A 576716-nucleotide genomic window follows, 5' to 3' on the forward strand; every position below is an offset into this window, starting at 1 on the left:
CAAACTTGGTTGCACTTGTGAATCACCTGGGGAGCTTTTTAAAAATGTCAAAGCTGGGCCCCACTCCCAGAGATTCTGACTTAATTGTTCTGGGATGAGGCCCAGGTAAAGGTATTTTTAAAAAGCACCCCAGGTGTTTCAAATGTGTAGTCAAGACGGCAGCGCACTACTGATTTAGAGGCGGGACAGTGCTTTGTAAATGTTCTTAACAAATGAAATACACATAAGTTTTTATAGTCCACGTTAATTCAAAAAAGCTTTAAAATGGGTTCCAGAAATATATTCATCCAAGGATTTTTTAAATTCTGAAAATTATAATTAAATAAATGGAAATTAAAACAAGAATGAGGCACCATTTTTCCCTTTTGGTAAAGATTTTAAAGATTCATGATATCCAGTGATGTTGGGAATACATGGAAATGGTAATGCTGATACAATATATAGGCATGTTAATTGGTGCCATTTTCCTGGAGGACAATTTAGCAACATCTATCAAATTTTACAAGTTTTGTACCAACTGGTTTCTCAATTTCACTCCTAGGAATTTACTTGCAAAATTTTACCCAGATATTTGTTTAGGAACATTCACTGTAAACTTTTTTGTAATAGTGAAAGCCTGGAGAAAACCAGTGTCCATCATTCAGGGGACCAGTTAAGTAAATTTTGATACATTAACAAGATAGACTATTATGGAGGCATTTAAAAAGAAGTGCTCCCTCTATATATGCTGATACCAAAAGATCTCCCAGATATATTAGGTGAAAAAAAAGGGTACAGAAAATTATGTACAGTATGATCTCTTCTGTGTAAATTTAAATAAATGTAATTTAAAATAAATGCTCACAGGGACTTCCCTGGTGGTCCAGTGGCTAAGACTCTGCTCTACCAATGCAGGGGCCCTGGGTTCGATCCCTGGTCAGGGAACTAGATCCCACATGCCGCAACTAAGTGTTCACATGCTGCGACCAAAGATCCTGCATTCCACAACAAAGATCCAGCACAGGGCAACAAAGATCCTGGGTGCCGCAACTGAGACCCGGCACAGCTAAATAAATATATTTTTAAAAAGCTTCACGGAAATAATAAATAAATAAATAAATAAATGCTCACGGGTACACTTTTTTTTTCCTTGAAGGAAACGTGGTTATCTTTGGGAAATGGACTTTAGTAGAAGTGAGAAGCTTTTACTTTTGTTTTGTACCTTTTTGTACAGTTTGAATTTTCTAACCAATTACATATAGAGTAATTATATATATATAACATACATATATTATATATATATATATATATATATATAGAGAGAGAGAGAGAGAGAGAGAGAGAGAGAGAGGCAGACCACAGAGATGTTGTGGATTTGGTTCTAGACCACATCAATGAAACAAATAATGCAATAAAGTGAGTCACACAAATATTTTGGTTTCCCAGTGCATGTAAAAGCTATGTTTACGTAACTATATATACTGTAGTCTAAAGTGTTCAATAGCATTATGTCTCAAAAAACAATGTACATGTCTTAATTTAAAAATTCTTTATTGCTAAAAATGCTAGCCATCATCTGAGCCTTCAGCAAGTCATAGTAGTAACATCAAAGGTCACTAATCACAGATCACCATAACAAATGTAATAATAATGAAAATGTTTGAAAGATTGTGCGAATTACCAAAATGTGACACAGAGACACAAAGTGAGCAAATGCTGATGGAAAAATGGCACGAATAGATTTGTTTTGATGCAGGGTTTTCACAAACCTTCAATTTGTGAAAAATGCAATATCTGCAAAGTGTGCCTGTATAAATATGACATATAACTGGAGTATTCTGGGAAGTTAGGTAATGTTCCATTTTTTCTTTACAATATAAACTTTTAAAAGTGAGGAAACCAGGAGTAAGGATTTTTAAAAAGTTTAAAAAGAAGATAAAAGTATGAGTAATTTGGAATACAAAATACATGTCTTAAGGTCTCTGTGACTGCTGACTGCCACACATTTGGCTCTGATATAACAGCCTATAAAATAAAGGAAACACCATCAAATCAATTACATGACTCGTGATGTCTGTAAGATAAAAATGCATTGTAGGGGAAGCCCAGCAATTCATAAAAGTTAAGTGAAATTTTTTTAGGTGGATCTTCAAAAAGAGAATACTGTATGCAATTACAGTGAAACACCCTCAACAGTTACTCACAAAAAGGTCACAAATTTTTATCTATTTTGCAGAAGAGAAAGCAGTTAACAGGGGCTCAGTTACTGGCCCTTTCTACTGAAATAGTGTTCTTACTTGCAACAAATGGCCTCTTCAACCAATGCTGCTACTGATCACAGACACAATAGATAGCATTGGCCATGTGGAGCACTGGTGCCAGGCTGCCACCTTACTGCCCCCAGATGCCAAACACCTTCACTGCCACCCTTTCCAGAAAACAGATCCCCTTTGTTCTTTTACAAACCAAAGTATCCTGCGTGACGTTTGATTGGTGGACCTGAAGTCCTGTGACTTGTCATAGCTGCAAAGAGAGTTGGGAAAGTGGGACAGGTCTCATAATATGGTGTTTCCCTCAGTGTGCGGGAAGGATATTCACATTCATAAGATGCAAGTTGGTCAGGAAAAGGACAAACGCTCACCTAGATTTCAAAGCAGATCCAGGATTAGAGTCAAACAGCTCTCAGTATCTATGATTATGCTTTGCATTTTGCCTCTTGCTTTGCTATCAGGAAGTTCTACTTGCACTTCGTCTTAACTCTAATGTCTTTACCAGTTCCAACACAGATCATACAAACATGTAAACTAATATGAGCTAAAGGTTTGAACATGTCTTCTTTCTATAGCCGCAGATGCTGATGGGTGTTTAAACAAATAAAAACTGAAATTAAAATTCAATGCATAATGAAATCTGGAAGAGCCCAAATACCTTTCAGCTGGGAAATGGATAAGCAAACTGTGGTACAATATACAGTGGTACACAGGAATGAGTTACTGATATATGAATCAACATAGAAGAACCTCAAAAAGCATTATGCTAAGTGAAACAAGCCACAATCAAAAGTCTACATTCTGTATGATTCCGTTTATGACATTCTTGCACAGGCAAACCTGGAAGGACAGAAAGCAGATGGGGTGGATGTTGGGGGTACTGTGGCCAGGGGAAGGGCTTGACTACAAAAGGGCATGGGGGAATTTGGAGGATGACAGACCTGTTCTATATCTTGGTTGTTGCGGTGGTTACATGACTCTAAATGCTTGTCAAATCTCTCGGAACTGTACACTGAAAGGGTGAATTTTACTGCATATAAATTATACCTTAATTTTTTAAGTGGGGGAAAAAGTCAATGAAAAATACCTGCATTCACTTTTTCAACAAATATTTACTGAGCACCTACTATGTACCAGACACTCTTAAATGACCATATATTTAAGCAAACTAATTTCAATGTCTGTAATGCATTGGAAATGATCTAAATTACTCTCCCAATTCCTTAAACTTGATTTACAGCCAAAAACAATGCATGAAGAACTTTAGCAGTGATGGGAAACCGTGGCAAGTAGTTTCTTTAATCCATAACTGACAAACTATTGAAGTCTGGTGTGAAGACATATTGCAGCCAATGGATCTGACGCCCCCCGAGTACCAATTTAGAAAATCATTTTAGGTGATAATTGGCTGTGAGAAACTCACATTTTTGGTGCAAGGAGGCTTGGAATTTCTGGTGGAAAGAACTAGGGAAGGAAAATGGTGAGGGAGTTAGGGCAGCCTGAAGTAGTGAGGTGGAGGAAGCAGAGCAGGCCTAGGAGGTCTGGAGATCTCACTAGTCCTACTCCTGACTTGGTGAAGATCACTTTGTCTTTCTGAACTCAGTTTCCTTAGCCGTAAAATGAATGAATTGAAAAAGTGGGAAACACTGACTGCACAATGCAGAGCTCTTCCAGTGACCACTTGTGACCGTGGACAAGTCAGTTTTAGCTTCTTACTATATCAAATGAGAGATTTGATGGTTGCACAAGAATGTCAATACCACTAAACTGTACACTTTAAAATGGTAAATTTTGTGTTATATATATTTTACTACAATAAAAAAATTTTAATTGAAAAAGCTTTAGACAAAATGACCTTTGGGGTGATGTAGTTTGATCTTTCCTCTTTCTCTTGGAATTAAGTCCAAATTCCTTAACAAAGCCACCCATAGGGTGTGCAGACCCTGGGCAAATATTTGAGTCACCCAAAATCAGTTTGTCGGCACCATTCTGGTGACCCAAGCTCACATGATCTCACACAAGAAATACTGTACTTCCTAGCAGGAGAAATATGCTTGCCAGACTGACATTCTGGAACCATCACTTGGCTCTTGGGCCCCAGGACAATCCCATAGTATGAGTCCTGGGGCATCTGGTCAACCCCACAAATGGGGTAGAAGATTAAGAGTGCTCTGAAGGAGAGAAACAGAGAGTCTGTGCAGGTCTGGGCTCTGGGCACGCCACCCAAATGGCACTGTCATACCCAACTGGTTCAAAACACTAGAGAGGGACTTAGAAAATTTTCAAGAAGGCTCTCCAAAGCACAGGCCCCCCCGCACAGGTCATGGGTCGAGGCTGGGAGCAGGGGGATAAGGGTAGAGTAGGGGTGCTTAAGGAATTTGCCCATGTCTAAGTGTGGAACTTCTTAATTGGGCTTATAAACACCATCTGTTCTGTCTCAAATGTGCCAAGGAGGCTCTCACCCTTGGACTACACACCTACATAGGGTTTCTCTATCAGAACACAGATTTCTCCTTCTGCCCCAACACCCATTAACCCATTTACTTAATTAATCCTATTCATCTGGGAGGTGTTAGAAAATATTTCCTCCTAGAAGTGTTTTCTGATCCCTGGTTAGTTACTCTGACGGGCTATGTTTTCAGGTGGATCTAGGATCTTGGAATCTGTCTTCTCTTTTTCTTTCCCAAATCAATTCACCCGAATATTCAAAATAAAAGGTAACAAAATCCCTCAGGAGTAGAATACAAATTTTAAATATGCTTCCTTCTTTCCAGATGCTGGAGAGGAATGGAGTAATTCTGCATTGAGTCCTCAGGGGAGAAACCTGCATTCAGAAGAAGGAGATTGATGTTAGCCCCTCCCCAGGCTATCTGAAGCCTGTTCCTTGTGGTCTAATACAGCTTTCACTCATTCATTAATTTATGCATCTATCCATCCTTCATTCAATAAGTCAACAAGCATTTTATGGCTCCCTACTCTATTTATGACACTAAGCTAGACCTGGGGCCGGGTAGGGGGTGGGGGGGGGAGAATCAAATAAGATAGGGTTCCTTCAAGATGTTCATAGTATGTTGGACATAATCCACTCTGGGATGTAGTTAATGGTGTTGTGCCAGGGATGCTTGGAGAATCCTGCAGATGGGTCTGGGGGCTTTCCTGACAATTTGCCATAGTACAGGTAGTATGTAATTTATGAGCACGTGAATTCAGAAAACTGTTGTTAGGAGAGCATAAAGCTTCAAGGGTTAGACCATGCCATTACCCAGGGAACTAAAGGGAGCACAAAGCATGGGGTATTCTGCTTTTTCACATTAGACCCCAAGGCTGTTTGTATGCTTGCTACTTTGTAGCATTTCCTATAAAAAAACAGAAGCCCAAATGAGAAGCAAAGAATTATAATAGGAGGTCTTCACTGTCAAGCACCCTGAATGGACAAGACACTGAAGAGAAAGAAGTAATGACAAAGTCATATCTACAGGACTTGACCATAAACAAACCCCTTAATTTGCCCCTCCAAAGACTAAGGGTCAAGGAGGAATTGTGGTGGCCCCTAATAGCTACTCGATCCTTTGGAACAGCTGGACAGTTAGAAGAGAGAAACCTCTCCCACAGAGGTGCTGAGAAACCCATGTGGGTGATTTCTGAGATTAAGAGGCTTTGCTGAAAAACCTTTCTGACTAATGTCTAACTCTGTAATCGATTTTGGACTGGTAAAGAAATGGAAATTTCTATTTGCCCCAAATTTCCTTAAAAAGAAAAGTTCTAAAGCATTTGTTCCACAACTGATATATCTACTTCTGTCCCCAAATAGAATAACCAGGAAAGATTAACAGGCTGCCTGGTGTTTTCTCAGTGCCCTCTGCTTGGGATGAACTACTTTGAGTCTATAATTCCTTTTAGAGTGGGATGAAAGCTATGGGCCTCCTCCCCAGAAAAATGCATATAAGCCTATACACAAAATTTTCCATATAATTTCAGTGGATTCAGAGACCCACTTGAAAAATATCCATGTACCCTAGGGAATCTGTGCTCCAGAAAATATTAAAAATGTTATTTGTTGCAAAATAGAGCTTCAACTTTAGCTGCATTAATTAATGAGTCTCCAGAAATATTGGACAGTGGTTCTCAGGTTAGAGGTTTGTGCGGAAGTTCCAAGGGAGGAGCGAAGTCAGTAGCTATGGAAATGGGCACAATGACAGAATCTAACCATGTGACAGTGACACTACTCCTCCTAGTTAGGGTGGCCAGATAAAATACAGGATCCCCAATTAAATTTGAACTTCAGATAAACAGCAAATAAATTTTTAGTATGTCCCACACATATTTGGGATATTGTCTTTGTGCTGCTATAACAGAATATCATAGACTAGGTGGCTTAAACAACAGACACTTATTTCTTACAATTCTGGAGACTGCAAAGTCCAAGATCAAGACACTGGCAGAATCAGTGACTAGTAAGGGCCCACTTCCTGGTTCAGAGATGAACATCTTCTCACTGTAACCTCATTTGGCAGAAGGGGCAAGGGAGCTCTCTGGGGTCCCTTTTATAAGGACACTAACCCCATTCATGAGGAGAGCTCTACCCTCATGACTTAATCACCTCTAAAGGCCCCACCTCTAAATACCATTACATTGGTTATTAGGATTTAACATATACATTTCAGGGGGACACAAACATTTAGTGCATTGTTTATACTAAAAATAATTCACTGTTTATCTGAAATTCAAATTTAACTGGGTATCCTCTGTTTTGATTTGTTAAATCTGGCAACCCTAGTCCTGGTCAATTCTATTTTGTCAGGTTTCCCCATCTTGGACTTGTTATACCTCTGTTCTCTGTGTGTTCCTTTTGACAAGGTCTTTCTTCTCTCTTATCTCTAGATGTACCTTAGTTTGATGCAGCACTGACAAGAAACTAAGGATTATTGTTTGTTATCATTTCTCTCAACAACACAGGAATAGTGAAACTGTGTGTGCCTGTGTATATGCGTGTGTAAGAGAGAGAAAGGGCAAAACAGAAAAGTGACGGATCATTCAGAAAGAAGCTTAAGAATTCGTATTTTGAGATAAACATGACTGTTAGAAAATGACATCTAACCTCCAGTGATTATAGAAGAAGGAGGTAGTAGTGTAACTAGTACACAGTTAAGATAGAGAAGTGACTTCTTACAACAAAATATGAAAAAATCCTTGAGGCTTATAGAGAGTCATTGGCTCCTTGCCAATGGGAGTAAACTTTTCTTGAAAATCAGGTAGTTTGGGAGAACTGCTAGTTGCTAATGCCAATATCCATTCTCTTCTTTTCCTTAAAAAAACCCTGATCTCTGATTTTGGTCAAGGCAGTAATGTGTCTGACTAAAACGCATTTTTCATCATTTTTTGCAGCTAGAATAGTCATATGACAACCTTAGCCAATGAGACATAATAGAAGATTGTTGGACATTCTTGGGAAATAGTTGCTTTTCTGATATAGATGCTACATTTTTCTCCTTGTTGCTTCCTTCTTGCTCCTGCCCAGAGTACAGAAATAAGGCTTGGGTGTGGAATAGCTATCTTGAGACCATGAAGCAATCATGAGCTTGAAAGCCACATGCTGAGAATGGCAGATCAGAAAGGAAAAAGGAGTCTGGGCCACTGACAACTGTGGTGGGCATTGTGCTATAACAGCCTAACCCCCACCCCCACCCCAGGACTGAAGTCTTTGATCCCCACTGCTGAGGTTCTTGATAGCAGGTGTCCCTCACCTGTCAGACCTCTTTGGGAATTGTCCTCAGCTGAAGACAGACACCCCACCCCACCCCACATGACAGTCCTTTCCTGATGGGTAGCCTGCATCCAATGATTGGTTGATGAGAGGGTATAAAGCCCTGCTTCCTTAACCCAATACAGAAAACCTCTGAGGGGCCAGCTTCAGAGCTTCCCATATGATTGTCTGAGGTCTGTTGTGACCGTACCACAGCCCAACTTCTTCCTTTTACCTAATCCTGCTGCCCTTCCTTACCCCATAGGTGTTAATCCCAAGAGCACTCCTCAGTAAACATCCTGCATGCAGTCTCCATTGCAGAGTTTGCTTTCCAGAAGACCCTGACCTCCTGCTGGCTACTACGCCAGCCTACCTCTGAACTACTGGTGGCATGAGAAGATTTTTACAAAATATTGGATAAGCCACAGCAGCTGTATTTCTCATATATCCAGCCCAAAGCAATGCCTGTGCAAAATGGAGGGGTATTTTATATCTTGAACTGTGGGCTTAAAGGATTGATTCACAAGATTTAGCTTGTGTTGCTGAAGGCAAATGCAATGTAAGTGAGACTTCTGGATTGACAAGGAAAAAATAATTCCCATCTGATTCCTGCTTTGGAATATGGAGATGAGGAAAAGCCATTCCCAAAAGCTGCAGGAAAAGGCAGGGCCTTGACATTTCTTACAGGAAGGCTAATGAAGGATGAACTCCAAAGAGACTTGGCTAGATTGAAACACAAATATTGGCTCTACAAAAGCTGGCAGCCCTCTTTGACAAAAATAGATGAAGGCACAGGAAGAGTTGGTCACCATGGCCCAGAGTAAACAATTTCAGCACTAAGGATTTAATGTTCAAATGTGGATTTGTGTTGCTATTGACAAACTCCTCAGACATCATTAGTGCTAGAAAATCTTGATAAACAGAGATGTGAGACTTCATCATAGGTACCAAAAAAAAAAAAAAAGCCCCACAAAATTAAAAAGTAAACAAAAAAATCTAGAAAGGAGTGAAAAATAAAAATGGAAGCAAATGATTTCTCTTTCTTCTCAGTGAATGGAATATTGGAATATAAGGTTAAGTACATATTTGATCATCATATAATTTGAATAAAATGAACTCTAGGTTAAACCAAAAGTGAATCCAAGATCTCTTGAGACTACAGAAAACCTGAAATTGGTATTCTTCCTAGTGTCTCAATTAGATGCATTGCGATTATGTTGTTTAAGATGAAGCCAGAAAATCTAAAATCAGAAAAAAGTAAGGCAGTCCTGAGGGTTTAATCAATCTTCACCCAAGGCCATTGCATCATTACTAATAGATCACTGCCTTTTTTTTTCTGGGTTTTAAAATTAGCACAATAGGCTTTTCAAATAAGATAGTCATTGACATGAAAATGAGAAATATGTACTTGGTCCATACAGGTTTTGACTGCAAAGATATTTCCCAAAGTAATTTAAATCTAATGACTTCTCAGACATTTGCTTGCCTTGAAACTGGGGCAATGACAGAGAAGTACATCTGTCATATCATGAAAACCCCAGCAAAAGCAGGGATTCAAGTTTTAACTTATGTGCCTGAAATTTTTAGCATAGCTTTTCTTTCTCATTTCTCTGCTTTACACACCTGTACTATATTGAAAATGGTCACATTTGGCACAATAATTGCAGTCCTTTAATTTAATGTAGTTCTATAATAAAACAGTACAAGTCATTTTATACTCAGGCTAATGGATTGCTCTAGAGACCTCCAAGGATCATTCAAGAGCTGGGAGAAAGGAGAGTTGAATGTCTGTGGAATTCTCTTAGACCTAGTGTTCCAAAGCATGGGGCATATTTCCTCCTTTGGATATATGGCCTCCTTTATTTTTTAGTAGTGGAATCCAGATTTTATCCATGGCAACAATGTACCCTGCTAAAAAACCACACTTCCCAGCTTCCTTTGCACCTCACAGTGATCACATGACACAGTTCTGAGAAGGGGTTTGGGAGATTTCTCGATGGGAATTGACCACGTTAGCCAAGGGATATGTCTGTTGCCCATATCTGATTTACAGATGTGTTTTGCTTGGCCCATAGAGATTTATTTTTTTTAAACACTGGATAAATTCTCATTAAAAACTCAGATTTCTAGATTATTAAAAATGTATGAGGGCTTCCCTGGTGGCGCAGTGGTTGAGAGTCCACCTGCCGATGCAGGGGACATGGGTTCATGCCCCGGTCTGGGAAGATGCCACATGCCGCTGAGTGGCTGGGCCCGTGAGCCATGGCCGCTGAGCCTGCGCGTCTGGAGCCTGTGTTCCACAACGGGAGAGGCCACAACAGTGAGAGGCCCGTGTACCACAAAAAAAAAAAAAAAAATGTATGAGATGTGATCCATCTTGTATTCCCATGTTGCAGTAATGGGCTGTGACTCAGTAACCATACAGCCCCTACTTCTTTCTATTGCCTTACTGTCTGTGATACTCCTTTCTTCACCTGCCTCACTCTGTGAGCGTTTGTTTTGTAAACCTTGCCTTAAACCATAGTCTGTCTCTCTCATTCTTTTTACTTTCTGTGTCTTATTCCATGTTTTATCTGTCTGTGCCTTAGCCCTGGATGACAGATATGTCCTAAAACTCATGCAGTGATCATGCCCAGGGAGGGCTTTCTCAAAGCTGCAGCATGTGTGAGTGAATAAATGGGATTATTATTCACTCACTTTAATATTTTAGTTACTGGTCCTGAGCTTGGATCACAGGCCATATTTCAAGGTGAAGTGGACCACATGAAGTGGTCCTAGACTGCTCATTTGGCCTTAAGGATTAGAACTGCATTATAAGACAAACCTCAAGGAGTTTTTACTATATTCTTTTTCCAAAGACAGCACCAGAGGACATGTGATAGGGGGTTAAGTGGTCCTCCCTTCTGTGAGCTATGAAAAACTAAAATTTATGGTTTTATCATTCATCTACTTGACAAAATACATTTTGATTACCTTTATTTTCCTTACTCACATCATTCTCAGGGGTTGTGGGTACCACAGATTATACCCATTGAATGAAGTAGTACTTTTTCATAAAATTTCCCAAGCTCAAGTTTCACAGGACCTTCTGCATTCCAGATTTCAGAATTGAGTGATCAACCTATCTGTACTGCTCTTGATATTAGAGGTTATTATTGTCCCACTTCCTAGCTTTTACCATTCTGAATTGAAATATTCTCCCCCTTTCTTTCATTTGGCCTTATAAGGCAGCCTTCTATCTGGTGGAACCCTTGTTTTCAATCAGCCTAGCTGCCCTTTCCTGACACTTTTTCCAGGACCATTGTAACTTGCTCAAATTTCAGTAACCAAAGATACACAAAGTTTTATTGGAAAGAAAAATTATATTTCTTTTGAATGATATTCAACAACTGACTGATCATTTGAGCTGTAGTGCCACATTGAATTGACATCCTGGAATGATGTTACTCCTTTGGTCATAACCAATCATAGAGAGTAATTCCATTTGTACATAGATTTTGGATTATTTATTAATTACTTTTTCTTATATTGTTTTTGAGTTTGTCACTTAATGACACAGTACAATGATTCTAAATTGTGGTCCTTGGGCAAAAGCATCAGCATTCCTTAGGAACTTGTTAAAAATGTACATTCCCAGCCCTCACCCCAGACCTACTGAATCAAATGCTCTAGGGGTAAGGCCTGACAATTTTGTTGTACAAGCCCTCAAGGTGACTTTAATGCACACTCAGATTGGAGACCTACTGACATAGTGTTCTGTAAGTGAATGTGACATAGTGATAGAAAAATTAATAGGAAAGGAACTTTCTACTTAGAATTAGAAAAACTGGAATGTAAATGAGTGGAATATCAAAAGTATCTTGTTGTAATGTTCTTTTTGCTTGTTAGGATTTATGGCTATTAAAACAATCCCTGGCAATGTGTATGAGGTGTCAATGTGTCATATTTGAAGTAGTACTATCTAGGTTTGATGATCTTACTATAATTAGCAGGGGGAAAGGAAGAAATATGAGAATGGAGAAAAGAATTTAACCTGAGAGGAGTTTAAATATTTATACATGCAAATATTAGCAGAGAGAACACAGAGCCCAGAAAGGAACCAAAACATAAAGGAATGTTAATAATAAACCCTGCTAATAGGTAATGGCAATCGCCCAGTTCAAAGTAGAATTGTCAGAGATGCTCATAGAAGTAGAGGGAGGATTCTGAGAATCAGAGCTTCCATTCATTTCACAAATGATTATTGAGTGTCTACTCTATGCCAAGCATTGTTCTAGGGGCAGTTGTTCTTGTCTTGTCCAATGAGGGATAATATAGAAATTGTAAGTTCTGCCCTCACAGAACTTAGTCTAGTGGAGGTCATGAAACACCGAATGGTCAATTTTAATACGATGTGACAGAAGCCATGTTAGGGGATGTGCCAGGTAGCTGTGGGAGCTCAGAGGGGAGGCGCTGAACTGAGACTCCGGAGACGATGGGGGTCTCGGTTATGGCCACTGTTTAGAGCAGAGGCATAGTGTAGAAGCGAACTGAAGGAGAGTAGTAAAGTAATTTTCTGCAGCTCATTTCTAATTATCTCTCTGAGGTGGGAAGTATTAGTCCCGGTTCGAGGTTTTAATAGAAAGTGTGTATGTTATAAGGACATGTGACAGAGGGGAGAGATCTTGGACCATGGAAACCAAAATTCTTGGCAGAAGCACAGGACTGGGTCCAGAGTCCTCTTTGAAACCATTTCTAACCTTGGAAAGCACAGGTAATAGTAACATTGGGGAGAGTGCTCTAGCCAAGAGAAAATGAATCTGTTAAAAAAATCTTTGAAAACAGAAGACCTGAATATTCTCCCTGATAGGTTGTTATTCTGAGATCCTCTCAGGAGGAATTAGAGCCATAGGAGCTCTTAAGCATAAATAGTTTTAAGAATATATGGGGGCTTCCCTGGTGGTGCAGTGGTTGAGAGTCCGCCTGCCAATGCAGGGGACACGGGTTCGTGCCCCAGTCCGGGAGGATCCCACATGCCGCGGAGCGGCTGGGGCCGTGAGCCATGGCAGCTGAGCCTGCGCGTCCGGAGCCTGTGCTCCACAATGGGAGAGGCCACAACAGTGAGAGTCCCGAGTAACGTAAAAAAAAAAAAAAAAAAAAAAAAAAAAAGAATATATGAGGGCCATGTTTTGGGTCCCCTTGTTAGTAGTAACTTTGGTCAGAGGACTGTTTCTAATGGAGCAGGAGATGGCTGATGGAATTCCCAGGGAAGCACAGTATAAAAAAGAAAGAAAATAAAGGGGGGAGGGCAAACAGCCTGTGACTTATTTTATTTCAATTTTTTGATTTTTATGTTTTTATTTACTGAAAAAACTTAATTTTAAAGAAGGTAACACTTATTGAATGTTTATTATGTGAACGGCTTTCAGTTTGTTTTAAACCTGTAACTTTAAGTGTAACTGGCCAAGAAATTCATCAGTGGTAGTTAATGTCAAGAGAGAGAAGAAACAATAGAAAGAACAGGGTTACATATAATTCTTACCAGATCCAGTCAAATAGCCATTTCATTAAGTTACTTTAAGTCAGGCAAAGTCATGGAGACTATAATTGAGGCTAAAAATCATTGAATATTTAAGCAAAAGTATCATTTGGGGTTATCTTTTCCCAGGTCTCTTCTGAACCTTTTTATGAGAATGGGCAACAGCTACACATTTGTATATACAAGTCACCTCTTTGTGTGAGCAGATTCTCTATTTCTCAGTCCTGATGGTTTACCCACATTGATTTTGTTCAGCTTTGCAAAGTATTCTGAATACATGATCACTGTTACAGTAAAATAATTCTAACTTGCCTATCTTTGTGTATAGCCTAATAAAGGGAGTCTCTATATAATTCTTTCAGTATGTTAATTTGCAGCAAATAATTCAGCCTGTACAATATGCTCCTTTCCATTCTTGAGCAAATCCTTTATCCCACCAAGATCAAAGGATCCCACTTATTTTTTGAGTGACTTCGTCCCTTTGATATGTTAAAATAATCTCCTTTTATTGGTTTCAGAGAACTTGCAAGGTGTTCTTCAAAGCATTTTTGTTGTAGTTATTATTCTCCTCATTTATAATTGATTGGTTTCTTTTATACTCCCTTACCAATTTGGGGGAAATGCCCTCTTTTTTCTCTGATGATTTATATGGCTCTAAAAGTTCTCTTTTTAGCTCCTACTTCTAATGCTTATTTTCGTTCCTTGGTATATGCTTTTCTTGGAAAGCAAACAGCAGTGAGGAAGTACATAGGCTTTTTTATGGATTATTGACTTTGTAAAGTTCTTCCTTTCAATTGTCTCCTAAATAGGGCCTATATTTATCACATTTCCCTTTTAAAAAATCTAGATTGTATGGGATGGGTTTCTTGGTTTTCCCCTGTCCCATGAGGATGTGGAATTTAATTATGTTATTAATTTTTGCCTAGTGCCTCACCCACAGCAATCTCTAGGGTCCATTTCTGATCCTGTTTAGGATGAAAGTTCCCTCCTTGTGGGATTTAGAAAGCAGTCCTCAATTTATTAACATCCAGCCCCTACCCGTACTCTCATCTCCCATCCTGATTGAGCAGCTGGTTACTTTATGTTTGGATAATTAAAGCCTCTTACTATTATTATCTGGATAAAATTATCAGCTTCCCCAATTCTATTTAACATTTTATGTCTCATCATTTCTCTTGAGTAATCTATAATATACATTTTTTCAATATGGAGAAGTTTTAACATGAATTCTTTTTACAATCGAAAGTTTTTATATGAAGAGTTACAACATGAGTCTATCCTGTGAAGTTTATTCAAATAATACTTTTTGAGTGTCTGTTATATATCAGTTCTAGACACTGAGGATAAGCAGAAACTGAAATCAAAATCCATGCGCTTATATTCTACTGAGGGGTGGGGTAGGGAGACAACAAAGAAATAATTCGTCAGATGTTGGTAAGAGCTAAAAAGAAAAAAAAATATGTAGGATGATAGTTTAGAGTAGCCCTTTTCTACCAGTTCTAACAGAGAATTAAGCTCTGATGCCCAAAGACACCCTTTATATACAATTAATTAACTTCTCTCCTATGCACCTAGAATGACACCAGCAGTGTACAATCCTTGGGATATGGGAGGAAACAGTCACTGAAATTGTTTTCTGTAGGGCTTAATACACTCATGGAACCCTGATAGAGAAAGTTGGGGTGACAGTTGTAGTAGGTAGTGCTGCTTTGGATCAGCTGACCAGGGAAGGCGTCTCTGACAAGAAGTCTTTTGAGCAGAGACCTAAATTTAGTGAGGGAGGAGGGCCCTGCAGATGCAAGGTTAGGGTGAGGGGTAGAGGGCGGTGGCCAAGTATTCCAGCCAGCGACAAGGGTGGGCTTGGTATATTTGAGGAAGAGTTAAGAAGGCCAATGTGGCTGGAGCTGAGTTATCAAGGGACAGAGAGGTAAGGATAAGATCAGAGAAGTGGTTGGTGAGGGGTGGAGATGGGGTGATGAGGCAGCCAGAGGCATTTCAGCTCAAGTCAGTTCAACAGAGATGCACTGAGCTCCAACTGTGTGTCATGACCTGGGGGTTTCAGAGATGAATGAACCATGGTCTCTGTCATCTTGCACCTGACAATATAGATTATATCACTTGGCTCACACTAAGTAAAATAGTGTGATAAATGCTACACCTTAACAATAAGCAGACAGGTGGCTGTAGGTTGAGTCCTCCCAGAAGCAGCTCCTGAGACAAGCATTCAGGTGCTAGTGATTTATAAAGGAAGTGCCCACAAGGAGGAGGAATTCATAAGAGCCAAGGAAGGGTGGGATTTCAAGCAACAGACTCAGCCTGATCTATGGGGAGTTCTGTAGTGTAAATTACACTGCAGAATTTGTCACATTTTAAAGCAAGAGCTGTTAGTCATAGGCTGCCCAACAGGGTGGTGTCGCTCTCAGGCATTTTTGATTCCATATAAGTGAGGTGGCTTCAGTGTCAAAGGTAATCCTCTGAAGATTATCACAAAGGGAGTGGAGGGTGGGGGATGGTGTGAGCACAGAGCTGGTGAAAGGGATTCAAGAGCATCTTGGGGCACCAACAGTCTCCATCCTAGGGCTAACAAAGTTTCTCAGCCTACAGGGTAGGGATTGAAAGACAGGCATAAAATAGTAAGCTTTGCTTTGGTGGAAACCTTGCCTATTTGCTTGTTGCTATGTCCTCAGCATCTAGTCCAGTACTTACTCACCATAGAGAACCCCAGGGGTGCTTCTGAGTGGGAATGAATACATGCATGAATGACATTCCAGGCCCAAGAATTAGTCTTGAAAATTTTTAAGTATCATTTGGTGGAAACCACATGCCCCAATATTACATCTTCATAGAGGATGCTAAGCTCTTCTGCATAGGAATGGCAAGGTGGTAGAAATATAGTTCAGAAATCTGGGAGATATAGTCATAAAAATGTCATATACACTTGAGTGTGACCAAGTGAGAAGTGATGCATCTAAGGGACAAAAAGTCCAAACTACTTAGAGTATGATGTGTTTTATTAAAAATTACAAAGAAGGACTTCCCTGGTGGCACAGTGGCTAAAAATCCGCCTGCCAATGCAGGGGACACGGGTTCGAGCCCTGGTCTGGGAAGATCCCACATGCCACGGAACAACTAAGCCTGTGCACCACAACTACTGAACCTGTGCTCTAGAGCCCACGAGCCACAACTACTGAAGCCCGCATGCCTAGAGCCCGTCCTCCACAACAAGAGAAGCCACTGCAGTGAGAAGCCCGCGCACCACAATGAAGAGTAGCCCCCACTCGCCACAACTAGAGAAAGCCTGCGCACAGCAATGAAGACCCAGTGCAGCCAAAATAAATAAATAAATTTATTTTTAAAAATTACAAAGAAAATAATTGGTGAAGACAATCTGTAAAATTTCAAGAAAATATGTACGTGTGTCAGCAGCTAGTTTGTTGTGTGACTTGGTTTCGGACTGAGATGGTCTTTTTATCACAGAGAACTTGCTTAAATGTAGATAAGAATCAGTATACGTGAGTGGCACTAGGATGTAGAGCTTGAAATCAGAGTTGTGTCAGGCACCAGAGAGGGCTGAAAGTTTCCCCCTGGGTGCCAATTCTGATTGGTTGAAGTGGGAGGTCACTAACACCGGGTTGAGAAGGAGTCTGAGGCCATATCCACATTTAGAAGAATACTACTAATAATAGCTAACATTTATTTAGCACTTCCTACATGACAAACACTGCTTAAACACTTTATATTGTTTAATTAGCTCATTAACGGATGTAAGAGACAAGTACTTGTATTGTCATTATATTTCCCTTTTGCAGATGAGGAAACTGTGTAATCATTATATCTTCCAAGGGCCAAACTGTCCAGGTTTATACAGCTGGTAAGTGGAGGAGTTGGGATTTGGGCCTAGATTCTACTCATAATCACTAGAATAAAGTTGAATGTCATGACTGATTAGAAAAGGGAGGAAGGACATATTTGCCATCCTTGCATTCTGGTCTCTTCCCCACCTTTCAAACACTGTCCATCCCCTTTAACAGCCAGTCAAATTAAACTACATTCTCTTCCTCAATGTTCCAGCCTCTTGTGATTTTGTATGGGCCGTTGCCAGCACTGAAACACCCTTCTGCTAGTCCTTTCCTGGCTAACTCTTACTAGTTCTTTGGAATTCAGTTCAGGTACCACTTTTTACAGAAAGCCTTCTCTGATATCAATAAGAATCGGTGTTCCTTCTTTGTGCTTTCTTATAGTGTATGAGCCTCACTTGTAACATAACACTTTTTATTTTGAATTGTGATGACTTAAACTTAACTTAAAATGAGCTAAAAGACAGGGTTCATGTAGTGTTTTTATTGAATGAATGAGACTTGATTGCTCTCCTTATCTCTGTTCCACAGTACTTATATAGTCTTCTAAAAGTTACCTGCACAGGAGTTGGAGCACATGGAGTTTCCAGCTCTGTTATCCATTTCTTATATCAGTTTGGAAGTTCCAAACATTTTATTCAGTAAGAATTTTTCTCATTTACATTTATGTTTTCTATTATATGCATACAATATGGTGTTTTCTTCCATGAACCATTCTCTCTCCTTTGTGGCTAAGCTTGCTAAGTGTGGTATCTCCATCTAAAAAAAATCACCTTGTTGGAAGGGGTACATGGGGGCTTTGACTTTATTAATAATATTTTATTTCTTAATTTGGGGGAGGTATAGAGGGGCATATCATATGCTTTAAGTATGAAATATTCCATAAAAATATTACAAAAGAATATATATCTTTATAGATAATATAAAGAATATAAAGAACAGAAACTTATCTTAAAACGTCCACTGTGTTAGGCTAAATCTGTAGACATTTACACTACTAAGTGGAAAAAAAGGTACCAGTTATTAAAATACAGATACATAGACATAAAATGGTTATCCTGGCAAGATGGAAACTAGAATCTTGGGTAATCTGTGGGTCTTCATGAATGAGAAAAATTAAGTTTAGAGAAGATATTTATTGCTAGAGAGATAAAAACATAATTAGCAATCATAAAGCAGTCTGTGGGGCTTCTGACCAGCATGGAGCAATGGGTGGATTTCTGGAGACTTGGTTGTTTATGTCTTATCTCTTTCTTTTCTTTTCAAATATTCCTAAATCTCTTACTAAGCAATTTCTGGGGGGGTTGGGAGGGAAGGGACGGAGGAGGGCTTGCATAAGCTAACTCCTGATTTATATCAGATACTAACCTATCCATTTCCTGGGATAGGACAGCCAGGTTATACTTGTGAGGCAAGCAGACTGAGAAACAGAAAATGAATGACAGCCTGGATGTTGTTTTTTCAAATTCTTATTCTCAAGCAAGAATTTCTTTGTTTCTCAATGCCTCTTTTTGTAATGATGACACTCACAAAGAGAAAATAAATTCTTTTCTAGTTAAAAATTTAAATTACTGATGCTGGTTAAATATCAGTGAAAAATGTACTTATTTTACCCAGTAGATAAAGCTAGAAGTTTACAAGGTGAGAAAAAATTCCCCCCATTTGAATGCTGTGAAATACATTTTTAATAAGTGTGAGAGCAGAGGGAAGTTAGATTGCAGGCTTACACATCAGCCTTCCATATTTCTGATGTGGCAAACAAAGTCATTTTTTTTTTTTTTTAGATAAGTTTTTGTGATGTGTGTGTGTGTTTTTTTAACATCTTTATTAGAGTATAACTGCTTTACAATGGTGTGTTAGTTTCTGCTTTATAACAAAGTGAATCAGTTATACATATACATATGTCCCCATATCTCTTCCCTCTTGTGTCTCCCTCCCTCCCACCCTCCCTATCCCACCCCTCTAGGTGGTCACAAAGCACCAAGCTGATCTCCCTGTGCTATGCGGCTGCTTCTCACTAGCTATCTATTTTACGTTTGGTAGTGTATATATGTCCATGCCACTCTCTCGCTTTGTCCCAGCTTACCCCTCCCCCTCCCCGTATCCTCAAGTCCATTCTCTAGTAAGTCTGTGTCTTTATTCCCGTCTTACCCCTAGGTTCTACATGACCCTTTTTTTTTTTCTTTTCCTTAGATTCCTTATATATGTGTTAGCATAAGGTATTTGTCTTTCTCTTTCTGACTTACTTCACTCTGTATGACAGACTCTAGGTCCATCCACCTCATCACAAATAACTCAATTTTGTTTCTTTTTATGGCTGAGTAATATTCCATTGTATATATGTGCCATATCTTCTTTATCCATTCATCTGTTGACAGACACTTAGGTTGCTTCCATGTCATGGCTATTGTAAATAGAGCTGCAATGAACATTGTGGTACATGCTTCTTTTTGAATTCTGGTTTTCTCAGGGTATATGCCCAGTAGTGGGGTCGTATGGTAGTTCTATTTTTAGTGTTTTAAGGAACCTCCATACTGTTCTCCATAGTGGCTGTATCAATTTACATTCCCACCAACAGTGCAAGGGGGTTCCCTTTTCTCCACACCCTCTCCAGCATTTATAGTTTGTAGATTGTTTGATGATGGACGTTCTGACCGGTGTGAGATGATATCTCATTGTAGTTTTGATTTGCATTTCTCTAATGATTAATGATGTTGAGCATTCTTTCATGTGTTTGTTGGCAATCTCTATATCTTCTTTGGAGAAATGTCTGTTTAGGTCTTCTGCCCATTTTTGGATTGAGTTGTTTGTTTTTTTGATATTGAGTTGCATGAGCTGCTTGTAAATTTTGGAGATTAATCCTTTGTCAGTTGCTTCATTTGCAAATATTTTCTCCCATTCTGAGGGTTGTCTTCTCCTCTTGTTTATGGTTTCCTTTGCTGTGCAAAAGCTTTTAAGTTTCATTAGGTCCCATTTGTTTATTTTTGTTTTTATTTCCATTTCTCTAGGACGTGGATCAAAAAAGTTCTTGCTGTGATTTATGTCACAGAGTGTTCTGCCTATGTTTTCCTCTAAGAATTTTATAGTGTTCAGCCTTACATTTTGGTTTCTAACCCATTTTGAGTTTATTTTTGTGTATGGTGTTAGGGAGTGTTCTCATTTCATTCTTTTACATGTAGCTGTTCAGTTTTCCCAGCACCACCTTTTTCACAGAACTAGAACAAAAATTTTCACAATTTATATGGAAACACAAAAGACCCCGAATAGCCAAAGCAATCTTGAGAAAGAAAAATGGAGCTGGAGGAATCAGGCTCCTGGACTTCAGACTATGCTACAAAGCTACAGTATACAAGACAGTATGGTACTGGCACAAAAACAGAAATATAGATCAATGGAACAGGATAGAAAGCCCAGAGATAAACTCATGAACCTGTAGTCAACTAATCTATGACAAAGGAGGCAAGGATATACAATGGAGAAAAGACAGTCTCTCCAATAAAGTCACTTTTGAGCAAAATGGCTGTTGTTGGCAGAGTGTTCTGAGGGGACCTCACTAATTCAGTTAAAAACTAGGTCATACTCCACTACAGCAAATATTACTCCATAGAAGAACTCTGTGCAACAATAGCTTTCCAAGATCCTAGCACTAATCACTTTTTGTCACAAAATATAAGAATTTGGTAAAATCCCAGTAAAGAGAACTGAGACTCTCTTGGAATACTTTAAAATAGACTCACATTCTTTATTTAGCTATCATGGCAGACTAATAGCACAGCTTGAGAGTTTGCCTAAATGTAGATGTTCTGTATCAGGAGGTACAACTTGGACCCAAGTTTAACTAGTGGTGGCTTCAGAATTGTTACAGGAGAGAGGCTAGAGGAGGTTTGGTGTGGGGGCCTGGGATTCTGCATTTTAAACAGGACTCTAGGTGATTCTGTTGCACACTTTGGGAAAAGCCTCAGAGAATAACTCTTAATAATGCAAATAGAAATTTGCTTTTAGTTAAGAAGGACATAAAACAAGTCAAGATATCACCAGAGAGTTCATCAGTTTGGTGTGGTTAACAAAAGGTAATAGGTTCTTTTTGCAATATTTACTAAACCAACTGGAATTAAACCTAGTTGTGAACCTGGCTTTTAAATTTAGTGTACTGAATAGTCTTCTGAGTATTTATTCCCTATGAATTATTTTTGGCCTTAAAAAATCTATTCTCACAAATTATGTGGAAGCGTTTCTTGTATTTCCAATCTTTATGTCATTAGTGATTTGTGTGGCAGAGTTGATTTCCCTTGTTAAACAATGAGTTCCTCAATCTAGCAGCTTATACAGGCATTCTCAAGCATGGCTGGATACAAATCACCTGTGGAACTTTTTAAACCCATAGTTGCCCAGGCCCCACTCCTCACTCCACTCGCAATCTCTAGGCACAGGACCCCCAAAACCTATTTCCTTAAAAGCGTTAATGTACACCCAAGCTTGAGAACCAGTGGTTTAAAGACAGCACAATAAACTTTCTCTGAGACTTTCAAACACATTTTTCTTGGTTAGACGTTTCGTTACTCCAGCTGCAGCCAGAACCATTGTTGTGCTAGATTCAGTGCATTCCCTGCAACTCTGAGCTTTGTGCTATGCTATCTCTGATAGAGACACTCGTGAACAATGTCTGAGATTGTTAAGCAGGCTTCACTTGTAGGGCTGATAAGCCAGAGGCCCAAGACACACTGACAGGGGTGAAGTTTTCTCTAAGTGACAGTTTGATCACCTTGAGGAATAGTGAGAGAAAACTTCTGGAAGCAGTGTCACACCACCTGGTCTGAAGTAGGAAGAAGGTTTTAGAGAATGCAGCACTTAGACCTTTGAATCACTTTGGTGCAGTCTTGAGTAATAAGGGATTGACTGTGTTGAACAACAAATATTCTAGTGGCCAGTCTGAAAATACTTAGATTTAGGTCAAGTTTTAGAGATGACAGAGGCATTGGGCTTCCTGAATTCCAGACTCCGGAATTACTGACAGAAGTCTATCTCGACAATTTCAAAGATCCCTAAGATAGGATATTACAACCTCTCTGGCTTAGTTTGGATAGTTCTGGCCTGAATTGTCCAAGATGCTGCAACAATTAGCTCCCTACATGTTATTCCTATATGTTTCTTCCTGAGTTTGCCTGTGTAGCTCTGTGACAGACTGCAAGTTTCCAGAAAGCAGAAACCACTCATGTTGCTTCTCTGGCCAAGAGTATAGCACAGTGACACACATGCCCAATACTTTAAGATGACCTAGTTCTCGATAAGGAGCGTCCAACCAAATCAGCGCAGATTTGTGTCCCATGGGCCAAGGATGGTTGATGTTGAAATTAAACATACCTTCCCTCAGCCTGTGCCCAAACTACGAGCGTCACCAGAACACCCCTTGTTTAGTCAGTCACTGGAATGCTTTCCATCACTTGAAGAAGGAAAATGTCTTGAAACTTTTAGATAACATGGAGCGGGGGTTTTAACCATCATTTTCTGACAAATGTCCTCAAAATATTGCTACCCAAAGCGTGGTCCTCAGAACAGGAACATCATCATCACCGCTTAGAACTTGTTAGAATGGCAGAGTCTCAAACCCCCATCTCAGACTTAATGGATCAGAATCCTCCTTTTAACAAGATGCCCAGGTCATTCTCATTCATATTTAGAATTTGAGATATCGATTGATCTAGTAATTGCTCAATCAAGCGCCAATTAACCCCCCAAACAGACACTCAGCCCTTTGTGCACACCTCGCACCCGCTCCACTCGGTAGCAACCGAACCCCCAGAGACATCGGAGAGGGTGCTGCCGAGGGCAATTTGGTGATTGGCTGGCACTACCACGTGACCGGGGCTGGTCCTCCCGTGCTACTGGATTGGCTCTCGCGGACGCTGACGGACAGGGCCGGGGCGGGCCAAAGCTGGGTCTGAGAGGCACGCGCGGGGGCGCGAAGGCGCGAGAACGCGAGTGCGCGTGCGCAAGCGGTGGGGCATTTTTTCCCGAGCCGTCGGAGGGAGCCGGAGCGCTTCTCCCGAGGTAAGAACAGCCGCGGGGCGGCCTCCCTGCCCTTCCGCTGCCGGGTGCGGGCCAGCGGGGAGGGAGGAGGTCTGGGGTTCGCCTGCCCGGGGAGCCTCGCTTGGGAGAGGATGCAGACCCGGGCTCAGCCATCATCCTCGGTGCCTCGGTTTCCCTTTTTCTGCCCTCTAATGCATCTGCCCATCCTCCTCACCGCGGTGACGGGTCCGCCTGAGGGGAGTTGCCCACCTGGCAGCTTCGCCTCAGCCTTTGTTTCCCGCCCGGGGGGATGCTGGTATCGACCCCCTCCCCAGGTAAAGGGTGAAAGGTGGTGGGGCAGGGGCCGGGGAGAAGATATCTTTAATTCAGTGGGACCTGTCACATGTGAAAACGAAGAAAAAAAATGTGGTGTCTCTTTGGCCAAGCCGCGGGACTCGAAGTAATCCGGCGGCGGCGAGCAAAGCCGAATTCCTGGTGCAGCCGTGCGGGCGGTGGTGGGGGCAAGGACCGGTGGGCCAGCCCGGGTGCACCGGTGCAAGGCTTCTCCGGACCTGCCCGCCAGCTCTCAGTCCCCGAGCTGCACCGAAATTGAACGCTTTCAGCCTGCTGAAGGAATCCAGAGATCCGTAAGGAGACGGAAAATGATGATTTTAAAAGCAGTTGGGCACTGGCGGAGCAGGTCTAAATGAGAGGCTACCATAAGAAATTACAGCGAAACTGATGACTGGTAATTGTGAGGAGGGAGATGCCTGCAGTGAACTGCAGACCAGACCATCACACTGATATTCTCCTTCAAGAAAACCTTTTTCTGAGGGGCGGGGTGGGGAGGGGAGGGCGTTTATCTCTGTAAACTGGTTATCTCTGTAAACTGAGGTTTTTCTGGGCTGCCGAAGCAAGTAATGACTTATTTCCAGCATGTTAATGGGCTGTAGGGAGAAGGGAAGGCAGGGTCTAAATTACACCCATTTAGATCTCCTTAATTCTTTGAAAAGTGCATGTTTAAAGAAGACCATTGGATGCCAAACCTGCTTGTGCATGGGGGGTGGGGGGGAATGTCTCCTTTAAGTCATACTTTAAAAAGGGAGGCATCCCCTGCCTCTTTCCTTCTGCATTTCCCCAGACCTGCAAATAGCAAGGGCAAAAAATCCCTTCAGTTTTCCACTGGTTAATTTGTTAGATATACCTGGTAGTCTGCTCGGTAAGAAATGGTTCAACTAACTGTTATTAGGAAGATTTTACTGTATTCTGGAGTTTCACTGTAATTCATTTAGAACTTACTCTGGTAGGAAATGGACAACAATCTCTCCGGTTCCTGGTAGCTACTGCTTCAAAGGCTTTTTATTACTCTTACCTTCCCCATACAAAGTTTTGTGTTTTTTTAGGAAACAGTGTGATTTTTTTTAGGCATCTAAGGCACACCCCATGCCTGTGAAATGCCTACACTTGCTAAGCAACCAATTTACTTGGCAAGTTCAAGCTAACTGAAGAGGGAACACTTAAATTTGTTAGGGGGAATCAGAATTAACATCAGCTGTAACAAATCAACTTTTGGTGGTTCTCTGGGGTGAGCGAAAGTAAAAGAGAAGGTGCTGCAAAGCTTGTTGGGAATATAACAAATTACTCTCATAAAGTAAAATATAGATTGTCACCTGACAGCTTGGAATAGTAAGAATAATTTTAAAATTTGTCAGTGATTTGTTTTTAGCTGGTATGCAGTGGGGAGAGGAAGGAATTCTGAGGCTGGGGTAGGTGGTATAGTTTGAAAAGGTATATGCTTATGTTTACAGAGAAAAATGTCACTTTTGTTATATAAATACACAGAGGGCATGCAGTGTTTATCTTTAACCTGTGGAAGGGAGGCAGGGGTTTTGGAAAGGTTGAGAAACACTTATTAGGTTACACAAGGGAAAACAGAAAGATTGGCAGGCTTAGTTCATCTTTAGGGAAGCAAGGTACCTCGGTGACCTACAGGACAAGGTTTATTTTCTGAGTCGATAAAAGCCCACTAGTGTAGCTTTCAAAGCAACAACAAAATCATTTCCTTTCTGTTGTTTCTGTCCCCTGGGTCAGGGAGGGGGGGATAGAGAGTGAATGAGAGAGATTAGAGTCTGACCTGCATGCCTAAGCAGTAGCGTCCTTTGAGCAGGATCTGTGTCACATTGTGTAAATCTAAGAGCCTTCACGTTGAGAGAGGTCTGAGCACCTTCCCTGGGACACTTGCTGTAAGATGGAGCGGGATAACTTTGCCACAGGTGGGGGCACGGGTGAGATCATCTGATACAGAAGCATGGGGGGGAAAGGAGAGCTAGGAAGTGTTTAATTCAGCGAGGCTCAGCCTTGAGGAGCCTTGAGGAGGCATTTCTAGGCAGAGCCGCCTCACTATTGGCTAGACTGGCTGGGCTTTTTGTGGCTTACAGAAGACCTGCCCTTCACGATGGGGGCTCCTGTGGAGTTCCCTGTCTCAGATTGTAAGCATCAGTTATGCTTGTAATGTGCTCTAGAAAAGAAAGGCTCACAAAGACACAAATCTAGGCTACCATTCTTTCAGATCCTTGGCAAGTCACCCACTGGCTTCCAGAAAACAAGTTGTGCCCTCCCTACCAGTAGATGGCACTGCTGTCTCTGGGAATTCCTGGAAGAGATGAAATACAGAGCTGGCAAACCAGCGGTGTGTAGCCTCTAGTATAGATTTTGAAAGGCTGTATCGGTTCTCAAAGAAAATCTAAAAAAAAAAAAAAAGTTCTGAAAGCCAGAAATGCTGCTCTAAGGTAGGGATGGTGACCGTGGGGGTTGAGAATGGTGCCATTACTCTGCTGGTTGTGTGTGGGAGGTGGAGAGGGTAAACTGACAATGAAGCCTCATAGCACAGGTTTTGAAAGTACTTGGCATACATGTTGGCTAATTGAGAATGAGGTTGAAATCATGATTCAATCAAAATTCCCAACAACTTAATAGTTTCTACTTCTTTGCTTATAAAACTAGTCTCTACATGTGGGCGGGACTATGGAAATACACGTGTAACTTTTAAACCTGATCAGTATCTAATAATTACATGGTCTGAAGATAGTGGTGAGGGTATTAGTTAAAATAATGCTCGTAGTTACTATACTTCAGCGCTGTCCACAAAGGTAGGTCAAAGTTATTCTGAATCCTAAAACTTAAAAATTCCTAACAAGTATTTTAAGATTTTAAGATTGTATTAACAATTCAAATCTTGAACTCCGGTTTCATTGACCTTATTAGCCAGGGTTCGTTCATCTATTCCCCTGTTTTGAAATACCTTTTTTGTTTTTGTTGTTGTTTTTCATTTTTTGTAATTGACTGTTCTTTGAGATGGATTTTTTAGCCATGATATTTGAGGGAGGTAGTACTGTTGCTAGTGAGGTTGCTGTGCATACGAGCTTTGACCCTACTGGAGGCATAGAGCACTGCTGCTGGGAGTCATTACCCCAGTCACCTGCTTCCTCGTGCCATCCCCATTCTATGGCTCAGCTTATTTGAAGTTTATTTCTGTCTCTCTTCAAGTGAACTCATGAGCTAGGTTCTACTACCAGTGCCAAATCCTAAAATCCTGCTGATGCTAGATGGCAGTAGTCACAACAGTCCAGTAGCACTGCCTCATCATGTGACCTCAGATACATTTATTTGCCTTTCAGAACCTCAGTTTTCTCACCTGGTCACTGGGATTGGTGAGATGTGGTGCATGTCTCTTAAAATCCCTTCTAAGTCTAAAATTCTATGACCAGGTGAGTCTTAATAAGGTATTTCTGAAGCCTCTGAAAAATTCTCATCTAGAAGGTATTTTCATGCAGTGAACCTAGGGCAAAAAGAAATCTCACTAATATTTCTTCTCAGAGAAATGATTGTGCATTGTCTTAGAATCCTAATAATTCAGAGTTGTAAGAAACCTAGGGATGGTTTAGCTCAACCTTCTCATTTTATAGGCAAGGAATTTCACCTCAGAGCTGAGTGACTTGACCAAGCTAACAAAGCTAGTTAGAGAACTAGGACCCAAGCTTGGGCTCGTGTCAGTCTTGCCTTCTCCAGTGCTGTGTTTCTTCACCTGCCATCAGTACACAGAAGATGCTGTGTCTACAGGGCTGGAGCCAAAAAAATTCTGGGTAATTCCTTAATGTAGGGTTTTAAAGCTACAGCATGAATAGTGTTGTGTTTGAGCAGAATTTCAAGGTCAGGCTTCTTTTCGCACCTTATTCTTTTCTTCACTGACTGTTATTTAGCAGCATTGTTACTGTACATCCTTGTATTTTTAAAACTTTTCTGCATAACGTTTCCTGTAAGAAAAAGCTTTCATCACCCTAGAAGAGTCATTCCCCAATCAGATGTTTTTAAACTGGGTCCATGGACTCTCTGAGGGCTATGTGGATAGAAGAGTGTTTCCATATAATTGGCTTCCTTTGTAATCTTATATATTTTCTCTATGCATTTAACAGATTATTCTGAGAAGGAGCTCCTTAGGCTTCAACAGATTGCCAAAAGGAGGGGAGGGTCCATGGCACAAAAATAGGGTAAAAATTCTAGGGTCTAGAATAGGTTCAGGGAAATGGCCAGGATGTGAGAATTTTTGAGGTGCTAGAGACACTATGGTGGAAGAGAGTTGAGGGTGGAGTACAGAAGTAAACCTATAGAAGTTCTTAGAACATTTTACCTTTATTACAATGCTTGAAATTACTAAATGAAGATGCTGATAATAACATTTTACCCATCTTAATGATGGATATGCAAGTATGGATTTCCATTTATCATTCCTTGCTCAGTAAGTACGCCCTCCTAATTTCACCAAAACACTTTCAAATTTATATGGCTTTATTGGAGACATGCATACTAAGAGCCTCCCTTCTTCCCCAGTCTGATTTGATTTCCAGGTAAGTCAGTGCCTTTCTGACTTAGGACTTGGAGTTTGGACTCCTGTCTCTCACTGCTGAGGCCCTATGTTTTACTTTCTGCTGTTAACTCTTAGGACTCACCATGATCTCAGAGATGCAAAATAATTTAGATGTCAGGGATAAAAAATCTTGAGGTTCCTTTATTTGTCCCCAGGGTTGACTACAGAAACCACTGCTCCTCCTCAGCTAATTATTTCCTTTTCCTTTTTTATATGCAACCTCAAATTCTCTTTTTCTAATTGTCCCCTAATAGTAGTGACTCAGTGTGTGTATATGGAAACTAAAAATTCTTGTTTTTGCCAGAAGGTATACAGAAGTTAATTTGTGTTCAAGTCACATTTTGGACACATGAGATATAACTTTGATGGAAATCACTATGTTCTGAAGAACGTCTGCTTGGAAATCTCAATGTCTGTCCTGTAACCCCCTCACTTACATTTGGTCTGATGGTGACCCATGCTGGTCAATGCTACCTTCTGGTACCTTCTTAGATTTGGGCCAGGGTAGCATTTATTCTCACTTTAGGAGAAGAATAAAACTACCATTTCTTCTTCAGAAGGAAAAGAAGAATTGAATTTATGTAATAAGAGAAGAAAAAGTCAAATTTCTGGATTCTAATTCCAGCACACTAAGTTGTTCTGAGATTTCGGGGACATCGTTGACTTCTCTGAGTTTTTTACTTGTCTGGAAAATAAGAGGGGAGAGCAGTGACCACTTTAATTCTTTCCAGTTCCAAAATCCTGTGACTCTATGAAATTTTACTTGGTACCCAGATTAAACCTATCCTGAAAATGCTGGCTAGTTGGGAATTCATGTATAATCAAAGTCGATGCCAAGATAATAATTCTTTGTAACTGCAAATCACTTTGCGGTATACAAAAATATTCTCTAATTTAAAAAATCTCTTTTCTAGTTAAGGTGTGGTCAGAGAACAGCAGCATTGGTATCATCTGGGAGTTTGCAATCTGCATTTTATCAAGATGCCCAGGTGCCATGCATGTACATTAAAGTCTCAGAAGTGCTGTTTTGTCTCATTTTGAATCGCACGTTGACACACAGGTCAATGAGGGAAGCAGGGTATTTCACAGATGAGGAAACCATATCTCAGAGTTGTTAAGTGACTTTGTTAAGTAACTAAGTCAAGTTCACCGTGCTAGTGTCTCACCCAGAACTCCATACTCTAAAACTAACATTGTCTTCTTTGTTGGGCTGGAGTCAGGCTTGTATGAGACTGATCACTAGCTACCCAGAAACCCATGGGCTTAGGTGTGGCTGTGTAACTGAGTGCAAGCAGAAAAGGGTTGTGGTCCACTTCTAGGAAGAAAACAGAAAAAGAGAACGCCCATGTGAGTTCCTCTATGTTGTTTTACGCTCCTCGTAGGCTGGAATGGAAAGGACCCCTGGGGGATCTTGGAAGCTGTGTTTAAGGATGGCAGGACTTTTGTCAGCCTGGGTGCCTGGATCACTGATCAAGGAGGGCCCCTCCACTGTTCGCTTGTCCAGTATGTATATAGGGACCAGAAACAAACTTTTACTGAACTAGAGGTAGTATATGTGTTTGGGTCTATGTGTTAAGTAAGTACTTAGCCTACACTAGCAAATTCACTTGAGCAGTAGCTTGGGACTTGAAGTTACGGATCTTCTGGCCTAACGCATTCATTCATTTCTCGTCTTTGGTAGCTGGTGATTGATCGGTTGTGGTCCACCATGCAGAAGTGAGTGGTGAAAGGCAGCAGAGCTGATGGGTCGCAAGGATGTAAGTGCCTTTGAAGGCTCTCACACCCTCTACTCCAGGGTAAGTCAAAGGCATTGTTGCCATTGTTGCTCTGGTTTTACTCTTGTATTAACAGCCTCTTGGAGTCAGTGCAGTGGGGTGCCCTGTTTGTGAAAGGTTCCCAAAGCCTTTAGTGATTCAGCTGATAAACACCATTAAGATCAGTACTTACAAAGCTAAAACCATTGTCAGGGTGATGGGATGGAATCTCTGCATGAGAATAATCTCAGCACAAGAATTTTTAGTGAGTTTGTGTAGGATTTGATTTATGTGGGTGGTGAGGGTGTTGCTGGGCCTTCCTGAGATACACTGTAGAGGAGGGGACTAGGCCTGAGTGCCGCTTTCCTGTAGCCATATCATACTGTTAGCTCTGCTGGCTCAAATTCCCCTCTCTCAGCATCCTCCCCCTCCATGGATTACTTTGCTTAACTTTTCCTGCATTAATCACTTTTCTTTTCAGGATGGGGGGCGGAAACAGCTTACCAGAGAGTTGATGATTCCCAGTTTGGTGGATAATAGCAGTAGCAAAGCACGTGGTTCTGCCCATTCCATTTTATTTTATCCAGTGTCACTGGAAGTCACATGTCCATTCCCTCCTCATCTGTTTGCAGTCCCTAGTGCAACGGATGTAGGCACTGGGAGCATTATAACCAAAGCTGGCTTTGGATTTTCATTTGTCCTGAAGATTTTTGAGATCAAAAGGAGAAGTTCACTGCTCGGTGTGCCCTTCTCAGAGACAAGTGGAAGTCTGGGAGGGAGGGGTGGAAAGGACATCCAATCCTTTCTGAACTCTCTGGCTTCTAGAGCTTAAACTAAAATCAGACTCACTGAAGAGAAAATTATAGTTAATACAAATCTAAGCAGAGCTAAGGATGGTTAAGAAAGAGGGGGACAGGAAGTTATATAACAAAAATAAAAGTAATCAGCTGAAAAACTGGATGGAGGGTTGTTTTTAAGCACCTTTTTTCAATACTGTTGCGCCCTTGCTGATAACGTCCCATTACCCAGGCTCAGACAGAGGGCACCCAGAAAGGCTGATGTCCTTCTGTGCCTTACATGGCTCAGTAATGAGTACAATTTACTGAACAAAATAGACAATTAGCAGCTGTAGACCTCTGGAGATTCCTATAAGCATACATCATTACTGCTCTGGAGTGATGCACATGCTTAGAGATAAGCAAAGCAGAGAAAAGGCAGCTGCAAAGCACATCAACAACTGAAGAGTCCAGGTGAGTGGCCAGACACAGACCCCAGCTCAGTGCCTGGGGGTCACTAAAGAAAGGACCTGGTATTTGCTAAGCTTTCTCATTAGAGGAAAGGAGCCAGACTTTGCCAGCTTTCCTCAATTTCCTCTGTGGCTCCCATATATTTTGCATTTTAAAAGTAACTAAAATGTATAGCATGCCAGAAATAACACTGAACTGGCATGTTTCTTGTGTAAATGTTGTACAAGGATCAAATTACAGAGGGAGCCATTCTTTATTGACTAGGGGCCAAAGAAAGTAGTGCTGGGGTTGCCAGAGGATCAGGGGTTCTCATCCTCGGCACCACTGACATGCTGAGCCTGGCGATTCTTTGTTGTGGGCTGTCCTGTGCATTGTAGCATGTTCAGCAGCATCCTTGGCCTCTACCCACTAGATGCCGGTAGTTCCCCCACTCCACCCCACCGCAATCGTGACAATCAAAAATGTCTCCAGACACTGCCAAATGTCCCCTGGGGGGAAAACTGCCCCTGGTTGAGAACCACTGCTGGAGGCGTACAGTGACTTAATCTTGCTCTGAGTTTCTTTGGGACTGTATTTTAATCATTTAGCCTCATTTTGCTCCAGTTTCCCTACCTGTAAAATGGAGACAGCATTTATAACTCAGTAGCCTAAAGAAGGGATGTACGTAGTTCTGTGTGATTACTTGGGAGCTCTATAAATGCTAAGAAATATCTGTCTCCCCAAATTTCCAGGACTCAAGGATCACTCTTAATCCTTGTGAAGGCAGTAGCTGAGGAGCAGGGGAGTTTGAAGGGTGAAGGGTTAGTGGTGTGGGAAATGATGAACAGTATTGGATTCTGATTTTACTTGAGAGCTTCATATTCAGCTCATTTCAACAATATACTCGTGAATAAAGGCTTTTTTTTGGAAAGTTAAAAAATGGGAGAGTGGAGGAAGGAGAAGGAGGCTGTTCAGAAGAGCAGTTAAGGAAATTGCTTTTGACCGGGGGTTGGGGGGTTGTGGTAATCTCTTAATGCTAAAGTGACTCATGTATAATCAGATCAAAGGACATAAAGAAGTAACCCCCCCGAAGAAAAATATCCTCCCAAATGACTACTGATCCTAGAACAGATTTTGCAGGTAATACAACAAAGACCAGAGAATATTTGGAGAAATCTGTTTTTATCCTAGAACTTTTACATTTATGTTTCTTCTCTCCTTTGGAATTATGGAAAAGGGTTTATCTTCAACCCATGCTCTTTGAGTGATACGTAAAATGTTTTAATATCACAGGTGTTCTGATAATCTTCTAGAACTCTGTGTTGGAATGGTGAAAAAGGCCATCACCCTGACTTAGGCCTGAAGCAATCACGTTATTTTACTAGAAAGCCTCAGTTTAACTCTAAGGAAGGGCAAGTGCAGGGATTAGATGTAAACTGTCCTGGCAGATTTGTGTTCAGCCTTGCTGTGTTTCTGGTCCCTGCAATTATTAGATACACTCACAAAATTTACAACAAACACTACCATATTGACACAGGCACAGTGCGGACAGAGAACATTGCCATCATCAGAGGGAATTCTGTTGGATAGCACTGCTTCAGTCTGTAAGGACCCTATTTGTCAGAAATGCACACTTGTAGTGACAGCATGTGCGCTTGTTATAGCAAGACCTTACCTCATTTAAAACAGGATTGCATTTTGGACTTTTCCATCCTAGGGCACTTTTCAATCTGTGAGTGGCTCTTGCTGAACTTTTTACCTTGCTGCAGCATCTGTCTGTTACAGAAAGTGCCATGGGCCTGTCTCTCTGACATAACTGAGCGTACTGCCTCAGAAATATTTGTGCTTTAATCCAAGGCTGCTGAGCTGTCTCTTTCCATCTGGTCTCTCCATGCCCTGATCCTTGGTGGTGAAGCTAGTTTGTGCAGGATGTCTCTTTTGATACTGCCTAGAGCATAACAAAGAGTCTGGGAGAGGTGGCGAGAGAGTTTTCACCTTCCCTTCTTCCAAGCCCCAGTGTGGCTCAAAAAAGTGTTTCATAAGAAGGTATTAATTCACAAATTTAATCTCTCAAGTTTAATCTCTGAGGAGTTATCCCCTAAAGAATTAGTCTCTAGATTTTCCAACAGACATATTATAGTACAAATTTAGTAATTAAGCCCTTTAGCAACATGGAAAAATTTTCAGGTGATATATTATCTATTACTAGCACCAACATTAGTTGCTCAGCAACTACCATAATTAGAACAAAGGAAAAGATGTGGAAATAAAGACACACATTTTAAAAGATATAATTTAAATCTGAGCCCAAGACTGTTTTGCGTGGTAGCGGGACTGAGAACAAGGAGTTGTGTGCTGTGAGAAGTGTTCCTGGAGGGCGAGGGGAAGGAGGTGGCGGGGGCGAGGTGATCTCCAGACAGTCTTCACTCGACTGCTTCACTTCTGATGGTGCGGTGCTGGTCCTCTTACTGCCCTCCTCTCTTCACTTTGCCTTTCTTTCCTGCTTTGGTCTGCTCGGAATGTTGGAGGGGTCTCAGTGTTTCTCAAGGGAGGTGCTGTTAACATTTTGATACAGTGATTCATCATCGTGTGGAACTTTGCTGTCCATTATAGGACATTTAGCATCCCTGGTTACTAAATACCTGTATTACTCTAACCAAGTCACTGAGTCAACCAGCATGGCCCCTCACATTTCCAAATACTGCCTGTGATTGAGAATCACTGGTTGCTAGAGAGTTAAGTGGGGTCTTTTGTTAGGAGGGAGGAGTAATTAGAGTTGCAGAAGGGGCAGTGCTCCGAGGGGCTGGCTCATTAATTTCTGATATGACCTGACCTTTTCCCAGTGCTGGAACTGCTTTGGGAGCCAATCTTATTTTTTAGGGACCAGAAGAATCAGGTTTTGCTAGTGGAAAACTTGGTCCCTGAACCTTGAAATCAACCAAGAAGTCACAGGGGGGATTCTGTCAGTGCCACAGAGGATGGAGAGACTACTAAGGCTCCCATAGGATGCTGGGTTTTTATTCTAGACTTACTGTGGCTGAACCTTCTAGATCTACTGAAAGTAAATGGTGGTCTACATGTGGCAGGGATCGACTGGGACAAAAAATGCAGCATGGGCAATTTAAAGACAATCCAGGGGAAAGGGGCTTTGCCGGCTTTTTCCATTTCTTTTCTTTCTCTGTGATTACAAAAACTGGCAAAGTAGCCCTAAATTTGTGAGGTTATGTGTAGACTGTCAGATGGGAGATCTGAGATTGTTTTATCGTTAGTAAAGAGAAAAGGAACACTTTCAGATATCTTGCTGTGGTGCCCCTATAAATGTCTTTGATTACAAGAACAGAAACTCATTCAAGTTGCCTTAAGAAATGGAAGGCTTAAGTAAGGATGCATGAGAAAATAAAACAAATGTCAGACATGTGGCAAGTTGGGAGGAATCCCAGAGGCCTTTCAGGATGAGAAAGAGCCATAGTCTGGCCAGACCTCATGGAGACAGGACCTCACTCAGGACCAGGAAGATTGTCCCCTGATCTGTTGCAACTCCAGCATGTATCTGCACTAACAGTACTTGATCAGTCCACATTCTACTTCTCAACCATTAACATGGCTCAGCATTTCCGTTTTGGCTTCTCTGCTCATGTCTTCCTGTCGCCACAACCTAACTGATGGTCTGTGTACGGACCAAGAAGGAAAGGAATATGATAATTCTGTAGTAACTATCATCCCCCTGGTCAAAGCTCTTCTACCAGGCAGTCTTAGGGGTCTACAGTCTCTTGGTCCACACAGCTGTGGCCTAGGTCTTCTTGCCTCAACAAGGACTGTGGTTTCTCTGGAAGGGAGCAATGGTGGGGTAGACTGATAGAACATGAGACCTCTCTGGTATAAGGACCCTGAATTCTTAACTCTTGGAATCAATATAAACAGTGATTATGGGTCATGTGTATAGTAAAGAATTGGAAGATTACTTTCAAAGCCTACACGTTCAGTAGCAATTGTGAAAAAGCCTGTATCCCTTTTTTTTTTTTTTTTTTTTTTTTTTGAGGAGACTGACTGCATCCCAGTGCAGAATGGTAGGGAAATTGCTGGGCTAGATGGTTGGGAAATGAGGAGTTGTATTTTCCATATGGATATCTTATTTTTTGCATCTGTCAAATGTGATTCCCTCAACCACCCATGTATCCCACAGGAATAATGGCTAGGTGGCTGTCTGAATGTTGAAAGACGTTTTGACGTCTCTGACAAGTGTTGTTCAATAGCTAGGTTTGTAAGATTCTAGTTCTGACAAAGAAAAATAACTTGGCTTATTACTCCAAAGATAAATTCCATATAGATGTTGTCATTTTGGGGATTACTGCCTTACAAAGCAGACTTTAAAATGTTTTGTGTTGTAGTGTGTTTTGTTCATTTACCCCTAATCTTGGAGAGTTGAACCAGTGATTGACTATGACTTTACAAGGAGTGCATTCTCATATTGCAGAAGGCTCTGTCCCTATTTATGATTCTCTGACAGGGTAAGAATGATGGTTCCAGCTCCATGGGCCTGCACAGCTGTGAAGGGTGTGCCTTGTGGTAGCACAAACAGTGAGCACATTGGCTCACTGAATCCACTGAAGGCTCTTACTCTTCTCAAGTAGCTGCAGCACGGGGGTGCCACATACAGAGAGTCAGTATTTCCTTAGATGCAGCTTCTTTTGAAAGAGGCAGAAGAGAAGTGCAGTGGGGCTCCTGCAACTGCTGGTTGAGGAAAGAATGTACTCTGTTATTGAAGGATGATCGGGATCAGCTTTCTCACCCAGCTGCTGCCTACTAAGGGGAAAGGAGCAGAGATGAATCTTTTGCTTCAGTTTCTCTTCTTACTCTGTGAAGATCCCTATCCCCTCTATTGAATTTTTTTAATGAGAAGGGAAAAATAGAGCATTGTATCATATTAGTTTTAATGTATATATTCGAGTTTCTTCTGAGCAGGAAGATTTGTATACAGATAACCACATATTTCCAGATTAAAATCTTCAGTTTTAATTTTAAACAAGTGCTAACCTTACTTTATCTTTAGTTTATACTGTAAGTCAAATTTGTGCATATCTAATTTATTTTTTACAAAAATAAAACAACATTATGTTTTTTCTCATAGAATCAGGAATTAATTTGCAGCCCCTGCATGAAGATTCTGTAGCAACAGTAAAGGCATCTGCTCTCTCTAGGGTGTAAAGAGATTCTGAAAGATGGCTGAGAGCCCCAGATCCTGAATTCTGGGATTTTGTCCTGCTGTAGTCCACTCCCTGTGAGGTTGTTGGGGGATAAGTGTGCTCGGGAGGCAAGGACTGAGGCCACAGATGCTTGAGGGGCGGGCTGAAACCTCCAGCTTTAGTGAACTGTCCTGTCCTTCCCATGAGCCACAGGAAGAGGTGATAGATCCTACTCAGGCTTTTTCCCTCCTGAGCCCATCATTGAATCTTGACCTTCAACTTTCCAAGAAACAAAGCTGTGGCTAGAGTATTGGGTTGGCCAAAAGGTTCGTTTGGTTTTTTCTGCAAGATGGCTGTAGTGGCATTTAGTTGTCTTCAACGTCATTGAAACAGTTTTGTTAGATCGTATTGTGACAGCTGTCATATCAGTGTGCATTTAAAAAAAAACATCAAAATTGGTGAATTTTTGTGTAGCCATTTTAATACTGAAGATGGAAGAAAAAAGCAACATTTTCGGCATATTATGCTTTGTTATTTCAAGAAAGGTAAAAACAAAACTGAAATGCAGAAAAGGATTTGTGCAGTGTATGGAGAAGGTGCTGTGACTGATCGAACATGTCAAAAGTAGTTTGCAAAGTTTCGTGCTGGAGATTTCTCGCTGGACGATGCTCCACGGTCAGGTAGACCAGTTGAAGTTGATAGTGATCAAATCGAGACATTCATTGAGAACAATCAACCTTATACCATGCTGGAGATCACCGACATACTCAAAATATCCAAGTCAAGCGTGGATAATCATTTGCACCAGCTTTATTATGTTCACCGCTTTGATGTTTAGGTTCCACATAAGTTAAGTGAAAAAAACCTTCTTGACCGTATTTCAGCATGCAATTCTCTACTTAAACTTAACAAAAATGTTCCGTTTTTAAAACAAATTGCGATGGGCAATGAAAAAGTGGATATGGTACAATAATGTGGAACAGAAGAGATCATGGGGCAAGTGAAATGAACCACCACCAACCACACCAAAGGCCTGTCTTCATCCAAAGAAGGTGATGTTGTGTATATGGTGGGATTGGAAGGGAGTCCTGTGTTATGAGCTCCTTCTGGAAAAACCAAGCAATTAATTCCAGCAAGTACTGCTCCCAGTTAGACCAACTGAAAGCAGCACTTGACGAAAAGCGTCCAGACTTAGTCAACAGAAAACACATAATCTTCCATCAGGATAACGCAAGACTGTGTGTTTCTTTAATGACCAGGCAAAAACTGTTACAGCTTGGCTAGGAAGTTCTGATTCATCTGCTGTATTCACCAGACATTGCACATTTGGATGTCCGTTTACTTCGGTCTTTACAAAATTCTCTTAATGGAAAAACTTTCAATTCCCTGGAAGACTATAAAAGGCACCTGGAACAGTTCTTTGCTCAAAAAGATAAAAAGTTTTGGGATGATGGAATTATGAAGTTGCCTGAAAAATGACAGAAGGCAGTGGAACAAAAGGGTGAATATGTTGTTCAATAAAGTTCTTCGTGAAAATGAAAAATGTGTCTTTTATTTGTACTTAAAAACCAAAGGAACCTTTTGGCCAACCCAATAATATCTTCAAACATGACTTCTTATCAGCACGTCCCCCTTAAAAGAAGTTTCCTGCATGAGGAAGAGGCAGACCAGGTGCATGCTTCCCTTAGCTGTCAAAAGCTATCCCCTTTCGGGCTTCCCTGGTGGCGCAGTGGTTGAGAGTCTGCCTGCCGATGCAGGGGACGCAGGTTCGTGCCCCGGTCCAGGAGGATCCCACATACTGTGGAGTGGCTGGGCCCGTGAGCCATGGCCGCTGAGCCTGCTGTCCCCTTTCTATTGGAAAGAACACTTATTAGATCACCTCTGAAATTCTTAATTATTGGCATTAGTAAAATATTTGCCAAACATTAAATAGTAGGACATTAGTAGTAACCCCCAATTAGTGTCTTTTACTTTGAGAACCCCAAATCCCATGTCAGTATGGTACTGGACTTTAACTTCTTGTTCCTTCTGGTGTTTCTCTAAATGCCTTTCCATCTTTTCCCTCCTCTCACTAACCCTGTTACCTGGTGTAGATCCTTTGGTCTCTTTACTCCCTTTCTTACATCTTTTTTGATTTTCAAAGTTCTGTGATTCCCAGCAGCCTGCAGGACAGTGTGCTTCTTAACTAGACATAAAGGCAGTCCACAGTCTGACTCCAACTTACTTTCTGACTTTGTACTCTTTCTATGCACAAACTGCTCCTTACTCAGACTGGTCTTTGGTCCCATTGTCTACTCTCAGCATAGAATGCCCTTTCCTTTCAGTGGCCATTTGGTTTGGTAGCATTGAAAGACCTTTTACCTGTTAGCCAGATCTGCATTTCCATCTGGTCTCTATCAGATTTTAGAAAGGTGACTTTGGGCAAAATATTTAATATCTCTCAGCCTCAATTTTCTTATTTGTAGGATGGGATTCATAATAACGCCCTTATAGGCTGCTTGTGAGCATGGTACCTGGGTTACTCCCTTGCCCGTGTCCTCTTTTCTTCCTGCCCAGCACAGAGCTCTGTGTGTAAGCTCATCATGTGTGCTTGCTGATGAAGTTACTGAACATCAGAATTGCCCAGCTGATCTGGATCACATTTCTTGATTAGCCATCCTCTGCCTGTCACTGCCACACCTTCTCTAACCACATGTTTCTTAGATAAGACCCCAGCCCCACAACTCTATCAGTAAGTACCTAAAGATATACTCTCCTAGAGTATGGAGAAAGGGGACTCTTGTACACTGTTGGTGGGAATGTAAATTGGTGCAGCCACTATGTAAAACAGCATGGAGGCTCCTTAAACTAAAAATAGAGTTACCATATGATCCAGCAATCTTACTCCTGGGCATATATCCAGAAAAGATGAAAACTCTAATTCAAAAGATACATGCACCTCAATGTTCATAGCAGCACTATTTACAATAGCCAAGGCACGGAAGCAGTCTAAAAGTCCATCGACAGATGAATGGATAAAGAAGATGCAGTATATATGTACAATGGAATATTACTCAGCCATGAAAAAGAATGAAATAATGCCATTTGCAGCAACGTGGATGGACCTAGAGATTGTCATGTGGAATCTAAAAAAATGATACAAATGAACCAATTTACAAAACAGAAATAGACTCACAGACATAGAAAACAAACTTATGGTTACCAAAGAGAAAATGGGGAGGGGGGAGGGATAAATTAGGAGATTGGGATTAACATACACACTACAATATATGAAATAGTTAAACAACAAGGATTTACTGTGTAGCACAGGGAACTATGTTCAATATCTTGTAATAACCTATAATGGAGAATAATCTAAAAAATAATATATATGTATGTATAACTGAATCATTTTGCTGAACACCTGAAACATTGTAAATCAACTATATGTCAATAAAAATAAATATATAAAAATGAAAAAAAAGATCGAATGAACTTGGTTCTTAGGGGAAAAAAGAAGATACTGTCCTCCTTCCACCTGTGATGGTGGAAATTATCCTGGACCCTCATAATGTCCTGGTGTATCTGCCCACATCAGAAATTGAAGGCAGTTTCAGGGTCACTCCATATAATATAACGCTGAGCACTGATTCATTGTCTTTGCAGTTGTTTCCTCTCATGTATAGTGAGATTTATCATGAAGATCAAATGCTATGATTACAACTGTCATCATAAGGTATACCTCTTTAAAACAAACTTTTCCAGGGCCCAACCAACAGGCTTTTTATTCCAAACATCATTTAATAAAATGCAACATGACATTAACAGGATTGCTTGTACAAACCCTTGGAGTTCATTTAAGCAGACTGTCCCATATTGATTCTCAGTTATAGCACGGTTTGACATGAATAAACCTGCCAGTGTTCTCAAACAATGGTGTTGCTGTCTGCCCTTCTCACTGTAGAGCTGAAAGCATATCTGTGTTTCTTTTGTTCACTCTATTTAAATTATGGTTTTACACCTCTTGCTCAAATGATTTTAAGCCATATGTTAGGCTTATAAATTGTAGTTTTTAAAACCTAACTCCTTCTGGCCCTTCTCACTCTTTCTTCCTCTTTTTTCTCCATTTTCCTTATTGTTTCATGCACAAAATAAGGCTTTAAAATTTTTTTCTACTCAAGGTGAGAGTAACTTAAATATTGCTTTTCTGGTTTTTTTTTTTTTTTTTTTTTTTTTTTAGTTTTTAGCGTGGGCTGCAATTTCATATATATGTGTGGGTCTCATTGCATTAATTTTGTCTCTTTTCTTGCTTGTTTTTTAAAAATTTTGTATTGGAGTATAGTTGATTTACAATGTGTTAGTTTCAGGTATACAACAGAGTGATTCAGTTATACATATACATATCCATTCTTTTCAGATTCTTTTCCCATATAGGTTATTGCAGAATATTGAGTAGAGTTTCCTGTGCTATACAGTAGGTCCTTGTTAGTTATCAATTTTATATGTAGTAGTGTGTATATGTTAATCCCAATCTCCTAATTTATCACTCCCCCCCACATTTCCATTTTGGTAACCATAAATTTGATTTTGAGATCTGTGAGCCTGTTTCTATTTTGTAAATAAGTTCATTGGTATCATTTTTTTTAGATCCCGCATATAAGTGATATCATATGATTTTTGCCTTTCTCTGTCTGACTGACTTCACTTAGTATGGTAATCTCCAGGTCCATCCATGTTGCTGCAAATGGCATTTTTCATTCTTTTTAATGGCTGTGTAATATTCCATTGTATATATGTACCACATCTTCTTTATCCATTCCTCTGTTGATGGACATTTATGTTGCTTCCATGTCTTGGCTATTGTAAACAGCTCTGCAATGAACATTGGGGTGCCTGTATCCTTTTGAACCATGTTTTTCTCCAGATATATGCCCAGGGGTGGGACTGCTGGGTCACATGTTAGCTCTAGTTTTAGTTTCTTAAGGAACCTCCATGCTGTTCTCCACAGTGGCTGTACCAATTTATATTCCCAACCAGTGTAGGAGGGTTCCCTTTTCTCCACACGCTCTCAGCATTTATTGTTTGTAGATATTTTGATGATGGCCATTCTGACCAGTGTGAGGTGATACCTCATTGCAATTTTGATGTGCATTTCTCTAATAATTAGTAATGTTGAGCATCTTTTCATGTACTTTTTGGCCATCTGTCTGTCTTCTTTGGAGAAATGTCTAGATCTTCTGCCCATTTTTCCGTTGGGTTGTTTGTTTTTTTGATATTAAGCTACATGAGCCATATGAGAGGAAATATTTGCTTGAGTTTATTGATGAGAGGCATAAGTACAACTGCGTGGGTTTTTCTGTGGAAAAAAAAAAAATTCCAGAAAGCAAAATTTGAATTTGCTGCACACTGGCAACTATTTACATAGCGTTTACATTGTATTTACAACTTACATAGCATTTACATTGTATTAGGTAATACAGAGGTATTAGGTAATCTAGAGATTACTTAAAGTATACGAGAGGATGTGCATAGGTTATATGCAAACACTGTTATTTTATACAAGGGACTGGAGGGTCTGTGACTTTTGGTATCCCCTCAGATACCTAGGGACAACTGAATTGTTCTTTCCAGATCCTTTTTTTTGGAGAATAGTTATGATAGAGTTTTTTTGTTTGTTTGGGGTTTTTCTGGGCTAGTAGTCAGAAAGATTATCTAGTGTAACTTCTTCTTTTTTTTTTTTTTTTTGCGGTACGCGGGCTTCTCACTGCTGTGGCCTCTCCCACTGCAGAGCACAGGCTCCAGACGCGCAGGCTCAGCGGCCATGGCCCACGGGCCCAGCCGCTCCGCGGCACGTGGGATGCCCCCGGACCGGGGCACAAACCCGCATCCCCTGCATCGGCAGGCGGACTCTCAACCACTGCACCACCAGGGAAGCCCTAGTGTAACTTCTTTGAATGGAGAGATTTTATAGTCAGGCAACAGGAGCCTCCCAGCCACTTCTCTCCATGAGCACTGATGGAGGGAGTGCCTGTGTGTGAGTGTGTTTTAGGGTGGAAAAAAAGGGAGGGTGCTAACAATAAACTGGGACACTGGGTTGCACAAAGTTGCTTGTTAATCCTTTCGAAGGGGAGACACCAGAGCTCAGCCATGTATCCTTCCTCACAGAGTTATTCTTAGTTGGAGGAGGCAAGAAATATACAGCCTCTGATCAAGGTGGATTTTTTTAAACTGTTGATTTTGCGTTTTTTATATTACGGGCACCAGGATGAGGACAGCAACGGGAAGGAGAGGTACAGCAGCTGATATGTAGCCACTGTGTGACTTGTGTTAGGTGGGGTATCCTACTCCTTCTTCAATTTTAAATAACTCTCTCAATTTCCTGCCCTGTGGGCTGAGAACTTTTCTCCTGCTGGAAGCTCTCCCCTGTTCCCTCAGAATTTAGGAAGAAGAGAAGATGGGGTCAGACCTGCCTCAGAACGATTGATAGCCCCTCTGTGGGTTTGTTCCTGAGGAATGAAAAAGAACTTGCATCTTACTTTACTTCACATCACACGCTGCTTGGCCCTCAAATCGCTGCTCTCAGATGTGCTCTCTCCGCCACATCCTGTCTGTCTGGGGTTCCCTCCCTCTCTTTTAAAAGTTTTGCTGGTGGGCAGGCCACTAAATGTTGTGGCTAATCCCTTGTGCCTACAATCCTTCTTCCCAGCGTGAAAAAGATGGGAGAGGGATGCTCCTGAGGGGTGAGAGGCCCAACAAGAAGAGACCCAGAAGTGCCAAGGGCAAAGCCCTATTTCCCAGTTCAGCGTCAGGCCTCCCTGCTTACCTGCTTCTTTGGGCATCACAGTTTAAGGCCACATTTTTGAGCTAGCAGACTTTGTTACTTATTGGAATTTTTTTCCCCTCAATTACATATTTGTTTCCACAGTTAGATACTGAGTCTCCACAGGCGTGGACCCTGCCGTGAACTTCTCTTGCATTCTTTGCATGGCCTACCCTGTAGGAGGAACATGGCAGGGCCTCAGAATATGGGGGTTTCATTGCATTAATAGTTTGTAGCCTATCTTACTCATTCCCTTACCTTCACTTAATTACCATTTTTATCTGTTTCTTCAATGACCACCACTTGCTTGGTTCTCCCTGGAGTAGCATTTATTCTTCCAGGTGGGTCAAACTCTGCATGCCTCCAAAGCTGTCTGCAGTTGGGTTGGTTTGGCCATATCTGACTTTATCTGTTGAGCTGAATCTTACCTTTTCCTCTCTTGTAACCCTGCGAAGAGCCTGCAATCTCAGGAACATGAGCCTCACTTTTTACTTAAGGAGCTTCCTTAACTACCAGGAGATGGAAGGGCCTGAGTTCTTTTTCATCAGGTCTCACTTAAATTGGCTGTGTGGTTAGAGAGTGTCCTTTCACCTCTGTGTAGTGTACTTTAATAATTGAGAGTCATCCCAGCTCCCTTAATCATGTCACTTACTCTGTTACTTTTGCTTTCATTAAAGTCGTCCTATTCCTTTGTCCTAGTTGTTTAATGCAGTTTTTTTTTTCCCTAGCCAGACTCATTTCTTTGAAGGGCAGGGACAAGACCTAATTCTCTTTTATCCTTGGCTACCCTTTTTCTCCCTATAGATCAAGCGTAAGACTCCATTCAAATTAGGTGATCCATAAGTGTTTTAACCTAATTAAACCCAAGCATTTATAGAGTTCAACAGGAAGAAATGCCTTTAATACATTAGCTTCTAAACACACCTTAGGGGTCAGCTGGTCCACCTCTTTTTATGATCAATTTATTGATTCAGTTATTTCTTCATTCATCCCTCCCTCCTTCCCTCTATTTCGTACCAGGCATTGCATAAGGAGCAAGGGATCTGAGGTGAATATAGACATGGAGCTTACTATCAAGTGGGGAAGATAGACAATGAACAAATAATAAAGTCTGAAAGCTGTAAGTACTGGGAGCTACAGAAGCCCACCACGGGGAGCCTTCTTAGGGTCCAAGGAGGCTTTTGTGAGAATGTAAGGTTTAAACTGGGGATTATCAACCCAGAGAAGGGAAGTGACTTGCCCAAGGCCAGTCAGTAGCTCCTGTGTAGCAGACCTTGGCCTGTAACCCATATTTCTACCCTGCCCTGGGTTTATTCCCCTGAATTTCGTGAGAATGCTGTGAAAACTCTCATCGTTAAAGTACTTTGATCTTCTGAATTTCATTGTGTACACACCTCTTAGCTATTACATGACTAGCTTACGTTTTGATGAGAAAACCTTATATATTTTTTCCTTCCTTGCCACCTGTGAAGCAATGTGCAATGCTTTAGTACCTTCCCTCCTTCTGGAGTAGTTATTGGCTTGCCTTCTATTAACCTTCTCTCAATCCTGTGATAGTTTATGTTCTTCATAAGTTTTTTTTTTTTAGATGTTGGGGGTAGGAGTTTAGTAATTTATTTATTTATTTTTCCTGTGTTGGGTCTTCGTTACTGTGTGAGGGCCCTCTCTAGTTGTGGCAAGTGGGGGCCAGTCTTCATCGCGTTGCACGGGCCTCTCACTGTTGGCGGCCTCTCTTGTTGCGGAGCACAGGCTCCAGATGCGCAGGCTCAGTAGTTGTGGCTCACAGGCCCAGTTGCTCCACGGCATGTGGGATCCTCCCAGACCAGGGCTCGAACCCGTGTCCCCTGCATTAGCGGGCAGATCCCCAACCACTGTGCCACCAGGGAAACCCCTTCATAAGTTTTAAGTCTTATTTAATTTCCCCTAACTCATTAGGAGATTTTAAACTTTGTCCTACAGGGTGGTAAAAATTAAGGACTCAGGAATTATAGAAATTAGGAGTGGCCAAAAGATACGTGATGAAAAGTAAGAACTTTAATAAAAATTTTAAAATTTCAGAGTAAACTTCAGGGGTTCTCTGAGATGAGCCTCAAGAGTAGAGACTGGAAAGGGGTCTTTTTGCCAATTTTTCCTAACTCTTCAAACCTTGTTACATAGAGGGCTTGGCTAGAGATGCCAACTGGCAAAAACTAAGAGAACTTCATGTATCTACGCACAAATTTTTCACGTAGTATGCATGGGAGGAAGAGCAAGGCAGTGGGGATGGAGTCCTTGGAAGGAAGATGTTAGAAAGGGGCCCTCTTAACCTATAGATAGAGTGGGTGTTCTGCATTGGGCCTGTACAGATAGTCCTATGATAGAAACATTTTATCATTCTGTATTAGTTTGCAGAGAAATACAGAAAATATGATTTGTGCAAGATCACACATCTGGTTAATGAAGTCTTGAACTGTGTGGAATTGTCTGCAAAATGTTTACATTTAAGGGCATTTTTTTCTGGGTGGGTCTGTTTTCATAAGATTCTCAAACAGGGTTCTCATCACAGAAAGGTTAAGAATAATGGTACTAGCAGAAAATACTGATTTTAAAAAGTTTGGAGTGATAGAATCTTTCCATATGTGTCATGAAAATCAGAAATTGTTTAAAAGTTGCTCTTTTATTGTATAATAAAAGCTTACACGTGACAAAAATCACAAGACTTAAAGATGTGACTAACTGAAAAATATTTAGAGCATGTTTATTGTTAATATCTCTAACATGCAAGTAGAAACACATCGGCAGTGTGTTTCAACAACATGATGGTGTTGGCAGAGTGAAGACCTCTGGAAGGCTATGGTTGGCTGGGTCTATGTTGTTATAACCTTTCTGGAGGGCAATGTAGCAGCATACATAACTATGTGAGATGTGCATACACTTTGGTTGAGCAATTCAACTTCTAGAATTTGTCTAGAGAAGGCAATTGTACAGCCACTGAAAGATGCACGCACAGAGAAACCCATGGCAGGTTTGTGTTTGATAAGAAAAAACTAGAAATAACCTAAGTATCCATTAGTAGGAGACTTGTCACTAAATAATGGTACATGTCTACAATGGAATACTTGGTAGCCATTAATAATGATAAAGTTCTTCTGAACAGAGAGCCCGGAAATGAATCTACACTTATATGGCAAGGGTATATAATGTGGAAAAGACAGCCTCTTCAAAAAACAATGTTGGGAAAACTGGACAGCTACATGCAGAAGAATCAAACTGGACTTTTTTCTCATACCATGTACAAAAATAAACTCAAAATGGGTTAAAGACTTAAATATGAGACCTGAAACCATAACACTCCTAGAAGAAAACATAGGCAGTACACTCTATGACACTGGTCTTACCAATATTTTTTTGGATCTGTCTCCTCGGGCAAGGGAAACAAAAGCAACAATAAACAAATGGGACTATCTCAAACTAAAAAGCTTTTCTCTGTGAAGGAAACTATTAACAAAATGAAAAGGCAGACTACTGAATGGGAGAAGATGTTTGCAAATGATATATCCAATAAGGGGGTTAATATCTAAAATATACAAAGAACTCATACAACTCAACATTAAAAAAAAATCTATTAAAAAATGGACAGGGCTTCCCTGGTGGCGCAGTGGTTGAGAGTCCGCCTGCCGATGCAGGGGACACGGGTTCGTGCCCCGGTCTGGGAAGATCCCACATGCCGTGGAGCGGCTGGGCCTGTGAGCTATGGCCGCTGAGCCTGCGTGTCCGGAGCCTGTGCTCTGCAACGGGAGAGGCCACAACAGTGAGAGCCCCGCGTACCGCAAAAAAAAAAAGAGGACAGATCTGAATAGATATTTTTCCAAAAAAGACATACAGATGGCCAAGAGAAACATGAAAAGATGCTCAACATCACTAATTATTAGGAAAATGCAAATCAAAACCCACAAAATCTTACACCTGTCAGAATGGCTATCATCAAAAAGGCAACAGATAACAAGTATTGGCCAGGATGTGGAGATAAGGGAACCCTTGTGCACTGTTGGTGGGAATATAAATTGGTGCAGCCACTATGGAAAACAGTATGGAAGTTCCTCAAAAAACTAAAAATAGATCTATCATATGATCCAGCAATTCCACTCCTGAGTATATATCTGACGAAAACGAAAATAGTAATTCAAAAAGATACATGTACCCCAATGTTCATAGCAGCATTATTTACAATAGTCAAGACATGGAAACAACTGAAACGTACATTAATAGATGATTGGGTAAAGAAGACACACACGCACACATCCATATACATACACAGGCTGGAATATTAGCCATAAAAATGAAATCTTGTCATTTGTGATGAGATGGATGGACCTAGAGGGTATTATGCTAAGTGAAATATGTCAGGGAAAAACAAATACCATATGATTTCACTTATATGTAGAATCTAAGAAAAAAACAAATGAGCAAACATTACAGAAACAGAGTCATAGATACAGAGAATAAACAGTCTGGTTGCGAGATTTGCGGGGGGTGGGGGGGCAGTGGGTGAAATAGGTGAGGGAGATTAAGGGATACAAACTTCCAATTATAAAATGAGTCACAGGGATGAAATGTACAGCATGGGGAATATAGTCAATAAAATTGTAATAACTTTGTATGGTGTCAGAGGGTAACTAGTCTTATTGTGGAGATCATTTTGTAATGTATAGAAATATCAAATCACTATGTTCTAATATAACTAACAGTATAGTATGTAAATTATACTTCAGTTAAAAAAAGGTACTTTATTTTTTTGGAAAGATATCTCTGACAAATTAGTAAGTTAAAATAATTCTGATCACAGAAAATCTTAAATAATGTGAATCCATATATATATAATTGTTTTTATATATGTATGTAGGCAGAAGGAATATTTAATAACATCTTAGCAGTGCTTTTTTCAAGTGATTTTTATTTTTATTTTGGTATTTTGCTGTGTAATTTAAATGCTTGTACAATGAGCATGCCTCATTAAAATTCTTAACAATATTTAAAACCTGCTTGGTCCTACTGATCAGGTGTTTGTAGCACCGTCTAAACGAGGTAGCATGTTAAGTGGGTGGAAAGGACTGGACATTGTTTTCATAGAACATCTATTAAGTTCAACTTTATATACACCGTGACATTAGGTGATAGGGACACAGATAAGTGTCTATGTTGCCTAGGAGCTTAAAGTCTAGAATAATTCCAAAGTGATATGTTATCAAGTAGGTCTGCAGTTCTGTGGCATGGAGTATGTAAGTACCTGCCAGGCTTTTATGATGGTATGTGTATTCAAATTTGTCATTTTACCTTGAGTGTTTACCCACATGTGAAAGGAAAATCCATGAGTGCTTCACTTTGAAGGAGATATTTTGGCACAGTTTTATGGACCTCCAGAATCATTTAACTGAGTGTTGCTAACAGTTTTGGCACTTATTTTTAAAAGGAGCTAGCAATTTCTTTCATTGGCAATTGTTAAGTATCCTGACCACCTGCAATTTAAATCTGGTAGCATGGACCCTGAGTCTTCTCCATGGCAGTGCTGGAAAGTTGGGATGCATTTTCTAGGAGAAAAGGTCATTTATTAGCTTTGCAAATAAAATGAGTGCTTAGTCATTCCTTCACCCAGTCTTTCTTTATCTGACGTGGATGTTTTCCTCTAGCATCATCATATTGTTGTTTTCTTTAATAGATCTTTATTGGAGTATAATTGCTTCACAATACTGTGTTAGTTCTGAACAAAGTGAATTAGCCATATGCATACATATATCCCCATATCCCCTCCCACTTGAGCCTCCCTCCCATCCTCCCTATCCCACCTCTCTAGGTTATCGCAAAGCACCGAGCTGATCTCCCTGTGCTATGCTGCTGCTTCCCACTAGCTATCTGTTTTACATTTGGTAGTGTATATGTGTCGATGCTACTCTCACTTCACCCCAGCTTGACCTCCTCCTACCGTGTCCCCAAGTCCATTCTCTATGGCTGTGTCTTTATTACTGCCCTCTCACTAGTTTCATCAGTATCTTTTTTTTTTTTTTTTAGATTCCATATATATGTGTTACCATACAGTATTTGTTTTTCTCTTTCTGACTTACTTCGCTCTATATGACAGACTCTAGGTCCATCCACCTCACTACAAATAACTCAATTTCGTTTCTTTTTATGGTGGAGTAATATTCCATTGTATATATGTGCCACATCTTCTTTATCCATTCATCTGTTGATGGACATTTAGGTTGCTTCCATGTCCTGACTATTGTAAATAGTGCTGCATTGAACATTGTGCTACATGTCTCTTTTTGAATTATGCTTTTCTCAGGGTATATGCCCAGTAGTGGGATTGCTGAGTCATATGTTAGTTCTATTTTTAGTTTTTTAAGGCACCCCCATACTGTTCTCCATAGTAGCTGTATCAATTTACATTACCACCAACAGTGCAGGAGGGTTTCCTTTTCGCCACACACTTTTCAGCAGTTGTTGTTTCTAGATTTTTTGATAATGGCCATTCTGACCAGTGTGAGGTGATACCTCATTGTAGTTTTGATTTGCATTTCTCTAATAATTAGTGATGTTGAGCATGTTTTCATGTGCCTCTTGGCCATCTGTATGTCTTCTTTGGTGAAATGTCTAGGTCTTCTGCCCATTTTTAAATTAAATTGTTTGTTTTTTGATATTGAGCTCCATGAACTGTTTATATATTTTGGAGATTAATCCTTTGTCCATTGTTCCATTTGCAAATATTTTATCCCATTCTGAGCATTGTCATTTTGTCTTCTTTATGGTTTCCTTTGCTGTGCAAAAGCTTTTAAGTTTAATTAGATCCCATTTGTTTATTTTTGTTTTTATTTCCATTACTCTAGGAGGTTGGAGAGAAAAGATCTTGCTGTGGTTTATGTCAAAGAGTGTTTTTCCTGTGATTTCCTCTAAGAGTTTTGTAGTGTCTGGTCTTACATTTAGGTCTCTAATCCATTTAGAGTTTATTTTTGTGTATCGCATTAGATAGTGTTCTAATTTCATTCTTTTACATGTAGCTGTCTAGTTTTCCCAGCACCACTTATTGAAGAGGCTGTCTTTTCTCCACTGTATGTTCTTCCCTCCTTTGTCATAAATTAGGTGACCATATGTATGTGGGTTTATCTCTGGGCTTCCTATCCTGTACCATTGACCTATATTTCTGTTTTTGTACCAGTACCATACTGTCTTGGTTACTGTAGCTTTGTAGTATAGTTTGAAGTTGGGGAGCCTGATTCCTCCAGCTTTGTTTTTCTTTCTCAAGATTGCTTTGGCTATTTGGCATCTTTTGTGTTTGCATACAAATTGTAAAATTTTTTGTTTTAATTCTGTGAAGAATGCTATTGGTAGTTTCATAGGGATTGCATTGAATCTGTAGATTGCTTTAGGTAGTATAGTCATTTTTACAACATTGATCCTTCCAATCCAAGAACATGGTATATTTCTCCATCTGTTTATGTCATCTTTGATTTCTTTCATCAGTGTTTTGTAGTTTTCTGAGTACAAGTCTTTCACCTCCTTAGATAGGCTTATTCCTAGGTATTTTATTCTTTTTGTTGCAATGGTAAATGGGATTGTTTCCTTAATTTCTCTTTCTGATTTTTCGTTATTAGTGTATATGAATCCCAGAGATTTCTGTGCATTAATTTTGCATCCTGCAACCTTACCAAATTCATTGATTAGTTCTAGTAGTTTTCTTGTGGCATCTTTAGGATTTTCATGTCATCTGCAAGCAGTGACAGTTTTACTTCTTTTCCAATCTGTATTCCTTTTATTTCTTTTTCTTCTCTGATTGCTGTGGCTAGGACTTCCAAAACTATGTTAAATAAGAGTGATGAGAGTGGACATCCTTGTCTTGTTCCTGATCTTAGTGGAAATGCTTTCAGTTTCTCACCACTGAGTATGATGTTTGCTGTGGGTTTGTCATATATGGCCTTTATTATGTTGAGGTAGCTTCCCTCTGTGCCCATTTTCTGGAGAGTTTTTATCATAAATGGGTATTGAATTTTGTCAAAAGCTTTTTCTGCATCTATTGTGATGATCTTATGGGTTTTATTCCTTTATTTGTTAATATGGTGTATCACATTGATTGATTTGTGTATATTGAAGAATCCTTGCATCTCTGGGATAAATCCCACTTGATCATGGTGTACGATCCTTTTAATATCTTGTTGGGTTCTGTTTGCTAGTATTTTGTCCAGGATTTTTGCATCTGTGTTCGTCAGTGATACTGGTTTATAGTTTTCTTTTTTGTGATATCTTTGTCTGGTTTTGGTATCAGGGTGATGGTGGCTTCATAGAATGAATTTGGGAGTGTTCCTCCCAAGGCAGTTTTTGGAAGAGTTTGAGAAGGATCAGTGTTAGCTCTTCTCTAAATGTTTGATAGAAATCGCCTGTGAAGCCATCTGATCCTGGACTTTTGTTTGTTGGAAGATTTTTAATTACAGTTTCAATTTCATTACTTGTGATAAATATGTTTATATTTTCTGATTTTTCCTGGTTCAGTCTTGGAAAATTGTACCTTTCCAAGAATTTGTCCATTTCTTTGTGATTGTCCATTTTATCGGCATATAGTTGTTTGTAGTAGTCTTTTATAATGCTTTCAATTTCTGCAGTGTCAAGTATGATTTATCCCTTTTCATTTCTAATTTTATTGATTTGCGTCCTCTCCCATTTTTTCTTGATGAGTCTGGCTAAGGATTGATCGATTTTGTTTATCTTCTCAAAGAACCAGCTTTTAGTTTCATTGATCTTTGCTATTGTTTTCTTTGTTTCTACTTCATTTATTTCTGCTCTGATCTTTATGATTTCTTTCCTTCTACTGACTTTAGGTTTTCTTTGTTCTTCTTTCTCTAGGTGCTTAAGTGTAGGGTTAGATTGTTTGAGATTTTTCTTGTTTCTTGAGGTGAGACTGAATTGGTATAAACTTCCCTCTTAGAACTGCTTTTGCTGCATCCCACAGGTTTTGCGTCATGTTTTTGTTGTCATTTGTTTCTATGTATTTTTTATTTTCTTTGATTTCTTCAGTGATCTCTTGGTTACTTAGTAGCACACTGTTTAGCCTCCATGTATTTGTGTTTTTTCCTGTAATTTCCTGTAATTGATTTCCAGTCTCATAGTGCTGTGGTCAGAAAAGATGCTTGATACAATTTCAACTTACTTAAATTTTCCGAGGCTTGGTTTGTGACCCAAGATGTGATCTATTCTGGAGAATGTTCTGTGTGCACTTGAGAAGAAAGTGTATTCTGCCACTTTCAGGTGGAATGTTCTATAAATATGAATTAAATCTATCTGGTCTAATGTGTCAATTAAAGCTTGTGTTTCCTTATTTATTTTCTGTTTGGATGATCTGTTCGTTGGTGTAAGTGGGGTGTTAAAGTCCTCTACAATTATTGTGTTACTGTTGATTTCCCCTTTCATGGTTGTTAGCATTTGCCTTATGTATTGAGGTGCTCCTACGTTGGGTGCATAAACATTTATAATTGTTATATCTTCTTCCTGGATTGGTCCCTTCATCATTACGTAGTGTCCTTCCTTATCTCTTGTAACAGTCTTTAGTTTAAAGTCTATTTTATCTGATATGAGTGTTGCTGCTCCAGCTTTCTTTTGATTTCCATTTGCATGGAATATTCTTTTCTATCCCTTCACTTTCAGTCTGTATGTGTCCCTAGGTCTGAAGTGGGTCTCTTGTAGACAGCCTACATATGGGTCTTGTTTTTGTATCCATTCAGGCAGTCTGTGTCTTTTGGTTGGGGTATTTAATCCATTTACATTAAGGTTATTATCCATATGTATGTTCCTATTACTATTTTCTTAATTGTTTTGGGTTTGTTTTTGTGGGTCTTTTCCTTCTGTTGTGTTTCCTGCCTAGAGAAGTTTCTTTAGCATTTGTTGTAAAGCTGGTTTGATGATGCTGAATTCTCTTAGCTTTTGCTTGTCTGAAAACCTTTTGATTTCTCCGTCAAATCTGAATGAGATCCTTGCTGGGTAGAGTAATCTTTTTTTTTTTTTCTTTTTTTTTTGTGGTGTGTGGGCCTCTCACTGTTGTGGCCTCTCCCATTGTGGAGCACAGGCTCCGGACGTGCAGCCTTAGCGGCCATGGCTCACGGGCCCAGCCGCTCTGCGGCACGTGGGATCTTCCCGGACCAGTGCACAAACCTGCGTCCCCTGCATCGGCAGGCAGACTCTCAACCATTGTGCCACCAGGGAAGCCCCTGGGTAGAGTAATCTTGATTGTAGATTTTTCTCTTTCATCACTTTAAGTATATCCTGCCACTCTCTTCTGACCTGCAGAGTTTCTGTTGAGAAATCAGCTGATAACCTTATGGGGATCCCTTTGTATGTTTTTTTTTGTTTTTCCCTTGCTACTTTTAATATTTTTTCTTTGAATTTAATTTTTGTTAGTTTGATTAACATGTGTGTTGGTGTGTTTCTCCTAGCGTTTATCCTGTATGGGACTCTCTCTGCTTCCTGGGCTTGGGTGACTATTTCCTTTCCCATGTTAAGGAAGTTTTCCACTATAATCTCTTCAAATATTTTCTCAGTCCCTTTCTTTTTCTCTTCTTCTTCTGGGACCCCTGTAATTCGAATGTTGGTGTGTTTAGTGTTGTCCCAGAGGTCTCTGAGATTGTCTTCAATTCTTCTCATTCTTTTTTCTTGATTCTGCTCCTTAGCAGTTATTTCCACCATTTTGTCTTCCAGCTCACTTATTCGTTCTTCTGCCTCAGTTATTCTGTTATTGATTCCTTCTAGTGTATTTTTCATTTCAGTTATTGTGTTGTTCATCTCTGTTTGTTTGTTCTTTAGTTCTTCTAGATCTTTGTTAAACATTTCTTGAATTTTCTCAATCTGTGCCTCCAATCTATTTCTGAGATTCTGGATCATCTTGACTGTCATTACTCTGAATTCTTTTTCAGGTAGGTTGTCTGTTTCCTCTTCATTTATTTATTCTTGTAGGTTTTTACCTGGCTCCTTCATCTTTTTTTTGACATAATTTTTTGCCGTCTCATTTTTTTTCCCCTTTTTTTTATGAGTGAGATTGTGTTCCTGTCTTACTGGTTGTTTGGCCTGAGGCTTCCAACACTAGAGTTTGTAGGCTGTTGGGTAGAGCTGGGTCTTGGTGCTGAGATGAGGACCTCCAGGAGACCTCACTCTGATGAATATTCCTTGGGGTCTGAGGTTCTCTGTTAGTCCAGTGGTTCGGACTTGGAGCTCCCATCGCAGGAGCTTCGGCACAACCCCTTGCTCATGAACCAAGATCCCACAAGCTACATGGGGCAGCCAAAAAAAAGGAGAACAATAACAAAGTAAAAAATAAATAAAATTCGACTAGGAAACTAACAGCTATCTTAGAAAAAAATAAAAATAAAAATATAGATGAAACAACAACTGGAAAGTAAAACAGAACCATGATAGTAAAAAAGAGGAGGAGAGAAAAAAAAAAAGGTGGAAAAGGCCTTGGCTTTGGAGGGTGGGGCCTAAGCAGGGGTGAGGTTTGGGTGGTGGGCGGGGCCTATGCTTAGGACCCACAGGGCTGGAAATGGCCATGGGGGGTGTGGGGGTTGGGGCTTAGGCTCAACAGAGCAGAAGGGGCCCAGGGTACCTCCTGCCTCTGGTCTCAGAGGGTGGGGGACCCCACCTGGGAACCCAGCAGGCTTCCTGGGCTCAAGTGGGGGGCAGGGGGCAAATGCTCTCCACTCCTCCTGCTCCTCCGGTCCTGGAGGGCCCCTCCCACTTGACTCTCTTGTTCTCTCCTATGCCCTCCTTCCTCCTATGCCCACAAGACCAACCCGGCCCAGAGGGGACCTCTGAGGGCATAGGACCCAGCCAGAGAGCCAGGCAGACTCCCCTGGCTGATTGGGGAGGGGAAATGCTGGGTGCGCTCCCCCCAGATCTGTACCTTTGAGGGTCCCTCCAGGTGTGGGAACCCCTCCCCCCTTTCAGCCACCCCTCAGGGGCACTGGTCCTGTCCGGCCTCCACTTTTCCTCTATGTCCTACTGGTTCACTTGGATGTTCATCCCGTCTCCTTGGGTGTCGGGATCCCCCACCAGCATCCTGCAGGTGCCCTAGTTGTGGGGAGACGTGAACTCTGCATCTTCCCACACCACCATCTTGACTCCGCCACCTCCATATTGTTTTTTGACATTGGAAAATCATAACCTCTTGAGTGAAGGCAAAATAATATCCATGAAACCTTTTTAGAGTTTTTGATAATTTTATTAATTCTCCATTAACATCTCATTATTTAAAACTGTTTTAATTTTCGGTGGGCTTAGAAAGTAAAAACATCTATCTGCAGCTAATGGACATTCTTTTGGGCCAAAGGCTAGCAGCCCGTGGTCTAAAGAATCTCTTTTAAAGGAAGTTAGTTAATGTCCTCTGCCATCCAATCTCCTCTTTTACTCTTATGAGAATTTGTGCTAAGGGGAATCTTTGAGAGCATATTCCAACTCAGGACATGTATACTGCCTTAGAAACTTGAAGCAAGTCTTAAATGAAACTTACTTTCACAGAATTAAATTTGTTTCATTCTGAAATCTGGTGATATTATTTAATGCCAGTTCATTTCTACAAAGATTTATCAAGCCCCTGTGGATTCAGGGAGAAGAAAGATGGGAGACAACACTTCTGAGGACTTTAGCCAGTCCCCTGGGGCATGCTGAGGGCTCACTGGTGATCTTGGGTTTAGAGTGAGAACATTCAACAGAATTCTGTGTCTTTCCTCTCTCTGGGCCTGTGTGTGAAGGAGTGGAGAGAGGAAGTCAGCCAGGGTGTGGCTTTGCCAAGTGAGCGGGTCCCTGTGAGAGTGGAAGGGATTTTCACTCAGGGAGGGAGTGGTTATGACAATTGAATATGGAATTTAAACTGGTGAAGGAGGTGAGGCCAGACAGGAGGAGGTTGAGGGAAAGTGAGAAGTGGGGGGATCAGCAGGTCTCACTGGGGTCACTGGAGTGTGGGGGTACCAGAGGTAGGAAACTGAGAGGATGGTGGTAGTTGGAGAGGAACATGGAGGAATTTCAGTTAAGAACTGGTGTGTGTTCTTTGAGTTAGGGTGGAGGACAGGGACTGAGAAGTGGGGGATTGGAAGGACCATCTACGTGGACACCGAATTCACCTAGAATTGTGGCCGCCATAGTGATGGAGAGTGACAGGGAGCCAGGAAACCAGATCTTCCTAGACTGCAGGAAAATGGGTGGTACGGTCTGATTTTTTGTGATTCAGAGCTCAGAGTTCTTACAGAAGAGAAAAGAGGGACAGTGGTCCAGATGTGGTGAAGAGAAGCAATAAGAACTTCCACCCTACCTCTAAGCCCTGTGGTTTGAGAATGTAGGGAGAAAATAGACACCACTTGAGAGGGCTGGGAGTGGGAGAGCAGTGTCCTCAGGGAACAGCCAAGTAGGAAGATAGAGGGAACGGTCAGAGAGGAAGGGGATCTTCCTGATGGCTGCCTGTGAGTTCCAGAGAGCACAGGAAAAGGGGCTTCAGACACTGGGAGGGAGAGGGTGAGAAGTAAGGTCAAGAAAAAAGTATGAAAGAGGCTGTTTGGGCATAAAAGTTGGAGGAATGAGAAGTGACTTGGGCTTCTCATTGTGTCTGTTGTCAACAGGAATAAAAGATATAATGAAATTAGTCCTGATATTCCCAAGGCTGAGTATAGGGAATGGGGTGGGAGGCAGGCAGTGTGGATATTGGAGCACCCAGTGTTCTGGGTCTTCAAACAGAGTCCTGCTTGAGGGGCAGTCTAACCCCAGATAGAGGAGGGGTTATCTTAATTCTGAGCACTCAGCTCATCCTTACCCCTGCCCAGGGAAGGGTAGAGAACAGGAGAGGGTCATGGAAGGCTCTTCTGCTTTATTCAGCTTTGTGAATCACTTCACGTATTTCACACATTGACAGCATCACTTTGACTGTGACATATTCTGCTAATTACTTTGTGCCTGATAAAGAGCCCTCCTTCTTTTCTTTTTTCTTTCCTTCCCATTTACCCATTTGTACTGCTTGTGTCTGGACAGACGAAGGCCGTAATGTGTGCTAGTCTGAGGGCAGAGCATTGCAATATGCCCTATAGGGCTCTGCTCAGTTAGATATTGTCTGCAAGAAGGCATTTGGTTTAAAACCAGGGATCACTTCTTCCAACCTCAGGGGCATCATTTCTATCTTCTGGGCAATCCAAACAGGATTCCATAGTACAAGCCAAAAGAAACTAAACAACTAAATGTATGAACTGACCTTTCAGTGACCTGTTTTGGGGAAATTAATTTGTATTTAACTCTTTGTGAGCACTGGATTTAAAATTCAAAATGAACTCCTTGATAAGTCCTGACTGCCTCCCTGTGGACAGATGCTAGTTTCTTAATTCTCACAAAAGAGATCCAAGAGAGATTTGTCAGAAGGACCTAATTTTAATTTGAACTCCTGTTTCTGGAATCCTGCTACCTTTACCAGGATATCACACAGAAATGACATTTCATGAAACATTTAAGTTTTTTTAACATTTCACTTCTAAAGGTCTACTTTGTGTGTGAGGGGAATTCTCAGAAATGAATCATACTTTTCAAAACAAAGGGAAGGAACAAATGTGAATATAAAGGTTGGTTAGAGAAGGAAACACATTTTTCTTGTGGAAAATTACAGCATGTGGTAGAGGTTTCAGAGGCGGACTGAAGCAGGGGAAGATGGCACTGATGAAATCATGATTTTAAATGTACCCCTTCCCTCCTTACAAAGAAATCTATCCTACAGATCACTTACATAGTACATAAATAATAAACACAACCAAGTTTTACTGGCATTTTTTTCCAACTTTGCATTGACATTTCCTCATATCTGCAGTATAGTCAGGGTCATAGTTCGGTCCCTGCAAGATTCTGAAAGTCCTGAGATAGCAAAGTTAAATCATATCCCTGCCAGGCTGTAAACTTTTAGAAAGCAGGACAAGACATTTTATGTCTTACACCATGACTTTGGGGAAATGATCTCACCCTTTGGGATGTCCTAGATGCCAAAGTCACAATGACATGATAATTCAATGAATGTAAATGTATTCAATGTATATTTGTTGAATAAATTAAATTATGGCCAGTGTATTATTTAGTACTGTATATTCTTTTCTACTTCTGTGGCTGCTAGCAATTCAAATGCTTGTGTGTAAAGAAATGTACAAATATACACACATACAGGTACACACACAGAGACATACACTGATACAGGAGATACCTGGATATACAGAGAGACACCCTGACTCTTCGCTAACATAATTTTCGGTTAGACTGAATGTTGCATTTCCCAACTAGGTATGTATAAGTTTACTGTAAACGTAGTTGTATTTCGTCAGTTTTTTAATCTTTTGCCTCATAGAGGAAACAACCATGTTTAGGAAACTATGTCTTAGGAAATAAAAATCAGCTCAGGAAGGGGAATGTGGCATCTCTTGGTAGCTTAAACCTAATCTCTCCACTGCTGACATAGTTTTGACATTTTTAATCTCTAGTTTGTGCAGAAGAAACCCAATTTTTTTCATGCTCTATAAACAAGTTATTCTTATGGAAAAAGTGAAGGGGCCTTAACATAGGTTCATATTCCTTAATTAAGAGCTTCTATGATGAGAGAGAAGATCAAGGTGGTGGGATAGGATGTGGAATTCACCTCCCCTGACAAACACATAAAAAATACATCCTCATGTGGAACAGTTCTTTTTTTTTTTAAACGTTTTTATTGGAGTATAATTGCTTTACGATGGTGTGTTAGTTTCTGCTTTATAACGAAGTGAATCAGTTATCCATATACATATACCCCCATATCTCTTCCCTCTTGTGTCTCCCTCCCTCCCACCCTCCCTATCCCACCCTTGTAGCTGGTCACAAAGCACTGAGCTGATCTCCCTGTGCTATGTGACTGCTTCCCACTAGCTATCTTTTTTACATTTGGTACTGTATATATGTCCATATATACACTACCACTCTCTCACTTTGTCCCAGCTTACCCTTCCCTCTCCCTGTGTCCTCAAGTCCATTTCCTAGTAGGTCTGCGTCTTTATTCCCATCTTGCCCCTAGATTCTTCATGACCATCATTTTCTTTTAGATTCTATATATATATGTGTTAGCATATGGTATTTGTTTTTCTCTTTCTGACTTCACTCTCTATGAAAGAATCAAAGTCCATCCACCTCACTACAAATAACTCAATTTCGTTACTTTTTCTGGCTGAGTAATAAATATTCCATTGTATATATGTGCCACATCTTCTTTATCCATTCATCTGTCGATGGACACTTAGGTTGCTTCCATGTCCTGGCTATTGTAAATAGAGCTGCAATGAACATTGTGGTACATGACTCTTTTTGAATTATGGTTTTGTCAGGTTATATGCCCAGTAGTGGGATTGCTGGGTCATATGTTAGTTCTATTTTTAGTTTAAGGAACCTCCATACTGTTCTCCATAGTGGCTGTATCAATTTACATTCCCACAAACAGTGCAAGAGGGTTCCCTTTTCTCCACACCCTCTCCAGCATTTATTGTTTGTAGATTTTTCTGATGATGGCCATTCTGACTGGTGTGAGATGATATCACATTGTAGTTTTGATTTGCATTTCTCTAATGATTAATGATGTTGAGTTTTCTTTCATGTGTTTATTGGAGCTCTGTATTTCTTCTTTGGAGAAATGTCTATTTAGGTCTTCTGCCCATTTTTGGATTGGGTTGTTTGTTTTTATGATGTTGAGCTGCATGAGCTGCTTGTAAATTTTGGAGATTAATCCTTTGTCAGTTGCTTCATTTGCAAATATTTTCTCCCATTCTGAGGGTTGTCTTTTGGTCTTGTTTATGGTTTCCTTTGCTGTGCAAAAGCTTTTAAGTTTCATTAGGTCCCATTTGTTTATTTTTATTTCCATTTCTCTAGGAGGTGGGTCAAAAAGGATCTTGCTGTGATTTACGTCATAGAGTGTTCTGCCTGTGTTTTCCTCTAAGAGTTTTATGGTGTCCGGTCTTACATTTAGGTCTTTAATCCATTTTGAGTTTTTTTTGTGTGTATGGTGTTAGGGAGTGTTCTAATTTCATTCTTTTACATGTAGCTGTCCAGTTTTCCCAGCACCACTTATTGAAGAGGCTGTCTTTTCTCCATTGTATATTTTTGCCTCCTTTATCAAAGATAAGGTGACCATTTGTGTGTGGGCTTATCTCTGGGCTTTCTATCCTGTGGGACAGTTCTTACTGAAAACTAACTGGATCCTGGCAGAAAGATTCCTGTACAAGCAAGGTTGTAAGAAAGATCCACACGGAATTGGGTAAGACACGAAGAGAAGTGTGCCCCAGTGAGGGGACTCAGAGGAAAAGGAAGATTTTAAGGTCAGAGATCCTCCTTGGGGAGTAAATGGTTTGAACTACATATTGGGCACCCCAGTCCTGGGGTCCAACACAGGGAAGATAAGCTCCCTTGATTTTTTGGAGGGCCAGTGTGACTGACAGGAGGGCTGTTGGAAGCCTGGCCTCCACTTCTGTGGAACACACACCCACTTGCTTGCTCCCGAGGCAGGGCAGGAATGGAGGATTGAAACCGCACGGGTGGCTGCTGGTTTCCTGTGGCCATCTGGGTGCATGCCCCAGCCTGAGCTGAAGAAACGCTTCAGCACCACTTCTTATACCATGTCACAGCTTCACACCAGAATGATGGCTACCATGGCCAAGGAAAGAGTTTGGCTGTTAGTCACAGAGGTGGCCCAGACCCAAAGCAACATCTGAGCAGGGCAGGGACAGCCATCACTGGCACTTGCACAGGCAGTGTATCCAAAGAGCCCCAAACTCTGGCTGGACCTCCACAACCTGCACCCCATCACATGGCAAGAACTGTCACATGCTGAGAGCCTGCTTGGGCCCTTCTTGCTCCATCACTGCTCCCCTTTGGGGCTAGGATGCTGTTGCTGGGACGTGGGAGAGATCACAGTTAAAGGGAACAGAGCCAGCTCAAACCTGACCCTCAGGGCTTCTACTCCAATAACTTTGGACCCTACCCCCTCCACTAGGGCAGTGATGGCCACTGAGCAGAGGGGCAGCCCTGGCTCACACCTGGTTCAAGCCCTAGCCCCTCCTTCTCCAGCTTTACCTCCTACCTAGGTGACAGCTGCCAGCACACCCTGAGGAAAGATGGGACTTCCCTTCACATCAGATCCAACTCTCCCATCAAAGCCATTGGGCACATGCTTTGTGCCCACAAAAAGGGGCATGTCCCACATAAGGACACCCCTTCAGTACCTCAATAGGTAAGTGTTTCACCTAACTTCATAGAGACAGAGAAAGTTAAGCAAAATGAGAAAACAGAGGAATAGGTCTCAATTGAAAGAGTAAGAGAAAACTCCTGAAAAAACAAATAATAAAACAGAAATAAACAATTTACCATATAAAGAATTCAAAGCATTAGTAATAAGAATGCTAACTGAATTAGGGAAAAGAATAGATGAACGTGGTGAGAATTTTGACTAGAAAGGAACTAGAAAGTATAAAAAAGAACCAGTCAGAACTGAAGAATACAATAACTGAAATGAAAAACACATTAGAAGGATCAGTAGCAGAACAGGGGATACAGAATAATGCATAAGTCATCTGGAAGATAGAATGATGGAAATCACCCAATCAAAACAGCAAGAAGAAAAACAAATTTAAAAAAATGAGAAAAGTTTAAGATGTCTTGGGGATAAATGAGGCATTTGCATTATAGGAGTCCCAGAAGGAGGAGGAGACAGAGAAGGGGATTGAAAATGTATTTGATGAAATTATGGCTGAAAACTTCCCAAACCTGAAGAAGGATACAGATGTACAGGTACAGGAAGCATAGAGGATCCCAAACAAGATGAACCCAAACAGACCCACACCAAAACATATCAAAATGGCAAAAGTTAAAGAGAGAATTCTAAAGGAATCAAGAGAAAAAGTCATATACAAGGGAACCCCCTTAAGACTATCAGCTGATATTCTTTTGCAGAAACTTTGCAGGCCAGAAGGGACTGGCATGATATATTCAAAGGGAAAATCCTGCAACCTAGGGTACTCTACCCAGCAAGATTATCATTTAAATTGAAGGAGAGATAAAGAACTTCTCAGACAAGCAAAAATGAAAAAAAGTTAATCAATAATAAACCTACCCTAAAAGAAGTGTTAAAAGGTCTTCTCTAAGTGGAAAAGAAAAGGCTATAACAAGAAGTAAGGATCTATAGGAAAGGAAAAAATCCTAATAATAAAGGCAAATGTATAGTAAAGACTGAGGATCAACCACATAAATAATCTAGTACAAAGGTTAAAAGACAAAAAAAATGTGAAAGCAACTATAACTATAATTAACAGTGAAGAGATAAATGTGAAAATGTGAAATATGAAATCAAAAACACAAAATGTTGGGGAAGGGAGTGAAAAATGTATATCTTTTAGAAAGTGTTTGAACTTAAATGACTACCAGTTTAAAACAAGTAAATATAGTTTTAGGTCAACATATATGAACTCCATGGTAACCACAAATCAAAAACCTACAATAGATGCACAAAAACTAGAGAGAAGGGAAAATAAGCATGCCATTGATGAAAACCATCAAACCACAAGGGAAGAAACTAAAAGAAGAAGAAAACATAGAAGAACTGGAAAACAAGTAATAAAATGGCAACATGTACATAGCTATCAATAATTACTTTAAATGTCAATGAATTCATACTCCAAGGAAAAGAAATAGGGTGTCTGATTGGATAAAAAAACAAGACCCGTCTATATGCCAATTACAAGAGACTCACTCAGAGCTAAGACACACACAGACTGAAAGTGAGGGGTTGGAAAACGATATTTCATGCTAAAGGAAGTGACAGGAAAGTGGAGATAGCCATACTCATATCAGACAAAAACATACTTTAAAACAAAGGCTATAACAAAAGACAAAGAAGGGCGTTATATGATGATAAAGGAATAAATACGAAGAGGACATTACGCTCATTAATATATATGCACCCAATACAGGCACCCCTAAATATATAAAGCAAATATTAACAAACAAATGGAGCAATTGACAATAATACAATAACAGTAGGAGACTTTAACATCCCACTGACATCAGTGGACAGATCATCCATACAAGAAATCAACAAGGCACACATTAGACTAGTTGGACTTAATAGATATCTACCAAACATTCCATCCAAAAAAAGCAGAATACACATTCTTCTTAAGTACACATGGAATGATCTGCAGGGTAGATCACATGCTAGGCCACAAAGCAAGTCTCAGCAAATTTAAGACTATAGAAATTATATCAAGAATTTTTTTCAATTGCAACAGTATGAAACTAGAAATCAATTAAAGAAAAATAGGAAAAGCACAAACATGTGGATACAAAACAACATGCTACTAAAAAGCCAATAGATTAATGAAGAAATCAAAGAGGCAATCAGAAAATACCTCAAGACAAATTAAAATGGAAACACAACACTTCAGAGTCTATGGGATGCAGCAAAAACAGGTCTAACAGGAAACTTTATAGCAATGAGGGTCTACCTTAAGAAACAAGAAGGACCTCAAATAAGTAACCTAACCTACCATCTAAAGAAGGTAGAAAAAGAAAAATGAACAAAGCCCAAAGTCAGGAGAATGAAGGAAATAAAGATCAGAGAGGAATAAATAGAATAGAGAGCAAAAAATAGAAAAGAGCAATGAAACCAAGACCTGGTTTTTTGGAAAGACAAAAGTGATGAAACTTTAGCCAGGATCATCACGAAGAAAAAAGAGAGGACCCAAATAAAATAAGAAATGAAAGAAGGGAAATAACAACTGAACCACAGAGACACACAAAATCATAAAAGAATACTATGAACAATTATATGCCAACAAATTGGAGAACCTAGAAGAAACGAACAAATTTCTAGAAACGTACAACCTGCCAAGACTGAATCAGGAAGAAATAGACAATCTGAACAGACAACAGACACACAGATCAATGGAACAGAATAGAGAGCAAAGAAATAAACCCGCACACTTATGGTCAATTACTTTATGACAAAGGAGGCAAGAATATACAATGGAGAAAAGGTAGTCTGTTCAATAAGTTGTGCTGGGGAAACTGGATAGCTACATGTAAAAGAATGAGATTAGAACATTTCCTCACAGCGTATATAAAAATAAACTCAAAATGGATTAAAGACCTCAGTTTAAGACCTGAACCCGAGAAGCAAGAAGAACTACAGTCCTGCAGCCTGTGGAACAAAAGCCACATTCACAGAAAGATATACAAGATGAAAAGGCAGAGGACTATGCACCAGATGAAGGAACAAGATAAAACCCCAGAAAAACAACTAAATGAAGTGGAGATAGGCAACCTTCCAGAAAAAGAATTCAGAATAACGATAGTGAAGATGATCCAGGACCTCGGAAAAAGAATGGAGGCAAAGACCAAGAAGATGCAAGAAATGTTTAACAAAGATCTAGAAGAATTAAAGAACAAACAAACAAAGATGAACAATACAATAAGTGAAATGAAGACTACATTAGAAGGAATCGATAGCAGAATGACTGAGGCAGAAGAACGGATAAGTGACCTGGAAGACAGAATGGTGGAATTCACTGCTGCAGAACAGAATAAAGAAAAAAGAATGAACAGAAATGAAGACAGCCTAAGAGACCTCTGGTTCAACATTAAATGCAACAACATTCACATTATAGGGGTCCCAGAAGGAGAAGAGAGAGAGAAAGGACCTGAGAAAATATTTGAAGAGATTATAGTCGAAAACTTCCCTAACATGGGAAAGGAAACAGCCACCCAATCCAGAAAGCACAGAGAGTCCCATATAGGATAAACCCAAGGAGAAACATGCCGAGACACACAGTAATCAAATTGGCAAAAATTAAAGACAAAGTATTGAAAGCAGTAAGGGAAAAACGACAAATCACATATAAGGGAACTCCCATAAGGTTAACAGCTGATTTCTCAGCAGAAACTCTACAAGCCAGAAGGGAGTGGCATGATATACTTAAAGTGATGAAAGGGAAGAACCTACAACCAAGATTACTCTACCCAGCAAGGATCTCATTCAGATTCGATGGAGAAATCAAAAGCTTTACAGACAAACAAAAGCTAAGAGAATTCAGCACCACCAAACCAGCTCTACAACAAATGCTAAAGGAACTTCTCTAAGTGGGAAACTCAAGAGAAGTAAAGGACCTACAAAAACAAACCCAAAACAATTAAGAAAAAGGTAATAGGAACATGCATATCTATAATTACTTTAAACGTGAATGGATTAAATGCTGCAACCAAAAGACAGAGGCTTGCTGAATGGATACAAAAACAAGACCCATATATATGCTGTCTACAAGAAACCCACTTCAGACCTAGGGACACAAACAGACTGAAAGTGAGGGGATGGAAAAAGGTATTCCATGCAAAGGAAAATCAAAAGAAAGCTGGAGTAACAATACTCATATCAGATAAAATAGACTTTAAAATCAAGATGTTACAAGAGACAAGGAAGGACACTACATAATGATCAAGGGATCAATCCAAGAAGAAGATACAACAATTATAAATATATATGCACCCAATATAGGTGCACCTCAATACATAAGGAAACTTCTAACAGCTATAAAAGAGGAAATCAACAGTAACACAGTAATAGTGGGGGACTGTAACACCTCATTTACACCAATGGACAGATCATCTGAACAGAAAATTAATAAGGAAACACAAGCTTTAAGTGACACAATAGACCAGATAGATTTAATTGATATTTATAGGACATTCCATCCAAAAACAGCAGATTACACTTTCTTCTCAAGTGAGCATGGAACATTCTCCAGTATAGATCACATCTTGAGTCACAAATCAAGCCTCAGTAAATTTAAGAAAATTGAAATCATAGGAAGCATCTTTTCTGACCACAACACTATGAGATTAGAAATCAATTACAGAGAAAAATACATAAAGAAACACAAACACATGGAGGCTAAACAATACATTACTAAATGACCAAGAGATCACTGAAGAAATCAAAGAGGAAATCAAAAACTACCTAGAACAAATGACAATGAAAACAAGATGATCCAAAACCTATGGGATGCAGCAAAAGCAGTTCTAAGAGGGAAGTTTATAGCTATACAATCCTACCTCAAGAAACAAGAAAAATCTCAAATAAACAATCTAACGTTACACCTAAAGGAACTAGAGAAAGAAGAACAGACAAACCCCAAAGTTAGCAGAAGGAAAAAAATCATAAAGATCAGAGCTGAAATAAATGAAATAGAAACAAAACAATAGCAGAGATCAGTAAAACTAAAAGCTCGTTCTTTGAGAAGATAAACAAAATGGTTAAACCATTAGCCAGACTCATCAAGAAAAAGAGGGAGAGGACTCAATAAAATTAGAAATGAAAAACGAGAAGTTAGAAGAGACACCACAGAAATACAAAGCATCCTAAGAGACTACTATAAGCAACTCTATGCCAAGAAAATGGACAACCTGGAAGAAATGGACAATTCTTAGAAAGGTATAACCTTCCAAGACTGAACCAGGAAGAAATAGAAAATATGAACAGACCAATCACAAGTAATGAAATTGAAACTGTGATTAAAAATCTTCCAAGAAACAAAAGTCCAGGACCAGATGGCTTCACAGGTGAATTCTGTCAGACACTGAGAGAAGAGCTAACACCCATCCTTCTCAAACTCTTCCGAAAAATTGCAGAGGAAGGAAAACTCCCAAACTTATTGTATGAGGCCACCATCACCCTGATACCAAAACCAGACAAAGATACTGCAAAAAAAGAAAGTTACAGACCAGTATCACTGATGAATATAGATGCAAAAATCCTGAACACAATACTAGCAAACAGAATCCAACAACACATTAAAAGGATCATACACCATGGTCAAGTGGGATTTATTCCAGGGATGCAAGGATTCTTCAATATACGCAAATCAATCAATGTGATACACCATATTAACAAACTGAAGAAGTAAAACCATATGATCATCTCAATAGATGCAGAAAAACAGCTTTTGAGAAAATTCAACACCCATTTATGATAAAAACTCTCCGGGAAGTGGGCATAGAGGGAAACTACTTCAACATAATAAAGGCCACATAAGACAAACCCATAGCAAACATCATTCTCAATGGTGAAAAACTGAAAGCATTTCCTCAAAGGTCAGGAAGAAGACAAGGATGTCCACTGTCACCACTGTTATTCAACATAGTTTTGGAAGTCCTAGCCATGGCAGTCAGAGAAGAAAAAGAAATAAAAGGAATCCAAATTGGAAAAGAAGAAGTAAAACTGTCACTGTTTGCAGATAACATGATACTATACATAGAGACACCTACAGATGACCCCAGAAAACTACTAGAGTTAATCAATGAATTTGGTAAAGTAGCAGGATACAAAATTAATGCACAGAAATCTCTGGCATTCCTATACACTAATGATGAAAACCCTGAAAGAGAAATTAAGGAAACACTCCCATTTACCATTACAACAAAAAGAATAAAATACCTAGGAATAAACCTACCTAGGGAGACAAAAGACCTGTATGCAGAAAACTATAAGACACTGATGAAAAAATTAAATTTGATACCAACAGATGGAGAGATATACCATGTTCTTGGATTGGAAGAATCAATATTGTGAAAATGGCTATGCTACCCAAAGCAATCTACAGATTCAATGCAATCCCTATCAAACTACCACTGGCATTTTTCACAGAACTAGAACAAAGAATTTCACAATTTGTAGGGAAACACAAAAGACCCCGCATAGCCAAAGCAATCTTGAGAAAGAAAAACGGAGCTGGAGGAATAAGGCTCCCTGACTTCAGACTATACTACAAAGCTACAGTAATGAAGATAATATGGTACTGGCACAAAAACAGAAACATAGATCAGTGGAACAATATAGAAAACCCAGAGATAAACTCACACACCTATGGTCAACTCATCTATGACAAAGGAGGCAAGGATATACAATGGAGAAAAGACAGTCTCTTCAATAAGTGATACTGGGAAAACTGGACAGCTACATGTAAAAGAATGAAATTAGAACACTCCCTAACACCATACACAAAAATAAACTCAAAATGGATTAGAGACCTAAATGTAAGACCAGACACTATAAAACTCTTAGAGGAAAACATAGGAAGAACATTCTTTGACATAAATCACAGCAGAATCTTTTTTGATCCATCTGCTAGTGCAATGGATATAAAAAAAAATAAATGGGACCTAATGAAACTTAAAAGCTTTTGCACAGCAAAGGAAACCATAAACAAGACCAAAAGACAACCCTCAGAATGGGAGTAAATATTTGCAAATGAATCATCAGACAAGGATTAATCTGCAAAATATATAAACAGCTCATGCAGCTCAAAAACAAACAACCCAATCCAAAAATGGGGAGAAGACCTAAATAGACATTTCTCCAAAGAAGACATACAGATATGGCCAAGAAGCACTTGAAAAGCTGCTCAACATTACTAATTATTAGAGAAATGCAAATCAAAACTGCAGTGAGGTATCACCTCACACCAGTTAGAATGGGCATCATCAGAAAATCTACACATAATAAATGCTGGAGAGGGTGTGGAGAAAAGGGAACCCTCTTGCACTGTTGGTGGGAATGTAAATTAATACAGCCACTGTGGAGAACAGGATGGAGGTTCCTTAAAAAACTAAAAATGGAATTACCATATGGCCCAGAAATCGCACTACTGGGCATATACCCAGAGAAAAACACCATTCAAAAAGACCCATGCACCCCAATGTTCATCGCAGCTCTATTTGCAAAAGGCAGGTCATGGAAGCAACCTAAGTGTCCATCGACAGAAGAATGGATAAAGAAGATGTGGTACATATATACAATGGATTATTACTCAGCCATAAAAAGGAATGAAATTGGGTCATTTGTAGAGACGTGGATGCATCTAGAGACTGTCATACAGAGTGAAGTAAGTCAGAAAGACAAAAACAAATATCGTATATTAACGTGTATACGTGGAACCTAGAAAATGGTACAGATGAACTGGTTTGCAGGGTAGAAATTGAGACACAGATGTAGAGAACAAACATATGGATGCCAAGGGGGGAAAGCGGCAAGGGGTGGTGGTGGTGGTGTGATGAATTGGTCGATTGGGATTGACATGTATACACTGATGTGTATAAAATGGATGACTAATAAGAACCTGCTGTATAAAAAAATAAATAAAATTTTTAAAAAAGTAAAAAGAAAGGAGAATGGAAAGAAGGAAGAGGGTCCTAGGGACCCAGCTCCCTGACCCTCTAAGTAAAGAAAAAAATTAATTAAAAAAATAATAAAGTATATGGCAGGGGGACTTCCCTTGTGGCACAGTGGGTAAGAATCCACCTGCCAGTGCAGGGGACACAGTTTCGATCCCTGGTCTGGGAAGATCTCACATGCTGCAGAGCAACTAAGCCTATGTGCCACAACTACTGAAGCCTGTGTGCCTAGAGCCTGTACTCTGCAGCCAGAGAAGCCACTGCAAGGGGAAGCCTGCACACCGCAACGAAGAGTAGCCCCCACTCACCACAACTAGAGAAAGCCTGCGCGCAGCAATGAAGACCCAACACGGCCAAAAATAAATAAATTAATTAAAAAGAAAAGATCTGATCCCATTAAACTCATAGAAGAGAACATAGGCGAAACAGTCTTTGACATAGATTATAGCAATGTTTTTTGGATCTGTCTCCTAAGGCAAAACAAATAAAAGGAAAAATAAACAAATGGGACCTAATTAAACTTAAGAGCTTTTGCATAGCAAAGGAAACCATTGACAAAATGAAAAGACAACCCACTGAATGGGAGAAAATATTTGCAAACTATATGACTATTAAGGGGTTAATATGCAAAATATGTAATCAGCTCATACAACTTAATATCAAAAAACAAAGAACCCGATTAAAAAATAGAAGATCTGAATAGACTTCTTTTTCCAAAGAAGGCATACAGATGGCTATAAAACACATGAAAAGGTGCTCAACATATCTAAGAATTAGAGAAACGCAAATCAAAACCATTAGTTACCACTTCACATCTGTCAGATGTCTATCATCAAAAAATCTATGAATAACAAATGTTGGCGAGGATGTGGAGAAAAGAGAACCCTTGTATGCTTTTGGTGGGAATGTAATTTTGTGCAGCTACTATGGAAAACAGTATAGAGGTTCCTCAAAAAACTAAAAATAGATCTACGATATAATCCAGCTATTCCACTCCTGGGTATATATCTGAAGAAAACAAAAACAGTAATTCAAAAAGATACATGCACCTCAATGTTCATAGCAGCATTAGTTACAATAGCCAAATATGGAAGCAACCTAAGTTGTCCATCAACAAATAGGTAAAGATGTGGTATCTATCTATCTATCTATCTACACACAATGAAATATTATTCAGTGATAAAAAATGGAATTCTGCCATTTGCAGCAACATGGATGGACCTAGATATTATTTAGCTTAGTGAAATAAGTCAGACAAAGACAAAAACTCTGTGTTATCACTTATATGTGGAATCTAAAAAATAAAGCAAATGAATGAATATAGCGAAACAGAAACCAATGCACAGATATAGAGAACAAAGTAGTGGTTACCAGTGGGGAGAAGGAAGTAGGGAGGGCAAAATAGGGGTATGGGATTAAGAGACACAAACCACTATGTATAAAATAGATAATCAACAAAGATACATTATATATTGCAGGGAAATATAGCCATTATTTTGTAATAACTTTAAATGGAGTATAATCTGTAAAAGATATTTAATCACTATGCTGCACACTTGAAACTAATATTATAAATCAACTATACTTCAATTAAAAAATAAAATGCATGAATAAAGTTTATTTTTAAAGAAACAGCTTCTGTAATGTATTTAATTGATTACTCCTCGATCTTATTTCTAACAAGTTGTTTTATACATAACTGGGCCTATTTTTTAAATGAGAGGGTTTTTTATGTCCATATGGCATTCATGTGGTTACGTATTTGTATGTAGCATTCTAGGAATAAAAATAATTTTTAAAATGAAAATTGCAGTACCAGCATGTGCCTATTTCTGCATAGTTCAGCCACTTTCAAGGCTTAAAGTGGGTGGGATTACGCATCTGAATTTTTCAATATAATTGTAGGGTTACTAATGCTTGGCAATTTTGGGTCTGTAAACAAGGAAATATACTCTTCTGGAGGTTCTTCTGTAATGGGTAAATATATTCTCTAAGTTAAGTGTAAGGATTCAAAACAACCATAATAGCTATGAAAAGCTACTCACCTTTGCTTCATTAGTGTGGTTTCTGTGAGTTTTTACTATGATAATAATTCTTCACATGTACTTATACTCCAATTACTTTACTATGTTTGGCAGCCCAAGCATGTCATTCCTTACTGGATTTTCATTGAGTTACTTACACTCATATTTTCTGTGAAGTAAGGCCTTTCCTGAACTTGAAATTTAATTGGTATTATATTGGGATAACCACCAACTTTATTACTATTTCCGTCTGCAACAAGCCCCTTTAGTGTTTTGTGTGACTGGTTGCAGGATGATCCCTTCAATCTGCTCTGTATTATGATATTATTTCAGTGTATGTCTCATTTATTTCATACGACATCTTGCTCTATAAAGGATTTAGAATGCTTTACAAAGATGCATTAAAATATAACAAGTTAAAATTTAAGAGTGAATGTGAAATAAGAAAAAAAAGGTAGGGTAATAAAAAATAGAACCCTGAATGAAGCTAAGAAAATCTCAGTTTATAGGGGTGGATATTCTTGCTTTTGAAGGGACAGACACATGGCCTTGGGCTTTATAGCAGCCATTTTGCAGGGATCTCTGTTCCATTACACAGTATCTTTAATATAAGAAAAAAACATTTACCTCTCTTCTTCTGTAGTTTGGTCGGTGTTTGTTAATTGTTTAAAAAGAGTCAGTTTATCATACATAGAAGAGTAGTTATAATGTATATGGTAAGGTATGAAGAATAAGACATATACATCCTGTGTACCTTGTGCACAGCTGAAAAATAGAACATTACCACTTCCTTTGAAGCCCCCAGTGTGCTCTTTTCCAACTGCATTCCCCTCCTTTCCCCTTACTAGATGTAATCAGTATCTTAAACTTCACAGTTATTCCTTAAGGTTTTTAAGTTTTTACATTATTTACATACAAAGTAAAAAAATGAAACAATCATGTGCATGTTTTTCTGTGACCTTGCTTCTTGTACTCAGCATTGTTTGAGATTCCTCCGTGTTGAAGTTTGTACCATAGTTCCTTCATTTTTCCTTACGTGAGCATTCATTCTTTATTCCCTTATGAATAACAGTGCTATCAATGTTCCGGTTTGTGTCTCAAGGTTCATGTCTCCCTTATGTATGTCTTACATAGGTCCTCACATGTGAGACTTTCTCTAGGCTCTATAATTATCAAATTGTTGTGTCATATGTGCATATTTAGCTTTGCTAGACAATGCAAAATTGTTTTCCAAAGTTGTTATACCATTTTACACTCCAACTAGTGTAAGGGGAACTCTTGGGCTCCATATACTGATACTACTTGGTATTGTCTGACTTTTTTTTTTTTTTTTTTTGGTGGTATGCGGGCCTCTCACTGTTGTGGCCTCTCCCGTTGCAGAGCACAGGCTCCGGGCGCGCAGGCTCAGCGGCCATGGCTCACAAGCCCAGCCGCTCCGCGGCACGTGGGATCCTCCCGGACCGGGGCACGAACCCGCGTTCCCTGCATTGGCAGGCGGACTCTCAACCACTGCGCCACCAGGGAAGCCCCTGTCTGACTTTTTAATATTTGCCCATCTGATGGGTTATTGATGCATTCTTTATAAAGGTATTGCTAGGCCAGGAGCTTGGCATCAGAGGTGAATTTCCTGCTCATTGGATCCAAGAGACCTTTCTGAGAACTTCTTTTTAGTTCCTGAAGTTTTCCTTTATGCTACACTTCAGAATCTCATCTACTTCAGCTCTCTGAATTACTAATGTTCGTATGCTACCACCTGCTTAGATGAAGAATTTAGAACATTTTTCAAATGTCTTCAGTTACGATTTTCTCAGTTAACACAGAAATCAGTAATTACTTGACACTGCAACTAGTCCGTGCCAAGATATGTGCCCTGCTCTTGGAAACTTTATATGTCCTGTTAGGGTGAGGGCCAATCGGGCTGTAAACAAATTAAAAAGGAAGCATCAGGTGCTGAGATGGAGTGTAATACGGGAAACGTACTTCAGGTGGTGTGGTCAGGGACGGCCTCTCATGCAGGTGAATTTAGCTGAGACATGGTGAGTAGGAAGAGGTTAGCTGGAATATGTGACTACACTGGACCCTTGAACAGCACAAGGGTTCATTCGCGTATACCTTATAGTCAGCCCTCTGTATCCACAGATCCTCTGCATCCGTGAACTCAACAAACCAAGAACGTGTAGTACTGTAGTATTTACTATTGAAAAATATCTGCATATAAGTGGGCCCATGCAGTTCAAACCTGTGTTGTTCAAGGGTCAACTATACTGTGTGTGGGGTGCATTGGAGGGAGGGGAAGGGACAATGTTTTAGACCAGGAGGGAAGAGCATGTACAAGGAGCTTGAGGCAGGGTAAAAGCCCACATGTTTATGAGTTGTTGGAAGGCCGATATGGCTGGAGGGCAGATGCTGGTTTGGAGTATTGTGGTAAGAGGTGAGGTTGGATATTAAGAGCCAGTCGGATCATGTAGAACCTTCTAGGAGGGTAAGGAGTGTAAATTCATACTTAACTGCAATGGAATGCTGGTGAAGGGTTTGAAATGGAGGAGGTAGGGGGAGGGTGACATGATCTGGCTGAACTTTTAAGATGACTCTTGCTGATATCTGACGAATGAACTGAAGGGTAGGAAGCATGTTCATAGAATCACAAAATTATAAACATTGTTATCTGTGAGGATGCAGGGTGGGGTGTTTACCCTCCAGGGTCATTCACAATTATTTGGGATGGGGAAACAATAAGAAAATTGATTGTACTAACTGCCAAGTTTGTTGTACAAAGATAGGCCTTAGAGATTCAGAAAAGGGAGAGAACACTGTGGAGGGAGCAATCAGGAAAGGCTTCTTGGTTCAGTATGGACCTGGAAGCATGGGTAGAAGTTAAACGGCAGAGAAGAGGGAAGGCATTCCAAGCAGGACAGAATGGTGTAGACCTCTGGATAGAACAGAGGGGGGCTGGGAAGTGAATTTAGAGAGAGGGAAAGCTGTTCCCAGATTGTGAGAGACCATCCCTTCCCTAAAGATAGCACCACTAGTGAAGTAGTGAACTGACATGCTTCATGGCTTCATGAGGATATAGCTGAGATGGCTCTAGTTTAGAAGATTCACTAGGAATACAGTTTCCTTAAGAATAGCACCATTTCATTTTTTATTGTAGACTGAGTTTGTTGGCCCTGGATTACTATGCTATGGAACTTCGCTAAGTCACATGGTTGATTTTTGTTTGTCTCTGGGTCTTTATATAAAAGAACCAACTCTTTTTTAAATAACCTAAGAAGTAATTAGACAAGTGCAGGTTTAGGTAATAAAGGTGCTTATCTTACTCCCTCAAGACTTTCCTTCATTTCTTCAGTAGTGTGAGGAAATGGTTGACGCAACATGCATTGGCAGGGTCAAGTCAAGTCTGTTGTTCCTAGGAATGTACTGTCCAATTCAGTACAAATCCTTTTATTTACCATCCAACCCCTTCCCCTCTCTATCTCACCATTTGTTTAATGCCCAAACTCCTCCCTAGGCCTGCCCTGAAGCTGGAAATAGCAAGACCACCTGGTATTCGATCCTGGATTCTGTCTTCCTTCATTTATGCCCATAGCTGGGAGTGGTGTGTGGTCTGTCCAATCTTTGTCTGGTCAGAGTCCAGCTGTGTAACAATGTGTACATTCCTCAGTCTGCTTAACTTATCTACTTTTCCTCAGTTTCTTGTATACCTGTTTATAATCTCTTGAATTTAACGATTTAATATATATTATTTTTACTCACAAAGCCTGATAGATTTCTCTCCTCCAGGATGATAAATCTCTCTTTGATTGATGCTCCTCAGCACCTTCCACCTTTAACATGTCGTTCTAAATTTATTTTCCTATAAAAACCCACTGCTGCATTTTTGCCCATTCTGTCTTTTGGTTCAGTACCCACCCCCATCATACCTCATTAAGTTCTCCTCTCTGGGGGCACTGAGTGGCACCACCAGTATAACAACTGTCATAGGTCCTTGCTACCTTCTCACACCTCTTTTCAGGTGACTCAAGCCATTTTGATACCTGTCAGAGTCACAGATTCAGAGGGACCCTCTAAGTGCCCAGTGTGTGTGAAGTTGTGCCTGGCTTCTGGGAGGCCTGCAGTCTTGGGAGAAGAGGGCTTATACAAGTGAGGAGTGAGCCCATAGCACAAGACTGGCTTCAGCAAGTTGTCAGTCACCTGTGTTGAGCAGCCCGGCCTGGGCACTTGCAGAGCTGTGGTGCACCTGCTACCACTGTCCCCTTTCCTTTATGGCTTGCAGGCAGTGAGCTGCAGAAACTGAGGAAATTCAAAGTGGATTTTCCTCTGGAAAAGGCTTAGGACTCTGATGCAACTTATGAGGAACTTCTATGAATACAGATGTAAAGGAAAAATACAATAAATGCTGAAGAATGTTTATTAAGAAGACAGCATGATTTAAATTTCATTATAACATTTCATTATAAGGACTCATTCTCTATAATGAAGCAGTGTCCATGTCCTGGCAGATGACCCACAGAAAAAGCTTTTGTTGCTCTGACTACAATAAACTTTTTGCAGTGAATACTTTCTCTGATTCTTGTTCACTTAACAGCCACTTGTCATTGGAAATGAATTGTGTTCTGAGCTGGAGATGGGTACATGGAAGACAGGCTACTGCAGCAACCCTGAATGTTCTGTTGCTGCCCTCCCACCACGCTTTTTGTAATTCAGTGTTTACTGCCTTCAGGAAATTCACATTGAGGAGATGGGGACCCTGGACAGCCAACTAATGCAAGTCTGATGTCCTTGAAGGCAGGAGCCCAGTACCTTGTACAGTGCTTGATACGCAAAAAGTGCTCAGTAGGAATTCAGTTTTTAGAAAAGTTTAAATACAATACAGAGATCACCCACATACTCACTACCCAGATTCAGATACCCTTATTGTTAATATTTTGTCCCATTTGCATGCTCATGTACACACACTTTCTCCGTGCCTCTCTCTGTGTGTAGGTGGGTTGTTTCCACTTTTTGGTTATTATGAACAGTGGTGCTGTGCACATTCATGTGTAAGTCTTGGCGTGCGTATGCTTTTTCATTTCTCTTGGATATTTAGGAATGGAATCATGATACATTTATGTTTCTTTGCAAGAAACTCCCAAACTCTTTTTCTAAAGTAGCTGTACTGTCTTACTTTCCTACTGGCAATGTATGAGGGTTCCAATTCCTCTACATTGTCACTAACATGTGTTATTGTCTGTCTTTTTTTTTTTTTTTTTTTTTTTTTTGTGGTACGCGGGCCTCTCACTGTTGTGGCCCCTCCCGTTGCAGAGCACAGGCTCCAGATGCTCAGGCTCAGCGGCCATGGCTCACGGGCCCAGCTGCTCCGCAGCATGTGGGATCCTCCCGGACCGGGGCACGAACCCGTGTCCCCTGCATTGGCAGGCGGACTGTCAACCATTGCGTCACCAGGAGAGCCCTTGTCTGTCTTTTTAATGATAGTCATCCTAGTGGGTGAAGAAGTATCTCTTTGTTCTAATTTGCATTTCCCTAATGACTAATGATGTTGAACATCTTTTTTATGTGTTCATTGACCATTTGTATATCTTCTTTGGTAAAATGTCTATTCAAATCTTTTGCCCATTTTCATTTGGGTTGTTTGTTATCTTCTTTTTGAGTTTTAAGTTATTTTTATATTCTAGATATGAGTCCTTTGTTAGATATACGATTTGCAGATATTTTGTATCTGTGACTTTCATTTTCTTAATGCTTTCTTTTGATGTGCAAAAGTTTTAAAGTTTGATAAAGTCCAGTTGATCATTTTTTTCTTTTATGTTTCATGCGTTTGATGATTCTAAGAAATCTTTGAATAATCCAAGACCATGAAGATATTTTCTATGTTTTCTTACATAGCTTACATTTATATCTATAATCCATCTTGAGTTCATTTTTGTGTAAAATGTGAGGCGGGGTCCAAGTTAACGTTTCTGCACGTGGTTATCCAATTGTCCAAGCACCATTTTTTGAAAGCACTGTTCTTTCCCCATGAAATTGCCTTGACACCTTCGACAAAAATCAGTTTATCATAACTATAAGAGCTTATTTCTGTACCCTCAATTGACATTTATCTTTTTGAAGAAAACAGTCTTCCCCCACAGCTTTTTTTTTTTTTTTTTAATAAATCCAAAATGAGGAACACTGTGATTTTTCCTCATGATTAGGTTCAGATTATGCTTTCCTGGCCAGGATACTATGTAAGTTATATTGACTCTTTCTGAGATCATTACGTTTAGAAGTACTTGATGTCTACCTGTCCTACATTGGTGGTGGTAATTTTGGTCACCTGGTCAAGATGTCCAGTTTCTCCACTGTATAGTTACTATTGCAAATATCTTGCTTCTCATAAAATATTTTCCCCTACATCTAGCATCCATTGATGATTCTTGCCTAAATCAGTCTTTCCTGGGATGGTTGAAAAATGATTTTTCCAGACCTACCCACTCCCACTTTGCACATTGAACAATCAGCACTAGACATTCTGCTGTTGGAAGGAGCCCTCCCTTCTCTACCATTTATGTATTTCTCCATCTGTTTATGATTGGTGTGGACTGAAGGATTACTGTTTTTTCAAAGGTTTATAATTCATTACAGTCCTTAACTATTTTGGTGCTCAAATGATCAGATTTGGCTATGTGGACATTATTTGAATTGAAGGTTTATATAAGCTGCATAAAACTGGGTAGCCTCTTGGTCAGTCATATTACAGTTTCATGTCCAGAAAGAGTCTAACATCCAGTAGTCAGAAATAGTCTGATATTTCACAGATACCAGTGAAAATGGTTTAAATCTTTCCTGAAGTTTCTTAAACCAGAATCAAAGGGGAATGCCTACCATGATGCACAGCGCCACTTATCACATCCTCCTTCCCTGTCTGTCTTCATCTGCCTCACATATCACGTTTCACCAATGGCTCCCCCATCTCTTCCCTCTCAAAACTCATGCTTGCTTGTCTTCTCCCTCTCTGTCCTTACTTTGAGCTCCTCTCTCCTGCATGTCCTCTTTGGAAAAATGTCTCTTCTGGACTTTGCCCATTTTTTTATTTAGTGGTTTGCTTTCTGATATTGAGTTGTATGAGTTCTTTGTATATCTTGGATATTAATCCCTTGTTAGATATATTGTTTGCAAATATCTTCTTCCATTCGGTAGGCTGCCTTTTCGTTTTGTTGATCATTTCCTTCACTGTGCAAAAGCTTTTTCATTTGATATAGTCCCATTTGTTTATTGTCGCTTTTGTTTTCCTTGCCTGAGGAGACAGATGCAAAAAAATATTGCTAGGACTGATGTCAAAAAGTGTACTAAGACCTCTTTTTTATTTTTAATAAATTTTATTTATTTATTTTAAATTTATTTTTGGCTGCATTGGGTCTTAGTTGCTGCGTGCGGGCTTTCTCTAGTTGCGGCCAGCGGGGGCTACTCTTAGTTGCGGTGTGCGGGCTTCTCATTAAGGTGACTTCTCTTGTTGCGGAGCAAGGTTTTCTAGGCACACGGGCTTCAGTAGTTGCAGCACATGGGCTCAGTAGTTGTGGCTCGCGGGCTCTAGAGTGCAGGCTCAGTAGTTGTGGCGCACAGGCTTAGCTGCTCCGCGGCATGTGGGATCTTCCCATGGCTCGAACCCATGTCCCCTGCACTGGTAGGTGGATTCTTAACCACTGCGCCACCAGGGAAGCCCCTTAAGGCCTCTTTTTTTAAAATAACGGCTTTATTGAGATACAATTTACATACCATACAATTCAGTCTTTTAAAATACACAATTCAGTAGTTTTTAGTATATGAACGGAGTTGTACAGCCATGCCCACTATATAGTTTCAGAACATTTTCATCATCCCCTGAAGAAACCTCATACTCACTAGCAGCTACACCCTAACTTCTTGTCCCCAGCCCCTGCCAACCACTAAGCTGTTTTCTATTTCTATGGATTTGCCTATTCTGGACATTTCATATAAATGAATTCATTACATATATAGCTTTTTGTGCTGGCTTCATTTATTCAGCATAATGTTTTAAAGTATGTTGTAGCATGTATCTCTACTTCATTACTTTTTATGTCCATGTAATATTCCATTGTTTGTATATACCATATTTTGATTATCCATTGATCAGTAAATGGACATTTGGGTTGTTTTTACTTCTTTGGATATTATGAATAATATTGTTATGAATATTTGTGTACAAGTTCTTGTGTGGATATCTGTTTTCATTTCTCTTGAGTATATGCCAAGAGTGAAATTGCCGGGTTGTGTGGTAACTCTATGTGTAATCATTTGAGAAATTGCCAGGCTGTCTTCCACAGTGGCTGTCTTCCTCCTGCCTTTCTGTCTCAAGTCTCCTGTTTCTTCTCATTTACTGATTCACTGTAGAGGTGACAAGCATCAGCTGATTAGCTGTTACCTCTCTAGATTGTGTGGAAACAGTGCTGCCATCAAAGTGTCTTTTGACTGTGTGTGAGCATTTCTCTCAGATATGCATACACAGGGAGTAGAACTGCTGGGTCATACTTAATTTTACTAAGTAGTATTTGATTGCCTTCCAGAATGGCTGTATCAGACAGTCCCCCCGCCAGCATTTCTTGGAGGTGCTAGTGGCTTCTTGATTTCCCCAAGTCCCCACCAATGCTTGGCATTATCCAACTTTCTAATCTTTGCCAGGCTAGTGTGTGTAAAGTGAAATCTCATTTTTTTTTGCATTTCTTTGATCACCAATGATCTGAACATCTCTTCCTATTTTGCTATGATTTCTAGCAAGATAAAGCACCCTTACTGAATAGTAATCTTAATTCCCAAGGAGTCCACCTCATCACAGTCTTCATTTGTCATCCTTTCTTTCATCACTTTTCATATCTAGCACAGCCCTGTGGTTTTAACTTCTCCCCGGTCCGTAATTCCTTCTCCCTTGTACCTTATCCTTTGTGAAGTTGTGGGTAAGATAGGACATTATTTAGTCCAATCTGTATTTTGTTGCTGTGGGAAACAAGGAGCTTTCTCCTGCTTTGTACCAGCAGTGAGTCACAGAGGAAGTAACAGATGGTTTGAAGGGTGAGAACAAAGACACAAAGCCTTTGGGAGTAACGTTTCTTTAAAAACCAGCATTCAAGGGGAAGCAAGTAAAGGAGGCTGAAAGAGTGAGGAAGCATGAGACAGGTTGCTAAGAAAGGGAGTGGTATCTGGAGACGCTGGGGTCCAAAGGAAGGAGGAGATGATCTAGAAAGGAAAATAGCTTTGGATGATGTGGGACATTAAAGAAAGAGAGAGACTCAATGAGACTTGGAGAGGGAGGAAAGCAGAAATAGGATTTTAGGGTCTAGTTTTCTTTTTTTTCTTTTTTTTTTTTTTTGCAGTACACAGGCCTCTCACTGTTGTGGCCTCTCCCATTGTGGAGCACAGGCTCTGGACGCGCAGGCTCAGCGGCCATGGCTCACGGGCCTAGCTGCTCTGCTGCATGTGGGATCTTCCCGGACCGGGGAACGAACCCGTGTCCCCTGCATCGGCAGGCGGACTCTCAACCACTGCGCCACCAGGGAAGCCCAAGGGTCTAGTTTTCTAATACATGTACTTTGAAATATAATATATGTAGTAAAATACATGTATTTTTAAATACATGTACTTGACCTTGTGGTGTATGAAATGTACACTATAAAATTAAGCCAAAAGTCATAGTGTCAGTCCCTAAAGGACTTAACAGTCAAGTAGCTGAGCTTTTAATTTCTTTAGAAAATGTGAGTCAGGGAAGATACCAATAGACACTTCTACAACATGTACTAAAGTTGTGTAGACACTTTAATTCAGTGGTTTGCAACTTCTGTCCCACCCACTCAGCAGGGGGCTTTGGCTATAAAATTAAGCCAAAAGTCATAGTGTCAGCCCCCAAGGACTTAACAGTCAAGTAGCTGAGCTTTTAATTTCTTTAGAAAATGTGAGTCAGGGAAGATACCAATAGACACTTCTACAACATATACTAAAGTTGTGTAGACACTCTAATTCAGTGGTTTGCAACTTCTGTCCCACCCACTCAGCAGGGGGCTTTGGTACACTCTGGTCAGTAACAGTGACCAGAGTGTGGTTGATGAGTTCTCTAAGTGTGGTGGAGGAAGGGATGGAGGAGAAAGTCGAGATGAGGATCATGTCTCTAAAAGAATGGGCAAAGAGGTCAGGGATGATGTAATATGAGAAACCAGTCAGAGAAATAGCCCAGAGCAGCTCTCCACTTGGCCATTTCAGAGGCCTCATTGCCATATCAATCTCACCTTAACTTTTTTGCCCTCCCCACAATACACAGATTTTAATGATACCTGATCTGCTTTATCTTTCAGTTAGGGTCCTCTGACAACAGGACTTTCTGAATTCTCCCTCTTGGTTTTTGAGATCAGCAATGGCAATTGCTGAGAATCAGGGGCCAGGGGTAAAGGAAAAAACTATGGGGATAGGCTAAGGAAAATGCTGTGACTCAAAAAGGAGTTGAGGAGTAGGTTATAAGGCCCTCAGCATATTGTTTCTCTCTCAGACAAGTATTTAAAGTCAGTAGCTCTGGTCTTAGTTAGCATCCCTGAATTTCCCTTATTTTGCACCTTGTCCTGCTAGGGTTCTAATCTTTGCGTCTAGGAAACGCATCTAATTACTTAAGAGCTAAACTAAGAGGCCAGAGTGAAAGGTCAAGATGGAGAACAGATTAAAGATAGTAGTACTAATTCTCCCTTACATGTGTCTATCATTTCAGCTTAGTGTTCTTCTCATACTTTGAGGAGTCAAGGATATGACTGTCATCCTTACTATGCATATGAGGAGGCTGAGATACAGATGGAGAGAGGGACTTCCTCCAGGTATCCTGGAAGCTGAGACTGGTCCTAGGATTTTGAGTAACTTATTGCTTATGTCTGTGACAAAATGCTACAGATTGGGGTGAGAGTGCCTGGGAAAAAGAGTTGGCCATAAACTGGAGAACTTAAAGGGAAAGAAGGTTAAAGAAAAACTGCAAGTGCAGTGTATAATAAAAATTAAGCTACTCTGCCCTTAAAGTTGACATCTTGTAATCTTCTACTTTAAATTGTTCCCTTGGATATTTTTAGAATCTAGAATCAGAATATTAGGGCTGGTTACCTTTTTGATATTCTAGTCCATCTTCATTTGGCTGAAGGCCAAAAGACAGCTTTCCAGGTTGAGATGTAGGAGGGCCTTGGAAGTGGGTGGAGCCAGAATTGCCTAATCCCTGCAAAATCCCTCTTTTTGCTAAGGCTTTGCTAAGCCTTTCTAAGGCTGACTGGAGTTGGGCTCAAGTCAGAGAGAACCAGATCTAGGGAGAGGCCGATGGCTGGAAGAGAAATCAAGTTCAGGGCCAAGAAATCAGAATCAGGTTGCCACACCAATGCAGGGAATGGCAGCAGTCAGAGCTGGGAGGGCTGGGGGTACTGCCTTGGTTCTGTAAATCAGATGGTCATGCTAGAGCCCAGGGGGCAGATGGATTCATGTCACAGAGGCCAGGACTTGGGGGCTGGTCTCCTGTGGTTCCTCATTCTTTGTCTGACTGAGCCAGAGACTTGGGTATGAGGCAAGAGAAGTAAGCTAGTGGGTGCCCAGCTGCTTGGGACTGATCTGGGGACGTGCAGAGTTGGAAACTAAGTTAAAAGTTTTATAAGTTGAAAATTAATGAAAAAGGAATCTGAGGTGTTAGATTTTATTTTTGCAGAGAGAAAAAGTGCCTATTTAAGTGTGCTTTGTGTTTCTTCTACTGCTTTTTTCCTTTTCTATTGTCGTGATTGCAGTGGTGTTTAGTAAGGAGCCAGCTACCTGGGGGAGGGCTGCTGCCCAGAGGAAGTGCTGGGCAGCAGGGGGCAAGGCAGGGCACCCAGGCTACCAGTGTACCAAGAGCGCAGGACCAGAGGCCGTGGGTCCCCCACGCAGATTCCAGTGAGTTGTTCAGGCCCAGAAGTTTGATGCTCTGTTCTGTTGAGTTCCTCCTTGGGGAACTGAGAAATTCTGAGGAAAAACAAAGGCAAACTCAGTCTCCAAGAGCGATGTTTTGGTCACATTTCCTCTCCAGGGATAGCCTTCAAAGTTCTCACAATGATAAGCCAAAATAAAAACTTTTCTTCTTGTTTTTCCCTCAAATACCCCTGCACTTCCGGTTTTCCTGTGACCAGGTAGATTTCTGCTTATTCAGGCCCTCCTCCTAGCTGCTGCTTAGTCACAGGAGAGGTGGCCCACTCAGCGAAGGTCTCCAGTCCTTGTCTTCTATGTAAGGGTGAACAGGAACCTGGCCAGGGTCCCCTGAGCTCTCCCCAGACTGACTCAGTGTTGCCTCTGTGGCCAGGATGCAGCCAGTGTGTGTCTTCCAGGGAAGCCCTAGGGCATTCAGAGGAATCACTGGGTGCTGCCAGCTTTCTTTTGTGGGTGTTCTAATTTAAGACAAGGTAAATCAGCCTTGAGGAAAAAGAGCTTCCTGAACTGAATGTGAAACAGAGTGGGTGGGGAGTGGGGCAGAGCAAGTCTCATCTGCATACCTTGGCCGACAGGGTGGAGCCTGGAGAACTTACATGCAGTACGTACATATCTCTGGCCTTTGTTTTCAGCTACCCACAGATGCACTGCTGAGTCACTCCTTGTGGACAGCAGGGCATGTACCCCCTCCTTCCTAATCCTTTGGGATCGCTCACTCAATATCACCCAAGGGACAGCTCCAGCCTTCATCCAGTTCTTAAGTATAAAAAAGGTGGGTTACCCCCAAACAGGCCAGTGTCTGAACCCCTTGCAGTGAGTGATGCTAAGCAGAGCTGCTCTGAATTGCTGAGCTGAGCATACAGGGTTAGATTAAGCAAGGGTGGGAGAAGCCCAAGAAAAAGTAAAGCCATAGTTACAAGACTGTGACCCTCTGAAGAACCATGGAATTACTAGTGATATTTTCCATTTTAAATTATTAATAGTGACTCAGTAATTTAAGTGAATAAAATCAACTGAAACGTAAATGCAACTTAGAAAGTAACTAGAAATTTGAGATACGTTCAACGGGAAGAGTTTTAAGATTGGAATTTATCTACTCAGTCACAGTAGTTGCACTGAATAAGACTAAATTATTCATTTTCCACATGTGAAATGTTCCCCCCTCCCCTTCACACAAACACACACACTGTTCAGTTATACTTTATCACTCTTGGATTCTGTAGAAAAAACGGAGAAGAAACTGATGATTTATTTAGTTAGTTAGTTACTAATATAGTTGATTTACAATATAATATTAGTTTCAGGTGTACAACATAGTGTTTCACAATTTTTAAAGATTGTACTCCATTTAAAGTTATTACAAAATAATGGCTATATTTCCCTGTCCTGTACAATATATTCTTGTTGCTTATTTATTTTATACATAGTAGTTTGTGCCTCTTTATCCTCTACCCTATCTTGCCCCTTCCCCTTTCCTCACCCCACTGGTAACCACTAGTTTGTTCTCTACATTTGTGAGTCTGTTTGTGTTTTGTTATATACATTCATTTTATATTTTAGACCCCATATATAAGTGATAACACAAGTATTTCTCTTTCTCTGACTTATTTCATTTAGTATAATAATTTCTAGGTCCATCCACATTGTTGCAGATGGCAGAATTTCATTCTTTTTTATGGCCATGTGTGTGTGTATAAGTACATATATATATATGTGTTTACACACATGTGCACACACCACATCTTTATCCATTCATCTGTTAATGGGCACTTAGGTGGTTTCCATATCTTGGCTAATGTAAATAATGCTGCTATGAACAATGGTGTGCATGTGTCTTTTTAAATTACTGTTTTTCTTTTCTTCGACTGTATACCCAGCAGTGGAATTGCTGGGTTATATGGTAGTTCTATTTTTAGTTTTTTGAGGAACCTCCATACTGTTCTCCATAGTGGCTGCACCAGTTTACAGTCCCACCAACAGTGTGCTAGGGTTCCCTTTTCTCCACATCCTTGCCAACATTTGTTATTTGTAGACTTTTTAATGATAGCCATTCGTAGACTTGTTGATGATAGCCATTCTGACATGTGTGAGGTGATATCTCATTGTAGTTTTGATTTGCATTTCTCTGATGATTAGTGATGCTGAGCATCTTTTCATGTGCCTTTTGGTTATCTGTATATCTTCTTTAGAAAAATGTCTATTCAGGTCTTCTGCCCATTTTTTGATTGGGTTGTTTGGTTTTTTGATATTGAGTTGTATGAGCCGTTTACATGTTTGGGATATCAACCCCTTATCAGTCATATCGTTTGCAAGTATTTTCTCCTTTTTGGTAGGTTGTCTTTTCATTTTGTCAGTGGTTTCTTTTGCTGTACAAAAGCTTTTAAGTTTAATTAGGTCCCATTTGTTTATTTTTGCCTTTATTTCTTTTGCCTTAGGAGACATATCCAAAAATTTATTGCTATGATTTATGTCCAAGAGTGCTTAGCCTATGTTGTCTTCTAAGAGTTTTATGGTTTCAGGTCTTTCATTTTGGACTTTAATCCATTTTGAGTTTATTTTTGTATATGGTGTGAGGAAATGGCCTAATCTTATTCTTTTACATGTAGCTGTCGAGTTTTCCCAGCACCACTTATTGAAGAGATTGTCTTTTCTCCATTGTATATTCTTGCCTCCTTTGTCATAGAGTAATTGACAGCAAGTACATGGGTTTATTTCTTTGCTCTCTATTCTGTTCCATTGATCTGTGTGTCTGTTTTTGTGGCAGTACCATGCTGTTTTGATTACTGTAGCTTTGTAGCATAGTATGAGGTCAGGGAGCATGTTACCTCCACCTTTGTTCTTTTTTATCAAGATTGCTTTGACAATTTGACATCCTTTTTGGTTCCATATAAACTTTGGGATTATTTGTTCTAGTTTTATGGAAAATGTGAGCTGTACAGGCTTTTCTTTACATCAAAAAAAGACCTGTAAGGAAGTGCAAATTGGAGACTGTTAAACCATGTTCCCAAGACCTGGTGGCCTAGTGTCCACTCTTTGCTGCCCACTCCCATTCATATTCACTCACTGTTGTTTTGATAGGGATTGCATTAAATTTGTAGATTGCTTTTGATAGTCTGGACATTTTAACACTATTAAATTCTTCCAGTCCAGGAACACAGTATATATTTCCATTTTTTTCAATCCTTTTCAAACTCCTTCGTCAATGTTTTATAGTTTTCAGAGTTTAGGTCTTTCACTTCCTTGGTTAAATTTATTACTAGAATAAAAATTCTTTTCGATGCAATTTTAAACTGGATTGTCTTTTAAATTTTCTCTTTCTGATATTTCATTATTAATGTAAAGAAATGCAACAGATTTTTGTATATTAATCTTGTATCCTGCTACCTTGCTGAATTTACTTATTAGTTCTAATAATTTTTGTATGGAGACTTTAGGGTTCTCTATATACAGTATCATATCATCTGCAAACAGTGACAGTTTTACTTCTTCCCTTCCAACTTGGATGACTTTTATTTCTTTTTCTTTTATGATTGCTGTGGCAGGGACTTCCAATACTGTGTTAAATAGAAGTTGAGACAGTGGGCATCCTTGTCTTGTTTCTGATTTTAGACGAAAAGCTTTCAGCTTTTCACCGTTGAGTGTGATGTTAGCTGTGGGTTTGTCAAAAATGGCCTTTATTGTTTTGAGATGTGTTTCCTCTTTACCAACTTTGATGAAAGTTTCCATCATGAATGCACGTTGAATTCTGTTAAATGCTTTGTCTGCATTTACTGAGATGATTGTGTGACTTTTATCCTTCCTTTTGTTAAAGTTGTATATCACACTGTTTGATCTGTGAATGTTGAACCATCCCAGAATAAGTCCCACTTGATCATGTTGTATAATCCTTTTTGTATATTGTTGAATTCGATTTGCTAAAATTTTACATTTATATTTATCAGGAAATATTAGCTTGTAATTTTCTCTTTTTTTTGTAGTGTCTTTGGTTTTGGTATCAGGGCAATGGTGGCCTTGTAGAATGAATTTGGGATTGTTCCATCCTCTTCAATTTTTTTGGAATAGTTTGAGAAGGATAAGTGTTAGTTCTTCTCTATATGTTTGGTAGAATTCCCCTGTGAAGCCGTGTGGTCCTGGACTTTCATTTGCTGGGAGTTTTTTTAATGACAAATTCAGTTTCACTACTAGTGGTTGGTCTGTTCAGATTGTCTATTTCTTCCTGATTTAAAAACTGATAATTTTTTGGGCTTCCCTGGTGGCGCAGTGGTTGAGAGTCAACCTGCCGATGCAGGGGACACGGGTTCGTACCCCGGTCCGGGAGTATCCCATGTGCCGCGGAGCGGCTGGGCCCGTGAGCCACGGCTGCTGAGCCTGCGCGTCCGGAGCCTGTGCTCCACAACGGGAGAGGCCACAACAATGAGAGACCCGCGTACCGCAAAAAAAACCCCAACAAAACTGATCATTTTTAAAGACCCAAAAAGGTATTCATTTATCAAAAAATAGATATTAAAATCTTTTATGTATAGCTCTCTGCTCAAAACTGTGAGGGCAATAGCATGCATGGTTCTTCCCTTTCAGAATCCTTCAGTTAAATAGGGAAGAGAAGACAAACTTGAAAAGCAGTATGAAAATATTTTAGTTATATAATGGTTAGACAGTAAGCAGTACCAGTGGTATGTAATTAGATCCTAGAAGATCTTATTAGATCCATTAGATCTTATGGCACAGAAAGAGCTGTAACATAAGAAGGGAAAGAGATCCTTGGTAACTTCATTTTACCAAATCATTTATTTTTCCCAAGATTTGTTTCCTGTGTGTAAAGAATGGGCCTGTAAGCCAGGTCAGCTGAGACAAAATATGTACTGTATACCACATTTATCTGGGACTTGTCCAAAGAGTGGTCTCTGCAAAAGCATAGTCATACAAATCCTCCCAATGATTCTTTGGGGATTTTTGGAGACGAACTTAAAGGAACAGCAGATCAGAAGGGCTAATAGTCCCTCTCAGATGGGAGGGCCCCAGCAAGGTATCCTTCTAAAGTAAATGGCAGATGGGCAGGCTTGAAACTGTTCACAGTTGGCATCTTGCTCATCTGCTGGGATGGCAGTGTTGGGTGTACCTTGTCTTCAAGGAAGGGCCTCACCAGAGGCATAGAGAGGCCTCTGAGTACAGCTGAGGTGCTTCTCTACAAGACCAGAAGCTTTACCCTAGTGCACAGGGTGTAGACTTGAGTTTAGCACAGGTATTTTCTTGCTGCATGAATAACCAGGAGAAGTGGACTCTCTTCACATACTCTACCTGTTATCATTTTGTCTAAGGGAATTGGTTGATAAGATAGAGCTCTGTGTGCTCAAGTGAGCTGTACAGGCTTTTCTTTACATCAAAAAAAGACCTGTAAGGAAGCCCAAATTGGAGACTGTTAAACCATGTTCCTAAGACCTGGTGGCCTAGTGTCCACTCTCTGCTGCCCACCCCCATTCATATTCACTCATTGTTGTATATTGAGTAAGCAGGAATAAGCATGTGAAGGCAAAAGGATGGTGAATTTCAGAAACTTTGGTTTGTGATTAATTTCCAGGAGCTCCTAAAGAACTGATTAATGGGAATTGTGATACTGAAACTAAGCAAGTTATTTGCATCTTCGCCCTGCCTTCTCTAGGCAAATGCCTCCAAGGGCATTTATAGGTCACCTTTGGTACTTGACAGTGATTTCAGGGAAGGAAGGCTTTATCTAATGCTTGCTTCTTCCTCAAGGCCCAAAGCAAACACTTTCTGCCCCGAGATCCTTCCCTGAGCTCTTTAGTCAAAATCAGTGGTCTTGTATATCTTCCCATAGCTTTTTGTTCATATCTCTTATGATCACATATTTGGTTATTCACATGTGTGTCTGTTTCCTCGATTGAATTTTAAGATCCTTAAGGACAGATTCCATATATTTATTTTTTATACTCATAAGCTAGAAATATTAGGCACTCAGTGCTGTGTGCGGATTGAAAGAAGTTTATATAGAGGATAGCCAGTGCAGTTCAGTATTGTCATTGAGAAGTACTGTCAGCTCTGTGTATAATGTTTAGGTATTTTCTCAGATTTTGTAAAAATACTAGGTTCTAATGCTTATGGGAATGTAAGTTTTATAGCTAGGCAGACTTTAAATTGGGTTTAATCATATACGAAACAGAATTTAACATTTTCCTCTTCAGTTCCTTAAAGCTTCTCCTCTGGGCTCCTCTATCTGTGAGGGAGAGTGGTCTGATGAAAGGAGCATGGACTCTAAAGCTGACCAGATGGGTGACTTGGGTAAGCTGCTGTCCTCTCCTGCACCTATTTCCTCAGCTGTAAAATGGGGGAAATTACAGTTCCCTTGCACGGTTCTAAGACACATGGTTGGCACCTGTGGTTAGGCTTGGTCATTTATGCCGTCATCCATGCCCTCATCATTTCTCATCTGGATATTTAACTGGAAGATGATTGTGCTGTTCTTTCAAGCCATTCTGTACCCTATTGTTTGTGGAGCATAGCTCTGTCACCACTTTCCTGTAGTACACTACTTCTTTATCACCTCCAGAAAAAAAGTCAAATTTCTTAGCATAGTACTGGAGGCTCTGACTCCCGTTTCATGCTTCAGCATTGTATCCTTCTGCTTTCATGTTGATTGATTCCCCTAGGAAGCAAACACCAACATGGAATTACAAATGCAAGAAGGTGGTAATGGGGAGAGGGAACAGGAACAGGCAGGGAAAGCTTTCGATGCGGTGTTGGTCTGACACCTGTGAAAAAGAAAGCAGGGAGGAAGGACAGCTCGGTAGGAAGAGCCTCAGACTTTGGTGCAGCTCTGAGAAAGTCTTGTCTGACCCAAGAATAAGCTTTGGGTCAAAAATCACCTATAGGGGGTCCCTGCCAGTGAGGAATGGCAAGCCTTGCTCAGTCATTGGCTGGAACTGCATGAGGAGAGCGTAGCCTCAGCTTGAAAGTTGAGGCAGATCCTAAATATAGCTGGGAGCTGTTGGTTCACTGTGCTCCTTGCGGCAGATTCTCCCTTGAAAATAAATCTGAGCAGCACACCTCGTGACTGCTGCAGTCTACTTTGTATACTCACTTCTGCCATGCCACGTTCCTTCAACCACCATTCAACAGATAAGAGTGCCCACTTTGTGCTGGTAACCAAGCTTGCTGAGCAAAGCCAGGCTTCTCTGGAGCCTATAATGGGGGAAATAAGTGCAAGTCAGATGTTCACAGTGGCAGGGGCATGACTATCAACCACACTGAGTGCTCTGGAGGAGAGGAAGCAAGAAGCACGGGAGCAGGTGACAAAGGAACCTGAATTCCTTGAACTTGTCTCAGCCTCTTGCCTTCTGTCTTTGCACTTGTCCTTCTACCATAACATCCTTCCCCTGCTTCTTTGCTTGGCCAACATCCTTCAGTAATATCAATGAACACATGTATAAGGTGACCAAATGTCCCATTTGCTTGGATAATTCTAGTCGATTCCTTCTGTTCCAGTGTAGTATTAGCATCACCATCTCTCATGCTCAAAATATCTCAGTTTGGACAATATATTATATGGTCATTTATTTGCCAAGAATTTGCACTGTTCTAGACATTATACGAAGTATTCATTTAATGCTCAGTATGCCTTTAAAACAGTAACTTTAAAAAAAACAGTTTTTCTTTGTGAAACTGAGACACAGGTTAAATAAATCGATCAAAATCACAGAGCCAGTGATGCTGGGATTTGTACCCAGGAAGCTTGGCCCTGAGTCTGTGCTCTGAACCACCTGGCTATTTTGCCTCCCTCAAGGCTTTACTTGGGAAGCCCTCATCTGATGCTCTGTTGTACCCCTCAGCCTGGCTTAGCCGTTTGTGTACGAGCCTCTCTTGTAGCACATTGTGAGGGCCCTGGAGACTGCCTCTCACTTCTCACCCCCCTCACCCCCAGCCCTCACACACACTGAGCGCTTAGGAAGTCTGTTGAATGACTGGATGGAGACAGATGAGAGTTGTTGGTGTGTGCCACGTGGACTGTTAACTGGAACAGGCTCTTGGGTGAGTTATATTGCTCCTTTTTAGATGTTTTTCCCATTATGCAACCTTCAGACATTATTTACCTTCCCCTCCTGGCTGAATGCTGTCCCCAGACCTACCCAGTTAAGACACTGGGGACTAAAAAGGGACCTCTTTGAAAGAAGTGTGTTCCATAGTTCTTTGTTTGTTTTGTTTAATTCTCCTTGTGGTGTCACATTCATTGGGAAATTTATATTTCTTTTCATGTCCCTGAAGTAATACCTTATTTTTAGATCTAACCAGAGGGCATTCCAAAGACCATGGTATTTCTGGGTTTGTTACAAAAGAAATATATAATTTAAAAAAAAAAACATTTTTCATTTCGCTAAGAGACTTTCAAAGGGATGAGACATTAAATAATTGGGAGATGAAGGTGTTGACTCTATTGCTTTTCCTTCTCACCTTCCTCAGGAACTAGTCCTGAGGTAATGTAGAAAGGGGACATATAGTAATTCTAAAAACTTCACACTCCCTTTGTGTGCATAGCTAAGACCTTCCTAGATAAATAAAATTTCTTAAGATGTTGAAGGTAAAGCTCTGAAGCTCTTGACATGGTTACAGGAAGCAGAGAAAAGGCATCCAAGAGATTACTCTTTGTAACGAGGAAGACCCCTCCCCCATATCCTCTGCTGTAGCTCCTCTCCGAAGTACCCAGATAATAGTAGTTAATGCATATTCCCTGAGTTTTTCAGATGCTAAAAACCACCACCAAATGAAAAAAATTAACTACTTGATGATCATAAGCACGTAGCCCCCAGACTTTCTGGAGCCTAAGGATCGATCACCATCAGCCAATCAGAGAATTGTGCAGGAGCTGATCACATACCCTGGGGATCCCCCCGCCACCCTCACCTTGCCTTTAAAAATGCTTTGCTGAAACCCATGGAGAGTTTGGGGTTTGGGGGGCACGAACCACCTGTTCTCCTTTCTTGGGCCTATAATAAACCTTTGTCTGCTCCAAACTCCAACATTTCGGTTTGTTTGGCCTCACTGCGTTGGGTGCAGGAACGCAGTTTGGTAACATCTTCAGCCAGGAAGTTTTCTGTCATCTGTGCTATGCATACCTCAGTATCATGGAGGAGGAGATTTATTTCCAACTGTTAGGTTTTAAAAAATTTCACAGAGTAAAAAATTATTAGGGATTTTCAACTGATAAAAACCAGAGAGAACAGTATCATGAACCGCATGCACCCAACTTCAGCATTCATCTGCCTTCTGTCAATCTTACAACCAGACTTGCCTGCTTGTCGTGAATGCTGTGCTCTCTAGTCAGTCGGTTTTCTCCCAATGCTTAGTTTTCCTTTGGTTAGGCTCCTTTTACTCTCACTAAAAAAGTCAATCTGTTAGACCTATCCCAGCCACTCCTCTCTTCTTGTCTTACTCTAGAGAAAAAAATGATCTTACATCATGGTATGGAGCAGGATGCTGTGAAGTTAACTCATCCTGAAATGGTGTAGACTTCCAAGAGCTATTGAAAGACACGATGTCATAGGAGAACAAGGGATGCCGACAAGGGCAAATCCTGCCGGGATGATGAAAGCCTCAGAACTGGTCTTTGAAGGATTATTAGCTTTTGGAGAAGATTTTGGATGGATAGCAAAAGAAATAATACTTGCAATTTTTTATTACCATAATGACAACAATAGCACCAAGTTTGGCATGCTTACATGCCATGCGTGTGTATCAGGTACTCTTCCAAGCACTTTACATATATTATCTCATTAATTCTCATAGCAACAAAATGAGGTGCAAGAACTGTTAACATTTCCATTTTACAGATGAGGAACCTGAGGCACAGGGGAGCTAACTCACCCCAGGATGTACATGGCACAGAGAGAGGGAAGTTCAGATATCCATGGGCTCACAGAGTGGGAGTGAAAGTCATGGAGACTGACTCCTTTGTTAAGGAAGCCATGACTCGAGGTGTAGGGAGCTTCTCCAGGACACATAGCTACTGGGTGGAAGGGCTGAGACTCTTATCCAGGAACCAGACTTGGGCCGGGTGTGTTTCACTTGTACCACACGGCTGTCTCCACTGCCAGGAGCTCCTCAAGAGGTCTCATGATACCAGTCTCTACCTTTCACCTTTTGTTAGGATTGACTCTTCTCTCACTATCTCTTCCTTCCAGGAATATTTCTTGCTTTATATAGTTTGTTTATCTTAACTCTGCAAATTATTAAACTTTGCAGACATTTAGAGAATACAACCTATTCAAGGCATAGTATCACAAAGTAAGTGTGAAGTTGGGGGAAGAGTCTCCTGCCTCCTTATATGAAACTCTAAATATAAAAAGAGTTGTTTCTATTCCTTTTTTCCATTTCCTCGACCTCATAGTCTCAAAGGTGTCTGAAGGATAATTTTTCTTTCTCTGCCACGAAAAGCATTGCCCACTGTGGTGCTTATTCACTTTATTTTCCTTTTAGAATGGAAAAGGGCTATACAAAGCAAAAATCCAATGTGAAAGGAACACAGAAGCACAGCACTGATTCTCAAATCAGAGGCTGCAACAAGAGATGGGAATATAATTGAGTTATAAGGGTTTCCCTTTTCCTTTTTATTTTAATGCTTGTATCCTCATGGGTTTTTAATCTATTCAGTATATTACAATAATAGTCTTTTTTTCCTCTAAATTTGGCTACTGGAAGTCTCTTTAATCCGGTTTCTATGTTGTTTTGACAAAACCCTATTAATCTTTGAGTTGTTACTTGCTTTCTGTGACAATAAGATGTCCCAATAAGATGTCATGTTGTATGTTCTTGGTAGATTTTTTCTTTTTTGTAATTATTTTAATTTTATCTTTTGTGGAAGAATAGAAGGAACAGTTTAGATTATATGGATTTTAGAACTTCTTGAAAAAGTCTGAAAGCCATCAGTTAGATCAGTGTGCCATTTGTGATTTAAAAAAAAGTGTTTCAGTCTTTAAGAGCAATATTGTTACAGTGGAGCTTTATTTTGGAAATGGAATTTATAAGTTTTCTAAATCAAGTGTTTCTGTTTTTTACTAATTTTATCTTTTCTCTTTTTCAATTCGTCCACTCATTTCTCTCTTTGCTGAGCCACATTTTTAAACAAGAGAAAAGAAGAGAAAGAATATACTGATAATTGCTTACTAAGGAAATTTCACATGAAAAGAAATAGAATTCTCAGATACTGATCCTGCCCAGAGAATGGTGAAAAGGATGACATACCCAAATATTTGCTGTCCACAGTGACCATCTCTGCTCCCTCCTCCTTGAGTCTGTTCCTCGGCTCTGAGCCCCACTGGCCTGTCCAGGGTTGGCTAGAGGTAAAAGCAGCTTATTCACTTCAGAGGCAGATATGCCTAGAGTCACATTTTAGCTCTCTTATTACTTAATTTCTGGAGCATTCAAGGCTCCCCCCACCGACACCACCAAATCTGAAAAGTGAAGCAAAACCACCCTTGTAAGTTGGAGGCGAGGATTAAATGACAAATTCTACACAATATAAGTGCAAGACCTGAGGCATAGCAAGGGTCCAGTAGTTGTTGAATTCCATCTACCTTATATTTACACATTTGGGATTTTGTCTGCCTCATTTCTCTGAAGTTTTTTATTGTTGAATATAAGACAACTACAACAACTGCATAAAATAGTTACAGTTTGATGAACCATCATAAGATGAGCATTCTTTGAAACATCGTCCATGTGAAACAGGTCTCGTCTTCCTTCATTGGACAAGGTATGCACTGGAGAACAGGACACGGTCTTGCTTCCACAGAACGGATGATTCTGTAGTACCTTGCACTGCCAGAGGTCAGACATGGTAATGAGAGAGGACATTTCATGTAGCTAAATTAAGTTGGCCCAAATCCAGCAAAGACCCTGGTAGCAGAAGGGAGAGCTCTTTGTCCAGGACACTGGTTGGGCATTGCTGTGGGTTAGCTGCACGATTCTACACCCCACTTCTATGGCTGTGGAAAGAGTGGCCTGCTTTGTAGTTTTAAAATTACAAAATGATTAGGAAAAATGCAGATGTGTAGAAATCCTTGTATGCATCCCAGCAATCTTAAGCTTCCACTTGGAAAAGGAAGTTCAGAATGTTGGGAATCCCTGAGGAAGAAGACTCAACTTTAAGATTTTGGCTCTTCTTGAAGTTCACTCAGTGGTGGCCACCAGCGGTTGGCTGCAATCCTAATAAAGACATACTTGACTCACCTGATCTCCCTCTTCTCTGGGCTTCTCCCTTGTTACGCTCTCTGGCTTTGACTCTGCTTTGCATCTCCTTGACCTGCTCTCCACTCTTCAGGACGCTGGGCTGGATAGAAAGTCTTGTTGAGTTCTGAACACTGCCTCTAGGAGTTCCCTCGTACCTTGCCATCCCACACTGACTCCTTTTTCTAATTCTGCCCAGTTTGAATCTGGTAACCCTGCAGTGTAAATCTTCTGGAAACTGTCCCAGGCTCCACATCTTATAACCACAAGAGGTGGCCACTTGCCAGCTTGCTCTGCTGCCCAACCCTCATCTGAGAGATCAGACACTGACTTCTACTGGTGGCTAGGGGTTAACCAAGGGAATGTCTTTTTTTTTCTTTCTGTTCATGTTTGCTTTTTTGTTTTTGTTTTATGCTGGCCCTTAAAAAATGTCATGAAGCTTTGGCATTATGACAATTAACTCTTGGCATTGCTTTTTGGAACCAGGTGAGGGAAACTTACTTCTGTCATTAAGACTGATTGTGCCAGGCTCACACTGTCCATTCCAGAGCACCCTTCTTACACTCTCTGGCATTGCTGATTAACTTGCTTTTGACCTTGTCTCTTTAACAAGATTACAGATATCTTGAGAGCAAGGACCATGTCCATCTTTCTTCCTTGACACCTGAGCACTTGGGGTTGTCATCATCTACCATGTGTGGCTGCAGCTAGAGAAGAGCCTTTTGTTTTGCCTGGTCATCGTGTAGAAAGTCAGGTCATTGCCTATTATATCATTAGAGTCAAGGTTGAACTAACTAGTGCCTTTGAGAAATAATGCCTTCATTAGAAAGGGAGCCCACTCCCATTAGAGAGCTTTCAGAGAGCTACAGAAAAATATCATAATCTTGGTATTGTACCTGTTTGGTGAAGAGAAACAGATTGTTACTAGAGTGTTGAAATTAACTTTAGGGTTTTCTTTCTCAGTCAGGTCCCAAATATTTTAGGTAGGCATTTGGGGCAGTACAAGGGTAGCCGTGGTCATTGCTCTCAAGGTGTCTATAGTCTTGTTGAAGAGACAAGGCCCAGAGTAAGCTAACCAGCAATGCAAGGGCATCTGAGAAGGGTGCTCTGGGTTAGACAGCATGTGCTGCAAGGTTGACAGTGTGCAGAAAAGGCCTCACAGAGGTGGTAAAACTTGAAGGTCTTAAATTGGACCTTCACAAATGGGACAATTCCTAAGAGCAGAGAGGAGGGCTGTGGAGGGGGAGACCCAGATGTGAGCAAACTAATGTGCAGGATGTATCTGAAGGAGCTGCGTATGTAAATTAGGCTGGAGTAGCAAGAGGATAAGACAAAGAAGTAATGGTACGTAAATTGAGAAGGGTTCACCATATATCATATGGGGCAATAAATGCCAGCTTAAGGGGTTTGGAACACTTGAGAAAAAGTGTTCTAGTGAAGGTGATGTTCTCAGATTAGCCGTGGAAGAGCCGGCAGGGTAGTAGGGATGGGGCAATGCTAAGAACAGGGCAATTGTGGGGATAGATTGCTGCTGGGGCTGCTTTTTTCAGTAGCAAAGCTTAGGCCACTGTGTTCTCCTCCTAAACTAATTCCAAACCATTTTTATAGATCTGTGCTAGCAGTTCATCACACAAAGAGTTTTTGCATGGTTCATGGTGCTAGGCAGTACATTAACACTGTATTTGAGTGTTTGGCTTGGAATAAATATTGACATTGATAACTCTTTTTAAGGACATTTCTGATTGATAATAGACACTTCAATAGCTGCTTACTAGATTGAACCCAGAATCATATAGCTGTGGCATTATGACAGTCCTTGACATTGCTGTTTGGGACCAATGAGGAAAGCTTACTGTGTCATTAATATTGGTTGTGCCATGGCCACAAATGCCAAGAACAACCATCCTAAGTGTGCAGCCCTGGTCATCGTGCACACTGATGCATGGGAGATAAGAATGATGTCAGTTTTCTGGTCAGTTTGCCAGCTTATGTTCTGTGCCTTTTCTGTAATTTTAACATATCATTATATTTTGAATTTTTTAATTTAAAATAGATTTTAGTTCTTTTAAATAAAATGCATATGCATCCTATTTTGGGCCAGTAATTAATTCATTTTTATAGCGTTATTTGGTCCACTTTAATCTGAATGTGCCTCATAACCTTTTATGGTGCCCTATGGTGAGATAAGTTTGGTGACACCAATATAAGTTGTCACTTCATATGGATAGTGTCTGAGTAAACAGTGAATTTGACAAGGAAAGAGAAGAGAGAAGAGGTTCAGGAGTCGCAGAGTCTGGCTTAATGAATATCTACCTTCCTTAATCTCAGATTTGTACTAGACCCCATGGTTCAGAGGTGCAAGCTAGCCCTCATTTCCTGACTCTTGGGGGGAAGAAAGCTAACGGTCTGGTTAGAAATCTTGTTTATTCATAAGCTGACCTGCTGAAGGTAGTCTGAGTATCTTGAAGAGATGGAAAACAGGTCTGTTGTCTGGCTGCTTACCAGCATTTGGTAAACATACCAAGTTCAATCAAATGTCAGTTTAACATGTGTTCAATATGTAGATTAATTCCTAAACCAAAATACACAAAAATGAAAGGCTCAACTAATGGAATTTAAAGGCAAGTTCATACTCTGCCAGCTTTGTAGGCTGAGCATAAGCAGCAGATTAAAATGAGACCAGTGAAGGTGAAGAACATGGTAGGGATGGAAGAAGGTGGCCTTACCTTATGTTCTTATGTTACTGAAATCCTGGAGAGCTTGTGGCCTAATTAGAAAATAAAACATTCATTACCTGAGAGGGAGATATTGCGTTTAGAACAAATAGATCTCTAAAATCCTTCATATAAAGCATCAGGAGCCAGGCAAAAGGTTGTCAGTGAGCATTTCTGGACTCTCTGGCATCTTAAGGCAGTGCTGTGATTCTCATTGCTTGACAAATATAACAATTCTTCAGGAGAGTCTTTTCTCCCAACTTAATTTTAAAAGGAAATTTCACTTAGCTGCTGCTTTGTTAGGGTCCAGTCTGTAAGGGTTTTGAGGTCCATGTATCATTGGCTCATTCCCATGTCAGCTCTGGGCAGTATGACTTTGGGACAAAGCTGTCAATATGCATCAATAAGTCATTTCCCACCATTATAAGGATATTATATACTCATATATTGCCAAATAAAGCTTGATAAGTCAATGCCCTACCACTCTTGTACTAATTCTGTAAGAAATTCCAAAGTTTCATTGTAAGAGTGAGGTGAAGCAATCATCCATGCAGTCAGCATCCAGAGAAATCCATTGGTTAACAATTTGGAGTTTTTCTTTCCAGTATAATTTACATGCATATAGGTATGTACTTTTTATTTTATAAAATTGGGATCATACTGTATAAAAGAATATGTGCCCTACATTTTCACACAACATGTAACTTACCATGTCATTAAATGTTCTTTGAGAACATGAGCTTTTAAGGACAGAATAGTTTTCTGTGGATGTCCCAGAATTTACTTGCTAATGTTCTCCTTTTGTTAAATGATCATTATCTGCTGTTTTATACTTGTGTAAAACAACGATGGTTATCCTTGCACATTCGACTAGTGTTTGTGAATTTTTTAGGATAAATTAATGTAAATAAAGTTATTGGTTAAATACATACATTTTCAATAAACATTACCACAATGCTTCCAAAAAAGCTGACTCTAGTTTATATTTCATCTAGGACTATGAGAGATTGTTTGTTTCAATGTGCTCCACCAACACTGTTACTGTTAAAAATTATTTTGCAGATTCATAGATAAAACATGGTATCTTATTTTAATTTGTATTTTTTGCCCAAGAAATTGAATTTTTCCATATATTTGTGTACTTGTATTTATTATTGTTTTGGCTTATTCTGTACTCTACAGAGTGGTTCTCATTGCAGATTGGCTTCCCATATCGGCATGAGTGATGGGACAATTATACTTTATAACTAACCACAAACCCAGGCAAAGGGCAGCCATTCTTATGGATTGATTTATTAGATCAGCCAATGTATCTACTATTGATTGATTGATTGATTGATTGATTTGTCTGTGCCAGGTCTTAGTTGCAGCATGTAGGATCTAGTTCCCTGACCAGGGATTGAACCCTGGCCCCCTGCATCGGGAGCGTGGTGTCTTAACCACTGGACCACCAGGGAAGTCCTAATGTATCTACTTTTATAATAATCTACTTAATGCACATCTGTCATAACTTTCTGTTCCTTATTCTTTTCTGGACGTTTATTGATTATGGTACATAATATGGTATAGTAAGATCATTAAAAAAACTATCTGATGAGTGGAATAGTTTTTCGTATTATGAATTTATGAATTCATTAGTATCATACTTTTAAAACTGTCTATTTTTTTAAATACTACTCTTAACTTATTCACCATCAACCTGGTCAAATTCTTTGGCTTGAAGAAGACTGTGAAATCATCAAGATCATTTTTTGCCTTTAGGCAAAGCCTAATCAAATTAGGCTGAAGAGGCAGTAGAGAGGAGGCACTATGTTAAGTCTGGAGGTTTGGTTTTGAACCCTGGCCCTTTGAGTGACCTTGGCCAAGCCAACTTCTCTGAGCCTTAGAGTCTCCATCTGTAAAATGGGAATAATAATCCCAACTTTACTCACCATAAAAAGTATTCATTAAAGAAAAGATATATATATATATATATATATATATAAAATACATAAAATATTGTGTAAACTTTTACAAAGTATGATAATATACGGAATTGTATAACTTTTTCTTTTTATTTCAATAAGGAATTCAAATTCATGGGCCCAGCACGCTTCCTCTGTGCTACTCTGCTACCTGGAATTCAAATTCATGAATTGTATAAACGTTGACTGTTTTGTACATGGCCTTCTGGTTTACAGGCCCCAAAGTTTTATACAAAGTTTGGCTCATACCTGAAAGAGCATACTCCCTAATTTTCTATATCTACTAATCTTCTCTTTCTAAAAACTCTGAGAAAGAGATACTTCTCTAATTTGAGAGTCATCTAAGAACTATCATGGTAGCATAAGAACACAAACATATCATGCTTGTTTTGATCCTCTCTGAAAATACACATTATTCGGTACCTTCTCTTGCTAAGTTTCAACTGGTCTGTCCCTGTATAATAATAAAATACTGAGTCTATAAAGTATGGTGACTTCAGCAATACTTACAGCTTCAAAATTACAAGGCATACCTTGGGAGGAGGCTTGTGGCTTTTTCCTCTGATGCCAAGCTAATGATGGCAGGGAGGGGAGCCAGGAAGAAACAGTGCATCATTTGAGCCTTGAATTTATAAACAATTAAGTGATGGAATAAATCAACTTCATTTCAGATCCAGACTGGTAAGGAGTCAGGTATGAAAAGTCAGCAGAATTCTTTCTCATTGATTAGTTGGCATACTAAGAGTGCTGTGAAACATCTCCATTGTTTCCTGAACTCCAGGGTCTAGGACCTGCAGCTTATAGTATTCTCAAGCCTCTTTTACCCAAGTGATATTTAAAAGTTTTCTATCAAATTTTAAATTTATAATTTGCTTTAGTTGTACAATTTTAAATATATCAAAATATTATAATAGTTCACTTTTTAGAATCTTAGAAGTTTTTAAAATAGCATTTGTTATTTTTTTTAAAAATAGTTTTAAAAATAGCATTTAAAAATAGCATTCTAGGGCTTCCCTGGTGGCGCAGTGGTTGAGAGTCTGCCTGCCGATGCAAGGGACACAGGTTCGAGCCCTGGTCTGGGAAGATTCCACATGCCGCAGAGCAACTGGGCCTGTGAGCCACAACTACTGAGCCTGTGCGTCTGGAGCCTGTGCTCCGCAACAAGAGCCCGCGATAGTGAGAGGCCCGCATACCGCGATGAAGAGTGGCCCCCGCTTGCCGTAACTAGAGAAAGCCCTCACACAGAAACGAAGACCCAACGTAGCCATAAATAAATAAATAACTAAATAAATAAATAAACTGGAAAAAATAGCATTCTACAACTGCAACACAGTGGCAATTATTAGTTTTTAACTTTTTTAAAAACATGGTTTTACAAAGTGTAATCATAGATTGTATTTACTACTGTAACTTGGATTTTTTTCCCTTAACATTAAATCCTAAAAAATTTTCCTAATTCACAGTGTAGTCTTGTTATTAATTACCAAGATGATGTTAGTAGCAAATTCATTTTCCATCAAGTGATCATACCTTTAACCATTCTGTATTGTAGGATCTGTCCATAGCTTCTAATTCTGTAGTACTTTTAAAAAAAAAATCAGGGGTGATATTATTATTATTATTTATTTATTTATGGCTGTGTTAGGTCTTCATTTCTGTGCAAGGGCTTTCTCTAGTTGTGGCAAGCGGGGGCCACTCTTCATCGCGGTGAGCAGGCCTCTCACTATTGTGGCCTCTCTTGTTGTGGAGCACAGGCTCCAGAAGCGTAGGCTCAGTAATTGTGGCTCATGGGCCCAGTTGCTTCACGGCGTGTGGGATCTTCCCAGACCAGGTGCGAACCCACGTCCCCTGCATTGGCAGGCAGACTCCCAACCACTGTGCCACCAGGGAAGCCCTGTAGTACTTTTTGAAGATATATTTATATTATAATGCGTTCATTCATAAAGCATCAAATTTTTAAAAGTGAAAAGGGAAATTTTGTAGAAAGAAATGGCACAGAGCTTGGAAGTATCTAAAAAAGTTCACTTAGACTTACCTGAAAAAGTTGTTCCGTCACATCAGTGGCTTGGGAGGAAGAAGATAATCTCACTTTTAATATTTTATGTTTGTAGGTAAGGATTCGAGAGGTTGAAGTGAAATCCCACTTGAGGTGGGGGGCTGGAACTGTCCCTGATTAAAGCCTGAACCCTGAGCACACTATGCTCTTGGTAAGGGGAGTAGAATCCTCCTCCCACCTGGCCAACGAGGAGAATAGCAACAAAGCTTGCTCCCCAGGCCCTAGGTGGGCAAAGTCCTGAGGCAGAAAATCTGCTTCTGGAACTGGTTCTGTATCTTTATTATGTATATAACCTTGGCCAAGTCATTGTTTCTCTTGGCTAGTTCCATCTTATGTGAAAATAGAGTCAGAACAGATAATGTCTAAGATACTTGCCAACAATTCTAATTCTGTGATTTTTAAACATTCATCTGCTCAACGCTGCTCTGAATGGTCTGGAATTTAGGGAAATTTATATGACTTACCGAGTAGAGGAAACTTAATTCTAACGGAGGCAGAAATTTCTAAGAACAGATAGATAGAAGGCCCAATGCAACTTGCTTTAAAATATTTTTTATGTTTTTCTTGGCGTTTCATGTTTACTGTTAAGACAGCTTATCTTTCTGAATTGGAAATCTGGCTATCAAGCGAGATGTTTTCAATTCACTTAAACTCAAGTGGTGGATGGCTGACTGCTTTTCTGCTGGTTCCATTTTATCCTGCTGAGAAGTCAATCCTTGGCCATCCATGAACCTTCTGTTTGCATTTATAACAATAGTAATTAATGACAGTGAGGGGAGTTGATGTGTGAAGCAGGCACCTTGATAGCTAAGGTCTTAGAAGCTTGAGTTGTCATAGTTCATAGACCACTATTGTATAGATGGAAATATTGTAGCCCAAGGTTCCAGTTAAGTCCTTGTTTCCAAAAGGAGCTTCTTTCATGATGTAGAAATATGCAGGTCTGTGTTTCTTAACCTTCTCATATCCCATGTCTCTTCTGATTAATCTCAGAGTTGATCATTCTCCCTTTCTTCCTCTACTCTCATGTGTACACATACACACATGAGAGATGCTGCTAGCTAGCTTGATAGCCCTCGGCACACATGGAAAAAATGCTACATTTATTCATTTCAGTGTAACTTGGTCATAGTCTCAAATCAGCCACTTACTAGCTCTGTGGCCTTGGATAATTTATCAAACTCCTGTTTTCTCTTCTATAAAATTAGGGCTCTTTGGCTAGAGAATCTCCAAGATCCACAAAATTATACTTTCAGAAGCAGAAGGCCTGAGACATAAATAAGCACAAGCCTGGCCCCAGGCACATTGGTAAAGCAAGACATGCTACCTGCCTCTGGAATTTCCTCCTTTTTGCACACCTCATCATTCACTTTCCCCGCTTCCATTCCCCCAAGCGTCTGGCACCAGCAGAGTTCTGCTGCTTCATGCTGGCTGGCTCCCTTAAGCAACAGGTTAGCATTTTTAGGCCATTTCTCCAGCCATCTCTCCCACTTGGCATATTCATATGCTAGCCATCCTTCAACATTCAGGTTAAATGCCTTCTCCATGAAGCCATATTTGATCACCTCATCTATAATAATCTCTCTTACCTACTAACTTCCATACTAATAGCATTTTAAAAATTCATGGTATTTATTCCTGTTTTGTAGATACAAATAATATTTCTTTTAATGGATTATAGTCTCTCTCTGAGGGCAGAATTTATGTCCCAATTCCTGGTATATCTGTTAAACAAATGAACAAGTGAATGAAGGAGGCAGTGAGTGAGTGAATGAGTGAATGAATTCATCACTGTATCCCCACTTGGTACTACGGTGTTCTGTTAGTAGATCCTCAAAAAAGTGTTGATAAATGAATAATTCCACTTTTCTTATCATTCCCTTAGGCCCTTTCTAGATAACTAGCTTCTTATTTTCTGATTAATGAAGAGGTTATTAATAGCTGATAGCCTGATATGTTGCCTCTCAGAAAGGAATTTGTGTTCTAATAGCAGATTCAAAAGGCCTGACTCATTAATGGTGTGCATTTCAGATAATGGACTAGAAGAGGTTTGTGGGAAGTGTGGGTGCGTATAGTCAGAGACAGGAGGTGGTTCCATCTACTATGCATGTGCCTGCCTCTCAGCCCCAGTAGAAAGCTGGTCTGATTTATGTGTATTAACTTTTAATTCATTATGTAAAACAAAAATTCTCCACAGAACACTTAATAATTGTGGCAAAGCTGAAAGCCAGCTGCTGTTTTGTTCTCTTGCAAATATTCTTTCCATTCAACTGCAGTTTTCTCTCTTTTGCCATCGTGGCCCGTGAATCTGTAAGCTATGCTAAAGAAAGAGGACTGTCTGAGGTTATCCCAAAGAATGAAGACCTGGTCTTCATAACCTCTTCCACAGTATCTTCCTGGAGCACATGAGCAGTGTTCACTTATATTCACTCTTGAGGATGCAGAGGGTGGCATTTTTCAATGCAACTGGGAGATGAGGGAGTCTCTTAGGATGTCTCTACTGATGAGCAGTACAGTCTTTCTTATTTCTTTGGATTATGTCTGAACGGCCTCACCTCAACCAAGCACACAATTCTGATGGTTCTGCCTTACCCGACAGTATGCACTGTCTTTCCTCTAAGGTATATCAAAGGAGACAATTGATGGTAAAGAACAGTGCAAATTCTGCAGGCCTGCTTGTTTTGTGACTGCTTGTTCTCTTATTTAATTCAGTCACTACGGTTTTCTGTGGATTATATTTCTCACATTTTAGAAGACCAAGTATATTTAAATAATTTGGTGTAAGCCCAGCAAAGTACCGTGCGTGAACTGACACTGAATAAATAACTAGTGGGGAGAAAATAGAGGTTTGCAAACATGACAACCAAGAAACCAGGGCACAATTCAACTTAACCTTGAGCAGTTGGCCCTCAGAGGAAATGTCTAGGTGTCTTCGTGGAGGAGATGCCATTGTCTGTATTTGTAATGCAAATATCTTCCCCATTCTTTTCTCCATCAACCCCACTGCATGTTAGGAACATTGTATATACATGAGGGGAAAAAACTAAAACTTGGTTAAATTGGCTATTCCAAACAATGTTATTGAAGTTACTTAGAGGCCATGACAGTGGATCATCATGGGAGCAAGATACAGCCTTTGATCTGTCTTCAGAATGCAGTGTGTTTACAAAAGCAATCACTCAAGGTTAATAGCCTGCATCTGTGGTGTTTGGTAGTTAAAGAATCAATTTAAATGTCTTATGCAAAGGAAAACCTTAACAATGTTTTGTGGTGGTTAATGCATTTCAAGTATACTTGAGATTTAAGGAGCAGGCAAAAAGGAAAAGAAGTGGATTTCTCATGGTTAGACTGGTGGTGAAAACCATTTTTTTAAAAATCTAATTTCTTTAAAAAATTTTTTTATTCAATTTATTTAAACTTATAAAAAAGTTCACCCATTTCTCCCACCACTTACCCCCCGCCTCTTGCAACCACCAGTCTGTTCTCTGTATCTATGAGCTTGTTTTTGTTTTTTAAATTCCACATATAAGAGAGATCATACGGTATTTGTCCTTCTCTGACTTATTTCACTTAGCATAATGCCCTTGAGGTCCATCCATGTTGTCGCAGATGGCAAGATTTTATTCTTCTTTGTGGCTGAATAATATTCTATTGTATGTATACACATCACAGTTTTTTTTTTAGCTACATAATCTTTTTTTATTTACTTTTAAATTAATTTAAATTTATTTATTTTTGGCTGGGTTGGGTCTTTGTTGCTGCACATGGGCTTTCTCTAGTTGCGGCGAGCAGAAACTACTCTTTGTTGTGGTGTGTAGCCTTCTCATTGTGGTGGCTTCTCTTGTTGCAGAGCACAGGCTCTAGGCACATGGGCTTCAGTAGTTGTGGCACGCAGGCTCGGTAGTTGTGGCTCACGGGCTTAGTTGCTCCACGGCATGTGGTATCTTCCTGGACCAGGGCTTGAACCCATGTCCCCTGCATTGGCAGGCAGATTCTTAACCAGTGTGCCACCAGGGAAGCCACACACACCACAGTTTCTTAATCCATTCATCCATTGATGGACACTTAGATTGGTTCCATATTTGGCTAATTCTGTGATGAACATAGGGATAGCTGTATCTTTTCAAATTAGTATTTTCATTTTCTTTTGATAAATACCCAGAAGTGGAATTACTAGATCATATGGTGGTTCTATTTTTAATTTTTTGTGGAACCTACATACTGTTATCCATATTGGCTGTACCAATTTACGTTCCCACCAACAGTGCATGAGTGTTCCCTTTTTTACAAATCCTTGCCAATGCTTGTTATTTCTTGTCTTTTTGATGATAGCCATTCTAAGAGGTATAATGTGATATCTCATTGTGGTTTTGATTTGCATTTCTGTAATGATTAATGATGTTGAGCATCTTTTCATGTATGTGTTGGCCATCTGTATGACTTCTTTGGAAAAAAAAGTGTCTATTCAGCTCTTATGCCCATTTTTAATTGGATTGTTTGAGCTTTGTTTTTTTTTGTTTGTTTGCTATTGAGTTGTATGAGTTCTTTATGTATCTTGGATATTAACCCCTTATCAGATACATAATTTGCAAATATTTGCTCCCATTCTGTAGGTTCCCTTTTCATTTCTTGGTGGTTTCCTTTGCTGTGCAGAAGCATTTTAGTTTGAGGTACTCCCACTTGTTTATCTTTGCCTTTGTTCTTTTGCATTTGACATAGATTCAAAAAATCATCACCAAGACCTATGTCAGTGAGCTTACCACTTGTGTTTTCTTCTAGGAATTTTATGGTGTCATGTCTTACATTCAAGTATGTAATCCCTTTAGGGTTAATTTTTATATATGTTATGAGATAGTTGTCCAGTTTCATTCTTTTGCATGTAGTTATCCAGTTTTTCCAGCACCTTTTATTGAAGAGATTGTCCTTTCCCCATTGTATATTCTTCGGCCCTTTGTCATAACTTAATTTATCATATATGTGTGGGTTAATTTCTGGGCTCTCTGTTTTGTTCCATTGATCTATGTGTCCTTTTATATGCAAATACCATACTGTTTCAGTTACTTTAGCTTTGTAATACAGTTTGAAATCAGGGAGTGTGATACTTCCAGCTTTGTTATTCTTAAGATTACTTTGGCTATTTGGGGTCTTTTATGTTTCCATGCACATTTTAAGATTATTTATCCTATTTCTGTAAAAAATGCCATTGGAATTTTGATAGGGGTTGGATTGAACCTGTATATTGCTTCTGGTAGTATGACATTTTAACAATACTAATTCTTTCAATCCATGAGCATGGAATATCTTTCCATTTATTTGTGCTGTCTTCAATTTCTTTCATCAATGTCTTGTGGTTTTTAGTATAGAGATCTTTCACCTCCTTAGTTAAATTTCTTCCTTGGTATTTTATTCTTTGATGCTATTGTAAATGGGATTATTTTCCTAATTTCTCTTTCTGATAGTCCATTATTACTATAAAGAAATGCAGCTGATTTTTGTGTACTGATTTTTTGTCCTGCACCTTTACTGAATTTGTTTATTAGTTCTAACCATTTTTTGATGGAATCTGTAGGGTTTTCTATGTATAGTATCATGGCATCTGCAAATAGAGACAAGCTTACTTCTTCCTTTCCAATTTGGATGCCTTTATTTATTTTTTGTCTTGCCTAATTGCTGTGGCTAAAACGTCCAATAGTATGTTGAATAAAAGTGGCTGGAGTGACATCCTTGTCTTGTTCCTGATATTAGAGCAAAAGATTTCAGCTTTTCACTATTGAGTATGGTGTTAGTTGTGGGCTTGCCATATATAGCCTTTATTATGTTTGGGTATGTTCCTCCTATACCCGCTTTGTTGAGAGTTGTTTATTTTTTTATCATAAATGGATGTTGAATTTTGTCAGATGCTTTTTCTGCATCTATTGAGATGATCATATTATTTTTATCCTTCATTTTGTTAATATGGTGAATCACACTGACTGACTTGCAGATGTTGAACCATCCTTGCATTGCTGATAAATCCCCTTTGATCATGGTGTATGATTCTTTTCATGCATTATTGAATTCAGTTTGCTAATATTTTGTTGAGGATTTTTCGCCTATGTTTATCAGTGATTTGGGCCTGTAATTTTCTTTCTTGTATGCCATCTTGTTTGGTTTTGATATCAGGGTAATATAGACCTTGTAATATGTATTTGGAGGAGTTCTCCCATATTTTGAGGGAGAGTTTGAGAAAGATTGGTATTAATGCTTTGAAAGTTTTGGTGGAATTCACTGGTGAAGCCATCTGGTCCTGGAGTCATGTTTGTTGGGAGATTTTTGATTACCAATTCAGATGTCTTGCTAGTAATTGATCTGTTCAGATTTCCTATTCATCATGATTCAGTCTTGGTAGATGATATGTTTCTAGGAGTTTATATATATTCTAGGTTGTCCAGTTTGTTGGCATGTAATTCTTCATAGTAGTCTCTTATGATTCTTTGTATTTCTGTGGTATTAGTTGTAACATCTCTCCTTTCATTTTTGATTTGTTTGAGTCCTCTCTTTTTCTCTTGGTGAGTCTAGCTAAGGGTTTGTCAATTTTGCTTATCTTTTCAGTGAACCAGCTCTTAGTTTAATTGCTCTTTTCTCTTGTTTTTTAAAGTCTCTATTTCATCTATTTCTGCTCTTATCTTTGTTATTTCTTCTACTAACTTTTGGCTTCATTGGTTCTTTTTCTGGATCCTTGGGGTGTAAAATTAGGTTGTTTATTTGAAACTTGTTTCTTGAGGTAGGCATTTATTACTATAGACTTCCCTCTTAGAACTATTTTTGCCACATCCCATAGATTTTGGATTGTTGTGTGTCCATTTTCATTTGTCTCCAGGTATCTTTTGATTTCTTCTATTCTTTTTTAGATTTTTTTTTGATGTGGACCGTTTTTAAAGTCTTTATTGGATTTGTTACAATATTGCTTCTGCTTTATGTTTTGGTTTTTTGGCCCTGAGGCATGTGGGATCTTAGCTCCCCGACCAGGGATTGAACCTGCACCCCCTGCATTAGAAGGCGAAATCTTAACCACTGGACTGCCAGGGAAGTCCCTCTTCTTTGATTGCTTCAGTGACCCATTGCTTGTTTAATAGCATATTGTTTAGCCTCCAAATGTTTGTGATTTTTGCAGTTTTTTGGTTGTAATTGATTTCTAGTCTCATACTGTTGTGGTCAGAAAAGATGTATGATATGATTTAAATCTTCTTAAATTTATTGAGACTTGTTTTGTGACCTAGCATGTGATCTATCCTGGAGAATGTTCCATGTGCACTTGAAAAGAATGTGTATTCTGCTTTTGGATGGAATGTTCTATTTATATCTATTATGTCTGCTCGGTCTAAAGTGTCATTTAAGGCCAGTATTTCCTTATTGGCTTTTTGACTAGGTGATCTGTCCACTGATGTAAGTGAGGTGTTGAAGTCACCTCCTATTATTGTGTTGCTGTCAATTTCTCCCTTTATGTTTGTTTATATTTGCTCGATCTATTTAGGTTCTCCTATATTGGGTGCATATATTTTTACAGTTGTTATGTGTTCTTGGGTTGAGCCCTTTATAATTATGTTATGTCCTTCTTTGTCTCTTGTTACAGTCTTTTTTTTTTAAAAAAAGTCTATTTTGTCTGGTATAAGTTTTGCTACAGCTTTCCTTTTGTTTCCATTTGCATGGAATACCTTTTACAATCCCCTCAGCTTGTGTCTTTCTATCTGATTTGTCTCTCTTGTAGGCAGCATATAGATGTGTCTTGTGTTTTTATACATTCAGCCACTCTGTCTTTTGATTGGAGAATTCAGTGTGTTTACATTTAAAATATTGTTAGGTACATGGTTATTGCCATCTTGTTAATTATTTTGCTGTTTTTGTAGTTCCTCTCTGTTCCTTTTTTTAATATTTTAATTTTATTGGAGTATAGTTGACTTACAATGTTGTGTTAGTTGCACCTGTACAGCAAAGTGATTCAGTTGTACATATACATATATTCATTCTTTTTTTGGTTCTTTTCTCGTACAGCTTACCGCAGAATATTGAATAGAGTTCCCTGTGCTATACAGTAGGCCCTTGTTGGTTATCTATCATATATATAGTAGTGTGTGTTTGTTCATCCAAGCTCCTGATTTATCCATTGCCCCGACGTTTCCCCTTTGGTGACCATAAGTTTGTTTTTGATATCTGTAAGTCTGTTTCTGTTTTGTAAATAAGTTCACTTCTATCTTTTTTTAAAATTAGATGCCACATATGAGTGATGTCATATGATATTTGTCTTTCTCTGTCTGACTTACTTCACTTAGTATGATAATTTCTAGGTTCACCCATGTTGCTACAAATGGCATTATTTCATTCTTTTTTGTGGCTGAGTAATATTCCATTGTATATATGTACCACTTCTTCTTTATCCATTCCTCTGTCAATGGACATTTAGGTTGTTTCTATGCCTCAGCTATTGTAAATAGTGCTTCAGTGAACATTAGGGTGCATATATCCTTTCAGATTACTGTTTTCTCCAAAGATATAGCCAGCAATGGGATTGCTGGATCATATGGTAGTTCTATTTTTAGTTTTTTAAGGAACCTCCATACTGTTCTCCATAGTGGTTGTGCCAATATACAGTCCCACCAACAGTGTAGGAGGGTTCCCTTTTCTCCACACCCTCTCCAGTATTTATTGTTCGTAGACTTTTTGATGATGACTATTTTGACTGATGTGAGGTGGTACCTCATTGTAGGTTTGATTTGCATTTCTTTGACAATTAGTGCTGTCGAGCATTTTTTCATTTGCTTTTTGGCCATCTGTCTTCTTTGGAGAAATGTATATTTAAATATTCTGCCGTTTTTTGATTGGGTTGTTTATTTTTCTGACATAGAGCTGCATGAGCTGTTTGTGTATTTTGGAGATTAATCTCATGTCTGTCACTTCATTTGCAAATATCTTCTCTCATTCTGTGGGTTGTCTTTTCATTTTCTTGACGGTTTTCCTTTTTAGTGCAGAAGCTTTTAAATTTCATTAGGTTCTATTTGTTCTATTTTAGTTTTTATTTTCATTATTCTAAGAGGTGGATCAAAAAAGATTTTACTGTGATTTATGTTAAAGAATGTTCAGCCTATGTTTTCCTCTAAGAGTTTTATTGTGTCTGGCCTTATGTTTAGATCTTTGATCCATTTCGAGTTTATTTTTGTGTATGGTGTTAGAGAGTGTTCTAATCTCATGTTTTTACATGTAGCTCTCCAGTTTTCCCAGCACCACTTATTGAAGAGACTGTCTTTTCTCCACTGTATATTCTTGCCTCCCTTGTCATAGATTAATTGATCATAGGTGCGTGAGTTTATTTCTGAACTTTCTGTCTTATTCCATTGATCTATATTTCTCTTTTTGTTCCAGTACAATACTATTTTAATGACTAGCTTTGTAGTATAGTCTAAAGTCAGGGAGTCTGATTCTTCCAGCTCCATTTTTCTTTCTCAAGATTGCTTTGGCTATTTGGGGTCTTTTGTGTTTCCATATAAATATAAAAATTTTTTGTTCTAGTTCTGTGAAAAATGCCATTGGTAATTTGATGGGGATTGCATTGGATCTGTAGATTGCTTTGGGTAGTATAGGCATTTAGACAATATGGATTCTTCCCATCCAAAAACATGGTATATCCTTTCATCTGTTTGTGTCATCTACAATTTCTTTCATCAGCGTCTGATAGTTTTCAGAATAGAGGCCTTTTGTCTTCTTATGTAGGTTTATACCTAGGTACTTTATTCTTTTGGATGCAATGGTAAATGGGAGTGTTTCCTTAATTTCTCTTTCTGATCTTTTGTTGTTAGTGTATGGAAATGCAAGAGATTTCTGTATATTAATTTTGTATTCTGAAACTTTACTGAATTCATTGATGAGCTCTAGTAGTTTTCTGGTAGCCTCTTTAGGATTCTCTATGTACAGTATCATGTCATCTGCAAACAGTGACAGTTTTAATTCTTCTTTTCTGATTTGGATTCCTTTTATTTCTTTTTCTTCTCTGATTGCTGTGGCTAAAGCTTCCAAAACTATGTTGAATAAGAGTGGTGAGAGTGGGCAACCCCTGATCTTAGAGGAAATGCTTTCAGTTTTTCACCATTAAGGATAATGTTTGCTGTGGGTTTGTCATATATGACCTTTATTATATTGAGGTAGGTTCCCTCTATGCCCACTTTTTGGAGAGTTTTTATCATAAATGGGTGTTGAATTTTGTCAACAGCTTTTTCTGCATCTATTGAGTTGATAATATGGTTTTTATTCTTCAGTTAGTAGTTAATGTGGTGTATCACACTGATTGATTTACGGATATTGAAGATTCCTTGCATCCCTGAGATAAATCCTACTTGATCATGGTGTATGATCCTTTTAATGTATTGTTGGATTCGATTTGCTAGTATTTTGTTGAGTATCTTTGTATCTATGTTTATAGTGATATTGGCCTGTAATTTTCTTTTTTTGTGGTATTTTTGTCTGGTTTTGGTATCAGGGTGGTGGTGGCATCATAGAATGAGTTTGGGAATGTTCCTTGCTCTGCAATTCTATGGAAAAGTTAAAAAAGGGTAGGTGTTAACTCTTTTTCAAATGTTCAATATAATATTCACCTGTGAAGCCATCTGGTCCTGTACTTTTGTTTGTTGGAAGTTTTAAAATCACTGTTTCAATTTTAGTACTTGTGTTTGGTCTGTTCATATTCTTTATTTATTCTTGATTCAGTCTTAGAAGGTTGTATCTTTCTAAGAATTTGTCCATTTCTTCTAGGTTGTCCATTTTATTGGCATAGAGTTGCTTGTGGTAGTTTCTTATGATCCTTTGTATTTCTTCAATGTCAGTTGTAACTTCTTTTTCATTTCTTCTTTAATTGGCATAGAGTTTCTTGTGGTAGTCTCTTATGATCCTTTGTATTTCTGCAGTGTCAATTGTAACTTCTCCTTTTTCATTTCTTCTTTAATTGATTTGAGTCCTCTCTTTTTCTTGATGAGTCTGGCTAAAGGTTTATCAGTTTTGTTCATCTTCTCAAAGAACCAGCTTTTAGTTTCATTGATCTTTGCTATTGTTTTCTTCGTCTCTGTTTCATTTATTTCTGCTCTGATCTTTATGATTTTTTCCTTTTACTAACTTTGGCTTTTGTTTTTTTCTCTTTCTCTAGTTGGTTTAGGTGTAAGGTCAGGTTGTTTATTTGAGATTTTTCTTGTTTCCTGAGGTAAGATTTATTGCTATCAACTTCTCTTTTAGACCTGCTTTTACTGAGTCCTGAAGGTTTTGGACCATCATATTTTCATTGTCATTTGTCTCTAGGTATTTTTTAAATTTCCTCTTTAATTTCTTCAGTAATCTGTTGGTTGTTTAGTAACATATTGTTTAGCCTCCATGTGTTTGTGGTTTTTTCCCCCTGTAATTGATTTCTAATCCCATAGCGTTGTGGTCAGAAAAGATGCTTGGTATGATTTCAATTTTCTTAAATTTACCAAGACTTGATTTGTGGCCCAAGATGTGATCTCTCCTGGAGAATGTTCCACATGCACTTGTGAAGGAAGTGTATTCGGCTGCTTTCCAATGGAATGTTCTGTAAATATCAATTAAGTCCATCTGGTCTAATGTGTCATTTCAGGCCTGTGTTTCCTTATTGATTTTCTGTCTGGATGATCTGTCCATTGATGAGAGTGGAGTATTAAAGTCCCCCACTATTATTGTGTTACTGCCAGTTTCTCCTTTTATGGCTGTTAGCATTTGCCTTATATATTGAGGTGCTCCTATGTTACGTGCATATATATTTATAATTGTTACATCTTCTTCTTGGATTGATCCCTTGATCATTATGTAGTGTCCTTCTTTGTCTCTTGTAACATTCTTTATTTTAGAGTCTATTTTGTCTGATGTGATTATTGCTACTCTGGCTATCTTTCAATTTCAGTTTGCATGGAATAGCTTTTTCCATTCCTTCACTGTCAGTCTGTATGTGTCCCTAGATCTGAAGTCTGTCTCTCATAGAGAGCATATATACAGCTCGTGTTTTTGTATCCATTCAGCCAGTCCATGTCTGTTTTGGTTGGAGCATTTAATCCGTTTACATTTAAGGTCATTATTTTTATTTTTATTTTTTTTTTATTTTTTTAATTTTTTTCAGTATGCGGGCCCCTCACTGTTGTGGCCTCTCCCGTTGCGGAGCACAGGCTCCGGACACGCAGGCTCAGCGGCCATGGCTCACGGGCCTAGCTGCTCCGTGGTATGTGGGATCTTCCTGGACCGGGGCACGAACCTGTGTCCCCTGCATCGGCAGGCAGACTCTCAACCACTGCGCCACCAGGGACGCCCCTAAGGTCATTATTGATATGTATGTTCCTATTGACATTTTCTTAATTGCTTTGGATTTATTTTTGAAGGTCTTTTTTCTTCCTCTTTTGTTCTCTTCTTCTGTGATTTGATGTCTATCTTTAGTGAAGTGTTTGGATTGCTTTTTCTTTTTTTTGTGTGTATCTATTGTAGGTTTTTGGTTTGTGGTTCCCATGAGGCTTTGATATAGCAGTCTATATATAAACAAGATTGTTTTAAGTTGCTGGTCTTTTAATTTCAAATGCCTTTCCAATATCCTGTATTTGTACTCTCCTCATGATTGCTGGGTTTGATAACAAATTTCTTTGTGTATGATTTCCTACCTTTATCTTTTCCTTTACCGGTGAGCTTCCCCATTTGTAATTTTCTTGATTCTATTTGTGGCCTTTTCTTTTCTACCTAGAGAAGTTCCTTCAGGGTTTGTTGTAATTCTGGTTTGATGTTGCTGCATTCTCTTAGCTTTTGCTTGTCTGTAAAACTTCTGATTTCTCCTTTGAATTTGAATGAGAGTCTTGCTGGGTAGAGTATTCTTGGTTGTAGCTTTTTCCCTTTCATCACTTTAAATATGTCATGCCACTCCCTTTTGGCCTGCAGAGTTTTTGCTGAAAAATCAGCTGATAACCTTATGTGGGTTCTCTTGTATGTTATTTGTTGCTTTTCCCTTGTTGCTGTTATTTTTTTTTAATTTTTATTTTTTAATAAAATTTTTATTTTTAATTTTTATCAGTTTTATTATTATGTGTCTCAGCATGTTCCTCCTTGGGTTTATCTTTTATGGGACTCTCTGTGCTTCCTGGACTTGATTGAGTGTTTTCTTTCTCATGTTAGGGAAGTTTTTGGCTATAATCTCTTCAAATATTTTCTCAGTCCCTTTCGCTCTCTCTTCTCCTTCTGGGACCCCTATAATGCGAATGTTCGTGTGTTTAATTTTGTCCCAGAGGTCTCTGAGGCTGTCTTCATTTCTTTTCATTCTTTTTTTCTGTTCTGTGGCAGTGATTTTCACCATTCTGTCTTCCAGCTCACTTATTCATTCTTCTGCCTTAGTTATTTTGCTATTGATTCCTTCTAGTGTATTTTTCATTCCAGTTATTGTATTGTTCATCTCTGTTCTTTAAACCTTCTCTTTGTTAAAAATATTGAACACTTCACGAATTTGCATGTCATCCTTGTGCAGGGACCATGCTAATCTTCTCTGTATTATTCCAATTTTAGTATATGTACTGCTGAAGTGACCACATCTGTTCCTTTTGTCTTTTCTTGCTCTTTTCATTTGTTGTTTGACTTTCTTTAGTGGTTACATTTATATTTATTTCTCTTTGTCTTTTTTGTATTTACTGTAGGTTTTTGCTTTGTGGTTACTGTGAGGCTTACATATAATAACTTACACTCTGTTTTAAGTTGATAACAACTTAAGTGTGTTCCCACTTTAAAATCAACATTTTTACTTACTGTCCCCCTACATGTTTTATGTTTTTGATGTCATATTTTTACATTGTTTATTTTGTGTATCCCGTAACTAATTATTGTAAACATAGTTACATTTACTACTTTTGTCTTTTAACCTTTACACTAGCTTTATAAGTAATTAATTATTACCTTTACTATATGTTTACTTTTCCAGTGAGATTTATTCTTTCATATGTGATCTTGTTACTAATTAACTCCCTTTTGAGTCTGTTTTTTCACCTATAAAATGGTATGATGATGTCTTCATCATAGGAGCTAAATTTATGTATGAAATGTATGTGAGGCTGCTTTGTAAATTATCAGCTACTTTATAAGTTTATTGTAAAATGGAAATATCCTTTCATGTCCAGTTTTTGTCACCTTGCCTTTCTGTTTATCTAGTAATCACGTATGCGTATAGATGGCACTGAGAAGATTGCTTTAAAATTACTTATTATATCGTTTTATTAATATATATTATATTTATTATTACCTATTTTATTGTTTGACTTCTATGTAGAATTTATTTATAGTTTGACATCATTTAGTAATTATCCAGAGACACAGACATGGTTTACTGTTACTTTTTTATGACTAGATCTATTAGTAAAGGGAGTAAGCCTCACCATATCCATTACTCTGTGCGGATGCTATGATTAACTCATCCACGACTTTATAAAGAGCTAGCCGTGGATTCCCAGTGTAAGAATATTTGCTTTAGGTTTTTTACCTCAACCTTCTGGTTTTAATTTGATTCAGTCTGAGAAAGGCAAAGTAAATCAAGGACAGAGCAGGCCTGCTTTGTGAGTTTGGATTGAAAAAATGAGAAATTCAGCCTAGACACTTACCAGTGGGGATATGTGATGTAATCAATAAAATGGTGAAGGGTTTGGATTTGTTCAGTACCCCAAAGGAGTCCTCTTTAAAACTATAAATATGCATTAACTTAGATTCCCCTATCTAGTCCACCAAATATGAAACCAGGAAGTAATTTTTTCTAATACTTTTCTGATTATAGCAGTAATATGTGAGGTGGAAGAAATCTAGAAAGTACACTTGAGCTCAGTAAAGAAAACAAAAACCCTATGACACCACTTCATAGAGATCACTGTTGTTATTTATAACCATAATCACTGTGAATAGCCTTAAAAGCTTTGTTTTGTGTGTGTTTATACCTATATCTAGATTTCATATGTAGTTGTGTATATAACTTTTGATTTGCAAAATTGAAATCATAGTGTTTTTATTACCTTAATTAAAAATATTTCCTCATTGTCACATGTATGTGAAATATTCACTATTTAGATGAACCATAATTTATCTGTGCCCTATTTTTGGACATTCTAAGTTGGCCCCCAGTTTTTGCTCTTATATGTAATGGGGGAATGAAAACAATCTTATATGTAAAAATTGGTGTGAAATTTGCTAATTATTTTATGTGGATAGGACCTAAAAATGGAATGTCTCGGTCAAAGTTACCTATAGTTTTAAGGATTTTTGAAACATATGCCAGATGTTGTCCATAAGAGTCCAATGAGAGCTCCCATTGCCATACCACTTCACCATTGTCTTACCAGCTCACCAGGTACTGTTTACTTTATGCACTGACTACAAATTATGTTCCTCTCACTATCCCAGCCTTAGTTAAAGCCTCATCATTTCTTCACAGGTTCAATTCAACAGCCTCTAGTCTTGACTCCAAAGCATTCTCCATGTTTACATGATTTTTCTCAACCAGGAATCTTATCACATCAATGGCTTCTCTATAGTCTGTATGTGAACCTGCATATTCCAGCATGTGTGCAGAGCTTGTGGTTGCACTGCCACAACCTCTCTAGCCTCATCTGTAGATACTTGCCCACTTACAGTCTTGCCTTCAGTCCTCTTAAATTATGGTGGAAGCATTCTGATCTGAGACATGATTTTTTAATAAAAAATATTGGTTAAAATAGGGAGACATAAAAGTGATATAGTAAAAATGTTTATTATAACTTAAAACATATGTTCACATTTGTTCATCAGTCTTTTGATGTAGGGCCAAAGCCTTTCCCTTGAATGTGGCTCCACTCATCAAAGTACCTCATCAGTTTTCTTGTGTAACCACACCCATAATATGTCACTTATGAGTTCCAGTTTGAGTTTCTTTCAAGTAGAATGAATAAAAGAGCAGAATCTGGTAGGTTGTTATGATGTATCTTCCAGTCTTTTATGGCTATCTCACTCACTTGTAATTTGACAGTAATTTTATGGCAGCTAGTTTTTTTGAGTCTTTCCAAGGGATTCAACCTAGTTTTCTTAGAAACAATAACTCTTTTGGTTCACACTCATATTTCATTGGCTTATATAATATTTAATTAAATTACACAATGTTTAATTAAGTTAATTAGATTCTAAGGCCAAGCATAACTGACATATACATGCTGGGAACCAATATAAATGACCCTTAGCGAGCATATCCCTCAACTGGGGGGAGGCATCAAGTGCCCTGGTCTACTGGAGAGAAACCATCAGTATTGGGCTTGAGTGTCAGTATGCCTTTCAGAGAGGATGGAGAGTGTTAATTCAGGAATGAGTTCAGTAGAAGTCAGTGAAAGAAGTTTTTCACTGACAGTTTTTCACTGTGTTTACAGCTCCTTAAGTTAGTCATAGCCTCTCCCTTCTTTATTTTTGGCCTGTTATTTGCTCTCAGATCCTTACAAATTGAATTTTGGTATCATGACTTCTTCCAGAAACCTTTTCTTCATAGACCCTCCCCTTCCAGATAGTTGTTCCCCCTGTTTTCTCACTTAGTGCCCCATGCTATAGGTTAAAGTATCCCTATATTCAACTGTGAGCCCAGTGAGACCAGGGACATATCATTTATCTCTGATTCCATGGACTTGACTTTTAGAAAGTATTGGATAAGTGAATTTGATTTTGCTTTTTCAGGAAGGTGGGGCAAGTTGAAAAATATAATTACATATCCTCATTATTAAGATATGTTTAATGTTTCTGAAATTTGAATAGGACTTATAATAAATGTGTTTGTTTATAACCTCAGTAGCTGTTATTGAATTGATGGTGTATCTTAAACATCAAAGCAAAGAAACTGGGTTAAAAAAGCGAGATCACTTCAGGGACAACAATATTCTTCCATAACCACCCCTCCATGCTGCTGTCAGAATCTCTGTTCTGGGCCAATGCAGCATTTCTTTTTGATGTCTAAGTTCTAAGCGTGGCTCAAGGTGGGGATCCTGTGCAGCCCGTGGGTGAGAACACAAAGACTGGAGTCAGAGTGCCTGGGTTCAGATCTTGGCCCTGCCTCATACTCTGAACCCTCGGACAAGTCAGGGCCTCCCTTTTCTCACCTATAAAATGGAGAAATTCATAACTTTTAAATGATCCATAAAAGCCACTTAGAGCTGCTTGGCACATTCTGTGCCTTCAAGATAAGTTAATGGTTGCTATTGCTATTTTTGTGATACCAAAGAATTCATAAAAGTGATTCTATAAATAGTATAATCACAGAAGGATTTATAAAAATGCTTTCATAAATAGTAGCATCCCTTCTAATCCCTCACTGCAAGGAATTCAAAGAGGAAATACTAGGTGGGTAGATATTTGAATCTGGAATCTACCATTTACCAGCTGTAACATTCTGGACTATTTTCTTAACATCTCTTAGTCTTGATTTCTCTGCCTGTAAAATAGAGATAATGACAATGCAAGACTCAGCGGGTTATTATGGATATTAAATTATAGGATGAATGTAAAATATGGCTCTTGGAAGATAATAACTGCTTGATAAATGGTATCTATCTCTGGCAGTTATAATCAGTCACAGATTTGGTATGCAAAATAGAACTTTATTTGTTTATAACTGAATTTTCTCACCTCTTGAGCCTCCATTTTCTCCCTTGGCAGGAAATGAAATTTTGCCAATTTAATGGTAAATTCAGAGACTTCCAGACACTTCCCCTCAATCTCTAGTTTGAGTAGATATTTAGTTGATTTGGGATTCTTTCCTTTTGCCTCTTACTTTACTTCTCCCTTAGGGTGAGGTTCTGGGGATTAGGTGTTATTCTGAGATCTGTGACACTTCCATTCAGATATAGGGTTTCCAATGGTGTTAGCTCTGCTGAGTGCACAGCTGAAAGTTTTCGTTCTGCCTCCTGGCCCCAGACCCTGCCGATACCTCTGGTTCCTTGGAGCCTGGTGCACCTGCTTCATCTCTGATACTTTGAGGGAAATTCTTGTTTCTCCATCACCTCACTGGAGAGTGCAGACCTGTACAGTGGCCCCCATGCATGTCCATGCTCCCCGTGTGCTGCCATGGCTCTTCCATCCCTCCAGACCCTGCTGGGTGCTGAGTTTCTCTCAGCTTCTGAACTCACCTGGGGTTTCTTTTGCTCCGTCCCCCATCTACATGGGCTTGGCTCAGAGTGCAGATGGGGAGAGAAAGGCTCTATTTCCTTCTCAGAAACCCATAATGGTATTTAACTCTTATTCTTTGCATTAGTTTTCTATTGCTGCCATAACAAATCACTGGACATTTAACAGCTCAAAACACCACACATTTATTATCTCACAGTTCTGTAGGTTAGAAGTCTAGGGTGACTTGGCTGACTTCTCAAACTTGGGTTTCACGAGGCCAAAATCAAGGTTCACTTCAGGCTTACCAGGTTGTTAGAAGAATCCAGTTTCTTGCCTTTGTAGGACTGGAATCCCCATTTCCTTGCTGAATGTCAACTGGGGGTTGTTCTCAGCTTCTTGTGGCCACCCACTTTCCTTGGCTCGTGGCTCCCTTCTTTCATCTTCAAAGCCAGCAATGGTGGGTTGAGTCCTTCTCAGATTTTGAATCTCTCTGACCTCCCCTTCTGTCTCATCTTTTCTGCCTTCCTTTTTCCATGCATCTCTCTGACTCTTCTGACTCAGGTGATTACACTGGACCCACCTCGGTAGTATCCCTGTCTTAAGGTCAGCTGATGAGTAACCTTAATCCATTTGTGAAGTCCCTTCAGAGCAATACCTAGATTAATGGCTGGATTAGTAGCCAGGAACAGGAAATGTCAGTACATCTTTAGAATTCTGCCTATAACACTCTTACCCCAAATCTCCCTTGACTCTCCTCTGTCAGTGGGGGGATAAACTGGCTAGGCATGTGTTCCTCAAAAATCATCACTTATCCTAGGAGCTCAGCTTTTGATATCTAAGAAATGTTCCAAAGTGCCAAATTATTTTTTCTGTCATAGGCTTCAAGATGCTCTGGACGTCTTTCACTAAAATTAACCTTTCTCTCTGTTATATCATGTGTATCCCATGGACAGTGTGTACAGAAAGGCCTCCCTGTCTCTTTGGATGGTGGTTAAAGGATAAAATCATGCCAGTTTGGTTAATCAAACATATATTGACTATTCTGTAGACAGTGGTATGAGAGATTCTAACCTCAAGGAATTTATAACCTAGTAGGGGTGAGTTTCATTTAAATAAATACTTATAATAAATGCACAATGTGAGAAGACTGTGTAGGAATACACATGGTACTGTCAGAACCTAGAGGAGGCTGGGACTTTCAATTGAGAGGTGAAGGTTTAAGAAACAGTGGCGTATAGGCAGGCCTAGAAGAAAAGTGGTGGCTGAGAAATAATTTTACATGCTTGCAATCTGCGAAGTATTTTTCTATACTGAATTTCATTTAGTAATCACAGTTACTTTTTGCGGTAGGGATTGTAGTATTTGTGTTACAGATATAGGAGGTAAGGCTGAGAAACTTGCTCGAAATCAGATTCCATCTTTGACTGAGATTGAACCCTTGATCTAACTCCAGATATGTGCTTTTTTACTAATCACATTAAGATGAGCGGGAGTGGGGGGGTGAGGGGCAAACCATGTGGCGAGAACTGGGTAAGCAAAGGTAGTAAGGTGGCTAATATGGTGTGTACAGTAGCTAGCCTTCAATAGCCTCTTATGATACCCACCTATGGGTATTGACACCTTTGTATAGTCCCCCACCGAACTGGATTGGGCTGGCCTGTGAAACCAATAGGATATTACAAATGATGATGTGTGATTCTGAGGCTAGGTCAAAACAGACCTTGTAGCTTGCAGCTGGCTTTCCTGAGTCTCTCGCTCTGAAGGGAAATAGCTACCATGCCCTAAGAGACCAGCGTCCCTCTGGGGAGGCTCACGTGGCAAGGCCATAGGAAAGCCATCTTGGCAGCAGGTCTTCCAGTCCCAGTCAGGTCTTCCGATGACTGCATCCCTGTGGGAGACCCTGAACTAGAATCAGCCGGTTAAACTGCTGTCGGATTCCTGACCCACAGAAACCATTGTGAGGTATTTATTGTCGTTTTAAGCTACCAGGTTTGGGGCTAACTTGTTTCACAGTAATAGGTAATTAATACAGCATAGGTTTTAAAAGAGTAAGTAATTAATCTTATTTAAATAGTGTTGAACAGATTGTAAGAAACCTGCCCTGCAATCTAAGAACCTTAGTGTTTATTCTGTAAACATGAGGGAGACACTGAAGGGTTTCGAACAGAAGAGCGCTTAGAAAAATAGAATATTGGAGAGTCTCTTATGTATGGAATATTTACAAATTAACTGACTTCCTTGCCATTTGGGCCTGGAAAGCAGTCGCTGAGGAGTTAAACATCTTCTAAATACTTCCGTCTCATCTTTTTCTGAGTCTGAAAATCTGTATCTCACTCTTTGAGTCCTAGGAATCATATTTTATTTTTATTTTTCTAATTAGTGGAGAGCTTCCTACTTCCAGCATTCCTGCAAGGCTAGCATGAGCCCCTGAAAGATGTCTTGTCCTAAGAGTGTGATAGAGGCAGACCCATGGGTCACCACCAGAAGAAAATGTACGTGGTGTGAGCATGTGATTAGATTTCAGCCAAACATAGGAACAGGGAAAAGTGTGTAGTAGAAACTCTGATCTGGAGCCTCTGTTCTCTGGCCTTCTGGTGCAGTCACATCCTCGGTTAGTTCTGCCTGAAGCTTGGGGGCAGAATGATACAGTGGAAAGTACAGTATATTAGAGAGTCTGAAGAGGAAAGTGCGAGTTCTCACTGTGCCACTGACAAGCTGTGTGATCTTGGGCAAATATCGAATCCCCTGGGTCTCAGTATCTCTGCCCGTAAAATGAGGAAGGGTTGGATTAGATGATTCCTAAGGTTCATCCTAATTACAATGTTCCATGACTTAGGATTCCTTTTATGTGATATCTCCATCAAAACTGGGAGAGTTCAGAGTGATAATCTGACTATTTCTAAAGGGAATAGGACAAGTACCATAACCAAAAATGTTCCTTGGAAAAGTTTATATTGTTATTAGACACAATGTATATCCGTTTGCTTAGTTTTCTGTGTAACATGAGTATTCCTTTGTAATTATAAGAATTACTTAATTTCTAAAAGGTTTGATTTCCCACCATAGAGGTTATGGTGGGAAAAATTAGAAATGCTGCCTGCCATTCATGCATTAACAATACATAAGTCAGTAAATGAGTCCGTGCCATAGGTATTGTTCAGTGTGATTTCTATTCTGTTTAATAATTGCAATTTTAATTGATAATTGTGATTTATACCATCATCTTAACACCTTACAGGAGATGCGGCCCCCTGCCTACTAATTTAGACTGATCTTAGTTTTGGTGCAACATTGGTATGTAATAGGATGCTTGGAAATTGCAGTTTGTAGCTATTACAGATTTTCTTTTCAGGATTGGTAAGTGGAGACACCCCTTACAGAACCCTACAGGGTAATGAAATCCATTAATTAATCACAAACTGTGTATTTTAGCTTCCATTGTAATTGTAAATCGTTTTCACCAAGCCTGTTTTGCCCACTTTTTTCTCTTTCTCCTTTTTCCCCCATCCATCTCTCAGAAGACTGGTGAAAATGCAACCAGGTAAGCAAGCAGATAAATGAAAATGAAGAAAATCAAGTGGCCTAGATGTTTTAAGAGCTACATAAACTCAAACTCTGGTGATTCTGGAGTTTATCGGAGTGTGGGGAGGGGAGGGGAGGGAGGTAGGTCACCAGGTACAGTAGCTTGCCCTGTCTGAGCATGTAACCCCAACTTCAGACACTGGCAGACAGGATGACAAGCAGAAGTAAATAGTTGGTGCTGGGTGTATGAAAGGAAGTATTTTCACATCAGTCCTTCCACTGTGGACCCTATTTACACACTCCAATAGGTTATTTTTTTCTTTTTCTAGACTCCTTTCATTCTAAGAGGATTACACCCTCCATTGCTTTCGGTCCACAAATCCTCCAATGCCATTTGATCGGCATGTTTGTGACATTTTTGTTTGGATCAGGATTTGACCATACCTCTAGTGGTCTGAGGAGGGTGGCAAGTGTTGCTGGGTGGCCAGAATAGCCAGAGGGTGGTGTGAATTCATTGCTAAATTGTAGAACAGTGCCAGAAGGATGCTGAGATTCTTCTTCTTTTATTCTTTTCAAAACCCTGACTTGAAACAGATACAAACTCCTTAACTTACTGATGCAAAACTCTATCTCCTAAGGCTGTGGTTTTTAAACTTGAGTTACCAACCCAGAAACGCAGACTTTCTGATTCAGTAAGTATGAAATAAGGCCTGATAATTTGCATTTCTAACAAGTTTCCCGGTGTTGCGGATACTGCTGGTCCCATTTTGGGAACTGCTCTCTTAAAGATTCTCCCAACCTGGAGCAATTGGAAATCAGGCTACAGTCCCCCCAGGGTTTCTCAATTTTCTCACTCCTTTGAGGCCAGCTTGGCTCTGCTGCACTGTCCCTTGGGTCTGGGGTCATGGGTGTGTGCTCATATCCTGTCCTTCAGACCCAGAGTGTCCCAGACAGCTGAGAACTCTGGGACACCCAACCATCTGAATTTCTGAACACAGTATAAAACCAGAGATTTGGCACGGAAGTTGTGATCCCCCATGACCTTAGGAACATTGTCATTTAATCTTGAAAATAACACTCTAGGTGGGGAGCATTCTCACTTTTATCTATGAGGAATTGAAACTGAAGAAGTTGAAATTACTTGCCCAGAAGTAAATTGCTGAACTGGTGTTTGAACCCAGGATTATGGCTTCAGTGCCTGATTTTCCTTTACCTACGTCTCTGTTTCTCCTGGGTTCCATTTTGACCTCTTTCCTCATTTTTATGTAGCCAAGGTTACAAAGACGCTCTTTAATTAGGGTTTGAATTATGACTTACATAAACATATGTGTGTATTTATGTATATGTGATTATATATACACACACACATGCTCCTTGCTTCATTTTTATTATTTTGCATGTATTTGTAGTGTAGTATAGTATATAATATGCATCCTTGAAGTTGCCCTAAAGCAGTTTAGGAACAGGGCAAGGAATACATATATACCCCTAAGTCTAGTGAACTCGTGCACATACACATTACTCATCCACACACAAACTGGCTTTTCCTCCATGCCTCACATTAAGTCTAAGAAAATCTGTCTCTTTGGTTGCCATTGACTCATACTAAGTTCCAGCCATGCCCTTGACTGCCATCAGTAAATGGAATGAAAACTGCCTTCGCTGCCCTGCCCTCCTTGCGTTATCTGCAGTGCTTCACCATAAAGGAGGAGATTTAAGTCATCCTTTAGTTCTGGTGGGAGAGAGTTGGCAGGTCTGTATTGACAGATCCACTCTGTTGGAAAACAAGAACAAGCTCTGAGGGCTTTGAGGGTGTGTCTGCAGTGAGTCTATATACTTTGTCCACATTAATAGCAATGCAGGGTTTTTTTCCTTTCCTAAAGAAAACAGCTCTTTTTCCACTGAGGGGTGGACGGGGGGAACAAACCAAAAAACAAAAATTCTGGCGTCTGCTGTTGAAGGCTATAGTGAACAAGGACCTGGGTTACAGGAAGAATGGTGATAAGAAGGAAAAATTGGTGGTCATAGGTACCCCCAGGAACAAAATGACTGGGACATACAAAATCACTTGTTTTTATTTTTAAGTTTTCTTGTGAAAGTGGGTGTTGGAAAGGTTGCAGCTTGTGAGTTATTGTAAGTGGTGGAAGGAGGGTTGTTTGAAATCTGAAAGGAAATTGTAACCGCAGATGTGAATGGGTGGCCTGTATAACTAGATACCTGGTGGGTGTTAGAGGTATGTGCACGCTAGTGCATGTACTTCAGTTCAGCTGTGTGTGGGTTTCTGCAGTCTCCTAGTGTTCCTTCTGGCTGAAATTGCTCACAAGCAAACAAAAAATTTGCATTATGCTCAGATTGTTTCCTAGTATACCAATTGCATTGAAACAAATTTGTGTTTTCAAACAAGCAGTATAGTACAACCGACTTTACACGTCAATTCTCAGAGGATTCCATTTCCCTTGTTATTAGAATACTTGATGGCCATCAGTGAGATGAGGGGTATGTGAGGACCGCTCTCTTATACACATTTATTTCTTATCTCATAAAATTTTAGATAATATAAAGTAATTAGTAAAGTCCCCCTTCAATGTCACGAAACAGATGTTAATGTTTTTTGGGCCACATAAAAATTTCCCGTGTAGCAAAATGACCTTGTTAAGATGACATGTTCTCACCCCATCCCCTACCTCACCACGACCTTTGAGCCAAGCCACGTGGGGCTGAGTCACTGATGACTGGATGTTGTTCGTTTTCTCCCTGTTGATTTTCTTTGACTGATAGCCCAAGAGGTACCTATTGAAGTGGCTCTGTATTGTTCGGTGAAGTGTGTATACTCATTTGTTCTGGGTCTCAGGGCATTTCCCAGGGTCTCATATATTGATTTCAGGATATGGCTGTGTGTATTAGACATGTCTCAGCAAATTCTGCATGCACAGTATTTGTGATGGTTAATTCTGAGGTACACTGGGTGTTTTATCCTTTTCAGGTCCACCTTGGGAAAAAGAGAAAATAACACACGGAGAAAGAAGCAGCTTCACACCTTTGACCCTACATTTGCAGGGGAGCCATGTCTGGGAAAAGCATAGATAAAACAGTGTCTTTGGAAGGAGTATCTGGTCATTTTCAACAGGTTCAATATCTCTCTTCTAATTAGATGTGGCAGCTGGATTCTCATGTGTGCATTCAGATTACAGAGAGATAAGTGTTACACCACTAACATAATTGCTGGGAAAGGTAGTATCCATACAAACATGTAGGAAATTAAAAAAAAATCTAGATGTAGGAATAAAGTATGAGGTCCTAGAATTTAGGGCTGGAAGGAAATGTGGAGAGAAAGGATATTTTTGTCTTGTGTTTCATCTTACAATAAGGAATATGAGTCCCACAGAAGCAGCACAACTAGCCAGGAGATCCTGGCTCGTTATAACGGAACCAGGAACATTAGGGTTCCTAGCTCTTGTCTTTGCACCATGGTATTGATTTTTGTAATTCAGTAAGTTCTGACCACTTAAGATTTCAGGCAGCCCTCATTCTGTTGCTGCTGCTCCCTTTAACCCTAGTATTTGTCACACGTGCTTGATTTGATTCCCCTGCCACACACTTCCATTTTATTTTATTTTTTAAAGCTGAGAAAAATGTATTGTATTCAGGCCACGGCTACCACTAGTTGCTTTACTTCTTTAGTTGACATCCTTTTTTTTACCTCAGTTGATAGAAATATAAGAATAATCCTTGTACAAGGAGAACAAAAGTGCTAGCCTACTCCGTATGGAGGCCTGTTTTCCAACAATTCTGTTTTATCTAGTCAGTGAAATCCTTGGATGTGTTACTAGAGATGTGAGGACCTGAGAAGAACACCCCAGAAATTTTCAAGAAAAAATGTTTACCTCCTCAAGATATTTTTAAAACTAAATTGGGAAAAGGTGTCTTATGAAAAATGTTTAGAATGAAATACAGTATTTCAGATATAAAGTGTTCATATGCTATGTGGCCTTTAACCCTTCAAAATGAATTCTTAAAACCTTGTAATTGGTGGGCATATATGAAAGACTGTTTATGGTGTCAGTTTAGTACAATCTCCATACCCCAAGGACAAGCTAATACTCACTAAGCACTTACTGGGTGTCAAGCACTATTCTGCATGGCTTACAGGGAATCATTCATTTAATCCTCAATACAACACCATGAGGAAAATGCCATCATTATTACTCCATTTGATGGGGGGAAACTCAGGTTCAAAAAAGTGGCTTGACTTGCCTAATGCCACGTGCTAATAAGTTGAGGAGCTGGGATGCAAATGGAGGCTTCTGCTTTCAAGCGTGCACTACTAGTAGAAATGAAGGGAGGAGCTAGAAGCACCTGCCTTAGTCATGCTTCTCTCACTCATCAGGCAGTTCAGGGCATCCATCCAAGCAGTTTTGTTCTCCATTAAAGGAGAATATAAATAATACACAGTTTTCCTTTTCACAGGTTTGTTGTGATAATCTAAGAAGATAAGGAAGGGAAGTAATGTTTAACGAGCATCTACTATGAGCCAGGGACCACTGGGGTGTATATGTTTCACATAACATCATTCATTGCTGCTGTCCCTGCTATTGATATTGTGCGGTTCTCAAATTCTCTGTTGACTGCAGTCACTGCCATTTTCAGAAGATAGATTAACTGCCATCTGTTCTCATGTGTGGGTTTTCTTGTTGCCTCTCACGCCTGTCTTGTTCAACTGATTTCACTGGAGGCGTGAGATTATTTTTAAAGGGATACATGTTATTTGTAGAAAATTTGGGCAAAGGATTTGAAAAAGCAGTTTAAGAGGAGCAAACTCAAAAGGCTCTCAAGCATTGGAAAAGGTACTCCGAGTCACTAGTGATGAGAGAAATGCAAATTAAATCAGTAATGATGTGTATAGCATTTCAGAGGGATCAGTTATGCCCAGTGTTTCTGGGGCTGTGGGGACTGTCATGCATTGCTAATAGGAGGTAGACTGATGCTGCTATTCTGGAGAGCCTGTGATACTGCTTGTTCAGATTAGGCCCACTCATATCCCATGACCCAGCAATTATGCTCTTGGAGATGTATGAAAATATCTTTTTTTTCTGTATATTTATATATATGTGTATACACACATATATGCATACATATATACATACATATGTATATGCACATATATGTATATGTGTACGTATGTATATGTAAAACACCATAATAGCTCATAAGAGGGTATTCTCACAAGGTTATTTTGATGGTAAGAGGGAGCTGGAGGTAAACTGGGTGTCCTCCGCTAGGAAAGTGGTTCAAATTTAGTTGAATGAACATAAAGGAGTATTGTGCATCTGTTAGAAGCAATTGATTAGATGAACATTTATCAACATGACTGGATCTTAAGGACATAGTGCCAAATGTAAAAAGTAAGAAAAATGAGATACAGTATAAAACCATTTCCCCAAGTTAAAATGAATGCCCACAAAATGATACTCATTTTGTAAGTGCACAAAATGAGGCTCTCTGCTTTCAAGCTTATACTCTTAGTAGAAATGAAGGGAGGTACAAAAGAGGTACCAGTTAAACCCTTCAGAGTGGTTGGATGAGGGATGAGGGGGAGAAGTGGGGAGATAAAAAGGGGAATAATAAATAAAGCAAAGAGAACCTTGCAAGAACAATGATAATAGTGTGCCATAAACAGGATAACGATTAACTCAACCCCCTGAAAAGGAAAAAAGTTAGAAAATACAAGTCAGCACTAAACAAGAAAATAAAATTATGCATAATTCCATTTACAGAAAACTGTTAAAACTTCAGTGTGCATTCTTCTAGTATTTTATATGCATGTATGTGTATATGTGTATTTTATATATCACACATATTTTTATTTACAAAGTAAATGAAATGTACTCTTTTTTTTGTACCCTAGCTATGAAGAGGTACTAAGTTATCTCTAAAATGCCTTCCAATTCTAAGATGCTCTCCCTTCAGGGTGAATACCATCTCATCAAATTCAAATTTTAAACTGACTTGTGTTCAGCATAACCCAAAATATATTTGCTGAAGACTCAGTGTCAAACATGAGACACTTAGTGCATTCAAAGGAAAATATATCTGCATTTGCATTTAATTCAAAAAGTATTTACTTTGGCTTGATTGCTAAAGATCATTTAAGTGCACTCAGACCATTTCACAGGCTGACAGTTTAAGGTTGGATCACAGTATCAGAGTGTTAATTCCAAATGCAACAAGGGAGGTTAAAAGTTGGTCTAATGTAGCAGGGAACCTTCCCATGTGAGTGACTGAATGGCTTTTAATAGGCTAGAGCTGAACACGAGGCTTGTGGGAGCTCAGTTCCCCGACCAGGGATTGAACCCGGGCCACGGCAGTGACAGCACCGAATCCTAACCACTATGCCACCAGGGAACTCCCTGAACAGTTTCTGATGACTGTTTAAAAACAAGTAAATCGCGCTTCCCTGGTGGCGCAGTGTTTGAGAGTCCGCCTACTGATGCAGGGGACACGGGTTCGTGCCCCGGTCCGGGAAGATCCCACATGCCGTGGAGCGGCTGGGCCCGTGAGCCATGGCTGCTGAGCCTGTGCGTCCGGAGCCTGTGCTCCGCAATGGGAGAGGCCACAACAGAGAGAGGCCCGCGTACCGCGAAAAAAAAAAACAAGTAAATTAGTGAATAATAGAGTTCTGAACCTTTAGTCTCTGTTTTGTATGTGGACTGTGAGCAACCTTTAATGAAGAGTACATTCCTCTCTGCCAGAGACAAAAGTACACAGAAGTCTCTCCAGGCCTCTTGCAAAAGCAAACAGAAACCTCCCAAGGGAAACTCATATTTCAAATCATTGCACTGAGAGCAATAATGGAGTGCCCATTGGCTATTGTTGCTATGGTAATCATTGCTGACCTTACAGGTTCTTCCTAATGATATTCTCAACAGGTTCACTAGTAGTATTTGCTCTCTCTCTCTCTCTCGTGTGTGTGTGTGTGTGTGTGTGTGTGTGTGTGTGTGTGTGTGTGTATCTCTAGGTCTATTTGTTTGCTTGTGGCTAAGTTGTCATGTTTTACTCTGAATCCAAAGTCAGAAGGTAGCCGGCATCAATGCCTTGCCCCTAATAAATGCTAAATGAAGATTTGTGAGGCTGGATTCAGTGCATTGGGTTTGGGAAAAAAAAATCAAAGTTATGAGGAGTTTCACAAATCTCTGCAGTTCTCAAAGTTTGTAATCCTGGAAATCCATGTTGCTGGCTACCTTCTCTTGTGAACAGTTCCAGATGCTCATTAGAGTAATCAGCAAACGTGAGGTTTGCAACTCTCCAAACTGTAAAAGCCAGGAGGGAGTAGCTATTTTAAAACTGCCTTCTTTAGAATTTATCAGTAAGCTTTTCTGGGGGAGGGAGCAGCATGGACTTAACAGGCTACTGGCTACTCACCAGGTTGCCTGGTCTCTGGGGGTTGCTTGATAGTGGTTCTCACAGCCAGCTGAGCGTAAGCCCTTCTTTGGGACACTGGTGCCATCCAGGTGTGGGAATCACTCAATGGTATAATATTAAGACTGTCTTAAGACTTTCCAATCCTGAGATTTCCCCAAACCTGAACTGTTATTATAATTTTATCAGATTTTTGCTATGCCTCCAATGAAAACATGATTCCCGCCTCCATAGTAATATATTTCTTATGGTTGTAGAGTATCATGAGCCTTATATGGAATCATTCTTTCCAAAAAGAAGGGAAGGAGAACATCCAAAGTTTGGAGGTAATTTTTTTTTTTTTTTTTTTGCAGTACGCAGGCCTCTCACTGTTGTGGCCTCTCCCGTTGCGGAGCACAGGCTCCGGACGCGCAGGCTCAGCAGCCGTGGCTCAAGGGCCCAGCCGCTCCGCGGCATGTGGGATCCTCCTGGACCGGGGCATGAACCCGTGTCCCCTGCATCGGCAGGCGGACTCCCAACCACTGTGCCACCAGGGAAGCCCTGGAGGTAATTTAATTAAGCATTTTTGTTAAGTTTTGTGTTTGCTAAATGCGTTTCAGTTGGCTCTCATTTACCCTAGAAGCCTAGCCACTCCTGCCCCCAGTGTCCCTCTCAACTTTACTAAGAATTAAACATTCGCAACAACAGGTAAATTTCTTTGGACATTGTCCCCAAACCATGTTTTTCACTGGCAGAGAAGATGCAGATAAAACTATGCTTAGCATCTGAAAAGTAGCTGTTCCAGAACCTATTAAGTCCCTTGTGAAATCACAGTGAGGCCGAGGGCCATGACTCCTTCTCCACCCAGGATTCTGCTTCCCATGGATATAAGAGATCGATGCCAGGGGCTGTCAGTTTACTGTAAGGAAGTGGGGAAATAAAAAAGCCTTGTTAAGTTCTAGGCAGTGTGGTGCGGGGCCATCACTGCAGACCAAGAGTGGGAGGATTAGACTTGACGCCGGGCAGTATCATTTTCTGACGGTACGGCCCTGATTGCGTCCGTAACCTCTCCTACTTGTAAAATGAAGACATCTGCCTTCTTGTCTCACAGGCGGTTGTGTCAGATGAGTAACGTGGATCATTCTTTGCAGTTTCTGGAGTGCTTTGGATATGTGCTAGCTTCATTCACCAAGGTCTGATGATTCTACACAAGCTGCAAAAAGCATTTGCACACGTGCCTTTTCTGAGTCTAGGTGGTCAGACTCCTTAGGCTCCTCAGTTTGAACAAGGTGTTGGAGTGTATCCCAGAATACCAGATAAGAGAGGAAAGGAAAATAACATAGAAAAGAAGGCAAAAGGGTAGGTACTCCCCTCCACCCACTCTCCCACTCCATTCAGCACCCTGACATTATTCAGCAGTCCTTTTCTGCTTTGTATGCACAGACTGAGCCTCTTGTGATAAACGTGCATGAACAGAGGAGTATAAACACTCATTTAAAAATAAATTGAGATGTAGTTGGCTGCAGCCATCTGACAGAGCCCTGGATCTCTCTTCTGCAAGGTCATCCATTTGTAGCCCATTAATTCATGGTCTTTAATAATTTTTTTGAGGTAAGTCTGAAGTTTACTTTGTTTTATCTATGAAGAAAGGACCCACTGAGCAAATGAATAGTGTAAATAAATTTGACAAGAAACATATTAACCTGCTTAAGAGAAAGGGCTGTTTTCAAATGCCTTACTTGCATCTATTTGCATCCTAACTATGTACTGATTATGAGCGATTCTAGTTGTTAAAGTAGTCCTACGAGGATTTCTACTTGGTAATACTTTATTAGCATTTAATTTGAATTACTCTAATAAAACTCCACTTCTTTAAAACTCGTCCATAATTCAATATTGTCACACAGATCTTCCTTCCATCAGTATGAATTTGTTGTAAGGTATTATTGTAATTAATTACATGCTTCTAAATTCCTTGGAAACTGGCTGGTACAATTACATCCTTTGAACAAGACTTTCAGTTTCCCTTGGTTTCTTAAGATAAAAATGTCTTGACACTTAAATGGCATTGCTAAGTTTGGCTGCAGAGAAGAGTTGCCTGTAGAAGCCAATTAGGGAAGTAGGTAATTAGTTATGTCCACTATGACTGAATTTTAGTCCATGTAGGAGGCCAACATCTTCCCCTGAAAACTTGGTTAGGTTTCTGTAATTACATAAACAAACCTTTATTCATAAAACAACTTCTGCCCTGTGCCTTACCTGTAGTGAACACTGAGTGAATAGTTGATGAATGAAGGTATGAGGATACATACATCTTTGGGGTTTTCCTTTTTCTTTCATATAGACTGTCTTAATATTGAGCAGTCTGTATTATGATAGGAACTCTGCAAGAAGATTGTGTTGAAAGAACTACCTGTGTTCATCCCATCCCTCCATTTACCCATCTTTCAAATATTTGAGGGGGGAACCTACTCTGGAACCAGTCAGGCATAGCGAAGAGACAGCGTCTCTGCCCCCGTGCATATCATATTCAGTGTACAAGCCTCTTAACGTTTAATAGAGAGATTGGTAGTGTTTTGCCTCTCACTATATTCAGAGTTGCTGTATACTGGGTCCAAGCCCTATCCCAGCCATCCTTCTGTGGTTATTCCTTTGTGTCTGATTGGGCCACTAGTTACAAGGCAGGTGCTATGGGCAATAGCTTATTCCTACTTTATGTTTGTGTCTTATATTTTTCACTGTATGCTACAATTATGTAACATCTAGGGACTCTCCAGTACTAGGGATCCACAGTTCTAAGTAAATAAAGTAGCTTTGTACTAAAGGTTATAGCTAATATTTTTGAGCATTTACTCTATGCCAGACACTCTTCTGAGAACATCTCATATGTTCTCTCATTTAATCCCCAGAGTATCCATGAAGTGAGTGTTATTATTATTTTCATTTTACAGATAAGGAAACTGAGTCACACAGGGATATACTTGTATAAGAGTTTCACAGGGGCTTCCCTGGTGGCGCAGTGGTTGAGAGTCCGCCTGCCGATGCAGGGGACACGGGTTCGTGCCCCGGTCCGGGAAGATCCCATATGCCGCGGAGCGGCTGGGCCTGTGAGCCATGGCCGCTGAGCCTGCGCGTCCGGAGCCTGTGCTCCGCAACGGGAGAGGCCACAACAGTGAAAGGCCCGCGTACCGCTAAGAAAGAAAGAAAAAAAAAAAAAAAAAAAAAAAAGAGTTTCACAGAAGCAAACTCTTCCTTTCTTTAATAGTAAGACCATTTTGGCATCCCCAGTTTTTTCAGATTGTTTCCACATGTTACGTCACTTGATCTGGCACATCCATCCCCATTCATTTACGTGGGAGAAGTGAGGCAAATGAGGGTGAGTCTCTTCTTTCCATGGTTCTGCAGGTCAAGGACTGTAGTACTTAACCCAGGGCTTCTGAATCCTGGTCCAAGACTCTTCCTCCTTCTTTCTGCTCACCTGACCAGAAGTCTAATGAAGACTTGGGCCTCTCAGTTGTCATGAGAGATTATGAACCTTGGTGACTTTAAGCAGTTATTGGGAGAACATTATTATGTAATGTATTTCATATCCACTCCATTTAGTTGAGGATCTAGTACCAACTCCCAACTTTTTTTTTCTGCTCCTTTGTTGTATTAATATTTGGAACCTACCCTTAACAGCTCTAGAATAAAAAGCCAGTTCTGTGCCCAGGGAATCAATGCTACTTGGGAAATAAATCATATAGTTTGCTCTAGCTAAAAGGAAAAAACTCCCACAAATTTATCTGTCATTTTGATTCATTCTTTCATCCTTTGTAGTACATTTTCAGGATCTCAGAGAAGCTGCTCTGTCTATGAAGGTGCTTGTTGAAGCATCTTGTTTTACATGTGATCAAAATGGAGAGAGCACTTCTTTTGACAGGAAACTTCACTTCTTATTACTGAAAACCGTCACAACAGTCATTATGTCTGGCTTTCAGACATTTCCTGGAGTTAGGAGAACAATAGACAGTTAAAATCGCAGTGTCAAGAGCATTCTGGGGTTTTATAATGAGTACCACGGGAAATTTTTTCTCTTGAGTTTGTAAGAAAAAGGTAGGAATATTTGGGAGGCTGGAATAATGTGGAAATGAATTTTAACGCTGTATTGTTTAAAATGGAGTGTTATTTCTAACCTTTGGAAGTTGAAAAAATTAATTTTATACCATGGTTCTCATTTTCTTGTTACTGAGTTGAAAGTGACTAAGGGAAATTTCTCTTCAGCTGTCCCTCTCTGCATTTTAAGTACTCTCCCAAAAAAGACACATTTTCGTCTTTCTGACTTTTTATTTGATTAAACATCATTTAGAGTTCTTGGATCCAGTTTATTGGTTCTTAATTTTTATATATGTTCAGGGCTTCTGAGGCTTATGATTTCTAATTTAGCAGCAGGAGTTATTTCTCTGCTTCCTCCTCTCCTCCAACTCCAAATAACAAACAAACAAAAAGACTCAAGCGTTAGGAAGAGATGTTTATTTTGGCTTATTTTTTGTGTATTGCAATGTGTTTTTCACAATTTTTACCTTAATTTACATAGCTCTTATAGGCTTTCTTAATTTCTAATCATTTTGATATATTTACTGTTCAGCACGTTAAAAGCACAGGCTTTGTAAACAATTTATATGAGCTGCTGCTTCCACTTCTGCAGCTTCTCAGTTACCACAACAGCTGTGGATGGTTTAAGAGACTCCTGTATTAGTTACATGGTATATAACTGAATGGTAAAAATAACCTGCTGGCTTTATTTTTTTTTAAACTAATAATATGAAAGCAGTTATGAACTATTAACATTTTTAAAGTATAAGACTTACTTTGTTTTAAAATTAATCAACATTTTAAAAAGCTATAAAGTGAAAATAAGTCTTCCTCCCTATTCTCTGATTCCTAAGTATCATTATTTAAAGGTAACTAGTGTTAAAGTTTCTGCATATCCTTCCGGAAATGATCTAATGTTCTATTTATCCACACACACACACACACACATAAATATACATAAATACATATATACACATAACACATCTATACTTACGTATGTATATATGGAAACGTATATGGATTCTGTTGTGAAATATGTTTTTCTTAGCAATATATCTTAGATATCTGCCCATATCAGTACATATAGATCTACCTCACTTTAATGGCTATATAGTATTCCATTGTCATGGCATGTCATAATTTAACTTACCTTCTATTTATCAGCATTTGGGTTGTTTCCAGATTTATCCTGTTTCAAACAATGCTGCAATAAATATCTTTGGACATATCTTTTCACATTTTTTGGTAAATATATTTGTAGGATACATTCAAAGCAGGGGGATTACTAGTGAAAGTGTGTGCATTTTTAGTGTCACCAAATAGTGCAAATTGTCCTCCAGAATTACTGTGTCAATTTATACTTTCACCAACAATGTATAATATGTTTCACTTCAGTAAATGCTCACTGAGTACTTACTATGTGTCTTCACTAAAATAGGATCTCAGGATAAAAATTGTCCTTGTTAAGTCATGAAAGTGAATAAAAAGCCCGTACCAGGGTCAACTTTTCTGTTCTTGGCCTAAATTGGCAACTCCCCCCTTCTGCATCAGTGACCTTGCTTTCCTTGTGGAAGGCAGTAGCTTTTGTTTTCCTCCAGGATCTGACGTGATGATCTTGTCAGTTGCTTTCAGGAGCTAGGATCCACTGTTGGCCTCTGTTCTGAAGCGTTACCAGGCAAGCACAGAATTCTATCAGCAGAACAGCACAAAGGCAGGAGAAACACAGTTTATTCATTGTAGAAACCTCTTTGTCCTTCACCTCTATGGGTTCTCAGAGAAGTAATAAATACCAACTATTTCTTCAAATTCGTTGAGGGGGAAAATATGGATCAGTCATTTGGGACCACGTTGGTTTCTGATACCAAAATTACCTAAATGAGTAAAATATAATCTGTAAGTTAAAATACCTGGTTGCTAGTCTGTTAAGTAAATCAATAAATCAATAGGAGGGTCCTAAGTACACAATGTAATGTATGGATAAACGTGGTTTTCTGAATGGAGGCAAATGTACTGATAATTCAACTCTTATAGCTGAGGATGAGCAAGATCTCTGGTTCTCTAAGAACTGAAATATCCCTAGATCTAGCCCAGAGTGAACGCCTTAGAGCTGCCCACTCATGGGCCATTGCCTTGAGTCTGTGGGTAAAATCCCTGGGGTAAGAGGAGGCTGCAGTTTGCCCAGCAGCTGTGTGTGCTCCAGGCCAGTACCCAGCGAAGCTGCCTTGGCAGCTGCTCTTTCCGAGGCCAACCCCTCCAGCCCCTGCGTGTGTTCTGAAACATAAAGAAGAAAAAAATAAGCCCCTTTAGAGAGGTTGGAACAGGCTAGTAGTTGCTAGGCAAGTTAAAGTAATTCAGTGTCCTTGCCAAACGTCTGCCATGCAAACAGGGAACTTTCAGGGAAGGGAGTGAGATGGTGGGGCATGTTGGTTGCCATAGGAATGTTTCCCTGATTGGAACAAGACCACAGAGTGGAGAGAGCAAGACAGCTGCATCTATGGGTCTTTCTGCTTGGGAATGGGAGCCCAGAGTGGGCGGTGGAGCAGAGGTAAGCCATGGGGAGGAAGGGGCTAAACCCAGAAAACATTCTCTAAGGCTAAGGGTGTGGGAAAGGTAGAAGGACGGCGCATCCTGTGAAGGGAGGACGGCACCAGCAGATGAGACCCTAGATGCCCTGTGAAACTAATGGCTTCTGAAGCTAAAAACAGTCAGGAGGAGTAAGGATAGTTTAACTCAGGAAAATTATGTGATGAACTTCTATGCTATTCTGAAGATCTGAGACTTGGAGAAATTACAATCTAGAGTTAATTCAGGGAGAATTCTGATTAGAGTCTGGAATAAACCCAGGTTTAAATTTGATGTAGATTTAAAATAGTGAAATTTAGTGGGAAGATACTTAATTTGAAGGTATTTTTTAATTTATGTAAATATTATATCTTTAATTCATAAAACAAAGGTAGTGATTAAAGATGTGTTATTTAATTATGCTGCTATATTAAGTGCTGTGTTTTTGGTTTTTTTTTTGCGGTATGCGGGCCTCTCACTGTTGTGGCCTCTCCCGTTGTGGAGCACAGGCTCCGGACGCGCAGGCTCAGCGGCCATGGCGCACGGGCCCAGCCACTCTGCGGCATGTGGGATCCTCCTGGACCGGGGCACGAACCTGTGTGCCCTGCATTGGGAGGCGGACTCCCAACCACTGTGCCACCAGGGAAGCCCAAGTTCTGTTTTTATAGGGGGAGAAAAAGCGCAATTGACCAAGTTGTGTGCTACTGGTATCCAACCTTAAAGAGACCCTCTGAGGTGAGCTTACTGATCCATTAATAAGCACCTTACACATCTGGTGGCAGCTTCCAGAATGACAGCTCAGAGTCCAAGCAGAAACCACAGCTTTTAGCTTTTTCAACTGTTGAACCGTGAATGTGCTATTTAACTTCTCTCTGATAGATCAGTTTCCAGCTCTTAAAATGGATGTGAGAGCTAATCCTTGCCTCTCTGGAATGTTGTGAGCATGGATGCTGCTGTCATTGAATACAATTTCTGGGGGTGGTAGAAGATCCCGAGGTTCCTATGATGATAATGATAGGCTTAGTTTTTTGTGGGTTTTTTTGCCTATATCTTTTTTTTTTAAACATCTTTATTAGAGTATAATTGCTTTACAATTGTGTGTCAGTTTCTGCTTTATAACAAAGTGAATCAGTTATACATATACATATGTCCCCATATCTCTTCCCTCTTGAGTCTCCCTCCCTCCCACCCTCCCTATCCCACCCCTCTAGGTGGTCACAAAGCACCAAGCTGATCTCCCTGTGCTATGCGGCTGCTTCCCTCTAGCGATCTGATAGGCTTAGTTTGTCATAGTGATTTAGGTCAAAGATCTTCTGGGGTTTTTTTAGGTTAAAATCTTAAGGGGAACTTTCTTTAGCTGATAAAGTTTTGCTTGTACATGTGAAGTATAGATAATTATTATCATTTGCCATATATTTGATTTTTGTGTTCAGAGGGTATTTAAAGTAGTTTCTTCTTTAGAATATATGTATGTGGGCTTCCCTGGTGGCACAGTGGTTGAGAGTTCGCCTGCCGATGCAGGGGACACGGGTTCGTGCCCCGGTCCGGGAGGATCCCACATGCCGCGGAGCGGCTGGGCCCGTGCGCCATGGCCGCTGAGCCTGCGTGTCCGGAACCTGTGCTCCGCAATGGGAGAGGCCACAACAGTGAGAGGCCCGCATACCGCAAAAAAAAAAAAAAAAAAGAATATATGTATGTATATATATTGGGATTATATGTAGTTGTTTCTTTACTATTAATGTGATTTCTTTTTTGGGTCATGTAAAAGCAGAATAATAGAACGTGATATTTATTATAAAATATTTGAATTATAGAGATGCATAAATACAGAGGATGCCATATGACCTACATTAGGGGTTACTGTTCTGTTTCAGAGCTCACTCCCTTCGTCAGTGTCTTGGTCTGCAATTTTAGTGTCGTTTTTACTTTAATTGATCAGATACTGGTTGATTGACATAAATTAATCTGAGGCTTGTAAACCAAATGTCAAATTTTAATTTACTGGGAGAGTGTAATTAGAAAGACTATCTTTGGACTTCCCTGGTGGTGGTTAAGAATTCGCCTGCCAGTGCAGGAGACACAGGTTTGATCCCTGGTCTGGGAAGATCCCACATGCTGTGGAGCAACTAAACCCGTGTGCCGCAACTACCGAGTCTGCGCTCCAGAGCCTGCAAACCACAACTGCTGAGCCTGCATGCCACAGTTACTGAAGCCCACACACCCTAGAGCCTGTGCACTACAACTACTGAGCCCACGCACCACAACTACTGAAGGCCACGCTCCTAGAGCCGGTGCTCCGCAACAAGAGAACCCACTGCAATGAGAAGCCCGTGCACCGCAATGAAGAGTAGCCTCCCTCGCTGCAACTAGAGAAAGCCCGTGTGCCGCCAAAAATAAAGAAAGAGAGGGAGGGAGGGAGGAAGGGAGGAAGGAAGGAAGGAAGGATGGAAGGAAGGGGAAAGGAAAGGAAAGGAAGGAAGGAAGGAAGAAGAAAGGCAAGGAAGGAAGGAAAGGGTGTATCTCTTAAAAAAAAAAAAAAGACTATCTTTGGACTCTTCAGACAGTATAACCTTTCCCTAGTTTGATCTTGACAAAGAAGCCAAAATATCTACTGGTTATGATGTTTTTTTAAAAATGATATTCTTACCTAGACCTTCTAGAATCTAAGCAGCACTATCTAATAAAAATATAACGTAAACCTCAAATATGAGCCTTCTACGTAATTTTAAATCTACTCGTAGCCACTTAAGAGTAAAAGAAAACAGGTAAAATTAATTTTAATATATTTAACCAAATGTATACTGAAATTACTTTTTTTTTTTTTTTTTTTTTGGCGGTATGTGGGCCTCTCACTGTTGTGGCATCTCCCGTTGCGGAGCACAGGCTCCAGACGAGCAGGCTCAGCGGCCATGGCTCACGGGCCCAGCCGCTCCACGGCATGTGGGCTCTTCCTGGACCGGGGCATGAACCCGTGTCCCCTGCATCGGCAGGTGGACTCTCAACCACTGCACCACCAGGGAAGCCCTGAAATTACCATTTTTAACAGTAATTAATATAATTATTAATGAGACATTTTGCATTTTTTTCATATTAAGTCTTGAAATACAGTGTATATTTTTCATTTATAGCACATCTAAATTTGGACAGTAAATTTTCACAGAAAACATATGATCTGTATTTAGATTAAAATTTACAGTTGAAAAGGTGGGTTCACATACCCAAGTCATTCCAAACATGCATATCAATTTTCCATTAACTGAATCATTGTCTATTTCTAAATTTAATTTAACTAAAGTTAAGTAAAATTTAAAATAGAATTCAGTCCCTCTGTGTCCCTGGCCATGTTTCAAGCACTCAGTAGCCTTGGCTAGTAGTGGCTGCTGTACTGGACAGCATAGAGAGGACTGTTTTTCTCCAGCTTCCTTTCTTTACTCCCACATACCTCAGATTGTTAGACCTGTCTGAGAAGTGTAATGGAGAGAATCTCACTTCATAAACATGGAACTACAAAGAGTTTACATTCTTAAAAGGAAATTTTCATTCAAACTATCAGTATATTAGAACCTGCCTGGCAAGGAGTTGTCTGTCTGGTTGACCCTACTTTCTCCACCCTTCTCCCAGACATACCCACATTGTCTTTCCAACAGATAAAAACATACCAACATTGACAGCATGCCTCACTCAGGCTCCTCTGGGCTTGTCCTCCATGCTGGCTCATTTCCATTACATCAGTGTATTTCCTGGTTATAGGCCCTCCGTTATCTTTCTCATTGTTTCATTCTCCACATTTGGCTCTAATTTTTGTCTTAGTGAAGGATTCAAATGTCAGTTTAGTTCTTAATTAAGGTCGTAGTGTTTGATATATGTTAATTTGAATAAGGAACTTTTCCTCCTCTGCCCCTTGCTCCAGACTTCTAGAGTGGCTGGGCCAGGACTCTCCCCTCTACCCATGCAAGTATTTTTCTTTGTGCAAATCAGGGTTCTTCAGTATGGCCACCTGTGGTTAGACCTGTTAACCTTTAAGAACTTCACTTTTCCCCTAGGCAGGAGGAATTAAGAAATATGTAGATACGGGGTAGGTAGGTAATGACTTGGAAGACAAAGACCCCCCCTTAGTCTTGCCAGAATATTTTGCCCTGCACCTTGCTTGGGTCTGAACCTTGTTTGGCACATAGAATGATAGACCCCATCACCAGGAGGTTATAGAGCACAGAGTTCATCAGTTCCTGTTGGGTACCTGCCACTCTAAAGGGACATTATCGATGATACTGTTGAAATTCACCCTTCATGTTCTGGAACGTATAAAGTGAAAGCTACTTACAGAGCCTTTCCAGAACTAGGAAATAATGTGTTATCCAAGACAGTAACGAGTCCTCCCTAGGCAAGAAAGCTAGCTCAGAAATTCAGCCTGTTGAGTCATTTTGAACTGTTTTGAGTAGGAGTGCACATTGCTCCTCTTCCTCATTGCCATCAGAATCAAATAATTTTTAAATAGGACTCTGTGGAATGATTATCTGTGACAGCAGGAAAACCTTGGATGCCAATCCCTAGTCTATGAGCTGTGAGAGGTGTGACATCAGGAAAGCCATTGGCTTGCTATGGGCCTTACTTCTCACCTGTCAAGTGAGAGTGTTAGACCAGGTGGTCTTGAGGCATCTGTCAGCTATCCCATGTTTTGATCATCTCGGCTAATCCCACAGCTTCCCAGATGAAGAACCAGAGGCCTGCAAAGTCACTTCCTGAGATCATGTAGCAAGTGGGGGGCAGGTTTCTGGTTCTCAATCATGTGCTTTGTGTACCCCAGGAGCTTCATCTTGCACTTAGAGGCTTAGCATGAACCAGATGAAGATATCCAGAGCAGTGGCTTGTTCTGTCTTTCCCCATAACATCATTTTGGTTGCTCATACTTTGAGGTTACTGGCCAAAACCTCTAAAACCCCTGGGTTACCTGTTTTTTGCCACCTTCAGTAATTCAGTTCAGGCATCTCTGTGGTATAAAGTCCTTCAGTGACTTCTAAATGAAAAGATATATATCAGTTCTTTGTTGCTGAAGATGCATGATAATAAAGGAAAAAGCAGCAGCTGGAATGCAGAGTCAACTTTACTCAAATATTTACCATTTAAACAACAGCTAAAACAAAGCAAAGCAGAACAGAGGGCCAGAGTGAAGTGCTCCTGTTCAAGTTCCCGGTGTGGGCTGGAGGCCTACTTCCAAGTGTTGGAGCAGCGCTCACAGGTAGGAAGCTGAGCCTGACTTTCTCTGGATGGCTACTTTTAGCAGGCAAATGCAGGGCCTTTATACTCCTTTAGTCTGGCATTCAGTTTTAAAAAGAAACCAAACAGAGGTGTCAAGGAAAGGAAACTTACTGATTTCCTATTAGCTGTACGAAGCATGCTAAATATTTCTATATATTGTCTCATTTAATTCTATAACCACCCTACAAGACAGATAGGTATTGTTTCCATTTTACAAATCAGTAAAAATACTCAGGAAAGTTATGTAGCTTGCGTAGAGTCACATAGTAAGTGAGCAAGGATTTTATTTGGCTCTAAAATCTGATTACTTGCTACGAATTCCACTAACATCCAATAGCAGTGATTTCACTTTGGTTCCATTGAGTTTGAGGAGGACACCTAATGCTGTGCTGAAGATACCAACATAAATAGACCAAAATGAAAGGGAGATACAGTAATGGAGTAAATTTCATTTATAAGTAGAGGTTGTTAACCTGCATCTCAGAGATCCTTTGAAGATACTGAAAGCAAAAATATTAAAGAATTTTTTTTAAATAATAGGTTTATAAAGATACCCACTAATCACAATCATTGATCAGTGGCAAAAGATCAATGGTAATCCTAAATCAGATTTAACTTTCAGCGGTGGTGCTTGCTACTTTTTGGGTAAAATATCGTACCATCATTTTGGTTTTTAAGAAGGCATGTTGTTTGGGTCAGTGGTTCTCAGTCTTTTATCCTTTGGGTACATGAGAGGATGATATTTGCATTCAATGTCCTTCCCATAGATATGGATGACAACAGTTATCTAGTGCTGCACAACAAAGTTAGTGTCTTAAAGCAACAACTATATTTATTTTGCTCACAGATCTGCAATTTGGGCAGGGCTCAATGTGGACTGTTTATCTCTGCTCCACTCAGCATCAGCTGCATTGTCTTGGAGGCGTTAATCATCTGAAGCTCACTCACTTATATGTCTGAAGCCTGGGCTGGGAAGACTAGAACAGCTGGGCTCCCCTGGCATCTCTATTTCTTTGTGGTCTCTCCAGCATGACTGCTGCAGGGTAGCCAGACTTCTTCTGAGCTAGCTCAGTGCTCTCAAAGCACATGACCCAAGAGAGAAAGTCAGGCAGGAACCTTATCTTTTATGACCCACCCTAGGAAATCACACAGCATCCCTACAGTGCATTCTGTTCATTGAAGCAGTTACAAAGGCTGGGCAGGTTCAATGGGAAGGGAAATAGATTCCATCTCTTGATAGGGAAGTGGAAAGTTTCTGGGAGAGCATGTGGAACAGGAAATACAGCAGTAGCCTTTTTCGGAAAATACAGTCTGCTACACAGATAAGCCAGGCTATGGGTTATATGCTGATGCCTAAGCCAGATGTATCTCTGGGCATTTCTCACCCACCCAAGGGAGCATATTGGCATGCAAATGAAATATAATTTATTTCTCTTTAATTCAACCCACCATAATTCACACTCTTCAAAAAAGTAAATCATCTGCAAAATTTTGGTGCTCTCTCTACTGTTAGAAACAAATTACTTGTTAAACATGAATGCATTAGGCTAATGAGGTAGATAGGTTATTCTCCCTAAATTTTCCATCATTGTTGAGCCTATGCCTGTTCAATGTTCCTGAATTGTCATCATATTTCTGCTTTTCTACCTTGCGCGCAGAGGTAAACAGCCGAATATTTATATAAACACCTTTGCATAGAAACCTTTCCATTTAAAACTAAAAAGTAGAGAGAGTTACACTTAAAACTGAATGTTTCCTGAAGGGGTTTATTCTAGAATTTTATAACATCTGCTGCCTCCTCTTTGGGAGATGAAATGATTATTCAAGACACATTTCTCAAAGTTTACAAAATTAGTATCTTCTCTCAAGCGCTACTTGTAAAATGTGGGAACGCTGTGGCGTGGCACACAACAGACTTATGTACTTTTTGCATTAATTGGACTAAGTTTGTTCTAGACCTTTTTTAAAACTGTAAAATATTTCATCCATATTAAAGAGAATATAAAATTTATAGGTACGGTTTAAAGAACTAGAAACATGAATACTTGTGTACACACCATCCAAATTAAGAAGTAAACTATCACCTTCCTTATCCCCTGAAGGTCAAACCGTCTTGACTTTTGTGTTAATCGTCCCCTTTCTTTCCTTTATAGTATTACCATATCTATAGTAAAATCCTTTATTTGTTTGGCTCTTCATCCAGTGCTTTTCACTTCAATTAAAAATATTTTATATAAAAAACTTGTACATCTTTTGTTAGTTTTACAGTTGACCCTTGAGCAACATGGGTTTGAACTGTGCAGGTCCACTTATATGTGGATTTTTCCCAATAAATATGTGCTCCAATATTACACAATCTGCAGTTGGTTGAATTTGAAGATGTGGAACTGTGGATACAGAGGGCCGACTGTGAAGTTATATTTGGGTTTTCGACTGCTCAGGGGTCAATGCCCCTGGCCCTCATGTTGCTCAAGGGTCAACTGTATTCCTAGGTACTTTATATTTTTGTTGCTGTTGTTAATGGAGTCGTTCTGATTATTGCCAAGTATGAACATACAGTTGATTTTTATGTATTCGTTTTGTGAAAGTCACATTTGCTAAATCTCACTACAGACATACTCATTTTATTGTGCTTCACTTTATTGAACTTCACAGGTATTGTGTTTTTTACAAATTGAAGGTTTGTGGCAACCCTGTGTCAAGCAAGTCTACGGGCATTTTTCCAACAGCATTTGCTCACTTGGTGTCTCTGTGTCACATTTTGCTAATTCTGGCAATATTTCAAACTTTTAAATTATTATTATGTTTGTTACGGTGATCTGTGATCTTTCATGTTACTATTGTAATTGTTTTGGGGCACCACAAACTGCACCCAGATAAGATGGTGATAAACGTTGTATGTGTTCTGACTGCTCCACTGACTGGCTGTTCCCCCCATCTCTCTCCCTCTCCTTGGGCCTCTCTGAGACACAACAATACTGAAATTAGGCCAGTTAATAGCCCTACAATGGCCTCTATGTATTCAAATGAAAGGAACAGTTGCTCATCTCTCATTTTAAATCAAAAGCCAGAAATGATTAAGCTTAATGAGGAAGGCATGTAGAGATCCGAGATAAGCTGATAGCTAGGCCTCTTCCACCAAACAGCCAAGTTGTGAATGCAAAGGAAAAGTTCTTGAAGGAAATTAGCTACTCCAGTGAACACAAGAATGATGAGAAAGCAGAACAGCCTTATTGCTAATGTGGAGAAAGTTTTTGTGGTCTGGATAGAAGATCAAGCCAGCCACAGTATCCCCATAAGCCAAAGCCTAATCCAGAGCAAGTCCCTAATTCTGTTCAATTCTGTGAAAGCTGAGAGAGATGAGGAATCTGCAGGAGAAGAGTTCGAAGGTAGTAGAGGTTTAAGGAAAGAAGCCATCTCTATAACATAAAAGTGCAAGGTGAAGCAGCAGGTGGCTACACTAAACAACACATTTTCCATGTAGACAAAACAGCCTTCTATTGGAAGAAGATGCCATCTGGGACTTTCATAGCTAGAGAGGAGAAGTCAATGCCTGGCTTCAGAGCTTCAAAGGACAGGCTGACTCTCTTGTTAGGGGCTAATGCAGTGCAGGTGGTGACTTGCATTGCATGTTTTAGTGAATATTAAGTGACATGTTTTAGTGAATATTTTAAGCCCACTGTTGAGACCGACTCTCAGAAAAAAAAAAAAAAGATTCCTTTCAAAATATGACTGTTCATTAACAATGTACCTTGTTACCCAAGAGTTCTGATGGAGATGTACAGTGAGATTAATGTTTCCATACCTGCTAATACATTATCCAGTCTGTAGCCCATGAATCAAGGAGTAATTTCAGGTCTTATTGTTTAAGAAATACATTTCATAAAGCTATCCCTGCAATAGATGGTGATTCCTATGATAGAGCTGGGCAAAATAAATGGAAAACCTTCTGAAGAGGACTCAGCATTCTGGATGCCATTAAGAACATTTGTGATTCATGGGAAGAGGTAAAAATATCAACAGTACAGGAGTTTGGAAGAAGCTGATTCCAATCCTAATGGATGACTATGAGGTGTTCAAGACTTCATTGGAGGAAGTAACTGCAGATATGGTGGAAATAGCACAAGAACTAGAATTAGAAGTGGAACCTGAAGATGTGACTGAATTGCTGCAAATCTCATGATAAAACTTTAACAGATGAGAAGTTGCTTCTTATGGTTGAGCAAAGATAGTGAGTGGTGTCTTGAGATGGAATCTGCTGCTGGTGAACATGCCCTGAAAATTGTTGAAATGATATCAAAGGATTTATATTATATAAACTTAGTTGATAAAGCAGGGGCAGGGTTTGTGAGGATTGACTTCAGTTTTGAAAGTTATGTGGGTAAAATGCTGTCAAACAGCATTACATGCTACAGAGAAATTGTTTGTGAATGGACTAGTCAATCAATGCAGTAAACTTCATTGTTGTCTCATTTTAAGAAATTGCCGGGAATTTCCTGGCGGTCCAGTGGTTAGGACTCCATGCTTTCACTGCTGAGGGCCTGGATTCGATCCCTGGTCTGGGAACTAAGATGCCACAAGCCGTGCAGTGCAGCCAAAAAAATAAAATAGAAGGAAGAAGTTGCCACGGCCACCCCAGCCTTCAGCAGCCCCCACCCTGATCAGTCAGCAGCCACCGACATCAAGGGAAGACCCTCCGCCTGCAAACAGATTAGGACTTGCTGAAGGCTCAGATGTTGGTAGCATTTTTTAACAATAAAGTATTTTAAAATAAGGTATGTACATTTTTTTAGACATAATGTTATTACACACTTAGACTACAGTATAGTATAAATGTAACTTTTATATGCCCTAGGAATCAGAAAAATTCATGTGACTCACTTTATTGTGATATTCACTTTATTGTTTAAATCTTATCTATCCTAACTGATTTTTATCTGCTGAACCTGTCAATTACTAGGAGAATTATATTGCAGTTTCTCTCTCTGGTGATTTGTCCATTTCTCTAGTTACCATGTCAGTTTTTGCTTTGCATGTTTTCAGGTAATATTAATAGATACATGCAGATTTATAATTCTTGTGTTTGTTCCATGTTTTAAGATTGTCTTTTACAGGCAACGTATAGCTATATTGTTATTTATTCAGTTTAAAAAATATTTACCTTTGGGCTTCCCTGGTGGCGCAGTGGTTGACAGTCCGCCTGCCGATGCAGGGGACGTGGGTTCGTGCCCCGGTCCAGGAGGATCCCACATGCCACGGAGCGACTGGGTCCGTGGACCGTGGCCACTGGGCCTGCGCGTCCGGAGCCTGTGCTCCGCAACGGGAGAGGCCACAACGGTGAGAGGCCCGTGTACTGCAAAAATAAATAAATAAAATATTTACCTTTAAATAGAAAGTGGGGTCTTTTGCATTTATTGCAGTTAATGATATATTTAAATTTATTTCTGTCTCGCTATTTTATATACTTTTATTGGTGAATGTTTTCTATTTTTCCCCCCTTTCTTCTTGCTACCTTCTGAAATGATAATTTTTTTCCCATTCCAGCTTTTCCGCCTACTTCTTTGGAGGTTCTGTGCTTTATGTCTACTCCCTTAGTAGCTGTTCTTGCTACTTCAGCAGACATACTCTAAATTAAAGTTTCTATTTAATGGGTATGTTACCACTCATGCTCCAGAATTCAAAGACTTACCTCTCTTCAGCTTCTCTATTCTTCTTCCACAAATTACAGATTTTTCTTATAGTTTTAAATAAAGTTTTCTTGGTTTTATCCATCTCTTTATCGGTATTTTCCCTCATTACTTTTTTCCATTTTGAAGTTTTCATCTGCAGTCATTTTCCTTCTTTCTGAAGTATCTCCTTTAGAATTTCTTTTAGTGAGTTTTTTTTTTATAGTGAACTCTAAACTACATGTCAATGATACAGAGATGAATAAGAAACACTCCCATAAAGTATATAATTTCAGTGTAACTAAGTACAAATTCGAGATTAGGACAATGTGTTGCAAGCACAGAGAGGAGAGGCTAAGTATAAGGAGCAGGGGGGTGGGGAACATCTCAGGAAAGAAGGTGGAGGGCTATGGGTGTGTTCACAGAATATTCATCAGCGCAACAGGCTGGAGCTTAGGAGTGGGTTGGTGCCAGGTGGAGCTAGAGAGGTTAGCTAACTAGCTATTGGGTTGTGGAGAGCCTTTAAATGCCAAACTGAAGGCAACAGAAAGTTGGGGGGGGGTTAAAGCAGTGGGGTGACATGATTAGATGCATTAGTTAGGAGTGAAATGTATGATTGCATGGTGAGCCATGGGTGCAGTAGTCATCTGGGAGGAGGAGGCTGGGTAACTAAATCAAGGCAAAGCAAAGGTAACGAAGAGGAGAAATGAAATTTTAAAAGACACTGACAAGGTAAAAATCTGAATAGCAGATTTGAAGCAGAGAGATTAGAGGATACACTTCAAGGACTATAACCTAGAGGGCTAACAGGATTGAGAGCATGGGAGGTGGTGTGCATGTTGGGGGTGTGGTGAAATGCCACTGCAGGGACAGGATGAGGTTAGTTTGTAACATACAGCATTTGATGTTTTCAGGACAGATGGTGAGTTGGTTTTAGAAGAATCAATGTTTAATATATTAGGGATATCTCCGTGCTGAGAACTCAGCAACATTTTCTGATTTTAGATCTCTACTTCAGGATGCAAAGGGTCTGTTTTCAGCCATAAATAACATACAATTAAATAATAATTGGATTTCAGTTAAATTTTAGGTCAGGAATTTGAAATGTAGAACTGCCTTCACTGCTCTTTGCAAAATGATTGCTGTTGCGCAGTGCTTGCTCTTGGCTGATGGGACCTCTTGTCAGGGGTCTATTTTTAATCTTAGCACTGTCCACAGGCTGGCAGATGTGACCCAGAGTGTCTAAGAGCATATGGTAAGACAGGAAGGAATGGAAAGAAGACAGACTCAGAGCAAGGGAAGAGGGAAGGGAAAAAAACTTTCATTTAATTAAAAAAAAATATTTGCAAGGCTTATGCTTCCTACCTGCTGTTTTTGGCTGGCAAGATCAGATTCTCCCCCTGTAGATTGCTGCCTGGCCTATGAGCTCAGATGGGGGCTTTCTTTTCGATGCATGAGTCATCACAGTGATTCAGTGACTTACTCGTCACTTATACATAATGATTGCAGTAGGCACTGCTGAGAGTTGAAAAGAGCTTCTCCCTGCCAGGGTGGTAAGTAGCTTTAATAGCAGGTGTGATGTGTCAGTCCGGAACCTGAGTGACTCCTTGCCTTCCACCTGGTGCCATAATGGAGTGCTCTGGACTCAGGCATGCAGAGGGCCCCATCACATCCAGACATCCAGAGGAGGGAGCTGGCCAGGGCATTTGGTGGGGGGGAACATGTGCTATAAACTTATGTTTGGGGAGCTGTACTCTATCTGGCAGCATCATGGTCTGAAATATTCCTAGCATTTTTATGTTGGTGGTGGTGTCTGACCCATGGGATCCTGATGTGTGGATCAGCTGCTGTTAAAATATCTTATCTTTTAGAAGTGACTCAGGAGGAAAAGTGTCAAGTAAAAGTTATTCATTTCATCCTAGCTGGAAAAAAAAAGAATTTGAGTTGTTAAATTACAGAATGATTCCTATAATTTTTGTTGTTGCTGTCAAAAACTACAAATATAGATTCCTGTATCTGCATTGAGATGGGTCTGTCACTATTAGCACCTGCCTCTGGATGGCATTGGTAAGGCAGAAAGTTGGTGACATAGGTGAGCACATACGAAGTGTTTTATCTAATTTACCTAAATTTTACCTAAATTATCTCATTTAATCAATTGTGCAGTTAAGGAAACTCAGAGAAGCTCAGAGAGTAAGTAAACTGTCCAAGGTCACTGAGCAGATACACACTGGCCACAGTTCTAACCCAGGTACAATTAGTGGGAAAATTCACACAACACTGCCTCTGGGCATGTTTTGGTATTTACTTTTTCTCATTTGAGAGAACAGATGTGGTTTCTGTGATAAATTAGCCTCACCCAGGTGTTTTCCCTTGATAGAGATACCATCCCTCTATATCTGCCCCAGGTTCCAGACTTTTATCCCTAGATGCTGTTTTCAAGTAACAAAAATAGGAAAAAACCTGAATGAGGGGCTTGGTCCACAGTGCAATACCAGCCCTACTGTATTCTTTCCTTTGTACTCTTTCTTGAATGCCTGTTAGGCTATTTGTCAGTGATGTTTAAACTATTAAAATTTCTGACTGTCCTTATCACAAAGACAGATTATACAAAGTTCTGAGCAGCAAAGATGTCAGCTGTATAAACACAGAGATTTATTCCTTATTTTTCCTAGCAATTTAAACTTGACTAAATGCCAAGGAAGAACCAAATGTCAAGCTATCAGGAACAACAGGAACGTATAAGGGTTGTTTTGGGAGCAGGTTTCCTTGATACCAAACTGAAGTAGCTTCCTGCATTCTACCAAGCTTTGGGGAAACAGAGCCTTTAATGTACATGGAATGTTCTGTTGTCTTCAAGAGAACTTATAATCACTTGCTTGAATAAGCAGAATTTACAATAAGAAAGCTTGAGGACATGCATGGATAGCCTTTTATTATGGAGAGAGGCTGTGTTATAAAGATGAAAATGTTAATACTTAATAGTTTTGAGATGAGAGTTGGAACTGGAGCATATATCTATGTCATAGTCATTTTCCCTGAGAATTACAGGTACCCAACCAAAAGACTGCAGTATTTTTAGCATGGCTTGTCACCCACAAAACACATGAAATGAAGAGCTAGAACCAGGAGTCAGGAGTTACAACAACATGGAACAGAAGGTAAGAGGATCAGTTAAGAGCAATGACCATGAGAGAGATCATCATTCATAGGACAGATATGATCCATTCTCCAGTGCAGAGTTTATCACCTGTTTGAGAGCCCACAAGGAGTGACTCCTGAGGAACCCCTACTAGTTCTTTTCCTTCAAAAGAATTCTCAAAAGAAAAGAATAAAACAAAGGGAAGGGAGACTAAATGTAGGATAAAGATTGAGGAAGATCTTTATGTATATTTGATACAGGTAGACTGAACTTACCTCACCAGCTTTTAATTTTATGCCAGCTTTTTGCAGGTAAATAAATTTCTGCAAAGTGCTAAGGAGCCATTTGTACTAACCTCAGCTGATTGTCTACTAACTTTGTAGAAACTCATGTTCTTAAACTGCTCAGAGGCTTTGGTTTTACCACCTGTGTAATAAAGGAGGCAATGCAGATGGTCTGTAATGTTGTATAATTTGTGACCACAGTGGGTGGGTAATAAATGAGTTTAGTTATCAGTTGATGTGCTAGACACACAATGAATGACTAGGGGGAAATCAGCCAAGGACAAGTAGCAAGTAGCTCATTAGAGCCCTGTCTGGACTCTGCTGAGCATGCACAACTTTCCAGACCATCAGAATTAAGGGGGCTCCTGACCAGGCTCTCTTTGGTTGTTTCCTTCCCTGGATCTCCTTATTAAATTTCTGGCTTGTCTGCCATTTTATTCTTGTCCCAACCAGTATCAAGACCTCAGGCTACTCATGATGTTAGCCTTTCCTGATTGTTTGCCACTGAGATAACTATTGTTTCCAACAGTGCCCAGGCAGGAATTTTTCCATGCTCTGCTCCAAATAAAGTCAGCCCCCTGCAGCAGGGAAGCAGAACTGCCAGTTCCCATAGCCCTCTCCATCTACTGAGGCTTGGGTGGAATTTTCAGGTAATGAAGCTTCTGTAGGAGGGTGCAAGGGATAGGAGCAATCTCTGGCTAAAGTGTCACAGAATCCCTTCTTACTGAGACTCAGTAGGTTTTCTTGAGTAAATCTTTAATTAGCTGTATGCCTTTGGTCAGTTTCCAGAATTTTTAAATGGTAGTTTTGTTTTTATTTTTTTATTGAGATATAATTGACATATAACATTGTATTCGTTTCAGGTATACAACATAATTTGATATATGTATATATTTTGAAATGATTACCACAATGTTTATTTAACATTCATCACCATACATAGTTATATTTTTTTTCTTGGAGTTTTTAAGATTTACTTTCTTAGCTACTTTCAAATATACAATAGGGTATTGTTAACTATAGTCACTATGCTGTACATTACATCCCCAGAACTTATTTATCTTATACCTGGAAGTTTATACCTTTTCATCACCATGACTCATTTCTCCCATCCCTACCCCACACACATACCCTGCCTTTGGTCACCACAAATCTGTTCTCTGAATTCATGAGTTCATTTTTTTCTTTAGATTCCGTATGTGAGGGATCATACAGTATTTGTCTTTGTCGAATTTCGCTTGGCATAATGCCCTCAAGGTCTATCCATGTTGTCACAAATGGCAAGATTTCTTTTTTTAATGGCTGAATAATATTCCATTGTGAGTGTGCATGTGTATCACAATTTCTTTATGCATTCATTCATCAGTGGACACTTAGGTTATTTCCATGCCTTGGCTATTGTAAATAATGCTACAATGAACATGGAAATGCAGATATCTTTTTAAATTAGTGTTTTCATTATCTTCAGATAAATACTCAGAAGTGGAACTGCTGGATTATATGGTAGTTCTATTTTTAGTTTTTTGAGCAATCTTCACATTGCTTTCTATTGTGGCTGCACCAATTAACATTCCCACCAACAATGCACATCCTTACCAACACTTGTTATTTCTTGTCTTTTGATGACAGCCATTTTAACGGTGTGAGGTGATGCCTCATTGTGGTTTTGATTTTCATTTCCCTTATGATTAGTGATGTTAAACATTTTTTCATGTATCTGTTGGCTATCTGTATGTCTTCTTTGGAAAAATGTCTGTTCAGATCTGCCCATTTTTTTATCAGATTATTTGTCTTTTGCTACTGATTTGTATGAGTTCTTTATACTTTTTGGATATTAGCCCCTTATGAGGTATGATCTGCAAATATTTTCTTCCATTCTGTATGTTGCCTTTTCATTTTGTTGATGGTTGCTATGCAGAAGCATTTTGGTTTTCTGTAGTCCCACTTGTTTATTTTTGCTTTTGTTGCCTTTGCCTTTGGTGTCAAATCCAAAATATCATTGCCAAGACCAATGTCTAGGAGCTTACCCACTATGTTTTCTTCTAGTTTTATTGTTTCAGGCCTTAGGTTTAAGTCTTTAATTCATTTTGTGTATGGTGTAAGACAGTGGTCCTGTTTCATTCTTTTGCATGTGGCTGTCTAGTTTTTCCAACATCATTTATTGAAGTGCCTGTTATTTCCCCATTGTATATTCTTGCCTCCTTTGTCATGAATTAATTGACCATATAGGCATGTTTTTTTTTCTGGGCTCACAATTCTGTTCCATTGGTCTATGTGTCTGTTTTTATGCCAATATTATGCTGTTTTGATTACTATAGCTTTGTAGTATAGTTTGAAATCAGGAAATATGCTGTCGCCAGCTTTGTTCTTATTTCTCAAGATTGTCTTAACTATTTGGGGTCTTTTATGGTTCCATACAAATTTTAGGACTGTTTGTTCTATTCCTGTGAAAAATGCCATTGGAAATTTGATACGGATTGCCCTGAATCTTTATATTGCTTTGGGTAGTATGAACATTTAATATTCTTCCAGTCCATAAGTATGGACTATCTATTTATTTCTGTATTCTTCAATGTCTTAGGGTTTTCAGTGTATAGGTCTTTCACCTCCTTGGTGAAATTTATTCCTAGGTATTTTATTCTTTTTGATGCATTTGTAAGTAGGACTTGTTAAAAATTTCTCTTTCTGAAAGTTTATTAGTTTGTAGAAACACAATAGATTTTTGTGTATTGATTTTGTATCCTGCGACTTTACTGAATTTATTCATTATCTCTAACAGGTTTTTAGTGGAGTTTAGGGTTTTCTATATATAATATCATGTCATCTGCAAATAGAGACAAGTTTACTTCTTCCTTTCTGACATGAATGCTTTTAATTTCTTTTTCTTGTCTGATTGCTATGGCTAGGTCTTCCAATAATATGTTGAATAAAAGTGGCAAGAGTGGGCATCTTTGTCTTGTTCCTAATCTTATAGGAAAAGCTTTCAGCTTTTCACAATTGAGTATGATGTTAGCTGTGGGTTTTTCATATATAGCCTTTTTTTTTATGTTGAGGTACATTCCTTCTATACCCACTTAGTTGAGAGTTTTTATCATGAATGGATGTTCCATTTGTCAAATGCTTTTTCTGTAACCATTAAGATGATTATCTGATTTTTATCCTTCAGTTTCTTAATGTGAATTACATTGAATTGTGTATTGAATTGTGATTGAATTGTGGGTATTGAACCATCCTTGCATCCCTGGAATAAATCTCACTTGATCATGGTATATGATCCTCTTAATGTATTGTTGAATTCAATTTGCTAATATTTTGTTAAGGATTTTTACATTTATGTTCATCAGGATATTGGTCTCTAATTTTCATGTGTCCTTGTCTGGTTTTGGTATTAGTGTAATGCTGGCCTCATAAAATGAGTTTGGATGCAATTCCTTCTCTTCCATTTTTTGGAAGAGTTTGAGAGAGATTGGTATTAAGTCTTCTTTAAATGTTTGGTGGAATTCACCAGTGAAGCCGTCTGGTCCTGAACTTCTGTTTGATGGGACATTTTTTTTAAAAAACAGCTCTTAGTTTCATGAATCTTTTCTATTGTCTTTTTAGTCTCTATTTCATTTATTTCCACTCTGATTTTTGTTGTTTTAACAAGTTTCAACAAATTTGGTTGTTTTCAACAAATTTTTCCAGGTTTATCTTTGCTTTGGGGGGCAAAGATTTGCTGAGCTCCTCACTCAAGCATTCCAGAAATCCCACCTTTTCTTCATGTATTTATATAATTTTCTTCAAAACCTATTGACTTGAAATTATATGATATGACTTGAAATTAGTTATATGACTTGAAATTAGTGCATGTACACTCCAGTTGTAAACATCTGAGTCCCTTCAGTTATCTCTATGAGCTGCACCCTAAAGGTGCAGTTTATCATGACTTGGCCATAAACCATACTAATTTAATGCAAGCAGTCAATTATGTATACTACCTGATGATCTACTGGTAACTTGAAAGATCATGTCAATAGGCATTATCTTGTGAAAGGTAGAATATCTGTGAATTTTTAAATTCAGAGGCTAGGTTGATTCAAAAAAATATTGTTAGCTGGGCAATTTTGTGCTTAATAACTCTGACAAGTTTTTAAGTTTCTTGTTTTTGAAAGAAAAGTCTGAGCAGTTAAGGGGTGATAAGGAGTCTTAAAAACACCCTTACAAAATAGAAATTAAGTACAAAATTGGTTGCTCTTGTCTCAGTCTATTTCTTTCATTTATCCCCACCTGTTTTCTGCACTGCATAAGAAGTCTTGAGCTATAATCACATTTGAGTGATGGAAACACATCACAGTACCAGGAGACAGCAAATTCAAATGAAATAAAGCTCTGAGAATGAGATAGCAACTTGTCATAATTCATTTCTTTTGTTTTCTATAATCATTATATATTGTGCTATTAAACTTTTCAGAGTATTTGTGCTATGTCCCTCCTCACCCTCCCAAAATTTTTCATGTGCCATCTTGAACTCCCTACTTCAGTAGTGAGATAGGCTGTGCCTATCACAGTAGATTAGGGGAGAGGCACTCACTGTGGAGGTTCATTTAAAGGATCCAGCTTACCCAACCATAGTGCTGCTGCTCAAATCTTATGGAATCTAAATTATTTAAAATAAAGGCTAAAATCATACTATCTATTAAGGGAAAGGTTGATATCCAGGAGGACAGGTGGTTTAAACTGTTGAGGGAAGCAGGCATAGATTTCTCTAATGGTCAGGCTATTTCCAAAGATCTGGTGCCAGCGGGCCATTGTGGTTGAAACAGGCTCACAGCCAGTGACTGAGGTTCTAGAAACGAGCCCATCTCCTGGGTAGCTGAGCCTGCTGAGAGTCAGAGGTAGAGGGTAAGGACCTGAATTTTGGGGTTGAACTGGAACTCACTTAAGAATCTAGAGATGAAGCTCATTCATGGGGACTAAGCAAGTCTGGTGGTTGGTAGGAAAAAACTACAATGAGGTGGGTATGTGGGTGCCCTGGAGTCCTCTCTACTCCCCATAGGTATACCTGGGCGAGAGCAACAAAATCAATCTCAGACCCTGCCCTTCCCAGGTAACAGGATGCTAATATCCAGGTGTCTAAACTGGACTGAGACTGCTGGTAAAAGGCCTTCAGACCCTATAGCTGGGCTGAGATTGGAAACAAGGACTGACCTATAGGGTCGTCTTCTCAATGCCAAGGAGATGTCGTTGTCTTTATTCATAGTGAGAATTGAATAATCACTGCTGCTGGTGCTACTTTGGTGACCACAAGGCCCAAACAATATAAAGACAAAATATTCCCTCTTGTTTTTATGATCATTATTGCTGGTGATAAGGAGCCCAGGTTAGTGATATGACCCTGGAATGGAAGTTGAGTTAGTGCTTAGCTTATTGAGATATTCTAGAAAAAAATCATGAAATTTGAATGAATCTTATTTTTCCATTATCCTGGTTACTGTTGGGCAGAAGTTTCTCAACCTTGGTACAATGATAATTTTGAATCAGATAATTCTTTGTTACGAGGGAGGGCAGGCTGTCCTGTGCATTGTACGTTGTTTTGCAGCATCTCTGGTCTCTACCCTCTAGATGCAAGTAGCACCTCAGTTCCCCTGTTGTGTAATCAAAAATGTCTCCAGATATTACCAAATGGTATCTGAGGACAAAATCGTCCCTAGTTGAGAACCACTGCTGAAGGCTGTAAAAGAAGCCTGTGTAAGACATGGCTCTGTTCTCAAGGAATTCACAACCCAGTTGGGTGTACACACATCTAATATACATGTATAATGTGGTAGAAATTATGTTTGGGATGGGGTGCTTCTCAGCATATATATGAAAAGAGTTAAAAACAGAGGTCGAGATTGGCTGACATAAGGAAATGTGCTGAAGAGGAGCCAGAATGGAAGTAGCATTTAAGACTGGATGGCATTTAACATGTGTAGGGGAGATGGGAGGGCAGTTCAGCTGGTGAGTAAGGGTGAGTATGTTTGCTGGGAAACTGTGAGAACACTGCCCTGCTCAGGGTGGAGGCATGTGTTGGGAAGTAGAGGGAGGGAGGCTGGGCCAGGGAGCTGCTGCCCTGAAACAGTCTCATACTCCATATTTCCCTTGAGCTCCTTAAAAATCACATCCTGGACATGTAGTTTGGTTCTAAGAAATGAACTTTACATGTACTCAGTGTGATCCTACTCTTCATCTCTCTCTCCTCATGTGATTAAATATGATAATAAAATATCTTCCAGTACTTTGAACCAACAACCCATGTCCCCTCAGTTAGGAACTCTACCTGATAAGATTATTAGTGGAGTATAATTATAGCTAATACTTACTAAGCTTTCACCATGCTCCAGGCACTGTTCTAAATGCTTTACATATGTCAATTCATTTATTTTCACAACAGCCCTAGTTGTATTACGTTGTCATTTTCTTGATTACATATGAGGGGACTGAGGCATAGAGAAGTTATACAAATACAAATAATAAGTTGAATAAACAGGATTTGAATACAGATGATCTGGCTTCACTTCTGTGCTTTTACTCCATACTATACTGCCTCTCTTCCCATGCTGGTAACTTGTCATGTGTGACAGAGGTAGCGAAAAACTATATAGATAAAAGAAACAAGTATGTGGCACTCATGCCCGTGGCCTCTGGCCTCTTGGAAATCCAAAACTGTTGCTGAGCCATGAGCTTATCTTCTGGGAGTTTATATACGAGGGCTGAATTTAAAAGAAGCTCAACGTTTGGAATTACTATCACAAACTACTTGATGTGTTAAAAGTACTAGAAACATATCTTGCGTTAGTCATTTTTTTTTCAATGGGATCTTTTGAATTTATCTCATTTCCAGATTTTGTAGACTAATATATTCAATTAATACTGCCCATGATATTAAAGTACATTATATTCATCTAGACCTGTTATAAAAGAATGCCTTTGTTTATAAAGCTCATTTTCAATTGCATTATTTTATCCTCAGAACAGCCCCAGAAGCAAAACTGCTTATGAGGCAAAAGAGTTTACATTCATATTTTCATTCCTTTGCCTTTTATTATTGCCTGGTATGATAAAGAAATATTGTAAATTGCTTTCCAGACAAGGAAGCAGAGGTAGAGAGAGAAGCAGAAACAGGGTTTAGGTGTGGAATTTCCTTCAGCCCCTGGGTAGATCCTAACTATGCTGCACTGTACTGGGAGTAGAAACCCCGTGCTCTGTCTCAAACAGGCTGGTGCCCTGCCAGCCCAGTGCATGCTCCTCTCTGTCTTCACTCACTGTATTTCCCTGGCCTCTGTCTCTTCCCCTCTGATATACTCCAAGTTATGCACATCCCACAGGGAGGGGAAGGCTTACCTCTTACCAGTATGTTAGATACTGGCCAAGTAGCTTGACCTCTCTGGAGCCTCACTTTTCTGATCTATAAAATGTACTCAATATGATCTACTACCACCTGCTGAGAAGATTTTATTCAAAGAAACTCAATTAATGACCATTTCATTGTTTTTACTTCTCAGCCTGGCCTGAGACTCACCTGTTTTGAGAAATCTTTCTTTGATTAAAAACCTTTCCCTGATTAGAAACTTTCCTGCTGTGAATGCTTGAATGAATCCATTGTTGTTGGATTAAAGTTGGATATAACAATATGAACTCATGTTTATTTTAATGTACGTATGGTAATTGAGTTATCCACATAGACATAGGTTAATATACATACATATATTTTCTAGCTCTGTTCTCTGAGAAGGCCTAGGGACAGTAATACCTCTGTAGCAATGAACATACTTAATGCCCAAATCTTGGTTTCTAAGTACCATTTTCTAGTAAAACGAACCAGTGCTCCTTGGGGAAATGGCTGAAACTAGGGCTTGTAGAGGAAAATACCAGATGAAACTAGAGCATCTTGTAATGCCAGAAAGAAAGGAAATTCTCAAAAATAAATATCAATGATACCATACTAATATAAATAAATGGGGAGAGGGGATATTCTTTCCAAAAGAAGTCTAATTATTAAATTTAGAAAATATATAGAGAAATAGAAAATCATCATTAGAATACCAAATATAGTAAACTGCTATAGGCAAGATCCATCAATGGATACTAAATTTAGGGTAAAACTTTGAGAAATGGTATATTTGCATAGATTCAGAGTATCTCTCCCAAAATAGTTATTACTGTGGTGGTTTTAACATATGTTGACAAATTCTTTGAGACTTCTTCCTCCAATAAGTGAAGCTTGATTCCTCTCCCCTGGAGTGAGCTGGGCTTAGTGACTCATGTCTTATGAGTAGAGAATGGAAAGGGAACATTAGTAATTTTCCAGTGGAGAAACCTGGCAGACACCACCTTAACCAGGTGATCAAGGTAAATACCACCAGGACTAAATCACATTGACATCATGTACACCCTGATATTACATGATGAAAAGAATACTTCACCTCTGTGGTATTCTTTCCCACAATTCACAGCCGCAAATCAAGGTGCATTCTACAAAATACCTGCCCAGTACTCTTCAAAAGTATCAAGGTCATGAAAGAGTGAAGGCAAGGAAAGACTGAGAAACTGCAGTGGATTGAAGGAGGCTAAGGAGGCTAAATGCAATGTGGGATCCTGAGTTGGAGCCAGGAACAGAAAGAGGATACAGGAGAGGAAAAATTCTCCTTTACCCTCTTAGGATCTCCGGCTGACCTAAGATTATTAACAGAAGAAAAGCATACACCTTTTACTAAATTTTTGCCTATACGTGGGGGCCTTCACAAGAGAATGAAGACCTTGAAGAAGTGACCAGAGCAGGAAGCTTTTATACCTTTCAGACAAAGAAATGGTAGATTTGTGAAGAAATGACAAATCAAAGGGGTTTGGGCTTGGGGGCAGTAAATTATGGGGAAGGCAATAGGACATAAATGGGGTGGGATGGAAACCAGTGGAAGATAAAAGTTATTTTAGTAAGTTTATTTCTACAGGTCCATTTCAACACTGATTCCCAGTCTCTAGGGATAAGGATGTTCTTTTCTTCCTGGTACAGAGGGGCACCTTTCTAAGAAATTTTATGGCCTGTTTTTAGGTAGAAAAGGAGAGGTCAGAGAGCCCTTCCTGCATCTGCTCTTTCTCAAGTGCCTTTAGTTCATAATAATCAAGATGCCAAAGTGGCATATTTTGGAGTGCCATGTTTGGAACTCCTTCAAGGACATTAGTGAAAAAAAAACAGGGAAATTCAAATGAAGTTGTTGTTTAGTCAGTAATATTGTTCCAATGTTTTTTGCTTAGTTTATAATTATACAGTGGTTGTATAAGATGTTAGCATTAGGGGAAGTTGGGTGAATGGTATACAGGAACTCAGTACTATCTTTGCAACTCTTCTGTAAGTCTAAAATTATTTCAAAATTAAAAGTTTTTAAAGTTTTCTCCTGTATTTTTCTTGCTTTGCATTTCTTCAGCACCTGCATTTACAAACTCCACAGGGCCACAATTACTTATATCTTAATTAGGAATTCTGTTCTTTCAAATACATATGTTGCCCCAGTTTTTATATAAACACTACAAAAATTAACTTTTGTAACTTCCTTGGTTCCACATATAATTCTCTTAAAATATATTCTTTTTTTTTTTTTCGGTACACGGACCTCTCACTGCTGTGGCCTCTCCCGTTGCGGAGCACAGGCTCCGGACGCTCAGGCTCAGTGTCCATGGCTTACGGGCCTAACCACTCCGCGGCATGTGGGATCTTGCCGGACCGGGGCACAAACCCGTGTCCCCTGCATCAGCAGGCGGACTGTCAACCACTGCACCACTAGGGAAGCCCTAAAATATATTCTTTAATGAATAGATAAACAAATGAACAGAAACTGATTGAGAAAAATGGAAAATTATTGAAATATACCCAGTAAATATCCAGTGCATGCTGGTTTGTCAGTTGGTGGTTGTTTTTTGGTTTTTGTTTTAAGGTATTTCTCAACCATGCTTTCCTCTGAGGATGAGTTAGGTCTTTGGTAGGTGATTTTTAAGCAAACAGGGCACAGTTTTCCCAACTATGCTCATATAGTAAACTGCAGAACAGAGTCCTCAAGGACTAGGTCTTGGAAGGATGTGGGCCACAGTTTATATGTAATTTCACTCTAGAAAAAAGTGCAGAATCTAACATTTGCCTATGTTTTCCTAATTTTAAAAATACTCATGGTCTTTTAAAATGAGCAGAAGCCATGACATGGCCTATTTGAATTCCTAGCCAAATGTTTCCCCAGGTTATAAAACTCAACCTCATGTGCTAAAATTATGCTTGTGGGGTGTACATTGCCTAAAAAGTTTATGGCTAGTGCTTTCGTTTTCAGGGAATCTTTAAAAGCAGTAAATGAAGTCTGTAATAATAGCTGTTTTTCTTGGGGCGGTTGAGAAATGCATAGGATAACTTTGGAGCCAGAGCGCCTGGTTTTGCTGAGATGGTGGTATTGTCCTTTTGTTTCTAAGGGCATCAGTTTTTTAAAAAAAATTATCTTCCATGAAGACACTGCTGGTATCATATGATTGTGCTTCTAATTAGATGATCCTAACACTGGACAAAGTCCTGAGGTTTCATTTAAAGGTCTTCTATGCATTCAAAATATGAATCTACATTATTAACAGGGCTGCATCATAGTATTTCTTATATCACATTCCTAATGAAAAACAGTCAAGAGAGCTCCTAAGCTTTCAAATGTACTATAGGGTTAAAAAATTCATTTAACCCAGCTTATATAATAATAAAAATGCCTAAATCAGCCTGATAGACTTCACTGTCTGATACTGCTGTGGAGAGGGATGTCCAATAGGAACTTGGGTTTTGGGCCTTGCTCACCCTTCAGCACCTCCGACGCTCAGATGAGACAGTTCACTTTTCTTCACCTTGGTTTCTCTACCTGAAAAGTGAGAAGGGTTAGAATGTATGATCTTTAGAGTCCCTTCTAGATCAAGAACATGATCAATTGATAGCTTAGCTTTTCTGTTCTAACAAAGGTGTTATTTTATACCAAAGAAAAAGTCATTCAGTGGTTATGAAATGTCTGTAATAGTTTCTAAAGTGGGGTGGTACTAGGGATGTAATGTACAACATGACAAATATAATTAACTGTTGTATGTTATGCATGAAAGTTGTTAAGTGAGTAAATCTGAGAGTTCCCATCACAAGGAAAATTTTTTTCTGTTTAATTTTTATCTATATTAGATAATGGATGTTCACTAAACTTATTGAGGTAATCATTTCATGATGTATTAAGTCAAATCATTATGCTGTACACCTTAAACTTATACAGTGCTGTATGTCAATTATGTCTCAATAAAACTGGAAGAAAAAGAAAAGCAGAATAAAATAAGAAATGAAGTCCTTCCCCAAAAAATCTTTAATTAAAAAAAAATAGTTGTGTTGGGTCAAGTGTCATTGTGTATGAGGAGAGGTAGTCTAAAGGCACAGACCGTCATCACTCCAGCAGGTACCAAGATGGCAGGAGGCCATGGTCCAGGAACACTCCCCTCTTCCTCTCTTTTATTTTATTTATTTTTATTTTTTTTAAAGGTTGTTTTTTTTTTTTTTTTTTTTCGGTACGTGGGCCTCTCACTGTTGTGGCCTCTCCCGCTGCGGAGCACAGGCTCCGGACGCGCAGGCCCAGCGGCCATGGCTCACGGGACCAGCCGCTCCGCGGCGCGTGGGATCCTCCCAGACCAGGGCACGAACCCGCGCCCCCTGCATCGGCAGGCAGACTCCCAACCACTGCGCCACCAGGGAAGCCCTAAAGGTTGTTTTTTGATGTGGACCATTTTTAAAGTCTTTATTGAATTTGTTACAATATTGCTTCTGTTTTGGTTTTTTGGCCACAAGGCTTGTGGGATCTTAGCTCCCCAACCAGGGATCAAACCCGCACCCCCTGTATTGGAAGGCGAAGTCTTAACCACTGGACCGCCAGGGAAGTCCCCCCTCTTCCTCTCTTTTAATGCCTCCCCTATACTCTTAAAATCAATCACCTTCACTTAGCTTCCACAACCTTTCATAATCTGGCCCCGGTTCACCTCTCTTGAGTTCATTATCCCAATCCAACTGTATCAATAGTGAAGTTCTGTCCTTTTCTTTCACTTGCCATGTTTCCTGACCTGTATACCAGATACATACGCCCTCTTCCCAGAATGCTTTTCTACTGCTTCTTCACCTCTTCTATTTTATCAACATTCCTTCCAGGAAGTCTGTCCTGAACCCCCTCTATGTCTGGATAAGTGTACCTTCCAGGTGCTCCTTTAGCATTGATCCTCCTCTATCATTAGCAGTTGGCATGCTGCGTTGTAAGTGGCTGCTAATTTTCTGTTGCCTTCTTGGGACTCTAAGTCTGAGGGCAGGGAACATGTTTATCTTGTTCATATCCCTAGCACCTAGCTCAGTTCCTGGCACCAAGATGCTCAATAAATACTTGTTGAATAAATTGAATAGATTAATTAATGAATAAGAAATAATAAATCTGAACTAGGTTACTGAGGGAACTTTCCAAAGTTCACTCGAGATATTCAGTGGGAAAACCACTGTGGAAATCAAATACAATCTACCTTTGAAGCATAAATATTCTTTGCAAGGTGATTTTGTCACTTATAGTCCAAGAAGAATCTGCTAGAAACTTGGGGTGGGGGAGGCATAAATATTGAAGCATAAATATTCTTTGCAAGGTGATTTTGTCACTTATAGTCCAAGAAGAATCTGCTAGAAACTTGGGGTGGGGGAGGATCATAGGCATTAAGCCCAGGATTTTAAGCAGTGGAAATAAATTAACAGTAACAAAGAACCCATTGTACTGCAGTAAAACAAGTCTTGTAGTTTGAGCTAATTTAATGAAGTATTTGAGTGCCAGATCTTTCTTTTGTGTTTTATGTTTAAATAGCAGTAGAGCGACTATATAGCAGTTCCTAAATATTTTTAATTGCAGATTGTCATTAAATTTTCTGTTATCTTCTCATGTTAAGTAGAAGTTTGTTTGTTTAACCATTCCATGGTATCTTGGTTGCCTCACGCATCAGTTGTCTCTTTTAGTGCTAGTGGCAGGGTGAACACCAGGCTGGGTAAGAGAATGGGAAGTTGAATGACATGGGTAGATGCCAACAGGAATAGACCAGATGTGGTGGTGGGATGAATTAGGAGATTGGGATTGACATATATACATTAATGTGTATAAAATAGATAAGTAATAAGAACCTGCTGTATAAAAAATAAATGAAATTCAAAAAGAAATAAGCATGAAGGGGGAAAAAAAAAAGAATAGACCAGATGCTACTGTGCATCTACAATTGACCTGCACAAATAGAGTGACAAGGCATTTATTTTGTTGTTGGAGACTTCCATTGATCAAAATGGTATCTGACTTCTCAACTCCATGGGCAAACTTTGTCAGTTGAATGAGTCCTTCCAAGATGCCAGTAGAGGGTTCATTTTAATTGGAGATTCAAGTCACACTTCAGAAACGAGACAGAAGAAAGTACTTAGCTCTTCATTCACTGTGCCTTTGAAGAACGGCATTCGTTGCTAAGGAACAGCAATAGCATATTCTTGTGTAAACAGTTGGTCTGCTGGGAATTCACGTTACTGTTTCAACCAGGCTCTTTCCCCAGAAGGAGGCAATATCTCTTTTTGGCTTCTCAGTGTAATAGCAGCATGCTGATTTCTGTTCACTTCATCTATTTTGGCCAAGAGCTATCTCAGGTGAACCTTCATAGGAGCAAAGGAGAAGCTAGGATGGCACACCAGCTCTTCGTTGAACACTGATTTGATTCTGGAAAGAAAAAATGAACAGAGGACATCCACCTTTATAGTCGTTTTGCAAATTGCCACCATTTGTTTGGGTAATGGCTTTGTCACATGGCTCCTCTGTATCTCCCCTGGGTTACAAAGGTCATGATTTCTATTTCACAGAACTAAAGACATTCAGTGGCCTACTTTGGAGGAATTGGAATTTAACTATCAGAGTCTGGAAACTTGCAGGAATTTCCAGATTCTCATTACCTGGAAAAACACTTTTAAGTTGTTTTCTGAAATGCCCTTATCTAAACCTTTTAAAACAGAACCAATTCAAATTATTTCATTATAAAGTACATTGCAACACAGCAAGCATTTCCGTTAGCTTTTAAAATTCATGCAGTGTAGCAGTTAAGGGCGGCTTAATTAAAAAGACAACTAACAATATCATTAAACTGGTGAGCAAAATAGAGCTAATTTCAGAGTAGAGTCCTACCTCTAGGGTGCATAGAGCTTTGATTTAATATTTGGGTTTGTTTCCTTTTGTTCTCAGGACAGAATTTAACAGCGAGGGGGGTTGGTTGTATTCTATGTACTTATTAAATAGATGGATTTTTCAGAAGAAATGAAAACTAACCCAAGTAAATCAAATTTGGTTCATGCAGAATCAAGTAGACTGTTTCTTTACTGTGTCCAACACTATTCTAAACAACACATTCCTTCTAAACATAAAATTACAGTCCGGAGACCCAGATCTCATCTTGGCTCCACCATAAACTCTATGATCCCAGACAAATCTCTTGAATTCCTCTGGAGCAGATGGATTCCAAAGTCCCTTCCAACCCTAAAATTTCCTTATATGTTAATATCTGAGCTCAACTGGCTCAAGAGGAAGCATTTGGCAAAATTCAAAGGAAAGTAATAACCAACATTTAGTGAGTGCCTACTATGCATTAAGCTTGTTCTAAGTGTTTTTTGCATTACCTCACTTAATCCCACAACATCCCTATGAAGTAAGTACCATTATCCCACTTTTACAAACAAGGAAATTGAGGAAAGTTAAGTAGCATGTCCTGGGGGAGTTCAGTCTGTGGTTATATTAAGGTAATTTAGACAAGCTATTGGAGAACTACTTCCACCATTATCACCTCTGCTTTTTATTCAGACTTGGGTGCTAATCAAGCACGTGGTTTTTGAGTCTTCCAATCTTGCCCTATATGCAGGAGCACTGCATTCATTCCAGTGTTTCAGGAGGAGTTCTGCTTATGGGGATCTATAGAAGTGACATTATGATGGCAAGATGACTCCTAGTGACTTCACAAAGAGAGGGACTTTCAGTATCTAAACAAAGGTAAACAGAAGTCTGTGCAAATCTGTGGAGGCTGTTCTAAGAGTGATGCATTGTCAGAAGCGGGTGGTGTGATTTGATGTGATGAAAACAGGAAGCATGCGCAGGTCAAGTTTCACACCTATGAAACCTGTAGCTGTAAAGGCAAGTGGCATCTGGAGGACATCTCCAAATGGAGCAGGCTTAAGTTCTCCCTAACAATAAAGTCGTTGATTTAATTTATCTGGTTGTCATCTTTCTTCTCTGATGCCCAAAGCACAGCCTCAGTGTTCAGAAAATGGTGATTCTGTAGGTGTTTCATAAGTCAACCAAGACAAACTTAGAAATATACTGCCTTTTATGAGGTAAGATGAGATAAGATGAGATGGGATGAGATGAGATTCTGTGAAGAACACAAAGTATATGACAATGTGTCCTCAGGAAACAATTTAGAGATATAGTACATGTATAATATACATGAAGAGAAGAGTAATGTCAGATAATGTGTTTAATGATAATGTGCAAATAAATAGCAAATTGGAATCCACTGCAAATTATGGGTGCAAATATTGTACCTCAGAAGTTTTTAACTAAAAGATTAAGATTTGGAGTTTGATTTACTATTTATGCGATTTAAGCAAGTTTTAATCTCTGTGAGCTTTCATTATTTTATTTGTAAAAAGAATGCTGATAGAACCCACACTGTAAGGGTATGGGTTACAAATACCCTCATACAAATGAGATGAGTGTGAAAGAACTTTGCAAAGTTCTTAATAAGGTTGTCATTTGAGGTAGCAGTTAGTGATGTTCACCAAGTGTGTCCAGCTGGTGCCTTTCAGACATATGAAAGAATTGTACTGCCTTGCCAACTATGAAGTTAGGTATGGCCATGTGCCTTACTCTGGCCAATGAGCCCAAGTGGACATCTGTTTCTTCCAGGTAGAAGTTTTAACAGCTTGTGTGTGATTCACTGCTTTCTCCCTTCTTGCTCTGCCACTGTGATTATGGAAGCATCGTTGGGTCTTAAATCAACCTGCGCTCCCTCGAGTGGCCATGATGAGCAGAGCCCCCAGCCAACTAATATTGAGCATACAGCATGAGCAAGAAATACATTCCTATCATGTTAAAGTAGTAAGATTCGGGGTTGTTACTGTAGCATAATCTCCTAGCACACTCTGACTAGACTGTGTATCACTCATCCTTCATATTACTTGAGTACCTGTATATTCAGGTCCTAGGTATGTTATACTGGTATTGTCTGCTGCATATTGGAGTTGTTTATATCTTTGCTAACTCCACTTTTTCAAACATGTTGGTCTCAAACCAGTCATGTCTTTTTTTTCATCTTTCCTATCAGGTATTTAAAGTAGCTACATAGCATAATAGAACTGGGCTTTTCTGTCTACTTCTGTTTTTCAAAATAGAATGAATAGTTTTATTGAAGGGAAGTTATTGGTCAGGACAGAATTTCTATTTGAGCATAACAATATTGGGAAGAGTAATTGAAAAATAACAAAAGACAAGTTACCTTTATTGTATATATTTCTTTCTTATAAAATTTTTAGTCTATAGTTATTACAACAAAGTAATACCTGGGTCTTACTTTAGGCAACATGTACTCTTGCTCAGGTTTCAAGTTCTTACTCTACTTGACATACTTTCCTCACTTTGTGAGAAAAAAAAATGGACCCATTTTAGACCATATGGCTATAAGCCTGTGCTTGAGAGCCATGCAATGAATGGCATTTTGAATAAGAGTACTTTTAAAACTTGAGAAAGACAAATCCTCTTGGATGGTGCCTAAGACAGCACCACTTTATATTGAACCTTTTTCTGCATGAAAGAATATAGCAAGCCTCCAGTCTAGTCGTCTCTAGTCCTGAGGATCTGAACCACCAACTAGAATGAGGGTGCAGGTTAGTCGTGTGAATGAACCCCTCTTTGGTCTTGGATGAACGATTACCCCATCCCCGGGCAGCATGAGTGTGTGGAAGGACTGCTTGGTGCCAGCACCAGAGGTAGTGACATGGGCCTTTTGAGCGCTTAGTCTTCTTAGACTGAACAAATTAAGCCATTTTGGGGAGCAGATTCTACGTGCCATATGCCAGGTACTGGAGCAGTCACTTTCAAATGGGTTATCTCCTTTAATCCTTCTAACGATCCTGTGAGTCTTATCAACTCCCTTTATTTATAGATTAAAACAAACACAAAAAGCAGAGGCAATTCTGCTTTCCACATTGCTGTCTCTTGTGCCTCATATATCTTAGAGCTTGGTTAGATGTGAAATAAGTTGGCCTAAGGAAGCAAACTTTTTAGTTCTTTTTTTTAACAGCACAAAAGTGACACATTTTTCATAGATAATCAAAAAAAAAATGCCAAAGAGTTAATAGGAGAAAAATTGTCCATAATTCAATCATGCATGAAGAGCAGTTGTTGATACTTTGATAAGCCACCCCCAAGTGTGTGCAGCATTTCCTGGAAGGAAAGGGGAGAGACCACGTCCCTCTTCCAGCAGGGCTGAGAAAACCGAGTGTCTCAAGAATGCGGGGCAGGAGAATTAGTTCAGTAAATAGGCAGTCATGAGAGATGCTATCACAGAGCTAGTGTCCCTGGTTACTCTCACCTTTTGACCTTTCCCACAGATGGCTAATGTCAACCAGCTGCTAATCAAGGTGTGCGAAAAGTTGAGTAGCACAGCAGGTAGAGCTCAGCCAATAGATATGATTACCAGGCTGTAAACACCATCAGCCTTTCCCCTACAGGGAGAGTGTGACAGTCATGCTGTATCTGTCGGAGCACGTGACGAATCACTTGGAAGAGGACAGCAAAAATGCAGGCTTGCCATACACAAAGGAAAAAATTTATTCCTCCCCAGATTGCATTCATCTTCTCCCCAGATCTTCACCTGTGACATCCCGCTGTTTCTGATAGTCTGTCCATGGTTGTCTCCTATGTAAGCCAGTGGTGAGGCCCTCCACGTGTCAGTGATTATCATACCAGTTGACAATGATGAGTAGGATCCATCACTCCGGTTATTTTGTGGTCTCTACCTGTAAATTAGTTTTTATTCTGGTTTTCTTAATTAAGTTAGGTAAATATGCATGGCCCATTTTCCTGGAATTTAGATATTTTAAAGCATTTATACACCTATGCAGTTCTCTCAGTTCTCCTTGGCTGCATTTGTCCATGCTCTAAATGGCTATTCTATTTGCCACCATCTGCTCAAGGGGATCCACCCCTCCAACTACTTAATCTTTGAGGGCTCTTTTACCTTACTTGGCATATTTCTGGTGTAATTCTTTCCAAGAGTAGAACCACAAGTTTATATTCATCTTTAAGAAACTGCAGTGTTGATGATGTGATGATGATTAACACTTACATAGCTCTGACTCTGGGCCAGGCACTGTTTCACATGTTCTTGTTAACTGAATTCTCACAACTCTATGAGTGGGTACTGTTGTTATCTCCATTTTACAGATGAGGAAACTGAGTCATGGAGAGGTTAAATGAATTACCCAATGTCATGCCGCTACCACTGGCAGAGCTGGGATTCAGACCCAGGCAGTATGGCTGTAAGGTCTCTTTCCTTTAACTCCACTCTGTACCCTTTCATTCTGCCTCCACTTTTCCCTTTTTCTGAATTCTCTCTCAGTCTAGGTGAGGTCTCTCTCTGTTTTGTCTGGCAGAAGGCATCCTCCAGGGCAGGTGGACTTGCCTTAGGGCCTACTTCACTTCAGGTGCATCACTCAGCTTCGGGTTAAAGTCCTCAGGCTCATGAAGGCCTAACACGCAGGGAAATCAGTGTTTACTGGCTGGGGTCAGGAGTTGGCAGCACTCCATGATGGAGGAGCAGATTCTGGAAAGTGGAGCTGGTGGGAGAAGAGGAACTGACATCATTCAGTGGAATCCTAAGAGGAAACAACTGTGTTTGCTTCGTTAGTGGGTCTGGGTGTGAGATCACAAGAATATGTATGTGGCTCCAGTTCTCAAACCATAGCCATGCCTGAAGAGTTGGACTTGGGTGTAAAACAAGACTGCATTTTCATTCTAGGTTGTTTCTGCAGTCTTAGCAAGTGAGAATGCATTTTGCTTAGTGGTTTAGTATCTTTTCACTTCCATTATCCAAATCCCTTGCACTTGAAGGGCAAGAGGGTGTAGGTACTGACCACCTTGCAGTGGGTGTGGACCCTGGGACCAAAAAAAGAATGGAGCAGCTTTAAGTTAGGTAGTAATATAAGTATCCCCTCATTCCCCCTGCCACCCCCCACCTGGCTTTATGATGTTGTGCAGGGACCTCTGTTAGTGTATGATCAGGCCACCCAAAATGGTTGTTCTCTTGCTCTCTGTGCATCCCCTGCTTGACCAGTCCCTGCTTCACCTACACCCTACTCACCTGACTGACCTTCCCTCTTAATCATACAGCCCAATCAGTAAATGCCTACATACTTGCCCCGGCCCCAGCTAGTGACTGTTCTAATCTTTAGATCAGAACATCTCCACCACAATAGCTTATCAAAGGGGCAGTAAAGGATGTGCTCCTGGTTTCCTTGGTAACCAATGAGCCAACCTGACGTCAGTTCCCGCTATAACTGATAACTTCCCTCTCTCCCCGGGAGCAAAGACTGCTGCCTTGTCCTGCCCACCGCTGTCTGCTACACACAGTGGGGTGTTGCTCCAGGACCCTGCTTCAGACATGTAAGCTCCCCCATCCATTAAACCACTGGTGTCTCTGTTACTGACTCTGGGCTCTTCTGTCTTGATGCTGGGCGAGTGCAGGGCTTGCTGGCCTGCAGAGTACAGCCCAACAGTTAGAAACCTAAGGCTTAAACAGGAGTAACTCCATATATGACATATTAAGTCATCTGTCATCTCTAATCTTCATTCAGATGTTCTTTGACTTTGAAAGAATGCTCAGATCCTTTTGAGGCTGGAATTAAATTTAGGGAGTACCCTGGCCTGGCTCCCTTGTTACATAAACCAGGAAACAAAGGTCTGGAGGGCTGAAGACATTTCCTCAAGTTCTCACAAGTAATTGTCAGAGTTACAGCCCTGATCTTTGGTCTGCCAGCCCTGTGTTCTCTTCTGCTACCTCATTTCCAACTTCTGCTTATTGCAGGAGGGAAAAAATAGTAGTTGGAGTGCTTTGAAGGTTAGCAGATGCCATTTGCTAGAATTTTTTAAACCTATATTATATTTTAGCATAGCTTTCTTAACTATGGACAAAATCAGCTTTTGGGGTAGGTCTCTGAAATTATCCAACCCCTGTCCCTTCATTTCTCCACATCCATTTAAACAGGTGTATCTGGAATCCTAGATTGAAAGATACCTTTTTCTAGCATGATTGACATTTACTTACTGTTGGCTTAAGGAGGGCAAGAGGAGAGAAAAGAGGAGGCTGGGGAGAGAGAGAGAGATGGAGGGGGGGGGAGAGAGGGAGGAAGAGTGAGAAAGAAAGAGAAGAAACAAGCAAACAAACTAATAGGTACTCCCAACTTTGTGACTTGAGGAACCTGATAACTTTTCTCAATATCTAATTAACATACTAGACTTGGGCTACCTCAGTAATTAACTTTTGTTCCCATTTACTTGGTGTTATTCATTTAACACTGAAACACCAGCCTCAGCAGGAAGCTGAGATTTTGTGAAAACTGAAGCAGTGAAAGGGGCAGGTAACTAAAAGCTGTGCCATGGCCTTTAAGTATAGATTTTACTAAAATTTTGTTAAATTTCAGGAAGGTACTTGAGAAAAGGGCTTCCACTGGGTACTCTGTTCTGCCATCAAGAACCAAACAAGGCCTGGTTTGCACACTGAGGTCCTGGAAGTCCCTGAGCCCTAGAGCTCATTCCAAAGAGTTTGAACACTGCCATCGAGACAAGGTTAAAAATATTTTAGCCTTGGACCCTGGGGCCAGGAACCCTAATTAGAGCAAGGTTGCCTTGGACTGCCACCTTTGAATGCTTTCCTGTGTAGAAAAACTGATGGAGCTTCTCCCAGGGGGATCTTATCAGTTGACTACACCTTGCTGTCACTGTTCACCTGGCTGTGACTTCAAATCTCTGTTGACCTTGAAGACCTGCTTTTGTAAGTCACTCAGCCCAGCCATCCCACACTACTTGTGTTTCTGGGTTTGTCCAGCACTGTCCTTAGGCCAAGCTCTAGTTCTTGTGTGATTTCATATACCTCTCTGGGGGACTGTGTGAAGATTTAATGAACTATGTGCATGGAAAGCATGGCATCTGACATTAAGGCTACACTGTCACCTGAGTCCCTGTAATAGCCTCCTACCTGGCCCTCCTGCTTTCACCCTGTCCCCCCAAAAGCTATTTTCCGTATAAAAACCAATAAGATCTTTTAAAAATGAACATTCTGTCTCATCACTTCCTTGCTTAAAGTCCTCCAGTGACTTCTTAATCTTGCCACACTGCTCCTCACCCAAACCTGTGTAGCCCTGTGCCCTCTGCTCCCTACCTCCGGCTCGGATGTCAGTTTGTACAGTCTCACTCCTTTGACTCAGCCACACTGACCTTCTGCCTCTTTTAATACTCCAAGTACCTGCTGACACTGGCCCTTGTGTACAAGCTGTTTCTGCTTCCTGAGGTGCTCACCCATTGATCTTCATGTGACCGGCTTCCTCACACCGTCAGATCCCAGCTTAACATCTTCAGAGAGGCAGTCTTTAATTGTCCAGTCTGAAGTAGCCACATAAACAGAATCTGTCTATTTACTTGTTCATCTCTTTACTTCCATTAGGAAATCACTTCATGAAGACAGGGACCTTTCAGGGCCTGTTCTTGTTGTTTTCCCAGTGCCTAGACTGGTGTTGAGAACATAATAGGTAGGCGATTAATACTTAATGAATAACACATGGTAAGTGCTCTATAAATGTTCACTATTAGTATTAATTATATTAGCAAAAAAAAAAGGTGGAACCTTAATATAACTGGGGTTCTATTTGGTCCTGATTCTATGTAGTGACATGTTCAGAGAAACAGATACCCAGCAGAAAAATGACTGAAAGCAACAAAAATCTTTACTCACACCCTTAAGAATATGCCCAAGGTAGGAGGCTATATTTTTCACTTATAACAAAACTTGTTAAAATCCTGTCTCGCTGTTTCTGTTGCTCACCATATCCAACACTCACGGCAGCCACTCCACCAATTTTCTCTTCCTGTCTCCCTGCCAACCCCCAACCAAAGAACTGTCCTCAAAAACCCATGGCCTGGCTGAGCACCTCCAGGTATTTGACCCATTTTCTGAATCAGTGTAACAAAAAGTCAGGAATCAAGGCAGGCTTGAAACCTGGGGTTGGGGAGGTGGGGGTGAGACTGGGGATATTCACAGGTTAACACACACAGAGCAAAAAAGGGAAACTGAATAAAGATCTTAGTGAATTCTGAACTGAATGGTATTTAAGAAAGATTATACTAAATAGCTCTACTTGGGAAACATTGACTCTTAGGAACTTTTTATTAGGAACCAAATACACAGGAGGTATATGTCTTCATTCTTGGTTTCCTGCTACAGTTTTAGACCTAGGACAGGAGGAGATGTCTCCTATCACAGAGCTCTTCCTCTCTTAGAACCTTACTGACTCTGATTGGATGTAGTTATTAACTTGCTGTATTATTTCATTTTTAACTGTTGTGTATTAGAAGCTGAACCTGAAAGGAAAGGGGAACAGTTAGTAGCAGAGAAAAGAACTTGATGCCAGAGAGCCTGATGTGAGCAGAGCAGGATGAAGAGTGATCTCACTACCCCAGCCTAACAGTGACCCTGATTCCTCAGGTAGGGCCAGGTCCCACTTTATCCCTGACTTTTTTTCTCCAGTAGTGGGTTCTGGCTTCAAGAGCTGTCTGTTAGGCTCCCTCAGGTCCAGCACACATTGCAAAACAGACTCTTGAGAAGACAGGATGCAATCAGGGAAGCAGGGCTCTACTCTGCAAATTGCCAGGTCTGCCAAAGCAGCTTCCCTGAGCACACTGCTCCAACCAGCTGACCTCAGCTGGCTCATCAAGTTATGAGAGGGGTTGGAATAGAAATCATCTCCCTGGGGGATCCTGGCTGTATAATAGCTATCGTGTATGCAGTTGAATGATTTGCAGAGGAGCAGGACTCAGAGCTCCCAGCGGCATTCTGTATGTTTATTTCTGTCAGTGTATGAAACAGTTGGGTAGGTGGTTTCCAAAAGGTGATGTGGGCATTATAGTAACATCTGAGGCTAGGGTTTTCTCCCACCCCATCTAGATTTTGGTCAGAGGTCTACATCCAAAGAACCTGGGTTTAATAGCTGTGGCCTGCTTTCCGATCACATGCCTGTCAGTTCTCCCGTTTCTGCTTGCCACAGTCCTGAGCTTCTCGGCTGCCGTCCCCCAGAGAGTACCAAGGGAAGGAGTTATACGTAAATATTCATGAGGGAAAGAGAGAGACTCAGAAGGCTGGGGTCAGGGAACCCTTTTTCTGAAATGGGCTACTGGTTCCTTGCCTTACTTTTCTTCTCATCCATCCTCTTAGAGTAACTTGACATTTAAAGTGGCCATTATTGTCCCCATCCGGTGGGGAAGAGCCAGACAATGAAGGCAACAGAGCCAGGAGAGATGTGAGAACCACACATGATCCCCTGAAATGGCACAGGGTTTCACAGCCCAGCTTAACACTAATTATGGGTAAATTGCCCCACAATTCCTTATACATGCCAGGAGTCAAGGCGGGTGGGATGAGGAGGGCAGAGAATTACAGGTGGTAATGGCTGTCATGGGTGACAGTGGAGGGGTGCGGGCGGAAAGGCTGTTCCTGTTTGCCCTTGCCAGGCCATCTGGGACCCTGCCTGGGGACAGTCCTTCAGGAGCTCGCACTGTTGCCTTTCTGCACCAGGAAAATCAGATTAAGAGGATCGAAGGCCGCAGCCTTGAAGGCTGTGGGAGAAGGAGGGTATTTCGGCCCTTTGCCTTCAGGAGGGGTGGAGGGGGTGCTCAGTGGCCTGAGTCTATGAGCCTTTGGAGAATTTTGCCCATGGTGGAGCATCCTCCTCTGCTCTCACCTTCTTCTTGTCTGGGTCAAATCAGCACTGGTCACCAGGTTTCTAAAGCGTGGGTTGCTGGAGAAGGCCCCAGTTTGCCCCATACCAGGATCTGTTCTCTGACAGCTATCTGTTTCAGCCTCAAGTTTCTGATTTTCAGTTTTCTCATTAACCCAAGCTAGGATTTTGCCTATTTCTAGTTACCCTTACCTAGGTTTCATCTTGTAAGTAGCAGTCAGAGATGCACAGTTTGATTAACTGTCTCTTCATAATGTTCCTTTTCCTTTCCTTGCATTAGAGTTGGTCTCTTAAGTTGAATTAATTTACAGAGTAGCCATCACAGCTATCTCTGTGTGCCTGCTTTTGCATGAACTATATTTAGTGCCTTTTTCTACTATGTGGCAAGAATAATTTTATTAATCTCAACAGATAAGACCAAGTGTCAAGTCACAGGAAGGGCTGTGGATTTCTCCCTGACTTGATCTAACACCGTGAAGAGTTTCTTCGCTCCTTTAAAGGCTAGTTCTTCAGATAACAGAACACACCAATGGCTTAACACAGTCCTTAACCCAGCCAGTCTCATGAGCCATGTGTGGAAATCCTGACACCTTGACTCAGGGAGGGTCTCTAAGCTAAACAGTGAAGACCCAGTAGCCTGTCATTGGTGAGAATGAATGAAAAGCATTGTATATATTGGAGCTTAAGAGGCCAACAGGAGGCAGTGTGATATAAAAGGAACACTGAACTTGTAGTGAGTGAGTCCTAGGTTTGGGAGCATCCTCACTCTGCCAACTTACTGGCCACAGGACATGGTCAAGACCTTTAAGCTGATATTGTTCAGGTATTAATGACTACTGTGTACCAGGCACCACATTTGGCATTGCTGATACAGTTGTGGATATGACAGGTTTTGCAGCTAAATGTGACAACCCTGGTTATTTTAGGGGGCTTCTTATGTGAGGCACTTCTTTTGTTAACTTTGTGTTCATAATACAAGTATTTCTACTGAAAATAACATTAGTAACAAGTATATTTTAAATTTCACATGGGAGAGCATTAATGTATCCATTCAGGATACCAGATTGAAAAAAGTACATAGCAGTGTAGATGGGGAATGCAGTTTATCTTGTGGGAAAAGATTTCTTTATGCATTTATTCCCATACAATAGCAAAATGCAAAAACACTACTACCACTGATATGAAGGATATAAGTTGGCTTATTTAAGATAAATTTCATGAAGATACATGCAGCCCAATGTTCATAGCAGCATTATTTACAATTGCCAAGATATGGAAGCAACCTAAGTGTCCATCAAGAAGATGTGGTATGTATCTGTGTATGCATATATGTGTGTGTGTATATATATATATGCGTGTGTGTGTATATATATATCTATATATATCTATATATATCTATATAGATATTTATATATCTTGGGTTGGCCAAAAAGTTTGTTCGGGTTTTTCCGATGCATACATATACATACAATGGAATACCATTCAGCCAGAAAAATGAATGAAATTTTATCATTTTCAGCAACCTGGATGGACTTGGAGGGCATTATATTAAGTGAAATAAGTCAGACAGAGAAAGACAAATGATGTATGATATCACTTATATGTGGAATCTAAAAAATACAACAAATTAGTGAATATAACAAAAGAGAAGCAGACTCATAGATATAGAGAACAAACTAGTGGTTACCAGAGGGGAGAGGGAAGAGGGGAGGGGCAAGGTAGGGGTAGGGGATTAAGAGGTACAAACTATTAGGTATAAAATAAGCTACAAGGATATAATGTACAGCACAGGGAATACAGCCAATATTTTAAAATAACTATAAAAGGAGTATAACCTTTAAAAATTGTGAATCACGATGTGATACACCTATAACTTACGTAATTTGTTTTTAACATCTTTATTGGTGTATAATTGCTTTACGTTGTTGTGTTAGTTTCTGCTCTATAACAGAGTGAATCAGCTATACGTATACATATATGCCCATATCCCCTCCCTCTTGTTTCTCCCTCGCAACCTACCTATACCACCCCTCTAGGTGGTCACAAAACACCGAGCTGATCTCCCTGTGCTACGTGGCTGCTGCCCACTAGCTATCTATTTTACATTTGGTAGTGTATATATGTCCATGCCACTCTCTCACTTCATCCCAGCTTACCCTTCCGCCTCCCTGTGTCCTCAAGTCCATTCTGTACTTCTGCGTCATTATTCCTGTTCTGCCCCTAGGTTCTTCAGAACTATTTTTTTCTTTTTTCTACATTCCATATATATGTGTTAGCATATGGTATTTGTTTTTCTCTTTCTGACTTACTTCACTCTGTATGATAGACTCTAGGTCCATCCACCTCACTCCAATAACTCAGTTTCGTTTCTTTTTATGGCTGAGTAATATTCCATTGTATATATGTGCCACATCTCCTTTATCCATTCATCTGTCGATGGACACTTAGGTTGCTTCCATGTCCTGGCTATTGTAAATAGTGCTGCAGTGAACATTGTGGTACATGACTCTTTTTGAATTATGGTTTTCTCAGGGTATATGCTCAGTAGGGGGATTGCTGGGTCAAATGGTAGTTCTATTTTTAGTTTTTTAAGGAACCTCCATACTGTTCTCCATAGTGGCTGTACCAATTTACATTCCCACCAATAGTGCAAGAGGATTCCCTTTTCTCCACACCCTCTCCAGCATTTATTGTTCGTAAAGCTTTTGATGATGGCCATTCTGAGCGGTGTGAGGTGATATCGCATTGTAGTTTTGACATGCATTTCTCTAATGATTAGTGGTGTTGATCATCCTTTCATGTGTTTGTTGGCAATCTGTTTAACTTCTTTGGAGAAATGTCTATTTAGGTCTTCTGCCCATTTTTGGATTGGGTTGTTTGTTTTTTTGATATTGAGCTACATGAGCTGCTTGTATATTTTGGAGATTAATCCTTTGTCATTTGCTTCATTTGCAAGTATTTTCTCCCATTCTGAGGGTTGTCTTTTTGTCTTGTTTATGGTTTCATTTGTTATGCAAAAGCTTTTAAATTTCATTAGGCCGCATTTGTTTATTTTTGGTTTTATTTCCATTTTTCTAGGAGGTGGGTCAAAAAGGATCTTGCTGTGATTTATGTCATAGAGTGTTCTGCCTATGTTTTCCTCTAAGAGTTTTATAGTGTCTGGCCTTACATTTAGGTCTTTAATGCATTTTGAGTTTATTTTTGTGTATGCTGTTAGGGAGTGTTGTAATTTCATTCTTTTACATGTAGCTGCCCAGTTTTCCCAGCACCACTTATTGAAGAGGCTGTCTTTTCTCCATTGTATATTCTTGCCTCCTTTATCAAAGACAAGGTGACCATATGTGCATGGGTTTATCTCTGGGCTTTCTATCCTTTTCCATTGATCTATATTTCTGTTTTTGTGCGTACCATACTGTCTTGATTACTGTAGCTTTGTAGTATAGTCTGAAGTCAGGGAGCCTGATTCCTCCAGCTCTGTTTTTCTTTCTCAAGATTGCTTTGGCTATGCGGGGTCTTTTGTGTTTCCATATGAATTGTGAAATTTTTTGTTCTAGTTCTGTGAAAAATGCCAGTGGTAGTTTGACAGGGATTGCATTGAATCTGTAGATTGCTTTGGGTAGTAGAGTCATTTTCACAATGTTGATTCTTCCAATCCAAGACCATGGTATATCTCTTCATCTGTTTGTATCATCTTTAATTTCTTTCATCAGTGTCTTATAGTTTCCTGCATACAGGTCTTTTGTCTCCTTAGGTGGTTTATTCTTAGGTATTTTATTCTTTTTTTTGCATTGGTAAATGAGAGTGTTTTCTTGATTTCACTTTGATTTTTCATCATTAGTGTATAGGAATGCAAGAGATTTCTGTGCATTAATTTTGAATCCTGTTATGTTACCAAATTCATTGATTAGCTCTAGTAGTTTTCTGGTAGCATCTTTAGGATTCTCTATGTATAGTATCATGTCATCTGCAAAACAGTGACAGCTTTACTTCTTCTTTTCCGATTTGGATTCCTTTGATTTCTTCTTCTTCTCTGATTGCTGTGGCTAAAACTTCCAAAATTATGTTGAGTAATAGTTGTGAGAGTGGGCAGTCTTGTCTTGTTCCTGACCTTAGTGGAAATGGTTTCACTTTTTCACCATTGAGAATGATGCTGGCTGTGGGTTTGTCATATATGGCCTTTATTATGTTGAGGTAAGTTCCCTCTATGCCTACATTCTGGAGAGTTTTTATCATAAATTGGTGTTGAATTTTGTCCAAAGCTTTTTTTGCATCTATTGAGATGATCATATGGTTTTTATTCTTCAGTTTGTTAATATGGTGTATCACATTGATTGATTTGTGTATATTGAAGAATCCTTGCATTCCTCGGATAAACCCCACTTGATCATGGTGTATGATCCTCTAAATGTGTTGTTGGACTCTGTTTGCTAGTATTTTGTTGAGGATTTTTGCATCTATATTCATCAGTGATATTGGCCTGTAGTTTTCTTTTCTTGTGACATCTTTCTCTAGTTTTTGTATCAAGGTGATGGCGGCCTTGTAGAATGAGTTTCTCTCTGCTCTATTTTGGAAGAGTTTGAGAAGGACAGGTGTTAGTTCTTCTCTAAATGTTTTATAGAATTCACCTGTGAATCCATCTGGTCCTGGGTTTTTGGTTTTGGGAAGATTTTAATCACAGTCAATTTCAGTGCTTGTGAATGGTCTGTTTATATTTTCTGTTTTTTCCTGGTTCAGTCTCAGAAGGCTGTGCTTTCCTAAGAATTTGTCCATTTCTTCCAGGTTGTCCATTTTATTGGCATATAGTTGCTTGTAGTAATCTCTCATGATCCCTTGTATTTCTGCAGTGTCAGTTGTTACTCCTCCTAATTTATGTAATATTGTGCATCAACTCTACTTCCATAAAGCATAATAAAATTTTAAAAAATTTTTTAAATTTATGAAACTGTACTTGATCCTCTTAAAAGCCATTTTTCTGCATTCTTATTGAACACCTGGGAAGACAGTGGGCTCATAAAGAACCACCTGTATTTACATAGTATATTTCCATATCACTCCTAAAAGGGTCAAAAGCAGCAGAGTAGAGTGGCTGGAAGGGCTGGATTGAGGACAGTCTTCAGATCACCCTCTCATCGAGATGAATAGGCTTCATGAGGGCTTCTTTGCTTATTTGGAGCCTGAAAGACAGCCCCTGGGATCCTCCAGGGAGAATAAATACCCCTGGGATCCTCCAGAGAGATTGGGCCTCCAATCCAGATTGGGCCTGCGGAGACTTAGATGCAGTACGCAGTGGCTGATTCAGAGTAACTGAGAAGAGCATTTTAAGATCATTAACTGTAAAGAGAGTTTACAAATCAATAAAAAGACAATATCCCATTAAAAACTCCTCATGACATACTAGTAAATGAAAAAAAAGAATAGAGACTGTCTTGTACATATAATCTTACATTTTGGAAAAGAAATATTTACAGCTGTATATAGAATATTAACTGTGGTTATAATTGGATAATATGGTTCTGGGCCTACCTTTAGAGTTTTCTGTGTTTTCCAAGATTTCTGCAGTAAGCGTGTATTGCTTTTTTTATGTGCGGTACGTGGGCCTCTCACTGTTGTGGCCTCTCCCATTGTGGAGCACAGGCTCCGGACGTGCAGGCTCAGCAGCCATGGCTCACAGGCCTAGCTGCTCTGCGGCATGTGTGATCTTCCCGGACCGGGGCACGAACCCGTGTCCCCTGAATCAGCAGTCGGACTCTCAACCACTGCACCACCAGGGAAGCCCTGTATTTCTTTTATACTCAGAAAATGTTATAAACAAAACCGTAAAGTATTATCAGTGCAGGAAAGGGACTATGTGCTGTTCACTATTTCATCCCCAGTGTCAGGGCTGTACATTAGAATCACCTGAGAGAGCTTGTGAACTATTCAACTTTCTGAGCCTCACGGCTGGAGATGCTGGCTCAGTTGCACTGGTCTGGTAGGATACGAGGCTGCCAAGGAAAGTGGAAGCAGATTCTAGACTAAGTCTTACTAAAGAGTGTTATCAGAGCCATCATTTCCCATGTAAACTCCAGGTTCATTGTAACATTGGACAAAATGTGTACTACTCCAGTTGAATATTATCACTCTAACCTTCTGTCCATCTTAGCTCCAGTAGTTGCTCTATGGGGGAAAGATAGATCTAGTTCAGTTTCCCCTGAGATGGCTCGCAGGCTCCTGGGACTTGGAAAAGGCAATTATCTGCCAAGTACCAGATGGCTGTTTAGATTGGCCCCAATCAGTAAAAACAGTGATGCCAACAGAAGATGTGATTAGCTGTTTGAATAACAATGGGCCATCTCAACACAAATATACTGGAAACAAGGGTAGGGTTGGATTTAAAAGTTTTTATTTTCTTGAGTGTATTGACAGTGCATTCATTACTTCAGCAGGACTCTGATGTTAGCAGTGGGGAGACATGGAGAGAGGGCTAATTTTATACCACAGCATTCTCATTTTTATTAAGGTAACACTTTCATTAAAACTTCATGGTAAGAGATGACAATGTTATTTTCCATCCGCTTGTAAAGAATGGTAATGTGTGTTTCCTAGGAGATCGATTCTATCTATCTATCTATCTATCTATTCATTAATTTATTTAAGAATTCCAAAGTAAGCATTTTTAGCTCCATTTATGGCTGCTATGGAAAACTATTATTCACACTGTCTACCTATACATACACAGACCTATATTGTATAAAAAAGGAAAAGACAGTTGAGGCTACACACATGTTTTAGGCCACCATTCCATTTCTGCTTAGTTAAAAAAAAGCAAACACATTGAAAGTTTCTAAGATGCTGCCTATTGAAAACCCTGCTGTAGACTCTAGGATCTGCCAGCTCTCAATTAACTAAGGTATAAATGGAGTGAGAGGAAAGATCACAGATAATTTAAAGCATGGTTAAACCAAAACTAGTCAAAATGTGGTACCACAATTTTAATTGTAAACATACTTAGTTCAAAACATGTTCAATATTCAGAAACACATTAACATTCTAAAACATCATCTAAAAGCATAAACAATTTAGGTATTGATGATGTGCAAGCAAATAAACATCCTCATCAAAGAAATAGTCAGAATATTAAAATAAAAAATATTTAAAATCAGAGTTTTAAAAAGATCAAAGTCTTTTGATCTTTTTAAAAAAGTCTTTTGATCTTTTTAAAATATACTGCTCATTTTTTTTGGAGGGGGTGTTATCACCTCTATTCATTAGTGTATTTTAGATATAAAGTCACATTCAAAGATGTAGATATTCATGCTGGATTGTGATGATTTTATTTTTTGACAGACAATTATCTATGCATACCTTTCGGGCATGGTTAATTTTCAGACTGATTTCTTTTCCACCCCTAGATAATGAACAGTTAAACCTCATATCATTTTGACCCATGTTCCTAAAATTTAGGAAAGTGATGAAGATTAGGCAAGTAAAAGCAGTGGGTGTTATTAGCAAGATACAGCTCTGTGAGGTGAGTTGGTCATCAGTTGATGTTTATTTCATTATCTTACTCACTTATTTGTGAGCCTGAGGTCACTGGTTCTGGTTTTCTCCTTCCCCTGCCATCTAGATAATTTACCACCAGATAGATGATGGTTATGGCTGGCTTTCCATTAATCTGTGCCTCCATGTTGTAGTTGGTCCATACTTACTAGGTACATGAAAGACATTAACAAAGCTATGGGATAAACAGATAAATGTTATGTGCTTTTAGAGAGTAACAATTTTACTTGATGATGTTGGGGGAAAAATAATGTAAACAAGTTTTATTAATGGTAAATAACTTTAAAATTATTTTTATATTAAAATAAATTGTACGTATTACAGAATATATAGCAAAATGTATTTGGTTTTTGAAGATGAAACAGGAGACTTGAAGGAAATTTCCTGCTTAGAGAGGCTACTTTCACTGTACCCTGAGACTCCAGAATATAGGATTAGGGTGGGGGTGGGTGGTATTTTTTTTTCTCTTCTTATATTAAATATTATTCTGTGAAAAGATAGAGAAGCACCGCATGAGGGTGTCAAGAAAAATAGCGTAAAATTTCTTTAAATCAATGCTCATTTAGTTATAGTCATGAAGGGACTCCATTCAGTTACACTTTTTCTGAAAAAGCCTACCTCTTAAATGAGCCAAGCATAAATCACTAATTATCCAGTTTATGAGGACTCAACATTTAGAGCAGCGGTCCCCAACCCCTGGGCCGCAGACTGATACCGGTCTGCAGCCTGTTAGGAACTGGCCCACACAGCAGGAGGGGAGCCATGGGCGAGCAAGCAGAGCTTCATCTGCCGCTCCTCATTGCTAGCATTACTGCCTCAACCATCCCTCCCTTCCCCTGTGGAAAAATTGTCTTCCACAAAACTGGTCCCTGATGCCAAAAAGGTTGGGGCTGCTGATTTAGAGAATAGTTTAACGAAATACAAATGGGAGAGATTGGTTCATGTTGGCGGAGTAGAAGGACGTGCACTCATTCCCTCTTGTGAGAGCACCAGAATCACAACTGCCTGCTGAACAATCATTGACAGGAAGATACTGGAACTCACCAAAAAGATACCCCACATCCAAAGACAAAGGAGAATCCACAATGAGATGGTAGGAGGGGTGCAAACACAATAAAATCAAATCCCATGACCACTAGGTGGGTGACTCACAAATTGGAGAACAATTATACCACAGAAGTCTACCCACCGGAGTGGAGGTTCTGAGCCCCATGTCAGGCTTCCCAACCTGGGGTTCTGGCAACAGGAGGAGGAATTCCTAGAGAATCAGACTTTGAAGCCTAGCGGGATTTGATTGCAGGACTTCGACAGGACTGGGGGAAACAGAGACTCCACTCATGGAAGGCACACACAAAGTAGTGTGTGCATCAGGACGCAGGGGAAAGGAGCAGTAACCCCACAGGAGACTGAACTAGACCAACCTGCTAGTGTTGGAGAGTCTCCTGCAGAGGCAGGGAGTGGCTGTGGCTCACTGCAGGGACAAGGACACTGGCAGCAGAAGTTCTGAGAAGTACTCCTTGGTGTGAGCCCTCCCAGAGTCCGCCATTAGCCCCACCAAAGAGCCAGGTAGGCTCCAGTGTGTTGGGTCACCTCAGGCCAAACAACTAACAGCGAGGGAACTCAGCCCCACCCATCAGCAGAAAAACGGATTCAAGTTTTACTGAGCTCTTCCCACCAGAGCAATACCCAGCTCTACTCACCACCAGTCACTCCATCAGGAAGCTTGCACAAGCCTCTTAGATAGCCTCATCCACCAGAGTGCAGACAGCAGAAGCAAGAAGAACTACAATCCTGCCTCCTGTGGAACGAACACCACATTCACAGAAAGATAGACAAAATGAAAGGCAGAAGGCTATGCACCAGATGAAGGAACAAGATAAAACCCAAGAAAAACAATTAAATGAAGTGGAGATAAGCAACCTTCCAGAAAAAGAATTCCGAATAATGATAATGAAGATGATCCAGGACCTCAGAAAAAAAACAGAGGCAAAGATCAAGAAGATGCAAGAAATGTTTAACAAAGACCTAGAGGAATTAAAGAACAAACACCTAGAAGAATTAAAGAACAAACAAACAGAAATGAAAAACACAATAACTGAAATGAGAAATACACTAGAAAAAATCAATAGCAGAATAACTGAGGCAGAGGAATGGATAAGTGACATGGAGGACAGAATGGAATTCACTGCCATGGAACAGAATAAGGAAAAAAGAATAAAAAGAAATGAAGACAGACTAAGAGACCTCTGGGACAACATTAAACACACCAACATTCTCATTATAGGGGTCCCAGAAGGAGAAGAGAGAGAGAAAGGGCCTGAGAAAATATTTGAAGAGATTATAGTAGAAAACTTCCCTAATATGGGAAAGGAAATAGCCACCCATGTCCAGGAAGCACAGAGAGTCCCAGGCAGCATAAACCCAAGGAGAAACATGCCAAGACACATAGTAATCAAACTGACAAAAATTAAAGACAAAGAAAAATTATTAAAAGCAACAAGGGAAAAGTGACAAATAACATACAAGGGAACTCCCATAAGGTTAACAGCTGATTTCTCAGCAGAAGCTCTACAAGCCAGAAGGGAGTGGCATGATATATTTAAAGCAATGAAAGCGAAGAACCTACAACCAAGATTACTCTACCCGACAAGGATCTCATTCAGACTCGACAGAGAAATCAAAAGCTTTACAGACAAGCAAAAGCGAAGAGAATTCAGCACCACCAAACCAGCTCTACAACAAATCCTAAAGGAACTTCTCTAAGTGGGAAGCACAAGAGAAGAAAAGCACCTACAATAACAAACCCAAAACAATTAAGAAAATGGTAATAGGAACATATATATCAATAATTACCATAAATGTGAATGTATTAAATGCTCTAGCCAAAAGACACATACTGGCTGAATGGATACAAAAACAAGACCCATATATATGCTGTCTGCAAGAGACCCATTTCAGACCCACGGACATACAAACTGAAAGTGAGGGGACAGAAAAAGATATTCCATGCAAATGGAAATCAAAAGAAAACTGTAGTAGCAATACTCATATCAGATAAAATAGACTTTAAAATAAAGATGTTACAAGAGATAAGAAGGGACACTGCATAATGATCAAAGGATCAATCCAAGAAGATATAATAGTTATAAATATATATGCACCGAACATAGGTGCACCTCAATACATAAGGCAACTGCTAACAGCTCTAAAAGAGGAAATTGACAGTAACACAAAAATAGTGGGGGACTTTAACACCTCATTTACATCAATGGACAGATCATCTGGACAGAAAATTAATAAGGAAACACAAGCTTTAAGTGACACAATAGACCAGATAGATTTAATTGATATTTATAGGACATTCCATCTGAAAACATCAGATTACACTTTCTTCTCAAGTGCACATGGAACATTCTCCAGGATAGATCACATCTTGGGTCACAAATCAAGCCTTGGAAAATTTAAGAAAATTGAAGTCATATCAAGCATCTTTTCCAACCACAACACTATGAGATTAGAAATAAATTACAGGGGAAAAAATGTAAAAAACACAAGCACATGGAGGCTAAGCAATATGTTACCAAATAACCAAGAGATCACTGAAGAAATCAAAGAGGAAATCAAAAAATACCTAGAGACAAATGACAATGAAAACACAATGATCCAAAGCCAATGGGATACAGCAAAAGCAGTTCTAAGAGGGAAGTTTATAACAATACAATCCTACCTCAACAAACAAGAAAAATCTCAAATAAACAATCTGACCTTACACCTAAAGGAAGTATAGAAAGAAGAACAAACAAAACCCAAAGTTAGTAGAAGGAAAGAAGTCATAAAGATCAGAGCAGAAATAAATAGAAACAAAGAAAACAATAGCAAAGATCAATAAAACTAAAATTCTCTTCTTAGAGGAGATCAACAAAATTGATAAACCATTAACCAGACTCATCAAGAAAAAGAGGGAGAGGACTCAAATCAATAAAATTAGAAATGAAAAAGGAGAAGTTACAACAGACAACACAGAAATGCAAAGCATCGTAAGAGACTAGTACAAGCAACTCCATGCCAAAAAAATGGACAATCTGGAAGAAATGGACACATTCTTAGAAAGGTATAACCTTCCAAGGCTGAACCAGGAAGAAATAGAAAATATGAACAAACCAATCACAAGTAATGAAATTGAAACTGTGATTAAAAATCTTCCAAAAAACAAAAGTCCAGGACCAGATGGCTTCACAGGTGAATTTTATCAAGCATTTAGAGAAGAGCTAACACCTATTCTTCTCAAACTCTTCCACAAAATTGCAGAGGAAGGAACACTCCCAAACTCATCCTACGAGGCAACCATCACCCTGATACCAAAACCAGACAAAAATTCTCCAAAAGGAGAATAACAGACTAATATCACTAATGAACATAGATGCAAAAATCCTCAACAAAATACTAGCAAACAGAATCCAACAACACATTAAAAGGATCATACACCATGATCAAGTGGGATTAATCCCAGGGATGCAAGGATTCTTCAATATACGCAAATCAATCAATGTGATACACCATATTAACAAATTGAAGAAGTAAAACCATATGATCATCTCAATAGATGCAGAAAAAGCTTTTGACAAAATTCAACACCCATTTATGATAAAAACTCTTCAGAAACTGGGCATAGAGGGAACCTACCTCAACATAATAAAGGCCATATGCAGCAGCCCCACAGCAAACATCATTTGGTGAAAAAGTGAAAGCATTTCCTCTAAGATTAGGAACAAGACAAGTATGTCCATTCTTCCCACTGTTATTCAACATAGTTTTGGAAGTCGTAACCATGGCATTGAGGGAAGAAAAGAAACGAAAGGCATCCAAATAGGAAAAGAAGAAGTAAAGCTGTCACTTTTTGCAGATGACATGATACTATACATAGAGAATCCTAAAGATACCACCAGAAAACTACTAGTCAATTAATTTGATAAAGTTGCAGGATACAAAGTTAATGCACAGAAGTCTCTTGCATTCCTATACAGTAATGAAGAAAAATTTGAAAGAGAAATTAAGGAAACACTCCCATTTACCATTGCAACAAGAAGAATAAAATACCTAGGAATAAACCTACCTAAGGAGACAAAAGACCTGTATGCAGAAAACTATAAGACACTGATGAAAGAAATTAAGGATGATACAAACAGATGAAGAGATATACCATGGTCTTGGATTGGAAGAATCAACATTGTGAAAATGACTCTACTACCCAAAGCAATCTACAGATTCAATGCAATCTCTGTCAAACTACCACTGGCATTTTTCACAGAACTAGAACAAAAAATTTCACAATTTGTATGGAAACACAAAAGACCCCGCATAGCCAAAGCAATCTTGAGAAAGAAAAACGGAGCTGGAGGAATCAGGCTCCCTGACTTCAGACTATACTACAAAGCTACAGTAATCAAGACAGTATGGTTCTGGCACAAAAACAGAAATATAGATCAATGGAAGAGGATAGAAAGTCCAGAGATAAACCCATGCACATATGGTCACCTTGTCTTTGATAAAGGAGGCAAGAATATACAATGGAGAAAAGACAGCCTCTTCAATAAGTGGTGCTGGGAAAACTGGGCAGCTACATGTAAAAGAATGAAATTACAACACTCCCTAACAGCATACACAAAAATAAACTCAAAATGCATTAAAGACCTAAATGTAAGGCCAGACACTATAAAACTCTTAGAGGAAAACATAGGCAGAACAGTCTATGACATAAATCACAGCAAGATCCTTTTTGACCCACCTCCTAGAAAAATGGAAATAAAACCAAAAATAAACAAATGCGGCCTAATGAAATTTAAAAGCTTTTGCATAACAAATGAAACCATAAACAAGACAAAAGACAACCCTCAGAATGGGAGAAAATACTTGCAAATGAAGCAAATGACAAAGGATTAATCTCCAAAATATACAAGCAGCTCATGTAGCTCAATATCAAAAAAACAAACAACCCAATCCAAAAATGGGCAGAAGACCTAAATAGACATTTCTCCAAAGAAGTTAAACAGATTGCCAACAAACACATGAAAGGATGATCAACACCACTAATCATTAGAGAAATGCATGTCAAAACTACAATGCGATATCACCTCACACCGCTCAGAATGGCCATCATCAAAAGCTTTACGAACAATAAATGCTGGAGAGGGTGTGGAGAAAAGGGAATCCTCTTGCACTATTGGTGGGAATGTAAATTGGTACAGCCACTATGGAGAACAGTATGGAGGTTCCTTAAAAAACTAAAAATAGAACTACCATTTGACCCAGCAATCCCCCTACTGGGCATATACCCTGAGAAAACCATAATTCAAAAAGAGTCATGTACCACAATGTTCACTGCAGCACTATTTACAATAGCCAGGACATGGAAGCAACCTAAGTGTCCATCGACAGATGAATGGATAAAGGAGATGTGGCACATATATACAATGGAATATTACTCAGCCATAAAATGAAACAAAAGTGAGTTATATGGAGTCAGGTGGATGGACTTAGAGTCTGTCATACAGAGTGAAGTAAGTCAGAAAGAGAAAAACAAATATTGTATATTAACGCATATATGTGGAATCTAGAAAAATGGTACAGAAGACACGGTTTGCAAGGCAGAAATATAGACACAGATCTAGAGAACAAATGTATGGACACCAAGGGGGGGAAGCGGGGTTGAGGGGGTGGTTGCGGGATGAATTGGGAGATTGGGATTGACATATAGACACTAATATGTATGAAAAAGGTAATTAATAAGAACCTGCTGTATAAAAAAATAAAATTCAAAAAAAAAAAGAATGACGCCCCCACCCCAAAAAAAAGCAAAGGCTTCAGGGCAGTAATGTGGAGACTTATAAAAAGATGGGCTATAATAAAAACAAATTATCAGTCTCAAAAAAAAAAAAAAAATGGCTGTATTCTCACAATTACCTGATACAGAACTATTAGTTTCTTCATTTACCTACTTTAATGTCTTGATTACCACTTTGGGTGTCAGAAGTTCCCATGACTTGTGCATACCTAGACTCTTGCTCCTGAACATTTCCTACAGACTCTGATGATGGTAATGATGATGATAAGCAGCACCTACACAGTGTTTACTGTGTGCCAGGCACTGCTCTTAAGTGCTTTTCATTAACCCTCACCAGCAACCCTATAAGATAAAATTATCCCCATTTTCCCGATGAGGAAACTGAGGCACAGAGAGTTCTGAAGTTTTCCCTAGGGCGTGTGTCTTAGAAATGGCAAAACCAAGGTTGGGGACTGGGTGATGGCTCCAGAATTCTCCTTTTAAACATTACCTTTTTCTGCTTCTCATCACAGCAATTATTAAACATTTACTGTTTACAAGGCTAGAATTCATGAAGTTGTTGGAAGTGATGTTGGAGAACAGCTTGAGTCACATAAACAGCATTAACAAATGAGCAGCTGGTAGAATTAGACAATCATCACTCAGTAGGTATTTCCAGAGAGAATCATTTGGTTACAAAGGAAATAAAATGAAGCCCTGAAATCGATTTTTTTAAATTACGTTCATTATGTTTGTGCTGTGAACATTCTGTGTGTAGTAAAGGATGTTGTATAGTACTATTGGGCCATTCTGTCTAAAAAACACTCCAAGAAATAGTCAATTTGTTCTTTATTCAGAGAATTTTCTTTTCCCAATCGTTTTCAGATAAAGAAGATCTTCAGGAAGCTAGGCAACCATAGGAAGTTGACTGTGCCAAGTGCCAGTAAATGTTTAGAGGAGTCTCACCTGTGGTCAGTTGTCCAGAAAAGAAGAGCCTGGGTGACCATACCTATGCCCCATCACCCCAGATTTCTTTATTTTTCTTTTATCGTAAGAAAAGAGAGAACCCTTCTTCCCCTAGCAACCATTCGGGGGCTGCATTGTTCCTTACAACCGCTCTGAACTTGGAAAGCGTGCACACGTGTGCTTAATTTCAGTCTAGCTGACAGCTTCCTTCCTTAGTTCTGTGGCTTCTGAGAGCAAACTCTGCGTTCTTTCTAAATACCGGAGGCTTGGGATCACTTCTTCATCACTAAAGTTGCTCCTCCCACAGCCTGGACTCAGTCAGAGATTGTCCTCTAAGGAAGAGACCTCATTGCAAAGAGAGAAACATTTTGAGGCACGTTTAAGTGGAACATATAAAAGTTTTCAAAGAGTGATTCTGTTCCAAGAAAATTAAACTTTTAGCACACTAAACCCAGAAGCACAAATTTCAGTTAAACAGAGGATTTAGTCTGCTAAAAGCTTAAGCAGTAAGCTTTTGCCTGTGAACCCCAAATCTACCTTCCCTAGCACTCCATCTGGTAGATTTCACCCTGTCTAGGCAGCCCCCCTTGGCTTGATTTTCCAACATTTATCTGTCACACCTGTCAAGGTCTAATAGTTTCTGCAGGTGCTTGACTGCTAGCTTTTTATTCCAGTTTTAATGGAAGCAGATTCCTTTTTTCCCACAGTGGTAGATCAATTAACCACACTGCATTGAGGGCAGGGAAGGTTAACTTTTCAGGACTGATAGTCCTAACAGAATATAAAAGATTAAATTTTGCTTTTATCTAGGAAAATGCATAGATTGGAGTCTCCCCAGAGAGCTTGTGAGAGCAGGCTCTTTAAAAAGGCCTGCAGGGGGTCACCCTTTGGGGAGAATAGCCTGAGATTCCCATACGACTTTAATCACTGGGCACATCTACGCATTAGCAGGCCATGAGAGGGGAATCCTAGGAACCTCAATGGTCCATGGTCATTAGGTAGCGGTGTACTGTTGTCATGATGTGGTCTTTATGTCTGCTGCTTCGAAGGTTCATGATAAGGCATTTTCTTTCCATGTTTTAATAGTCTTGTAGCCTTAAATATACTGCCTTCTGCCTTTATTCGCCTATGTGTGTGAGAGAAGCTGCTTCAGCCAGCAAACCTCATTCTTCCCTTGTTGGGGAGCATAGAGTCCAACTGGAGGTGTGCTGGTATACCTGTCCTTTCAGTGAAGCCTTCTGGAGTCCAGGGAGGATACCTCTTGTGAAATAGCACCAAGACAAAATATGCCTTGGTAAGAAGCTGTTTCTGTAGGAGGTACACCTCACTGAGTCGTGTCCTCTCTGGCACCAGCAGTGAATGTACTGTTCAGTCCAGACATCTATGTATAGCAATAGCAGGTGTTGATCCTTAGCTGGAGGTAGAGGAGACTTTATAATAATAACAAAAGTATTAGTTGGGAATGTTTCAGCCCTCACTCTGGAATGATAATATATAAATAAAAACAAATAAATAAATGTATGTGTTCACAGATATTAAACCAACGCATCTTCCCCTCCTCCCCTTAGAGTCTTGTCTCACTGCAGCTCATCATTCCTAAGGCGCAGTGGGCTTACGGTGTTAGTGCAGGAGACTGGCACGATGGTGGGCTTGAAAGCAGTCAGAGAGGAGTGGGAAAGCCCATTAAATTCCTTTACCTGCTCCTAAGGTAAAGAGAAGACAAGCCTGGAGGGCCCAGCTCACAGGGTTCTCCCACAGTGTGGAGACTGGAGTCAGGAAGAAGAAAACGTGATGTAAGAGAAATAAAAGGTCTGCCTCTGTCCCAGCCAAGGTAAAGATGTGAGGAAGGAAATGCAAAGAGGGAGGGAGACAGAAGCAAGAACAAGAGGGGCATCTCCAGATTTTTCTCTGAGCTCTGGTATTGGGAGACCAAAGCATTCAGGGAAGCGCCCAGGTACCAGATTCTATCTCTGTGCTCCTATTGGGACTGGGGAGTGGGAAGGAGCACTGTGCAGACATCTCCATGCTGAGGTGAGAGCCAGAAGCACCACAGCAAATGTAGGGGTGGACAGGCAGCCTGGGGCCAACTGGTGCTGGGGCACACTTCGGGGTCTGCAGCCAGCTGAGGAAAAGCTAAACAGCAAAGAGGAGTTGGCTAGACCTACCTGGGAGCATTGCTGGAGGTGAAAGAAGGGGACAGCCTCATACTTTCCTATCAGAGGCCAGAAGGGCACATGGTGACAGGGAAACAAGGGATATCGCTGCAGACCAGTGGGTGTGAGGCAGTGCACATGTCAGGACTCGTGCAATGCCTAATGACTCTCCCCACCAGACGCTGGGAGGGCCAGTGCCATTTATAGGAAGAGGGGAAGCTATCAGAGAATCTGGATAGTTTCTAAAGGAACGTTTAAAATTATTGTATTGGACTAAATTTTAAGATGGATTGGACATTTAGTTACAGTAAAAGGTGTTACATCAGAAGTGATCAGACTAATTTTTTACTAAGTGGTTAAAACAGAATCATAAAAAATTATATATCTTCAACATATTAATTTATTGTAAATGTACATTCATATGGCAATCTTTTAATGTGGGCCTAAGACCTTTTCTTTCTTTACATATTGGTCTTCCAATTAGAGTTCTGTTGCTTATTTCTGGCATAAATCATAATGCTTTGTCTACAGTTTCTAGTAGTAGTTTCTTTACTACATCAATTACTATTTGACTCTTGCAATCAAATTTGAGCATAGAATCTTCGAGTTTTCACAGTTAAAAAAATATTTTACAGTTGCCTTGACACCTAATTGAAAGCATTGTTAGAGGAAACTTGCCTTAATTAAGTCTATTCAAAGCATTTGATTTAGTTTTCATACAGACAAATCTTTCTCTTCAGGCACTTCTTTCTCATTTCACAGTGTGTTACGCTGTGTAACTAAAATAACACGTAAACTGGGCATAAAGATGTTTGGAGACACAACTGACTCTTGAAAGCAGACAATGAGGAGACACCCCAGAGAGAAACCTGTTACCTGTGAGTTCTCAGTGTTGCAAGGGAATTGGTCAGTGTGATATGGAGAGGAACGAGGGTGCTGGTTCATTCAGCAGGTCAGTTAACTGGGGGTTGGTTAAGAGTGTGAATAGTGTAACGTTTTCTCTCTAAGAGCAGATGAGGGCTCAAAAGGAAGACAGGTTAGTTACAGAGGACATTTTCAAAGTTGTGTTCTCCCCTGCACTTCTAAGTTGCAGGCACTGTGGGTTACACTTTGAAAGCCCACTGCATACATTCTGTGATAAATTAACCAAACCATAAATGTATGTAGCTAATTTGTAAAAGGATATTCAATGGAACACTAATTTTTTTTTCCTGCTGACTCTTTTCCATGATATTCTTGACTGCATGATAGTAAATCAATAAGGTTTTTCTTTATCATCTATAGAGTTCATTCCAGTTTCTGCTTACACACCTCCTCAAAGGTCTCTTCAAATATGATCTTCATTGCTGTACTTGGAAGGAAGTTTGTTTCCTGCCACACATTCTTCAAAATTACAGCTGCCTGATCTACCACTTAATTCAGGTTTGGCTTGGCTTTGTTGCTCTGGTTCTGTCTATATTTCTCTACTCTGTGTCCTCTCTCAATGCAGTGACTTCATTACTCTATTTTCAGGTACTTTTGGTTGGAAAAGTAACTTTCTGCTTGGGGGTCCAAGCCAGAAACTGTTCTTCCCCCCATTGAATGGACACATGGATGCCTTCTGTTTAACTCTTAGATTTCACTCTGCCCTTTACCTGCACTTCTCCCTGTCTTCAAAGGTGTGCCTGATTAACCATTTCATGTCCAGTGCTGTTCAGGTTTCTCTTGTTCTGTGCTCAGGCACTTTATCCCTATGCAGTAGTCTAAGTCCCCCTGAGCCTGCAGTGGAGCAGGTTGAAGGGAGAGTTGGTGAGCTCTTCCTTGACATTGTGCCTGTGTGTGCACTCCCCTTCTTGTTTGCAGAGCCAGAGATCCTACAGGTGAACTCTTAGCTGTGGAGCAAGGGACAGAACTTCAACAAGTGCTCATCAATTTCTCCAGCTATAGGAAAATTCTCACCCAAGAATGAGCAGGTGCCTCTGCTGCCTTTGGCAGATGAATTGAGGACCTTCTCAGTCTGTCAGAGGATGCAGTTTCCAGAGCAGGGTTGACATCCTTCTCATGTTGGAAAGTCAAGAGTAATACCCATGTTTTTGGTTTCATTTGTTATTGTTTTCTCTAGAGCCAATACTGTCCACTTTATTAGGAACTGTTAAGCGTTGCTTCACAGTGTTAATAACAATTTCTGATCCATTTGCGGCACATTTCTGAACATTACTTTCAAAACATTGGAAGTGGGAGTTGGTTAACTCCTCTCAAACCATTTGAATTGATACTACTGTTCTGTTCCTGCTATAAACACAGCTTGTAATTTATTTCTTACCGTCCTAGCTCTGAGCCATGCCTGCAAAGCCATGTCATGTAAAATGATTTTTAAAAACATCAGCTGCTGTGCTGGGGTCAAGTTTTAATACTCTGAAAAGGCTTAGGAATCAAAACCTAGTTGAAAACTAGTATGTCCTGTTTGTGAGTAGAAATGGAAATGTCAGTCAAGAACATATTGTGACAATCTCTGGGAAATGTGTCGTCCACTGATTTGTGCAGTTATCCCTGGAAAGAGCATATAAGGAAATAAGTCTTCCCAATCCAAATTTCCTTTTGATAAAAGCTTGGCAACAACATTGGCAACAGCTTTTCTAATCCTAAATTTCAAGTCTTTAAGAATAATTTTACTGGATGATGCATGCTTTGAAGATATGGTATTTTAAATATCATACTGCTTCCAGACATCTGAGATTTCAATGTGCAAATTGGTATATCTTTTCTCCTATCTCTCTGTGTGTGTGTGTGTGTGTGTGTGTGTGTGTGTGTGTGTGTGTGTGTGTGTATCCTGTCATATCAAGTCAGTCAGTCATATCAGAGAAACAGAACTTGGGCAAGTCAGTTAGCCTCTCTGGGCTGTATCCTCACATTGTAGTGTGAAAGAATTGCACTATATTTTATTTTAAGTATTCCACGGTTATAACATTCTTTTATTCTAATGGGAAAGAATCCTGAGGTCACATGCTTATGTGTGGCCTGCATGTGGAGATAACGTAGACTAAAGCTTTATCTCTGAGAGCCTGGACTGATAAGATTCACATATGTACAAGGACTATTCTCTTAGCTTTTGTCTTATATTTTAATATATGTAAACTGAGGGGAGGGGTAAAAAAAGATAAAATCTTTTTTGACTAAATATTAGATCCACCCCTAAGCCAGTCTTCACCGTCAGCCCACCACTGCCAACCCCAATGGTGGAAGCCATAGAACAGAATAGTGTTACATGGGGCTCCTGCAGGGTTGAGGGTTGGGGGAGGAATTCTGGGCCTGGGTCTCCAAGGTGCTCACTATCTCATTCACTTCAGGAGTAGTCTTGAGGGGGATCTAACAGGACAACATGGGTTTCCCAGCAGTTTCCTATCTACATTCAGGGGAGGGTCCTAGTTTTCATTAATCTTTGCATATGTCAGGGCACTGACCTCTGGAAGAGGAAAAAGACAGGAACAAATAATCAATAGGCTTTAGAAAAAATCTGGTGCTTTATGTGCCATTTCTTCCTCAGAGCCGTTAAAGGCTGTCTTTTAGACTTAATTCTCTATTTCTAACCTGCTAAGGTGAGGATCTTAGCTAGCCCTCACCTCCTTTCTCAATTCTCACACCCCATTAAGGTTGAAGCTGATTTGTCACACTGACACTGAAGAGTATTATTATTCAAAGCTGAATTAAAAAGGGAATTTATACAGAACAAAACCAATAAGCCAAGCAGCCTTGACATTTAATTTTCTTGGAAACCTTTCCCATCAAACCAGGAAAGTCTGCACACTACACATTTGCAAAATGAAAAGTGGTATTGGAGGAGGATAATCTCCCCGTAGAAATGATGAGTGAATAATTTGAAAGAGATTGGATGTTACAGGCGGTCCTTTCTCCTTCCCTTGTCCTCCCTGTCCCTACCCTGAAATGACATTTGTGAACTCCAGCTTCTAGAGGCAATCCTATTTATTTTATTCCTTTTTTTCATAGACATGGAGAGCTTGGGAAAGTAAAGGACAAGAAATTTTATTTATGTTTTTGGCCATCAATTCCAGGTTTGCACTATTAAGAATATTGCTTCTTGATCCTTAAGCCCAGAGGATCAATGAGCAGTGTCCATCTACCATGAGTTGCCTCAAAATTCTAATGTGAATTATTTAAGAGTAGTTTAGGACACTTTCTGGCTCCTAAGGTGGGTTAAACATACAAAAGGAACCATGTTTCAGGATCCATTTACTGCCTTTTTTAGTCAGGATAGGTAATACTGGTTGCATTAGCAAAAAGCCAAAGTCTCAGTGTTCTGACATAAAAATTAATCACTCACATCCTCATCCAGTGTAGGTTGGCAGGAGTTGGGGTGGAGAAGGGCCCTCCCTGTTCCATTTAGGGACCTAGAATTTCTCTATAATGTAAGTCTGCCTCCTCACATTTAGCATCCCTCCACTGGATTCTCTGTATCTACCTGGCAGCTAAGTTAGAAAGAGAGTAGAGGATCGTGCAGGATAGAGATGGGTCTGTATCCAGGCCATGGACTAGAATTTCTCCAACACATGGTCCCACCTAACTGCACGGGAGCTTTGGAAATGGAGTTGCGCTTCATGACCGGTAGAAGGAAGAAAAAAGTTTGATGAATCCATAGTAGTGACTCTACCTTGGTTCCCTTTCCTTTTGCTAAACATACCTGTGCATACCATCCTAGTTCTAGGGTATCTATGTGTAATGACACCAGGGCATTTAAATGGACTGATCTAGTGGTTAGGCATATATCCATTTGACCCTAATTTATTCCATTTACTTTTCTCTGGAAGGAGAAGACTGTTACACATACAGGAGGATTTTTCTCCTGTCAGGGATAAACATGTGTAAATACTCTGCTTGAATCACCATATTTTTAAAGTGGAATTCTACAGGGAGTGGCTGCTGACTGTTCAGTATACACACATGGGAAGTAAGAGGAGATACCATCCATTCATCTATTATATTAGGAAAATCTTTAAATGATTGTTCCTCTCTACCAAGGTGTTCCTCTGTGGGGAAGAAGAAAACACTATAGGACTTCAAGATAACCAAATGATCAAAAGGGAAACAAAGCCAGAGAGATTTCAGATTAAAGATAACGGAATAAAGTAACACCAAGATGTCTAGTAACAGATTACTTGATTGCAAATTTGAGACACAGGGTTCTAGACAGATTCATTTACGCCCTTTAACCTTACTCCAAAATTCAAGGTCTAAGGGATTCTCAACTCAAGTTGTTTCTTGATTAAGAAGCAATTCAGACATATGAAGGACTTATTAGATGGGACCAAAAGCAGTAGAGAAACGTTGACAAGGAACCGACAGAAGTCAGGAATTGGCCTGTATACTCTGACTTTTAGTGAATCCTTCAGCAGAGCATGGTGAAGGCATAGACTGGCATTTTATCAGGCATGCTAGTATTTCACAGGGGAAATTTCTACACAAGGACATTTAAGGCCCATCAAATATGGTTCTATATGCTTTTGCTTAGAATCCTTTCCCCAAGAGGAATGTGGGAAAGTACTATGTTCTTATTGATTATAGTACTACCTTCATCTGCCAGCAAAGGCCAGCACTGCAGAAAAATCCAATCGCCATAGCAACAGAGATCTCAGCTTTTAACTTGTTATCACATGAAAAAGTGTTTTTTTTCTCTAGCCTTAAAGATTGCAGTTTTGTGAATGTGAGGAGTGACCTTTGGCAACAGGGTTTTGTTAGAGCATCTGGGCCAAAGGGCTAATGTCCAGGGTGAAGGCCTTTAGGACTTTTAATATGTCAACCCTGATTTTATTTACATCAGGTCAAGACGTGATACTTAAGCCATGTTAGATATCATTTTCCTACCCAGGAACAATGACCTTTAAAAAAAATTCAGGAGGTATCTCAACAGTAGAAGCATAAGAAATATAATTTGTTGAACTTCCCTGAATATTGCCAGACCCCAAAAAATTGGAAGGAGGGAGGAACTAATTAAATTAACCTCCATTGGATGTTACTGCTTTATTTTCGTGCTAAGTTCTTCTTCTGCTGTTATTAAACGTCTTAGTGGGAGCCAGTCCTGTAAGGGAGGTACACCTGATCACCCTGGTCTAGAAAACTGAGCTTCCCTAGAAGCTGTGCTGTAGAGAAATCACCTGCCATCTCTGTTTTAAGACCTTAAAATGACAGTGAGTCTGATCAGCCAGATCTCTTCAATAAAGAGGCAGGGAGGAGCCTGGACACGAGAGGAAACTGACATTTGTTGGTCACAAGCTCTGTGCCAGGCACTGTGCTGGCTGCTTGAGGCACTCAGACCAGAGTGTGTGCAGTTGTCCTTGCTCTTGTGAACAGAGAACATTGGCTCATGCTGGGTGTCATTAGAGGCGGTCACTTCTATATGAGGATCTAAACTAAGGGTTCAACACAACATTCTTTAGCCGTTGGTGTCAACGTTATGATTCCATCAGAGCTGTTGACAGAGCTGGTATTTCAATTAAACAGTTGTTCAGTGCGAAGAACAAAAACATCCTAAATACACCAATCTGGCTCATTTTCATTCTTAATGACCAAAAACATTAAATCTCTTTTCATTTAGAATTAATTGGAAGAAGCAACAGAATATATTTTGAGTAGTACATCGTGAATAGACGTTGAGAATTGGGGTGGAGTGCCATAAGCAAGATAGCATGCAGAGATTTTTTTTGAAGAAAAACGTGGAGCATAAAGAGACAAAGTCAGAGAAGGGAATCAGTTTTAACAAAGCATAGTCCCTAACAGAACCTTAATAACTAGGTTGTAAATTCACCAGTTTTCTCTTCCACTGTTCACTATTGTTCAGTGAGCAAACTTTCATCTGTTAGTATGAAATAGGCCTCTTTTCCTTTGAAGTTTTGAGAGGTGTTTTTAAAAGTCATCATGTCTGTCCGGGGAGGCTGATTTATGCTGTGGTAGCAAACAATCATGGAAGTTTACTTCTCATTCATGCTATATGCCAACAAGGATGAGCAGCATCTCTGCTTACTGTCATCTTTACTCTGAGTCCTAGGCTGATGATGTGGCCTCTGTCTGGAACACTGCCAGTTTTGTGGTTGAGAGGAAAGAGGATTCCTTCCTGTTAATCGAACACTAGCTGTTAAAGCTTCAGTCCAGAATCGACACACATCAAGCCTGCTCATGTCTCATTAGCCAAACACATCACATCACCAAGCTTGGACAGAGAAGGAAGTCCTTGTTCTCTTTCTAAACTTAATCTATGTACCTTGAACTTTGGGGGAGACACCCTTAGTCTCTTTTTCCTGGACTATTTTGTCCACCCAGGGACCACCTTAAGCCATTCAGGGTTTTTTTTAAAAGGTTATGAAGGCCACACCTTTAATTTGGTCCTTGCCCTGAAACTGAGATTTAATTAGCCTTCATTGCTCAAAGGTCTCCTTGTTTTTTTCTGTTACATTTTGAATTGTAAAGAAATTGTCTCTTATAATCCTATAAGACTTGGAATTTCTGGGCTCTCAGTCCCTTTTATTTATACAAAGCCTTCACTTCTTTTTTTAAAATCATCTCTTTCTCATGGTACCTTGTTAGATGCAGCCAGCAGCAATCAGAGGATGCTATTAGCATTCCATTTTTCACCCTCTTCACCTAAAGCAACAAGTTCGTTAGGTGCGTTATATGTATTCTAAGTTGTCACAGGTGACAGTTTTAGCAAATGTTTTCCTGCTGCAAAATGGATTGCCGTTCTTCCAGGCTCCACTAAAAGTTTCTGCATGGGACCACTGCTTGGCCCTAAGCCAATGCTTTATGTTTTAGGGCTTTTTGTTATTACTGGATCACCCCATTCCTGATAACAACTACTGTATTAGTTGGCATTTCCTAGGTTATGCTACAGTAACAAAAGACCTACAGATCTGAGTAACATAAAACAAAAAAGGTTTATTGTTCCCTAGCACTACATGTCCATCAAAGATCACCTGTGTCTTTACTCCTCCAAGAAAAAGGGCTATGGATATTTCATAATGTGGTCAACTATAATTATTGATTCAAAATGTTATTTAGCTCATAAAATCTGATTTTGCCCCATCTTCATATACTTCTACTAATTCATGCATTCAACAAATATTTATTGATTACCCACTGTGTGTGAGAGTCTGTTCTTAGGCCCTGGGAAAATAGCCAAGGACAAGGCAGACAAGAGCCTTGCTCGCAAATCAGACCATCTTTCTAGCCTGTTGACTTTGCTTTCACAAAAATACTTGTTTGAAAGTGCTTTAACAGAAGCACTTTCCTTTTCTTTCTCATCCCATGAAGCTGACTTGATCAAGGTCCACAGAAGAGCTGATGTTTAAATCAGCCCTTGAAAAATGAACAGAGTTTGGATAAGCAAAGGAAGAATAGAGACCAGCACTTAAGGCAGAGGGACCAGGAAGGAATGGTGTCGTGAAAGTGTGAGCCCTGTGCAGGGAGTTACCACTGGACTGAGCACAGAGGGCACAGGGTCCTCTCTCAAGTGGTTAAACTCAAAAGGAAGGATGGTCCCCTAAGGGATCTTGGTTTTCAGCCTTTGTCTTGGACATTTGTCCTGTGTCACCTCTGATATGGTTCATGAAGCAGGACCTTTCCTTTCCAACTTCCTGCTTCCAGCTGGTCAAGATTTATACCCCTGTCATTGCCCAGTGGGGATGGAGCCCCTGAAGAATTTTAAGTGCAGTAACATAGGATCAGCTTTGAGCTTTAGAAACTAAGAGATAGGAGGCAAATCAGCAGGAGACTATTAACAATTGTCTACTGGGCCTCGGGGCCTGCTGGGAATGAACCGATGGGGTGAAACTGCCCTGTTATTTAAAATATTACTATCGATATAGTAATATCAGCCTGCTTCAATGTGTCTGTGTGGCGCTGCCATGCCAGAGTGGTACAACCTCTCGAGCCCAGTCTTTTCAGGCAGATTAGTTTGCCCAGCCTCACCCCCACCCCACCCTGCCCCAGCTTCTTCCTCACCCCGGCTGGCTGTTTGGCTGAGATGTGTACATGTTCCATGGCCAAGGATGCCCAGGCTCTGACAGATTGAAGAATCAATGCTTGGACATAGGAGGAAGAGCTGGGAAGCCATCACAATAGCAAAGGAAGGGTACACTGAAGTTTTTACCTGAGAAAAGTAAAATGTGAGAGTTTCCCCTTGGGTTATTGAGAGAGTAAGTCCATTACCAAGACAGAGAACTCAGGGAGGTGGTTGAAATATGTGTTAACAGTTTTAAAAGTTTAGTAATATTATTTTTGACACATTGGGTTTGAGGTATGAATAGGACTCCTCTGAGGAGTTGTCAGGAAGGTGGGAAGCTCAGGAAAGTGTCCACAGCTAAAGGCAAGACTAATGCAGTAAAATGTGAGAGTTTGAAGGGATTGTACAGGGAGAAAGTTTAGAGTAAGGAAAGAAGAGGGGGAGGTTAGGATAGGCAGAAATGCCCATATTTAAGAGGTAGGGAGCAGAGGAAGAGGAGACGGAGTAATGAACTAAGAGGAATATGGAGAAAGGCGAGATGAGCCAGAAAAGGGGAATACCATAGGAGCTAGAGTCTGTATTTACATCTGCAGATAAAACTGAGCCCTCAGTGCACAATGACACTGCCCACTGTGACCAAGTTAAAAAAACTTTAAAACATCTCCATAGATTTACTTTTATTCTGTCATATGGCAAGATATTGAAATAATTTTTGCGGTATATCTCTTGAACTGTGTATTCCTAACAAAGGAAGATTTGCCCCAAGGGGATCGAAGTTGGTTCTAGGGGAGGAGGGAGGGTAGCTCAAGTCTTAGAGATTGCAATAGTTTGTGGCCCTACAAGACTCAATCCTATCCAGCAAAATCTTATTCCTTGGTATTTAATTTATCTACCTGGGTTTTCTTTGGTGTCACACAAGCAGCATTGACATTGAGTTCATGGAAGATACACAGAATACATGCAGTGCTATAAAACTATGATGAATTGATGTGATTATAATTGGAAGATTTTCTCTCAATCAGTCCTTATCTCAAAGTCATATTGTGAGAGGTGGCCTGTGTGTATGCCTTTTGGGTGCTTTGTGGATATTGTGTATGGTTGCTATTCAGTGCTTTTGTGTATGATTTGGGCCTTCAGAATTAAATTCTAAAAATTTATATTTCATTATTTTACAAAAGTTATCCAACCCATTGTTAATTGTGTCATGTATATAAAAGAAAAAAGAATCTGCAATATCTAGCAGATAGCTAAAAGTCATTTACTCACATCAGACAAAAGTTAAGTTCACCAAAAATAATTTGTTATAAATTAGTTTTGTTTTCTCAGTTGTTTTGCTTTGGAAGGGAGAATAACAGGTTTTTTTTTTTAATTCTATTACATTGCTGTTATATAGTTGTGTAAATTACTAATTTGCATGTTCAATTTGATATGTTATAGTTTATATAAGTAAATTATATTAGGTTACTAAGCAAACACATTTGTAGAGTTAAATGTTAATAACTTTTTAACTTTTAATTTTACTTGTTTTAAAATTTTTTATTGGAGTATAGATTGCTTTACAATAAAGCAAAGTAATACTTACTTTACAAAGTAAGTATTGCTTTACAATATTGTGTTAGTTTTTACTGTACAGCAAAGTGAATCAGCTGTACATATACATATATCCCCTCTTTTTTGGTTTTCCTTCCCATTTAGGTCACCACAGGGCATTGAGTAGAGTTCCCTGTGCTATACAGTAGGTTCTCATTAGTTATCTATTTTATACACAATATCAGTAGTGTATATATGTCAATCCCAATCTCCCAGTTCATCCCACCCTCCCCATTCCCCCTTGGTATCCATACTTTGTTCTCTACATCTGTGACTTTTAATTTAAAATGTTTATTTATTCATCCTTAACCCTGCATTAAATAAAAAATATCTTTGTACTTACTCTGTTTTTGTATAAAACATAGACATACATATACTATGTAAACAGGAATACAGGGTATCCGTGGTACTAAAATTTCATGGGAGGAACATTTGGGAAAAATGTTCAAAAAGTCTCCTAAGGGAGACAGTAATTAAAAAGTTGAGAAATACTGCTCTGTGCAGTTGTGTGTCATTCACAGAGTCTTAGTTTCTATATATATATATATATTATTTTTTTTTTGCGGTATGTGGGCCTCTCACTGTTGTGGCCTCTCCCATTGTGGATCACAGGCTCCGGACGTGCAGGCTCAATGGCCATCTCATGGGTCCAGCCGCTCCGCAGCACATGGGATCTTCCCGGACCGGGACACGAACCCGTGTCCCCTGCATCAGCAGGCAGACTCTCAACCACTGCACCACCAGGGAAGCCCTTAGTTTCTATATTGATAGTTAATCTCTATTTCCTTCTAGAGTGTTTCCTTCTAGCTTTTTTTACCTGTAATTTGAGTTGGCTGCCACCAGATGGTAGACTCTGGTCTCATGGTTCAACCAGACAGACTCAGCTACATAGTTAATGTGGACAACAGGAAGGTGGTGAACTTAAGGCAAGGTTAATGCTATTCTGGTGCTTCTACCAAAATAGAACTCTTGATTTAAAAGTGAAGTATAACATCTATTAGAATTGTTACTGTGCATTTAAATAGCATCCTAGATTTAGAACAAGATTTAAAGAAATAACACGTTTTATGAATCTTTACATATCCTTGATGATTGCTAAATTGACCTGAGTTTCAGCCAATTAGTAACCGTAAGTCATTTTACCTTTCTGAGAGTCAGATTAGGATTAAAAGAAGAACATATATACACTTAGTAACAATTTACGTTTAATCTTTCCTAGCTTGAATTTCTTCTCTTCATTTTCACCACAGAAACTCTCCCAAAACACACACACACACACACACACACACACTTATTTTATTGTGCCAGTTTTCAGTGTTGTAAGTACTCTTGCGGTGAGATTTAAATAGTTGCCCTCTAAGGCTGCTTATAACTCTGGGAGTTTTTTATAATCTATGCAGGATGTCAGCATGGTTGTTGATGGACATAGGCGAAGGAAGAATTACAGCAGGTAAGGGTATTTGGAATAAGTCAATCTTGTAGCAAGTATGTTTGAATTGCCAGAGGGAAAGAAAGAGGACATTTCTCATGCGTGATGAATACTGAAGTGGAAATGGGCAGCAGGAGGCTTATGTATGAGCGTGCATGGCAGGAAGTAGTAAGTATGGCAACTTGATGAGGAAGAAGGTGTTGGAAGCAATAAAAGATGAGACAGGAACATGCTGAGGAAATCTGATGTCTCAGGCCAAAGGAAGCTTGTGTGGATTCTTGAAAATGAATTTTGCGCTATGTGTATGATTTCAGCAAAAGAAGTCAGTAGCTTCACAGAAACCTAGAAAAATCAGAGAGAAGACTTTTTCAGGAATCTGGACCTGAAGTTTTAGTTGGTCTAGATCAGTACCTCCCTGGACCAGGAGAAATTCTAGAAAGGGTTTGGAACATTGTTTTGGAAAGTAATATTTCATTTCTTACAATGAAGCAAAACTATGTTGATCTAATCTCCAGTGTTAGAGACTAAAGAAAAGACAGAACTTTGTCTTTAAACTGAAGAGTAAAAAGCTTTTGAACAATTGCTCTTGTTCCTCAATTTTAAAAAAATACAAATCTGTAAAAATCAAAGAGAAAAGATGTTACTTTTGGCCACTTTGTAGAGGGACAAAAGAAATAAGTCTTCAGAGATGACTCAGTAAATGAAAAGCATTTGTTAGGAGCCTGTGTGATTATTGATGCTGTGAACATTTGGTAGATTTGAGTTTTCAAGGCTAACTTTTAAGAAATTGAGTGTCTAGAAGACAATAGCATGGTTTTATGGAAAGACAGTGAGCTTAACAGGCCTGAGTTAGAATCATAGTTCTGCCATCAGCTTAGCTTTGTGACCTTGAGTAACCTAAAGTTTCTTAGTGCTCCAAAGAAAACAAGACCACTGATGCCTACTTAATGATGTGAAGCCACTGGTGAAACAGTCCCACCTAGCATGTTGCTAGACACGCAGTCATTGCACAGTAAATGTCAATTTCCTATGCTTTTACCTACAGTTTTAACCTATACTGCCTAGATATGATTGGTGGGGCCTTAGATATACCATTAGGTATATTTCTCAGATTACTAATTAACGGGATTAAACAGATGGGCATGTTTTCTCATGTAATTAAACTCTTTGTATGAAAGTTGAGTGTATTATTAAGCTAGTTAAATGTAAGCATTAACTGGAATCAATCATATTTATATCATGTTTAATTATAAGTTTTCAATTAAATAAAAAATGCTTAGGAATAGTAGAAACATTAATTCTTGAATTGTATCAACCTCTACTTAATTTAACCTCACCTCTTTTGCCATGAATTAGTAATATGAGTAATTTCCTGTGATATTTTCTTGAAATCCTACCTTTCCTAGAGCAAGTTATGCCAGTTTTGCTGTGGGTAGTTTTCTGCATTTATTAATTTTTTTTCAAATTATATCTCTTCTCTAGTGACTAGACTCAATTCAAACTAGGCAAAGAGAAAGAAATAACTTGCCTCTTCTGCCATATTTTTTAAACCAACTTCCTGAGTGTTCAAATTTATCACCATCAAAAAAGGAAGTACCATTATGTCCCATTTGTTTAATTTGGTGTTTTTCTTTTTGTTTTTGTTTTTGCCATACGCGGGCCTCTCACTATTGTGGCCTCTCCCGTTGCGGAGCACAGACTCCGGACGCGCAGGCTCAGCGGCCATGGCTCAAGGGCCCAGCCACTCCGCAGCATGTGAGATCTTCCCAGACCGGGGCATGAACCTGTGTCCCCTGCATCGGCAGGCCGACTCTCAACCACTGTGCCACCAAGGAAGCCCCTATTTTGGTTTTTATTTCCATTCCTCTAGGAGGTGGGTCAAAGAGGATCTTGCTGTGATTTATGTCATAGAGTGTTCTGCCTATGATTTCCTCTAATAGTTTGATAGTTTCTGGCCTTATATTTAGATCTTTAATCCATTTTGAGCTTATTTTTGTGTATGGTATTAGGGAGTGTTCTAATCTCGTACTTTTACATGTACCTGTCCAGTTTTCCCAGCACCACTTATTGAAGAGGCTGTCTTTTCTCCACTGTATATTCTTGCCTCCTTTATCAAAGATAAGGTGACCATATGTGCATGGGTTTATCTCTGGGCTTTCTATCCGGTTCCATTGATCTGTCTTTCTGTTTTTGTGCCAGTGCCATACTGCTTGATTACTGTAGCTTTGTAATGAAGTCTGAAGTCAGGGAGCCTGATTCCTCCAGCTCCATTTTTCATTCTCAAGATTGCTTTGCCTATTCGGGGTCTTTTGTGTTTCCATACAAATTGTGAAACTTTTTGTTCTAGTTCTGTGAAAAATTCCAGTGGTAGTTTGATAGGGATTGCATTGAATCTGTAGATTGCATTGGGTAGTAGCATCATTTTCACAATGTTGATTCTTCCAATCCAAGAACACGGTATATCTCTCCATCTATTTGTATCATCTTTAATTTCTTTCATCAGTATCTTATAATTTTCTGCATACAGGTATTTTCTCTCCTTAGGTAGGTTTATTCCTAGATATTTTATTCATTTTGTTGCAATGGTAAATGGGAGTGTTTTCTCAATTTCACTTTCAGAATTTTCATCATTAGTGTATAGGAATGCCAGAGATTTCTGTGCATTAATTTTATATCCTGCTACTTTACCAAATTCATTGATTAGCTCTAGTAGTTTTCTGGTAGCATCTTTGGGATTCTCTACGTATAGTATCATGTCATCTGCAAACAGTGACAGCTTTACTTCTTTTCTGATTTGGATTCCTTTTATTTCTTTTTCTTCTCTGATTGCTGTGGCTAAAACTTCCAAAACTATGTTGAATAAGAGTGGTGAGAGTGGGCAACCTTGTCTTGTTCCTGATCTTAGTGTAAACGGTTTCAGTTTTTCTCCATTGAGGACGATGTTAGCTGTGGGTTTGTCATATATGGCCTTTATTATGTTGAGGAAAGTTTGCTCTATGCCTACTTTCTGAAGGGTTTTTATCATAAATGGGTGTTGAATTTTGTAGAAAGCTTTCTCTGCATCTATTGAGATGATCATTTCGTTTTTCTCCTTCAATTTGTTAATATGGTGTATCACGTTCATTGATTTGCATATTTTGAAGAATCCTTGCATTCCTGGAATAAACCCCACTTAATCATGGTGTATGATCCTTTTAATGTGCTGTTGGATTCTGTTTGCTAGTATTTTGTTGAGGATTTTTGCATTTATGTTCTTCAGTGATATTGGCCTGTAAGGAAACCATAAACAAGACCACAAGACAACCATCAGAATGGGAGAAAATATTTTCAAATGAAGCAACTGACAAAGGATTAATCTCCAAAATTTACAAGCAGCTCATACAGCTCAATAACAAAAAGAAAACAAACAATCCAATCCAAAAATGGGCAGAAGACCTAAATAGACATTTCTCCAAAGAAGATATACAGATTGCCAACAAACACATGAAAGAATGCTCAACATCATTAATCATTAGAGAAATACAAATCAGAACTACAATGAGATATCATCTCACACCGGTCAGAATGGCCATCATCAAAAAATCTAGAAACAATAAATGCTGGAGAGGGTGTGGAGAAAAGGGAACACTCTTGCACTGCTGGTGGGAATGTAAACTGATACAGCCACGATGGAAAACAGTATGGAGGTTCCTTAAAAAACTACAAATAGAACTACCATATGACCCAGCAAACCCACTACTGAGCATATACCCTGAGAAAACCATAATTCAAAAACAATCATGTACCAAAATGTTCATTGCAGCTCTATTTACAATAGCCAGGAGATGGAAGCAACCTAAGTGTCCATTATCGGATGAATGGATAAAGAAGATGTGGCACATATATACAATGGAATATTACCCAGCCATAAAAAGAAACGAAATTGAGTTATTTGTAGTGAGGTGGTTGGACCTAGAGTCTGTCATACAGAGTGAAGTAAGTCAGAAAGAAAAACAAATACCATGTGCTAACACATATATATGGAATCTAAGGAAAAAAACATGTCATGAAGAACCTAGGGGTAAGATGGGAATAAAGACACAGACCTACTAGAGAGTGGACTTGAGGATATTGGGTGGGGGAAGGGTAAGCTGTGACAAAGTGAGAGAGTGGCATGGACATATATGCACTACCAAACGTAAAATAGATAGCTAGTGGGAAGCAGCCGCATAGCACAGGGAGATGAGCTCGGTGCTTTGTGACCACCTAGAGGGGTGGGATAGGGAGGGTGGGAGGGAAGGAGACACAAGAGGGAAGAGATATGGGAACATATGTATATGTATAACTGATTCACTTTGTTATAAAGCAGAAACTAACACACCATTGTAAGGCAATTACACTCCAATAAGGACGTTAAAAAAAAAAAAGCGGAAGCAAAGCCACATGATATTTTTGTCAGCATCAAATCCCATAACTTTATTTTCCAATCAGCAAGGAAGCTAATTCTTTTTCTCCAAGTTTACCCATTCTTACTGGCCGGAAAGCTGCCTAGGTGTGGTAAGAAGCAAAACATGGGTTGGATACCAATTTCCTTTCTGATTCAGAACTGCTTTCTTATATTAAAGGCTTTAGATTTCCTTTCTGGTTATAAAGTCAGTCTCATGAAATTGTAACATCTTTAACCCTATATTCCATAGCCAAATCATAAGAATATAAAATTTTTCATTACAATGACCTGTTTGTATGTTGGCATAACATTTACCATGAACATTACCATGGTAAAATCCAGTGTCAGACTTCAGGGAACTAACAATTGGGGTGTGTGTGTGTGTGTGTGTGTGTGTGTGTGTGTGTGTGTGTGAGTCAGACAACTATTTAACAGTCTATTATATAAATCATATATGATCTTAAGTCTGGAAAGAAAAAAACTTGTCCCATTCATACCCTGAGCTTTTCCATATTTGAACATTTTGGTCCTACTTGCTGTATGTGGAAGAACAATAAAAATGATCATAAGAAGACAACTAATTATATTTATATCTCTTTATCATGTATAAAATAGCTCCACATGTATTATCTAATTTAATACTTGCAGTAAGCAACCTCCAAAGGGTGGTACCATTTCCTGTTCTTACATGTCACAAAATTTCAATAGTATGTGTAAGGTCTAAGAGTCCTAAGAGACAGATTGGGACAAGATCCAAGGTTTCCTATCTTTACACCCTGTTCTTTCTCCATCACATTTATTGCTTTTTCATCCAAACATTCCTTTTGACATCCTACCTTCCTGTTGAGGTTCATTTGGGCTGTCATCTTCAAGTAGGATTCTCTAGTCTTCCGAACTGGAGGAAATTCTTTATACTCTCAACTCCTACAGAATTGCATATTTATATTGTGGTTCTTTTTTTTTTTTTTTTTTTTTTACATCTATATTGGAGTATAATTGCTTTACAACGGTCTGTTAGTTTCTGCTTTATAAAAAGTGAATCAGTTATACATATACATATGTTCCCATATCTCCTCCCTCTTGCGTCTCCCTCCCTCCCACCCTCCCTATCCCACCCATCCAGGTGGTCACAAAGCACCGAGCTCATCTCCCTGTGCTATGCGGCTGCTTCCCACTAGCTATCTATTTTATGTTTGGTAGTGTATATATGTCCATGCCACTCTCTCACTTTGTCACAGCTTACCCTTCCCCCACCCAATATCCTCAAGTCCACTCTCTAGTAGGTCTGTGTCTTTATTCCCATCTTACCCCTAGGTTCTTCATGACATGTTTTTTCCCTTAGATTCCATATATATGTGTTAGCACATGGTATTTGTCTTTCTCTTTCTGTCTTACTTCACTCTGTATGACAGACTCTACGTCCATCCACCTCATTACAAATAGCTCAATTTTGTTTCTTTTTATGGCTGAGTAATATTCCAATGTATATATGTGCCACATCTTCTTTATCCATTCATCTGCTGATGGACACTTAGGTTGCTTCCATCTCCTGGCTATTGTAAATAGAGATGCAATGAAAATTTTGGTACACGACTCTTTTTGAATTATGGTTTACTCAGGGTATATGCCCAGTAGTGGGATTGCTGGGTCATATGGTAGTTCTATTTGTAATTTTTTAAGGAACCTCCATAATGTTCTCCACAGTGGCTGTACCAATTCACATTCCCACCAGCAGTGCAAGAGTGTTCCCTTTTCTCCACACCCTCTCCAGCATTTATTGTTTCTAGATTTTTTGATGGCCATTCTGACTGGTGTGAGATGATATCTCATTGTAGTTTTGATTTGCATTTCTCTAATGATTAATGATGTTGAGCATTCTTTCATGTGTTTGTTGGCAGTCTGTATGTCTTCTTTGGAGAAATGTCTATTTAGATGTGCCCATTTTTGGATTGGGTTTTTGTTTTTTCGTTATTAAGCTACATGAGCTGCTTGTAAATTTTGGAAATTAATCCTTTGTCAGTTGCTTCATTTGCAAATATTTTCTCCCATTCTAAGGGTTGTCTTTTCGTCTTGTTTATGGTTTGCTTTGCTGTGCAAAAGCTATGAAGTTTCATTAGGTTCCATTTGTTTATTTTTGGGTTTATTTCCATTTTTGTAGGAGGTGGGTCAAAAAGGATCTTGCTGTGACTTATCTCAAAGAGTGTTTTCCTCTAAGAGTTTGATAGTTTCTGGCCTTACATTTAGGTCTTTAATCCATTTTGAGCTTATTATTGTGTATGGTGTTACGGAGTGTTCTACTCTCATACTTTTACATGTACCTGTCCAGTTTTCCCAGCACCACTTATTGAAGAGGCTGTCCTTTCTCCACTATACATTCCTGCCACCTTTGTCAAAGATAAGGTGACCATATGTGCGTGGGTTTATCTCTGGGCTTTCTATCCTGTTCCATTGATCTGTCTTTCTGTTTTTGTGCCAGTACCATACTGTCTTGATTACTGTAGCTTTGTAGTATAGTCTGAAATCAGGGAGCCTGATTCCTCCAGCTCCGTTTTTCGTTCTCAAGATTGCTTTGCCTATTTGGGGTCTTTTGTGTTTCCATACAAATTGTGAAATTTTTTGTTCTAGTTCTGTGAAAAATGCCAATGGTAGTTTGATAGGGATTGCATTGAATCTGTAGATTGCTTTGGGTAGTAGAGTCATTTTCACAATGTTGATTCTTCCAATCCAAGAACATGGTATGTCTCTCCATCTATTTATATCATCTTTAATTTCTTTCATCATTCTCTTGTAATTTACTGCATACAGTCTTATGTCTCCTGAGGTAGGTTTATTCCTAGATATATTATTCGTTTTGTTGCAGTGGTAAATGGGAGTGTTTTCTTGCTTTCACTTTCTGATTTTTCATCTTTAGTGTATAGGAATGCCAGAGATTTCTGTGCATTAATTTTGTGTCCTGCTACTTTACCAAATTCATTGATTAGCTCTAGTAGTTTTCTGGTAGCATCTTTAGGATTCTCTATGTATAGTATCATGTCATCTGCAAACAGTGACAGCTTTACTTCTTCTTTTCCAATTTGGATTCCTTTTATTTCCTTTTCTTCTCTGATTGCTGTGGCTAAAACTTCCAAAACTATGTTGAATAAGAGTGGTGAGAGTGGGCAACCTTGTCTTATTCCTGATCTTGGTGGAAATACTTTCAGTACTTCACCATTTAAGACGATGTTGGCTGTGGGTTTGTCATATATGTCCTTTGTTATGTTGAGGAAAGTTCCCTCTATGCCTACTTTCTGCAGGGTTTTTATCATAAATGGGTGTTGAATTTTGTAGAAAGCTTTCTCTGCATCTATTGAGATGATCATATGGATTTTCTGCTTCAGTTTGTTAATATGGTGTATCACGTTCATTGATTTGCATATATTGAAGAATCCTTGCAATCCTGGAATAAACCCCACTTCATCATGGTGTATGATCCTTTTTAATGTGCTGTTGGATTCTGTTTGCTAGTATTTTGTTGAGGATTTTTGCATCTATGTTCATCAGTGATATTGCCCTGTAGTTTTCTTCCCTTTGACGTCCTTGTCTGGTTTTGGTATCAGGGTGATAGTGGCCTCGTAGAATGAGTTTGGGAGTGTTCCTCCTTCTGCTATATTTGGGAGGAGTTTGAGAAGGATAGGTGTTAGCTCTTCTCTAAATGTTTGATAGAATTCACCTGTGAATCCATCTGGTCCTGGGCTTCTGTTTGTTGGAAGATTTTTAATCACAGTTTCAATTTCAGTGCTTGTGATTGGTCTGTTCATATTTTCTATTTCTTCCTGATTCAGTCTTGGCAGGTTGTGCATTTCTAAGAATTTGTCCATTTCTTCCAGGTTGTCTATTTTATTGGCATAGAGTTGCTTGTAGTAATCTCTCATGATCTTTTGTATTTCTGCAGTGTCAGTTGTTATGTCTCCTTTCTCATTTCTAATTCTATTGATTTGAGTCTTCTCCCTTTTTTTCTTGATGAGTCTGCCGAATGGTTTATCAATGTTGTTTATCTTCTCAAAGAACCAGCTTTTAATTTTATTTATCTTTGCTATTGTTTCCTTCATTTCTTTTTCATTTATTTCTGATCTGATCTTTATGATTTCTTTCCTTCTGCTAATTTTGGGGTTTTTTTGTTCTTCTATCTCTAACTGCTGTAGGTGCAAGGTTAAGTTGTTTATTCGAGATGTTTCCTGTTTCTTAAGGTAGAATTGTATTGCTATAAACTTCCCTCTTAGAACTGCTTTTGCTGCATCCCATAGGTTTTGGGTCGTCGTGTCTCCATTGTCATTTGTTTCTAGGTATTTTTTGATTTCCTCTTTGATTTCTTCAGTGATCACTTCGTTATTAAGTAGTGCAGTGTTTAGCCTCCATGTGTTTGTATTTTTTACAGATCTTTTCCTGTAATTGATATCTAGTCTCATAGTGTTGTGGTTGGAAAAGATACTTGATACAATTTCAATTTTCTTAAATTTACCAAGGCTTGATTTGTGACCCAAGATATGATCTATCCTGGAGAATGTTCCATGAGCACTTGAGAAAAATGTGTATTCTGTTGCTTTTGGATGGAATGTCCTATAAATATCAATTAAGTCCATCTTGTTTAATGTATCTTTTAAAGGTTGTGTTTCCTTATGTATTTTCATTTTTGATGATCTGTCCATTGGTGAAAGTGGGGTGTTAAAGTCCCCTACTATGAATGTGTTACTGTTGAATTCCCCTTTTATGGTTCTTAGTATTTGCCTTATGTATTGAGGTGCTCCTATGTTGGTTGCATAAATATTTTCAATTGTTATATCTTCTTGGATCAATCCCTTGATCATTATGTAGTATCCTTCTTTGTCTCTTGTAATAGTCTTTGTTCTAAAGTCTATTTTGTCTGATATGAGAATTGCTACTCAAGCTTTCTTTTGCTTTCCTTTTTTATGGAATATCTTTCTCAATCCCCTCACTTTCAGTCTGTATGTGTCTCTAGGTCTGAAGTGGGTCTCTTGTAGACAGCATATATATGGGTCTTGTTTTTGTATCTATTCAGCCAGTCTGTGTCTTTTGGTAGGAGCATTTAATCCATTTACATTTAAGGTAATTATCGATATGTATGTTCCTATTCCCACTTTCTTAATTGTTTGGGGTTTGTTACTGTATATCTTTTACTTCTCTTGTGTTTCTTGCCTAGAGAAGTTCCTTTAGCATTTGTTGTAAAGCAGGTTTGGTGGTGCTGAACTCTCTCATCTTTTGCTTGTCTGTAAAGGTTTTAATTTCTCCATCAAATCTGAATGAGATTCTTGCTGGGTAGAGTAATCTTGGTTGTATGTTTTTATCCTTCATCACTTTAAATATGTCCTGCTGGTCCCTTCTGGTTTGCAGAGTTTCTGCTGAAAGATCAGCTGTTAACCTTATGGGGAGTCCCTTGTGTGTTATGTGTTGTGTTTCCCTTGCTGCTTTTAATATGTTTTCTTTGTATTTAATTTTTGACAGTTTGACTAATATGTGTCTTGGCATGTTTCTCCTTGGATTTATCCTGTATGGGACTCTCTGTGCTTCCTGGACGTGATTAACTGTTTCCTTTCCCATATTAGGGAAGTTTTCAACTATAATCTCTTCAAATATTTTCTCAGTCCCTTTCTTTTTCTCTTCTTCTTCTGGAACCCCTATAATTCGAACGTGGGTGTGTTTAATGTTGTCCCAGAGGTCTCTGAGACTGTCCTGAACTCTTTTCATTCTTTTTTCTTTATTCTGCTCTGCAGTAGTTATTTCCACTATTTTATCTTCCAGGTCACTTATCCGTTCTTCTGCCTCAGTTATTCTGCTATTGATCCCTTCTAGAGTATTTTTAATTTCATTTATTGTGTTGTTCATCATTGCTTGTTTCATCTTTAGTTCTTCTAGTTCCTTGTTAACTGTTTCTTGCATTTTGTCTATTCTATTTCCAAGATTTTGGATCATCTTTACTATCATTATTCTGAATTCTTTTTCAAGTAGACTGCCTATTTCCTCTTCATTTGTTAGGTCTGGTGGGTTTTTATCTTGCTCCTTCATCTGCTGTGTGTTCTTCTGTCTTCTCATTTTGCTTATCTTACTGTGTTTGGGGTCTCCTTTTTGCAGGCTGCAGGTTCGTAGTTCTCATTGTTTTTGGTGTCTGTCCCCAGTGGCTAAAGTTGGTTCAGTGGGTTGTGTAGGCTTCCTGGTAGAGGGGCTAGTGCCTGTGTTCTGGTAGATGAGGCTGGATTTTGTCTTTCTGGTGGGCAGGTCCACGTCTGGTGGTGTGTTTTGGAGTGTCTGTGGACTTATTATGATTTTAGGCAGCCTCTCTGCTAATGGGTGGGGTTGTGTTCCTGTCTTGCTAGTTGTTTGGCCTTGGGTGTCCAGCACTGTAGCTTGCTGGTCGTTGAGTGAAGCTCGGTGCTGGTGTTGAAATGGAGATCTCTGGTAGATTTTCGCCATTTGATATTATGTGGAGCTGGGAGGTGTCTTGTGGACCAGTGTCCTGAAGTTGGCTCTCCCACCTCAGAGGCACAGCACTGACTCCTGGCTGCAGCACCAAGAGCCTTTCATCCACACGGCTCAGAATAAAAGGGAGAAAAAGTAGAAAGAAAGAAAGAGGATAAAATAAAATAAAATAAAGTAACATAAAGTAAAATAAAGTTATTAAATTAAAAAATAATTATTAAGAAAAATATTTTTTAAAAAAAGGATGGATAGAACCCTAGGACAAATGGTGAAAGCAAAGCTATACAGACAAAATCTCACACAGAAGCATACACATACACACTCACCAAAAGAAGAAAAGGGGAAAAAATCATAAATCTTGCTCTCAAAGTCCATCTCCTCAATTTGGGATGATTCGTTTTCTATTCATGTATTCCACAGATGCAGGGTATATCAAGTTGATTGTGGAGCTTTAATCCGCTGCTTCTGAGGCTGCTGGGAGAGATTTCCCTTTCTCTTCTTTGTTCGCACAGCTCCAGGGGCTCAATTTTGGATTTGGCCCCTCCTCTGCGTGTAGGTCCCCGGAGGGCGTCTGTTCTTAGCTCAGACAGGATGGGGTTAAAGGAGCAGCTGCTTCGGGGACTCTGGCTCACTCAGGCCGAGGGGAGGGAGGGGTGCGGATGCAGGGCGAGCCTTCGGTGGCAGAGGCTGGCGGGACGTTGCACCAGCCTGAGGCGCGCTGTGCGTTCTCCCGGGGAAGTTGTCCCTGGATCACGGGACCCTGGCAGTGGCGGGCTGCACAGGCTTCCCGGAGGGGGTTATGGATAGTGACCTGTGCTTGCACACAGGCTTCTTGGTGACGGCAGCAGCAGCCTTAGGGTCTCATGCCCGTCTCTGGGGTCCGCGCTGTTAGCCGCGGCTTGTGCCCGTCTCTGGAGCTCCTTTAAACAGTGCTCTTAATCCCCTCTCCTCGTGTACCAGGAAACAAAGAGGGAAGAAAAAGTCTCTTGCCTCTTCTTCAAGTCCAGCCTTTTCCCAGGACTCCCTCCGGGCTAGCCTTGGTGCAGTCACCCGCTGCAGGCTGTATTCACACCACCAACCCCAGTCTTCTCCCTGCCCTCCGATCAAAGCCCGAGCCTCAGCTCCCAGCCCCGCCCGCCCAGGCAGGTGAGCAGACAAGCCTCTCGGGCTGGTGAGTGCCGGTCGGCTCCGATCCTCTGTGCGGGAATCTCTCCGCTTTGTCCTCTGCACCCCTGTTGCTATGCTCTCCTCCGCGGCTCCAAAGCTCCCCCGTTCCACCACCCAAAGTCTCCACCCACGAAAGGGCTTCCTACTGTGTGGAAACCTTTCCTTCTTCACAGCTCCCTCCCACTGGTACAGGTCCGGTCCCTATTCTTTTGTCTCTGTTTATTCTTTTTTCTTTTGCCCTACCCAGGTACGTGGGGAGTTTCTTGCCTTTTGGGAGGTCTGAGGTCTTCTGCCAGCGTTCAGTAGGTGTTCTGTAGGAGTTGTTCCACGTGTAGATGTATTTCTTGCGTATCTGTGGGGAGGAAGGTAATCTCTGCGTCTTACTCTTACGCCATCTTCCCCCTCTCCCTCTATTGTGGTTCCTAACCTACAGGGCCTTTGTGTTGTCATTATTAGTGTAGTAGCATTACTGCTTCAAAACAATTAGCTCCTTGAGTCCAGTGGGTGTATTATTACCACTTACTAGTATCAGGCATGCAGGGAAAATGTGTCTGAGTGAGTGAGTGAACAAATAAGAACGAGTGACATTCCAAGAGTCTCTGCTGTGAAGCAGTTTTGTGATGACTCACTTAGCCAAGGATCTTTCCTCTTAGAGTTGCGGTTAAAGGGGGAAAATGGCTCAGATGTAAGATGAGGCTGAGCTTTGAACACAGTGCAGTGCATGGCAAGCCATGGAGAGCTCACCTATTTGGCCGTGGTCTTCTCTTTACAATGGTTTTTTAAATTTCTCTTTTCACACTAGTACTTCTTTTGAGCCACAGTATCTCTGGAGCTATCAGTTAGAAATCCCCACCTTTGTCTCTTATCTAACAGTTCTCTTTTCAATTGGAGTGATGCAGGGACATTTCCACCTTTCCCTCTACCTTTGGCAGATGGAAGCAGATCTCTTCCCATGGCCACACTTGTCATCTTCTCATTGTTTTGCCTCTTCTCATCTCTGTGTCTTCCTTGACCACTGTAGTTACTCTGGAGCAGTGGGAGAATTCTTTTTGAAGGAGGTCACACTGGCTGTCTTAATAGTCAGCCTGTGATGAAATCACTGTAGAGATAGCATTGTATGTGCTACTTTTTTGAATGGACAAAATTCTTAGAGGTGTTTCGAGTAGGGCTCCCACAGAGCATTTTCTCACCATGTAGCCTATGAGCTTGAAACCTACTAGTAGTGTATTAGACTGCTAATCAAAGTGGAAACAAATTAGCAAGGTAATTGCAAAACATTGTACCTTTTCAGAATATATAGCTACAAATTAAATTATAAGGGTAGCCATGTAGATTGATGTATTCCTTTTGTAAAATAGCAACCTGCATAATAAATTTATGTATGTTTAATACCCCTTTTGACCTGGCAACTTCCTTCTGGTTGTCTAGTTAAAGGAAATAATTCATAAAAATATGAATGCAGTGTACCAGGTGTGGAACTGTACTCAGCAGTGTCAGAGAAACCATTACAGCGGCTTAACAAAATAGACATTTATCTTTCTCACATAACCAGAAGTGAGGAGACCAACACTCAGAGCTGCTGAGGCACCTCCATGATACTGATGCCAAAAGCTCAGCTTCTCTGTACACCAGTGCCGAATCAAATCTCGGAGATAAAGGTTTGGGTGAAGTAGAAAAGGATAGCTTTATTGCTTTGCCAGGAAAAGGGGGACACAGCAGGCTCCTACCTCAAATAAAAAAACAACTATGTGTCCCAACCCAGGAGGATTTGATGCAGATTTTATAACAATGGTTCAGAGATGGGGTCTCTGACAAGATTAGGGTGTGAGCAGGGTTTGCACTCATCTCATCTCCTAATCTTGATGAGCTTCTCTGGTCCCTTTAATCTTGCCTCAGGTGGTTTCTTGGCTGCTCCTCCCTTGATTAGCAACTGTTTGAATCTGCCCCTTGGAACTCAGGGAAAGTCATGGAGGCTGGAGTCTTGCCTACAATAAATGGGGGACAAAAGGACCTCCATGCCCGGGAGCCCCACAGGGCCTGCTTGGTTTCAATACAATTGGCATCCCAGGCTTCTTCAATGGCTTTTGCCCTCACTGTCACTTGTGGTTGTTGGATGGCAAGTCATGTCATTGTTCCAGGTGAGAAGAGAAAAGGACAGGAGGACAGATAAAACTTTCCTAGAAATCTCAGGTGGACTTCTGTTTATTTTTCATTAGCCAGAACTGTGTCTCCCCTAGCTGTAAGGAAGGCTGGGAAATTAAGGTTTAGGTTTGGTACATTGTCAGGTTAACCCTTATTGGGTTTTCTTAGTAAGGAAAATTGGCAGAATGGCTGTTTGTGAACAACTAGTAATGTTGTCCATAGCAATCAATGTACTGAAGATAACAAAAGTAAAATAACAGAGGCACACTTAATATCCATTTGCAGGTTAATGGATAAATAAAATGATCAGACATGATAGAATATTCTGTAACTATATTAATTATAGTTATGTCATGAAAACAGAAGCCAATCTAGGTATGAGGGCTAGGAAACGTTTTAATACAGGGAATTAGAAGCTATACAGTCCTTGGAGGGCTGGAGGAGTGAAGGTCAGGAAGACCGCTGTCTTAGCTTGGAGTCCTCCCAAAGCAAAGCCTGAGGCAAGGACTATGAGCAGATAGTTTACTTGGGAGGTGAGCCCAAGGATCAGCAGTGGGAGAGTAAGGGAAAGAGGAATAGCCAATGTAGGGGTGCATTTTAGGGCAGGGATCCCCAACCCCTGGGCTGCAGACCGGTAAGGGTCCGTGACCTGTTAGGAACCAGGCCGCACAACAGGAGGTGAGTGGCGGGTGAGCGAGCGAAGCTTCATCTGCCGCTCCCCATCACTGGCATTACTGCCTGACCATTTCCAACCCCCCCAATTCTGTGGAAAAATTATCTTCCATAAAACTGGTGCCAAAAAGGTTGGGGACTGCTGTTGTAGAGGTTGCATTATGATAGGTAGGAGCCTGATTCTTTCAGAACCTACTGAGAAACAGAGTACCTTCCAGAATTGTCTGCCCAAAGGTGGGAGCATTTATCCACTGGCTCCCAAGAATTGCCCCCAGAGATATTAACTTCCTGTATTTATGAGCTGCCCATGTGTATGTGAGCCAGCTAGCTCCCATGACATCTGAAGTGTTGGAGGAACCCTGGAGATGTGTATCCTGCACTTGAGTTGGGATGCTGCCAGCATGAAGTGAGTTGAAACTTGTGTGGAACTATGCAACCATGGCTGAAATCAGAGGTGAAGGCAAGAGGATATGACCCCGGGTGCAGAGGCATCTGCTACAGCAAATATCAGGAAACTGGACATGAAAGAGTCATAGGGGAGTAACCACTAAAAGCCCTAACTGCCTGTAGTACCCAAATAGATGGTTCTCTGGTGGACACTCAGAAGCCTCTGGCAGTGCCTTCCATCTCTGGCTCCCACAGCTGCTGCTGGGGAGTAACAGCTTCTCGTTACCTTTCAAATGTCATGCAAGTGCCTCTTTTTTTTTTTTTAATAGATTTATTTATTTTTATTTATTTATTTTTGGCCGCGTTGGGTCTTCATTGCTGCACACGGGCTTTCTCTAGTTGCAGTGAGCGGAGGCTACTCTTCATTGTGGTGCACGGGCTTCTCATTGCGGTGGCTTCTCTTGTTGTGGAGCACAGGTTCTAGGCACACGGGCTTCAGTAGTTGTGGCATGCAGGCTCAGTAGTTGTGGCTCGCAGGCTTTAGAGCGCAGGCTCAGTAGTTGTGGCGCACGAGCTTAGTTGCTCTGTGGCATGTGGAATCTTCCCGGACCAGGGCTCGAACCCGTGTCCCCTGCATTGGCAGGCGGATTCTTCACCACTGTGCCACCAGGGAAGCCTGCAATTGCCTCTTATTGGTGGGAATCTAATGGGAAACCAGATGGCAAGGGCCTCTGAGAAATGTAGTTTCCAGGCTTCATGCCCCTGAGGTACAAGGGAATGCTCAGAAGGGTGGAGTTTGTCCTGAATATCAGTGAATGATATCTGGCCCAGCAGCAACTGATGAATTATGTGTGAAGAGTTTACAAAACTTGTTTTAATTGCTTCCTATTCTCTGCACTGCTGAAGGAGGGATCCCGCCCTAGGGGCTTGGGGATGGCCAAACACCCAACACTGGATAGATGAGATCAACAGCAGCTGATTAGTCAGATGGACTCATAGCTGGGGGCTGAGGACAGGGATGCCATGCAGGGCATTAGACCTCTGAATTTTAGACTTCTGATTTGGGGTGATTTGCAACCAAATCGCTTACATATTTGATTTACCTTTAAGTATTAGCTGTCATTGTAAAGTTTTTTACATTCTAAATGAGAGTTTTATTTGAAAGTAGTTGTTCTAGGATATAATCATTTAAATCAATTCTGCCTCCCTGTGTTTAGAATTTTAATTCAGTGAAAGGTCTAGTTCTTACGGATGGTATGTAACCACAGCAGAGACAATACATTGCAATCATTTCATTGGTTTTCCTACCACAAAGCCCATGTTTTAATACACCCCTCCATACAAGAGTTACTCGTAGAACATTAATAATACCAGCCTAAAAAGCTGAATAATGGAAATGGGTGGTATTTCTAAATTAGCCATTAGAATTCAGACACTGTGCTAATGCTCTCATCAAGAGCCACGATCACCAACACCAACAACCTGGTTGAACTAATGAACTGTAAACGTTTTCCCCACTGGTGAACTGATGAACTGTTACAGTTGAAATGGGTCTTTCTGATCCAAATCCCTCTTTCCCCATTATTGGTTCTTCAAATATGTAAATGATTTGTCCAAGGCAATAGTTGAAGAGTAAAACCCTGCCATAGCATAATAAAGGGGTCCAGAAATTCACCCATGCAAAGCAGTGCTTCTCAAACTTTCGTGTGTGTCCTGGAGGGCTTGTTGAAGCACTGATTGCTGAGCCCCGTCCCCAGAGTTTCTGATTCAGTGGGTCTAGGGTAGAGCCTGATAATTTGCATTTCCAGCAACTTCCTGGGTGCTGCTGGTGGTCCACATTTTGAGAACCCCATTTTGTAAACCATGTGGTTACATTATTGTGGAGTTAATAAAATGATGAGAGTGTCTACACAGCTAGCCTAGAGATCTGAGGATCCAGCTGCATGATCCAGTTCTATCCAATTGTAGACTTGGGTTTGGCACCAGCTGTTGTTGGTGGTCATCTAGTACTGGGTAAATACTGATGGGGATGCTTCTGGGTCCGATAGCTGTCTGGGACTTCCAGGACAGTGACATTCCAGTTATCTCATCGTTAGTAAGCATTTGTTTTGTTGTTCAGATCTGGGAAGATTAGGTCTTAGGGGCCCAGCTTCTGGATTTCTGCTTCCCAACCACTGCCTGCTGCTTCCCTGTCAGTCTGTCTTATCCTCCATATTTCCTTCCCAGCCCTAGAAAGCGAAATCTTTGGCCCAACCCTATTTGAGAAGCTGGCAAGCCAGTTACATTATATCCCAAACTGCATTATTTAGGAATTTTAAAGCAGCCAGTAGTAGGGCTTCTGCTGTTTAATGTATTCATCCAAACTCCTGCCTCAGTATCCTCTCTCGGCACCTTTGCACTTTTCCACCTTTACCTGTCAAAACCCTTCTTAACTTTGAAAGTTAATGCAGATTCCATCTCCTTCAAAAACCTTGTCTGGTACCCTCCAGAAGACGTCATTTTTCCTTCCTCTGAAAGGATAGGAATATTATTTTATTCTCAAGACAACCTTGCAGTGTAGGTGTGATACCTGTTTTACAGATAGGGATGCTGAGACAAGAAGGGTAACACATTTTCTAGTTTGTTACAATTTGCTATAATATAATAGTTTGTCTGATACAGCTGGTAGGGCCAAATCTGGCTGTGGAGTGATTTTTGATGTGCCAATTTCTCCCCATGCTAAACCGCAAGCTCCTGAAGGCAGGCGTTGTGTCTCGTTTGCTCTTCTTTGCGGCCCCAACCCCTGCTACTAACACAGTACTTGTTACATGGTGGCACTCTATTTTTCAAAGAATGGATCTCCAGGCTCATTGCTGCTTGTAGTGTGTCTTCCTGCCCTGCTTCTCTCTGTGCAGGGAGGGGGGCACCTTCAGTGTGGCCTCTCCCTGTGTTCCCACTCAGAATTTTCAGCCTCAGCTCCTCACTGTGTTCCCTCTATGAATGCACCGTTCAGGAAAAGGAACGTCACTCCACCTTGGGAACAAGTGATTTGGAGCTGAGGGTAGTTTCAGCTGTGTGCCAGGCTCTTAGTCTTCATGCGGCTTCCACACCCTCTTCATGGGCCTCAGTCTCTCCTTTTCTGTCCTTATCTCTTAATCTTGGGCATCCCTATGAAGCAAGTAGCAGGGACATGTGAGAGGTTTATCAAAGAGATTGAGTAAAAGGTCACAAAGAGTTCATGTTGGTTACAACTGGAATTGCATGAGAGGCTGTGGATCAAAATATTTAAGAAACACTGACTCACTCATTTTCTGTTTCGAATATAACTTGCAGATGTGGTCATTCATCATTCCACTTCTTCATCTCTCAGAAAACTACCAGTTTCATGAGTAAGAAGAAGTGGGATTGGCCTCGCTGTGGCTCCAGTGCCCCCTTAGGCGGGGGCAAGGATCCCTGGTTCTCCACCAGCTGCACAATTAGAATCCCTGGGGGCTTCCCTCTGTCCCTGGGGCGTCTGATTTGATTGCTCTAGTATGTTCCTCCAGGGTTCTAATGTGCAGTCAGGGTTAGAGGTCCTAGATTCAGTTCTTGGTTTCTAGCCCTGGCTTATGAGAGCCAACTTGAGAGCCTTTCAAAATTGTCCCATCTAAGAACCTGGAATTAGAATTCCTGAGGGAAAAACCTAGGAATTTATTTTAAAAATAGACTCTGACCATCAGCTGGTTTGGGAAACAGCAATCTTGGTTCTTCTGGATATTTCTTCTAGCCCTTGTAGTCATCAAAGCAAGAAAGAATTATCAACACAGTTAAATGAGCTGTTCAATACTTCAGGCCCTCACAGGTGAGGTCGAATGTATTACTTAATGCATGCTTCCTGAAGCAAGGCGTAAAGTTCATCAGAAGTTCTTAGAATACCACGGCTTCCCCATGGAATGAGCTTGTCTGCACAGGTCTTACCTGTGACCTTGACCCATACTCTTCAAGTGACGGCTTCCCCTGTTTTATATTGGCCCATCCCACTCTTGCCCACATAATTTTTCATGTCATAATTTTTATTCCAGCTGCACATTCAACAGTCTGTATCCTCTGGAATCGCTTGACATAAATTATGTATTTTCAAAGATTAAACCAAACCACAAATTAAAACTGTCTTCATACTAGCACAAGAATTAAAGAAGGCTTTATGTAGATTGAGGTGGGATGGGAGGAGCGAAGGAAGGGGAATGGGGGAAAAAAAAGAGTTTGAGGTTAAAGGTCTGTCAGTGAAAAATGTTGCCTGCCATATTAGTAAACAGAGGATGTTGCAGCCATCAAGCCGCTACAGCGCCCCCAGTGGTGAGCCCTGACGGAACTCAGGTTGGAGACACATGGGCTGACAGCTGCCAAGTCCTCACCACTGCAGCCACCCCAGCGGGGCACCCTGAGGGGGCTCAGGATGGGAAAGAACAATATACTGGCCCTAGACCGCTAAGGTGCATGTCAGAGGAATGATTTCAGTGAGCCCAGACTCTTGCATCTTCCCACTCAGAAAAGCGCTAAATTCCTTAACTTGAGAATTTGGTTTTCTTTAATAACAGTAATCTTTTGAGGTTCCAACTACCTAGTCTTTGTTGCAGAAACCCCTGTGTATCCTGGCTCCTCCATTACCTCTTCGGAGCAGTCCCTCAGAGCTACCTGAGAGGCTGCTTCCCGGGCTTGAAGTCCTCAGAAAGTCTGCCAAATAAAACATAATTCTCAACTGTTAGGTCGTGCATATTTTTCAGTCAACAGGTCAAAATTCAAATTTAGCAGTTACTATGATATTATGAATAATTTCACATACTGAAATGTATTGCTTGTTCAAAGCGTGCATCATGGGTTTAAATGTTCTTTCCACATGTAAACATTCTGGTAAGAGTTTTGCCTGTTTCAAAAGGCCTTGCCTCTCTTTCCATTGTAAAAACTTGGTACATCTTTCAGAACAAATGCCTGCTACCCAAAGGAAATAAAGATTTTTTTTAGATCTCCAAATTCAATTTCTGAGGGTGTTTCTCAGGCGCTGCTAAAGAAAAAAGAAAGATGCGTGAGTTTCTTTGTGGGCAAAGAAACTGTGGACAAGAAATAATCTATTTCATAAGCAGTGCAGTCAAAATGATAGAACATGCTCCTTTAGTACAATATCATTTAATATCATTTAATTCCTCATTTAATTCCTCATTTAATATCATTTAATTCCTCATTTAATTCCTTGACCTCAGTGTTCAGTCTTTAATACCAAAACTATAAAAAGGGAAGTGTGATACATATTCTTCACCTCACACAAGCACCTTTCTGTCTCCTTAAATGAGATAAGTGGTCTTAATACACTTTAATGCTAGAAGGAGGAGGTCTTTGTCATTCTAATATGCCTCAAACTTCTGGTCCCGTTTTTTACCCTGCTGCTGACTTCGGTGGCTGTGGACAGCAGAACACCCTCCCCCAACAAATTCAAAGTCCAGCTGGTCTTGAGGAACATTCAGGTAGTTACTTCTCAGTCCTCCAAGCAGAATCCACATCGATTGATCCCCTTTTGTAGGCTTTTCCTTAGCAGGAGATGAATAATTTTTACCCTTTTGTTTGGAATTCAGCATCTCAGTGGATCTTACAACCTCCAATATTTTCTTTTCCTTTTCAGAGAAGGAAATAGGAAGGGGAAGAGAGGAAAGGAGCTCTATTGAAGGTGTTTTTTAATCCTTTGAAGTTCACTGGACCCCAGGCCTCCTGGAAGATAGAGCTTGGGTGGAAGGCAGAGCTGTACGTCCTCCTCACCGCCCTCCCCGCTCCCCCAACACACACTGTGCAGGTTCTGCAGCAGGAGAGCCTTTATAAGTCAGAAATCACACAGCCTGTTTCTTTTGGCCCACATGAATTAATTGCTAGTATTTTAAAATAGGGTGACTCATCTAAAATGTCTAGCCTATCTTGATAATTTAGGGAAAAAATTTTGAGAGGATTTTCAGTTTCTTTAAGAAAAAAACAAAAGATACAGAGACCTGTTTTCCTGCTGACAATTGGCTGGAGACAAACAAACACTATTTTCTCCTGCTTTCAAGTTCATTATAGTCCCCTTGACTTCCTATAAACTAAACTTTCAGACCTGACAGAAAGCGACAGTCACTGTAATCATGCTCACACTGTTGATCATAGGTTCAGAAGAGGATGAACTAGTTCTTGCACAAAAGTGAGAAAATTTGGAAGAAAGACTAGGAGGGCTACAAGTTTCAAGAAAAATGAGAGAGAAATTTCTTTATGGAACTGAAGGATATTCCTATGTTTATTTTATTTTATTTTATTTATTTATTTTTTTTGCGGTATGCGGGCCTCTCACCGCTCTGGCCCCTCCTGCTGCGGAGCACAGGCTCTGGACTCGCAGGCCCAGCCGCTCCACAGCATGTGGGATCCTCCCGGACCAGGGCACAAACCCGTGTCCCCTGCATCGGCAGGTGGACTCCCAACCACTGCGCCACCAGGGAAGTCCCGCTGTGCTTAATATGCAAAGAGTCTGTATGAAAAGAATTTGACTGAAAACACCATTGTGACCCAAACCCAGCCCTGTGGACACATGCACTCATTTGTGACTTATGGTGTAAGTGAGCCTGAGAAACCATCATACTTGCCTTCTTGAAGTAATCCAGCAGCTCAGGCCCTGGACTGACTTGCTGAACATCAGTTCCCCTTGTTTTCCTAGTTCTCTCTATCCCCATATGAACAGAATAGTGTACAGAAACTATACACTATTAGTTTAGGAGAAAGGGAGAGACACATACAATATACCAGGTACATAGTAAGTGCTTTACTTCATTTAATTCTCTCAGCAATCCTTTGATTTAGGTGCCAGCCCCATTTACAGATGAGAAAGCTGAGGCTTAGAGAAGTTAAGTAACTTGCCCAAGGTCACATAGCAAAGCTACTCAGGGGCAGTCCTGCCTGACTCTTACCCCAAAGCATGGTGTTCCTGCTGCTCATCGAAATGCTTTCCCTGAATTACTACTTAACACAAAGACATTAGCTTTTATTGAGGGTTGATAAGGAGCAGCCATGGCAAGAATATTCTGTTCATATGCTTATCAGAAGATTTGTCTAATGATCTTTTCTTGGAAATTAATGGCAGAAAAGGTTTGTATTTCTGGACAAAATAGAGAATTTATGCAACGGAAAAAAATGGAGCCAGCTGTCCTTTTTGCCTTTATTTTCAGGAAGCTCCAAGGGAAGTGTATGGCCCCATTGCATCTTATGGTAAAGTGAATCACCCTTTTCTCCATGTAATTCTGGATCTCTCTTTCTGATGTCATTAATGTGCTTTGATATGTTAATAATTATATTGTACAAGTTGCATCTGGTAGTAAGCTTCCTCAGATCCTTTTTAAGGAGGACAAATATATAAATTATAAATAAGAACCTTAAAGTTCAACTTATACCCCTATAAGTAATTTCTAAATTCAGTTTAAGTAAGACAGTGGATTTAACAAAAAGGGCTATTTGGGGAGTAGCCCAAAAGCCTTTGGTTCTTTTCTAGCTTAGGGGAAGCAAAATTAAGAGACAGTTGGTGAGCTCTGGCCTGATGTGTTATCTTGCCTTCTGCTGTTGGGTAATAGTTGCTGATGAGCACTGAGCACTTACTGCGTGCCAAGCACAGGGAAAAGTTCTTTGCATGCATTGTCTCAGTCTTTGCAGCAAGCATATCAAGGACCGTTTTTACCCCTTACAAGGAATTCAAGGATCAGAGAAGTCCAGAAACTAGCTCAAGGTCTTGGAGCTGGTAGGTTTGATCTTGAATAAAGACTATAACTTCTTGACAAAAAAATTAAAAATAAATAAAACACTACCAGGTATATGGAGGACATGAAATAAATTGTTAAATGACTAAATCAAGAAGTGAACGGAATTGATATGATTATCACATGAGGACTTTTTTTAAAAGATTTTTTTGATGTGGACCATTTTTTAAATCTTTGTTGAATTTGTTACAATGTTGCTTCTGTTTTTTATGTTTTGGCTTTTTGGCCATGAGGCATGTGGGATCTTAGCTCCCTGACCAGGGATCGAACCTGCACCCCCTGCATTGGAAGATGAAGACTTAACCACTGGACCACCAGGGAGGTCCCCCATGAGGACCTTTTAGAGAAGGAAAGTCTTTCTTGTTCATCATTACTCTATTATAATTTTTTTATGACAAGAAATGTAATGTCTAGAAAGGGCATGAATCACAGATATCATACAAATTAAACTTCAAATATCTAATTTTGTGGTATCAGAAATCATGTGGAGAGTAAAATCATTATTTCTACTTAAAAAAAACAAAAAAAAAGACTACAACTTCTTGGTGTCTGTGTCCTTACCTGTAAAATGGAGGCAGATGCTCCTTTCCAAACTTCTTCACAGGCCTGTGATGTTAGTTGACATGTCAACTCTCCTATTTCTTGCCCCCCTCACTTTCCCAGAGGGTACTCTGAGGGTTGGCTATCAGCTTATTCAGATCTTCCTTTGTCCCAAAGAGATGGTAAGCAATTGTTCTGTTTTGTTCAAGCTCTACTATTGGCCTGGATTGTAATCATCTTCATTCTTTGCTCCACAAAATATTTTAAAGCTGAACTTAAATACCATTGATTTTCATTACTCATAATAGTTATGTTCTATAAGGTTGCCATGAATTCTGAATGAATGAAGACTAAACCAGTGCTCCTAATGGAAATATAGGGTTAGGTTCCTATGAGCTCTGGTCACATTTGTGTCAACTGATCGATATATAGTCTTGTTTATATGTGTTTGTGTCTAAAGACAACTTATGTAGTATACATTGTTAATTCATTAACTTTGAACTCACAGCCAACGCATATTTTCTCTATAGGGCCCTTCACAGTATTCTTACACTTAGGAACACTAGACAACACTTCAGCACTGTACTTGTGGGCCATTTCAAACAGAGATGTCAATAAAAAGCACAAAAATGCTAAAAAGCATGGCACTAAGTTGCCTGTAGAAGGGACAGTGTTCACAGTACAAGAGCTGAAACAAGGAGACAGAGCACTGCCTTGCTTGACCTCAGCTGGGAGCACATGTGTTGGGCAACTCACATTTTTGCCATTCTGCATGTGTATACAAATGATGGCTAAAGCACGATGAGTATTGATTTCGGGGGAAGTTTAAGGATGTTAACTCTTTGCTTCTCATAAGTTGAACATTTTTTTATAGTTTTTAATTTGTATTTTTACTTAATTGTAGTTTTTACTGAGTAATTTTTTTATGTAATAAAGTTTATCTTTTTCCTTATTGCTTCAAACTTTGATTCAGAGTTAGCAAAGCTTCTTTCTCTACCCCCAAGTAATCGAAGAATTACTCATATTTCCTTCTACTATTTGTATACTTTACTTTCTTACATTTAAATGTCTGCCTCATTTAGAGTTTATGCTCATGTGTGATATTTAGAATGAGTAAAATTTTATCTTTTTCCATATTACTCTGCCATTATCTCAAAATGTGTACTTAAAAGCTCATCTTTTTGCCCACTGATTTAATAATGCTGCCTTTATCATATCCTAAATATCCATATATGTATAATTTGGTGTATTCATGTGCCAATTTCAAATTGTTTTAATTACAAAGGCTTTTGAGGGTGCTTTAATGTCTGGTGGGCCTGGAAGTCCCTCTCTCCCTAACCCCATCTTGTTGGGGATTTTTGTTTCTGTTTTCCAGGATTTTTCTGGCTATTCTTCCTCATTTGTTCTCTATGAACTTGTCTTTTCAAGTCAATTTACATATCAAATTCAGAGCTTTTCATTTGGTTGTTTATTACTTCTTCCCTGCTACATGGACATTTCTAATGGGAACATTTTAAGCAGTCTATGAAAGAAAGAGATTTCCCTCCCGAGTCAGTAGAATTGATAGAACTGTTACATTTAAGCCAAAGGGAGACGCAGGGTTCTATGAGGCTCGCTCTTGTTAAGGAGTGATTCAGGACCAGTACTCGCCTCTTTGCCCTGGAAGCTTCCTTCCGGCCGGTTTCTCTAGCTGTGTGGCTGACAGGGCCTTGGTGCTCTGGCCGGCTGTCAGGCCTAAGCCTCCGAGGTCAGAGAGCTGAGTTCAGGACACTGGTCCACCAGAGACTTCCTGGCCCCTCGTTATATCAATTGGTGAGAGCTCTCCCAGAGATCTCCATCTCAATGCTAAGACCCAGCTCCATTCAACGACAAGCAACCTCCAGTGCTGGAAACCCCATGCCAAACATCTAGCAGGAGAGGAACACAACAACACACTTTAGCAGAGAGGCTGCCTAAAATCAGAATATGTTCACAGATGCCGCAAAGCACACCACCAGATGCGGTCCTGCCCACCAGAAATACAAGATTCAGCCTCTTCCATCAGAACACAGGCACCAGTCCCCTCCACCAGGAAGCCTACACAACACACTAAACCAACCTTACCCAGTGGGGGCAGACACCAAAAACAACAGGAACTACGAACCTGTAGCCTGTGAAAAGGAGACCCCAAACACAGTAAGTTAAGTAAAATGAGAAGACATAAATACACAGCAGATGAAGGAGCAAGGTAAAAACCCACCAGACCAAACAAATGAAGAGGAAATAGGCAGTCTACCTGAAAAGGAATTCAGAATAATGATAGTAAATATGATCCAAAATCTTGAAAATAGAATGGAGAAAATACAAGAAACATTTAACAAGCACCTAGAAGAACTAAAGAGCAAACAAATGTTGAACAACACAATAAATGAAGTTAAAAATTCTCTAGAAGGAATCAATAGCAGAATAACTGAGGAAGAAGAACGGATAAGTGACCTGGAAAATAAAATAGTGGAAATAACTACTGCAGAGCAGAATAAAGAAAAAAGAATGAAAAGAACAGAGGACAGGCTCAGAGACCTCTGGGGCATTAAATGCACCAACATTCAAATTATAGGGGTCCCAGAAGGAGAAGAGGAAAAGAAAGGGACTGAGAAAATATTTGAAGAGATTATAGTTGTAAACTTCCCTAATATGCGAAAGGAAATAGTCAGTCAAGTCCAGGAAGCACAGAGAGTCCCATAGAGGATAAATCCAAGGAGAAACATGCCAACACACATATTAGTCAAACTATCAAAAATTAAATACAAAGAAAAGTATTAAAGGCAGCAAGGGAAAAACAACAAATAACACACAAGGGAATCCCCATAAGGTTAACAGCTGATCTTTCAGCAGAAACTCTGCAAGCCAGAAGGGAGTGGCAGGACATAGTTAAAGTGATGGAATGGAAAAACCTACAACCAAGATTACTCTACCCAGCAAGGATCTCATTCAGGTTCGACGGAGAAATTAAAACCTTTACAGACAAGCAAAGTTTAAGAGAATTCAGCACCACCAAACCAGGTTTACAACAAATGCTAAAGGAACTTCTCTAGGCAGGAAACATAACAGAAGGAAAACACACACAATAACAAACCCAAAACAATTAAGAAAATGGTAATAGGACCATACACATTGATAATGACCTTAAATGTAAATGGATTAAATGCTCCAACCAAAAGACATAGACTGGCTGAATGGATACAAAAACAAGACTCATATATACGCTATCTACAAGAGATCTACTACAGACCTATGGACACATACAGACTGAAGGTGAGGGGATTGAGAAAGATATCCCATGCAAATGGAAAGCTGGAGTAGCGATTCTCATATCAGACAAAATAGACTTTAAAGACTATTACAAGAGGCAAAGAAGGACACTATATAATGATCAAGGGATCAATCCAAGAAGAAGATATAACACTTGTAAATATTTAAACATCCAACACAGGAGCACCTCAATACATAAGGCAAATGCTAACAGTCATCAAAGGGAAAATCAACAGTAACACGATAATAATAGGGGACTTTAATACCCCACTTTCACCAATGGACAGAACATCTGAAATGAAAATAAATAAGGAAGCACAAGCTTTAAATGACACGTTAAACAATATGGACTTAATTGATATTGATAGGTCATTCCATGCACAAACAACAGAATACACTTTCTTCTCAAGTGCTTATGGAATATTCTCCAAGATAGATCATATCTTGGGTCACAAATCAAGCCTTGGTAAATTTAAGAAAATGGAAATCATATCAAGTATCTTTTCCGACCACAACGCTATAAGACTAGATATCAATTACAGGAAAAAAACTGTAAAAAATACAAACACATGGAGGCTAAACAATACACTACTAAATAACCAAGAGATCACTGAAGAAATCAAACAGGAAATCAAAAAATACTTAGAAACAAATGACAATGAAAACATGATGACCCAAAACCTATAGGATGCAGCAAAAGCAGTTCTAAGAGGGAAGTTTATAGCAATACGATCCTACCTCAACAAACAAGAAAAATCTCAAATAAACAACCTAAACTTCCACCTAACACAATTAGAGAAAGAAGAACAACAACAAACTATAACCCAAAGTTAGCAGAAGGAAAGAAATCATAAAGATCAGCGCAGAAATAAATAAAGAAATGGACACAATAGCAAAGGTCAACAAAACTAAAAGCTGGTTCTTTGAGAAGATAAACAAAATTGATAAACCATTAGCAGGAATCATCAAGAAAAAAAGGGAAAAGACTCAAATCAATAGAATTAGAAAAGAAAAAGAAGTAACAACTGATGCTGCAGAAATACAAAGGAGAGATTACTACAAGCAACTATATGCCAATATAATGGAAAACCTGGAAGAAATGGACAAATTCTTAGAAATGCACAACCTGCCAACACTGAATCAGGAAGAAATAGAAAATATGAACAGACCAGTCACAAGCACTGAAATTGAAACTGTGATTTAAAATCTTCCAACAAACAAAAACCCAGGACCTGATGGCTTCACAGGCGAATTCTATCAAACATTTAGGGAAGAGCTAACACCTGTCCTTCTCAAACTCTTCCAAAATATAGCAGAAGGAGGAACACTCCCAAACTCATTCTACGAGGCCCACCATCCCCGATACCAAAACCAGACAAAGATGTCACAAAAAAAGAAAAATACAGGCCAATATCACTGATGAATATACATGCAAAAATCCTCAACAAAGTACTAGCAAACAGAATCCAACAGCACATTAAGAGGATCATACACCATATCAAGTGGGATTTATTCCAGGAATGCAAGGATTCTTCAGTATACGCAAATCAATCAATGTGCTAAACCATATTAATAAATTGAAGGATAAAAACCATATTTTCATCTCAATAGATACAGAAAAAGCTTTTGACAAAATTCAACACCCATTTATGATAAAAACCCTCCAGAAAGTAGGCATAGAGGAACTTACCTCAACATAAAAAAAGCCATATATGACAAACCCACCGCCAACATTGTCTTCAATGGTGAAAAACTGAAACCATTTCCACTAAGATCAGGAACAAGACAAGGTTGCCACTCTCATCACTATTATCCAACATAGTTTTGGAAGTTCTAGCCACAGCAATCAGAGAAGAAGAAGAAATAAAAGGAATCCAAATCGGGAAAGAAGAAGTAAAACTGTCACTGTTTGCAGATAACATGATACTATACATAGAGAGTCCTAAAGATGCTACCAGAAAACTACTAGAGCTAATCAATGAATTTGGTAAAGTAGCAGGATATAAAATTAATGCACAGAAATCTCTTGCATTCCTATACACTAATGATGAAAAATCTGTAAGAGAAATTAAGGAAACACTCCCATTTACCATTGCAACAAAAAGAATAAAATACCTAAGAATAAACTTACCTAGAGATACAAAAGACCTGTATGCAGAAAACTATAAGACACTGATGAAAGAAATTAAAGATGATACAAACAGATGGAGAGATATACCATGGTCTTGGATTGGAAAAATCAACATTGTGAAAATGACTCTGCTACCCAAAGCAATCTACAGATTCAGTACAATAACTATCAAACTACCAATGGCATTTTTCACACAAGTAGAACAAAAAATCTCACAATTTGTATGGAAATGCACAAGACCCCAAAAAGCCAAAGCAATCTTGAGAAAGAAAAACGGAGCTGGAAGAATCAGGCTTCCTGACTTCAGACTATACTACAAAGCTACAGTAATCAAGACAGTATGGTTCTGGCACAAAAACAGAAATATAGATCAGTGGAACAGGATATAAAGCCCAGAGATAAACCCATGCACATATGGTCACCTTAACTTTGATAAAAGAGGCAAGAATATACAATGGAGAAAAGACAGCCTCTTCAATAAGTGGTGCTGGGCAAACTGGACAGCTACATGTAAAAGAATGAAATTAGAAAACTCCCTAACAGTGTATGCAAAATAAACTCAAAATGGATTAAAGACCTAAATGTAAGAAAGAAACTGTCAAACTCTTAGAGGAAAACATAGGCAGAACACTCTATGACATAAATCACAGCAAGATCCTTTTTGACCTACCTCCTAGAGAAATGGGAATAAAACCAAAAATAAACAAATGGGACCTAATGAAACTTAAAACCTTTTGCACAGCAGAGGAAACCATAAACAAGACAAAAAGACAACCCTCAGAATGGGAGAAAATATTTGCAAGTGAAGCAACTGACAAAGGATTAATCTCCAAAATTTACAAGCAGCTCATGCAGCTCAATATCAAAAAATCAAACAACCCAATCCAAAAATGGGCAGAAGGCCTAAATAGACATTTCTCCAAAGAAGTTAAACAGATTGCCAACTAACACTTGAAAGGATGCTCAACATTGCTAATCATTAGAGAAATGCAAATCAAAACTACGAGGTATCACCTCACACCAGTCAGAATGGCCATCGTCAAAACATCTACAAACTATAAATGCTGGAGAGGGTGTGGAGAAAAGGGAGCCCTCTTGCACTGTTAGTGGGAATGTAAACTGATACAGCCACTATAGAGAACAGTATGGAGGTTCCTTAAAAAACTAAAAATAGAACTACTTTGCAACCCAGCAATCCCACTACTGGGCATATACTCTGAGAAAATCATAATTCAAAAAGAGTCGTGTACTACAATGTTCATTGCAACACTATTTACAATAGCCAGGACATGGAAGCAACCTAAGTGTCCATCAGCAGATGAATGGATAAAGATGTGGCCCATATATACAATGGAATATTACTCAGCCATAAAAAGAAATGAAATTGAGTTATTTGTAGTGAGGTGGATGGACCTAAGTCTGTCATACAGAGTGAAGTAAGTCAGAAAGAGAAAAACAAATACCATATGCTAACACATATATATGGAATCTAAAAAAAAGAAAAAAGTGGTTCTGAAGAACCTAGGGGCAGGACAGGAATAAACATGTAGAAGTAGAGAATGGACGTGAGGATACCAGGATAGGGAAGGTTAAGCTGGGACGACGTGAGAGAGTGGCACAGACATATATACACTACCAAACATAAAATAGCTACTGGGAAGCAGCCGCATGGCACAGGGAGATCAGCTTGGTGCTTTGTGACCACCTAGAGGAATGGGATAGGGAGGGTGGGAGGGATTCGCAAGAGGGAGGGGATATGGGGGTATATGTATTTGTATAGCTGACTCACTTTGTTATACAGCAGAAACTAACCCATCATTGTAAAGTAATTATATTCCAATAAAGATGTTAAAGGAAAAAAAAGGAGTGGTTCAGGTTACTTGCACCTTCTCATTTCCCCTGAGCTAACAATCAGCAAGGTCCCCACCTGTGCTGCTGTCTCTGCATGTTTGGCCAAGTGTTTTCATCCTCCTCCTCTCTCATTTTTCTTTTCTTCATCTCTTTGGCTATAAAACTCTGTACTTTCTTAGGATTTCATCCCAGAAATTAGTTGTCTTCCTTGGAGCTCCTAAATTTTTCCCTGAGGGACTAGATACAATTAATGTTTCCTCTTATATGGTTGAAAAAAGAGGCTTTTGGTAGAATCTCACTGCACCTCCTCATCTAGCCAAAGGAGTGCAATTGACCCATGAGACTCAGCTGAGAAACCATTATTAGAACTCTGAGTTCAGTTAGGTCACAGAATGAATATAGAAAACTCAGTCATTTCCATGTAGAGGCAAGTAAAAAATATAATGGAAATAGAAATACCATCACTGTAGCAAAAAATATATATATGTATAAGATGCCTAGGGATTAACTTGACAAGACTATAGAACTTGCAGGAAAAACATTGCAGAACTCCACAGAACTACCTAAATAAAGATTAATTTTGAATAAATACTAGACCATATGGTGCTTGTAGTTAGAATAGCCCTGTGTAACCCAGATGATCTCAATTGTCCCAGATTTATGTGCTCAGGTGTTTCTTTGATAAGCGAATGACATAGCTCTATTCCATCTATTATTGCAAGTTTAACAGTTTCTTGAAAATCTCTAAACATTTCCAGAGATGATTGAGGGACTTATGTCCCCCTGGATCAATATCAACTACAACTATTTCTCTGCTCTCCTATTACTTGATTATTCATTTATTCATTCATCCGTTTGTTTATTCACGGCACATTTTTTGCATGCTTACTGGGTCCTGAGCACTCCGTAGATGCCCACCAACCGTGGCTTATGGCCCCTTTGGCTCCTACCTCCGTTTCCAGTCACCCTTGTCTTAGAACATAGTCTCTTTCATTGCCCAGCTGAGCACCATTAATACAAGGCTGTTTTGTGCAAGACTTCTGAGGTTCTGGAGGGTCTTAGTGGTGGATAAGTGTTGTGGGGCAGAGAAGGAGGGCAGATGTGGTGTCTGACGACAAACAGCATGAAGCAAGAAGCAATGAAAAATTAAATATTATGCTTATTAAAGTTTGCGGGGAATTTCTCAGTTTATTCTTGGGTCCCACCTGCTGCTGTCTTTTGGAACTGCCTCTTCAGTCTCTCAGGATCTCTTGTGTATCATCTCCTCAGCCTCTCAGATTTCTAGACTACTTAATCCCTCTTTCCTAGCCTTTTGGAACTCAAACCTCCTCTTGTATTATAATGGAGAGAAATTTAACTCTCTCTTTTTCTCCTTCCTACTCTGCTAGTTCACATTGGGGTTTGGAGGAGGGGAGCTTTAATTTGCCTAACCAAAGAAGTCATTGAGCTATGGTTCCCCAACTCCCTACCCCATCCCCCAAAACAAGAGCACTTCTCTTCCTCCAAAAGGAATTCTTCTGATCTCCAGAGCAACCATATTTAAAGATTATTTTTTTCCTCACCACACTTGGATTTTGAAGAGATCAGGTCTCTCCCAAATTAATGAAGCAAGTAGAAGATAATTCCAACTATAATCCCAATGATATTTTTTCTGAAGTTTAATAAAATTATCTTAAAGTTGGGCTTCCCTGGTGGCGCAGTGGTTGAGAGTCTGCCTGCCAATGCAGGGGACCACGGGTTCGTGCCCCGGTCTGGGAAGATTCCACATGCCGCGGAGTGGCTAGGCCTGTGAGCCATGGCCGCTGAGCCTGCGCGTCCGGAGCCTGTGCTCCGCAACGGGAGAGGCCACAACAGTGAGAGGCCCGCATACTGCAAAAAAAAAATTATCTTAAAGTTAATTTGGGGGGAAAAACAAGCTCAAAGAACAAGGTAAATCTTAAAAAGAAGAGTAATGATGGAAGACTAATTCTACCAAGAATTTAATTTAAACAACACGTATTGTTTAATGAAACAATGAGCAGACAGAGAAGTAAAACATAACACAAAGTCCAGAAACGGACCTAAATGAAATAAAAAATACCAGAAGAAAATACAGGCAACTATTTATGTAATCCTGAATTAAGTAAAGAAGGCCTTTCTAACCATGATAATGTGTGTGTTTGTGTGTGTGTATAGTTCTTACAATAAATAAATAAGAAAAAAAACAGCATGCTTTACACCATGAATGAACCTTAAAAACACTATGCTAAGTGAAAGAGGCAGGCACAAAAGGCCGTATATTATATGATTCTATCTATGTGGAATGTACAGAATAGGTGAACCCATAGTAGATTAGTGGTTGCCAGGGACTGGGGAGAGGGGACAATGAGAAATAACTGCTAACAAATGGGAATTTCTTTTTAGAGTGATGAAATGTTCTGGAATTAGGTACTGGTGACGGTCGCACAACTTTTGAATGTGCTAATAACCACTGAATTGTATACTTAAAGGCTGAATTTTATGATACATTAATTATATCTCAGAAAAAATTTAAAGATAAATCAGTTCCACTTGGGGTATCATAAGAAAAAAAACCCAGCATGCCAATAGAGAATGGTTAAAGAATGTCTTTAAAAAATATTCAGTGACACTTGTTAAAGGTGGCAAGGCATTCTTTATTCAGGACCATCTGGATGGGTGCAGGGACCACTGCAGTGGGATTTTACTGTGGGGGGAGAGATTGGGCTCCACTCTGAACAAAGCATGGGCAAGTGGGAATTCATAGCCAAGGAGCAGTGTGGGGTCAGTGGATGGAAAACTACTAACAGGAAGCATCAGGGGTCAGGGGCTTGGCTGTACTGGCCCAACAGGGTTGTTGCTGAAAGCAGGCCAGGCTGTCATCACCTGGGGGTGGTAGAGTAAATCTTACCAGATATTGAGGGTGATTATATATTGAGGGTTTGGGGGTGCTGGTTAAATTGATTTAGCAGGGTTCTTGCTAAAACTAGTGTTACGGAACTCAGGTTTGGCTGCTCACCACTCAAGAGCCAATAATTCGAGAGGCAAGTGTCAGCACAAAGAAAAGGTGCTTTAAGCAGAAAAGCTGGCAATCTGAGGAGAAGGCAGACTCGTGTCCAGAGGCCAACTCCAAAGATTCTGCTCAGCCATGACAGTTTTTAAAGGGAAAAATAGGGGGAAGACTCTCAGTGAATCATTGAGACAGGAGGTTGGGTTCTGTATCATTCCCCACTGAGTGCAGACTGGCTGACTCTCTCTTCAGATGTTATCTTGCCTACATGATCTGCCTGCACTCTTCCTTAGGGGGCTGTTGAGGGTAGAGAGCTAGTCATTCTATAACTACTTCATTCTTCACTCTTCTTTTTGTCTAGGAGAAGAATCAGCAGGTTAAACAAGACATGGTATGCATTCAGGAGAGCGTAAGTCAGGAGTTAGGTTAAATTGCCTAATGATCTCATTCCTGTAATTAGGTTCTTTTAAGGTTAAAACGGGAACAGAAGTGGGTGAACAGGAAAGGGGCAAAAGAGCTGCTTTCACCAGGTTTTACAAGGAAGTTCACAGATAGGCCTAGGAGAAGGTTCAGGAGTGTGACGAAATACTCTTTGTCAAATGTGAATTTAAAACTTTAAAAAGACAAATGACTAATAAACCTATAAAATGCAAATTAAAGTAATGAGATGGAATATGTGCTTATTTTCTTGACAAAGATGGAAAGAAAATACAAATTTCCATCATTGGGTAGGTTGCAGTCTAATGGAGATTTTCATAATATGATATTGATGAAGGGCAATTTGGCAATATATTTCAGAAGCCTTAGATTGTGTCCTCGTGATTCCATTTCTAGGACTTTATCTTGAAAAAATACTGTGTACCATTTAAAATAAAGTTGTAAGGTGGGAATTCCCTGGTGGTCTTATGCTTAGGACTCTGCTCTTTCACTGCTGAGGGCCTGGGTTCAGGGAACTAAGATCCCGCAAGCCGAGCGGCATGGCCAAAAAAAAAGAAAAGAAAAGAAAAAAAGTAGTAAAGTACAGTAACAGCACAGGAAGATGTCACCACTGCTAGGGAGAAAAATTAGAATGTATAATACATAAAGCAAAGCAGACCAGTAGAATTATACACATGAAAGGCTGCAGAGATAGGTAGTTTGTAGTTTCTTGTACACCCTTATCTATATTTTGTTTAGATGTTCTTCACTGGAGGTATCTTTTATAATCAGAAAATAATAGAAAAGTTATTAAATATAATACAGTTTCAAATTGGTGATGCTTTTGGGGTGTTTTGTTTGATGAGCACAATAACAGAACTGAGATTAGAAGTTTCTTGTTTCTCCTGTTTCAAGACTAGAGATGCAGGGGAGAAGAATTGGAAGTCCTCAAAAGTTCCAAAGCCAGATTCTCACCCTCTAGTTGCCCATATGAGTGGTGTATGTAGTTTCAGAATCTAATTGATTAATTGGTAGTTTTATAACATAGACTGTACTATGGTATATTCACTCCAAGAATTTTTCTCTTCAAATCAGGTATTTTGGGCTTTACAACCAGGATCATATTGAGTGGAGTTCTTTCTGATTCTTGACTTGAATTCTGTTTCCCAGATGTAACAATTTTCTTCTCCCAATTTCCTAGACAGAATCATGAATAAACTGGAGGACAAGCAGGACCAGATGATACCATGAAGAGAAGTTTACAGGCCCTCTATTGCCAACTGTTAAGTAAGTTGATGTCACATTTCTTCTTTCCTAGAATAGATCAATGTTATTGTTTGCCCAGTGCCAGAAACTTACACACCTTCTGGAGGAAGACCAGGGTTTGGTCAGTGAAGGACAATACATTTTCCCTCTGCTTCATCTAGGTACTTGAAATATCAAGCATTAAGTCATTCTATTGCCTTGGGCTTCAGTTACTGTACATAATTACTGTAGACTTCGTTATGATAATTCTAAATTGGCATGTTAAGCACAGTCAATTTGAAAATGAGTGTCAACAACGTTATTACTCTTGGTTTTGTGGCAGAATGAAGGGGGTTCCAGTATGATCCCCTCTGGGCTCCTCATGAAGAGGGAATGGTAGGCTGTGGGATTTAGTCACATATAACCTATTACCATTCAGTGACTGTACAGCCTTTGACTTGGAATGTTTTGCATAGTTTTGCGTGTTCTTAGATAATGAGTGGTGAAAATGTGGTTTGTTTAGGTTCGATGGTAGAATGAAGTGTTCGATCCTGATTTTCTCTGCAGGTTGTTGTGTTTTGCGTATTGTGCCACGAAGTGCCAGTTGCCATATAGGGAGTGTGTAGTCTTTGGGATTGGATTGTCACTGAATGAATGTAAAATCCAGTACCAGTTGGTGGGTTTGATGTTCAGATTGACACATTTGGGACAACAGACGTTGCTCACTCCGGGTCAAACCAAAGGCATTGAGTTGGGAAAACTTGAAATTCACCATGCTTGTCTAATTCTTGCTGAGGTAGAGGACCTATCTTTCCTAGGCTGAGTGGCTCCTTGTTAACTTTTGCCAAGGAAATAACATGAAAATAGATTGAGATGCAAATCACCAGTCAGCCCTTAGAATTTAGCAATTCTTGTTATGTTGTGCCCCCAGTGCAAAGCACTTTATCTACAGACAGCATTCTGTTTGGGTGTTTTAATTGACTCATTTTTGCTATTGAATTCTAATCCCTGAAACACAGATCACGTCAGCCTGATTTCAGCCTGATGGAACATCGCCAAGAGTTGTAGGGACTCTCTCATATGCTTTCTCCATGTATTCTGTAGGGTTTGTTACCTTTTTTTTTGTTTTTTAATGATAAGCTTGCTTGTTAGAGAAAAGGCTTTACGGATTGAAGAAGCAGTGTCATCAAGAAATGATTAATTCTGCCTTGATGGGATAGGGAACATTTGAAGGATAAATAGGATTTTACACACACACACACACACACACACACACACACACACACACACACACACTCACTCACTCACACAGATACACCCTCAAGATGGCAAGGCAGGTTTTACAGGCAAAAGAAAGAAGAAACGAAAAAGAGCATAGTAGATTTAGAAGGCAGCAGGATGTTTGTTGAATTCACCTGTGCTGATTGTATGCCCCAGAGTGTGCATGTTATAAGGTCATATATTATCTGAAAGGCATCAGAGAAGTATTCTGTGGTTTAGAGTCCAGTGTTATTCTATAACAAGTGCCCATCCTCCCAGGTCCAACATATTGGAAAGCTGAAGAGATTTTCCTCAAACACTATCTGGATAGCTGCAGAAACTAACCTTGTCTTAACACTTTTCATTGTTTGCAAGCTTGCCTAGAAACGCAAGCAACCCAAATTAGGAGGTAGGTAGTGGCCTTCAATAAACCACACTGATTACTAGGTAGCTGATTGTGGGCTGGAGCCCAGCTTTGTACACAGCTGAAAGGGTGAAGCACTTGGGCAATAGATCAATTAGTCTGACTTCAGAGAGTGGTTTTCATAAGTTCATCTGAGATGACAGGCTGTTATTTATAGCATTTTTTTTCATGAGATGAGTTAGATATTTAGTAAAGTCCTAGATAACTTAAACTCTGGCATACATACACAAACAATATCATATATGTCATTGGTCAGCCAACTGTTCACTTATGCCTGGATTAACATTGTCCACAAACAAAATGGTTTTTCAGTGTCTAAAACTGACTTGAGAACTATAGAGTCAACATAAACTTATTATGTTACTTTATGTGACTCAGCAAACTGATTTTAATTTGGAGGGGGGACAGAGTGTTCTGGTTATCTTTTGTTGCATAACAAATCACCCCAAAACTTTGTAGCTTAAAACAACAACAATCATTTATTTTGCTCATGTATCTGCAGTTTGATCGGGGTTGGCAGACTCTCTGCTCCACAGTGGCTGGGATCTGGGCTGGAATAACTCCAAGAGCTGGGGCTTTTTTCCCTCAGGCCTTTTCACAGGACAAAGTGGGGCTTCCTCACAGCAATAGTGGCCTCAGGGTGGTCATACTTTATACATGGCACCTCACGGCTTTGAGGCCTGGGCAAAACCTACAAGGCTTCTTAAGAATTAGGCTTGGAAATCCCAGAACAATACTTCAGCCACATTGTATTGGCGGAAGAAGTCACTAAGACCAACCCTGACCCAAGGGGAGAGGGATTGGACTCCACCTCTCAAAGGCAAGAGTAGTAGAAATTTGTAATCATCTTTAGTCTACCAGAGAGTATCTGTTTAACAAGAAAAAAAGTCAAGCACTTCCTAGTGGACATGAGCCAGTCCATGAGGCTCATCAGAGAAACTGCTCCCTCTGGAGTGCCTACTATGTTCCCAGACCTGTGCTGATCAGCTCACGTGTGCCATCTCACTCACTCCAGAGGTAAGTGCACCAATATGAAGAAGTGTTAGCAATGAGTGAGTTAAGGACCGGCCGAGGGTGACCAGGTGGTGAGTGATGAGGTTGGAATTCATAGCCAGGTCTCTCGGACCTCTTTGTTCATGTCCATTTTTTTTTTATCCTGCCTGGTGTCTCCACCACACACAGAAAAAAATGAGCAGTGTGGCCCCTATGGCTAGACAGGGGTGGTTCTAACCCAGGATGGGCAAAGTTTGCATCCTATTAGTGATGTCAGGTAAGGCTGAAAAAAAATCCAAGCTCTTTCTGGGTCAGTACATCACAATCACCAGTCATTGAGGCTTTTGTGTGCTTGAGGGATGCAGTCTTTGGCAGGCAGGGCAGTTGAGGGTTTAATATTTTACTTTTATTACAACTGACTGTCTCTGCCTTTATTTTATTTCTTGGGCTTCATCCCACAGTGCAATACTGAGTATTTCATCCTGCCAGCTTTAGCCCTTTGGGAAGGTTTAACACATTTTAAACAATACCTTGGAATGACTAAGAGCTTGAGGATGAAGGTGGTGATGAGAACCTTCATGATTATGTAGAAAAGAAATGCTGCATTCGTTTTTCCTTTTTAGACCTAAGTAATAAAGTAGGTGTGAAGCTAGTGCCAGGAATATCTGGGTTTTTGAGCTGCCAACCAGTGTTCAAATCCTATCCCTACCACTTAGTCGGTAGTTTATGTTAGGTAAGTTACTTAATCTCCATGTGCCTCATATATAAAATGGGATATGACCACCATGGTATATAGAAGAACTACAGTAAATGCCTGTTCTCTTATTGGGCCTTCCTGTCTGCAAGAGAAGGATACAGCCTCTCTAGGAGCTCGGCTGTAACTGACATTTGGTTCACAAAACATTTTTACAGAATTTTTTTTTGAATTTTATTTTTTTATATAGCAGGTTCTTATTAGTTATCGATTTTATACATATTAGTATATATATTGTCAATCCCAATCTCCCAATTCATCCCACCATCACCACCACCCACCACCCGCTTCCCCCCCTTGGTGTACATACGTTTGTTCTCTACATCTGTGTCTCTATTTCTGCCTTGCAAACCAGTTCATCTGCACCATTTTTCTAGATTCCACATATATGCATTAATATATGATATTTGTTTTTCTCTTTCTGACTTACTTCACTCTGTATGACAGTCTCTAGGTCCATCCACGTCTCTACAAGTGACCCAACTTTGTTCCTTTTTATGGCTGAGTAATATTCCATTGTATATATGTGCCACATCTTCTTTATCCATTCGTCTGTCAATGACATTTTTACAGAATTTGATCCTTACAAACCTTATTAGGCAAGCAGGATGTTAATTATCATTGATCTCATTCTACAGAGGAAGGAGTTGACACAATCAAGGCTGCCTTTCCCAGGCCATGTCACAATTTGTTTTAAAAGTAATAATGGAAAATAAGGAACATCATCACAAATGCTGAAGAACGTGACGTTACTGGAGAGGCGCTGAGTCCTGAGTTGACAGATTTGGTCTTTGTCTGGGTGCTGTGTACTGGAAATTTGTTGCGTTACTTCATTTTTAAGAAGACCAAGACAATCCTTTTGAGCTCATGAACATAAGTTTTTATATACTAATATATAATTAAGTCAAAGTTGTTTGGATACTTACTCAGAGTTAAGGAGCAATTATGTTTAGTAAGTTAAGCATTTGCTCTACACCCAGGCATCTGTATTCTTAATTCATACTCTGTATTATTGGTACATCTTTCTTGTTCTTGCATCCTCAGAATATACTGAACTGTGGTGACCATACAAAAAGTAATCCTTTGCTCAATCCAGAGAACTGTTCATGGGTCCCTGTTACTCAGAAGGTGGAAGAGAAAGAGAACTCCTGCTGTAGATTTGGGCCCCTAACCTGTAGAATTTAGAAGGTAAAAGATATCACCTTTTTTGCCCTCTTTACCTGGCCCATGGGGATTGCATCTGTCTCAGACTTGAATTATGCACACACACCCCAAGATCCATATTACTCAACTCTCTAGATTCTTTCAGGCATAATGAGAAGCTGGTTGAGAATGGAGTTCATTTCTAATGGGATGATCTGCCTCTCATCTGATCTCTGGAACTGGGCAGAAGCCCCTAAAAATACTTTACAGTGAGCAAAATGTCTTTGGTGCTTTTTTAGCTCTAACTAGCACTTTTTGCCAACCAGCTACCCAGTGACTTTATTCGTCCCTCCAGGCACTTCTTAAACTAGAAATATCCACATAGTAATGTCTTCCACAGGGGATTAACATTTTCCCTCTCTTTTTCCTCCATGCTTATCCTTATCCCATAGTAGACCCAGAGTCCCACCATGGTACCTACCCAGACCAGCTGCCCTACTCTGGTCTGTGATCTGAAGTTCTCATGTATTCATTAGGGTAGAAAGCAATCTAAATTAATTAATGCCAAGGTATGCTTCATTGGCTAGGGAGCTTCTCCATAACTTTCAGGGATATTTGCATTTTTAAAGAAATTAATTTTACCTTCTCAAGGCAAATGCTGTGTTGGTGTCATTTTAAACCATATCGAGTATAGCAGTTTAAACAGATAAGTTTCCCAGGGCCTGTCCATTTCTCTGAATCTCCTTGAGTCAATGGTCTTGAATCTTCATTTCTCTTTCTGGCTTATCTCTTGCCTCTTTGGCCAACTTAAACCAGAAATGATTTTATTATGCCCTATTTATACCCTTATCATCACCATCCTCCTGGATTTCCATCCCTGAATAGCTAAAGTCATCTCAATTTGTTCTCTGTTTCAACCTGGATGCAGTTGGATACCAGCTCCCATGGACTCTAACTTGTTGTGAATACATTTCTCTGCATCCACATTGTCTCTGTTCAGTGAAGGGCTTCCTGTGGTCTTGCCTGAACCCTTTTAATAGTTTTCCTTCTTGCTGCCCTAATCTCAGTCCTCCTCCTTCTACTTCACCCTAACATTGCCACAGAATAGCAGCTTGTCCTCTGATGATGATCTTTCAATGGCTTTGCATTACCAGGAACAACAGTTCTCCTAGTGTGGTCCAAGAACCTCTCAGGATCCCTGAGACCTTTTCAGGAAGTCTGTGAGGCTCTCCTTTTCCAACTACATTATCTTTTTTTTTTTTTAAGAGGTGTATTTTTTTTTAACATCTTTATTGGAGTATAATTGCTTTACAATGGTATGTTAGTTTCAGCTTCACAACAAAATGAATCAGTTATATATATACACATATTCCCATATCTCTTCCCGCTTGCGTCTCCCTCCCTCCCACCGTCCCTATCCCACCCCTCCAGGCGGTCACAAAGCACCGAGCTGATCTCCCTGTGCTATGCGGCTGCTTCCCACTAGCTATCTACCTTACGTTTGGTAGTGTATATATGTCCATGCCTCTTTATCGCTTTGTGACAAAGAGGTGTATTTTTTAAAATTAATTTATTTATTTTGATTTTTGGCTGTGTTGGTTCTTCGTTGCTGCAGGCGGGCTTTCTCTAGTTGCGGCGAGCGGGGGCTACTCTTCGTTGCGGTGCGCAGGCTTCTTATTGCAGTGGTTTCTCTTGCTGCAGAGCACAGGCTCTAGGCGTGCGGGGTTCAGTAGTTGTGGCACGCGGACTTAGTTGCTCCGCAACATGTGGGAACTTCCCGGACCAGGACTCGAACCCATGTCCCCTGCATTAGCAGGCGGATTCTTAACCACTGCACCACCAGGGAAGTTCCGACTGCATTATCTTTATGGTTTATAGCCTTCAACTATATTGCAACAGATTGAATGCAGAAGCTGATGTGAGATCCAGCTAACTGTCTTTCATAAGCCAGATATTAAAGAGATTTACAAATATTAAAACAATGACACCCTTCTCACTATATTTTTGTTTTAGAAATTATGGTTATATTTTATTTAAAATGTTATTTGTAACATGTAATGAGTTTATTGTTATTTTAATGGATTAATTTTTTTGTTTCTCAGCTTTAACTTTTAGGATAGTAAATATTAGTAGATATAACCCATATAAACAAAGGCTCTTTGTGGTCCTCAATTTTTAAGAGTATAAAGAGGTCATGAGACCAAAATATTTGAGAACCACTGTCTTCATGGTTTGTTTTTCCTGAGAAGTGAGAGGAAGTTTTCCCTGAAATTAAGGAGGGAGAGGTGGTATGAATCATAACTGACATGGAATTTATGTCCAAACAAGAACTAAATCCAGAAATGTAAGCTCTTTCCAATGTTATAGGCAGTTATAAAGATATTGCATTATGTTTGCATATGAAATGAAGAATTTTCATTTCCTCCACCACCATTGAAGGCGCTTCCCTCTCTCACTGAAGGTGCCTGGCCATAACCTCCATGTGGAGTGACACTGTGGCAGCCACAGTTAAGAGCTCAGATTCTGAATTAAGACTACTTGGGTTCAAATCCTGGTTTGCCATGAATTCTTATCTAAATGATTTTCACCTCTTTCCATACAAAACATTCCAATTGAGCATGCCTCCACTGCCAAACAGCTGTTGGACTGTCTGTCCTCCACCTCTTGCAAATCTATCACTCCGGAGGCCATGAAAGTAAAAGAGCATGCTCCATTTAGTAGCAAACAGCGAAGTGCTACCACCAGTGGCTATAATCATGGTAATGACATGTTTGGTCTCCAGTCAGCATTATGGAAATGGGAGGCATCCATTTCATCCGAACTGCAATTCAGTATTTTAGACTGGATTACTCTGATTGGCTTTCATCGTTGTTTCGCAAACCTTGATGTATATTAGAATCACCTGGAGAGCTTTTACCAAATCCCCTTGTCCAGACCCACCGCAGATCAATTAGAATCTTTGGAAGAGGGGGTAGGGAGCGTGGGGCCTGGGCATCAGGTGATTCTAATGTGCAAGCAGGGTTGAGAATCACTGGCTTATAGCAGTGATAACCATGCAACAGAATCACCTAGAAGGTTTGTTTAAATACAGATTGCTGGGCTATCTGTGCCTGGAATTTCTGATTCAGTAGATCTGGGATGGGGACGATAATTTGTATTTCTAAATTTTCAGTGATGCTGAAGCTTTGGCCCAGGGACCACACTTTGAGAATCACTGTCTTAGACTAAAGAAGGTCTGTCCTGGAGCCAAAGATGCTTTCAGCTTCCCTGCATCACTTGAGCTGCCTAGTGGTGAAATGGATCTTGGAACAAAATCAGGGTCAGTTGGGAAGGAAGAGGAGGAGAGAAGATGTCAGGAAGAGAACCAGGAGAATCACAGTGTTGCAGGGTTAGGAACTGTTAGAACTTGACATTTCAGTTACTCCTCAGGATACACTGGAAGTTAATTTTTACTCTGTTTTAAGAAAGGCACAAGGGCTTCCCTGGTGGCGCAGTGGTTGAGAGTCCGCCTGCCAATGCAGGGGACACGGGTTCGTGCCCCAGTCCGGGAAGATCCCACATGCCGCGGAGCGGCTGGGCCCGTGAGCCATGGCCGCTGAGCCTGCGCGTCCGGAGCCTGTGCTCTGCAATGGGAGAGGCCACAACAGTGAGAGGCCTGCATACCGCAAAAAAAAAAAAAAAAAAAAAAAAAAAAAAGAATTTGAGGCTGGATTTTCTTTTATTATGCAAAAATATACATCTGTTCTCTTAGGGAGAACAGGTCTCTTTGGTTCTGAAGGTTAAGTCATTCACACAGAAAATTGAGGAGGTAACACTTTGAAGTGTGACATTAACCCAGGAAGTCTGTGCATACTGGGCCCTTAAAGGTGTCATGTTGATTTAATGTCTTTCACATTTTAAGTTGTGGTTTTTTTTTTTTTTTTTTTTTTGCGGTACGCGGGCCTCTCACTGTTGTGGCCTCTCCCGTTGCGGAGCACAGGCTCCGGATGTGCAGGCTCAGCGGCCATGGCTCCCGGGCCCAGCCGCTCCGCAGCATGTGGGATCCTCCCAGACCAGGGCACGAACCCGGGTCCCTTGCATCGGCAGGCGGACTCTCAACCACTGCACCACCAGGGAAGCCCTAAGTTGTGATTTTTAAATTTGCATTAAGTCAACAACTCTCTTATGCAGAATAACCAAACATTGGTAAGGCATTCTCATTGTAAGCAATGTCAGTGAAGACTGAGGAATAAAATATTTTAAAGAAACTCAATTTTATGACTTTCGAGTGTATTCCATTACATAGTTGGCAGGAACGTAGGTGAGGGAAGCCATGCTTACACATAGAGCTGTTGACTTATGCAAATTTAAATGTTAACTCTTTAAATGAAGAAAAGGGATTTTTTTCCCAGCAGATTCATGTTGGCTTGTAATAAATCTTCAGTGGACGTTTTCTGAACAGTTTAATCATTGCCTTTACAAATGTGATGGACACTGGAGATTCTTTAGGCTAGAATCCAAGAAGCTCCCCAAGCCTAAGCCACATTGCCTTTGCCAGCTCTCCTTTCGTGTCTCCCTCTCCTGTTCACCCATTTCCCCTTCCTTTCCTTTCGTTCGTCTCCATCACCTGACTTTCTCTTCCCTTTCTCTTCCCCTTCAGAAGTTTCTGAAATTTTCTCCTGCAGGGCATAAATCCTTTGTCTGCTGCAGGTATACTGACAGCTCCTCAAAAGTTAATTTCTTGTCTTTGATCTGGCTGCACCAGCATATCACTCAGGATATCAGGGTGCCCTGTGAGCTGTGGCCAGTCATATTACTCCGCCCACCCCCCCAGCGTTTTCATCAGTTTCCCCATCTATAAAAAGCTCCCTATGGCTGCCGTATCAAATTAGCACAAACTTGGTGCCTTAAAACAATAGGACTTTTTTTCTCTCACAGTTATGGGGGCCAGAAGTCTGAAATCAGGGTGTCAGCAGAGGTACACTGCCCTCAAAGGCTCCAAGGGGGAATCTTTCCTTGACTCTTCTATTCTGGTGCTTCCGAGATGTTCCTTGGTTCATGGCTGCATCACTCCAAACTCTGCCTTTGTCTTCACATGGCCTTCCCTCTTATCCCTGTGTCTCTCCTGTGTGTGTCTCTTGTAAGGACACTTGTCATTGGATTTAGGGCCCACTTGGATCCAGCATGATCTCATCTCAAATATGCTTAACTTCATTACATCTGCAAAAATACTTTTTCCAAATAAGGTCTCATTAACAGGTTTCTGGGTTAGGACATAGAACTTTTGAGGGACCACCCCTCAACCAACTAGAGCACGATATTGCTATACTTCATTGAGTTGGAAATATAAGTATATTGAGCACTTAGCACAGTGCCCAGTTCAGAATATGTGCTCAGGAAGTGGTGGATGTGGGTTGAGGAGCAGGGTATGAGGAAATGGAACTAGTGAGCTTATGAGTTTATACAGCTTTTTGGAGATGTTTTCCATAAAGTGAGGGCAAGAGAGGGCTGTTGCTAGTGGTGGTTAGAGGGCTAAGTGTTTAAAAAACAAAAGCAAAAACAAACAAACAAAAACAGTGAATTGAGCTGGTGTAAAAGTTTCCAGGAAAGGTTTGCAGAAACTGAGTGCTGTAGGGCTATGAGCTTCAGGGGGTGTGAGATGCACGCTGAGGGTGAGCCCCTAGGGCAGGAGCAGCTCTAGCTGTGATTCCCGTGCTGTATATAGTTGGTGCACAAGCTATGTTTCCTGACCTTACCAATGAATGCCAGTACTGGGTACATAATTGTGCTGTGTTTGATGAGAAGAGGCAAGAATTAGATTCCCCTGACTGTGATGAGTGAGTCTGGTTAACACTGAGCATAAGGGCTTTAATGATTTCCCTGAGATGTTCTCTCAAAGTCAGACAACTGTCTCCCTACAGGGCAGAGCCCAGGCTCTGTGCTGGCAGCTGTGGGTCTGCTAATTATAAGGTGGCTCAGGAGAGAGCCCAGAGCCCTCTGAGATGAAAAGATGCTACAGTTTACTTTGAAATTCCATGGTTAGATGAAGAAATGAGAGCATACCCACTTTCCCCAAAAGCCAGAGTCCTTGAGTCACCTAGACGAGGGACCAGTATCGTGCCCCAAGTGCCTGCTAGGTCATGCCCCGGCATCCTGGGTTGCAGTGGGAGATGATGGGAAGGGAGGGTTGGAAGCTCTAGAGTGGGGCACTGGAACAGCGATGGTGATAATTAAGACTCCAGCTCTGGCCTGGAGGCCATTATGAGGCCTGGACAGCCTCCGAGGTTGGGGGAGTGCCAGTCTGAAAGAAGCCCAAGTGGCTGGGCAGCTTTCTTGTCTGAACACCTGAGGTCTCATCTAAGCAACACTCACAAAGAAGGCTCAGACAGATATAGTCACAGTATGTCTTTGATATGTTATTGTTATTCTGACCTGTGGTAACTGCAAAATAATTGAGCTAAGAAATAAAGCATACTATTTATTTAAATAGCTTAGCCATAGAAATTCCATAGGGAAAAAATGTCCCATATTTCACCCAAAAAGTTGGTCTCATATTGTTAGGACATTCAGTTTCTCTTTTGGCAAGTGTCTTTGGTCAGGCTCCCTGGAAGCAGACCTTGACTCCTAAGAAGTGACTTGTTGGGAAACATTCCCAGGAAACCAACAGGGGCGTAGGGAGTGGGCCTGGAAAGGGAAGGAGGCCCCACCAGGGTGCCGTATCCAACAAAGCCCCACAGAGGCTGGCTTGGGCTTAGTTTCTCCTGTGAACTCTGGTAAGAGCGCAGATCACATCTTGGCCTTGTCCCCATCCTGGGTGACAGAGCTGGAGCATCCTATTCCCTGATTGGTGGGTCAGTGCATGTGCCAGGCACCATTTAAGCACGTTAAATTAATGGTATGCATGTTATCACATTTGATACACTGAGACACGCAAAGCATTTGGAACAGAGCTATAAATTTTGGATTGTTATTATTTCACCACCATTATCACCCCTTCCCCTACTCCTCCCGTTTCTCTGGAGTTAAAGTAAAACTTCATCTCTCTTTTATCTCTAGGACCTTGTTCTCATCCTTATGCACCATATTACAAATGCAAACTATTACATCTCTGTCCTTTCCCCTACGAGTCCTCCTGCTAAGTCTCCTTCTTTGAGAACCTGTCTGGGGTCCCAGCTGAGGACTGGAGGTGACCGGCGAAGGGCTGGTGATGAAGATGTCTGTGGTTAGAGGTGTAATTGAAATCCCGCCAGATGTGGCCCCATGGGCTTCTCCTGTGCATGATTAAATTGGGATGATAAATGAGAGGGACCAGGTATTTTAATCTTTCCCTGGAGATGTGGCTCTTACACATGTGGTCTCCTTGGGAATGTTTTCCCATAGGTGGAACTTTGGCAAGAGTCATTGCCAGTCTGAGGATCCAGATTTCCCCAATCAACAGATGCTTCAAAAATATAAAGTTCTAAAAACTAGGAAATTATTTATAGACTTCTGAGAGAATTGTAGTATAATTATAAAGGAAGGAGGGCAGTCTTTATGCAGAACGTCTAATAGTTCTTGTGAGGAAGCTGATCCAGGTTTTAGAGAAAAACTTGTGTGTGTACACCAGGGAATTTAGAAGTTTACCTTCTGATGCTACATGAAAATGAGTTGGCTTGATGTCAAATAAAGTTCATTTTCTTTAAAAAAAAAAAAAAGAAGGAGGAGAGGAAGAGAAAGAGGAGGCATCAGATAAGCAATTGCTAAATCTAGAAAGAGATTAGCAGTCAGGATGTTTCCACTTGCTTCCTTTTTCTTCCATTTTCCACGACAAGATTTTATTCCCTGGAATATATGGAAGAGTCATAAAAGCATATACTTGCAGAGCTGAATGGAAGACCCTGTAGTAATTGTCACCCCATTTGACAGATGAAGCAGTGGATGCCATCCTGAGAGGATAAGTAACTTGTTCAAGATGCAAGCCTGGTTGATGTGAGGTCAGAGGCTCAAACATGGGTCCACGGAGCCAGGTGCAGTGCTCACTCTAGGCTCTCCTTCCACCACCCTCCACCTTGCCTTGTGCTCCAGTCACACTGATTTTCTCTTCCTTCCTCAAGTGTTCCAACAACCTGGCGTGAATGGCTCCCTGCTGCTTGGGGCGTGGCCCCCTGACCTCCTCCCAGCAGCTTCCTCTCCACCCAGGCTCTCTCCATCAGGTTACCCTGGTTTAAGTCTTGCATAGCACATGGAGCCATCTGACATTTTCTTTGCCTTGTTTTTTGCATTGCCTACATCTCCCCTTGGAATGTCAGCTACAAGCTAACATGCTGTATTCCCAACATTGAACAGTGCCCAGCTCATGAAAGTCCTCCAACAAAAATGGCATTAAAACAGAATGAACCAGATAGAGGACCAATGGGCAGGTTTCTTGGGTGGTTCATATTGTCAGGTGAGACCCATGTTGAAAGGGGTTGGATTTATGATCTAGATTAGTACTGTCTGATAGACATAGAGAACGTAAGTCACAATTTTATATTTTCCAGTAGCCACATTAGAAAAAGTGGGAAGAAATAGGTGAAATTAATTTTAGTAATGTATTTTATTTAACCCAGTATATCTAAAATATTATCATTTCAACATGTAATCAATATTTTATAAATTATTAGTGAAGTATTTTGTTTGCTTGCTTTCATACCGGGTCTTTGAAACCCCATATATAATTTACACTTACAGCACATCTCAATTTGGACACTGAATTTTCATCAGAAGTACTTGATTGGCATTTAGATATCATAAAATATATAGTTGAAAAATTAGATTCACATACTTAAATTAGATTCACATACTTTTCTAACAATTGAATTTGTTATTAGTTTTTAAGTTTAGTTCAAAATGAATAAAACTTTAAAATTCAGGTCCTCACTCACTAGCAACATTTCAAGCACACAGTGCCGCACGAGGCTCCTGGCTGCGTGAGTCTGTATCGGTGACATCTGACTATTGGTTTTGAAGTTCCTCTGCCCTTTCTGCCCTCCATCAGCCCCGTGGTATGGAGCCTGGTGGGTGGGGCCCACTGAGGCAGAACACCAGGGCCTTGGTCCAGGATAAATGACTGTGCCTCTAGCCCATCAGTCTCTGGCCATCATGTTAAGAGATAGGAGTTAGTAAATCCCTTTAAGTAAAGTTGTTTTATTTTGAGTTGTTCTGGAAGAAGGACAAGGTCAGGGGATTCTCACACTGCCCACAGAGAATGTGTACTCCAGGGTTGAACACAAAGCACACATGTGAGCCTCTCTCGAAGTGGGTAGCATCAGGCTCTTGGAGCTCCTCGGGGCTTAGAAAACAGAGAACATCACATAAAGCAGAGGGCCTGACTCTCGAGCAGCACTGCTTGGGTAGCTGTGACAGTGAGCCATGGAAGCATTGAGAGTTTATCTGTCCAGGAAGGCTTCTTTCCTCATATCCTCCGCAAGGCCCTGAACTAATGAGCGTCCCTCCTCCAAAGCATGTTTTGAGATCCTCAGCCCCTCTGTATCCATCTCATCCTGACCTCTGCTGCAATCCTGGCCTGGCAGCCCTGCGTCTCCCTCAGTTCCCAAGGAGCTTAATGATGCAGGGGCAGACGAGTTATTTCTCACAGCTTTCCTACACTTGTCCAGGAGGCCTGGGTATCATGCCGTGAGCTGATTCCACCAGCAACCCAAAAGGAAGGTTTCATGGTGCATGCATCCCTTGGGAGAACAAGGGTCATCAGATGTCACAGGCTTCTGTCATGGCTCTAATTTAATTACGAAGTGACTGTTCTTCTCTGCTAAGAACATTAGCAGAGTAACTCTAATTGAGATATCCAGAGCACAGATGGCCAGATAGGCAAGGGGCCTGATGAGCAGACAAAGGCTAAAATTTGTCTTGAGGAAAACTATCTCACATAAATTCTTAAATCACAAACAATTTTCAGGTAGAGCTCTTTCCAAATGAATGAGCTATCAAGAATGGAATTTTTAGGGGCTTCCCTGGTGACACAGTGGTTGAGAGTCCGCCTGCCGATGCAGGGGACATGAGTTTGTGCCCCGGTTCGGGAGGATCCCACATGCCGTGGAGCAGCTGGGCCCGTGAGCCATGGCCGCTGAGCCTGTGTGTCTGGAGCCTGTGCTCCGCAACGGGAGAGGCCACAACAGTGAGAGGCCCGCGTACCGAAAAAAAAAAAAAGAATGGAATTTTTAGAAGACATCCCTACTTTAATCCCTCTCTACAACCCCTTGGTAGATCATTTGGTATCCTTCTGTTTTCATTATCTTTCAACTCACTTTCATAAAGAACCTACTATGTATTTCATTCCTAGGCATTGTGCTAGGCACTGGGAGTGAAAAGATGTGAGCCCTTCTCTCCACAAACTCCAGGCTAGTGGAGAGGGCAGCTTCACACAGAAAACTGGAGTACAAAAGTGGTTCATCATGACTTCTTATCAGACAGAGCACCTGCTGCACGTATGGCTCTGGGGAAAATTCTAGGGCTACAAAGAGGCACAAGGCATAATCCACTCTCCAGAAGCTTATAGTATAATCAAGAAGACAGGTATAGAAGATAAAAAGAGAATAGTATGTTTTAGAATATAAGAAGAAGCCACAGGTCAAGCCATGTTCTTAAGTCCAACTTAATAGTAATAAAGATGACGTTTTGATTCAACTTCTGACTCCTCTGTGTATGTTTTAATGGGTTCCCAACTTGGAGCAAGGCAGTGATTAGTCCCTAAAACCAGCACTGCAACCAAAGGTGACTAATGAAAACAAGCCATTTATACTTCACAAAGTGTTTTCTCATCTGATATGCCTTTCATCATCCTGACAACCCTGTTGATGGGCATCATTTTTATCACCATGTTACTACAAATAAAATGGAAACCCAAAGAAGCTAAGTGTTGTGGTCAAGATCCTACAAGGAACTTGGACCCAGGTCTTCATACTCCAAAATCTTTACCCACAGTCTCCCATATTTTATCTAAATCACAGTCCTTGTACTGGGAATACCGTACAACCCACTGAGGACAGTTGTGCCATCTGATTGTGTGTTTCTTCTTGGAGTTTTTCAACTTCAGGCAATGAACTCCTCCAACCTTTCCCTTGCAATATGCCTCATTTTGTTTTAGCAGTTTTGGTGGTTGGTCTTTTTGTCATCCCCACCCCCTGCCCCTAGTCTGTTTAAAGAAATAAAGTAAACAGTAGTAGGATAAGGATATTAGCTCCCAAGTTGGCTTGGTAAGATTTGGGAAAAGGATGGAGGCAGTGGGCCATTCCTTTTATAAGCTGCTGAATCTGGAGTTCATTTAGCCTAATTATTTCTTAGTTAGCAAGCTCTGGTTGTGCCATCCTTATGGCTGTATTTTTAGAAGTCTTAGATTATTATAGCAACTGTGAAAAAGAATGGGAAAAGAAATCTGGCTCCCAGTATACATCTGCTTAATTGTTTCTTGAGTTAGATTTGCCTTCATCCAGCCCTCAGAGGATACTGCACCCATCCTTGTGTGGCTGCTGTTGGGGCTACCAGCTGATGAGAGGTGTTTCAGGGTGCTGCAGGTCCTCCTCCTCATCCATTTGTTTATTCTGGGTCCCAGATGGACCTGGGAGGGTCGAGGTGGAAAAGGCCACATAGGAAGCGTGCATAAATGTGACATGACATCGCCCTCGTGGTGCCAAGTGAAACATTAACAATTTGTGTTGAGTCTGATATTCTAGTCATGGCACTTAAGACTCGTTCAAGCTGATGTGATAAGAGGAAGAGATTGTAATGGGACAGCCCCACTGTGTACTGGAGAGTGACAAGGGATTCAGGAAGTAAATAAATATGGTAAATTATTGGGCTGCATCGGAGCAGCTAAGGGCAGGGAATGTTAGCCCTTAAACGGTTTCTCTCACATATGGTTAATTACAGAAAAGCTTTGAAGGAGTTGTAGAGGAAAAACCAGAGTAGGGAATACTCTGAGCAGGAAGGATGTGAACTGACGTTTTACTGCCACCTCCTGCATCCTACAGCAGCCATCGCTCCCCCACCTTCCCTGCTGCTTTCCCAGGGGCTCACTTGCGGTCTCCTCACCCACTGAGCTCCCATCTGCATCTCCCCCTAGGGAACTGGATTCTGTTTTCCATAAGTCCTCGGCACTGAGGGCCTGCCCCAACAGACTGGTCACCCAGCACTGTGACAGGGAAGTCAACTTGGCCTGGATTCTCTGGGTGTTCCTAAACTCCACAGCTGAGCATTCATGGCCTGTCCAGGGTGAGGTCAGATATGACACATCCGTTGGACTTCCCATGTTGTCAACAGCAACGCTTTCTCTAGCTGCTTGGTTTTCTCCAGCTCCTCCTCCTGCCAAGTCTTGACTCTTCTTTCACATCCTCACTGGTTCATTGCTGAGGGGCTACCGTGCCTTACTGCCAAGCCCATCCAACATAGTTTATTTTCCTTCAGCATTTACAGTATTTCAAGAGAAAAAAATGCAAGATATGGTTGTGGGACCAGTGAAATAATCTATTTTGCCTTTTGTTTCCCCAGAAGAAGGATGATACAGTCCAGTGAGGAGAAGGGAGATGATAAAAATATTTTGAAGAAGCTTAGAATCCCAGAGTAATAAAGAATGAAGAAATGCAGATAACAGACAGAGTACAAGGAATTAGAAAAGTGGTCATAGTTGAGTCCAGAGTTACTATGGAGATATGAAATGAGATCAGGGTGGTGGAAGGCTAGGGAAAGAAACAAAAAAGAGGAAGAAAAACGGGAGACGGAAAGTTAAGAGTTGAGAGGATGGAGACATTTTTTAAGCAACCCCTAATCCCGTAATGTAATTATAGTCATTACATTATGACTGTAATTACAGTCATAATGATGTGGACAGTTTAAAGTCATTATATTTTATTTGCTATTTAATACAATTTTCATAATAGAGTAAAAGTCCCCAGAAGCCCAGCATATGGCACTGTAAAAATCCCATTGATTTGCAAATACCTTGCAAAATCCAGTTGTTTAGCTATTAAGGCTGTCTACTAATTGCACAAGTGGAGTGTTGGGGTGAATTTCAACAGGAGTTTGAGGTTGTGAGTGTATCAAAAGCCAAAGATGTTCTAAGAAATGTAAGAAGAAAATAAAAAGCCTAAAGTGAATCAAATGGGCCCCAGGCTTCTGGTTGAATAACAAAGTGTATTAAATTTGCTGAGTCCAAAAGTCAAAACACTGTGGATCTGCTCATTGTACTAAATTGTTTATATCAATAAAACATAATCAAGGAAACAGCAGACCTTAGTGATGAGTTTTCAAGTTCATCAGAGATTCCTACAATAGTGACATCAGCCATTGATTCTTAGTTGTTGCCCTGGCTACTAGATGCCACTAGGATAACCCTGATAATCTTTATTTCATAACTGATGACATTTCAGAGGTGAATTTATCTGATTAGGAACACTATAGGAAGCACCATCATTTTAAATTAATTTTGTAGTGATTTTCTTCACATTAAGGAATAAAGAGCTTTTAAATTCTTTGAACAATACAGTAATTTAAGTGATTATCATGTATACAGTAGGAAACTTTTTCAAAAGAAAAGGAAATTTCTCTTTTATGAAAAATGCAGTTACATGTATTTTTCCAGGTTTATTGAGATATAGTTGACGTATAACTGTATAAGTTTAAGGTATACAATGTGTTGATTTGATACACATACATATTGCAAAATGATTACCACCATAGTGTTAAATAACACCAGCATTACATCATATAATATACTATTTCTTTTTAATGATGAGAATATTTAAGATCTACTCATTCTCTTAGCAACTTTCAAGTATAAAATACAGTATTAACCATAATCACCATTCTGTACATTCGTTTCTCAGAACTTATTCATCTTACAAGTGGAAGTTTGTGCTCTTTAACCAATATCACCCCTTTGCCCCCACACCCCTGGTAACCACCATTTTAATCTCTGTTCCTATGACTTAAGCATTTTTAGATTCCACATATAAATGAGATCATGCAGTATTTCTCTTTCTCTGTCTTTTTTCATTTAATTTAGTGCCCTCAAGTTCCATTCATATTATCACAAATGGCAGGATGTCCTTCTTCACATGGCTGAATAGTATTCAGGTGTGTGTGTGTGTGTGTGTATATATATATATATATATATATATATATATATATATATAAAATCACCTTCTTTATCCATTCATCCACTGACAGACACTTAGGTTGTTTCCATATCTTGGGTGTTGTGAATAATGCTGCAGTGAACATGGTGATGCAGATATCTCCTTCAGATCCTGTTTTTATTTTCCTTGGATATATACCCAGAAGTGGGATTGCTAGATCATATGGTAGTTCTATTTTTAATTTTTGAGGAACCTTCATACTGTTTTCCATAATGGCTGTACCAATATTTACATCCTCACCAACAATGCCCAAGGGTTCTCTTTTTCCCATATCCTTGCCAGTACTTGTTATTTCTTGTCTTTTTGACAGCAGCCATTCTAATTGATGTGAGGTGATATCTCACAGTGGTTTTGATTTTCATTTCTCTGATAATTAGCGATGTTAAACATTTTTTCTGTACTTACTGGCCATTTGTATTTCTTCTTTGGAGAAATGTCTATTCAGTTCCTCTGCCTATGTTTTAATCAGAGTGTTTGTTGTTGTTGTTTATGTTTTTTGTTTCATTTGTTTTTTGCTATTGAGCTATTTGAGTTCTTTATATATTATGGGTATTAACCCTTTATCAGATATATGATTTGCAAATATTTTCTCCCATTTGGTGGGCTGCCTTTTCATTTTGTTGTGGCTTCCTTTACTGTGTAGAAGCTTTTTGGTTTGATATAGTCCCACTTGTTTATTTTTGCTTTTGTTGCCTTTGCTTTTGGTTCAAAGCTCCCCCAAAAAATCGTTGCCAAGACCGATGTCAAGGAGCTTTTTCCTTATGTTTTCTTATAGGAATTTTATGATTTCATGACTTACATTCAAGCCTTTAATTTATTTTGAGTTGATTTTTGTATATGGTGTAAGATAGGGGTTATATGAATTTTTTTGATATATATCTTTAAGCTTTAAAAATTATGCTTCCTTGAGGTATCAGACCATCATTGTGATCTCTAACTCTAGGGGTGCGGTGGCTTTAAAATGATTTCAATTCTCTCAACTCTAATTTGTCTCCTGTTTTTCTTCTTTTTACTCTCATTTCTCAAAGGAGAATTCTTTGGCATTGAGCCACTTGCCTAAAATCATATAGTGTATCACAGCAACCAGAATCCCTTGGATTTTGTTTGTTTATTTTACTTCATTAGAGGTCTAGTCTGATTTGTATAGTCCTGCTGGCATGCCTGGTGGGTCGGTGAGCTTCCCTAGGATCTCAGTCAGTCCATAGCCAGCCATTATGTGACTCAAACAGGTGCTGAAAGAGATTAATAGACAAATATGCCAGGCACTGTGCTAGATCCTGGATGTATCACTTAAAAAGCAAACAGACAAAATCTTAAAAATCTTACACTCCCTGTGAAAGACAGATGAAAGTTATCCTTTTTCAGAAGAAATTTTCTTGGACATTCATTAAGCACTTGCTGTGAAGGTACTGCAGAAGATATAACAAGTCTCTTCTCTTTAAAAGAATTTCGTACAACCAACCAACAGGTATTCATTGTTTTAATCAGTGTAGGTCATCTGCTGTAAAAAACAGCCCCAAGATCACAATGGCCTAGCATAACAAAGGTTTGTTTCTCACTTACCCAAAGTTCCCAAGTAGATGTTTCTGGTTGGGTGGCTTTCCTCCAAGATTTAATCAGGAACCCAGGTTTCTTCCATCTCATGATCCCACTATCTTCAAATGCTGGCCTCTAAGACCATCACAAATGGGAGATAAATATTGGATACCTGTCCTCCTCTGCCTAGAAGTACAATAATAAACATGAATTTCTACTCCTATCCCATTAGCTTGATTTAGTCATATGGCCTTGCATAGATGCAAGGGGACTGGGAAATGCTGTGTACAGCTGTGCAGCCACTTCCCAGAAACAAGTATACACTATGGGAGGGAAATATGAATCTTGGGTAGTCAACTAGTCATCTCTTTGAAGCTCTACATTTAAAACTCTAGGCAGAAGTATAACTAATGAAACAAGACAGCCCATCAAGCGTTCAATTCTTCTGACAGCCTGTAGTATAGAGTAAAATAAAGGCAATAGGCATGGTTTTTAGAAATAACTAGTTCTAACCACTGTTGCTATGTAACTCCTGCAGCATTGTTTCACTGTTACGGAGTTCTGGTACCATCACTGCCATCATCTGTTGATGTGAGTGACCTTGAAATAAATGAGTGACCAGAACCACATTAATTTCAAGTTTTGATAGACTCGTGGGAGTAAATACTGCTGTTCACAGGTTGCGAAGGATGAAAGGAGAGTAAAACATGATTTGTTTCAGCTCCCTGCTATGGTAGTATTAAAAGAGCTGAAAAAGTCTGGGTGTGTGAGATGAATGGAAACAGGACCATTATCTAAGGTTATTCAGGATGTGAAGTGCACAGCGATAAGGGCACCATTCACATGCAGACTGTGTTAATGGTGTCCTCCTGGAATTATGTGGCTATTCTGGAAAGGACTGAAGGAAAATTTTAGTAATGGAATAGTAAGGAAAAAATAGTGTTTTAAACATAGTTTATGATACATTAACTCGAAGTTCACATTGGGACCCAGCAAATAACTTTCCTTTTAGATTTTGCTGACATAAGTTCTGATCAAGTTTTTCTTGAAACAGTGTATAAGGAAGTCTTGTTCATTAAGCAGGTATTTCACATTTCTGTGAAGAAATGGAAAGTAAAATCAAGAGGAAGAGAGTTGAGAATATAATGAAAGAGAAACAGAAGATGGGAGGGTCAAGGAGCTGTGACATACTGAGATTTAAATGAGTGGATGGAGAGACCTCTCTGAGCCTCTTATCATTTATCTGTGAAATGGGAAGCTTAAACGAGGAGGTCTGACACCATTCCTGTGTACAGTGTTCAAAGAAACATAGAATGTAGAGCAATCTATTTCAGGGGTTTCTGTTTTACCCAACAAATATCACATAAAACAAGAACAGTAGTTCTGTGACAGAAACACTGGTCTGCGAGTCAGAAAAGCTGGATTCTAATACTGGCTCTGCTACTAATACCACTATAATACTGCTCTTGCAGTCAATTATTTCCTTGTTCTGAGCCTCAGTATACCCATTTCTGAGTCTCAGTTTATCCACCTATAAAAAGAACATTTGAAAAAGAACATGAGGGACTTCCCTGGTGGTCCAGTGATTAGGACTTCTCCTTCCAATGCAGGTGGTGTGGGTTCAATCCCTGGTCAGGGAGTTAAGATCACACATGCCTCGAGGCCAAAAAATCAAAACATAAAACAGAAGCAATATTGTAACAAATTCAATAAAGACTTTAAAAATGGTCCACATCAAAAAAATATTTTAAAAAAAGCACAGGTGCTCTACAAGGTTGTTCCTACTCTTTTTTTAAAAAAAATATTTATTTATTTTGGCTGTGCTGGATCTTAGTTGTGGCACACGGGATCTTTGATGCAGCATGTGGCCTCTCAGTTGCCCAGTGGCATGTGAGATCTTAGTTCCCCTACCAGAGATTGAACCTGCACCCCCCTGCATTGTAAGGTGGAGTCCTAACCACTGGACTGCCAGGGAAGTCCCTGTTCCTACTCTTAATATTCTGTGATTCTAGAATTTTTAAATGAATGTATTTGCCCTAAGACAAGTAAAAAGATATGAGTGTCATTGAATCTCCACACTGGAGTCAGACTGCATGGGAAGATCTCACCAAAGAAGAAACATAAGTAAGAGTGTATGTGGTCTTTTCAGTTAGTCTGTCCCAGGTGTTACTGCTTATTAAACATGTACTAAACTCTTTAACTCTTTAGGTATGATCAGATTTATACAGAAAACTGAAACACATGCCACCCTTCTGATAGGGTTTTTGAATTCTAAATCTATAGAAAGATTCCTTTTGCCAGTGGTCAATTTAATTTCACCTGTTTTCCTTGTTTACTAAGCTTCCCTTGATTGGCTGATAGTCACCTTCAAAAATGTGTTTTGTATATTTGAAATTTGCTAAGAGAATAGATCTTAAATGTTCTCACCACCAAAAAAAAAAAAAAATTTGAGGTGATGAATGGGTTAATTAGCTTGACTGGGATGGTTATTTCACACTATATCAAAATATCACAGTGTATAACTTAAATACATACAATTTTTATTTGTCAATTATACCTCAGTAAAGCTGGGGAAAAACCAAAACCAAAAACTGTTCTGAGCATCTCCTGTGCATATTGGGCTTTTGTAGTCACTGTGAGTATGAAAGAAAATAAAAGGAAAAAGATAATAGGCCTGATCTCATAGAGCTTCTACTTAATTCCAGTAGGTATGGGAAGTAGGTAATGGGAGGGATAATTTTCAAAACTGAATTGTAAACCTGGCTGCAGCACTGTTGGGGGTCCTAAACATGTCATGTAAAGGAACATGAGCCATATTCCTATAAAGGAACATATAAAGGATATTTATTACGTACTTGTAAGTTGAATGAATGTGCCTAGGAAATATCCACCTGCAACAAAGGCAGCCAATGAACAAACTTATCAGTCACTGTTATGGCTATTAGTGGAGAAAAATAGTAATAACATTAGCCTCCCTTGAGAATTTCTAACCACAGACCTGCTTTCTTGTGGTTTGGATTTTGAATCCATATTACACGTTCGTTATGGGTAACTCTAAGAGGAGATATAAATAAAAATAATGCCAGTGATAGCACCTTCTGGGAGCCAGCCAAAGCAAATGGAAATTCTCTTGGTAAGAAAGCATCCTCAACCAAAGAGCCTCAGGATACCTACAGATTAACTTCAGCCAAATGTGAGATCTCAATGAAAAGTTACCAAATACATAAAGAAACGAGCTGTAATGGTGGGAGTCAGCAAGAGAGAGAGGAGAGAAAGGAAAGAGATGGCAGGGGATTGGGGGAGACAGATTGATTTAGACTGCCAAGGACTTTAGCTATTGGAATTACCAGATACTGAATATGAACTAACTGGAATTCTTATAATCTGTCAATGTTTAATAAATTACTGCAGAATTTAGCGGCATAAAACAACCATTTGTGATGCTCGTGGAGTCTGTGGGTCAGGCATTCAGGGTCCAGGGGAAATGGTTTGTGTCTGCTCCATGTTGCTGGGGTCCACAGCTGGAAGGCTGGAGTGACTCAGTCACAGGCTACTCTGAAGGCTCCTTCACTCATATTTCTCATGGTTCCTGCTGGCTGTGGTTGAGACCTTAGCTGGAGTTATCAGCCAGAACATCCAAATGTGACCTCACCTTGTGGCCTGGGCTTCCTGACAGCATGGTGGCTGGTTCCCAGAGCATCTGTAGAGAGAGCCAGGCAGAAGAGTATCACCTTTTCTAACCTAGCCTCAGAAGCTTGATGTGTGACTTCCACAGCATTCTGGTTGTCAGGGAAATCGCAAAGGCTTGGCCAGGCTTGAGGGAAAGGAAAATAGACTTCACCTCTTAAGGAGGGTTGGCAAGGTTCTGAGGGGGAATTTGGCACTAGAAATATTGTTGCAGCCATTTTATAAAAAGACAATCTGTCATAATAGGTAAAAATATTTGAACAAATAAGAGATGGAAATGGGGTAGGGAGATAATGAGATAATAGACTGTTAAAATTGACCAGTTAGGTTTGAAAAAAGAACAAGCTAGAAATTATAGAATTATAGAATATATAATCATTGGAATTTGAAACTCAGTGGATGGATTAAAGAGCGTATTAAATATCTTTTTTAAAAGAATTAACATACTGGAACACAGAGCTTAAGAAAGTACCCGGAATATGTTATGGAGAAATAAGAAGTTACAAAATTTGAAAGTGATTGAGACATGGAAGGTAATTTGAGAAGGCCTAATAGGTAGAACTGGGGGTTCAGGAAGGAGAGAATAGAGACAATGAGGAAGAAGAAATACTTGAAGATGTAAAAGCTCAGAATATTTTCTAGGATATATGAATGATGTGAATACTCAGATTCTGGGAGTACTGTGAATCTGAAGAAAAAATAAAAGGAACTCCACACCTGAATATATTACAAACAATGAGATTGCAGATAAAGAGATAGTCTTAAAAGCAGACAGAGGAAAAGGTTACCTGTAAAGGAATAACACTTAAAGAGACCATTGGCTTCTCTACAGCCACTACAGTATTCAGGAGACAGTGAAATAATGTCTTCAAAATGCTGGTAGTTGATAACTGTCAACTTAGAATTATGGATCCAATGAAACTATCTTAAAAGCATGAGAACAAAATAAAAACATTTTCAGATTTTTTTTTAAATAGAGCATTTCACAGATGGGCCCTTATTTACAGAATTTCTAAAAGATGTCCTTTAGGAAGAAGAAAAATTTTCTCAGAAGGAAGGCCTTAAATGTAAGAAGGAATAGTCATCAAAGGAATTGGCAAACAATATTCTGTATTAAACAGTATAATAATGTCTAATTTGTCAGGTCAAAGAAAAACAAAACTAAAGAAATATACTGGACAATAGTAGCATTTAAGTTGGGAGGGGTTGAACAGAATCGGAGTCTTCTAACTCCCTTACAGTGTTTGAGAGGAAGGAAAATACATCAATTAAATTAGACATAGTCAAGGTAAATAGGCATGGCAAAATTTTAAGGGAACCACCAAAAGAATAGAGATAACTTCCAAACAAGTAGAGCAAAATAAAAAAAAAAGAAACTATTATAATAAGAAAAATATATAGTTCAAAGGAAGATGATAAAAAATGGGCATAGAGAAGTTGAATGAGTAGGATAAGGTAGAAATAAGTACAAATATCAATTTGCACAGTAAATGTCAGCAGATTAAACGAACCAGTTAAGTGCTTCACAACTCACTTTACGAGATTACTATACATTTAATGCAAAATCCAGAAAAGGATAATATGAGAAAGGAAAATTACTGAGTCAATCTTATGCTCATCAACATAATTATAAAGTCATGGCTTGGTGGGAAGGATGGCAACCATGAAAGCGACAAAGAGCACAGCGCCTGCACCTGTCACTCCTGTTTTCAGGATGCCTCCAAGGACAAGATCGTGCCTTCTTCTGGTTTATTTCTTGGGTGGTGGTTGGCAGGATGTCTTTATTGATATCAATTCATTTGAACCTGTCTCTTAATATTCATGACCTGAGGCTGCTACACAGTGCCTGTGTTATATAACAGCACCTCTTTTACGATCTTTTACGACCCAAGATGTCACAGTCTGATGAGTAATGAAGTGCTTGTGGGAGTTATTGAAGGATTAACTGTAGACTCTTAACCAATCCAAGAGTTGCAGGAGATGAGGCACCATCATAAAGAATTTATCAAAGTGATTTGTCTCTGTTGCTGTGGACAGATTACATTCTCATTCTGTCTCTGAAAGTTTATAACCAGTCTCTGAGTAGTTACAAAATGTATTATTAATAGTCCTTAGGAAAGCAATACATTTTGGCATGGTTTAAGCATTGCTCAAGTCCAGAAATTTGCAACAATCAGACCTGACCTCATAATATCACTGCCTCTTAAAATTTGACCCTCCTGAAACAAAACCTAAAGCAGTATTATGTCTCTCCCTTTGGATGCAGAGGACCTACCTGTCATCTACTCAGTGGCATGTTAAAGCTTGAGTTGGCAAATTAGGTTAAAGTTACAAGCGTGGATTTGCCTCTCCTCCTTCCTCTCTCTATGAGAGCTGTCATTGAGAAAAGGGCAAATAAAAAGGGATGCAAACCGCTCATAGGATTAGACTGGGTATCTGAACTGGGCAGAGTAGATGCTGCCTAGTTGTAAACTTTGGTCGATTCCTGGTGAAGAGGGAAAGTGCAGGGACTTCTCTTCCAGGCACTGATCTACTTAGTGCATAGCCCTGAGCTCTGCCTATTGTGAAGAAGTCAGAGACCCAGGCAGTTTTTGCTAGAGGAAAGGATCTCCCCAACATGAAGGGCTCCAGGAGGAGTTGTTTTGTGTATTTCCCTCAGGGACCTTTTGGGAAGGGTAGGACAGGAATCAGATACCCCTGAGTCCCATGGTGAAAATACCATCCATACTCCACCCTTGTTTCCATCCAGCTACGAGAGGGCATTTTGCGAAGTCAGGAAAGCACACTAGGTGTTTCTCTGGAACCTGGTTTGGAAGGCCGTGTGGTGGGTCCAGGCCAGGAGGAGCTGGCTGCTGGGTCCTGCTCCCTCTTGTTAAGAGTAGATGAACTAGAGTGGCAGAACTCCAGAGGAGTCCCTCGGGTACTGGTGTGTCACATCCTTGTCCCTAAGGCAGCTGTCCATCCACCTCCCACTCCTGCAGCTCAGGGGGCAGAGGTGGAGCCCCAGCAGCGCTCACACTCTCCAGCATCGCCAGTGCCACCTGCTACACGTGTCCCTCCTTCTCAGACCTGCCCCCTCAGCAGTAGCCATCCTTAGTACTTTGAGGAAAGCAAAAGGAATTCCTCATCCAGAGTGGGAGGGCAAGGGAGCAGGGGCGAGGCAGAAAGAGACACAGAGAGCACAAGGAATTGGACATCTTCTCACGCTATGAACAAAGGGCAAAACATTATGTAGGAACACTTTTTTTTTTTTTCTTGAGGATGGGTAGGGTTTCTTTTTTGTCTTGGAGGGACACCTCTATTGAAAAAAAAGATGGTGTCGTTTAAGACTCTTGGACTAAATTTGGAGTATGAAGAGCAGGTTCAGGATTAGCTGACTGTTAGTGCAGCTGAGAAAGCACTAAAACAGACCCCGTCTGTGCCAACAGACCTGTGGACGTGCCTGGAAATAGTAGGAGATTTTACGTATTCTGTTGTTTTTTGATTTAAGGTAAATGTGAAATGCTAAGTTACTCATTTGCTATGTTTGCAGAATTCTTCTGCCTGATTTTTACATTGCAAGTGCTGCTGATGCTAGTGGTTAGAAGTAGCAATTGCATTTTACAAAAGAATTGTGTTGAAATTTTTCTAGCAATATCATTATTCTACATGTCTACCTGTTTTAGCATGACAAGAGGAGGTGAGAAACAAAACCAAGCTCTAATATTATGCTAAATCAATTTGACCTTTAGTGGGCAAAGCTGTTTATGCTTTATTGTTAAGTATCCAAGATATCAGTATTATTTTGGTTTAATGTGAACTGACTGTGAGCTGTATTAAATAACAAGTGTTTGCCATTTGAGCTTTGACAAGCTTGCATTCAAAACTTGGTCCTATCATTTACTAGCTGCCTCAGTTTCCTCGTCTGTCTAGAAGGAATAATATAACCTACCATGCAGGGGGTTGTGAGGATTAAGGGAGATTACTTATCACCAGTTCCACGCACAATACCTGGTACCTAATAGATGCCAAATAAATAGTAGAAATTATTCCTTATTCACGTAGCTCTCTAGTAAGGACTCTGGGCTTGATGACTGTGGTTTAAGCTTGAATGAGAAACTTTGAGGGGAAAAAACAGCACAATTCTCATTCAGACAGAAGTCTAGGTACCTGGTGAGGTTCATGCCCAGCCAGCAGCCTGCAAGGTCTAGAGCTGCCAATGAGGACTACCTGAGAATTAAATTCTTTTCCCTTTCCTTTTCTCCTTCAGACTCCTAAATTTAGTAAATTGGACTGGAAATGTCAGAAATCTGAGCTATGTGAGGCCATAGGATATAGGAGAAGATCATGAATTTTCCAGTCCTGGCTCTGCTCTTTACCAGCTGGGTGCCTTAGTTTGTCTCCTCACTTATTAAGTGAGTGGTCCAGTGAGGTAGCATATGTGGAAATGGCAGCAAGTAACAGATACACAGCGCCTGGAGTCCATGTTCCTTGTTCTCACCCAGCCCACCTCCCACACCCCACCTTTGGCTCCTCTTCTGTGTTGGAAAATCCAGTGCTTTCTAGCAGGCCATCTACCACTTTGGAATAGCTTCTTGGTGTCGTCCAGGCATGTTTGTTGAGCAACCCTGGAGCACAGAGCTCCACAAACCAGAGACATGCCTTAGGGATGACCAGGCAAGCCCATTCCATAGCCCAAAGGACCATTTGCAGGAGAAAAGTTTTATTCTTACAATTGTTACATAGGAAACAGTGGGTTGATCTCTGCCTCAAGTGGCTTACAATTCATTGACAAAATGTAGAAAAATTTAAATGTAAGATTGGGAGAAGAAAAGTTTGCACTCATATAAATAATAATGAGCAGGTTCTTGTTCATGATTTGAGGATAATTATTTTGTTATTTTAGTATTTACAGACCCATGTGAAGTAATCCTTGAATTTTCCTTTGGTTTAGTCTTCAGTCTCTGGCTGTCATGATGGGTAACGTTTTAATATAGGATAGTAGGTCCATTAAAATTCCTCCCAATCACCAAGACCTTCTTGGCACTTAACACATTACTGGTACTAAGTCAGAGTCTTGCAGAATTCAGTGTTGTCATCTGTCTGACTTTGTACCTTAATAAACCGGGTCTGTATACTTCCTTTTGCTTCTAATGCTTCTGTAGCCTGTGGTGAGACATCATCCTTTCCTTTATGATAATTGTGTTTTGGTGACCAAAGAAGTGTTTCTGGTGTTCTGAACCTCTCCTGATGGATCTTTTCTCTTCCCTATGAATGTTTGAGGAACTACCAGAGGAAGCCACAGAGAAGTGGACAAGTCTATGAGTTCTGGACTTGCCTTGGCTCAGATGCTTATTGCTTACAGAGTAAAAGCCCCAGTGCTTTCACATATTTATTCAAGAGGTAGATTTATGCAGATGAGAAAACTGAGGCTCAGTGAGGTTAAATCATATACCAGGCTACAGGCTACAAGTAAATAATAGAATTAGGATTTTAACCCCTGGATTCTGACTTCAAGCCCAATATTCCTTTAACTATTACACATTAGCAGTTAGGGGAAATAATGGGTTACCAAAAAGAAAATATAAGTTTTGCAAAAGGAAGAGAAAGAGTAAGTCTTTGAGTCCCGGTATAGTACCAAGTGGACACTAATAAGGACAACTTGCATAGGGGCAAAGAAAGTTTTTCGAAACCTAGAGGGTGGCTGTGATTCTTATAAATAGGATAGACCTCAGGAGAATGGGTCTGGCAGATCAGTCCTTTGAATTGTCCAAACGGTCAAGGAGGCAGTTCCTAAATTGGCACAGAACAAGAAGATGCCCACAGCAGATTCTCCAGAGTCCAGCTAGGGGGATGCCTTGTGGAGACAGAGCCCAGAGCCAAGGATACTAAGAACTGGTTTTGTGAGTTCAAGGGGTGAGTGAAACTCTCATCATATGTGGAAGAACTATGCCAACTCACCAACTCAGGTATACCTTAAGCCAGGTGTTAAGTGTCTTTGCTTAGCACCTAGCTTGGTTCAGGAACCTGCATTCAGTGAAGTAGTTTCTTGCTTGCAGAGCTACTCACCTGTGACCATTTTAGACTTGCTTTTTGTTTTTAATAAGAATACTAGGCTTCTACTATGTGCTGGGCATCATTCTTGATAGTGAATAATAAATAAGATCTCTGCCTTCATGGAACGTACAGTTGGGCAACCCAGACAATAAGGAAATGTTTAAAGTCAGAAAGAGACCCCTACTATGCAGAGATCAAACAAGGTTATTGTGATAGTGGGTGACTGGGTAGCTAGTTTGGTTAAGTGGTGAAGAAAAGCATCTCAGAGTAGGTTAACAGTAGACTGTACTCTGAATGAAAAGAAGCACCCTGCCCTGCCGAGGTGAATAAAAAAGAACATCCCAGGTAGGGAAGGACAAAAGGGGCAAAGGCCCTGAGCTGGGAACATGTTCATAATTGTTGAGGAACAGCAAAATGGCCAGTTGTGTCTGGAGTGTAGTGAGTGAGAGCACCAGTGGAATAAGGTATGGCGTTCAGGGGTGAACAAAAGCGAGAAGTTTGGGTTAAACTCCCATTGATTGTTTGAGCTACTTATCCACACTTGAGTTTATAAAGAAAGGGATAAGTGAGCCTTTGTTGAGCTTGGTGCTGATGGAAGTTACCACATCATCTCTAGATCCTGGGATAGTTTGAACAAATGGACAGCAAGAAACCACAGGAAGAATTGGGGCTCTCTTTGGAAGTGGTAGCTGTTTCATTCATTTATTCATCAAATATTTAATATCTGCTAGATGTAGCTAAATGCTGTGAATATATAAAGATAAGTTAGGGTCTTCCCTGGTGGCGCAGTGGTTGAAAGTCCGCCTGCCGATGCAGGGGACACAGGTTCGTGCCCCGGTCCGGGAAGATCCCACATGCCACGGAGCAACTGGGCCTGTGAGCCATGGCCGCTGAGCCTGCGCGTCCGGAGCCTGTGCTCCGCAACGGGAGAGGCCACAACAGTGAGAGGTCCGCGTACTGCAAAAAAAAAAAAAAAAAAAGATAACTTAGAGCTGCCTAGGAAGCTCACACTCCTGTGTCCTTGTGGGAATCTTCACAAATAGCCCATCTCAAAGTTACATCTTTAAACTGAGATCTTCATGGATACCAAATCAGGTAATGTCTGTAATAGACACAGCGGCCCTTTGATTTCTGAGTTGGTTGTGGTCTTTCTAAGCAGGAACAATTTAGACCTTTTCCTTAATGCATTTCTGAAAGAGTGCCTCCATCTCTGCTCTTCCTGGCTGAGAATCAGTGAGTGTTGTCTTCATGCTCTCACTTACCTCTTCTTACCCACTCATTCCTGAGACTTACTAGTATACAATGGCAGAAAGTATTACTCTTTTCCTGGAGGAATATAAAGGGTGCCTAGAGTGCTCTGTTTTCCCCTCTCCTAAGATCCAAGCTGCATTCATTTATCACTGAATATTTCCATTTTAAGAAGCTTTAATTCCAGTAAGCATTGATGGAAGTTTGAAGCCCAAACATTTTAATGAAGTCATAAATCAAGAAGCCATAGCAGCTTTCTTCATACGTCCTCACACAAAATTATCCGCGGATAGGTTTCCTAAGGTGTTATAGTGCCTACTTCGGACAGGCAGGAGCATTCCCAGCTTGGGTTTTAATAAGCTATAGTCAACACAGTCCAAAAGTGGTACGAAGAAACTTGGCTTCGTGATTCAAGTGTCAGACACTGCATGCCCTTTTCTCATCCCCATCTCAGATTCTAGCTTTGATCAGACCCAGCCTTAAAGTTGCACATGTCAGTGGGCAAATATTTGTTTCTTTACTTTATCCCTGCCCTTTTAACTGCAGTAACCAGTGTACTCACCATTCACATCAGGTCCCAGTTTAATATCCAGCCTCATGTACTCATGTTTGGAATTCCACAGCTATTACCTTTATGTGTTGAAATGAGAAAGTGTGTTATCTATGGACTAAATTCTGTCTTAAAATATTCACTTACTTATAACCTCATACTTAATGCAGTTTTCCTGGGCTCAGTGGCTCTCTGTTTCAACATATTGTGTCTGTTTTATATAGTGTCATGGATTATGTAAATGCATTTACTATGAAATGGGACATGCACAAGCTTTGCAGATTGCCAAAGAGGTTGCCCTGTGGGCAGATGTTTCTATGAACTGTATCACTCATGATCTCTTCCTCCTTCCCACTTTCATTTACAGAGCATCCTGATGCCAGGCGTTACCATAGTAGCATAGAAAGATTGTTCAAACAAAAATGGGAGAGAGACAGCACTGAGCTTTCACCTTCATGGTTCAAGGTTTCTGTGAGCCCACCAACCCAGTCAGAGGGTCTGGAGGAAGCAGGGAGCCCTACCCCCAAGGTTACTGACTATAATTAGAGATAAGAGTGTTGTAATACTTGTGGATTCTGAGAATTCAGTTCATCAGATATTTACTAAGTACCCACTGTGTGTCATTCAAGCAGCAGGAGATGTGGTGCTGCCTTCAAAGAACTTGTAATCTGGTAATCATACCCCTTTCACACAAAAGGGTTGTTATGCAGAAATCTTAACAAAATTTCCAAAAAGAATCCCTTTATTACCAGGCATCTTTTTTCCAAATCTCCTGAGGATGGGCTCTTGATTCATGATTATAAAACAAATTTCTGTACTGAATAGCCTGCTAATGGGATGAAAACGTGATCCTCCATATGAAATACGTAAACAAGCCTTCCACGTTTTTGGAAGTTCTCTGCTGCTATAGATAACGAAGTGATGGTTTATAGAACTTTGCAAGCCAAGTGCTTTGTTTCCTTGCAAAGATCTTAACCTGTTGAGAATACTGCAGGTGAGGTAGCGAGCGCAGAGGTCACAGGAACTCCAGATAGCAGTGAACTGGAAATTCATGTAGTTTTCTAGAGAAAAATAATCAAAATGCCATGGTGGTAAGTTAGAGGGAATGAATTGGAGTGAAAATTAGCTGAATTCCATTTTTCGCATAAGCAAGTAGCAAGGAACATTTAGGTCATCCGGAGCTAAGTTATTTCTTGAACGTTTGCTACCTCTGAAAGCTGTATCAGTCCTTCAGGTATACTATATATGGTATTGCTTACGACATTACCATTCTATCCTAATTGCAGTTAGATTAAGTGAGTCTTTTCAGTGCTTGGTGAATCTGACTTACAAGTAAAAGTGAAATTTCTTCATGGATTTAAAAGTATCTTGGTTCATAGATGAGCTCATGATGTTGAGTTATTAAATGATAAACATTAAAGAGTACTCACTGATAGTAACAGCTGATTTATTGGTTTAAATGAGTAGTTTATAATCTCGTGTTTACCTCCCTCAAAGTATTTCTGTGTAATAATAGTTTCTCTCAGAAAATGACTCAATTCCATATAGTATTTTTGTGGTGAAAAAGAATAAGCTAAACAAAAATAGAATGTTATAAATTTTTAAAATTTGACCTTCCCCGATGCCCTGAATGCTGCATCTTTACTCTTTGACTCATTGGAAGGGTGAAAAGTAGCTCTCAGAGTGATATTACTCAGAGACTCTAATGATGCTTAAAAGTCAGATTCACTGGTTTGAGTTTTAATGCTATCATGAATTCCAGCCTCTAGAAGGATGGATTTGTAAGCAATCAAATGACCCAAAGTTAGCAACAGAAGTGTGAGAAGGACACAGATAATCCACGCACTGTGTAGTCAGCACTTGCAGGCAGCATTTGAGCAAGTTGAAGAGGTCAGTCTGTCGTGCTGTCCTTCTGCAGACCACACAGCCGCTGCTAGAGCACGAGGGGAAGACCCCCTGCCCGTCACAGCCAGTCTAGCAATGAGTGTTTTCTTCCTCTCTAGCCTGAGAGAAACTATTTCAGAGCAGTTATTTGATGTGTCCGTGGAGTGGTCAATAGCTCATCCTACAAAGGGAATAACTGGTGAGTTATGAAGTATTGGAGATCTGGAGGTGAAAATGCTTAGAGTTTAGATACCTGACTTTAGAGAAGTAGGTTAACAGTGTCAATTCCCCCAGAGAAGGCTGTTCTTAACCATCCACATTCTCTTGTCCAGTTACTCTTGAGCAAGAACCTCATTTGTAGCTGCTTGTCTGTGGTTAGAGATTCATTTTATGAACTTAGAACTATGACTTTCTTAGCAGGAACACAGCTAACTTCGGTTTAAATTTATATCCACAGGTGACAACACCATTTTCTAGCAAAGATAGCATCACCCACTGCAAGTTGCCATTACATTCTGTTCCTTTCTGCTTTGGGTACAAATTCATCACAAAAATAAGCATTGATGTTCTAAGCACATGCCCTGGCTTTTGAAACAGTCCATAATATAGGTCTAGATTTGTTTGGAGAAAAAAATGAGACCACGAATGTGCAAAGTACTTACCACAAACAGAACTGGACTTGATTATCTGTAAAACAGGTAATGGTGAAATTACCTACCTTAGAGGGTTGCTGAGGGGACAAAATGAGATAATGCAGGGGTGTTGATCAGGGAAATAGTGCAGGAAGCAAAAATCACTCTAGTAGTTCGAGCAGAAAGGGATTGCATAAAGAGGATTAAGTGCTGACTAAACTATTGGAAAGCCAGGACAGTAGAAGTCAGGAATGGTCAGGTCCAAGCACACACCACTGTAGCAGTGATCCAGAGGTCAGGGACTACCACAGCCTCCTCTAAGCTCTGACAACACCATGGCCAGGATACAGGAATGCTGAATACAGCTGCCTCGCTGCTTGTCATTCTGAGCGGGAGCTGACCTGCAGGACAGTGGCCTCTCACTTGCTTGGGCCTCCAGGTCTCCTGCAGCATGCAGTACACGTCCAGAACACTGCCACAAACAGGAGTCGGCGCGACATGTTTTAAGCCTCAGCCTCTCCAACTAGAAGGAAGGTGGAGAATGCAGATTGGGAAAACCAAGTCACATTATTTACCACAACAGGAAAGTGCTTACCACAGTGCCTGCTGAAGTCTAGTTATATTCCTGCTGCTTTTGATATTCAGATGTAAGGTAGTACTTTTAACTCCCATGTCTCCATCCTCATTTCCTAGAGCTCTTTGGACAAGTTGATATCTAATGATACCCAGAGACCCAGAACGGTGGAGGGGTTGTTCTCCCACAAGGCTTGAACTTGACACCCCTGGCTTGGGAGGCCCTGTTGATCTGGTCGAGGCTGATGCCAAAGCTCTCAGGGCACACGACCAGGTGTCCCATGGAACATACAGCTTTACTTGGGGACACCCCTCACTAGCAGATGAAGTCAGGAGCCTCAATTAGAAGTTCCAGAGGAGAAGCAGTTTAGTCCATACCCTATAGAATTGTGCTGTCCAATATGATAACAACATATTTAACAACACATGTGGTGATTGAAATTTAAATTATTTGTAATTAAATAAAATTTGGAATTCTCAGTAGCCACATGTAACTAGTGGCCATCGTATTGGACAGTGCAGACATAGAATAGTTCCATCAATTTCAGCACTTGCTAGAATGTCTCTTCACATGACAGTCAGAACTTGCAAGCATAGCTGAACTCTACAATCTTTGCAAGTTTTCTGAAATATTAATGGCATAGAGTATCATTTTAGGGCCCCAGTGCTTTCCCAGTCTGCCCTTGTAGTCCTAGGGCTTTTCGGTGACCCCCAAAGTTGCCCTTGGTATTTGGCAAGGAGAGCCAGGAGTATGGTAGTGGCTGTATAATACCTCACTGACCAGTTGACCACTAATCAAAGGTCGAGTATCCCTGATGGACCAGTCTGGCATGGATATGCTAGGAATCATCACAGCCAGATGGGCAAGGCAGGATCCTTTGATTGCATGTTCTTTCTCCAGCATACTCCCTCCAGATAGCTGCTTCTTCTGCCTCTAACATTCTGTATGCCTTTGAAGTTTGATGTTCTACCTTGAAGCTTTGAAATAATTCATTAAAAAATTTATCCTTGAGCTCCCAACCTGTTGGTAGACAAAATGCATGCTTTGAGTTAGATGTGATCACTGTACCCTGTGCTGCTGTAAAGTGCTCACAGCACTGGCTCTTGCAGGTGAAATGTACCTTCCCTGCATCATTTGCTGACACTCCAGTGTGGTGATTCTGAGCCCTGTGGGCAGAAACCTTCATGAACCAATGTGGCTAGCATTCATTCCATACCTACACGTTTTCTGTCTCCACCTTCCATCCTTGGCAACAGAGCTGCATTGGGAGAATATCCCAAGTTTGGACTTAGCTACACTTGGGCTCCTGAAAAAATCCTGAGTGAGGCCATTGAAAATGAATGGAATATTCATGATAATTTCTCCTCCTGGTTCTATAATTTTGAGTTGGAGAGTGGAGGCTACTGGTCCTGGTCCACAAGAAGGGACTTTCTAAGGGCTTCCCAGATTTAGGCAGGTGTCATGAACATCTTCTGTTCTTGAGAAGACCTTGGTAGTCAAATGTTGCTGAAGCCTTTTGTTTTTTGGTCATATTAGCCAATTTCTGCTGCTAGGAATTTCTCCCTGCCTGAAGAATGGCCCCACCTAAGCACACACAATTCTCCTCCCTAAATCAGCACACAGCTCTGTCAGGAAGAGTCATAACCTCCACCCCAACCCTCTTTGGTGCACCTTGGGCAGCAGGACTGGTGATGGAGTCACTGAGGAGCTGAAGCCCCTTCCAAGCCATCCTCCTGAAGCAAGCACTGTTCTGACCTTTGAAACACTGCGGGACACTATCTTCTGTGACTTTTTGGTACTTACCACTCCTAGTTACTCCAGATGGTCACACAGCCCAGCTCTGGACCCAAAACCATACCCCAACAACTCGGCAGTCTTGCTCGCCCTCCCCCCTTCCCCATACCACCCTCACCATCACCAAGGGGCCAAAAAGGAGACTTGTAGAAACCAAGCAAGATTGAGCTCACTGAAGGAAAGAGTCAAGAGTTCTACAGTAGAAAGGGAAGACCTAGGAAACAGGAAGAGGACCAGGAAATAGGCAGGGCTCACAGCCTACAGAGGAACATTGTCTGGGGAGGTGAATCAACTACAATACAGTGTCATTAGAAAATATTAACTTTTTACCCATTGACTATTATGTTCAAAACCTCTCTCATAAGGCCCACAAACTTCCTTATTACAGGGCTGTCATTTTTCAATAGGAATACTCAGATTCAGCAGTTCAAAAGTGATTGCTTGGAATAATTTCCTACATGGTGTTAAATCTCTAGAGAAAAATGTAGAAGATCTTTCTGTCCATCAGATGCTGTTCCCTAGAGAGAAGCGGGGAGAAAGAGGGAGAGCAGGAATTAACAGCATGGTTCCTTTGGCTTCACAGGAGCTCCTAGCTAGTGTGTGTGTTAAGGAAGTGTCTCATTTTCAGGGAAAGAGTGATTAACACACCAGGTACTGCTCTGGCTCCCCTGGGAGACAGAGGAGACAAAGCTGGAAGGCAACGTTCACAGGCCATCGTGGGCAGCCCCACCTAGAAGCCAGCCTAGCTTGTTTTTATCATTTCTTCCTTCTAGTGCACAGCCCATCCTTATTCCTGTACCTCGTTTCATCCATCTGAATCCCTACTGTGTGTCAGGCTCTGTGCTAGGTATGCTTCAAGAAGGCAAAGATGAGTCCTGTGCAACCTGTTTTCAAAGACCTCAGGTGCTCAGTAAAGATATAAGTAGGTGAGCAAATAATCAGCAGCTATTGGAAAAATGAATGCATCATAATAAAAAGGCATTGGCATTGGGCTGTGAGCTCTTAACTGCCTCAGGAGCTAAAGCAGGCCTCTGAGCGGAGTTACCATCTGAACTTGGTGCCTCACAATTTCCCTTAATCATATTCCCAGATTCTCATCAGTAAGCCCGACCAGGATATCCCCTCCCCTAGGACTTTTTCTGTCTTTTTCCTTTATTCGATGTCTGATCTGTGTGGTCTAACACTTAGAGCATTGAAGGAGCATGCTGGGTCCTTTGTGTCTAACTCAGCCCTCTAGGAGCACTATACACTTTTTTTTCCAAAGGGGGGTTTGTTATAATATCTGAAAGGAGACTTCTGGCAACTTCCTTGAGGTAGGGCCCCATAAACTCTACTCATTACTTCATAGAATCATCCAACTCTAGAGCTGAACTGACCCTCCAGATCACCTCAGCAGCCTCGGGAAGCCAGAGAACTGCCCAGGAGGGCTGAATCTAGGCCAGGCCGTGGTTCTGCACTTTTTTGGGTACTTTTCAGGTCCCTCCAGGAACACACATTTTTCAGACTAGTGGAGTGAATAGGAACAGGCGTGACACTCAGAGAAGGGGTCATGTGTGTGAGGTTCGCTGAGTCATGGAGCTGGAAGGTCATCTCGCCCGCCTTCCTCATTTTCCTCATGAAGAAAGAGAAGCGAGAGAAGGTAAGCTTAATCTTCTCAACCAGAGGGGGTGCTGCCCTCTAAGGGGGTTTAGAAATGTGTGTGATCATTTTTGGTTGTCACAATGACTAGGAGTGATACTGGTATTTACTGCGCAGGTACCAGGGATGCTAAACATATTGAAACAGTCCTATCCGGTGAGGACTCGCCCAGCCCCAGGTGGCAGCAGCACACTGAGAACCACGGGATTAAAGTGACTTTGCTTATGGCGAAAAGAGCCCGTCAGGAGCGCAAGGAAACTGACTTTGTGGTAGTTTACAGAGCAGTAGTTCATCATTGTGTGCGTATTTGGGAGTGGGTCACCAACTCCTCTGAGAACTGATTAAAAATCTCCTCTTTGGGGAAACCTTCACATATACATGAACTTTGCACTTAATTTTAATGGGTTATAAGCCCCTTTAAGCCCATCCATGAACCCCAGGTTAATAACTCTGGTCTAGAAAGAGACGTAAAGGTAGAAGAAATTAAATATGTGTATATTTTCTTATGGATAAAGGGGTGTCTGCCTAATAGAATGAATAATAAATGTCTTTTTTTTTCCCTATCAAGTGGGTACAGTGCTATCCAGACTATTAGACCCCTTTTTTTTCATTCATCAGAAGCTCTGGAAAATTCACTTGAAAATTATAGCCGATGGTTCTTAGTGAGAGCCAACTGAACACCGAATCTGCTTCCAGCACCTTCCTTCCTTTTGTTGTCCCCACATTAGAAGTGCTGGGAGGTGGGAGTGGGTACTTACTTCAAAGGATCCCTCCCCTTAGCTATGAAGAGTCTCTCCTGCAATCGTGTGTGTCCTGACTGAGTTAGAAGGACTGCAGTTTTAAAGTACTAGTCAAGCTGTAAATCATACGCTGTGTTTTTCAAAGTGGGCAATTTCTGACTCATTAAATCACTTAAATGGCAAAATGCTCCATTTCAGGATGCTGTGTTCCTCCCTTTTGCAACAGGTAGTGGATTGTCAAGCCTCTGTGGTGCTGTTTTGGAGAGGAGAGGGGATGAGGGCAGGAGAGAGGTGAGAAAAGGAGAGGAAAGATGGGCAGCTCGCTGCCACCCTGTGCGAAAGGACTTAGGGTCAAGTGTAAAAGTAGAGCCCAACAGACGTTCCGAATAGTTACCCTTCAAGAACTTTAACTCACTCACACCTGACAGATCGCTCTGGGGCATATTTTCTTGTCCATTTTACTAATGAAGAAACTGTGGCTCAGAGACATTAAATAACTTTTTTTCGCAGTTACATAAAATTCCAACCCAGCCCTCTGTGACTCCTAGGCCAAGTTCTCCCCACCCCAGTGCTTCCCAGACACCCAGCTAGCTTGTGTAAATGAGCAAACGCAGCTAATGATGCCTTCAAACTGCTAAAATTACCTGCTCAGCAGGGACCTCCATACCTTCAAATTACCAAAGCTCCCCAGCTACAGCACCATTCTCAGGCTGCTCTGGGTCTGTCCGGGATGCTGGGGACGAGGCTGCTGACTTTCTTTTAGCTTTCTGATGGATGATCTGTCAAGGCCACACAGAAACCTGTCAAGGCAGCATCTCTCATGGGCTTTCTTCCCTCTTTCTCTTGACTTTGAACCTTTCCTTCTGTACTGATGGGAGAGGCAAGTGCCTGAGAATGCAGCCCCTGAGAGCCTCCCAAGCAAGGCTTGGACACATCAAGAGGCAGCCTGCATCTACGTTCACTTAGCTGATGGCTCTGTTTCATCCCCCAAAGTTCCTTGTTCTGCTCCCCTTGGATATTTGTTTTTCCCTCTGTTGAGCCAAATACTCTGTGTGCTGGTGGACAAGAAGTCCTTTCCCACTGCCTCCTGTCAGGGAGTCGTACCTATTGCTGAACAAGTGACTTCCTGCCTACTGCGACAGTGCTTACCATTCTCTTAGGTGGCTAACATCTTATTACTGAATACTTTGTGTCTAGAAGGTGATCTTTCTGAAGGTAGTGGACCTTTGTTTGTACCACTTGCTAAGCAGAAAGGCACATCCCCCTCCCTTCCTGCTGGGTATGATTTTCTACCCCTGACCCATCTCCAGCAGAGTTGATGAAGGAGCTTAGTTAGGTCTGATCAGAGTCTGAGTGAAATTCCACTGCCTCTCTGGCAGGGCACTCACAGCCAAGATCTCCTTTTCTGAACCTAGTTGAAAACTAGCACATCAGATGGAACTAGTGAGCTACAGTCTTTCTCATTTTCTTCTCTAAGTCTCATCCAGTTATGCCTGAAACCATTGATTACAAGTTGGTGTTTGATTTTCCTACTTCTTCAGCAAGAACCACCAATACTCAGTCAGACTCTAAAATTGGTCTTAGAATCCCAGCGCCAAGTATAGAGCCCAGAGACTGTTGAGAGATTCGACCTTTGAGGATTTTCATTCTGGAATCATGTCTTTTGAAGGGAAAATAGAAAGAGCACTAAGCCAGGAGTCAGAAGACCAAAGGTTTAGCTCAAGCTCAGCAACTAACTGCTCACACGACCCAAGTCACTTTCTCATCCAGTTTCCCCAACTGTAAAAAAGAGTTTTACACTTAGATTTTCTCTAAAGCAGCGCTGTCCACTGGAAATATAACAGGAGCCACCTAAGTAGTTCTAAATTTTCTAGTAGCTACATTATAAATAGAAAAAAAGAAACAGGGACTTCCCTGGCGGTCCAGTGGCTAAGACTTTGCCTTCCAGGGAGCTAAGATCCCACATGCCTGGCGGCCAAAACACCAAAACATTCAAAAAAGAAAAACAGAAGCAATATTGTAACAAATTCAGTAAAGACTTTAAAAAGGGACCAAAAAAAGAAACAGAAAAAAATATTTTCAATAATTTTCATAATATATTTTATATAACCTAATATATCCAAAATAATGTTATTGCAACATGTGATCATATATTTCATATTCTTTTCCCTACTAATTTTTGAAACTCAATGTGTATTTTACACTAACAATGCATCTCAGTTCAGACTAGATACATTTCAAGTGTTCAATATAGCCACATGGCTAATGGCTATCATATTGGACAATGCAGCTTTAAAATCTTCTGGCTATTAAGTTTTAAATCTGCCACAGTTCTCTATTTGAAACTATTGAAGTCAGATGCAGGATTCAGAATTTTTCATCTTAACAGGTAATACAATATTTATCATATATTATGTGATACTCCTAGGGGTCTGGAGCAGCACTCCATGATCAAACAAATATTTCTGTAGCAAAAAGTATGACAATTCATACCAAGTGAGATAAATGAAGATGATAATTAGTATCTTGTAGGTTGAATGTTGCTGGCAAGGGAGTTAAATAAAAAACTTCCGATTTTCAGAGGGTTTTATCTTTTGAAATTACAGATAAAGGATGTGGATCTGTACTATGAAAACTGTGTATGCTTAGCTTCAATATTTACTTCGTTGTTTCATTTATCAAAAACCAGCCCAGAACTAATATGGTAATACCGTTGTCCATTTGCTGGCCATGGACATGGTATAATGGTTGTCTTCTCCCTTATTTTTTCATTTTTTAAAAATTTTTGTTGGAGTATAGTTGATTTACAATGTTGTGTTAGTTTCTGCCTTACAGCAAAGTGAATCAGTTATACATACACATATATCCACTCTTTTCCTCCCTTATTTTGAATCTCAGTAGTGATGAGATTCAATCTTTGAATCCCCAGCAAACTTAAAAGGTAATCTATGGGGCCTAGATTTAGGATTGCCAGAGAAAATACAGGACACTCAGTTAAATTTGAATTTCACATAAACATCAAACAACTTTTTAATATAAGTATGTCCCACACAATATTTGAATTTTAGATAAAGTTTATCCAAAATTCAAATTTACCTGGCCATCTTGTATTTTTATGTACTAACTCCGACAGGTTAAAAGCTGTCAGAAGTAGACTGCTGCTTCTTATGGGCCAGCTAAAGCAGTGTGAGGGAAGACTTTCTTTTTCATCTTGCATCACATTTTCTCAGACAAAATATACAGAGAGGTCTGTCTGGATGGTTAAGGAGGCTAGAAATCTGGTTTTTAAATTCCAGAATCCAAAAAATCCAGAATGACAAAGAATGCAATTACTAATGTGACATTTGCAGTCCTCATGGCAAGGTCATTGCCAGGGAACTTTGAGCCAAAAGCTAATCTGACATGCTTAATTGACTGTCTTAATGTCCTCAAGAACCTCGTCAGGTTATAAGCCACAAACCAAACATGCAGCCCTGAGTTAGGAGCTTCTTAATCTCCACCAAGGATTCCAGAAAGAAAACCAAGGAGGGTGAATTAGGAACCATCTCTATTTTTTAAAATGGGAGGTGTTGGGGGGCAGTGGTGGACGTTTGTTGAGAGCATAATTCCCTCTCTAAATGCCTCAGAAATTAAGAGGTGCCAAGAGGAAGTGCTGCTTTAAGAACCATCTGGCTCACCCAGGTGCAGGGATGGGGAGGCTTGACACTTGCATCAAAAGTGGGCTTCAGCCAGAGGTCCTAAATCCCTGGGAATTTGTCTTTTGTATGCTAATGAGATGACCCACAGGTTGGGGAGGACCCTAGATAGGTTCAGGATAGGTGCTGGCTGTCCTCACCCCCACTCCAGCCTCCTGAGAGGGGAGAGAGGCTGGAGATTGAATTCAATCACCAATGTCCAAGGATTAACTCTATCATGCCTACACAATGAAACTTTAAAAAAAAACCCTAAACAACAGAAAAAAAGAAAGTGGGCTTCAGCTCCTATAAACAGCATTGTTTCCAGCCCCGCTGCCTAGCTGGGGGCTTTAAGTCTCTCAGAGAGAGTCAGCAGAGCAGGTGGCAAATTTGACAGACGAAGGAGAGGCCAGCATGGTACCCACTGGTTCAGTGGGCTGCACTCAGGGTCTCCCGAACTCAGGTGACATCCTTCCCAATGACTTGTGAAAGTGCTGGGTCAAAAGCACCTGACTGAGGAACTGTTCCAGATTAAAGAAGACCAAAGGGACATGACAAGCAAATGCACTACAAGATCCTGGATTGAACTCTGGATTAGAAACAAAAAAAAAACGTTGCTGTAAAGGACATTATTGAGAGACAACTGGTAAAATTTGAATATAAGGCATTTATTAGACAGTAGTTTTGTCATTGTTAAAATTCTTCACTGTAGCTGTACTGTGAATAAGAGACTGTCTTTGTTCCTAGTTTTTAAGGGTAAAGGTTTTATGGTTTCAAATGGTTCAGAAAATATATATATATATATATATATATATATATATATATATATATATATATAGTATTTAGTACATAGAATATATAGTATTCTCTCACATATGTGCACAGAAGTGTGGCAGAAATTAACTATTGGTGAATCTATGTGAAGTGTACAGAGGTTCATTGTACTATTTTTATAACTTCTAGTAAGAATTTTTTTAATAAATTTTTTTTTTAATAAAAAAGGAAAAAAGGATGGCCGCCTGGCAAAACCTAAAAACAGATGTCTCAAAAGGGTAGCCATGGGAGGGAGCCAGCTCCCTGAGTCAGGAGCTACTGGAATTCGAGTAGGTTTAGTCTCTCTGCCCTTGAACTTCACTGACTTTCCATTTCAGAGGTCGTGTGGTTTGGTGGGAAGAGCCTGCACAGCAGACACACAGGCCTGGTGTTCCGTGGGCTGCAGGGCCCTAGCTGTTGAACCTTGCTGAGCCTCAGTTTCCTAACCTGCATAAAAGGGGTATGGCAACTTACCTCGCAGCCTTGCTGTCAGGATTGGAGGTGATCTTTACAAAGCCCCTGGCTGAGTATCTGGCATGTAATAGGTACCCCCCAACACCACCAAATTAAATATATCTTTGTTTCCACAGAAAGACCATGGCTGGTTGGCTCCAGTCTTTTATTATTTTCAGGCACCGAAAGCAACAGTCTGTTGCCAAGTCTAAGGACCTGAAACTCAGGCTCTGCCCCTCTGGAAACCTCTAACTGCAAGCCCCGATGGAAATCCTATTCGTTAAACTGCACCGAGCAGTGTTTCCAAGCATGATTCGTTTCCTTGCAGGCATAATCACTCCAGACAAAACTACTGCAAGCCCTTTCTAGACAGCTTTTGAAAATCTTTCCTTCCCCAGCTGCCACACAGCATGAGAAGTGAGATCAGGTTATCAGCTCAGAGGATTGAAAAGGATGAAATTAAATCTGGACTTTTACTTTGAGACAAATGACCTCACAAGACATGGGAGGTAAAAGTAAAAAGAACTGTCTGGGGCTGTGAGTGAATGGCAGTGACGCTGAGCCAGAAGACTGGGGATAGAATGCTGCTCTGCTGTTTGCTAGCCTGGGATTCTAGGCGAGCCACTCTGAGCCCGTGGCTTTATTTGTGAGATGCAGATGCTAAGGCTTCAGAGTTGGTGAATTAATCAAAGAGACAAAGTCTGTGGAGGGGCTGGGTAAACTGCAAAGGGCTGTGTCATAGGAAGCCTTGCTCAAAGTGTAGTTCAGCATCGATTTCATGGGGAGACAAAGGCAGACTCTTGGGCCCGACCCCAGACCTACTGGATTGGAATTTACTTTTTTTTTTTTTTTTTTTTTTTTTTTTGCGGTACGCGGGCCTCTCACTGTTGTGGTCTCTCCCGTTGCGGAGCACAGGCTCCGGATGTACAGGCTCAGCGGCCATGGCTCACAGGCCCAGCTGCTCCGCGGCATGTGGGATCCTCCCGGACCGGGGCACGAACCCATGTCCCCTGCATCGGCAGGCGGACTCCCAACCACTGCGCCACCAGGGAGGCCCAAGTTAGTACCTTTAAAGAGGTCTGAGGGGGCTTAAAACCAGAACTTCCAAGTGGCCTGATGTTTGCTGGAACCTCAGAGCTGCTCTATTTTCAGTGTTTTGCCTATTGAGGCTATAAAGTATGTCAGTCAAGGGCCTGGGACGCCAGCATAGTCTCTGGTGAACATTAAAAGCACACTGAGCACCCTGACCCAGCTTTTGCCTCAACAGAGGGCTGAGCTAGTCCTCTGTGCCACCCCCACCATGACCCCCTAAGTCAGCTCTGAGAGACACCTGTTACTTCCAAGTCCAGCCTTTTTTCTGGAGACCACCATGTCCATCATGAGACCATCCTGGCTTTTCGAGGTCAGCTGCAAGTAGGAATTAGGACCATCTGCCAAGTCTCCTTTCGCTAACAGAGCAGAAAGGTGGTGTCGACTGAAAACAATTGCACAGCTTAAAAGTGGAGAGTTATGTTTTATTTGGCGGATTTCTTAGGACTTCAAGCCCAGGAGGCAGCATCTCAAGTAACCCTGAGAAAACTGCTCCAAGGTGGCGATGTGGGGAGCTGGGATATATAGGAGTCTCGCAACAAAAGGACCAAAAGATTACTGTTAATAAAAGAAAACTAGATATCTCAAGTTAAGGAATTCAGTGCTTTTCTGTGTATGGGAAGATGCAAGAGCCTGGGCTTACTGAAATCATTCCTTTGATATGCACCTCAGCTGTCTGGGGCAAGTATCCTGTGTTTTCCTATACTGAGTTTCCTCAGCGTGCACCTTCAGGTGGCTGTAATGGCTGATGACTGCGACATCCTTTGGTTACTGATATGGCAAGCAGTATTTTATTTCTCAGTGGTGATGACCCAAATGACCTCTGCTCACCCTTACAAGGCCCTGGTCGTAGATCCTACCTAACTCCACAATTTTCATCTGCTTTACTTTGGGCCAAGGCCTGGCTAACTCAGAGCCCTCAAGGGCAGGAACCTGAAGGGCCTCTATCCTGGTTCTCAGCACTTAGCTCAGTAGCTGGGCATGGTAAATGGCTGCACAGTGAATGATTTTGATGAAGACTTCAGCACAATGCTTTATAGATATTAGGTACTCAATAAATAGCTATTGGCTGATTGACTAGGCCAGGGTGACTTTCCTGTTAGGCACCTATAGGCACAGAGCCCAGAACCTGTGACTTCTTCAAGAGACTATGAAAATGTTTCAGACCTGAAGATCAACAACAGACTTAATGACTCCAAAATACAGAAAGAAAACTGCAAAGTAAACCTTAAAATGTGTAATTAGCTGGCTACAATATATGATACTATGTCGGCTGACTAGTCAAGTGCAACTTGACCCTGAGCATTCTGTACAAGTTATATTAAATTGTAGGATGTGGGTACATTTCAACATGTTAACATGTTAAATGTGGCATGAGTGGAGCCTCCAAAAGTTAGTGTGTAGGGCCCAAGAAGGACTTAAAACAGCCCTGTCATAGCAGTCAGGTGACATAGTCCCCACCCCTCCCCTGCTAGAGAGCCTGGAGCAGGGGTGGATGAGTAGCTGCCTTTCAAAAGGAACTGAGGGGAGCTCAAAGGTAAGGCCCTAAGACAGGGACAAAGAAATGGCACAGCAAAAATCACGGAAGCCAAGATGTTTGAAAAATTATAGGGTTTTCTGTCCCTAGATAATTTTCCTAGTTTATTTTTTGGTAAGGAGAAAATCTTTTGTAAGGAGAGAATTTTCTGCTACTTGTCTTACTACCCTAGTATTGGTTAATGTCATGCCCTGCATCCTGTGGATTTCTATTTATTTCTTTAATCACAGGCTGTAGAGATTGGAGTGGGCTGAGTGTAGGGGGAAAGTGGGAATCACATTTTCATCAGTCTTTCCCATTTCCCTATTCCCCTCAAGAAAATAATTTTTGTTCTAAATTTCCATTAAGTTACTCATGTCGGTACTGTACAGAACTAAGTGGGAAATGTCCCTTTGCTCTGAGAGGCGCAATTTAATAAACATTCTTGCAGACAGTAATAAAGGGATCTTTATCAGTTGGCTTTTGCTGCATAAACCACCCCCCTCAAAAAAAAAACCTTAGTGGCTTAAAACAACCATCATTTATTTAGCAGACCATCCTACTGGTCAGCTACACAGGCTGTGTAGGGCTCAGCCCTTGGGTTAAGCCCTTACAGTCTTTCCCTCGAAAAGCCAGGATGGTCTCATGATGGACATGGTGGTCTCCAGAAAAAAGGCTGGACTTGGAAGTAACAGGTGTCTCTCAGAGCTGACTTAGGGGGTCATGGTGGGGGTGGCACAGAGGACTAGCTCAGCCCTCTGTTGAGGCAAAAGCTGGGTCAGGGTGCTCAGTGTGCTTTTAATGTTCACCAGAGCCTGTGTAGCTGACCAGTAGGGCTCAGCTGGGTGGCTCTAGTTTGGGCCAGACTCTCTCGTGCCCTTGTGCTCAGCTGCCAAGTGAGCTGGGGGACTGGCTGATCTGGGATGGCCTTATTCGGGACTGTTCATCTCTACTCCACATGGTCTCGCTTGCTCCAGCAGGCTAGCTCCAGCTTCTTCACATGGACACTGAGCAGGTGTCTAAGAGAACAGACAGTAATATACAAGACCTCTTGAAGTCCACCCTCAGAGCTGGCACACTGTCACGTCCACCTCATTCTGTTGGCCAAAGCAAGTCACACAGCAACCCAGATTAAAGAGATGGGGAAATAAACTTTACCTCTTAATGTGAAGCGCTTCAGAGTCACATGCAAAGGGTGGGGGCAGATACTGTGAAAGGAAGAACTGTAGTCATTTTTGCAATCTCCCAGAGTCACATCAAAAGAAGTATAGCCCTGAATGAAATCAGTAAATAAGGCTTAAACTGCCAGGGCAAAAGAAGAGAAGATGAGGGGTCAGAGGAGTCACATATTTAAATGCAGTCAGACTGAGGGGGGCAGGAAATGAGAGCCAGAACCTCATCATTGCACTAAAGTTTACAAAATTGGTTTTGATGGGGAAATTGAATTCTGCTTTAGGAAAGGTGTGTGTGGATATGGTTCTGCCAGATAGCTGTGCTTCAAACGTCTGCAGTAACATAGCATCAGATAAAAATTAACCTTGCAGTAGACACCACGGACAGTTGGGAACAACCATGGCTGAGTGAGCATCTTTCTTTGTGCCCTGTAACCAAGGATAGAGAGGTTTAAACAAAAAATGTTATGTGACTAAGAAAGAGGCAAGCAGAGGTGACACTTCCAGACAGAAGCGCAGGAGTAGTTGGCACACAGTTGGTGATGGAGGAGGGTACTATGTCGAACAGCAGGGGGCTGGTTCAGGGTAACTCTGCTCCAGGTCGTGACTCTGCCACTAACCAGCTCTATGATGTTGCCCAAGTCACCTTCCCTTTCTGGGCTTTAGTTACCTTCTCTACCAAATAGGAGAATGGGTTTAATCATCTCTGTGGTTCCTTTCAATAGCGAAATTAGGATTATTGGGCTGAGTACTTCAACACATAACAGCTTATCCCAAGAAACTCTACAGAGGGAAAAGAGTATTCTTAGACCACTGTAACCCTGGGCTCTAGTGGAGCGTTCCTGGCCATGGGCCTCTCTGCCAAACCCAGTTTGCTTTTCTTTGAGAGAGAGTAATTGTGCAAATAAGATCAGAAGGGACTCTACAGAGATTTAGAAGGTTTTCTCCCCAGTTTTCCAGTGCCATTTTAGGCAACATGGGGCCTTAACACAGTCCTCTTATTGCTTACCTCCTTGCATGAATTCTTCACATCTGGCATGCTTCAGAAACTTTCTTTGACTTGGCCTTTTAATTCACCGATGAATTGGATCACCAAGAAGTCTTCAGGTGGTACCAAAGAAGGCTCTCCTGTGCCTGGCACTCATTAGACCGCATACCCTTGTCCTGCTCTTGTGCATTTCCATTTGCCTGTCGTGATTTCATTTCTCTTTCTCGACCATTGTGAAGTTAAGAATGTGTTTCCTGTCCCCATCTCCATTCATATTTTTTGTGAAGCATGAAGTTCATTGCAGCAGTGTTTGTAATAGTGAAAAGTGGGACAAACCCGAATGCCCATAGAGGGAAGAATGATTTAATAAAATAGGGCATAGCTACTTGAGGGAATATAGTACAGCAGTGAAAAGGAGCAAGGTTTATTGGTATTAACATCAAACATTTTCCAAAAGATATGGAGAAATGGGGAAAACAGAATAATGTGTCTAATGTGGTATTATTTACAGAAAAGGTAACTTAAATGATATATTTCAAGGTACGTGTAGATGTGTGTACACAAGGTGAGGTTGCTCAGGAAGAACACATGAATAGATAACAGCAGTTTTCTCAGGTCAGCAGAGTAGATGGGGGGTAGGGAGAGTAATGAGAATGTTTGCTTATCTGCATTACTTAGATTTTTAACATTAAACATATAGTCATATGTATTTGTGAAATTTTAAAAAAAATTTCTTGTAAAGAGTTACGTGGTGATGGTTTATATTTACCTCTGGATGTAAGAAAATAAACAAAAAGTAGGAAAAACTTGCTTACTTGTTCTCAGATTAATAACCCAGAATCCTGGATGTGGAGATGTCATAAACTTTCTGACCCTTCAATGTGAGGGAAAATAACACAACAAAGGTTGCAAGAAATAAAAAGCCCATGTACTCCAACCTGGACAAGAACCATCTGAAAACATCTGCATTTCAGGTTTTAATTACTCTGTCATTTCAGTTTTGTTCTCAGAGCTAATTCTGAGAAGTGACAGCTTTTTTCAAATACTGTGCAATTTAATTACAACTCCTTACAATTTAATTATAGGAAAGTACTATTTCTCCATAATCTGGGCAACCAGAAAGCTCACGAGATCAGCAGCTTTCCTCTCTACTCTGCTTTCTGAAAATGAGACAAATAAGAGGCTGAAATTGAGGAACTTTTCCAAAAGCACCTTTCAGGTTCTGTTGTAGGATCAGTCCAGATGACGCTTAATTTCTTACACCTTCAGCAGTTATAGTACCATATGCTGATAACTGCTGTTTATAACGACGCACGTTCCTAATGCAACTTTGGAGATTTCAAAGAAGGTTAAAATGTGGGCAGTATCTGGTGTTGCTTTCTGTGTTTTTGAAAATTATAATCCATGTGCCATTTATCCAGTGCCTCTCAGGTACCCAGAAAACTCATCAATGGCCTCTCCAAACTGAGAGATGTGGGAGAAAAGACCTGTGCAGAGTGTCTCCAGGCATCAAATGTGGACTAGGTATGGGGCCTGGTGGCTGCTGTACCGCACAGCACGATTCTAGCACATTCTGACAGGGAGTCGTCCCGGCCAGGGGGCTATAGGGTTGCATGGTGCTCAGGGTTTGGAGGAAGGGCTAGCTTGCCTTCCACCCAGCCACATCTCCTTCATCCCCCCTTTGGTCTCCTGTTAAGTCCTCAGCTCCCAGGCAGCCAGAGGAGGCAGCATCTAGTCCCTGCAGAGCGCGCATGTCCTGTCCAGCTTGGTGCCCTTTTCTTTGGGCCGCACCCTCGGTCTCTGTCAGCAGGTCAGACTCACTCCACTCAGAGATCAGCCCTCTCCTCCACCCTCCTGCCCCCTGTGTCTCCCGCCCCTTCCCAGAGTCCTATCAGTGCACCCACAGAAAAGGCCACTTGTTCAAGGGGCCGGCATGGTTTAGGCCTCCTGCCTCTCTCAGGCAAGCTATTTCTTTCTTCCTTTCTTTCTTTTTAAATTTTATTTAAGTATAGTTGATTTACAATGTTGTGTTTAATTTCTGCTGTACAGCAAAGTAACTCAGTTATACATTATACATTCTTTTTCATATTCTTTTCCATGCTGGTTTATCACAGGATATTGAGTATAGTTCCCTGTGCTATACAGTAAGACCTTGTTGTTTTTCCATCCTATATATAATAGTTCACATCTGCTAACCCCAATCCTTTCCTCCGCCACCCGCCCTTGGCAATCAGAAGTCTGTTCTCTATATTTGTGAGTCTGTTTTTGTTTCATAGGTGTGTTCATTTGTGTCGTATTTTAGGTTCCACATATAAGTGATATCATACAATATTTGTCTTTCTCTGTCTGACTTACTTCACTTAGTATGATAATCTCTAGGTCCATCCATGTTGCTGCAGATGGCATTATTTCATTCTTTTTTATGGCTGAGTAATATTCCATTGTATATATGTACCACATCTTTTTTATCCAGTCATCTGTTGATGGACATTTAGGTTGTTTCCATGTCTTGGCTATTGTGACAACAGGTTCTCCTTGTTCCTTCAGTCAGATGGCCACCTTCCCTTGGCGATGACCCTACTTGACCCTCTTCTCATGGGGCAGGTGCCTTCACCTTCTCCTCCAGTGGCTGCTGAGGCCCCTGGCTGGCTACCTAGCAACTGGCCGATGTTTTGAGTTCATCTCTTTCAAAAAATGGCTTTTGTCTCTTCTTCCCATGTTGTTTTTCTGAGTTGCTGCCTATTCTGTTTTGGACCCTCCCAGATTAATGCCAAAACCCTGACTTATTCAAAACAAGAATGATCCACAACCCTCCTTTTCTACTAGTCCTTGCAAGAACATTTCACTTTGCCTTTTGTGCTCCACCTGGCTTCATGCCTCAGTTCTGTCTTCCAGTTCACTAAATCACTATACCACTGTCTAAGGTTTACTCCATGCATTAACATTTCTTAATTTGATGAACGTATATTTAATTACCAACATTTTAATTGGTAAATTTTCTTATTCTTGCATTCTTTGCTTTCTAATTTCTTTCTCTGTTTTTCAAGTGGAAGGTACTGCTTCATTTAGTGTTTTTGGTTTTTTCTGTTATGACCCAGGAGTGGAATGGCTGGGTTTTATGGTGGTAGAACTACATCTTAAAATGTGTGTTGAAGCTCCTGCTCCACAGCAAGATGGTGAATGTGGAGAGACCTGTGGGTGGCTTGGTTCAGCTCCCATCAGACCATGACTTCAGTCTTCCTCCTCCCTGGACTTTCCACCTGCTAAAACTGCAGCCCCAAGAAGTAGCTAGAAATGACCCATTTTTCACTCTACTTTCACAAGCAGAAGAGCCCCACCTCAGCCCCTGACCTCAAGCTACGAGCCAGGTTCCCACCCACCCCCCAAGGTCCTGTGAGTACCATTAGTTCCTTTTTCCTGCCAGAGCCAGACTCCATCACTGTCTGCCTGCCTCCAGACAGATGCCCTGCTGGCCTGTGGCTTCAGCAATTTTCACTGCTTTAACTTTCTGTTCCATTTCTGGCCCAAGGAAATGTTTATCTTGTTATTTAGTTCAGCTGTGTCCTTTTAGTTTTCTATTCTTACATTATAACTGGCATTGCTCTGTGCTTGAGGCTGGGGGGCAAAGTGGGAGATACATCAAAACACGAACTTACAAAGCTGTCTTGGCCAGTGGTGATGTCCCCTCCAATACCTTTCTAATCATAACACACAAATAAAGAGTTTTTCACTCCTACATTCATCATTCCCTACGCATCTGGTCACAAGTATGAAAGAATACAGTACAATAGGCTCTCATTAAATATTATTTGAGTGAATATATGAAATATCAAATCTAAAGACAAACATTACTCCAGAGCAGAACCCACAAACTTTCAGTAAGGCCCTTCTGTATTATCTTAATGGGATGATATGAAGTGTGTTTAAAACTCTATTCCACTGAGCCACACAGGCCTCTAGAAATAGGACAAGCACATAATTTATTATCCAAAACCAGACACCTTTGAGAGTGAAAGAGAATGTTCTTAATAATTACCCCAGAATAACAGACTTAAACTGGGACTCTGTCCAGCATAACAGAGTGAACGGGCACCTTGTCCTGTGACCAACTAGGCAGTGTTTAGTTTCATGAGATTCCCACATCAAGCCAAGTGGCATCTTCTTTTCGCTCACTTTTCTGTTGATACTCCAGGTGAGCGGCCACAGCAGTGATTTTATACCCTCTCTTCTCCGTTCCCACCCATCCTTCCCTTCTTCTCCAAAAAGATAGTCAATGTTTTTAGAAATTCAGTGTCCGAAATAGGGAACTAAGATCATTTTTCTGGATCGCTTTCTCTCCTGGTACCTCCTCCAAATCACTAAAGTAATCCATTCTATATGACACTCAAGCAAAACCCCACACACCAAGATTCCTCTTTAATACTTTCCCTAACACCCCTCACTGGTCTTGATTTCCTTTCAACAAAGCCAGCATCACTCTCCATGCTCTCCTCCAACCAGCCGTGACCCTGAGAGCCCTCGGCGGATCCAGTTCACTAGTCATTCAACAGCACGCCAGCCATTCTACCCCAGGCTCTAGGCTCTAGCTCTAGAAGTGGCAGTCATGTTATGGTGCAGCAAGGCAGTATACCTGGTGTTCCTGTTATCCACTGCTGTGTAACAAACCACCCTAAAACTCAGCAGCTTCAAACAACAACCATTTCATTATACCTCGTGGTTTAAGATGACAGGAAGTGGAGGACAGGGTTCAGCTGGGGGATTCTTCTGCTCCATGGGGCATTGACTAAGAACGCTTGGTGGTATTCGGCTGGCAGGTGGGTTGGCCTGGAGGCTATCAGACAACTTTGCTCACGTATCTTAACAAGAACAGCTGGTAGCCTGAGCTTAGCTGGCACTGACTGTCAGCTGGAGCACCCACATCTGACCTCGCCTGCAGAGCAGTCTCAGGGTAGTTGGCTTTCTTGCATGGCACTCAGGGCAGCCAGAGAGACTGTCTCAAGACAGCCAGATAGACACCGCAAAGCTTCTTATGACCTAGACTTGGAGGTCCCAGGAGTCACTTAAATTGCATTTTATTGGTCAAGCAAGTCACTAAAGCAGATCAAGATTTAAATGGGAAGGGAATTAGGCTCTACCTGTCGGTGGGAGGAATAGCAGAGCATTTGTGGTCATCTTCATCACACCTGACTTTTTTTTTTAATTTACTTATTTACCTATTTATTTATTTATTTTTGGCTGTGTTGGGCCTTCGTTGCTGCAAGTGGGCTTTCTCTAGTTGTGGTGAGCAGGGCTACTCTTTGTTGCGGTACGTGGGCTTCTCATTGCGGTGGCTTCTCTTGTTGCGGAGCACGGGCTCTAGAGCGCAGGCTCAGTAGTTGTGGCGCACGGGCTCAGTTGCTCCGCAGCATGTGGGATCTTCCTGGACCAGGGCTCTAACCTGTGTCCCCTGCATTGGCAGGCGGATTCTTAACCACTGCGCCACCAGGGAAGTGCCACCCCTAACTTTTTAATGATCCTGAAAGGGACTCCAAAATGTGATCCACATGTTGTACCTGTATCAGCCTAGGGCTACAATAGGACAGCAGCAAGAGGAGCAAAGCAGTAGGGAAACCTCTGGCCCCTGGCCACTGACCAGTCGTGAGCATGCCTGGGTACCCAGTGAATGCACAGGTAGGTCTTGTGGCTCCATCTCCACTGCCTTAGTAACCGAAAAAGCTGCTCTTATCACGAAAGCAGGAAACAGACCAAACATAAAAGATGTAGAGGACAAATGTATGGATACCAAATGTATGGGGAGAGGGGTGGGGTGGGAGGAATATGGAGACTGGGATTGACACACGTACATTATTGATACTATGTATAAAATGGACAACTGATGGGAACGTGCTGTACAGCACAGGGAACTCAACCTAGTGCACTGTGGTAACCTAAATGGGAGGGAAGTCCAAAAGGGAGGGGATATCTGTATGTGTATGGCTGATTCATTTTGTTGTGCAGTGGAGGCTGACACAACATTGTAAAGCAACCATACTCCAATAAAAATTAATTTTAGAAAAAGTACATAAGAAATGGTTTCAGAAATGCAAGAGAAACAAAACAAGAAATAAAGCTATTAAGAGCTAAAAAAAAAAAAGAAAAGAAATGGATTGATTCTTCATGTACACACTGATATCTGCTTCTCTGATCCTGTTTTCTTAGATTTTCATCTAATTAATACTCACGTTCTCTATTTTTCCAGCTCAAATATTGAATCCTGTGCTTCTCTTTGCTTTCAGAGTAGGCAGGGAGGCTGGACAAGTAAGAGGTTCAGGTCCCTCAAAGTCCTGCCTCACTGCCACAGGAATTGAGAGTGTAGCTGACAAGAAGGTTCTTGGTAGTTTTAATAATTCACCTGCTCCGGACAGTTTTATGTAGTGAGGTTCAGGAGATGATGAGCAGATTACTGATAAAGAATATGGATTAAAATTCTCCCAAAGCCTGACTTATAAAACCTTTTTAGAAGTAAATCAAGGCTGAGTATATTTATGGGTATGTGTGACATCTGTCAATGAATCCAGGAAAAACTGTTTGAACGAAGCACCCTGCGGTATTAAAGGATACGATACAGTGTCTCACATGAATTTACTCCCTGAACAAGCTACTGACAGATACGGTTTTATTGAGTTCCTGCCTTCCTAAGTTGCATGGAGGTTAACAGAGTTACTTCTAGCCAGTTCACTCTGTTTTTCAGAATGATTTTATTTGCTCCTTTGTATGAGATTGCTGGTTGTCTTTGAAGGGAGCTAGATTGAAATTATGATGTAATATTGATAGCAAATTATAATAAAAAGAATGTTGTGAGAGAGGCTATGCTGATAAAATTCCAAAACAACTTCCCAGTCTAAGGTATGCTCAGTGCCTAGAAGAAAGGGATGATGGTTGTAGATGGTTTGGTTGTAAATTTTGCCCTTGGGCTAAGTAAAACCCAAAGAATTTTCATTAGGGCCTCTCTCAGATCAGTAAACCAAACAGACTGTAAATCAAACTGTACAGATCAATAATTTGTTCAACTTTGTTGAATACAGATAATCACTTAGGTTCCACAGCAAACAAATTCAGGAGAGCTGAGTGGAGAATTTTGCTGCTGTGGCATAAAAGTCAGAGGAGTGCTTAATGGTCCCGTCATCACCCCTCACTCACTTAGGCTGGGTTCAGGATGATGGACCCAGAGACCCCAAGATGGGAACAATCTAAGTTACATTTTAATCAAGCCCCAGGAGGGAAGGGAGAATTATGTGTAATGATTAATAGAAAATAGCAATTGTTTCTTGCCCTTATAATCAGTTGTACACCTCGTGCCTGAACAGCTGTTTAGGTTAGCAGCTGTGCCCCTCGCAATCAAATGTGTATGTGGGCAGTTACATGAAGGTGTTACCTCTCTCCCTAAACTGATTTTTCCTAGTTCTTCCAAAATCATGCTATACTAGATTAGCAGCATTCTGATATACTTAATTTAGCAAAACCCCACTGCATCTGAAGTGCCAGGAAGTAGGAAAGAACTTAATCTTCTCTCTTACCCAGAGAACATTTCTACCCAGAACCAAGAAATCAGATTAAACTCAATGTGGCTCGGTTGTTTATAAAAAGCATCTGATGCCATTTGAATGCCATGTACTTTCTAAGGTGGGTACACAAAATTTCTTGTAGAGAGAATGTTTGCTAAAACCTATGTGTGGAATGGTGAGTGCATTTGCAGGGGCCCTATTCTCTGTGATCGTGGGTGTTCCTTTATATTGGGGAAAATCTCAGGAAACACACTTCTTTTTACCTATATGACATCCTGGGAGCAGAGCAGAGTGCTTGCATGTGGTAGAACTGCTGGTGCTGAGATGACAGTGGTAACAATACCCTCCACTTCAGGATGCCCAGCACTGTGCTGAATACCTTACATTTATTAATTCATTTAATTCGCATGAGAAACCTAAAAGGTGCTGAAATACTTACAGATGAAACTTGGGGTTTATGTCTCAGTTTGGGAGAACAGAGTATACAGGGTATGCTGGGGCAGAGTGGGCCATAATTGAATGGTTTTGGGTCTTAGTGATGGGATATGTTTTATTCTGTGTGCTTTTATGTAGGTCTGATATTTCTTCGTAATGAAAACCAAAACAAAACCTAAGAGGTAGATACTATTATTTTCTCTTTCTTATAGATGGTGAACCTTGCCCAAGGGTTTGCATCTAACCACTCTATCCATGGTTCTGAAACTGCACCACAGCTCCCCAGGGTGCAGCAGTGGGGGGCTGCAGAATACTGCAGAGCAGTACCCCACAGCTGTCATATACCACCTGAACTACTAGCTCAAATTCGCAGTGTCCACGTTAGAGCACACTGCATTCCTGTGATGATAGCATATCTTTGTGAAACTTGCTTTTTAGCACTTGTGATAAAATAAGGACTGAAGGTTCTGGTGTCCCATCTGATTCTGGGGTTTGAGAAGTTTTCCATCCCTAATAGGTGCACATATCCCATTAGTAAGTAATTACAGTATTAAAGAATAAAATTAAAATATTGTTTCTTTCAATGTGTATTTCTTTTCAGATGGCTACTAAGTTGTTAGGACATAAATACTTCTTAAGTTTTTTGATCCCTGTGAACCAAAGTTTTGGGAATCCCTGCACTAGACTACACTGCCTCAGACGTGGAGGCTAAAACATGGAGTATCTAAATGTCCCCTGTGCTAGGTCACCTGCTTCATTGAAAGAAAGGCAGGTTCACAAAAGGCCCCAAGTAGCCAAAGCAATTCTGAGAAAGAAGAACAAAGCCAGAACCATCACACTTCCTGACTTCAAATTGTACTACAAAGCTGTAGTAATTTAAACAGTATAGTACTGGCATAAAAATAGACACATAGACAAATGGAATAGAATCAAGAGCCCAGAAATAAATCCCTACATATACAGTCAACTAATAGTTGACAAGGAAGCCCAGAACACTCAGTGGGGAAAGGATAGTCTTTTCAACAAATGGTGTTGGGAAAACAGGATAACCACATGCAGAATATAATGAAGTTGGACCTCAGTCTTAACACCACTCATAAAAATTAACTCAAAGTGGATTAAAGACCTAAACGTAAGACTTGATATGGCAAAAACTGCTAGAAGAAAACATAAGGAAAAAGCTCCTTGACACTGGTCTTGGCAATGATTTTTTGGATACAACACCAAAAGCACAAGCAACAAAAGCAAAAAACAAGTGTGACTACATCAAACTAAAAAGCTTCTGTGCAGCAAAAGAAATGCTAAACAAAATGAAAGGCAACCTATGGAATGGGAGAAAATATTTGCAGACCATATAATAGTAAAGGGCTAATATCCAAAATATATAAAGAACTCATACAACCTCAATAACAAAAACAAGTAATCCACTTTAAAAAATGAGCAAAAGAATTGAATAGACATTTTTTCCAAAGAAAATATCCAAATGGCCAACAAGTACATGAAAAGGTGCTCAATATCTCTAGTCATCAGAGAATCAAAACCAAAAATGGAGATCACCACACACCTGTTAGAATGGCTACTATCAAAAAAACAGGAAAAAACAAGTGTTGGGGAGAATGTGGAGAAAAAGGGAACACTTGTAGACTGTTGGTGGGAATGTAAGTTGGTTCAGCCACTATGGAAAACAGTACAGAGATTCCTCAAATTAAACATACAACTACCGTAGGATCCAGTAATCCCTCTTCTGGGTATATAGCCAAAGGAAATGAAAACAGAGTATCAAAAAGATATCTACAGTCCCATGTTCATTTCAGCATTATTCAAAATAGCCAAGATATGGAAACAACCTAAGTGTCCATCAACAGATGAATGGATAAAGAAAATGTCATATATGTACAGTGGAATATTATTCAGCTGTAAGGAAGAAGGAAATCCTGCCATTTGTGACAACATGAATGGACCTTGAGGGCATTATGCTTAGTGAGATAAGCCAGAAAGACAAATATTGTATGATATCACTTCTGTGTACAATCTTTAAAAAGCCAAACTCCTAGAAACAGAGAATAAAATATGATGGTTACCAGAGGCTAGGGAATGGGGGGATTGGGGACATGTGAAAGAGGACAAACTTGCAACTGGAAGATGAATGAGTTCTGGAGATCTAATACACAGCATAGTGATTACAGTCCACAATGCATTATTATATATTTCAAAATTGCTAAGGGCCTAAATCTCAAATGTTCTCACCACAAAAAAAAAAAAGAAATGATAGTTGTATGACATGATAAAGATGTTAGCTAAAGCTTCAGTGGTACTCATAAGGCAATGTATAAATGTATCAACTCAACACGTACATCTTAAACTTACACAATGTATATGTCAGTTATATCTCAATTTTAAAATGTGGTTTATTCATAAAGTGGAATATTCGGAAGAAAATTCTGTCATATGCTACAACATGGATGAACCTTGAAGACATTATGCTAAATGAAATAAGCCAGACAGAAAAGGACAAATATTGTATGGTTCCACATATATGAAGTACCTAGAGTAATCAAATTCACAGAGACATAAAGTAAAATGGTGGTTGCCCGGGGATGGGGAGTTAGTGTTTAAAGGGCACAGAGTTTCAGTTTGGGAAGATGCAAAAGTTCTGAAATTCTGATGGTTTCACAACAATGTGAATGGGCTTAATGCCACTGAGATTGTACACATTTTAAAAAAGGTTGAAATGGTAGATTTTATATTACGCATATGTTGCCACAATAAAAAATAATCCTTGCAAGGAAAAAAGGAGGGAAGGAGGTGGGGGGGAGGGAGGGAAGGGAAGAAGGAAGAAAGGAGGGAGGGAGGGATGGAGGGAAAGAAGGGAGGGAGGGAGGGAAGAAGGAAGGAAGGAAGGATAGGAGGGAAGCAGGATGGTTCATCCACTTACTCTTTCACCCATACTTACAAAACACCTACTACTTGCCAGGTGCTGTGCTAGGCACGGGGGATACAGCAGTGAACAAGACAGACAAAAATGCCTCCCTGATGGGGCTTATATCCTGATGGGAAGACAAACAATAATCAGAACTAACAATAAGCACACATTATATTAGACTTGATAAGTGCTAAGAAGGGCACAAAGCAGTCCAGGAGCATAGAAAATGTGGTGGGGCAGGAAGGAGGTGACATTTTAGATAAAGGGGCAGGGAAGGCCTCGCTAAGATGGAGTTTGATAAAGACCTAAAAGAGGTCAGCGAACTATCAGCCACTTAACTTTGTTAGTTATCTCTTAACAACAACAACAACAAAAATAGACTAATTCAGAAACAGAGCCCTGAAGTTAAGTTGTACAACAAACGGAAACTTATGAGAACTGGCCAACATCAGATAGAATAATTCTTGAAAAAGCAAAAGAAAACTGGTGTATAACTTTTCTTCTCCGTGGATAACCTCACTTCACTGTTTTCAGTGGAACCTGAACTTGGAGAGTGAGGGAACAAAGATAATAAATAATCACACCAGCTCTGTACTATACCTCAATTACAATGCGAAATGAAGAAGGGCCCGGAGATTTTATGCAAATAAGAAATCATGTTCTCATGATTTGAGAGCTAAATGACACTAGCTAAAATGCTTAGCTGTTTTAAATGGGATCTACACTGTACTCACACCAGCTGCTCACATAATAACAGCTTAACAATATTTTGCTTTTGTATGTAGATGTTTTATGAATTTGGGAGTGGAGGGCCATGGGTTGTTTTTTCTTGAACTATGGGTAATGTATAGAAGTCAATACTGAAAACGTTAATAGCAATTAGAACCATCAGTCATTCAGGCAGTAGGTTGTTTTCCTTCTGGCACCCCTTTAAAACCTTGTAAATGGAAATATCAGAAGAAAAAAAATGTTTAAATTACCACCACTGGATTTCTTTATGGGACAGGTGCAACCTTCATGGAGCTGTGCAATTTCCCTGAGCATCACCCAAGAGAAAATTGTAGATTCATTGATTATAAGCCCCCAATGTCCTATGTTCCTCAGCTTGCTTGTTGTCTCGCTTCTGTGTCCTCAATGAAGCCATCACACACAGAGGGCAGGGTTCCTGGAGGATCTGGAGCCATTTCAGCCCCTTTGCTTTCCTTCTTGGCCTCTCTCAGCTCCAGCCTGTTAACGAGCGCCAGATTATCTCTCTGCCACCTCCACCCCTTCCCAGAAAGTTTGGAGTTAATCCCTCTGTAAACCATCTCTTGTTAAAAACCATTTTGCAGAGCAGGATCTGCAGTGGTTCCCAATCCTGACTGCATACCTAAATCTCCCCAGGAGCTCAATAAGAACAGAAGTCTGTATTTAGTGCATATGAGATGCCCACAAATTTGTACTTTTAAGTGCCTCAGATGATTCGGTTAGAAGACACTTCATGAGACTCTGGAAGGGTGAGTAGAAGTTTACCAGACTGGCAAAGGGAAGAAGAGAATTCTCTTCTTGTGGATATAAAATGCCATGTGTACAAATATGGGTGAAGATACGTGTGTGGCAAGTCCAAGGAAGTGCGGGTTTTCAAACTCCAAAAAGTATTCGGATGGAAGCTATTTTGTAAACATCAGCGTTCTTAATAAGATTTCTTTTAATAAAGGTCTCACTGCCAAGCTCCCCTCCAGCTCTGCTGTTTCAGCCTTACCGGTGGTGGGTTCCTTGCCCAGTCCTCGTAGGCCCAGCTGCAGGGTCTGGGTTGGTCTCAGGCTTTCCTTTGATCCTACCATGGCTGCCTCTTGCTTGTCCTTTGCTTTGGCACTGCTTGTCTTCATAAGAGAGATAAACAACATGGCTGGAACTTGGAACTTGGCTGCTTATGAAATACCTCAGGCAGGAACAGCCCACCCCAAAGTGCTCTGCAGTTGACAGTGAGTTTGTATGGTTTTTAGCCTGCCCACTATGGGAACCCCAGAGACAGTTTTCATCAAGTTTTTCAAGCATCTATCCCATACTCTCAAGTACAAAGTCCTGTCCTCCTTTGCCCAAACAGACAGACAGATACCCTAGCCACAGTTTCCTTACTGTAGAATTCTGAATTTATTATTATCAATTTGATTGAACAAAGTCCTGTGAAGAGCTCTGGGCTTGAGATAGGTGACACTTGGCTTCCCGTTCTGTTTCATATGCTGCTTACTTATTTAACTTGAGCAAAATCACCTGGCCAAGCGAAACGTTCTCTCCTGTCTCAGTTCCCCTTTCTATAAAATTGGTATAATAGCATGCTTTATGTACTTTTTGCTGCCAGGAATAATGGAGGAGATCTCATGTGAATGGAGTTTTGAGAAAAGGGATATAGGCTACAAATTGGTGCTATTTCTTAAGAACAATAGGGAACAGAACCTTGTGTAATTCAACCTTGTAAGACAGGTTTCTTTGTCTGAGACACAAAGAAGAATCAATTTACCAGTAGGTACCTTTCAGGAAATTTTAACTCTCACTGATAGCATTTCCATCTAGACAGTCTGCCATTCATCAGAGGATCTGGCCTCAGCTTTCTTCAACACTGAACCCGCAGCTGAAGTCAGTCATGCCTTCCCTTGGGTTCCCATTGAAGTTAGCACTTCCCTCCCTGAAAGCCTTTTCATGCTCCTCAAGGTCAGAAACCTTCTTTGTATCTGTCCCCAAGCCTAACACAGGCCCTCGCACATAGTAAGCCCCTAACAAATGTTGGCTATTAAATGAATGCTTGGACACTGTCCAGCGTTGGATTAGATGCACTTTAGGCTACAGATTAGCACAATACACATTCCTGAGTTAGAATGGATCTTAAGGATTCATCTTACCAACTTCCTGCCCTTAGCCAGAGCCAACTTTCAAGCACCTAACAAATTAGGGTCCTTTATTTTCAGTTCCTTCCTGAGAAGGACATTGAGTGGTTTTCCTGGCCAAATCATTAAGGATCCTTTGTGCAGCTGAAGTCCATTTCCCCTTTCTCCACTTAAATGAAAGGGGTAGAACATGCCCATATTTTACATATAAGAGGGGTTTTTTTAATATAATTGAAGATTTTTCTTATATCAGGGTCTGATCTAGTTTAGGTTGGAAGCAGGGACCATCCTCTCAATTAGAGTACAACAGAAGAGCTAAGAAATTGTCAACTTGAATTTTAGAATTACTTCCAGTGACAGCTGGTAACATGGGAATCAGCTTCAGCACATAGAGGGGAGATGCTGCAGCTTGGAACATAGCCATACTTTTGCCAAAGATAGACTAGACTAGTATGCAGAAGATCTTGAATTTCTTATGTCTGAATATTAATTTCCTACTCTCTGAAGTGTTTAGTTCTCTGTGATGTGATTTGAGTGAATTTAATTTACTAGAATTGCTTTTTTGGATAATGAACATTTGTATTTCTCCTCTATAAAAATACAGGGCATCTTCAGGCACAAGGAAAGTGATAGTATTAAACATAAAGAAGAAGGTTTTACTGTCCAGTAAAAAATCTCCCAACCCTAGAGCTGTTTTGAGCTGATAGCAACATGGCTCTAAAATTCTTTGAACTTCTAGAAGAATGTGGTAATAAAAAGTGAAACTACCATTTGTGATATTTGTTTTACTTTTTTAAAAAATACTAATTCAGAGTTGAGAAGCCAAAGAAAAGTATAAAATTGCCTCATGATGACTCATCTCAGGATGTTTTCTCTACTTCCTTCAAATATGATTATTTCCGGACAATTTAATTTAAATACTGGTATAAGGATTACTTCTGGAGATGGAGGCTTTGCCTCTTGTGATAATTCCCTTATCCGCAGAAGGACAGAATCAGTTTGATTCCCAAGTAGCAATATTGAGATGTATTTTTATCGGTTTGCTTGATTATTTTTTAAACTTCTGTCACTATTGATGGAAACTAATTAAAACTAAATGCACATCAGCTCTTATTAAATGACTGCTACTGAGATGGTGGAGTTCAGGAAATGACAGGCCAGCCCATCCCCTTTAACAATGTTGGCCGATTCACAATCTGGGTAATTTCAGATTTATGAGATTTCAAGCATCCATATGTCCTTACTGTTTCCTGAAGAATTCTTTTTAAAGAAATGAATGTACGTGCCAATTCAATATAATGAGAGCAGAACCACCGACTGAATAATGTACATTCGTTGCCTGAAATAAAATCTCAGCAACGCTAGGAGTGTTACTGTGGGCAAAAGCATTTGGGGTTTATCTACCAAATTAAAGGCTATTTTCAGCTACTCCCCACTATATACTTTTACAAATCATGGGAAAATAATGAATTTAGATAAAAATTGAGACGCTAACATCACGTTATTAGCATATAGGTCATAAGCTTTTTTCTCATGTTTGTTTCATAAAAAGGACAAGTTTAGAGATTAGTGTAAGTTATGCAAAATTTTTGATGCAGAAACTAGGCAAAGTTTGCCCCAAACCCTGAGAATCATAGCATTTGAGATCTGAAAGAAGCCTTTTAAGGCAACTCGCCAAGAGGGAGGGATGGAGAAGTGGGCAGAGCAGAGCTCTGGTTCCATCCCTGCTTGCCATTGTCCAGCCATGTGACCTTGGACCATTAAGTAACCCCGTGGCCCACAGTTTCCTTATCTGTAAATGGAAATGGTGGCAACACCTCTGCCTACTTGGAAAGTTGTGAGCATGGAATGAAATCTCCTGGAAGCATGTGAACTATAAAGCCCAACGTCAGGGTCAGTTGTTATGATTTAGAAAAACCCCATACTTTTCTGATGAAGAGCAGAAGTGTGCATGACTTGCCCAAGAGCATTCTTTGGCAAAACCAGGCCTGGAATCCAGGAGGTCCCAACATCCAGACCAGGCTCTTCATATCCCTTAGGGACACTGAGAGAGCTGGGAAGGAGATAAGGAGTGCAATGTTAGGGCCTCCACTGGCTGCTGGGCCACTGGTTATGCTACTTCACCTCATCCACTACAGACGGATAAACAGTTCCAGGCCAGAGGCGATGCAGCTGGCCCACTGAAGGAGGGAGAGCCACGGCTCACCAGGGACCACTGGATGAAAACATCCTCTAGCCAATAAAGGGTAATGGGGCTGTCGATTGGGGAACAACCTCTTCTCCTAAAACGAAAGAACAAGACAGACTGTTGTAAGACTGGGAAGGGTTCTTGTCTAAACGATTTCTCCAAAATTCTCCCTTATTTCCATTCCTGCTGCTCCTAGTATGTCTAATAACTGTGTGTCCATCCTTAACACTCTGGTTCACATATTAACAAAAGTCCCTTTTTTCTTGGTTTTCTCTTAGTCATGTTTAAGTTTTTTAAAGAATTTTACTAAATACTAAAGGCAGGCCAAAAACAAACTAAGCCAAAGTAATAAAATTAATATTAAAGCTATCAAAGTAGTGAAGTCAGAATTTAAATCTCAGAGTATCTGCCCCCAAAGCCCTTGCTTTTGTGAGTTCATTAAACTTAAAGTAACGATTACATTGTTAAAACAGGAGTTACACACAGGAGGCAAGGTGCTTAGAACTCACAGGAATTTATATTTACACACAAAGTGCATGAAAAATCTGTTGCACAAAGAAATCATGTTTCTGCCTCTGTTTCTAGGATGCAAAGTATCATATAGCCAGGCTAACCAAGAAGTACCATGTAAGTAAGCATAAACTGTTAATACCAGGTTACTAGGCTGCCCAAAAAAACACTCACAGAAAGCAGTAATCTGACATTTTCATTAAACTTTATGCTTATCCAGATCTCTGTCCCACTTCTCATAGGGAGATGGACAGGTTGGAGGAGGGACCTGCCTGAACCAAGGCCACCAATGTGGCAGGGGCCAGTGGAGCAGGACAAGGGGTTGTTGGGGCCATTGGTGCACAGTGAGGCTGCAGGCCAGCACGAAATGCCGGGAACAAGCATGGTGGAGTGTCAGGATGACTGCTGGAAACCAGGTTTGAATGAAAATATGTCTGATTCAAAAGTATAGAATCTAAAGAGACAGCTTTCTCATTAGGTGGGAAGAAGAATGGAGAGTACGAACCAGTGAGAATGACGGACCCCTGGTGATGTCGGCTTTCCCCACTGTCTCGGGGAGCCTGGTCCTCAGATGTCTCATCAAGTCAGTAGAACAAGGCCCAGGTCTGAGCTGAGTCTCAGACCCTCTTTCTGATGGAGGTCAGAACAGCACCGGGCTAACAGTGACTTTTCCTTAAATGCATGCAAGTACGCTAATAACGCTCATTAGGCGAAGTGCTCACTCATTTAATTCAGAGCATCTCATTGTGTCGCTGCATCGTTGCCAGGACAGATGTATGCACAGCTCAGGCATACTTCTCTCTGCCTGAGACAGATGTTGGGATATTAGGCCATGCTGGAACAATGCCAGCATGTTTATTAGTGACAAAAGATTGTCAGCCTCCCTTCCCCTAACTGAGGTTTTCATTTTGTAGTTAAAATGTCAATCCCAGCTCAGGAAAAGAAAGAAAGATTTTGAGAGAGGTAGAGGAAGAAGTAGGGGAAGCTGGAGAAAAAAATTGAAAGTGACCGAGAGGTAGAAGAAAAAGGGAAAGCTTGGGGTCAGTTGTTTCCTATCACTGAGATGATCTAGGTGATTTATGATTCCCACACATGACTGGGATTCACCCTGGGAGAGATTAAAAATGCAGAATGCTGGCCCCACCCAGAGCTACTACTTCTTAAAGCCCAGTGACCTGTATATATTTAAGTTCCCCTGGAGTGGGCTGTGGGCCAGACTTGAAAGCCACTGGCTGAGGCAATCTCTAAGGTTTCTTTGTATCCTTGAGAATCTTTTCTCATGAGAAGGGAGAAAAAAGGGGATGAGGGTAAACACAGAGGGCAGGGCTGCTGTATCCAAGTTGCTTTATCCTGGGGAAGAGGCTGCCCTCCTGGGAAAGGCTGATAAGATACCAAGGTCAGAGGAGGAGAGGGAGGGATGCTTGGGGTTGGTGTGGGTGTTGATTTGTTTTGTTGGAGTTGTTTATTTCACTAACTGTGGGCAAGTCCCTGACAAGTGAGGGTATTCTATCCCTGCCTTATAAGTCTCAAATGTTTTGGATCTCTTTGATGTCTTTGTCCATCTAATTGGGCAAGATGCTCTGAGCTCCTGTCATCCCGCCATGGACCACACCACTATCGAATCAGGGAGTAGGCAGCAAGGAAATGCCTGTCCGCTGACTCTAGTCCCTCTTCCCGCTCCTGGCTGCTAAAACCTCTTTCCCCAGTTATCTTCCTCTTTGAGGATATTCTTATGAGTAGGTTTCTATTAACTCTTTTTTTTTAATTTTTTTTAATTGAAGTATAGTTGATTTACAATGTTGTGGCAATCTCTGCTCTACAGCAAAGTGACTCAGTTATACACATTCTTTTTTTATATTCTTTTCCATTATGGTTTATCACAGGATATTGAATATAGTTCACTGTGCTATACAGTAGGCCTTGGTTGTTTATCCATCCTATACATAATAGTTTGCATCTGCTAATCCCAAACTCACAGTCCTTCCCTCCCCCTTGGCAACCACAAGTCTGTTTTCTATGTGAGTCTGTTTCTGTTTTGTAGATACACTCCTGGGCATATGCCTGAAAAAAATTATAATTCAGAAAGATACATGCACCCCTATGTTCATTGCAGCACTATTTACAATAGCCAAGACATGCAAGCAGCCTAAATGTCCATTGACAGATGAATGGATAAAGAAGATGTGGTACATATATAAAGTGGAATACTACTCAGCCATAAAAAAACAATGAAATAATGCCATTTGCAACAACATGGATGCAATTAGAGATTATCATACTAAGTAAGTCAGAAAGAGAAAGATAAATACCGTATGATACCACTTACATGTGGAATCTAAAATATGGCACACATGAATCTATTAACTCTTGGTAGAGCAAGCAACCCTCCCAGCTCTGCCAGAAGGACCAGGTGATTCATTCCAACTAGGGGCTCAGGAAGAATGTTTCCCTCCCACTGCCACCTCACAAACCTTATCAAAACTTCCTTAAAACTTACAAAAGCTATACAGAATGTCTGGAAAACAGAAGATGCCCCTGAATCTCAGTACAACTGTTTTCATTTTATGTAGTCCCTTGATTAATTTTCATATTCATATTTTATATAGAGTACTTATGATTTTGTGGGACCTTTTCTATTATAAGCATTTTCTTCATTGCTGCATAACCTTGATGATGATCTTTGTAACAGCTGCAAAATTCTCCACCTAGAAAAGGTACCATTTTTTTTACCAAATACAGTACTTATATAGTGCTTTCCATGTACCAGGTACACAAATATTATAATAAATATTAACTCATTTCATCCTCATAATATTTATAAACTCATTTCACACTTCTAACAACTATCATGCTTGTGTTATAGATGTTATAGATAAGGAAATCAAGGCTTAGAGAGGTTAGGTAACTTGCACAAGGTCACACAGTGAGTGAGCGGCGGAGACAGGTGTATACTAGTTTGTGCTCATAACCACTGTGCAGTACTGACATTTTAGTTAATTGTCCTTCTGCTGTTTAACATTTAGTCTGCTTACAGTTCTTTTTAGAATTATAAATAACTGGAAAGAACGTCTTATTGCTCATGGCTTTTTTCATTCTTTCAGATTACTTGTTTAGGGTAGGTTTCCAGGAGAGCTGCCTGCCCCACTTTCCGTTTTGAGCTGACAGAGAGAGGTGGCCATCCTACACAAATTCCCACTGTGGAAACCTGCACTGTGGGGAAAAAGGACACTTTCTTGTGAGGTTGTTAATGCTTGATTCATGGCAAGTGTAATCTAGGAACAATCAAGGGAAATTATAAAGGTTGCTGCCTAGTGAAGGTGAAGCCTGCTGACGTTGGATGACGCCATGCAGCCTGCTGTTGCTCACTGCCTCCTGGGCGACCTAGAGGTCAGAAAGCCACTCTTCAAACAAGAAGAGCAAATTGTCTCTATTTATTTCAGAGGGGAAATAAGAGTAACTCTTCAGTGGCAAATATCTTAACCAGCCAGTTGGTGAGTCTAATCTTTCTCTTTTAATCTGGATGTTTTGACAACCTGTAAACACAAGTCAATTTGGAGGTCAAGCTCAAATCTCCAGATTTTCTGTATAGCCGGAGATGGGGCTGGCAGTCTTTTTGGAATGGAGTGAACGTAGCTTCAAGGTACGTGTCCTGAAGCTACATTTGTATAGCAAGCAGGATTTTTCCTTCTGCAGTACAATTTGTTTAGGGGATGGCTTAGCGTGGAGGAGCTCATGGAAATTATGGCCCCCTCCACCCCTGGGCCCACCACAGGGTCAGTCAAGTCATGCTTAAGATTTTTGAGTGATGTTGGACCAAAACCATCCGAGATCTTAGTGAGTCAGAGGACATTTTTTTGCTTTTTCTCCCTTATGACACAGGCCCACTGTTCTTCTCTGCCTAGTATGGTACTAGAAATAGCAACAACTGAAACTTGTTCCCATTCCCCCAGGCCAATGTATATCTTCAACCTGACACACACAGACACACACACACACACACAGACTCTTCTCTTGGGCCACCCTAATGATTACAATCATACATCTGTTCTCCTTTCTCCCCAATTATAAATGTAATTATCATATCTCATTAACACATTTTATTAAAATGGTCTTCCTAGCATATGGAAGTGATAAATCTGAAAAACAGAGATAAGAACAGGGGAAGGTCAGAGTGAGAAGAAAATAGGACTAGCTGATTTTTTGCCCTAAGTTTTTGGGAAATTACGGTGAGCCAAAGAGGACGGCGTGAAGTGTGTTAATGGCATAGTTAGAGTTCGTAGGTTACCTGACATGTCCATGCCTTCCTTGCTCCACAGCGCACTATATCATTTATCAAGACATTGGAAGTCTCAAAAGTGTTTGTTCAAAAGATAAAGGATATTTTTTTGTGGTGGAAAAGGAGGAGGAAGTTGGTCCTGACCACAATTTAAGAATATAAAATAAAGACCTAAGTAAATAAGTCCTGAAGGAGAGTGATAAATGTCCAGGGGCTGTAGGCAGCACACCTGATGGTGTTGCCTAGCAACTTCAGCCGTTCCTGGAGCAACAGAGTCCCAGGCAAAGAGGGAAATTGGGGATGCGTTCAGAGAGCGAATTTTACCACCCCTACCCCCTGTTTGCTGACTATGAATAGAATTGGGTAAGGGACTCTGTTTTGAAATGTACTCAGGATTTGTTTCAATCAGGTATGGTAAGACAGAGCCATGGAAATGACTGTTGTGAAGGAATGTCTCACAGACCCCTAGAAGGAGTAGGCATAGCATGCCACACAGGGCCACATGGGGAAGCACCAGGGTCAGTCAGGAGGCAGAGGGGAAGCATGGGCGAGAATCTTTATTGTGGTTTTCATGGGAAGGAGAGGGCAAGGCAAGGTAAGCAGGGCAGACAGGTTTAGAATTGGTTAATTTAAATAAGTTTAGTGGTATCTGGACAATAAATTGCCCATATCCTGGCCCTGAGGTAATTAGGGCAGAAGGATAGTATCCTGTGCTGCAGGGGCCTGATACCAGGAGGTAAATTGTGGGAATGGACTCAGGATTGGTTGGCCTCCATGTCAAAGGCAGGCTCACAGGTAAGTTAACAGTCTCTAAGAATTAGCTCACCCTGGGAGGGGCAGTCCTCCCTCAGGTCTGCAAGGCCCCAGATGCCAAAGCATAAGAATACAGAAAATATAGTTAATACAGACCCTGATACAACATAAGCAAAAGGTCTATTGTCTGTTTTGTGATGTAGGAGGTATCTGTGTTTTAGGGGCTGGCATTCCCAGAGTAAGAAAGGAACCCTAAAAAGCAACATTAGAAAGATCTCCTGTTCTCTCCTTGTCCAATTGAAGCCCAAGAACATGGTGAGCACACCTACTAATGCCAAACAGGGTGCCTCAAGAAAAGCCATTCTTCTTTCAAGATGTGCGCTTTAGGATCTAAAGGACATTGAAGCATTTTACGCAGTACCAACATGTAGTCCATGAGGTACAGGCTTGAAAGGATAACTCCAAACAGTGCAGGACTCAGGTCTAGTCATTTTGATTATCTCAACCCAGAAAAGTGGAGAATGCCTTTTCCTCAGCTCACCTTACAGGTTTAACCAGGGTTCGGGCATGAACTGTATCATTTCCAATCACGTATAGTGAGCATTGCTAAAAAGTAGTATTTGGCAATACTTTATTATGCCATTGTTGAATTAGTTTCAATAATGAGAATAAACATTTGCTGAGCCTTTTTTTTTTTTTTTTTTTTTTTGCGGTACGCGGGCCTCTCACTATTGTGGCCTCTCCCGTTGCGGAGCACAGGCTCTGGACGCGCAGGCTCAGCGGCCATGGCTCACGGGCCTAGCCTAGCCGCTCCGCGGCATGTGGGATCCTCCCGGACCGGGGCACAAACCCATGTCCACTGCATCAGCAGGCAGACTCTCAACCACTGCGCCACCAGGGAAGCCCTGAGCCTTTTGTGTTTGTAAAATGGTTTAACAAGCACCGGCTGGCTCACTTGTTAATAATTTCTTTGGGGGATTCTTTTTTTTTTTAAATAAATTTATTTATTTTTATTTTTGGCTGTGTTTTGTCTTCGTTGCTGCGTGCAGGCTTTCTCTAGTTGCGGTGAGCGGGGGCTGCTCTTTGTTGCGGTGTGCAGGCTTCTCATTGAGGTGGCTTCTCTTGTTGCGAAGCACGGGCTCTAGGTGCATGGGCTTCAGTAGTTGTGGCGCATGGGCTTCGTTGCTCTACAGCATGTGGGATCTTCCCAGACCAGGGCTCGAATCCGTGTCCCCTACATTGGCTGGCGGATTCTTAACCACTGCGCCACCAGGGAAGCCCTCTTTGGGGGATTCTTAACAATGCATATTTAGGAGATAGAAGTGATGATTCGGATGGGATTAAGGGAAAAGACAAGTAATAGAAAAACATTTAACATAGTCATTTTTAGTTCCATAGTCTCTGCAAGCCTGTACTGACTAACCATCATTTTCATTGCATCTGCTTACACATTCCTAATGTTCAAATCCCAGCACAAATGTACACACATTGGGTAAAACCATGTTTTAATCTTTATGTTATCTACTCTTCCTTATTGCCCTTTGGCGTCTTGATTTGCACAGAACATGGATGCAACCCAGGAAGTACTCTGTGAGTGCACCCACCCCCCACCGTGGGGCAGGAGACCTGGCCCCTGCCCTGCCTCTGCCTCTGCAAGGGATGAGCCCCAGAACTTCCCTACATCTCTAAGCCTCAGTGTTCTCAGCTGTAAAATGGCTGAGGAAGGGAGGTACAGAGGACACAGGTGGTTTGTACGGCCCTGGCTCTTAACATCCAATGAATCCATGATCTTGCCACTTGCATCGTTTGTTGCTCCAGTGTGTGACTTCAGGCATCTCTTGCTCATTACCGCACTAAAACTTAAACTGACACATCAGCGGGACCACAGGAGCACATGTACATGTACACACACAGGTACACACACACATACCCTAGTTACCAAACTTTACATACCGGGGAATTTACACTCTTGGTAGACTGAAGACATGTTCCAAATTGAAATGTAAAATTCAGTTTACATTTTGAAAATATATAATTTTAAATGTAAAATTTCATGGACCTTCTGAATTTTCTGTTCTAATCTACATTTAATATTACAGTGTTTTCACTCTAATCTCCAAGTAGTATTGGCCCTCGGGGTCAGCATGATCCTGTAACGTCTGACATCCCTGGAGCGCCCTGCCTCCAGGCAGCCCTGAGTGTGAGAAGAGCAGCAGTAAGCCTTGTGGGGCTCTGACTTCACTCCTTGCTGGGCCCTCAAGCCTGAAGTGAGGTGATAAATGGAACAGTGGACCTCTTACCCCCTGTCCTGTTTTTTAACTGTCTCTTGATGAGTTCTGCTGGTAGAGGCTAAAGTGGTCCAAGAAATATGATCAGAACCAGAGGCCTGTTTGATAATAAAGCTTTTCTATGGGAATTTTTTCTACGACACTCACCTCTAATTTTAAAATATAACTCTAATTATAGAAACAGGTGTTCTTTAGAGCCAACAATGGTAGCAAATTTCTCAAGAAGAATCACTGTGTATAGTATTTATATATTAGAGTTGTCATTTTGAAAACACTTTTACATACATTTTAATGGTAACCACTGTGTTTGGAGGATGTACATGCTACATACTCTGCCAGGTCAGTGAGGGTCCCCATAGGGAACAGATGGCCCTCACAGCGGGGAAGTGAGCAAGTTTTGGACCTTTCAAAGGCAATGTTTCATAATAGTGACAAATCTCATAGACAGTGAACTTTATCAAGTTTTGCCAAAAACAACTCTTTTTTGGGTGCCTTCCTAAACATCCCACAATGTATAGAAAATCAGTGTAATGTAATAAGTTGCTGAGTCAGAACACTTCTGAAAATAGCTTCCTAATATCCTTCTCCTAAAATCAAGAAACTTGAGCAGTGAAGGAATCTGGTCATTGTTTATTCATTATTTATTCATTCGTTATGCAATCTTAATGAAACGTGAGAGCCTGCCTTAGTCATTAAAAAAACGCATACACTCTTAAAATGAGTACTATTAATTTACTAACCCAGGATTGATTTATGAAGGTTAAGGCACATGTAATTATGTGACAATTCACTTTGCAGAACTTTACTGCTATCATAATGAAATATCAAGGAAATCCAATTTCAATTGATTACTTTGTTGTAGTGTTTTTTTTTTAATCTATTGAAAAGTCAAATGGTTGTATAGTTATGTGGTTGCTATTTCCCTTCTGCCTAAGCAGAAAATTGAAGTCTCTTTCTGTTAATGTAGTTTCTGACTCTATAACTATTCCTGGCTTGGAGCTCCACATTTCCTATGCCTTGTTATGTAAGCCAACATAGCCATGTGGCAGCTACTACTTCCAATGTCTCATGATGTGAGATCCAGGCTCATCAAGATATACTAACAGGGCTTCGCCAACCTAACAACTTCTGAGCCCAAACCTGCAAAATGAGAATAATTATCATCTTCGTTGGCTGTCATGATGATTAAATAGAATAAATGTAAGAAAAGGAAACATCATGATGTCGTAATGCCTGGTATATACTGCCTGGCTCAATTCTTTACCTTTCCTACCTGTGCCATAAAAGAGCTGTGGTCATCTCACTCCAAAACAGTACTTGACATTCTGATTCAACCATGATCATACAAGAATGGCCTGACAGAGTGGAAGCCTTCTATATTACATTTTCCTTCTGAACTTGGCTATACAGATGGTCCCCAATTTATGCTGGTTTGACTTAGGATTTTTCGACTTTACAGTGGTGTGATATGCATTCAGTAGAAACCATAATTTGAATTTTGAATTTTGATCTCTTCCTGGGCTGGCAATATACAGTACAGTCCTCTCTTGTGATGCTGGGCAGTGGCAGTGAGCTGCAGCTCCCGGTCAGCCACGTGACCACAAGGGTAAACAAGCAACGTACTGTACTTACAAACGTTCCATCTTCCACTTTCAGTACAACATTCTATAAATTACATGAGATATTCAACCATTTATTATAAAATAGACTTGGCGTTAGATGATTATACCTAACTGCGGGCTAATGTAAGTGTTCTGAGCTAGGTAAGCTAGGCTAACCTGTGGTGTTCATTAGATTAGGTGTATTAAATGCATTTTTGACTTGTGATATTTTCATCTTACAATGGGTTTGTTGGGACATAGTCCCATTGTAAGTCAAGGAAAATCTGTACTGATTCTTTTAACAGCTTTATTGAAGTATGAATTACATACCATAAAATTCACCCATTGCTGGTGAATAGTTCAATTATCTTCATAAATGTATGGAGCTGGGCTTCCCTTGTGTCTCAGTGGTTAAGAATCCACCTGCCATTGCAGGGGACACGGGTTCGAGCCCTGGTCCGGGAAGATCCCACATGCCACAGAGCAGCTAAGCCCGAGCGCCACAACTACTGAGCCTGCACTCTAGAGCCCGCGAGCCACAACTACTGAGACTGTGTGCCACAACTACTGAAGCCCACGCGCCTAGAGCCTGTGCTCTGCAACAAGAGAAGCCACCACAATGAGAAGCCCGTACACCACAACGAAGAGTAGCCCCCGCTCGCCACAACTAGAGAAAGCCCGCGCACAGCACCCAACTCAGCCAAAAATAAATAAATATTTATTTTAAAAAATATGTATATGGAGTTGTGCAACCATCACCATGGTACAGTTGTAGAATATTCTATCACTGCAAAGTTTCCCCTGCCCATTTGCAGCACCTAATTGCTACCACAATCCTAGGCAGCAACTGATCTGCTTGGTTTCTCTATAAATTTACCCTTTCTAGACATTTATATAAATGGAACTGTATAATATATGCAGTCTTTTGCACCTGGCTTCTACATTGTGCATGATGTTTTTGAGGTTCATCTGTTGTGCCATTGTGTTAGAATTCTTCAGAGAAATAGACCAATAGGAAATGAATAAATATATAGAAAGAGATTTATTATAAGGGATTGGCTTATGTGATTCCGGGAGCTAAGATATCCCACAATCTGCCATCTGCAATCTGGAAGCCCAGGAAAGCTGGTGGTATAGTTTCAGTCTAAATCTGAAAGCCTGAGAACCAGGCTAGCCAGTGGTATAAGTCCTAGTCTGAGTCTAAAGGCCCAAGAACCAGGAGTGCCATTGTCCAAGGCAGGAAAAATAGGATATCACACGTCAATCAAAGGGAAAATTTGCCCTTCATCTGCCTTTTTGTTCTATTCGGACGTTTAAAAGATTGGTTGATGCCCACGCAAATTGGTGAGGGCAATCCTCTTTACTCGGTCTACTGATGCAAATGCTAATCTCTTCCAGAAACACCCTCACAGACACACCCAGAAATAATATTTTTTCAGCTATCTGAACATCCCTTAGCCTAGTCAAGTTGATGCAAAAAATTAACCATCACAAGCATGTATCAATATTTCATTCTTTTTAATTGCTGAATAGTATTCTATTGTATGGATATACCACATGTTACTTATCTTTCATCAGTTGATGGAGATTTGGATTGTGTCCAGTTTGGGGCTATTAAGAATAATGCCTCTATGAATATTCATGTATATGTCTTTGTGTGAACGTTTGTTTTCATTTCTCTTGGGTAGCTTCCTAGGAGTAAAATTTCAGGGTTCCATGGTAGGTCTGTGTTTATCTCTTTAAAACTGCCAGATTGTTTTCCAAAGTGGCTTACCATTTTACACTCCCACTAGGAATGTATGAATATTCCAGTTTCTCTACATTATCACCAACCCACACTTCTCTTGTCTTTTTTGTTACAGCCAGTCTAGTGGATATGAAGTGATATTTATTGCCGTTTTAATTTGCATTTCCCTGATGACTAATAATATTGAGCATCTTTTCATATACTTATTTGCCATCCATATGTCTTCTTTGGTGAAATGTCTGTTGCCCATTTTTAAATTGGATTGTTTTTTACTGAGTTGTAAGAGTTCTTTATTCTATTCATGTATTCTAGATACATGTCTTTGTCAAATCTATATTATGCAAATATTTTCTCCTGTAGCTTATATTTCTGTTTTTATCTATGGCTTACATTTTCATTTCCTTAATAGTATCTTTTGAAGCATGGAAGTTTTTAATTTTGATGTGTTTGGTATTATTTTTGAGAACTCTGCGGAGCCCAAAGTCTGCCCAATCCCACTGGAGGATTACTTGCATATATCATGCCCTTTACCCCTAAGGACTTCAGTGTGCATTCCCCAAGAATGACCTTCTCTTATGTAACCACAGTGCAGTTACCGACTTCCCTAGATATGCTTTCATCTGATCATCAATTACCTATATTCCAATTTCACCAATTGGAATGTGCTTCATAGCATATTTTCCTCCTGAACAGGATCCAATTTAGAATCACACAGTTCATTTAGTTGTCATGTCTCTTTAATCTGGAACACTTCCTCAGCCTTTCTTTGCCTTTTATAATATTAACAGTTTTGAAAATACACTTTCAAAAAACATTAGCCAATACATATATATTGACAGTTTTGAAAATTATTTTAACATCATTTAAAAATACATTTTAAAGTAAATGTTCTTTGCTTTTTCTCTGTCTGACGTTTCCTCCTGATTCCCTTCATGTTGTGCTTCTCAAGTCGGAATACCACTTAGGTGATGGTGTGTCCTTCTCAGGGCAACACATCTGGAGGCACACAATGTCCATCTGCCTCACTGATGTTAATTTTCATCACCTAATCAAGGTGGGCCCAGTTTTTCCACTGTTTAACTACCATTTTCTCCTCACATTTAGTAAGTCCTCTGATTTCTTTTTGGACCAGCATTTCAGATTTTTCTCAGTGTCCCTGGCAGGGAAAGGAACTGCTCCTCTACTTGCAATACTGCAAGTAATTGCTACCCCCTGTGAAGAGAACATTGATAATGGTATTAAAGCCTGAAGACCTTTTTAATGTGTATTTAAGACTTTTCCCTAATGCATGGATGATTAGAATTAGAGAAAGCTGCTACCAAATGGATGACAGTTTTCTTATCCACTGTAATCTAATACAAGATTAACTCCTTTCCGCTGTTCTATTAATATCTCCAAAGACTTCCCTGATTTGATCCCTGCCATGCTTGTTCATGAATAAATGGATGGAGCTGTGTTCCTGTAGGGATTCTTAAGGGTTTGTTTTTTTTTTTCTATTCCATCAAATCAAGATAAACGAACAGCTCAGAAGAAAAGAAATGGCTCAGACTTTATTGGAAAGCGTAATACTTGGAAAAAAGATATTTTTAATAGCTTGGGAAAATAAAAAAGGATGATGACAACTCCAAAGCATGTGCCATCTCTCATTAGTATCTCGACATCTAGTTATTAGGAGAGAATGACAGCTTTGTTGTTAAATTATGTAGATGCTAATTGAAGGCACAACCAAACAGGAGGTTCAGTTGCTTTCAGAAGCACTCTCACATCATTAGCTGTGATTTCAGTGATGGAACTCAATTTCTAGACCCATTTCCAATTCTCAAACTGATACTTCTCCTAGGAACATGTATGGTTTGGGAAGGAATGGTTGTACAGCCAGTCTTCACGGAGAACCCTCATTCTCAAAGTCATTTTTACACCTGAAGATGTAAGTGGTCCCCCATCATATGTTACAGCCAGGTCACGGGAGAGCTATAACCTGCACACTAAAGCCATTTCTCCACCTAGTCACACAAAGGTCTAGGGCTGGAGCTTTTGTAACATGGAATCTATCCTGGTGATTAGTGGATGGATTAGACTTTGCCTAAAAGTCTATGGGGCAAAGACGGGTAGCATCAGTTTAGGATTTGGCATGGCCAGATCCCAACCCCCAAATCGCAGTACTATTGATACACCTCTCTGAGAGAAATATGATGGCAATGACCATCTAATTTACATAGCTCTTTTCCCTTTCAAAGCACTCTTAGAAGTATCTCCCTTCAGGCAATGTAGCCAGAATGCCTTGGAGTAAATCTTGGCCTCACCATCTCATGACTGTATAATCTTAAAATTGTCTAACCTCTCTGTGTCTCAGTTTCCTCATGTGTAATATGGAGATAATAGTGGTTCCCTGCTTGTAGGTGATTGTGGGAACTAAGTGAGATAATATTTATCAAGTGTTAGAATGATGCCTGGCACACAGGAAATGCTTAACACAAGTATTGTCATCATCCTCATATTCTGTTGGAGAAGGCGAAGACATGGATTGATACCCTGTTTTTAGTGATGAAGAAGTAGCAGCCAGCAGTTCAGTGACTTGCCTATGATCACACAGTAATTGAGGGGACCTAAGAGAGAAGCCACTCTGAGCTTGTGAGTCCTGCTCTAGGTCCCTAGGAAGGGCCCTCCTCCCTCCAGGCTTTTGAGCATTGCATAACACTAAATGGTTCTGAAGCACAGACCCTCCTGAATATGTGAAACAGGCCTGGACCAGACTGTGTCCCCACAGAAATGCTTGACCCCTTGCCCAGCCCCCAGGCCCACCAGAGCCTGGATCTATGGCAGCTGCCAGCACAGATTCAGTGAGGAGTCAGTCAAGATGGGGGTAGGAACGACACAAGCCCCCTGCCCTGCCAGGCGCCCAGCTACCCCAGCAGGAAATCTCTCTGGCATGCTAGTTCCGCCAAGCCCATCAGTCACAGTGACAGTAGCAAATATAGAAAGTTAGGTCTCCCTCAGAAATAAAGACCACAGAGGGACTTCACTGGCGGTCCAGTGGTTAAGACTCCGTGCTTCCATTGCAGGCGGCATGGGCTCGATCCCTGGTTGGGGAAGATCCTGCATGCCTCACAGTGCAGCAAAACAAACAAACAAACAAATAAATAAATATCAAAATGCTTTAAAGAAAAAGGAAATAAAGACCACGGACATATTTGAGATATGGCTTTTGTAACTTCAGCTCTTTAGGGAACGAAAATTAAATTTGACGCAGTTTTAACAGTGGACACCACAGAAGCACTTGTTTGCAAAGATCACTTTCATTTTTGTATTACACATTAACATTAAAAGGAAAAAACAGAATACATAATTGAGTGAGCACTTGTATCATCCAGTTATTAAGAGAGATAAAAAACACACACACATGCTGCAGCTTTAGCAAGCACCTGCTCTTAAAGTAGATCTCCTTGCGCCTAAGATCCAGGGACAGCAGAAAGCCCTGCAGCCTGTCCTGAAACTCACACAGATGGCAAAGGGGGAAAAGGGGCCGATACAAGACAAACATTGCTGCCAGTCATCAACTGTTCTGGAGTCCCTATTTCATTAGTTATTCCATTAATCACACAAAACAGGAAGGATAAAAGGAAACACATATATGGGGGAGGGGGAGAAAAGGACTTAAAAAATAAAAAAGTAATATGCTCCTCATGTTCTTTAAAAAAAAAAAAAATGCTGGAAGAAATGTACCAAAGTGTTGAGTGATTCCCTTTGGGTGGTGAGATTGTGGGTATTCAGTTTGGATCTTCCTTCTATAGGTATCCTCCAAATTTATAAGAATATATTTTACAATGGAAATTGAAGAAAGCAATCTCTTTAAAAGAAAATCAGTATCCATTGGGCAGCAGATGTAAAGGTCTATACTGCAGAGTCTGCGTCTCTAGCATCGTCACTTAGGGAGCTGTGTGGTCACTAGGTTTGTTTCCGTCCTGTGGAGAGAGTACTAACTATGAACTGAACACCACTTTGCCTGGTACTTAACAATTCAAGAGGTCTGAACCTTAGAAACTGAGGACTTGCCATTACAAAGAGAGGTAGGTCATATAATAGCATGCGTGAACATCTTTTCTTTGTGGGTAAAAGATGTAGCCAAACTCTGTATCTCACCGTTGCCAAACTCCATGTCTCACCGTTGCCTCTGAAATGATTGAAAATCAGCCAGTGTCAGATTCCTCCTCTCATCCAAACAAGACACAGCTGGCGAGGTCCCCAGGGACCCGAGTCAGAACTAAGGTGAGGTCATATTTGGCCCTCAGTTTATAATATGTGAGACCAAGGGGGAAGCTGAAAAACAGGGTTTGGGGAGTTACCAAATCAAAAAGCCAGCAGAGTGAGTTGGTATAGACAGAGCAGAAAAAGCTGGGTAGCCAGGGATGAAGTTGAGGGTGGGGGAAAGTTCTGTGTGGGAAGGGGATCCACAGCAATGTCTTTCACCGTTGGCGGGGAGAGGAACACCACTGAGAATGCCAGAGAGGCCTGGGTGGGTTGGTTTGTAAACTCTTTTGAGCTTGTCAGAGTGAGGATTGATTCAAAAGTGAACTGCAACTGTGTTCCTGTGATCAATTGAGAAGCATTCCAAGTTCCTGGGCTGACAAACATTCTGTGTTTCCACAGCCCTATTATTGATCATCTCAATCTGACGACAGGGAAATCGAAGGGGATTTGTATCCCCAAAGAACGCGTGCATTGCTGTTACCGTATTACTGTGATGGCTTAAAGAATATATAGATGCCATTCCCTTGATACCAGAGGTTTGACAGGCTGTCAGTAAAAATGCTGAGCTTTTACTACCTTTGCTAAGGAAGTAATAAACATTATCTCAAAGAGAGGAAAAAGATTTTTGCCAAATCTTGAAGATCTTGGCAGATATCAATCATATGATTTTTATAAGAAATGAGATTCTCCACATTGTGGGTAACGGATTTACAGACTGCCCAGATGGCTTAGTGAATAAGAGATTGGAAACAGAACATAAATTATAGGCAGGAACATAAACACCAAACCAAAATTTGAAAATAATCAGAATAGAAATCTGAAGAGCATTAACAAATAGTAATTGCTTATAACGTTTTTTTAAGCCTTTTTATTCATTTATTTATTTATTGGCCATACCGAGTGGCTTGTGGGATCTTAGTTCCCTGACCAGGGATCGAACCTGGGCCCCTGGCAGTGAGAGCGCCAGGATGTAACCACTGGACCACCAAGGAATTCCCTGCTTATAACCTTTAATGTCATCTTGGCTAGAGATGTTACTTGGTGTGGATGCCCCAAATAGCAACTGAAAAGGCTTTTTTCACCATGGTTCATTCTAGCAGATATGAATAGAGTGCCTCCTATGAGCCAGACACCATTCTAGGAGTTGGAGACACAGCAGCAAACAAAATAGCCCAAGTCCCTGCCCTCATGATGCTGACACTCTAGTAGGGAAAAATTAATAAACAGTAATAAATAAGCAAAACATCTGATATGTTAGATGGGGATGCATGCAATGAAGAAATATAAAGCCAGAAATGGGAGTAGGTGTGTTGAAGGATGGTGTTTCAGCTTGGAAAGGGGAGAAATGTGCCAGAGGCCCTAATTTCAGGATACACATGGTTTCCTGAGTGGATGGAGGCTCTGGCCAGGCACCTCACTCCCTTGATCACCATTTCTCCATTGATCCAATGAAGCGGTTAGACTGTGATCTTTGTCACAAACAAGCTCTCACAGCTCTGGTCGATGGTGGTACTTTGACATATGACACAAGGGAAATTAAGAAACAGATTGGATTTCAAACTTGCAAAGTGATTCACCAAGTTGTGTTCTTTTGTGCCAGGAAAACAAAGACACAGCTCACCCTGAGGGAGCATCTGCTTTGGATGGGCACTCCCGAAAGTGGCCCCACGGGTGCTTCCACTCCCGTGATGGCAGATGGGAGGGAAAATGGGGATAACTGTTTTATGTCTTGAGGATATTACAGACTTGTACAGTTGCCTCTTTAACATTTTGTTCTTTGAAATTCACCATTAAGTAGGCACTGTCCTTTTTCAAGCCCATTTTATAGGTTAACAAATGGAAAATAAAGATTAAGGAACTTGGGCTTCCCTGGTGGCACAGTGGTTGAGAGTCCGCCTGCCGATGCAGGGGACACGGGTTCGTGCCCCGGTCCGGGAAGATCCCGCATGCCGCGGAGCGGCAGGGCCCGTGAGCCATGGCCGCTGAGCCTGCGCGTCCGGAGCCTGTGCTCCGCCACGGGAGAGGCCACAACAGTGAGAGGCCCGCGTACCGGAAAAAAAAAAAAAAAAAAGGAAAGATTAAGTAACTTTCTCAAATTCATCCAGTTAGTTTCAGTTTGAGGATTTAAGCCCAGATCTGATTCTAGAATCTATCATCTTTCACTACTGGCCACATTCTTATAAGTGCCTCACTCTGTACCTTAAAAACCTTTCCCAGATGTAGATGCACTCAGCAAAATCCAGAATGTGGGACACTATACAGGATAAATTACCTGGTTCCTTCAGCAAATTAATTACAGGAAAAAGAGCGAGAAATAACCTGTAGATTAAAAGTGACTTAAGAGACAACCAATGTCGATGTTTGGACCTTATTTGTATCTTGATTCGAACAAACTATTTAAAATCAATGACATGCATACAGGAATTTGAACACTAAGGTATTTGATAATATTAAAGAATTATTTTTATTTTTTCAGGTGTGATAAAAGACTAATGTTTTTTAAAACAGTAATTTTTTTTGAATTTTTGAATTTTATTTTACTTATATTTTTATACAGCAGGTTCTTATTAGTTATCCATTTTATACATATTAGTGTCTATATGTCAATCCCAATCTCCCAATTCATCCCACCACACCCCCGCCCCACCACTTTCCCCCCCTTGGCATCCATACGTTTGTTCTCTACATCTGTGTCTCTATTTCTGCCCTGCAAACCGGTTCATCTGTACCATTTTTCTAGGTTCCACATATATGCGTTAATATGCGATATTTGTAAAACAGTAATTTTAAAAGTACATGCTTACATATTTCCAGAGAAAATGATATGCTGCCTGGGATTAACTTTAGAATAATGCATTGCAGGGAGTATAAATAAACAAGACTGGCCATGTGTTGATCACCATTGTAGCAGTTTGTTATAGTATTCTCTTCAGTTCTGTATATGCTTAAATTTTTCCACAATAAAAAATAAAACCAAACCAAACACCCCTGCTGTGGTGAATGTGGAATTGGTTGCACTGACCATCTGCCACTTTCTTAGGTACCCAGTCTCTTCCATTAGACTGGAGGCAAAAACCAAGTCTAATGGTCAGAGCACATCTTCCAGGCCTGTGGCTGCCTTGGTTTACAGAGCTGGCTAAATGTTGGACTTCCTGCCCCTGGTAGACTCCCCTGTCCCGGGACTGTGGCTTTTCTGCAGCCAGCGGCATGGGCCACCTCACCCAAGGAACCAGAGGGTGATGTGATACAATGAAAAGAATTCTGGCCTTACTTTTTAGCAGCTGTACACCTTGAGCAAAGCCCTTCACCTTGCTGAGCCTTAGCGAGTTGTGGTTATCAAATGGAGTAGCATTAAACATAATAGAATAAGATCTATTGTGAAGATCCCTCCCAAGAATCTGGGCCCCCAAATGCTCTGGTCAGCTAAGACCCAGCAATGAATGAATCGGGGAGGACTGGTCTCTGTAGAGGGAGTGACTCACATTTTCTGGATCATCTCTTTGTCCCACGTTGAACCACGCCCCTGAGAGAAGGAACCTGCATTGTGCTTCTTTGTGTTCCCAGGATAGTGAGGTGGGAAGAACATGGCCTTGGCGTCAGGGAATCCTGGGGTTTAATTCTATATCTATCACTTACCTACCACGAGGCCTTTGGCAAAGCAACCTCCTTATCTGTGAAATAGCAATAATAAAGCCCACTAAGAGGAATTAATGAAAGAGGACATTCAATGTCCAGTTCATAGTTGGTGTTCAGGAAGTGTTAGTTTCCCACCGTCCTCAGGTGCTCTCTTGATGCTTGGTGGATGAATGTGTAACTAGATGTTTCTCTGAAGGTGGATGCCTCAGCAGCAGGGTCACCAGGTACAGATACACAGGCTTTGCACTGCACCAGGGCGCCTGGCTGGACTCGGCTGTGCACCTGAGTGCAGGACTGTCTGCCCGAAGGAAGAGTGCCTTTGTCTACTTTGTGCAAAACTGCTGAGTGAGCTATCAGTGTCCCTGCTCAGAAGGAAAATGCTAGTCACCAGAGAAAGGGATTTGTTTTTATAATGCATGACTCCAGCTAGTGCCAAGAGGCAAGAGGAAAAATAACTCCAATTCATATTGTCAGAGCACTGGGCCTTCTTTGAAACAAACCACATTTTGAGACCATGATAAAATTTCTTGTTGGTTGATTCAGGTCCCTAGCCTGGGCATCATGGTACCAAGGTCATTAAAAAGACAGAAGCATGAAAATGCAAGTTATCCACATGGGCTACATGTTAGGACTGACTTCCCCCAGGCCACCCTCAGGTCACAGTCAGCTCTGCATCCCAGATTGATGCCGGGTGAATCTTAACTACTGATAGGAGTCCCCTGGCAAATGTCCATTGGCAGAAAGGCCCCGAGGGCCGTTGTTTCCTTTGAAGCATTTAAAGAGGTGCTGCCTCTCCAAAGCGGTGTCAGGGTCAGTGTGGTCTGGGTGAGCGTTTACATCTTCTCTGCCCCATCACACTACTTCATCTCAGAAGTTCAAGGCCACAGAGGCTCAGGGGCAGGAATTCCACCCTTCTAAAAGAAAAGAGCAGAGGCCAGGCCCACTTTTGTAGATGTGTTTGGGATTAACAGATACACAGTACTATATATAAAATAGATAAACAACAAGGACCTACTATATAGCACAGGGAACTATATTCAGTGTCTTGCAATAACCTATAATGGAAAAGAATCGGAAAAAGAATATATATATGTATATATATATATCATATATATATATTATATATCAGATATATAATGTACATAATATATATGATATATATGAATCACTTTGCTGTACACCAGAAACTAACACAACATTGTACATCACCCATACTTCAGATTTTAAAAGTGGAAAAAAAAATCTGATAGAGATCAATGAAAGTTCCTATAATTTGATCAGTTTTTGCTTTTTTCTACAACTAACACGACTGTGTGAGCTCTTACTGCCTTGCTTACTGTCTGGAGCCCCCAGCCTGGGTCCGCAGGTGTCTTCCTCTAAGGCCCTGTGAGAAGCAGAGGGACTCTGGCTGTTTCTGCCCAACCAGGTGAGAACAATGTTACAGGCATTTCCAGGCCGAGAGCAGTTGTGGATTTTTCCTAACCCTGTCCTACCCTCCTCACTTCCTGCTGTCAGCCTATCACATGGCTGCACACACAGCCAGTGCACTCTCGCAGAGCAGTGGACAGAGGAAACCAGAATGTGTTTTACTTTTAGTGTCCAAGTCTGTAGCAGGGCACGTGTAATATAGGACTGAACACTGAACAACACTCTGAACCTTCTATGCCACAGGTTCCCTGAATAGTTGGGGGAAGGAGGAAGGAGTAGAGCAGGGAGGTGGTTAGAGGTGCTTTTCATGCCTCCCTTTCCAGCCTCACTGTGTTAAACCCATACCTCTGTTTTGACCCTTATCACATTGTGATGCTGTTTATTTATTTATCTGGCTATTATCTCCTGCCCACTGCCCCCACCCCCCTTGAGCTGCCTAAGAGTGTCAGGACTGCAAACTATTTTCATAATCTAGTATGGTGTCTGGAGTACAGTAGGTGGTAAATAAGTGTTTGAAAAATTATTAAGTGAGAAAGTCTCAGAGTATATATGACATCACTAGTGTTTTGTGAAAACCCCTGTTCCTGTGTTCAGTCCAGCCACATTGTGTGTGGTGGGGTGTAGAAGGGAACAGGAAAGAGTCTCCTTTAAAAAAATTAACAGCCCCACTGTTGCCTGGTGCCTTGGAACATTGTCCAGGTCTATGTCACTAAAACCAGAGAAGGAATCTGGGAAATGAGCTTAGGGCTCTTGCTGAGGAAGATAAATATTGTTCTGTAAGCGGGTGACACATTACCGCGCGCGTTCATCAGTGCCTAGAACCCGTGACATCCTGGCGGTGACTGGCAGAGCTTTTCTGGGTCTTGTATCTGCAGACAGGATCGCGAGACCTCACAGAAAAGCTCCAGGGAAAAGGAGGAGGGAAATCCTGGAAGTGGCGGAAGCCTGGCTTCCAATTGCTCCTTCATTCTGCAGCTTCGACTCTGGGCAGCTTTGCCAACCACATAGGAAAGTCATGAGGGAAGATTTTACTTACCCTTTTCTTTGGTTAGCCTCATTTTTGTTCATTGTTTACTTTTAAGGCAAAGAAAAAGTTCAAATAATTCTTATCACAGCTCATAGGCACACGAAGTGAAGACCCAGGGCCCTCTGTTCACCCCCACCCAAAACTGCACACACAGGAGCATCCATCTCAGAACCATCTGGAAGTGAATGGTTAATTGCTAATTAAACATGCTTCCAGACTGTGATCAGGATTTCCTGGGAGAAGGTTATAGGGCAGTATGTGGTTACATCCCCTCCACAGAAAGAAGATTAAAGTTCCTCATAAAGAGGAACTTGATGCTGGGGAAGATGCAGTACGGTTCTCTAAGGAACAAGTTTCATTGCCTTTTCATCCTTTGTATCTGGCAGTTTTGCTTTTGAAATGAAACAATCACAATAATGAGAAGGAGGGAAAGGAACATTGAAAGGTCATAAACACAGCTATTTACTTACCCTGAAATGTGCTGGGTACACACAATTTCTTTTGGGAAGACAACTTTTTAAAAATAAGTAAGTTGCCTTTAGATGAGAAGCTTTCTCTTGGCCAGCTCCGCTTCCCGGCCTTGCCGTGTGTGAGTCCGTGTTGCTGTGGAGAGTAGCTTGGGCCAGGAGTGGGGAGGCGGAGGGCTGGGACGAAGCCCTCTTCTAAGTCTAAAGTCTGTCGGGAAAGGTTTAGCAGCGGAAACGATATTCAAGTGTGTGTGACTGTGAAAGAGAGAGAGAGGGACAGAGAGACAAAGAGGCAATATGTTATATTTGATATGTGGCTTATAGTTAGTTTTCTTGGAAAAGTTCTTTTCGAGAATGACGTAGGTGAAAATCTTGGGCAATAAAACCATCTGGTTTTATAGGAAAGTATCTCATCACATAGAGTATATCTTGTGTTTTTCTTTTGTTGTTGTTGCTGTTGCTGGCGGGAGTATGGTTGCTTTGTTTTGTTGCTTTTGCTAAGATAGAATTCAGTACTGTGTCTTCCAACTACAGTCAGCCCTCTCTAGAGAATGGAGCTTGTTTGTGAACTGTATTCTAACTCATGTTTTCTCTGCTGACCATGTTGCACCTGTTTTTTAATGTGTTCAATTTATTAAAAGTAGTGAACAAATAACTTTATAACATAATATATGAGGCTGGGAGAAGAAAGGGATCCCTAAAATGTATGATATTTGGGATTCACTTCAAAATAACAAAACATTAGAGGTGAGAAGTAGACAATGTAACATATCAGGTGAAGGGGATTAAGAGAGATCCCTAAAAAATAGTTATCATTATACAATGTCTGGAAATTTACCTCAAAGCAATGCAAGAAAGGAGGGAGGTGGATGGGGGATTAGATGAAGCAGGACTGGGCAGGAGTTGATACTTGTTGGCACATGGAAGTTTCCTAATACTGTTTTGCCTCCTTTTAGATAGGTTTACGTTTATCTGTGATAAAACATAAAAAGTTGTACCTGTGTCCCTTAGCCCCGAGATATGGAGATCACAGTAAAAGAAGTCAGCCTGCAGGCTACCAAGACATTTTACTAAGAAAGATACTGACATTTAATGTGGGTGGTTGCTTTACTTGGGGATACTGACTGTTATCAAATGTCTCGGTAATGAAAAAATAATGCTGGAATAAAGAAACTCCTGGTTATGGATTTGATCCAGTCTTAATAGGTCTCTCCCATTGCTAAATATTTTATGGGGCAATTTACCATCTAATGAAACATTTCTCTGATGGAACATTCAAATAGAGGCAGAGAAACTAGACAAATGACTCTCTTTCCTAAAACCAACAACAAAACATCCAGTGCAGACTGCAGTATGGATTGAACAGTCAAAATATTGCCTTTCTTCATCTGTTAGAACCCTCTGGGAGCAGAAGGCATGTGGAATCTGCCCTTAGCTGCCATATCAGTGCCATGTATAGACTGCAAGCCACATATCCACAGGGCCCCAAAGGACCCATATTGATTATCATTTTTTCTCTTCTGGTTTTCCCAGAAGCATGGCCCCCTGTGTTCCATGATGCACATATTTCCCTAGGGACAAACCTAATTAAATCTCAAGAATCAGAGGAAGCAATCTTATTAATATTTGTCAGGGGAATTCTGGTGATGGAGGATGGGGAAGTCTCAAAAACAGAGAGACCAGAGCAGAAGTCAGTTCATGTCAAAACTACATAGTGAAACTTGGAATTCAATTTTGCATCTGAGGGCTTTGCATTATGATCTACCTAGATGAGTCAGGGTCCTTAGAGGGGGCTGAGGTGTCCAGTTGGCCCCTGGAATAGCCACTTCTTGTATTGGGAAGGGCAGTGTATAAGTGAGGAAAATGGTTTCTCCACCGAATCGTCTCATCTCCGGGAGGTTTGAGAATGCTGAAGATTCAACCTAGGTTAGAGAGCATTCTGTTGAAGGGGGATGCTTAATATCTGGAAAAGTCTCTGTACGACTCTCACTGAAGCCATGTCAAAAAGTGACAAGAGAGAACTTCTTGGAATTCAAGCACCAAATGTGAATGGACACATCCATTCCCACCAATTCTGGAGGATGGTTATCATGCTGGAAGAGTTGGAATATGTGGTGGGAGACACCAGTAGTGAGGTACAGAGACCAGAGACCTCCATCTCAACTTGGACACTCCCTAGAGGCGGGCAGATGCAGTAGTGTTAGAACAAGATCCTTCTGATGCATGGTAATCAGCCTATTTGAGAAATGCTTTTGGCCCCAAAATTAAATATAGAGCCAGGTTCTGGTGTATTTCAATACTTTCTGAAGATAAGGGAGGGAGAGTACCTGTACACCTTAAAGCCCTTCAATTTTAGCCTTTATCAAGCACCTAGATTCAGTCTTCTTCCTATCCTTTCAGCTGATTGGTCACATTGCACAGCATGTTCCTCTAGCCAAGGAACCACTAGGAAAGTGGGTGACTGTTAGTGTCACACTTATGAACTATTTCAGGCAGATAAAGTAAGAGAAGAGAGTCTATCCTCTGTAGTGCTCCAAGTGTCAGATCCCAGAGCATTTGTCATAAAACCAGACCACCTCCTCAGTCCCTGACACTAAGCCATCAAGACCTCATCTGAGGCGAGGTTTGAATGACTGTGTGTACCATGATGGCAAAGCCCTAGGGAGCTCTCTCTGTGTGCAACACCTCTCCTTGCAGGGTGAGGTCCTCTTCTCTGGGAGCCTGTGGCTTATATTCAATGCCTCTAATTCTGTGATGAAAGGTCTAAACCTGTACCTTCCAGTATGGTAGCCAATAGCTATATGTGGCTATTAAATTTAAATTTTAATAAATCAAAAACTCAACTCCCAAGTAGTACTAGCTACATTTCAAGTGCTCAATAGCCATATGTCTTTAGCGGCTACCCTACTGGACAGCACCAATAAAGGACATTTTCATTACTTCAGAGAGTTCTTGTGGATAACACTACTCTATACTATGGATTAGCAAACTGTGGCTTGTGGGCCAAGTTCAGTCCTCCTCCTATGACTGTAGATAAAGTTTTATTGAAAGACAGCCATGCTCATTCTTTTATGTATTATCTATGGCTACCTTCACACTATATGGGCAGAGTTGACTAGTTTGCAACAGAGAGCACCTGGCCCACAAAGTCCAAAACTTTACTGTCTGGACTTTACAGAAAACGTTTGCCAACACTGCTCCATACTCTTCTCCCAAAAAATTGTACATGGCTAAATACAAAATTTTACACCCAATTTTAGGACCCCTTTACTTCCATCCACATAAAACAAGCTCAGCTTACACATTTCTTTACTATCTCCATTTTTCAAGAATTTTCAGGCCTCAGTTTCATACTGTGATATCACAAATGCTAGATTTACATGATTTCAAAAGATTAAAAACATCTTAAATAACTAATACCACTACAGAGTTTAGGGTCATGCTAAACTGTATGTACACTTTCATACAGCATCACTGGCAAGCTTACCATCATTTAAGAATCAGGGCATTGCCTCTATTTAATGTAAACCCCCTTCCTGCCTTTAACACTTCCTCCAAGAGTCTAGATTCAATGAGACTCTGTTCTTAGGTTCACTAGCTAAACTGTCTATTATCTGTAGAAAGTTGTCCAAAAATCCTACATATTTCACATCTCTTCTGATTCTTGAGATCTTTATCACTAAAACAACTTCATTTAGCCTTCGTCATCTAGCTATTCTGTTCATTCTCAAATATGTACACATCATGCTGCCATAGTCACACTTAGAGGCTACTACCTTAAGGTTCTATAGCACATCTTTGCAGGATTTTTTGAGTTGCATATTGATTGGAAAAACATTTGTTTGTTCACATTTATGCATGTACATACACACACACACACACACACACACACACACAAACTCTTACACATTCTCTAAGTTTAGCTTAAGTACCTGATTTAATTAGCCAAGAGGACAGAATATCATCTGAAGCTACAGGGTGTGGGATGCACCAGGGACAGAAGGTGATAGTTGTTGCAACATATTCCAAAATGCCTCCCTTTAGCCCCCAGAGTCCCCAACAGTAACACACAGCTACAGGTGACACTGTTTACACACTGGCCTTTCCAGGTCCAAAATGCTCCTGTCTTTCTACATCACAACTTTTTACACTAGCAAGTTCCATCACCATATCAGTGTTTGTGTTTCTATTTAGGGCCTTTTGACAAATATTAGACCCTCCTGTCTTTTTTAAACAAACTCAGCCTCAGCAAGACATGAGCATCTGCATTCATTCAATGTCATTCATTTTTTCTGTAATTTATCAAGTACCTGCTATTTCCAGGAACTGTTCTAGATGTTGGAGACATGCCAGTAAACAGAACAAAGAAATATGTTACCCTGGTGGTGCTTACATTCAGTGGAGGATACTGAAAATAAATTTATTTTATTTTATTTTATTTTTAATATTGTATTTATTTTATAGAGAAAAATCAACAATTGGTTCAAAACTAAAATAGCCTTTTAAGGTACTTCATGAAATTTACTTAATGTAAATTTCTAATAGAGTTGTGATGTGCCTGTATATTTACAGGCATACCTCATTTTATAGTGTTTTGCATATATATTGTTTTTTACAAGTTTAAGGTTTGTGGCAACTCCAAGTTGAGCAAGTCTATTGGTGCCAGAAGATAAATTAATTTTAAAAAGACACAGAAAGTGGGCAGAGAGGGAACATACCTCAAAATAATAAAGGCCATATATGACAAACCTATGACTAACATCATACTCAACAGTGAAAAGTTGAAAGCACTTCCTCTAAGATCAGGAATAAGACAAGGATGTTCACTCCCCCCCACTTTTATTCAATAGAGTTTTGGAAGTCCTAGCCACGGCAGTCAGAGAAGAAAAAGAAATAAAAGGAATCCGAATTGGAAAGGAAGAATTAAAACCGTCACTGTTTGCAGACAATCTGATACTATAAATAGAAAATCCTAAAGATGCTACCAGAAGACTACTAGGGCTCATCAATGAGTTCAGTACAATTGCAGGATACAAAATTAATATACAGGAATTTGTTGCATTTCTATACACTAATAATGAACTATCAGAAAGAGAAATTAAGGAAACAATACCATTTACCATCACATCAAAAAGAACAAAATACCTAGGAATAAACCTACCTAAGGAGGCAAAAGACCTGTACTCTGAAAACTATAAAATGCTGATGAAAAAATTGAAGACGACACAGACAGTTGCAAAGATATACCATGTTCTTGGATTGGAAGAATCAATATTGTTATAATAACCATACTACCCAAGGCAATCTACAGATTACCCCTATCAAAATATCAACGGCATTTTTCAGAGAACTAGAACAAAAATTTTTTTAATTTGTATGAAAACACAAAAGATCCCAAATAGCCAAAACAGTCTTAAGAAAGAAGAACAGAGCTGGAGGAATCACGCTTCCTGACTTCAGGCTATACTACAAAACTACAGTAATCAAAACAGTATGGCACTAGCACAAAGACAGACAAATAGATCAATGGAACAGGATAGAGAGCCCAGAAATAAACCCACACACTTATGGTCAGTTAATCTACAACGAAGGAGGCAAGAATATACAGGGGAGAAAAGACAGTCTCTTCAACAAGTGGTTCCTGGAAAACTGGACAACTACATGTAAAAGAATGAAACTAGAACATTCTGTAAAACTATATACAAAAATAAACTCAGAATGGATTAAAGACCTAAATATAAGACCAGATCCTGTAAAACTCCTAGATGAAAACAAAGGCAGAACACTCTTTGACATAAATCACAGCAGTATCCTTTTGGATCCATCTCCTAGAGTCATGGAAGTAAAAACAAAAATAAACAAATTGGACCTACTTAAACTTAAAAGCTTTTGCACAGAGAAGGAAACCATCAGCAAAACAAAAAGATAACCTATGGAATGAGATAAAATATTTGCAGATGATGCAACCAATAAGGGATTAATTTCCAAAGTATATGAACAGCCCATACAGCCAAATATCAAAAAAAAAACAAGCAACCCAATCAAAAAATGGTTAGAAAACCTAAGTAGATATCTCTCCAAAGAAGACATACAGATGGCCAGCAGGCATATGAGAAGATGCTCAACATCATAATTATTAAAGAAATGCAAATCAAAACTACAATGAGGTATCACCTCACACTGGTCAGAATGACCATCATCGAAAAGTCTACAGATCAGAAAGAAGATGGCAGAGTAGAAGATGTGCTCTCACTTCCTCTTGCGAGAACACCTGAATCACAACTAGCTGCTGGACAGTCATCGATAGGAGGACACTAAAACTCACCAGAAAAGATACCCCACATCCAAAGACAACAGAGAAGCCACAGTGAGACGTTAGGAGGGGCGCAATCAGTAAAATCAAATCCCATGACTGCTAGGTGTGTGACTCACAGACTGGAGAACGCTTATACCACAGAAGCCAACACACTGGATTGAAGGTTCTGAGCCCCCCGTCAGGCTTCCCAACCTGGGGGTCCAGCAATGGTCGGAGGAATTCCTGGAGAATCAGACTTTGAAGTCTAGTGGGATTTGATTGCAGGACTTCAACAGAACTGGGGGAAACAGAGACTCCACTCTTGGAGGGCACACACAAAATAGTGTGTGCATTGAGACCCAGGGGAAGGAGCAGTGACCCCAGGGGAGACTGAGCCAGACCTACCTGCTAGTGTTGGAGGGTCTCCTTCAGAGGCGGGGGGTGGCTGTGGCTCACCATGGGGACAAGGACACTGACATCAGAAGTTCCGGGAAGTACTCCTTGGCGTGAGCCCTCCCAGAGTCTGCCATTAGCCCCACCAGAGAGCCCAGGTAGTCTCCAGTGTTGGGTTACCTCAGGCCAAACAACCAACAGGGAGAGAACCCAGGCCCATCCATCAGCAGTCAAACAGATTAAAGTTTTACTCAACTCTGCCCACAAGAAAAACAGTCAGCTCTACCCACCACCAATCCCTCCCATCAAGAAACTTGCACAAGCCTCTTAGATAGCCTCATCCACCAGAGGGCAGACAGCAGAAGCAAGAAGAACTACAATCCTGCAGCCTGTAGAACAAAAACCACATTCACAGAAAGATAGACAAGATGAAAAGGCAGAGGGCTATGTACCAGATGAAAGAACAAGATAAAACCCCAGAAAAACAACTAGATGAAGTGGAGATAGGCAACCTTGCAGAAAAAGAATTCAGAATAATGATAGTGAAGATGATCCAGGACCTCGGAAAAAGAATGGAGGCAAAGACCAAGAAGATGCAAGAAATGTTTAACAAAGATCTCGAAGAATTAAAGAACAAACAAACAGAGATGAACAATACAATAAGTGAAATGAAGACTACATTAGAAGGAATCGATAGCAGAATGACTGAGGCAGAAGAACGGATAAGTGACCTGGAAGACAGAATAGTGGAATTCACTGCTGCAGAACAGAATAAAGAAAAAAGAATGAAAAGAAATGAAGACAGCCTAAGAGACCTCTGGGACAACATTAAAAGCAAAACCATTCATATTATAGGGGTCCCAGAAGGAGAAGAGAGAGAGAAAGGACCTGAGAAAATATTTGAAGAGATTATAGTCGAAAACTTCCCTAACATGGGAAAGGAAACAGCCACGCAAGTCTAGGAAGCACAGAGAGTCACATACAGGATAAACCCAAGGAGAAATACACCAAGACACATAGTAATCAAATTGGCAAAAATTAAAGACAAAGAAAACTTACTGAAAGCAGCAAGGGAAAAAAACAACAAATCACATACAAGGGAACTCCCATAAGGTTAACAGCTGATTTCTCAGCAGAAACTCTACAAGCCAGAAGGGAGTGGCATGATATACTTAAAGTGATGAAAGGGAAGAACCTACAACCAAGATTACCTGGCAAGGATCTCATTCAGATTCGATGGAGAAATCAAAAGCTTTACAGACAAGCAAAAGCGAAGAGAATTCAGCACCACCAAACCAGCTCTACAACAAATGCTAAAGGAACTTCTCTAAGTGGGAAACACAAGAGAAGAAAAAGACCTACAAAAACAAACCAAAACAATTAAGAAAATGGTCATAGGAACATACATATCGATAAGAACCTTAAATATGAATGTACTAAATGCTCCAACCAAAAGACACAGGCTTGCTGAATGGATACAAAAACAAGACCCATATATATTCTGTCTACAAGAGACCCACTTCAGACCTAGGGACACATAGAGACTGAAAGTGAGGGGATGGAAAAACATATTCCAAGCAAATGAAAATCAAAACAAAGCTGGAGTAGCAATAATCATATCAGATAAAATAGACTTTAAAATAAAGAATGTTACAAGAGACAAGGACACTATATAATGATCAAGGGATCAATCCAAGAAGAAGATATAACAATTATAAATATATATGCACCCAACATAGGAGTACCTCAATACATAAGGCAACTGCTAACAGCTCTAAAAGAGGAAATCAACAGTAACACAATAAGAGTGGGGGACTTTAACACCTCACTTACACCAATGGACAGATCATCCAAAATGAAAATAAATAAGGAAACAGAAAGTTTAAATGACACAATAGACCAGTAGGTTTAATTGATATTTATAGGGCATTCCATCCAAAAACAGCACATTACACTTTCTTCTCAAGTGCACATGGAACATTCTCCAGGATAGATCACATCTTGGGTCACAAATCAAGCCTTGGAAAATTTAAGAAAATTGAAGTCATATCAAGCATCTTTTCCAACCACAACACTATGAGATTAGAAATAAATTACAGGGGAAAAAATGTAAAAAACACAAGCACATGGAGGCTAAGCAATATGTTACCAAATAACCAAGAGATCACTGAAGAAATCAAAGAGGAAATCAAAAAATACCTAGAGACAAATGACAATGAAAACACAATGATCCAAAGCCAATGGGATACAGCAAAAGCAGTTCTAAGAGGGAAGTTTATAACAATACAATCCTACCTCAACAAACAAGAAAAATCTCAAATAAACAATCTGACCTTACACCTAAAGGAAGTATAGAAAGAAGAACAAATAAAATTCAAAGTTAGCAGAAGGAAAGAAATCATAAAGATCAGAGCAGAAATAAATGAAATAGAAACAAAGAAAACAGTAGCAAAGATAAATAAAACTAAAAGCTGGTTCTTTCTGAAGGTAAACAAAATTGATAAACCATTAGCCAAACTCATCAAGAAAAAGAGGGAGAGGACTCAAATCAATAAAATTAGACATGAAAAAGGAGAAGTTACAACAGACACTACAAAAATACAAAGCATCCTAAGAGACTACTCTAAGCAACTCTATGCCAATAAAATGGACAACTTGGAAGAAATGGACAAATTCTTAGAAAGGTGTAACCTTCTAAGACTGAACCAGGAATAGAAAATATGAACAGATCAATCACAAGTAATGAAATTAAAACTATGATTAATAATCTTCCAACACACAAAAGTTCCAGAACCGGATGGCTTCACATGTGAATTCTATCAAACATTTAGAGAAGAGCTAACACCCATCCTTCTCAAAGTCTTCCAAAAAATTGCAGAGGAAGGAACACTCCCAAACTCATTCCATGAGGCCACCATCATCCTGATACCAAAACCAGACAAAAATACTACAAAAAAAAGAAAATTACAGGCCAGTATCACTGATGAATATAGATGCAAAAATCCTCAACAGAATACTAGCAAACAGAATCTAACAACACATTAAAAGGATCATACACCATGATCAAGTGGGATTTATTCCAGGGATGCAAGGATTCTTCAATATACGCAAATCAATCAATGTGATACACCATATTAACAAACTGAAGAATAAAAACCATATGATCATCTCAATAGATGCAGAAAAAGCTTTTGACAAAATTCAACACCAATTTATGATAAAAACTCTCCAAAAAGTGGGCATAGAGGGAACCTACCTCAACATAATAAAGGCCATATACGACAAACCCACAGCAAACATCATTCTCAGTAGTGAAAAACTGAAAGTATTTCCTCTAAGATCAGGAAATAGACAAGGATGTCCACCCTCACCACTATTATTCAACAGAGTATTGGAAGTCCTAACCACAGCAATCAGACAAGAAAAATAAATAAAAGGAATACAGATTGGAAAAGAAGAAATAAAACTGTCACTATTTGCAGATGACATGATACTGTACATAGAGAATCCTAACGACACCCCAGAAAACTACTAGAACTAATCAATGAATTTGGTAAAGTTGCAGGATACAAAATTAATGCACAGAAATCTCTTGCAGTCCTATACACTAATGATGAAAAATCTGAAAAAGAAATTAAAGAAACACTCCAATTTACCACTGCAACAAAAAGAATAAAATACCTAGGAGTAATCTTACCTAGGGAGACAAAACACCTGTATGCAGAAAACTATAAGACACTGATGAAAGAATTTAAAGTTGATACCAACAGATGGTACAATGTTCTTAGATTGGAAGAATCAGTATTGTGAAAATGACTATACTACCCAAAGCAAGCTACAGGTTCAATGCAATCCCTATCAAATTACCAATGGCATTTTTTTACAGGACTAGAACAAAAAATCTTAAAATTTGTATGGAGACAAAAAAGACCCCGAATAGCCAAAGCAGTCTTGTGGGAAAAAGACAGAGCTGGAAGAATCAGACTCCCTGACTTCAGACTATACTCAAAGCTACAGTAATCAAGACAATATGGTACTGGCACAAAAACAGAAACATAGATCAATGCAACAAGATAGAAAGCCGAGAGATAAAACCACGCACCTATGTTTAACTAATCTGTGACAAAGGAGGCAAGGACATACAATGGAGAAAAGGCAGTCTCTTCCATAAGTGGTGCTGGGAAAACTGGACAGCTACATGTAAAAGAATGAAATTAGAACACTCCCTAACACCATACACAAAAGTAAACTCAAAATGGATTAGAGACCTAAATGTAAGACCGGACACTGTAAAACTCTCGGAGGAAAACATAGGAAGAACACTCTTTGACATAAATCATAGCAAGATCTTTTTTGATCCACCTCCTAGAGTAATGGAAATAAAAACAAAAATAAACAAATGGAACCTAATGAAACATAAAACTTTTGCACAGCAAAGGAAACCATAAACAAGACCAAAATACAACCCTCAGAATGGGAGAAAATATTTGCAAATGAATCAATAGACAAAGGATTAATCTCCAAAATATATAAAGAGCTCATGCAGCTCAATATTAAAAAAACAAACAACCCAGTCCAAAAATAGACAGAAGACCTAAATAGACATTTCTCCAAAGAAGACATACAGATGGCCAAGAAGCACATCAAAAGCTGCTCAACATCACCACTTATTAGAGAAATGCAAATCAAAACTATAATGAGGTACCACCTCACACCAGTTAGAATGGGTGTCATCAGAAAATCTGCAAACAACAAATGCTGGAGAGGGTGTGGAGAAACGGGAACCCTCTTGCACTGTTGGTGGGAATGTAAATTGATACAGCCCCTATGGAGAACAGTATGGAGGTTCCTTAAAAAAACTAAAAATAAAATTACCATATGATCCAGCATTCCCACTACTGGGCATATACCCAGAGAAAACCATAATTCAAAAAGACACCTGCACCCCAATGTTCATTGCAGCACGATTTATAATACCCAGGTCATGGAAGTGACCTAAATGCCCATCGACAGACAAATGGATAAAGAAGATGTGGTATATATATACAATGAAATATTACTCAGCCATAGAAAGAAACAAAATTGCGTCATTTGTTGAGATGCTGATGGATCTAGAGACTGTCATACAGAGTGAAGTAAGTCAGAAAGAGAAAAACAAATATCGTATATTAACGCATATATGTGGAACCTAGAACAATGGTACAGATGAACCAGTTTGCAGGGCAGAAATTGAGATACAGAAGTAGTGAACAAACGTATAGACACCAAGGGGGGAAAGTGGCAGGGGTGGGGGGCAGGGTGGTGGTGTGATGAATTGGGTGATTGGGATTGACATGTATACACTGATGTGTATAAAATGGATGATTAATAAGAACCTGCTGTATAAAAAAATTTTTTTAATTTTAAAAACACTATCAAAACAACAACAACCAAAATATCTACAAATAAAAAATGCTGGAGAGAGTGTGGAGAAAAATGAACCCTCCTACACTGTTGGTGAGAATGTAAATTGGTTCAGCCACTATGGAGGTTCCTTAAAAAACTAAAAATAGAGTTACCATATGATCCAACATTCCCATTCCTGGGCATATATATGGAAAAGAGAAAAACTCTACTTTGAAAAGATACATGCACCCCAGTGTTCATACCAGCAATATTTACAATAGCCGAAACATGGAAGCAACTTAATTGTCCATTGATATGTGAAAGGATAAAGAAGATGTGGTACATATATACAATGGAATACTACTCAGCCATAAAAAAAGAATGGAATAATGCCATTTGCAGCAACATGGATGGACCTAGAGATTATCATACTAAGTGAAGTAAGTCAGACAGAGAAAGTCAAATATATATATTATCACTTATATGTAGAATCAAGAAAAAAAGATACAAATGAACTTATGTACAAAACAGAAATAGTCTCACAGACATAGAAAACAAACTTATGGTTACCAAAGGGAGAGGGGGGTTCGTGGTGGGGAATAAATTAGGAGTTTGGGATTAATAGGTACACACCACTATATATAAAATAGATAGCAATAACCTATTGTATGGCACAATATCGAGTATTACAAGATACACAATATCTTGTAATAACCTATAATGGAAAAGAATCTGAAAAAGAATAGATAGATAGATAGATATAACTGAATCACTTTGCTCTACACCTGAAACTAACACAACATTGTAAATCAGCTATACTTTAATAAAAAGTTGTTGAGGGAAAAAGGACATGTAATATGGACCAAGGTAGAATAAGTGTATGGAAAAAAGAATTAAGTAGGGTCAGGGGTGAGGATGAAGGGACCATTTGTGGGATGGTCATGGAAGGCTTCTCAGATGACGTTGCAGCAGAGACTGACCCCAAGTGCAGGAGGAACCTCCATCAAGTTCAGAAACCCTGAGGGATGAGCCTGCCTGGTGTGTAGGAAGAACAATGTGGAAGCCAGTGTGGCTGGACCAGAGTGGTGGTGGGGAGGGGAAGAAATGAGGTCAGAGGAAAGGTCAATGGCATTGCTAAGACTTAGGCTTTTGCTCTAAGTGAACCAGAAGTCCTAGAGAGTTTTGAGAGGAGAAGTAACCTGTTATCATATGTTTAAAATCATCTTTCTCTGAACGATATTTCTGCCCCCTATTTTTAAGCCTTCTGGGAAATTCCATTGTGTCTCAGTCCACCCCAGACTCTGATTTAATACTTCTTTTTTCTGGGCCACCCAGGCAGAGTTAGGTCTGAGGACCTCAATCCCAAATCCATTTCCCCTGGGCCCACCAGCCTCATATCCTCTCAGTCCACCTTTTACTCTAGTGGTTGCTGCAGAAATCAGCCACAGAGAGAAGTAACCAGACAGCACCTGCACTCCACATTTTTTCTCATTCTGACCCCACCTTCTCTGTCACAGCCATGTGGGAAGACTGTGAGGACCACACAGCCCTTCTATCATGCACACTCCTGCCACGGGAGCAGGTTAACATCCCAAGAGACAGGTACCCTTTGACTAATGAGAGACAGAGCCAATGGGTAGATTTTTCCCTCTTCTGAGCCTTGGAAGGACAATAAGATACATTCTGCCTTGCTCCTCCAAGGATCCTTATTGAGACTGCATCCCAATTGTCCACAGTGGTGATCAGCTCAGTAACATATGCTTGGATGTTCTTTCTCTCCTTCACTTTTCACACTTTCCAGTCCCCTACACCTGTTCCCTGAAATCATCTCCACAATAAACTACCTATGTTTAAGCCATGTCTCAGCCTGCTTTGGGGGGAAAAACAGGGTTAAAACATCCCCTCTCCTTTCACCTTCCTTACTCTGCTCCTGCTTCTTCATTCAAAAAGAAAACAAATCAAATAATCTCAGAGTCAGAAAGACCTTTAGAGAACATTCATTTCCACAACTTTTGGTCACAGATAAGGAAACGGAAGTCCAAAGAGATTAATATGCCTCTACTGTAACTTGTCTTTGTGAAAAAGATAAGAGCAAGTGGAAAATCAGAAACAAGTAAGGGACAACAGAGCTTGGCAGACAGTTCCAAAGTTAAGAATAAGACCTTTTTAACAGAGAAAAAAGAGAGCTAACCTTGGGCATGGCATAAAAGGAATCGGTGCCTTGGAGTTGAAGTGGAGAAGTAATTGTACAATTTTGTAATAAATAATAAGTGTTTGAGAATATTCAAAGTTTGTTGTCAGTTGCATCTTTCTGGAGAGTTTAGTTTTTTAGTAAGTTAATCTGTATGTTTTCATTGAGCATTATTTCATTGAGGTTCGCAGTGGTGCTGTGGGAGTCAAAGGGCATTCTGAAATAGCTCCCAGCAGGCTAGAGATCAGGAAATTGAACTTCTAATTATATTTCGGCCATTAATTGATTCTGTGAACCTGAGCAAGTCATTTTCTCTCTCTGGGCTGTGGGTTGGTTCCTCCTTTGTAAAACGACTATTGGTCTTACCACGGAGTCATAGAATGTTGACTTCTGAAGTGGCTTGGAGCTCACCCTCATTTTGCAGGTCCAAAGAAGTGAAGTCATTGAGTTAGAATCAGATCTGGCACTGTAACCCTGGTCTTCCTGGTCCTCAATCTATGATTGAGTTTTGAGATTCTTCACAACCATGAAATCTTGTAATTCCATGATTGAAATATAAGATAGTATTTCTGCTCTGAAGAATCCCATAACCAAGTTGAGGGGACACTTGGCACACGGAAATAGTTATTATAAGACGACAGATGAAATCCCTTAAGCAGAACAACAACATCCACTTCTTTGGCCACTCAGAGAAGCAAGTTGGCAGGAAAATCGCTGAGATTTGAGCTGATCTTTGAAAAAATGGTTGTATGGAAAAAATCATTATGGATGTAAGAAAGTAGCCAGAGAAAAGTCATGGACCTGGGATCAGCCAGGACAGTGACTGCACCTGTCCAGCAGGAGTGATGGGTGAATGGGGTGGGTGAGGTATGGTCCTGGGAGAGAAGGAGTTTTTGGTGTCGCTCTTCTGTTCCTTGAGGCTGATCTGAAATTATATGTAGTGAGGAGATCTGACTTATTTCAGTCTGTAGCAGAAGGAAGTAAAATATGGAAACTGTGACCAAGATCTCTTGTGGTAATTAAGCAGAGAGTTAAATCTGCTAATTTCTGATTTGTCCTCAAGCAGTTTTATTTTTAAATGACACTTTAAGCATAATTGATACACAGTGTCCCTGGCACCAGGGCTAGTTAGAAAATTCAGTTAGTAGAATAATGAAGAACAATTGACATTTTTTGCTGGTAGCTCTTTGGAAGAGATTGTTTAAATAAGTACAATTATTTAGAAACAGAAATGGGTGAGACCCACTCAGCTTGATAAATTCCTGTTTTAAGTGGGATTGGTAGAAAGGTAAGGGAAAGATTCAGAGTTTCATATTTGACATGGATAATTAGAGAAACGTAATTATTGAAGGACAGTAACAGTTTATATACTTTAAAAATAAAGAAACAAGTGAGGAAACATCAAAACAATAAAATAGAAATCATAAAGCAAAGTGAGAGAAATAAGGCCTAAAATTTATGTGAAGAAATGTAACTAAAATCCCTTATTAGGTGACAAAGACTTTCATCTAAAAAAAATATAGCTAATGTGCTCCATTAACCTAAAACAAAATGACACAAAAGATTGGTAAATATAAAGATAGAGAAAAATCAGCCAAAAATAAAGCAGAAATATATTTTAAGTCAAAAAAGCAAATAAAGAGGCAGAATGACACAGGAGTGGCAATATTGATACTGACTGGAATAAAACAAGTGGGTAAAGTTTTGGATGAAGAGGATTGCTTTATAAAAGGTGTGATCCACAATGAATGCATAATGTACTACAACTAGAACAGAAATATAGAGAGTAAAAGCTATTAGAAGACAAAAACTGGAAAGAAACACAATTGTAGGAAAATTGCCATGCCATATTTTCAGTAAATCATGGAGTCAAAAATAAATAGGATATAAATATGCTTAATAATAGTTTATGTATCAAACTTTGTACTCTACAGATGATATAAGCTTTTCAAATATTCATGGATCACTTATAAAAAATTATTCTACACTGGACCAAAAATTTTTTTAACTCAGTAAATTCAAAAAAGTAAATTTTATCCTTGTGCAACAAAAACTAGGGTTAGAAATTTTAAAAATAAAAATTTAAACCAAAATCTCACAGCTGTTAAAGCAAACATCCTAAATAATATTAGATATTAGAGAAATTGAATATTTCAAATATAGATTGCATAGAAAATAGGAGCACAAAAATTGTATGTCAAAGTTTATGGCTGAAAGGTGATTAAAATATATCATTTTATGGAAATAGTCAAGCATATGTAACGGTTGAAGGAAGGTGGGTTTGTAATAAATTTTGAATGCAAAAGCAAAAAAAAAAAAGTCCTTAATTCTCAATTCAGACAAATCCATAGCCTTGAAAGCTTTCATCACTTAATGAGGAAGAATGAAGATAAGTTACCTATGAGTTCAACTAAAATTTTTTTAAAAAACAACAAAATATACTTAAAGAAAGTATGAAGAGGAAAATAAAAAGGAAGCAAAATTGTAAATTAGAAAAATAGTCACACTTGTGAATATATTCAAAAGTTGATTATTTGAAAAAATAAAATGTGTGCCTTTGACAAGCCTATTAAAAAAGGGAAAACAAACAAACTATAAGAAATATATAACAGGTGAGGAACTTTTTAAACAAGGCTACACCTTGTGCTATGTGTTTAGTGTGAAAATTTCAACAAAATTTACAATTTACTAGAAAAATACAAGTAACCAAAATTATATAGCAAACCAGGTAGAACTGTAAGCATAGAAAGTATTTTTAAACTGTCAAAGTTTTAGGTTGTTAAGTTGTTAAAGAATTATGTCCAAAAGGGGGTTTTTACTGTTTTACAAATAGGCAAAAAAAAAAAAGAAAAAAGAAAGGTCAATGAACAAATATTTGACATGCTATATAAAGTTGCCCATGTCACAGAAAACACTTAAAGCCTCTCAATTTGTATTACACAGCTCATGTAACCCAGTTGCCAAAACCTAATCTGGTGCCTTAAACATCTCAAACTTACAGACAGATATTAATCATAAATACAGATATAACAATCTGAAACAAAGTTCTGTCAAGATCAAATGAGGGTTATTCAAAGAATGTACAGATGGATTGCTATTAGTACCTATTAATGTAGACTGTGAAGTCTAAGGAGAGTAGTTGAATGACCAGCTCAATAGATTATAGAAGAAAACCAATGAGTCAATGAAGAAATTAAAGGGGAAATCAGAAAATAACTCAAGACAAATGAAAATGGAAACACAACACTCCAAAATCTATGGGATGCAGCAAAAGCAGTTCTAAGAGGGAAGTTTATAGCAATACAGGCCTTCCTCAAGAAATAAGAAAAATCTCAAATAACCTAATCTACCACCTAAAAGAATTAGAAAAAGAATGAACAAAGCCCAACATCAGCAGAAGAAAGGAAATAAAGATCAGAGAGAAAATAACTAAAATACAAATTTAAAAAAATAATAGAAAATATCAAGGAAACCAAGAGCTATTTTTAAATTTTATTTATTTTTATTTATTTACTTATTTATCTGGTTGCACCAGGTCTTAGTTGTGGCAGGTGGGCTCCTTAGTTGCAGCTCACAGGCTCCTTAGTTGAGGCTTACCAGTTCCTTAGTTGCAGCATGTGAACTCTTAGTTGCAGCATGCATGTGGAATTTAGTTCCCTGACCAGGGATCGAACCTGGGCCCCCTACATTGGGAGCATGGAGTCTTAACCACTGTGCCACCAGGGAAGTCCCCCGTAAGAGCTATTTTTTTGAAAAGATAAACAAAACTGATAAACCTTTAGCCAGGCTCACCAAAAAGAAAAGACAGAGGACCAAAATAAACAAAATAAGAAGTGAAAGAGGATAACTAATAACTGACGCTGCAGAGATACAAAAAAAGAATCATAGGAAAATACTATGAACAGTTACATGCCATCAAATTGGACAACCTAGAAGAAGTGGACAAATTTCTAGAAACATACAGCCTGACAAGACCTAACCAAGAAGAAAGAGACAATTTGAACAGACTGATCACTAGTAGAAAAATTGAATTTGTTATTTAAAAAAAAAAACTTCCAGAAAACAAAAGTCAAGGACCAGATGGCTTCACAGGGGTATTCTACCAAACATATAAAGAAGAAGTAATACCTGTCCTTCTCAAACTATTCCAAAAAATTGAAGAAGACAGGACACTTCCAAATTCATTCTACGAAGCCACCGTTACCCTGATACCAAAACCAGACAAAGACACTACCAAAAAAAAAAAAACAGAAAAATTATAGGCCAATATCTTTGATGAATATAAATGCAAAAATTCTCAACAAAATATTAGCAAACTGAATCCAGCAATATATAAAAAGGATCATACACCATGATCAAGTGAGATTTATTCCAGGGTCACAAGGACGGCTCAACGTTTGCAAATCAATCAATGTGATATACCACGTTAACAAAAGGAAGGAAAAAATCACATGATCTTCTCAGACACAGAAAAAGCATTTCACAAAATTCAATATCTATTCATGGTAAAAACTGTCATCAAAGTGAGTATAGAGGGAACACGTCTTTACATAATAAAGGCAATTTATGACAGACCTACAGCCAGCATCATACTCAGTGGTGAAAAGCTAAAAGCCTTTCCTCTAAATTCAGGAAGAAGACAAGGATCTCCACTCCCACCTCTGATATTTAACATAGTATTGGAAGTCCTAGCCACAGCAATCACACAAGAAAAAGAAATAAAAGTCATCCAAGTAGGGAAGAAGTAAAACTGTCCCTGTTTGCAGATGACATGATACTCTCTATAGAGAACCCTAAAGTCTCCACACAAGAATTATTAGAAGTAATAAGTGAATTCGGCAAGGTAGAAGGATACAAGATTAATATAGAGAATTCTGTTGTGTTTCTATACACTAATAATGAACTATCAGAAAGAGAAAATTTTTTAAAAATCTGTTTAAAATCACATCAACAAAAATAAAATACCTAGGAATAAACTTAACCAAGGAGGTGAAACACCTATACTCTGAAAACTATAAAACATTGATGAAGGAAACTGAAGATGTTACAAAGAAATGAAAAGATATTCTGTGCTCTTGGATTGGAAGAATTAATATTGTTAAAATGACCATACTACCCAAGGCAATCTACAGATTCAATGCAGTCCCTATCAAAATACCCATGCCATTTTTCACAGAACTAGAAAATAATCCTAAAATTCATGTGGAACAACAAAAGACCCCAAATTGGCAAAGCAATCTTGAATAAAAAGAAAAAAGCTGGAGGTATCACCCACCCAGACTTCAACTATACTATAAAGCTACAGTAATCAAAATAGCATAGTGCTGGCACAAAAACAGACACATAGATCAATGGAATGGAATAGAAAGCCCAGAAATAATCCCACGCATATATGGTCAGTTAATCCACAACAAAGGAGGCAAGAATATACAACAGGGCTTCCCTGGTGGCGCAGTGGTTGGGAGTCCGCCTGCTGATGCAGGGGACACGGGTTCGTGCCCCGGTCCGGGAGGATCCCACGTGCCGTGGAGCGGCTGGGCCCGTGAGCCATGGCCGCTGAGTCTGTGTGTCCGGAGCCTGTGCTCCGCAACAGGAGGGGCCACGGCAGTGAGAGACCCACGTACCGCCAAAAACAAAACAAAAAACAAACAAACAAAAAAAAAGAATGTACAACAGAGAAAAGACAGCCTCTTCAACAAGTGGTGCCCGGAAAACTGGACAGCTACATGTAAAACAATGAGATTAGAACATTACCTCATACCATATACAAAAATAAACTGAAAATGGATTAAAGACCTCAATGTAAGACCTGAAACCCTAAAACTCCTACAGGAGAACATAGGCAGAATACTCTTTGACATAAATCATAGCAATATTTTTTGATTCTGTCTCCTAAGGCAAAAGAAATACAAGCAAAAATAAACAAATGGGGCCTAATTAAACTTAAGAGTTTTGCACAGCAAAGGAAACCATTGGCAAAACAAAAAGACAACCTACAGAACGGGAGCAAATGATATGACCAACAAGGGATTAATATCCAAAATATGTAAACAGCTCATACTATTCAATATCAAAAGAACAAACAACCCAATCAAAAAATGGACAGAATAGACATTTTTCAAAGAAGACATACAAATGGCTACAGGCACATGAAAAGATGCTCAACGTTGCTAATTGTTAGGGAAAAGTAAATCAAAACAACAAGACATCACCTCACACCTATCAGAATGGCTATCATCAAAAAGTCCACAAATTACAAATGTGGAGAGGATGTGGAGAAAAGGGAACCCTCTACACTGTTGGTGGATATGTAAATTGGTACAGCCACTGTGGAATACAGTATGGAGGTCTCTCAAAGCACTATAAATAGAACCACCATATGATCCAAGAATTCCACTCCTGGGTGTATATCCGAGGAAAACAAAAACATTAATTTGAAAAGATATATGCACCCCAATGTTCATAGCAGCATTATTTACAATAGCCAAGATATGGAAGCAATCTAAATGTCCATCAACAGATCAATGGATAAGAAAGATGTGAGAGAGGGAGAGAGAGAGACAGAGAGATATATACACATACCTACATACATACATATGTACATACATAAACACACACATACACAATGGAACATTACTCAGCCATAAAAAAAGAATGAAATTCTGCCATTTGCAGCAAAGTAGGTAGACCTAGAGAATATTATGCTTAGTGAAATAAGTCAGAGAAAGACAAATACTGTATAATATCACTTATATGTGGAATCTAAAAAATAATACAAATGAATGTGAATGCAAAACAGAAGCAGATTCACATAGAAAACAAACCAGTGCTTATATTGTAAATCAGCTACACTTCAATTAAAAAATAAAATAAAATGTGTGTTATTGTATATAAATTGGAATCATATAGCCTTGGCACCTTCCTTTGGCCAGGGAAATTCCAGGAGAGGGATTCTGCTGTGAGCAGCCAACACTACCTATTTGGGGGAGGACAGCCTCAGTCTTGAAGGGGAGATCTGAGTGGCATACAATATTCTCTACATGAGTAAATGTAAAGATGAAATTATAAAACAAATGGAGTAAAATATTTATAAATAATCCAAAAATAGGATTGAAAATGACTTTTTTGTGTGATATTTTCCAAATCGGATAAAAAGAGATGTAAAATAACTGTTATAACAATAGGTTTTATAAAGGTGGGGAGTGTAAGTGGGAAGAGAAAGCAGTAGGAAAAGCCACCAGCATCACTGTGGTCCAGGTGGGACCTCCCTTGCCTGAAAGGCTGAACATCTGGAGGAATAGATTTTCCTTCCAGTGCTGACAAAGCCCTGACAAATAGAGCATATCAGCTTTGGTTTGCAGCCTGAGCTATTTGCTCCTATGGGACCCTCAGGATTACTTCACATTTGTGTATGGTGGGGAGGGGCTGATTTTCAGTCACCCAGAGGGTCCTGCTTGCTTCAAACTCAACATGCTTGTAAGAAAGCATGGTCTCCAGGGAATATTCTCCCACTGGCTCCTACCTCCCCCAGCAACTTGCACTTCCCTGGCTAACCTCACCCCACATTTGTGTGCCTGTTATAGAAAGTCAAAGCCATAGGAGGTGCTGAACATCCAGCATGGTGGGCTTTTTCTGGACATACCATGTTCTCACTTACTGCTTTGTTCTGAACCCTTGGGAAGGCCGATGGGTGGTTAGAGACTATGATGCTCTAGGAAGGAAGAAGAAACCTTCCGGGTTAATATTATAATATTATAATAATATAATAATAGCAGCCACAGTGACTGTACCAGACACTGTGAGAAGCACTTTCATATATTATCTCACCAAACTTCATAAGTCTCCATTTTACATATGGAGGAAATGAGGCTTAGAGTGATCAATTGCCCAAGATCACACAGCTGAAAGCACTTTCTTGAGCCACCTGAATGTGAGTGAAGATCTGTCTGATTCCAAAGATCTCAGTGTTTTTGCCAGCTCAGTTCCTCTCAGTGAGGTGGGCTATGGAGACTACAGGCAGGAGACTTAGTGTGCAGCTATTATTACATCAGTGATTCTCAGTCTTGGCTTCGCATTAGATTCACCTAGGGAGTTTCTTAAAATCCCATTGGTTCCAGTGAGAAGCCAAGGTTAAGAACTACTTATTAGAGGCATGCCAAAAATATCCTAGAACACAAAGTTGGTGTCATCTTAAAAGCTAATGTTACCTCCTCCTTATGCTTTAAGGAGATTGCATCATTGGGTGAATCTGTGACTATTTTGAGCATTTTATTTACAACTTTATTTTCATATTAACCTAACAGAAATGGTAACTAAACAAAAACACAGAACACAGCAGCTTCAGTAAGCTTAGAAACTTTAGGTACTGCAGTGCATCCTCATGTGTGGTGGGGAGTCATAGCTATGAACAGAGTTAGAAAACCTAGGTTCAAGTTTCAGCCCTGCCACTTACCACCTATGTGATTTGATCTTGAAATTTCTCCTTAATCTGAAGGAAGCCAACTAGATTTTTGAGCAGCAGAATGACATGCTGGGTTGTCCTTTGCTGTGCAAAAGCTTTTAAGTTTAATTAAGTCCCATTCGCTTATATTTGTTTTTATTTTCATTACTCTAGGCGGTGGGTCATAAAAGATCTTGCTGTGATTTATGTCGAAGAGTTTTTTTTCCTTTGTTTTCCTCTAAGAGTTTTATAGTGTCCAGTCTTGCATTTAGGTCTTTAATCCATTTTGAGTTTATTTTTGTGTATGGTATTAGTGTTCTAACTTCATTCTTTTACATGTAGTTTTCCAGTTTTCCCAGAACGATTTATTGAAGAGGCTGCCTTGTCTCCATTGTATATTCTTGCCTTCTTTGTCATAGATTAGATGACCATAGGTGCGTGGGTTTATCTCTGGGCTTTCTATCCTGTACCATTGATCTATATTTCTGTTTTTGTGCCAGTACCATACTGTCTTGATTACTGTAGCTTTGTAGTATAGTCTGAAGTCAGGGAGCCTGATTCCTCCTGCTCTGTTTTTCTTTCTCAAGATTGCTTTGGCTATTTGGGGTCTTTTGTGTTTCCATACAAATTGTATAATTTTTTGTTCTAATTCTGTGAAAAATGCCATTGGTAATTTGATAGGGATTGCATTGAACCTGAAGATTGCTTTGGGTAGTGTAGTCATTTTTACAATATTGATTCTTCCAATCCAGGAGCATGGTATATCTCTCTATCTGTTTCTGTCATCTTTGATTTCTTTCATCAGTGTTTTATAGTTTTCTGAGTACAGGTTTTTTGCCTCCTTAGGTAGGTTTATTCCTAGGTATCTTATTCTTTTTGTTGTGATGGTAAATGGGATTGTTTCCTTCATTTCTCTTTCTGATCTTTCGTTGTTAGTGTATAGGAATGCAAGAGATTATCCTGCAACCTTACCAAATTCATTGATTAGCTCTAGTAGTTCTCTGACGGCATCTTTAGGATTTTCTATGTATAGTGTCATGTCATCTGCAAACAGTGACAGTTTTACTTCTTCTTTTCCAATTTGTATTCCTTTTATTTCTTTTTCTTCTCTGATTGCCATGGCTAGGACTTCCAATACTATGTTGAATAATAGTGGCAAGAGTGGACATACTTGTCTTGTTCCTGATCTTTGAGGAAATTCTTTCAGTTTTTCACCATTGAGAATGATGTTTGCTGTGGGTTTGTCATATATGGCCTTTATTATGTTGAGGTAGTTCCCTCTATGCCCACATTCTGAAGAGTTTTTATCATAAATGGGTGTTGAATTTTGCCAAAAGCTTTTTCTGCATCTGTGGAAATGATCATATGGTTTTTATTCTTTAATTTGTTAATATGGTGTATCACATTGATTGTTTTGCGTATACTGAAGAATCCTTGCATACCTGGGATAAATCCCATTTGATCATGGTGTATGATCTTTTTAATGTGTTGCTGGATTCTTTTTGCTAGTATTTTGTTGAGGATTTTTGCGTCTGTGTTCATCAGTGATATTGGTCTATAGTTTTCTTTTTTTGTGACATCTTTGTCTCGTTTTGGTATCAGGGCAATGGCGACCTCATAGAACGAGTTTGGGAGTGTTCCTTCCTCTGCAATTTTTTAGAAGAGTTTGAGGATAGGTGTTAACTCTTCTCTAAATGTTTGATAGAATTTCCCTGTGAAACCATCTGGTCCTGGACTTTTGTTTGTTGGAAGACTTTTAATTACAGTTTCAATTTCATTACTTGTGATTGGTCTGTTTATATTTTCTATTTCTTCCTGGTTCAGTCTTGGAAATTTGTACCCAGATGAATGGATGAAGAAGATGTGGTACATATATATAATGGAATATTATTCAACCATAAAAAGAAATGAAATTGGGTCATTTGCAGAGATGTGGATGGACCTAGAGTCTGTCATACAGAGTGAAGTTAAGTGAGAAAGAGAAAAACAAATATCGTATATATGTGGAATCTAGAAAAATGGTACAGATGAACCTATTTGCAGGGCAGGAATAGAAAGGCAGATGTAGAGAATGGACGTGTGGACACAGCGGGGTAAGGGGAGGGTGGGATGAATTGGGAGATTAGGTTTGACATAAATACACTACCATGTGTAAAATGGATAGCTAGTGGGAACGTGCTGTATAGCACAGGGAGCTCAGCTCGGTGCTCTGTGATGACCTAGATGGGTGGGATGCAGGGGGAGGGAGGAGATATATGTATACATATAGCTGATTCACTTCATTGTACAGCGGAAACTGACACAACATTGTAAAGCAATTATACTCCAATAAGAAAAAAAAAAAGAATGACATGCTGGGATGGAGATGGGGAGCACCTCTTTCCAGAATACCAGAAGGCCGAGGACAAAGATGTTGCTCAAGGGATACCAGGGTATTGATAATTCTGCCTTCACCACCCACTTCCATGAAGTTAAAGTTATGGGAAGCAGTCTGATGTTGATTGTGGCTCAAGAGTTAGGAGAGCCTGTTTTTGTAAGGATTCCTTAAATGGAACCACATATATTGTTAGTCTTAGTTCTTCCAAAATGAAGATGTAAAACCCAAGCCTACCAGAGCAGTGACATAGCAAGAATCTGGTGTGACTTCAGACATCCTAAGGATCCTATCCATCAGGGAAACGGCAGCCAGGTGTCCCATGCGCAGGATTGCCGGATCTGCTTCTGCCCTGTGCAGTCTCCTCATCTCTGGCAAATCAGGACCTTAGATTATCTGACTCAGAGTGGGCATGTGGGGTCTGCCCCAACTCTTACTGCCCTCCTGCTTCTAGATTGACAGAAAAGTACTAGGTGTGAGATGTGAACTGGGAGAAAGGTGGTGCAGTGGGAAGAAATAATCATCTCTTACACACATGGAGGCAGCTTAAGAGCCAGCCAAGAACCTTGTTGCTTCCCCAGTTGCTATGTTCAGGTCCTCCCTTTCAGAGAAAGAATAGTGTTTTGTCTTGCCTACTATCCGTTTTAATCATACAGCCCATTTCCCAATCTTTCCTTCCCAAGCACCAAGCAGGCACATGATTTCTCCCAGATATGGTTCCTTGACATTTGGGAGAAGCAGCGATTTGCTTGTATTCTTTAAGGTTGCTTAACAATTAGACCACAGGAAGCAGGGCGAGCAGCATGGTATTTCACAGGTGGCTCTTTCTTCCCCTGTTGCCTTTGTTTCCACCCTCTGTTTCGCCTCATTTTAGTCTTCTTACTCCTCTGTAAAGTTTTGATCTCAGTTTTTATGTTACAGAGGCTTATGTTTGTGCCCATCCTGTTGTAAACAACCTTGAAGCCTTTTTGAAAGTGTAAAAGACATACGTCAGAAGCAAATTTTATCATTTCAGACTTCCACGTCTGTGATAGTAGTGCGGCATACCCCACATCTGGTGTGTGCCAGTGAGGCTCTGAGCTGGGGACACATCTGGAGATTGACTCGCATGGAGGCACCCAAGACACCTGTCAGGCATCTGACAGACCCCTGCCGTGCTAGAGGAGCACGGAAGGATGAGCTGGTCCCCATAACATCATGTCACCCAGCCTCATCTCCAGGGGACAGTGGCCAGGAAGCTTGTTTACTACATTGGGTTGTGCAGAATAGAAATATTAGGGTTTTGATGTTGGATTCTAGCAGCACATTTGTGAAACAACATAAGGTGGAAAGAATAGGAGATTGGGTTAGAGAGACCTGAGTCTGAATCTCAGGCAGGAGAGAGACACAAGATCCATAACCAAGAGAAGAGACCCACAGTACAGCATGTGCTTTCCTCACCACACCAGCAAGCACCCACGCCTCCCTAGATCCCTGCACCCCCTCCCCACCAAACAGAACCTGGCAGGCCCAGCTCGGAGAAGGGCTTAAAGGAGCCAAACAGCCTCCTTAACTGTAGCAGTAGTTGTCAGATCTTACTTTAAATGTCATATAACCATTTTTTACACAGATATAAATTTCTAATTTGGCTTTTTCCTTTACACATTTCTTTGGCATATGTGCTAAGCACATGTTGGGGAAAAAAACTAGTTTAATTCTGATTTTCTTCCTTTAAAATGATCAGCGCTTCACACTCCTTTGCACAATTCATTATGTAAACCAGAAGATTTTTTTTGAGCTCACAGGGCGGGAGGAGGGCAAGTGTGAAGATACAGTTTTTGTGGGTCATTTCAAGTTAGCACCAGCATGAATTCCGTAGTTAGACCTGTTTCCATCCAGGTGACTTCCAGGGCACAGATATTCGGCTAAAGTATCTGAATATCACTGTGCAGCATTTGGAAATGGTTGCAAAGAAGGAAGATGCTACAACATGCTGCTTCAAGGCAGTTGGTTTTTTTCTTTACCTCCTAAAGTTTGAAAGTAGGACTTTGTTTAAGCACACATCTTCCTCTAGGTTTATATTGTTCATTTTAACACCTCTGTGACTGGGATGCATCTTAGGGTCACTGTCAGCCAGACAGCGATCACAGACCACGCAGGCGAGTGTTGGCTGTAGTTGTTCACCTCGTCATCTCTCCGTTTGAGGCACATGCATCATTGGTACTATGCATCTTTAACTGCTATTTTAAATTCTTCAAAAAGATTCACTGTGACTCAGCATTGACTCAGAAGGTTGCTGTGTGTGCAGAGGGCATCAAATCAGAACAGCAGGGCAGAAATTTGATATTTCTGGAACAAGTGTTCATCATTGTAAGAATAGTCTCCATTCCATATTCCAGAGCAACAACCAAGTTCTAAATGGGACTAAAGGAAAAAAAACCCTCACAGGGCAGTTGAAACTGGGTTGTGTTTTGTTGCTGAAATGCTTGCAGAAGGATTGACAATTATGTACTGCATGATGTAAGTGAAGGGATGCATGATGAAAGTGTCTGGATAAGTCTAAAGGAGCTCTCTCAATGGTATAGAATAAAAATTGTAAATTTAAGAAAGCATTGTGTTCTAGTGTAATTGGCAGTATTTTTTCTTTCTTACTGGTACATAAAACAATAGTATGTTGCTACTTATGTTTGATGAAATATGGTACTTAAAACAGAAGAGCTAGAATTTCCTTAGATAAGTATTGTATCTATTGCCTGGTTGTTAGCATGAGAAAACTTATAAAATTCACTCCCAGAATCACACGTCTGGCCATAAGCTGACACATCCTCAGATGGTTTCAATGTGAGCAACAAAGATTTCGTGGAATCCTGGAATAAGTAAGCTGTAAAGGAGTCTTGGGGATTCTATGGTCTTACACATGGAGCTGCTGAAGCCCAGAATCCAGAAGCCTCCATTCAGTCACTGGACATTTATCTAATCAAGTGGACCATGAGAATGTGAAGCATGCATGCCCTTTTTCCAGTGCTCCAGGTGGACATTTTGGGCTTAGAAGGGAGGGGAGGAGAGGGCAGAAGTGGGAAGGGATGAGGTTTCAGGTTGGGTGGCTGTTCATTCAGCGCTTACAGGGTTTGTTTTCTATGGACACCTTCTCAACAATTCCCCTCTCACCTTTCCCTCTCCCTACACCCCCATCTTCTTTCTTTGCTTTTGTCCACTCCTCTCCTTCCTTCCTGCCCTCCTTCTAAACCTTGAGGAGGCAGATTAGTTGGTGTGGGGAAGGGAATGGGGCGTGTATGGAGAAAGCAGCACAAACAGGAGGGCTTGAAGAAACACTTTAAAAACTTAACTGGGGGAATTCCCTGGCGGTCCAGGGGTTAGGACTCCACGCTTTCACTGCCAAGGGCCTGGGTTCAATTGCTGTTCGGGGAACTAAGATCCTACAAGCCGTTCAGCACAGCCAAAAAAAAAAAAAAGTTAACTGGAAACTTTCATCTCAAGTCCTACTGTACTCTAGAGCAGGAGTTGGCAAACTACAGTCTTCTGCCTCTTTTTGTAAATAAAGTTTTATTGAATCACAGCTACACCTGTTCATTTACATCTTGTCTGTGTCTGCTTTCACATGGCAATAGCTGGATTGGGTGTCCTCAAAGCCCAAAATGTTTACTAGTTTGGTCTAGACAAATGCTTCCCCAAGAGTTTTCTGCAGAATTCTACTTCTGCAAAATGTTAAATAGGTATTGCTGGAAAGAAAGATTCTCAGGTCAAATCATTATGGAAACTCTGCTTTTTAATCAGAGGACTTCTTAGAGCCTTTAATAAGCTAACATGCACTGTGAATTTCTGAGAGGTAGCTGAAGTATACAGCATTTTCCCAAGTTTATTTAGGAACCCTTTTCTTAGAGAGCACCTAATGGGTATAGAGTTCCTCAGGAAACTGGAAAATGACTCTCTAACAGTATCCAAGGTATATTATTAAGTGAAAAATCAAGGTGTATGCATTACCCACCCATCAGTATAAAGAGTGAAAAGGGAAGATGTAGTTAAGTGTTTGCTTGTGAATGTTTCAATCATCTCTTGAAAGATCCGTCATGAACTGGTAACACCATTCAGCTTGAGGTGCCTTGGAACTGGGAGGCAGACTCTTCACTGTATTGATTATCCGCATTTTGATTTTGGGATCATGCCAGTGTACTTCATTACCTAAACAATCAGTCTGTCAATGAACATCATTACATTTTAAAACAAAAATGTAAAATGGTAAACCCTTTGGAAAACAGTTTAGCAGTTTTTAACAAAGTTAAATATACACTTACCATATGTCCCAGCAGTTCTACTCCTAGGTATTTACCCAAGAGAAATGAAAACATATGTCCATGCAAAAACTTGTAAACAAGTGTTCATAGCATCTTTATTTATGATCGTCCGAAACTGGAAACAACCCAAATGTTTATCAGCAGATGAATGAAGATACGAATTGGGGCATAGCCATGTGATGGAATACTACTCAGCAATGAAGAAGGAGAAAACCACTGAGACAGGCAGCAAGTGGATACATTTCACAGAAGTTACACCAAGTGAAAGCCAGACACAAAAGATTCTATCTAAATTCACATATGTGAAAATCTAGAACAGATGAAACAAACCTATAGTGATGGAAATCAGATCGTTGGTTGCCTGGAGTGGGTGTAGGGGAGATCTGACTGCAAAGGGACAGGAGGGAACTTTCTAGAGAGATGGGAATGTTCTATATCTTGATTATGGTAGTGGCTAAACAAGGGTGTACACTTGTCAAAACTCATCCATCTGTACACTTACAATGTGTGGGTTTTATTGCATATAAATCATACTTTAATAAAGTTAATTTTAAACAGAAAGAAACAAATGTCTCCCTGAATCAGTCCAAAGGGGGCAGTGAAAGAGGAAAGAGTATTTGATAATGAGAAGATAGAGTCAAGTTAGCCCTCCAGGGTGGTTGTAAACAGGATAAGTCTCCATCCTATAGTGCAGGAACCCTGGAGAAATGGAGACAATAGAACACACTCTGCCTGCCCCAGTTCTTTGTTTGCCAGCTGTGGGTTCTGGTCTGGAAACCAGACCAAACTTATTACAGGTCACCTTTGGAACTCATAGTGGAACTTAGAACTCATAGTGTCACGGGTCTGCCCAGATGCAGGGAGAGGGAACATAGATGCTATCTCTAAATGAATGTCAATATGACATTGTAGGAAGAACCTGTGGGGTGAGATATTTTGGTGTAGTCATGTTTGGAAGATATAATCTAGCACAGTAGTAAAATACATAACCTAGTAGCTGGAACATCGTAAGACCAAATAAACAATACCTATCTGAGCATTACTACCACCACCAGCACTGTTACTGCTATCACTTTTACTGTTAATATTATAGGTTACTGCCAGTAAACCTGATGTACCTGTCACTGTTGGTGTTCTGGTGCTTGCCCTTCCCATGGTGGTTGAGAGCCCCAGAACCAAAGCTATTTCCAGGAAATTGTTTAATGGAAACCCAGCTGCTGGCCCAAAACTTCTGCATCGTAATTCACAGTGAGTGAAGGTGGTATCGTCATTGTGAGATGGCTGTGAGTACACAAGCTGTAAATAAAATGAAACCTGGGGGGCAGAGAGCAAAGACAGGCTTCCATATAAAGATGTGTTTGTTATACACCTGCAGCCTCCTGCACAGTGACGCTGCCCCATGGAGCCCCTTCTTCCCAGCTCTCCCATCCCACTCTCCTAGGGAAAGAAGTGTGGCATGAGCTTGGCAAGTCCTTTAATTCACAGTGGGTCCTACCCACACCACAATCATGGACATCTCTGGACTGGCAACCCTCTGTACAACCCCTCTGAAGACTAATAGCAGAATTTGGACTTCATCAATTAAAAGGCATTCATTTAGTAGGAGCCCGGGAGAAAATAAAGACCACAAATCCAAAGTGTAAAATCATGAAGTCAGCGTAGAATATTTTCCTAATGGAAAAGGATCTCTGCACCCACCCCTAATCCTCCACTGGCTTATGGTGCTCTCGGGAAGTGGCTGTATTTAGAAGCTGACCCACTTGTTACGGGCTGACTCTGGAGCTGCTGCTTCTCTCTTGCAGTCTGTTTCTGAACCTGGGCTACGCAGTTGGCTCCACATCCATAACCCAGGGAAGAACAACCACCGTTTGAGGTTGTGCTTTACAAATGCAAATTAATTTCACTGCTGGCAGACAGCTCAGATTCCATTTGCTCTTGGCTCACTTTATGTTAAAAAGCTGCATAGCACAGAGAGATCAGCTCGGTGCTTTGTGACCACCTAGAGGGGTGGGATAGGGAGGGTGGGAGGGAGGGAGACGCAAGAGGGAAGGGATATGGGGATATATGTATATGTATAGCTGATCCACTTTGTTATAAAGCAGAAACTAACACACCATTGTAAAGCAATTATACTCCAATAAAGATGTTAAAAAAAAAAGAGGGGATATATGTATATGTATAATTGATTCATTTTGCTGTACAGCAGTAACTAACACAACATTGTAAAACAATTATACTCCAATGAAATTAATTTAAAAAAAAAAAAGGTACAGAGGACGAGGAACCCAGCCAGGCCAGAGGGAATTGTTTCCAGAAAAAGCAGCATCTGAAGGAGCCAAGCAGAGCGGAATGAAGCATTGCTGTAGCTCACCTGACATTTTTATTTCAAATTTACTAACTTCCTGGACCATTTTCTGGGTGGCATCTGCACCTATCTTTTCTCCCTTACTATCCTGTGGACGACATGGTCTCCTCCACTGATTCCTCTGCACTCCCTCGGGCAGTACCTTTCAAAAACGTTGGTGATATTGGAATCACCTGGAGGTTTTAGTTAAAAGAAAAAAAAAAAAAAAAAACAGGTTGCCTAGCCTGTTCCCTGAGTTTCTGATTCAGTAGGTCTGGAATGGAGACCCAAGAGTCTCTATTTCTGGCAAGTTCCCAGGTGATGCTGATGCTGCTGGTGGTCCATACTTAGAGTAGCTCTTCTGGCGGCATCTATACCTCTATCATGGTACCTGTTATATTCTGCTTTCATTGTTATTTTTACAGGAAAGACTTAGATCACTATTGTCCAGTAGAAATGTGACCTACATATACAATTTTCAATTTTATACTAGCTACATTAATAAAAATGATGAAATTAATTTTAACGGTGTATTTTATTTAACCAAATATATCCAAAATATTATCATTTCAGCATGTAATCAATACCAAAATAAATATTAATGGGATAGTCTACATTTTTTGTACTCAGTTTTCAAAATTACGTATGTATTTTACACTTATAGCATGTTTCAACTTGAACTAACCACACGTGGGGTGCTCAGTAGCCACATGTTGCCAGTGGCTACCATATTGGGCGGTGTAGACTTAGAGCGTGCTTACTGTGTACTAGACAAGGCTATAAACCCTTATATATTAACTCGTTTAATCCTCGCAATCATCCTAAGAGGTAGACAGTGTTATTAATCTCATTTTACAGGTAAGGAAGCTAAGGCGCAGAGAGCTTAAGTAACTTGCCCACGGCCACTGAGCTAGAAAATGAGGACAGCGGGGCTGAAGCTTGGTAGTCTGGCTTCAGGGTCAGTTACATTTCCACAGGGCCCTCCTGCTCACCCACAATGTAGGGAGGAAACATTATCTTTGTGCGTCCCCATAACACAGATCATGCTTAGCTCTGATAGGACACCCAGTAAATGTGTGCTGAATGAATTAAATGAGACAGAGAGGAAGGTTTTGTCAAACATCCAGCCAGTAGGATCAAGTAGCCTCTAACCACCACTGTATGCAAGTGAGTGAGAGGGAATATTTTAAAATTAAATTTGAAGTTGTCTATTCTCAGGTTACTCCCAGGCTAATAGAAAGGTGTGAGAAAATACACAATGACAAGAATAAAGGTCTTACATACTGTCATTTATAATGGCATTCACGATTAGGGTGACTGAAACCAGGAAGGGGTACACTGAGAGAGACTACCCAGAATCGGTGAATCTAAAGGGGTGTCACGTGAAATGGAAAGAGTATGGTGGAGTAAGGCACAGGAAAGCGATGATAAAAAGGAAGAATCGTCATCAGCATTGATTGGATACTGTTTGCTGCAGACCTAGATCCCAGGAAACAGACTATGAGCTGCAGATTTGCATACAACATCTTTTGGAGGGCTTCCCGGGTGGCACAGTGGTTAGGAGTCTGCTTGCCAATGCAGGGGACATGGGTTCGATTCCTGGTCCGGGAGAATCCCACATGCCACAGGGCAACTGGGCCCATGTGCCACAACTACTGAGCCTGTGCTCTGGAGCCCATGAGCCACAACTACTGAAGCCAGCGAGCCACAACTACTGAGGCCCGCACGACTGGAACCCATGCTCCATGGCGGGGGAAGCCACCACAGTGGGAAACCCACGTGCAGCAACAAAGACCCAGTGGAGCCAAAAATAAATAAATTAATTAATTAATGGAAAAAAAAAAACCACCTTTAGGAGAGTAAGGGCATGGAAAGAAATGGGGCTGTGATGTAGTCACACCAAAGGCCTCAGCCAACCCCAAGGAGAACTCCCAAGCTGGGGTGGTCCTCCCAAATTGAGGCAAGGGGACCAGTCCTTTTAACCCCACATGAACAAGTCACTGGATACAGGTTTCCCAGGAAGGAGGTGTCACCTTGACCTGAGAGCAATTCCTAAAGAGAAACTCGGCTGTGTATCCTCAGCTGCTAACACTCCTAGCAGCGATGGAATGAAGACCTCCTTGTTGGGGGGCAGAGGAGGAATCTGGGTGGTGGACCACAGTGTTCACTATACCAACTCAGTGCAAAATCTAAAGAACCAACAAGAGAGCACCATGGTGAATGGAAGTCATGGGACAGAATCCCAACATAGCCAGCTTGTATGGGAAACTGATGCAAGGCCATACAATTAGTGAGTTTACACATAGTTCTGTTTGGTTCCAGTGTCTGTGTTCTCTCCATACCTCTCCAGGAAAGAGGAGAGAGGTAAAGAATAGAACTTAAACACCCTTGATTACCAAGTGTCCTGTTTCTAGATCTGTAGTATTCAAACACTGTCTGTTCTAGATTCTAAAATCTGGACTACGTTTGGGGGCCACATTTCCCTGTGTGCCTTGGGTACCTGGCTTGTTGGCTGCAGTGAGGGAGAGAACAGCTAAGGAAATTTCAGTGGCAAGAAACTATCTCCCCTTCTCCCCCTGCCTAGGAGGTAGGGGCAGTTTCCTCTCTCCTACTAAGCAGGGTGTCTACAAAAGACAACATCCCAAGTGGGGCTTTGATGGCGGTCCCCACACCACCCCCAGTATTGACCTGGGGATCGGAGCCTTTGAGAGATGTACCTCAGTTTCGTTCCTGACCTTATTTTCTCGGGTTCAGATCAGAGGCAGGGTTTGAACTGTGTGCCTGGAGTGGAGCTGGACCAGAGTGGAACAGCTTTTGAGAGTCCAGTGCAACATAATCACCCACTTGTCCTCTCCAAGGCCTGCTGAAGCTAGGAGTCCTTTGATAAGGTGGTGAGCTCGCTGGGAGCAAAAGTAAGCAAGTGTTACCACTAAAGGGCTTTTGCAGCTGGCAGTGTCCACTGAAAATAGAAAAAGAGAAGGAAGGTATAGAAAAACAGAAATATTATGTGTGTATCATGGGTCCCCCTTGAATGTGTGACCTTGAATAAATCCTTTAACCTCTCTGAACCTCAGTTTTAGAGAATGAGACCCACCTCGCAAAATTTAATGAGTACTAAATTAGTTTGCAGGCGTGAAATACTCACAAATATAATACGCTTAATAAATATATGTTCTTATTCGGAACATTAGCACCCTATAAAGTGGTTCCCACCTGTAGATAAACTTACCTTTTCAGAATTTGCCAGAATTTTCTCTGCCAAGATGCACTTTATTACCCATGGTGGGGAATGGGTAATGACAGCCATCTCCATGGCTGAGACCAGGATGCCAGTTTACCCAAGAAACACAAAGCCACACTCAGCCCTCAGTAGATGTTTGCTGAACATGTGAATGAAGAAATGGATGAATGGTGGAATGATAGTAAGAGGCTTGGGGTTTTCCTCCAGGAAGCCTTCCTGGGTTCCTCCAGCTTTTGTGGGTTCCCTGCTTTCCCTGCAAGCTGCTGCCCATAAAATCTGCTCTATCCAACATAGCCCTGGATTACAGCCCACCTTCCATTCTCTACTTGTTCTGTGTTCTCATCTCATTGGCTTGATGTGGACAAGATGATTTTATTATTTTTTCCTCCAAAAAACTACCTCCAAGTCCACACTGAACTATTCAGTTACCTAAATTCACAAATTTATAGTCCAAAAGAGAATAATAAAGATGTGGAGGGCGAGTAGCAAGTACCCTTATAATTATATAGGACATGGGTTGAGATTTGTTCTTTTTTATCTCATAGGGTTTTGTGAAGTTTGAGTAAGATGACATATAAAAATTTCTTAGTAGAGTGCCTGGCACATAGTATGTGCTCAATAAATGGAGATTTAGGATTAGTGACAGTATCAGTATTGGTATTGGGGAGAAGGAGGGACGAGGTAGGAGGAAAGCTTTCATCCCCAAGCATGCACAGCCTGGAGGGCTGACTTTCAGAATTCAATTGTGACATCTAACTCGTGCCCCAAACCTAAATTATACATTGTAGTATGGGCATCCTGCCTTGAAATGGGAAATTAGACAGTTTCACAAGGATGCACAACTGTGTTGCCTGAGCCGTTTTGTTCCAGGCAAACTGGAAAAGGTGGTGAACCTTTGGCAACCGAGGAGAGCAGTGCCAGCCAGCCTGCAGCCTGCCCAACAGGACCGGGGCCAGAATACCGAGCAGCCATGGGCTCAGGAGCAGCAGAGCCAGTGCCGGAGACAGCAGGCACTCTTCTTGACGTCAGCCCCTCCCCAGTCGCCCCAGCCTGCCTGCCCCTGCCCCCAGGCACCTTGCCACCGTCCCTGCTACCTCCCTGCCAGCCTCCTCTCTCCTCCTGTCCTCTTCTTTCCTCACAAACTCTTTTGTGAGGAGGGGCACGTGCTGAGAGATGATACTTCAGACTGTTAGCAAGCCCAAGAGAATGTCAGGTCGAAAGCCCCAGTGCCCTTTTTAGGTAAGTGACTCTTAGGCGTGATCAGGCCTGGACTCTTTCTTCTCCTCCTGGCTTTGGAGAATTCTGAGCTGAGGATAGGAAGATGCCCATGTGCTCAGGCAGGTACCTCAGCCTTTTTAGGCAGGACCTGGGACTCCCCAAGGCTTCCTCAGGGTCCGAGAGATCCTATTATAGTTGCTGAGGCGCCCACTGGACCAGACCCCAGGCTGTGGGGCTAAAGGCTCTGGGGGAGTTATTTTATTGGGTTTGTAGGAGCCACAGGTTCGGAGACACCATGGCTGTCTAGGGCACACCGGGCCCTCCATGGGCTGCCCTGCCAGCAGCCGCCCTATACAAGTCCTCCTGTTTGTCCTGCTTCCTTTCTGGTTTCATCCAAACCTCCCGAGAGCACACGCCTTGAGTTAGCAAGCCAAATCTGGGACTTGTCTGTAAAACCCAAATCCTGACAAATGCTCTCACACAACCCGTTAGAACTTTGGAAGGACGGTGAAGGCCGATTTGCTTAGGTAATGAGGAATGGAACTGGCAGTGGCGGGTGTGGTTGTGAGAGGGGTCGTGGCAGGGATCTGCAGGAAGCTGGTTTCATCCACCTCAACCTTCTCCTGCCTCCCTGTCTTATGGGGTTTGTGTTCATTTGGACCTATTAATGTTAATCATTAAAACAAGCAAAATGAAAACAAGATGCACACACACACACACACACACAGGACTCACGTTGCTTACTGTATTCTTTTGTTGATGTTGTCTTCAAAATAAACATCTATCATTTTGTGGCAAGGATTCAGCTGCAAATACCTCAAATGCATGGAATTCTCTAAGTCTTCTTTCGTCCTCACATCTTTTTCAGAAAACATTATTGTGCTTCTAGTACGAGTCAGGCAGTGCACTATGTTCCGGGGCTCCAGATGCTGAAGAAGCTCACGGCCCCAGGGGACTGACCTAAATGTAGCAGAAGCTAAAGCAACAGTTTCCACCTGTTGCATCCAGCCCCTGTGTGGGGCCTCTGTGCCTCTTCGTGTCCTGTTCCCACCCCTGAAAGCACCCTGAAGTTAGGCATTATCTTCCTTACGTACAGTCGGGAGAACAAAGCTGAACTAATCTGCCTGAGGTCCCACCACTAGGAAGTTCCAGAGCCAGAATGGACCTAAATCCCACTGACCCCAGGTTCATCCCTGCCCTCCCACCACGTCCTTGGCTGAAGGGCTGTGTGGGGAGAAGGGCCACGTATGAACGGGAGCAGAGTGCCCTGGGAGCATTGGTCAGGGAGCCACCACTTCTAACTGGACGAATTGAGGAACTATGATCTCGTCAAGACAAGGTGACAGTCAGGTTGGGTTTTTGGAGATGGATACATGGTCACCCAGCAGGAAAGGGGTATGGGCAGAACTTTGATAGGTTGGGTATCCGTCTGTATCCAACACCTCATACCTTTCATGTTTAGACGGTGGGACAGTGTAGCCCCGTGGTAATGATACATAAGCTTTGATTTTCATGCAGCCTGCTTCCTTGGTCAAGAGTGTTTATATTACATGTGTGGCATGTAACATAAACTGAATCCTCAGTTGTAATTTGAACGGGTTAAAAAACTATGTGTTCAAGCTGTCAGTCTCCCTGACGATTTCACCTCCAAACTCCACACTGTGAATGAGAACACTTTAAATGGTGAGAGCCAGAGGGAACATAAACAGATGCAGCAATAGTCATTCCCCTCTCTCTAAGTGGACTCCAAAATGTGTCTGTGGGCACGTGATCTCACACCAGGGTGCTGGGAAAGTTGCCCACAAACCTCCTTCCAGGACCCACCCTCACACTGTCCCTGCTATCTGACCTCCGTGAAACTTTTTTTTAATCTCACAGTAGTTTTGAACTTACAGGAAAATTGCAAAGGTAAAGCAGAGAGCTCCTATATAGCCTGCACCCAGTTCCCTCTGTAATCAGCATCTTACATTACTAGTGTCCACTGTCACAATTAATGAGCTAGTATTGATACATTATTATTAACTGAAGTCCATACTTTATTCACATTTCCTTCATTTTTCCCCAATGTCCTTTTTCTGTTCCAGAACCTCAGCCAGGATTCCACATTATGTTTAGTTGTCATGTCTCCTTAGGTACTTTTGGCTGTGAGTTTCTCAGACTTTCCTTATTTTTGATGACCTTGATGAGGAGTACTGGTCAGCTATTTTGTGGAATGTCCCTCAATTGGGATTTTTCAGATGTTTTTCTTATGGTTAGACTGGGGATATAGGTTTGGGCAAGGAAAGCTACAGAGGTAATGTGCTATCTTTATACCCAGGGTGCATGCTATCACCATGACTTGATCACCTGGCTGAGGTAATGTCCGTCAGGTTCTCTCCTGTAAAGCAGGGAACATTTTTATGAGTCTTTTCCATTTAGTTTGGGAGAGTACAAAGCAGTCTGGACTAGTGCATTTGTGTTCTTTCGCATGATGTCAGCGAGATGTTACCTGAATATAAATGATCCTGTTATTTTATTAGAAGCTGAACTGACCTTTTCATCCATCTAATTCTGATTTTCATTGTTGTTTGGAGAAAGTCTTTGAGAGAACATCTTTGGTGTGTAGGTTTGTTCCCCTGTCACAGCTGATTTTCTTCCCTTCTAGAATGGCAGCGCCTTGAAGGAAATGGTCATGTCTTCAATATGTAGGCACCATATACCACATACATAGCATATTGAGCTCATGTCTTCAATATGTGGTCACCTTATACTAGTCTCCACCTTTATTCCATCTGTGCCCCCAGCCCACAAAGTACATGCGTGCCAGGAGCTTCATGCCACTGCTAGTATGCATTTATTCATTCCTTTCTTTAGGGGAACTTGTAGCTGTAGATTAGACAAATCATAATGCTGTAGAAAGAGCCTAGAAGTGAGATGTTTCCCTTTCCTTGAGTCTGGGCAGGAGAGGACAGTAAGGGAACCCAGGTCAAGATCAGCCTGTTGAGCTCCAGCACTTAAAAACCCTGATGTTTAAATCCAGAATGGTCACGGAAAGAACTTTAATTTCACTTCGACAAAGATGATATTCAAGTTACTATTACTGCCTAACAAACCACCTCAAAACTTAAAACAACAGTCATCATTTTGCTCGTAAATCTTTAGTTCGGGCAGGGATCCCTTGTCTCTGCTCCACCCAGGCTCGGCTGGGGTAGCTCGAGTGGGGCTGAAGAAGGCTCACTCCCCTGGCTAGCAGGTTGCTGCTGGCTTCGTCTGGAAGTTCAGCTGGGACTGAAGGCCTGGGGCCTCAGCTCCTTTCCACAGGGGCCCCTCGGTGGACAACTCAGACTTCCTCACAACATGGTGGCTGACTTCTGAGAGTAACACCCAAGAGCAAGGACTAGGAAGAAGTTGTACCATCTTTTATGACCTGGCCTCAGAAGTCACGTAGCATCACTTCAGCCATAGTCACAAACCCACCCAGATTCCAGCGGGTGGAACACAGACCTCACCTTTCAGTAGGAGTGTTGAAGCCACATTTAGAAAAAGAGTAAGCTGGTTGGGGTGTGTTACGGTGGTTATTTTTGGAAATACAAGCTGGCTAGTGATTGATTTAGAAGAGGTTTTTTTTCCAGTTTTATTTAGATATAATTGACATATAACATTGTATTACATCATAATGATTTGCTATGTATGTATATTGTGAAATGATCACCACAACAAGTTTAGTTAACATCAGTCACCTCACATAGGTATAAATTTTTTGTGTGATTAAAACTTTAAGATCTGCTCTCTTAGCAACTTTCAAATATATAATAAGTATTGTGAACTGTAGGCACCATGCTGTGCATTATGCCCAGAGCTTATTTATTGTAACTGGAACTTTGTACATTTTGACCACCTTTTGACCCCCATTTCCCCCACCATCTATTCCCCACCTCTGGTAACCACCAATGTGTTCTCTGTTTCTGTGAGTTTGATTTTTATTTTAGAGTCCACATATAAGTGAGATCATATGGTATTTGCCTTTCTCTGTCTGACTTATGTCAGTTAGCATTAATGCCCTCAAGGTCCATCCATGTTGTTGAAAATGGGAGCATTTCCTTCTTTTTTGTGGCTGAGTAATATTTTTCTGTGTGTGTGTGTGTGTGTGTGTGTGTGTGTGTGTGTGTAATACCACATTTTCTTTATCCATTCATCCATCAGTAGAAACTTAGCTTGTTTCCATGGCTTGGCTATTGTAAATAATGCTGCAGTGAACATGGGGATGCAAATATCTCTTCAAGATAGTGATTTTTGTTTCCTTCAGAAATGTGCTCAGAAGTGGAATTGCTAAATAATATATGAGTTCTATTTTTAATTTTTTGAGAAACCTCCATCCTGGTTTCCATATTGGCTGCACCAACTTACATTTCCGCCAACAGTGCACAAGGGTTTCCTTTTCTCCACATCCTCACTAACACTTGTTATCTCTTATCTTTTTGATAACAGTCATTCTAATGGGTGTGAGGTGATATCTCATTGTGGTTTTGATTTGCATGTCTCCGATGATTAGTGATATTGAGCACCTTTTCATGTACCTGTTGGCCGTTTGGATGTCTTCTTTGGGAAAATATCTATTCAGCACCTCTACCAAGTTTTTAATCAGATTATTTGGGGGTGTTGCTAATTGAGTTGTATGAGTTCTTCTATTTTGGATATTTAGGAAGGTTTCTTATTCTTCAGCAAAGATTTGTTGTGGCTAAGGTGCTGGACTAGATATGGGGAAATATCATTGATCCAGACACAGTCTGTCCTCTGGCAGCTTAGAGTTCAGACAGGGAAACAGATATTTAGACATTTAGAGAGATGGGGTCTAGAACAGGGGTAGGCTTAGTGGTTACAGGCACAGAAGGAGGGGCTCCTAACAATGGCTTCAAGGCCCAGGAGGAGTTCTAGTTGGAAAATGCTTGTCCCAAATGGAACTGAATGACTAAGGCAGAGAAGCAAAAGCTGAGGATAAAAGGTGGTGTGGTTACCAAGTGTTTCCGCTTTGGAGGAAATTTTTGTTTTTTAATTGTGGTCATCACAGCCGTTACTATTGTTATATCATTGCCTGTCTTCATAAAGCATTCTCCTGCTCACAGAGGACATTTTCCGGGATCAAAACTTTCTCAGTACCTAGGTTCTGGAGCAGCCAGGGTCAGAGAAACCTGGGTTTAAATCCTGGTACTGCTACATGGTGGCCGTTCTGACCTTAGATGAATGACTTAACTGTATGTTAGCATGGAGATGATGGGAGGACTCACATTTGTCATTCTTCCCAAGTTCCTGCTACCAGGAGAGGACCTGTACAGTGCTTGTCTCTGTGTGCGTGTGTGTGTGAGTACACACGTGCACGAACTCACACATGCGTGCACATGTTTTTGTTAGGAAGCTGTGATCTGTCAGCCTCCCAGAATTGCGACACGAGGTGAGTTCATAGGTGTGTCTGGGGCACTCAGGCCCATCTCGCGTGGTTTTCTTACGCACATGTGTTCTAGAGATTGTATTCTGAGTAATAATTCCCAGTGGAGTCATGGACCTCATCAGCCCAACTCTGAAACCAGTGATCTCCAGACATTTCTGGAACACACCAGGTGATGGCCTCAGCTATCTCTAAGAACTAAGCAGAACCCTCTGTGCTTTAGCCCTGTGACCTGAGGCATGTCCGCAGCAGGACTTGATGGGAGGGAACATTTGGAATGTGGCTGCTTGGAAAGAGGGTAGCAGCAAAGCTATGTACCCAAAACTCCTTTTTTTCTTTGTGGAAAAAAATCTCCCTTTCATAAAGAAGGCCAAGGTCACAGGCATGAGTACCTCTTCCGAGCAGTCACCCAGCTCACCCTAAAGTCAATGATGCATATTTATTTCTGAGTGAGGGAAACCATGCTCTTAGGCATGAGGAGGTTTTTGATCTTTAAAACAAAAGGGATCACTGAAGTACAGAGGATGGAGCATCAGAATACCGGGACCACAGTGATATAAAAAGAACCCTGTGGGTTGGTGCATCATAGTGGGGCTGGCCGGGCAGTGTGTGGCCCAGGGCAAGGATTCCACTTTGTTGGGGCTCAGCCTTCTCACTGTAAAGTGAATTAGATACCAGAGAACCCTAGCGCCCCTTCCAATTAAAAGACAATAATCTTGAAATGAAAAGAGCCTGTTTCCTGGCAAGATGGTATGTTATTGCCCACATAGAAAACAGACTCCCTGATGGTCAGACTTGGTGTACATGGGTTCTCTTTCTTTTTGTCATTGAAACACTGGATGCAGAAGCTAAATTCCCAAGTATTCGATTACTTATTGATGCAAAACAAACCCCACCCAAACGTGGAGTAAGGCAGTAACAATTGTTTATTTTGTTCATGAATGTCCGGGTTGACTGGGCTCAGATACGTGGCTCTGTCTTGGGGTCTGTGTGGTCAAGGTCCAGTAGTGGCTGGACCAGGCTCATCTCCTGGGCTCCGCCTCTCTCATGCCCAGTGCCTGGATGGGGCTGGAACAGCTGGGGCTCCTCAGGCCTTTCAGTTGCTCTTCACACGGTCTCTCCACATGCTGGCCTCGAGGTGGCTAGACTTTTTACATGGGCCTGAAGGCCCCCAAGAGAAACCTGCAGAGGCTGAATGACTTTTCTTCCCTGGCCTCAGAAACCACGTGGTGTCACTTCTTCCCCATTCTGTTCATCAAGGAGGTCACAAAGGCCAAGCTAGGTTCAGATTCCACCTCTTGGTGGGAGCAGTTTTGGAGAACTTGCAGACCCAGTTTTAAATCACCACACCAAGCATCTGGGATGGCCATGCTGACATCTTGCTTAGTGATGGGGGATGGCTTAGAAGACTTCTCAGACTCCTGTGGTTCTGTCACAGGATTTAGAGGCAATGGAAGAATATCTGGCGGTGGAAACCTAATTTAAGTGGGAGGGAAGCTCTACTTAGCAGATATTTTAAATCATAAGGAAAATGAGATAGGATTCTATTTATATGTGCAAGGGAAAATGTATACATGTAATAAATGTGCATGTGTGTAAGCAATTTTAAGATAAAAATTATACAATTAATTTAATTAGTTAAACAATGGTGTGCATGAAATGCCAGGATTGGAAAAAAGGAGAGAATTAAAGCAGGGATGTCCAGCTTTTGTATTGTCCTACTACAAGTTCCCCCTAGTTACTTGCAAAATAAAGTTAATTGACTAACTTGTTAAAAGAACAAAAATGTTAATATAGAGCCCTGAAATGGAGCTAGAAGAAAACAGGTAAGAGGAAAGAAAAGTCAAAAGGGCAGTAATAGAAAATCAATTCCCAAAAGATAGTGGACCATTGCTTTTGAATGTGCAGAGCAGAGCGATGAGTGAACGCAGTTGAGAGTGTGGACTCCGGGGCCTGGCTGCCAGGTTCAAATCGCAGCTCGCCGTTCCTGGCTGTGTGGAAGGAGGCAGCTTCCTGTGCCTCTCTGTGCTGCTTTTCTTCAGTTGCAGTGGGGAACTAATGATAGTACCTGCCTCATCAGGTTGTTATGAGGATTAAATGTGTCAGGACAGGCTCAGCCTTGGAGCAGCATGTGGCATGCAGGAAGCACTCAGTACAGATTAGCCATTTCTCTCTTCACCAAATCCCTCCTCGCATTTGCCAGATGCAAATATCATGCCCAATATGGACTGTGGGCAGCCAACCAAATAAACAGAAGTAGGAAGGCCTTTCCTTCCCTTGGATCCTGGGATCGTGTATGCACTGGAATTCTAGGTAGGGGGAGGCCTTCCTGTGATATCAGGGCACCCATCAATCTGCAAGTTTCCACCCCCTACACTTGTCCTTATTCTGACATGCATTAAAAACATGTTCCACATTTAAAACACGTCAAGTTAGATTTTAGTTATAGTCTCTCCTATATATTTGGAATTAGAGCCTCCAGAGCCTATTATGCAAATCTATGCAAATGATATGCAAAGAGGCGGTAGCCCCAGATTGTGGGGAGGGGAGTGAGCAGGCCAGCACAAAGGGCCTGGAGTGGAAATTTGCATCTGTTAGGGTAGCCCTGTGTTGAAGGCCTTGCACAGTTATTGTGACAGTATGCGCCCTTGCATTCAGTCCTTAACCTTTTGTGCCAGAGAGGAGAGACGATTTCCATAGTGAAGGTGACAGTGGATGTTGAAGGAGGCATTTGGACAGTGCAGTGTTGTAGCAATTTTTATGATACAAATGAAGAGTTGCTCTGAAATAATGGCCATGATCCAGGCTGTGTCCCTAACCAGCTGGGTTCCTGGACAAGTCAGTTCACTCCTTCCGTTGCCCCCTCTGTGAAATGAGGGGATTGAACTAAGTAAGTTACCTCTAGTGCCCTTCTCACTGTGACAGCTAAATGTCATCCTCCAGGTGAAAGCCCTCTGCACCCAGGATGGCAGTATTCATTCATTATACCAAAGTTTTAAAGCCTAAAGAAGAAAGGGCTGGGAGGTAATTTGCCCTAACAGGCCTCCTAGAGAGAAGAATAACTTCAGGGGATGCTGGCAACTAAAAAGAGCCGCAGCAAGGGCAAACATGTTTACTTCCACTGTTAGTCTTGCAGGAAGCACTCCTGTCATATACTTCCCAGCTGGGAGGATTTTAGCCCCTGAAATGCTCGTGGTGGGAAAGTCAGGGGAATTTCTTTCCCTGAGTATTTTAAAAACCAGGATGCATTAAGCCCTCTGCCTCTAGAGGCTGCAGAAGATCTCCTGGAGGCCAAGCTGCTCCTCTCCCACCCCCGGCCTGTCCCTGGGGTCCGTCAGATCCTCTCTGAAAGCTTTGCGCTGCCCCTGACGCTACTGCCAGAAGGCGGCAGTGTCCTTGGTCTTGGGCCTTGGATTGTATGGGACACATCTGTGCTCCACCCCAGAAATCCTCTGGGCTCTTAATTTTAACTCCAGCAGCCTCCAGCCAGGCACAGGTGTGAGCTGACAGCCCCCGCCCGGGGTGTCTCTGACTCAGCCACTTGAGCCTCGAGGAGGAGGCAGGAGGTGGGGTGGAGCAGTGCTGGGCCGTGGGAAGGAGAGCTGCTGGTGAGAGGCGCTCCTCTCACAGTTTGACATGCGTCTGCTCAGCTCCTCAGAGACCCCCAGTGGATCTGAGTTGCACGCTGATAAACTGCCCTGGGATTGACTTTCCCTGTTTCACTCATCTCATTCCCCCACCGCTGTCCACTACGGTCACTTCCCAAAATAAACCACCTGCACACGAGCCCCAGTGTCCGCCTCTCCTTTTTCAGGAATCGCTAAGGTATGACAGGTATATCAGTCTGGTCAGTCTGCCATACAAAGTCCCACAGGCTGCGGGGCTTAAACAACAAACAGAAAGTTTTCTCCTTCCAGTTCTGGAGACTGGAAGCCCAAGATCCAGGTGCCAGCAGGGTTGGAGTCCCCTGATGCCTCTCTTCTTGGGTTGCAGGTGGCCAACCTTTCATGTGTCCTGCCTGTGTACAGGCATTCCTGGCACCTCTGTGCCCTGAGCTCCTTTTCTTATAAGGATACCAGTCAGATTGGGTTAGGACCTACTCCGACGGCTTCATTTTGCCTTCATCAGCTCTTCAAAGGCCCTGTCTAATGTACAGTCCCATTCTGAGGTGCTAGGGTCAGGGCTTCAACATACGGATTTGAGGGGGATGTGTTCAACACTTACAGTTAACCAGGGTGCTTGTGAGCCAAACAGAGGCTTATAAGAGAATGTCCCTTAAAACCTCAGTAGTCACGACCACCAGCTCTAGGAGTAGATTGTCCCTGTGGTGCTAAAATGCCAGGAAGGAGCTGGAATAACCCTGAACCAGTCAGAGCACAAGCACGTTGTTCCGTCCTCTTCTCCTGCCTCACTGCTGGTGGGCGACCAGGAACGCCTGGGTGTTATATACCCCTTCTGCTACTGAGGGGCTTTGAACACGTTACTTAATCTCCCTCAGCCTCAACTTCCTGCCCCATCAAGTGGTTGTGAGGGTTAAATCGAGAGGGAAAGACGGGGCCAGAGCCGGTGCTCAGCGTTAAACAGATTTTAGGATTGACCCGGAGAAGGAGAAAACACTGTTGGTGTGTGGGCTAGACTATGAATGAAAGTTTAGAGAAACTAGGTTGCTTAGGGCAAAGTGTTGGTCCTGGAAATGTGGGTGCTGCCGTCTCTGCTCAGTCTGCAGTCCCTCAGCCTCCCCCACCCACTAAGTTAGACATGCAGGGTGAGGGGACACTGGTCCTCCCCTAGTTGGAGGAGGCCTCAGTGGTGATCCTTGTTTAAAGGAGTGTCAGGAGGTTTCCTCCTCCTCTCTGCTTCCAGAAACTCACCAGGGCCCCAGATGTCTCCTGTCAGCTTTGCTGACCACCCCAGGCTCCCAGGAATCACTGCCAGGGCCCCTGCTTTGACCATTCATCCTGCTGGAATCTGGTGGGGGAGGGAGGCGACAAGAGAGTTACCAGGCAGAGGCACATCTCTACCATTGTCTGGGTGGCTAGCAGGGCTGAAGGAAGGGCATGCGAGTGACCAAGCAGGGGGCTCATATGAACAGGGCGAGTGCTCAGGACAGAATCAGGCCTTAGAGGTTTGTCAGGCGCTCCTCGGCAATACGGAGCAGCTCTTCCCAGCCTGTGTGTTGTACGGGGTGGTCAGTCTTCCCGTCTATAATCTGGATAGATCCTGTGTCTCACATTGATATGAGGTGTTATTTTTAAAGATAGGCATATGCTGTTGTGATTAATAAAATCCATGCATATTTAGAAGAGTTTTTAAATGTATAGGTTTTTGTCCTTGTGCATTTTTTCTCAGTGAACTAAAAGCATACACGCTCACCATCACGCAAAGTCCATGATTTCCTTCTAATGCTCAGAAGGGCTCCTCCTCCTCTAAAAGGCTGGACACCACCAGTGGTTTTCCACAGAGTTCAGCCTCATGAGCACATAGGACAAGCAGTTAACACGACAACAACCATACAACCAGCTGGCATTCATGGAATGCACTTCTCCTGCAGGCTCTGTGCTAAGTGCTTAATAGGCACCAGATCTGGTCACCCTCTGAACCCCTGTCCCCTCCTGCCTATCAGTCTCCGATGGCACTGAGACGTCTCTGCCTTGTTTTAGGATTGTTTGTGGATTTGTACGAGCTCACCCAGGGCCAGAGACTGCCATGTTCATTCTTGTGTCTCCAGGGTCAAGGAGGGGCTAGACCCTCCTTAATCGTTTGGTGGGTGGGCCTGAATGAACAGAGGTCTGTCGTTTGTGCCTTTGTCTAGTTCATAAGTGGAAGAGTCAGAAGAGGTGTGGCAGCTGGTCTGCTCTGCCCACCCAAGCCCCACTCAGTGGCTCAAAGCAGCCCACACAGAGCTGCTGGTGTCCTTGTGGCTGCACTGGCCTTGACTGCTCCCTGGTGCAGAGGGCCAGCAGGCACTCAGAGGCCACAAGGCTTCTTCCATGCCTGTTGTGAGCAGCTGCCCTTGGGCGGAGGGTCATGGCATTTCAGAGCTGTTTGGGAAAGGATGGGCCTGGCTGGTTTAGCCAGCTCTGCTTCCCCTGTGGCTGGGTTCTCTCTGGGACAGGTGCTGGGTGGCACCCACCTGCTGAAGCTTCCCCACATCCCCATGGTCCTGTGTCTGATGGGTGTGGACCTCAGGGATACTCCCGATGTTTCCCTTGAGTTCCCAGGCGTTTCAGTTTCGTGGGTAAGGAAGGCCCAGGGCCAAGCTGCTCCTGGGCATTTCACCTCTCTGCTCTCTGTCTCCCTCGCAAGGCTTCCTCCTGACCTTGGCACTGACTGAAGCACTGGTATTTGCTGCCCAGGAACCATCTCCCAGGGAATCTCTTCAAGTCTTCCCCTCAGGCACCACCCCAGACACCATGGTGACAGCACCCCTCAGTTCTACCACACACTCCTCCGTGGTGGCTGCCCCCTCTTCCACGGTGGCACTGACCCCTCATCCCGACGGACCCTCCTCACAGGCTGCAGCTTCCATGGCAACGACAACGCCCCATCCAAGTGGTCACCCTCCTAAAAACACCATCTCCACCACCATGGCGACGGCAACCACCCCCCATTCTGAAGGCCCCCTGTCCACAGGGCCACTTCCTGCTGCCGTGGCAACCACGTCCTCCCATTCAGAGGGCCACCCCCCGGGCCAGGCTGTGCCCACCATCCTGCTGACAAAGCCAAAGGATGCTACCAGCCGTCCCCTCACAGCCCCCTCCCAGGCTACCCCACGCAGGCCCCCCAGGCCCCCTGGCTCCTCCCGAAAGGGAGCCAGCAGTTCATCACACCCTGTCCTGCCTGCACCCAGCGGTCACTCCAGAAGGAAGGAAGGCCAGCGGGGACGAAATCAGAGCTCCACGCATCTGGGGCAGAAGCGGCCCCTGGGGAAGATATTTCAGATTTACAAAGGCAACTTCACAGGGTCTGTGGAGCCTGACCCCTCCACCGTCACCCCCAGGAACCCGATCTGGGGTTACTCCTTGTCTCCACAGCCCCAGATAGTGGCCGCAACCTCAGCGCCCAGCAGGACCTCGTGGGTACGACCCAACACGACCCTGGTGTCTGCGGAGGACAAGCCCGGCCTTAACAGAGCAGACCAGGGGGGTGGTCCCACCTTCACCAGCCAAGGAGGGGAGCCGGCCACCACAGCAGCCTCAGGCACCCCCGCCAGTCCACATCCTGCCCCAGTGCCTTCTCAGCACCCCCACGGTGACCCACAGGATGGCCCCAGCCACAGTGACTCCTGGCTTACTGTCACCCCTGCCACCAGCAGACCTCCATCTGCCAGCTCTGGGGTCTTCACGGCCACCATGGGGCCCATTCAGGCTGCCTTCGATGCCAGTGTCTCAGCCCCTTCCAAGGGGCTTCCTCAGGGAACATCCTCAGCCCCGCAGGCCCCGGCCCGCCCCCCCGGGGTTTCAGAAAGCACTGTTTCCCTAGCCAAGGAGGAAGCTGCGGCCACCCCTACGCCCACCATGACTGGCAGGGTGCCCAGTCCTCTCTCCACAGTGGTGTCCACAGCCACAGGAAACTTCCTCAACCGTCTGGTCCCTGCTGGGACCTGGAAGCCTGGAACAGCAGGGAACATCTCCCATGTGGCCGAAGGGGACAAACCCCAGCACAGAGCCACCATCTGCCTGAGCAAGATGGACATCGCCTGGGTGATCCTGGCCATCAGCGTGCCCATCTCCTCCTGCTGTAAGTGCCTCACCCTCTCCCTTCTCCCCCCACCCACCCACCCTAGAATCCCTTTGCCCCACACGTGGGCAGCCCCCACCAAGTGGGCTGCAAACTTCCCAGAATCCTGGGAAAGGAGGTAGTAGAACAAGAATCATGGATTATCCCCACATCTGGTCCTTGGCCGGTCAGGCCATGGCTCACATGCCCACTGATGGTAAATGCACAACTCCCAGGAGCTGTGGAGTCCAATCCGACTCTGCATGTGCAGAAAGAAACACCAAGCTGGGGAGGGGACATGGTTCCCCCAGGACCCCAGAGTTACTGAGCGGCAGGGCTGGGATGTGAGCTCCAAGCACCTGTCTTCCAGCCCAGGGCTCTTGTCGTGACACCACCCTGCCTGCTCTCTCCTGTAGCAACATGGCACCAATACACTGCAGGTTGAAAACTGGTGCTTCCAAACTTACAGGCTCTGAGTAGCAGAGCCCTCGCCTTCCTCCCCACCTCCCTTCCATCGCCCTTCCTGCTGTTCTTCTCCTCTCTCACCTCTTTTCCTCCCCCTCCTCTGTCTTCCCCTGAGAAAGAAGAAAAACTGAAGCTTTGATCTTGCGGGAGTTCTTGTAGCTAAATTGAGGCTTGAGAGTTACATGTGAATGTAGCAGTCCCTCCCCCGTGTTTGGTTTGTTCACGGGTGGTGTGAGCTGATGCTTTGTGGACCTTGTCCTTGTCTTTTGCTCTCACTGGTATGTGGGGAAGGGCTCCCCCACGCCACCAGCACCTCCTTGCTGCTGCCCATCACTCCTTTAATGAAGAGTCGAGGGGATTCCCCACTGACGGCTCCATAAAGAACCTGATGCAATCACTCAGGACCCAGGGTTTCCTTTACGTCTTCCCTGAGTATTCGATTCTCAGTTCTTAGCATTCCTCTGATGGCCCCACAGGAATCCTCACTGTACCCGCCACTCCCCAACCCACACGGCCATCATCCAGGCACCCCCTCAGCCCTTCCAGGGGTGAGAAACCCCCTGTGCTACCCACTCATCAGCCCCTTCTCCTGTGACCCCTTGGGTTGTTTCCAGCTCTCCTGGGGGCCTGAAATTCACCTCTTTGTAATTCCCACTCTTTGGTCCTAACCTGTGCCCTCTGAAACCATACATGAAACAAGTCCATCCACCAACCCCTGAGATACGTGAAATGGCTCTCAAGGGCAGGTTTTCCTTTTCCAAGCTGCTTATCCCTGTTCCATCCAGTCTCTTCATAGGGCCGCCTGGCCCTGGCCCTGGCCCTGCCCCAATCTGCCCCTCTGACAGCCTCCAGTTTACGCCTGCTTCCCCAGAGGGAGCACAGCGTTGCACATGCCCTGCTGTGACAAAGGAGAGCAGGTGGCAGTTGCTCTCTTCTGGACACTTTGGTCACATCCGGGCATCCTGTCCTGCATCAGCTCCGTTGATTGTAATGCTTCGCGTCACACCATGGGCTCAGCCCAATCTCAAGGGGAACGAAGCCCCAGAAGCTTTCCACAGAGGAGGCTGTTAAGCCAGGTCTCCCAGCCTTTCCTGTTGTGGGTCGATCAAACGTCAGTACAGGAGGTGTGTGCCTTTAACATTAAGCTGATGTCTGCTTGGCACTGTACTCTGGCAAGATCCTCTTTAATCTGGAGTCTGGACTCTTTCCAGGAGCCACATCTCTCCCAGCTCCCTGTCTCCTTCTAGTTGATAAGCAAAACAAACTTTCCATGTCAGGGGTAGGCAGCCTACATCTGCTCAAGGCCCCAGTGCAGGAGAAGTGAAAATGTTTGCAGGTTGCATATTTCATTCTTTCATTAAGCAGCTGTATTGTCACTCATGGAAGCACAGAGGTATTCATAAAACTGTAATTGCCCACGTCTAAAACAGAAGAATGATAATGAGAAAATGTAGCGCTGTTAGCCAATAAATTATTAATAATGGTCATATTTGAGAAGTAATCACATTAGAGACAGCTTTCTAATTTTCCATTCTTTCCATGTGTCTAGAGGCTCTAGTTTACAAAGGGAGTTCCCATTATTTTGAATCATTCATCCTTAAAACAGACTAACCAGAGGAATAAAACAAAACAGAAAAAGCAAACATACCATACAGGTGGGGAGTAAATCATCAAGTGAAGTGACTTGCCCAGGGTCCCAGTCACACATGAGTCAGCCCAGATCTGGTGGTGGAATCCGTTTGACTCAGCACAGCATTTCCTGAGCGCCCGCTGTGTGCCAAGCACCGTTCCAGCACTAGGGACCTGGAGGTGGCTGCTGTGGCTCCCCACACCCCCGGCTGCCAGAGCCCTCTCCCCACCTGCACCCCCACGGGCCACACCCACCTGCGTTTGCAGCTCTAAAAAGACTTCTCCAGCCCTTTTGCTATGTCTGAGGTTGAGATTAGATCAGGTTTTACTGCAAAGTGGAAAACCCATGGGCTGCCTAAACCATGCATAGTAACATCAGCCAAGACAGGAGCAAGGACACAGCCTGGAACTGCACCGTGAGAATGCTTCTGGCCCTGACAGGAGCCTTCAGCTGCGGGGATAGAGCATATTACTTCATAAAGGAAGATTGCCCCTAGGAACTGCAGCCCCCGCTTCCTTTGGTGTCTGTCTTGCATTTCCACCGTCCTCAGGCCACAAGGTTCCAGCCTAGCTGCCTCCACAGACAGCTCCCTGTCCTGTGGGACCATCATTGACCCTGTGAAGGTGCTGATGAGAGGGGCATTGAGAAAGGAGACATTTGTCCAGCTTGAGAACGCTGTGCTCTTTGGAAGCACAGATGAGTAACTAGCCAGGCTGCTTTCATAGCCTGGCGCCGCTCGAGTCATCAGGCAAGCAGACGTCTTCCAGGGCTAAGGGCCCTTGTATTTCAGACCTTCCCAGAAGCTACATTTATCCTAAAGCAAACTCTCCAGCCCTCAAAGAAGGGTCTCCTCCTTTGCTAGTTTTGCCAGATATTTCAGGCGATCTGTACTGGTAGCACAGTGCATGCATAGATTTCCTCATCTGGCTTTTCAGAGTAGCCCTGGCCCTGGTCCTGCTTTTCTGCATTCAGCAGAAGCCAGGCTTCAGAGGCCGGGGCTGCCAGGCAGGCTGGCAAGTCCCCAGTTTCTGGTGGAAGCAGAGGGTGATCACAGCAAGCCTCAGGCCTGCCCAAGAAGGGGTGTCACCACTTCCACCTGTCCTTCCAGATCGTGACCCCCGCACAGCGGCTGGATGTATACTGTGCCAGGTCTGAGAAATGCTTTGTCTCCTGAGCCACGCTGGAGACAGCCACACACAGTTTCAGATGTGCTGAGAACCGAAATTGATTGGATCCAGGCCACATTTGGCTGGGTCCCGGGAGCCGTGTGGCTCCTGAGCTGGTCTCTGCTGCCACCATCAGGACACACAGCCCACCACCTCCTACTGGAAGCCTCGGCCTGGCACTGAAGGGGTCCCCGCTCTCAGCTGTCAGTGCTCTGGGTTTTCATCAGGAGGTCAGTTGTGTGGCTCTACCAGGTTCCCTGGCCTGTCCTGCACATGCCACATCCATTCTTGAGAATGTCGTCATTCAGCCTCCTTGAAAGAGATGGGGGTTATATGGGGTGAAAGCAGGAAGCGAGGCCAGCTACGCATGTTGTTCGTCATCAGTCCAAGTTGAGCTGTCCAAAGCAGAGTAGCGCCTCTCGCTGACCCTGGACCTGTGAGCGTCCACGTGCACCTTGCCCAGAGCAGGTTGGCTTCCTTCCAGATGCACAGTAAATGCCGTTGGACCATCAGCACAGTACTCAGAGATAACACATCCTTGTGCCCATATGGCTCTTGGCTATATTACCAGTTGTTCTGTGAATGTTACTGAAAGCTGAATGTATCTGTGTACCTTTTACTCACAGACCCCAATGACTTTGTAGTTATTATATTAAAAAACCTGGGTCCGAAGTGCTTTTCCAGTAAAAAGAATAGAAGAGACTAGAACAGGAAGGAAGTTTGACAAAGAGGTTGTCTCCTTGGGGCTTATGAGCCAATTGAAGGAAGTGGGGAAGCCTTTGGACAAGGCAGGCTTGTCTGGGGGTGTCCCCGAGGTTGGACCAGAGTGCCGTGGCCGCACTCTCACAGCTGTTCCCTGTGCTTCCTGACCAGCATCCCCTGCAGGAACCTCCTGGAGCTTCCTCAGGCACATCCCTACCCACCAGGCCGGGAAGTCAATGAGCCCCCAAAACTGCTTTCCCCAGGCCCATGGCCTCTGTCCAGCCTGGTCTCCTTCTACATCCTGAGGCCTCCCCTGGCCTCCTCCCCAACCTCCAAAGCAGGGAAATGACTGTCCACAGCTGGGCTGGCACCGCTGGACTAATCCCCCTTGAGGGTCTCTGGTTTCTCATCTCCCTAATGAGGGGCCAAACTGAGATGTCAGAGCTCCCTGCCCTCTCTCACTTTCCTAACTTTAAACCCATGTGAATCACTTGAGAGGGAGCCTGGTGTGATAGGAAGCCTCGGCTTGGGAATCAGACACACCTGGACGTAACCCCAGCTCTCCAACTCGTCACCTGTGGGACTTGGACAGGTTAAGCCTTGGGCCAGTGTTTTCTCACCTGTGCAAATAGGACTAGCGTCCGCTGTGTTAATTCAGGGCCTTCAGGAGGCAGATACCAAAACAGAATTAGGCCTGCAAGAGATTTACTGGGGAAACACCTGTGCAGTCTTAAGGAAGGGGCTGGAGGAGGCAGGGAGAGCCTCAGACCGCAGTGCAGGTATGGCACCTGAGGAAGGAGAAGGGGCCAGAGGGATGGGAAGGAAGAGGCTCCCCAGCAGTGCAGTGCAGTCCTAAGGAAGTTTCTGCCAGGTGAGGGTAGTCCTCAGGCTGTTAGGGGAGTCTCCTGTCCTGCAGGAACAGGCCTGCATAGTCAGCCACGGCTGGGAGCAGCCCGGGAAGCGTGGCCTCGGCACACACGTGGTGGTGAGTCCAGGGGCCGGTGGCCGGAGCGGTCCCTCGGCTGTGCCCCTGCAGTAAGAAAGCTGAGCAGGCACTCCCAGGGCTGCAGCAGCCTCCCCAAAGGCTTGCTACGTACAGCAGAGCGGATGCATCTGAGGTCCTATCACAGCATCTGCCACGGAGAGGTGCCGGATGAGGGCAGTGGTCAGAGAATGATCATATTCATCTTGTTGTCAGGATTTGCCACGCATTCTCCAGCAGGCCATGGAGAGCACTTTCATCAGGTATTTGAAAAGCAACCTCAGGGTCCTGTACGCTCTCATTTCCATTTCCCATCGCACAACAGGTCCCATCCCTAAAATGAGGCCCCTCCCAGAAACGTCAACACAGTACCTGGGCTCCATCTTCACATCAGCAACCCTCCTCCTTCCCGTCATGCATCTGACAAGCTACAGCTGATTCCCCACTGACATGCCTGGGAAGCCGAGAGAGCTTGCTTCACCCTCACTCCAGTTTCAAAACTGTAGGAAATAGGGATCTCACTGACCTCCTTGAGAGTCTTGACAGCTGCTCCCTTTGGAGAAGCAGAGCAGTTGAAGCTTTCAGTGGCATGGGAGAGGGGTGGCTCACGCCCTGTGTGTGCACGGAGCTGTGCGGTTTACGCAGTGCTTCCACCTGCCTCAGGCACGCCCCATCCAGTGCTCAGGATGAGCTAGGGCAATGACCATCAACGTCAGCGTGGCAGAGACCTGGGTTCAAGCTCCAGTAATTAGCTGGGTAACCAGGATCAATTCTGTGAACCTCCGTGAACTGCAGTTGCCTCTTCTGTGAATGGGAAGAGTGCCAGCACCTTCCTCAGGCAGCTATCTTGTGGGTTAAGTCAGACTGTAGAGCACCTGGGAATAGAGTAGAGATTCCATAAGTCTGATTGTACTTTTCTTTCTGGGATGAAAGTTCAGACCCCAAAATAATGAAAGCGCTAAGCCACAGTTGGAGGCCTGGCCTTGAACCACCCAACAGTCGTGCAGTGCAGTTTTTCTTTCAGGATGTCTCTTCAGGGATGATGCTAAGAGAACAAGAAGGAAACTCTTATTAATTAAGCACCAGGCAGGGCGCTCAGCATTTTGCATTCGTGATCTCTAACTCTCCTTACATCCTGGTGGAGTCCGTAGTGATCAGCGTGATGAAGTGACACCTAGTGTAACTCACAGCAGAGTCAAACTTGAACCCAGGTCTTTTGGACTCCAAGCCGGTGCTCTCCCTGCAGCTGGGCTGACTTCTGGCATGTAAGCGAAATGGTGTTTGAGAGGCACCAGGAACTCCCTGATAGACATGTAATCAGACCGGGGGCACTAACAACATGGGAGGGGGAGAAAGCTAGGGACAGAACTCCCCATTCTGACCCCCAGCCCTTCCCGCTGGTCCTGCATCCTAAACAGGCCCAGGCCCCGGAGCAGGGGCAGTGTGGGCTCAAAGGGCACTGGACTGGGGCTCAGAGGACCTGGATTCTACAACCTGCGCCCACCTGGGTTAGCAAGGGGGTTCATGAAGCCTAGCCCTCTCCCTGTGGCTTAGGTTTGCCCAGCTTGAATCCCCCTGGGCTGCTTCACCATCCCAGTCCTGGAGCAGGGTGAAAAGTAGTGATCCTGAAGAATAAAGACTCCAGAAAAGGAGAGAGGGGACCTGGGGCCTCGCCCCAGTCCCACCACTCACTGTGACCTGTGGCAAGTCAGCTGGCTGCTTTGGACCAGTCTTCTCATCTGTAGAACAAGGAGGTGAGCCCTAATCTAGCAGATTTTCAGGCTGACTCTGCAGCCTCCCTCCTCACCCCTTCCTCCTTCAGCCAGTTGAAGAAAGGGCTCTTTGGAAGGAAGGGAGGAAACCCACAAAGCTTGAAGGAATCTCTGCCAGCCGGTCTAAAATTTCTTTTTGCTCAAATATTCAGAAATCGCCTTTCTATTTTTAAAACTTTTTGTGGGGACCTGGAAAAATGGTAACCAAAGTAGAAGTCTTTTTGATCAAAGCAGATTGGCTAGAATGGAAATTTGCCCAGTCTCTTGACTTTGCCTGGAAGCCTTTTCAGGTTGAGATACCAGCAAGGCCAACAGCAGGGAAGAGCTACAGAATTCCCCAGTCAGCCCGCAGGGCTCTCAGTTCTGGGCCCTGAGGTCTCAGCCTGTGTGGATGCCAGCTTTTGCATCTTCCCCACACCCTGGCGTACACAGGCCCCCAAAGCCAGCCAAGCCTTCCGGCTGCGGTAGACAGAGATAGCCTACACTGCCCCCCGATGGCCATTGCCACCACAGTACCAGCCTTTGTGGGCCGCTCAGCATGGGCCCCCCCCCCCACTCCCCAATGCCGATGATGGGCACCGCCAGGTTGTTGGATACAGCCCTGCCCAGCCCTGGCCGAGAGTTTCACCCACCCTGTGGGCTCTGGTGATGGGAGCCTGGGCAGGAGGTGCCCAGTCTTCATTTACCGGCTTCTCCCCAAGAAGGCTCCTGTCATCCTGGTCATTGCATCAGCTGTTCCCCTGTGTGACCCTGGACAGGCCACCCCACCCTCCGACCTCGGAAGCCTTCCCTGTCAGCATGTCCAAGCCACTCTGTTCATACCTGGTTCATCAGCAACATCCAAACGTGCTGCTTCCTCCCGGGGCCCCCGAGTCTCCGAGACTGAACAGTGTGGCACATCGAGCTGTGTGGAGGCGCATGAGGCCCGCCTGTGCAGTGCGGACTCCACATCAGCGTTTGGCTTGTCTTTGTGAGGCAGAATCGTCGATGGTTGAGAGCATGGACTTGGGAGTCCAGATGTCTGGGTTTGCTCTTGGGCAAGTCACTTCACCTCTCTGAGTCTCCGTTTTCCTTTCTGTAAAATGGGGACCTCATGGAGTTACGTAGAGGATTAAATGAATTACTGTTTCTAAAGTGCTTGGAGCCCCCTGCACATAAATGCTATAAGACTGTTAGCAGCTATTTGTTTTTGACGATGATGATGAGGCCAGAGCAGCTGTTTTATCAGGGTCCAAGACCTCTGCCCAGAGATTTGCTCTGTGAACCTCTGCCCTCTGTGGAAGTCAAGGCTTATTTTGTAAAATTTCCTGGGCTCTTTCCGTCTCTCTGCCGTGCTCTCACTCTGACTGAGAACGTTCCTTATCAGTCCCATGGTGCAACGTGGTGCACGCATGCCATTCCCTGCAGCCAAGCTCCAGGGAGCCCTCCCAGCGAGAGAGCAAGGCCTTTCCTTGGAGCAAACTCACTGGGTGGCACTGCAGCATGCACAAGTATCCAAAATTGCATCCACGCCTCTTGCCCCTGAGCCTATGGAGGCAGCCTCTGAGCATCGCTCTGGCCTCACCTCCCACCTCACTCTCCCACACCCACCCCACTCCAGCCATGCGACTCTTTCCTCACACACAGGCAGCTTGTCCCCACCTCAGGCCCTTTGCACGTGCTGTTCCCTCCACCTGGGACACACTGCCCCTGTTCCACCCATGGCCAGCTTCTTCCCCAATTCCAGTCTCAGCTGTAAGGTCACTGCTCAGGCAAGCCTTTCACGATGGAGCCTCTCCCCCAGCTACCCCCTGCTGTCTCTCTCACTTTGCCACGTTTTCTTTTCTTTGAACAGTTGTCTTGTAATATATTGTTTGACCCCCGTGCACCCCTCCATCCACATGCTAGGCGGGAAGCTTATGAAAGCAGGGCAGTCTTGTCTTTCTCTTCTCACCCTCTCTCCCCAGCACCCTGCACAAAGCAGGTGCTCAGCATTTATAGATATTTGTTGAGCAGATGAACAAACGAATCAACGAGCAGGGCAAGTGGCTGGATGTGTAACCGTCATGGCCTGCCTGGCCCTGCTTGCCACCCTCCCGCTCTCTAACACGGACTCTCTCAACAGCCGTCTTGCTGACCGTGTGCTGCCTGCGGAAGAAGAAGAAGCCGGCCAACCCCGAGAACAGCCTGAGCTACTGGAACAACGCCATCACCATGGACTACTTCAGCAAGCACGCCGTGGAGCTTCCCAGGGAGATCCAGTCCCTTGAAACCTCTGAGGTAACGAGCCCCAAACCAGGGGCTGCCCTGGGGAGGGCTGCCGCTGTGGGAAGAGCACAGGCTCCAAAGAGAGCAGAGAAGCTGCCTGCCTGTTAGTGGCTCACTCCTCCGAGCAGCGTGGCCCCAGAGGCTGTGAGCCCGCCCAGCCCTGCCAAGTGGGCATCTGCATTAGCGAGAATCCCCGGGGGCCTTCTGCTCACGTTGAAGTTTGAGAAGAATGGTTCTTGGGACTTGGGGTTTCTGGGAACAAGTCAACGACTGTTCACTGAGGATCGTTTGGGGGCAGGCACTCTCTGGGGACTGTGAAGGTGAAAGCTTGCTCTCAAGGGGCCCAGGATCCAAGATTTTGGGTGAGGTACAAACCCCGACATCATTCAAAGCAAACTAGGGGGGCTACAGGGAGAGGTACAGAGCTGTGGAACCCAGTGGAGGAAAGCTTCACAGTGCAGGTGCTGGAAGGGTGAGTATTTGCCTGAATCCCCCGGCCGGCCAGTGAGAGAGCTGCACTTTGACCCAGATCTCTCTGACTGAAGACCTCTTTCCACTCCCACCGGAAGACAGGGCAGAGGCCAGGGTGCGGCTGGAAAGGTAGATGGATTAGGCACGGCCTTGGGTGGGGTTGAATGGAGTTTGTGCTTTCATCTTGGGCAGCGGAGGGTCATTGAAAGTTTTGCGCTTTTTGTGAACTAGTTGTAGAAAGATTGTGCTGATGGTCTGGTAAGGGCACGTCGTCAGTGAAGGTATAAGGAGGAAAGGAAGGGTAGTTTAGTGGATGGATGAATGGATGAGAGGACAGACAGACACACAAAAAATAAGTAGGTCACCTGGGATACAGTTGAGATGGCCCTGGAGAAGGATGGCAGACGTCTGAGTAAAGGCAGGGGTAGCTGAGAGCTTCTGGAGGAACCGTCCCCTCTCATCCCTCCAGCAGCCAGATGAGCATTTATAAACAGGCATGTGATCACATCACTCCTGTGCTCAGAACCCTTCAGTAGCTTCCCATTGCTGGTGAGTTAAAGTTCAAAGTCTGCTCAGGGCCTGCCAGGTGGACCAGTCCCCGCCCAACTATCCAGCCTCATGTGACGCCCTCTCCCTCTTGTTTGCTAAGCTCTGGCTGCATTGCATTTCTTTTCATTCCCTTACAGCACCAAGTTACATCCCACTCCAGGGCTGTGCATGAGCTGTTCCCTCTCCTGGCATGTCTTCTGTCCCTCCCTGGCACCCCCTTCGCTGTTCACCTCAGTGACTCCTACCCACCACTCAGGGCCCAGCCCAACCGTCACTTCCTCAGAGAGGCCTTCCCTGTCTCCAGGCTGGGTTCACTCTCCTGTCATATGGTCTCAGCTCCTGTGCTTTTCCATCGTGGCACTTATCAGGGTTGTCATTGTGCAGCTACTGGTCTGACATTATAGGTAGAATGTCCTTCCCCCACTGGAATAACCAGTTATCCCCACATTGCTGATGCCAAGGGCCATTCTGGGCACTCATTCTACTCCATCTACCAGCAGCATCGGCACAGTCGGTCGTTTCCTCCTCAAAATGTTTCTCCGCTGGCATCTGGGCCCCATCCCGTCCTGCTCTCCCCACCCACCCGCAGCTCCTCCTCAGTCTCCGTCGTTGGCCCCTGTCTTGCCCTGACCTCCAGTCACGGGAGGGCGCACGCTCAGTGCTCCCACACTGCTTCTCTTCTCTTTCCTCTCAGCTCCATGCCTTTAAATCCCATTCCTCACTGTGACTACCAAGTTCTGCCCTAGCCTGGCCGTCTCCCCTGAGCTCCAGACCCGTGTGCCCAGCTACAGGCATCTCCCAGCCAACAGCCCGAGACTGAACTCTCGGCTTCTCCCTCCTGCCCCGACGCCCAGAAGGCCCCCTGCTGTTTCTCATTATTAGATGGCACCGCGGCCGCCTTCTCCTCTCGCACATCCCACCTCGCGTCTGTCTGCGGCCCTGCTGGTTCTTCCTCCACGTGAGCAGGGCTCACCACTTGCACTGCGACCCCTCGTCCAGGCTGCCATCATCCCTCGAATCGTGGATTGCTGCCATCGCTCTGCAAACAGCTCTCCCCGCTACTAGCTACCCACCACGGTCTGTCCTAAACAGAGCAGCCAGATGATCTTTCCAAGGCAGGACCTCCCGTCAGCCACGGCTCCCACGCTTCACAGGGGCCATGTTCACACTTTGGACAGAATCCAGATTCCTCTTAGCAGGCGTTTCTCGGGCTGGCCCTGCCCCACCTCCTCCCCCTCTGCCAGAGAGCACATGCCCCAGCCCAAGAGTGAGCTCGTCCTGGCACCTGAAATGCTCTTCTCCTGACTGCCTCCACCCCTCACTTCCTCCAGGCCTCTGCTGCAATGCCACCTCCTCAGGGAGGCCTTCCCTGACTGCTCTCCCCATCCCTGTTTTGAGCACTTCTCACTGCCTGGCATTGCACCCTTCTCTCTCTGTTGACTGGTGTGCATCCATCTCACCTACTACGACATAAGCTGCCTGAGGGCAGGAGGGTCGTTTGCTCTGTTCACTGCCCTATACCCAGCTCCACGAACAGTGCCCAGCACATGGTAGGTACTCTGTAAATGGTTGTCACATGAGTGAACTTTACTCACGATTTACCCATGACCCAGCCCAAAGCCTGACACACAGTGGACGCTCAGTAAGAAGCTTTAGCTGAAGGGCAAACAGGGACAGGCCTCACAACGGCGTTGACCTTTAGTGTGGCCAGGGTGCAATTTGGTGGCAGAAGTGTTCCTGAGAACTGTTACAGTGAGTGAAAAAATAGGTAACTTGGACAGGGGGCTGGCCCACTTTGAGCGTGGGCCATGCACCCTGGATCCTAAACTCCTCATATGCTCTTTACAAATTGGTAAATGAAAACCAAAGCTAGAGGACGGTGCCGGTGAGTGTACTGTCACAAGTACCCTGCTTGCAGAGGCCGCAGTCAGGACCCCAGGGTCAGGAGGCTGCAGCGGCACCAGCGGCAGGAAGCTCTGCCAGCTTTAGAGTGGGTTTCTCACCCTCCCCTCCCAGCCAGCCCCCTCCCCTCGTTCTGCTGTATTCTCAGTAACAGCAGCTGTCCCCTCCCTGGGTACAGAGGCCCTGCCGCCCACCCACAGAGCGACCACAGTCACAGGACCATGAGCTCACTGCCGGGCTGCCAGTGTTGGAGGCTGCCAAGTGCTTTGCCTAAGCAAGTTTCCCCGGTGCCCTGCTCCCCTTCTGGGCTGATGAAAGCCACAAAACAGAATCTGGGCTGTATGGGCAGAGTTGTGATGCCCAGAGGCGCCTGGAAACTTTTCCATGCTTTCTCTTCTTTTTCCCTCCCCTCCTTCTGTTTTCTTCTTTCCTGCCTTAGTTATTTTCTACATAACTTTCTCTTTTCTACGCAGAGTAACTTCTCCCACGTGGTTCACCCTTGAATGCTTGCATTGTGAGAACTGTAAAGCCGCAAGCCAGATCTCAGGCTCCAAAATTCCCGTCCGCAGCTCAACCCCAAAGCCCAGTGGAGAAAGAGGATTTCTGTCCCCTCCCTGACATGCTGCCCTGTTCTCCTTACTTAGACGGCTGGTCCCACATCCACCCTTTGGATGGGCGCACAGCTGATTCCAGACAGTGAAGGAAATTCTTGTCTTCTGAAAAGACATTTACAACAAATGACCTTTCTTCCTGTCTCTCCTTATTACCCATAAAGTAATACGTACTTGTCAAAAATAACATGTTTTGTTTAAAAATAAACTTCAGAGTATTAATCCTGGCTTCTTAAAACAAAGCCATTTCTAAGCTGGTCTGGCCTAAACCGGTTACATCTAGGCCTGCTGCTGAGTCTTTGCCCTGAAATAGCCTGCAGGCTCTGAGGCTTCAGTTGTGTAGAATTGGAACAAACTATGGCTTTTTTCTCTACGTTAACACCTGGGCCTGAGTCTGAGAACAGCCATTTTGTGGCCCCCAAGTGCTTGCAGTCCTTGGTAGCTGCAGCCAAAGCCATTCAGATGACCCGAGCAGATTGTCTGTTTCTAGGCTTTTCCACTCCTGAGGCTGTGTAGGCGACTGAATTTTTCACTCACCACCTATTGTGCAGTCACACAGAGATTCAGATCCCTTCAGCTCAGCACATCTAGTGCTACAAGAAATGGGCCGAGAATTCTGACCAGGCTATGGGAGGATTCGGGAGGGTAGAATTAGCCTTGGAGGCTCTGACAGGTGGGTGGCAGGAGAAGAAGGAGGTGGGCAAGCACAGGGTACGTTCAGGAAAGAAAAGTGGCGAGGCCTCCCAGAGGTCTGTGAGAAAGAGGCAGGAAGGAGAGTCTGGGGCCCAAGTGGCAGCCTGAGGTGGAGGTGATTCAGGAAGCGGGAAGTCTTCTTTGGAAGCTGCTATAAAAGTCTGAAAAAAGAGCAGAAAGGGCTCTGTACCCCAGCATCAGCAGGGAGGATGGTGAAAAATGGTTGTGGTGGGGAGTGAAATAGGTGAAGGGGATTAAGAGGAACAAACCTCCAGTTATCTAATAAATAAGCCTCAGGGATGGAACGTACACCATGAGGAATATGGTCGATAATATTGTAATTACTTTGTATGAGGACACACGGTTATTAGACTTATCGTGGTGACCATTTCATAATGTGTGTAAATGTCAAATCACTATGTAGTATACCTGAAACTCACATAATATTGTTATGTTGACTATATTTCAATAACTTTTTTAATGTTTACCAAGCACGCCCAAGGGGAAGTAAACGTCCCCGTGGGTACGTTTCTTTAAGAATGGCCACCTGATAACCCCCACCCAGCTCATGCCATCTGCTCCCTCTGTCCCCCAGGACCAGCTCTCGGAGCCCCGCTCCCCAGCCAACGGTGACTACAGAGACACCGGGATGGTCCTCGTTAACCCCTTCTGCCAAGAAACTCTGTTTGTGGGAAACGATCAAGTGTCGGAAATCTAACTGCAGCAGCCCTCGCTTTGCCAGTCCCTACCTTTCGGCTCTAAATTATCAATATACAAATATATATTATAAATATAATCTTTGTGTAACCCTGACTTGATGAGAAACATTTTCAGCTTTTTTTTCCTAAGAATTGTCAACATCTTTTTTATAAGTGTGGTTTAAAAAAAAAAAAACTTGACAGAACAATCCGTGGCTTTATAAAATAAAGGTATTTATAAGCAAAGCAGTTGCATTGATTGCTTCTCTTCATAACTGTCCTTGAGCATGTAGGGGGTCCCAGCAGCCCCAGGCAGGTGAGGGGAGAGACCGACTTGTACAAGTTAACAAGTGCACGGCCTCTGAGGCTTCTTAAAGCTCTGGTTCCTCTCGATTCAATGTGAGGGACCCATTTCCGCCCCCTCCTCCAGCGACGGAGCTGGGCCGCCACCTAGAGGGACACCGGCGGACAAGGAAGAGGGAGCACCTCATCCTCCCGGGTGCCCGGAGCCTCGCGACGGCACAGTTGGGATTTGGACGCAAGCAGGAGCTGGAGATCGCGGAGGCATCCTCAGGCCACGCCCCCTGACAGCCCACACAGGGAGCGTCCAGGCAGGACTGCTTTCCCGGGCGACAGAAGGCTCCCCTCCAAGCACATCCCTGCATCCTCCCACCAACCACAAATGCATTAGACAGCGTGCCTTCTCTGGAGAGGGTTTGGATGCGGATCCCAGCCCCGGAGCTTCAGAACGCTTGCTCTTCTCCAAGGATCCAACGTTTTGGGGTTCACCTTCGTTTTCTCAAAAGACCATCACATCACACCGCTGAGGAACGTGTTTGTGGAAGAAACCTTGGTGTGTGGAGTTGTAATTTTCTAAACCTTCCTCCCAGGATCTTAAAATAACGATTGCCAAAGCAGATGGCTCGGGAGGAAGATGTCATTGTATTCTTGTTCAGCCCTGCAGGCCTGCCTGGGGGTCACGGGGACGTCTCCCCTCACTGCTCTTTCCATCTGTGGTCACCTGCTGCCCCGTGGGCCCACGGCCAACAGGGGTCGGACCCCCAGAGATGTGAGAGGGGCTTCCAGAGATGGCTGCTTCTCCATTTTATCCCTACTGTATAGTGGCTGGGAGAGAAGATAACTGCTTTGACCTTCCTTTCTCTAAAAGAAAAATAGTTTGATAGTATATTTTGAATATAGATGTTCTTATAGTCAGATTGGGACCTGAACTTGAATGTTGAGTCATATGTTCGTGTTATTGCTGTGGTCTCTTTATCATAACTTTTTCCTTTCTTCCTACATTTTCCTTTAAAAAAAAAAAAAAGATGGCCTTCAAAAGTGTGTGTTCTCAATGTCCTGTGAACCTACTTAACATGAGTTTGGTGATTGTCTGTCTTCAAAGACTCTTCAGCCCACAAAGAAGCAGGTTATGTGTTGCTCTGAGATTCATTTCCCAGCGTGTTGCTGTCTGATCTTTCAACCTTATCATAATATTTCTGTCAGTGATTGCATTTAAAATATCAATGTGTGTGTGTATACAGAGAAAGAAATCTGTTTGAAAAGTAAAATTTATATATAATATATGTAATCAGAGATACATATGTTATATATACATATGTGGGATGTATGACTTATTTTTCCTTATCCACAGAATTCAGCTACCATGTATATATAAATAAACTTATTTTATTAGCCAGAGGATTAAGTTGCTAATACATTTTGCATTCTTTTCATTTTTAAATAACTTTTAAGTCTTCCTTCAGTACCAACACTACCTGTCCATCTGTATTTTTTAATCTGTTTTAACAGTAAGTTGGATTTTTATCAGAGTGATGAGCTAATAGCCATTTATCATTTGATAAAAAATTCTTTAGAAACATGTTTGGGATTTCTCCTCCCAAAAGTCATTTGTCTTCAGGTCTTTGGAGACACTGGTGTCAAGACACACCCTCCTCCCCTTCCCTGGGCTCAGGACTGTATTGTAAATATCTTTGGTCAGAGAAATCTGAAGTTAACCTCGCCACTGAGTGTCACCATTCTGTAGAGTAACAGTGCCTAAACATGGCACCTTTGTAAACAATGTAATTAGTGGCTTGAGCTCTTCATTTAGCCTTGGATGATGCATCCTAGAATTCCTGCAGCTCCTGGGACCCATCAGCATCACCTGTTTTAAGAGGATGTTATTATAACACAGACTAATGGGCGCCACGGGCCTTCGGGGTGCACCAGAGGTGGTGTTCTCAGCGAGAAAGCCACATCTAAACAAACAAGGGGCACTGCCAGCCTTTACTTGATCAAGTTGGTTCCTTAATCTGATAATCATATAACCAACATTGATATTTATAAAGTACCTTCCATGTCATTTCAAACAGAAAAAGTAGAAGGAAGAAAGAAAAAGGGAGGAGCACATAGAATATTCCAGAATATTTAACTCTGCCTGTGTGACATTGGGAGGTACCCTGTTTTCTGGGTTTAGGGAGACAGAGGGGGTCCTAGATAAGTCACTAGACTAGGAGTCAGAAGAGGCCTTCTCATCCCAGCTCTGCCACCTCCTGGACAGGGGACCTTGGGTGAGTCACAGCAGCTCTCAGGTTGTCATCACACAAGGGAGAATAGGTGATCATAGGACATGTGAAGATGCTTCTGGAGTTGTGCACTGTGCAGCCCAAATGTCAGTGCATGTCAACCCTGAACCTACCTCCTAAGGTCGAATTGAGAACTCAGTGAAGTAAAGCATGGAAATCTGCCCAGCACTGGATGGATTCAGCTGACCCCTTCCCCTTCTCTCCTCAAGGTACATTCCCACATTACAGGATCTGGGGTAAATATCCAGCTCTGGGTTTTGGATACTTCATTTCTCTAGGGTTAAACTTAAATGCAGTGGGTTTTAGTCCATTTTGTTATCCTGGGGGCTGCAAGATCCTTTCTGGATACTGAGGGCATGAGTTAAAGTCTAGAGGGTGTCATCCAATCCTAACTTGGAGCACCCTTAAAGATCTTACCAGAAAACCTCTTTGTTTTTATTTACTAGTTTTCTGGCAGTTGGGGAAACAGAGGTGTGGGGAACATCTGGAGCACAGTAGGTGGCTGACATGTGTGGGACCTGAATTTGCCCACGGTCCCTTGTCTAGTGCATGAGAGAGTTAAGAGCCCAGGCCAGTGCATGGAAAATAAGGTCCAGAGAGGTGAAGCAGTGTGGCCAAGGTCAAGCAGCTGATGAATACAGTGCGGGGGGGAGGGGGCAGGAAGGTGCCAGCGAGGGACCTGAAGCTGCTGCCGGGACTGAGGGAGGGGGCGTGAAGGAAGCAACAGGCTTACTTTGTTTCTCTGGAGTCCCTGGGGCTGCCTCCCACCAAGGCTGGTTCACAGCCATCTGCAGGCACACCTCCACAGTCACACACGCAACACAGATAAGGCTGGAGATCCCTGACATCAGCCCTGGAACACCTGGAGACAGTCCTGGCTCAGCCACTCGCTGCACTTGTGATCTAAGGTCTCTGAGCCTCAGTTTACTTATCTGTGAAGTGGGGCTGCTGGGTGCCTGCCTTGCCCTCTCAGGTAGCGAAATACACAAGCCCAGATGAGCCACCTTCACAGCCTGCACTGATCCAGCCTCCCCACTACCCGCAGAAAAATCTAGGAGGACATGTACACAGCCTGCACATGACCCTGCGGAGAACGCCTGAGGGCCTCTCTGCACACAGCCCTGGGGGGGCCGTTTCCCTTTCAGCTTGGTGAATGGTGGAAACTCCTGGAAAACAGCAGACAAAGCAGCCCTGGCACAGGGAAGCTGCCAGAGAGGCCAAGTCACGGGGACGCTGGGGCTGGAAACCAAAAGCCACTGGGCTCTGCAAACCCACCAGGCACAGCAGAGGCAGAAGGGGCGATGAGCACAAGGCGAGTGGTGGTGGAAGCGCCCGCGGGGGCCAGCTCCAGCATGCCGCTTCAGCGGCACAAGGCACCCTTCAGGGGAGCACAGTCATCATCCTCCCTGGATAGCCTCCCAGCCTCCAGGACTATTGCCGTGGGTGGTCTTGCCCGAACACCCAGGGTCTATGTAGGGATGACACCCAGTGGGTGCACAGGTGGCCTGGGTGCCCGCGTGACCCGCCGGGCCCTGGGCATCAGCAGCGTCTTCCTGCAGGGCCTGCGGAGCTCAGGCCTGGCCACGGCACCCGCTCCAGGCCTGGAGAGGGACCTCAGTGCCGTCGAGGACCTGGGGGGTTGCCTGGTGGAATACATGGCCAAGGTGCACGCCCTTGAGAAAATCAGCCAGGAGTTGGAGGCACAGCTGCGGATGCACCTGGACAGCAAGGCCACGCGCTCGGAGAGCTGCAGTGCCCTCCGGGCCTCATGGACCAGCAGCTGCCAACAGGTGAGTGCCTGGGAGAGGATGCTGACAGCTGCCTGCTGCACCTCTGGAGGGTCATTATCAGAGAGCAAGGGTGCCGAGGCAGGGGGCAGGGAAGTGAGTGGTCTGAGGCCAGAGAGACTGACCCTAACCCCTTACGCTTCCATGCTAAAACCGTTAATGACGATAACAAGAATAACAGGGCCCACAATTTACTGAGGTGTACTCGGGGCCAAGCCCACGCCAGGCCCTGTGCAGGCACTATCTCCTCTAGGGTTCAAAGCAATGCTGTGCAGAGGCTCATTCACTGATTGCAATCTTAGATGAAAAAACTGAGGCGCAAAGAAGTTATGTGCCCAAAATCACACAGCCAGTCGGGAGATGGAGCTGAGATTTGAACCTGAATTTTTCCAGGTCCAAAGCTTGCATTTGTCCCATCAGCCTGGGCTGACTCTGTAACCTTTGTGTTAAGAACGGGTTTTTACAGCCATCGTCAAATGGAATACCACTGAATGGATGTGGCATTAAAAACAATAGCTATTTGTAGTTTTTTAAGGAACCTCCGTACTGATCTCCATAGTGGCTGTACCAATTCACATTCCCACCAGCAGTGCAAGAGTGTTCCCTTTTCTCCACACCCTCTCCAGCATTTACTGTTTCTAGATCTTTTGATGATGGCCATTCTGACTGGTGTGAGATCAGCTGGGTGCTTTGTGACCGCCTGGAGGGGTGGGATAGGGAGGGTGGGAGGGAGGGAGACGCCAAGAGGGAAGAGATATGGGAACATATGTATATGTATAACTGATTCACTTTGTTATAAAGCAGAAACTAACACACCATTGTAAAGCAATTATACTCCAATAAAGATGTAAAACAAACAAACAAAAAAAAAAACAATAGCTAAATGGAGGTGTGTTCCTGTATCCATTTATACAGGGCTGTCCCGTAGAAATCTGAGCCATGCAGGTAATTGACAAGTTTACTACCCACAGTAATAAAAGTAAAAAAAAAAACAGGTGAGGTTAATATTACTATATATTATTTAACTCAAAATATTTTAAATGTTATTTCAACATGTAATCAATATAAAAATATTAATGAGCTCGTTTACATTCAAAGAGAACTTCTGCAATGATGGAAATGTCCTATATACTCACTGTCTAGTCTGGTAGCCACCAGCCACCTCTGGCTATTGAGCACTTGACCTGTGGCTAATGAGACTGAGGAGTTAACATTTTTCTTTCATTTTCATTCATTTAAATTTAAATAGCCACATGTGGCCAGTGGCTACCTTATTGGCCAGGGCAGGGCACAGAGGTTTCCTCTCTGTCCCTTACTTGGTCAGGACCTGCTCTCCAGGGTGCTAAGCTCATCTGTCACATCTGCCTGCAGCCTGTGGTTCTGACGCTGGGGCCGCAGCCAGCTTTGTACAGCTCACCTGTCTCTTTGTGGGTGGCTGGCTTCTCTCCTCCCCCACTCCCACAAATGCTGGCCTTGGCATCCCTCTGAGCTAAATCAGCCTCTAGCCCAGCCAGGAACTGCCAGCTCAGACCCTTCGCACCCTGGGGCACCCAGCACGCAGCCCACGGGGGGAGCTCACGGACCTTCATTTGTGTGTGGCTGGGTGATGCTGGGCACACAGACTCAGGGGCTCCCCACTTGCCCCTCCTGCCTCCCACTTCACCCCAGGATGCTTCTCCGCCACCACCAGCTGGTGCCTAGCTGACAGCACAGTACGCATGACACCCAACACTGTCCTCTTGGCTTTTCCCCAGAGCTGCTGTTCTGCTTGCATCCATCTATGCTGTGAGGAGAACCATCTTAGAGCAGTCCGGGGCCTTAAAGCTGGCAAATCTCAGACAGCCATTCCTCCAGGATTCTCTCCAACAGTGCTGATTCCAAATATTTGTATCCTGTAAACCACCAGAACGCCCCTATTCCAATATTTCGATATTGGAATATTTCAATATTTCAGCATTTGCCAGACAATTTCTTGCACTCAGATGTCACACTGACTTTTCACAAGAGGTCAGGCATCCCACTTTCTAGGTCAAAAAGTATGACCACAAAACCTAGTCCATACTCAACAGAGACTGACTTGGTCTGGCTCCAGAGGTTTGGGCAACTTACCCAACTTCTTTGAGCCTCAGTTTCCTTATCTGTAAAATGGGTATAATAACGCTGTGGGTATTCCAGCAAGTCCATATAGATAAATAAGTTGCATAGGTCCTGCCTGCAGGTAGGCTACAGATTAGAGAGGTGCACAGTGAGAGCAGTACAGGCACAGTGCTGTGGGCTGGATGCCAAGACAGTCAGCCCCCGAATGGGGGTCATTTTCCTTTCAGGTGACTCTAAGTGAGATTCTAGGTATGAATACAGAGTTCTCTTTTTCCTCTTTTATAAAACATGGACTTGAAGATACAGTTAGAACAACCTATAAAGTGGAGTTATTTCTGTATCACACAGCCCAGTCCTCCAGCCATGTTTAGCTCTGTTCCATCAAAGAGAAAAGAAAATTCTACATATCTGAGATAGACACACGATTTCTTTTCTGTTGCTGTTGCAAAACGGACCCACATTTGGCTCTAAGATGGCTTTGCTGATACCTGCTCTCCAACCCGTATTCTCCACCCCATCACCAGAATGCTCGTTTGGACATGCGCGATTTGACTGCATTATGTCCCTGCCCCAAACCCTCTGGGCTCCTCCTAACCAACAGGACACAATCCACAGCCCGGGGCTCAGTCCACAAGGCCCTTCGGAAGCCACCTCCATCCTAGCCACACTACCCACCTGGGAGGCCGTGAACACACCACATGCCCTCGACCTGGCTACTCCTCTGAGCTGCTTTCCTGCTCCTTCTGTGATCGCTTGGCAACCTGCACATACATCCACTGCGGCAGCTACCATGTTGTCCTGTGTCATTTGCGTGTCTAGACCCTCACAGTCCAGGATCTCTTAGACAAATAGAAAGGGCACAAGCTGGGGGTCAGGGGAACCTGCATTTGGCTGTTTGTTGGCTCTGCTACCTACTAGCTGGGTGGCTTTGCATCAGTTACTTAACTTCTCTGAACTTGTTTCCTCATTTGCAATTTGGCGATCACTTTATATGCTACACGGGGCTGTTAGGGGGTTAACTGAATGTAATGTATTTAGTAAAATCAGTGACTAACAGCCTAGAAATACATTCCTGGCACTACGGATACCTAGAGCCACGTACACAATCGATGCTCAATGATGAGCGGGACCTCCCTTCAAATCCTGGTTCTGCCACTCACATGGACCACCCGCTCATCTGCTCCATGTCTCCCTTTCCCCGTCTTTGAAATGGACGAACACCTCACCAGTAGAATGGGCCGCTATGAGCATGAAATGAAATAAGATGTGAAAAGGGGCTGTGCACGTGCAGTGTGGCATCCTCAGTCAGAGCACTTGCCCCCGGGGGCTGGGCCTCTGGCCAAGGGCTTGCTGTTGGAGCGTTGGCTCCCTTCAGGGCCTTATTAGCAGGACTCCTTCCCCCCCACCACCAACAGTGTCCTCTCGTCACCCAAGAACCTGGGGAGACAGCTCCCTCCTAAGCCCTCTCTGTCCCCAAATGGTAGGCCCAACTTCTGGGCACTGAGAAACAACACCCTTCCCACTGAGGGGCAGGCCCCACTGCCTCCCTGCCCTGGAAGGACCCAACACCCCCCCAGGCCCTCTCCCCGTTCCCGGCCTAGAGCTCAGCCCCCCGCACCTCCACAGCCCATTTATTTCTGGAAGGGCCACCTCCTCCTCACGGAGTCTCAGAGGCAGCCACACGTGCTGGCGGTTGCTGGGATCCAGAAGCCGAAAACTCTTGTTCCTCTGCCCTCACTTGGACTTCTTGGCCTGGAGCTTCCTGCCCATCTTTCCAAACACCTGCCCCCGCATTCCTTACCCTTCACAACGCTCCCTTACCCTCGCCCCTTGGAAGCCCATTTTCCTCCACCTGCAACCACCTCCCCGCCCTTGTGCACCCAGCAGAACTCCTCACCCTTCAATCCAGTTCAGTGGCACCTCTACTGTGAAGCCCTCCCTGACCTTTGACTCCTCAGGACCAGCACTGTGCTTGAGGCCTGGGATCAAGCTCTCAGTTACTGAGCCCTGAAGGGGCTGAATGGTGGTTGGGCACCTAGAGAGACACGTCACCTCCTCCTTAGCCTGGGCCCCTAACAAAATCCAACAGGGACCTCTGTCTCCCAAGAGCAGGTTGGGCTGAAGTCCATTTCAGCGGCACATTCTCAAACCAGGCTGCAGGAGCCATGGGGAAGTTCAGAACAAGTGACAAGCATGATTTCCTTTTATGTCCAACACTTCTGTAGCTGTTTGTGAAAAGAGAACAAAAGGTTGGAAGGGGACAGGGCAGTGTTAACTGAGAGCTCCCAGAGCCTTTCTGGGAAGGGGCCTCTCCCACCCCCACCAAGAGCTTTCACCCACCAACCATGAGGAGACAAAGGCACATATTCAGAAAAACAAAGGTGAGAGGGGGAAAGAGAGAGATTGTTGCCACTGTGGGAAAAGCCACAGCATGGAAAGCAGCCCAGAACGGGGACTCAGGGGTTCACACCATAGCAGGGTCGGGAAAGCAGCCTGAGGAAATTGTCTCCATCCTCTTTCACTGTATAGGTTTGTGAGCCTTGGAAGAACTAGGGTCAGAGTCAGGGCCAGCTTCATGGGTATGGGCCGAGTACAGCCCTATGGAACCTGAGCTCTGAAGGACCCCAAAGTTGGGATTTAAGACTCAGTAGCCACCATCTTGAAACTCTCACTAGCTGTATCTTTAAATCTGTATTTTGTAAGTGAACTCCAATGGCATGATGAAGCGTGTGTCAGGAACTTGGAGTCTTGGCTCAAACAGGGTCCCTGTCTCCCTGGGACAGCCAGGTCCCAAGACCCCTGGAAACCCAAGGCCTCATCTGACCTTCCCCGCCTTGCCCCACCCCCAGCAGAGGCCTGGTCACAGAGGCGGGGAGGGTCAGGGTGGCATGTTGGGTGGGGCAGATCCAGGGCTGGCAGCACCATGGTGCACTCAGCAGGCAACTGACAGGGAAAGGGTGAGCCTCTTGGCCTACACTAGATCCAGATGCCTACAGAGTAGCACTGAGGTTCAGTACTCTTGGGGGTCTCCTGTCCCCCATGGATTAGGGTGGCCAGTCTATAGGAAAGGGAGATGCCTGGCTGGACTTCCCCATCCCTGGCCAGGGCCTGGCACCTCAGTCCAGTGGCTGGCAGGAAGGGTAATCCCTTAGTAGTGGGCCACACTGTGCCCCAAATCATGTGGCACAGCCCCCTGGGTGCCTTTGAGGGTTGCACCTGCCCCTTGACTATCCCTATGCTCAAGGGATTGCAAGATTAAACAGCAAAAATGACCATGATAGGTCAAGAGAAAAACCAGGAAGAAAGGAAAATTTTAGTACCTTTAAAGGCCCCCTTTCTCCTGCTTTTTGAACACGGAGCTCTATATTTTCATTTTGTACTGAGACCCACAAATTATGGAGCTGGTCCTAGTTAGAGTTAAATGTATATGAAGTTCCTTTTCAAGTCCAAATCTCTCTCTCTCTGTGACTCAGCTCTGTTAGACCCTCTCAGCTATTGATACTTCTACTAAGCAGTAAAAACGGAAGAATTCCCAGGTGGTGGCCACAGAGGCCAAGGAGGACCTGGGCACCAGCCCACTGCTCGGGCAAAAGGTGGTCCTTTCCCTCTCTGGCTTTGCTGAGTGCTCTGACTTTTCTTGCCAAGTGAATAATACTGATAATAAGCTCTGGCAGCAACATCAGGCCCTTTCATCCTCAAACAGGTCAAACACAAGGTTGGAATTAGCAGCCTCCCTTCCTCGGAGCTGCAGATAAAAGGAGAATGGGGACAGAGGAGGTGCAGCCACAGAGTCTCAAAGCACACGGAGCGGGCGGAGGCCAGGTCCGCGGAGATGCTGCCTGGGAAAGAAAAGGGAACGTGGCGGCTTAAATCTCCATCGAATTTAGGGGTCTCCATGGGAGAAACCAGTGGCTTACACCTCCAACAGCAGAGGCTGTCAGCTGGAGTACAGGAGAAATCAAAATTATTGAAAGGCAAGAGGATTAGAATTTTAAATGGGCCTGATCTGAATATTTTCCCTGCTCTCACAGTCCCACTTTCTGTCCCTTGCAGAGAAAGAGACCCCATACTCTGGGGATCTACCCATTTGGGGAAATAGCTGGAAACTTAGGCAATCTAGGTCTGGGCCAGGTTTCTCTCCCCACAGCACTTGTGGTCCTAGCAGGTTTTTAAATAAAAGATACGAGAAGAATCCTCCCCTCTGAATAAAATGAAAGGCAACAGGGTCATTGTTGTGATTCACAACCTGGTGTCCCTGAAAGGGGGAGGGAGAAAGAACTGAGCAGTTTTAGAGCCTGCAAAAGCTTGAATGCATTTACCCAAGACAAACCACGCAGTCTACTGCTCAAGAAATACAATTTCTTTAGTGAGAGGAGGCCAGTAAGATAGTTACTCTGTTAGCCGGTCTATAAGGGACACTGAAGTATCATTAGAAATGTAACCATACAGAGAAAAATATATTGAGAATTCCTCTGAGGGAGAGTGCTGTGTAAGACTGAAAAAATCCTCCGATGGAGCAGGGGAGGGGAAGGAGGCTTGAGGCTCTTGACTGAGTAATACAGGTGGTCAGTAAGCTGCTTTCTAAGAAAGGTGGTTTCCTGGGGGCTCTTGTTTTTGCTACATAGAGTGTCTGGGAGGGAGCAGAATTGCTAAAGAAATTAGGGGAGAGACTGAGTCCTGTTACTCGGGGCCTCTGTGCTCTTCCCATACGCGGAGCTCAGCCACTCTTAAATCTCTTAAGATCTGTTAAAATATGAGGTCCGTGTTGAGGAAAGGGACAGAGGAATCTAGATAATTAAAAACAGAGGGTGTGCTGCAAAGACTGGGGATTATGAAACCAGAGAGCCCTGAGGTCAAACTCAGGCCTCACATGACCTCGAGGCAAGTTCTTCCTTGATCTCTGCATCTTGATACCTCATCTGGATAATGAGGATGTTTGGAGCCTTTCTTGAATCATAAATTGTCTCTGAGAAGAAAACACTAGTGCCCTTCCTGCAGAAATTAAAAAGAAAGGGATGTGTACTATCTCTACTACTACGGAACATTGGTCAGAGGTAGTAGTCAATGCGATCAGAGAAGAGAAAGTGATCGGAAAGCACCAAGAACTGGAACAAAAAAGGGAAAATGCTGGTCTTTCTGGAGAGCCCAAAAGGTTCCATGTGACAATTTTACAACAAACAATAATATGATTTTAGTAAAGTAGCAGGTTATAAAAAGAAATAAAGATCAATGCCCCTCATATCTATAAACAACAAAAAAGGATATAATGGAAGAGAAAATCTCATTTATGATAGCAAAAAATAAAATGAAATACCTTTAAATAAACTTAACACGACATGTCTGGGACTCCCCTGGTGGTCCAGTGGTAAAAACTCCGCCTTCCAATGCAGGGGATGTGGGTTCGATCCCTGGTCAGGGAACTAAGATCCCACATGCCACGGGGCAACTAAGCCCACACTCTACAACTACTGAGCTCGCATGCCTCAACTGAAGGGCCCGCATGCCACAACTACAGAGTCCACGGACCCTGAACCCCTTGCACAACAACTAGAGAGAGAAAACCCACATGCAACAACTAGAGAAAAGCCCACACGCTACAACTAGAGAGAAGTCTGCATGCCACAATGAGGAGCCCACGCCACAGCTGAGACCCAATGCAGCCAAAAAAAAAAAGAAGAAAATAAATGGGACTTCCCTGGTCGGGCAGTGGTCAAGAATCTGCCTGCCAATGCAGGGGACATGGGTTCGAGCCCTGGTCTGAGAAGATCCCACATGCCATGGAGCAACTAAGCCCATGCGCCACAACTACTGAGCCTGCATGCCACAACTACTGAAGCCCACGTGCCTAGAGCCCGTGCTCTGCAACAAAAGAAGCCACCACAATGAGAAGCCCACACACCACAACAAAGAGTAACCCCCACTCACTGCAACTAGAGAAAGCCCTTGCCCAGCAACGAAGACACAATGCAGCCAAATAAATAAATAAATTTTTTAAAAAAGAAAAGAAATGAATAAAATGAATAAATATTTTTTAAAATGTCCAAAATCTATATGAGACTACAATAAAACCCTCCTGAAAGATACAAATGGAAAGAAATACCATGTGCTCAAATATAAAGACTCAATAGTATAAAGATGTCAGTTCTCTGTATTAATTTATAAATTTAAGGCAATCCTAATTTTTAAAATACCACAATTGTTTTTTCTTAGCAGTAGATGGGCTTATCATAAACTTCATTTTTAAGAACAAAAAGGCAAGAAGAGCCAAGAAGAAAAACTAAAAAAAGAAGAGCAAGGGGAAGGGAAAGCACTCCCAGATAATAAAACATACTAGAAAGTCTCGATCATTAAAGCATTAAAGTACATGAGGGATAGGAAGGCCAATGGAACTTAAAACAAAATTTAAAAGTAGGACCCACTGTATATGGAAATTTAGTATTGTTAAAGGCAGCGTCTGAAACCAATGGAGGACTTTTCAGCAAGTGGTATTCAGGAAACTGGATAGTCATAAGGAAAATAATAAAATAGGATCCATCCCTCACTGTATTCTAGGATCAATTCTAAATGCATCCTAGATTTAAATGTAAAAGAGGAAGCCGTGGGGCTTCCCTGGTGGCACAGTGGTTAAGAATCTGCCTGCCAATGCAGGGGACATGGTCCGAGCCCTGGTCCGGGAAGATCCCACGTGCCGCAGAGCAACTAAGCCCATGCGCCACAACTACTGAAGCCCCGACGCCTAGAGCCCGTGCTCTGCAACAACAGAAGCCACTGCAATGAGAAGACTGTGCACCACAATGAAGAGTAGCCCCCGCTCACTGCAGCTAGAGAAAGTCCGCGTGCAGCAGCGAAGACCCAGTGCAGCCAAAAATAAATAAATTAATAAAAAGAAAAAGAGGAAGCCATACAAAGCTAAATTCCTTTATAACTTGGCTGTGGGAACATTCGTTCTTGATACAATTCAAAATCTAAAAGCAATTTATTGATTTTTTAAAATACTGATGAATTTGATTACCAAAATTTTTTTAAATTTTACATTGCCATATAACACCATAAGCAAAACTGAAAGATATATGGCAAACTAAAAAAGAAGCATTTGCAACTTAGAATATAAAGTGTTAATATCCCTATTCTATAAACAGCATTTAAAATTTGAGGTTTAAAAAAAAAAGCTAGCAACACTCTCATTTTTAAATAAGCTAGAGATATAAAGAGACATTTGAAATTAAAATTAAATGAAAATGGTTCTTAACCATACAAAAGTTTGCTCAACTTCACTCATGATAGAGAAATACAAAAATAAAACAAAACCTACCTGAGATACCATTTTCACCTATCAGATTGGCAAAACTCCACAAATATGTCAATCTATTTTGTTGGTGAAGCTCCAGGGAAGTTCAGACAGTACTGATGGGAATAGAAAATGTTGCAACCACTTGTAGGAAGAATTCGGCAATTTCTAGACAAATTTATATGCATTTATGTATATTGAATTTGATCCAGCAATCCCACTTCTAAGAATCTCTCCCAATGACACATTGGCAAAAACGTGAACAAGAAATATGCATAAGGGCTTCCCTGGTGGTGCAGTGGTTGAGAGTCCGCCTGCTGATGCAGGGGACAGGGGTTCGTGCCCTGGTCCGGGAAGATCCCACATGCCGCGGAGCGGCTGGGCCCATGAGCCATGGCCGCTAAGCCTGCGCATCCAGAGCCTGTGCTCCGCAACGGGAGAGGCCACAACAGTGAGAGGCCTGCGTACCGCAAAAAAAAATAAAAAAGAAGTATGCATAAGACTATTTATTTCAATCCTATGAATAATGGCAAAAGACAGGAAACAACCCAAATACCTATCAATAGGGGACTAGTTGAATATGCAATGATAAATCCACAAAAGGTATGAGGAATAGCTCTGTAACTATTATGGAATGATCACTTCAAGGATATATTGTTGAGTTAAAAAGCAAGGTGGAGAGAATATGTATGTCATTCTACCACTTACCTAAGAAAGAGGAAGGGATATAAGTCCCTTCATGTCATACGTATTTGCTTATAATGGAAAAAAATACGATAATGTTTTTAAATGATCACTTACAGGAGGAGGGTAGAGGGAAAAGGAACAGACACTAGAGTTGTTTTAACTTATCTTTTTATGTGGAGATGACTTTGGAACCATGCAAATATTTTACAGAATTACAAAACAAAATTAAGTCTTAAAAGGAATACCCTAAAAATCAAAAAGAAAAGGAAACAAATGAATCCAACAATGTATCAGATTTATGGTATAATTACCCAGAGAAGAAATATTCCAAGTGACTTTTAAAATCACAGTAATTTGACTGTACATCCCTAAGGGGGATACAAAAGAGTACTGCTAAAAGAATCTTAAATCATTTCAGACATCATGTTGTCGGTGATAGGTTGGTATTATTGTGACCCTGTGGGGGGTGGGGGGATGTGGGTGCGTGTACTGTGAGATAAAGCAAAAGAGTAACTATATATTTGAGTCATTGAGAACTAAGACTTTTAGTGTAGGTGAAAGGAGACACAGTTATAAGGTTGATAAAGTTTAGTGACAATTCTTTAGTCCTGAATTTGAATTGGAATTATCAGTATAAAACCATGGTGTATGTCAACATAAAATTAATATATACCCATTTCCTAGCTCTGGTCAGTGAAAAGACCTAGAAACAATGTCCAACGCAGCAGTACTGAGCATTTTCAGCCTCAGATTTTGGTCTCTAACCACCACCTTTCACTACAAGAACAGAAGCTCCTTAGAGAAATGGCTAGATCCAGGTTTGGGGGCAGGAAATGTACAAGATGAGTCTGAGAACCCAAGAAAAGTATAAAGAACTACTAGAGTCACATTAAAGGACTTAAGAGCCAATTTGAATAAGCTCCCACTAATCAAAGATGTCTAAGGGTCAATAGGAATATTAACTACAATAGATTGAGACATATCAAATATGGTTAAATCTATGAGCTCAGTATTAAATCCCTCCCTGCCAAATCCCACTAATTTGTTACCTTGGAGTCTGCTGGGGAACCAACTCACTTTTTGGAAACTGGTAGATAATGAGAAAGAACCAGGCATTCTTCCTGTCTTTCCTATAAGACCTGTAGGTACATCATGGTTTAAAAAAAAAAAAAAAGAAGAAGACAGGAAGTGTCTTTTTGTAGAAGTATTACAGCTAAAAAAAAAAAAAAAGTGATTATCAATTTTATTTATGTGTATCACTAAAAATAATTCTTAAAACAGAATTTGAATGTCACCACTTTGCAACCATAATAAAATAATGGATCTAGGCAATAACAATCATCAAATAGCTACTAATCTCACAAAAAGAGAGACCAGCAGACGTGCACCTCGTGGTGGAGTTCACACCACCACCTGTGAAGTAGTCTTGCCAAAAAAAAAAAGAAAAGAAAATTGCAAGGGATTAAGCCTCAAGATAGAACTACTAGTTTACAGGAAATACAAAAGGTCAGATGAACATGTTAATTGACACCATGGGGATGAAATCAGCAAATCCTGACTCGGGGAAACTACAGGGCTAAACAGCCAATTTTTTCAACAAGCAAAAATTGTGAGGGGAAAAAAGAGAGATGGGTGGGAGGAGGGGGTATCTATAAATTTAAAGAGATTAAACTGACATATCAACCCATTAACCCATTGAAATGGACATTATTTGGACCACTATTCAAGGAAACTGTTAAAAAATACATCAGATAATTGAGGAAAGAGGCACTGGATATTTGATGATATTGAGGAATTGTTATTAACTTTTAGGCGCTATGTTATTTTTAGCTTTGTAGAAGTTATGTAGTTTTCTTAAAGCATCTTCATAATTTAGCAATACCATACTGAAATATCTGAAGAAGAAATAATATGATAGCTAGGATTTGTTTAAAATAATCTGGGGTGGGGGCTTCCCTGGTGGCGCAGTGGTTGAGAGTCCGCCTGCCGACGCAGGGGACACGGGTTAGTGCCCCGGTCCGGGAAGATCCCACATGCCACGGAGCTGCTGGGCCCGTGAGCCATGGCCGCTGAGCCTGCGCGTCCGGAGGCTGTGCTCCGCAACGGGAGAGGCCACAACAGTGAGAGGCCTGCGTACTGCAAAAAAAATAAAAATAAAAAGTAAATAAAATAAAATAAAATAAATAAAATAATCTGGGGTGGGAAGGAAATGTGAGGGGATATTGGTGAAAATAGGCCATGCATTTATAATCGTTGAAGCTGGTTATGGTTATATGGGGGTCCATTATACCATTCTTTCTTTTTATATATGTTTGAAATTTTCATAATAAAAATGAAGATAGAATATCTACCTCCTAGAATTGGTCCATAGGTATTAAATGAAATAATGTATATTAATTGCTGGGTGCATAAGCAATACCCAGTTAAAGTTTGTGGAATTGAATAAACAAGAAGATAGAGACATTGAGTGGGTAACAACATAAACAACTGTGTTTATATACATGAATTCATCAATGGTTCAAACCACAGACACTGCAGGAGTTTAGAGAATGAGTGGGGTACTAACCAGCCCTCAGAGGTGCCCCAGGAAATGGAGATGAAATGTGAGACCCAACGAACCTGCCAGAAGCTCGGCATGGACCAAGTTGGGAGTCAGGACCAGGCATGACCGTCTGCAGGGCAATCTGCATGTGGGGTTGACTCCCCAGCTGTCAAAGGGAAAGTCTGCACTGGACACTTTGTTAAAATCAGCAAGACAGGTTTTATTCAGACTACAGCAGTAGGGAGAGAGACTTCAGAATAGAACTGAGAACACTGAAGGAGGTTGAGGGAGGGTGGTCTAGGTAATTTGGCCATCCGTGTTTGCTACCTGGCGCTTATCCAGAGGAGAAACACACTTCTAATATCTTTATGACACGAGCAAATTGGAGGAAGTGCCCCCCAAAGTTAGCATCATACCCTCCTACAGGAACCCAGATATTTGCATTTCACAGGTCCTGGAGGAAACATTCTGGGTTGTTGGAGATTCATATCTTGAAGGAGTAGAGAAAGCATTTACAGTTCCAAGTTTCCTAAAGCAATCGTCTAAGAAAAGGTAGGTCAGGAGCCTCTTGTCAGGTTTTGGCTGGAACAGTAAATTCTTTTGGCAGCCTAAGCTTTCTCAGGCAGGCATTTCAAGAGGGCTGGGGTCATCCTAGGGACATGGCCTGGAGCAAATGGAAGCCATGCTAGCATCTGGTCAGGTCTCCTAGTGGAGGGAGGGGGTGGCTGGAGGGTACCGTGCAGTTTTCAGGTCTCACCTCCAAGCGCCAAGCTCTCCCGGTCTGTACCCCACCTCCCTCAGCTCTCTATTCCAAGAGTGTTACACCACAGAGCACAAAAGGCAGCCCACAGGGGCTGGGCAGTGAGGGCTGAATACAGAACCAGGCAGGCTCAAGGTTTCAAATCAGAACCCTGAAAAGAAATACTAGAAACAGGCCGAATGCTCCATAGGCTAAATAATGCAGCAGAATCCTCTGCAGTTGTAAGAAAGGAACAAGGAAGCTCGCTGTGTACTGATGGGTAGCTAGCACCAATCTATATTTTTTTGAATAAAAAGGCAGACTGCAAAACCTATGTGTGCTATGCCACTGTTTGTGTTTAATAAAAAAAGGAAGGAAGGAAGGGAGGGAGGGAGGGAGGGAAGGAGGGTGGGAAGGAGGGAGGAAGCAAGGTGGGAGGGCAGACCCTCTCTGGAGCACACACAAAGTGGTGGCAATGGATGCTTCTAGTGTGGGGCTGGGTGACTGGAGACAGAGGCAGAAGTAGGCTTACTTTGGACTCCTGCACTGTTAGAATGTTTTATCTTAAAAGAAAATGAAGTTATAAATAAAACTCCTGCCAGTGACTTGTCACTGAGGGCCAGGGAGGGGAGTGGGTATTCCGGCCAGGTCCAGGGCTGCTGAAGTCCCCACAGGCTCACAGAAGTACAACCAGGTGGGAGGAGGAAGTCTTCTCCACAGCCTCCTCTCAAGACAAAACCCCTACAAAGTTCAAGAGCCGTGTACAAGAGCAATAGGAAGGACCTCCTCCTGGCCTGTACTCTCCAGAAGAACTAAGTTAAAACTTAACCCAGGCAAGTGCCGAGGACACACGTGGTGCCTCTGTATGGGGAGTTATTCAAAGAATGGCTGAACCCAGCAGAATGCAATCCAGGGCCCCCGGCGTTGCCCCAGAGGGTTTATGCTGATCCACTGAAGTTGAGGACTCAATTTAGGAAAATAAAACCTAGTTTATTGTTGTCTGGCTGGGGAAAAGCACATAAAGATTCATTTATCTGGCTGTAAACGAGCTGGTAGAGCTGAGTGTCACAAATGCATTATTCAGGAGAAATGAAAAGTTATTTCAGCCACTATCAGTAAGTAATGAAAAGCAGTGCGCAGGGAGTGGAAAACTCCATCACAAAACCGACCTGCTATCAGAAAACTGGTAATTTTTACTTATTTATTTCAGGGACCAGTGAATAACCATCTAAATAAGTCTTAGGGGAAACAAAACACTACAGCCTGGAGAGAGAAATGAAGTTAGAAAGTCCCCCTCTCAGCAGATTCTGGGCAAAGTTACACTGGAGGCAAAGAACCCTCACCCTCCTCCTCTGCCCAACCCCCACCCCCCACCCCCATCCCAGAGCACCCGAGGCCCTGCCCTCACTCGCCCTCCCTGGCTGCCCAGAGCACAAGGCCTCACCACCAGCCTTTAATTGTGTCACCTCTTCATCTCCCACCCCTCCTGGTAAGGGCCTGATCTCGGGTGGCCTCGGCCTGCAGTGGCTTGAAGCAGGATTTCTGTTCCCAGCCAGAGATTGAAGTCAGGCCTCGGCAGTGAGAGTGCTGAATCCTGGCCACTAGACCACCAGGGAGAAATGGCCCGTCAGCCTTGTAGAAATGAATTTTCATCAAGAGACGGAAAGTAGTGAAACAAGTAATGTGTTTATCAGGAGTAAAAAGAGTACGTGTGAATAGACTCACCTGGGCGGGCTCAGAGCGAGAGTCGTGCCCTCGTGCTACTTCAAATCACTTTTTTTTTTTTTTTGTGGTACGTGGGCCTCTCACTGTTGTGGCCTCTCCCGTTGCGGAGCACAGGCTCCGGACGCGCAGGCTCAGAGGCCATGGCTCATGGGCCCAGCCACTCCGCGGCATGTGGGATTTCCCCGGGCCGGGGCACGAACTCGTGTCCCCTGCATCGGCAGGCGGACTCTCAACCACTGCGCCACCAGGGAAGCCCTTGAATCACTTGTATGGGACATTTCTTCCGGGTTTCCTCTGGCCAATCATCTTGCTTTGCCTGGCTCTGAGTCCGTATCTGGTATATCTGGTGTAACTCAGCGTCCTCCCCTGTGTGAGGACGCATCTCTTAGCCAAGATGGATTCTAGTGAAGAGGCCTATGGGTAGGTTGAGATCACCTACTACGGGATGATGCCCCCTCCCCTTTTGGTCCCCGAGGAGTCTTTCTGTGCATGTGTAGTCAGGAAGTTTTCCCGGACCTCAGAATGAGGGACATGTGGTCTCTTTGTCTCTTATCTGGGAAGGGCTCAGCTCCTCTTCCCTCCTGCTGTTGTCTTCATCGTGGAGTGTTTGTCCACAGGGGACCAACTCCAGCGGCTCAGCCTGGGGCCCATCCATCTCCTGCCTCAGGCCCGCTGCTCCAGCCTGCTCCCAGCCACTCTGAGGAGGAAGTTTATCTGATAAATGAATTGACTGTTACTTGGGGAGGGATGTGTCTCTTAACTCACTAGCACTGGTTCATGTACAGAATGAAGGTGGAAACAGCTTTTAGCCCATCGGTGGCTGTGAGGTATGAATGAGACAAGGGAGTAAAGTTCCTGGCCCTGGCCCCGAGGAGCACTGCCTGCAGAGCGAATTGCTCCTGGTGGGATTTCAGTGCCCACAGGTGACTGGGAGGGAGCCAGGAGGCCCCCAGCACACCCCGGGCTAGGCAGGCCAGTCACTCACTGCAGAGGGCAAACCTCCAATTCTGGGGGCTCTACCCAGGTCCCAGCCACCCTCTGGAGCAGGCACAGGTGCCCTTGGGGCTCTGCACGGTTCCCTCCAGTGTCTCCTAGCAGAATCCTGCTCTCTGATAAGACCCATGGAGATGAGCTGTGCGCACTGTCACTATGAGCCGCTGGCCTCCGGTACGACCCTCATTTCTGCATGACACCTGCAAGTATTAACAGGAACTTTTACTCACTGCCTCAATGAATTCTCTCGACAATGTCTGTGTCGCCCAGGAAGATGGGGGAATGCCCACTGGATCAGTCTGCGAGGGCCGCCTAACAGAGTAACACAGACTGGGTGATACTGCAAGGCTTAAACTACAGAAACTTATTTTCTCACAGTCCTGGAGGCTGGAAGTCTGAGATCAAGGTGTCTGCAGCATTGTTCCCTTTGAGGCTTCACTCCTTGCCTTATAGGTGGCCATCTTCTTCCTGTGTCTTCTTGTGGTCTTCCCTCTACACCCGTGTCCAAATTTGCTTGTCTTATAAAGACACCAGTCATATCAGACTACGGTGACCTCATTTTAACTTACCTCTTTAAAGGCCCTCTCCCCAAATGCAGTCACATTCTGAGGTACTAGGGGTTAGGACTTCAACATGTTAACTGGGATAGGGGACACACTGCAGGCCATAACACCCATTTTATAGACAAAGAAACTGAGGCCCACAGAGATTAAGTTCCTCATTGAGTTAGTGTCCCAGCCAGGACTAACTCACTATGTTGTCTGTCCCCCAAAACTTATGAAAAGCCTCCTGTTAATCTCATTTGAAAGACCCCAGACCCTAAAGGGTAAACGGGCCAGGGATGGCTTGAGTGCCCACTGCTTGAGAAGATAGAGTCGTGGTCAGCCAGGACCATTCTCTGAGAGGAGTTTAAACTCTGAGATAAGCCTCCTTTTTCTCCATTTCTCTGCCTCTTTCAATTTGGGAGAAACTGCCAGAAACAGTGATTGATCCTTACCCAAACTCACTCTAACTGGAACTAATGGCTTTAGCGAGGATGTGTGAGGCTGGGCGCCTTCCAGCTGTCACACCGCTCGTACTGGGACTTGAAAGTTTAATGGCTTGGCTGTCAAGAATGGTGCAGCCCCCTAGGGATTTCTGTTTTCCTTTTTCAGTGATTTTTAATTCTCAGAAAAATGTGCTGAGCAGTCGGCCCTGGAGGCAGAACCTCTCTCTCTGAGCAGAGCTGAGGAACTACCCGTGGTGCAGCTCCGCATGGGCAGCGGGCGCCTGCGTGGGGTGGTAGGAGTGCCCCTCAGAAAACGCGCATCTACACCACAGGTTCCCACAGACTGCTGGGCTGGGGCCCCGGTCCCCTGCGGGGGTGATCGTCTCCCACCACACCTAGATCCACGAGCCCCTTGAAGAGCTGAGGGGTCTTCCTGGGAGGTGAGAGGCCACACCCAGTGGGAGGCCCCCAGTGCTGACCCCCAAGGGCCTGGATCTGGGAGTGAGGCAGCCACCTGTTACAGCCACGCAGACCACCAAGAGCACACGGCTATGGGGACAAAGTCAGGTTTATCACTTGCTGCAGCAGGAGAGAAACTCTGGGGGAACCTGGGACGTCTCAGGAAGAGGGATTGGAAGGGGCTTGTTGTGAGGTTTGGGCCTGTACTGGGCAATCTGGGGGAAGTTAAGAGTAAGGACTTGTTCTGCATTTGATGCTGTCAGGAACCGGGGACTCTTGGACGACTGGGTAGCTTACAGTTTGTACCCAGTGGACAGGAGTGAAGCAGGCCTAGAGCCGTCATGGGTAAACAGCAGTCCCTCACGGAGCTGGCTGGAAGGCGCGTGTTGAGTCTGTGTGGCTGCAGAGCGTCCTTGCCTCTCCGTTCAGATGCAGTCACGGCATGGTCTTGTCTCTGTGCCCTCCCACCAGGATCACAGAGTACCTGTCTGCTGGTCGCTGATACTCTGTGAGCATTCGTGTGCAGGCGACAGTGCCGTGGCCCAGCTGTTAGCCACCGCTGCCCGCTGTCAGGGCCAGGGATTTGCTTCCTCCAGCCAGACTGGGCTTCCTGAGCCCCGTCCTCAGCGGCAGGAGGGAGGGCTCGGGACAGAGCTGGTGCGTCAGGGTCTCTGCCTCACAGTGGCTACGCAGGGCTCTCCAGGCTGGGACCGAGGTGCAGTTTCTTTGGGAAGCAGGACCCACTCTGACCTCAGAAAAGCTGGATCCCACACTCCTGCCTATGTCACCTTCTCCCCTGGGAGTCAGTCGCATGCCTCTGTGGTAAATGAGGAGAACAGTGACTGAGAAGGGCAGCATGGTGCCCTCAGACAGAGCCACCAGCTTTGTCCTTCCCCCATGGGAGGACCTTACCTCAAGTTGAGGGGGGTAATCCCTATTTCATAGAACTGCTGTGAGGATTCTGGCAGGTAATGCAGGGGAACTAGAAAGTAAGCTTCCAGAGGGCAGGAACTTGGCCTCTCTATTCCCTGATCTTTCTCTGGTGCCCTGGACAGTGCCTGGCACATAGTAGATGCACAACAAATAGTGATTAAATCAACAAAGACATGCCCAGAAAAGTAATTAGTTAATAAGAGGTTTTCTATTTCTATTATATTTGTTTTCTAGGGCTGCCATAACAAAGTATCGCAGGGACTTCCCTGGTGGTCCAGTGGTTAAGACTCCACACTTCCACTGCAGGGCGTGTGGGAACTAAGATCCTGGCTGGGAACTAAGATCCCACGTGCCGTGTGGTGCGGCCAAAATAATAATTTTTAAACAGAAACAAAGTATCACAAACTGTGTGGCTTAAACAACAGAACTTGATTCTCTCCTAGTCCTGGAGGCTGGAAGTTGGAAGTCTAGGTGTCAGTAGGGTTGGTTCCTCCTGAGGGTTCTGAGGGAGAATCTGCTCCAGGCTTCTCTTCTACCTTCTGATGGAGGCCACATCCTTGGCATTCCTTAGCTTGTAGATGTATTAGTTCAGTCTCCACCTTCCTTCTCCCTGTGTGTCAGTGTCCAAATTTCCCTGTTATAAGGACATCAACTCACATTGGCCTAGGGTCCACCCTAATGACCTCATCTCCACTTGATTACATCTGCAAAAATCTTATTTCCAAATCAGGTTGCATTTACAGGTATTCAGTAGGGGTTAGGACTTTAACATATCTTTTGGGTGGTACACAGTTCCACCCATAACAATAGCTATTGTTTTTATCATCTTATAGTCCTGATTTCCAACATTTTATCCTATTTCCTCAAATGCCATTTTGAAGGTTCCAGAAATGCGAATATTTCTGCACCTAATCCACCTCACCCTCACTTCCTTTTGCACTTGAAATCAGATCCCAAATCCTATGAAACCACACAGAGCTTGGGGTTCAGAAAGGAAAACCATGGTACAGACAGCCATGGTACAGAGAGCCCGAGAGACTACTATTCATATAGTTGAAACAGTAAATGCTACTAAGTTGCTGTGTGATCTTGGACAAGTTACTCCACCTCTCTGAACCTCAGTTTCCTTAACTGTTAAATGAAGAGATTGGGTCAAACTGACATCTCCTTGCAGACACACAGGGAATAGGCCAGATTCCCTTTCATAACTCCTTCGAGCAGCTGGTCACTTTACCACACTCTCCATGGGCATGAAGATTCCAAATACAGCTGACTCCCATGTCTGTCTTCACTTTGTGCTGCTAACTGGCTGCGTGCCCTGAGGCAAACCCCTTTCTCTCCAAGATTCCTCACCTATAAAATGAGAGGGTGGAATTCTCTGCTCTCCCAAGCCTTGACCCTAGGCCTTTCTGTCACAGTTCCTTGTTATTCCCAAGCAGTGGAGGATGTCTAAGGGAAGAAACTGCCCTCCCATGAGCCCAGTTACCTAATCTGTCATGACTCTGCTAGTTGGCCAGCTGGGATAGGAACGTTCAGTACGTGTTGGCTGCCTCCTTCATTTTCAAGGATCAGGTGGTGGCCTGTGCCCCAGCATTAATGAAGCAGTTTTATTGAACCCCCCACACACACACCTGCCAGAATATATCTCAGGCCTTGCTAACTGTCAGTGAAGGGAGACATTGTTAGTCAGAGGGTTACTGAGAGAGCCCAGAGCCCACACCTGATCTGAGATCACAAAAACCCAGATTAAATGTAACCAACAGACACCTGGAATTTCCGACTTAAACAGTGCCCAGCATCATGCCTGACCTAAAGGTGGTACCAGATACAAGTGAACCTCCTTTCCTGTTCTCCAACATGCTCCCATGGCCCACTGCTGTCATTCATCACCAAAAGCAGAGGTATAGTCCGACAGGTCCTGAATCTAACCCCTGGCACAATGCCAGGTGCACGGAAAGCATGGGAGGGAGGGAGGGAGGAAGACAGACAGAGACCGTGCATCACAGTGATTCCTGACACAAGCTACAGAGTCCAAAAGAACTGCATTCAAATTCTGACTTTGCCATTGACTGGATTTGTGACCTAAAACAAATTTCTTAGCCTCTATGAATTTCAACGTTCTCATCTGTAAAATATGAATAATAATATTTACTCTACAGGATTGTCATGGGAATTAAATAATTCACTTAGAGCACTTGGCTTAGCGTCTGGCTGGGCAAGCACTAGATAAACTGTGGTAGTAACTGATGTCACTGTTTGCAGTGGTTAAAATGATAATAACTGCTTGGATTGCAAGGCCCTCCTATTATTACCATCTGCTCAGCCAACTCCGCAGTACCCCAGGGAGAAGGAATTAGCAGTTGCACAGGGGCAATCAGAGATGAACCCTTGGTGTTTGGGACGCATCTCACCTTGTGGCAGAAATCCAAGAGTGGCCTTCAGGCCAAATCAGAGTGGTGGAGGAGCCCCAGGTGGCTGCCTCTGACTGGGTTCCCTTGGCAAGTGGCGCCACCTTCTGGCTGCTCCGGGAACTGTCTTGCATCCCTAGTCACCCAGCAGCAAAACGTGGTTTGTACCAAGTTCTGGATGCCTAGAATCATCCCTTGCCTGCCGGAGCCACCCTGATCCGGTGAGGCCAGCCACGCACTTCATGCCGCCCCGCATTCATTTCAGAATTTCCACGACAGCTCCCAATTTCCTGAGGTTTCTACATCAACCATAAAATTGCACTTTACCCTGAGACTTTGCATACGTTATTCAGCAAGTCTTATTCTCTCCTGCTGCCATTTGTGGTGGGAGAAACCACCCCCTCCTTTTCTCTTTCAGTTGCATTTTCTGTGGCTTTGGGTTTTAGGTGAGAGCTTGAGTTTGGAGTAGGGGTCCTGAGTCTCACCTAGTCTCAGCTCACCAAAGGTTTTGCCTGGGTCCCTAATCTCTCCACCTTCAGCTTCTGCATCTACAAAAGGACAGAGATAATTACACCTGCCATCATGGCCCCCATTCTTTTGAAATTTAAGGAGAATAACACGAGTGGGAAAAGCCTCTGTCAGTGTCAGAGATTAGGCTGCAGCTCCTCAGCCTGTGGGTGTAATTAGTGTCACAGGTAACACCAGGATCTTAGTGATGTTGATGCGAGCTGGCCCTGCCTCCTTCCTCACCAGCAGGCTCGACAGTGTAACCTTTGTCATGGTGGCTGCTGTGGAGCTGGCACAGAATTCCTTTTTATTCTGTTCATTCCTCAGGCATTGATGGGTTGACTCTGCACCAGGCACTATGGAATTCAGATATTAAAGAGTCAAAATTCTTGGCCTCCAGGACCTGGAGATCCAAGAGGGACGAGGAGTAAATAAATGAATCCACACATTGTTGAGAGCCTGTCGTACGCCAAGCACAGCGTTACGCGTGCGATGGATGTCAACTGTGTGTTGAACAGGAGGGACTCACGAGGTCCACTTACAAAATCAGCTTTGGTTTGAAAGGAATTTCTTCCAAGGTCCCTTTCAACGTGTTCAGTGTGAGATAAATACTGTCTCCTGCCCGTGGCTGAGAACATGGATGGTCTCAGGATTTTTCTGATCACTTATAAGTAATTAAAAATTCTGTGCTCGTTCTAAGTCACAAAACACTGTCTCAATCCAGTAAACAGCACAGCTAGTCAACTATTATTCAACCTGTGGACCCTCGTTCTCCCCTCCAAGGTGGGGACCAGTGTTCTCCCACCCCCACTCCCCCTGCTGTTTCTAACGCAGCCAGAGTGTAAGCAGGAAGGAAGGCGTGGAAAGGAGGGCAGCAAAGTCCTTTCCAGATATGCTGCTCTAAGGTGGCTTCCCAGCGTCTGGGTCTGGCTGTAGTTCAAACCAGATTCCTTCTCCTGGGGACATTTTCATGAGCTCTGCTGAGACCCCCGCTCCCCCGCCGGACCAGCCACTCCTCGGCTGGGGCCCCATGGCCTCCCCCACCCCACAGGTGCCCTCTCGCCAGGACCCCGCTCTGCGGATCCCAGGCCGCCATGCCTGTCGCGGGTTCCGCCTTTGCTACCGGGGCGGGTGCACCCTTGGGCACTGAAAGAGGGGTGAGTGGCTTCCCCATCTGGGCTCAAGCAATTTAACATTCTGCTACACATGCACATCTTTTAATCGTCTTGCTACTCTGGGGAGAAAGTTTCCTCATCCCCATTCTACAAACAGGGACTTCTTTTAGAGCACATACATCCCCAACTAACCAAGACAGGGTTTGAAGTCCGGCGTCTCTGGTCAAGGCCCACGGTCCTCCCATGAGTGCTCGCTGCGGTCACTAAAGAGAGAAGGGCCTGGTCTTCCCTGGTGGCGCAGTGGTTGAGAGTCTGCCTGCCGATGCAGGGGACACGGGTTTATGCCCCGGTCTGGGAGGATCCCACATGCCGCGGAGCAGCTGGGCCCGTGAGCCATGGCTGCTGAGCCTGTGTGTCCGGAGCCTGTGCTCCACAACAGGAGAGGCCACAACAGTGAGAGGCCCGAGTACCGCAAAAAAAAAAAAAGAGAGAGAGAAGGGCCTGCTGTGAGGCCTGGGGTCGGCTGTCACGCCTCTCTGTGCCTTGGTTCTTCACCTTGCATGATCTCCGAGAGCCCTTTGCATTCTAAAACTGCGTCGTGGTATTTCTAAGTTGAGGCTTCCTGAAAGCTGACGGCAGAGAAGTCTACAGGGCCTCACCCCCAGCGTGGAAGGCAGCCCGGCAACTCAGCGCTCTACTTCCTGCTCTAATGCCCTGCGTCTCCTACAGGCCTATACCTTAAGCAAGCGTGGGGGAGAGAGACACCATTTAACTGGTGCTGGCGTTCTGCTCCCTCAGTGAGGATGTGCCCTGTGCCCAAGAGGTGGAAGGCGTGAATTTGCTTCCTCTTCAGACAGGCTCATTTCCCACGGGTCCCTCCTGGTGTGAGGGATATGCCTTGCTGAACATGATAGGTGTTTCAAGAGAGGAGCTTTCCAGATAGCATGACTCCTCTTTTAAGTCAACTGTTTCATATGAAGAAAAACCCTGTCTGTGCTGGATGTATTGACTGTGGGTCCCCCAGATGGCACCCTCCTAAGGGATTTCCAAGGATAATTTCCAAGAACATGCACTGGCCGTGTTCTCCTAACACCTTGCTTTGGCGCCGTCTGTAGGACTGCAGAGCACAGCCGCGCACAGTACCCTGCATGTTCTCTGCTGCGTCCCCCTAGATCCTCACAGCCTCTCTGTGGAGTAGCAGAACTAGTGTTATTACCCCCTTTTACAGAGGTGGAAACTGAGGCTCAGAGATGAGAAATCCGTGTCTAGTGATAACCAGAGCCAAGACTGGAACTCGGTTTCCTGTTCCAAGTCTAATACTTTGAGTTCTGTCCCCTCTTTCTTGCTGATGTTCACACAAGAATGAGTGAGCATTTCTCTCCCTTCCCTAATTGTCTCCCTATCCAATCCCATTCCTGGACACGGTGTCCAAACCCACCTTCCTGTACTTCAACCAGCCTCGGGCGTGGGAAGTGGGGTGGAGTCTCAGGCAAAGGAAAAGTGAGGATTCTTCTAGAGTTCTTTCAGTAAACTGTTAGCCCCACACCCACCCTGCCAATCTACTGACCGGTCTATTCTACACCGTCGTAATAAGTTGAGGTTATGTGTCCACATAACAAATAAATTGAGGTTATTTGTCCCCTTCATTAAATTAGCCTGGGTTAATTAAATTAAATTAGCAGACACAGGCTCAGGGGTAAATCATATTAATTCCTGATTGCCCTTAAGTGTCCCTTAAGTTCCAGTGAAGGGTAACAAAGGTAACGTTTATTGAGCACTTACTATATGCCAGGATTTGTTCTGAGGTTCTTGCATATCCTAACTCATTTGACCTCACATCAGCTTTATGAGGCCCATACTTTTATGACCCCCTTTTTAAAGAAGAGGAAACTCACAGACATAGAAAACAAATTTATGATTACCAAAAGGGAAGGGGAGAGGGAGGGATAAATTAAGAGTTTGGGATTAACATATACACACTAATATATATAAAATAGATAACCAACAAGGACCTACTGTATAGCACAGGGAACTCTACTCAATATTTTGTAATAACCTATAAGGGAAAAAAAATCTGAAAAAGAATATATGTATATACACACATAACTGAACAACTGTGCTGTACACCTGAAACTAACACATTGTAAATCAACTATACTTCGATAAAAAAATAAAATTAAAAAAATAAAATAAAGATGAGGAAACAGGCACAGAACAGTTAAATAACTTTTGCAAGGTCACACAGCTAGGAGATGACAGAGACAAGACTTTCAGCTTGGGTAGTTTGATTCCAGAGCCTGTGTGCCCAGCAACCCTCTAGATGGATGACAGCTCGCAGCATCCTGACCCTGGAAAGTTTCTGGGATGAGAAGTACACTTGTCTTAGATGGATTCCCAAGAGGCAGACCCCAAGTCTAGGACTCTACCAGGTGGCATATTATGGAGGTGTCCCCGGGAAGCCTGTGAGGGAGGAGGGAGCAAGCAAACCATCTCAGGCCAAGGGCCAGCTTCAGGGCAACTCAGGAGGGGAAGTTCCACCTCAGAGTTGTCCCAACCCCAAGCAGGGGGCTTTCACACCCCATGCCTGTCAGTCATTCCCAGAGTACTCGCCCAGGGAACTGAAAAGTGGGCTCTGCTGGCCGGAGGGCACTGCTCCAAAAAAAGCCCCGACAGCGGACCCCGGGAAGTGAAAGCACAGGGAACCCACAGGCGCAAAATGGGTGGAAAAAACAATCCGAGGGGATGTGGCCGAGCGCTGACAGTGTCTGCTCTAGCAGCCGCACCTGAAATAGGGAAGAGGAGTTCGCAATCCGGTTTAAGCCTCAACAAGGCGTATTTCTGAGCAACACAAATTCCTCCGATGTTGGCAAGCGCCCAGGAAACAAATCTTGTCAGAGGGTAGTCGAAGATAACTATTTCTGCAGGACCTCCTCCCGGTAAACACAAAGTGCCTCTCTGAGCTCACGTGACCGTGGCCATGTCCACGGGGCCGGCCCACGCCTCTGCAGCCACCTCCCAGCCCCAGCACACGCCGCGCTGCTCCGCCCCATCTTCATGCGCGCTGCCCAGAAGCCTCTTCTGGAGCTCTAGAGGTCCCTCTGCGCTCCACCTAGTGGTCTCCCACCACCGCTGACCTGCCTTCTCCATCCAACTGTTCCAGCCACTCTTGCTCTACATGATAGGGGCCTAGGGCATGCCAGTCACCGCACTGATTTTCGTTCCCTCGTTTTGTGACGTTATCTCATTCTTCTTAATCATGAAATATGTCAAACACATATAAAGGGGTGCCCAACATCCAAAAGTGTCCACCTTAATGTTATTTGCTACAGACCTCTTTTAAAAACACAAAATCAAAGATTCCAGATACAACTGAAACACCCTTTGTGCTGCTCCGTCCTGATTCCATTCCCCTCCCCAGAGGCCACCACTGCTTTACATTTGGCACTTATCATTCCCAAAAGTGTTGTTTCAATTTTACTATATATGTATATAAATCCTTTATAGGATTGTTTTGCATGATTTTAAACTTTATATTCAATTGTATTACACTGTGTATTAGTCAGGGTTCTCCAGAAAAACAGAACCAACAGGATGTTTCTAGAGAGAGAGAGATTTATTTTAAGGAATTGGCTCACACTATAATGAGGCTAGAAGTCCAAAATCAAGGTGCCCGCAGGTTGGAGATCCAGGGAAGAGCTGTTGTTCCAGGTCAAGTCCAAAGGCCATTTGCCGGCTCTGGGGACCTCAGTTCAGAATAGTTTAGAATAGTTTGTTCTATTCAGGCCTTCAGCTGACTGGATGAGTCCCCGCCAACGTTGTGGAAGACAAGCCACTTTACTCAGAGCCACCAATTCAAATGTTAATCTCATCCAGAGTAATGTTTGACCAAATCTCTGGGCACCATGGCCCAGCCAAATTAACACATAAAATTAACCATCACACACTACTTCCTCCAGCAACTTGCTTTCTTCACTCCTCATTTTGATTTTGAGATTTATCCATGTTTATACATAGAGCATTTCATTGTATTTATACCATAGGTTATGAATTTTTCTGCTGATGGATAGAGGTTGCTTTCGGTTTCACTATCACAAACAGGAGGGGCATGAACCTTCTCGTGCACACATGGGAGAGTCCCCCTAGGTCCGAGGTGGGCAAACTATAGGCAGAAATCTAACCAGGCGCCTGCTTTTGTAAATAAAGTTTGACTGGAACACAGTCACACCCGTTCATGTACCAATTGTCTAAGGCTGCTTTCATACTCCCAAGCAAAGATGTGTAGTTGCAACAAAGACCACAAAACCTAAAGTATTTCCTCCCTGGCCCACTATAGAAAGAGTTTCTGGGAATTCCTTGGTTGTCCAGTGGTTAGGGCTCTGCACTCTCACTGCAGAGGGCCCAGGTTCAATCCCTGGTTGGGGAACTAAGATCTCACAAGCTTCGTGACGTGACCAAAATTAAAAAAAAAAAAAGAGTTTCTTCCCTGGCTCCAGGTCGGTACCTAGGAGCAGAATGGGCTGTGCCCATCACCAGCTTTTATACGGCATTGTCAAATGGCTCTCCAAAGCGGCCGCACCAATTTACCCTCCCGGAAACAGTGTGTGAGATCCCCACTTTCTTCACATCCTCACCTCCCAAAGGTTTGCCAGTCTGATACTTGTGAACTGGTTTCTCACCCTTATTTCACGTTTGGCTCTTTAAACACATATCACTTATTCATTCAACAAACGTCTATTAAGGGATCATTGTGTGCCTGGTACTATCAAGATAAAGCTGCCTCTTTTACAAGAGAAAACACTGAGCTACTTAGTATGAGAATCACAGCTCAAACATGGTGGCAAGGCAAGATGGTTGCGTGTGGGTATTGCAGGCATGCCCTGGAGAGGGTAGCACCATGAACATAAAATCAAACAGCGGACATTGTTCTGCAGGCCTGAGGATGCTCAGTTGGAAAATAAAACAATAATTTGGCTCTCTGCCCACAGCTTCTAACAGGGGCACCTCCATCGCAATTCTTAGTAGAAAGGACCTATATTTCACACTGGCTTCAGTAGAGTTGCTGAGTAATTAAACTGGTTTTCAGTCTTCTCTTTTGACCTTAGAAAATAAAACATCTGCAATTATAAGAGAAAGACTGAGTGTGAGAAGAAACTGTCCATAATTTATACAGCAAGACATTCAGCTTTATTGTTTAAAGTTACCAAGATAGCCAATAAATAAAGGAAAAGGGAGGTGGAGTGTGAGTGAGCTAAATCTTCATTTGTCCGCCAGGAAGTCAATAAATAATGCCTGTGGCTGACAACTCAAACAATCAAGAAGTTTGTAGAAATATGGGGCAAGCTCTGGACAAGTGAACAGCTGGGGACTAGGACATGGGGAGAGAAAAATGTGGGAAAGGGAACGCTTTTCTTTACAAGCCTTTATAAGCATCTCTTTTTAGTATTGTTTAATTTTTTAAACCAATGTATGTATTGCTTTGATAATTTTTAAATTGAAATACAAGAAGTACAAAAGAGAGCATCTGAAATAATTATAGATGAAGTGATATGTATGTAATAACCTCAGAGATAGGAGTAGAGGTCAGTGGGAATAGAGATTTTTTTAAAAATTAGCCGTGAGATTGTCATTGTTGAAGTAAGGAGGTGAGTCTCTCTCTACCTTTATATGTAGTTTGATGGAGTTGAAATTTCCCACAATAAAAAGTTTTTTTGAAAAAAGAAAAAAAGAGCAATGAGCTGTGTCAGACTGATACAGATTAAAATCAGCTGGGCCACTTAGTTCTGGGGGCAAGTTCCTGAACTCTCTGGGCCTCAGTTTCCCCATCTGTATAATGGAAATTATACAGATGCACCCATTCTGAGGGCAGAGGTGAGAGACTGACTGTACCTGTCTCAGGGACACACATATTAGTGGTGGGGAAAGACAGAAAAATATCAGAATAAAGTCTAACATGGCAACTACAGTGATCGAGGTATACCCACACGGAATATGGGAAGTACAGAGGATGACCAGGGCAGCCTGAGTTGGTTTTTTTAAATTTATTTTATGGAAGTATAATTGATTTACAATGTTGTGTTAATTCCTGAGCTGGGTTTTGAAGGATGGGTAGGAGTTCACCTGGCAGATAAGGAAAGCATAGAGGCTGGATGGCCTAGTTAGGTCATGACACACAGAGGTAGCAACATGAGTCAAGGTCTGGAAGCTGGAGAGGCCCATGTCTGTTCAGAAAAACAGTTCAGCCTATAGCAGGGGAGAGAAAAAGAGATAAAGCCAGTGAAGAGCAGGGCCGAGTTGTGAGGGTTTATTCAAGAGCACACCCCGAATAAATTCAAATTGCATCTTAGTAAGTTCATTCCAGTAGAAAGGGGAATGAGAAGTTGGAAAGCAGTTGCTCCAAATCTAGGAAGCAAAAGGAGACAGAGAGACAGAGATATCACAGGGGAGACCAGCTGGCTGCCCAGACAGAGCCTCCCAGGGTCACTGTATCTTGATGTGCCTGGTGCTCAACACTCAGATTTTATTAGGGCATGTGTAGAAAATTAGGCCCTGAAGGGCCGGGTCATGACACATACACCCAGGCTTACATACTGGTGTACCGTGGCAGTTAAACTCTTTAGTGCCCAAAGCAAGCCCTCCTATATCCAGCCAAGGTAGCTGCAGGCAGGATGCTGGGTGAGCCCAGAGCCAGAACTTGTGGGAACAGGATGAGGGAGGCCTCCGCAGAAGGTGAAGCCTAGGGGACTTTGTCCCCCTCGAGACAGAGGGCAGCCTCTAGGGACCAGGTCCTCCTGATCGCCCAGCACTGTGAACACCAGCACCCACCAGCTCTGGCCTCTCACTCCATAATCCTCTGACCTCTCACTCCATACTCCTCTGACCTCTCACTCCATACTCCTCTGACCTCTCCTACTAAGACCTTCTTCCCTCAGCCAGAGCGCAGCGTGATGATGAGGTCAAGGGTTACATGCAGTACAACTCAGAAGTGCCCACCATCCTGAACTTGCCCGGAAGACCCGACCTTAGCCCTCAGTGTGCCTGATTCTCCCGGGACCCACAGTGGCTGTGACTGTGCTTGGGGGGAGCTGTCTGGGACATGGCCCCCTCTCCACGACCTGATGACACGTCCCCTAACTCCACTTGCAGGTGCAACCTTAACTCACTGCGTGGGCTTCGTGTTTTCCATCTTCAGGTAACATCAGGTTGAACCAGAAAAGAGACGATTGGGGCTCGAAGCAAGGCTGGATAAGGGACAGGAATGGAGTGAAGTTCATCAGTGTGGGGAATTGATATGTTCTGATTTGGGAGTGAAGGGGAGGGAGGTACCAAAGGTGATTCTCAGGTTGGAGCTAGGTAAGAACCTGGGTGTCCCTGGAGGGTCTCCCCTTCCTGGTTGTCCATGAAGAAGCAGCACTATTTCTGGGCTCATTAATCCAACTGTATGTCCTGTACCAGACACTGTGCTGGGGATGAACAACAGCAGGACAGAAAGGCAGTGCCTGGCCTCAAGGAGTTTATGTTCTGGCAGCAGATACAGAGATAACAACTAATAAACCAATAAACAAAAATTGGTAATAATTACAAGCTGTGCTAAGTGTTTTAAAGAAAGTGAACAAGGCAGAGAGGGACAGAGAGGAAGGAGGTCCTACCTTAGGCAGGGTGATCAGGATGAGGGAGCCACCCAAACACAGGAGAGGGGAGAGCCGTCCAGGCAGAGGAGTCCACACGTGCTTAAGCCTCAAGACAGGAGAGAGGCCCGCGTGGTCCACAAAGACCCGGCACCAGCAGGGTGGAGCCTGTGAGCAGTGGGAAGATTGACACACATGCAGGGCCTTGAGGGCTGCTGTCAGAAGCTTGGATTTTATCTTTAGCACAAGAAACACCTCAGAAGAGTTTTAATTTAATTTAATCAGAGTGACATCATCTGATGTGAAGAGTTGAAGAAAATCACTCTGGAAGCAGGATGAAGAATAGACTCAAGCAGGAGAGGACAGAGGATTAAGAGGATGTTGCCATGGGGTCGGAGGGCGTGATGGGGGTGTGCAGCAGGGTGACATCAGTGGAGATGTGAGAAGTAGATGGATTTGAGATACATTGGGGCAGGGGGGGGATTGACTAACCTTGGTGTTGGATTAGATGTGGGAGATGAGAGAAAGCACGATGTCAAGACTCCCTGGTTTCTGTTAGTACTGTTTACTGGCATGGAGCTGGGAGCTGGGGGGGATTTGCTTTTAGAGGGCAAAAATTCCATTTTGGCCACGTTAAGTTTGAGACATCTGAGCCAAGTAGAGAAGATGTCAAGGAGAGAATGGTACTCAAGCCTGGAGTAGAAAGGAAGGTTCTGAGCTAGAGATATAAATGCAGAAGTCATCCGCACATACATTTCAAGCCATGTGAATGGATCAGATAACTCAGTGATTAAAGAAAAAATGCCCCAGGACCCAGTCCTGAGAACTCTAGCATTTAGAGGTCAGACAAGGGAGACAGACTTCATGCAGGAGGAAGCCGAAAGATGGCCAACAAAGTAGGAAGAGCAGGGGAGAGTGGTTCATGGAAGCCAAGAGAGGAAAGTGTGCCGCATGACGAACGTAGCGGCACGTCAGGATGAGCACAGAGAGGCATCCGGCTGGCTGGTGACAAGCTGGCCTTCACCATCCTGGTGAAGATGCAGTAAGAGTAGGGTATAGGGACAGATGATGATTTCTTGTTCATTTATTGCTGGAAGCAAGTCATGCTGAGCATTCATCCTAAACTTGAAAGTCAAACAAATGTGAAAAGTGTTCTCTTGCATCTGCCAGTGCACCAGCTGAGTCTCATTTCCCAGGGCCCAGTCTTACCCACCTCCACCCACCTCCTCCCTCACCTGCAGCTCTGGTTGCTGGGATGCCAATATCATTAACTCCAAATAAAGTTCTAATTATACCCTTGGGCCCAAATGATAACCCTTTTGAAAATGCTGCTCATCCTTGCCTTTTTGAAACAGAATGAAAGTAAAATCCCTCACCTGCCACCACCAGCTCCATTTATTTTTATAACTGCATCCGCAGTGAGAATGGCAGTAGGAAAGGGTAAAATCCTCCTCATCGTAGTACCAGGGACCAGGGCTTTGCAAATGACTATGGATGGAAAAACTGAAAGAAAAATAACATGAAGCCACTAGATAGAAGTCTTCATTCAGCCAACTGTGCATCCAGAAAAAGCAGAGTGGGGACAGTGCCAGACCACACATACCCAGCAGACTCCCTCAACAATCACTGAACAACTGCTCTGTCCTAAGACGAATAACAACAATGAAGATGGCTACCATTCGTGCTTACTCTGCTCCAGGCATTCAGCCAGTGCTTCCCATGCATCGGCTCATTTGTTTCTCACAACTATCCCAGGGGGCAGGGAGGGGCATTATCCACATTCTACGGATGAGGAAACTGAATCTTAGAGTCACTTATCCCGTAACTGGCCCAAATTGGTGAGGGAGGAGCTGGGGTCAAGAATAGGCTAATGTGGTCATTGCCTGCATACTGTTTACGCTGTAGGATGATTCAAGGAGGGAGGTAGGGAGACAGCTAGGGCCCATGTGCAGCCAGTAGCTCTGGCTAAAAGCCTAGGGACCATCCTCAATTCCTCTCCCTCACTCTCCCCATGACTACTCCATCCCCACCATCCCTCAACCACCCTAGTCAAAGCCACCATCACCTCCCCTGGATGAGTGCAGGAACCCCCTAGCCGGGCCCTTGGCATGGCCCCCTGTGTCCCACAGGAGTCAGGGGTATCCACTTACCACGCAGGTTACCCCTGTGCCTGCTCAAATCCTTCCATTGGCATCCCAGCAAATGCCACTTCCTTCCCACTCTTCCCAAGGCCTTCCCCCCAGGATCTGGTCTTTGCCTGCCTTTCTAACCGCATCCCCTACCATAGCTGCTGATTCCCCAAAACCAGCACAGAGCCTGGCACAGAGGAAATAATAATCACGTGCTGAAGACATGAAGGCAGTAATGGATGAGCGAATAAAGAAGCTTCGTAGAGGAAGCCACGTTCGAGAGGAGCGTTAAAGTGGGGAAGGGTTTCTCAGGTGGCCGGGGCCAGGGAGTGTCAGGTGGTAAGACCAGGTGTTCTAGGCAGAGGCAACGGCGTGGGTCAGGACAGCAAGGAGGTCCGGGAGCAGCCTGGGGGAGGCCTGAGCAGGACCGGAGGCAGGTCTGTGCAAAGCAAAGGCTGTCAAAGTCGAGTGTGCATCGTAAGCCCCTGGAAAGCATGTTAAAACACACATCATTAGGACCCACTCCAGAGATTCTGGCTCAGACATCTGAGGTAGGGTCTGAGAATGTGCATTTCTCACAAGTTTCAGGTGGCGCTGATGCTGCCGGTCCAGGAACCACACTTTGAGAACCACTGGTGTAAAGTGTGCTAAGGAAGCGTCCACGTGGAGGCGCAAAGGAAGACAACTCCAGGGAAGTCAGATGAGGGGGCTGCCGGCCAAGCCCGCAGCACCTTGAGCCTCCACAGCCGGTGGGCAGCGCCCCTCCCTGCACCGTCCCTCACAGAACACACCTCTGCCCCCCATGACCTCTGACTGCCATTCCCCTGCCGTTCAAACCCAGCTACTCTCATCCACAGCATTTTAGGCTTTGAAGGTGAATTTTGTTTCTGGCTCCAGCGAAATTAATGGGTCCTAATCCCTTAAAACTGGCTAATCTCACATAGAGATTTGCACTGCTGCTGCCATGACAGTGCCTCTTTTCAACAGAAGACCTGGTGCTAAGTTACATAGCCTTGATGGTAGGAGTCCCAGCTCTGTTTGGGCAGAAGGACAGAAAGGAGAAGATGTCATCTGCTGGTGTCCACAGCACACCATGCGCAAGCTGCTAGCCTGCCCTCCCTTAAATCTGCCCTTGAGTGCAAATGTTACATCAGTTTATACTTTTCTCCTACTAGAAAAGTGGGCAGGAGTGGTCCCAGGGTCATGGGTAAGTGTGTTTGTGTTCACAGCATCGGTCGGGGACTGTACATTCGGTATTTTTATCACCTTCTCCCCTGGAAAGAAAAGGTGATCAGAGAAGTGAGGTTAATTTGCATCCACTTCAGCCATAAATCCAAGAGGACCAGATAGCTAATGTACATCTCTCGAAGTTTTAAACACAAGTGCCCTCTCCTCTCTTGGGCCCGACAGCAAAGTTCGCAGCCACAGAAGCCCCCTGGGCCTTCAGAGGCGGACCGCAGATCTGCCTCAGCTCTCCTCAGCTGACAAGGCTCGGAAATGAAAGCTCAGGGACTTGGAGTGGGAGACGGTTTGGTTTGATTGGTTAGCGTCCTCACACCTAGTAGGGAAGATGCCTCTTTGTCTTTGTGATGCAGCCCAAATAGGAAACAGGAGTCCTGACTGTTCTATGTTACAGCAAAGACAGAAAACAGTCCTCCACAACAGAGTCTCTCTTGATTCTGATGTGCCTTTCAGTTTCCAAAACAGAGGACAAAGATATGCACACTTTCAAGTCACATTAACCTGGTTTGGCCTTCTGGCTCTGCCACATTCCAGCTATGCGATTTGGGCAATTATCATATGCTCTCTGAGCCTAGGCATCCTCATCCCTAAAATGACATTAGCGTTAGAGGAGGGCCGTGAGCATTTAGTGTAGTCATGAATTGAGTATTGGGTGGAAGGTGGGGGACAGTCAGTGAGCTGGGATCTGTATAACAATTGGCTCTCCGTGGATGAAACGCTCTGCTTTATGGTGTTCTCCAATTTCCCTAGTGTAGCTACTCTCACCACAGCTGACATCAAGCTACCAGCATGAATGCAGAGTTGGGAAGAGATGCATTGTAGGACAGTGTTACATAGTGTTCCCACCTGTCGACTGAAGAAAAACACACAACTTAAAAGTTGAGAGTTAAGTTTTATTAGGGAACCTTACTGAGGACTATAGCCCCAGAGACAGCCTCCCAAATAGCTCTGAGGAACTGCTCAGAAGAGGTAAGGTAAGAGGCAGGATATATTGGAGGTTTTTGCTGGAAAACAACATATGGTCGAACATCAAAAGATTACTGCTAATCACAAGAAACTGACATCTCAAGTTAATTTTAGTGCTTTCCTATATAAAGGAAGATGCAGAGTCTGGGCTCATTGAAATTATTTCTTCAATATGCATCTCAACTCTCTGGGGCCAGTATCCAAAGCACAGAAGACTTCCTGTTTTTCTCCACCCTGAGTTCTCTGGGTGCACCATGGGGCTGGGGGCAGCTGCAGGGGCTAATGGCCTGGTCCTTCTGGAATGGTGGGCAACATTCTTTGTTTACTGGAATGGCAAGCAATGTTCCCTGTCCACAATCATTACAGATACAATAGAAGCAAATAACCTCAAAAGCAGAGATGGCCGTCAAACATAGTAAAACAATTAGGAAGTGATGAGTAGTCATTACCTTTGTATTTTGAGTATTTGTTACCTTTGTTTTTAGTATAATTTATGTAATTGTAAGTTCACATAATTAAAATTTTCTTGGTGGCTGTGTTTAACAACCGGCTCACGAAACTCCTGAAATATTTATTTAACAGTCTGTCCTGGCAAGCAGGTACAAGCCAGTACAAGCCAGCTCCAGCATGTGGGTGGGCCACACCTGTAGGCAGTAAATCCAGCTTCTCTCCCTCTTCCTTTCCTGTCCTCAGTCCCAGGGAAGGTTTCATGGTTTTCCCAGGTATAGAGACAAAGATGGTCCCTGTCCACTGCAGGCACCACACTTACTTTTGGCCTTGGCCACCATCCCAGTCCTCTGCCTGTGCTACACCTCAGCCAGCGTCCCAGCCCTGGACCCGCCGCCTGGCTCTTTCCCGGCTGGGGGTGCTGAGCCACCCCTGACACCCAGAGGACGTGGCCTCTGTGGGGCTGAGGGCCGCGGGAGGACAGAGGAAGGCTCTCTACGCTCAGCAATGGCCTGGAGGTCTATTTTAGGATCCAGTCTGTGGAGATGGGGAAGCACGGCCAGCAAACTGTGCTTTGGCAAGTCAGGGCCTATAATTAGCCTCCACTTGAGGGTCGAATAAACCCTTGGTTGTTACTAAACAACAGTGAAAGCAGGAACCTCCAGCTTCCCTGAGCCCAGAGCTGCCCAGCCTCCTTGGACAGACATTGGACAGAACCTCCCCATCTGCTGGGCAGCGTCCAAAGTGTCCCAGGCAGCATCCTGTCCTCAACCCCAAGTAAGGAGAAGCAAGTACAGAGCCCTGGCCTCGCCTCCCATCAGCCTGTATCTCCTACTGACTCCTGCACCGTTGCTCCCAGCAGCCTCTTACTTATGAAGAGTCTGTAGTCCGCTGGGCAGATGTCACCGATTCACACACAGGGGACAGTTGCTGCTGGGCGGAGCAAATCCCAAGTCAAAAGGCAGCACATGCAAGCGCTAGTGTGTTTGTTCTGGACGGTGGGACATAGGTGACTGCATCCCCAGGCATCTTTCTGCTTTTCCAGAATTGTGTGCCTCTGAATATGGTACACGTATATCCCCCCACGCCCCAGGGTTGGGTTTTGTTTTCTACTTTTTCTGTCCACCCGCTGCATGTTTTCAAAGCAGAAACAAAACAGAGCTGTACCCACGTGAAGACTTTAAGCCTCAAGCTCCCTCACTTGCACGTCCCCCTTTGTATTAGTAATTTTTTATTCTTTTTCTTAAAGGCAGTCTCCCAACTTGTACAAGCTCCAAGCCCACATCTGCCCGCATCTGGCCCTGCATGGCCACCTACTCTAGAGCACTTTGGAAGCCATCATGTCTGCAGCTGGGGTTTTTGAGCCCATGGTCTGGACACCTGCTATGACTCAAGGTCCCGTGGTAGGGTGGAATATTTGCCATGGGCCCCACTGTGAGAAAACGAGCAGGGTAATTGCCCTGGGCTGCAAATTCATCATCTGCAAAATGGCATCACGGAGCATCCAAAGACAAGGAAAGGGGGCTCCTAAATGTGGGTGCAGCAGCGTGTGAAGGAGGACGAATAGAGGACTGGGTCAGAGCAGCCAAAGCCAGTCCTCAGAGGCCTCACATAGCCAGAGCCTTTGAATTAACTATATTCAACGATATTAACTCTATGTTCTTATTTTCTGTATTCTTTTTTTTTTTTTTTTTTTTTTGGCTGTGTTGGGTCTTCGTTTCTGTGCGAGGACTTTCTCTAGTTGCGGCGAGCGGGGGCCACTCTTCATCGCGGTGCACGGGCCTCTCACTGTTGCGGCCGCTCTTGTCGCGGAGCACAGGCTCCAGACGCGCAGGCTCAGTAGTTGTGGCTCACGGGCTCAGTTGCTCCGCGCCATGTGGGATCCTCCCAGACTAGGGCTCGAACCTGTGTCCCCTGCATTGGCTGGCAGATTCTCAACCACTGTGCCACCAGGGAAGCCCCATTTTCTGTATTCTTGATGCTGTGGCAGCTGGGGCCTCATTGACAGGGAGAGACCGCCCCATTGTAAGGCTAGTGAATCCTAGAGATAGGAACCACTTACCTGTGAGAGTGCCTTTGAGATGCAAACCAACCCATCCTGAGTCATTACCCCAACCTGCCTCCCCTTGCTGGGGCTCACACTCCAAGAGGCAATATTCCTCTGCTCTGACCACCCAGGGCTGGGTACCAGACAACAAGGGACCACCCCTATAGCCCAGAGACCACTGAAATTATTCAAACCTGCTGTGCCCATTCCTTCCCATGAAAACCACAATAAAGCCTTTTGCCCATGCTTTCCCCTCTCCCCTTCTGCTTCCTGACCAACCCTGGTTCTTCTCTGTATTGCCCTACATGGTATGGCTGCCCCCTCCTCTTGGGAACTGTGAGTAACAAATGATCTTTGCAATGTCAGTTGTCTCCTGATCTGTTGGCCTCTCCATACCAGAATAAAAACAAAATCCCGGGTACATCTTAAAACACCCTTCTTGGGGGCTTCCAGAAAATGATCTCCAGACCTGGGACAGGGGAAGACTGGGAATGGCTCACCCATGGTCACACAATTCATTCATGCAGGCATTCACTCAACAGGTGTTGATGGAATGTCCACCACAACCAGAGCTTGGAGACACAGCAATGAACAAGGAGTTGACCCTGGGAAGGGCCACTTCAGCACAGTGGGATGAGGGCTTTGCTGGGGAAACCGAGGGAGCACAGGCGTGGACCAAGTCCCAGATCTGGGTGGAAGGGATGGAGCTCCCCTGTTCCAGTAGGGTCATCCTGTGCTGTTTGTCCACTTCATTGAATTTCCCACCAGCAACCTCATCTTCTCTCTGCTGCAGCCCTGCCCTGACGCACACTGGGGAGCAGGCAACTGGGGTCTCCCCCTCCCTGGTCCTTCTCATCTTACTCCGGTCTCTGACCTCTGGTGCCGGAAGTCCTCCACCAAGTCAGCGAAGAACTTCCAACTCATTTACTTTCAAGGGCATAGGACTGATAAGAGCTTAAAACAGTGATTTGCAACCTTCTTTTTTTTTTCAGTTTTATGTATTTTTATTAAACATAATTTACATATAGTAAAATACACAAATCTTAATGGTACATCTTAACAAATTGTTACCTATTATACATCAGTGTAATCACCAGATCCAGATATGGAACATCTTTATCACTCCAGAAAGTTTCCTCAGATTTGCATCCTTATTTTAAAGTAACAGTTAGTTTATCCCCCATCCCAAGCTGCAGATTATCCGAAAGCCAATATGTAAAAATATATTTATTTTAAAAAGAAGTTTCTCAGGTTAAGAAGATGACTATCCTCCCAATCCCCACCTGTGGGGAACCCTGAGGGGTGCTGAGGGCCAAGTTTGAAAAATCATTCTTCCCCATGAAACCCCCGAACTGTGTGTACAATATTTATGAACATACATAAGCTGTATGTACAATGTTTATGTTCACATGTATGTTCTGAGAGTGGACAGAATTCTAGAGCTGAGCTGTCCAGTTCTGGAGCCACCTGTGGCCACCTGCGGCTATTTAAATGTAAATTAGTTAAGATTAAATAAAAGTAAATGTTCAGTTCTTCAGTTGCCTTTGCTACATTTTGAGTGTTCAGTAGCCACGTGTGGCCACTGTGCTGGACCACACAGTGCAGATCAGTTCCATCATCATCGAAAGTTCTATTGGGTAGCAGCGGTCCAGAGATTTCATCAGCTTCCCAAAGGCATCCATGACCAGAAAATGTTAAGAGACACTAAGTCAAGCCAGTGAAACTTCATTTAAGGAGCCAGAAATTTCACTGGAGAGCCGAAAGCTCATCATTGTGACAGAGGCCACAGACAAGTCTGCCTTGAACAATCTTTTTGCTCCAAAAATCCAACCCTAAAAGCTCTTAGAAGACACCAAGATTTTACGCTTTAGTGTCTATCTTGCCCCCTCTTTCTTAGAGAGGGACACTTGAATTCTAAAAATATTTGCCATGAGAAAGTGCTCTCAGCGTCCCAGAGCCTCTGTGCCCAGCGCGAGGCACCATTTGAAGTAGGAAGACATCACAGTGACCTTGTCCTTTGATGTGTGGTCGTTCTAGGTGGGCGAGGCAGTCCTGGAAAACGCACGGCTCATGCTGCAGACGGAGAATATCCAGGCGGGCGCTGACGACTTTAAGGAGAGGTAACGCTCCACAGCCGAGGGGACAGTCCCTCCGTGCCCCAGACTCCTGGGCCACTCGGGTAATGCGGCCCCCGAGTCTGTAGCATGCACCCCAGCCTCGTGGAAGGCTGGGTGGGATAACAGCATCCCCAGGAGAATCCGGAGCCAAGAATATCTGGTTCAAACCCTCCTTGTAGACACAAATAGGTCCCAAGGCCTCAGAGATTTTGCCAGTGTCACTTGGCTTAGAGCAGAGGTCTCAAAACCTAGTGTTCATGAGAATCACCTGAGGGACTGATAGAAAACGCAGATTGCTGTGCCCACCCTCAGAGTTTCAGATTCAATAGGCCTCAGGCGGGACCTAAAACTTACATTTCTACCCAGTTCCCAATGATGCTGATCCTGCTGGTACTGGGACCAAATTTTGAGAACTACTGGTTTGGAGCAATGCTTCTCAATCCTGGCTGCATATGAGAATTACCTGGGCACTTAAAACTGCCAGTGCACAAGCCCCACAGACATTAGTGGGGGTGGGTCCTGGCCTCTGTATTTTTAAAGTTCACCAGGCTTTCCTGATGTCCATCCAGCCTTGAGAACCACCTCTTTGGAGTCTAATAGTGTTTCCTATAATGTGGCTGATGAAGATCACTTTAAGTGGTATAAAGATAAACATTTTAATTTTAATAGTCATGTATTTATTTATTTATAAATTTATCTATTTATTTATTTATTTTTGGCTGCACTGGGTCTTTGTTGCTGCACACGGGCTTTCTCTAGTTGTGGTGAGCGGGGACTACTCTTTGTTGCAGTGCACGGGCTTCTCATTGTGGTGGCTTCTCTTGTTCCGGAGCACAGGCTCTAGGCGCATGGGCTTCAACAGTTGTGGCACAAGGGCTCAATAGTTGTGGCGCACGGGCTTAGTTGCTCTGTGGCATGTGGGATCTTCCCAGACGGGGAATCGAACCCGTGCCCCCTGCATCGGCAGGCAGACTCTCAACCACTACACCACCAGGGAAGCCCCATATATTTATTTTTATAGTTACCTTCTGTTTATGGCCCATGAAACTGTTTTTCCACTACAGTACTACCATTTATAGTGGCAATTTTAAAATTATTTAATATAAAGAGCTTTTAAAGTTTATTGATTTAAGATTTACTCTTTAAGTACATGAAGTTAAGGAACAACATAAAGTAAATAATGATACAGAAGATACACATTTAGTGGAAAATCGTGTAGGTGAGTGGGGTTTGCAAAACACTGGCCTAATGGAGAAGCAAAATGAAGATGCCTTTTTATGGATGAACGCAGTGATTTTGAGAATATTTTGAGGGGAAGTTATCCTGGGAGTTGAGCAAATGTGTGGATGATGGGATTGTTATTCCCTAAATTAGCAAAGATGAAGAGGAAAGGCATATAGTTAGGAGTCTATGGGGAAGACCATGATCCCATGGCCATTCTTATCTTAGGAATAAGAAGGGTGTTGTGATGAAAAAGAGAATCTCCACCATCTCCTCAGATCCCCAGTCATTTCCTTTCTTTGAGACCAAGCTTCTCCACCTGCTAAAAGGCCTCCATTCACGCCACTCTGGAGTCAACCAGCCAGGGTTGCCGTCTTGCTCAGCACTGGTAGCCAAGGTCAGAGGCGCACAAAGAAGTGCAGCCATCATCCTGCCACTGACAACTCTCTGCATGATTAAAGACAGAGGCCAACTGGGACTTCCCTGGTGGTCCAGTGGTTAAGACTCCACACTCTCAATGCAGGGGGCCCAGGTTCGATCCCTGGTCAGGGAACTAGAGCCTGCATGCTGTGACTAAAAGATCTCGCAGGCCACAACTAAAAAGATTCCGCATGCCACAACTAAAAAAGATCTTGCATGCTGCAACTAAAGATCCCATGTGCCACAACTAAGACCTGGCACAGCCAAATAGATAAATAAATATTAAGGAAAAAAAAAAGATGCCAACAGACATTGAACTATTCACACTAAATTTAAGGTAGAATTTAATTAAGTGTGATTAAGGTAGCATCTGACTGAAATGTTTTTCACTCATTCATTCATTTATTCCTTTTGGCATGAATTCATTCATTCGTTTATTCATTCATACATACCTTTGTCCTGCCATTCAACAGAGTAGAATGTCAACTCACCGAAAGCCGGGGCTTGGTCTATTTTGTGCCCCAGTGTATCACCAGCACCTAAAAGAGTGCCAGCACAAGATAGATGCTAAAAAAATATTTATCAAATGAGTTAATGAATGAATTCAACAAATGTTTGAATGTCCGCTTTGTGCCAGGCTCCTTGCCAGGTGCTGGGAGTGAAGTGAATCAGGCATGGTTCCTGACCTCAGTGAGCCCACAGGTTAGTGGCAAAGACAGAGGGTGAACAGACAGTGATTACTGAGCAGATGTGCCATCACTGAGATGAGCCCAGATGAGGGGACTCATTTAGCCTGGTTACGGAGTGTTGACAAGAGATGATGCCTGATTTGGGTCCTAAACTCATGTAGAAGTTGAACAGGCAGATAAAGTAGGCATGACTTTCCAGGCAGAGGGGACAGTGTGTGCAAAGGCAGGAGGACATTAGAAGACATGGTGCATTAGTGGAATCCCAAGCACCCCAGGATAACTGGGGCATATAGAGTGAATGAAGGGGAGACAGATCCTGGAGGACCATGCCCGCCATTCCAAAGGGCTTGAAATTATCTGAGAACAGAGGAGACCCATAGAAGGGGTTCGAGCAGTGGTTCATCATGACCAGATTTTAGCTTTAAAGGAAGATTTGTAGGGTGGAGAGGACAGGCAGGCAAATGAGCAGGAAACAATGGGAGTGAAGGGTTTCGACTGATGGAGAGGTAAGGTCTGGATTGGGAAGTAAGTTGAGATCAGATTATTGAGGATGACACTTAAGGCATCTGAGCAGAGGAGTGACTCCATGTGGTTAAGGAGAGTCACTCTGGGGGCAATGCTGTGGGCCTGGGAAGACAACAGGAGGCGTAGTTCAGGGCCTGCCTGGGATGGTAGCAATGGGCAGACTTGAGGGGTGGGTTGAAGAACTAACCGGCTGGATTTGAAAATTATCTACATAGACAGCCTGAAAAGAGAAGGTTAAAGGTAAGTTCCAGACTTTGAACTTGGGTAATTTAGAATGTGATTCTTTGAATGAAATAGAAAATTGGGGAGGGAACGCTTACCTAAAATTCAGGGTTTGACAATAAGTTTGGTTTTGAGGAAGCTGAGTAGAGCTGATGGTGGAGGAGCCAAGCAGAAATGATGGGACGCCATAGACAATGTTGTGTTAGAGTGGCCTGCAGGTCAAGGCAAGACAGCTCTGGGTGTCATGAGCACCCAGGGGTTCTAACCGAAGCACCATTCAAAATGGGGCAGTGAAAAAAAAGCTAAAAGTGTAACAGCAGCCTTGGGGGATATCACAGAGTTATCCCTCAGAGGACTGCCAAGAAAACGGGCTGTAGGAGACCAGAACCTCCAGTCATGCTGAATGGATCATGTGCTGAAAGGGACCAGGCTCCCTGGAGAGGTGAGCAAAATAGGACTCCAGAGGCACGTGGGGGGTTCTTCCAGCTTGGGTCAAAAGAGACCAGTGGTTGAGAGTCCGCCTGCCGATGCAGGGGACACGGGTTTGTGCCCCAGTCCGGGAAGATCCCACATGCCGCCGGGTGGCTGCGCTCGTGAGCCATGGCCGTTGAGCCTGCGCATCCGGAGCCTGTGCTCCGCAACGGGAGAGGCCACAACAGTGAGAGGCCCGCGTACCGCAAAAAATAAAAATAAAAAAAATAAATTAAAAAAAAGAGACTAATCCCCGTCATATGAGTGGGTTTCCATTTCAGCTGGAAGGATAGGACTTGTTTACAAAAGAACTAAATGTTAATAAGAATGCAGTCCTTCAAAAAGAATAAATTTGGATAGAAAATCTAATTCCACATATAGAGCACAGAAAAACGCTTCAGAAACCAGCCCCCAAGTGCTGATTCAAATGTACAGGTCCAACTCTGAGGGAAGTCTCTGGTGGTATGCCACCACTGAGGACTCTGTCCTCAGTCCCTTCATTTACTATTTTTAACTGCAAGGTGCTTGAAAGCAGGCGTGGCAAAATGGCAGATGATAGAAAGCCAGTTGGGGTGGTGAAGAGTAGAATGACAGAATCACGATTCTGATCCCAATACGTTGGAACAATGGACCAATGACATTGAAAGAGGATAAACATAAACTCCGATTCCTGGGTTCAAATACCAGTTGCACGCAGGAGGACAGGGAAATTGGGCTGAAAGTAGCTTTTGTGAAAAATGTTCAGGATGTCTACTTGGCAGAGACTCAATATTAGTTAGCAGCAAATACAGCTAATCAAAATGAAATGAACGAACATACAAACAAACAAACCCCACAATACAAATCTTAGAATCGGTGATGAATAGAATTAAAGGGTTTAAACAAAGGAGCAGACAGTCCCACAAGACCCTGAAGTAATCAGGTAACATCTGGAGTTTTGCATTTCATTCTCTGTATCACATTTTAAGAAGGACACAGACCAATTGGAGCATTTCAAGTCATTCCAAACATATATCTTAAACCTGCTGCTGCAAAAACAAAAATGAAAGGATCATAGTCCCTGCCCTCGATAATGACGAATATGAAAACCCATTTGTATGAAATATGGAGGAAGGAAGTAGGAATGCTTAACCTGAGGACAAAAAGTCTTGCAGGGGTGTAGGGGATGGAGATGGGGGACAAGAGAGTGACATAAGAGAGTGTCTCCAAATATTTGTAGGACTGCCAGTGGAAGGATTAGACTGACTTTGTGTGTTCCAGTGGGTGGAACTCAGACTCTTTCAGGAATAGAGACTAGAGCTCTTGAAGGAAGCAATCTGCAATAGTTACAGCTGTCTAAAAATGGTATGATGGCCTTGGGAGATGATGAGGTCCCCGTTGCTGGAAGTATTGAAGCAGAGCCTGCGTGATCACCTATCAAAAATGCCATCAGGGATTGTCATCAGGCAGGAGTTTGGATAGTTGAACAAGAAATTCCTTTAAAATTCTAAGACCTTGAGAGGCTTTCTGAAACGAGAGGTGTGAGATTTCTCCCTTCTGTGGATGGATGAAGGTAAGGTGTGAAATTTGGCTGAGTGGAAGGCCGTAGAAGAAAGGAGTGCCACTGGGAGAAACTGCCAAAGATGTTGGGTAGTTGTTAGAAAAAAGGCCCTGTGCAAACCAGAGATTCAAACAACGCAGAGGGGGCAGTTTCAGACTTGTGTCTGCGTGTATATGTGTGCCTGTGTGCGTCTGCATATTTCGTATGCAAATCCAGGTTTCTGGTTTCTCAAGAGAAGGGAATACCCCTTCCCACGCTGCAGTGATGGGGAGGGCTGGGCAGCAGCACCGTTTTAGGTGAAGCATGTGCTGTCCTACACGTGTCAATCCCCACCTCTATGCTGTTGCCCAGAGCTGGCCCTCATCCCTCATCTACATTCCCCACTTGGTCCCTGAAGGCATTTGGGTTTGCAGCCACGGTCCTGAAATTTTACCTGGGCTTTGGGGGAGAGGAACCATGCACGTTCTTCATTTGGGGATCACCAGCACACAGCCTGGGACTTAGCAGATTCTCAGTAATGTTCGTTAAAGGATCCCCAGGTGAAAAGGATGACAGATCAGCATAATGATGACAACACTGGTCCCCTTACCTGGATCTGACCTCTTGGAGAAGCTTTCCCTAGAGCTCTGTGCTTCCAGTGCCCCATGAGGATGGCACCTAATTAATCCCTGTGCCCTGTTATCAGAAGTTGGCTGCAATCGCTTTCATTTTAATAAATCAACAGGCAGCAATTGCATTAACAGTGTCCTCAAACCCATTGGAACAGTGACTTTTAACATTCATTGCTTAAGTATCCCATAATTGGTCTGTTGGTCACATTTATAATCTGATTATTTTTCTTTGGGGTCACCCAGCTCTGCTGATTGAGTTCCTTTACCTACAGATATGAAAATGAGCAGCCATTTCGAAAGGCGGCGGAAGAGGAAATTAACTCTCTGTATAAAGTCATTGATGAAGCGAATTTGACAAAAAAGGATCTGGAGAGTCAAATAGAAAGCCTGAAAGAAGAACTTGGCTTTCTGTCAAGGAGCTATGAAGAGGTAGGTGGGGGCCCTCACCTGTCGGGCTGAGCTTCACAACACAGGTGACGCTCCACGTCACTTGCCCAGGGCTGCAGGCAAAATGCCAGTAAAATATTCCCAACTTCTTGTAATGGGTGAGGTTACCCTGAGTTTCAAACTCAAATGGCTTCAGGGACCAGGCCGGTACATAAATGGGGAGGCAGCAGGTCCAAGCAGTAGTGAGTGATGGAACGTGTGTTGAATTGGAGGGAGCATCCCCTAAGCTTTCTAGTTCAGATTTTTTTTTCAACACTGTACTGGACAAACAAAATAACTCCGAGAGTAGACCCAGGCTGTGGTTTAGTCACAATCAGTGAAATTAGGTTAGATCGTTGAGTGACAGGACTGAAGGGGACCGCCTGTGGTGATGTTGTCCAGTGTCCTGCAGACCTGCAGTGATTCTAAACAACCTCACACCGGTCAAGATCCAAACAGTGCTTGCAGTTGGAAAAAGTCAAAACCCATTTAACCATGTTCACATTGGGAAGCTCCTTCTTTTGTCCAACTGTAAGCTAACCAGGAATCAATAAGCCCACTTCCTCCTGTCCTCAGCTCCATAGTTTGTCACCACTCTCTAAAGGTAACGCTTTAAAAACTCCACAGTTATCTTTAAATCTCTTTCCGCCTCCTCTGACTTTATGAAATTCATAAATTTCATCTTGCTGCTATTGCTTACTCTGTGTTGTTATTTTGTTATTTATTTATTTTGATCTTTGCTTTGGGTGGGCATGGGTTTGTGAAGAGTAGCCTAAGAAATGCATCCTGGGGAAAAGAGAATATAGAGCCCATGTTGGGAAGAGGACCAGGGACTTTGCCTGTCTTTGTGAAGCCCCATGTTTGGCAGCAGCAAAATGAGAAGCAAAGTATTGTCCACAGAGCTGGGCTTCAGCTGGCTAGAATTCTGTGTCTTTTCTTTCTCCTCTGGAACTCACTGAGGTATATGTTGTCCTTTTCAGGATGTGAAAATGCTATACAAACAGCTGGCAGGGTCTGAGCTGGAACAATTGGATGTTCCCATTGGCACTGGGCTGGATGACATCCTTGAGACGATCAGAATTCACTGGGAGAGAGATGTCGAAAAGAAGTGGGCGGAAGCAGGAGCCTTGCTCCAAGCTAAGGTAAGAGGCAGGACCAGCATCCTCACTCTGCCCTCTGCAGAAGGAGGCCAAGCAAAGATGAGTAGCAGCCAACATGCAAAAGAAAAAAAGCAACAATTTCAATCTCGTTAGACAGAAAAGAAATGCAATTTAAAACAAAGCTTTTTGTTTACCTGTCTAAATGCAGAAAAAGTTTAAAATGGTAATACTCAGTGCTGGCAAGCATGTGGAAATGTGGGTGCTCTCCTGAGTTGTTGGGGAGCACAAACCCATGTGACATCTTTGAGGAAGGGATTTGATGACATGTACCAAGAATCATAAAATGCTCCTGCCTACCACTTGAATAATCTAAACCCCATCCTGAAGATATAACTGAAAATACAGATAAAGTGTACATCCAGCTATACCCACTGAAGCCTTCATTATTATAAGGGTGAAAAAAATTGGGAAGAAAACTGGATAAATATTTAATAACAGGAGAAAGACTAAGCCACAGCCTAACCATGCAATAAAATATCAGGCAGTTATTAGAAATGGTATTTATGAAGCATTTATAGCAATATGGAAACTGCTCAGGCAATAAGGTAAAATGGGGAGAAAAAAGAGAGTACAGATTGATATGTACCAGGGGTCAGCAAACTTGTTCTGTAAAGGACAAGATAGTAAATATTGAGGCTTCCTGGACAAGATGGTCTCTGTTGCAATACTCAGCTCTGCCACTGTGGTGTGAAAGCTGCTGTGGACAGCAGGTAACCAGTGAGCATGGCTGTGTTCCAATAAAACTTTATTTACAGAAACAGGAGGTGGGCTGGATTTGACCTTTGGGCTGCAGTTGCCAACCCCTGCTATTCACAGTAGGTAAAGCATTCAAACAAAGAAACTAGGCATCAGGAAAAGGTCAGAACACAGTTTCTTGTACTTCAATTATACCTTAATAAAGCTGTGAAGAAAAGGTCTCCCTTAAAAAAAAACATCAGAAAGAAAACTCTAAACTGTAAAAGTATTAGCATTAGCAGTGGTTATCTTTAAGTGTGGGACCCATTTCATGTTGTGATGTTTTTTCTTTCTTGTTTCCGAGTTTTTCTTAAGTTTTTTTTAAAGTAGTATGAATTATATTCATGGAGGGAAAGCATCTTTTATTAAACCTCATAAATAAGAAAGGAATTAACCAGAAAATAGAATGCACAGAGTTTGTTCTTCCCTTCCCCTTCTCCCACCCATTCATGATTCTGGAATTCTGAGGCAGAGGATTGAAAGAGCAGAAGAGGAAGGAAAGCATGAAGGAAGTGGGAAAAATAAAGTAGAATTTGAAAGAAGGCAAGAGGGCTGCTCCTGATTTCTCAGTGCCCATTGAGTGGGTCGCAATCCTGACTGCACAACAAAATTATTTCGGTGCACTTTCAAAGACACCCAGGCCCAAGACCAATTAAATCAGAAGGAGAGGGACTTCATGGTTTTTAAGCTCACTGATGATTCTAATACACAGTAAAGTTTGGGAACCACAAGAGTTGATAAAAACTCCCAAAAGAAAACCGGGAGGACCTTTTCTGCTCTTTCTTCTCCCAGCCCTCCTCAACCCCTGCCCCCCAAGTATCAACAGGAAACTTCCCCACAGGGTCTTCACAAGTCTGGATCCCCCAATGTTCTCCAGCCCGGAAAACATCTTCCACTCCCCAATTCTCCACCCCTTACCCCTTTTCAAAAGCTCTTCTTTCTAACCTTCAAATCCTTGGGCCAGGTCACTACAAACAATTTCCACGGTAAATAGTGCCTAGTCACTCCATGAAATACAGCCCCCATAACCAGTGAGAGGCAAAACCACACAAAGAGAAAGTGAAACCAAAGCAGATACATGGTTTGGGTCCATTGCTTCTTAGGGGACTCATGAATATTTATAATTAATGACCTTAGAGACCAACAACCCCACTCCCTCATTTTAGAGGTGAGGAAACTGAGACCCAGAGAGGGCAGTTGATGTTCTGAATTTGCACAGCTGGTTGGAACACCACAGTTCAGCTCTCCTGGCTCTTGATCCAGGGATTTTTTTTTCTCTGCATTAGGCTGTTGGCTCTGCCTCCAAAGCTAAATCACAGTGGCCCAGGAATTTGCAGACTTGTTTCTGTCCCAACCCTCCTGGGGTCTACACCACACCATAGTGATTATCTCTTTGGGAAAGGGTGGAGGAGTATGGTAATTAACAGAAATTAATCCTGCATAGTGTGAAAAAGAAAAAAAAAAACTTCATTATTATTCACCCCTCACCCTCTTGAGAATCATCACCAGCCCAACAGTCATTCAAACATTAATTCTGAACAGATTCATTAGTGTGTTTTTTAATAGAGTAATCTGAAAGCTACCTCTCAGAGAAAACAGACAGTACTTGTTTCAGTTTGGCCGATGCTCCCTGGGCCTCTTGCAGAGAGGCGGAGCTCAGAAAATATTTGCAGAATGAGTGAATTCCTCTAATCATCAACAGAGATCAGAACTGACAGCCAGAAGTCCTCCAATAAATAGTTTTGTCAATTGCCGTCATGCCCTCGGGGGCTGACTTTTGTCCAGCCTGAACATCTCTTGTAGGTTTCTTGGCTGCAAAGCACAAATGTGAAAGGGTTTAGCACACACTGCTTTCTAAACATTCTGCAGAGAGAATACAGACATGTATTTAATTACCTCTCAGCTTGGAGAGGCTAAAAATTAATTGACATGATTAACTTGTCTTCATTTAAGTTCCTCCAGAAACTGATGCTGAGACAAATATTGAAGTGTAGGTGGTTTCTTTGGAGGTTGCGGGAAGCAGAGAAGCAAACAAAGAAAGAACACTGTTATCCAACCAGCTCCCACTTGGGGAGACTGGAGCATCCCCATGGGGGCCTGGGGAACGGTACAGAATACAGGAGAGGAGAGAGGCGAGGAAGCTGGGGTAGTAATACCCTCTCCCCTCAGTCATCTGCCGTCTGCTAGCGGAGTGACCTTTCAAAGACTTCAGAGAGAGCTCCCAGGGAGAGGTACGGAATCTGACAGAGAGAAGGAAGCTGGGGAGAACTAACATGTAGTGGCCCAAGGAGTCAAGGTGGATGCCATCAGCATCTGCTATCACTTTCCTGCCAACTCTTTTTATTCCTTAATCGGTAAAAGCTTATAACACCAGGTTCTCTCTAGCCACGGTGTTATAGATGTCGGGAACCTCAGTGGTCCAGTCTTTGGAGCTTCTCAGGTTGCATGATTCAGTGACTGGGGGATCACAGTGGTCCAGAGAATTTCCAGAGTGTTTTAAAGTCTGGCCCTTCCTTTTCTGTTTGATGTGGTTACCCAACTCAGGGTATTTGGGGATACTTCGAGAACCTCCAACAGCATGCCATACCACCCTACACACCTCCTCCTGGCTAGCCATGGAACACACTTCCCAGTGTGCAACTGACAGACCTTAAAAAGACCACCTTGGGGAATACTGAAGGGTCACTATTATTCACCTGTTTCCTGGATTCATGTGCTGAGACAATTCCACTCTGTAGAGCGACAAACAAAAGAGAGAGTCCTGAGTGCAAGTATTCTGTACACTGACGTTGGCTAGATTAAGATTTCTCAGTGCCCTTCTTTCCTAAAACTTGCGGAACTTACGGATACATCGAAATCATCTGTCAGTCATTGTTACAAGACCTAGAATTAAAAAATAAAACTGATAACCATGTGAGGCCATTTGTGCTGGCTAGACCTCTGACATCCTTTCTGCTCATTCAATTCTCACAACAGCCTCAAAAGCAGGAACTCTTGTTATTCCCATTTCACAGATGTGTTTTCTGCTACCAGGAAGGAAGAAAGGGAGGGAAGGAAGGAGGAGAGAGAGCCAGGAGCTTCTAGTTTCCCTGCAGCCAGGCTGCTTGTACTAAGTTTTTCTTTCACAAATGCAAACATTTCAAGCATCATATCATCAACAGGAAAATGAAGTTCCAGGTAGCCAAAAAGACACTTTCAAAAATATTATGCAGGGCTTCCCTGGTGGCGCAGTGGTTGAGAGTCCGCCTGCCGATTCAGGGGACGCGGGTTTGTGCCCTGGTCTGGGAGGATACCACGTGCCGCAGAGTGGCTGGGCCCGTGAGCCATGGCCGCTGAGCCTGCGCGTCCGGAGCCTGTGCTCCGCAACGGGAGAGGCCGCAACAGTGAGAGGCCCGCGTACCGCAAAAAAAAAAAAAAAAAAAAAAATTATGCAGTTATAGTCTTTCATGTCCATGTCAGTCCATCACGATACATATAATCCCATGTTTCTTCCAACTGACCTTTTCCTTACAGTGTGCGGTCCTCCTGGAAACGGGGCCACCCTGAAGGCTAAGGGCTCCCAAAGTTTCAGAATTAGACTGCTTAGGGTTCAAAAGGTTGACCTACCCCACTTCAGTTTTCCCTTGATGGGATTGGAGGCCCTCCCCTCAATTCCCAGAAGCCAAATCTCTGTCCCTTGTTCACTGCAGCTGGGTGACATGCACAGTAACCAAAGGCTTATTCAATCACCAGCGTGAGCTGGAGGGGGGTGGGTGGCAGCTCCTATGAGTCCCTCGGGGCCAGGAACTCCACAACAAGTAGATTGCTCCATGCTCCCTGCCCTGACAGTAGGTCACACTTGCGTCAGATCAGTTTAAGGTATTTGTGGTCAGAAACTTTATCTGAGCTATAACCATCATGCCTCAAACAGTCAGGATGACAGATTGTGGAGATGGTTAAGAATGAAGAGAGGTGAAGAGGTGGAAATGAATTGCGAGGTTTCCGGTTATTGATAGTCTTAGAGCTGCAGGAGGCACCAGACAGTGCCCTCTAATGGAAATCTCTGCAGTGATGAGGCTGTTCTGTAATCTGTGCAGAGTGCAGTGTGGCAGCTCAGCCACGTGTGGTTACTGAGTGCTTGAAATGTGCCTGATACACCTGAGAAACTGAATTCTTAATGTTATTTAATGTTTATGACTTCTTACATAAATATCTACATGTGGCTAGTGGCTACCATACTGGACAGCATAGGTCTAGATCTACCCATGAGAGACTAGAAGACTTGGGTAACATGTCACCATGTCATCCGTATTCACAAACAATAACTTGCTCTGTGAGGGCAAGTATTTTATACAGGCTGCTGTGTCTATGGCTTTTCTTTGCTTGCTTTTACCAAGAAGATTCAGTATTTTCTAGGATATATGAAATTAGATTAAATGGATTTCTGGCACTCAACTGTCCCTTGCTCTAGGCTCCAAGACAGCCTAGTATGGTCCTGCCATGATAGCCAATTGGGAGAGTTCCTTTGAGATAGCAGAACGCTGAGAGCATCTGTAATCTAGGGGTCCCTGTGTGCTGATGAGTTTGCTATAATCTCAATGGCTCTTCTGTGAAATAAGCACTGGCTTATTCCTCCTGGTGCGCTCACAGCAAGCACTGAAGATGAGTCACCTAGCATTTCTAAACCTCAAAATACGTCACAGAGCGAGTTTTGCAAAAGGGCCCCAGCTTGCTTTTATTTCTTTTTTTATTTATGCATTTTAATATCTAATACCTTCACTTGGTTCAAAATTCAAAATGATATACAGTGAAAAGTGTCATCCCACCCATGTCCCAGCCACCCAGTCTTTGTTGTAGGGTCAGTCAATGTTTTCCTTTTCCCATGTGCCCTTTCCGAGACATTTTATGCAGGTACAAGAAACGATGTATATATTTTCTCTTTTAACACAATTAGTAGCATTCAGAACATATTGTTTTTAGCTGCACAATATTGTACCACAGGGGGCAGCAAATTATGGCCCACAAGCCAAGTCTGACCTGCTGCCTGTTTTTCACAAATAAAGGTTTATTGGAACATAGCCATGCCCATCATTTACATATTGTCTATGGCTGCATTTGCATTACACCAGCAGAGTTGAATAGTTGCAACAGAGACCCTATGGCCTGCTAAGCCTAAAACATTTACTATCTGGCCCTTTGCAGAAAAAGTTGCCAACCCTTGTTCCAGCTAACAGGTATCCCAGGGTTTCTTTAACCTGTGCCCTGCTGATGAATGGTGGCTTCCAATCTTTAAGCTATTATAAATAAGACTAGTCACTGACTTTGTATGTCCCTCATTTCCCAATATAGAAATGTATCCTCTGGATAAATTTATAGACATGGAATTGCTGGGGCAAAAATTATGTGCATCAGTAATTTTGATAAACATTGCCAAATTATCCTCTATAAAGGTTATAACAATTTATATTCTCATCAGAAATGTTTGAGCGTGTCCATTCCCTGCATCTTCATTGATACTGTGAGTTCTCACAGTTTGTGATCACTTTGTGATCTTTGCCAATATTATAGGTAAAAAATGGTTTTTCAGTATACTTTTATCTTGCATTTGTCATATTATGAGGAAGGTGGAACATCCTGTTACATGCTGAATTTCATCCATATTTGCTTTTGTGTGTACTATCAGATCATATCTTTTGCCCATTTTTATTAGGTCTGGGATTCTTTTTTACTGGTTTGTAGTGGCTCTTTGTAAATTAGAGAAATTAGTCCTCTCTCCGTGATATAAGTTGCAAATATCTTCCCAGTTTGTCACTTGTCTTTTTTTTTTTTTGGCCACAGCACGAGGTTTGCAGGATCCTAATTCCCTGACCAGGGATTGAACCCAGGCCCTGGCATTGGAAGCTCAGAGTCCTAACCACTGGGACACCAGGGAACTCCCTGTCACTTGTCTTTTTACTTAATTTATGGTAGTTCTAGCTGGCTTTCAAAACATATTGTTAGCCCGTAAGGAAGTGTTAGTATAGCTGTGTGCTACGGTGGTCTGCCCCAGCTGGTGTGGCTGGGGGCAGGAAGGTAGGGTAACAGACTAGGGAAAATAAAGAGACTGTCTCATCAAGGGGGCACTGCCAGTCCTTTACCCCACTACCCAGCACAGCCACATGCGGGGGGAGCCCAGGTCCTCATCTCCTATATTGCGTTTTCAACCCCACGACTGGTCAACACCCATCCACCATTGCATCCTCATCCTCAAACCTTCCACCAAGGAATCTTCACTCACTCATTCACACTCCATTTGTCAACCACAAACCAAGCTGCAGGCCCCAGGCTTGGTGCTGTGGACACAACGTCCCTGGCTTCAATTCTTGCTCATCTGCAGCCACTGATTCTGACTATCTCAAAGCTGTCTTAGATATTTCTTAACAGTAACTCTTTCCCAGGAAAAGCGTAGGGATCTTACTTCGAAACTAGGAGATCTGCAAAGATAAAACAACCCAAATCCCTGAGAAATTAAGGTAAGGTGGCTCGTATCCAACACCTAGTCTCCTGGCAGGGACAGAGCAGAGGCGAGCCTTCTTAGGGATGGAATGATCTCCATGAACCCGAACAAAAATGCTGTCACTTAGACTTCTCCAATAATTACTTGCAGATGAAGAATATATTTTTCTCCTCAGAATACCCCTCCTTGCTGAGCCCCTTCTGCCTCGTTCATCGGCTGGGGGTGCTCACTCACGACCAATAGGGCAGCAAGTCTGCCAAGCCACACGCTCCTCTGTGTTTCCTTTGGCAGCTTCAACCGAGGCTGGGAATTGGTCCTACACCCTAAAGAGATACGCTTCAACAGCCAAGCAGCTCTCATGTAAGTTTAAGGAGAGACATGGCTCAGCCTAGCCAGGCCAGCTCTTCTGCCAGTGTTGATGTCTCACCGAGTGAGACATGCACTTCTTTTTAATTCCCACTAAGGAGGACCCATGTCTCTGGTGAAGACTGGATGGCATCCAGCTTTCTCCCAAGTGAATCCTACACCTGGCTGGGGTAGTTTAGGTGTGTGTGTACTGCCTATCAAAATCTATCCTCAGCTAAATAACATTTATATGACACTGGGTGACTGGAAAGTGCCTTATAATCATTACAATAATGACAGCCGATCCTCCTAATGAAAAGGAGGTTTAATTCCATTCCTGGTAGATCTTCCTCTTCCGCAGTCCCAAGCCTGCACCTGAAACACGTTGTAGACTTCCAAGAAACATCGTTGGGCATGTTCCAGGGGTAAAAACCATGTTAGGTGCACGGGGGTGTTGAGGGGTGAGTAAGAAGTTGTTCCTGCGCACAAGGTGCCACAGTCTAGTGTGAGGTTGGCTGGGGTGCAGGTGGGAGACAACGGACAGAAAGACCACACCAGGCAGAGTGAGCTGTGCTGGGAAAGCAGGGCCAGCAGTGCATTTATTGAGGGTTTACAGAGCGCCCAACAGTGTCCTGAGCACTTGACAGGTCTGTTCTCATTTCATCTTCCCAACCCGAGATGAGTATTGTGATTTTATCCATTTTATAGAGGAGGAAACTGAGGCACAGAGAGGTTAGGTAAATCACACAGTTAGACCATGGCAGAGCTGGGATTCAAACCACATGTTCTGACTATAGAATCAACACTCTTAACTGCTTCTCTGACCCAGACAGACCTCATGGAGTGGGCGGACCTTGATTCATCCTCTTTTTTAAGGATGAGCACAAGTGACGTCTTGTATGAGGTTGGGAGGGCTTTGTCTTGAGGGACCAAAAGGTTAGGCCAGACTTCTTTCCAGACCACAAATCTGTGCCTTCCCTGTGGATAAGCTTCCTCTGTCATGCAAGATCGGGAACCCCTTTTTCCCCAAGGAGCCCACTGCTTTCCCTTTCTCCATGAAAGTGACCATAATGAGGTCCGTGTGATCCTGTGAGGTCTGAGAAGTTTAAGAGCAAGGCCGTTAGCTGTGCTCTGCAGCAGAGCAATACTCTCATAAAGCTGTCCCCCAGCTGCAAAAAACAGAGAGCTTGTGACTTGCTGGAACCCACACAGCAACTGCTCGGGGAAAGGCAGGCTGCACACGTCCACCCTTGAGGGCTCAGCCTGGACACGTGTTCTGCTAAGAACACACCAGCATCGTTGCTCTCCACATTCTGCCCCCCGCAAACTCTCACTCTCCCCTCACACCACAAAGTGGCCATTTTTTCCAATCGCCAAGGGTGTTTTGGGGAATGGCAACGCTAATCAGCCAAATGGGTGGGGTGTGGAGATGCCTCTTTTCCCCTCCATTTGGAGACCCTCCAATTCTTCATTCTGACTTACTCAACAGCCTGCTGCTCTTTGTCTGTCACATCCATCCTTCATGGGCAACATTGTGCCAATTTTTAAATTTTAATTTGAAAATTTTTACCATATTTCAAAATGCCAACATGCTTTCCTGCCCCAGAAACACAGCTGGAGTGCAAACCTGGGTGGCTCAGCTCGTGCGTCGTGGAGCCCAGAATTCAAGTTGGTTTGCAAGCCTGGGAACCAACATATCTGAACCTCAGCACACATCCCAGCAATGGCACTGAATGACAGATCAATCCTCCCTTCCCATGCTCAGGAGCTAGAACCACACACCTCCTATTTGGTCTGTGAGGAGAAATCTGTAGGCATTGGGTTGAAATGGAAACAGGAGTTATTATAATAACGAGAAAACATAAATCTAAAAAGCCATTGGAGAAGAACATGTAATACTTTTAGGTGAGTTAAAACAGTTAACTGTCCCCAGATGAAGGGCAAGTATCATTTGTGGCAAGCTGATTTGAGAAGGTCTGGGACGTGATATAAAACAAAACTGAAACCCACAGTGATCAAATTAATTTCTTTTTCTCTTTCCATCTTAATTTAAAAATGGTGCAAGAAATTTTCCATTTGGTGCTGGGGCATCATTAACACTTCTCTTATACTTATTAATTTTGACTTTCAACAAAGAGAAAGCCAGCTTTGAGACTCAGCAGCTTGGCAAGCAACATTTGCTAGAATATAATACAGTGGTTGCTTTAATTTTATTGATTTTTTTTCAGTTATCTTTTATCTATGGCAAATAATACAGTTTTATCAGTTTCTGTAGCAATCTAGAACTTTGCTTCCATGAACCAGGCATCACGTGGAAGTTTTAAATGCAGATTCCTGGGGCCCACTCAGGATCTCCTGAATCAGAATCTGCATTTTCACAAGGTCCCCCAGATGATGCTGACACACTTTAAAATCTGAGAACTTAACTGTAGTTTACATTTTAAAGACATTTATTTACAAAGAAAAAGTGAATTGGTTCAAATAAAAACAGTTTGAATTAGTATGCAGATATATGACAAACCATGCTGGTTGTCCAAGAATATTTGGGAAACACTTGGGTACAGCATTTTGCCAATAAAACTAAGACCTGGGGATTCATCTCTCCAGAGACCAGTGTGTGCCACTGAACTACCGAGTACATTATCTGGGTCGAGAGGAGGGACAGTTCATTCAGTGCCAGGGCTATGGCCTTGGCCAGCAGCTTTACCCCAGACCTGCCCACCAAGGCTTTAAAACATGCCTCCGTGGGACTGGACTTCTCCTCATGCCTGGCTCTTACCCATCCTGTGCTGGTGATGTTTCCCAGCTGCTCTCTGCAAGGAAATGTAAACATATGTTTTCATATGCCAGTCAAATTCATAACACTACCTAAAAGGTAACATGAAAGTTTTTGTTGATGTTTTCTTTATGCAATTTTAGAAATAACACACTTTAAGATAAAATACTTTGCTCTTCCATTTGCATCTATAGCTTCAGTGTGACTTGCTATTTCTTGCGAAATCCACCAGCCATTTTTATAATTCTATCATCAACAATAGTGTCACAAAGTCAGATTACAGAAAAATGCTTGATTATTAATATCTGGTTAAGCAAATAGTCACTCACATCAATGATGAATGAGGATAGCTCTGCTATGAATTTTGGTTAATATTTGGATGAGTTCATTCATCAGCATTGTGAGTGACTTCTTTGTGAATCACGTGATAATTTTCAGACACTGGAAGAATAGTCCCTCTAATTTTTGTTCCATTCCCAGTACAATAGCTACAGACATGACCCACTTTTAAGTTTAATCTGCATTATTAACATTTTCTGCATCCCTTTCTTAAATCTGGACAATCAACAAAACAATAATTCAACCCCTGATTTGTAGTGTTTGCCAGTTTCCATGGTGTAAATACTCTCACCATGGTTGATTTCAAACTACTAACATGATGTAAATGAACACAAAGTTGGGAAGAGATGTGCAGGAGCACAGCATTATGTGTTATTTCTACCACGCAAGTACCATTGATGTAAATTACCTCAGTAGCATAGATAATGATAAAATGCAAAATAATTAGCCAGTGATGTATTTATTACCCTTTTTCATATAACTTATTTGATTGTAACTTGATATAATCTAATTTTGAATGATGGCTACATAACCACCAGATCACAAAATTCCTGAAACTTTAACACTTGGCTTTTGTGAGCTTTTAGGAGCCAGCTTCAGCTCACGGCTGCCCCTGGCCACTCTGACTCCATTTGTCTGCCAGGGTACCCCTCTCCCACACAGCCCATCTGGCCAGGCCCCGGCCCCAGAGGGAGGAAGAAAAACCGGGCTACTGATCACAGGACTTGGTGAACCATGAGGGTATTTTAGAGGGATCTACCTTCTCTTTGAGGGAGACAGCTCTAATTTGGAGGGTCTTAAGTTGAGGCATTGGTGGAATCGGCAGCATTAAGTACTGGTTGTTAAGAGCACAGCACTGGGGTTGGCTGCTGGGCTTGAATCGCAGCTCTGACCCTCAGGGCCTTATGCTCCTTTTTTTTTTATTTTTTAAAATTTATTTCTTTTTGGCTATATTGGGTCTTCATTGCTGCACGCGGGCTTTCTCTAGTTGCGGCGAGCAGGGGCTACTCTTCATTGCGGTACGTGGGCTTCTCACTGCGGTGGCTTCTCTTTTTGCAGAGCACGGGTTCTAGCTGCCCAGGCTCAGAAACTGTGGTGCTCCATCTTAGTTGCTCCGCGGCATGTGGGATCTTCCCGGACCAAGGCTCGAACCCGTGTCCCCTGCATCGGCAGGCAGACTCTCAACCACTGCGCCACCAGGGAAGTCCGGGCCATTTGATCCTGAATAAATAGCTCAATCTCTCTGTGCCTCAGTTTCCTCATGTGAAATGGAAATAACAATGACACTTGCTCCACAGGGTTGTAAAGATTAAATGATATATGGACTTAAAGCAGTTAAGGGAATTCCCTGGTGGTCTGGTGGTTATGACTCTGCTCTTTCACCACTGGAGAGCTAAGATCCCACAGGCCACATAGCACAGCCCCCCCAAAAAATAAAAAGCAGTTAACAAAGTGGCACAAAATGCTCAATATATATTAGTTATCATTAGTAGTATTCAACTCATAGTGGCTTTCTACAAACTCATTTGTTGGGTACTACATTCCTTGTTACACATAGAAAATATATATAGCCAATATTTGCATGATTTTAAGGTTGCAAAAGCCTCCACATGCATAACCTGATGGGAGCCTCATGGTGATCCCAGGAGGCAGTCATCATATGATTATCGTTCCCCACTCAATGTCATCTACGGGCGGAATGATGGCCCGGAGACACACAGCCACGGGCCAACCAGTCAGAGCAGGGTCCACGGGTTATGTTCTCCTTCAGCTGCTCCCAAGGCTTTAATGGACATTTTTGTTGAGCTCTTTATAGCCCCCAAACAGCAAGAACTGGCAGAACTACTACTGAGATGTGAGCCATTTGACTTGGGATTTCTTAGCCAGTGAGTTAGGCTGGACTATTTGCACATAATTCTGTAAATATGTATTCATATGTGGTAAAGATAGCAAATTCAGAAAGCCAGTAACTTAGGAGAGAAAGCAGTTTATTTTCTCCTACATCACTGCCTTGTAGACATTTTATCAGACTGCACTGAAGATAAATGAGGGAGAGCTCTCATGTTTTCCCTTTTCCCAAGCAAAAAGGAGTAATCAGAATATGTCCATCTTGCTCTGGGGAGAAGGTTCAAAGCACAGACCTTCCCCCTAAATTCACAGTGTGGTCAGATGGGTTTTTACAGGGAAACAGGGACAATCAGGTCAAATTTGTTCACTCCTTGTTTGAGCAAGGTGTGGGGCAATTGGAGCACTGGAAGGGGTTACAAATTCCCAACGTTTATCAAAATTACAAATGCCTACTTTTTTTGGTAGGGGGCCGTATTGGGTCTTCGTTGCTGCACGCGGGCTTTCTCTAGTTGCGGCGAGCAGGGGCTACTCTTCATTGCGGTGCGTGGGCTTCTCACTGCGGTGGCTTCTCTTGTTGTGGAGCACGGGCTCTAGGCTCGTGGGCTTTAGCAGTTGCAGCACACAAGCTCAGTAGTTGTGGCTCACAGGCTTAGTTGCTCCATGGCATGTGGGATCTTCCTGGACCAGGGCTCAAATCTGTGTCCCCTGCATTGCAGGCGGATTCTTAACTACTGAGCCACCAGGGAAGTCCACAAATGCCTACGTTTTTGATTCAGCAGTTCCACTACAGGAATTTACCCCTCAGAGATCCTCCCATGTATGGAAAATGAGGGACTGCATCATTGTTCATAATAGGCCAAGACTGGAAACAAGCTAAGTGTCCATCAGTGGGGAACTTCCAAATAATCATAGTACTTCCAAGCAAGGCATTACCATGCAGCCCTTAAAAAAAATGTAAGTGATCTATATATACTGCTATAGAATAATTTCTAAAAATATGTTAAGTACCAAAGCAAGTAGGGATGCTCATATGCATTTATTTATAAATACATGAAATATTTCTGGAAGGAGATATGAGAAACTAGAAACAGGAGAACAAAGTAAGTAGGGCACAGGAAGAAAAGGAGACTTTCTACTATATATCCTTTAGAAAATCTTTTGAATTTTATTCCATTTGTATGCATTATATGTTCAAACTAAATAAATGTTGGAATACAAGCTGGTGTGGGCGCCGATAGAAAAAGAGCGATTTTCAAATCAAATGGCTGTTTCCTCTGAGTTAGAGGCTGCGGAGTGGTGACTGGAGAAGGTAAGACGGAAGGACGGGTTCAGGCCCTGGTTCCCCCTGCTCACCCTTGCCTCTCCACAGCAACAGACGGAGGTGGCCCGCAGGGCCCAGACCCAGGAAGAGAAGCTGGCTGCTGCCCTCAGGGTGGAGGCGCACAACACTTCCTGCCAAATCCAGAGCCTGCAGGCTGAGACGGAATCCTTACGGGCCCTGGTGAGTGGACCAGGAAGAGCCTTGGCCTTTCCTGTGTGAAGTTTTACTCTCAACTGTCTAACTGTAGTCATATGGGTTTCCCATCTCACAGCACATGAGTTCTGAGGCCTGCAAAGGATCAACCGATACCAAATGACAAATGTCGTAGACACAGTTAGTGCCCCAGTGAAATCCCCTTCACCAGGCTGCTGCCATGACTGTTGGCTGCTGACGCCACAGATGCCCAGAGACTTGCCCTCTGCCAAAAAGAAGACCTGGCCTAGGATGGTAGGCGTGCCCCCCCAGTCCTCAGCCATTGGCCAATGACTGACTGACAGTGGGGTTTAAAAGCCCAGTCCACTTGCTTCGAAGTGGACTCTGCTCTGTGTTGTAATCCACACTCCAGAGCTCTCCAAGGGATCAGGCTGTAGCCACAGTCCAGCCAAGACCACCTCCTGGCTTAACACTTTACATTGCCCTGAGCTGCTTTCCTTCTCCCCCTTTTCCTGAAAGGAACTCCTTAATTATTGGCATGTACCAGGATCCCTGTGTCTGACTCTGCTTCTGGGGAACCCAAGCAAAACTAGTAAGCTAGTTAGCTCTTCAGACTCGCTGTGGTTTGTGGACGGATCTCTTGCATTATTAATTATTATTATTAGTTAAAATGATTATTAATAATACAGTAATCCACCTTCTGATCTCTGGGATGGACTGAAGTTCTGTTAGGGTCAAGCACGGCTCCTCCTGGATGCCTCCAGGGGGCCATGTGTACTGAATCAAACCACAGGTGTTCGTACACACCAGAGTGCACGAAGGGATTGGGTTGTATAATCCCTGTGCAGCTGAGGTAGTCTGGACGTCACTGAGGCCCAAGAAGCCCCTCTCTCCCAACAGCCTCAAGTCCTGGGCTATTTGGGTACCCATTCTTCCACCACCACCCCCGCATACACCTCATCTCAGTATTGCCACCCATGACAGCTCCATCACAAACCACCAGCCCCACCTCCTGCTTTAGCCACAGCCTGCCACCAAGTTAGCTCAAGTATTTGCTCTAGTTGGTTCCCCTCAGAAACAATTTTTCCTCTGCCTACTGCCAAGATCATCCCATCACCCCCAGTTCCCTTCCTTCAAAGGTCTTCAGTTCACTTGGTCCGTTGTCCTCGGCAACAAGGTCACATGGTGCCCAGTCAGCTCAGGGAAGATGCTCAGTCTTGCTACAACAGGACACACGTCTCATTGCTCCACTTTTCTCCGAGTCATCCTCTGATGGGATCTGGGTCAGTGCAAGGGGGTGTGAGGAAAGGATCTGAGGTGAGAAAGATCAGGAAACTACAGCCTAAATCACTGCTACTTTAACTAAAAAGTTGTCTGAAAGAGATTGCGTTGTTCAGTGTTATGTGGATTTTATGCTAATCAGTTTTATTCACCTGCCATAACCCTTGATAAACATCCTAATGTTGGGAATGCAGTTGCTTTAGACACAGTTAAGAGGTTGCCATTTCTCCCCCAGAGGTCCTTGTGGCTGCCAAAATTGCCACTCTTCTGGTGATAGAAAGTTCCAGGCAAAAGGTGAGGGATGTATCCTCAAGCCACATCATCAAAAACAAAGCCTGGAGAAATTGCAGCCTAAGTAGCTGGTGCACATCACCCAGCTCGTATTGCACACACATGTATTGGGAGCCTACTACGTGCTGAGCCCTCCCTTAAACTTGGGAGAGGCCATCAAGAATTATATGTTTCCTGTCTTCTAAACGCTCATCACCTGATTGGTAAAAGAAAACCAGTACACAAATGACAGAACAAAGCAGGGGTACTTCCTGTGTTCCCCAGAGTGGATGCTCCAGCAGTCTCCATCCTCACACGCCCCCAGCCCGCCCTTACCTCTGCCCCTTGGTAGATGCTGTCACCAGCACTGTTCTGCAGAGAAGATGAATGTCCTCCAACTTGAGGTCTCCGGCTTCCATTTCCCACCTCAAAATATCTCTGAAGCTTTATCCACCCTCTCCTCCCTTCGATAGACTCCACCTGTCTCCTGTTGCACCATCTGGGCCATTCCTCTATCTACTGTCCCCTCTCTCCTGCTTTATCAGTGTCCCCACCCCCTGGAATTGCCTGTGGGTAAAATAGAAAGTCTTCCTGTGCCAGACCTTCCAATACCACCCGACTCGGGCTTCATTTTAATGCCCAGAACTCATCCTTTGCTTTCCTACACTTGAGCCCTTGGATATGTTCTCCCATGTCTAGAAGGAGACTCCTCCCCCGACTCTGCCTCCTCTACCTGCTCCTGTCATCCACACCCTGGGCACAGGTGAGGTGGAGCTCACCAAAGTGCCACACCCACCGTGAAGCCTAGACCCTGACTCCAGAGCTGGGGTGATCCCTCCCACCTGCCACCCACTCACACTCAAAGCCCCTGGTTCATGTGGTTATATCAGCTCATGCACTGAACTCACATTAACTCCTGGAGGGTAGGGTCCATGTCTAATTAGTTTTATGTCCCCAAACCACTTGGTACAGTGCCCAAAACACAATTTCTTCAAAGTGATAGAAACAGTAATAAGAGCATGCTTACCTGCAATCTCTCATCAGAGCTTCACGGAAACATTAAGTAGGGTAGACTGTGACTGCATCCCATTTTGCCGAAGAGAAAACTGTGGTTCAGGGATTTGCCCACTAACACGAGTCATAAGTAGAGAGGCAGAGCTCTCTGGCTCTATCATGCACTAGATGGTGGCTGTCCTGTGGAGTTCGGGACGGGCACTCAGACCCTGGAGTCTTGAATCCTGGCTCCTCTACTCACTAGCTGTGTGACCTCCCGAAGATGCCGTTTTCTCCCTTGTACAGTGAGGATCTATTTTGGTTATCACATCCATCTGCTGTGTTAGTGGCTTAGGACAACAGGAAATCATTTGTTCCTTTATTCAGCAATTTAGGGAGCACTCGGCAGAGATGGCTTTTCTCCATGCCATGTGGCATCTGCTGGGGCTGGAACGTCCAAGAATGGCTGCTTCAGCTCACATGCCCAATGCCTCAGCTCTGCATCTCTTTTTCTCTCTCCACGTGGTCTCTGCACATACCTGGCTTTGACTTCCTCGTATCATGGCAGTCTTACATTGTTGGACCTGGCATCTGGCTTCCCTCAGAGGGTGCGCACAGAAAGTACCAGGCCTCTTTAACACCTGGGCTTGAAAGTCCCTGAATATCATTTATGCAGCATTCTGTTGGTCAAAGCAGTCACAGACCAGCCCAGATTCCACAGGAATCTGCCTCTTGATGAGACAGTGGCAAAATCACGGAGAGAAAGTGCAGGTGGGATGGAGATCATTGTTGCAGCTGCCTTTGGAAATGTGATCAACCACTGAACCATCATAGAATTTTCCTCATAAAGTCATTGGCATGATTAACTAGATAATGCAGGTCAAGCCCTTAGCACCATGCCCGGCACAGAGTCAATAAGTGGTATCTGTTATTAATTATCATTATAAAATTATTATTATAACCTCTAGTATAGTAGCCCCAAGTTGGCAGCATCTGATCACCACACCTAAACCCCGTGGTCCTGACTATTGGAACAAATAGGACAAGAACTCACCCCCCAACCAGAAGATGGAGCAGTGACGTGCTGGCTGGGCTCGGAACCCAGGATGGGCTGCCTCTGTCCCCTGTGGCTCTAGTAGATCAGAGTTCTGGTCGCTGGGCCTTGCAGGCAAGGTCAGGAACACAGATGAGCCAGAACAGGTAGCACACACGTGTACGGCTTTCCAACATGGCAGAGTTCATCCAGCCATCCTGCTACCCTCAGTCACAGTAACCTGTGCACACACAGGCCCTCAAAGCTATGTAAGCCTCAGACAGCCGAGCTGGTGACATTTTCAGCTCCTTTGCCAACAAGGCACTGTTTATAGCGGCAGCCAGGCATCAATAATGGTGTCTGAGGGCCCCTGAGCTCTGTGTTCAGTCAACTCAGACCAGGAATGGAATTCAGTCCAGAAATCACAGAAGGTCACTATTTTACTTTCCGGAGGGCTTAGCAATTTAAGGAAGTCCCTTCAGATCTCTAGAGACAAGAGTAAGCATGCTTTTGTGATCTCAGTTTGCTTGCTGGTGCTGTGTCGTGAGTGGGCCGGGGCAGGAGACCCACAGCATGGCTGATCATAGAGACTCAAGCACAGGCATCTCTGTGAGAACCAGGTCAAGATGTCAGGGACATAGGTGCAGAAGCTTGACTTGGACTCTAAGGGTCTAATGGAAAAGACGTGGCACCTCTGATAGGTGTTCCCATGAACCCACCTTGGGCAGTGGGTCCTAAGTCTTCAGCGAAAAACCCCAAGCCACATGGAAAAGTCACCACGTACACAGGGCAAAAACTATAGACAGGTGATCCAAACCTGATTCCATGAAAAGTTTTTCCAAATCACAGATGTTACAGGTCCAATGTCAACAACCACCACTCACAAACCAAGTAGTTCCCTGATAAACAAAGGGAGAAAACCCAGAGAGGTTGGAACGAATGATTCTCAAAGTCCAGGTGACCATTTCTGCATCCTCACTGCCATGGAGGGGTTTTCAGATCTCACCAGCAAAATAATAACCAGACCAGACACTGATCTAGATTTATTTCCACTAATCACATTTTGCCACCTGTAGACATACCTAGGATGGGAATCTGACTCAACTTCCTCATATCCTATGGAATTGGGAAGATTTAAATAAGATAATATGGTGGCCTCTGCTTAACAGCAGCCATGATTCAAGGTGACATCATGACCAAGAGTCTTCTATTTCAGCCACAGTGGTCAAAAAGGGTATAGAAACTTGTTTCATCAAGACTTGACTCAGTCCAATTTAGAAAGGTATTTATTTGTTTCTTATGCGTTATATAAAATAAAAAGCCAGATGCTAAATTATAGAACTACATAATTACTACTACTAAAAGATGTTAAAGAGAGGGGCATACCATTTTTTTATTGGTCAGCCCTACAGTTTGCAGGGCTTGGTATATGGAAAGATGAGAAGAAAGTTTCAGTCTAGTGGGGAGACAGATAGGGCAATAAGTGCACCATAATAAAAGTGCTGTCACTTGGGAAACACACACACACACCCCTATTCTGTGCCAGGCCCTGTCCTGTCGCTGGGGTTACAGAGACTAGGTTCCTGCTCTCAAAGAGCTCAGCATCTGCTAGAGCAGACATGCCCCTAAGAAGCTCAGCCCGCTATGATAAGTTCAAGGGCATGCATGTGCTTGGGTAGCTGTGAAACCCAGAGGAGGGACACCCTAACACAGCCTGGTGGTGGCAGAGGCAAGAGGGCATCAAGGAAGTCTTCCTAGGAGATGTAACCCCTGAGCTTGGACGTGGGGTGAATAGGAGTCAGCCAGGTGAGGAGAAGGGGAGATACAAGCCCAGATTTGGACTTTAGACAGCACACTGTGGCTGCTGTGGGGGGATACAGAGGGAGAGGAACCACAGGCAGGGAGATGAGCTAGGAGGCCATGGAGGTTACCCCAGGTGAGAGGTGATAAGAATCGATCTGGGGCATTGGTGGCTGGACAAGAGGGGGCACGTATGGGAAAATGTTTCTGAATGTACAAGAGGTAGGACTCAGTGATGACTGAATTTGGGAGGGAAGCAGGATCAGGGCCGTATCTTTCCCCGGTTTCTAGCTCATGTGGGTTCACCAGCTGGAGCACAGGAGAGGAGGGGCCAGCAGGTTCCAAAGGAAGCCAACGGCACCATTTTGGACACCTTGATTTGAATAGGGCCCATGGCCTGCATATATTTCCAGTAAGAACCTCAGTACCGAGTCTGCTTGGGGCAGAGATCTGTGCTGGACGCATCAACACAGGAGTCATCCACAGAGATGACCAAGCTGCGAGTGGAGTGAGACCAACCTGCACAGCACAGCTCAGGGAGAGGAGGGGGCGAATGGGCAGCAAGGGGCAGAGGAACTAGCAAGATGTGCTACTAAAACACTAAAAACCACAGTGAGTGTGTAGAGACCAGAGACATTCGTTCTGACTGTGGGAATCTGGGAGGAATGCAGGAGGAGACTGCGTTCCAGCTGGATGGTGGGTGGTGGTTCACCAAGAAAAAACACCTGCAAACTGCCTCGTGTGTGTGTGTGTGTGTGTGTGTGTGTGTGTGTGTGAATCTCTCTCTCTCTCTCTCTCTCTCTCTCTCTCTCTCTCACTTGTCCTCTCTTGTTCTCTCTCACACTCATCTGCCTCTTCTCTCATCATTCTCTCTCATCCGGCTCTCCAGTTCCTGTCTCTCTCCCCCTCCTTCTTCCTCTTCTCCCTCCCCACCTCCACCCCTGTTGGAAGGATCAGTGAATCAGACTAAGCAAGACTCTGGCCTCCCCAGGAGGATTCATTACTTCCCCACTGAGCCACGTCAGCCTGTCAAGGTCATCGTCCTGGGAGAAACAGAAAGACCAGGCCGATGCCAGCCCCTCCCACTGCTCTGCCCATCTCCCTCTTCCAAGGCCCTGCCCATCGGCCTTGGGTCTGGACCGTATATTCCCTCTCTTGTAGAAACGAGGCCTGGAGAACACCTTGCACGATGCCAAGCACTGGCACGACATCGAGCTGCAGAACCTGGGCGCCGTGGTCAGCAGGCTGGAGGCGGAGCTCAGGGAGATGCGCACAGAGGCGGAGCAGCAGCTGCAGGCCCGCGAGCACCTGCTGGCACACAAGTGCCAGATGCAGCGGGACGTGGCGTCCTACCATGCGCTGCTGGACCGCGAGGAGAGCAGGTGCGTCTCTGCTCGGCTTTGTTAGGAAAGGAGTAGATACTCTTGGGTTTAAACTAGACACTTTTTCAAACACTGTAGAAGTAATTAGTGTAAAAAGGAGAAATCACCTCCCAAACTTCCCAACACCCAGCCCCACTCCCACAGCCTGTGTCCTTCCAGGATTTTTCTATTCATATATGTGCAAATATATAGACAAAAATATATTATGTACTTATGTATGTATACGTATATGTGTGGATGTTTGTATGCATTCATAGATGCAGATATACAGCCACACACCACAGACATACCTATATGTGTTCATGCATACTTCCTACCATACATGGTGGCAGTTAGGAACGCTTTCAGCTGCCTGTAATAAAACCTAATTAGTGTAGCTATAAACTAATGCTCCTGAAACTTTAATATGCACTCAAAACATGCCAAGCCTGGGCACCTTTTTAAAATGCAGATTCTATTTCCGAAGGTCTGAGGTGGGGCCTGAAACTCTGCATTTCTGACAAAACTCTCAGGTGACGTCTATACTGCTGGTCCACAGACCACACTTTGAGCAGCAAGGGCATAAACCATGTTTACCTAAGAGTTCCAGAAATGAGGTAGGCCAGGCTGCTCCGTGATGTCAGTCAGGTCCCAAGCTCATTTCATCCCTCTGATACACCATCCCTGTCTTCATCTTTGTCACCCCCAATTGCCAAATGCCTACCACAGCTCCAGACATCATAACCAGACATCATGCATGGCCAGAAAAGGGGAGGCAAGAGGAAACAGCAGAAAGGCTTTTCCCTGCATGGCTCACTCCTTTTTTCAGTGAAGGAAAAATGTTTCGGGGAGGCTCCAACAGACTTTCCCTCCTATCTCACATGACCAGACCTACCTGCAAGGGATGCTGGGAAAGCAACTATTTAGCTTTTCCAGCCTCCATACTGGAGAGAGGCAACAGGTTGGGAATGGCATGTATAAGTCTATGTATATATATGTGTGTATGTGGTATATATACATATATGTATACACATATATGTGTATACACATACATATGTAGTCTTTTTTTAATGGGTAAGGTTTCCTGTGGCATATGCATGAGTCTTGGGGCTTAGCTTCCTTGCCAGCTTTTTAAGGAAACTGAAGCCTTTATCACAATTCTGTATCGTCATATTGCCCTCCAAGGTCCCTTCTGTGGCATACATTGAATGAGGAAGAGAATACATAGTAGAATAGCAGCTCTAAGAGACAACTTATCAATTACGTAGTACAACCCCTCCTGATTCCAGAGAGAATAAGAAGGCCAGAGCAGAAAAGGATTTGCCAGTGATCAAAATAGGAGGAAGAGGCAGAGCTGGACCAGAGCCTAGGTCTCCTGGGTCTCCAGTGTGCTCTGTACCATCCCTTTCTCAGAATGCAAGAGGGCCACATGGAAGCAACCTAACCCTTGCTCTTTCAGACAAAAACATGTCATCCAGCTCCTTTCCAGCTGTCTTTTTATTAGACTGATTTCTGTTGATTATAAAAGCTAGATGTTTGTAACAAAGCAAATTTTTTCAGATGCCTATGAATATCTGACTACACAAAATCGTATTAAACAAATCCAAAAAGTAACAAGATAGACTGAATTTACTTCAAGAATATAAGGACTCCATCCAGTGAGTGCCTGCTATGTGCCAGCACAGTCTTAAGCTCTATGTTATCGTCATTTCTCCACAAAACCCTGCCAGAACTACATCATTATCCCCACTTTACAGCCAGGAAACAAAACCTCAGAGAGCTTCAATCATTTGCCCAAGGTCACACAGCTAATTACCATGGAGGTGGGATTTGAAAGCCAAACTGTCTTGTTCCAAAGGCCAAATTCTTTCCGTGAGACTTTCGTATAATTCTGTTGTGATTTCTTTACTAATTTTCATCATCCATTGCTTGTCTCACTCAAATGTGTTTTTTGGGTTTTGTTTGTTTGTTTCAGCTAATGGAGAAACACCCTCTTTTCATGAAGAAGATGCTACCTTCCTCACCGAGTGACCAGCGAAGTTCCTTGAGGAGTCCCCACCCCCTCACACCCCACAACCTGCATCTTCCCTCACCCTCCCCACCCCCATCCCAAGCTGGATTCCCTGCTGGATTCCCCAGCTGGCTCAGCTTGAGCTGAAAAGCTTCCTGGAAGTGGAGAGTGTCCTGCTGCCTGAATTCAAATAGTCTGTAGCTTGAGCAACCTCCCTTGCCCCTCTCCAAATAAATGCTTCGTGTGTGGCTTCCAGTCTGCCCACCTTGTTCAATCCACTGTCGGATGGAGATGGATATCACTTTACCTGCCTGGCCTTTCCTCATGGGGCCATTCTTAAAGGCTTCTGGAAGGGTCCCTGAGCGTGATGCCATCTTCCTTGTTGTTCAAGGGTCAGCTGCCCTTGGGTTTATCAACATAAATGTGCCTCTTGGGCAAGAGTTGTGCTCATGGCAGGCAAGATTGCCACCACTGGAGGCAAAAACAACGTTCTTGCTACAGAGGGGGTCTGTGTGTATCATAACCACAGGCATCACCAAGTATTTGGGTGTCTTTAACGTGCTCTTCGTGGGTGGTAATGCACAGACACATCCACTTCACTGCTGTTGTCAGAGCACTTCTCGATCAGCTTAAATGGAGCTTCAGTTTAAATCTGTGGGGGATGAATTAGGCTGTGGTTGCCTACACTTGCAGCCTCAGAATATACTTCAAGGGTCCTTCCCCAGCCCTCTCAGGGCCCAGGCCAGCCAAATATAGTTCATGAATCCGCCACATACCCAGCCAAGACTCCCCGGCCTTCTGATTAAAACTGAAACCACCACCTGTGTCCTAGCGCAGTCTCGCATGCCTCCAAAACCACACACACGCAGCCCAGACTTAATTTCTCAATTCTTCCCCCAAGCTTCTGTCAGTCCACCTGTCACACAGAATTGCAGACCAAAATATCCAAGCTGAGTCTCTGTCCTCATGTAAGCTGCTAATCCAGACAGAACGATGTGTCCAATATGGGCACATTGGAAGACACCCTCCCTCAGTACCTGGGCTTCCGAATAGCTAAGGCCGACATAAACAAATGAAATCTTATTTACCCTTAAGAAAGCTGGAAAGAGAAGCAAGGCAAGACATTAGGTCTCCCGGTTGAAATTGCTCCAGCTGCTTTCCCTTTTTGGCTTCCAGGATCAAAGAAATTGTAATAATAAGTCCCGTGGGCAGGACAGCTATTTACAGTTTGTATGGCACCTTCGCACAATTCCCTCTGTTGTCTGAGGCACAGAAATCATCAAGACACCACCTAATGCTGCATTTCAGCAAAGCTGCATTTCAGCAAAGCACCAATCCCCTCTGCAGCTGCACACCCAGGGGTGCCCACGACTGAAACACTGGGCACCAGGGCCTCCCCAGAAGAGAGAGTGTGCGCCTGGCTATATCAAATGCCCATTCACTGAGGTCTGTTTCTTTTCTTTCTTGCTTGTTACAGTGAATTTTTGCCCCCCAGCCAAGACCTGAATCCCTAACCTAAACACAGCTGGAGGGCCTCAGAAGGAGGTACTTCTGTGTCTGAATGGCTGTGCATTTTCCAGAACCTGGAAGCTGTCTCAGCCACGGGAGGAAGGGGAGAATGGATTTGCACACCCTCCTGAGTTTCCACCAGACGCACGCTGTGCCGGGCCGCACACACTCGGTCTCCTTGGCTCCGTAATCTCAAAGAGCAGCTGCCTTAAACCATTAAGTTAATCATCCTTTGGCAGGGAGAGCCCAGCAGACTTGTGCTTCCAGTTCTCAGCACAGTTTCTTGCTGTTTCTAATGAGGCTTCATTAACAGGTAAGAAAAGGCACTGCTGACCCCCTGACTCCTCTGGGGCCTCATTTAACTCAGACTCCCTCTTACAACATCCAGTACAATTACACTCTGGCGGCAGTTCACTGACAGGTGGCAGGGAGGATGCTGCTTGTGCTGGTCTCAAGGACAGAGTGTTTGTTCTGGGGCAGACCAGAGAAGGGCTCCCGACGGACTCCTCTGAAAGCGCAGACAGGCTCTATCTCCAGACGAGGTAACGAATTCCACTGGCCTCTGGCCTGGCTCCTGGAGCACAGTGTAAACTCCCACTGAGATTGCTAGAACATCCACTGGATTTCAGACCAAAGTCCTTAAGTCTCACCTTCATTATCATCTATGACACTTCCAAGCACCTGCTGGTGCCCAGACATTTTGTTGCACTTTGGGGATCCCAGTAAAAAGAAGAGACAGTTTCTGCGCTGGTGGGTTTACAATCTCTTTGAGGAGTTCACATGTGCACATAAGAGGAGAAACAAAGCAAAGCAGGCAGAGCAGCACATTACACTTTGCACAACCCCTTCACATCAAATTCAGATTATCGTAGGAAACATGAACATAGACATTCAGATCTGATCTCTGTTGGTTTCGGTAAGATGATTCAACAGGAATCATCAAGCACCATGCTGGTCTCTGATTATCTCCAAATAGCACACAAATATTTTTTCCAGATTTATTAAGATAAAATTGACATACAACACTGTATAAGTTTAAGGTATACAGAATGATGATTTGATATATTGTGAAATGACTACCACAATAAGTTAACATCCATTATCTTAAATAGAGAGCAAAAATATTTTTCTTCCTTGTGATGAGAACCCTTAGGATTCACTCTCATTTTTTTTTTTTTTTTTTTGCGATACGCAGGCCTCTCACTGCTGTGGCCTCTCCCGTTGCGGAGCACAGGCTCCGGACGCGCAGGCTCAGCGGCCATGGCTCATGGGCCCAGCCGCTCCACAGCATGTGGGATCTTCCCAGACCGGGGCACGAACCCGCGTCCCCTGCATCGGCAGGCGGACTCTCAACCACTGCGCCACCAGGGAAGCCCAGGATTCATTCTCTTAATAACTTTCATCTGTACCATACAGCAGTGTTAACTATAGTCATCATGCTAACTATAACATCATGTATGTTACGTCCCTAGTACTTATTTATCATACACTAGAAGTTTATACCTTTTGACCACCTTCATCCAATTTCCCCTCCCCCTACCCCGTACCTCTGGTAACCACAAATCTGATCTCTTTTTCCATGAGTTGTTTTTTTTTTTTAAGGTGTCACACATAAGTGAGAGCATACAGTATTTGTCTTTCCGTGTCTGACTTACTTCACTTGGTATAACGCATTCGAATTCCATCCATGTTATCACAAATAGCAAGATTTCGTTCTTTCTAATGGCTGAATAATATTCACTGTGTGTATGTGTGTGCATGTGTGTGTGTGTAGGTATGTGTGTGTGTAATCTCACAACTTCTTTATCCATTATCCATCAATGGACACTTAGGTTGTTTCCATACCTTGGCTTTAGTAAGTAATGATGCTATGAACATGGGGGTGCAGATATCTCTTTCACATAGTGTTTTCATTTCCTTTGGATATAGTCCCAGAAGTGGAAATGCTGGATGATGTGGCAGTTCTATTTTTAATTTTTTGAGGAAACTCCACACTGTTTTCCATAGCAATGGTACCAATTTACAATCCTACAAGGGTTCCCTTTTCTCCACATCCTCCCAGCATTTGCTATCTTTTGTCTTTTTGATGCTAACCATTTTAACAGGCATGAGGTGACATACTGTGATTTTGATTTACATTTTCCTAATGATTAGTGATGTCGAGCATCTTTTCACTTACCTGTTGGCCATTCATATATCTTCTTTGGAAAAATGTTTGCATGCCCTTTGCCCATTTTTTAATTGGGTTATTTGGTTTTTTTGTTATTGAGTTGTGTGAGTTCCTTATTTTAATTTGGATGTTAACCCCTTATCAGATGTATAGTTTGCAAATATTTTTTCCCAATCCGTAGGTTGTCTTTTCTTTTGTTGATTGTTTCTTCTGCTGCACAGAAGCTTTTCAGTTTGATGTAGTCCCACTTGTTTACTTTTTATTTTGTTTCTTGTACTTTAGGTGTCATCCAAAAAATCATTTGTCAAGACCCATGTCAAAGAGCTTTTTTCCTATGTTTTCTTTGAGGACTTTTATGGGTTTCCATCTTGCATTTAAGTCTTTAATCCATTTTGAGTTAATTTGTGTGAGTGGTGTAAGATAAGAATCCAGTTTCATTGTTTTATGTGTGAATATCCAATTTTGCCAGTTACTGAAGAGACTGTGTTTTCTTCATTGAGTATTTTTGGCTCCCTTGTCAAATACTAGTTGACCATATATGTGTGGGTTTATTTCTGGGCTCTCAGTTCTGTTCCATTGGTCTATGTGGCTGTTTTATGCCAATATCATACTGTTTTGATTACTATAGCTTGAAATCGGGAAGTGTGATGCCTCCCACTTTGTTCTTCTTTCTCAGGATTGTTTTCACTATTCAGGATTTTTGTGGTTCCATGTAAATTTTAGAAGTGTTTTTTCTACTTCTGTAAAAAATGCCATTGGAATCTTGATAGGAATTGCACTGAATTTCTAAATGGCTTTGAGTAGTATAGATATTTTAACAATATTAATTCTTCTAATCCATGAACACAGAATGCCTTTCCATTTCTTTGTGTCTTCTTTGATTTCTCTCATCAGTGTCTTATAGTTTTCACTGTAGAGATTTTTCACCTCCCTGGTTAAATGTATTCCTAAGTATTTTATTGTTTTTGATGCTATCGTGCTATAGATATCCTTTCATAAACACATAATCTTTTTGTTTTGAGAAATGGTAAAAGAGGATGGTGCCTCTTTGGGGCAATTCTAGCATCTTATCTGGGGTTGCTGGACTTAGAAAATAAAAATACAAGGTGCCCAGTTGAATCTGAATTTCAGATAAATAATTTTTAATAGAAGTATGTCCCACATATTGTCTGAGACATATGTCTACTAAAAAGTTATCTGGCAGCCCTAATCATATCAGACAGAAACACTCCATACTTCATATCCCTGGACCTCAAATAATACATGAAGTTTTGTCCAGCATTTCTAGCTTGGATATTCCAACACACAAGAAGAGGAAGGGGTGACCCAGGCCATGTCCTTGCCCAATCTTGATTGAAAACTCCAACTCCTGACACAATAGCACAGGCAGGTCCAGTCATGTTCAAGAAATTAATCTGCTAGATGAGTGATGAAATAAAGCAAACTATTTTCTCCGCGGAAGCGACTGGCTTAATTAGATCATATAGACTGGTTATTTTGAACAATAGATTGAGCAGGAACCAGAGTAGATCCCAGCATAGATGTGCTGTGCTGCAGAGTCAACAAAAAACCCCATTATCCTGGTCATACACAAGAGGAAATTTTCTCCAGCTCCTCCTGAGAGTGAAAAGTAATTCACACCACAGGGAGTCAAGCTTTCAGTGTAGTTCTAGGATTGGACACAAAACCCATGTTGCATTTTAGGGGAAGGCATTTTGCAAAGTGGGTGAGCAACAAACTACATAATTTCTTTGGACAAGTCATAGATACTTTGTTGGCTTGTTTTGTTTTGTTTTGTTTTGTGCAGCGAAATTTCTTATTGAAGGCCTGAACAGGAAAAATGTATAAACAAGGTTCACAATTTTAAACTAAAAAGCACACTTGGCAAAAAAGCATACAAGTTGTTGCTAACCAGTGGTGCTCTGGGTGCTTTAAGAGGGAATCACAGGATGGGGGTGGTGGGGGGCGGGTGGCAGGAATCAATAGACTAGTGGTAGGTTCAGCACCTCATCATTTAGCTACTGGTGACCAAGAGAAAAGAGGTAAGAGAAACATATAGGGTCATACACTGTCCTGGGAAAGTTAAAGAGTGGTTTTACACATTATTTTGGGAATTCAGTCTTAGCAGTTTACCTGAGCAACCATCATGCTCAGTAGTGGAAAACTCACTCCAAGATTAAATCCTCTTCCTCAATAACCATTTATGCAGCCCTGTTACATGTCACCATGGTAGGTGCCAAGGATACAGAGATGTACAAAATGTGGACCTGCCTTCAAATAACCTAGATCAGCACTGTCCAATAGAAACAGAATGCACGCCACATATGTCATTTAAAATTTTCTAATAGTCACATTTTTAAAAGGGAGTGGGGGACAGGTGTATATATGTCAAACTAATTCTGATAACATTTTACTTAATCTCATTATATCCAAAATCCTATCATTTCAGCATGCAATTTATTAATTAGAAATTTTGCATTCTTTTGGGGTACTAAATCTTCTAATCTGGCTTATATTTTAGCCCTCTAGTCCATCTCAATTTGGATACTAAATTTTCATCAGAAGTACTTGATCTGTATTTAGCTCTCATAAAATTTATAGTTGAAAAAGTATATTTACAAATCCAAGTTATTCCAAACATACTTAAAAGTTTTCCAGTAAGTGAATTGAGGACCAAAAAATTGTTTTCCTTTGATGTTTACAACTATATTGACCACCTATATTCATCTTTTTCAGAAGAGTTCATGTAACTTTGAAGCAAAAGCATGTTAATTTCAAAACCACACCTGCCCAAGTTGAGTAAATCCACTCACTCTTGTGTCCAATTATTAATATCATGTTTAAGGAGGTATTACATAAATTGCAAAATCAATTCTAAATCTATAAATATCAAAAATGAAACATGTTTCAAATTTTTCTTATAAGTTTTACAGGACAAATATTCTATACTGTTTCAATTTTTAAATTAAAATTTTAATTAAAATTAAACAACATTTTAGTTTGCAAGGCAGAAATAAAGACACAGATGTAAAGAACAAGATGGACATCAGATGGACATCAAGGGGGAAGGGGGGGTGGGATGAACTGGGAGATTGGGATTGACATATATACACTAATATGTATAAAACAGATAACTAATGAGAACCTGCTGTATGTATAGCACAGGGAACTCCACTTCGCTGTACAGTAAAAACAAACACAACATTGTAAAACAACTATATCCCAATTTAAAAGAATTTTTTTTTTAAATTTCAGTTCCTCAGCCACACTAGCCATATTTCAAGAGCTCAATAGCCACACATGGATGGTGGCTACCATATTGGACAGTGAAGATTAAAGCTGAGTAGAGGTGGGTGGGATGTACAATGGGCTTAACCATGAAAACAACTGAGGTCATACTTGCAAGCTTATTTGTGAGAAGTCCTGCTTTCACTTCCCCAATTATGTCTGAAGTGCCTGGCAGGAGGATATCCCATAGTATCCTAAGTGAGTATAAATTGCGTGGCTGCCATTCCAACAGTTTTGCAGCCTTCCTCCAGGTAATCCTTCTATTCCACTGCACTGCTTCTCATAAGCAGCTCTTTTGGAAGGAGTTCCCCTAGCAGAGCGCTTGGCCTCCTGTGACATAGGTCTTTCATTTTATGTGCATCCCTCTCCTTTCTTTGACCTCTTGGAAGGGGTAATGAATCAAGAGAGGCTCACATGACCTCACATCTAGCTCCCACTTGCTCAGCTGAACCATTCTGCCAGTTCCCTCTCCCTCATTGCGACTTTCTCTCCAAGGTCCCACAGCCTCTCCCTCAGTCTAGCTACATCAGGACTTACCACCAACCACTTCGGTTCCTCAGACAGATGTGAACCCCACATCTGGGCTGAATTCATATTCTTTTCTCGGCCCTGTGCAAATCAGGGTATGTGACCAGGCATCTGTTTCAATGTCCCCAGATATTTCCTAAGTTTTAAGAAACTCCTGAACTGTCCATTTTAGTTAGGGGGGCTAATCTCCCCAGAGCACAAAAGGGACCTCTAGGGAACAGGGCAGTCCAACTCCACAGGGTCTCAGCTGGACCCAGCCTGAGTGCCCTAATACATACTATGTTCATAGGAGTTAAGGCATCATTGATTATAAAATGCACCATTACTGGATGTAACCCTAAGAAATAAAACCACCCCAAATGAAGTCTACTAGGACACCCCTGATAAAGCTGAGACACTAAAGGCCTCAGTTTATGGGTAAATGAGAATATACAGAAAAGAGATAGCAATGCGGAGAGGGGGAAGATGGCGGAAGAGTAAGACGCAGAGATCACCTTCCTCCCCACAGATACATCAGAAATACACCTACACGTGGAACAACTCCTACAGAACACCTACTGAATGCTGGCAGAAGACCTCAGACCTCCCAAAAGGCAAGAAACTCCCCACGTACCTGGGTACGGCAAAAGAAAAAAGAATAAACAGAGACAAAAGGATAGGGACGGGACCTGCACCAGTGGGAGGGAGCTGTGAAGGAGGAAATGTTTCCACACACTAGGAAGCCCCTTCGCGTGCGCGGAGACTGCGGGAGGCGGAGCGGGGGGGAGCTTCGGGCCGCGGAGCAGAGCACAGCAACAGGGGTGCGGAGGGCAAAGCGGAGAGATTCCTGCACAGAGGATTGGGGCCGACGGACACTCACCAGCCCGACAGGCTTGTCTGCTCACCCGCCGGTGCGGGCGGGGCTGGGAGCTGAGGCTCGGGTTTCAGTCGGAGCGCAGGGAGAGGACCGGGGTTGGCGGCGTGAACACAGCCTGCAGGGGTTAGTGCGCCACGGCTAGCCGGGAGGGAGTCTGGGGAAAAGTCTGGAGCTGCCGAAGAGGCAAGAGACTTTTTCTTCCCTCTTTGTTTCCTGGTGCGCGAGAAGAGGGGATTAAGAACGCTGCTTAAAGGAGCTCCAGAGACGGGCGCGAGCCGCGGCTAACATCGCGGACCCCAGAGATGGGCATGAGACGCTAAGGCTGCTGCTGCCGTCACCAAAAAGGCTGTGTGCGAGCACAGGTCACTCTCCACACCTCCCTTCCGGGGAGCCTGTGCAGCCCGCCACTGCCAGGGTCCCGGGATCCAGGGACAACTTCCTCGGGAGAACGCACGGCGCGCCTCAGGCTGGTGCAATGTCACGCCGGCCTCTGCCGCCGCAGGCTCGCCCTGCACTCCGTACCCCTCCCTCCCCCCGGCCTGAGTGAGCCAGAGCCCCCAAATCAGCGGCTCCTTTAACCCCGTCCTGTCTGAGCGAAGAACAGACGCCCTCCGGCGACCTACACGCAGAGGCGGGGCAAGATCCAAAGCTGAACCCTGGGAGCTGTGCTAACAAAGAAGAGAAAGGGAAATCTGTCCCAGCAGCCTCAGGAGCAGTGGATTAAATCTCCACAATCAACTTGATGTACCCTGCATCTGTGGAACACATGAATAGACAACGAATCATCCCAAATTGAGGAGGTGGACTTTGAGAGCAAGATTTATTATTTTTTCCCCGTTTCCTCTTTGTGTGAGTGTGTATGTGTATGCTTCTGTGTGAGATTTTGTCTGTATAGCTTTGCTTTCACCATTTGTCCTAGGGTTCCATCCGTCCTTTTTTTTTTTTTTAACTTTTAAAAATATTTTTTTCTTAATAATTATTGTTTTATTTTAATAGCTTTATTTTATTTTTTTTTATCCTCTTTCTTTCTACTTTTTCTCCTTTTATTCTGAGCCGTGTGGATGAAAGGCTCTTGGTGCTGCAGCCAGCAGTCAGAGCTGTGCCTCTGAGGTGGGAGAGCCAACTTCAGGACACTGGAAAACAAGAGACCTCCCAGCTCAATGTAACATCAAACGGCGAAAATCTCCCAGAGATCTCCATCTCAACACCAACACCCAGGTTCACTCGACCAGCAAGCTACAGTGCTGCACACACTATGCCAAACAACTAGCAACACAGCAACACAACCCCACCCATTAGCTGAGAGGTTGCCTAAAATCATAATAAGTCCACAGACACCCCAAAACACACCACCTGACGTGGACCTGCCCACCAGAAAGACAAGATCCAGCCTCATCCACTAGAACACAGGCACTAGTGCCCTCCACCAGGAAGCCTACACAACCCACTGAACCAACTTTAGCCACTGCAGACAGACACCAAAAACAACGGGAACTATGAACCTGCAGCCTGCAAAAAGGAGACCCCAAACACAGTAAGATAAGTAAAATGAGAAGACAGAAAAACACACAGCAGATGAAGGAGCAAGATAAAAACCCACCAGACCTAACAACTGAAGAGGAAATAGGCAGTCTACCTGAAAAAGAATTCAGAATAATGATAATAAAGATGATCCAAAATCTTGGAAATAGAATAGACAAAATGCAAGAAACATTTAACAAGGACCTAGAAGAACTAAAGATGAAACAAACAATGATGAACAATGCAATAAATGAAATGAAAAATACTCTAGATGGGATCAATAGCAGAATAACTGAGGCAGAAGAACGGATAAGTGACCTGGAAGATAAAATAGTGGAAATAACTACTGCAGAGCAGAAAAAAGAATGAAAAGAACTGAGGAAAATCTCAGAGACCGCTGGGACAACATTAAATGCACCAACATTCGAATTATAGGGGTTCCAGAAGAAGAAGAGAAAAAGAAAGGGACTGAGAAAATATTTGAAGCAAGTATAGTTGAAAACTTCCCTAATGTGGGAAAAGAAATAGTTAATCAAGTCCACCAAGCACAGAGAGTCCCATACAGGATAAATTCAAGGAGAAACATGCCATGACACATATTAATCAAACTGCCAAAAATGAAATACAAAGAAAACATATTAAAAGCAGCAAGGGAAAAACAACAAATAACACACAAGGGAATCCCCATAAGGTTAACAGCTGATCTTTCAGCAGAAACTCTTCAAGCCAGAAAGGACTGGCAGGACATATTTAAAGTGATGAAGGAGAAAAACCTACAACCAAGATTACTCAACCCAGCAAGGATCTCATTCAGATTTGATGGAGAAATTAAAACCTTTACAGACAAGCAAAAGCTGAGACAGTTCAGCACCACCAAACCAGCTTTACAACAAATGCTAAAGGAACTTCTCTAGGCAAGAAACACAAGAGAAGGAAAAGACCTATAATAAAACCCCAAACAATTAAGAAAATGGGAACAAGGACATACATATCGATAATTACCTTAAATGTAAATGGATTAAATGCTCCCACCAAAAGACACAGACTGGCTGAATGGATACAAAAACAAGACCCATATATATGCTGTCTACAAGAGACCCACTTCAGACCTAGAGACACATATAGACTGAAAGTGAGGGTATGGAAAAAGGTATTCCATGCAAATGTAAACCAAAATAAAGCTGGAGTAGCTATTCTCATATCAGACAAAATAGACTTTAAAATAAAGACTATTAGAAGAGACAAAGAAGGACACTACATAATGATCAAGGATCGATCCAAGACGAAGATATAACAATTGTAAATATTTATGCACCCAACATAGGAGCACCTCAATACATAAGGCAATGGACAGATCATCCAAAATGAAAGTAAATGAGGAAACACAAGTTTTAAATGATACATTAAACAAGATGGACTTAATTGATATTTATAGGACATTCCATCCAAAAACAACAGAATACACATTCTTCTCAAGTGCTCATGGAACATTCTCCAGGATAGATCATATCTTGGGTCACAAATCAAGCCTTGGTAAATCTTAGAAAATTGAAATTTTATCAAGTAACTTTTCCGACCACAACGCTATGAGACTAAATATCAATTACAGGAAAAGATCTGTAAAATATACAAACACATGGAGGCTAAACAATACACACTAGTTAATAACGAAGTGATTACTGAAGAAACCAAAAGGAAATCAAAAAATACCTAGAAACAAATGACAATGGAGACACGACAACCCAAAACCTATGGGATGCAACAAAAGCAATTCTAAGAGGGAAGTTTATAGCAATACAATCCTACCTTAAGAAACAGGAAACATCTCGATTAAACAACCTAACCTTGCACCTAAAGCAGTTAGAGAAAGAAGAACAAAAAAAAACCCCAAAATTAGCAGAAGGAAAGAAATCATGAAGATCAGGTCAGAAATAAATGAAAAAGAAATGAAGGAAACAATAGCAAAGATCAATAAAACTAAAAGCTGGTTCTTTGAGAAGATAAGCAAAATTGATAAACCATTAGCCAGACCCATCAAGAAAAACAGGGAGAAGACTCAAATCAATAGAATTAGAAATGAAAAAGGGGAAGTAACAACTGACACTGCAGAAATACAAAAGATCATGAGAGAGTACTACAAGCAACTCTATGCCAATGAAATGGACAAATTCTTAGAAATGCACAACCTGCCAAGACTGAATCAGGAAGAAATAGAAAATATGAACAGACCAATCACAAGCACTGAAATTGAAACTGTGATTAAAAATCTTCCAACAAAGAAAAGCCCAGGACCAGATGGCTTCACAGGCGAATTCTATCAAACATTTAGAGAAGAGCTAACACCTATCCTTCTCAAACTCTTCCAAAATATAGCAGAGGGAGGAACACTCCCAAATTCATTCTACGAGGCCACTATCACCCTGATATCAAAACCAGACAAGGATGTCACAAAGAAAGAAAACTACAGGCCAATATCACTGATGAACATAGATGCAAAAATCCTCAACAAACTACTAGCACACAGAATCCAACAGCACATTAAAAGGATCATACACCATGATCAAGTAGGGTTTATTCCAGGAATGCAAGGATTCTTCAATATACGCAAATTAATCAATGTGATACACCATATTAACAAATTGAAGGAGAATAGCCATATGATCATCTCAATAGATGCAGAGAAAGCTTTTGACAAAATTCAACACCGATTTATGATAAAAGCCCTGCAGAAAGTAGGCATAGAGGGAACTTTCCTCAACATAATAAAGGCCATATATGACAAACCCACAGCCAACATCGTCCTCAATGGTGAAAAACTGAAAGCATTTCCACTAAGATCAGGAACAAGAGAAGGTTGCCCACTCTCACCACTCTTATTCAATATAGTTTTGGAAGTTTTAGCCATAGCAATCAGAGAAGAAAAGGAATCCAAATCGGAAAAGAAGAAGTAAAGCTGTCACTGTTTGCAGATGACATGATACTATACATAGAGAATCCTAAAGATGCTACCAGAAAACTATTAGAGTTAATCAATGAAATTGGTAAAGTAGCAGGATACAAAATTAAAGCACAGAAATCTCTAGCATTCCTATACAGTAATGATGAAAATTCTGAAAGGGAAATCAAGAAAACACTCCCGTTTACCATTGCAACAAAAAGAATAAAATATCTAGGAATAAACCTACCTAAGGAGACAAAAGACCTGTATGCAGAAAATTATAAGACACTGATAAAAAAATTAAAGATGATACAAATAGATGGAGAGATATACCATGTTCTTGGATTGGAAGAATCAACATTGTGAAAATGACTCTACTACCCAAAACAACCTACAGGTTCGATGCAATCCTTAGCAAACTACCACTGGCATTTTTCACAGAACTAGAACAAAAAATTTCACAATTTGTATGGAAACACAAAAGACCCCGAATAGCCAGAGCAATCTTGAGAACGAGAAATGAAGCTGGAGAAATCAGGCTCCCTGACTTCAGACTATACTACAAAGCTATAGTAATCAAGACAGTATGGTACTGGCACAAAAACAGAAATATAGATCAATGGAACAGGATAGAAAGCCCAGAGATAAACCCATGCACATATGGTCACCTTATCTTTGATAAAGGAGGCAGGAATGTACAGTGGAGAAAGGACAGCCTCTTCAATAAGTGGTGCTGGGAAAACTGGACAGCTACATGTAAAAGTATGAGATTAGATCACTCTCTAACACCATACACAAAAATAAGCTCAAAATGGATTAAAGACCTAAATGTAAGGCCAGAAACTATCAAACTCTTAGAGGAAAACAGGCAGAACACTCTATGACATAAATCACAGCAAGATCCTTTTTGACCCACCTCCTAGAGAAATGGAAATAAAAACAAAAATAAACAAATGGGACCTAATGAAACTTCAAAGCTTTTGCACAGCAAAGGAAACCATAAACAAGACCAAAAGACAACCCTCAGAATGGGAGAAAATATTTGCAAATGAAGCAACTGACAAAGGATTAATCTCCAAAATTTACAAGCAGCTCATGCAGCTCAATAACAAAAAAACAGACAACCCAATCCAAAAATGGGCAGAAGACCTAAATAGACATTTCTCCAAAGAAGATATACAGACTGCCAACAAACACATGAAAGAATGTTCAACATCATTAAGCATTAGAGAAATCCAAACAAAACTACAATGAGATATCATCTCACACCAGTCAGAATGGCCATCATCAAAAAATCTAGAAACAATAAATGCTGGAGAGGGTGTGGAGAAAAGGGAACAATCTTGCACTGCTGGTGGGAATGTGAATTGGTTCAGCCACTGTGGAGAACATTATGGAGGTTCCTTAAAAAACTACAAATAGAACTACCATATGACCCAGCAATCCCACTACTGGGCATATACCCTGAGAAAACCATAATTCAAAAAGAGGCATGTACCAAAATGTTCATTGCAGCTCTATTTACAATAGCCCGGAGATGGAAACGACCTAAGTGTCCATCATCAGATGAATGGATAAAGAAGATGTGGCACGTATATACAATGGAATATTACTCAGCCATAAAAAGAAACGAAATTGAGCTATTTGTAATGAGGTGGATGGACCTAGAGTCTGTCATACAGAGTGAAGTAAGTCAGAAAGAGAAAGACAAATACCATATGCTAACACATATATATGGAATTTAAGAGGAAAAAAATGTCATGAAGAACCTAGGGTTAAGACAGGAATAAAGACACAGATCTACTAGAGAATGGACTTGAGGCTATGGGGAGGGGGAAGTGTAAGCTGTGACAAAGTGAGAGGGTGGCATGGACATATATGCACTACCAAACATAAAATAGATTGCTAGTGGGAAGCAGCTGCAAAGCACAGGGAGATTCCCTCGGTGCTTTGTGACCACCTAGAGGGGTGGGATAGAGAGTGTGGGAGGGAGTGAGATGCAAGAGGGAAGAGATATGGGAACATATGTATATGTATAACTGATTCACTTTGTTATAAAGCAGAAACTAACACACCATTGTAAAGCAATTATACTCCAATAAAGATGTAAAAAAAGAAAGAGATAGCAAGAAAAAGACAAGCAGAGTAGGACAGCAAGGGAAGGTTCAGCCAGACCCTGAAGCTTACACGATTTGGAACCATCTTTAGGAAAGGAATAAAGAATATCTTTTTCTTGCAAATTTTACAAAAACAGATGAACATATGAAGCTGTGACTCAGGCCCCTTGCAGGGCCTTGGAAAAGCAGCACAAGTGAGGGGCCTTGAAGTTTTAGTTTCATTGGCTTCAGGTAGATCTCTTTCTGCCCCCAAGGGACTGGTAGAAGCAAATAGAAATCCTCTGTGAATGAATTCAATTTCAATCCAATTGGAAAGCAGTAACACATCATCACTGTTATCATATATTGATTTCAGAGATGTTAAAGTGTGAAACAATGTGCTTCTTAGGACCAATGAAATATGGTATTTATAAAGGAAAGTGGTAATGTAAATTTTGGCCCTGGTTTGGCTTAAACAAAACAGCAACAACGATGACGATGATGATGATGATGGCTACCATTTATCAAGCTCCTTCAGTGTGCCAGCCTTCTTATAATGCTTTTCTCTGCCCCCCATGAGAGTTTAGTGCCACCACCAAAGACTTGAAGATGCAGGGTGGTGGTTCCTACCTTATGCCCAACTAACTCACCTGGGTGGTCAGTGCACAGTCAGGTGGGTCAGGGAGAATGATCACAGAGTAAGCAAATGGTGAGGGGAATCACAGCAAGATTGCAGGGGTGGTATTTTCACTGGAGCAAATCCACATAGCCCTGGCACCTGGTGTGCCTCTATTGACCCGGAAAATGCTTTTATCCCCATCCTCTCTTGTCCCTCCCGGCAGGGACAAAGGTATACATTTCCTGTCTTGCCTCCGGCCATGTCTGCTCCCCTTCAACTTGGTCATAATGTATTCTAAAAGGACCCAAGAACACCAAGCTGATCCATTACATGTTTTCATGATGCTAATTGGACTTGGTGGGCCCAAGGAGCTAGCATCTAGGTGCCTCAGTAAGGTACCTTCATGCCAGATGGGGGAGATAAACCCTATGAACATGGGTGAAGCCTCTGAGGGTCCAGTGGTCTGGGATTGTTGGGATAGACCTTCTAAAGTGAGACACACGCTGTACTTTACACACCAGCCACCACAAGGAAAGGGGCGCAAAGCTAGATTTCCAGAAGCAACACAAAGTGTATTTGTCTGTAAACTAAACTCAGTAACCCACCCATAAGGCTACAACGTTTGGGATTTGAAGGGTTTTTTCTTTTGCTTATTATTTTGACATAATTTCAAACACAGAAGAGTTGAAAGAATAAATGTCAAAGAATTCCTGTATATGCTTCACTCAGATTCCACAAATATTAACATTCTAGATAGATGATGACAGATAGATGATTGATGGATAGATAGATGGATAGATAGATAGATAGATATAGATAGATAGAAAGATAGATAACATCCCAAAATTCTTAATGCAGTATTAAGCTTTATGAACTTCAGACATATATATGCTACAAACTTACAAAAAATTATTTTAAAATTAAAGTATTAAAATTTCTTGTATACTTATCTAGCTCTAGAAATTTTGACTGGCAAACATTGAGACAAAAACTTTAAATTTGGGATTTATTATTTAAAATTTATAAAATTAGGTAATAATTTCTAATTAGTAGACTATTTTTTATAACGGTTTTAGGTTTACAGAAAAATTGAGCAGATTGTACAGAGACTTCCTGTATACTCTCTCTCCCACACAGAGTGTTCTCTATTATTAACATCTTGCATTAGTGTGGTACCTTTGTTACAATTGGTTAACCAATATTAATACATTATTATTAACTAAAGTCCATAATTTACATTAGAGTTTGCTCTTTGTGTTGTACATTCTTTGGGTTTTGATAAATGTATCCACCATAACAGTATCATACAGAATAGTGTCACTTCCCTAAAGATCCTCTGTGCTCTACCTATTCATCCTTTCCCCCTCCTGGCACCCCTGGCAACTACTGATCTTTTTACTGTCCCTATAGTTTTGCTTTTTCCTGAATGTCATATAGTAGGAATCATACAGCATGTAGCCTTTTCAGATTGCTTTCTTTCACTTAGCACTATGAATTTAAAGTTCCTGCCTGTTTTTTCATGGCTTGATAGCTCATTTCTTTTTATTACTGAATACTATTCCACTGTATGGATGAAATATGGTACACTAATTTGTTTATACATTCATCTATTGAAGGAAATCTTGGCTGCTTTCAATTTGGGGCAATTATGAATAAAGCTGCTACAGACATCTGTGTACAGACTCTGTGTGGACATAAGTTTTCAACTCATTTGGTCGGAATATTATGTATTACTTTATAATACATGTTTTGGTTTTATATAGTATCAATTCTCTATACTAGAAAACATGCAATTGTTAGCACAGCTACACTCTTTCTCTTTTTCTTTCTCTTTCCCTCTTAGTTTTTTTTTTTTTTTGGCTCACGTTATTTTTACTTAATCAAGGTTTATAGTATTCACATTCTTTTCTGAAACTATAATTCCTTTTGTTGTCCAGCCTTGGTCTGTCTATATTTAAATGAACTATGATTACTTTAACCACAGCTTTGTCATTCTTGGATTCTTTATTGTGTTTCATCTCTTGGTTAAATAGATTTATCTTTAATGAATTTTCCAAAGTGTTGATGGCTGATGGGAACTTGACTTCCTGACTTACTTCATGTTTGAACATGTCTGACTGATTCTGTTACATTTGTGTAAGAATTGACTAGGTACAGTGTTTCTGGGTCACACTTTGTTTCCCTCAGAACTTGGCTGACTTTACTTCATAGTCTTTGGCTTGGACTTTTAAAGTCTAAGGCCAGTCTAACTCCTACCTCTTCTTCCTGGACACCTAAATAATTTTCCTCCATTTTTTCAAGTTCTTAAATAAATCAGAATGTAGATCTGCTTTAATCACCATCATTCTTGATCAGTTTTTCCAAGTATGTGATATGCCCTTTCTGCCTAAAAATTTTATTCTTCTTTCATTTCAAGGCAACTTTTTTGTATTACATCTCTGAATATTTTTTCTGTTCCATCTGTGAGAGTTTCTACTTCAAAGCCATCAAAGGGTCATCTTTGCCCTCTTCATGTCTATCATCTCCTGTCTAATTTAAAATAATTTTTTCTCTGCATTCATTCTGATTATCTCAAGACTCCTCACCAAAATTTGACTTTCAGCTACATCTATTCATAATTGTATTGGGTTTATTTATTACATATTAATAGTATTAACTTTTATTTAGCTTTGCAATATCCTCTTCAACCCATTCTGCTGTCTTGCTGATTATCTCATAGATATTATCATATTAAATTAAGAATCTACATGTTCTTTTAGTGCAAAGCACTTCTGGAGAATATGCCCCAGGTTAAGGGTGATATTTTCTTCCATGCTGGTATCTTTCTATGTTGTTTATATTTGAATCATTTATTCAACATAGATTTGAGTACCTACTACTACAAGACAGGGTTTTGGTCTCTGGCAATATCACAAAACAGAAAAAATTCTTGCTTTCATGGTACTTTTGTTGTGTGGATGTGTTTGTGTGTGTACATAGAGTGTGTCTGTGTATTTGGGTTTGCTATGATATGTTTACATAATAACTATATCATTTTTTGCCATTTTACTGATAGTTAACCTGGGCTGTGCTACCCAGATCTTTCATTTCTCTAATGAAGTGAGATTGAATTTACCTTGACATTTGTTTTCCTGTTCTCTGGAACCAGTTTGAATTCCCTTCAGGGCTTCAGATTAAATTATCCATATTGATTTTAATCTACTTTTCTGTAGCCTGAGGATAAAATTGTTGTGATTAAATTTATGGACTTCAACCTTACAAATAGGAATTCAGTTTGTTGTCATAACAAACTTTTCTTTATAAACTTAATTACAAACTATATAACTACATTTTCAAAAAGTTGGAAAAGAATAAAGCCACCTCTGTATGATTCTATTGGACAACAATTTATATGTTTTTTATTTGTTTGTTTTAGTAACTGGACCATTACCTAAAAATGAAAAAGCTGAGGAACCAATAGAAGGAGCCCACGGTCTCCATGGTAACCTATAAGAACATGCATTATATGACTCTGAAAACCCCTTATTGACTATTTAGGAGCAAACCACTAAGCTTTTTTCCAAACGACTGAGCAATCCTGAAGGTATTCCATATCTTGGTTGTATTTCATCACAAAAATAACCATATGCTTAATTATGATCCATGTGCAAGTGTAATTTCATTTCTGTCCAAACTGGAAATACAGCTTCCACGTTCTCCTTTGTCTTCCTCTCAGTCAAGAATCACGTTGATTTCTTGGGTGGAATGGGAAGGAATGGTGTCAAGTATCAGAAATGAAATATGTCCTCTCTAGGTTGTCTCCAAAACCAAAGAAGAAAGCAAGAGGCAGGACCTTTGGCAAATTCAACAAACACAAAACTGTCTTAAAGTATTCACAAAGAAACTTTTCAAGGACTGACTCTCAAAGGAACCAAATACAGAATGATAATACCAACTCAGACTAAAGAACACTCTTGCCTCCAATCATAAAATGTATCTCTGAGTTTCCTGGCAGCCAGGACAAAAAGGAAAATAAAATAGGTGTCATACTTCTTTTTGCCTTATAAATGAATGTTTTGCAGATTATTGCAAGACTCCAAATTTTTCCCATCTTTGCACTCTGAAAGGACAATTTTTACATGGATCTTTATGTATAGGATCATGAACAATGGAATAGACAACATTCTCAAAATGTACGGAGAGATCTACTTATGTCTTCTATGATTCCAGATATGAAGACAATAAAGAAAGATGTAGTTTTATAAAGTCAATGCCGCAAAAGGAATTCTTCGAAGTCCTGTCTAGATTAATGAATTCCTTGTGCGGCTTTCTTCTTACTCAGTGTTCTATTTTCCACTGTGCCTGCCTTTGTGCACTTTCTGTGATTCTGTTTCTCTCTTGGGCATAAAAGCCTCATCTGTTACAAGCCATTGTTCAACAAACCATTCTGACAGCCAGAAGAGAATGAGTAAGCTGTTGTCAGAAGCAGGTCATGGTGAAAGCAGGAAGCAGGAACCATTCTTCCACTGACGCTCTCTCACCTCTGCACGGCCCTTATATCTGCCACCCGTGGTGGGACCTCACTGATCTCTGGGCTTACAACTTCCCACTGCCATATCCCTGTCTAGGCTCACCTCTCAAATACTGCCACAGCTTTAAGATTACCTCCTCTCTCTTTGTTTTTTAAATTAGTTTATTTTCATTGAGGTATAGCTGATTTACAATGTTGTGTTAGTTTCAGGTGTACAGCAAAGTGATTCAATTATATATACATATATATCTATTTTTTCAGATTATTTTCCCTTATAGGTTATTACAAAATATTGAGTATAGTCCCCTGCACTATGCAGTAGGTCCTTGTTGGAGATTACCTCCTCTCTTTATTTTCTATCAAAACCTCTCTGTCCTCAGGGCTGAGTGAAGCATCAAAAGGAAATTATGTATATTAATCCACATTCAATCAGGGAAGCAGAACCGCAGTGAGCTCTGGGATAACAGATTTGGAATTAGACCTTATACAATGATGGGAAGAGCTTGGAAGTGGAAGTCAGAAAGGAGGAGTGAGATGAGAGAGTCACCAGCCTGTCAATCAAAGAAGTACATCCGCTGTTGAAGTGGGATGCGAAGGGGAAGCTGATGGAGAAACGTGTACGAAGCTGTGCCTGTGTGGGCTGTAGGTCCACAGCATCTGGTGATGGTCCTGGGGCTGCCGGTGGTCATCAGGGACAGCACTTGGATAGAAGAGCTTGTCTCAGAGCTCAGGAGGGCCAGGGCGAGCCGGAACGTGCTGGCACCTCTTCACCTGTCACTGCCTCTAACCATGATGACATCCAAGAGTAATGCCTTCTGCTTCTCTTTCACTCCCGAATTTGGTGCAGGTTCCTCTTTTGGCCAACTCTAACCTGAAACCATACAGGAAAGGGGATTCTGGAAACATAGTTCCCAGTTAACCAAGTTGACAATAGAACAATCCAGCAGAGTATCTTTAGGTTAATTCACACAGAGTTGCAAATGCCTGATACTCTCTGTGAACGCCTCTGAGAAGGATACTTTCCAGTGAAGCTTTCAGGGATCTCAGGCACTGGCAGGCCAGTGGCGAACATCCTGGGGGCGGGGTGGGGGTGGGGGATAAGATAGCTTCCTGCTGCCCTCGTTACTTGCTCCAGGGCTTTACAACCTCTCCATCAACAAACCCCTGATCAGATACGACAGTAAACGTAGACTCAGGAGGACTGGGATCGTATCCCAAAGAAACACACTACAAACTATCGATTTATTTAAAGTCTTCTCTTTTATATCTATTATTCCTGCAAATCCTGTGTCTTACTTTGCTAGTTTCAGTATCAAAATAAATTTTAATTTGCTTACTGGATACATGTCTTAATTTTTTTCTCCTCTAACCATTCCCTTACATGCAAGAAGATGCACGCATTCATCCTGTGGCTTCAAAAGCCCCGACCACACCACCATATAACCCCTGGGAAGTGCACATCCAAAGCTGAGGAACATAGGCTTTCCCTTGAAAAGTGGCTCAGCTAATCAGCCACTTCCCTGCTTCAAACGTCCAAAGACTCCTGACCGCTCTCAGGATCAAGCCCAACCTCCCTAGCCCAGCATTCAAGGCCTCCATGATCTGGGATCACCCGCTTCTCCTGCCTCTCAGCACCCACTCCTACCTCCTGAAGACTCCCTTCCAGCACTTTCCTCAGGGTCCCTGACCACCCTGTGCTCCTGCTGCTTCCACACCCTTCCCCGTGCTGTTTCCTTTCCTCTGCCCCACTTCTTTGCCTGAAGAAATCTTCCTCAAGCCTCAAGACCCCACTCATATGCCTGTCACATCCCTGAAGCATCCCCCCTCCAACTTTGTTTGCACCATTAGTGCCACGACTTCCACTCCATTACCTGTTAGCATTTTGTCTGGCTTCCCAGGTGGGCTGTGAGTGCCTCAAGGCAGACACTGTCAGAAGCCTACCCAACAGCCATGCCCCTCTTCCTCCTTGCAGACAGAAGACCAATCATATTTGGAGAAATCACGATTAGGCTAAACCAGTCATGGCAATCCCATAGTCCTCTGCCAGTGAGTGTCATAAGCTTGGGCACGTGGCTCATTTCTGGTCATAAGGGTGTAGAGAGGATATGCCAGAGCATGTGCTCTCTCTCTCTCTCTCTCTCTCTCCCATGTAGGACACAGCAGGAAGGCAGCCATCTGCCTGCCAGGAAGAGAACTCTCACCAGAAACTGAACCCTGACAAACCTTGACCTTGGACATTCAGCCTTCAGAACTATGAGAAAATGAATTTCTATTGGTTAAGCCAACAAGTCTATGGCATTTTGTTATAGCAACCCCAGCTGCTAGTTGATAATGCTTAAATAGCTGAGATTTGCTAAGTTCTTGCCATATGCTAGACACCGGTCTAAGTATTTTTTAAGCACCAATTCATGTAATATTCACAACTTTCCAGTGAAGTAGGTACAGTTACGATCTTATCCATCATACAGATAAGAATCTGAGGCACAGAAAGGCTGAGTACTTGGCCCTAAATCGTGAAGCTGACAAGTAGCAGACCTGGGATTTGAACAGAGGTCATCTGGCTCTGCATTCACACTCTCAACCTCCATAGTATCCTACCGCTTCTCAAGGGCTGGCCTTATCTGATTCCTCTTACAATTCTCCAAGACCAGCACAGCGCCTGACCCTTGGTAAGGCATTTACTGAGCGTTGATGTTCTAGGCAATCTGCCAAGCTTTGTCAACAACCATCAATTTCAGCCTCGCAACAAGCCTATCAGCATGGAGGCTGAGAGTCCTGTTTGCCCAGGGCTGAGGGGGTTCATGGGATGCAGGACTTTCTATTTACAACTGGGGTGGGTTGGTCACCTTACCTATTAGGTCAGTTCAGGGCTGTGTTATGACTGTCGTTGGCCCAGGAACTTCTGCTTTTGAGGGCCCCTCCCACCGTAGTAGATTTTAGTGGGCCCTAAAAACTCAATTTTTTTATGATATGAGAAAAATATGTAAAATGTTTTCTTCAACCCTAAAGGGTCATTTTCTTCCTTCTGATTTTAAAAGAAATCAAACATTTTAGTAGGCTCCTAAAAATACCATGTGCCCCAGTCATCGTGCCCACATCCTCCCAGACCTAACAATGTGTTGGCCCTTAGTCATATTCTGTCCTAATTCCCATTTCACAGAGAGTTTAAGTAATTGCCCAATAATCGTACACCTAGAAAAGTGATGGAGCCAGGACTGGAATCATTCTGTCTAACTCCAGAGCCTGTGCTTTTCACTGCTCTATCAGCGTTTTCAAACATTTTCGTTGGTGACTCCAAATAAGAAATAAGTTTTACAGCACAGTGCAGTACTCACACTCACACACACACACACACACGCACACGCACACATATACACAAACACAGAGGAATCAAAAGGTGCATGTAACAATATTTACCCTTACTGCACATAATTCATGCTGATGTATTCTATTCTATTTTATTTGGTTCTATTTCATTTTTTTAAAGGCCAATTGCAGCCCACCAGAGTTCGTGACCCATCAATATGTTGTGACCCACAGCTTGAAAAACCCTGCACTCCACTCTAATACCATTAATAAATATTTGTAGAAAGAATGTCTTGAGTGTAGAGACAGAATAGGGACATCACCCAACATAAATATTTTCAGCCAAATAACTATCAGTTTCATCTGTCTCTTTAACAACTGAAATAACATGAAAAGGAAACATGTGTTATTTTAGAAACACAATGCTAGTGGCTGAACATTTTAAAGTATCTGCTTCCTAGAAAGAATGTGGTGAGAGCTTTGATTTTACATGGCTTTGTCTTGAATAAGTCTTAACTCTCAGCATTCCATTCTTAAGAAGACAGGGCATGAAAATGTGCTTCCCAAAACTCATGAATCCAGGGGCTAAAATGAGACAGCTCACTCTCCTGTGTCTGTGTATGCCTGTTTCCTCCTTGATTCATCAAACATGAGCCTTTCACCAGTTTCCTTAACTGTGTGCTAGGGGAAAATGTGAATTTCAAGCTGGCTAGCTAGATAAATAATGGTTACTAAACTAGATCAAAAATAAAGATGAGGGGCTTCCCTGGTGGTGCAGTGGTTGGGAGTCCGCCTGCCGATGCAGGGGACACGGGTTTGTGCCCCAGTCCAGGAAGATCCCACATGCTGCGGAGCGGCTGGGCCCGTGAGCCATGGCTGCTGAGCCTGCGCGTCCGGAGCCTGTGCTCCGCAACGGGAGAGGCCACAACAGTGAGAGGCCCGCGTACCGCAAAAAAAAATAAAAATAAATAAATAAAACTAATAAAGATGAGGCCATGTAAATAAGCTATTGGGCTAATTTTCAATCATTCTGAAGCCTGTAGGACTTCTGAACCCCTAAACAACGATGTTAATACTACTGGTATTAATTAGAAATCCTCAAGTGACACTGAGGGGCTGGTGCTCCTGTCCTTCTACATTTGAGGACTCTTCTCGATAATGAAGAACCTTCATTCACTAGGACCCTCTGACATCTAGCTGTACACTCAATGTCCAGACTGGCCCTGGGTACCAAATAGCAGCTGGTCGCTGATGGATGGACAAAGGCCTATATGAAGGAGTGCATGAGTGTTAGCACAACCTCAAATTAAGGAAGTTCAGAGCAAGGAGCTATAAAACCCAGTCTCTCAGAGTAGGGGTGGTGAGGCAAGAAGGATCCTAGTGGAAGGCAGGTAGGGGGCGTAGGTTCTGTCAGTCTTGGTGTCGAGGCTGCAGTATGATAGTAGCAATAGCCTTCACTTTTCTGACCCTTAGCGTCCTCAACAGTAAATTGAGGTGTCTCCACGCAATGACATTAAATGTTCCTTTCAGCTTTTTCAGAATTTCCAGATCTGAACACTGAAGGTCCTAGCTTGGAAAATTTGACATTAGAAAGAGGTCCTCATGCCCAAAGAGATGGGGACCTATACTCACATCTTCATTGGGTGGCACTGCTTTCCTGGGGCTGGGCTTAGGAATCCCAGTTCCTTCACTGATTTGCCAGCTAACCAAGGAGAAGCCCCAACATGGCCTGTACCCTTTAATGTTCCTAATTATAGGTACAATTGGGCCAGGCATTGGGCTAAATTCTTCTTGTGCATGATTTCATTTTGTCCTCACAGCAGCCTGTGAAGTAAGGACCTCCATGCTATAGACTCCCACCTAGGGAGATTTCATTTTCTCTTTTTGCTGCTCTTTTCCTACTCCCAGCTTTCAAGATCCTGACCCCCTGAATTTGCGTACTCATCCTCCCTCTTGGTTACAGTGACTATGGAAATCTCACGAGATTCTATTACTTAATCCTCTGGTATTTGTTATGCAAGCTTTACTATGTAGTTCTTTGTGTTCAGTTATTCTTGTTGGTTTGGGACTTTGACCTGTGGTATTTGCTCCTCTTCATAGCATATGCAGCCAGTTTTCTTGAATGATTTTAAAATTAGAAGCCTTAATGGATTCCTCACCTTTGCACCTTGTCGGAGAGACTTTCTGCAGCGACAGTGTGGCTCACCTCACCCCTCCCTGAGAACCATCTGACCCACCTTCAGGAAGGGGACTTGGCAGCCATTTTGTCACCAGTGACCTGCCCATCCCTGACCATAGCTGACTGGGTCAAGGATGGACACCTGACTGAAGATCAGTCAGTCTTCTCCCAAAAATGTAAATTAGGCCTAAAACAAGTGAGTCCATTTCTGTTTGTTTCTTGACTGAAAGATGGGCCAGCTCAGGAGCTGTGGGCGGGCAGAGAAATCTAGAAGGCTGGTCTACTGAGGGGAAGGCAGGAAGCAGACGTGCAGAGGGGAGGAGAGACAGAGAACTCCCAGCTTTGGAGGCTGAGTAAGATCTCTACCTTGGCTCTCAGAGTGTATAGGGCTCCTGTTCAAGGCCTTGGCAGACTCTGTTTCCAGTGGGTCTCAGGAAAGACCTGTATGCTCTAGAAAAATTACACTTTTTGTTTTAACCTAGCTTCCATTTGACCAAGACCTACATTACTGTCCTGCCCACCAGTTATCCTTTAACAATAGGCACAAACATCCCCTGCTCTGAAATGTCTTCCCTGACCCTTCCTCAGAGTGACCATTCCTGCTTAGGATTCCTGTACTATCATAGTCCCCCTATACACTGCCACAGTCCCCCTGTACACAACCACAGCCCCCCTGTACACTACCACAGTCCCCCTGTGTACAACCACAGTCCCACTGTATACAACCACAGTCCCCCTGTGTACAACCACAGTCCCTCTGTACACTACCACAGTCTCCCTGTGTACAACCACAATCCCCCTGTACACTACCACAGTCCCTTGTATACAACCACAGTCCCCCTGTATACAACCACAGTCCCCTGTATACTACCGCAGTCCCCCTGTACACTAAAACAGTCCCCCGTATATAACCACAGTCCCCCTGTGTACAACCACAGTCCCCCTGTACACTACCACAGTCCCCCTGTGTACAACCACAGTCCCCCTGTACACTACCACAGTCCCCTTGTATACAACCACAGTCCCACTGTATACTACCACAGTACCCCTGTATACAACAACAGTCCCCCTGTACACTACTGTGGTCCCCCTGTATACAACTACAGTCTCCCTGTACACTATCACAGTCCCCCTGTATACTGTCACAGTCTCCCCTGTATACAACCACAGTCCCCCTGTATATTACCACAGTTCCCCTGTGTACAAGCAAAGTCCCCCTGTATACTACCACAGTCCCCCTGTACACAATCACAGCCCCCCTGTACACTACCGCAGACCCCCTGTATACAACCACAGTCCCCCTGTATATTACCACAGTCCCCCTGTACACTACCACAGTCCCCCTGTATACAACCACAGTCCCCCTGTATACTACCGCAGTCCCCCTGTACACTAAAACAGTCCCCCGTATATAACCACAGTCCCCCTGTGTACAACCACAGTCCCCCTGTATACTACCAGAGTCCCCTATACACACCCACAGTCCCCTGTATACAACCAACGTCCCCCTACACTGCACAGGCCCCCTGTACTACCACAGTCACACTCTTATCACTGCCCTTGGGCCCATGAGCATCATCTGATTCCTCATCTACTAGACTTGAGCCTTCACATGATAGTGACACTGTCCCCTTCAAGCCCCTTCTCTTATGCTTAGAACAGCACCTGATACCTAATAGGTGCTATACAGATCTTTTTGAATAAATGAAACAGTGAGACAATGAATTTATGAGGAGGGAAATCACTTGACTATTATTCAATGACTGTCATTCAACACTGCACGTTTCAAATTTTTTTCAGTTGCTTGTGAGAGTTAGACACAAGCCCGGTGCTTCTTGTCCTGTCACCAGTGTGTCCCAGCACCTCACACAGTGCCATGTAGAGTGGACACTCAATAAATATTTGTTGAATGAATGAATGAGTTAACAGATATGGGAGGAAAGAGACGTGGTGGGGGGTTGGGCTGCAAAGAATCTTAAACCTTCACATCCTATAAATCCTTGCCCCGGATGGTAATTTTCTAAAGACTATTCATAATTGTTGCCCTTTTATTTGCATTCCTTGTTAAAGAAAACCTACAGAAGGAAATGCAGTGCTCTCATCAGAAAGAGTGCTAGACCACTGGTTGCCTGACTCCGATCCCCATACCGAGTTCCTGAGCAAAGGCAGATGGTCCCCTGGAAGTTCTGCTGTTTGCCGTTCCTCTTCATCATCTCAGGGAAGATTTCATTTCTCTGACAGTAGCTCACCTTTCCTGCTGAGGCGGTCTCCTCTCTGTCTTTCTCTGTCTCGCTCTCTCATCCTGCCCTTCCTCCTTCTGATGAGACCAGACCCTGAATTCCCTTCCCCCACTTCTTACCATCCATTCTGACCAGGGGCTCCTAGTAAATTCTTTGCCCTAGTTCTGGCTGAGGCAGGAAAAAAAGAAGGAAGTGTGATCAAGAACTCCCATAACAGATGTTTATGGGAATAAGTGTCCATGATGTGTCTTGCATATTCTGGAGTTACTGGGCATACAGACTAAGAGTCCACAGTCCCTGTCATCAAATAACTCAGTTTTATGGAGAAAATAGATATTCAATTCCCATGGAATTAAGAACACTACCCTAAAGACACAGACCTACTAGAGAATGGACTTGAGGATATGGGGAGGGGGAAGGGTAAGCTGTGACAAAGTGGGAGAGTGGCATGGACATATATACACTACCAAACGTAAAATAGATAGCTAGCGGGAAGCAGCCACATAGCACAGGGAGATGAGCTCGGTGCTTTGTGACCACCTAGAGGGGTGGGATAGGGAGGGTGGGAGGGAGGGAGACGCAAGAGGGAAGAGATATGGGAACATATGTATATGTATAACATTCACTTTGTTATAAAGCAGAAAGTAACACACCATTGTAAAGCAATTATACTCCAATAAAGATGTTAAAAAAAAAAAAAGAAGAACATTACCCTTCCCCCAAACACGTGGCTAAATGGGATTTTAAAGTGATCTCTCAAGTAGTTATGGATATATGCACAGATTTAGATAAATTTAGACACACCTAGGATGTTTGTAACAACCTGATATACATATTAGTTTGCTAGGGCTGCTGTAAGAAAAGCCCACAGACCGAATTGCTTAAACAATAGAAGTTTATTTTCTCACAGTTCTGGAAGCAAGAACTCCAATATCAAACTGTCAGCGGATTTGGTTTCTTCTGAGACCTCTCTCCTTGGCTTGCAAAAGGCCACCATACCGCACATGGTCTTTCCTCTCTGTGCACAAGCTTCCCTGGTATCTCTTTGTGCGTCCAAATTTCCCCTTCTTTTAAGGACACCAGTCAGATTGTATTAGGGCCTGGTCTAACAGGCTATGTTTAACTTGATCACTTCTCTAAATGCCTATCTCCAAATACAATCACATTCTGAGGTACTGGGGGTTAGAGCTTCAACATATGAATTTTGGGGGGACACAGTTCACCCCATAACTGTATATAGTAGCTAAACACATTAGAACCAACTGACCTATCTAATGATAGGATAATGGTTAAACTCATTCAGCAAATATATACTGAGAGCTTGCAGGGCCAGGTACTGCACTGGGTGCTGAATGCCTGTCCACAGTTGAGTGGGAGCAGGGGGTTGATAGACAAATCATAAGAGAGGCAGCAAAGTATGGTACTCATGTGCACAGACTCTGGATGTAGACTTCCTTGCTCCCCCACTTACTAGCTGGATGACTGGGCAAGCTGTTTGACCTCCTGTACCTCAGTTTCCTCATCTGTAAAATAATAGCACTTACCTCACAGGTCTGTTTTGAGAATTAAATATTTATAAAGTACTTAGAATAGTAGCTGGCACATAGCACTATGAGTGATAAATAAGTAAATTGGTGAAAATCCACATGAGTCTGGCATTGAAAATGGGGTCTGTGGTAGATTGCATTATTGGCCCCAATTTTACCTTCCTCCTTGTATCCAGGCCCTTTGCCATGTAACTCTGCAATTCCTCCACAAATAGTGGAGTCTGTTTCTTTGCCCCTTCACTTTGGGCTGGCCCATGTGACTTGTTCTGGCCAATGGGATGTTAGCAGATGTGAAATTAGTAGAGATTTGAAGTGTGCCAGTGGGGTGAGTCCCCTGTGTTTCTCTCATCATCGTGAGAACATGCTGGAACTAGCTTGCTGATGCCAGGGGCAGGATGGAGACATACGGACGAGAGTCACCCCAAATGACCTGAAAACACTTAAATGAGAACTAATGTTAACTGTGTGTGTACTGAGAATTTGAGATTACTTGTTACCCAGCAGTAACTGACTAACAAGAGGTTGACTGAGATTATTACATGACATGAGGAAATGTTCCCAATAAATTACATAATGGCAAAAGAAGATTACAAAATAATTCATACAGTAAGATCTTATTTTGTTTTTTTGGTTTTTTTTTTTTTTTTTTTTTTTTTTTTTTGCGGTATGTGGGCCTCTCACTGTTGTAGCCTCTCCCATTGTGGAGCACAGGCTCTGGACGTGCAGGCTCAGTGGCCATGGCTCATGGGCCCAGCCACTCCGCGGCATGTGGGATCTTCCCAGACCGGGGCACGAACCCGTGTCCCCTTTATCGGCAGGCAGACTCTCAACCACTGCGCCACCAGGGAAGCCCTTATTCTGTATTTTAAATAAATTTGTGTATGTGTTTGTGTCCCTGAAAAAATATAAACCAAAATGTTATTCAGTGGTTTTCACTGATGGGTGGTAATTTTTATTTTGTATGTGTTTTTTTCTATGCTTTAAGTAAGCTAAATGACCACATTTAGATTTTCTGTTTAGAGTGTGAAACATTACTTGAGAAGATATCTAAGCTGATGGAGAGACGAATGGTAGCTGGGTAGATGGAAGGAGTCCCTCCCTGGTGCCTGTTCTCTCATCCCAGACTTTGGTCTGGATTCTTCTGTGGTAACCAAACACACACTGCAGTGGGGCTGCACAGAATGTCTGTGATTGTAGGAGTCTGAAAAATGATTTGTAAGATAGCCTTTCAAGACAACTTGTTAAGATTCTTCAAGGCCCTCTGAAAGAATCCTGCAGGGCTTGGAACATCATGTTTAAATGCATTTGGACACAGGCCAGGTCAGGGTGAAATTAGAGGTTAGCTTTTAGTTTAAGAACAAAACAAGAGACGGCCTGAGGAACAAGTTGAAATATCTGCTCTGCTTGCAACAATTACTTCATTTTAGGGCACACTGTCCCACACCACTGCCTTGGCCTTCCCAGGGTGATCAGCCCTGGTAGGTGGCACCGGGGTGTACGGGGCACGGCCTTTCCAGCCAGAGCAGGACAAACTGTGCAGCCTTGGCTCCATCTCACTCTGGATTCAGAATCCACACTGGCACCACAGTGGCTTCCAGGTCTTGGTAGGAGAGACTGCTGGTATTTTTTTCTGATCTTTTTTTTTAATCAGCTTTGTTGAAATATAATTTAGAGCCAATAAAATCCATCCATTTAAAATGTACAGTTCAATGAGTTTTGATAAATGTACACACTCTTGTAACCAAGATATAGAACTTGTAATATATATATAATCTTGTAATCAAGATACAGAACTTCACCATCACCTTTTCAGGTTCCTGCAGGTCCCTTTGTAGTCAATCCCAACCCCCATTCCCAGCCTCAGGCAAGCACTGATGAGTTAGGTTTGTCTCTTCTAAAATGTGACAGAAATGAAATCATACAGCATGCACCCTTTTGTGTCTGGCTTCTTTTGCTCAGTATAATGTTTATGAGATTCATCCAAGTTGTGTATGCCAATGTGTATGTTCTTTTCTTTTTGTTGCTTAAGAGTATTCCATTGTAAAAAGGAATGAAATTGAGTCATTTGTAGAGACATGGATGGATCTAGAGACTGTCATACAGAGTGAAGTAAGTCAGAAAGAGAAAAACAAAAATAGTATATTAATGCATATATGTGGAACCTAGAAAATGGTGCAGATGAACTGGTTTGCAGGGCAGAAATTGAGACACAGATGTAGAGAACAAACGTATGGACATCAAGGGGGGAAAGCAGTGGGGGATGTGGGTGGTGGTGTGATGAATTGGGAGACTGGGATTGACATATATACACTAATATGTATAAAATGGCTGACTAATAAGAACCTGCTGTATAAAAAGATAAATAAAATAAAATTCAAAAAAAAGAGTATTCCATTGTATGGATGAACCACAATTTCTTTATTCATTCACCTTTTGATAGACATTTGGGTGGTTTCTAGTTTGGGGTTATTATAAGTAAAACTTTTCTTTTCTTTCCTTTTTTGAGTTTCAACTGTACTTATTCAATAGCTGCTATGGGACTCACTAGCTACGGAATGAATAATTTTCCCTGAAGCTTGCTTTTGCACTAAGAAAAAATATCTGTGATCAAACAAGTTGATAGTTCATTATATCATTCAACCAAGCTCTCTTTCAGTAAGCCATTTATCCAGTAAACATTCACCTGTCACCTACTATTACTACCGGTAATAATTTAGTAATATTCTTTATTGAGTGCTTAATAAATATTAAGATCACCATGCCTTGAATGTTGCTGGATTATCACATTCATTTCTCACAACAGTCCTGTAGGGTAGCTGTGACCGGTCTCGGCTTAAGGTGCCTCTTAAACCATAAAGTGCCATGCAAATAAAGTTGCATTTTTTAAACAAAAGAATTTTCTATAAAACTTAGGTTTTTCATTTATTTATTGGCCTGCCCTCCTCTCTCTCTCTCACTCCACTTGCTATGAACTGTTGTGGTTTTATGACATCTCTTCTTTAATCAGGACCAAATGGTCTGTGACATTGCTCAGGCCTTTATGTTTATTGGCCAACACCGAGAGGAAGACATTACACTCTCTACATCCCTGGTGTCAGAGCTGGATTGGTATTCACTCTGGATGCACACGGAACACTTCATCTTCCAGACACACGATTGAGCCAAGGTGCTATATAAGTCAAATAAATAAGTAAAGAGCTGTAAAGCCAAGGGCAGTTCTGTCCTTATGTGGCACACGGAAATACGGTTAACTTTCTGAGTTCCTACTGAATGCTAACATGCACCAGGAACTTTGTAAAAAGAAAGAAAAATGAAGAGACAGAGAAAGACTCTCTTAACTCTTGGAGAATTTACTTAATATGAGAGCCAAGAATAAGCTGAAAGAATAGTTATCAAGAAAGTATAAATGAGGGGAGAAAACTAGCTTATCTTGAGCTTCTACCATCTGCCAAAGAATGTGTTAATCCGGTGGTTCTGAACATGGCAGGTCCTCAGAATCCCCTAGGAGACTATTGAAAACATAGATTGCTGGGCCCCACCCCAGAATTTCTGATTCAGTAGGTCTGGAGTTGAGTTCAAGAATTTACATTTCTAACAAGTTTCCAAGTGCTATTGATGCTGCTGGTCCAGGGACCACACTTTGAGATCCACTCAGAGTTGATAATATGTGCTAGACCCATATATTATCTCATTTAAACGCCCCAAGAGCACTATGAAGTAGGTCTCATTGTCCCCATTTTGTCCATGAGGAAAGTGGAGCTCAGAGAAGTTCCACAATTTGCCCTGGGTCCATAGCTAGTGAGTGGCAAAGGCAAACTTTGAATTTAGGTCTGTCTTACTCTAAAACCCATGGTTTTCCCACTATTTCAAACTTCCCCCAGACTCTTCCTGGAAAAGCAGACCTAGAATATTATCTGAGCTGGTCAATGTTGTCAGAACCTCCAGTGTTTGAGAATAAACAGGCACAGTGACATCATTTAGGATCACATGCTAGGGTAGTAAACTGAATGGTTTGGAAAGGATCCAGAATGTAGTAGTCAATGACCTTGAACAAAACTACCTACTTCTAAAAACAAAACAAAACAAACTACCTGCTTCTTTGAAGCAACTCAAAATGCAAAAAACCAACGTGATCCATCACCCCTGCTTCCTCCTTTCATAAAGACAGCGCTTGGTTACAAATCAGATTTTCATCTGACTGTCTCCCTTCTGCTTCCCATAAGCCTCCTGCTGCATTAATTCAGCATAAGGAATAAATCTATAAAACGTGTAAAAGCAAAAACCTCTAACATAAGTAGATTCTCTCATGTGAACAAAGAAATTCTGTCTTCCTGTTGAATTTTTGTCTTCTAAAATACTTTAATTCAGGGACTTCCCTGGCAGTCCAGTGGTTAACACTCTGCGCTTCCAATGCAGGGGGCACGGGTTCAACCCCGGGTCGGGGAACTGAGATCCCGCATGCTGCGTGGTGCAGTCAAAAAAAAAAAAAGACTTTAATTCAGACACAAATTACCAATTTAAGAATGAGAGAGAAGACATCACTAATAGATTCTACAAAAATTAAAAGGGTAAGAGACATTTGGGACTTCCCTGGTGGTGCAGTGGTTAAGAATCATCCTGCCAATGCAGGGAACACGAGTTTGAACCCTGGTCCTGGAAGACCCCACATGCCGCAAAGCAACTAAGCCCATGAGTCACAACTGCTGAGCCTGCGCTCTAGAGCCTGTGAGCCACAACTACTGAAGCCTACATGCCTAGAGCCCATGCTCTGCAACAAGAGAAGCCACCGCAATGAGAAGCACCCGCACTGCAACGAAGAGTAGCCCCCGCTCACCGCAACTAGAGAAAGCCTGCGTGCAGCAACGAAGGCCCAATGCAGCCAAAAATAAATAAATTTATTTTTAAAAAAAGGATTAGAGACGTTTATGACCAACTTAACTTTATGTCAATAAATTTGACAACTTAGATGAAACGGACAAATTCCTTTAAAGACACAAACTACCAAAGCTCACTGAAGAACGAACAGATAACCTGCATATCATACCTATTAAAGAAATTGAATTTATAGTTTAAAACTCTTCCACAAAGAAAACTCCAGGTCCAGATGGCTTTACAGGTAAATTCTACCAGATATGTAAGGAAGAAATAATATGAATTCTGTACAAATTATTTTAGAAAATTTAAGAGGAGGGATTATTTCCCAGCTAACTATGAAGTTAAAATTACACTGAAATTCAAAGACTTTACTTCAAGACCAAATACTGCACTTAATATTAAGGGGAGAAAAAAAATTTCACAATTTTGGTAATAGCAGACAAAATGGAATCCTCAGTCTCATAAAAGCTCCAGGAAGTAAGCAATTTCATTTGTGTCCCTGCTTTGCAGATAAGGAAATAGGTTGGGGAAACTTTGACCTACACATCTCCCCTCTGGTGGTAGGTAGAGATAGGAGAACACCCAAAATAAGCTATTTCACAATTTCCTTGTGGATGAGGTCAGAAAAAGTTTGAAGTCACTAGAGAACAGAAAAGATGGTCCTTAGAGAAGGACTCCGGAGATGGCAGTTCACTTCATGGGAAGTATTTTTTTTTTTTTTTTTTTTCTGGCTGCGCCACGCAGCTTACAGGACCTTCGTTCCCGGATCAGGAATCAAACCCAGGCCCCCTGCTGTGGAAGAGCACAGAGTCCTAACCACTGGGCTGCCAGGGAATTTCCTAAACTTTTTATTATAGAGAATTTCAAACTTATCTAAAGGAGTTAGAATATAATGAAGTACCATACCACTTACCCAGCCCCAACCAACAACCATCAACCAGTCTGTGCGTCCAGACCTCCATCCATTTCCTCCACCACATACAGTAGTCCCCCCTTGTCTGCGGGGGATACAAGACCCCCTGTGGATGCCTGAAACTGTGGACAGTACTGAACCCTATATATATGATGTTCTTTCCTATACATATATACCTAAGACACAGTTTAATTTATAAATTAGGCACTGCAAGAGATTAACAACAATAACCAACAATAAAATAAAACAATTATAACAGTATACTGGAATAAAAGTTATGTAAATGTGGTCCCTGTAAAATGAGGGTTACTTGAATATGAGAACTGCACTACCATGGCAGTCGACCTGATAACCTAGACGACTACTAAGTGGCTAATGGGCAGATACGCTGGACAAAGGGATGATTTACATCCCAGGCAGGATGGAGTGGGATGGTGTGAGATTTCATCACGCTACTCAGAATGCTGTGCAATTTAAAATTTATGAATTATTTCTAGAATTTTCCATTTAATAATTTTGAACCAGAGCTGACCACAGGTAACTGAAACAGGGCAGAAAGCAAAACCGCGATGGGGGCGGGGGGGGGGGGCGGCTACTGTATTATTTTGAAGCAAATCCCACCCATAGGATCCTTTTACCCATAAATATTTCAGTATGTATCTCTAAAACAGAGCCTCTTAACCTCAGCGCTATTAACATTGTAAGTCAAATAATTCTTTGTTGCGAGGAGCTGTCCAGTGCATTGTAGGATGTTTAGCACTATCCCAGGGTTCTACCCACTAGAGGCTATAACACCTTCCCCCCAGTTTTAACAACCAAAAATGTCTTGAGATTGCCAAATATCCTGAGCAGCAAAATCTCAAAACAGAACCACTGCTGTAAAAGATGAGGGCACTTTTTTAAAACATAGATATGATAATACTATCATATATTTTTAAATTAATAATTATTTCTTAATGTAATCAAATATCCAGTGTTGGGGCTTCCCTGGTGGCACAGTGGTTGAGAGTCCGCCTGCCAAAGCAGGGGGACGCGGGTTCGTGCCCCGGTTGGGGAAGATCCCACATGCCGCGGAGGGGCTGGGCCCGTGAGCCATGGCCGCTGAGCCTGCGCATCCGGAGCCTGTACTCCGCAACGGGAGAGACCACAACAGTGAGAGGCCCGCGTACCGCAAAAAAAAAAAAAAAAAAAAAAAAAATCCAGGGTTAAAATTTCTAATTGTCTCATAAATGGTATAAGTGGACTGTTTCCGAAGGTTTTTTTTAAAAAAGTAAGTATTCAAATAAGGTCCATACATTCATTGTGATTGATGGATATGTGTTTCAGGTATCTTTTACTCTGTATGATTCCCCTCCATTCTTTTTTTTTTTTTTTTTAAAGAAAAGAGGTCATTTGAACTATAGAGTTTCCCACAGTCTGGATTTCACTGATTATATGTTCATAGTGTAGTTTAACATTTTATCTGCACCTGAAGTAAACAGCCACTGATGATCAATGCCATTGTAATTCTATCATTCTTTCTCCATTTATTAACTGAATTCTTGTATAAAGGGAAATTTCCCCTAACGAGCAAGTTCTTTACATTAGTAATGGTCACCAGCAAGACTGGGATGAATAAGATTCTGAAGCCCTGTTGAAATTCAGTAGAAAGAATGGCAGGGTTGATTACTGATGTCTGATGTGGGCATGTGAGGGGACAGTGGTAGTGATTTCTACTCCTAATCCAATTTACTCCCCTCCTTAAGAAATGAAGTCTCAGTAGAAAGAAGTAAGATCACTAATGCTTAAGGACAGAGTGTTGAATGTGATTATGGAGTCAGGGTAGGCTCAGAATTAAAGTGGTTATTTTTCTTTTCATTTTTAATGATAATTTTCAATGTTGACGATAAGCAAGGAAATGGCACTTTCAGATACTATTTGTGAGAATGTAAATTGGTACAATTTTTCCGGAGGACAATTTGACAATATGTTAAAAAGCCTTAAAATTTGCATATCCTTTAACCTAGAAATTCTACTGCCAGAAATTTATCCCAGGGATGTGCAAAAAGACTCAGTGAAGGTTGTTCATGACAAGTCTGTAGTAATAAAACATTGGACACAGGGACTTCCCTGGTGGCGCAGTTGGAAAAAGCTCCACACTCCCAATGCAGGGGGCCTGGGTTCGATCCCTGGTCAGGGAACTAGATCCCACATGCATGCTGCAACTAAGAGTTCGCATGCTGCAACTAAGAGTTCGCATTCCACAACTAAGGAGCCCACGTGCCGCAACTAAGGAGCCCGCAAGCCGAAACTAAGACCTGGTGCAACCAAATAAATAAATAAATATTGAAAAAAAGAAATCTAGCCTTTAAAAAAAACAATAAGTAACATTGGACACAATTTAAATGTTCATCTATAGGGGATTCGCTGAAGGCTGTGTGCTATCCCATCAATGGCCTTGCAGTCATTTGAATGTTACAGAATACATAAAGGCACAGAAAGATGTTCATGATATATTACTGAGTGAAAAAAGACAGGTCTAGGGCTTCCCTGGTGGCCTAGTGGTTGAGAGTCCGCCTGCCGATGCAGGGGACGCGGGTTCGTGCCCTAGTCCAGGAAGATGCCACATGCCGCAGAGCGGCTGGGCCCGTGAGCCATGGCTGCTGAGCCTGCGCGTCCGGAGCCTGTACTCTGCAACGGGAGGGGCCACAACAATGAGAGGCCCGCGTACCGCAAACAAAACAAAAACAAAAACAAAAAAAAACAAAAGACAGATCAAAGTAATGTATTCCGTAATTCTCTTTTTCTATTTTTAAAAAAGGAATTTATACATATAAACGTATGCATGGAAAAAGAGGTCTCAGTAAATATACGAAAGTATTAACAGTTAATATTAAAATATTAATATTACCTGATGGTAAAATTAGGAGTAATTTATATTTTTTTCATTTTGCTTATCATTTTTCAAAAATTTCTATAAGTAATTCGTATTATTTTTTAAAAGAAAAAATTTTAATGACAAGTACTTTAAATTACAGTTGCCAAATATCATGGGATATACTTATACCAAAAAATTATTCATTGTTTAATCTGAAATTTAAACTTAATGGGGTGTTTTGTAGTTTTATTTACTAAATCTGGCAAGCCTACTTTCAATGCAAAGCAATCAAAGGAGAAATCAGGGTGTTAGACCCTGATGTGCTGGCCCCTTGGAGGACAGGAGAGTCATTGATTGTTTCAAGTCTTTTAAACCAGGAAATAGGATTTGATGGAATAAGAAAGGAAGATCAATTTGGAAGCCACATTGTCCTTATCTGAAATCTGGACTCTACTACCACCACCACCATCCCTACTCCCCCACCCCAGCCCCATTCACCCCACAATCTGGACGTCCCTGGGCAAGTCACTTGGTTCCCTGAGCCACAGTAATAACTCCTGTCATGCCAAGATCAAATGAAAACATGTGTGTGAAGGCATTTAATAAAACGCAAGTGCCAAGCAGCACATTATTATCATGTTAGTAAATTATACACACAAGGACATGTTGAACAGGAACAAAACATCTGCCACAAGACAACTGCAGAATTGTTCCTTGCAGCAGACTTTTGATGGCTTTTTGAGGTCAAAACAACTCAAGGTTTAGTCACTCCAGGACTGAACCCATACATTAACATCCATCCAGATTGTTCTTACGACCCTATTTATAGATGCACTGATCATTAAATAGTGTTGGAACACTTTGCCGCAAGTCGGTTGTTAAACTGCTTGGCGAGTGGCTCAGAGGAAGCCCACGTGGTTTACGAGTTTGGCAGCTCATAACTACAGGCCCTCACCTTAGCCTCACACACCAGGCTCAGTCACCTTGGAAACTGCCCTATTCTAGATGCAGAGCACAGAACGCCCGGCTGACGTGGAATTAATCAGCAGCCGCCTTCTCTTCTGGTCTCTGTTACAGAGAAACCGTCAGTGTTTCTCAAGCCACTTTAGGGAGGAGCCCACAGGGCAGTTTCAAGGATCTTCCAGGGGAAAATTAATACAGGAGGTTGAGGACTATCACAATGTGGAAAAATGAATTGAGGGAGAAAGAAATTAAGGGAGAAGGAAAGAGGAAAGGAGGGAAGTTAGAGGAAAAAGAGGAAAAGTTCAGAAGGAAGAAAATGAGAGTATTATCCTATTTTACAGATGAGGAAACTGAGGCCCAGAGGCCCAAGGTCACTTGTCCACTAACAGCTCCTCATGGGAACCAGACACTCTGGAAAGAGTGACATGAAAATGCACCTTGCTAGTGAAGTGGCACAGCACAGGGGAGCCATAGAGAGAGGCAGCCACCTGCCAGCCCTCACCAAACACTAACGCTGTTCTGAGACTCGTCAGCCTCCAGAACTGTGAGAACTAAATGCCTGCTGTTTAAGCCACCCAGTCCATGATATTTTGTTAGAGCAGCCCAAGAGCAGACTAAGACAGTTGGCAATTCTCTCTAAATGATGGAGAAATGGTGGAACTATTTTCCACGTGGCTGCACCGTTTTCTATTCCCATAATTGGTGTCTGAGGAGGGAGTACCAGTGTGGAGTCCCAGAGTCCCCAGCCCGAATCTTAGCTCTGCCACAGACTCAACTGGGTGACCTTGTTATGTAACCTCTTAGAGTCTCAATTTCCTCATTGTAAAATGGGGACAACAGGCTTGAGGGAAGATTACATAGGTGACATACAAAAAGCTCCTAGCACATGGTGCTCAGCAAATGTCAGGGGTTACCTGGTCAGTGTGGAGAGAATCACAACACCTCAGTGTGGGAGGGAACCTGATAGGTACAGCACACAATTCTGCTTCCTGGGTTATCATAGCAGGGCCCCCTGTCCTGTGTCCTACCCAAATATCCCCATTCTTGCTCACCGTAGGGCATCAGGGGAACCAGCTCCACAGCACATAGGGAGGCATTTCCCAGCATTTCTTGGAAACCTGGCTTTCACAGGGCATAAAGGAGTGCTATAAGGTGGGGGTAGCAGGGAGGAATTCTGAGGTCAAATAACTGGGAAACACTGGGTTAAATAACATTGAAGCAGGTTTCTCTTCTGCAGGACTCCTCAGAGCATTGAGCAGAGTCATGCACTTTGAAATCCCCAGTGAGGCATGGAGTCAACAGCGTTTCCTAAACCTCTCTGTCCTGGGAAAGGAAAATCTGCATCCAAACATAAGGCATCGTCCACACAGCAGGGAAACCACATACAACCACCAAGGTCAGCCTCAGCTGCGAGTTCTAAATATTCACTCCCAAACCTCTGCATTGTAGCAATTCTCGCCTTTCCTGCTTTATCCCAAATGGCAACTTAGAAACTGCAGCCACTGCTACTCTGCCATCTTCCTTAATGGCACCATTCATCCCTGCTGCATGAAGCCAATATCCAGGTTTAAGTTCAAGGTGTTAGATAATCTTCTGAGGCTGAATGAAGAGAGTCACCTTCTCAGGATTGAGGGAGTTCGCCCTCCCCACTCCCACGCTGAAGCAGGTCTTGAACACAAGTGGGCAGAATTAGGTATCCTTTCTCAACCAGGTTTCTCATCTGAGTTCAGTAAATTTCCAGAAAGCCAGCTTTCTTGGGTCCTGCAATTGCCCTTTTGTATGTTTATGCAGTTTTTTAAAAAGCCATGATCTGTTTGGAGGCTGTAACTAAGAGATGTAAGAAAAGGTCAGGATCTGGGACAGAACAAAAGCCTTAGCAATTTTTTGAGGCCCTGGGGAAGGGGCTGAAGGGATTGTTCCAGAAGACCTGACCTCTAAAGTTCACAGTAAAGCAAATGCAAATAAGTTATACCCTTCTGTTGCTGCCACCTCCCAGAATGGCAAATAATTCCATCTCAGATGGTGATCAGATAAATGACTCTCACTTCATGTGCAAGCTTACCCTGAGTCCTTTATTCTCAAGGGCACTGAGGAAACTGAAGATTTTTCCTGAACTCTTTTAACTAGAATGAAGAAAACAGTCCCAGGATGACCACGATACAGGAACAACTGGTGTCAATGAATCTTTATTAAGCACCTACTATGGGATGGATGCATATAGTCCAACAGCTGGAGAGAAGAGCCAACTGCACAAATGCATATGACTGGGATAAATCCAACCCAGCCCTGGGACCACCACAAGCTCCTCCAGACTGTCTGCTCAGCTGGAGTTTGGGAAACTCAGCAATGTCTGTGTAAGGAATCTGACGCACCCAGCCCTATCAACCCCGTCTGAAGACTGCAGCTGCAGCGAGGCCCTTAGGACTACTTACTTAAGTATGAAGTTAGAAGTGGGTTCGTCTTTCATCAACACACTTGAAGGCAGTAGGCACTGGAGACAGCAGAAGAAAGGCTGACCCAGCTCTATGGGTGGGTAAGGTGGACCGCTGCCTGGGAAGCAGGGGGCCTGGCTGCAAAAACTATGGCGTGGCAGGTAGCTCAGAACTTTGCACGTCCCTGGATCTTAGCTTTTTTGGTAGGGCCTGGGTGTAGGGGAGCGAGGATGTTGAGGAAGGGAGGCAGCCTGCTATGGCAGGCTGGGGGTCACCAGCCTTGGCTTTACCCCTGACAGGCTGGGTGACCTCACCAAGTCATTTCCTCTTTCTGACCTCAGCTTCCTTATCAGTAAAAAAAATGAGATGGTTGTTCTGGATCTGTTGATTGGGATCTTTTTTAATTGTTGTATTTTGTAAAATTCATATAACATAAAACTTGTCATTACTGACATTTAGTACATTCACAATGTTGTGTGACCATCACCACTATCTAGTTCCAGGACACTTTCATCATCTCAGAAAGAAGTCCTGCACCCATTAAGCAGTCACTCCCCATTATCCCCTCCCCCTAACCCCTGGCAACCACTAATCTCCTATCTGTCTCTGTCTCTGTGGATTTGCCTATTCTTAATATTTCATATAAATGGAATCATACAACTATGTGGTCTTTTGTGACTGGCTTCTTTCACTTAGCATAATGTTTTCAAGGTTCATCCATGTATCAATACTTCATTCTTTTTTCTGGCTAGATAATTTCATTGTAGAGATATACCACTTTTATCCATTCATCAGTTACCAATTATGGACATTTGAGTTGTTTCCACTTTTGGGCTGTTGTAAAGAGCCAAACATTCAATGAACATATGTGTATAACAATCTATTTGAGTATCTGTTTCCAATTCTTTGGGGGTATATATCCAGGAGTAGAATGGCTGGGATATAGGGTGTTATGGACTGAATGTCTGCATCCTCCCAGATTCATGTGTTGAAGTCCTAACCTCCAATGTGATGGTATGTGGACGTGGGGCCTGTGAGAGGTAATTTAAGTTTAGATGAGGTCATGAGGGTGGGGACCCCATGGTGGGATTAGTGTCCTTTTGAGAAGAGAAGGAGACCAGCGATCTCCCTCCCAACCCCCTACTCCTGCCCACCCATGTGAGGACACAGTGATCTGTAAGTCAGGAAGGGTGTCCTCACCAAGAACCTAACCCTGATCTTATACTCCCAGCCTCCAGAACTGTGAGAAATAAATGTCTGTTGTTTAAGTATGGTATGGTATTTTGTTACAGCAGCCTGAGCAGACTAAGACATATGGTAATCTATGCTTAACTTATTACAAAACCACCACACTATTTTCCACAGTGGCTGCATCATTTTTCATTCACACCACCAAGGTTTGAGGGTTCTATTTTCTCCTCATCCTCACCAAACTGATAATATCTTTAAGCAGGAAGGGAATTTAGTAGTAAAACCTTTTCTTCTAATGAAATCTTTCTTGGAAAGCTACTATAGTAAAACAGATCAAAGAGAAACTGCTGGGGTGGAGGTAATAGCACATCTAAGGAACCCCCTAGGGTTTGAAGAAACACAGTTTGAAGAAACACAGTTTGAAAACCATTTGCTCCGGGTGGGTTTGTTATATCCTTCCTGGCTTAGTATCTGAATATCCCATCTTGATCCCCTTCCAAGGTCCATTCTGGTCTCTGGAGGTTTGGCTTAGAGAGGACTCTCCCCATCTCTATTCTGTACTTTTAGGAAAGGCCTGAGATTACAGTGCTCTTCAATGTGTGGTACAGGGCCAGCCACCAATGAAGGAATCAGCTGGTTCCTTTTATTTTTTGGCCGCGCTCCGCGGCATTTCAGATCTTAGTTCCCTGACCAGGGATTGAACCCACGCCCCCTGCATTGGCAGCTTGGAGTCGTGACCACTGGACCGCCAGGGAAGTCCCAGCTGGTTCTTGTTAAAATAAAAATTCTGGGATCCCACCCCACACTTAGAGAATGGGAATCTTTGGAGAAGAACCCGAGATTTTTGCATTTTTTTACATACTTCCTAGATGATTTTGATGCCCCCAAATCTGAGAACCACTGAACTGGAAGGGACTGAGAGGTGAGGGTTAGGAGAGTAAACACCTAAGATTGATAAGGCCACCGTCTTACTGAACTGTTGTGAGCTTCCTCCTCTGCTCTTTGAGTGGGAGAGAGAAGTTGGATTTTACTTTGGGATCCAAGTGCCAACTGGGGCTACCCAAAGGTCATATTGGCACCACCTCTAGCCCACAGGACCGGGAAGTTTCAAAAGATAAGGACACTCTTATGACCTCAGGAACTGCGCAGAGTGTTCAACCATTTCCAAGTACTATTTTTTTTTAATGATGGTTATTATGGTTACTTTTTGAAATTTAAAAATATAACACATCAGTAATAAAACAATGACTGTTTATGTGAGTTTTTGTAGCATTAATCCATGCCTTCTTTGTGCTGAGAATCAACATTATTTACTTTGGGAATCTTTCTGTCAACTCATTTACACACAGTTTCTCCTCCCAGACTTGTGACTCAATGAAGTTTTCCCCATCTGGGGCAGGGAACAAGGAAAACTGTCATATATAGACGCAGCTTAGTGCACTGAGTTTGTAAGGATCATCAAAGGCCCCCTACCCCAGTTGCACCCCCAGAGGAGGAACCCCCTCTTCAGGCTCTACTGGGATTCATCCAAGAATGAGTAGCTCCTCACCTGCTTTGGTTACCCATTGCTACGTAACAAATCTTGCCAAAAGTCAGTGACTTGACACAAAAACTATTTTATTATTAGTTCTCACCAGTCTTTGGATTGGCTGAGCTCAGCTTAGCAGTTCTGCTACTTGTGATGTTGGTTGAGGCTGCAGCCAATTGGGGGCTCGACTGGGCTAAAGATTTGGGCTGCAGGGTCCAAGCTGGCTCACTCACATGGCTGAGAGCTGATGCTGGCTGGCAGCTGGGAGCTCAGCTGGGGCTGTTGGCTGAAATGTCGACACATAGCCTCTTCATGTGTCTTGGGATTCCCACAATATGGCAGCTGGGCTAGGAGAGGGAGTATTCTAAGAACAAGTGTTCCAAGCACTGATTTGGCTCTAAGGTCTTGGATAAATTACTTAATCTCTTGGAGTCTAAGCTTCTCCATCTTCCAAATGAAGATAATACCTTCCCCATCTGATTACTGTGAAGACTAAATGAGACAATATATGTAAAGTCCTTCACACAGTGCCCCTAAACAAGAGTGGTTTATGATCATGGCCACACCAACACTTAATCCTGGAGCATCCTTGATAGTACATGCTGAGGGTCTCCATTCTTTCTCCCTGGTTCATACAAATTGCTGAGCTGTCACTCCTTACTTGAAGAAAAGGAGGTTGCCTTCTTTAGTGGGGTCCTGTAGGACTAGATGCAGAAATCAGAAACTATGACATGACTCCTTGGAATGTACCTTTTTTAAATAAATTTATTCATTTATTTTTGACCATGTTGGGTCTTCGTTGCTGTAAGCAGGCTTTCTCTAGTTGCTGCAAGTGGGGGCTGCTCCTCATTGTGGTGCGCGGGCTTCTCATTGCAGTGGCTTCTCTTGTGGAGCACAGGCTCTAGGCTCACGGGCTTCAGTAGTTATGGCACGAAGGCTCAGTAGTTGTGGCTCACAGGCTCTAGAGTGCAGGCTCAGTAGTTGTGGCACACTGGCTTAGTTGCTCTGTGGCCTGTGGGATCTTCCCCGAAAAGGGCTTGAACTGGTGTCCCTTGCGATGGCAGGCAGATTCTTAACCACTGTGCCACCAGGGAAGTCCTGGAATGTATCTTAAAGGGAAAAAAAATATCTTACAAGTATTCAAAGATATTTGAATGTTCGTTGCAGCAATGTGCATAACATCTTATCAATAGAAGCTTATCAACCTAAATATCTATCAATAAGGGATGGAATATGATACATCCATATTCTACTGGGTATTTGTTGCTTTTAGAGTATCTAGCATCTGATCATCCTTCCTTTTAAGGGAAAATTCTAAAATAAGAAAGAAGCACCCCTGCTTTCCACTACAGAAGCAGGAAGAAGGCGAATATGCCTACTCCCTGCTCCCTGGAAGGCAAGATACAAGCGTGTGAGCTGAGTGGCCAGTGTGATGCTCCTGCCTAAGGTTTTGCCCACAAAGACACAGGGACAGTTAGTGCTTTTCAAGATTGCCACGTTGGCAGTGGAGCCTAGATTCCAGCAGCATAGAGGTAAGTGTCTGATGGGGCAGAGCTGCCTCAATGAGCTAGACTACTCACCTTGGAACTGTTATGTGTGAGAGAAATAAACTTCTATATTCATTAACTCACTCTTAGTTGAGCTTTCTTTGTTATGGTATCTTAGTTTATCCTAATTATGGTGATTTTAGAACATGGCCACAAATTCTCTGATACTCCTCCCATTGAGAAGTAGAGAGTATGTCCCCCCCGCTTTTGAATCTGGGCAGGCTTGTGACCACTTCAATCAATGGACCTTGGTGGAAGTGATTTCCAGGGCTAGGTCATGAAAGGCCATGCAGCTTCCTCGCTGCTTGCTAGGACACCAGCTCCTGGAGCACTGAACCATTTTGTAAGAAGTCAGACTACCCAGAGGCCGCCACACTGGAGGAAGCCCAAGCCATGTAGAGAGACCTCATATAGGCACTCTGATCAAGAGTCCCACTCAGCTCATAGTCCAACTCATGCCATCCCAATCTCCAACATGTGCATGAAGAAGCCTCCAGATGATTCCACACCCACCCCACCCCAGCCTTTCATTTCACTCCTAGTTTGAGTTTTCCCAGCTGAGGTCCCAGACACTGTGGCATCATCCCTGCTGTTCCCTGTTGGAATTCCTGACCCACGGAATTTATAAATATATTAAAATGGTGATTCTTTTATTCCACTAAGTCTTATGGGTTGTTACACAACAATAGCTAATGGAACTCTAAACTGACATATCATAGATTCTATGGGCTATCCAATACCCTTCAAAAAATTTCCTTTTTTGCTAATTAAGTTAACCACGGTTTGTTTCTGTTGTTGCCATCAACAGTCTCAGTTGGTAGATATACAATGAAACACTATGTAACCCTTAAGCTGAGTTAGCTCTATATTAACTGTCACAGAAAGATGTTTGCAATGTAGTTTTAAGAGAAAATGGCAGATTCAAAAATAGTAGGTACAGAGTGGTTACAGTTCTGTAAAATAAAATTATTTTTCATAAATTTATTTATTTATTTTTGGCTGCATTGGGTCTTCGCTGCTGTGTGCGGGCTTTCTCTAGTTGCGGTGAGCAGGGGTTACTCTTTGTTGCGGTGCACGTGCTTCTCATTGTGGTGGCTTCTCTTGTTGCGGAGCATGGGCTCTAGGCATGTGGGCTGCAGTAGTTGTGGCTTGCAGGCTCTAGAGCGCAGGCTGAGTAGTTGTGGCTCACGGGCTTAGTTGCTCCGCGGCATGTGGGATCTTCCTGGACCAGGAAGATCCCCTGAATTGGCAGGTGGATTCTCAACCACTGCACCACCAGGGAAGTCCCAAAATTGTTATTTTTGCATAGAATAAATTCTAAGATGCTATGTACCAAAATTATACAGTATTGTCTTTAGGTATAGGAATTATAGGTTTTTTTCTTATGCTTACCTGTATTTTCTATTTATAATGAAGCTCATTACAGTTACATGTGTAATTTTTAAACTAAGAATATTAAAAAAAAATAAAGCCAGGGTTATAGATACAGAAATTTAAGAATGCCTGGAATACGTCTCCACCCCTGGGGATTTTGCACATTTGCCAATGAGAGGCCTTGCAGCACAATCTTTGGGGAGTGGTAGCCCCATTAGGCAGTGTAGTAGCCCCTAATAATTTCTCCCATTCCTATAAACATATGCTGTTCCTCACATCAAGAAGTATGGTTTATTTCCCCTTTCCTTGAATCTGGGCTGTCCCTGTGACTGCTTTGCCAGTGGAATGCAGCATAAGCTGTTGGAGGACTTCTGATCTCAAGTCTTAGGAGATTTGGCAGCTTCTGTTTCCTTGCTCTTACACACTTGTTCTTGGGATGTTCCCTCTCAGAACCTAGCCCAAGCCATGTGCAAAGGTCGCATGAAGCAGAACCAAGATGTTCCCATTGGAGCCTTAGGTGAGCTCCTAGCCAATAGCCAGCACCAACTGCCAGCCATGGGAATAAGTCATTTGGGATTCCAGCCCAGTTGAGCCCCGAAGACTGCAGGTCCAACAGACATCATGTGAGACAGAAGAAACACCCAGCTGAGCCCTGTTAACCCACAGACTCATGAGAGATATTAACATGGTGGTTGCTTTAAACCAATGAGTTTGGGGGCCTCCAAGATGGCTCCACTGATCCCCACCTCTTGATATTTACACCTTGTATAGTCACTTTGCACACTGTACCAGAGCTCGTCTGTGTGACCAATGAATAGACCAGAAGTGATGTACACAGTAGGTTACTTCCAAGATTAGATGATGAAAGACCTCATGGCTCCTGTCTTGGCCACTCTCTCAGGTCACTCTTCATGTTCTGAGCAGTCCCTGGGAGACAGGTCCACACAGGATGACCAACTTGTCCCCAGGTTGCCCAGGACTGAAGTTTTAGACTGAAATTCTCACATCCTGAGAACGCCCTTAGTCCTGGGCAAACCAGGATGATTGGTCACCCTACGCCTATGTGGTGAGGAAGTGAGGCTTCTGGACAACAGGGAGCAAGAAACCAAGGCCTCCTACCAACAGCCACATGAGGGAGGCATCTCAGAAGCAAATCTACCAGCCCCAGTCAAGCCTTGGGCCAACTGCAGCCACAGCCAACAGCTCAACTGCAACCTCGTGAAAGACCCTGATCCAGAGCCACCCAGGTAAGGTGACCCCCAGAGACTGTGAGACAATAAATATTGATTATTTTAAGCTGCTCAATGTGGGGTAGTTTTTTAAACAGCAATAGGTAACTTATGCAGGTGGTCTGATACCCCCTAATAGTTAACAGGAACAGGGATGGCTAACAGATATTGATCTCCTCCTGTTTTAAACAGTTGTGATGGTCTTTCTGTTTGGGGATTTCTTTTCCTTTCCTGAAAATCAACCTGAGGGAATTCTGCTTCTAGAGTTCCTGAAGAACAGTGCCTGGCAGGGCCCCTGGTTGCTGCTGCTTGAGCTCATTCCAACTCTTAATTGTTTTCCAAGCTTTAACAATGAATCTCTTGGGCTCACAAAGTCCTCCTGCCTCTCCATTTCTGAATGCTCTGTGAGGCGGTCCTGATTTCCCTGAAGGCCTGAGGTGCTTACCTGGGCTGCTTAAATCACCTTCTCTGCTAGAAAGTATCCCTTGATCTCTGGCAACATGGATATCTGTGTGCAGAGAGCAATGCACGGGGTACATGGCCTGTCAGATATGCAGATATCCTGTGGGGGCCTGAGGGGTCTTAGACTAAAATCTCTTCTAACCAGGCACCAAGGTATCTGAGATTTCACCTTTCAAGTGTGATTAATTCATTTGGGAGGCACAAATTATCCACTAGCACCTTCTTCTGAATGAGTTTATTGAAGACATTCTGCCCTGCCCAGGATAGCATAAGAGTACAGTAGTTGGAACTTAATCCAGGGAATCACAAAAGGCAGGTGGGATCTTGAAAAGCTGACCTTGGTCCACTTCCTAATATGTTAGACTGACTCTATGTACAGTTAGGTTGCAGGGCTGCACGTGTGCAGAGCACCCAGCGTGCTCACTGGCAGGCTACCGTGTGCACCCAGAGAACCAGAGACACATTGCAGAGTAAATGAAGGTACATGTACCATTCACTGACCTATTAGATCCCCGGGGCCACCGTAGCAAAGTGCCACAAGCTGGGTGGCTGAAAACAACAGAAAGGTATTCTCTCATAGCCCTGGAGGCTAGATGTCCAAATTAAGGTGTCAGCAGGGCTAGTTCCTTCTGAGAGCTGTGAGGGTAAATCTGTTCCAACCTTCTACCCTAGCTTCTGGTGGTTTGCTGGCAATCGTTGGCATTGCTTGGCTTCTTGATGCATCACCCCGATCTCTTCCTTCAAGTTCAGATGGCACTCTCCCTTTGTGTCTGTCTCTGTGTCCAAATTTCTCACCCTAATTACCTCACCTTAACTTCATCATCTGCAAAAACCCTATTTCCAAATAAGGTCATATTCATAGGCACCATAGGACTTCAACATCTCCTGGAAGAATACACTTCAACCCATAACACTGAGCAGTTAGTAAAAAGTTAATATCCATGAAATGCCAGGCACTTGCCATGATAGTAATTTTATCTACATTATTTCTAATCCTCCCAAAGAGTTCCCAATTTTATACGCCAGGAACTGAGGAGCAGAAAGATTACAGGGCTTGTCCTAACTCACACAGCTGGAAAGAAAGTATAGGCTCTGGAATCAGATAGCCTGGTTTCACCACTTAGCTAGGAGGTCTTGGGTAAGTTACTTAATCCTTCTGTGCCTCAGTTTCCTCATTTGTAAAATGAGGATAACAACAATCATACCTCCATCCATATAGAGTTGTTGTAAGGATTTTAAAAGATGTACAGAGCCTGGTACATAGTAATTACTGAACTCATGGTAGCTGTTATCCTAGTTGTAGAGTCAAGTGAAATAAGACAGAAGGGGAAAAACAAAAACCATGTGATATCACTCATATGTGGAATCTAAACAAAGAAACAAAACAAAACAAAAACAGACTCACAGACTCAGAGAACAAATTAGTGGTTACCAGAGGGGAAGGTGTTTGGGGGGTGGGTGAAATAGGCGAGGGGGCGTCAATCGTATGGTGGTGGATGGTAACCAGACTTTTGGTGATGATTGCTTTGTAGTGAACACAGATGTCTTATCATAAGAAAAGTAGTGGAGTCAATATTTAAATCCACATCTCCTTAGCTCGATACCTTCATTTATTCCTCTGATTCAGCATAGCTGGGTGTCAGGTACTTCTGCATCCATGGTCTCACTGAATCCTCACAATACACGAGGAGGTGAACACTTGTGGTTATAACATTATAGATGAGGGAACTGAGACACAGAGAGGGGAGGTGACTGGACCAAGGTCACCCAGCAAATAAAACATTCTCATCTAGCTCTGCTGCTTCTAATATTTCTTCCACTATGTTATCTGTCATCCCAACGTATAGACATAATAGAGTAGAACATTTTCCTCTACGAAGGTTTGCTGATAACCTCAGGATGCAAGGTAATCAGCCAAGATTATGAGTTCGGTCAGTGGCCTCCCTCAAGTCTACGGCAGGCAAAGGGTTCTGTTTCCATAAAGGTCAGCTCCTGCCAGGTCCAGAAAGCCCAGCACAGAAGATCTGCTGTTAATTCTGAATTCTTCAGAAGCAAGAACTCTTACACACACACACACACACACACACACACACACACACACACAAATGCTTATGTGAGGCCTCACCCCAGGACATAGAAACAAACCACTGAAAGAGGATGGAATAAATAAGACTTTTTAGTGAGAAGGCCTGAAAAGTGAGAACCAGCTGCCAGGCCCAATCCAAAATTCCCTGGCAAACCAGCCCTAGGGTAGAGACGATTCCAAAAGACAAAACCAAAAACATATGCAAAAACTCTGGAGATGAATTCCCTCGGCTTTCTTCTTCGGCAGGATAGAAAGAGAACAAAAGTAGCTAAGTTCTCTGGCTGTGTCATCCCCTGGTCTTCCCTCCACCCCCTCTGCCCCAGCCACCCTTCCAAACACAATTCAGCCCTACAAATATCCAAGGAGAGCCGACACCCACAGGCCTCATCTGGCCCATAGTTTTTACGTATTGTAGTGGTCAACATTTTAAAAGTGAGAAGTTTTGGGACTTCTCTCATGGTCCAGTGGGTAAGACTCCGTGATCCCAATGCAGGGGACCTGGGTTCGATCCCTGGTTGGGGAACTAGATCCCACATGCATGCCACAACTAAAGAGTTTGCATGCCGCAACTAAGTCCGCATGCCACAACTAAGAAGCCCATATGCCACAACTAAAAGATCCCGCATGCTGCAACTAAAGATCCTGTATGCCTCAAATAAAGATTCTGCATGCTGCAATGAAGATCCCATATGCTGCAACTAAGACCTGGCACAGCCTAAATATATATAAATATATATATATATATATATATATATATTTTTTTTTTTTTTTAAGTGAGAAGTTTTCCCTAAGAATCTGGATTTTTTTTTAACTTCTTTTGAAAAATCAAAGGTTCTGGCCAAGTGGCTTCATATCCCTGAATGGTAACTATGACAAAGTTGAGTAGTGGCTGCCTCCAATTTGATTATTTTTATACCCAGACAATTTGACTCACTTATCATCCCTGCCTGACCCCTGTTGGAATCTTTTTCACTCAGGCCAGGTGAGACTTTCCCTCTGCCTATCAAGTGAAACAGATCTAATCTCACCCTGGCAGTCAAACACCCTTCACAGCACAGCTTACTGAGACTTACCCCTGTGACTATACCTCATTCCGAATCTATCTACTCCTTCATGCCCAAACAGGTCCCTTACCTTCCCACATTCACACATTTCCTGGTGCTTTTTTATTTCCTCTAAGATGCCTTCCATCCCAACTGGACCTGGGGACTCTCCCACACCCTCAAAGGTCCATGTGAGGGCCTTTTCAGAATCTCTCACACAGATATAAGCTTTCTTTCATTTGAGGCTCCAAAGTACCATGTTATTTTGAAGTATGCACATACCTCATTTATTGTGCTTTACAAGTATTGTGATTTTTACAAATCAAAGGTTTGTGGCAACCATGCTTTGTCAGATGATGGTTAGCACTTTTTAACAGTAAAGACATAAAGCCATTGCACACTTAATAGATTACAGTATAGTGTAAACGTAAATTTTATATGCACTGGAAAACCAAAAAAATTCATGTGACTCACTTGATTGCAGTATTTGCAGTGGTCTGGATTGAACCCACAATATCTCCCAGGTCTGCCTGTACTTGCTCTGGACTTTCACAACTTCACACATTTGCATATTATAAGTTTTCCTCCTGTGATTCACTTCTGTCCTGGCCAATAGTCCGGCTGAGCCCAGCCTGCCAGTCATCTTCACCAAGGTGTTAACCGGTGAATGAGGAAGCTGTCTTAACCCTCCTGACCAGCCCAGTCACCAGATAAATACCATGGAGTGGCCTCAGTTAATGCCATGTGAAGCAGAAGAACTGCCTGGGTGAGATTTGCAGGAATTCCTGACTTTTGTGACAATTGTGTGATATGATAATAGTGAAACAGGAGGGAAGGGGACAGGGCACAACCTTTGAAAGAATGACATAGCCTGAGGACGTGACATAAACTGATTAGAACCAAATGGGTCCAAGATGGTGGACAAGTCGACTTCCACTAGACCTTGAGCTTCCGTATATGTTCACTGTAACATATCAGCAAGCTAAATGACATACCCACAGGCGCCATGACAGTTCCAAGACCGACCATAAGGGTCAAAAAGTGGGCGGTGGCCCAATTCCTAGAAATCCCTGCCCCTTCCTGAAATAGCTGGAATACTCCTCCCACTCATTAGTCTATGAAATTACCCACCCCTATAAAAACTGACAACCCCATACCCTGGTGCCTTTCTCACCTTCTGAGATGGCCCACACTCTGTGGAGTGTTTCTCTCTAAATAAATCCACTTCTTACCTATCACTTTGTCTCTCACTGAATTACTTCTGTGAAGAGACATCAAGAACCTGAGCTTCATTAAGTCCTGAAACCAGGTGTGTGATCTCAGTTGGAAGACTGTGGGTTTTGGCCGGGTTCGAGTCCCGGCATGTGGGTTCAAGTCTCAATCTGAGGTGCACGGTTTCAATAAGGTTGTTGTTTTAAGCCACTAGGTTGTAGGCTGCTTTGTCACACAGCAACAGATAACTGAAATGGTTCAGAAAATAAAAGTCTTTAATTTTGTTAATTATTTTCATGTCTTTTTACAAAATTAAAAATATACACACACACAACTTAGAGAAGGGGAAGGGAACTAATATTTACTGAGCTCCTGTTTTGATTTCTGCCTGGCAATTTTATATGCATTATCTTATCTAACACTCAAGACAATCTAGCTTGTGTTACTATCTACATTTCTAAAAAAGAAGAAACCAAAGCCCAGAGAAGTTAACTTGCAGATGATCACACAGCTTGTGAGTGGGGAGAGTAGGGGCGATTGAATGGCCAGTCTTTATATCCAGCTAAAAAATCCATGTTTTTGTCGCCATCTCACATCCCTACACCACCTCTCTTGTCTCAGACTGTGACCTACATTCCACTTAATGTGACATAATATGCGCTTCTTCATGTTGCAGAGTCTTCAAAACCTTGTTTTTATTTTTTTAAATTTTATTTATTTATTTACTTTTGGCTGTGTTGGGTCTTCGTTGCTGCATGCGGTCTTTCTCTAGTTGCGGTGAGCGGGGGCTACTCTTCATTGTGGTGCGCGGGCTTCTCATTGAGGTGGCTTCTCTAGTTGCGGAGCATGGGCTCTCGGCATGAGGGCTTCAGTAGTTGTGGCACGTGGGCTCAGTAGCTGTGGCTCACGGGCTCTAGAGTGCGGGCTCAGTAGTTGTGGTGCATGGGCTTAGTTGCTCCGCAGCATGTGAGATCTTCTCGGACCAGGGCTTGAACCCATGTCCCTTGCACTGGCAGGTGGATTCTTAACCACTGTGCCACTAGGGAAATGGCCCAAAACCTTCCTTTTAAATGGCAGCATATTATTCCAACCATAGTTTACATACCATTCCCCTATTGTTGAGTATTTACATTCCTTCCAAATCTTTTTGCCATTAAAAGGAATTCTGACAGTTGCATAGTGTTGATATAGAGTAGGAATTTTAGAGGGAGGGGTGGGCCATTCTTTGGTATTACTAGGAATCTCATTTACAAGACTCCACCTCCAGCCCCCTCCACAGTCCTCTCCACCCTGACTGCCTTAATGAACCTTATCACCAGCAGTCACCTAAGGAGAGTGTCACAGGCAGAGCAGAGAAGGGGGCGGGAAAAACAATTCCCTTGGAATTCATACCCATTCAAGCCAGATGAGTTAATCACCTTTTAACAATTTAATGCAGACCTCATAGATCTTAAATAGTTTTGACAGCTGGAAAATTAAGGTTGTGTCAGGATTCTTGTTGGTTTTGAAAAGATTATAAATCCTCTTATTTCAAAAGGGTCAGGTGAAAGGTTTTTAAATCCTGTTAAGAATTTTAGCTGGTATCCTGAAAGCAATGAGTAACCTTTGAATGGTTTTAAACAGGGGAGTGATAACCTGATCTGATTTTTTGATCCAAAAAAAAACACCCTGGTTTGGAGGGCAGGGTTTAGTGATTAATGGGATGGAGGTGAGGAACAAGGAGTACTCTAGCATGACCCTAGGGCTCTGCCCAGGGCAGCTGGGTGGGTAGGATGAGAAGCAGAAAAGGAAGGGAACGATAAGTAGCTCTTTCTTGGACCAGGTGAGCTAGGCGTGCCTGAGGGCAGGGCCTGGGGCAGGCTGTGATGGGGGCAGGCAAGCAGGCTGACTTCAGATGCTTATGCCCCAGGGCGCTGGCTGGCTGGCTACTTGGTCACAGGGACTGAAGCCCAGAAGGAGGGACCCATAGGCCAGGCCAGCTCATGGAATCAGAGGGTTCTAGGAAGGCACAGCTGGCCCAGCAGAAGAACTGAGGACACTGGGGAAGGCCCTGAGTCCATGAGGCCTTAGTAACCCAGAGACTGTTAATCCCCTCCTTTCTACCAAGGGACCAGGACTACCCCATCTTCAGGGACTGTTTGTGCTAGAGGTCATCAAGTCCCTGGAGCTTTTCAGTTTGAAGATTCTGATTCTATACCTAAGGGAAAGCACCAGCTCAGATGTAGCCCCAGGAAGAAAATCCCCTGGGTCCCTGCCCTCCCAAAGATCTACAGCCAGCCAGTGACAAATACCAAGGTGACTAGCACAGGCTGGGATCAGTGCTTTAAGAGAGATGCAAACCTGGGAAAGGCAGAGTTTAATTCCATCTGGACACCTGGAAAGGTGAAGAAGTGATGGCGGCCCTAAAAAACAGGTTGACTTCCACAGGGAGACAGGAGAAGGCAGAACAGTCTAAGAGGCAATGGTCAATGAAAAAGTCCAAAGAGGGGAAATACAGGACTTGCGGGAGACAGAGAAACTTTGCAGTGGCATGATTCTTTCCAGATGCAAGGAGGCACAGCTGTTCATACAGCTCAGACTCACAAGACTGTGAGGGTCTGGGGCAACAATCCAAACTTGGCCCCCAAATCATCTTCATCATCAGTGGCTAAAATCAAAATTTCCTGTGACATCATCTGGGAAAAATGCTAGGCAGCTCGTTCTGAGCTTGCCCTGTCCCCACCTCCAAAAGCAACTTTCCAGAGCATTTGGATGTGCATTTTTTGTACTAGCTTCATCTCTCCCTGCCTTACTTTCCTACCTGTAGTTTTCCTTTTACCTTCTTTCTATTTAAGCCTTTAGATGAGGAAATAAGGTATGTAAAAATAAACCTATAAAACACTAAATCATATCTTTCAAAACCATTCCAATGTCCACCAAATCTCAAAGGGGCCATGAGTCTCATGGGTGGATCCAGACAGAGCAAGGGTCCAGGAGAGGACCCTAAATGAAGTGCAGGAAGGAGCAGGCTTAGGAAGGGGACTCTGGGGACAGTGCTTTGAGTGAACTGGAACTGAACACAGGAAGTCCTCAGGAACCTCGGAAGGTTATCAAAGTCGACATGCACCTGGAGTCAGCTTCCACCGAGGCTGGTCAGGTAAGACCAAATGCCAGGTCGTTTTCATCCAAATGTCACACTCAAGGGTAAAGGGAGGAGATTTTCAGTCTGCACATTTTCTACACCCAGGAAACGAGGTTCCCTTTTGTGTAGGCCATCCTGGGGAATGTGAGGACCCAGGGACCTGGGAATTGAGTTGGAATATGGTGATAAGCATTCTCGGAGCCATTGCAGATTTGTTGCAGTTTGGCGGAGCAGGACAAAGTAAGCTGGTATCAGAGCTTCTTTGTCATGGATGTGGGGCTAGGGGAGACGGAAGGGCACAGCATCACTAAGAACCTTTAATTAACTTTGCCATTTTACTGAGAACTTACAAGCAGCGGTATTCTTCATTGAGCTGCGTTTGGCAGCAGCTTTAATATATAAGCTTTGATTGTATCTTATTGATTTATATTATTTTACAATTGGTTACGTGACATGCTTTTTGTTCCTCCAGGGACAAGACCCACAGAGGCCCATAAGGAGGAGGTTTGCCAACAACAAGGGTGAAAGCTCCCAGCAGCCTCACAAAAAGTTTCCAGTTTCTACCCTCTGGCACTTCTCAGGCTGGGCATCCCACTACATGGAGATGTCTGCCTGAGGATGGGCCCGGGCGGTGGACGGGGGTGGGGTGCAGACCCCAGAATCATACCATCTTGGAGGAACTCCACACAGGAGGTTGGTCCAACTCATCAAAATACTTTCTTCCTCTGTGTAACCATTTGACTAGGGGCTAATCAATGATTCCTTGAGGCTACGCCAGGCACCTCCCTCAAACCCCAGACTGGGGAGTAGGCCAGCAAGTCAAATTCTGTTGGGCTGAGAGGGAGGGTGCCTCCTCATCTCAGAAGACTGAGCGGACGTCAGGTAGCACTGAGGTCCTCAGATGAAGCCACGGGAGCTCTAGGCAGATGGGTACTTTGTGGTGGCTATTTGCGTCCAGCCATTTTGAGGTCACAGGTAATTTTGAGATTTGAGAGAAGAGGCCAATATACCAAGTGATTTCATATTTAGTAACTACAATTACGCAGCATGAAGCTTTAATTTTTTTAATTGTCTTTTTAAAAATTTTATTTATTTTTTTATACAGCAGGTTCTTATTAGTTATCCATTTTATACACATCAGTGTATACATGTCAATCTCAATCGACCAATTCATCACACCACCACCCCCACGCCCCTGCCACTTTCCCCCCTTGGTGTCCATACGTTTGTTCTCTACATCTGTGTCTCAGTTAATGCCCTGCAAACTGGTTCATCTGTACCATTTTTCTAGGTTCCACATAATATGCATTAATATATGATATTTGTTTTTCTCTTTCTGACTTACTTCACTCTGTGTGACAGTCTCTAGATCCAACCACGTCTCTACAAATGACCCAATTTCATTCCTTTTTATGGCTAATATTCCATTGTATATATGTACCACTTCTTCTTTATCCATTCGTCTGTCGATGGGCATTTGGGTGGCTTCCGTGACCTGGCTATTGTACATATTGCCGCAATGAACATTGGGATGCATGTGTCTTTTTGAATTATGGTTTTCTCTGGGTATATGCCCAGTAGTGGGATTACTGGATCATATGGTAATTTTATTTTTAGTTTTTTAAGGAATCTCCATACTGTTCTCCACAGTGGCTGTATCAATTTACATTCCCACCAACAGTGCAGGAGGGTACCCTTTTCTCCACACCCTCTTCAGCATTTGTTGTTTGTAGATTTTCTGATGATGCCCATTTTAACTGGTGTGAGGTGATACCTCATTGTAGTTTTGATTTGCATTTCTCTAATAATTAGTGATGTTGAGCAACTTTTCATGTGCTTCTTGGCCATCTGTATGTCTTATTTGGAGAAATGTCTATTTAGGTCTTCTGCCCATTTATTGATTGGGTTGTTTGTTTTTTTAATATTGAGCTGCATGAGCTGTTTATATATTTTGGAGCTTAATCCTTTGTCTGTTGATTCGTTCGCAAATATTTTCACCCCTTCTGAGGGTTGTCTTTTTGTCTTGTTTGTAGTTTCCTTTGCTTTGCAAAAGCTTTTGTTTCATTAGGTCCCATTTGTTTTTTGTTTTTTTTTTATTTCCATTACTCCAGGAGGTGGATCAAAAAAGATCTTGCTGTGATTTATGTCAAAGAGTGTTCTTCCTATGTTTTCCTCTAAGAATTTTATAGTGTCTGGTCTTACATTTAGTCTCTAATCCATTTTGAGTTTATTTTTGTGTATGGTGTTAGGGAGTGTCCTAATTTTATTCTTTTACATGTAGCTGTCCAGTTTTCCCAGCACCACTTTTTGAAGAGACGGTCTTTTCTCCATTGTATATCCTTGCCTCCTTTGTCATAGATTAGTTGACCATAGGTGCGCGGGGTTTATCTCCGGGCTTTCTATCCTGTTCCATTGATCTATATTTCTGTTTTTGTGCCAGTACCATATTGTCTTGATTACTGTAACTTTGTAGTATAGTCTGAAGTCAGGGAGTCTGATTCCTCCAGTTCCGTTTTTTTCCCTCAAGACTGCTTTGGCTATTTGGGGTCTTTTATGTCTCCATACAAATTTTAGGATTTTTTTTCTTCTAGTTCTGAAAAAAAATGCCACTGGTAATTTGACAGGGATTGCATTGAATCTGTAGATTGCTTTGGGTAGCATAGTCATTTTCACAATACTGATTCTTCGAATCCAAGAACATGGTATATCTCTCCATCTGTTTGTGTCATCTTTGATTGCTTTCATCAATATCTTATAGTTTTCTGAGTACAGGTCTTTTACCTCCATAGGTAGGTTTATTCCTAAGTATTTTATTCTTTTTGTTGCAATGGTAAATGGGATTGTTTCCTTAATTTCTCTTTCTGATCTTTCATTGTTAGTGTATAGGAATGCAAGAGATTTATGTGCATTAATTTTGTAACGTGCAACATTACCAAATTCATTGATTAGCTCTAGTAGCTTTCTGGTGGCATCTTTAGGATTCTCTATGTATAGTATCATGTCATCTGCACACAGTGACAGTTTTACTTCTTCTTTTCCAATTTGTATTCATTTTATTTTTTTCTACTCTGATTGCCTTGGCTGGACTTCCAAAACTATGTTGAATAATAGTGGTGAGAGTGGACATCCTTGTCTTGTTCCTGATCTTAGAGGAAATGCTTTCAGGTTTTCACCATTGAGAATGATGTTTGCTGTGGGTTTGTCATATATGGCCTTTATTATATTGAGGTAGGTTCCCTCTATGCCCACTTTCTGGAGAATTTTTATCATAAATGTGTGTTGAATTTTTTCAAAAGTTTTTTTGCATCTATTGAGATGATCATATGGTTTTTATTCTTCAATTCGTTAATATGGTGTATCACATTAATTGACTTACGTATATTGAAGAATCCTTGCATACCTCAGATAAATCCCACTTGATCATGGTGTATGATCCTTTTAATGTGTTGTTGGATTCTGTTTGCTAGTATTGCGTTGAGGATTTTTGCATCTATATTCATCAGTGATATTGGTCTGTAATTTTCTTTTTTTGTAGTATCATTGTCTGATTTTGGTATCAGGATCATGGTGGCCTCATAGAATGAGTTTGGGAGTGTTCATTCCTCTGCAATTTTTTGGAAGAGTTTGAGAAGAATGGGTGTTAGCTCTTCTCTAAATGTTTGATAGAATTCACATGTGAAGCCATCCAGTCCTGGACTTTTGTTTGTTGGAAGATTTTAAATAAGTTTCAATTTCGTTACTTGTGATTGGTCTGTTCACATTTTCTATTTCTTCCTGGTTCAGTCTTGGAAGGTTATACCTTTCTAAGAATTTGTCCATTTCTTCCAGGTTGTCCATTTTTTTGGCATAGAGTCGCTTATAGTAGTCTCTTAGGGTGCTTTGTATATCTGTGGTGTCTGTTGTAACTTCTCCTTTTTCGTTTCTAATTTTATTGATTTGAGTCCCCTCCCTCTTTTTCTTGATTAGTCTGGCTAAAGGTTTATCAATTTTGTTTATCTTCTCAAAGAACCAGTTTTTCGTTTTATTGATTTTTGCTACTGTTTTTTTGTTTCTATTTCATTTATTTCTTTTTGTTTGTTTGTTTTTATAAATTTATTTATTTTATTTTTGGCTGTGTTGGGTCTTCGTTACTGTATGTGGGCTTTTCTCTAGTTGCGGCGAGCAAGGGCTACTCTTTGTTGCGGTGCACAGGCTTTGCATTGCAGTGGCTTCTCTTGTTGTGGAGCCGGGCTCTAGGCGTGAGGGCTTCAGTAGTTGTGGCATGTGGGCCAGTAGTTGTGGCTCACAGGCCCTAGAGCGCAGGCTCAGTAGTTGTGGCGCACGGGCTTAGTTGCTCCGTGGCATGTGGGATCTTCCGGGACCAGGGCTCGAACCCATGTCCCCTGCATTGGCAGGCAGATTCTTAACCACTGTGCCACCAGGGAAGCCCGTATTTCATTTATTTCTGCTCTGATCTTTATGATTTCTTTCCTTCAGCTAACTTTGGGTTTTGTTTGTTCTTCTTTCTCTAGTTCCTTTTAGGTGTAAGACTAGATTGTTTATTTGAGATTTTTCTTATTTCTTGAGCTAGGCTTGTATTGCTATAAACTTCCCTCTTAGAACTGCTTTTGCTGCATCCCATAGGTTTTGGATTGTCCTGTTTTCATTGTAATTTGTTTCTAGGTATTTTTTGATTTCTTCTTTGATTTCTTCAGTGATCTCTTGGTTATTTAGTAACATATTGTTTAGCCTCCATGTGTTTGTGTTTTTTATTTTTTTTTCCCCTGTAATTGATTTCTAATCTCATAACTTTTTGGTTGGAAAAGATGTTTGATATGATTTCAATATTCTTAAATTTACTGAGGTTTGATTTGTGACCCAAGATGTGATCAATCCTGGAGAATATTCCATGTGCACTTGAGAAGGAAGTGTAATATGCTGTTTTTGGATGGAATGTCCTACAAATATCAATTAAATCTATCTGGTCTATTGTGTCATTTAAAGCTTCTCTTTCCTTATTAATTTTCTGTTTGGATGATCTGTCCATTGGTGTAAGTGTGGTGCTAAAGTCCCCCACTATTATTGTGTTACTGTCAATTTCCTCTTTTATAGCTGTTAGCAGTTGCCTTATGTATTGAGGTACTCCTATGTTGGGTGCATATATATTTATAATTGTTATATCTTCTTCTCAGATTGATCCTTTGATCATTATGTAGTGTCCTTCCTTGTCTCTGTAACTTTCTTTATTTTAAAGTCTATTTTATCTGATACGAGTATTGCTACTCCAGCTTTCTTTTGATTTCCATTTGCATGGAATATCTTTTTCCATCCCCTCAGTTTCAGTCTGTATGTGTCCATAGGTCTGAAGTGGGTCTCTTGTAGACTGCATATTTATGGGTCTTGTTTTTGTATCCATTCAGCAAGGTTGTGTCTTTTGGTTGGACAATTTAATCCATTCACGTTTAAGGTAACTATCCATATGTATGTTCCTATTCCATTTTCTTAATTGTTATGGGTTTGTTTTTGTAGGTCCTTTTCTTGTGTTCCCACTTAGAGAAGTTCCATTAGCATTTGTTTTAGAGCTGGTTTGTTGGTGCTGAATTCTCTTAGCTTTTGCTTGTCTGTAAAGCTTTTGATTTCTCCATGGAATCTGAATGAGATCCTTGCTGGGTAGAGTAATCTTGGTTGTAGGTTCTTCCCTTTCATCACTTTAAATACATCATTCCACTCTCTTCTGGCTTGTAGAGTTTCTACTGAGAAATCAGCTGTTAACCTTATGGGAGTTCCCTTGTATGTTATTTGTCACTTTTCCCTTGCTGCTTTCAGTAATTTTTCTTTGTCTTTAATTTTTGTCAATTTGATTACTATGTGTCTTGGCATGTTTCTCCTTGGGTTTATCCTGCCTTGGACTCTCTGTGCTTCCTGGACTTGGGTGGCTATTTCCTTTCCCATGTTAGGGAAGTTTTCAACTATAATCTCTTCAAATATTTTCTCGGTCCTTTCTCTCTCTCTTCTCCTTCTGGGATCCCTATAATGCGAATGTTGTTGTATTTAATGTTGTCCCAGAGGTCTCTTAGGCTGTCTTCATTTCTTTTCATTCTTTCTTCTTTACTCTGTTCCGGGGCAGTGAATTCCACCATTCTGTCTTCCATGTCACTTATCTGTTCTTCTGCCTCAGTTATTCTGCTATTGGTTCCTTCTAGTGTATTTTTCATTTCAGTTATTGTATTGTTCATCTATGTTTGTTTGTCCTTTAATTCTTTTAGGTCTTTGTTAAACATTTCTTGAATCTTCTCAATCTTTGCCCCCGTTCATTTTCTGAGTTCCTAGATCATCTTCACTATCATTATTCTGAATTCTTTCTCTGCAAGGTTGCCCATATCCACTTTATTTAGTTTTTTGGGGGGGGTTTATCTCATTCCTTCATCTGGTACAAAGTGCTCTGCCTTTTCATTTTGTCTGTCTTTCTGTCAATGTGGTTTTCCTTCCACAGGCTGCAGAATTGTAGTTCTTCTTGCTTCTGCTGTCTGCCCTCTGGTGGATGAGGCTATCTAAGAGGCTTCTGCAAGCTTCCTGATGGGAGGGACTGGTGGTGGGTAGACTGGGTATTGTTCTGGTGGGCAGAGCTCAGTAAAACTTTAATCTGCTTGCTTGCTGATGGGTGGGGCTGGGTTCTCTCCCTGTTGGTTGTTTGGCCTGAGGTGACCCAGCACTGAAGCCTACCTGGCTCTTTTGTGGGGCTAATGGCGGACTCCGGGAGGACTCATGTCAAGGAGGACTTCCCAGAACCTCTGCTACCAGTGTCCTTGTCCTCATGGTGAGGCACAGCCACCCCCCACCTCTGCAGGAGACTCTCCAACACCAGCAGGTAGGTCTAGTTCAGTCTCCTGTGGGGTTACTGCTCCTTCCCCTGGGTCCCAATGTGCACACTACTCTGTGTGTGCCCTCCAAGAGTACAGTCTCTGTTTCCCCCCGTCCTGTCAAAGTCCTCCAATCAGATCCTACTAGCCTTCAAAGTCTGATCCTCTAGGAATTCCTCCTCCCATTGCCAGACCCCCAGGTTGGGAAGCCTGATGTGGGGCTCAGAACCTTCACTCCAGTGGGTGGACTTCTGTGGTATAAGTGTTCTCCGATTTGTGCATCACCCACCCAGCCATTATGGGATTTGATTTTATTGTGATTGCGCCCCTCCTACCATGTCATTATGGCTTCTCCTTTGTCTTTGGATGTAGGATATCTTTCTGGTGAGTTCCAGTGTCTTCTTGTCGATGATTGTTCAGCAGTTAGTCGTGATTCCATTGTCCTCGCAAGAGAGAGTGAGCGCACGTCCCTCTACTCTGCCATCCTCTTAAATTGTCTTTTTAATTATTTTTTTAATTGTCAGCAAATGTTTAGTTATTGTTTACTATGGGGCTGGCACCCACTCAGCAGGAAATGAAGACCCAGTAATGAGCCGCAGGGTCAGAGAGGACAGATAAAGGAACAGTCACCAAAAACCCCTATGCAACTATAAATCATGTTACATGCCTTAGTAATAACAAGAATACTATTAATAATAATAACTAACAGTAACTGGGATGACTCTGTGTCAGACACTGAGCTGGGTGGGCTTCAATTCCATCCTCTCATTGAGTCCTCACAGCTCCACAAGGCAGGTGTGTTTATCATCCTTAATTTACAGGTGAAAAAACCTGAGATGCAGAGAAGCTAAGTGACTTGCAAGGAAGAGGCAGAGCTGTGATTTGAGTCCAGGTCTGACTTTAGAAAACAGGTGCTTGGGGCTTTCCTGGTGGTGCAGTGGTTGAGAGTCCACCTGCCGATGCAGGGGACATGGTTCGTGCCCCAGTCCAGGAGGATCCCACATGCCGCGGAGCGGCTGGGCCCGTGAGCCATGGCCACTGGGCCTGCACGTCCGGAGCCTGTGCTCCGCAACGGGAGAGGCCACAACAGTGAGAGGCCTGTGTACTGCAAAAAAACAGGTGCTTGATCATGAAGTAAAGAGCAAGGTGCTTGTGAGAATGTAAAGGACTTGCCTTTAGTATGGGAAGCTCTCTCTAGGCTCCCTACACCCTCACCCTTTTCCTGCTTTTTTAGTCCAAGGAGGATGACAGTACTATTGACCTACTGACTTGGTAACCAAGACTGGGCTGGCTCTGATTCAGAAGCAGAAAATGTCAGACAATTTCACATTTACTTGTTGGGTCATGAAATAGGATTAGGACCGGAGTTAAGGTCAGGGATAGGATAATGGTACCTTGCCAACATAATTATATCCTTGCACTCTATGATCAAAACGATTGAGTCAGAAGGTTTTGCATTGTGCCAGAGTCATCTGACTGGCTCCCAAAGAGGCCACCCAGGGTAGTTTTACCTTGATCAATTTACCACAGAGCTGAAACTGTTTCACAGCCAAGTCAGTGTTCTGAGGTTTGTCTGCCTAGAGAAGACTGACTCCCAACAATCCAACGCATAGGAGGCTGAAGTATATAACCAGATGCCCATGTATTCATTAACAGTTGGTGTTAGTCCTCCAGTAACTGGCTGTCTCCTCCCTCAACCAGAGCACCCTTTTCCCAATATAAGCAATCCCTGGGAGCCAAATCAGTCATCAGCAGGCTGGTTGGTGAGTTAAGGGAGGCAGATGTAATAATCCAAGTCAGGGTGGGGTTTGGAGAGTCATCTCCACCTCACAGCAGGGTACGGTGTGAGCTCCAATTTCATGTTGCTCTTTCCTGGACAGTGGTAGGTAATAAGTGCCAACTTCTAGCCTCTTGGCTTTACCCTACTTCTTTTTCCTTCCTCTTTCTATATGCCAGCCTCATTCTTTCTCTTTGTTTCATGCATTCTCCATAGAATACAATTGATTAGATTGCTGATTATTCAACTGCCATCACATTCCAGCCCTTCCACCCTAAGATTACATCAAGGACATCACCTTAATGGGTGGGTTGGTTGTTCCCAAGCTCTTCATTCATTTACATAATTTTTTTGTTTATTCTCAGATATATTAGGTTGAACCATATGGAACTGCTATTTTGGTAGGTTAAAAAACAGATAGCTGCAATTTCGTGTGGTTCAACAAACAGCAGACCTGATCCACTAGGGGTGGGCTTAATGAGTCCAACTCCCTTTTGCAAGCCTTGGTGGTAGGTTTATATATGGTGGGGGGGGTGCAGGGTCATGCATGGCAACCCTTTACCTCTTTCTGGAAACAGGCTCTTCTGGGTAGCCACTGGTGTCTGGGACCTCATTCCTCTTGTTAACCATTTATCCTCCAACTAGAACCTTAATGTCAAGGACGAGCTAACGAGGGACTTGAGGTTGAGGAAGAAGGTCAAATTTTTGGCTACACATGACTGGCTATGTATTCTAAAGCCAACAAGGAAAGATGTTAAGGAACACTTAGATAGTCCATGGTTTGTGCAATCCCCTGTTAATGTGGAAAACTGGGGACTAGTGGAGACATTTTACAAACTTCGGTCAAATGCCTCTGTGACATAGGCTGTATGCCCAACACCATTCTTACCTTCAAGTGTTTTTGTTACTGAACACAAGGCCGTGTGTCCAATGCATAGTGAGGCGAAACAATACCAAAACATCAGAGTTTGGAGCAGAGAAAGGTTTATTGTGGGGCCACGCAAGGAGAGGGGTGGCTCATGCCTTAAAAACCCCAAACTCCCCAAAAGCTTTCAGCAAAGCCCTTTTCTAGGAAAGGTAAGACAGAGGCATGGTTAGTTGCTGCAAACTTCTTGGTGTCAGATCCTTTGTTCTTGAGGCCAGGTCACCATGTTCCTGTAAACCTCCACCAAAACAAATGTTATCCTCTGTTCCACCTAAAAGGGGCAAGGTTCCAAGGCTCAACTTTCGCCCTCCAAGGTCCAGGCCCTGGCTAAGGGGAGGGGGTCCTTGCATAGGCCGGTTACCCTGCCCAGGAGCATTTGTCCGGCACCCAGTCTGGGTCCTCCCTCCAGTGCCCAGGCCGGGCTGAAGAGGCAGATCTCAGCTGGTGGCGCCCTCAGGGCCAGGTCCCCAGACCCGCCCAGCCTTCATCACTGAGGGGGCAAGGTGCACAGGACCCCACAGGCCCTCATGTTCCTCAAGCCACCCAAACGAGGGCCAGGTCCTGCAGAAGACAGCCGCTGCCATTAGATCACAGAAGTGGGGATGAGGGAGAGGTTCTCGGCTGTTTCAAGGCCTGGGCCTGGCCAATGGGTGCCTGTGGCGAGGACTCTGGAGCCCCGCAGGACACAGCCCTGTCCCCAGGCCCCCCAGCTCACCTGCTGGCCCCGAGGCCGGAGGGCCTGGAGGGTCCCAGGGAGAAAGCCGTGATCCCCCTCTCACCGCACTCTCTGCTGCAAGGACCACTGCAAGGATGTTGGTGGAGTGGACCTCTAACCCAGGCTCTAAGGGCTGCGCACCCACCCGGCCCCTATTACATTTTCAATGTGCTATAATTGTATGTATACGTGTGTGCTTCTGGCTACCAGTTTACCATACAGTAAGCTCTGTGAGGGAAGGGCCTATATCTGACTTATACTTAACTCCTAACATCAGGCCTGGCATACAGTAGGTACTCATTAAATAAATGTTTTACATAAATGAATGAGTTAATGAGTGGATGAATAGTTAAACAACAAATCATACAAATACCAGGAAAGCATCAAATACCCATGCCAAACAAAAGGTCTCTGGGCCTTTAAAGGTCAGGAACCAGGCTGCCTGTAGAAGTCAGTAGAGGTTTCACCAGAGGAAGTGACCTGAAAGTAGCTGCTCCCCAACTGGAAAAGGTCATCAGTGGAACAGGCCAGGCAGTAGCTCACAGATCTGAGAGAGGAAGCCACAAATGAAAAGTTACTCCCCATTTCCTGGCAAGTCTTTGGCCAGCATGAGCTGCATTCCTTTGAGCTGAGCGTGTGTAGAATTTCCAGCCTAGGTAGCAGAATGGAACTTGGAATGAATAGCTCAGCAAAAAAGAACCCAGGGATAATGGGGCTGGGCCCAGCTGCCCTGTGCCAGCTCTTGAGCTCATGGAATATTGGAGCTCGGTGGGCCTTGTCGAGGGAGATAAATGATGTCCTTTGGATTATACCATTTCAGAGGACTCAGAGAGAAATTTCCACATTCAGACAGCATTAGGATACTTAGAAGATGTGCTGAAATACCTGGTAATGTTCCGAGTGCTCGCCACTATTCAACTTTCCATCTACTGAGTACAAATGAAGGTCTGTTTTGCTTTAAAGATGGGGAAGGTCCAAATATCGAGAGAGCTGGATGATGCTTCATGATGAGGACGGGGTGAAGATGAGGATTCAGGGCTCTGTGTAACCCATCTGGAGGAGGGTAGCAAGGGAGATTTAAGAGGAAAACCTGGTAGGAATATATGCTGTCAGTTTCAGGTCAGGGGATTCAAAGTGGAGGAGACCAGCTCCATGCGGGAGACTATTAACTACAGATAATGACACAACCACAAAGACCCTTGTCTCTCTACTGGCCTGACCTGAGTTTTCTACATATGATCAAGTTTGGGGAGCATGCCATCAATCACACTGAAAGATGTAGTAGAGAATTTTACTGCATTAACCCTCAACTGCTGTACCTTCTCTGCTTTTTTCCCATCATTACTTCTTTCAAGACATGGATACATTGATGGGGACCTAAGAAAAGGAGGACTGAATTTCAGTTATTCATATCTAGATCTTTTCTTCTAGATTATAACGGAGTTGAAGGCAGGAATGACAAATTACTCTGCCTGGAACAAAGGACATTGCCTTAAATATAGCTAAATAGGTCCTTCACAGATGATGAAAGAAAGAACAAAAGGAAGGAAGGGAACGAGGAAGGAGGAAAGCAAGGGAGGGAGAGAAAGGAAGAAAAAGAAATTGGATCAGAGATGTTAAGGAAGGTGGGGGAAGGGCAATACTGAACTTGGCCTGCATCACAAGAAGATACCTGGTGTCACAGAAGGAAGTTACCTAGAGACCCATCCCAGATGGTTGAGGGCAGTTTATGTTTGCGGAATTATACGTAAGCTTGCTGTTGGCCAAGGCCAGGCCCTTGATTTGCTTCTTTGACATATTCTAGGCTTAGTACGTTAATAGTGTAGGTGGAGGGGGCATGGGGGAGACAAACTTTAACGGAAAAACTGTAAAGGAAAAGACCAAGAAGTAGCTCCATTTATTGGCTGTGCTCTATCTACCCCACAAGGCTACTAACATAAGTCTGAGTCATTTCCTCAGTGGTTGTGACAGTTCTCTGTCTTTAGAAGGAGGAAGTGGAAAGTTTAATACCTTACATTAGAGGCCCTTTTTCATATGCAAGGATTCATTTCATTCTCAAGGCCAAAAAGGTACTTAAATGGCACAACCACGTATAGCATGGGCACATTTGGTCCCCATTACTATGGTATGCCATTCTCCTCCTCTTATCAGGGATAAAAAAAAAGATAGATTGCAGTCATCTCGTCAGGGCAGGGGATACTATTTAAATGTAAAATCATTTATCGCATCCAATGTGTATTAAGCACTGCAACTAAGAGGTACTCTTTCCCCAAGTATCTTGCAAGAGCTAACATCTCCATTTTACAGATCAGGAGCTTGAGGGTCAGATTTAGCTTGACCTTGGTAGATAAATCAATATCTAGTAGAGTATAGATAAAACCAATAGATAAAACCAATCTCCTTTTAACTACCTACTGGCTTACTAAGATCTTTTAGTAAATGAGAACTAAACTTCAAGGCCACTGCTCCTCACTTTCATAACAATCATCCCCTATGATGAAAATGAATAGTTGCCAGACCAGAGAGGGTGAAAGTACAGAGGCCAGCAGAGCGGGTGGTACCATCTTTAACATAGCTAGCTTAACACAGGGCCTTTCCGTCTCGCTAAAGTTCAAACGACTAAAAGGCCCCAGCTGGCCCCTGACGAGCAGACACACGTGTATCGTACGCATGCGCCCAGACGGGACCTACCCGCCCCTTCGACCGGACCTCTTTAGCCAAGTCACCAACCAGCCCTCTAAATGCCCGCCCCCAAGGCTAAACCTTCGACCAATCGGGAGGCAAGAGTCATCAGGCACGTCACATTTAGCATATACCCTCTCCCCGCCCCCAAGCCATGGCCCCGCCCCGTCCGAGACAGGGATGGTCGCCAAAGCACTTCGTTATGGCATATGATTAGCTCCTTTTCCAGCCCCGCCTCCGTCTCCTCCCGCCGCCCTCCCCTCCACTCTCCCACACTGGCGGGCGGAGCTAAGTACGCAGGCTTGGGTGTTGCCTCTCTCTTCTGGGGGCCCGCCCGCCCTCCTCCCCCTCCCTCCCTCCCCAACCCCCTTCCCCTCCTATCTGGGCCTGCGTGCGCGCGTCCTCCTCCTTCACGCGCCGCCGCTAGCCTAGCACTCTCGCTGGAACCTCTGGCCCGAACGTTCCCTTTGCCCTCCGGCTGCGGAGCGGGCGGGATCCTGCACCGCTGTCGCTGCAGCCCGGGCGGGCGGGGCGGCGGCAGCGGCACGCGAGCCCGGAGGAGGGCCGTACCACCATTCGCCAGCACGCGGGGGGAGCCGCTCGCCCCGCCGCAAACGCCTCGGCGACCCCGCGGGGCTGAGGCGTCGCCGCGCCCGGGAGCTTGAGCGCCGAGCCGGCCTCGACCCCGAGCTCGGAGCCCCGCGGGCAGCGCCCGCCGCCGGCCCCACCCATCCGGGCCGAGGAGGCCGCGACCATGGCTGAGATGGAGGAGCGGAGCCTGGACAACTTCTTCGCCAAGAGAGACAAGAAGAAGAAGAAGGAGCGGAGCAACCGGGCGGCAAGCGCCGCGGGTTCGGCGGGCGTCGCCGGCGGGAGCAGCGGAGCCGCGGGCGCGGCGGGCGGTGGGGCGGGCGTGGGGACCCGGCCGGGCGACGGCGGGACCGCGGGCGCGGGGGCCACGGGCCCCGGGGCCGCCACCAAGGTTGTGACAAAGGTGAGGGGCCAGGGAGACTGGGAGTCGGGGCCCGGGCCGCGCGCTTGCGCCCATGTGCCCGCCCCCGCCCGCCTGCCTGCTTGCCTGCCCGGGGAAACGGCCGGGAGGGGCGGCCGGGGCCCGGCTGGCGGGCTGATGGGCGCGGAGGCTGCCACGTGACGCGGGCTTCCCACGGCGGGCCGCCTCGCGCTCCCCGCTGGACCCCCGGCACCCCGCTCCCGACCCGCGTCGCTTGGCTCGGGCGAGGACGCAAGCTGGCGGCGGCACCCTCCCGGGGAATCGGCCCGGGTCGGAAGTGCATCTATCGAATGACGTCTACTCTGAGTAATTTAGCGTTCTGATTTCAGACCAGTAGTCTGAGCTGAATTTTCTAACAATCACATTTGTGGCAGCTCTAACTGGCACGACTTGGTCCCGAAGTCCGTAAAAGAAAAGTCTCATGGCAAGATTGAGCTAGACGTTTAGTTGTGGGCTTCCTGTTGATTTCATCTGGCGTTTCCTGGTTGCTTTTAAAGTAACAGGTCTCATGAAGGAACGCGGTGGAAGTAAAGTTTACTCACGTTTGTCCTCCAGCCTAGTTGGCCTTGGGATTGAGCAAGGGCTTTGGCCAGAAAACGAGTCCACACTTTAGGTTCCAGCCGCTTCATCCCTTTTTCATAGTCTGATAGTTGTCTTAGTTGTGTTTTTACAAATAGCTTTAATTGACTAAGTGGTACCTGTTTTACAGGATGAAGATGAGTGGAAAGAATTTGAGCAAAAAGAGGTTGATTACAGCGGCCTAAGAGTTCAAGCAATGCAAATAAGGTATGGTCTGGTTACAGACGTGCTTAGATAACTCAAGGGATAGATAGTGTATGTTTGGGGGTTTTTAGCCCCAAAACAGCATCACAGTACTCTTGTGCTTTAGATATGCTTATTAGGACTCTAATGGATTGTGTCTATTCCTCTGATGGCGGCCCTTCTATATGCTGATCAAATTAGCTGCCAGCTCTAAAATCCTGTGAGAGCTTGCCTGCTTCAAATCTTGGTTAGGCCTTTTTGAGACAGCTAAAATGGATTTTGTGGTTTCAAAATTTTTACTTTTAATATTGGTGGGTCGAAGTTAGTTTTTCTTTTTGTTTCAAAAAATAACAGGGGTGGTTTTCAGATCCTCTGTGACAGACAAGTTATATATGTATTTGTAATTGAAGCATAGTTAGAGGGAAATAGCAGATTTTACAAACAAGTTATATATGTATTCGTAATTGAAGCATAGTTAGAGGGAAATAACAGATTTTACGTATTCACACAGTGAAACCAACTTGTGTAATTAGCACTGAGGTCAAGAAACTGAACATTACTGGTAGAGGAGAAAGCCCCCTCATAGTCACTGTTTTCACCCCTCAAATGACCACTAACCTAACACTAGATTAATTTTCCTAGAAACTTATAGAAATGGAATCATACTCTAAGTATATTTTTAAAGTTCAAGAAAACAGTAATTTCTGAAAATTGGATTGGTTGGCTTAGAGAATTTGAAATTAACGTATTTTATCAAGTCCAGTCTATGGTAGTCACATGGACTTTAGATTCATGTAAATAAATGTCATGTTTTTGAGGGTCTCATGAAGTAGAAAATCCATTGGTTTAGATTAAAAACCCTTTATTCTCAGTTTCAAGAAATAAGTGATCCCTGGAAATTCCCTGGCAGTCCAGTGGTTAGGACTCAGCACTCTCACTACCAGGGGCCTGGGGTCCATCCCTGGTCAAGGAGCTAAAGTCCCGCACGCCACACAGCACAGCCAAAAAAAGAAGTGAACCCGATGCACTGCCTTCCAGTTTGAAGTCTGTGATTTATATATGCCCGTGACTGCCTGGCACAGTGGAGGAAATACTTTTCCTTAACAAAATACTGTCTTTTGACCTCTCTAGATGGTAACATTTATGGTGTTAAATAACTTATTAAAAAACCAGGGCTAACTTTTATGACATTTGTTGGATACTTACCACAACTAGGCATTCATGTCCTAGGTTCTTTCACGTCGCTGTGTGAGCTTAAGCAAAGTGAAACCTGATTGATAGTGGGAAACTTTTAGGAAATGCAGCTTCCCCACATTTGAAATACCTTCCGTGGTGGTGTGAAGTAGAGGTGATTAGACTGGAGGTTTATTCCCAGCCACTTCCTGGCTTCCTTCGTGTGTTAGATGTTTTTTGTTTTTTCTTTTTTTGGTTGTGTTGGGTCTTTGTTGCTGCGCACGGGCTTTCTCTAGTTGCCGCGAGCGAGGGCTACTCTTCATTGTGGTGTGCGGGCTTCTCATTGCCGTGGCTTCTTTTGTTGCAGGGCATGGGCTCTAGGCACACAGGCTTCAGTAGTTGCGGCACACAGGCTTCAGTAGTTGCAGCACACAGGCTCAGTAGTTGTGGTAAGCGGGCCCTAGAGTGCGTGGGCTTCAGTAGTTGCGGTGCACTGGCTTGGTTGCTCCGTGGCATGTGGGATCTTCCCGGACCAGGGATCAAACCCATGTCCCCTGAATTGGCAGGAGGATTCTTTTTTTTTTTTTTTTTTTTTTTGCGGTACGTGGGCCTCACTGTTGTGGCCTCTCCCGTTGCGGAGCATAGACTCTGGACACACAGGCTCAGCAGCCATGGCTCACGGGCCCAGCTGCTCCGTGGCATGTGGCATCTTCCCGGACTGGGGCACGAACCCATGTCCCCTGCATCAGCAGGCGGACTCTCAACCACTGCGCCACCAGGGAAGCCCAGACCAGCTTTTTTGTACTGCTTTTTTCATTATTTAGCATCTAGTCATTGCCCCTCAGTGGCCATCCAGAGATCTTTCTCTTACCTGCTAACATTGAGAAACATACCTTCTTCAGGAAGCTGCTTTTGTGGATTCTCAGTCACTGTGGAGTCTGGGGTCTGTCTCCGTTGCCTTCATAAATCAACAGGGGAATCTAATCAACAGAGGGCTTCCAGGAAAGGTTTGAGAGTGAGAAGCCATCAGAGGGTTAATAATAATGACAAAAACTTTCACTTTATACAGCTGACGCTTGAACAACATGGGTTTGTACTGCATGGGTCCACTTATATGCAGATATTTTTCAATAGTAAATGCTGTATTACACGACCTGCGGTTGGTTGAATCTACCGATACGGAAGAACTGCAGATGAGGCATGTTAACACCCCTGTTGTTCAAGGGTCAACCATGTACTGAATATCTTTATAAACTTTGTATTAAATGTTCTTGACATTGACTCAGTAGGAGTGGGAGTCTACAAGGAAAGACACATTGGTTCAATAGAATGGGAAGTAGGTTACTCACACAAATAGGATATAGTTGATAATGTGGCAAAAACATGGACTTTAGGGAAAGACAGACCTGGGCTTGCATTTTAGCCCTGCTGCATATGTGTGACCTTGGGCGAGTTACTTTACTTGTGAATGTTATCTGCAAAATTGAGATGACTACTCAGGATTTTTGTGAGGATTTTGAACAGGATGTTCATAATATATCCACTTGGTTAATGTTAATCAACCTCTGTTTAGTGGGTAAATTAGAATGTCTTACTCTTGGGAATTTCTCTGCTATTTAACCATGAGGCACCTGCTTTATAATACCAATATTTGAGGAGAAGGGGTAATGGAGGCACATAATATTATCATGACTAAAGTCCTACTCTGGTGAGTCAGTTCACTATGGACTTAATAGGAGAACATGACATGTTCAGGTTGGCATTAGTATAACCATATAAAGAAAAATCCTTCTCAGAGTTGCTGGAGATCTTGAATGATTGTCTTTTATGACTTGGTCTTACCTTTTGTGCAGAAGCCCTCAGAAGGGGAGAGAAATGAGATCTCTCTCTTCTGTGGAATTGGAGGGGGGTGGTTATGCCTTTAGTTTGTTACCTTTTCTATCCATGAGAGAGACAGCCTTGCTATTTCAATATGAAACAAGGGAAAATGACACTTTGAAGTTGACTTAAAAATATCTTGAAATTCTCCATCTATAGTCTTAATTGTTTTTCTCCCAACTTATTGTGTTGAAAAATTACAAACCTCAGAAAAGTTGCAAGAATAGTAGAATAAGTACCCTTATACTCTTGCTGGAGATGTACAAATCATTTTTGCCACACTTACTTTCTCTTTAGTTAGCTGCATACAGTCTTAAAAGTTTTTGACACTAGTCCTCGTAGTAAGTTAGCATGCTGGACGTTTGTTGAAGGTGAGTGTGCAATTGAAAGGGGGAGAGTTTTCAGCAGCAGCAAGCATACTGTATTAACGTCCTAGCTCACATTTACCCATTAGCTCAAGATTTAAGGACCAAGAGTATTATGAGGTCATGTGTCAAGTTTTGTGTCTAGGTTAATCTTATTCAAGATCACATTGTTTACAGACAAGTTCTGAGAGGGAAGCCATTGAGATGGTGATAAAAGAAGGGGCCTAGCGCTTGAGCTTAGATTATTGGTTGATAGTAGGACCTATAGGCCTTTCCCATCTTTAAAATGGATTTGAGGAAGAAAGATTTCATTTACTACTTATTACTAAATGGTGAGCATGTGTCATGTTTCAATAAAAAATTGAGTCCTTGGATCCCAGTGGTTTTCTAGGAATCTTAAGAAATCTAGACTTTTAAACCCATTAGGTAGAGCTGGTTAATTTGTCCTTTGAAGAGAAGAAATTATTCCAGCATCCAAGCTGGATTCGTAGTAGCAAATATTTGTGGGACTGCTTTGTCCTGGATATTGGGCATCAACTGCTGGGTCTTGGAGTTGTAAAAAAAAAAACTCATGCTCTACTGAACACTAGTAGATCATTTCAGTGATGTGCAGGGGCCGTGGAGTCCAGGAGAGACGCTTAGGTCTACCATGAACGGGTCAAGAAAGAGTCCTTGGATGAAATACAGTGACATTTTAAGCTGCCAGCCATGGCTCATCAGGCCATTTCTATCCCCCCAGTTTACTGTTGTAACAGTGATTGGATAATAGGGTCAAATCAGTGGTGCTGCCCAGCATTCTGGCAAAAGTGCAGTCAAGTCTGGATTTTGTTTTAGCTGCTTTTGGGGAAGGGGGAGTTAAGATACATAAATTCTCCTGTAATGTCCCTTGAGATAAGGAGGTAAGAATGTTCTGTTCTTTATAGATACACCGCTGTAGAATGTGTGATCCTGATCAGTCTTACTAAAAAAAAGTGAATTTCTCAAATCTCAAAATAGGGAAAATTTTTGTTTCATATTTTAGAGCTATAAAGAGAGTGAAATGAAGTAATAGGCAACCTGAAAGAATATGGGCTCTGGAGTCCCACTGACTTGGCTCTGCTACATTGTAGCCCTGGTGAAGGTACTTAAGTATCTGAATATCAGTCTCCTCATATGTACAATGGGTCTTCTCCCCGCCTTAGTGTTCTTTCGATTTTTAACTTTGTAAAACGGGTACAACACTGCCTGGTATAGTAGATGCTCAGTAAATATTCCTTTTTGTAGCATTATCATTCCCAGTACCCCAAAATAGTGCCTTACAGACTAATGCATATTCAAGACAGTATACTTTGGATTGTGATAATGAATTTACAGTAACATTGTAGTTTTTATTTTTATTTTATTTACTTATTTTTTAAGCATTGTAGTTTTTAAAACATCAAATTTAGCTGATGAGACGTTGTATATTATATTTGGATCAGACGCCAAATTTTAGCCTAGTTGTCTTCTGTGGAAATAATTCTCTGCAACATGATTTTTGTTCTTTGGCATTTGGAGGTTTGACATTTTCTGGAATATGTAAATATGAAAGAGTAGTAGGCTATTTAAATTATTTCTATCCTGCCATTGTTACTATAGCACTTGGGCAAGGCTCTTAGCATCTCTGGGCCTTATTTCCCTCTGTTGGGTGAAGTGTCTTGACTAGACAATTTCCAATGTTTAGTTTAGCTGATATTTCAGAATCTTATGAAGCAAAATACTAAGTTGTCTTGTGCCTATTATCAATATACAATCCCTCTAATTAAAACAGATCACTCTTATTTTCTAGTAATAGTTTGTAATCTAGAGGTATTTTAGATTTGTGATTTTTTAAATTCATTTCTTCACTTGTCTCTGAGGGTGAAAAGGTGATGAACACTAGACAGTAAAGGAATCTTCTTTTCTTTGAGACTCTCAGCATTCTATCAGACCAAATTGGGGTTTTTCTTCAAAGTTTATTTTTTTGCAGATTAGGAAAACAATGTTTTTGTTCTTTAGAACATTTGAAGAGTATAACAGCATAAAGAAATATGCAAGAATTATTCATAATCCCTTCTGCTTAGGGATAATCAGTGTTAAAATTTTTTTGATTTTCAGTTTATTGCAAGCTGATAATTCTGGAGTTTAAATATTAAAATAATTTAAGGGAAAAGCTATTTTAATTCAGTGCATTGTTGAAATTAACCATTTCTAAATGTAACTGATCAAATGAAAGCTATCACAGTTTGGGGATATAAGAATGTAAAAGTGCCATGAAGTCACTTAAATCTTTGTGGGGATCTTATCACCCAGTCTGGTATGGATTGGGTTGCTGCGACATTGCTAACTACATAGTCAATTATAGCTAGTCAGTTATACCTGTGCTTTTACTAATGGACCAAGCAAATTACATTTTAGTGTAATTACATAGGTGTGGCTTCAGAGGTGGGTAACTTTTTAAAAAAACTTCTTTTGGGACAATTTTGACATTTGGATACCACTGTTAGACTCCTGGATAAATTATGACTTTCATACTCTTACCTGATCATTCTACTTAAAAGCTTTAGGAAGCAAGATCATACTGCTTAGTGTCCATTTTAAAAGAACATGTTTTCATGTTGCTTTTTTTTTTTTTAATGAAAACTATGTTTTTTTTTATTATAAAGGTGGTATATGTGGTGCTTATATGAAAACCTAAATATGAAAATGCTGGAGAGGGTGTGGAGAAAAGGGAAACCTCTTGCACTGTTGGTGGGAATTAATACAGCCACTATGGAGAACAGTATGGAGTTTCCTTAAAAAATTAAAAATAGAACTACTGTATGACCCAGCAATCCCACTACTGGGCATATACCCTGAGAAAACCATAATTCAAAAAGAGGCATGTACCACAATGTTCACTGCAGCTCTATTTACAGTAGCCAGGACATGGAAGCAACCTAAGTGTGCATCAACAGGTGAATGGATAAAGAAGATGTGGCACATATATACAATGGAATATTACTCAGCCATAAAAAGAAACGAAATTGAATTATTTGTAGTGAGGTGGATGGCCGTAGAGACTGTCACACAGAGTGAAGTAAGTCAGAAAGAGAAAAATAAATACTGTATGCTAACACATATATATGGAATCTAAAAAAAAAAAAAAAAAAAATGGTTCTGAAGAGCCTAGGGGCAGGACAAGAATAAAGACACAGATGTAGAGAATGGACTTGAGAACACGGGGAGGGGGAAGGGTAAGCTGGGACGAAGTGAGAGAGTGGCATGGCCATATATACACTACCAAATGTAAAATAGATAGCTAGTGGGAAGCAGCCGCATAGCACAGGGAGATCAGCTCGGTGCTTTGTGACCACCTAGAGGGGTGGGATAGGGAGGGTGGGAGGGAGACGCAAGAGGGAGGGGGGATATATGTATACATATAGCTGATTCACTTTGTTATAAAGCAGAAACTAACACCATTGTAAAGCAATTATACTCCAATAAAGATGTTAAAAAATAATAAATAAAAAGCATGTAATACCAAATGCTTACGGCACTTACCATGTGCTAAGCACTGTTATCAGTGCTTTGTGTCTGTTAATCTTCATAATGGGGCTGTTAACCCCTTTTTACACGAGAAGACTGAGGCATACAGAAGTTAGATGCCGTACCTAGTCTTCCTGGCTAGTAAATGGCAGAGCCTGGGTGTATTGAACCAGCCAGTTTGGCTTTAAAATCTGCTCATAACTGCTTGCTCCATGAAGAAAATAAAGTCATGCATTCTAGCACCCACTTTTTAACATTTACCCAAGAAATCATTCTAATTGTCTTTCTATCTATATTAGGTGCATAGATTTTTAGTATTGATACGTTGTTGGTTTATGTGACATGATTATTACTTCCATGTTAGTGTAGGCCTAACATTTTAAATGGCTCCATAGGATTCTATTATGTGTTAGCAAAAAGGAAGACTGAAGGCTGGCTTAGCCATACTCCCCACGCTTTTTTCCTCTCAAACTATAGTCTTTAGTAAAATCGGGCTCTAAATGCAGATTGAAGGTAAGTTTGTTCCCTTTCTCGCTTTCTGTTGCCACCCTAGGCCTCTAAATTCTGGAATCATCTCTGGTTGGTGGACAATAAGTGATGGTACTATTATCTGAGTGTCTTTAAAGAAGACCATTAGCTATTCAAGAAATTTGTCATATAGCCAGAACTTATTTTAATAGACATGGAAAGAAAGCACCCTTAGATGTCATTTTGCAGAAACCAGGATATGCCCTGATGTTCCCAAGGTCACAGTCAAGGTAGGAGTCATATATACGTTGTTATGGCCATTGTCATGGATCAGATATCAAAAGGAGAAAATGTCTGAAAGAGTGGAAGGCCAGGGACAGAGCTTTAGGCAGCAGCATGTAGCATTTTCTTTTTTCTTTTTGTTGCGTTGGGTCTTCACAGCCGCGCACGGGATTTCTCTTTGTTGCGGTGCACAGGCTTCTCATTGCATTGGCTTCTCGTTGAGGAGCATGGGCTCTAGGCACACAGGCTTCAGTAGTTGCAGCATGCAGTCTCAGTAATTGCAGCACATGAGCCCTAGAGCATGGGGGCTTCAGTAGTTGAGGCACATAGGCTCAGTAGTTGCAGTGCGTGGGCTTCAGTAGTTATGGCACACGGGCTCTAGAGCACAGACTCAGTAGTTGTGGCACATGGGCTTAGTTCCTCCGCGGCATGTGGGATCTTCCTGGACCAGGGATCGAACCCATGTCCCCTGCATTGGCAGGCGGATTCTTAACCACTGCTCTGCCAGGGAAGTACCGCAGCCTGTTTTTTTTAATAGAGGAAAGGACAGTTAGATTGATGACAGAGATTGATAAGCTGAAGACCTAGGAAACACCACCACTGTCATGGAAAGTAATCCAGGGAGAAGGTTGGTGGTCTGTGCCAGGTGCATCATCTGCAAGGGCAAAGAGTTGCAAAAAGGAAGTTTGATTTGGCAGTTATCTTTGTGCTGTCAAGCCAGCGGTATAGAGGCAAGATATATGTACTTGATAATTTAGCAAATTCAGGCTTACATAAAATAGTAATAAGTAATCCAACACAAGGAGAAATAAAGATACCTTGCAGAGATCACAGACTTCTGACTCAAGTCGATTCAAGAATAAAAAAATAGGGACTTGCCTGGCAGCCCAGGGGTTAAGAATTCGCCTTCCAGTGCAGGGGATGTGGGTTCAGTCCCTGGTCGGGCAGCTAAGATACCACATGCCTTATGGCCAAAAAACCAAGAAAACATAAAACAGAAGCAATATTGTAATTCAGTAAAGACATTAAAAATGGTCCACATCAAATCTTAAAAAAAAAATTAAAAATAGGCATTAAATAGAACAGTTCAGTCAGTCTTAGAATGGTATGTCACCACTGAGGATATATTTTGCATTTATAATCACTAGTAAGCCAAAGACTGAGTTCTTGTATTCTCTTCTTTAAATGCGTGACACATCTCTGATGTTAGGGACCAGTTCTATGTATTTCCTATGTCTAGACAGTAGAGACTGACACTAATAAAGTATGAAGCACTGATGTAAATACTGAATGCTAACTTGTTTTCCTCTGTTGGAATGTGAATTAATTTTGAGAGTATTTTTTTACATGTACTAAAGGATTAGCAAATGAAATTATACAACTTTTAAAACCCATACATTTGATCACTAAAAATATGCTTACCGTAAGTGCCTGTTTGTACACTTTGGTCCTAGAAAAAAATCAAGTAATTGTACTTTTAATCTTTCAAGTTGCCCTTTTCTCTACATTTCAGGTTAGATTGACCTCTCTTCCCTCCCTCAGTAAGGGCTGCTATAAATAATCAACACAGATTGTTAAAAGCCTGGCATGTCAGTGCGTTAAATATTTCTAGATATTCTTGAGTGTATGGAGTTTGCAAAAAGGGAAATGGAGACTGTCAGACAGAGAGGTTTTCTCAACCTTTTTCCAGCGATGAATCCTTTTACATGAAGTCCTAATGCATAAAATAGATTAAATCCCCTAATTCTTCCTCTCTCTTTTTTTTTTAAAAGCAAGTGAGGCATTTGGGCTTGAAGAGGTTAATAAGTACCTTCTCCAGAATCACAGATCATTATTGATAGAATTAAGGATTTGGACTGACAGTTTTCCTGGTGTTTCTGTAATTGAATTCACTTGTTTATTTTCCAATAGTGAAAAGGAAGAAGATGAAAATGAAAAAAGAGAAGATCCAGGTGATAACTGGGAAGAAGGCGGAGGAGGTGGTGGTGGTGTAGAAAAATCTTCAGGTCCCTGGAATAAAACAGCTCCGGTACAAGCACCTCCTGCTCCAGTAGTTGGTAACCTTCATATTTCATTTTCATAAAGATGTCTATTTGTGTATAATTTTATATGCAGTCAGCTTTCAACTAAATGCATGCTTGCACTGGGTGAGTAGGGTCTTCTTTCCATTCCTAGGAGAGAGACTTGTGTCTGATCTAAAGACTTTCATATCCTCAATAAAGAAATTTGGAAGTTAAGGCTGTAGGCTGCTTAAATCTTACTGCAGCCCTATAGCTTGCCAGATTTACATGTTTAAGCATTTTTTTTCAATGTTTGACGGCTGACTAAGGAATATTGGGTACCTGTGTCTTTTTTTTTCCATTCCCTATTTTACTCTCTCTGAAGAATGAATTCTCAGACAGGTGGATTTTATCACTCCCAAGAGGATGAAAAGTGCTTCTTGGCTCGGGGGAGAGTGGGAATGGTAAAGAAATCTTAAAGGGATCTTACAGTGGTTTGTGGCCCTTCAGAGGGCCAGAGTATGTAAACATATGTACAGTGTATCTATGGTATTAACATTTTTTGCTTGGGGCGTGGGGACAGTACTGTTTAGAAGAAAGTTGTCTAAAAAGGCTCTTTTAGGAAGGCAATAAAGAAAAAATGTTGAGAAATAATGCTCTGATGTATACCCATTTTATACAGAATAATATAAAGGATAACAAATCACCCCCAAATGTTACTGTCCAAAGATCACAGATTACTACCATGCATAGTTTTTCCTTCTAGCTGCATTACACTTGAGCTAATGAATGATGTAGAGATGTTCATTTGAAAGGAAGCTTTGGATAACTAGAAAACGTGTGTAAAACACTGAATTCATGTTTAGGATGGGGGGCGGTGAATGGTGTGTAAGAAAAGCTGAAAGGCTGTGTCCTCAAAATCTTGGTCATGGTACAAGACTTTGGGCTGCTTAATTTTTTCTCCTGTTTTACTAGAAAATAAAAAATCCATTGATGATGTAAAAGTGATCATACTTTGAAAGGTAGTCCCTGATGAGACCTGTCTCCCAGGAACAGCAGATGCCTTTCCCACTTCCAATAAGTTGACTTAATAGAACTCACTTACATAGATAATTAAAATTGTACATGGAAGAGAAATTGGAAGACTACTTTTACCCTAGAAAAATAGGCCTTTGCTTTTGGACATTTCCTCAGATAACTTTCCTTCTGTTGTTCAGAGACCCTTAATGTAAGTATTGTTTTTTTCCATACTGTTAAAATGATCAGGAATTCAGGAGTAGCTTATTAAAACGCCAAGCACTTGAATAGTTTCTCTAAACTGTTTTGAAATGTTAGTTACAGAAACCCCAGAACCGACAATGACTAGTGGCGTGTATAGGCCTCCTGGGGCCAGGTTGACCACAACAAGGAAAGCACCCCAAGGACCACCAGAAATCTACAGTGATACACAGTTCCCATCCCTGCAGTCCACTGCCAAGCATGTAGAAAGCCGGAAGTAAGTATTCTCAATATTGTGTTTTGGAGCCCTATCCTTTGGCCAGGGAGTGGGGTTTTTGGGATTTGAAAACCCACCTGGGGTGTTGCAGTAAAGCCCAAGCTGCAGCTGAGAGGCAACTGAGAATTAAGGTGGGACTTATATGCCCAGGACTGGGGGGGGAAGGGGGGAAGGACCCGGGGCGGGGGGGCGAGGGGAAAGAGCACCAAAGACAAACTTCGTCTGCAAGTTTCCCTTATCCCTAGTTTATGTCATTCTGTAGCCATGACAAGTCTCATCTAGTAAGAATTCTTAATAAATATTAAGTACATTATTGCTGCTTCTGTGTTCCTTGTAATATAGAAACTAGAAAAGTCAGCAATACTTCATTATATTCCCAGTTAATATGAGTAGATGACAGATGTTGGCATTTATAAATCTAATATTAAAAATAATCTTATTTCAGCAGGTACTTAAAATGAATGCTACCTGGAGTTAAATGACCACATATGGCACATCCACATCTTATTTAGGGACATGAATTTTTTACAAAGTAAATAAAATGGGAAGAAATGTAAATGACATCAGATGGAAATTTTTCGGGGTGCCTTTTAAATTAAATCCCAGCGTTTTTGCCTCTTTGAGAGCATAGCTGGCTTGAATTTAAGCCTCCACTTGACTTGTTCCTCTGCTCTGTCCTCCACGAGAGGCAGTGATTCACCACACTCATCTTTATCTGACCCACTCCCATAAAGTAGATGTGTGGAGAGTTCTTTGAATAATGAGTAGAACTTTACTTGAATGAGGAAATTGTTGTTCTTACTTTATGCATAAAGAAAGAGATGTGTATTGTCTATTATTTGCTAAGAGTAACAATGAGTCTTAGAAGGAATCACCATGTCATTAGACAGCTTTTTAACTTTCCAGTTGTCTTGAAGTTGGTCCCAAAATAGGTCTTCAGTTAATAGTATTCAGTAGATTTGCTACCACAGAAAATAGGACCCTAGAGCTTCAGTACAGTATTCTATATTTTCTGTTCATTTGAAGCCTTAAAAGTGGTTTTGGTAAGGATTTATATACCAGTTTCCCCCTCCTGTCCCTTCCTCAGGATTTTTCTAAGGGGTGGCTTTTTTTTAAATTCAAGGAAGGATATTTTCAAAACAACCTAGTGAAGAAGAAATATTTACTGATTACATTTCTTTTCCCTTAGGGATAAAGAAATGGAGAAGAGCTTTGAAGTAGTAAGACACAAAACTAGAGGTAGGGATGAGGTTTCAAAAAACCAGGCCCTTAAACTTCAGCTAGACAACCAGTATGCTGTGCTTGAGAATCAGAAAAGCAGCCACACACAGTACAATTAAGGAATGGTGTTTGCTAACCCTTCTAAGGTAACTAGACCACAGCTAACCACCACGGACAGCCATCATCATCTGATCTCTGCTGGATCTACAACTGATGCAGACCACTTGGTATACGGGACCGGCCCTATTGCACTATGGAAGTTTAAAGTATCACAACTGCTCTTTATGTGTATTGGATTTAGGGGGATTTTCATTGTTATATAAATGTGTCAACTAGATTCAGCAGTGTTCTTTCAGAGTTACTCTGCAAATACAAAATAATCGAAAACTGCAGCCAGTGGTCATTTCAAAATCTTTTTATGTTCAGATACTGAGCCTTCGTAAGGGTTGACTACCTCAGATTTGCTGCACTCATTGTGGACTTCATGTGGATCACAACTTCTGGATAAGAAGGTTACAGCTTTTAAGTGTCGATGTGAAACTTGAAACCAGCTCTACTGGATTCCTATCAGAAATCCTGCAGAAAGTCAGCCATCTTCTGGGTTCTGATCTGCTGTAAAAGATGAAGATTTAAGTGACCTTAATTAACCTGTCCTGTGCCCCATTCATAAGGAACACTCTGTAGTGGGTATTAGACTTCCTGGAACATGCCGCTCTCTAAAGAACTGATGTGTTCAGATAATCTGTGTAGGGCTGTGATTTATAATTTAAACTTTGAGTTGTATTCTGAGGTAACCACAAATTAAATTCAACCAAACTCGGGTCACCAAGTGGGAAAAGGGGTGTGGGGGGGAATAATCTTATTTTTTTAGTAATTTTTTATTTGGGTAGTACTTTTTCTGTGTTCCATATTAAGGCTTTTTTTTTCTTTCTTTCTTTCTTTTTTTTTTGCTTTGACTTGGAATAGTTCTTTGACAGAGCATATTGCTTGGCTAAGTAACCTGAAATATGCATTGGAATTGTGAAACGTCTCATGAATTTGCCAATCCCTAGAGCAGAACCAGATGGCCTTTGATACAAAGGGCAGTAGATGCAGGGGGCTCTACTTCAGGTGCTGCTAAAGCTTCCTCTAATCAGGTCTAAGTTGTATAGTAAACTTGTGGAAAGAGTATATTTTCTGCTCAGGCCAAGGGAGTCACAGATGTGTCCTTATAAATTCAAAGCAGTGAGAGCAGAACCTCAACCTAAAACCCACTGAAGTTTCATGGATCTTGCATGATCTCTGACAAGAATTCCAGATGCACTTGTGCCCAAACGTTTAAGGTATTAGACGCAGTGATTGTCTCAGCCTAGCTCTGTCATCAACCTCCTGGTGTGTCTTTTTACGTTGTTCATTTGGAGAGTCAGGGGCGAAAGACAGGTGATGTAGCACTTCTGTTTTTAATGATTACAGCTTAAACTATCCAGTAATTTTTAGTCCTGGAAAAGGACATCAGGACGCTACCCAGGATTACTGAAAAGTCTTTCCATCTAATGAGATAGTCTGGTAATTTCCTAGTTTTGTATCTTCGGTTCAATAGAAATATTTCAAAGTGGCATGTGACCACTTGATGCAGAGTCTGGATTTCTCTGTAATAAAATCCCTTTGCCAAATGTAGGAGTTGCAGACTTGCTACTGGCAAGAGTGAAGCAAATGGGTGAGTAAAACTATCCTGATGTGGGAGCATTTTCCTCTAGGAGTTCAGTCTTGATAAGTGTCAGTGCAGGAATCGCACTCCTAGGAGTGTTACAGAGTCATCTGCTGTCAGATGCGAACCATATCTGGGCAATAATGTTGGCATTATTTGAAGTGGCAGGCAGGATGCCTACGTTCTGGTGTACTTGGGTGAGTAGCTGAGCCAGCCAAGGAGAGGTTGGATGAGTGAGAAACAAAGGATTCTTGGTTAATCTGAAGACTTCATTTGAGAACCAAAAATCTTTTAACAAATAACCTCTTGGACCTTGAGCCACATATTTCCCCTAAAAAGTATGCATTTTTTTCCAGCAAAATTTCGTTGGGGGTTATGTTATTGAGGAATGAACTGAGACGAATATGTGGAAATGTTACTTAATGGCATAGAAATCTGAAGACCTGCAGGAGATTTAAAATTCCAACCCTTCTTATAACTTTTTAAAAGATTGTGAAATTATCAAAATGCACATGAATCAAGTTTTAATATGCTGTATGATGGGTGGATGAGGCTGTCCATTGTACCATTTCTTTCTTTGAATTCTCAGGCATGGTTTGGCAGTGCAAAAACTCTGTAACATTAACAAATTCAATAAAAAGTAAATATGTAGATTTTGGAGTCTGGTGGTTTTTACTCTTAACTGGTAACTGATTATCTTTGAAAATGGAGAATTGATGACATTCCTCCTTTGCTCTAGGAGGCTGATAATGTCATCTCGAGTGACCTTTCCATTTGAGAAATGTTTGTAGAGTACTCTTAATGTTAAAACCAGACCTGGAATGAAACTGGCTGTGAACCTGTGATGAATATTATTTTCCAAAGATAAACATTGAAATGTATTCTTGTCTTCATTGCTGTATTAAATTGTGTTATCTTAGACCATAGTAGGGAAATCTACAGTCTTTACTATGTAAACTAAAGATTTCAGGGCTTGTCCTCTGAGAAGCTTACAAATTTCTCAAATGAGAGCCATTTTAAATTTCAGGATTTAGTCTGGATTATAGTCCCTAAATTTCTAAACTAGAGGAAGTATATTTTCAGTCATTTTTGGTTGGAGTGTGAAATTTTTGAAATATCAAAAATCAAATACAAGTGCTTTTTTAACTGAACTGTTCATTTTGGAATGTAAGTATATGTATTTTTTTCATACCTACAACTCATTTATTTTGTAACTGGAAGTATGTACCTGTTAATGTTCCTCATCTATTTCACCCATCCCCACACACACCCCTCCCTTCTGGCATGTGTTGTTCTCAGTATCTATGACTGTTTCTTTGTTTTTGTTTTATAAATTCTACATATAAGTGAAATCACTATTTGTCTGAACTATTTCACTAAGCATAATACCCTCCAGGTCCATCCATGTTGCTAATGGCAAATTTTCATTCTCTTTTATGGCTGTTATTTCATTGTATCTATGTAACACATTTTCTTCATTAGGTTGCTTCCATATATTGGCTGTTGTAAATAACGCTGCATTGAACATAGGGATGTACATGTCTTTTCAAAATAATGATTTTACTTTGCTCGGATAAATACCCAGGAGTGGTATTGCTGGGTCGTATGGTAGATCTATTTTTAATTTTTTGAGGAGCCTCCATACTGTTTTCCATAGTGGCTGCACCAATTTACATTCCCACAAATAGTGCATGAGGGTTCCCCTTTCTCCACATGCTTGAGAACTCTTGTTATTTGTTGTCTTTTTGATAATAGCCATTCTGACAGGTGTGAGGTGATAACTGTGGTTTTGGTTTGCATTTCCCTGGTGATAGTGATGTTGAACATCTATCTGCATGACTTTTGTGGGAAAATGTCTTCTCAGGTCCTTCAGGTCCTCTGTCCATTTTTATTTTTATTTTTATTTTTATTTTTGGCTATGCCATGTGGCATGCAGGATCTTAGTTCCCTGACCAAGGATCGAACCCATGCCCCCTGCAGTGGAAGCGTGGAGTCTTAACCACTGGACTACCAGTGACGTCCCTGTATGAGTTCTTTTTATATTTGGATATTAACCACTTACCTGATACATCCTTTGCAAATATCTTCTCCCATTTAGTAGTTGGCCTTTTTATTTTGTTGGTAGTTTCCTTCACTGTGCAAAAGCACAAAAGCTTTTTAGGTTTATGTAGTCCCATTTGTTTTTTTTTTTTTGTTTGTTTCTTTTACCTGAGAAGACAGAAGATATATATATATACACACACACACACACAAAAAACTGAGACCAATGGTAAAGAGCATCCTCCCTATGTTTTTTCTTCTAGAAACTTTATGGTTTCAGGTCTTACATTTTGAGTTTATATATGGTGTGAGAAAGTAGTCCAGTTTATTTTGCATGTAGCTGTCCAGTTTCCCAAATCATTTATTGAAGATGCTGTCTTTTCTGTTGTATATCCTTTATCATAGATTAATTGATGATAAAAGTGTGAGTTTGTTTCTGGGCTCTCTATTCTGTTCCATTGATCTGTGTGTGTTTTTATGCCAGTACCATTCTGTTTTGATTACTATACCTTTGTAGTATACTTTGAAATCAGGGATCATGTTACCTCTAGCTTCGTTCTTTCTCAAGATTGTTTTGGCCTTTTGGGGTCTTTGTTGTTTCCATACAAATTTTAGAATTGTTCTAGTTCTGTGAAAAATAGCATTGGTATTTTGATAGGGATTGCATTGAATCTATAGATTGCCTTGGGGGGTATGGTCACTTTAACAATATTCTTCAATCCATGAGCACAGTACATCTTCACATTTGTTAGTGTCATCAATTTCTTTCATCAGTGAATACAGGTCTTTTACCTTCCTAGTCAGATTTATTCCTGGTATTCTTTTTGATGCAACTGTAAATGGAATTTCTCTTTCTGATAGTTGTTAGTGTATAGCAATGCAACAGATTTCTGTATATTAATTTTGTAACCTGCAACTTTACTGAATTCATTGATAAGTTCTAATAGTTTTTTGGTGGCATCTTTAGGATTATCTGTATACAGTATCATGTCATCTGCAGACAGTGAGAGCATTACTTCATCCTTTGAAGTTTGAATTCCTCTTATTTTTTTTCTTGTCTGATTGTTGTGGCTAGGACCTACAATACTATGTTGAATAAAAGTGGTGAGAGTGGACATCCTTGTTTTGTTCCTGATCTTAGAGGAAATGCTTTCAGCTTTTTACCTGTAGGCTTGTCACACATGGCTTTTATTATACTGAGGTATGTTCTCTTCTGTACCCACTTTGTCGATAATTTTTTTTAAATATTTTTGTATTTATTTTGGTGGCTCCAGGTCTTAGTTGTGGCATGCATGTGGGATCTAGTTCCCTGACCAAAGATCAAACCCAGGCCCCCTGCATTGGGAGCACAGAGTCTTACCCACTGGACCACAAGGGAAGTCCCTTTGTTGAGAATTTTTATCATAAATGGATTTTGAATTTTGTCAAAAGCTTTTCTGCATCTATTGAGATGATCATGATTTTTATTCAGTTAATATGGTGTATCACATTGATCGATTTGGGGATAAATCATCCTTGCATCCCTGGGTTAAATCCCACTTTTATCATGTTGTATGATCCTTTTATTTATTTATTTATTTATTTATTTATTTATTTATTTATTTATTTATTTATTTTATTTTTTTTTTAACATCTTTATTGGGGTATAATTGCTTTACAATGGTGTGTTAGTTTCTGCTTTATAACAAAGTGAATCAGTCATACATAAACATATGTTCCCATATGTCTTCCCTGTTGCGTCTCCCTCCCTCCCACCCTCCCCATCCCACCCCTCCAGGCTGTCACAAAGCACCGAGCCAATATCCCTGTGCCATGCGGCTGCTTCCCACTAGCTATCTACCTTACTGCGTTTGTTACTATGTATATGCCCATGACTCTCTCTCGCCCTGTCACAGCTCACCCTTCCCCCTCCCCATAACCTCAAGTCCGTTCTCTAAGAGGTCTGCGTCTTTATTCCTGCTTTACCCCTAGGTTCTTCATGACATTTTTTTCTTAAATTCCATATATATGTGTTAGCATACGGTATTTGTCTTTTTCTTTCTGACTTACTTCACTCTGTATGACAGACTCTAGGTCTATCCACCTCATTACAAATAGCTCAATTTCGTTTCTTTTTATGGCTGAGTAATATTCCATTGTACATATGTGCCACATCTTCTTTATCCATTCATCCGATGACGGGCACTTAGGTTGTTTCCATCTCCGGGCTATTGTAAATAGAGCTGCAATGAACATTTTGGTACATGACTCTTTTTGAATTTTGGTTTTGTCAGGGTATATGCCCAGTAGTGGGATTGCTGGGTCATATGGTAGTTCTATTTGTAGTTTTTTAAGGAACCTCCATACTGTTCTCCATAGTGGCTGAACCAATTCACATTCCCACCAGCAGTGCAAGAGTGTTCCCTTTTCTCCACACCCTCTCCAGCATTTATTGTTTCTAGATTTTTTGATGATGGCCATTCTGACTGGTGTGAGATGATATCTCATTGTAGTTTTGATTTGCATTTCTCTAATGATTAATGATGTTGAGCATTCTTTCATGTGTTTGTTGGCAGTCTGTATATCTTCTTTGGAGAAATGTCTATTTAGGTCTTCTGCCCATTTTTTGATTGGGTTGTTTCTTTTCTTGTTATTGAGCTGCATGAGCTGCTTGTAAATTTTGGAGATTAATCCTTTGTCGGTTGCTTCATTTGCAAATATTTTCTCCCATTCTGAGGGTTGTCTTTTGGTCTTGTTTATGGTTTCCTTTGCTGTGCAAAAGCTTTGAAGTTTCATTAGGTCCCATTTGTTTATTTTTGTTTTTATTTCCATTACTCTAGGAGGTGGGTCAGAAAGGATCTTGCTTTGATTTATGTCATAGAGTGTTCTGCCTATGTTTTCCTCTAAGAGTTTGATAGTTTCTGGCCTTACATTTAGGTCTTTAATCCATTTTGAGCTTATTTTTGTGTATGGTGTTAGGGAGTGATCTAATCTCATACTTTTACATGTACCTGTCCAGTTTTCCCAGCACCATTTATTGAAGAGGCTGTCCTTTCTCCATTGTACATTACTGCCACCTTTATCAAAGATAAGGTGTCCATATGTGCATGGGTTTATCTCTGGGCTTTCTATCCTGTTCCATTGATCTATCTTTCTGTTTTTGTGCCAGTACCATACCGTCTTGATGACTGTAGCTTTGTAGTATAGTCTGAAGTCAGGGAGCCTGATTCCTCCAGTTCCTTCTTTCGTTCTCAAGATTGCTTTGGCTATTCGGGGTCTTTTGTGTTTCCATACAAATTGTGAAATTTTTTGTTCTAGTTCTGTGAAAAATGCCAGTGGTAGTTTGATAGGGATTGCATTGAATCTATAGATTGCTTTGGGTAGTAGAGTCATTTTCACAATGTTGATTCTTCCAATCCAAGAACATGGTATATCTCTCCATCGATTTATATCATCTTTAATTTCTTTCATCAGTGTCTTATAATTTTCTGCATACAGGTCTTTTGTCTCCTTAGGTAGGTTTATTCCTAGATATTTTATTCTTTTGGTTGCAATGGTAAATGGGAGTGTTTTCTTGATTTCACTTTCAGATTTTTCATCATTAGTATATAGGAATGCCAGAGATTTCTGTGCATTAATTTTGTATCCTGCCACTTTACCAAATTCATTGATTAGCTCTAGTAGTTTTCTGGTAGCATCTTTAGAGTTCTCTATGTATAGGATCATGTCATCTGCAAACAGTGACAGCTTTACTTCTTCTTTTCCAATTTGGATTCCTTTTATTTCCTTTTCTTCTCTGATTGCTGTGGCTAAAACTTCCAAAACAATGTTGAATAATAGTGGTGAGAGTGGGCAACCTTGTCTTGTTCCTGATCTTAGTGGAAATGCTTTCAGTTTTTCACCATTGAGGATGATGTTTGCTGTGGGCTTGTCATATATGGCCTTTATTATGTTGAGGAAAGTTCCCTCTATGCCTACTTTCTGCAGGGTTTTTATCATAAATGGGTGTTGAATTTTGTCAAAAGCTTTCTCTGCATCTATTGAGATGATCATATGGTTTTTCTCCTTCAATTTGTTAATATGGTTTATCACATTGATAGATTTGCGTATATTGAAGAATCCTTGCATTCCTGGAATAAACCCCACTTGATCATGGTGTATGATCCTTTTAATGTGCTGTTGGATTCTGTTTGCTAGTATTTTGTTGAGGATTTTTGCATCTATGTTCATCAGTGATATTGGCCTGTAGTTTTCTTTCTTTGTGACATCCTTGTCTGGTTTTGGTATCAAGGTGATGGTGGCCTCGTAGAAGGAGTTAGGGAGTGGTCCTCCCTCTGCTATATTTTGGAAGAGTTTGAGAAGGATAGGTGTTAGCTCTTCTCTAAATGTTTGATAGAATTCGCCTGTGAAGCCATCTGGTCCTGGGCTTTTGTTTGTTGGAAGATTTTTAATCACAGTTTCAATTTCAGTGCTTGTGATTGGTCTGTTCATATTTTCTATTTCTTCCTGATTCAGTCTTGGCAGGTTGTGCATTTCTAAGAATTTGTCCATTTCTTCCAGATTGTCCATTTTATTGGCATAGAGTTGTTTGTAGTAATCTCTCATGATCTCTTTTATCTCTGCAGTGTCAGTTGTTACCTCTCCTTTTTCATTTCTAATTCTATTGATTTGAGTCTTCTCCCTTTTTTTCTTGATGAGTCTGGCTAGTGGTTTATCTATTTTGTTTATCTTCTCAAAGAACCAGCTTTTAGTTTTATTGATCTTTGCTATTGTTTCCTTCATTTCTTTTTCATTTATTTCTGATCTGATTTTTATGATTTCTTTCCTTCTGCTAGCTTTGGGGTTTTTTTGTTCTTCTTTCTCTAATTGCTTGAGGTGCAAGGTTAGGTTGTTTATTCGAGATGTTTCCTGCTTCTTAAGGTGGGCTTGTATTGCTATAAACTTCCCCCTTAGAACTGCTTTTGCTGCATCCCACAGGTTTTGGGTCGTTGTGTCTCCATTGTCATTTGTTTCTAGGTATTTTTTGATTTCCTCTTTGATTTCTTCAGTGATCTCTTCATTATTAAGTAGTGTATTGTTTAGCCTCCATGTGTTTGTATTTTTTACAGATCTTTTCCTGTAATTGATATCTAGTCTCATGGCGTTGTGGTCAGAAAAGATACTTGATACAATTTCAATTTTCTTAAATTTACCAAGGCTTGATTTGTGACCTAAGATATGATCTATCCTGGAGAATGTTCCATGAGCACTTGAGAAAAATGTGTATTCTGTTGTTTTTGGATGGAGTGTCCTATAAATATCAATTAAGTCCATCTTGTTTAATGTATCATTTAAAGCTTGTGTTTCCTTATTTATTTTCATTTTGGATGATCTGTCCATGGGTGAAAGTGGGGTGTTTAAGTCCCCTACTATGAATGTGTTACTGTCGATTTCCCCTTTTATGGCTGTTAGTATTTGCCTTATGTATTGAGGTGCTCCTATGTTGGGTGCATAAATATTTACAATTGTTATATCTTCTTCTTGGATCGATCCCTTGATCATTATGTAGTGTCCTTCTTTGTCTCTTTTAATAGTCCTTATTTTAAAGTCTATTTTGTCTGATATGAGAATTGCTACTCCAGCTTTCTTTTGGCTTCCATTTGCATGGAATATCTTTTTCCATCCCCTTACTTTCAGTCTGTATGTGTCTCTAGGTCTGAAGTGGGTCTCTTGTAGACAGCATATATAAGGGTCTTGTTTTTGTATCCATTCAGCTAATCTGTGTCTTTTGGTGGGAGCATTTAGTCCATTTACATTTAAGGTAATTATCGATATGTATGTTCCTATTCCCATTTTCTAAATTGTTTTGGGTTCGTTATTATAGGTCTTTTCCTTCTCTTGTGTTTCTTGCCTAGAGAAGATCCTTTAGCATTTGTTGTAAAGCTGGTTTGGTGGTGCTGAACTCTCTCAGCTTTTGCTTGTCTGTAAAGGTTTTAATTTCTCCATCAAATCTGAATGAGATCCTTGCTGGGTAGAGTAGTCTTGGCTGCATGTTTTTCTCCTTCATCACTTTCAGTATGTCCTGCCACTCCCTTCTGGCTTGTAGGGTTTCTGCTGAGAGATCAGCTGTTAACCTTATGGGGATACCCTTATGTGTTATTTGTTGTTTTTCCCTTGCTGCTTTTAATATGCTTTCTTTGTATTTAATTTTTGACAGTTTGATTAATATGTGTCTTGGCGTATTTCTCCTTGGATTAATCCTGTATGGGACTCTTTGTGCTTGGTGGACTTGATTAACTATTTCCTTTCCCATATTAGGGAAGTTTTCAACTATAATCTCTTCAAATATTTTCTCAGTCCCTTTCTTTTTCTCTTCTTCTTCTGGAACCCCTATAATTCGAATGTTGGTGCGTTTAATGTTGTCCCAGAGGTCTCTGAGACTGTCCTCAGTTCTTTTCATTCTTTTTTCTTTATTCTGCTCTGCAGTAGTTATTTCCACTATTTTATCTTCCAGGTCACTTATCCGTTCTTCTGCCTCAGTTATTCTGCTATTGATCCCATCTAGAGTACTTTTAATTTCATTTATTGTGTTGTTCATCGTTGCTTGTTTCATCTTTAGTTCTTCTAGGTCCTTGTTAACTGATTCTTGCATTTTGTCCAATCTATTGTCCATTCTATCTCCAAGATTTCGGATCAACCTTACTATCATTATTCTGAATTCTCTTTCAGGTAGACTGCCTATTTCCTCTTCATTTGTTAGGTCTGGTGGGTTTTTATCTTGCTCCTTCATCTGCTGTGTGTTTTTCTGTCTTCTCATTTTGCTTATCTTACTGTGTTTGGGGTCTCGTTTTTGCAGGCTGCAGGTTTGTAGTTCCTCCTGTTTTTGATGTCTGTCTACAGTGGCTAAGGTTGGTTCAGTGGGTTGTGTAGGCTTCCTGGTGGAGGGGGCTAGTGCCTGTGTTGTGGTGGATGAGGCTGGATCTTGTCTCTCTAGTAGGCAGGTTCACGTCTGGTGGTGTGTTTGGGGGTGTCTGTGGCCTTATTATGATTTTAGGCAGCCTCTCTGCTAATGGGTGGGGTTGTGTTCCTGTTTTGCTAGTTGTTTGGCATAGGTTTTCCAGCACTGTAGCTTGCTGGTCGTTGAGTGAAGCTGGGTGCTGGTGTTAAGATGGAGGTCTCTGGGAGATTTTCGCCGTTTGATATTATGTGGAGCTGGGAGGTCTCTTGTTGATCAGTGTCCTGAAGTTGGCTGTCCTACCTCAGAGGCAGAGCCCTGCCTCCTGGCTGGAGCACCAAAAGCTTTTCATCCACAGGCTCAGGATAAAAGGGAGAAAAAGTAGAGGGAATTAGTAGAAGTATGAGGAAAGAAAGAAGGAAAGGAGGGTAGGAAGGAAGGAAGGAAGAAAGAAAGAAGCAAAGAAGGAAAGAAGGCAAGAAGGAAAGAAAGGAGGGAGGGAGGGAGGGAGGAAGGAAGGAAGGAGGGAAAGAAGGAAAAAAGACAGAAAGAAAGAAGATACAGTAAAAATAAAATAAAGTATAATAAAGTTATTGAATTAAAAACTTCTTATTTAGGAAAAAAAAAAAAAAGGGACGGAAAGAACCTTAGGACAAATGTTGGAAGCAAAGCTATACAGACAATCTTACACAGAAGCATACACATACACCCTCACTAAAAGAGGTAAATGGGGAAAAATCCTAAATCTTGCTGTCAGAGACCATTTCCTCAATTTGGGATGATTCGTTGTCTAAAGGAGGGAAGGAAGGACGGAAAGAAAGAAAGAAAGAACGAAGGTAAAGTGTAATAAGGTTATTAAAATTAATTATTAAGAAAACAAATTAAAAAAAAAACATGGACGGATAGAACCCTAGGACAAATGGTGGAAGCAAGACTATACAGACAAGATCTCACACAGAAGCATACACATACACATTCACAAAAAGAGGAAAGGGGGAAAAATCATAGATCTTGCTCCTAAAGTCCACTTCCTTAATTTGGGATGAGTCGTTGTCTATTCAGGTATTCCACAGACATCAAGTTGATTGTGGAGCTTTAATCCGCTGCTTCTGAGGCTGCTGGGAGAGATTTCCCTTTCTCTTCTTTGTTCTCACAGCTCCCAGGGCTAAGCTTTGGATTTGGCCCTGCCACTGCGTGTAGATCGCTGGAGGGCGTCTGTTTTTTGCTCAGACAGGATGGGGTTAAAAGAGCCGCTGATTGGGGGCTCTGGCGCACTCAGGCCGGCGGGGACGAAGGGGCACAGAGTGCGGGGCGGGCCTGCGGTGGCAAAGGCCGGCGTGACTTTGCACCAGCCTGAGGCGCGCTGTGCGCTCTCCCGGGGATGTTGTCCCTGGATCCCGGGAACCCGGCAGTGGCGGGTTCTATATTCTCTAGGGGTGCCCGCTCTGTGAACTTCTGGGATTTTCTGTTGTGGTGGAGCAGACTGCCGTGGGCATGCTTGTAGTCATGACTGGCCCCTGGTCCAGTTGGTCACAAGGACCTGCTTAGTGCACAGGCCACCAGCCACTGGTGGGCAGGGCTGATTCATGGGCAGCTGGCTTCAGGAGGTGGGGGGGCGGTCCTAGGGCTGGTGCCAGCTTGCTGGTGAGAAAGCTGAGTCCTGGGATGGTTGCTTGCAGGCCCAGGTGTCCCAGAGCTGGTGTTAGACTGCCAGTGGTTGGGGCCAGGGCCTAGGGCTAGTGCTGGCCCACTGGTATGTGAGGCCAGACCCCAGGCTGCTGGCTGAGGGGCCCAAGGTGTCTCGGAGCTGGTGTCCAACACTGGTGAGTGAGACCAGGTCCAGGGCTAGTGCTGGTCTCACTAAACCCCCACTAAAGGGTGGAGCTGGGTCCTGGGGTCTCTGGTAGGGGCCCAGGGTTCTGGAGCTGGTATCAGCCCACTGGTGGTCAGGGCCAGGTCCTGACATGGCTGGCTTACGGGCTTTGGGGGCCCCACGAGTGGGTGGGGCCAGCTCTTGGGTTCTATGTTATGAGGGGCCAGGTCAGGGACCTTGGGGGCCTCAGGCAGGCCCACATCTGCTGTTGGTCTCCTGATGGGTAAAGCTGTGTCCCCATGCAGATAGCTGCTTGGCTTGGGGGGGCCCAAGGACTGGTGCCGACAAACTGGTGTGTGGGGTGGGGTCCCGGTGCTAATAATCTAGAAGGAGGATTCCAAAATGGCACTTGCCAGCACCAGTGTCCTTGTGATAGAATGAGGTCCCCAGAATGGCTGCTGCCAGCCATTAATGTTAACGATTTACTATTTGGTCATTCTTTGTATTTGATTGAGATTATTCTCAAAGCCCTATTTAAAATAGAACACACACAAAAACACACTTCCTATCACTCTTCCCTCCTCTAAGTTCCTCCATGGATTTTTTAACCAACTTTTTTTTCTGAGATAAAAGTCACCATTTTAAATTGTACAATTAAGTAGTTTTCAATATATTCTCAAAGTTATGGAACTATCACTACTTTTAATTCTGAAATGTTTTCATTATCCCCAAAGAAACCCCATACTCATGAGCAGTCCTTTCCTACTTCCCTTCAAATCCCCAACGCTAGGTACCGACTATTATTTTTTCTCTATAGATTTCTCTATTCTGGACATTTCATATAAACTGGGCTTTATAATATGTGGTCTTTTTTGACTGGCTTCTTTCATTTGGCATGTTTGTTTTTTTGTTTATTTATTTTTGGCTGTGTCGGGTCTTCGTTGCAGCACATGTGCGTCTCTCTAGTTGCGGCACACGGGCTTCTCTCCAGTTGTGGCATGCGGGTTTTTTTCTCTCTATATTTGTGGCTTGCGGGCTCCAGGGTGCATAGGCTCTGTAATTGTGGTGTGTGGGCTCCAGAGTGCATGGGCTCTGTAGTTTGCGGCAGGTGGGCTCTCTCATTGAGACGCGTGAACTCAGTAGTTGTGGCACAAGGGCTTAGTTGCCCCACAGCATGTGGGATCTTAGTTCCCCATCCAGGGGTCGAACCCGCATCCCCTGCATTGGAAGGCAGATTCTTTACCATTGGACCACCAGGGTAGTCCCAGTACTTCATTCCTTTTGATTGCCAGACTTGTGTGGATATACCATATTTCATTTACCCGTTCATCATTTGATGAACATTTGGATTGTTTCCACTTTGTCCTTGTTATGAATAATGCTGCTATGAACTTACAAGTTTTTATGTCAACATGTTTTTCAATTCTCTTGGGTATATATCTAGGAATGAAATTGTTGGGTCACATGGTAACTTTTTTTGAGTAACTACCAAACTCTTTTCCAAAATGTCTGTGCAGTGTCTGAGGATTTTGATTTCCTCATAGCCTCATAATTACTTGTTACCTGACTTTTAATTCTAGTCATCCTAGTTGGCATGAAGTGATATCTCATGGTTTTGATTGCATTTCTGTAATGATTAATGATGTTGAATATCTGCTCATGTGCTTGTTGGCCATTGATATAACTTTGGAAAATATCGTCTATGCAAATCCTTTGCTAATTTTTAAATTGACTTTTTGGCTTTTTATTATTGTTATAAGAGTTCTATATATATATATATATATATATATATATATATATATTCTGGATACTACTCCCTCATCAGATACATGATTTGCAAACATTTTCTCCCATCTTCACTTTCTTAATAGTGTCTTTTGAAGCACAAAAGTTTTTAATTTTGATGAAGCCCAATTTATCTTTTTTTTTTAATTGCTTATGTTTTGGGTGTATCTAAGAAATTACCTACCAAAATCACAAAGATACTTGTTCTAAGAGTTTTGCAATTTAGCTCTTTCATTTAGAACTTTGATCCATTTTGAGTTACTTTTGAATATGGTGTGAGGTAGGAGTCTAACTTCATTCTTTTACACGTGGATATTCAGTTGTCCAGCACCATTTGTTAAAAAGACTCCTCCATCATTAAGACTCCTCCATTATTTTGCACATTAAACATCTCGTTTATCTCCCTCCACTAGAATGTGAAATTGGAGTAGAAACATATGGGAAGTGATGTCAGGTTCGGAGTGTGGCATAGGATTTGGGGAGAGAGGTCAGGTGGAGGGTGGTAGACGTGAAAGGATTGTGATCAGAATCTGTATTACAGGGACTTCCCTGGTGGCACAGTGGTTAAGAATCTGCCTGCAAATGCAGGGGACACGTGTTCAAGCTCTGGTCTGGGAAGATCCCGCAAGCCGTGGAGCAGCTGAGCCCGAGGGCCACAACTACTGAGCCTGTGCTCTAGAGCCCGTGAGCCACAATTACTGAAGCCTACATGCCTAGAGCCTGTGCTCTGCAACAAGAGAAGCCACTGCAATGAGAATCCCACACACCATAACAAAGAATAGTCCCCACTCGCCGCAACTAGAGAAAGCCCGCACAAAGCAATGAAGACCCAACGCAGACCCCCAAAAATGTTTTTAATAAAAAATTTTAAAAATTAAAGAAAAGAATCAGCATTACACACTGGAGACAGAATTTAATGGGATAATCAGAGCTAGGAAGGAGAATCAAGGAAGTAGAGAATCATATACACAGATGCTCTAATAACCAGTGTCTTGAAACTGCAGGCATATAATAGTTTTATCACCCAGCTACTTTGACAAGGCATAATGGGGCCTGCAGAATGCAGGCAAGTTATGAATTGCTTCTTTTGTTTGTTTGTTTTTTGGCCATGCTGTGCAGTTGTGGGGTCTTAGTTCCCCAACCAGGGACTGAACCAAGCCCTGGCACTGAAAGCTCCAAGTCCTAACCATTGGACCACCAGGGAATTCCGATGAATTGTTTCTAGAGCTTGATATAAAGGTAAAGAATATTATGAAGAATAAATTAATCAAAAGACATAGATAACTGATCTAAATAAGTGTTTTTATTATCTAAAAATCAATGAGAAGGGATTATATCCACATCAAGGATTTAGAATATATATATATATATATATATATATATATATATATATATAAAATCATTAAGGTATTTTAAGCCTTTTGAAATTATAACCCAAGTGAGAACTAGCATTTTAGACAATAACTGGATATAGTAACAGAAGATGCGTTGAACTTAAGTTGTCAACTATTATTTCACCTGCGAATATCCTCCCCACTGAACACCCTCCTGCAACTGCACTCCACAGGAATCCAGTCAGAGCAGGCAGCAAGAAACTTGTGTGTAAGAATAAGATCCTTTGTCTCCAAATAGATGGAAGATAGTGTGTAAGTATGAAGGAAGTGGCATCCATAGTCTGTCTTAATTGGTAATAGGCCTGAGCAGACAGCTTTAATATCAGGTGAAAACATCTAAGGAGGTGGCCACATTCTCCTTAAAAAGCATAGCAGATTCAACTGAGGGGATGATTTTAAAAATTTATTACAAATATTTAGGGACTTCCCTGGTAGCACAGTGGTTGAGAATCCATCTGCCAACACAGGGGACACAGGTCCAATCCCTGGTCAGGGAGGATCCTGCATGCCATGGGTCAACTAGACCCGTGCACCACAACTACCTCTAGAGCCCACCAGTCACAACTACTGAAGCCCATGCACCTGGAGCCCATTCTCCATAACAGCAGAGGCCATCACAGTGAGAGGTTTGCACACCGCGGGCCCCCGGCAGCAACGAGGACCCAGCGCAGCCAATAATAAATAAATAAAAATAAATAAATTTATTTTTAAAAAATTATTGCAAATATTTAGTATGATGTTCTACATATTTGCAGTGCCATTTTAGGAAACATGGTCTTCTGTTTTTGTTTTTCTTTAAACCTGAGAAGTTTTGAGCGAAGCTCTCAGGTTTTAAATCTTAAACCAGGGTATTTACCTTTCTTACTTTGTTATGACAAAGTGGCAATAACTTTCTATACCATCTCTTAACTCCTGTTGTATAACTTAACCTTTTTTTCCCCGAAAAACTCAAACTTTGATTTTTTTAATCTTTTTTGTGTAAGGAGGCAAAATGTACAAAATAAACTATTGATAATTTTGAATGTGAGCGTATGGAAACACAGAACATTACCTCGGGACAGAGACTGTGTCCTGGATTTTCAACTCCAAAGTTCAGTCAGTGTATCATCCCTAAAAAGACTGCAGCTGAAGTTTTTATCCTGTAGCGACTTTCTTCTTAAGAAGTGAGGCAGCTCTATGGGTTACATCCATGGTTCTCAAACTGCTTCATTTTGGAAAGCCAGGAGATCTTTCTAAAAATACTGATGTCTGTAGGAGGAGGAGTTCAATCAAAGCAATGTATCAGAGGGCAGACAGCAGAAGCAAGAAGAACTACAATCCTGCACCTGTGAAACAAAAACCACATTCACAGAAAGATAGACAAGATGAAAAGGCAGAGGGCTATGTACCAGATGAAGGAACGAGATAAAACCCCAGAAAAACAACTAAATGAAGTGGAGATAGGCAACCTTCCAGAAAAAGAATTCAGAATAATGATAGTGAAGATGATCTAGGACCTCAGAAAAATAATGGATGCAAAGATTGAGAAGATGCAATGTTTAACGAAGACCTAGAAGAATTAAACAACAAACAAACAGAGATGAACAATACAATAAATGAAATGAAAATTACCCTAGGAGGAATCAATAGAATAACTGAGGTAGAAGAACGGATAAGTAACCTGGAAGACAGAATAGTGGAATTCACTGCTGTGGAACAAAATAAAGAAAAAGGAATGAAAAGAAGACAGCCTAAGAGGCCTCTGGGACAACATTAAATGAAACAACATTCTCATTATAGGGGTCCCAGAAGGAGAAGAGACAGAGGAAGGACTAGAGAAAATATTTGAAGAGATTATAGTCGAAAACTTCCCTAACATGGGAAAGGAAATAGCCACCCAAGTCCAGGAAGCGCAGAGAGTCCCATACAGGATAAACCCAAAGAGAAACACACTGAGACACATAGTAATCAAATTGGCAAAAATTAAAGACAAAGAAAAATTATTGAAAGCAGCAAGGGAAAAATGACAAATAACATACAAGGGAACTCTCATAAGGTTAACAGCTGATTTCTCAGCAGAACTCTACAAGCCAGAAGGGAGTGGCATAATATACTTAAAGAGATGAAAGGGAAGAACATACAACCAAGATTATTCTAACTGGCAAGGATCTCATCCAGATTCAATGGAGAAATCAAAAGTTTTACAGACAAGCAAAAGCTAAGAGAATTCTGCACCACCAACCAGCTCTACAAGAAATGCCAACAGAACTTCTCTAAATGGGACACACAAGAGAAGAAAAGGACCTACAAAAACAAACCCAAACAATTAAGAAAATGGTAACAGGAACATACATATCGATAATTACCTTAAATGTGAATGGATTAAATGCTCCAAAGAAAAGACACAGGCTTGCTGAATGGATACAAAAACAAGACCCATATATATGCTGTCTACAGGAGACCCACTTCAGACCTAGGGACACATACAGACTGAAAGTGAGGGGAAGGAAAAAGATATTCCATGAAAATGGAAATCAAAAGAAAGCTGGAATAGCAATACTCATATCAGATAAAATAGACATTAAAATAAAGAATGTTACAAGAGACAAGGAAGGACACTACATATTGATCAAGGGATCAATCCAAGAAGAAGATATAACAATTATAAATATATATGCACACAACATAGGAGCACCTCAATACGTAAGGCAACTGCTAACAGATATAAAAGAGGAAATCGACAGTAACATAATAATACTGGGGGACTTTAACACCTCACTCCAATGGACATCATCCAAAATGAAAATTAATAAGGACACAGAAGCTTTAAATGACACAATAGACCAGATAGATTTAATTGATATTTATAGGACATTCCATCCAAAAACAGCAGATTAGGGCTTCCCTGGTGGCGCAGTGGTTGAGAGTCTGCCTGCCGATGCTGGGGACATGGGTTCGTGCCCCAGTCTTGGGAGGATCCCACATGCCACGGAGTGGCTGGGCCTGTGAGCCATGGCCGCTGAGCCTGCGTGTCCGGAGCCTGTGCTCCGCAACAGGAGAGGCCACAGCTGTGAGAGGCCTGTGTACCACAAAAAACAAAAAACAGAAACAAAAACAAAAACAGCAGATTACACTTCCTTGTCAAGTGCACACGGAACATTCTCCAGGATAGATCACATCTTGGGTCACAAATCAAGCCTCAGTAAATTTAAGAAAATTAAAATCATATCAAAGCATCTTTTCTGACCACAACGCTATGAGATAGAAATGAATTACAGGGGAGAAAACGTAAAAAACACAAACACATGGAGGCTAAACAATACATTACTAAATAACCAAGAGATCACTGAAGATATCAAAGAAGACATCAAAAAATACCTAGAGACAAATGACAATGAAAACATGTCGATCCAAAACCTATGGGATGCAGCAAAAGCAGTTCTAAGAGGGAAGTTTATAGCTATACATGCCTACGTCAAAGAACAAGAAAAATCTCAAATAAACAATCTAACCTTACACCTAAAGGAACTAGAGAAAGAAGAACAAAGAAAACCTAAAGTTAGCTGAAGGAAAGAAATCATAAAGATCAGAGCAAAAATAAATGAAATAGAAACAAAGAAAACAATTAGCAAAGATCAATAAAACTAAAAGCTGGTTCTTTGAGAAGATAAACAAAATTGATAAACCATTTGCCAGACTCAACAAGAAAAAGAGGGAGAGAACTCAAATCAGTAAAATTAGAAATGAAAAAGGAGACATTACAACAGACACCGCAGAAATACAAAGCACCCTAAGACTCTACTAGAAGCAACTCTATGTCAATAAAATGGACAACCTGGAAGAAATGGACAAATTCTTAGAAAGGTATAACCTTCCGAGACTGAACCAGGAAGAAACAGAAAATATGAACAGACCAATCACAAGTAATGAAATTGAAGCTGTCATTAAAAATCTTCCAACAAACAAAAGTCCAGGACCAGATGGCTTCACAGGTGAATTCTATCAAACATTTAGAGAACAGCTAACACCCATCCTTCTCAAACTCTTCCAAAAAATTACAGAGGAAGGAACACTTTCAAACTCATTCTATGAGGCCACCATCACCCTGATACCAAAACCAGACAAAGATACCACAAAAAAAGAAAATTACAGACCAATATCACTGATGAATATAGATGCAAAAATCCTCAACACAATACTAGCAAACAGAATCCAACAACACATTAAAAGGATCATACACCATGATCAAGTGGGATTTATCCGAGGTATGCAAGGATTCTTCAATATATGCAAATCAATCAATGTGATACACCATATTAAGAAGTTGAAGAATAAAAACCATATGATCATCTCAATAGTTGCAGAAAAAGCTTATAACAAAATTCAACACCCATTTATGATAACAACTCTCCAGAAAGTGGGCATAGTGAGAACCTACCTCAACATAATAAAGGCCATATGCGACAAACCCACAGCAAACATCATTCTCAACAGTGAAAAACTGAAAGCATTTCCTCTAAGATCAGGAACAAGACAAGGATGTCCACTCTCACCACTATTATTCAACATAGTTTTGGAAGTCCTAGTCATGGCAATCAGAGAAGAAAAAGAAATACAAATTGGAAAAGAAGAAATAAAACTCTCACTGTTTACAGATGACATGATACTCTACATAGAGAATCCTAAAAATGCCACCAGAAAACTAGTAGAGCTGATCAATGAATTTGGTAAAGTTGCAGGATACAAAATTAATGCACAGAAATCTCTTGCTTTCCTATACACTAATGATGAAAAATCGGAACAAGAAATTAAGGAAACATTCCCATTTACCATTGCAGGAAAAAGAATAAAATACCTAGGAATAAACCTACCTAGGGAGAAAAAAGACCTGTATACAGAAAACTATAAGACACTGATGAAAGAAATTAAAGATGATACCAACAGATGAAGAGACATACCATGTTCTTGGATTGGAAGAATCAGTATTGTGAAAATGACTATACTACCCAAAGCAATCTACAGATTCAATGCAATGCCTATCAAATTACCAATGGCATTTTTTACGGAACTAGAACAAAAAATCTTAAAATTTGTATGGAGACACAAAAGGCCCTGAATAGCCAAAACAGTCTTGAGGGGAAAAAACAGAGCTGGAGGAATCAGAATCCCTGACTTCAGACTATACTACAAAGCTACAGTAATCAAGACAATATGATACTGGCACAAAAACAGAAACATAGATGAATGGAACAAGAAAGAAAGCTCAGAGATAAACCCATGCACCTATGGTCAACTAATCTATGACAAAGAAGGCAAGGATATACAATGGAGAAAAGATCGTCTCTTCAATAAGTGGTGCTGGGAAAACTGGACAGCTACATGCAAAAGAATGAAATTAGAACACTCCCTAACACTATACAGAAAAGTAAACTCAAAATGGATTTAAGACCTAAATGTAAGACCGGACACTATAAAACTCTTAGAGGAAAACATAGGAAAAACACTCTTTGACATAAATCACATAAATCACAGCAGAATCTTTTACCTCCTAAAGTAATGGAAATAAAAACAAAAATAAACAAATGGAACCTAATGAAACTTAAAAGCTTTTGCACAGCAAAGGAAACCATAAACAATATGGAAAGACAACGCTCAGAATGGGAGAAAATATTTGCAAACGAATCAATGGACAAAGGATTAATCTCCAAAATATATAAACAGCTCATGCAGCTCAATATTAAAAAAACAAACAACCCAATCCAAAAATGGGCAGAAGTCCTAAATAGACATTTCTCCAAAGAAGACATACAGATGGCCAAGAAGCACATGAAAAGTTGCTCAACATCACTAATTATTAGAGAAATGCAAATCAAAACTACAATGAGGTATCACCTCACACCAGTTAGAATGGGCATCACCAGAAAATCTACAAACAACAAATGCTGGAGAGGGTGTGGAGAAAAGGGAACCTTCTTGCACTGTTGGTGGGAATGTAAATTGGTACAGCCACTATGGAGAACAGTATGGAGGTTCTCTAAAAAACTAAAAATAGAATTACCATATGATCCAGCAATTTGACCACTGGGCATATACCCAGAGAAAACCATAATTCAAAAAGACGAATGCTCCCCAATGTTCATTGCAGCACTATTTACAATAGCCAGATCATGGAAGCAACCTAAATGCCCATTGACAGATGAATGGATAAAGAAGATGTAGTACATATATACAATGGAATATTACTCATCCATAAGAAGGAACGAAATTGGGTCACATGTTGAGACGTGGTTGGATCTAGAGACTCATACAGAGTGAAGTAAGTCAGAAAGAGAAAAACAAATATCGTATATTAATGCATGTATGTGGAACCTAGAAAAATGGTACAGATGAACCGTTTGCAGGGCAGAAGTTGAGACACAGATGTAGAGAACAAACATATGGACACCAAGGGGGGAAAGCTGTGGCAGGGTGTGGATGGTGGTATGATGAATTAGGTAATTGGGATTGACATGTATACACTGATGTGTATAAAATTGATGACTAATTAGAATGTGTTGTATAAAAAAAATAAATTAAAAAAATTTAAAAAACAAAAAAGTACTGATGTCTGACTCCCACTCCCAGGCATTCTGATTTAATTGGTTTGGGGTGTGACCTGCACACAGGGATATTTTTTCTCTTCAGTTAATTCTAATGTGTGGCAAATTATGGGAACCACTGGGCTATGTCAAAGTGAGAGACAAATGGTCTCTCTGTGACTGAGTGGGAAAACATTCACAGAGCTCATTAGACTATGTAGGAAATTCTTTCTACTGTATTCTTAGTCCAGAAAAGATTATCATATTTCTAAATGCATTATTGGAGACTGTGAAATGGGAGGAAATGGATACTGAAATGGGAAGGGGGAAGACCTGTAAGCTGAAATACTAAGTTTTTTTGATTTTTCCATACACCTTTTTATAGTTCAGTAATTATCAGCATAAAGGCTATGTTAAATATTTCCCAGAAAACTGCCTCACCATCAATATAATTACCGTAGCTACTTTGTTTTCCTTCTCATACAGTAATTTGTTTGACTTGTGTCTTGACAATAAGTCTGACCATTCCAGAAGTTACTCACTGTACATGTTAATCTGCCTTACACTGACTACTTTTAATTTGTCCTTCCATTATGTTGCCCAGTGACACCACCTCTAGGTTTTAAGGGTTTCTTTGTAATTCTGAGTTCTCCCTGGTGACTATGAAATGAACATGATTAAATTTACCAGAGACAGGCTTTAGCACCTGCACTATCCTACGGCTTACCTACTCAGCCCTGGAACCTCAGACGCTTTACTGCCCACACTCCTGGCCGGTGGTTTACTTCAGTCACCTTCTAGGGGTTTTTGGGTTGCACTGAAGCATCCTTTTGAATGGCGTGTGGGCACAGAGAGGAATCCTCTTAGGCTTGTCTTTGGCTTTAGATGGCTGGAACTAATGCAGTTGTCTTCCTGGGTTTCTCTGATTTTAGAGTTCAGATGTATGCCTTTAATTAGGACCTGAATTAAACTTGCATGTCAGGGACTCCCAACCTCAGTTAATACCACGTTAGTGTAATGGGGATGAAAGCAGGTTGCAGCTTCTGTTATGTTCCTGTGTCCTTTTCTGACACTCCCTTCTTCCTTCTCTTTTTTTAACCTTAGCTCTAGTCTGGCAAGGGTGTTAAATAGCAAACCATTTGTTAGAATTTTTTTTTAGAGAATTATTTTTTTTAATTAATTAATTTATTTAGGCTGCACCAGGTCTTAGTTGCAGCACATGGAATCTTCGTTGTGGCATGTGGGATTTTTAGTTGCAGCATGTGGACTTCTTAGTTGTGGCATGCATGTGGGATCTACTTCCCTGACCAGGGATTGAACCCGGGCCCCCTACATTGGGAGCATGGAGTCTTACTGGACCACCAGGGAAGTCCCCATTTGTTAGAATTTTTAAAAATTACTCATATAGTATTTAACCTTGGGCCAGGCACTCTTCAAAACAGGTAACAAATGTTACTCATTTAATTCCTGGCAGTCCCTTAAAGATGGGAAAATAGGTTCTGAAAAATTAGGTAAACTTGCCTGAATCACAGAGCAGGTGATAAAGGAGCCAGGATTCCACCCCAGATGTTTTGGCCCTGGCGTGTTCTTAACCATGAGGCTTTACTTCCACTCCACTTGCTAGATTTAAGGCTAGAGAAGGAAAGTGGGAAACTAATGTTTCTTCGAATTTGGCTTGAAAATGCCTTTTGCCATATTCCCATCCCAAGGTCGGTATGAATGTCCTAGAGGCTGGTTTCCTTACAGTCTCCCTCTCAAAGTAGCAGAAGATAGAGTTCCTGATACTGAGGTGAGGTGTACTACCTTTAATTTTTTTTCTGGGTGTGGGATTTTATTTTTTAGGATGTTTTATGATTCAAATACACTAGTACAGAGAATAGTATAATAGATGTCCTCAAACCCATAGCCCAGCTTCAACAATTACCAATCTGTGGGCCACTCTTATTTCACCTGCAAACACCCTCCCCATTTCCCGGATTAATTTAAACTAATCCCAGACTTAGTTCATCTATAAATGTTTCACCTAGGGATAAAGATCCCTAACCATAACACCATTATCACACATAAACAACTAACATTTTCTTTCTTTTTTAAAAATTAATTTTATTTTATTTATTTTTGGCTGCATTGGGTTTTCTTTGCTGCACGTGGGTTTTCTCTAGATGTGGCAAGTGGGGTCTACTGTTCATGGCAGTACGTAGGCTTCTCATTGCAGTGGCTTCTCTTGTTGTGGAGCACGGGCTCTAGGCACACAGGCTTCAGTAGTTGTGGTGCGTGGGCTCAGTAGTTGTGGCTCGTGGGCTCTAGAGCACAGGCTCAGTAGTTGTGGTGCACAGGCTTGACAACTAACATTTTCTTAATATCAAATATCCTATTGGTGTTAAAATTACTCTGATTTCTCCTGGTGCTTTACAGTTGGTTTGTATGAAACAATCCAGACAAGGATGACCCATTGCATTTAGTCTTTAAGGCTCCTATAATTTTCCCACTGTATTCTTACCACAATTCTGGTCATTTGGCTTGTAGAATTGTCCACATTCTGAACTTAGCAGGTTACTTTCCTATGTCTCCTATAAATGAGTCGTGTGCCCGTTATTAATTGATAGCCTTATTTTGTGGTTCAAGAACTCTGGACCCTGTACACATCTATGCTTTGCCAACAGAGGGCGCCAGAGGAACACTGCAGAGTTAGCAAGAGGACCGTGTCTTTCTTCAGGTCCTCTGGGAGGATTGGCATGTGGAGCCTGGGATGTTCACCTCAGCAGCCCTCGCGGTTCAGCCACCCTCCAGAAGTTACTTCAGCCCATATTCCCCAGCAAGTTTCTCTGCCACTGGCAGGTTGGCTGTTGCAGTGGCAGCCATGCTCTCCCCTCACAGGTTTGAACCTCAGCCTTGGGAGGGACCCTTGCCTTTAAGTTTCTAAGTTCCTTTCTTGTTCACTCTTCCTCAGCTCTAGGACTAGTGGCTGCTTTCTGTAGTTGCTACTGCTGTACCCCTAAGCACACTCTTTTACCCTTTTTAATTGTTAACCACTTTAACTAGTTAATAATTCTCTATATTTTTCCTGTCTAAATTACTGGTTTAATTTGTTTCCTGACTGAATGCTGGCTGATGAAATGGTACCAGGAATGGTCTCAGGAGACAAATCTTCAAAGATTGGATTTGGGGATTGGTTTGGTGGTACATTTGGACTCAAGCAAAATGATGAGCTCCTTGCCAGTGGGAAATGGGATACTCATAATCCACGACATGCATTACAGTTCAGCTACCACCTCTGTTTGTGATGAAGTGTCTGCTGAAGCAAGTGCTTTGGGAGCCCCTGGGACTTGGGCTGCACTTGAGTTTTATGGCAGTAATGATGCCTGCAAGGGCTAGTGTGGGGCTGGTTCTCCATGCACTGGAGTGCTTACAAGAAGAAATGACAAGCTCAGGTCCTGAAACTCTCAGCTCAAGTCACCGTCCAAGGACCAGAGAGCATCCATGGCAGCCCTAAGAGAATCATTTCACGGAGCCAGGGAGCTGATGTTGCTGAAAATCAAACAAGACTTAATTGTGCAGGTTGTAGAATTATGACATCAGTTGAATTCACAACCTCATTAAGTTGCTCATGTGAAATTTAGGATATTGACTGGGAGAGATGGAGGAACTTGGAATGGCAAATTCTGGTTGAACTCAGGCTAAACTGAGAGTGTTAAAAAGTCAAGTCTCTCTGAGCCTTCCTTGTCAGTGGACATAGTTTGCCCTCCTGTGTTAGCTGAGGAGGCGAACATTTTCTTGAAAATCCTGAGATTCTTCACTTGGGTCAGAGTGCCTTGCAAAGACATGCTCATTCTCAAGAACTTCTTTGATGCCAGTAATTGTGTCTGACAGGCTCTAGAGTGCAGGCTCAGTAGTTGTGGCGCATGGGTTTAGTTGCTCCGTGGCATGTGGAATCTTCCCGGACCAGGGATCAAACCCGTGTCCCCTGCACTGGCAGGTGGATTCTTAACCACTGTGCCACAAGGGGAGTCCCTTCTGCCCATTTTTTAATCAGATTGGTTTTTTGCTATTGAGTTGCATGGATTCTTATACAATTTGGATATTAATCTTTTATCAGTTATATGGTTTACAAATATTTTCTCCCATTCAGTAGGTTGCCTTTTCATTTTGTGGATGGTTTTCTTTGCTGTGCAGAAGTATTTAGTTCCACTTGTTTATTTTTGCTTTTGGTGTCAAATCCAAAGTATCATCACCAAGACCTATGTCAAGGAGATCACTGCTATGTTTTCTTCCAGGAGTTTTATGGTTTTAGGTCTTACGTTCAGGACTTTAATCCATTTTGAGTATATTTTTGTGTATGGAATAAGATAGCGGTCCAGTTTCATTGTTTTGCATGTGGTTGCTCAGTTTTCCCATCACTATTTATTTATTTATTTACTTATTTATTTATTTATTTTGCGGTACGCGGGCCTCTCACTGTTGTGGCCTCTCCTGTTGCGGAGCACAGGCTCCGGACGCACAGGCTCAGTGACCATGGATCACGGGCCTAGCCGCTCCGCGGCACCTGGGATCTTCCCGGACCGGGGCACGAACCCATGTCCCCTGCATCGGCAGGCGGACTCTCAACCACTGCGCCACCAGGGAAGCCCCTTCCTATCACCATTTATTGAAGAGATTATCTTTCCCCCATTGTATATCCTTAACACCTTTTTTGTAAGTTAATTGACTATGTATGTGTGGGCTTATTCTGTTCCATTGATCTATGTGTCTGTTTTTAATGTCCGCACCATACTATTTTTTAAAATAAATTTATTTATTTTTGGCTGTGTTGGGTCTTTGTTGCTGTGCGCGGGCTTTCTCTAGTTGTGGCAAGCGGGGGCTACTCTTCATTGAGGTACTCAGGCTTCTTATTGTGGTGGCTTCTTTTACTGTGGAGCACAGGCTCTAGTCACATGGGTTTCAGTAGTTGTGGTGTGCGGGCTCAGTAGCTGTGGCCCACGGGCTCAGCTGCTCCACCGCATGTGGGATCTTCCCAGACCAGGGCTTGAACCCATGTTCCCTGCATTGACAGGCAGATTCTTAACCACTGAGCCACCAGGGAAGCCCCGCACCATACTATTTTGATGAATATATCTTTGTAATATAGTTTGAAATCAGGAACCATGATGCTTCCAGCTGTGTTATTCTTTCTCAAGTTGCTTTGGCTATTCAGGTCTTTTGTGATTCCATACAAATTTTATGACTACTATATATATGTATAAAATATATATTATATATATAATATATATTATTCTTTAATCATCAAATTATATATATAATTACATATATATTTTATTGAAATATAGTTGATTTACAATGTTGTGTTAGTTTAAGGGTAGAGCACAGTGATTCAGTCATATAGCTATATATATAGATATATGACAATATATTCTTTTTCAGATTATTTTCCCTTATAAGTTATTACAGCATATTGAGTATATTTTTCTGTGCTATATAGTAGGTCCTTGTTGGTCATCTATTTTATATATAGTAGTGTGTATATATTAATCCCAACTTCCTAATTTATCCCTCCACCACCCCTTTTCCCTTTGGAAATAAGTTTGTTTTCTATGTTTGTGGGTCTATTTCTATTTTGTAAATAAGTTCATTTGTATCTTTTTTTAAAAAAAGATTCCACATATAAGCAATATCATATGATATTTGTCTTTGTCTGGCTTACTTCACTTAGTATGACAATCTCTAGGTCCATCCACATTGCTGCAAATGGCATTATTTTACTCTTTTTTATGGCTGAGTAATATTCCATTGTATACATATAACACACACACACACACACACACACACACACACACACACACACACATCTTCTTTACCCATTCATCTGTTCACGGATATTTGTGTGGTTTCCGTATCTTGGCTATTGTAAATAGTGCTGCTATGATAAGTGGGGTGCATGTATCTTTTTGAATTAGAGTTTTTGTCTTTTCTGGATATATGCCTAGGAGTGGGATTGCTGGATCATATGGTAACTCTATTTTTAGTTATTTAAGGAGCCACCATACTGTTTCTCATAGTGGTTGCATCAATTTACATTCCCACCAACAGTGTAAGAGGGTTCCTATTTCTCCACACCCTCTCCAGCATTTATTACTTGTAGACTTCTTTTTTTTTCTTTTTTTGGTCATGTTGCGCAGCATGTGGGATCTTAGTTCCCTTACCAGGGATCAAACCCGCACCCCCTGCATTAGAAGCATGGAGTCTTAACCATTGGACCACCAGGGAATTCTATTTGTAGATTTTTGATGATAGGCATTCTGACTGATGTGAG

The 576716-nt window shown here is 42.0% G+C and overlaps 3 protein-coding genes and 3 non-coding genes across 13 annotated transcripts; 5 read left to right on the forward strand and 1 right to left on the reverse strand.

The window, feature by feature from the left end:
* The first annotated feature begins 851 nt into the window (after nucleotides 1-851).
* Nucleotides 852-924, forward strand: TRNAG-ACC (transfer RNA glycine (anticodon ACC)). The gene has a single exon. It is a non-coding gene; the product is annotated as a tRNA-Gly (tRNA).
* A 22446-nt stretch (nucleotides 925-23370) lies between these two features.
* Nucleotides 23371-393200, forward strand: TMEM108 (transmembrane protein 108). 5 transcript variants are annotated; one of them, XM_060010030.1, is made up of 6 exons: nucleotides 23371-23415; nucleotides 29979-30093; nucleotides 241584-241669; nucleotides 376209-377642; nucleotides 386443-386597; nucleotides 391407-393200. In XM_060010030.1, exons 3-6 carry the CDS (start codon nucleotides 241630-241632, stop codon nucleotides 391527-391529), a joined length of 1752 nt encoding a protein of 583 aa, XP_059866013.1. In that variant the 5' UTR covers nucleotides 23371-23415; nucleotides 29979-30093; nucleotides 241584-241629; the 3' UTR covers nucleotides 391530-393200. The 5 variants fall into 5 exon arrangements, with proteins under 5 accessions (XP_059866013.1, XP_059866012.1, XP_059866014.1 ...); XM_060010029.1 differs by having other exon boundaries at nucleotides 241588-241669; XM_060010031.1 differs by lacking the exon at nucleotides 23371-23415 and adding an exon at nucleotides 23619-23708.
* On the reverse strand, nucleotides 115943-116049 carry LOC132425189 (U6 spliceosomal RNA). The gene has a single exon (XR_009519382.1). It is a non-coding gene; the product is annotated as a U6 spliceosomal RNA (small nuclear RNA).
* Nucleotides 393201-395395: 2195 nt separating the features above from the next.
* BFSP2 (beaded filament structural protein 2) lies at nucleotides 395396-465205 on the forward strand. Its single transcript, XM_060010035.1, has 7 exons — nucleotides 395396-395884; nucleotides 434856-434938; nucleotides 440907-441063; nucleotides 442041-442202; nucleotides 456108-456239; nucleotides 462751-462971; nucleotides 464926-465205. Exons 1-7 carry the CDS (start codon nucleotides 395396-395398, stop codon nucleotides 464927-464929), a joined length of 1248 nt encoding a protein of 415 aa, XP_059866018.1. The 3' UTR covers nucleotides 464930-465205.
* TRNAE-CUC (transfer RNA glutamic acid (anticodon CUC)) lies at nucleotides 422713-422785 on the forward strand. The gene has a single exon. It is a non-coding gene; the product is annotated as a tRNA-Glu (tRNA).
* Nucleotides 465206-534414: 69209 nt separating the features above from the next.
* Nucleotides 534415-550560, forward strand: CDV3 (CDV3 homolog). Of its 4 annotated transcripts, none has more exons than XM_060011280.1 (5): nucleotides 534415-535033; nucleotides 535761-535837; nucleotides 545416-545561; nucleotides 546840-546999; nucleotides 548189-550560. In XM_060011280.1, the coding sequence occupies exons 1-5, from the start codon at nucleotides 534794-534796 to the stop codon at nucleotides 548337-548339; spliced, it is 774 nt and encodes a 257-aa protein (XP_059867263.1). In that variant the 5' UTR covers nucleotides 534415-534793; the 3' UTR covers nucleotides 548340-550560. The 4 variants fall into 4 exon arrangements, with proteins under 4 accessions (XP_059867263.1, XP_059867266.1, XP_059867265.1 ...); XM_060011283.1 differs by having other exon boundaries at nucleotides 548367-550560; XM_060011282.1 differs by having other exon boundaries at nucleotides 548647-550560.
* Nucleotides 550561-576716: the final 26156 nt, after the last annotated feature.

Source organism: Delphinus delphis, chromosome 4 (genome assembly GCF_949987515.2).
Source record: "Delphinus delphis chromosome 4, mDelDel1.2, whole genome shotgun sequence".
In the NCBI taxonomy this organism is placed as follows: domain Eukaryota; kingdom Metazoa; phylum Chordata; class Mammalia; order Artiodactyla; family Delphinidae; genus Delphinus; species Delphinus delphis.

Bases quoted from the DNA above. Each gene is read 5' to 3' on its own strand.
- BFSP2 (XM_060010035.1), top strand. From the start codon at position 395,396: ATGAGCACAAGGCGAGTGGTGGTGGAAGCGCCCGCGGGGGCCAGCTCC. The intron at 442,203-456,107 runs GTAAGAGGCAGG...GCCTCTCCACAG, and splicing joins GAGCCTTGCTCCAAGCTAAG to CAACAGACGGAGGTGGCCCG. The intron at 456,240-462,750 runs GTGAGTGGACCA...CCTCTCTTGTAG, and splicing joins CGGAATCCTTACGGGCCCTG to AAACGAGGCCTGGAGAACAC.
- TMEM108 (XM_060010030.1), top strand. From the start codon at position 241,630: ATGAAGAGAAGTTTACAGGCCCTCTATTGCCAACTGTTAA. The intron at 377,643-386,442 runs GTAAGTGCCTCA...CTCTCTCAACAG, and splicing joins CGTGCCCATCTCCTCCTGCT to CCGTCTTGCTGACCGTGTGC. The intron at 386,598-391,406 runs GTAACGAGCCCC...TCTGTCCCCCAG, and splicing joins AGTCCCTTGAAACCTCTGAG to GACCAGCTCTCGGAGCCCCG.
- CDV3 (XM_060011280.1), top strand. From the start codon at position 534,794: ATGGCTGAGATGGAGGAGCGGAGCCTGGACAACTTCTTCGCCAAGAGA. The intron at 535,838-545,415 runs GTATGGTCTGGT...ATTTTCCAATAG, and splicing joins GTTCAAGCAATGCAAATAAG to TGAAAAGGAAGAAGATGAAA. The intron at 547,000-548,188 runs GTAAGTATTCTC...CTTTTCCCTTAG, and splicing joins AAGCATGTAGAAAGCCGGAA to GGATAAAGAAATGGAGAAGA.